Source organism: Mesoplodon bidens (assembly GCF_964165515.1).
Source record: "Mesoplodon bidens genome assembly, chromosome: 9".
Taxonomy (NCBI): domain Eukaryota; kingdom Metazoa; phylum Chordata; class Mammalia; order Artiodactyla; family Ziphiidae; genus Mesoplodon; species Mesoplodon bidens.
In genome coordinates, this window is record NC_138166.1 from 10746118 (window position 1) to 11277486 (window position 531369).

Sequence of the window (531369 nt, forward strand, 5' to 3'; positions counted from 1 at the left end):
GGGGAAACCATACCTGATCAGGGGCACAGGCCGGGGGAACCTATGATGAAGTGACTGCCCCAGAGAAAGGATGCAGCCAGAGCAAAGAATATGAGATAATTCTCCCCTGTCACTTAGTGACAAGGGTCTATGATGGTTACTTTTATGTGTCAACTTTGCCGGGCCCCAGTGCCCAGATATTTGGTCCGACATCATTCTGGACGTTCCTGTGAGGGTGTTTTTGGATGAGATTTACATTAAATCAGTGGACGCTGAGTAAAGCAGATTGCCCTCCATGATGTGGGTGGGCCTCATCCAACCAACTGAAGGCCTAAACAGAACAGAAGGCTGACCTCCCTGCAGCAAGAGGGAATTCTGCCAGCAGGCTGCCTTACCACTTTGTCAGCAACATCAGCTGTTCCTGGCTTGCTAGCAGAACCCGTGGTTTCAAACCACAACTGTTTCCTGAGTCCCCAGTCTGCTACTGGCCTCCATTGTCAGATTTTGGACTTGCTAAGCCTCCACAGTAGATGAGCCAATTCTTGAAAATAAAACTCCTTTGCTGTATATACACATCGTGTTAGTTCTGTTTCTCTGGAAAACCCGAACTAATACAGGCCCATACCTCTCTCTCTTCCGGAGTGACACTTGGAGCAGAACAGACATACAGCTTTGATCTCACCGAAAGGAGACTATAAGAGAGCAAGCCAGGGACAGGGGCTTCCTAAGTAGGAGCTGAGGTCTCAGTGCAGTGACCTAGTGAGCACAGGTGGTGGGAGAGCCACATGAGAAAGGCTCATGGTGCCTCCAGCTAGAGAAGAGGTGTTGGGAGACCATACTTCTAAGCAGTACCCACAGCTGGTGTAGCCTGGAGAAATGTGGTTTCGCTGAAATAGTAAAGCACGTCCTGCTGCCCAGCTGGAGTCTTCGTATAGAAAGCTTCTTATAGGGAGGGTCAGTTGAGGTTGGCTCTCCAGGCTTGGAAGGGGTCATTTCAAATTTCTGTTCTTTGTGGACGAAGCTCATCAAATACTCATGAGCCATGGGTAGCAGCAGAAATCTCCACGGTCAGCTTCTTGAGCTACCTTCAGACAGTGGAAGCTCCCCTAACAAACAACAAAGAGAAACTCTGGAGAGTTCTTATACACCTGGGACAATGTTTGGCCATCAGCAGGGGCTCACGTCCTGAAATAAATAAATGACATACATTTGGTCCCGCTGGCTGCAAACTGTGAGCTTCCTCGAAACTTACAGACACATGCCTCTCCTGAAACGAGCCGCGCTGGTAAACACATGGAAGGAGAAACGGGCTTGATGTTTAGGAGAGAAGGAGAGGAGCGCCAGGTGGGCAGTTCCACGGGAGACGCTGTGGAGGAGCAAAGGAGGAAGCAGGGGCAAGGCCGAGGCCAAGGCCAACTGAAATAGGAAAGTCAGCCAGAAAGCACATGGCCAGGTCTTTGAAGACATTTCCTTCGAGCCCTGCCCTACCGCAAAGCCTAACAATGCTGGTGTGGTGAGTGTTCTTGCTTCGGAGCCTCTGAGACACGCGCTGTCCATGCTGCTCCTTTGGTGCATGGCATGGTTTTCTGGACCAATAAGCATTTCTGTACAAATGTCCTGATTCTTCAGTTAAATTTAAAGGCAGCCACCCCCGCCCCCATTTTTGGAATAGTGTATCCTTAGTGCGAGAAATATGAACCAGACTAGGATTTAAGCACAAAAGAAATTAATACAGCGAAGGTGGTGCTTATAAAATAGTTCGAAGGGGCTTCCCTGGTGGCGCAGTGGTTGAGAGTCCGCCTGTCGATGCAGGGGACACGGGTTCGGGCCCCGGTCCGGGAAGATCCCACGTGCCGCGGAGCGGCTGGGCCCGTGAGCCATGGCCGCTGAGCCTGCACATCCGGAGCCTGTGCTCCGCGACGGGAGAGGCCACAGCAGTGAGAGGCCCGCGTACCACAAAAAAAAAAAAAAAAAGTTCTAAGTACTGAAGGAACAGGTATCTGGGCTGGTGCCTTTTGGAATGACTCCCTGAAAACCCAGAGAACAGGCTCCCCCCAGCCCCACCCCCCCTGCAGGAGCTGTAACCTCTCTCCCACTTAGGAGGGTGGGGCATCAGGGGGCTGTCCCTGGAGCTACTGAGTTCATGAACACACTGCAGTTGCTGTACTCGAGAAATGTGCAAGTTAGGATTGGGAACGCCCCCTTGCCGCTATGGACATGAAGCTTGACCATGCAAGCTTGACCAGAGAAGGCTGAGGGCTTCTGACTGATTTCTGCCCTCTGAAACTCACACAGTCAGTGAGCTGCACAGGCTCAGCTACAAGGGAGTCTGCGAGACGTAGCTGTGAGCTTTCCAGACTCTGAAACAGAGAGAGGCACCCCAGGAAGAGGTAGCAATGGACAATCCAATTCAATGACAAGACCTTTCCCTCGCGAGTAGGGATTATAACCGGGATATTATCCTTGCCCTGGCTCACGGGTAATCTTGCACTGGTTCTGTTCAGCCCCAGCCAGGATCAACCGCAAGGCCTTTCTTCCTCCTCCACCCCCATGCCCCTAGAGGTCCAGGGTCCTGACTTCCTTCAGGCTGATGAGCATTCCAGGCTGTTGCAAGGATGGATTGTCCCTGTGGAATAAGGAGTTCAGAGACCCAACAATTTCTCCTGCCTGTCAGGCTATGGAGGAAGCCTGGTTGCTGTCAAGTGTAAGTCCTCACCAGACACCTGCCAGAAGGCAACCACCGTAGCCCCTTGGCACAAAGCCCAGAGCTCACTCAGAGGCAGGCTGGCACTCAGTTCTGGCCCCACCTCTCTCATCACTTCCTTTCTATCTCCCCTCACTCCTCAGCTGGGGAATACTTCCCTAATCTGGGTGAGGAGCTTTGCTTTCACTCCTCATGTTTTCTGAGTCTGCTGCGTCTATTGTCCTCTCCAGTCCATAAGGGCCTAGACCAATGGTTTTCAAAGGTTGCTGCATCCAAATCACTTGGAGGGCTTATTAAGACAGACTGCTGGGCCTCCTCCTCAGAACTGCTGATTCAGGTCTGGGTGGGGCCCAAGAATTTACCTAACAAGCACTCAGGTGATCCCCAGGTAATGCTGCTGCTGCTGGGCTGGGGACTGCGCTTTGAGAACCACTGGCCCAGGCTTTTGAAACTCCAACATTCTGTGCTTTGTGCTCTCAGGTCCCATCCGTTAGGTATGAGCAAAGAATGATTTGTCTGTTCAGATGGGGAGGTGGCACAAGCGGAATGAAAAATCTTGGAGAAAAAAAAAATCAATGTTTCAGAAACATAAAAGAATCCTACCGCTCAGTAACAATAACGGGGACCCCTTTGTTATGCTTTCAACGTTTGGAAGAGTGGTGCTTAATTCGTTGAAAAATCTGGCTCTTGGATGGTGCAAAATCATTTTTTCTTTGCCCCTGGAATCTTCTATCTGTCCCCACCAGGTATATCTCGGAGGACAGAAAGGAGAGAGTCCTTCTCTCTTCTCTTCCTCTCCCTCCCGGGCCGTTCAGTCTCTCCGCCACCTCTCTGCCCCGTCAGGGTCTTGCTCCCCCCTCTCTCTGTTCCTGGCTGGCAGTGATGTAGCTCTATCCAGTCTTCTCCCAAGTAGAAGGGCTTCAGCTACCACTTCTGGACACTGTGCTGAGCCACGTACGTACGATACCTCATTTAACCCTCACAGCAGTCGTGCAGGATGGTATTTTATTCTCGTTTCACAGATGAGGAACTGGAGGCCAGGGAGGTCACACTGCTAGGAGCTGGTGGATCCAGGATTTGAGCCCAGCTTTGTTTGGCTCCCGGTCCTGGGCCCTTCCCACATCTTCATGATCTTGCATCATTTTGCATCCCCCGCCCATAGGACAGAGACCTTCCAAAGGAGACCCGCAGTCACTGCAGGGGTGCTGAAGGAACCCCATGGAAGATGCCATTCTCCAAGCCAAAGCTTTTTGGGACACGTCATTCACAGTAGGGGCTGTAGGACCATTGTTTCTACCCAGGAGACTCCTTCCCTGGATGTATGTTCATTTCTGGTACATTCTTTTTGAAAATGAACTTGGTGGGAACTTACGGTTTCACTCCAAAAAAATCCCACAAAATTCCCAGCAAACCCCAAATCATGTAGGTTGTAGGGAGTTAAGTATGTTATTTTTGGCAGAAATAGTTGTAGTCTGGCAGTAAGCTTCTAAAAACATAATAAAAGTGCTTTTTAACATCCTGTTTTTTCCTCCTGTTGTTGATTTTTGAGCATTTCTTCCCAAGCAAGGAGTTATGCAACAAGATTTCAAAAGTTCCCAAACTTTTGTTTTATTGGTAGTTTTATTTGGTTCCTTTTCTATGTTTCTCTGCACCTTATCTGCTTTAAGCTTTAACCTAGGAATTGAGGTGGCCATAAAACACGCTGAGAGTGGCCTAGAAACCACATGGGGCTGGATAACAGTTTCCTGGAGCAAAGTGAAAAGCTCTGAAAAGCTAATTGCAGGCTATGAAGGTCATCCATGGTCCCCTGTCAGTGGGTAGGCAAGCCTTAAGCCTAGGAATATGGTTGTCTGTGATAACTGGTCCTTGATCTTCCTGAACCAAAATTTTCAGATCCCTGTGTCTTTTGGGGTTTCAAAAATGTCCATTCCCATTTCCCATGAAAGCCAGTCTGGTGCACGGGTTAGGAGTATCGATGCCAGAAGTAGACAGCTTCATCCACATCCTGGTTCTGTGTCTTCCTAGCTGTGTGATCTTGTGCAAGTGACTTGACTGCTCTGTGGCTCAATTTCGTTATAGGTAAATGAGGATGATAAAGCATCTGCTTCACAGGGTTGTTGTGTGGGTTGAAAAGGTTAATGCATATAAAATGCGTACTCAGAGCCGTCTCTGGTGTGTAGTAAATGCTCAGCTAAAGTTGCTCTCCTTATCATGAAATTGCTTTTGCCCTGGGATGTACATCAGATCACAGTATGTGACTACACCTGTGTACATCTTTCTGGTTTCCAGACTGGTAATAGACTCACACAGTCCTGGTCCTTGCCAAAGATGGGTGGTAACAGCAATTCTTCCAGAACAGTTTGCTGCTTATAAGCAGTATTTGCCATACTTGTAGTGAGGCCTCTCTTGCTGCTCCATGTCAGAGATTAAAACCACGGGGGCAAAAGTCATAGATTCAAGCAATCTAGCTTGCCATCAAAAGCCCTGCTGTGGGCTTCCCTGGTGGCGCAGTGGTTGAGAGTCCGCCTGCCGATGCAGGGGATGCGGGTTCGTGCCCCGGTCCGGGAAGATCCCACATGCCGCGGAGCGGCTGGGCCCGTGAGCCATGGCCGCTGAGCCTGCGCGTCCGGAGCCTGTGCTCCGCAACGGGAGAGGCCACAACAGTGAGAGGCCCGCGTACCGCAAAAAAAAAAAGAAAAAAAAAAAGCCCTGCTGCAAAATGTGGCCTCCCTTCTTTCTAGCCTACTCGGGGTGGCCTGGGCACCATGAAACTTCAGTCCTGGCCCTGCCATTAACTAGTTGTGTGACATGGGACACTTCAGTTCTTTGAGTTTCAGCTCTAAATAGTAAAATTAAAGACCTGGGCCAGAACCCTAAGATTTGGAGCTTCCTAGATCCCAGGGAGACCTACATGGGCCCGAGAGCAGATGGATGGCTGCACTCAGGTGTAAAGTTTGATCGTTGCCAACAAGCCAAGTCTACTGGTAGCCAAGCCAGCTGAAGTAATGGAAGCACAAATAAGAGAGGCAGAGACATCAGTTTTCTAACGGATGGTGTCCAAGGCCCACTGGGAGGCCACAGAGCTGAGATTCTGCACAGCCCCAGAGGTGTGCTTCCCCCGACAAACATAAAGCGCATGGGAACCATGTAGCGGCGAAGTGAATGCTGCAGACCCTTGGGCTGCGGTTAAGAGTATTTACCCGGTGTGATATTGTGATTTATAATAAGAAATAGATATCTGGTCTTTGTCCCTGTTCCTGGCATAGTGCTCCAGAAACCCTTGGAATTTCCTAAGTGATGAGAGTGATAAAGGTGCATTTTGTTAAGTCAAAGAGATAACTTTTAGATCCCACCTAAGGACGGGGACTGGCTGCCAGGAGAACCAGCAACGTGATTAGAGGGTTGGAACTTTCAGTCCCACCCCCGCGCCCCCGACCTAAGGGGAGGGGAGAAGCGCTGGAGGTTGCGCTCAGTCACCAATGGCCAGTGATTTAATCAATCATGCTTACGTAATGAAGCCTCCAGAAAAAGCTAAGAGGATGGGCTCAGGAGAGCTTCCGGGTTGGTGAACAGGTGGTGGAGGCTTGAGGACAGCGGCACGCTCACAGAAGGTATGGAAGCTCTGCGCCCTTTCCGCCGCCTTGCCCTCTGCAGCTCTTTCATCTGGCGGTTCCTGAGTTACATAATAAACTACTAATCTGGTAAGTAACATGTTTCTCTGAATTCTTGAGCCGCTGTGGTTAATTAATGGATCCCAAGGAAGGGATTGGTGGAAACTGCAATCTATAGCCAGTCGGTCAGAAGCACAGGTGACTACTGTTCTTGTGATTGGCGTCTGAAGTGGGGTGGGGTGCAGATTTTTGTAGCACTGAGCCCTTAACCTGTGGGATTTGACGCTATCTCCAGATAGATGGTGTCAGAATTGAGTTGAATTGTAGGACACCCAGTTGGGGCCTTAAAATGCTTGGTGTGGGGAAAAAACCCGCATGTTGGAATTGAGAGCAGAAATAAACCCGGCATCAGAAAGATCTAGGTTCAAATTCCAGCTGTGCTGTTTATTCTTTGGGTGACGTTGAGCAAGTCGTTTAACCTCTCTTAGTGTTGGTTTCTCCAAGTGTCATAGTCATTAAATAAATAAGTATATTAAACACCTAAGACAGTTTCTGAGAGACTAATCTTTTTAATTATCATTAATTACTGTTATTGTCATCAACATTTTAGCAGCATCAGCTGGTGGGAAGAGGCAGGCTGGGGAGCAAACTTGGCTGGCTAGGCTGGCTCTGGAAAAGGTACTCAGGTGGGCTCAGTAGATAAGGCAAGCTAGTATTTGGTCCAGGCAACCATCAGTACCTTCAGGGAGCAAAGTAAGCAGGGGGAAATGACTGGATGGTGAACCAAAGTCTTGAAGGAGTCATGGCTCTTAAGCAATTGACTTATACCCAGCAGAGTCCCAGCCCATGGGGGCAGTGGCAGGGTGGATAGGGACGCATATAGCTGGCAAAGAGCCAGACAGAGTAACCTCAGCTAAGGGGCAGGTCTTTGGTCCTAATGAGGGGAATTGAGGCACCAGGCACAGTGTCACGAGCTAGGTCCCATCACTGCAGGGCGGACCTCCAGTAGAGGAAGGAAGGGTGGAAGAGCTGTGATGTGGGAGACCTCACGGGCTCTCAGAGCTCTGCCTGACGAGTCACAGCTAGCAGTGACTCGGGCTCTCAGCACACCTCCCAGCAGTGTGATCACCTGGTGGCCAGGGAGGAGAGTGGTCGGTATATGGCAGTCTGAAGGAGATAGGAGTAAAAGGAGAACAGTCCTCAACAGTGACAAGGGCCTGAGCTTGGAAGAAAAAGACTTTTCTTTTCTGCCTAGGATGCACACGTCGTTTTTTCTTGGAAAAGAGAGCTCCTGGGTCTATCCCAGCTCTCTACTCGGTTTTTTAACAACTGCTGAAGCAAAATGAAATGGAAAGATTGGAGGGTAAGAATAAATAAAACTACTTGGCCTGCAGATTTGATGGAATTTCCCCAAATAGTTTACCAAATATGAAATGTTTTAGGCTCAAACTGGGATTTTTTTGTTTTGTTTCTTTTTAATTTAGAAGCAAGCCTGAATACTTGAGCCCTGTTATAAACCATGTTACCAGAAGTCTGGAAGTTTATACTTCAAGTTTCCTGTCATTTTGTTTCCTACTCATTTGTTTGTAGTCATGCACTACTCATATGAGAGGAAAAAAAAACAAACCTGGGCTAGATGGCAGTTCTTCTAAATTTCCTAGTTTTTTTTAACCTGCTCATAAAATTTTCATTTACTTTAACGTCTGTTTATGGTACTTACCTGTTGTTCCTCTACAAATCACTATGTGATTTTGGCCTCAGCTTTGTCTGAGCTTACTGAACGTTCTTGTTTATGCTGCCTGTGACCAAGTGTCTATATAAGGCCCCCTCAGCTCCAGTTGTGTGTCGTTGGATTTCATCTACACCTCAACTTTGAAACAAGTTCCCTAAAGGCATTAATTCTATCTCCTTGCTAATGAAATGACTAACAGCAGCAACACCATTTCTTTTTATTTTTTTCTAAGAGGAAATGCTTCAAAGTCTCTGGTTTGAAAAACGGGAAAAGCTGGCTCATATCTGTACAGATTAAAATCTCAGTGCAGATTCTAGACTTGGGTTTTTTTTGTTTTTGTTTTTTTTTAGCTGAGTTCATGGTCATCATCGAATGGTTTAAAAATACTGATTTCTCATACTTCTTATAACTATATCTGAAATATCTTCCAACTCCCTCTGGAACAAAAATTTCAACTTAGGTGTAGGATCTGAGGAGATAGTTTGGGGACAAATGGGTAAAGATTATTTTTTTGTGGATTTCATTAAAGGCTGTTTTAAAAATATTGTGCTATTAAGCTGTTTTTTGGAGCGATAATTATGTGGGCCTAAAGTTTTACATAAATAATCAGGTTTTATATTTTCATTTAGCAGTGCATAGATTTTTATTACTTATTAATGGAATACAAAGTGTTCTTGGTAGCTATTTTGGTTTCAAGTTAGTTTCCTATCTTCATAATCTTTATTAGATTTAACTGGTCTAAAACCAGCTAGAAAAAAATTCCATTATAGCTCTAGTTTTTTGGTTTCACATTTGCAGAATCAGAAGCTTTTATAGAGATCTATTTTATTGGTAAATAATGTCTTGGTCTCACCATTTTCATAGTCCTTCCTTTAGACTTTGTCACTGTAAAGAGATACGTTTTGGTACTGGCAGAAATAACTTTGGGGCTTCCCTGGTGGCGCAGTGGTTGAGGGTCCGCCTGCAGATGCAGGGGACACAGGTTCGTGCCCCAGTCCGGGAGGATCCCACATGCCGTAGAGCGGCTGGGCCCGTGGGCCGTGTCCGCTGAGCCTGGGCGTCCGGAGCCTGTGCTCCGCAGCAGGAGGGGCCGCAGCAGTGAGAGGCCCGCGTACCGGAAAAGAAAAAAAGAAATAACTTTGGTTAGGAAGTAAATTTTGGTAGATTTATTCTTAGTTATTGAGTTTTATTTGCAGATGATTAAAAAGTGAATGAGAAATTTTTTTTAAGAAATAGAGTAAATGTAAATGGGTTTCCTCAAGTCATCATAAAAACATGTTTAAAATAGCATTTCCAGACCAACAATGAGAGTTGTGTCACAAACCGGGGATAATCACTGTTTTTACTCTGTGCTCCTGAGGTCTATTTAAAAAATAGCATATACACATATTGTAAAAGAGAGAATCCTAAATTTTGCCTTACAGTGTGCATACTTGCATGTGTATATAGCGGTCAGGAAGTAGTATTTTAGACACAAAAAAACTGAGAAACTCTTAAGGGGTGGAATTATAGTAAACATGCCAGAAGGAAAGGGAGAAAAAAGGTGAACTAAAAAAAAACCCTGATAATATTATTTCATCCTGTTCAGTGTTGGTAGAATGGTAAAAAGAGGTTTCTATTACATACAACTAAAAAGGACCAATTAAAGTGCAGAGAAGTGGTCTTTGCATAGTCAAATGCTAGGCAGGGAGAAGTAATGTCACCAGAAATTATTCTCGCAAATTTCAGTGGAGGACTGCAGAACAATAAAGCTTTGTTAATCCCATACCGGGTTATTCAAATAGTGTGCAATTCAAAGCAATTGCTGCTCCCCAGGCAGGAATTTACAATTGCTACATTGGAAGGGAGGATAATGTGTCATTCCAAGGGGAAATCAGGTCTGGAAAAGGCCTCTTGGTTGAAGAACCTCATATGTCCCAAAACAGCTCCAAAGCAGGCCAAGTCAAACAAACTGCGAACCACCCTGTGAAGTCAGTCGGCCTTGAACTAAGCTGTATTTCCCTTGCTTCTCTCCTGCCTTTTTGGTGGATGGCAAAATGTCCCCAGAGCAAGGAGCAACAGGGGAGGGGAGGCAGAGAAATTCCAGTCCTGGATAAGCTATTACATAGAAAGTGACTGCTTCCCCCCTGGCAGGGGCATACAACGTTCATTCAAGAAAACTCCATCATCCATGTATGGGCTGTATGTATATTTAATTATTGATAATAGTGAGTACAGAGCATCCTCCCTTGGCATAAAAACATTGGACAAGAGTCAGACATGAGTCAACTGCAAGAGGAGGCTTGAATCATATTTTGAACAATTTTGGTCAACAGTCCTTCAGAGAACAATCCTCCAGTTTTTTTTTTTTTTTTTTTTTTTTTTTTTTTTTGCCGTACGCAGGCCTCTCACTGTTGTGGCCTCTCCCGTTGCGGAGCACAGGCTCCGGACGCGCAGGCTCAGCGGCCATGGCTGACGGGCCTAGCCACTCCATGGCACGTGGGATCTTCCCGGACCGGGGCACGAACCCATGTCCCCTGCATCGGCAGGCGGACTCTTAAGCACTGTGCCACCAGGGAAGCCCAATCCTCCAGTTTTATGGTGTCATTTTTGTGCAATTAAATGTGAACAGCTTAAAATTCCATCACTTATGAAAAGTCAGCTTTGATTCCAGTGATCAATCGATCCATGCTTCCAGGGACACCAAGCTATGTTAGTCCCCCAACACCCTATGGTGAGGCCATTCTGGGTGACCAGTTCTTGTGAACTAGCTAATTAGGCAAATGAGCAGGTGGTACCAGTAAAACCCTTATGAAGAACCCTCCTTAAATGGGGGGGCGCATTTTTGACCCGAGAGCTGCCTGTTAGGCACTCAGGAAACCGATAGGGAAGACCCACAGATGATACATCTCGGAGGATTTGGATTCAAACGATTTTTCCACGGTCTGGGATTCTGAGCTGCCGTTACGTGTTGCAGCACGCGCTTGGCGTTCGAGTGCTGATAGGGCAGGGGCACTGGTTGCTTGCCAAGTATCTGCATGCTTCCCCGTCAGTCACAGCTGCTCTGTAGTGTGTTCTGTCCAACCACTGGGACAGAAGTGAACTGTGTCACTTCCAGGCTGTGCACAGGAGAGTACGTGTGTGTTCTCCACTTGTTCTGTTCCTCTCCTGCCAGCCAGGATGATGGAGGCCCAAGACTCCAAATGTCAGAGCCTCTGTCAACCAGGGCTGTTGAGCAGGATTCCCTTGTGTCTACCTTCCACTCTACCACCAACCTGTGCTGGTCACATAAGGAAAGCAAGAATACATTTTCATTGTGTTGAGCCAGGATTCTGGGCTTAACTGGTTACTGCAGCATAGTCTAAGGGAATACAGCTGCTTTTCTAGATCTTTTTGTAAAAAAAACAAAAATCCATCTGGGGAAGGGATGAATAATCTGAGTGGTGCCATCCTTGAACCAACCACGGAGGCTCTGCCAGTTTGCCTTTGCATCACGTGCCCCCAAACTTATTCCACTCGGTGGGTTGTCACTGTTCCTGTAGGGCGTTTTGAGGGAGGAAGTGAGGAAGAGCCCTGGCCGGTGGGGGGTGGGGAGGTGTATGGGACAGTTCCCTTCTGATGGTTTCTCTTCTGATTCACCATCCTCCTCTTGGGATTTTAGGCTTGCTAAACATACGGTACAAATCAGTGAAATTATTCATTGTGGTTTTCATCTGAGTGAGCTAGTTTCCGCTCCTAAGAAGGGTCTTAACACAACAGGAAGTTTTTCTTGGATCTAGAAATGGAACTCTGCCTTCTGACATGAGTTTTTTACCAACTTCTGCAAATCTCAATTTTCCTACTTCCCTGTCAAGAGGGTGGGGCAAATGGAAGAGACGAGATGAAACCAGAAAATGCTGATCTGTATAGTAGTAGAGTTAGGACTGATTGGCTTTGGTGGGGAGAGGGGGAGAGAAAAATGGCAGCCTGACCAAGCCAGACCACCTCCCCGCAACTGACCACTTTATCTCCTACCTCTTCCACCACTTTGGTCTTGGCAAAGAGGTATGAAGAGAGAAGTGAAGGGTCAAGGAACATTCTGATAGTTGGTAGTCACCCCTTGATAGTAACCTTCGACATGTGTGTCCCAGCTGACGTTCGTCGAAACATTGTGCTATGCCTCACCCATTGGATTCCGCTCCATGGGGGCAAGGGGACATGTCCCAATACCCACCATGTAGAGGGCACCCAAGAGTGCCTGGAGGAATACAGGAAGGAATACTTGATTCTCATGACTATCTTTATAACGGGGAGTGAGAAAATGAAATACAATTTCTATTTTATGTATGGAAAAATGGAAACATTAAGAATTTGTTACTTGCTCAGAGTCACACAGGGGTCAGTTAAGAGGTGGAACTAAAATCCAAGTCTCCCAGTTTCTATTTTCTTTCAACTGTTTAACCAGTTGAAAGTCCTTTCCCCACCCCACATGATGATATAGACCATTTATCATCACTGCCATCGTGTAATGTAAATTATCGTCCCAAGATTCTATGTCGTTTGTGTCATTTGTAGTAGGTAAGTCTATCAGGAAAGACATCAAAATCCTAACATCATTATCACTAGGGGATGGAGTCTTACTATGCTACTCCTTAAGTTCTTACTGATTTGTATTTTCTACTCTTTGCCCAAGAATAATAATATTATTACGTAAGAATAATAAATAGCATTTATTACCTATGCTATCCAAAAATAACAGAGGAGGTAAGACTGTTTTCTGTGTATAAGGAATTCAGTGGGCTTCTAGCTCAGCACTTTGGATTATTCATCAGGTAGGTTTGGAGTGGAAAAGCACAGGAAGGGAATCATGGCAGGAACTGCTAGGTGCCCTCCAGTCTGAACTTTTCTTATATTATATATATATATATAATAGAGTTTCTAGCTGGACACCGTCACCAGTTTCCCATCCTCCCTTGCAACTAGATGTTGCCAAAGTTGGGAGGAGAAGTGATGTACACAGCAATTCAGATTGTTGCCCTCACCTTCTCCCTTTCTGCTGGAGTGTTGATGTGAGGGCTGGAGCTGGAGTAGCTATCTTGGACCATGAAATGGAAGCCATGTATTGAGGGTGGCAGCACAATGAGAGACGTGGGGCCCCTGACACTGCTGAACCGCTACTGCGTTTTGGCATCTCTGTTAGTGGTTGAACCCGTATCCTAAGTAATACAGATCTAAACATTTAGTAGCACAGTGCTCCGACTTCCTGATCCTGAAAACAAATGTGCTCTTTGGAAAGAACATACTATTGAGTTTGTCAAGCTTTCTTTTGTTTATGGGCACAAGGACCCGATTCTACCCTGGGGATCAAGAGCGAGTCCTTAATCCAGAACATGTTAGTTATATAATACGGATAATTAAGAAACTGCAGATGGGCTTCCCTGGTGGCGCAGTGGTTGGGAGTCTGCCTGCCGATGCAGGGGACGCGGGTTCGTGCCCCGGTCCGGGAAGATCCCACATGCCGTGGAGCGGCTGGGCCCGTGAGCCATGGCCGCTGAGCCTGCGCGTCCGGAGCCTGTGCTCCGCAGTGGGAGAGGCCACAACAGTGAGAGGCCCGTGTACCGTAAAAAAAAAAAAAAAGAAAAAAAAGAAACTGCAGAAACTCATCTGGTATTTTCGGCAGATCATATATACTTGGGTTCTCACTTTCCAGTTCTTTCTGCCTGATACTAACCAATCCATCCCCCCTTTATTCCATATTCACCCTCCACCCCGCTCCAATTCAGAACTTGTGCACATGGTGCCGGGGATTTTGTGCAGGATGGCTGCTCAAATGAGCCTGTCTGCCGTCTAACCTCTCAGGCAACATCGTGAATTCAAGGCCACATCTGCCACTTAGTATACATTCATATGAATTATTGAAAGTGAATCATATATTAACAAACACGATAAGTTGAGTTAGCATAAACCATGGAGCAGCAACTTCTTAAAAGAAATTGAGTTTTCGATGGCTCTTAGGAACACAAATATGCTTACCTTCCAAGCTGAGTTGCTCACTGACCAGATTCCAGCCAGAGACTCTAGTCTGTGACTTTCCTGGGTCATCCAGAGCCCCTTTGTTTATAATCTATAGCCAGAATGTCGTAATTTAGAGAGGTTTGCGAAGCCTCCCAACCCAAGATAATTAGCAGCTCTGGTCTATTCATGGACATGTGTGACACATCCAGGCTCCTCCAGATTAAAATACCTGAGTGAATGCTGGAAACATTTCATGGTTGTGTTTGAGAATTCCCTCACAACTTCCAAGGTTATTCTCTGATACCATGAAGGTAGTTGATATTATTTCATTTCCCCCATTTTCCAAGAAAGGGATCTGAAAAGTCACACAGCAGCATCGGGGTTTAAACTTTTCTTTGTTTAAGGCCAAATCCCATTTTGTTTCCAGCCCTCACTGAGCAGAGTTGGTCCAAAGGGTGGAAAAGATATTCGACAGCATTCCAGCCCCGTCAGCATCCTCACTGAGTAGCTTTGTTATTTGCTGTAAACAGTTGTAAATTTCCAGAACCGCAGACACACCCCTTTAAAAATGTTAATGACTAAAATGCCTCGTAAAGCCAATGTAAATGAACAAACAGTGTGTTTAAGTCCCACTGGAATTCGGTCTCTGGAGTCCCTCCACCAGCGAATAATTGAGAACACTGACAGTATGAAATCTGACCCTGTCATTTCGTGAAACTTCTTAATTATGGAGAAGATGATGGTGGATGATATGCTTCAAGCTACTGATACTTTTCAAACCTGTTTTGCTAAGGGAGAAACAGGCTTGTTTAAAGAACAATGTTTCCAGGCCCCCAAGTTCTGCTGAAAGTCTTGCAGAGGACACATGTATGGGCAGCTCTGTTGTTAGTGCTTATGCCTTCTAAAAGTTCCAGACACCATAGCTTCTGGTGAAGTGCCCTGCTGGAACAGCAGGCTTTAGAAAACAACAACAAAAATCCTATTGGGATGAAAAGAGGCTCATTTGTTTTCAAGTTGTGGCCCTTCTACACTCCAGGCAGCCCACCCCGCCAGGCCTGTGTCCGCAGCTGATTTAGAATCTCCCACCCACACGAGCCTTGGCGTGTAAACCTGGAGGAAGCTTTTAAGGACAAGAGAGAGTTGGGAATGGCGGGGAAGGAGGGAGGGAGTTAAAGAGGAGGTAAAGCAATTAGACGACCACATGCTTGGCCCCAGTGGATGAGCACATGTGCTGGGGAGGCCCGGCTGAGTGAAGGACTGCTGAATGTGGTTTCGATGGCCAAGACGGTGCCTTTGGTTCTGCGGCACAGCTTCCAGTTGGGAGAGTTCATTGCCCAACATGCTGTGACCAGGATGGCCTGCGAGTGCACACCCCTCCCCTTTGTCAAGATTATTTTATATGCTTGCACAGCTAGATGTCAGTGTTCCCAGCTGTAAGGCTTGGGAGGTGCAGTGTATCCCCTGGAGGGTAAATAATAACAGCTGCAATCTTCTGCCAGGAAAGAAGTTGCTGCCCCAGCTTGGAGATTCAGTGGATGATGAGGGCAAAAGGCTTTCTCAAATAGAAAATGAGATACCCCATGGGCCAACCTTCAAAAACCGCAAGGTGCCAAGCAAATGTGAACCATCATGGTTTTAAAAATGATCATTACGGCAGGGCTGGACAGGTGGGCTTTCTTGAAGGGAATAAGCCTCAGGACTGATGGCTGAGTGCCTGAAGGGAGTTGCAAGATTCTCCCTGCACTTCTAAAGGCTAAGTAACTCAAAATTCTCCCTTTGGGAAGTGTTTCTGATGCAGTATTGAGGCCATGGGCTCTAAAGGCTGCCTTGAGTTGGAAGTGTGGCTCTGACATTTATCTGGGTGACCTAGAGCGATTTTTCTCTTCTGGAAAATGGGGATAATACCCTCTGCCTAACTGGGCTGTGGTTGTGAGAGTTAGAAGTAATGTACGTGAAATGCTTTACATAGTGTCCAAGCATATAACAGGGCTTCAATAAATGGTCAGCAGGTAGATGTTCAAGAAAAAATCTGATATAGCACTGAGGCAGGTAGAAGTGGAGGAGGAACAATACTGACATGCCTAATATAAGACACATAGGAAAAATAAGCATGGGGACATTTATTACATACAAGACCAAAGACTCCAGAGGCATTCACGGGGTCGGAAGCACCCAGTGCTTTCTTCAGGTAACCGGGCTCTTGGGGAATCTAGGAGGTGGTGATGTTAAGCACCAAAGTCCAAGTCTGTCAATGCAGGAAAACTAGAGAAGGTCTCCTAGAGGTGTGTCAGGGAACATAGATTTTGCTGTATAGCCTAAGCAAAACTGGAGTTAGGTGAGAGTGGATGAGAATTCTGGAACCTACTACCTCTTATTGATTTGTAAATCCTGGTTCACATGGGTTCCACAGTCAATCATGCCTTCACACTGTACATGGATAACAGAAAAACTGTCCACAGCCCACTGAGAAACCACACTAAATCCAGAAAGAGGCATTTGAAAGCTCTGGCTTACAAAACAAGTTTGAATCCAAATCTTTAAACCTTTAAACTAACTATTTTCTGTCGTTCAGCATTTTCTAGGTTCAACCAAAACACCATTTACCTTGAATGTTAAAACAAGACAAATATTTCTTAAGGGTATGTAATTACAGGTACTGTGAAGGATGCAGAGCAATTTACCATGCTTCCAGACTTGAGAATTGGAATGAAATGACTCAGTAACATGAGACCAGAGATGAGAATCACACCTAGACTTCTATTCTTTATCTTTTAAGCTACTCATGAACATTCTTCACATTCCCCAACCACCAGATTATGATACCTGAGTCAAGATGGATTACTGTCTTCAAGCATGTTTAGTATTGACTGGATCTATTAAATGTAAAAAAAAGATAGCCAGCAATGAGCACGCTCCTCGTATGTGCAGGGCATCCACATTAGAGTTCTTGTGATTATCATGCTCATTTTACAGATGAGGAAATTGAAGCCCAGAGATTAAGGAACTAGTTAGTGCAAGGTCACAGCCCAGTGAGTGTCATGACTATGAAATAATGTGTATGTGCAGAGAGGAATCAGTGTCTTTGGATGTCAGGAAAAGAAACAAGATCAATCACACCGGGAAGGTGGATTGAAATTTACATTTTATCCTCTTCCAGTTAACAGCTTGGCAAGGAGAAACTATGCTTTTGTCATTTAAAAATAGTGCGCTAGAGGGCACCAAATACGCAAGCTGTGACTTTAAAACTGTTTTGATAATGCAGTTCCCACACTGCTACAAGATATATAATCAGTAACGGATTCAAGCCAAAAGGCCATCCCAGAAAGAGTACGATGCAGTTTATGACAATTAAGCAGCTGTATTTTTAGCCCCCAATTAAAAAACAAAAACAAAACCCTCATGCTTTATACTGAGCAATTTGTAATTTGTCTCTACTGATTTTTATTCAAAGTGCCTTTCAGCCAGGTTTTCAAATTTCTCTTTGTCCTGCCTGCTGAAGGGCAAAGGGAAGAGTGTGAAGGGAAAGGAAGAGTAACCTGGAAAGGGTAGGGCCACACGGATGAAAATAAATTAAAAAAAATTACACACAGATATATTTCACCTTTTAAAATTTATTTAGCAAAGTAAAACGTACATATATTTTTTAAAAAGAAAAGAAGAACCCCACACTTATATCCAAGAGCTTAAAATGAAAAGGAACATGACCCCATCCTCAGCCTCAAGAAGCAACATCTTTTAGAGGTAACTCCAGATTCCGAAATAATATGTTTATGTTTCTATTTCTTGATTTATCAAACTGACATTATTTATTTACCTCTATGGAAACTGAGGAGTTAGCTAACAGAATATTCATCTCTTATAAGTCACACGGGCAGTTTACAAAATAACTTTTATTTTCCACTATTATAATTGCAGAACATTTAAAAAATACACATAAAGAGGAAAATTACCGTTTTGATGCATATTCTTATGCATTTTTTTTTACAAAAATGAGATTACCTTGTACATGTGATTTCATCAAACTATACAAGATGCTCACCTTTCCATGCCATTCAACGTTAAAAATGTCATTTCATTTTTGGTTTTTTATTGTAGTATAACTTACGTTAAAAAAAGTTCTTAAGTATAAGGAACCTCCACCTCTTTAACCGGTGTAAGGATCAGATAATTTCACTCCACAGTGGGAACTGTGGTGTTTGAAGGTATCATCCAGTCTCAAGTTATGCTGCAGTGAGAATAGTTAGGGTCTGAAGGGGCAAGGACTTAAAAAAGAGTCCTGCTGGGAATGCAGAAATCAATCGAAACAAACAAGTTAACAACTCAGCCCGGAACAGAAAAGTTCTAATTATTCTTCAACATGTCAAGACTCAGTGAGACTCAGTGGATCATGAATGAGTTGGTCACAGGTTTGGAGTTTCTCCATTTTTTGGTGAAAAATAATAAATCTTTTGTACGTTTAATTCTCTATCATTCCCTTATAAGTTATCACAAGAAGCACAGACAACTACTAGAGTCATTAGCGCAACTAAAAAAAAAAACCTAGCATCTTTCTCTTGATCTTTTTTCAAAACTCCCCCCCCCCCCGCCTCCAATCTGCACCTGGTTGCAAATGGTAGGGGGCCAGGGTTGGGAAGCATTATGGCCTGTCAGGCAGCAGCCTAAAAGGTACCTGGGAAGAGGCCTGTCTACCTGTTCATCTCCATTCTCCCTGTGAAATGAAAACACGATGATACTACAGTCATACCAAACCCAAGCTTGTGCACCGTCCCTACAGAATACTCATCCAGCACAAAGCTCTGCAATAGGGGAAAGTCACGTTGAACACGAGCAGAAACTTCCTTAGGAACCAGGAGCTTGAAAGGATGCCTGGGAGCTGGTAAACATACTGAGAAACCATTAGACAAACACCAGCTCTTTCAGGTGGGAGGCCATACCTATGGGGACGGAGAGAATCCTTACCTAACGCAACCAACATAATATTGAGCAAATAGGTGCTCGAAAAATCCTTTAAACTTCTCCTTGTTTTTACTTAACCTTTATGCTAGATACCGCTCTATGCCAGGTATTGTTCTAAGGGCTCTGTATGCTTTACCTCGTTTGATCCATCTATAAGAGACTCAGCGAAATTAAGTAACCTTTTAAATTTGGACACAGCTGCTAAGCGGTGATAGGGGGCTCAGAATTCAAAAGCAGGTCCTTCCCATAGCAGGGACATTATTGCTCTGGCCTCCCCTAGTAGAGCATCGAGAATAACGAGCAGTCATTTCCGCTCTGCACACAGGACGAGGGGCATATGACAGCTACCAGCATTTCCGAAGATGGCGGTTGCGCCGGGTTCAGTTTGAGCAGTGTGCGCCACGGCGAAGGGGAAGCGGCATTATACGGGTTTTGGAAAGAACGAGGAGAGGATGGCGTTAAAGGGTGTTAAGCAGGATAATGAATCCCGGAGAAGCTAAAGCTCTGGCCCGGCGGCCTCAGGAAGCAGCAGGCGGAAGTGGGGTCGGCCGCGGTGGAAGCGCGTTTACGGGGCTCCTCCGCGACGAGGCGGGCGGGGCGGCTGCTCCAGTGGCGCAGCGGCTGCGCGGGACGGCCCTCCCCGCCTCCGACCCTGCAATGCTGCTGGCCGCCGGCCGCCAGGAAGGCTCTGGGGAGGGGAGAGCGGCTTTCTGGCGCCGACCCCTCCCCCGGCCGCGAGGGCGGTGCCCCTGCGACGCAGGAAGAGGGCCGGCTGCGCTCTCGACGGCGCTGGCCAGCCGGCCACCCTGACGAAAACTCCAGGTCCCGACTCGTTTGGGCAGACGGCCAGGCCTCGAGCCTAAATCTGCTGCGCAGCCACCCACAGCGCGCTCTTCCAGACGGGGGAGCCAATGTTTGGACGGCTTGGTAGAGGTCATGAGGGCAAATACCACCCCACCAAGAGCGAGCGAGATCTCGATGAAGAGAAAGGGGGTCTTGGGTGTGTCCAAGGTTATGATTAAGCCCGTTTATCATGGACACAGTGAAAGGGGCTATTTCCACAAAAGGCCAGCAGAACTGGGTGACAGAACCTCTCCCTCCTCCGCTCAGACTGAAGAGGGCGAACTTCTTTCTCTTTCTGTGTCCAACTAAAGAAAACTTCCCCACTGTGGCTTCTCACCTCAGCCACTTGGAAGCGAGCTAGGTTCTCCGAAGTCAGTTGAGAGAAGGGGTTCTAGAACAGGGTGCTGGGGTAACAGCAGTTACAGGCCTCATTACGTAGCCTTCTCTCAGAATTGTGAGCCGTGGCAACGGATTGCTAACCACGAGTCCGCAGACAGAATGAAGAGTTGCGTGTGCACTATGTAGCGCACATTTACAGCATGCTGAGAAGGGATCATAGGCTTTATGGCGCTGTCAAAAGGTCACGGCACAAAAGGAAGTATCTCTGGAGGAAACTCAGGTTAAGGCCATTTAAGCTTACTTTCTGGGAGCTTGAAACAAAAGAATCTTACCACAAATAATTTGGTTCCATGAAACCATCAGAAAAGGAAGGATTCTGAGGATTTTTTTTTTTTTTTTTGAGTTAAAGAAAAATAGCTTTATCTTTGCCAGGGAAATGGGAAAACACAGCATGCCAGCACCTCAAGAACTGTGACCGCCTCCCCTGGGGAATCAGGGGAAAGTCTTAAAGGTGGGGCTCTTAGTCCGGGGTAGGTGATACGGTGAATTGCTATTTTAATCCATACTTTGGAGGTGTTTTGAAGCTGTATTCCTTATGTACAAAGAACCTGCTTTTTGCACCTGGATTCCCCTCGACTATTTTCCAGTTAATGGTTGGGTTCACAGATTACTAATGTAACTGTTAAAAAAAATTGTAAAGACTACCAAGGACTTGGGTAGCAGTATCAGATTGTTTATGTTGAACCCATCATGCAGACAAATAACTTCCTTTTTGATACAAATTTTCTTGAACATTGTTAATCCCATTGTTATTTTAACTCCTCTGGCCAGGTGAACCCGCCCCCAACATACACACACACACAGACACACACACACACAACTAATCTTGGAAAGTGGTATCATGATTCCCTGACTTCTACAGTTAAGTATCTTTTTTACATCAAGTTACTTTAATCATGTAGTTTTCCTGTGCAACAAGAATAGTGACGAGAGGGGACTATCAAATCTCAGATGTGATGCAGTTCATCTGTGTGCAGCTCAAAATAGCAGTTTTCTCTCCCTTCTTTCCCTGTAGGATTGCACTGTAAATTCATAGCTCCCTTAAAAAACCATGGTTGCTCAAATACACTCCCATTTACATCTGTTCATGCTAGATAGCCTATAATATTTGCATTCCTCAAGTCTTGTTAAAATATTGATCTGGGTTTCATAAAAAACATCCCATAAATGAGGAGCCTGATATTATGGCATCATTTCTCATAACTATTTTAAGACACAAGCTCTTCATTGCAGTTTCAGTATCTCAAAAAAGGGGAACATTTCTTTTGATTATAGTTACCTTTTCAAAATATAGGACTGATTTTGATTTTAGCTTGGTAGGTTTGTCAAAAACAGGAACTCTCAACAGGCACCACAGGTAATTCTGCTACAGGTTGACCCAGAATCCCCATTTTAAGAACCACTGGCCTTTTAAAGGCAAATACATCATGGTTGCTTGGAATCATTTCTCTGGTTAGTCCCGAGTTATCCTGATTTTATATAATCAGAAAACCTAGGGAGGCCTGACAGCCAACAAACTGAGGAATTTATGCAAACGTGCAAATCTGCTTTGGAATTTCTTGAAGTTCTACCCTATTATAGGGAAGGAACACAGCCAAATAAAATGTGCTGGATAGAAATGAGGCCTTTTTATAGAACGACCTGTTTTTACAAATGCTTTATGTTGTTTATTCAAGATGTTCAGGCTCAGAGATAATGTATTCCGGGTTTATTAAACCAGATTAAGTTCTCCTCCACCTATATATGATTAAAATTTACAATTCTTTATTACCCTAATAACGCTGACTAAGGGCCTGGGTTGAGGGAAAGCACTGGCGCATATCAGGCCTTTGCGGGCCCAGGACCTAAATCAAGATGTGGGGAAAAACAGACCCTGTACTGCAGTCACAGCTTGCCAAACACCTGGTCAAATCAGTGGCTAAACCCAGTGAGACACTCCGCAAAGACGTTAGCTGCTCTGTTTCCTTTATAGCTGTGTCCCTCTGGGACAAGCAGCTACAAGGTTCTTGGTACTACCAGTCCTCTACCCAGTGGGGCCTTGCCACAGGTAGAAGAACAGACAATCTGATCATATTTGCTACTTCCTAAGCAAGTCTAAGAATATACTTGCTAAGTTTGTATATGGCCCACAACTGCTGAATTGTTCTGCATAAGAAAGACGACTTAGAGGAGGACATTTTTAGAAAGACTGGGCAACTGGAAAGTGAGAAGCAAAAGCTTAGGAGAAACAATACTGTACACTTTAAAATTTAAGAGGACAGACCTCATGTATTTCTTTTACCACAATTAAAAAAAAATCTTAGGAAATAACTGCATGGGATTTTTGTGAGCAAAATAGGATAATTTTTGCAATATAAACTCCCTACTCAGTCTCCCCTGTGAAGTTGTCAGTAAAATATATTACTTTTAATCCCTCATCTCTTTTTGGTGAATGTGATTAAGTACACAGCCCTGTTTTAAATTTTAGGATGAGTCAAAGGCTGCCCAAGGAGGGCAACCTTACATGGTATGTACATGAACTGGTGACCAATTTTTAAGTCCAATATAGCTTTAATAATTGCTTTATAAAATGCCGATACCTCACTGAAGAGTCCATCGTTTTAAAAGAATAGCTTGACAATGCTTATTATGTCCGATTAACTTTATTAGTCTACCAAGTAATAAAAAGTAATCATAGTAATTTCTGATTCCAGTGCATTAAAACTTTTACTTAGTAGTACCGTATTTGAAGGTTAAATTTTCCTAGTGGGGAGGTAAATAATCCTTTTCCGTTTATTAATGTCACATCCATTATTCTTTTTGAATAGTGAGCTTGATTCAGGCCTTGACTCACCATTTCCTTAACCTATCAGTTTCTGTTTAAAGGTAGCGCCGACATGATACTTCAGAGAATGCTGCTGCACAACCAATTACCTAGCACTCAGTGGGTAAGAGACTAAAACCCTCACCGCCACAACAGACGCATGCACTGAATCAAACATGACTTTATATTTGCACTAGTTGCTGTGATACGTCTTCTTTAATTACATTTTTTCCCTATATGTCACTAAGACATGGGGTATAAAGCCTTATACTAAGTTTAAATATATCAAAAACATTTTTACATGTTATAAGTTCATTTTAATTATAGCATATTAATCATTACTTGTTTTTAGAAGTCTTAAGTTCACAATATTTCCTTTAATTGCTCTAGTTCAGGAATCCACACATTTTTTTCTGTATAGGGGGCCGCACAGGAAACATTTTAGGCTTTTCAAACCACAAACAGCCAGTCTCAGTCACATAGGGTCACCCCCCCACACACACACAATAACCCTTTAAAAATGTGAACAACCTTCTGAACTGCCCAGCTATAAAAACACAGACAGTGCTTGCTATAGCTTGCCCATTCCTGCTCTAGTCCTTAATGGGAAAAAGGGTAAAGAAAGCTCAACTTCATGCATGCGTGTATGATCACAGTAACTTAAAAGTGCTGGCTGGATATTTAATTCAACATGGTCTTCACCATAATGCTTTTTGGCATCTGAAAATATCACTGAGTGCTTGTTTGGTCAATTAGTACAGCAAGTATAAAAACATACTCACACTTTACCTTGGGTGAAAAGACTCAATGATTATAAAGTAAGAAATAACTCAAACTGAGATTTAAGTTTATTACAACATGCGTTCAATAATTACATACTTATGTGTATAATTTTAGTTTTACATGCAACATCTTTAATCTCGGATAGCTCCTAAAACTTGCTGTAATTCTACTAAGTAACGTGGAAGTTGTTATTTTATGAAAATATTCCCAAAGATTTAAAAATAACATTTGAAAAAAAAACATTAAGGTTAAATTTCTCAAATAGCTTCCTGTTTACTTGGTTAGTCTACTTATGGAGTGAGCTACATGTCCAAATAACTTATGCTGTTTGCCACTTACCTACCCAGTTCCTCATTTTACTCATGTTTTGTGGGACAAAACCAATTTGGAATAATGCATTCAGTTCTAGGGATCCAGAGGAAAAAAGAGTTGACCAAAGATGCAAGGAACTGCCCCAATATCACGGTGGCTATTTAAACAGAGGTCAGTCACTTGTTGAGCAAACTAATGCATGCATAAAGAGGGAGGGAGAGATAATTAACACTGGATACCTGAGAAGGTTTTAGGCTAATCCTAAATTCTATCAATCTCTGCAAATATTTGTTAAGCTTATGCTGAATGGAGCAAGATTGACCACTGTGAAAGCCCACAGATATACCTACTCTCTTAAGGTATACAATGTTTGAGAGGAATTTTAATGGAGTGTTCTTGTTCATGTATTTGGCACTCGTGTAAACTAAGCCAGGTTCTTCTCTTAAGACCCATAACTCCATCCTTGTCTCTGCCCTTGGGTGCTTATATGGCACTTTATTTTCAACGGCAGCGACTCACAAATTATTCCTCACTGCCTCTTTGAACAGAAAGAATGATTAACTCAGTGGAATGTTGGAAGGACTAAATTCCACACATTTGTCCCTTCAGACGTGAATTTATTAGGCAGGAGGTGTTAAAATACAGCCACCTTAAAAAGATTTCTTCCGATCTCACCCCATAATTCTTTATCTTATCCATACATTCTTAAATGCAATCGTGTTGTCTTTTGCCTTTCAGGTTAAAGAATCCCATAGCTAATGACATGACTACTTTGGTTTCCAATCTGAGGCAAATCTATGCTTTAATTTGAAGGAAAAAAAAAGTAAAGAAATTCAATTAAGTGAGATATACACACTATTATATATAAAATAGATAATAAGGACCTACTGTATAGCACAGGGAATTCTACTCAGTACTCTGTAATGACCTATATGGGGAAAGAATCTAAAAATGAGTGGATGTATATGTACAACTGATTCACTTTGCTGTACAGCAGAAACTAACACAACACTGTAAATCAACTATACTCCAATAAAAATTAAAAAACAAAACCAAATCAATGCAGTGAGGGTAAGATAAGGAGTAGCTATGACTCTTTAGATAGCCAGATGCCTCATCATCTAAATAGTGATGCCTATGAATACAACCCCCACTGCCCCTACCTAGTATCCATGGAAACACTGCCAAGGCAATTAGCTTGGCAGAATCAGCAGGCAAAGACCTGGATGAGCTTAATTTTGATCTAGGATAAGTTAAATTTTACATTTTCTATTCCTGGTTAACCTTCTGGATAATATGGTGACATAGTGGGAGTTCCTTAAGACTAAAACATATATGTCAGTCTTCTCAGAAACAACCTCCCTCTCCCTCACACACACACAATGTTTACTACCAGCTTGATGAAAGAATGAATTCTTGGTATACTATTTACTATATTTCATATGTATCTCCATATGCTGTATTATGAATTTGCTGAAGTAATTTCTAGTTCTTTATATTTGGCATTTATAAATAATTTAAAAGTCAAAAGAATGTTTATCTAACATATAACATCAAAAAACCTGACTTTGTTAATAAGCACATCGGTATCTCAGTCTGAAGGCTCAGTAACCAAGGGACAGGTGTGTTAAAACTGATCAATCAGATGATTTATTTTTTTAATGAAGAAAAGACGCATGATTAACTCTTTGGCCAGTAGTTTCCTCCAAGAAGGTTAATTATATAGGAAGTCTAATTATATGCATAAAGTTGCCTGGTAAACATGATACCAAAACATGTGAATTATATGAGAATATTTACTGGTATTGGGACTGGATTTTTTATGTTGAAGTGAGTCCTTAAAGTCCTAGCTTATGACATCTAAATTCCTTAAGATCTACTACTCTTAAGTTACTAATATTAAGTGAAAGGATGCTTCTTTCTACTCTGAGTTGCACTTCTGGAATTTAAAGTTACTGGTTTCACCTTTAAGGGAAAACAGTAACCTTGGTTAAAAGATCACACTGTCTAAACATCTTAGAATAATTAGCTGTAAAAGCAGGATGGGGCTTCCCTGGTGGTGCAGTGGTTGAGAGTCCGCCTGCCGATGCAGGGGACACGGGTTCGTGCCCTGGTCCGGGAGGATCCCACATGCCTCGGAGAGGCTGGGCCCGTGAGCCATGGCCGCTGAGCCTGCGCGTCCGGAGCCTGTGCTCCGCAGCGGGAGAGGCCACAACAGTGAGAGGCCCGCGTACCTCAAAAAAAAAAAAAAGGCAGGATGAAATGTCACTATGTTTTAAGTAACAGTTGATAGCTCCTCCCCGTTTAAAATGCTCCTACATATTAAGAGGGGAGGAGTATAGAAATAAGGCTTCTTTTCCACAAAAAAACCCTAAACACTCATTAAAAAGACAGACTGATTCCCAGTCTAACAAGACTTGACCCTTATCTGCTACAGAAAAAAAGGGTCAGTCCATCAGAATATTCTAAATTTCTTAGAAAACAATTTACGTTGCTGTTCTGATGAAATCTCCAAGAAGAAATGAAGGAAATGGTTCACGCCAATAGTACATCCAAGCTTCTCAGGTTGGAGACGTCTACTAGTACAGCAACACTCACCAAAAAAGAAATGGGTAAAACAAAACTGTCCTGGCACTGTAACTTTAAATACACATATTAGTGCAATGCTTCATTCCATGTATCTAAATGTTTATCAAAGTAGCAATTTGCATGAAAAGTACCTGAGGATGAGGGTCTGTGAAAACTGCAGATTCCTGGGTCACACTAAGGAGTTCAGCATATGGTTCTTAATGAATTGCTACATTCTTAAGAAAATTGTGAATGATACATAACATCTTGTTTGGGGGAACTCTGGGTGGAGCCCTGGAATGTATAGTTAACAAGCTTCCCAAATAATTATGGTAGTCAAACTGGCTTGGGAACTACCGACCAGCAGTTCAACATGCCTGTAGTAGGGAAACTTATTTTTTAAAGTGGATTTTTTTTTTTTTTAAAGGCTTCGTAGCCACGACTATAACCCTGGGCGTTAAGAATTTGCCTTCAATGAAAAATCAATTAAGTTGTTAGAAATGCAAGACCAACTAAGTTCTGCCTTGAGAATTAAATGTGTGATATTTCTACCAGTTCTTTATGTATGTAGTACTTCCAACTAACACTTTGGAAAAGAAATTTGTTGGTGTCTGTGTAACAGAACATATCAACTTTTATGTTACAAATCTTAGGAGTGATTTTTAACTTAGTGCCAAACCTGCCTGAAGAATATAAAATTGCTTGTGTTGTGGAAGGGATTGGTTAGTACATTAATGGATTCAGCTTTATAAAAATGGGTATCAACATCATCTGTTGATTGTAAACTGTTAAGAATTTAGACTAAGTATCTTTCTGTGCAGAGATAAACGTGTTTTTACCATGCCATTTTGGGATGTTAGTCCCTAGGCTTGTTGCTGCATATTGGTAAGCATCTATAATCTCCATCCGTATTTGTGGGACCATAGCTATTCCTTTGAATAAGCTACCAGAATCTAGCCCTGAACTTCCATCGTGTTAATAGGGTTGCTGAACTGTTTAGAAAAGTTAGCAGTGGGAAGGTTCTCTTCTCTAATTAAGTTAAAGTACCTGTGCAGTTATTTTTTTCTTATTATTATCATGCTTTGGAAAGGCAGATTAAAGCTGAAAAGTAAGAATTTATAACCAAACACCAGAGGATGGATAGGAATTTTCAATTTTCTCAACACAACTTAACACTTTTTTTTTGAAAGGAGGCTTTTATCTGCAATGGACAGAGAAAAGTACTAGGATATGCTTCACTTGGGATTGTTAGTCTTTCAAAGACTAATTGATGTTCAATTATTTTCTTTTTTCCCCCCCTCTAGAATAGAGTGGCTTTGTTCTTGGTCACAAATCATTACCAATTTTAGGTTTCCTAACTTTTTTTTTTTTTTTTTTTTGCAGTATACGGGCCTCTCACTGTTGTGGCCTCTCCCGCTGCGGAGCACAGGCTCCGGACGCGCAGGCTCAGCGGCCATGGCTCACGGGCCCAGCCGCTCCGAGGCATGTGGGCTCTTCCCAGACCGGGGCACGAACCCGTGTCCCCTGCATCGGCAGGCGGACTCTCAACCACTGTGCCACCAGGGAAGCCCTAGGTTTCCTAACTTTTAACTACACAAATACATCTCTAACCCTCTTTCCTTCTCTTCACAAAGTTCAAGAGCTTTTACTATTTTGCAGACTCATACTCACCCCAAAACGAGAAGAGACCTAATTAATTAAAACATTTGAGTACTTAGAATATGTCCTGGGAATTAATGCAAGCTGTATGCATTTATCTGAGAGAGAATGCAAGGTAAACACTGCCCTTCAGGGGCTCACATTCTAGCAGGGTTGAGGAGATTCTAAAATCATGTGGGTTGGCCCAAAAGTTCATTCAGGTTTTTCGTAAGATGTTACGGAAAAACCCAAACAAACTTTTGGGCCAACCCAATACAACAAACTGCTATAACAGAACTGAGTAAAAGGTACATGGAATTATAAATAACAACAGACTTCTTGGAAGAGCACCATAGACAGCTTCAAAGAGGAAAAACATTTGAACTGAAGGATGCATTCACAAGGGGGAGAGTAGGGGGATTCCATGAAAAAGGTAATAACAAAACGAAAGGTCTGAGAGAGCAAGGTAAGTTTAGGGAACTGAAAGCAGTAATGTGGGTCGAAGCAAAAGGAGCAGCAACTGGATCTCTGATTGGAAAAAAAGGCGGAGACAACAAATCAGAGGGCTTTCCTTTACGCCATTCTAAGGAGCATGGACTCCATTGAAATCATTTCAAGTAAGATCAGATTCACATTTTACTAAGATCACTTTGAAGGATGACAGATGGATTAGAAGGGGCAAGATTAAAGAAGAGTAAACGACATCACCACGTAGTTATATATAAAGACTCGTTTATTTAGCAAATAGTCAGGGTGACTGACTACTCTATGCCAGGCCTGAACTAAAGTAGTGGCAATGGTCATGAACACAAGGGGGGGTCAGACCAAGAAATAAAAACTCAGAATGGACATTACTTAGGGACATAACAAAGTATTAAAGAATTGAGGATGGTTCCTGGGTTCTGACAAGTTGTAGACCATACTGTTTGCATCCCATTTAAAAAAATAATATCCAAGCATTTTGCCTTATCATTACAAACTAGAACAACTTTGAAAAAAATGCTTTCTGGTAATATCTGTCTGTTGTAGAAAATCCATCTGTATGCCTACAACCCGGAGAGAACCAGTGAAACCATTGTACTTTACTTCCTTTACCCCCATTTCTATGAAAGCAAACACAATATACAAAAGCCCTACAAATTGTAATCTGATTTTCATATTTTTGTTACCATTTCTTTGTAGTATGCGATGCCCTGAAATGATTCTTTAAAAATAATTTTAATGGCTGTATTCATGGACATATCCTCATTTAAACAGATTCTGTTGAAAATTTATAAGCCTTTTACACATTCGTCTAAGACTGACTTGTCACAATTAAAATGAGAGTTGAGATACATGAATGAATCACAAATAACAATCTAAAATGAATTCTGGATAATTTTTCATTATTCCACAGGAAAATGAGAATAAGAACAATGTAGCAGGTTTTTCAAAATAATTTAATTTTTTTAATTAAGAGACTATGTCCTTATTTGCTGTTAACACCCATTTTTTAAAACCAAGGATATGGTGTTGCTGTTTAGAGAACTAAAAATAGTAACTACATTGGTTTCCATATTTATCATTTGATTCATTCAAGAAATCCCAAAGTCTAGGAACCAATGTATTTGATTAGGTCTAAAATCCTGCCAACTATTTCTTTTTAGTTTGCCTCTCCTACATACTGGATTGCTACATTCTACCAAAAAAATCCTACAGAATAATTATTTAGCTTTGTTGACTCATATCTTAGATATCTATGGACACACATTGTTCGATGTGTCCTAAATCCTTGAAGTCAAAACAATGGCTCTGTATTCCAGGGATATATAAAGTGTGAGCTTTTCCCACCTTAACCATTCTATATTATAAAGGCTCGTATGAGACACAAGACCTAGATTATGAAGCTGAAGTCCTTGATTTAGAAGGAACAAATCTAACCCGCTTGTTGGGAAGCTATCTAGTTGCTGACTGCTACTAATACATCAGGGAGTTACCCATGCACCTCGACAGACTGTTTATTATGATTAACAATTACGCGGTTCTTATAAGTACCTTTCTTCCAAGTAGCTTAAAGACTTCTGGTACACAATGCCTCTTTGATGCATAGTAACAGAATGAGCAAGCAAGGAAATAAGTTCTGCCAGTGAGAGGGAGAGGCTGCAAGGGAATGAATAGTCAACTCTAAAAAATGAAACTACTTTCAAGTTCATGCTTTAAGTCAAAATAGCCTGTGATGTCAAAACTCTTCCTACACCCTCAATCTAAACAGGACCAGTACCGTACACATTTACCTTCACCTGAACATTCTGGGGCCCCAAGTTTTAAGAACTTTGCTGGTCTGGCTGTAATTATTGAGTTCTAAAATACCAAATTTTATGACTGCTATGAAGATATTTTTTACGATGAGAATTCCTTTCCAAAGAGATTAAAAATGTATATATGAATGATTAACTGACCTCTTCCCATCTTCTTAAGCCTTACCTCATGACTTGATTTTGTAATCTGGTTCCTTCATTTTACTTTGCTAATTCATATTTCGGAATGATTATATTTTAATTTTCACACAAATTATAGTTATTTCACAAAAATGCATCGCAAGGAAAAACGATTTCAGTTTATTTACAAATGGAAAATTTATTCCAAGCGGAACATATGACTTGTTTCACAGTTTTAAAAATGGAAGACATAGCCTAATATTGTTTATTACTATTATTTTTGGCATACATGATGGCAAGGGCTGGGGGAGTTTATGCATAGAAAACCAAGCATCTGCTTCTCTTCCACAAATAAATAATTTTACTAAGCACATGGTACAGAAAACTTAACCATGTGTTTAAAGAGTTTACCTTAAAAAAATTACACTTTGAACTAGGCCTCCGATTAAACTCCTCTCAGAATTTAGTCCTTATCCTTGAACATAATTTGATAATGACCATTTGGCTGACAGAAAAAAGGCAGGGATACACAGAAATAACTATGCCACAGCTATTGAAGTCTCATAATCATGAAATTTTGATTTTCATGACATAAACCTCTACTACTTCCAATGTTTTCTGTTTTGTTTTTAATTACAGAGACGGCTACTTGGACCTAAAGCTATGAATTAGGAAGTAATCTACTACCTAACTTCAATTTAAGGTCAGTTTACTTTGTAGCTTAATATGAGTAACGTTTAAGAAAGTCTTAATCTCCCCCTCAATTTAACTATGCTAACCTCTGGTCATCTTTACAGAGGCTGAGGGCTTCAGTAATACCAAAGTTTGATTTGTTAGTTAAACAGAACTAATTACTGCCTACAGAGGTAAGGATAACAAATTAAAAACACTTTGACACACATATATTTGAAAAGTATACAGTGTTTTATATATATATATATATATATATAGAAATTGTATAGTTACCAAGAGGGAAGTCTGTAGAGTATAGGGGTGGAAAAAAGGGGGAGCCAGTAAGAATGGGAACCAAAAATCGGGTGCCTACTCTATGTTAATGATCACCTAGGAAAGCAAGACACAGGATAAAGTACTGAAAACAAACACGAATGACTTACTTAACATAAGCATTGATTAGGTGACTGAATTCATATAAAAATGAAGGAAAAAAGAAAATATCAAATTTGATCATACCTAGGAAAATGAAGTACTTAAAACCAAGTGATCTTGATGGATATTAATTTCCTCATTTGTTAAAAGCCTAAATCAAAATAAGTCTCTTCTATCACTAAAAACTAATTTCTATAAGACACACCATAAGGCAAAGGTAACACAAGCTCAGCTGACATACATTAAGTACAACTGTCCCTCCATATCCTTGCCCCACGGATACCAAGGGATGACTGTATAAACGGTATTCATTCTTAGCGTCTTCTGACATTTAGCTATCTGTGGACATTTACAATGATGACTTTGGTATTTAAAATGTTAGTCTCTAACAAAACAAAACAGTTTTAAGCACGAACTACAAATCAGACCCTTGATATACAAGCAGTATTAAGTCAGGCTTTGTTTTTCAAAATGTGCAACTGTTGGAGCCTTGGAGGGCTCATTCTTCAAGGTAGCAGAACAACCTTCAGAAACAGCTGTAAGACCAATACAGTACCATATTTAACAATACCTTACGTGCTGAAACAAGGGCTTAACACATCACCTAAAAAAACCCTTAAATTCTATCATTTCTTCTGACTGCCAAATGTTCACGCATGTTCTAAAAGCCATTAAAAATGCATTTTGCATGGGCATAATGAATTTAAGATGTACAAACATGAACAAAAATGCTAACCTGAAATTTGAAGCATTTTAATAAAAGTTTTTGGGAGCCTAGCATTTTAATAAGGAAGTAAGGAATCAAGATATGTTTCCTGGGAATTCCCTGGCAGTCCAGTGGTTAGGAGTCTGCGCTCTCACTGCCACGGGCCCAGGTTCAATACCTGGTTGGGGAACCAAGATCCCACAAGCTGCATGGTGCGCCCAAAAAGAAAAAAAAGACGTATTTCCTGATGTAGCAAGAAAATTATAAGTTCTGCCTTTTGCTATATAGGTATAAACACAGGTTGCCTGTGCTACATGGATTCTCAGCATAAAAGTTAAAACATCAAGACCTGAGTTGACGTTTTAGCAATATCTGGGTGCCAAACCTACTGTGAGACTTAGGCCAGTCATTTGCCTTTGAGACTACTTCCTCAAAATAAAAGAGGAAAAAAAAAGAATAAATGGCTTGAGCTTCATTGGCAAAAGGACTCTAGATTTAAGAAAACTAATGAAGTCATCTGGTTTTAATCCAGCTTCTTTTCCTGTCTCATCTCTCAATGTACTTCATGCAAGACTAGTCAAACGGGTTTCTTATACTCAGAACATGTTTTTTCTATTCCTGTTCTATGCCTTTGTACATAAAGCCATGCTGACGGCAAATACACTGTGTTTCACTGTCCCCACCCCATCCATTATTGAAATCCACAAACATTTTGCCTCCTAGTTCAAAAATTCGATTTCTTCTACGAAGCACATTACCTGTTAACTGGGGTTCCTGGCTGAATGCTTACAGTAAATACCTACGTGGCTTAATCCCAAACTAGGTTATAAATTAATAGAGTAGAATTAGTAACAGGTACAAATATTTAAGTGAAGAGAACCAGGTGGCAGAAACCAGATTAGAGGGCTAACACCACTGGCAAAATAGGTGTTAAATGGGGCAGGGGAAACAAACCCAAAGTTTTGTAACATGATGGTATGGAATCAACCAGAGCATTTTGCATCCATTTATATATCCAACTGAGTTGCTATTATTAACAAAAACACATGCTATCGCGAAATTTTCAGGCACTTAGCATCAAAGCATATTACGTTATGTGTACAACAAAACTGAGTGCCTATTACATGCCAGGAACTTTGCACTTTAGCTACAAAGATGAGACACTGTCTACCAATATCTCATAAACTAACAGAAAAGAGGAACATGAACGTGACAGTGTGATAGATACAGAATTAACAAAGAAAAGGGAATGTCTCATTTTCTGGAGATAAAAAGAGCAGCTATGTAGACTTGGGTCATTTTAACTTTACTGGTGGCCCATGAGGCTCATAAGCAGGAGGCAGATGAACGAGCCTGCATATCATAGGGTGTGTTCTAGCTTGATCCTCAAATGTGATGAACAAGCTGAGTGTTTTAAGCAAAAAAAATTGTTTGGAAAGATGTTTGATTATATAAGTTAACCTAGAAGGGGAGAACAAAAAAATAATAAAATAAAAAAAGGGAAACAAAAGGAGAAGTTTAAAAGAAAAAATAGCTCAGTTTTGAATTTGTTTAGTTTGAAGTACCTAAGGGACAGGTAAGATATTTAGTAGTTCCAATTGAGTTCAGAGATGATAAATTCTGGAGTCATCAATAGGTAAAGGTGTGGGAATTGATTAATTGGTGAAAAAGTGGCTGGGGTCACAACACTGGGAAATAGCAACAATTAAGAAGCAGAGGAAAGCAACTAATGAAAACAGGCAGGACAGGAGTAGCAACTAGCAAAGGGTATTAGCATATAAACCATGGTATTTTAAAAAGTTATATTCTAAGGAATCAACTGCTATAGGTTATATAAGACCACCCACACCTGGAGCATATAAGAATACAAGACTTTCACAAAATGTTATATAGATGCAAATAATTGCATATAATCTTTTCTTATTCCGTAAGATAAAACTTACTTAAAAGGCTGTTTGTGGAGAAAGGGAACTAGTTAACTTTTAGACATTTAAAGTCTATAGCTGGCACAAGTGAACCCTTGACCTCTGATGTTATGGGCAGAATATCTCCTCTCAGCCATCTAATTTTTCAAAGGATTTTTGTAAACTACTGAGTAGTTTATCTTGTCAACCTAACTGAAAAATGTTAACAGCTAAGAATTATGTTCCAGGTATCTTAAATATGGTAGGAATGCAAATTATTTGACTGAAATTAGAGCTGGAGTTCCAATCTGTCCCAGGAACAAAGAAACTGGAGAGGGAAAACCAGAATATAGTTTTAAGTCTAAGACGCAAATACTATTATACTTTGGGAGGGGTACCTTTAAATACTTATGAGAATAAAAAATATTAAAGTGACACCAAAAAAAATATTAAAGTGATATAATCTCTAGGAATAAATCACTACAGAATTTAACTTGCTTTCAGTTGTATGAAATACCATTTACCCTGGGTCCATAACCAACTTATTAGGACCAGCACCATATAAAAGATAGTTGTTTACGGAAGGTATATTCTGTACCTCAAAAAGACAATGTTGACCATGGCCTTTTCTGTTTTGTGGCGTGCATACAATAAAGGAGAAACAAAAAAAAACCCAAACCCACTTTTCTTTTGTAAGAAATACAAGTGCAAGATAAGCATTGAAGTATGCAGAGTTTATGGCAATCATAAGCACTGAAGGACAAAATGGCATAAAATACTTTTCTTGGACCACTCCAGAGAATGGTGAAATCTGTAAGTTTTTGCTACTTCCTATCTGCTTCATCTAGGCAGAAGCAGAATAGTATTAGTTTTTCTAGTTTGCAGGTGAAATCCCGTACTTACAGATGTTTCAAACTTTAACTAAACGTAAACAGTCAACAGGGAAGAGACTATGGACCTGATCTTTTTGGATAGCAGAGGGCAGGTAATTTTCAAAATGGTTTTTAGATACTTAGGAACAAACTTATTACCTCTCCTCAAGAAAAATAATCAAATTGACTCAAGGTATCCACACCCTGGAAAGTTCTTTTGACCACCATTTGCAAATATGCATTTTAGGTTTAGTGTTAACACCTTGCCCAGGAAGAACGAGCGATGGCATTTTATTTTTTTCAGGAAGTTAAACTAAGCAGGCTGTAATGCTGTTTAACCATAACATTTTACGGTATACTTAATGGTTTCGACTCAAACCGTTCTCAGATATAAACCTTTTCATTCTACATTTAAAGGCCATTAAAGTCAGGGGTGGGGTGAGGCAGAGGAAAGTTTTATATAAAAACAAAATCCAGTGAAAGTCACATGTAATTCTGAATATTTTTTTTTTACTTTGAATTGTTTCAGCAAGTATGTCAAAAGATAAATAGACAATGACTATTCAAAAATCCCCCCCAAAACTTTAAGAGCAGACAAAAGCGTTATCAGTGTTTATGCCAAAAGCCCAAATTTGACTTACTGCAGAGCTTCAGTTTACATACAATTTTAATAAGCCCTATTACTGGAATGCCAACCTTATAATACATAAAACACATGTAGCTACTAGTGGCTGGCACGGTGACACATAAATGACAAGAGGAAAAGTGACAAAAATACAGGGGCACAACTTATTGGATCCTCTAGTATCAGAGCAAGCAGTACTACATAACTTGATAAACCCCCAATACAACAAGGAACTGTAAACCCAAATAACAACTGGTGTTTGTATGCTGTTGAAGTTTGCAGGTTAAAATGTCTGGTAGATGTGAGAAATACGGATGTTGAAAACTACGAAGGCCAGCTGTCTTCCCACCCTCTCGTGGGGCAGCACTATGGCTGTCCCATCAGCTGCCTCCCCCCATCTCACATGTGAAAGGGGACAGACAAGAGTCTGTCTCATCAATCCTCTTCTACCTCTTTTCAAAACTCTGGTGATCAAAAGACGGGTTTTTGTTGTTGTTGTTGTTGTTGATATTACAGTTTGGAATAAAGTACCAAGCATAAATATTTTTATGAGTTCAGGAAGCCTGTGGCCCCTGGTAAACCTAAACACTGCATCTGCGGCTCTGAGATGAAAATTTGGGTGTTTCATTAGAGAACAGGCACAAAGGAAATTGTCTAGGGAGAACATATTAATACAATGCAAGAAGATAGACAAAGACAAGAAGTAACTGCAAGTAGTATTTTAAATGCCACAGGGGAGTAAAGAAAAATTAGAGCTCAAGAGGTTCGTGGGTTTGGCAATTACGAACAATGAGGACCCAAGCTACTTAAAAGTACAAAACAAAACAAGGATTTGTTTCCATTAGCTTGCAATGCGGCCTCTTTTCCTTATTAAGGCACAGTGAAGTTAGAATCTTCTGAAAATTGCCTTTAAATCTACTGACTTCATATTTAGTTCCTCTTTTCTAAGCCGTAAGAAAATTGCTGTAAGGGTAAGGGAGTCGTTACTTACATGTAATAGACCCCTGAAATTATTCAAGAATTCTTATATAGGTAAAATGCCCAATTTATATTCATAGAACACACAAAAAAGTTTTGAACTTTATAATCTTTGTAGTACTTAAAATAAATACTAAAAATTCAATGTTGTTTTCAAACTACCAAGTCTACAGCTAAGACTAAAGGAAACAGCGCAACCTTGACTCCAGGTTAACTCATCTTTTCAGGTCCAACAAGCATTTCCTCCAAGCATCAAATATAGGTGTTCAGTCAAAAAGCAAGTCAGGTGTTAGGTGGAAAAGTCTCTGTTGAATAACTCGCAGCTCTCACTCAACACCACCCAAGGAGAGAAGCCCTTTTAAATCTTCTCTGGTTCAGTTAATGGCTACTAGTTTGGCCAAGTGGGAAAAGACAAAAACAAAATTAATCTTTCTTACTGAATCTGCCAATATTGACCATAAGAACTTCTGAGCTGCTGGAGATCTCTATCTCCCAAGGTTCCAAATACTAAAATTAAAATTCATACTTATACAAAAGTGATTTATAGAGGTACGCTTTAATATTTCATACTGGTGCAGGAATCTTAATAGTATTTACCGAAAGTGATTATAATTTCATCTTTTATTTTTAAAAACCACAGTAAGAGGGCGACGGAAAAACAGAAGACTAAGAGTATTGAAAACAGCCTCACAACTTCATGTACAACACTGGCAACTTTTATTCTGTATTCCTAATCACGTCTAAATTAAAAAAACAAATCCACTGATAAGATTTCACATTCTTGTAGAACATACAGATACGGAGGAAACGGGAAGAAAGTAAATACAGACGGAAAAAAACAAGTTTGAAGAGGGCCCCTCAAACTTCAGATGATACACTCCTTGGTTTCTTCTTTTAGGTAACTAAAAGTGTTCCTGGGTACTATCGCGCCTTTCACACTCGTTTCCAAACTTACGGAATATTTTGCCATTCGGATCTGAGAAACTTTACGTTTTCTCAGAAAATAATCGATACTCCTCGGCGCTGTGGCCCAGGAACTAGACTCTCCTGTTTACTCAGTCCAGTGGCCCTTCGGGACTCACGGTTGATTCCGACTCCCACGTTAGGGACCAGCCACCTTAAGTAAATACACCTCGCAAGGAGAAAGGCAGGTAAGAAAAGAGGACGCCAAACCTTCCCCTCCACCAACAGCCGTCACACCCCCTAAGGAGTGTCCCTCCGGGGGCTTTTCCCAGAGAGCCGCCGCTGTTATAAGCAGTCTGGGGGAGGAGAAGCGCCCTCAACAGTCAACTCTTCCTCTTCAGGCGGCCGACGCCGACCGCACCACAGTCTCCTCCGCCCCAGCCCTTTCCCCTCCCCCGCCCCAACCTGGGTCTGAGCCAAACCCCACAGGAATGCAGCCCGGTCACATGCGCTGCGGCGGCGGTGGACGTGCCTCTCCCCCCGCGCCCCAAGGAGACCCAGCGCCATCTTGCCCTGACGCAGTTACTAAAATCATGGGAGAATTTGTGTCTCCTCGTCCACGCCAGCACCCCGAAGTTTCGCAGAGGCCGAGCCGGGGCCCTCACCTCGCGCAGGGACAGGAGAAAATAGTCAAGGAAAAGCCTTGAGATTCCCTTCGCCACCGCTTGGGTTCCATACCGGCCGCGGCAGCAATGATCACCATCGCCACTGCTCTCTCTCTGCAACAGCCTCCCCCGACGGCTCTGGCCCCACCCGCTGCTGCAGCATGAGGTCACCGCTAGCCAATCACGACACGCCCGACAGAACACCTCGGGCACTGATTGGCTGCACGGACCGCCTCTGCCTCTCCCGACTCTGCTTACCAAGCGCTCCGGGAGGCTGTGGAGCTAGAAGACGGAAACCGCCATTACGGGGAAAGACCCCGAAAACAGGAGCCGCAATCACCGTGTCATTTTTACTGGGGAAACCCTTTATTCTTTGGCTTGCCCCTTTGTTCTTCGAGATAACCGTCTCTCTGACCCTCCCTCGTTTAATCACCGCCGCATAAAGGAATTCCCGCTCCCCTCCCCGCACATTGTCCCACCGGCGGGGAAATCCTTCCCCGGGGCCAAAGTAGGAGGCACAGACGGCAACTGCACCGACGGCAACGGCAGCTTTTTACCCCGATACACGGTGGCAGGGAGGCGGCGCTGACGGTGGCTGTATTTTTCCTGCTGCTTCTCCCCCCGACCTCTTCCGTTTCTCGCTCCTCCATCGAGACGGCGCTGGACTCGCCAGCTCCGCTTTTATCCGGTGCTCGGAGCCTGCGCACTGGAACCGCCTCAGCCCCTAGTGGGCGTCGAGTGACACCCCAACCGAGTTCACACCGCGCTGGAGGCTAGACTGAGGAGGGGGAGGGAGAAGGGCAGACCAGGGCTGAGGTGGTTTGGGGAGTGGGAGAAAGTGCATGGGGGGGGTCTTTCCAGGGCCTCCAGTCATTATCCTTCCACCCAGCAGTGGCGCGCCCAAGCTCACCGAAATCCAGACTTGAGGGCTACTCAGGGAAAGGGGATAAAGAACCAATCCCATCAAATTCCGAAACTTTCCCAAACCTTCGGTGAATTGTTGAATGCATCTGTTGTGAAATAGCCGGAGATTCTGTCCACCGCTCTGCCTCCAGTTGGCTGTCTTCTAGCCGCGATGGAGAGGGAACGGCGGGCGGCAGCCCACAAGCAAAATGGCGGCGGACAGCTTCGTCCCCTCCCCCTCTGCCCCTGCGGAGCGGGGCGGGCGGGCCCCGTGCACTTGCCGCCGCCGCCGCGGCCGCCGCCGCCGCCGCCGCCGCGGCCGCCGCCGCCGTCAGCCGCCATTTTCCCAGAGCAAGAGGCAGTGACACTGAGCGGGCGCAGGGGGCCGAGTCCGAGACGTTACCTGAGTTCGGGAGCGGCAACAGAGGGGGTATAGACACTGTTGAGCAGCCTCGCCGTCGCCTCTGCGTTCCTGTTGACTTTCTCGGTGCCCCCTCCCCTACTCCTTGGTTGCTGGTGAAGAGGCTGCGCGCTGCTGTTTGGGGAGGGGGTGTGTGGAGCCGGGTCCTGAGTCCGCAGTGGCTGCTGTCGGGGGGTCGTCCGACCGCGGAGGTGTGGACAGACTCCTTGGGGGTCGAGCAAATAACGGGGTTCGGGTGTCTGGTGTGTGAACATCACAGGTCAGTGCTTGTCGTCTCCTTGGGAGTTCATGGGGTTTGCGGGGTGGAGGGACGTGTGTTTCCAGGGGTAGGGGGCTTTCGCTTCTTTATCCTTCCGGCGGGGGGGGTGTCGACGTTGGCTCTCAGGTGTCTTGGCGGGGGCAAGACGTTGGTTGTTTGAATCGAATTTATCCTTTCTCTTCTCTGTCCCTAGAAAGGGAGCATTATGGCGGGTTTTAGGGTTGGGGAAAGGGAAACTGGCAGTTAAACCCCCTTGAGAGTGGGAGTTAGGGAGGGGGCGCGCTCCTCGCTGGCAGCGGGTTAGGGCCGCTCGGGGGAGGAGGGAGGCTTGTGACTGTTAGTAGGGTTTGTGTCGAAGTGGTCCCAGGAGCTGCCAGCTCTCCCTGTCCTCTACCGCATCTCGTTCAGGTGCTGGGAACCCGTCTAGGCCCCATTTTCTGCTGCTGCTTCCATTTCTCGCCTGGCAGCCTGTGGTTTAATTTTCTCGTAAATACGAAAGGGCTGGAAAGAACGCCCTGGGTATCTCCCTTTGTGGGAGAACGAGACAGCTCTTCATTCTCCCCAGGAGAGGGTAAAGCCGCCCCTGAGGTGGTCACCCCAGTACCCAGCCTTCTCAGTCTCCTCCCCCCCTCCTCTCGCATTATCGCCGTCCTTTACTGTAGCGGAGGCTTAGAAGCCACAATATGGCACATTTCAGGGAAGCTGATTTTGACCAAGGGATTGGCACAAACACTGTGGCAGCCGACACAGAAGAGAAACAAACGGTTCACTGTGCTAAACGGGGGAGGGGGAGAGAGAAAACAATCCGGAGGGCTCTCTTCCACCGGCCTTAGCTCCGTAGAAATCCGTTCTTGCTAGACTCTGTCTTAAGAACGATGCAGTTTCAAGGCAAAGGGAAATCGCTAGAGTTAGCTGTAGAGTAAACCCCGTTTTGCCTGTTTCCCCCCTTTTTAGAGATGTGAATAACGTAAGGTGTTTGGAGTTCTGGAGACCTTGGAGAGAATTAAGTGAGGTGCATTCAACTCTGGGGTGGAGACATCAATACCTAATTGGAAAACAGTCCATTTTTTCCTTTAATCTCCGAGATGGGCAGTAAAAAGTGAAATTTCCCTCTTTTGTCCTTTACAGATTCTAAAAATGGCGGCCCCAGGCTGATGTTGTGGTAATCTAATCAGCTCGGGTCCTCCACACCCCTTGCAGTGCGTTTGTCTGCAGCATATTACAGGCTTATTATGTTTACATGAAAAGGCTGGGCTTTTTTTCTTCCCCAAACCGTTTACAGAGATGTGTTGATTTTACTGCAAATTACAATGCTGTGTCTTAGTTGATTAATTTTATGGGTTTTTCCTGAGAGGCAAATAAAATGACACCACTTTTGAAAAAATAAACACACTCAGGTGTTTTTAATAGAAATTTCAGTAGTGAGGCCAGGTGCTCTTACATATTAAAAAATTATTTAGGGGCAAATAATAGTTTTTGTTTGGTTTAATCCAAAGCGTCTTTTATTCAATAAGCCAAAGTAAATTAAAATGTTTAGTAAGTGTGTAAGTACAACCTATTTTGTGTGATTAGGCATTTAAGTCTAGAGTGGAACGTTTCCCATCCAACTTTTGACCAATTTTGTGAATTTTGGTTTTTGTAATCTTTCAAATTTTTAGGGAGCTGTACAAACAAGCCTAAACCTGTTACTCCACTGGGTGTGGAGATGCTTGTTCTTCTCACTATTATATTTGGCATCCATTTTTCCCATATATTTAAGCATTCCGTAGGAATTTTGTAAGTTGAGTGTGTATTTGATAAAGTGGAGCTCCATGCTTTGCTGCCTTACAATTGTCTTACAGCATTCTGTTATAATTATGTAAGTAAAAAAGTAAGGCTCTAGCTCTTGATATTTTTCCTTCCCAAGCATGCCCATTTATTTACCCTTTATGGGATGTGGAATTTAGTCTGTTTTAATAGACTTTAAATAAAAGCCATATCATAACAGGGTTTTGAATCCATTTTATGCTATTTTCAAAATCTTACAGATTGGGGCAGGAAATTAAATGACGTCATTTAACTTTATTTTTTAAAGTGTGAATAATTAGAATTCATCTCTATAGTGGGAAGTTGATCTTTTTTGGCCTGAAGTAAGCAGTGAGGTAAGAGTGGGCTATTAATGGCATTTAATGACCATTCTGATTGTGGAGCAACTGGAAGATGAGTGCCTTTCAATCCAGTAGTGCTTAAGGTTGGAGAGGATACACCCTTTCAGGATTCTCTCATTTCATTGTAAATTCTGCTCTAAAATACTTACAGTGGAATAAGAGGTTTATGAAGTTCATATATGAATTAGACTGATGAAAAATTTCTAATTTACAAAATAATAGTAGAAGTTACCTGCTTAGGGAGTTTTATCATGGAAGACTGAGCATACAACTTTACTTAGAATCTTTGACATATTTTATAAGATGAAGTGTTGGTGGGTGGTGGAAGAGTTTGTGTAGGGATTTGGGGTCAGTACTCATTTGTAATATGCTCTGACTGATCATATAATTCAGATCCTTAACTGCTGTGTAAAGATTGTACATTTATTTTATAGACTAAGTGGTTAAGATCTGTGGTTCAGAAGGTTGGTACTTTAAACTTACTATCTAATGTAGGTAATTAGTATACTCTTGGGAAAACTTGGTTTATATAGCCATAGGAGGGAACACTGTTTTTACGCATGTTTTTGTTGATCTTGACCTTGATCACATCTAGACTTATAAGGCATTTGGATTTATTTGGCTTCAAACAAACAATATCAAGTTAGAAATGATAAGAAAAGCTGCCTTCACTGGTACGAGCTTTCTTCATACTGGCCTGTTTCATTGCTTTGTGGTTTCTTTTTGTTTGTATTGATATGTTTTTGGTTCCTATAAAGTGAGTCTGGCTTTTTATTTATTTTTTGTATATTGCACTTTATAAATAACATGGTTGTAAATGTTTGCTTTTATTCATGTATACCCCAATTGACTATCTGTGTTTTGGATTGTCAAGGCAAATTTATTAAAAGGTGAGGCATAATTTTTGTTCCCAGAGAGTTTTGAAACATTTGGTGCCTTGGGGCAAAACTAGTCAAATGGTCTTTGTTCTTAGAATAGCTGAATTTGAGGGATTAGTTGTTTATCTGTTTAAGTGGATTTGTAGAAAATCATAATGTAATTGGAGAGCAAATTTTAGAGACCACATTTTGATCATGCTTCCCTTTTGTTGTCAGTATAAGTTACAGGATCCCTTCGATCTCAATTTAAGTTTAGAACCTTTACAGGACTTCTCATTTCTCTTCAACTCTTTAGGTCTCTGATAACTCTTCTACGATTTTCCCTCATCTGTTTTCCTCACTGCTTCCAGCTGGAGAATTTTTACCATATATACCGCAGTAAGCTCTAGGATTTCTTGAATCTAAAAATGAGGAAGTGAGGGAAAAAGCCAATTAATAAGTTAGGAGAAACTCTTCCTCTCAATATATACTGTAGTGGTCTTAGTGAAATTAGAACTTATTAAATTGGTTTCTTATCTCTAAGAATAATATTGCCCATTTTTATGCATCAAACTCTTAAAGAAGGTTATGGTTTTATTTTTTAAAGTGTATTTTATAAATCTTAACAGCTCTTCTTTTCTGGAAGTTACTACTGGGACTTAAAATGTATACTACCATTGTGTGTTTAAAGTATTGTATAAAATCAACAGGACTTTGAAGAGCTATCAAAAAAACTGCTTAAGGAATATTAGTATGGAATCTTCTTAAGAGACATTATGTTTACTTTTTAAAAAATATTTTAATAATATATAATAGCTTCTATCTCCAAAGGATTCATTCTTAGCAGATAGTAGGTGCCCAATTTTTTGTTCAATTTAAAGCTTTTGTTAAGTGAACACATTTATACATCTCAGGTATTCAGGGTGATCAGGGACTGTTCCTTGTCATGTGTGAGAATAAATGTTAAATACATGTATTCTGTGAGATTTACTTTTTAATGTTGAATATAGAATTATTTTTATTTTGTGATAAAATTATTTTTTGTGTTGACTGGCAAAATAACAGGACAGGTACTCTTTGAGATATTGCTGTGTAAATGTTATTCAGTTTGTAGGCTGGGTTTAAAATTGGAGTGGCTTACTATCTCTTTTTTACCGCCTCTTTTGTAATAGTGTTGGGAGTAGCCTCATTTTTTTCCTTAATATTGAACGAAAAAAATATTTTTGTATTACCTAAAAATTTATTTAATATGGAAGAGCAATATTTGTGGTTGAAAATTGTTTTTAGTGCAGTAAAATTTTGAAGTAGACAGTATTTAATGGTAACAGTCTTGCCATTGCAATTTAAGGATGAGTATTTTGTAAAGAGGTAGGAGTTGACCAAAAGAAATTGTTTTCTGTTATTGTGAGCACTTATGATGAGTGCCACAGGAAAAATCAAATGGTAGTGACTCAGGCTAGGTTAATTAGATCTTACTTGTATCTTTAAGAATATGAGAGGTTTTTATTAACCATTGGTAACCAGGATGCTTTTTACTTAAATCAGAATCAAGAAGATAGTTTTATATGTCACTTGATATGTATTTTTGCTTGATATCACTTCAGTTCTTGTGGATAGCTCATAAATCAAATTTTATTTTAAATTCCGTAGGAAAGCCATGTTTGTATTGTTAGGTAAATTTCACACCTTTGTTGAAAATCTCATTTGGTTATTTACCAAATCTATTTAAGCTTTTAGGGACGTTGGACATTTTCCATGCAACAGGTCAGTCACAGATTTCTTCTTTGGTGTGTTGCATTAAGATGCCATCAAAACAGACATTATGCTTTTTAATGAGTAAATAATTAATAATTTAATGAGTAAATAATTACTTGTCCATCATTTTAAATTAAAATACCTATTTTTGCATTTTAAAACTATCTCAAATGTGAAATCTGGGTTTAAGGAAGGACCTATATACAGGTCAACATGAGATACAGAATGATAAGTACAGCTTTCTTTATACAGCTGGAGGAGAGATAATTTTCTACTAACTCTTAGAAGATTGTGCAGTTTAGAGTTAATCCAAACGTATAAACATTCTTGGTCCTGAGGTTTATTATTGAGAAAGATAATATTGAGTAATCACACCTGTGTTATAACCGACACGGGTGCACCATTTAAGGTCTGAGCCTGTGGCAGGAGCTAAATAATATAACAGTGGGATTGAGTTAGTTTTGGTTTGTGGTATTTATAAGATAATTTCAAGTTCACATAATTATGTTATCTAACATTTTATCTGAGACCAGAAAATTAAAATTTTTTTAAAATCTTTGTTGAGTTTTATTTTCAAAAAGTACTTAAAACAATTTTTTATTTAAAGACTTCAACAAAATTTACCATGATAAATTAATTTAAACTAAATAAGTTTAAACTTTAGAGCTATATGTTTTCCATTTTTCTCACTGTTTGGTGTAAGAATTAGGTAAAGCCTAGTGTCAATGGTTTTTGGCAAAAAGTGAGGAATGTGGTGGAAATTAACCATTATCACTTAAGATATTGTCCGGAAAGCACAGGTTTGTTTTTTCAAAAGTTTACATATCAGGAAACTATCTGTGAGAAAGATACGCCCTTCTAATACTTTTTCTTATATCACAGACTAATAATGAGATCATAGTTTCTATTTTTGATTTTACAGAGAGACCTCTTGCATTTCTCTTACCTTATTTTGTATGTCATTTAAAGAAAGACAAGTTTCAGGAATTTGAAAACCCATTTCATCTTTATAATCATGTGGCAAAAGATGATTAAACATTTTTAACAAATTAATTCATTTATTTGTTTTTGGTGCATTGGGTCTTCTTTGTTATGTGCGGGCTTTCTCTACTCTCCATTGCTGTGTGTGCACTTCTTACTGTGGTGGCTTCTCTTGTTGCGGAGCATGGGCTCTAGGCATACGTGGGCTCAGTAGTTGTGGCTTTTGGGTTCTAGAGCACAGGCTCAGTAGTTGGGGCGAATGGGCTTAGTTGCTACACAGCATGTGGGATCTTCCTGGACCAGGGATGGAAACTGTGTCCCCTGCATTGGCAGGCGGATTCTTAACCCTTGCCCCACCAGGGGAGTCCCAAGATGGGAAGATACTTTAATAGCCATAAATTGATGGCCCGGCAGTAGGGTCTGCGGTTGGTCTGATACATAGTAATTCTTCTTGAGAAAGTAAGATTGTTCCTTTTGGAATTATTTGCTTTTCTCTTTAAATGAAGCTGCATAATTGGTTGAATTTGACACAGCCTTATTACATTTTAGCATTAAACCCCTACCTAAACACTGTTTTTGAGGCACAGACGAAAGATTAACTTGAGTAGCTACTGTTTCCCTTGCACCATTTGTTTCTATTTCTCAAAAGCCTACTGTTTTAGGATTTGTTTGGGTGCAAGGAACAGAAATCAGCTCCAACTAGCTAAAGTAAAAGATTTGTTATAAGGCTGTAGGAAAATCTCACAGAACTTATTTGAAAAAGTACAGTTGGGCCTCACAGGAATTGGCAAGGTGTCAGAGAGCCAGTATTCTCCATCTTGATCCCTCTAATTAGCTGTGACTGGTTAAGGAGATGGTAGTGGGGTGAGTATTTAAGGTATGAGTGTGTGTGTGTGTTGGGGGGGGGTAGTTTCCTTGTATGGAGAGCAAAAGAAAAACACCTCTAATTCATCTGAAAATAATTGCCTTTTTTCCGCAGATACTCAGATATATCTTGGAGGGCCTCTAAAACTAAATAATATCAAATGATGATTCTATTTTTTAACTTAAAAATGCAAATATGGTATATATATATATATATATATAAATAGATATGAATGTTGACCAATGTTCCCAAAAAAACAGGTTTCTTTGGGGGGTGTTAATTTTTTATTTTGTAATAATTTCAAACTTCCAGACAAGTTACATGAGTGGTATAAACTTGCCTTGTATCCTTCATCCAGATCCCCTGATTTTTAACATTTTGTCACTATGTGCTGTTCTCTCTGTACGTATAAAAAAAAAATTCTGAACCGTTTGAGAGTATATTGCATACATCATGCCCTCTTAGAGCCCTTAACACTTAAGTATGCATTTCCTAAGAACAAGCATCTTTTCTTAGGTAACCGGAGTGGTTAAATTCAGGAAATTTAGCATGCGTGTAATACTTTTATCTAGACTATTGTCCATATTCCATTTTCATCAGTTGTCCCAATTATGCCCTTTATTAGTATTTTTTTCTGGTACAGTAGTTAATCCAGGATGGTAGATTGCATTTAGTTCTTAGGTCTCTTTAGTTTCCTGTAGTCTGAAAGAGAGTTCCTCAGTCTTTTGTCATAACTTTGGTAGGCTAGATATTTATTCAGTTCCTCTCAATTTGGGTTTGTCTAAGTTTTCTTCATAATTAAATTCAGATTTTACATTTTGGGCTGGAACACTAGATAAGTAATATGTGTTTTTCTCTCATCTGGAGGCACTTGATGTTTGTTTGCCCACTACCAGTATGTTCGTTTTGATTGCTTGGTTAAGGTGTTGAGGAGTTTCTCTATTGTATAGTTACTGTTTCTCATTGTGCCATTATTAAGTAATTTGTGGGGAGATATTTTGAAATTGTGTAAATATCCTGTTCCTCATGAGACTTTCCTCTCTTAGATTTAGTGTCTATTGATGATTCTTACCTGAATAAGTTTTCACTATGGTGACTGCACATTTACCAAGGTTTTTAGCAGTGGTTTGTTTCTGGGTAATTGGTATTGTGGGAGTTTCTTTTTCCATTTTGGTTTTTCTGTAATGCATATAGGTTGCTTTTGTAATCACAACAAATAAATGAATTTTAAGGAAGAAAAGTGTAGATAATTTAGATAGTATCGATAGTATTCCTGCACGGCTTTCCACACAAATGGGGATTTAAAATAGTTTCTTGAATCTAGCCTAATTTGAAATTCAGAACACAGAAATTAAGTACTTAGATTGTTAAAAACATTTTTAAATGATGTAGTTCCAATTCCTCATTCAGTTTTTAGAATTATTGCTAAATGAGCCTTTAACAGTTGTTTAGGTTTATCATTTGTTACTAATGCTAGCAGTTTGATTTCTAACACAAGGCTAAAAATACATATTTTAATTATGGTGCTATTTCCCTTCTTCCATTAAAAAAATTCTTCCTTTAAGTAATTTTTTTAAAGTTAAAGTATTTTTTTCTGAAATCATTGAGACAGGTTCTTTTCTTCCATATACACAAGTCAATGCTATTTAAAAAGGGGTTGGTAAGATGGTAATACAGCAGAGCATCAAACATCTATAACCCTTAGGTCAAAGCAGTGTATGATTTTTGGAACCTTGTAATGAAAGAAATACTCATTGTAAAGAAGTTCAGAAGAACAAGAAAGGGACAAGAAACAAAACACATATTTAGACTTTAGTTACATTGTGATGACACTTTTATCAATTTGGCATATTTCCTTTCATTGATAGCAAAATATTGGTAGTGAATTTGGATGATAATTTGAATGTTATACTGATTCAGGTCCTGGGTAACATATTGAATGAAAATTATTAATTTAATTTCTTGGGAAATTTTCAGAGGGACTGGTAGAAGAAAAGTGTTGTGAATGCTTATAGAGTGGAGATTTTATTCTATAAAACTTAAATTCCCTTCTGAGAAAATTAAGATGATAATATTTCAGAATAGTGAGGATTAACAAGATGATACAGTGGATTTGTAGCATTCTGTAGGTGCTTTGTTGACTTAAAACTCATTTGAATCAACTGTATCCAACTGTATCTTAAGAGAAGGAAAGTTCAATTTGTAGCATTACCAAATCTTAGCCCGTTGTTTTAAAAAAGTATAAAGGGAAAGGTGCAAAAACAAGTCCCATGTTGAATTAGAGGATTTTCTTTTAGGCCCAAACCCCCAATCTGGACATGTAAAGTAGCACCCTATCGACTAAAGTTAAGAAACTAGAGTTATAATTGACTTGGGAGATCTTTTGTTTAAATATTCTTAATGTGACCCAGGGACCACATGTATCATTTACATGGAGTGCTTATTAAAATGAACATTCTTGGGCCCCATTCCAGACCTACATAATCACATCTAGAGGGGCCTTGAATTTGCATTTGAGTACTAGTCTCAGCTGATTTTTACACTATTTTAGCTCCTGTCTTTTATATTACAGGTAGCCTCAGCCCCAGGGAGGTTAAATAATTTTCCCAAGATCATATTAGATTATGGTTGATCAAGAATTAAAATTTAGATCCTGATGCTTGGTGCTTTATACTTCTCCAAGAAACCATGCTGACTCTTCTCTTGAGAAGCCAGGCTTCTGGATTCTCTAAATGAGGAAATACTGGTCTTTGTGCAATGTCATGTGACAGACTCTAGTGCTTTTCTATATCCCAATTCAAGATGATCTGTTGGTTTCTAGAAGAGTCTTGGATTGGAATTACAGCAGTACCAATTGGGATCAAGTTGTGGTGAGTCTTGAATGCCAGGATAAAAGAGTGGCTTTTATGGAAGAGCCACTGAAAAATTACCCTTGGGGAGTGATATATTAGGACATGCTTATTTACTCCTTAAAACTGTTAAGATTATGAAGGTAATATATGCTTATTAAAAGAACTCAGTACTTCTTTAGAGGCCGTGCAGAGGGGTGAAGAGTAGAAACTCTAGAACCACGCTGCTTTAACTTGACTGCATTCAAACTAGGTTGTACTCCTGTGTGACCTTGGGCAAGTTACTTACCTTTTTGTGCCTTAGGTTCTTGATCTGCAAAATGGACATAATAATAGAGCCTATCTTATAGAGTCTTTTTTATTAATTGGAATATAGTTGATATAGAGTTGTTTTGAAATTCTATGAGTTAATACGTATAAAATCTTGGTAAGCTCTATAAGTTGTTGCTGCTATAGTTGTTTCAGGAAAAAAGTGAGTCTCTGACTCCCATCCTTAGCTTCTCTCTTATGCTGAGGTGATGACTGTTTCTAGTTTCTGTATTTTTCTTTTGGTGTTTTATGTAGATGCTGTAGAAGTTTCTTTTAACCTTCGTTTAACCAACCTTCAGGATTAGTATTCCTTCTGTAGGGCTTCCCTGGTGGCGCAGTGGTTGAGAGTCCACCTGCCGATGCAGGGGATGCGGGTTCGTGCCCCGGGAAGATCCCACATGCTGTGGAGCGGCTGGGCCCGTGAGCCATGGCCGCTGAGCCTGCGCGTCCGGAGCCTGTGCTCCGCAACGGGGCAGGCCGCAGCAGTGAGAGGCCCGCGTACCGCAAAAAAAAAAAAAAAAATTCCTTCTGTAAAAACGACAGATGCCCATGACATGTTGAATGATGTAAATAAACTACTCTCTGCCCCTGCCACTAGTTGAGTTGAATGTTGACAGTAGTCTTGTTTGTTCCCAAATTGGCGAATCCCATTGTACTTGTACTGTGTGTATATTAGGTAGTACATAAAACAGAGGTAAGTGAACGTGAAGAGAGAACTGTTCAAATGAAAACTAAGTTAAGTGCTTTGGAAAACTTGATAAAGGCAAATTAATTGCTGAAGAGAATTGTCAAGTTAGGTATTGGTAAGACAACTAAAAGATTATGGGGAAAAATAATAAAAATCTAGAAGGAAGTCTACATTCACACCGCTGCACAAGTGTCTAGGTGATTTCTTACCTTGGAATAATCTAAAACCAAAAACCATAGGTAATACATTATAGATATGGTTTCTACAAGAACGAGAACCCAGAATACGAATTAGGGGAGCCATATTCAAAAAGTATTTTGACTTGACACCAAAATATTGATGGATGATATTATAAATTAAAAATACAGTCTTTATAATAATATATATTTATATATAATTTTTTCATGATTCTCCATGTTAAATGACTGACTTTGATGAACTCAAACTTCTAGTCCCTATTTTTTGTATATAAATCCAGATTTCAATGTTTAATCCAAAACAGGATGGATCTTAACTGTATTCTGTAACTTTCTTTTTTCATTTAGTATCTTGTAGATCTAAAAATGTTCTTTCAGAATTAGACTCAGGTTTGTCCAATGGGGTTTATATGACCCTACAAATGACAGATTTCATTTGTCTCTAGAATTTAGCAGATACATTGACATGTTAAGATCCAATAGCCTTTGTTATCTTGTGAGATTTAAATAGTACTCTTCTTTAGGAGAGTGAAGTATTATAAATTAGATTCATATAGTGGCATATAGTTGAATGCCCTCTATGTGGAAGCATCATGGTAGCTACTAATTTTGGCTTTGCTGATCTTGCACATATTTCCTAAGGGAAGTAGCTGATGATTGTGTTGGCTAATAAACCTGGGATCAGTTTGTTTCATTTTCAAATTTCAGCCTGTAATTGTTTGGTGTGTTGTAACCTAGTTGTTCTATGTTAGCAGTAACTGTTTAGTTTTACATTAATGCAGTAACTGCTTGATTTTTTAATTCCGTGTTAAAACTGGCAGATTTTATGGATGTGGTGTGGTTGTGCCAAAACACGAAAGTTCTTTTGTTGTGTATTTACTTTGAGAGTATCTGAGAAGCTGTGGTATTTATCATTTAAATTTAATCTAGAGTCATGGTGGAGATTTCAGAAGACATTCTGCTGGTATAACCTAAACTATCACTTAGAAGAAGTTTCAGGTTTATGCTTCTTTTTTTTTTTTTTTTTTTTTTTTTTTTTGCGGTATGCGGGCCTCTCACTGTTGTGGCCTCTCCCGTTGCGGAGCACAGGCTCCGGATGCGCAGGCTCAGCGGCCATGGCTCACGGGCCCAGCCGCTCCATGGCATGTGGGATCTTCCCGTACCGGGGCGCAAACCCGTGTCCCCTGCATCGGCAGGCGGACTCTCAACCACTGCGCCACCAAGGAAGCCCAGGTTTATGCTTCTTATAGACTGAAGTAAGTGGTTCATTATGGATTTGGGCAAAAGTGTTTCTAGTTCGGTCCCTGATTTCACACAGCAACTTCTTTCTTCATGTTCAAATGACTTTTATAAGAGTGGCTGCTCAGCTCAGTACATGTGGATTATTTTTCATTTAATCTCTTCACATAAAGGTCTTTACAATGAAGTTTGAAAGTGAAAGTGGGTGCAGCCTGTCTTATAGCAAATATACTGGTCACTATAGAGCTCGTTGTATCTACCAACGTCATTCTTGACATTTTATTTCTTTATTGTAAAATTTCTCAGTGATTATATGCCTCTAAAAGCTTTTCTAATAGAGACTTAGATCTGTTAATGCCATAGTTCATTTTTGAGTAAGATACATAGACTTTTTCTCTAAGTTTCAACTCTCTAGTAGTAATACACCAGTCCTCCATTTCTAGGTTTTGGTTTTTGTTTTTTTTTTTTTTTTTTTGCTGTACGCGGGCCTCTCACTGCTGTGGCCTCTCCCGTTGCGGAGCACAGGCTCCGGACACACAGGCTCCGCGGCCATGGCTCGCGGGCCCAGCCGCTCCGCGGCATGTGGGATCCTCCGGGATAGGGGCACGAACCCGTGTCCCCTGCATCGGCAGGCGGACTCCCAACCACTGCGCCACCAGGGAAGCCCCTGGTTTTTGTTTTTATATTAACATATGAAGAGGAGGAAGCTGATCTTTGAATACTGTAAGCCCTGGGATCAAAGGACTGGGAAAAATTACATAAAAGTAAACGGTTTAAACATGGAAAGTATTTTTCCTTTTTTTATTCATTTTGGTCTCTTGCTGACTTTGTAGGTTGTTAGATACTTAGAAATTAAAGTACTCTTATTTTAGACTTAAGATTTGATAGTAAATTTTTAAATGTATTTATTTATTATTTATTTATTTTTTGGCCTGTGTTGGGTCTTTGTTGCTGCGCATGGACTTTCTCCAGTTGTGCTGAGTGGGGGCTACTCTTTGTTGCGGTGCGCAGGCTTCTCATTGCAGTGGCTTCTCTTGTTGTGGAGCACGGGCTCTAGGCGTACGGGCCTCAGTAGTTGTGGCTCGCGGGCTCTAGAACGCAGGCTCAGTAGTTGTGGCGCACGGGCTTAGTTGCTCCGCGGCACGTGGGATCTTCCCGGACCAGAGCTTGAACCCGTGTCCCCTGCATTGGCAGGTGGATTCTTAACCACTGCGCCACCAGGGATGCCCCCAAATAAATATTTTAAATACATGTATTCTTTAACCATTTGTTCTTTCACGTGTTCTTTCACCATTTGTATGTCCTTGGTAGCCAACAATATTTGGACTGGAATTGATTAAATCATCTTTGGATTGGAAAATATAAACTTCATAGCTTTAATTCTTTTTTTTTTTTTTTTTTTTTTTGCGGTACGCGGGCCTCTCACTGTTGTGGCTTCTTCCGCTGCGGAGCACAGGCTCTGGACGCGCAAGCTCCGGACGCGCAGGCTCAGCGGCCATAGCTCACGGGCCCAGCCGCTCCGCGGTGTGTGGGATCTTTCCGGACCGGGGCACGAACTCGTGTCCCCTGAATTGGCAGGCGAACGCTCAACCACTGTGCCACCAGGAGAGCCCCCATAGCTTTAATTCTAAGAGGCACAACACTAACATCCATAAATGAGTATCTACAGTGTATTTACATATCTCATTTTCTCTGCACAGCAACTCTGCCGGTAGATCTTTTACCCATTTTTCATGAGAGGCCTAGACAGTCTGAGGGTCACATAGCTAAAGAGGGACTGATCAAGAATTTTAATTCAAGTCATTTGAAAATCATCATAGCTTTCCACTGATCCTTAAAAAGGACTAGTTCTTGGCATGGTAATGAGAATACACAAATTATTAATCCAAGGCAGTTATTGAAGAAAACTATTCTAAGATACCCTTGATTATATTAGATTGTCATAGCTCATTTGAGGTGTCTTAAGAGCAACTTAATTTTCTCCCATCCTGAGGGTTGTCTTTTTGCCTTGTTTATGGTTTCCTTTGCTGTGCAAAAGCTTTGAAGTTTCATTAGGTCCCGTTTGTTTAGTTTTGTTTTTGTTTTCATTACTCTAGAAGGAAGGGCAGCTTAATGTTGTTCACTGCTCCTTCCCCAGCACTTAGAACAGTATCCAGGGAATAGTATGTGCTCAATAAGTATGTTAAACGAATGAATTTGAATTTATTGTATTTTGAAAGAATAGTTGCCATAATTTGGCTGGAGTAATGCTTAACACTCAAGATTTCTTACATTGTTTGGAGACAAAGTACTCAGAACTTGATGGTGATAAGCTGGAAGAGTTGTTGGTCGTTGGAAGTTATTCAGACGATGAAGATTGTGGTGGGGGCCACGGAAATTGAGGAAGAGTGAATCTGAAGCACTGGGGAGGCACAGAAGACGGGGTGACCAAATGTAATAGACTAGAGAAAAGAACGATTAAAAAGAGAACTGGGGGCTTCCCTGGTGGCGCAGTGGTTGAGAGTCCGTCTGCTGATGCAGGGGACACGGGTTCGTGCCCCGGTCTGGGAGGATCCCACATGCCGCGGAGCGGCTGGGCCCGTGAGCCATGGCCGCTGGGCCTGCGCGTCCGGAGCCTGTGCTCCACAACGGGAGAGGCCGCAGCAGTGAGAGGCCCGCGTACCGCAAAAAAAAGAAAAAAAAAGAGAACTGGGAGAAAAGCATACTAATAAAAAATGGAATGGAAGAGGTGTGTGAAAAAGATTCAGTTTGAAAGTTTGATTTGTGTAGTGATAGCAGGTATTTGAATAGATATATATCTTGTAGATGGCTAGGAATAGGAAATCAGGAATTAATGGTTATGTCCAAGATTGGTGGAGACTAATAATGGGGAGGATTGAGCCTTAAAGGACAACCAGATTTTAGAGTAATAAGGGAGAAAGACGCAATTTAATAAAAGGTTCCTAGGGCTTCCCTGGTGGCACAGTGGTTGGGAGTCCGCCTGCCAATGCAGGGGACGCGGGTTCGTGCCCCGGTCCGGGAAGATCCCACATGCCGCGGGGCGGCTGGGCCCGTGAGCCATGGCCGCTGAGCCTGCGCGTCCGGAGCCTGTGCTCCGCAACGGGAGAGGCCACAACAGTGAGAGGCCCGCATAACGCAAAAAAAAAAAAAAAGGTTCCTAAAGGAAATCAGTCACTAACATTCTTTAATGGCAGATTTTTTGCTTTGTTTTTAAGGTATGTTCACGTTCATCTAAAAGGAGAGGAGAGGATTAAATGTGTTAAAGAAAGTGTGGTTTAAGCAAGAATAACTTAGGTGGTATCTTAGCCACTGTGTTCCAAGGCTTGAGAGCTAATATATAAATATTTCAGTTCTTGCTATAGAGTGAAGTAGGTGATCTATTTGGGGAAGCTGTATATCTAACATTTGTTTCCAAAAAGTGTGTCAAAATATAAACCATTGGTTAAAAAAATGTAAGTAATATATTCTTCGGGAAGTTAAGAAGGGAAGAGATTAGTGTATAGGAGACCTTGTAGCTGTAACAGTTTTTTGAGTTAACATAGTCAAATTTTTGTTTGCAGATAAGGAAACAGTGCTCAGGAGGTTGATCTGCTTGAGATCTCAAAGCTAGTTTTGTGGCAGAGATGTCAAAGTTGGGAAGTTGAGGCTTCAAGGAAGTGCTGGTACTTGAACAATCCTCGAAGGTTTAATAAGATTTTTATTTATAGAGTGGGATGGATATAAATAGAGGAAAATGACTTTTGAAAACTTGAAGGAGAATGAACAAGGATATGCCAACAATCACAAAAAGACTGACATAATCAGTGGATTTATATATTGGGATATTAGTATGGAACAGGGTAACCTGATAATGCCAAGATTAGGAATCTGTTATTACTGTGAGCTATTATGCTTTTTTTTTTTTTTTGCGCAGTACGCTGGCCTCTCACTGTTGTGGCCTCTCCTGTTGCAGAGCACAGGCTCCAGACGCGCAGGCTCAGCGGCCATGGCTCACGGGCCCAGCCGCTCCGCGGCATGTGGGATCTTCCCGGACCGGAGCACGAACCCGTGTCCCCTGCATCGGCAGGCGGACTCTCAACCACCGCGCCACCAGGGAAGCCCGCTATTATGCTTTTTTGAAGAGGGCAAAATTAGGAAACTAGTGGGCTTTGAAGTATATTCAAAGTTTCAGCAAGTGTTCTAAAATAGAGCGCTGGAGCAAATGTCTTTCTTCTTTCTTTTTTTTTTTAAGACATCCAGGCCACATCCCAGACCTACTTAATCAGAATCTCTAGGGTGAGGCCTATGAATCTGTTATTTTCAACCCCTAACCCCAGGTATATGAAAAGCGGCATTTTGTGGATCTGTGTTTGAGAACCACTGGTTTAAAGGTCAAGTCAGAGTAGGACGAGAGACTACTTAGAAACTTATTCTGGTAGCCTAGGTCTGAGATAAGAAAATGTAGACAGTAGGATCAGAAAGGTTTGCTTAAATCCTATTAATTAATTAGATTTGATGCACATTGTTTTTCTATAGGGAAATGAGAGGATTCAAGGTTCAGACTAAAAGAAATGATTGAAATAGTGATAGAAGGAATACTTAGTTCATCCTGAAGAGTGAGGACCTTGTTTTGCTTGAGATCAGAATCAAGAATGAGAGAATAAAATTATTGCCGAGTTTGTTTCAGTCAAAAAGTATGCCTTTTCCTGGTGACATACTTATTTGAAAGCTAAAAAGGCAAGAATGAACCAGCTTGATTGTATAGGTTGAGTGACTAAAAGATAAATGCAGGATTTTTATTGTTGACTTTGTTTGATTTTTAATTACAATGTTTTAACACTACTTTTTGGAAGACTGTTTTTTTGTTTGTTTGTTTTTGTTTTTTGCCTTTGGACAAGAGAATTCACCAGTGCAATAAGGTTTTTATGTCACATGTTGAGTCAATAAGTATTTTCTTTTAGCCAATGATTTTCAAACTATTCTTCAGGAATTCTTAGGTTTTTAATGGAAGTTAACTGGTAGGTGGGAGGATGTTCAGGCAGGGACATTCCCTTGCCACCTTCTTTAACTGCAGACATAGCAAATAATGAAGTAAAAAAGCAAATAATGGGCCTACTGTGCCCATTAACAAATATCATTAATCACTGGGGCCACCTCCCATTTGTATCTGGCTGTAGCCTCCTTAACACAACATTTAAAGTTGACACTAGCAATCACTGGGAAAAGCATAGGAGATTAAAATGTTTTTTTAATCCTAGAATAAAAATAGATGATTAGATTTCTGTGTAAGATTTTATTTGTAGGAAAGTTTCTATCAATAGTCAAAGTTTGAAGGCCACAATTTTAATGTCACTTTTAAAAGTTTTAATTCTGAGGCAATTGTAAGAAATAATAGAAATTCTGTATCCTTTCCCTGGTTTCCCTCAGTGGTAACATCTTGCAAAACTGTAGCACAATATGACCACAATATTGACATTGATTCAGTTCACCCATTATGTTCAGATTTCCCTAGTTGTACTTGTACTTGTGTGTGTGTGTATATAGTTCTTTTCATTTTTATCATATGTAGGTTCGTATCTCCACCACCACAGTTAATATGCAGAACAGTTCTATCACCACAAGGATCCCTGGTGTTGTGCTCTTACTACCACACTGTTTATTCTTTGTTTCTATAATTTGTCATTCAAGAATGTTAGATAAATGAAATTATACAGTATGTGTGACATTTTTGAGATTGGCTTTGTTTCACTCAGTACAGTTTCCTTGAGATTCATCCAAGGTATTGCATGTATCTGTAGTTCATTCCTTTATAATGCTAAGTAGTGTTCCACTTAATGTTATTTTCTCACTTCGTAGCTACCCCATAGAACATGCAGCTTCAGACTTTTCCTTTTAAACCTGCAGAACATATTGTCTCTCATTTTCTTTTGTTAAGTTCCCTGACTCTGTTTTCTTTTATTATCTCAATCCCCAACTCTGTTAGGACTATTGGGAGCACAGTTTAAAAATTGCTCATGTAGACAACAATTTCTTTCTTTTTTTTTTTTTTTTAACTAAAGGAAGGTTTAGAACCCACTGAAGGTATGTGGTGTTATGCTTTACAGTACTCATTACTTTTGAACATAAAAGTAAGATTTTAAGGAATTGGGAAGATGAAGTTCTTAAATTTGAAGATTCTTTTTCTTCTGTGTTTGTTTATCAAGCAGTACATTCTACGACATATAGTCGTGGGCCACATGGCAAGTAGAAAGTGGGAATAGGTAACTGTTTAGAATGAAATCACTTTTGTTACTTATATAGTCGGGTATGAACAAAGACTGAACTCATTCTAGAAATAGTTTGTGTGTGTAGGAAACAGAAATTGTACATTTGCACCCAGAGACTAACCAGTTACCAATCACTGAATTGCTTCAAAGGCTGCATTTTATTAGATTTTACACCAGAGGTTAGTGAAATCCAACACTTTAGGGAATGATGAATACTGTTTTAAAATAATGACGTGGTACATTAAAAAACTGGATAGTATTGAAATTAATTAATTTATGAAATTAATTATTTTAATTCAAGGTTGTTTTGGGGTGGTAATGGAGGAGTGTACCAGTACTTTGACAGATTGAAGAATTGGTGTTCAGAATAGCTTCCCCAAACCTCATTATATGATGCCAAACAGTTCACAATATCATATTCACCATCAACATTTCTCATCATTATGGTACATGTGTTACATTCTATGAACCAACATTGGCACATCATTATCAACCAAAATTTACACTAAGCCTCACTCTTTGTATTCATTTTTTTTAAAGGTTGTACTTCTAGATACTTTAATTTATTTTGATTACAATATCAAATCTCTAGTGAGCTGAAGATAAGGTAAACTGGGTTGCAAGGTAAGCCAGTGTGAAGTAATGCCAAATACTGGCTGATTTGGGAAAGTGCCTCATTCTTAGCTGTATAGGGGTGGTTTGGTGCTTGTTGGGTAATATCATGAGGGTTGACATTGGCTTATTCTTTAAAGAATTTACTCTTACTAGAGCCAATCTTGTTTTGACAAAAATTCTGTAAAAAGGATTTCAAGGGCCTGATGCCCTAGTTATTTTAACCATTACTCTTGTTTTTATTTTAAGAAAATAATCAAAACAGTATGTTTAGAGTTTATAATAAAGAGGTTTGGCTGTTGGCTTTTTTTTTTTCCTCCCTTCTCCTTTTTTTGGCCATACCACACAGCATGCGGAATCTTAGTTCCCCCACCTGGGATCAGCCGGGCCCCCTTCAGTGGAAGCGTGGAGTCTTAGCGGGTGGACCGCCAGCGAAGTCCCTGGCTGTTAACTTTTTAAGTGAAGCTACTTCTATCACATTCTCTGATTTGCAGTCCAACACGGAAGCATCCTTTCTCCTTTACTGACAAGAATGGATTCTAGAATAGATCAGAAATTCTTAATAGTTTACTTGACTTTTACAAGTATAATAGCTGAGAATTGTTCTCCAATACTTTTTTTTTCTTTTCGTTTAACTGTTTATTACAGGATATTGACTATAGTTCCCTGTGCTATACAGTAGGATCTTGTTGTTTATCTATTTTATATATAGTAGTTGGTGTCTGCTAATCCCAAACTCCTAATTTATTCCTCCCCAACCCCCTTTCCCTTTGGTAACCATAAATTTGTTTTTTATGTCTGTGAGTCTGTTTCTGTTTTGTAAATAAGTTCATTTGTATCATGTTTTAGATTCCAGTGATGTTGTAAGTGATATCATATGGTCCAGTACTCATCTTTTTAAGGACTTTTCCTAAATATTTAATTCCCAGTAATGTTATCTGGTTATCATAGCTAATACTTAAGTGAGTGGCACACAGATTCCTTGAAGCAATTCAGAAATATGTTTTATGATTATTCCTATTTACAGATGAGGAACTAAGGCTTCAAGAGAATCAGTAACCATTATTAATAGGTGGCAGAGTGTGAAAATTGAAGCATTGCTATTTTGATATTGAATTTAGAACTAGTGGTCGGAATTGTACTAAAATACGATATGGTGAAACTCTTTGAAACTCTCGTACAGAGCCAGAAACTGTGTGTTTTGAACACTGAATTTCATACATAGGTTTCCATTTTTCATGTAGGTCCATCAACATTAATCCTGACTACCAGAAGAAAGATTTTTTAAATAGAGAGTTTCTTTGCTATAAAAGCTTATAGTGTAAGTTGAATTGGTGAAATTCTTTATCTCTAGGAATGAAATGGTTATCAAAGGGAGGGAGACTCAAGTTAACATTCAACTGGTTAGGTAGGTGGTCTTTGCTTAACAAGTGGGTGTATATAAGGAATTGAGTATGCTTATGTGTACATTAGTGTCTCAGGTTTGGAGCCTGGTTCCCTTAACTTTCGGGTTGCTTTCAGCTCACTAGCAAGGCATCTGTTTGTTCCTGAAACATAATAGGGAATTTAAATATTTTTATCCTTTGAGTATGTGCTTTGCACTGTCCCTGAAATATTTTAAATGCAAATTTTAGACTTTGAGCCCATGCATCTTTACTTAATTTGTACTGTTTTAATGCATTGCTGTGGAATGCATGTAGGTTTATTAAGTAGATTAGGTTTTGGGGAGGAGCAAAGTAGATTTTGTTACTGTTGTTTCATTTAGTGTGCCAGAATGAATGCAGTCCATATGTTCTGCAGTGGAACAGTTATGTAGTTATTTAATTTCTCCTCTTTTTGAGCGAGGCAGTTGTCAGTTTTTCCCCCTTAACTGTAAATTCTGGATTTTATTTTATTTATTTTACCAGTCATCTGGCAAAGTTTAATTTCAGGGAAACTACTGTGTAGGTTCTGGAATCAGACTGTTAGGGTTCAAAACCTGATTCTTCTATTTATTAGCTATGGAACTTTGGACAAGTTTAACTTCTCTGCCTTATCTGTAAAATGGGGTAATAAATGTACCTATGCCATAGGCTCATCGTGAGGATTAAGCGTTGTAAGCAGTATTTATCATCATTATTATTATAACCTCTATTTGGGGACGTTTGAGTATCGGGTAAGTGCTCATAGAGCACTGGCTAATACTAACATTAACCCAGTTAGAGAAATACATAGTTCATTCTATTATTCTTTTTAGAATCTGATATTTATCTGTCATTTTGATTATCAGGACTAATCTGTTGGGCTTCCCTGGTGGCGCAGTGGTTGAGAGTCCGCCTGCCGATGCAGGGGACACGGGTTCGTGCCCCGGTCCGGGAGGATCCCACATGCTGCGGAGCGGCTGGGCCCGTGAGCCATGGCCGCTGAGCCTGTGCGTCCGGAGCCTGTGCTCCGCAAGGGGAGAGGCCACAACAGTGAGAGCCCACGTAACAAAAAAAAAAAAAAAAAAAAAAAAAAAAGGAAGGACTAACCTGTTAATGTGATTGTACAATTTAAAGTGTAAGATGATCAGCCTAACCTGCCTCCATTTATAGTTGAAGCCCAGAATAGTGAAATGAGTTGACCAAAGTTTCGTAGGTAGTAACTTGGTAATAGATTTTGATTAACTAGTATCCTTTTTTGTTATACCTTAGTCAAAGCTATAAGTAAAATTAAAATCATAAATGAATAATGAGGGCAGTTTAATTTCTGATTTATAAGAAAATCTCAGGTATGTGGTACCTCACAATTTCTTTCAAGTTTCTTTGTTTCATTTCTATTAGTAATTCAGCCCCAGATTCACCTGCTTATTCTCTTGTTACATGTCCAAAATGTAAACATGGATTTAATTTTAAATATTTATTGAGCTCTGTGTAAGGTGTTTATTAAGGACTGAAGGGTAATAATAAATGACCCTTTCCTCGAAGAGATTATGTTAAATTGGGTTGGGCCCTTTACTTGTAATTTTAGAAAAAAATTTTCCTCATATTTTCATCTTTTTTGCCTTTTGGGTATCATATTTATCTTTTCAGTGGTATTTTTTTGTTTTTTGAACTTCTTAATGTGGTCTTAAAAGCAGCCTCAGTTTTCCAGTTCTTCTGATAAACTGTTTTCTAATTTAATTGCTTTTCCTTCTTGCCTTTTATCTCATTTTTGCTACTTTAGGGTTTTGTTTGGTTTGGTTTTGGTATCAATGCCTCTGCTAAATCTGTGGGGTTGTTTTGTTTGTTTTTTGTTTGTTTTGTATTTTTTGTTTTTCGTGTGTGTTTTTGGCTGTGCCATGAGGCTTGTGGGATCTTAGTTCCCTGACTAGGGATTGAACCCACACCTCAGCAGTGAAAGTGCAGAGTCCTAATCACTGAACCACCAGGGAATTCCCCTAAATCTGTTTTTAATATCGGTGTTTCCCAGTTTCTTTCCAGTTTGATTTGGTATTTAGCATTGTTTCCTTTACTTGTGTTGTTTACATTCATTTGTATAAAAGAGTGAAGAATAAATTTATTTTTTTAAGAATTAGTTGCTGTCTTTGATTTTAGGTTCCATGTTAGAAGTGTCAATACCTATAATTTTATGCCATTTATAAACAGCTCAATACTCCTATGTTCACTTGGTTTCTAGGTCTATTCTGGATAGCAGGTTTTGTGAAGACATTTATTCTTTCTTGGACCTCAGATTTACCAGACATCTCATGGTATTTCCTTTTATATTATTTCTTTAATGGCTGCCATTTATTCTCAATGTATTTTGTATATATTTTACTTGCCAGTTGTATAACCAGTTTTTTGTTCACATGTAAGATATGAAAGCTTTGTGGTAGTTGTTTGTATTGTGTTGAATTTTTTTCTCTAGTTATGCCTATGTTATAAGCTCACATCTTTTCCGTTTACTACATTGTCTTTCCCTTTCTTTTTTTCTTATTTTTAAAGACCCTAATGAATTTATGCTTTAAGTATCAGCTGGATTTTTAAACAACGTGAGTTTTCTGGCTATGGAGTTTTTTTTTTTTTTTTTTTTTTTTTTTTTTTTTTTTTTTTTTTTTTTTTTTTTTTTTGCGGTACGTGGGCCTCTCACTGTTGTGGCCTCTCCCATTGCGGAGCACAGGCTCCGGACGCGCAGGCTTAGCGGCCATGGCTCACGGGCCCAGCCACTCTGCGGCATGTGGGATCTTCCTGGACCGGGGCACGAACCTGTATCCCCTGCATCGGCAGGCGGACTCTTAACCACTGCACCACCAGGGAAGCCCTGGAGTTTTTGATATTAATGAATATAGTGAAATATTTGCCACTTTATGGTCTCAATAGATATGACCTCTTGCCTTCTTAGCTCTTGTGAGTAAATTTGTGAGATCATCTTGTTTGCTGCATCAAACTCAGAGTCTGTGGTTCTGTTACAGATGTGATGATGAGTTGTTATCCTGGGGATGAGCTTCTGTGATTCTAGATGAGAAATGCATTTCTGGAAAAGGTGTCATGTGGTTGTTTTTTTTTTTTTTTTTTTTTTGCTGTATGCGGGCCTCTCACTGTTGTGGCCTCTCCCGTTGCGGAGCACAGGCTCCGGACGCGCAGGCCCAACGGCCATGGCTCACGGGCCCAACCGCTCCGCGGCATGTGGGATCTTCCCAGACCGGGGCACGAACCCGTGTCCCCTGCATCGGCAGGCGGACTCTCAACCACTGCGCCACCAGGGAAGCCCATGTGGTTGTTTTTATAGCGTGTAATTGTATAGGTTGATAACTCACTTGGTTAATGAGGCCAGAACTGCAGTTTCATCCTGGGTGCTCTAATTCATTCACCAGTTCTTTGTAGAGTGCCTTTTATGTTCTACGCACTGTGCAGGATTTGAGAGACAGGCAGTAATCACAAAAATATAAGCCATTGTCTGAAATTAGCTTATGGCAAGCTCTTCACTGCTATTTAAAAACAGCTCAAATATAGTGTTTATTGAGGACCGTATATTTATATAAAAATGGGGGACACTATTAAATACGTATTCAAATAAATTGTTTTAGGTTGGAAATATTACTCAGTTACCTAAAAGAATACATAATTATTTGACTTCTGCTTTCTAGTTTCTGCCTCTGGTTTTAAGAAAAAACATACAACAAAATATTTAACAACATAATACCTAAAATATAAGATTTCCTATGAGTCTAATGTTAAGGTAAGCTGAGCTAAAGAAAACTTCTACCAACTAGATGCTACCAACAGGAGGAGAATTTTTGTTTTTAATTTTAATTATCTGTTCTTAGGTCCAAGTTTTCAGTATTTTAAAGAAATACAGAATAATATAACATTTGATTTATATATTGCTTGCATTTTGTCATTTAGAATCTAATTTTATAATTTTATAGCTTTGTGCAGGTTAATAAATATAGCTTTTTATGAAATAATTCTAAAACAGTTGCAGGTACAGAAAAGGAGGTAGGGCAGTTTTTCCTTTTCTCACCCTGCTTTAAGTGTTTTTAGAGGATGATTTTTTTTTTTTAAGAGGATGATTTTAATTTGGTGAAAACTGTAAAATCGTAGCAAATAGAGAACCATAATTACATACTTTATTTTCAAAAACTATTAGGAGATTCTCTTTAAATGAGAGCTAAAGAGTTTTTTATCCACACAGTTTTTTGGTTATGAAATAAGAGCAACTCTTCTTATGTGACTACCACTTATTGATTGCTAAATATGCATAATGCAGTGTATGAAATGCTTTACAGTCATTATTTCATTTTCTTCACAGAAATCGTAGGAGGATATATACCCATTTTATAAACAAGGAACCTGAGGCTTAGAGTGGTTAAATAACTTGCCTAGCTCACACATCTACTGTTAGAGAGTTAGAGATAGGCTCCAATGCTCATGTTTTTCACTTTTAAGTGCAATTGCCTGTTATTGTATATTTTTGTTATAACTTGAAATCTAGTAGCTCTCCCCCAGTTATACATGGTTTAAAAGTAAAGGCTCGTTTTCTTAGACAATTCAAACCCCTATTACCTCGTTATTTCCATATTTTAGTATTTTTTTTCCCATAAGATATGAGCTCGCAGTCTGCATCATCTGTGAAATAGGAATTAACCTGAGTAGATATTCTCAAGCTTACTTGTAAAAATTAAAGGTAAATACAAGAACTGCTATTTGAAGAAACACTTCTCTTCAGTATTTCAGGTATAACCTGAGAGGGACAATGCTGACTGTTTCTCTTGTTTATATGGTTATCTCTATCTGCTTTGTTCTGAGTTGTACCGTATCATTGCTGAAAATATTTCGAGTAGATATTTCACATATAGTACATATAGCAGGTGTTAAACAGTGAATTTAGATTCGAAAAATTGTTACGGAAGCTGAATATGTTTTTGTTACTATGGTAAGTTTGTTTAAAATAAGTATTCAAGTATATGACAAGAATATTTAAAAATATTCAAGTATATTTCTCTTCTAATTGTCTGTACTAGGGATCATTAACTCATGGGAGAAAACTGGAGAAATAAACTCCCTCCATATACATGTATTTATGTCGTATGGAAAATCACAGCCACTATAAAACAATTGACTTTATTACAAATAAAATAGATTTTTAAAAAAATATATAAACAATAGAGTGGAATTGGTTCAAATTCTGGTTTTATCTCTTAAACTGAGCAACTTTGGTTATGTTATTTAACCTTAGTTGCTTTTGAATTCCTCGGTGGTAAAATGGAGATCCCTATCTCAGAGTTGTGAGAATTAAATAGACCATCCATGTAAAAGCTTAGTATGGTGCTTAGTCCACAGTAAGTCTCAATATTAGTTAGTTTATTGTTAAATCATTCACTGAACCAAGAAGACTTATTTTTGGATAGTGCTATAAGAAATTCTGTCTTATCTTTCAAAATGAATAATATTTGTTGGTTCCTCACTAAGCAATATGCCTTAGTAATCCTTCTTTTGGCATCCTAAATTCATTCCCTAAGGAAGATTATGATTCAGAAACTTTTCTTTTGATCATAATCTCATAACTTAATTCCAGAAAAATAAACAAAATAGAGACCCCTTGAGCAAATTCCAATTGGTATTGATACTTTAATAAAGAATGCTTTCTTCATGTATTTTACTTACCTTTGTTATAGGTTGACTGTTGCTGGGAATATGAAGATGATTCTTAACTTTTGGTTACCTTTTCTTTTAAATAGGGTTTGTGGATGCACTTAGATGTTTGCAATGAGCACTGTGGCTGGCATGCCCCAGTGTTTTGGATACCAATGCATAGGACTCCATAGTAATCGAATTTACCAGAGGCGAACGTCATGAGCATAGTGATCCCATTGGGGGTTGATACAGCAGAAGCGTCATACTTGGAAATGGCTGCAGGCTCAGAGTAAGTATTTAAATTAAAGGTATTTTGGATAGGGAAGGGCAAAACATTTCATGTAATTATTTTAGCACAACCAAGCACTGCTTGATTTGCATTTATATTTTTTCTCATTTTAGACTCTTGGCTAAAATAAAATGTCAGAAGGTTAAAGGCAAAAATTCCTTTAACTAGACTTACTTTGTAAATAACTTTTGAGCCAAAATGCTCTATCTTTTTCAGATTTTTTTTGTCTTTTCCATTTGCTAATTGTTGACATCAAGAGTCAAGGTAACAGGTTATTGTTTTTTTTAAATTGTAAGATCTTTCATGTTTATATTGGAAAATTAATTTGGTTTTAAATTTGAATCTTAAAAAATTGTGATATCCATTTAAACACAGTAATTACTTCATTTTTTAAAAAGTTGAGTTGAAAAATAAAATTCAGGCCATTTTTAAATAAGAAAAAGGGAGTATTTCCTTCTAGATGTGTACTTTGCCACTTACTGCTCTTTTGGGAGCCATTTCTGAGGGATTCAGTGAAAGGTTCTTCCTTGCCTCTAACTCTTTGGTCTTGGCAGTTGTGTGGATAGACTTCATTTTATTTTGATCTTGAAAGACCACTACATTATTAACACTAAGTCATTGCTGTGAAAATTGATTGTTTTTGGAAATTGCAAGGGGTTCATGTGACAGTGTTGGAATCTAAAGGATGGAAAGATGCATATGTTTGCTCTCGGATTCAATATGTAGTTGTATTGTGCTAAATGGGACGCTCATTGACCAGAAAGCTGAATTCAAGTTTAAAAAAAAAAACAACAAATTTATTTATTTTTGAGCTCCTAAAACTGGTATGTAGAAAGGACAAAAACTGCAGTTAATATTCTCCTTTTGATGGCATTTCAAATGGTCTAGAAGTGTTTTCACCACTCCTGCTTCTGCCATTGAGAAAGACTCAGGGATGCTCTCTAGTATTCCTGTAATATGCTACATAGTCCTTTTAACTATATGATTATTATAATACAGTTTTTAAAAGCCATTTTTTTACACTATGCGTTAAGTTATTTTTGTTGTAAAGTAATAGATTCCCAAACATGGCACTCTTATGACAGTTGATTGACATTCATTCCGCCCAGGTAGTGACACTGCTAAGGAAGGAAAGAACCTGGAAGCAGGGCTTGACAGGCAAGAGGTTCCCAGGCTAAAGCACTAGTTTTTCTTAATGTATAGCATCTGATAGATGCAAATCTATATCTGATGATAGTTACAGGCATTTATTGGTGATAATCAAAGATTCTTTGCTTCCTAAAAATATTCACCTTGACAGTCTTTTTTTAAATTGGCCTCTTAAGCACTGAATACAAGATGTAGTTTATGAAATATTATTTATATACCAGGTAGGAATTAGTCCAGTATACAATGTGAGATACACCTTTGCCTTGTTTGCATGTTTAGTATGTGTACTGTAAGGCAATTCACAAACAGAATGAAAGCCGCATATTAATTATACAGTTAAAAGAGAATGAATAATATATTTAAAGAGGGCAGGTAGGGGATTGCTTTCTGCCTATGTTCTTTATTAAATGCATTTATAGAGCATGTATAGAAAAAGTATGATTTATATTGTGGAGCCAAATCTTTCCTAATACAAATGTGGCCATTTTTATTATAAGAAAATGATCAATTTGTAGGTAGTTACAGAATGACTTTTTTTTTTTTTTTTTTTTTTTTTTTTGGTACGCGGGCCTCTCACTGTTGTGGCCTCTCCCGTTGTGGAGCACTGGCTCCAGGCTCAGCAGCCATGGCTCACAGGCCCAGCCGCTCTGCGGCATGTGGGATCCTCCCAGACTGGGGCACGAACCCGTGTCCCCTGCATCGGCAGGCGGACTCTCAACCACTGCGCCACCAGGGAAGCCCCAGAATGACTCTTTTTTAAAGAAATTTCTGTTTTAGGAAATTAGTTTTTTCTATTCCACATACAAGTATATATGTCCTTTGGGCATAGTATCCTCTACTCAGTGGACACAGAAAGGATAGCTGGTACCAGTTTCTATTATATGACAGCTATCAGAATTTTTGTGGTTTAATTTTCAAACTTAAAAACTTTTCTCTCTATGTATGTATAAATATATAAAACCTGGAAGCTTAAAAAGATCCTTAAATCACATCAGCCCACCACCCATTCCCACAGATACATAAAGCTTTTGGAGCTGTTTTCATAAGAAATGTTGATGGAATTAACAAGTTGCTTCCTTTATTTCAAGTACGTAATCAGAAGATACTATAGTTGTGTTGATGCAGGATCCTGTGAAGCTACATAATTATTTCAAAATGTTTTTTAAAAAGAGAGAGAATTACACTTTATTACACTCATGTGGCTATATAATGTTATTAATTATATGTTATATATTTTTAAATATTGTACTGCTAAATTATATCACTAATAAATTAAACTAATTTAAGTTTAGGAGGTACTTGATGATTGCTTATTGAGTGAATTAGTGTACTAGACCAAATTTATACTCACTTCTGAGGCTGTAAAGGGGAATTTATTTGATCTCTTAATGTTCATCTAGTCTGGGTTCATCTAGATAGAGTTCATGCTATCTGTAGCATTTTATAGATAGGACATTGAAGGTCTGGTTCAGGATCTATGAAGAATGGGTTTACTAAGCTCTAGTCTGGTATTTTCATACTCAGTAATGTTTGCTTTTGGATTATTGTGTCTCTAAAATAAGACTCATTATTCCCATCAAGTCCAGCTTCTTTGTTACATATTTCTTTTCCTCTCATTACTAAGTTTTAAAAAATCCTGGGTTTGTTTTACCTTTCCTGCAGAGTTAGGGATCTTGTACTTTGCTTTCTTCTGTTCCCCATTACCCTGCCATGAGTTGGTTTTACACATCCAGTGCCTCTCAGTTCAAACTAGCCGCATTTCAGATGTTCAGTAGCACATGTCTAGAGGCTGCTGTATTGGATAGAGAAGTTCTAGACCAAATAACAAAGTATAGGCTCTCAGGAGAGAGAAGAACAGTGAAGCCTAGGCTAGTTATAAAAATTCTAAGTGAGATCTTAATGATCTGTTTCTTTCTGAATAAGAAAGATAAAGATGTAAGTATGAGGTGTAGATATTATTTTCAAATTATAGGTGAGGAAACTGAAGTCACAGAGCAGTTAAGTGGCAGAGGCAGAACTTATTGATGTGTTGATTTTAGGCTTATTTCTATTATAGCTCCTTTTCTAATACTGTTACAAAAAGTGATATATGTAACACCTGATTTATTTTGATACATGGTTCATGTAAGTAGTAGCTTCAGTTTTAGGAGTAGTAAATTCAGTGTAATACATGACTGCATGTAACAAAGGTATTCTCCTCAGGTCTCTGCTCAAAGATAAGAAATATGAAAGAAAACCTAGACTCCATTACCACTAGATAGATAGGAAAGTGAGCCAGAGTTTGGCCATTTATTAGAATTGTGTGTTTTTTATCCTAATTGGTAGAAATTGACCTGTTCTGTTGCTTCTTACCTATTTTACGTCTGACATTCCATCTGAATTACTAAATTGGTTAAAGAAGCAAAGATGAGAAACCCTTCTGGAGCTGGGAAGTGGGAAGAGGTATAAATGGGGAGTGTTAAATGTATTCTTTCCTAGCCTTTTTAAAAAACAAGAGCTAAATTACTTTTTCCTCTCAGACACTGGGAACATGATTGCTAATGTTGTATTCCTTTTAACATCATTATTACTACCAAATATTCCTATAGAAGTCTTTATAATGAGCTTTTATATAATTATGTGTATTTTTGGATGAGGTAGACAAATTAGTAAATGTGACATATCTAAGTTGTAGGTGAATTATTTTGGAGGAGGGCTTTTAGTACTATGCCTGGCAATACAGTAAATGCCTCTTTGTTGACTTGAGAGTACTGAAGAGAGATATCTGGGTTTTCAGTTTTGTTTTGCCACTAACATACTTAATTATGGTAGACTTACTTATGGTAGACTTAAGCCACTTAATTATGGTAGGCTTTTGTGTCTTCATTTGAAAAACAGGGCTTGGATTGAAGTATTACTGTGACTCTTTTTGACTCCAAATTTCTGAGATTCAGTACATTTTTACTATCTATATTTTGTTTATAGTATTTGATACTAAGTTATTTCAGTGTCACTAGAGCCACCTGCTGACAGAATTGATTAATTTGTTGAAGTGTTTGGTTGCTTTTAGTCTGAATTTCTGTAGTTGAAGATACTAAAATGTTTTGTATATAATGAAATGTTTTCAGTAGCTTTTTACTTGTTCATGTTCCACTAGTACTTAACATTTCTGCTTATGATTTCTTTACATTTAATCTACTATCAAGAAGCTAATACTTTCTGCTGCTCTTAAAGTGTTGATTTGCTTATCCTAATTTGGAAGTACTTTCATTTTAATGTGATTTTGTTTTAATATTCACAAGCCTGTTTTAAAGTACTGTCTTAGCATTGTTTAGGACGGTTCTTAGAATGACGTTGAATTTCTCATTTGCTTTATACTTAATAATAAAAACATTTTTTCTCTAATTTTTTTTCCCACTTGTGATACTGATTACAGAGCTCACTGCATTCATAGAGTTGTCTGTAACATACTGTGTAATACCTCTTCATAACCCCAGCAAAAAGTTGGGCAGGTATTCCCATTTGGCAAAAGAAATGCAGCTCAAGGAGATAACAGACTTAATTAACTAAGGCCATAGTTAATAAAAAAGGCCATAGTTAATAAAAAATAAGAGAGTTAAACCCAAGGCTGCTTGGCTCCAGATCCATTTTGCCACATAGATCCAAAGAGCTAAGTTTTCTTAACGGATGAGTTAAATGAAGTAAAATGCCACATGTGATAAACTGATGACAATTGTCACACCAAACCTCTCCATTTAAAAACATTTCTTGTATACTATTGTAGTTTGTGTAATTTTAATATATCTTTAAAAAGTAATATAACAAGAATGATAGACATGTTTTGATCACAGATCTGAAGGAGCATACTGAGAACTCATGGAGATCTTTCACATTCATTACTATAACAATTAGGGAGCCAGTCTGTCCATGTGCAGTTACTGATACCCATGTGTCTGTTATTGAATATTTTAACATTAAAAGGAAAATTAGAGGTTTCACCTAAAACAGTGGTATAAGCTTCTCATTAAAATCCAACTATATTTTGTAGGTTTATACAGGGAAGAAATTAAATTTTTTTCTTTTTTTTCTTTTTGCGGTACACGAGCCTTTCACTGTTGTGGCATCTCCCGTTGCGGAGCACAGGCTCCGGACGTGCAGGCCCAGCGGCCATGGCTCACGGACGGGCCCAGCCACTCCACGGCACGTGGGATCTTCCTGGACCGGGGCATGAACCCACGTCCCCTGCATCGGCAGGCAGACTCTCAACCACTGCGCCACCAGGGAAGCCCTGTTTCCACATTTTGCATATCTAACTTCACACTCAAACTCAGTTTACCTGTACTTCTCAGCCTCCATAATTATGTGAGCTGATTCCTTATAATAAATTATATATATATATATATATATATATAAAATAATTCTTATTTACGCAGCCTTTTATTTAACATGGGCCTTCAATGGGCTGGATGAAACCCACTCACATTGGAGAGGACTGTATGAAACCCACTCACATTGGAGAGGACTGTATATATATATATATATATATATAATTGGTTCTGCTTCTCTAGAGAACCCAGACTAATACAGACTAAGAGTGGTTCCAGAGGAAAAGAACTCCCGTTGCGGAGCACAGGCTCTGGACGTGCAGGCTCAGCGGCCATGGCTCACGGGCCCAGCCGCTCCGCGGCATGTGGGATCCTCCCGGACCAGGGCACGAACCCGTGTCCCCTGCATCGGCAGGCGGACTCTCAACCACTGCGCCACCAGGGAAGCCCAGAAGTTAAATTTTTGATGAGGAAGAAGGAAGTCATAAAAGTCCAATTTCAGGAGGAATCAGAGCTTATTTTGATCAATCATTCTATTCTTTTTCTGTAAATGCCTCTCTTAATTTAATGATTGGCTTTTCTCTCTTTTTATATCTTCAGTTCACCTGACTACTTAAACGTCTGCACTAAAATGTATAACGAATGATGATTTTTGATGGCTGTTTAAAAAATAAGGATATTTTGATATAAACAAGGTTTTAAATTTGTAAAGTGTTTCCAGGAAAATGTGGTAACATCAGTTAGATTACTGTAAACAAAATGGTAGTCATCCTGCTTTCTGAGTTTTCAACAATAATCTAGAACTGTAACATATTTGAAAATAGCCTATTTTCGTTTTTAAGAATGGAAATATTACATAAATAATTTCAACTTTAATGACCAAAATTGTTCTCCATATTTGTAAAGTTTGTAAAGTAATGACAATTAAAGTGACATAGATTCAGAATTACCAGAAAGCAGGCTTTGTGTAACTCTAATAAAATGACACATAGTACTGTTTTGTAATACAGATATGAGGTATAAAGCTGTTTACCTCATTAGATCATTAATCCATAGGCATAAATACCACTCTGGTAAATTTCACAGGAATAGTGGGGATAATGCAGTTTGGTGGGAAAAGTACTAGACCAACATAAGAGATATGGGCTTTAGTATTTTCTTTGCTATTATAATGCCATGTGACTTAGAATTAAGACTTCATTTTATAAGTGTGGAAACTGAGACCCAGAGTGATTATGTGGCATGTCCCATGGATACACAATGACTTAATAATTAGGGCTTGGATCTAGAGTTTGTGGCACTTAGATCAGTCATCTCCTGGTCTGTAAAACTGGAGGTTGGATGATGTGATGTTTAAAATACCTTCTAGAACAGTGCCTGAACATCACTTTAGAGCAGCAGATACTCTGTTGCCCTGAATAGTAGCTGTCCTACTGCACTCTATGCCACACCAAGCAGGACTCAGCAGCTGATCCTCAACCCCTAGCTTCATGACAGCATTGTCTGGGGGTCCAGAAACTGCCCTCCACATTATGCTTGTCTAGACTCAGCAGGAGCAGATCTACTACCACCAATTCTAGGCCAGAACAAAACTACTTCCAATCTGAGGGAAAGAAACCATATCCTGACACTCCCTTGGGGCCATATACAGACGAGCCTTACTATATCTTTGTTCTATCTGCTCTACTAACCAAGTCTTAGCAACAGCCTTTTACCTTTTCCAAGACCCCTGTATCACCTCACGGGGTCAGAGGTAGGTTCTGAGAGTGGGTAATTCAGATTAAGTCTTGACCTTTTGTCAGTATTATCTGTGCCACTCATTCCTGTAATTCCTTGTGCACTGTCTAAATTGTAGGCCCATTCAGATGATTGAATCTTTGCATCGTCCACCCTTTTATTAATTCTTCCACTTGCTCCATACAAATCGGCTTTTACTTTGACCATGCTACTGGCCCACTGAAGCTAATGCATGGTTTTCAGGCCTCGTATTGCTTGCTCTCTCAGCAGGACTTGATGCTATTGATTCTCTGTACCTTTTGGCTTTAGTGAAACTATCCTTTTGTGGTTTTCTTTCTTTCTTTCTTTTTCTTAAATTTTAGTAAAATATACTTAACATAAAACGTAGCATTTTATTTTTATTTTTTTATTTTTTTTAAAACGTAACCATTTTTAAATTTAACCATTTTTAAATTTACAGGTTGGTGGCATAAAGTACATGAAGTACATTCACAGTGTTACCACAGTGTCCAGGCAAGAGATGACAAGGGCTTGGACTAGGAAAATGGTAGAAATGGAGAGAAGTGTACTGATTCTAAATGTATATTGGAAGGAGACACAGGATCGACCATAGAATTAGTGTGGAGGGTGAGGGCAAAGGAGCAATCAGGGCTTCCCTGGTGGCGCAGTGGTTGAGAGTACACCTGCCGATGAAGGGGACACAGGTTCGTGCCCCGGTCCGGGAAGATCCCACATGCCGCGGAGCAGCTGGGCCCGTGAGCCATGGCCACTGAGCCTGCGCGTCCGGAGCCTGTGCTCTGCAACGGGAGAGGCCACAACAGTGAGAGGCCTGTGTACAGCAAAAAAAAAAAAAAAAAAAAAAAAAAAAAAAAAGAACACATACAAAACAATATATGAATGAATACAAATAATCACACTCTCTTTGAAAAGTGACATCACAGTTACGTAAGTGAAATCTTATTTGCAGGGTGAACACAGCACCATGGTTTATGTTTTGATACATAATTATTTATAGAAATATTATACTAATGTAGTTTCTCGATGGTAAATGTTATACCTGTGTATTAACTCAGCATTTATGTGACAATGTAAATTGGCTAAACAGAGCCCTGAAGCAACTATTTACACAAAAACTTACTATTACATATTATCTCTTTAGCCCTGCAGTTAAAAATTTACTAAAGCTTTATGGTAACATTACAGGAGATTTTGAGGAAAACTCCTTTTTAACCATAATGTAGTGACTTTTGTTACCATGAGTTCTTGCTGTGCTGTTTGTTGTCCATGTGTAAATATGGTAGGTTGCTCAGATTTAGTCATTTTCTATTGATTGGACATTCAAATGATTTCTACTCTTATATCTAGTTTTATGAATAGTATTAAAAAGAATATCTCAATTCTTCAGGTTGTTATTTAGTGGGAATTACTTTCTTAGGATAAATTTCCAAAAATGGGGTTACTGGATCTAAAGGATGTTTGACTTTTGGTATTTGTCACAAAGCTGTTTTCAGGTTCATTGTGTGCTTTGAGGATGTTTAGCACCATGGGACTTCTTAGGGAACATTTCTAAGGATGTCTGGTGTCCTTTTTTGTTTGTTTGTTTTTTTGTCTTTTTTTGTTTTTCTTTTTAATACTATCTTACAGTTTGGAAAAATCCTTAAAATATGTCAACCCATTTTTTTTTAACAATTGTTACCTTCTTTTTAAAATTACTTTTATTAAGTAGCAGCATTAGAAATGAGGATCTTGATGAAGTATTTCTGCCTTCTTGCATTGCCAACTTGTTAGTATTTACAACTTCAATTTTTTATTTTTTAATATTAAAATATAGTTGATTTACAGTGTTGTGCTAATTTCTGCTGTACAGCAAAGTGACTCAGTTATACACATATATACATTCTTTTTTATATTCTTTTCCATTATGGTTTATCCTAGGAGATTGGATATAGTCCATGTCCTATGCAGTAGGACCATGTTATTTATCCATTCTAAATGTAATAGTTTTCATCTACTAACCCCAAACTTTCGGTCCATCCCTCTCCCTCCCCCCTCCCCCTTGGCAACCACAAGTCTGTTCTCTATGTCTGTGAGTCTGTTTCTGTTTTGTAGATAGGTTCATTTTTGTCCTATTTTAAATTCCACATATAAGTGATATCATATGGTATTTGTCTTTCTCTTTCTGACTTACTTTACTTAGTATGATAATATCTAGTTGCATACAAGTTGCTGCAAATGGCATTATTTCATTCTTTTTTATGGCTGAGTAGTATTCCATTGTATATATGTACCACATCTTATTTATCTGTTGATCTGTTGATGGACATTTAGGTTGTTTCCGTGTCTTGGCTGTTGTGAATAGTGCTGTATAGCTTTAATTTGAATCATGAGGTTATGCAAAGGATTTGTGGCTTGTTTACATGCTTGAATTTATCTATATTCACTGAAAGTCTTATTTTTTTAATTCCCACCCATTATCTACTCCAAAATACAAATTTCTTGCCACACTCTAAATCCCTAAGAGTGAATCTTTCTATAATGGCCACAATTCCTACATCTTGCTTTAGTAGGTCAGGAATTGCTAAAACCCCATTTCTTCCCTCTATGTATTTTTTTTTTTTTTTTTTTTTTTTTTTTTGCGGTACGCGGGCCTCTCACTGTTGTGGCCTCTCCCGTTGCGGAGCATAGGCTCCGGACGTGCAGTCTCAGCAGCCATGGCTCACGGGCCCAGCCGCTCCGCGGCATGTGGGATCTTCCTGGACCGGGGTACGAACCCGTGTCCCCTGCATCGGCAGGCGGACTCTCAACCACTGCGCCACCAGGGAAGCCCCTTCTATGTATTTTTAAAAGAATTCTAAAGGAATCAATATTGTAATCAAAGGTAGTTTGGCAGTATATTGATTTTATGTGCATTTACCCTTTTGTTCAGCATTTCTGCCTCCAGGAATCCATGTTGTAGAAATACTGCCATGTAAGCAGAAAACAGTGTATGGAAGGGTGTACAATTTCACTGATACCTTTAACACTGAAAAATAGAAACAATTTAAACATCTACCAAAAGGGAATTTGTTAAATAAACTATGGTACATTCATATAATGAAATAATCAGTTATTACCAAAAATAAGGTAGATAGATATGTGTTGACAGTGAAAGATTGAAAAAGCAAATTATAAATACATATTGTACATTCTCATTTTTTTTAAAAAAAACAACTGTTAGATGTATTTATGGATAGACAAATTTCGAGGGGGATAAATGGCATCTTAACATGGTTGTGTCACGTTTGGATGAAGACATGATCTTTCACTTTCTTATGTACCTCTGTTTTAAAGTTTGTACAATGAGCATGTATTAAGTTTGGAATTAAGAAACACATTTTTAAAAAAGATTAAGCAAGTAAAATTTTAACATAACAGCATAGATAATAGGTGAGTACTGGTTTTCTAAATATTCAGAACATTTTGGAGACTCTTCTTTTGTAATCTCCTTCAGAACCACTTGACCTCAGTTTGTGCCTCCTCTCTCTACTGATTTTAGCACACTGGATCCCAAGCAGCAGTCACTTAGAGCAAAATTGATACTTTCTGCAGGGGATGAGTGGAGGGGGGCAGTATATCAAGAAGTAATTGACAATAGTAATTTGACCAATTAGATTGTAACTGCATTAAGAAGACAAACCATGAAGAGTGCAAGTCGTACTAAATTCTAAGGGAAGGTTTTGAATAAGAGGTAGCATAAGGGTTATGAACAAATCATCTCAAAGGGTGGCGTTGGTAAGAATAAAGGCACAGAAATGAGTCATGTTGTGTGTGTGCAAGGGAGAAATTAATTTCAGTGTGAATTGCCCTCAGAAGTAGGTTCACTACCACATTGATGAATAGGAATTATCAGGCTAGGGCTCAGGAGGATTGATATAAGTGAAGAATTTGGGAAAGTGATAAATGTAAAATGCTAGGCCAGGGAATTTATAAGTCAACCACAGCGGGTGAGTTGTTACTCTCAGTTGTATCAGTGGTTGGTCAGGTCATCATCATTTGGCCATTATCAGGCCAGAAATGCTGATCTTACACTACCATAGGCTGCTAGTTACATTTTTTTCATAAGCAAACCTTGGTTCATTGTGAGGTTTCCTGTTCCTTAGGTTTTCTGATATTTCCAAGGCTTTGTTATATCATGACACACTAACACATACATGAAGCTTTGACATTGAAATGTATACTTCACATTCAAATTGGGGTCCATGTGGATTCAGTATGTCCTTAGTCTTGTTTAAATTATTTCTACCACTTTTCTCCATCCTGTGCATAGTGTCCCCAGTGCCACTGGGTATATTAAGTAATGTTTAATCTCTACTAATTTTTTTTAATGATAGGGAAACTATATCTGAACTTGAAGGGGGGACATTTATTGTACTTAATTAAAAGTTTGTTTTAATGATGCAGATTCTAGATAGGATATATCATATCCACAGGGTGTCTTTGTTCTAGACATTTTAAAGACATTTTATTTGATAGCCAATAAAATAAGTGCTTATAATTTTAAATAGATTGAAAGGAAAAAAATCAATGCAATTCTCTTTGATGCAACTTTTTTCCCTCCAGACCAGAATCTGTAGAAGCTAGCCCTGTGGTAGTTGAGAAATCCAACAGTTATCCCCACCAGTTATACACCAGCAGCTCGCATCATTCACACAGTTACATTGGTCTGCCCTATGCGGTAAGTGTCAAACATTTCTCTGGAAGGGTATGTTTTATATCTGTATATAAATCTATATATATTTTTTATATCTAGAGGTTGAAAGTTGATGTGTGTGGTATTGTGCCTAAAACTGAATATTTAAAAAGCAGACTTGTTTTATACTATCTAAACAATTAGGTATGTAATTCGTAGTTTAGTTTTTTCATTGATCTAATTATATTTATTCAAGAGATTAAAATTCTATAAGAGGAATTCCCTAGAAGTTTTTATATTATTATTTGCTTTTTTATGCTATTGATAATTTAGTATTATAATTCTTTACCTTCTCTATAAAAAGACTGTAGATAGAATTGTACTATCTACTGTTGATTCTAAATTATATAGTAATTATATAGTTACCATTTATTTAGCACTTATATGTCAGGCTCTGTGCTAAGCATTTTTGCATATATTATCTAATTTAATCTTCAAAAACAACCTCATAAGATAGGTATAATTTTCATACCCGTTTCATAGCTGAGAAAATGAAAGCTTGTCTAAGCTAACTTATTCAGTGTTGCCAAAACTTTAAAAATCCCTATTGTATGCTTTACAGTGATAATATGTCTTTTGTAATTGTTTTTGTTATTCTTTAGCCTCCAGTTTCCTGAGTTGTTTTTTTTTTTTTAACTACTATTCTCACGTCTTGCATTGTGAAGGTGACCAAGGTTCTCTATCTAATTTCACCAAGTCATTATTTTAAAGGTATTAAGGAAGCAGTGGGCCAATTTCATCTCTCTCACATATTCAAATTAAGGATTGAATTTTATTTAAGTTGTTTCTGTTTTTATTGAACTTACATTGTGATGTATTTGTGATTAATTATCCAGGACCATAATTATGGTGCTCGTCCTCCACCAACACCTCCGGCTTCCCCTCCTCCATCAGTTCTTATTAGCAAAAATGAAGTAGGCATATTGACCACTCCGAATTTTGATGAAACGTCCAGTGCTACTACAATCAGCACATCTGAGGATGGAAGTTATGGTACTGATGTAACCAGGTGCATATGTGGTTTTACACATGATGATGGATACATGATCTGCTGTGACAAATGCAGGTAAAATGTTTCATGCCATTTGCTCATTTTTCTTGAATGCTGCTAACCTTTGTGATTGTTAATGTTGGAAAAAATAAACTGACTTTTGAGGAAATTGATAAATGCGTTTTTTAAGTGGTACTTTTGCTACTGTCAGTGCACTCTGGTTTGCTCCTAGGAAATGCCCCTATGGGAAAAAAGCTATCCTGGAGTTTTTCTTAGAAATCCTCGCTGTTGACTGCGTAATAGGCAGTCAGTTCTGAACTTTATTCATGCAGAATCACATCTCTCTTTTTACTCATTCGGTCGTAATACAACTACATCCAGTAGACAAGACAGAAATGAGAGGAGGATGGAGTCCTGTGTATTTCCTTTGGACTTACTTGTGCTGTATAGTCAACTGTGATTTTCCAGTTCGGGGGAATTATACATTTTGCTTGATGTGTGTTTGACCTGACTCTCTTACCTCCTTTTGACTTGAACCTTGCAGCACTCTGGAGTCTCCTTGAACCAGAACCACAGTCTCCCCTCCCCCAACCCTGGTTCAACCACCAAGAAAGGCCTCCTCCCGTAGAGAAGGTGTGATTGGGAGAGAAAGTGGGGTTTTGTTTTCTTTTCTTTTCTTTCTTTTTTTTTTTTCCTGGTGGGAGGGAGTTGGGGAGGATGGAGAGGGAACAGTAGGATTTCAACCTGAAAGTTACTGAGTCCATCCCCTGCATAGGCTGGGAAACAGAGAGTACTTAAGCAATGTACTGTAGAGGATAAGAAAGTTTGATAGTTTACAGAATGTCCTGGATCTGGTCTTAAGGCATAGCTTCATCATTTTATTTGAAATAGTACCCATACTTGAATGTGAGTGTAAAAATGCATTGTTGAGCCACATAGAAACTACTTGGCGTTATTTGTAATCTTGTTCCCATCGATTAAGTTAGGTGATTAGGAGTGGGATGTTATTGATATAAACAGGCAGTTAGGTTTATATGAAAAAGTTGATTTACCTTTGCCAAAAGGGGGAAAATTAGTCTTAAGTGGAATGTGAAATTTGATGTTATTTTTATGGGAAGTTGTAATATTAATGCTTTGAGTTAATTTTCATAATAAAAATATATTGTGATGCTTTTTAAAATTTAAAAATAAACTTATGGTACATACTCTTACCATAAGCAATCACCTCAGTGAGCTTATTCAGGAGGTGAGTTTAAAAACTCAGAAAATAACTTCTCTGATAACCTGTTTTCCTCATTATTTTTTAATTAGCTACTTATTAGCAAATCTGAATTCATATTTTAACCAATCATATAAAATAGCTTTCTCATTGCTGATTTTGTCTTATGTGATAAATTACATACCATTGGACAATATTTTATTTTAGTGCATAATCTAAAGTGTTTTTGTTTTGATTAATTACAATGATCTATATATAATATAGAATTATATCTATTAGAAAAGAGTGAAATAGTCCTTAGGACTTATACCCATCTACAAATTCTTGAAGGACCAGTTCACGTATTTTGGATTATTCAAGGTATTTGCTTTTTAGCAACTGCTCTATTTGTTATGAACTTATTTTTTGTTATTCTACTTTTCTACTGCTTAACCTGTAGTATACTACAAGGCTTAATCTTTTTTCCTCTATTCTTGTTTTACATTGCCTCTATATATTTTCATGTACCTACTGCCCATACTCATCTCTTTCAAGTTTGACATCTAGAGCTCTGATTATTTATTCATTTTCTAGTTTTATTTCTTCTGTGGTCTGCATGACATTATTAGTTAGCCCCCAAATTTAACCTAATTTGTTATTCTGACTCTCCATGTCAGGTGTTCTGCTTTTCTTTTAAACTTTTTCCCCTACGTCTTTGATACATAGTCCATTACCTTTCACATTCTACCAGTTCTCGTCCCAGCATCCTCAGTTAAGAAGTAAAGAGCAAGATCATAGCAGTTAACTCAGTAGCTGTATATTAAAAGTAGCTCATTATTATATAAGGAATAATTAAGACTATTTTTAGAAACAGGCATATATATCAACTTTAGACCAATTAAAGTCTTGGCAATAAAATACAAAATAATAGCGTTGAGAAATTTGCCTCAAGTTGGTCCATGTATCACATTAAAAATAGAGTTCATAATAGGTTTAGTCTCTGTCTTCATGAAATGACTCTTGGATTCTTTAACTTCATCTTCTCTGCCATCATTCTAGTTCTTTCTGTTGTTCTTTAACTTAGATCTGGAACGTTGGAAAAGCCTCTTAGTTGATTTTTATGCCTCCAGTTTCTTAACTTCTTTGAATTAACACTGTATACCATCAAAGCAACCTATAGTTGTTACCTGTTGCCAATTAGAGGAATGCTCCGCAAATCCTGACATTACAGGTTGTATATAATCTGACTGCATTTTACTAATTCAGTTTGATCCCCCTCTGTTTCTCAAAATGAACATTCTTCTTCAGATATATTAACTGCCTTCTGGCTGTTGCTCCCGGTGTCTGTCTACCTGAGAAAATGTTGCTATAATGAGGTCTTTTCTTCCTAATGTCCCAAATGAGGTTCTCTTCAAGTCTCCATTATTCTCCAGGACTCTTTTCCCATTAATTCCAAGCATTGTGGACATCTCCAGTTTGTGATTTCTAATAATATTTGTAATGTATACCTTTTACATTTTAAAATTATATTTGCTTTAGAAATTTATATCATATATATAATATCCTATTTTTGTCCTCTTATTTTTGCATCTCAAAGTTTTATCTTCCCGAGGACATACTTCTATGAATTCTTCACATTACCTTTTACACTGCTAAACTCAAAGTAGACACTTATTAACGGATAGTTAAATGGAATATCAAATCTTAATTTAAGGATGATTTTAATAATATTTTATATGTTCTGCTTTTCTTTTCTTTTCCTTTTTAAAGTGTTTGGCAACATATTGACTGCATGGGGATTGACAGGCAGCATATTCCTGATACATATCTTTGTGAACGTTGTCAGCCTAGGTAAGTTGTACGTACAATAAAATTGCCAGTCATTTTACTGAGGTAATCTTTAGTTATTAGAAAGTTACGTATGAATTCTAGATTAAACAATTAATGGATGCTGTATTTCATCAAATCTAAGATGGAAGAAGTTTCCTTTTTATGGTTTGGTTTGTTTTTTGGGTTTTTTTCTTTTTCCATTCTGACATCTCTAAAATCAAGAAGAATCTTTCCATTGATAACGTGCCATGGTTTATTTTCTAGGGTTTTTAATGATGCATAAAATAATAGTGCATTTTTTAAGTGATGACATCTTTTTTTCAGTGGACTGCAAATTACATTAAAAAGTTACTAGAAGGGCATTTCGTTAGTTACAGAATTTTGCAGGGCTTATACTATCATTCTGCCTGTTGGCAGTAATGTGTTTTCTTCCCATTTCTTCTTTGTGCTTTTTTAAAAAAATCTTTTTTAATGGACATTTCAAACCTATATAAAAGTAATAGTGTAATGAACCTGCATGTTTCCACCACCCAGCTTCAACAATTGTCAATAATCTTTTTTCATTTACATTGCTGTGTATTTTTCTCCTTCACATATTGTTTTAATGCAAATCCCAAATATATTATTTCATTCATGTGTATCCTTATGTATTTCAGTATGTATGTATTTGTGTATGTGTATTTCAGTATGTATCTATAAAAGAATTTTTTAACAAAAATCTATAACCACAAAACGATTATTATATTGATACATGCAGCAAAATCTATTACATCCAGCCATTCTTAAAGTATTGATTGGTTGCTATACATCTCTTTTAAGTCTCTAGTAATCTAAAGCTACACCCCTTACCCCACCAACCCCAGTCTCCTTTGCAGTGTGTTTCTTTAAGGGACTGAATTGTTTATTTATCCTGGTGAGTTTGCCAATTGCATTATCATGATTTAACAGATTTCTCTCTATAGATATTTCTGTAAATAGGTGTGTGATTAGATTTAAGTCCCTTTTTTTTTTGGGTTAGACTTTCATACACTGTGTTCTATCAGGTGACACATCTTATAATATCTGAATGGGACCCATTGATGGTTATTTTTAAAATCCATTAATTTATTAGGGGTTGCAAATTAGTGACATGTTAATTCTGTTGCTTATCACTTATTAGCTGGACTATTTCTGTAGAAAACTTCCCCATATTAACTGTTCAGTTCTCTTAAGGTATATTTCACTGAGGAAAGGCAGCATAAATGCTTGTTGATTTGTAGGCTTTATCAGTTTTTAGAATAGTGAAAAGAATTTTAAGTGTCATTATGAAATCAGGGATTTATACATATTGGATATCAGTCCGTTGCAGTTATTCCTTTCTTTTTAAATATTTATTTATTTGGTTGCATAGGGTCTTAGTTACGGCAGGCGGGCTCCTTAGTTGCGGCACGTGGGCTCCTTAGTTGTGGCATGCGGGCTGCTTAGTTGTGGCTCACGGGCTTCTTAGTTGCAGCTCTCCAGCTCCTTAGTTGTGGCTTGTCAGCTCCTTAGTTGTGGCACGCAGGCTCCTTAGTTGTGGCATGCAAACTCTTAGTTGCAGCATGCATGTGGGACCTAGTTCCCTGACCAGGGATCGAACCTGGGCCCCCTGCATTGGGAGCGTGGAGTCTTATCCACTGTACCACCAGGGAAGTCCATTTTATCTTTTTTTTTTGGCTGTGTTGGGTCTTCGTTGCTGTGTGCGGGCTTTCTCTAGTTGCGGCGAGCAGGGCCTACTCTTCGTTGTAGTGCGTGGGCTTCTCATTGCAGTGGCTTCTCGTTGCAGTGCACGGGCTCTAGGAACACAAGCTTCGGTAGTTGCAGCACACGGGCTCAGTAGTTGCAGCATGCGGGCCCTAGAGCACATGGACTTCAGTAGTTGCTGTGCGTGGGCTCAGTAGTTGCAGCACGCGGGCTCAGTAGTTGTGGCGTGCAGGCTCAATAGTTGTGGCTCGTGGCCTCTAGAGTGCAGGCTCAGTAGTTGTGGCGCATGGGCTTAGTTGCTGTATGGCACGTGGGTTCTTCCCAGACCAGGGATCGAACCCATGTCCCCTGCATTGGCAGGCAGATTCTTAACCACTGCGCCACCAGGGAAGTCCCCCTATTATCCTTATTTATGTTCAAATTTTGTCCCATTTTTGGTCAGTGGGAACCACTTCAGGTTGGCTTTGCGGTCCTTTTGAAAATACCCTAGTAGTACTTGCTAGCTTTGTGCAATCTAATACGACAAGATGTCTCGGGCTTATCTTATACTTCTGTGCCCCACGCTCAGAATTGGTTTTCAAGACCAGAATCTGAGAGCTAGTATTGCTCCTTCCTCCGGAACTACTCAACGTTGCTAGGTCTTTTTAGTAGATGAACCTAGTCTACTATAAGTTTTGTCTGTTTGTTTATTTTTAAGATAAAATGCATGAGTTTATACAGATAATTGCAATTTAAATTTAGGAATACAGTTGACCTTTGAACAACATAGGTTTGAACTGTGCATGTCCACTTATGCATGGAATTTTTTCAATAGTAAATACTACAGAACTACACACTCTGCATTTTGGCACCCCAGCCCTCACATTGTTCAGAGGTCAACTGTGCAAGGTTTTCATTTAACTGTTTCTGTATTCCATCTGTGTCTCTTTTTATCCTAGTTCTCAACATAACATACAGTAGTGTAATTAGAGTACCATGTAATTTGCTCAACTGCTTAATCCCATAGAAGAATGTAACAGTCTCAGAGTAACAGTACCAACAATAGCACCTGTAACAATATGATTATGTAAAACAGTTTAGAACTTTTTTTTCCTGTAAGATATTTTCTACAGGGATGTATAGTTAATTTTTTGTGTTTAAAGTCTCTTGAAAGAATTTTATTGTGTGGTTATAACACCAACTGGGTACACACTTCTGGGTTAGGTTATTAGTTTTATTTTTTTATTTTATTTTTTATTTTAAAAATAAATTTATTTATTTTATTTACTTATTTTTGGCTGCGTTGGGTCTTTGTTGCTGCGTGCAGGCTTTCTCAAGTTGTGGCGAGCAGGGGCTACTCTTTGTTGCGGTGCGTGGCCTTCTCATTGCGGTGGCTTCTCTTGTTGAGGAGCACAGGCTCTAGGGCGCACGGGCTTCAGTAGTTGCAGCATGAGGGCTCAGTAGTTGTGGCTCAGAGACTCTAGAACGCAGGCTCAGTAGTTGTGGCATACAAGCTTAGTTGCTCCACGGCATGTAGGATCTTCCGGGAGCAGGGCTCGAACCCATGTCCCCCTGCAATGGCAGGCGGATTCTTAACCCCTGCACCACCAGGGAAGCCCTAGTTTTATTTTTGATTTTTTAAAAATTAAACTTTTGAAGTAATGTGGGTTTGCATGCATTTTTGAAATAATACAGAGATCCTGCGTATCCTTTATTCAGTTTCTCCCAGTGGTCCTAACATCTTGCAAAACTGTTAATACAATATCACAGCTAGAATATTGACATTGGTATAGTCAAGCTACAAAACATTTCAATCACAAAGATCCCTCATGTTGCCTTTCCTAGCCATACCTACCTCCCACCTCTTACCCCTCCCATCCCTGACCTTTGGCAACCACTAAATCTGTACTCCATTTCAGTAATTCTGTCATTTCAAGAATGTTACATAAATGGAATCACACAGTATGTGACCTTTTGGGATTGGCTTTTTTTTTTTTTTTTTTTGCGGCACGCGGGCCTCTTACTGCTGTGGCCTCTCCCGTTGCGGAGCACAGGCTCCAGTTGCGCAGGCTCAGCGGCCATGGCTCGTGGGCCCAGCTGCTCCGCGGCATGTGGGATCTTCCCGGACTGGGACACGAACCCATCTCCCCTGCATCGGCAGGCAGACTCTCAACCACTGCGCCACCAGGGAAGCCCTTGGGATTGGCTTTTTTTTACTGAGCATAATTCCCTGGAAAGCCAGCTAATTTGTGGCATATAGCAGTATTTCACTTTTTTCTATTTTTAAGTAGTGTTATGTGGTATATATGTACCAGAGTTTGTTTAACTGCTCACCTACTGAAGGACACTTGGGTCATTTCCAGTTTTTGGCTATTACAAATAAAGTTGCTCTGAACACTTGTATACAGGTTTTGGTGTAAACCTAAGTTTTGTTTTCTCTGGGATAAATGCCCAAGAGTGCAATTGCTTGGTCATACGGTAGTTAGTTGCATGTTCAGTTTTATAAGAAATTGTCAAATTATTTTGCAGAGTAGTTGTATCATTTTTCATTCCTACCAGAAATGGATGAGTAATACAGCAATTTTATTTTTAAGGATTGCTTTTTATACTTTATTTTTATAATTATATGCTTGTTTAATTACGTAAGAAGTAGTCACATCATTCTAAAGTCAGATATTTAAGACAAGGTACATTCAAATAAGTCTAACATACACGACCCCTGTCCCTTCCACTTTGGAAGTAACAATTTTTAAAAAATTGATTATTCCTTCCATTGTTTGTTATATTAGAAACAGATATGCACATATATATATATATTTGTATTCCCCTCCTTACTTAGATAAGCAGTAGTATATTATGTAGAGTTGTTGCCACATTAGTTTTTTGTCTTAAAAATATATCCTGGGGCTTCCCTGGTGGCGCAGTGGTTGAGAGTCCACCTGCCAATGCAAGGGACGCGGATTCGTGCCCCAGTCCGGGAGGATCCTACATTGCTGTGGAGCGGCTAGGCCCGTGAGCCATGGCCGCTGAGCCTGTGCATCCGGAGCCTGTGCTCCGCAATGGGAGAGGCCACAACAGTGAGAGGCCCGTGTACCGCAAAAAAAAAAAAAAAAAAAATCCTGAAGATCACTTCATAGTAGTAACATACAGATTGACTCATTTCTTTCTGTAGCTTCAAGGTGCTCCATCTTCATGTACTATAGTTTAGTCAGCCCTTTGAGTGGACATTTGAGTTGTTTCCAGTCTTGTGTAATTGCAAGTGAAGTGGGATTATTCAGTAAAAGGGTAAATGTATATATCAAATTTTGTCAGATATTGCCAAATTCCCCTCCAGTAGCAACTGTCCAGTTTTGAATTCCCACCAGTCATGGATAAGCATGCCTATTTTCCCCAGCCTCACAGTAGAGTTTTTGATGGACTTGGATTTTTGCTGGTTTAACTAGGTGAGAAATGGTAATCTCAGTGTTTTATTGATACTTTTCATTGATACTTTTCATTTGTTTATTATGAGTGAGGTTTTTCCTTTTTTTCTTTTTTATTGGAGTATAATTGCCTTACAATGTGTTAGTTTCTGCTGTACAGTAAACTGAATCACCTGTATGTATACATATATCCCCTCCCTCTTGGACCTCCCTCCCACCGCACCCCCCCCATCCCACCCATCTAGGTCATCACAGAGCACCGAGCCGAGCTTCCTGTGCTTTATAGCAGGTTCCCACTGGCTATCTGTTTTACGCTTGGTAATGTATATATGTCAATCCTTATCTCCCAGTTCATCCCACCCTCCCCTTCCCCCGCCCCGCCCAGCCATGTCCACATGTCCATTCTCTACGTTTGCGTCTCTATTCCTGCCCTGGAAGTAGGTTCATCTCTACCATTCTTCTAGATTCCACGTATATGCATTAATGTACGATATTTGTTTTTCTGACTTACTTTTCTCTGTATGACAGACTCTAGGTCCATCCACATCTCTACAAATGACCCAATTTCATTCCTTTTTATGGCTAAGTAATATTCCATTGTATATATGTACCACATCTTCTTTATCCATTCATCTATTGTTAGACATTTAGGTTGTTTCCATATCCTAGCTATTGTAAATAGTGCTGCAGTGAACACTGGGATACATGTGTTCTTTTGAATTACGGTTTTCTCAGGGTATGTGACCAATAGTGGGATTGCTGGGTCATATGATAGTTGTATTTTTAGTTTTTTAAGGAACCTCCATACTGTTCTCCATAGTGGCTGTATCAGTTTACATTCCCACCAACAGTGCAAGAGGGTTCCTTTTTTTCCACACCCTCTCCAGCATTTATTGTTTGTAGATTTTTTTTTTTTCGCGGTACACCGGCCTCTCACTGTTGTGGCCTCTCCCTTTGCGGAGCACAGGCTCCAGACGCGCAGGCTCAGCGGCCATGGCTCACGGGCCTAGCCGCTCTGCGGCATGTGGGATCTTCCCAGACCGGGGCACGAACCCGTGTCCCCTGCATCGGCAGGCGGACTCTCAACCACTGCGCCACCAGGGAAGCCCTGTAGGTTTTTTGATGATGGCCATTCTGACTGGTGAGAGGTGATACCTCATTGTAGTTTTGATTTGCATTTCTCTAATAATTAGTGATGTTGAGCATCTTTTCATGTGCCTCTTAGCCATCTGTATGTCTTCTTTGGAGAGATGTCTCTTTAGGTCATCCGCCCATTTTTTGATTGGGTTGTTAGTTTTTTTTTTTATATTAAGCTCCATGAGCTGTTTGTATATTTTGGAGATTAATCCCCTGTTGGTTGCTTTGTTTGCAAATATTTTCTCCCATTCTGAGGATTGTCTTTTCGGTTTGTTTATGGTTTCCTTTGCTGTGCAAAAGCTTTTAAGTTTCATTAGGTCCCATATGTTTACTTCTGTTTTTATCTTCATTACTGTAGGAGGTGGGTCAAAAAAGATCTTGCTGTGGTTTATGTCAAAGAGTGTTTTTCCTATGTTTTCCTCTGAAAGTTTTATAGTGTCCGGTCTTACATTTAGGTCTTTAATCTATTTTGAGTTTATTTTTGTGTATGGTGTTAGGGAGTGTTCTAATTTCATTCTTTTACATGTAGCTGTCCAGTTTTCCCAGCACCACTTATTGAAGAGGCTGTCTTGTCTCCATTGTATATTCTTGCTTCCTTTGTCATAGATTAGGTGACCATAGGTGCATGGGTTTATCTCTGGGCTTTCTCTCCTGTTCCGTTGATCTATATGTCTGTTTTTGTGCTAGTCCCATGCTGTCTTGATTACTGTAGCTTTGTAGTATAGTTTGAAGTCAGGGAGTCTGATTCCTCCAGCTCCGTTTTTCTTTCTCAAGATTGCTTTGGCTATTCGGGGTCTTCTGTGTTTCCATACAAATTGTAAAATTTTTTGTTCTAATTCTGTGAAGAATGCCATTGGTAATCTGATAGGGCTTGTATTGAATCTGTAGGTTGCTTTGGGTGGTATAGTCATTTTCACAATATTGATTCTTCCAATCCAAGAACATGGTGTATTTCTCCCATCTGTTTGTGTCATCTTTGATTTCCTTCATGAGTTTTTTATAGTTTTCTGAGTACAGGTCTTTTGCCTCCTTAGGTAGGTTTATTCCTAGGTATTTTATTCTTTTTGTTGCAGTAAATGGGATTGTTTCCTTAATTTCTCTTTCTGATCTTGCATTGTTAGTGTATAGGAATGCAAGAGATTTCTGTGCATTAATTTTGTATCCTGCAACTTTACCAAATTCATTGATGAGCTCTAGTAGTTTTCTGATGGCATCTTTAGGATTTTCTATGTATAGTATCATGTCATCTGCAAACAATGACAGTTTTACTTCTTCTTTACCAATTTGGATTTCTTTTCTTTTTCTTCTCTGATTGCCGTGGCTAGGACTTCCAAAACTATGTTGAATAAGAGTGGTGAGAGTGGACATCCTTGTATGAGTGAGGTTTTTCTTTGATTTTGTTTCACTTTATAATAGTTACTCGCCTTTTTCCAGATAGTTGGGTTTTTTTTTAACATATTAAAATCTTTTCTTTTTAATCATGGGGTAAATATCTGCTGATTTTCAGTAAAGGTTGCTTAAAAACTGACCATTAGGGAGGACAGTCACTTGAGTGTTATCTGCTTATTCTTCTGTGATAACTAGAACTATCAGTGATGCTAGGATAGTTTTATGTCCTACTAGATATTAAGGCAAGTCTTATTACTGAGTAGTAGGTATTTCAGTCTAAAGCTCGTATTCCCCCATCTCAGCTTCCATCTAAGAACTATATCTAGTTATTTGACATTTAGACTAATAAGTTTAGACAGTGAAAATGCTTTGGGGGCAGAGAGGGGGGCAAGTAAACAGTTACTATGGATGATGTAGTTCATGAGCGGAGGCTAGGGGAGGTTAATGAAATATTTTGCCTAATTGTTAAATGTTTAGTGTTTATTATTTCAAAATTGGAAATACATTAGGCAAATAGTAATAATGCAATAATTACACTAACATTTCCCCCCAGACGTTTTGCTTTTTTTTTCAGTTTGGAAAAAAAAAGTACTAGTTTCCAAAGTAAAAAATGATTTTCTTAACACAACAGAGTCACTTAACTGGCATCTACTGCTAATTCTGCTAGATCAAATCTAAACTGTAAGGCAAGTGATAGTACATATATTTTATACTGTACATTTTCAATAAGAACATTAGAGAAATTATAAAGTTTATCACATTTAAAACAAATCTGCTTTATATCTAAATTTATGAAAGTTTATAAATAATCATGTTAATATTTTAATATAGGAGTTTGGATAAAGAGAGGGCGGTGCTACTACAACGCCGGAAAAGGGAAAATATGTCAGGTGGGTGAAAAGGATCTATACTAAATTAACTTCAGTATGATTGAGAGAATAAGTGGCCTGCATATTTTTTAGTCAGACATAAACTCCTTGCTAATGAACGTTGATTGTATATATAATTTACAATCTCAAGTGTAGATTTTAAATACTCTATTTTACATATTTTATAGAACAATAATGTATTTATTTTAGGAAATATGGAAAATAAATAAAAATCTAAAATCATCCATATTTTCTTGCACATAGGTAACCTATTGGTTTAAAGAAGTAAAATATGTTTGCTCTTTTGAAAGATGGTGATCCGTTTGTTGATCATGTGCAATAGTGTTTATTTCATTTTTAGGAACAGGATTTGAAGTTGTAACATATGCTAAACTTCCACTTTGGCTTATAAAACACGTTGCCACCAATACAACTGGTTTTGAATAACCATAGTTTATTGAACTGTTTGATGGACATTTGGGGTGTTTCCAGTGTTTTTGTTACTACAAATAGTAACGTCATGAAACCCTCTTGGATAAGGGTTTTTTTGTACTTTTCCCAGTTTATCTGTGGATAGATCCCTAGAAATGGGGTTGCTGGGTGAAGAGGGTAAGTGTATATAGAATTCTGCTAGATATAGCTAAATTCCCCTTCATAGAGAATTTTGAATTTCCACTGGCTATGTTTGTAAGTGTCTGTTTCCCACAGTCACACCACCTGAGTGTGTTGTCAGATTTTGTATCCTTTCTAGTTTAACATTTGAGAAATATATTTGCAGTTTGCATGTAAACGTGTCTTACTGAGTGAGGAAGTGAAAAAGTTTATTCTTCAGAAAGATGGGGGAATAATAGTTTGTCATGTGGAATGCTGTTTTATTGTTTGAAGTAGAAGTATTACTTGTGCAATAATTTTTATTTTGCCTTTGAAGATGGTGATACCAGTGCAACTGAGAGTGGTGATGAGGTTCCTGTGGAATTATATACTGCATTTCAGCATACCCCGACATCGATTACTTTAACTGCTTCAAGAGTTTCCAAGGTTAATGATAAAAGAAGGAAAAAAAGTGGGGAGAAAGAACAAAACATTTCAAAATGTAAAAAAGTAAGTTTTTCCTGTTTTGAAGATGAGTAGATAGGAAGTCGTAGGAGTAATGGATAGTAGCTAGAGAAGGTAGCAGGATCTAAGCTTCATCACACTCATTTAAAATTTTTAATGTGTTTTAAAGATTGACATGGAGTAGAGAAAATGTTTGCAAACTGCTTTAAATCATCACTCTGATGAGACTAGTCAGAGAAATGCAAAAGCTAAAATAATATTTAGTGAAGGTTGTTGTTTTAGAAAACAGAAATCACAGTTCTAACTTTTTACTAGTTTATAAAGAGGTGGAGGAGCATGTAATGATTGTGAATGGTGGTTTATAGCTGTTTGTCTCTGAGTCACATTTAATCATTTTAATAAGGCTCCACATTTGTTGAATTTCTTACTACCTAGATCTTTCTCACTTAAATTTTTGTATTAAAATATCACCAGGATATGATGGCAGAAAACTGTTTATAAGCCACTTTTTAATAAATTTGTTATAATTGCTAATGAAGTTTTTTGTCATGCAAGGTAAAAGATGCTTTCCATAATGACTATATATTTATTAAAGAGTGAAATTATACGTAGGTATAAAATCATTTTTTTGAGTAATTCTTCATGATGTTATTTAATAGGCAGCATGTACTTTTTTGTTTTTTACATTTAATTAATTTTGGGGGCTGTGTTGGGTCTTGGTTGCTGCACACAGGCTTTCTCTAGTTGAGGTGAGCGGGGGCTACTCTTCATTGCGGTGCACAGGCTTCTCACTGTGGTTGCTTCTCTTGTTGTGGAGCACGGGCTCTAGGTGCATGGGCTCAGTAGTTGTGGCTTGTGGGCTCTAGAGTGCAGGCTCAGTAGTTGTGGCACATGGGCTTAGTTGCTCTGCAGCGGGTGGGATCTTCCCAGACCAGGGCTCAAACCGGTGTCCCCTGTATTGGCAGTCAGACTCTTAACCCTGCGCCACCAGGGAAGTCCGGCAGCATGTACTTTTAAATACCTTTTTCATTTTCTAATTTCACCTCCCTGTTTAAAATAAGTCTTGATTCTAGCAGTCTTCACATATGTCTCTCTCTCTAATTTTGCTATTCTTCTCCCTGTATTTTATTCAGTCTGGACAACTATTACCAAATTCTACCTCTGATTTCTGATATGTTATCTTTACTTAAGCTGTTCCCTTCATTGTTTAGAATATTCTCTTCTCCATCTTTATCTTTTAAACTCCTACTCTACTTCGAGGCCCATCTAAAGCACTACTTTTTTTAATGAAATTTGCTATGATGATCTTTCTTTGCATTTCATCATGGCACTTGAACCTATTATTACAGCACTTAAGCACATTTTGCTTTATTTCATTGTTATTTTCCTTATCTCAGATTGTAACTTATGCAGAGAAATGATTGTCTCTTAAGTGCTTTTTACAATTTAGGAACTCATGTTTAGGTATTGACCTAATTTTTTCATTTACTGCTTTTAAATTATGCCTTCTTTGTTTACTGTATAAAAGTTACTTGGAAACGTTATCCTTGTGTAGTTCTATTTTTAGGTCATCTAGATTAACAAATCTACTTTTTAAATAAAACATAGATTTTGCATTTTCTCTGGCTGGAATGACTTTTGGCTATTTAAAATGAATCAGTTCTGTCTTAGAGCACATCCTATTTGTTTCAGAATATTGTTGTACATTTAAAAAGAGAATTTTTTCTCTCATGTTAAGTTAGTAATACTTGATAAGGATTAGAAAAAAAAAATCCAGGAACTGGGCCTAAAAGATTTAGTTTGCTTTACTGTTAAGTTTTTACTATTATTTGGGGGCAATATGTAGTTAAAAATATATAGCAAAAGGATATATCTAATTTTGCTTTTTATTCAGCCTGTTGTTATGGCTAACTGTTAAAAATGTGAATGGAGTTAACAATAGACATTCTGGACAGATGACATGTAAAAAATACTCATAAAACCCTATTAAGGTATTGTTGGTTGGTGTTTTAGCAATTTAGGCCTTTGGCATGAAGCGTTAACACTGTTAAAGACATGGATTGTGTATTGTGACCCATATATTAGGATTTTAATTTTTTTTAATTTTTAAAATTTTCTAATTTTACTTGAATTTTTCAAACTTGATATTAATTTTTTCATAAAACTATGGTCAGCACATGTTACTTACTTATGAATGTTCTATTTTTCTTTCAATGTTTCCTCTGTAAACCAAACTTGCATCTTCTTTCATCATACTTCAAATTCTTCTTTTGTTTCAGCAGCACAGCCATTATCCAGGCTTAAAAATCTTTAAGTCATGTTTAGTCTTTGACATTCAGAGTTATTGTCAAAAGCACTATTGATTTTTCCCTGGGAATGTCTCTTCAGTATACTGTTGTTTTTCTTCCTTTTTGCTTCTATAAACCCAGTCTACGCCCTTATTACCTCTTGGCAGTACAGTAATATCTTCTTCAATTTCTCCAACTTTATCCTCTTTCTACTTTAGTCCATTCTGCATTTGGTTCTGACATTTTCTGTGAATATCGTCTTTATATCCCTTCTCTGCTCAGAGGTATTTCATGGATCCCTCCATCATAGTGAAGAACATACGGTATTTAAGTCAGAATCTTAAAATGCGACTTTTTAAATAAGGCTTTCATGACCTACTTTTACATTTTTTTTAGCCAGTCTTACATCATAACTATTTTCAGTAGGTAACAAGTGCGGTATATTAGTTTTTCTTTGAATGCAACGTATTTCTTCCTATTGCGTGCCTTCTTTCATATGTCTTTAGTACCAGAATTGTATCTCTTTCAGTTGTCCACCTGTCTGAACATATCTATTCTTCACAGTCCTAGCTCTTTTTCTGTGTTTTACGTGAAGGTTCTTTGCTGCTGCTGCTGCTTCTCCTTCCCATCCTCCTCCTCCTCTTTTTAATAAAACTTGCTGTCTTCCAACATATAGTCTGCACACTAATTTGGAACTTAAATAAATTAGGAACTATATTGCTTACTCTAGTTTTAGTGTTCTTAAGTCTCTCGAAATAGAGTTTACACTTTGGGGAGTGGCGTGGTGAAGTAAGTCTTAGATAACACTTTAGGACTTGGCAGATTAGAGAGCTCCCATTCCATATTTACTGAGTAAGTACAGTTCTTTTCACCACAGTTCTTATAATTTGAGTCCCTACTAGTAAATGCTCAAGTATTACTTGCTAGTTGACTTAGAAATTAAAGTAATAACAAAATTATTTTAACCCACCCCAAAACTTGGCTCATGACTTAAAACTACTACAATATTTTTAATACCTTCCAACTTTTATCACATATTTTTCCATGATTGTAATATTGAGCACACAGAAAATTTAGAAATTTTCTTAGCATTGTATCTTATACATATTTTCATGTTATTTCGTAGTCTGTATTTATTTTTAATAGTAGTACAGTGTTCTAGTAGATGACTTTACTTCAACATTCACCTAGTTCTGGCTATATTGGTTATTACCATATTTTGTGTTATTTATGTGACTTCAATAAAAAGCTTGAGTGAACTCATTTTTAAATATTAATTATATCCAGTTTTTAAAAAACTAACTCAGAATTCCATGTTATTTCAGGCCTTTCGTGAAGGATCTAGGAAATCATCAAGAGTTAAGGTAAACACATTAAATTTAAGCCCTTATTACCAGTTGTCCAATATCTAGGAACTTAACTAAGTGGTTGCTTGTTCATAATAAAGTAAACTGTGCTGTCTTAATTCTGTGTCATTTTATTGCTTACTATCTTTACCAGAAGTGGGACCATAGAGAATTATAATACGGTTAATATACCACTCTTGGAGTTTATTAACACTGTTAAAACATTAAACAAAAGGAGATATATAAGTAATTTCTAATAGTAAAATTTCAAATACTAAAATTAAAAATTTTCATTTATCATTGTATTCCGTGTCTCCAGTACCACTAGTATTCTAGACATAGAAATGCAAAATAATATTTGGAATTTGAAATTTTGCTCTTTTGCAAAGTTGGAATTCTAGTGATTTAGTTGTCAGTAGTTATAAACTATTATGAAATCACCATGGATTCACCGTGTAAGTACAGGCTAGTCACTTGTGCCTTGAATTAATGAGAATACATCCTCAGTGTTGTAGATGCCAAGATGGCTGAGAGAACCAAGCCCCCCAGCTCTGCCTCCCCATAAAAGATAGGTTTCTGTTGGATCACGGAGGTCAGCTGTACAGTGTTACTCTAACGCTCTAGGTTAGGTAGCAAAGGAGCATGAGTATCTCAAGTTGCCAGATATTAAAATAGGATGTGGGAAGCATGTTAGAATACATCTGTTGTCCCCATAGTATAAAGTGTAATAATTATTAGTTATTTCACATTCCTGGAAAACAGATCGTTAAGCAGCTGTCCAATGATTATTCTTGCATAGTTTTGGAACTCTTCCTTAAGAATGTTAATACATGGTGTCACTCAGCATACTGCAAGTCCAAAGTCCTGTAAAATGTGCTGTATATGTTAAAGTTGGGGGTTTTATATTTACTATATTAAACTTGTATTTATGGGACTTTCTCTGACACCAGAATGAAGAGGTCTGAAAAAGGGTTTTTTGTTAAGCTGTTAGAACTACTGATACTCCAGTGGTTTTCCTTTTTTCCCACTTTATCTAATCTGAATAGCAGGCTTAATGAGGAAGGAGCATCTTTTACTTAACTGAAATATTTTAATTTATTATGTAAAGAAGTGACTAAGGAATTAAAATTTGAAAAATGCTTTGTTCATCTTTGAAAATTTTTCGTTAACTTGAATGTGTCTTTAAGATCATTACATTTCTAATAAGTAATTCTGTCATATTAAAAAGGCTCAAGAGATACAGAAGAACTGTATTGAAGAGAAACCAAGTTAGTGGAGGATTTATTTTGGGGGGTGGGGGAAGGAGGGCAAAAAAGAAAACAAATTAAAAACTGAGTAGATTTCTTTAATAAAGGTGATGAAAACCTTATTATGTAGTGTCGTATAGGAGAAAGACAAATATACCGTATATTATCACTTATATGCGGAATCTAAACAATAAAACAAATGAATAAATAGAATAGAAACAGACTCACAGATACAGAGAACAAACTAGTAGTTACCAGTGGGGGAAGAGGGGACAAGGGCAAGATGGAGTTAGGGGATTAAGAGGTACAAACTACTATGTATAGAATAAATAAGCTACAAGGATAATAATAATAAGCAAAGGGAATATAGCCAATATTTTATAATCACTTTAAATGAAGTATGATCAATAAAAAATTTTGAATCACTACGTTGTACACCTGAAACTAATATAATATTGTAAGTCAGTTATACCTCAATATATAAATAAACATAAATAATAGGGGTAGTAAAAAAAAAAGTGATTGTAAACTTTTGTGTCTGTATATAGTATTTGAAAAATATTTTTGTATTATATAAGCCGTATTCACTATAGAAAATTCTGAAAAATAAAAAAAGAATAAAAATAAAGGCCCCAAAATATGTGATATTTCATATTTGTATAAAAATCTGTTCTTTATCAAGTGGTCATTATAATGTAGAATATATAATTCCATAAAAGATCAATTAGTAAAAGAAACCTACCCCTATCAAATAGTTGAGCAACTTACTATCGTTTGTTTCATTATAGAAAAGAATACTTTTTGTAAGATTAGTTACTTATATGGAAGTTGGACTGATGGTAAATTTTAGTAAGTGTTACCATACACATGTACATGTCTAACAGCATATATAAGAACTTTCATGAAATCTATATGTGATTTTAAAATTTCACAGTTATGGTAGGTTGTACACATTATAGAAATAATCTGTCTTCTCATAAAGGTGTTCCATTCTGTAGAAAAATTGATGAACAGCATTTGCAAACAACTAAATTGAAACTTCTTGTGTTAATAAATCCATTATAAATTTGAATTATGCTATCGATAAGGTATATGTTTTTGTTATCTGCATTAATTGATTTTTGTCTTAAGACTGCAAATAATTAATTGAGGGAGTCCAGGCTTTAATAAACTTTTTAAATGTGTGGTAATTATGCCTTTCTATAAGTTGCATTCCAATGAGAAAAGGATTCCCTTTTTGTTTCCTAAAACCTATTGAGAGGTTGTAACTTTTCACTGCTTGGCATTTAGCATTCTTTTTCTTTTTTTAAAAAAATTTTTATTAGAATATTGTTGATCTACAGTGTTTTGTTAGTGTTTGCTGTACAGCAAAGTGAATCAGTTATACATATACATATATCCACTTTTTTAGATTCTTTTCCCATATAAGCCATTACAGAGTACTGAGTAGAGTTCCCTGTGCTATACAGTAGGTCCTTATTAGTTATCTATTTTATATATAGCAGTGTGTATATGTCAGTCCCAATGTCCCAATTTATCCCTCCCCCCTTTCCCCCTTGGTAGCCAAACCATAAGTTTGTTTTCTGCATCTGTGACTCTATTTCTGTTTTGTAAATTAGTTCATTTGTACCATTGTTTTAGATTCCACATACAAGCGATATTGTATGACATTTGTCTTTCTCTCTTTGACTTACTTCACTCAGTCTGACAATCTCTAGATCCATCCATGTTGCTGCAAATGGCATTATTTCGTTCTTTCTATGGCTGAGTAATATTCCATTGTATGTATGTACCACCTCTTCTTTATCCATTCATCCATCGATGGACATTTAGGTTGTCCATGTCCTGGCTATTGTATATAGTGCTGCAGTGAACAATGGGGTGCATGTATCTTTTCGAATTAAGGTTTTCTGCAGACGTATGCCCAGAAGTAGGATTGCTGGATCATGTGGTAGCTCTATTTTCAGTTTTTTAAGGAACCTCCATACTGTTCTCCATAGTGGCTGTACCAATTTACATTCCCACCAACAGTGCAAGAGGGTTCCCTTTTCTCCACACCCTCTCCAGCATTTATTGTTTGTAGATTTTTTGATGATGGCCATTCTGACGGGTGAGAGGTGATACCTCATTGTAGTTTTGATTTGCATTTCTCTGATGATTAGTGATGTTGAGTATCTTTTCATATGCCTCTTGGCCATCTGTATGTCTTCTTTGGAGAGATGTCTATTTAGGTAGTCCGCCCATTTTTTGATTGAGTTGTTAGTTTTTTTGATATTGAGCCGCCTGAGCTGTTTGTATACTTTGGAGGTTAATCCCTTGTTGGTCACTTTGTTTGCAAATATTTTCTCCCATTCTGTAGGTTGTCTCTTCATTGTGTTCATGGTTTCCTTTGGTGTGCAAAAGTTTTTAAGTTTAATTAGGTCCCATTTGTTTATTTTTGTTTTTATTTTCATTACTCTAAGAGATAGATCAAAAAACATCTTGCTGCATTTTGGCATTTAGCAGTCTTATCTTAACAGATTTTAACGGGGGGTATGAGGAGGAGCAGGCACTTAAGCTTAAAGGTCTTTATTTTGTGAGACATTTTATTCTCATGTTGAATTTATCATGTGGACAGTTGATTGTAGATCTTGGAATTATACAAAATTAAGATATCAAAGTATATTTTTATTATAAAACATGTTAAAAGTTGAAGTATTATATCAGAAAATAAGTTTATACTTAATATGCAGTATGTATAGTTTACATAATAATTGCAAATTTATTCTGGTTAAATAGAACTGTGAGTACAGAGTAGATATTGGCAGTCTCAAAAAAATTATTATACGCTATCTTTTTTTAACCGTTAGCTGACAGTGACTCCAAAGTTTTGGGTATTTTCAATTTTATTGAAAGCCCCCATCTGGCTACAGTAGTGAAACTTAAATTTCTGCTATTCAACTTAACTCTGCTTCCTTCAGTTTTCCAACTCGTGTGTCTGGCATCAGTATAAAGTATTAAGCTGCTCACTTATGGTCTTTTTTTTTTTTTCTTTTTCCTACTAGGACCAACTTAGAAAGCCTGTCATTATTTCTGGTTTATATTATATTCTTTTATATAGATTGTCATATTTTGTGTGTGTGTGTGTGTGTGTAAATACTTAAAATCCAGATATTAATGCTTAGCTTGCTGTGATTTTAGGGCTCAGCTCCAGAGATTGATCCTTCATCTGATGGTTCAAATTTTGGATGGGAGACAAAAATCAAAGCATGGATGGATCGATATGAAGAGGCAAATAATAACCAATATAGTGAGGGTGTTCAGAGGGAGGCACAAAGAATAGCTCTGAGACTGGGCAACGGAAATGACAAAAAAGAGATAAATAAATCAGATTTGAATACCAATAATTTGATCTTCAAACCTCCTGTAGAGGTAAATATATCATTTGCCAAGAGATGATAAAGCAAAAACCTTTTTCTACTGTATATCTTAAGTACTTAGACTGAAAGCAGTCTGGTTTTAGTTAATCTCAACTTTTCTCTGATTGTAGAGCCATATACAAAAAAATAAGAAAATTCTGAGATCTGCAAAAGACTTGCCTCCTGATGCACTTATCATTGAATACAGAGGGAAGTTTATGTTAAGAGAACAGTTTGAAGCAAATGGATATTTCTTTAAGAGGTATATTCATTTATTTCTCCATATTATTTTTCTGTAGTTAAGTATTGAATTTTTGGCTGTTTTAAGCACAAAGCTATTGTTTATGTGTATTCTGTCTTCTAAGGGATTATTTTAATATTTAAAACTGTAGATGCAGATATATTCCTTAGTCTCTTTTTTTAATTAATTAATTTATTTTTGCTTGTGTTGGGTCTTCATTGCTATGTGTGGGTTTTCTCTAGTTGCAGCGAGCGGGGGCTACTCTTTGTTGCTGTGTGCGGGCGTCTCATTGTGGTGGCTTCTCTTGTTGTGGAGCACGGGCTCTAGGCACGCGGGCTTCAGGAGTTGTGGCTCGTGGGCTCAGTAGTTGTGGCTCATGGGCTCTAGAGCACAGGCTCAGTTGTGGCACATGGACTTAGTTGTTCCGCGGCATGTGGGATCTTCCCGGACCAGGGATCAAACCCGTGTCCCCTGCATTGGCAGGTGGCTTCTTAACCACTGTGCCACCAGGGAAGTCCCTATTCCTTAGTCTCTTCCCCATCCCTATCTTGCTGACACTTCTAAAACAATCTACTTCAAAGATAAACTGTAGCAATATAGGTGGACATTAATGAAAAAGTCTGATTACCTGAGATTATAAGGAACCCTTTCCATCTAGGACCCTTCCTAATTCCTTATAATTGCTAGAACCTGCAAAGACCACTGGTGACCACGTCCTTCTTTTATCAGAGGATGTTAGATTTGGTCTTACATTATTGTCACCACTTTCAACTGCCACTTTCTTGGTACTGGAAGGACTTTGGAGCCCTCTTCTATCGTTTGTGATTTTGGGGGTGGGAATTGATGTGATCGTGTGATAGCCATTGCTTCCCTGAGGTCTAGAAATATGTTTGCATCTCTAGGGAAATAACATTCTCAGCCTATATACTATAATTATTTAAAATATTTCATATTGTTTATAACTGAGTTACTTAAGTTATGAAAGATATACAAGAATCTTTCCCTTTCGTATAGCAGATTTGATCTGAAACGGTGCTGTAAATCAAACACGTAAGTGCACTGATAGGAACTTTAATGGCATCTCATTATGAATCCTCATGTAAAGGCAGTGGTCACTCCCTTTTTATCATTCTTTGTAAATTTGAATTCCCACCTGAATTAATTACCTTTGGTTTAGGTAAAGTTATAGGAGCAGGTAAAAATCTTATTAGCATGAATTAGCCTAGTGGTTAAGAATGGGTTCTGGTATCAGACTGCATATATTCAAATCTTGGCCTCCCTACTTAGTCTGAGTCTTTTAGAAATTTCTTAAATTCAAAATGTTAATAGTTTCTAATGCATTTCTTTTTTTGTAGACCATACCCTTTTGTTTTATTCTATTCTAAATTTCATGGTCTAGAAATGTGTGTTGATGCAAGGACTTTTGGGAATGAAGCTCGGTTCATTAGGCGTTCTTGTACACCGAATGCAGAGGTAAGCTTATAGAAATCCTTTGGGGAGGCAGGGGTAGGGAGTGTGTGGAATCTGAGTATTAAGCACAAAAAAGTCTGGCGGCCTAAAACAGACCACCGGTTTTTAGTTGTTGATGCATTTTATACTGCCCAACATCTTTCCATTATGAAAATTTAGGTGATAACTGGCTGTGAGGTCTCAAGTTACTTTGAGCATTGAAGAAATTGTGATGTTACTTGTAAGAGAAAATACTGGACTTCTCTGTTTATTCTGGAAGCTCTATTTATGAGTCAAATATATGCTCTGATTTGATCAAGGTAGATGACGAAGCTGAAAACTAAAGTAGATTTTATATGTGCTAGTATAAAATTTTTTATAAAATTATGTTTTAGAAGTGGTGTGTAAAATAATATTTCTGGTTTTGTTTTTCACGTACCAAAATAAATGTTTTCTAGTTATATAATGTTACAGTTAAGAGTGTAGGTTTTGAAGCAAGACTTACAGATTCATGTCTTCTTTTTGATTTACTAGCTTTGTAACCTTGTCTGTGCTTCAGTTTTATCTGTAAAAAGATGTTATGTGGACTAAAGGAGTTAACACATGTAGAGTACCTAGAACAGTGTATATCACAGAAAAGTATAGTGTTAAACTGTACTTTAACTGTATACTTATAAACTGTACCATTAATGCGTTTCATTAAATCAAAGATGCCATCACTTGTAAAACTCCCAATTTCACAGATTTTAAAAGGGGAAAAAATATGCACCATAGAATTGATAAAATAGAGTTATTTTCTTTTTAATGTTCGTAGAGCCTGCATCAAACTTGCATTGATGTGTACCTCCTTCCCAGTTGATAACCACTGATTTAGGTACAAGTCTTGTAATTAAAAGCATATTTTCCATGTTGTATTTGTGAATTACTTTGAAAAGAATAGTTTTCAAAATTGCAAGATGAGATGCTTCTAAAGGTAGAAAATAATTTATAGAGATATATAACTATTTATGGAAATACAAAATTATTCTTTTAACAGGTGAGGCATGAAATTGAGGATGGAACCATACATCTTTACATTTATTCTGTACAAAGTATTCCAAAGGGAACTGAAATTACTATTGCCTTTGATTTTGACTATGGGAATTGGTAAGTTCAAGTCTGTAAATATGATACCTGTTGTTTTGAAATAATTCCTTAATGTCCTTACAAAAATGTAGGTATTGTCATTACTGCTTTAGCTTTTTATTTTTATTTACAATTAGGCAATTAAAAATACTTGGAAACAAGCATTCTGATATCAGCTTCCATTACAGCATGGTTGCTTTGCTCTTCCAAACTTTCTTATTATTGTAATGTAATGCTCATAGTATAATAATTAGTAATCCTAATTGAGCAATACTGACCTTGTTTATGTGAGAATTTTTTCCTTCTTTTCTTTCTTGTATTTTAGGTAGAGTGTAGAGTTTTACTCATTAATTTGGTTAATCAGTAGAAATGCATAATTTCACTTACTGCCCCTCAGAAGAAAAGAAATTGTGCCAAAGTTTCTTTGCAGTATAAATTGAAAGGGTTTGTTGGAGATCGTCCGAGGAAACTCTGAGAACTGTTGTTCTGAAACACTAAAGAAGAGTTAATTAACACTAAGAAAAGTTAATCCTGAGTAGAGAAACTGCAATTTAAATTTTAAAAATTTTACTGTAGGGCTTCCCTGGTGGCGCAGTGGTTGAGAGTCCGCCTGCCGATGCAGGGGACACGGGTTCGTGCCCCGGTCCGGGAAGATCCCACATGCCACGGAGCGGCTGGGCCCGTGAGCCATGGCCGCTGAGCCTGTGCGTCCGGAGCCTGTGCTCCGCAACGGGAGAGGCCACAACAGTGAGAGGCCCGCGTACCGCAAAAAAAAAAAAAAAAAAAAAAAACTTACTGTAAAAAATAGTAATACAAAAGTCCCTGTAGGGAGTTCCCTGGTGGCCTGGTGGTTAGGACTCCGTGCTTTCACTTCTGTGGCCTGAGTGCAATCCGTGGTCAGGGAACTGAGATCCTACGAACCGTGCGGCCAAAAAAACAAAGTCCATGTGCCTCATTTCCAAATTAAGAAGCAAAACATTATCCATTAAAGGCCCATATGTTTAGCAGCCAGATTGCGTCTATCCTCTGTCTTTTACCAGAGATAACTGCCATCTTTAATTTGGTGAGTTTAACATTTTTATGAGTTTAACATTTTTACTATGTCTGTAGACGGCCCTAAATAGTATCGAGTAGTTTTGTATATTTTAAAAATTTATGGAAATTATAATCTGTATTATTTTGCATTCATCTTTTCTCATTCATTACTTTTGTGAGATTCAGTTCTTTTGTTATGTGTAGCTCTAATTCATTTATTTTCACTGCTGATGGCATTTATCCATTCCACTATTGGTGGACCTTTAGATTTACAAAAAATGCTGCATGTGTACATGTTCTCTCCATGATAGGGACGTAGAGGTGGAATTGCTGGGTTGTAGAATGTGTACAGCCTCAGTTTTTACCAGACGTGGGTGAATGACCAGTTGATACTCCCATAGCTTTACTTCCTTGCAACACTTCTTTACTGTACTTTAAAAATCGATGTTAATCTGTGTGAGATAGTATCTTTTTATATTTGTAATTACCATTTTCCATGATTATTTTAAGAGCCCAAAGATCCTTTTATATATTCATTTGTCATTTGGATTTCCTCTCTTATGACTTGTCTCATCATCTGTTCATTTTTCTGCTGGGTAGTCTTTTTTTTTAAACCAATGTGGGTGGAGGCACTTCTTTATATATTCTATAATCTTTTGGGTTATAAGGATTTCAGTTCATATCCTCCTGTATTTTATTTTTAAAAGTTCGTGTGGTATCCATTTTACATGCAGACATTTTTAATGTCCATTATGTTTTCTGTCAGTGAAATCCCTCTTCCTTCAGTATATGCATCTCTACTTGATTGTTGGAGTCAGATTTATCCTGCTAACTAAAGTGTTTCCTTTTTAGCTCTTTCTCCGCCCCACCCCCAAGGTGGAAAATTGAGCATAATAGCTCTTTGCTCATTGCTTTGGGGGACTGTTTCCCACAGTGGTTAAAAATATAAGCTTTTTATAATCTGACTCTCTGGTTTCAAATCCTAGCTCAGTCAGTTATATTAGTTATGTAACCTTGGACCAATTTCATCATCTCTCTCTGCCTCATTACCTCGTTATAATATGAGAAAAATAATACTCACCTAACAGGAATATTTCGAAGATTGAGTTAACACATGTAAAGGGTTTAAAACCGTTCTTGATACAAAATAAGCGCTGAATAAATATTAGCAGTTGTCATCATTATTATTTGCAGTTCTGTTGTCCTAAAATCAAAGAAAATATCTAGAAAAAGTTTCCAGCTAGTTTCTATTACTGCCTGATTTGGAGAGGTGAGGGGTAGACCATGATGTCTGAGTTCTACCCCTGATTCACAGAATTAGACAGTTTGACTTGTAGCTTTCTACCAGTGTTGAAAGTGAATGAGCTGGGCGTATTAGAAACTTGGAAAAGTAAATTATTTTTTATTATGAACAAACTACTCAAAACATGCAAAGTGGGAGTCTTCCATTATTGTTTAACTCTGGTTTGGGCATTCAGCCTATATCCTAGAGATAAACTGACTCTTGGTGGTAGACAGGAGGGCAGAGAGTTAAGAAATACTGAAGAGCTGAAAAGTGTGGGCTTTGGACTCAGACCTGTATTTGAATGTCATCCCTACCACTTAATGTGTGACTTTGGACAAGATACTGACCCTCTGAGCTTTCATCTCATCTGTAAAATGGGAGTAATAATTATCACTACTGTGAAGATGAGAGGTAGTGCAATTATTTTTCAAGCTTCCGTTTATTTGAAAGAGGGAATACCTAAGGGCAAAGGCAAACATGACATTCAGTTTTTTCAAGGTGGCTTTTTAAAGAACCCTGGTTATTGAAATCATTCCTTAAATTATAAGACAAACTAGTTAAGGTTTGATATTTATTGTACCTAGCATTTTTTATTTAGGTCAGATTTAGAGTATTTTATCATATTCTGCATATACACTTTATAGCACTCTGAGGTAACCTGGCGTTTTTGCCTTAATATATGCCATGGTATCATTTGACTTAAAAAGACTCAGTTTTAATTTATTGGGGTTTTTTCCTTCTGTAACCCCTCACTGGTTATCCTTATGATTGAGGGCCCAACCTCTGGTCAGAATTCAACTTCTAATTATTATATTGTTTTTATGAGAAAATTTATTTTGTCATAGTTACAAGGAATGAAAATTAGCGAAAACGGTTGCTTATAATTAGTAATAGCATACAGTTTTGTGGAGGTGTAGCTTAAAATGGATTAGAAGGTATTACAGTCTATATCTTGAACAAATATTTAACTGGTTTTCTTTCCAGTAAGTACAAGGTGGATTGCGCGTGCCTCAAAGAAAATCCAGAGTGCCCTGTTCTGAAACGTAGTTCTGAATCCACGGAAAACATCAATAGTGGTTATGAGACCAGAAGGAAGAAAGGAAAAAAAGAAAAGGATATTTCAAAAGAAAAAGATACACAAAATCAGAATATTACTTTGGATTGTGAAGGAACAGCGAACAAAATGAAGAGCCAGGAAACTAAACAGAGAAAGCTTTCTCCTCTGAGGCTCTCGGTGTCAAATAATCAGGTACTGAACTGTGCTCCGCTGATTCTTGATGAAAGAAGTTAACAAAAGAAAATTAGTTTGTCATATTTTATCCTCTTGTTTACATAAAATGGCTTAAACCTTTTAAGTCCATTCTGTTATTTAATGAAGTACTTACAAATGTAAACTACAGGTTCTGCTAGAATTTGTACAATAGTTGTTAAACTTTTAAGAAACAGCTCACCCAGCAAATCCTTGTAGAACTGAATACAAGATTTTCCTTAAGACTGGGTAATTAAAAACATTCTTCCAGATGCCACTGTCCTTATGTTTATAATAAATGTTCTTATTTAAAGTCTTAAGCCATAATGATTCCTTTCCTTTAATATTTGGGACATAATGAAATCAGTTCTATAGGGGTGACATGATTTTTGAGAGGAAGTTCTTTTAAAAACACATAAGATAAATTTGGGGAAAGAGTTTGGCCCGTACTTCTGCTTCACCAGGAAGTATTTTGTTATATGCCCTCTAAACAAATGGAAGTTAGTTAGGAGGGACCTTTTAAATATGAAGATTAAGTAAGCTTTTATTCGTCTCCAGTGTCTTATCTTCTAAGGATAGTTTCCCGTAAGTGTTAAATTGAACAAACCTCTATTAAGCACTTGGTATTTGTAGGCACTGGGTTTTGTGAAATAATTTATATGTTTATGTGTTGGTAAGAATATAAACTTAAGGCTTTGTGGACTCTATTGATAAAGAACATTATTGACTAGAACTTTGAAAAACAAAATGATTTGACTGCATGATTTTGAAAAGTTTCCTGAATTAGGAGCCAGTTTTAAGTTTCTGAAATGGATTTAAGTACTATTGTAATTTTTATGTTTAATTAGTTCTGGTTGAAAGACATTTAAAATACATGGTTCTGTGCCTCTAGTTTGTAGATGGAGTAGTAGTTTCTATAAAGCAGTCATTTCCATCTTTCAGGAGCCAGATTTTATTGATGATATAGAAGAAAAAACTCCCATTAGCAATGAAGTAGAAATGGAGTCAGAGGAACAGATTGCAGAAAGAAGAAGGAAGATGGTAAGTTGGAAGGCCAGTAGCAGCTTCATGCTGTCACATGGGTTTAGTGACACTGCTCTTCCCAAAATACTTGCTGCTGCTGCCTTTAGGAGGGCCTTTACCTTGTTCTTTGAAGTTAGCAAACATGATGTGTCACTGAGCATTTCTATTTGGCTTTGTCATTACCATTCAAGTAACTTCCACTAATCTTTTGTATTTTCACTGTGTGTTCATTAGACAATTTAGAATTTCTGACATTTAAGAAATAATTTTTTAACATTTTTGAAGCAGAGTACTATTAATAAATTATAATGCCAGAATTACTGTTCAAAATGTTTTACATTAACTAAATGTATCCTTTCTCTTCATAATTTAATGTAAAACAGAAATGGAATTTTAAAGCTTATAATAGCACTAAATAAATGGGTTATGCAAAAAAGAAGAAAACCCACTGTTTGGCAGCTGCTATTTTTGCATCTCATACTGCTATCATAAAATAAGGTTTTCATTAAAATAAGTTTAGTATTTATACTCCTTGTACTATTTATTTGAAATATCTTAATGTATATAAAAACTAGGACAAGATATTTTCTTAAAAACCCATGGTAATTTAGCAATTGATAGAATGTCTACTAGGCCAGTTAAGAAGATATCATGATATAGTTTGCCTTAAGGTTTGAAAATGACTTTATATACCAACTGATGATCTTAGTACGGGTTTTCCCCACTCCCCTTTATATGCTCCCTTGTTTCCTGTTTTAGTGATTTTCATGTTGTATTTCATGGAATCTCAGGTGTCATATACTTAGCGGTAGGATCTTTGGATTTTGGTCATTGTAGGCCTGCTTAAATGTAACTCTCTCTTATTGCCTTGATGGTCATTCCTCTAACACTGATGTATTGTTGATGTTCAAAATTGCAAAAGCAATGCAGAACTGTTTCACAGCCTCAGGATTTCAGAAGCACTGCTCTGATGGGACAGGGTAGTGTTAGGAATAGGAGAGAAGAAAAACAAATATAGGAGAAAATACTGGAGGAGCTTGCTTATAAAGAAAAAGGAGTTCTTCCTCTACCTAAAGGAATTATCTTGAACCTTTTTCAAGATTGGGTTACATCTAATAAATTACCTGTACCTACCCAAATTACCTATGGCCCTTTCTTGACTAGATGTTCAATATTGGCCATTTCATTCCACAGTTGCCACAGCCTTGTCTTTGCAATAATCCTGCAGAAACTTTTAGAAGATCACTTTAGGGTATGATTGGTTTCTGTATGAGGCATGCGTCTGATACAAATACGGCTTTAAGGGCTATAACAGTGCTTTTGGGGGGAGAGAAATGAGAGGAAAAAAGAAAAAAGAAAAAAGAAAACTCAAACCTGGAGGTTTGCTATATGATTCTTCCTTCTTTCAGTGCTGAGAAAGTTAGTGGAACTTAGAACATCCTCAGTTTGAGATCTCAGAAGGAAAGAGAAATGCCTTTTTGTTGGACATGATGGAACTTTGGATAGGTAGACAAAAAGGCGTACTTGGGAATCTGGTTTTGTCCAGATTTTGCCTACTAGTATGCTATATTAATATAAATGAATACTTCTTTTTTTTTTTTTTTTTTTTTTGCGGTACGCGGGCATCTCACTGTTGTGGCCTCTCCCGTTGCGGAGCACAGGCTCCGGACACGCAGGCTCAGCGGCCATGGCTCACGGGCCCAGCCGCTCCACGGAATGTGGGATCTTCCCGGACCGGGGCACGAACCCGTGTCCCCTGCATCGGCAGGCGGACTCTCAACCACTGCACCACCAGGGAAGCCCCATACTTCATGTTTTTATATCTGTTTTAGCATATTCATTTTAATATATGCCACTAAGGTGGTTGTGCAGCTGAGTATTTTTCATAGGAATAAATAATCGTAAATATTTAGAATTTGGTATTTTGAAGGGATATGAAATATTTTTTATTGAAGTATTGTTGATGTACAATATTGTATAAGTTACAGGCGTACAATAGTGATTCACAGTTTTTAAAGGTTATACTCCATTTACAGTTATTATAAAATATTGGCTATGTTCCCTGTGCTGTACAATATATCCTTGTAGCTTATTTTATACCTAGTAGTTTGTACCTCTTAATCTGCTACTCCTATATTTCCCCTCCCCCCTTCCCTCTCCCCACTGGTAACCACTAGTTTATTCTATATCTGTGAGTCTGCTTCTTTTTTCTTATATTCACTAGTTGTATTTCTTAGATTCCACATATAAGAGATACCATACAGTATTTGTCTTTCTCTGACTTATTTCATTTAGCATAATGCCTTCCACATCCATGTTGCTGCAAATGGCAAAATTTCATTCCTTTTTTATGGCTGAGTAGTAGTCCATTGGGAATGGACAACTACCATTGTGTGTGTGTGTGTGTGTGTGTGATATATATATACACACATATATATGTGTATATTGGTCACATCTTTATCCATTCATCTGTTGATGGACACTTAGGTTGCTGCCATATCTTGGCAATTATAAATAATGCTGCTGTGAACATTGGGGTACACGTATGTTTTCAAATTAGTGGTTTTGTTTTCTTTACACACTGAGAAGTGGAATTGTTGGATCCTATTAATTTTTTGAGGAACCACCATACTGTTTTCCTTAGTGACTGCACCAATTTACATTCCCACCAACAGTGTACGAGGGTTCCCTTTTGAAGTAAGTATTTAAAAATCCTTGGCTCCTTAACCTGTAGCCTTCAAAGTCACTGTAATGTTGTTAGTTGTAATTGCTATGTTTGCCTGGATGTTTTAATTATAGAATTTTTGCTATAGTCAAATGACTAGAATGCAAAAGCATGCATCCTAGAATTCTTGAATCTTAAGCTGAAATACAGTGGGTTGAAATACAATAATACGGTAAGTTGAAATACAGCAGGCTGTTTACACTCACCTGGTTTCAAAACCGGGGTACTACTGAGTAACCTCTCCCAGGTCCATGGTAGTTGAGTTGAAGTTAGGTGGCCATAACCTTGTCAGAGGTTAAGTGTACAGAAGGGGGTTAGATATTGGGAAGCTCACCTTGTTTTGATGAACAGGTGGTTGATTAAAGATATAAAACCTTTGAAAGATTTAAATTCAAAAGGAGGCTTGCTTCCCCTCCTTCACCCCACTTATAATGAAATGAAAAGAACCTCCTTTGTAGTATCTTTTAATATTATATTTTCAAAATACTTCTCCACAACCTTATGGAAAGACTACTTTGGGAATATAGTCTTGGTAATATTTGATGGCCTATTATAGTCAGATTGCTTAAACTGGAGTCCCTGCAAGGTGGTTCAGGTGGTCTTCACATGTAGGAGGATAGAAATTTGAGACCAACAAAAGGATATGAAGGGATAGTCACCTAGCTATGAGTTTCTTAAGCCTGTCAAGCATCTAGGACAATCTAGAATTAACTGTATATCACTAGAATATAAACTACGTAAGGGCAAGGATTTATAGGGCTCATTGCCTTAGCCCTAGCTTCTAGGGGAAAAAAAAGGTCTGTATTTTATAAAAGTAGGTGGTCTATAATTGAGCTTATTAGATGTTCCTGGCAGCCATTTGAGGAAAGCTATAGATAGGCCCATGAGTGTGAACTAACTGAAACTTATAGTCCAGGCAGGATGCAGGATTCCCCACAATTTTCTCAGCCTTGATCCTTCACATCAAAAAGTATTCCATGGAACTCTAATTTAAGATGTTTTGTGAAAGAGTTTTGTGGCCAGTTGACTTTAGTAAACAGTATACCTTGCCCCCAACTTCGAGATTTCCAGTATACATGGTGTGTTTGAAACCTCTTGAGAAATTCTGTTTACGTCAGCATTTCCTCAACTTGTACGTCCTTGCAACTTGTCTTTTTGTAGTGACACCTTTGACATCCTGCAGATTTTTATTCCATAGAAAAAACACTCTGAGAAAACACGACCATACGGAATCCATGCTCTTACTAATGTCTCTAGGAAGTGACTTGATTTAGAAGATCAGTTTAGAAGATGCAAAACGATTTTTAATAATAGTAAACTATAGGGAGGGTAAATTTGCCAGAAAATCATCTGACATGTATTGTCCATCTTACTTTTCTCTCCTCAGAGCATGACTAAGTTAATGTTGATTACTAGTTTTAATTTTCTAAAGTCCCATTTTCTCCATCACAGTGTTTAGGAATTGTTTTTCCAAATATGAATAATTAATGAATGGGTAATTAATCATAGTATCGACTAGCAAAAAGGAACCTGTTTATTTTTATAGGTTGTCTGTTCAAACGAAATGAGGATATTCAGCTTCAGCTGCCTTGTAGTAAATTTAAGATTTCCAAAATCTTGTTTAAAGACTTCATTACATACCTTCAAATTACAGTGATATACATGGTTTATAGAATGTATACACAATTCTTATTCACTTAAAAATTTGGGTGTTTGTTATATGCTGAGCACCATTTAAAGTACTGGGTGAACAAAAGAAGGCAAGGTCCCTGTTCTGGAGCAGCTTTCACGGAGGATAGGGTGGAAGGAAACACAAACATCCAACAGGAAAGAGTAACTGTGAAGTGAGACTAGACCAGCATGTGGTGGAAGAGACGGAGACACTTACCCTTTTGGAACAATTTTAGTGGTAAGAATAAATTCCCATTCAAAAGGTTAAGGGAAGTTAGTTGAGTAAGAAGTCTTTTAATTTCTCTATTTCAACGCTGTAAGTAATTTGGTAGGTTGGCCCTGCCATTTCCCTTTTCCTTTAAAAGGCAACTTTGTTGTTTTTGTTTTTAAGAGCCACTTCCTACTTGGTATAGTAAGGTAAAAGAAAAAAAAAAAAAAAGGAAATCACAAAATACCTAAATGTCTTCATTTTGTTTCCTTCTCAATTCTTACATCCTACTACTAGCAAATTTCCTTCTAAAGCCACTGTAAGGCACCTAGAGTACATACGCTTATTTTCACTCAGCTTCAAATTACCAAATATCTCTAATTGGGATGAATTCTAACAATTTAGTCAGTGTAGTTTATTTTTTCAGTTGTGATATTGTATAAAACTTTAATTCGTGTTCTTTATTATGTAGTCCTTGAACTATATGGACCTTAGGTTTTCACCATTTTTTTTTTTTTTCCGGTACGCGGGCCTCTCACTGTTGTGGCCTTTCCCGTTGCGGAGCACAGGCTCCGGGCGCGCAGGCTCAACGGCCATGGCTCATGGGGCCAGCCGCTCCGCGGCATGTGGGATCCTCCCGGACTGGGGCACAAACCCGTGTCCCCTGCATAGGCAGGCGGACTCTCAACCACTGCGCCACCAGGGAAGCCCATCACCATTTTTTTTTAATATAAAAAAATTTATTTATATTTGGCTGTGTTGGGTCTTTGTTGCTGTGTGCAGGCCTTCTCTAGTTGCTGCGAGTGGGGGCTACTCTTCCTTGCGGTGCAGGGGCTTCAGTAGTTGTGGCTCGCGGGCTTAGTTCCTCCACGGCATGTGGGATCTTCCCGGACCAGGGCTCGAACCCGTGTCCCCTGCATTGGCAGGCGGATTCTTTTTTTGGGGGGATTTTTTTTTTTTTAATTAGTCTCTGCTTTACAACAAAGTAAATCAGTCATACATATACATCTGTTCCCACATCCCCTCCCTCCTGCGTCTCCCTCCCTCCCACCCTCCCCATCCCACCCCTCCAGGCGGCCACAAAGCACCAAGCCGATGCCCCCGCGCCACGCGGCCACCCCCCACCATCCATGCACCCCACGCCCGGCAGTGTATACACATCCATGCCTCTCCCCCTCCCCGTAACAGCCCACACACCCCTCCCCATATCCCCAAGCCCACCCCCAGTAGGTCTGTGTCTCTATTCCTGTTTTACCCCTAAGTTCATGACATTTTTTTTCTTAAATTCCATATATATGTGTTAGCATACGGTATTTGTCTTTCTCTTTCTGACTTACTTCACTCTGTATGACAGACTCTAGGTCTATCCACCTCATTACAAATAGCTCATGGCAGGCGGATTCTTAACAACTGTGCCACCAGGGAAGTCCCTCACCATTTGTTGAATAGGGGCTCATACAAGATCTCCATAGTCTCTTCCAAGTACCAAGGTGACATGATTTCAAGTTAAATTTGTGTTCCAGTGTGTTTATACATTGAAGCACAAAATTGTAATAAAAATTCTCACTGTACCCACTCCTCAAGTGATAAAATCCTGTAAAGGGATATTAAGCAGACTTTCTGCTTACAGAAAATTACTGTACTCTTGTGTGTTACTGTAAAGCCATAAACTGAAAAACGTCATAAAAGCAATCTGTAGATCGCATCAGAGATCTCTCACAGTTTGTTAGTTCAGCACCCAACACTCCAGCGTTAACAACAGTGTTGGTGTTAACAACAAAAGTCAAAAGTTGACCCTGTCTGATTCTAATTATATATCAGGGTCTATCAGGTGCCAAGCTCATAGAGAGTAAAAATGACTTTTGAGGTCTGAACAGTCAGTGGCTTGGAATGAGTCCTGATAATGAAACATGCAGGTCCTGGTGGTAGCCTTATGTGACAAGTATCATCTAAACTACATCCAGCTCAGATGTCATGGTCTATGGACAGTCTGCTGGGGCTAATTAAGACTCCTAATTTCTCTAGTCCCCTGCACAATCAGCTGTAACTATCTCAAGCTATATATAAAACTTATCAGTTAGATCTATAAAGTGGGTGGTAAATTTTCAGTCATTACATGCTGTATATCTGGTTGTGTGTGTCAAAGAATACACTGGTGAATATAAAAGCTGAATGACATATGAACCTTAAGGAATTTAAAATAAAAGTAGATTAGTAACTAATGTTTCTTTTTTCTTCACATAATAAAAAGCATGTTTACATTTTCTAAAGTGTGTGTTTTAAGATGAAGCTGGGTTAAAGCTATTGGGATACCTGTTTAGTGCTTTCAGTTAATAGATGTAGTAAATGTAGGAAGAGTGATGCTTTATTTTGCATTATGTAGTGTGTCAGTGGTTGGTAATTGGAAAGAAGAGCAAACCAGGAGCCTGGAAACTTGGATAATAATTATGGCTCTGCCTTTGAGTGATTCACTTAATACACGTGGGCTCTGGTTTCTTCAGCAGTGTAGGACTAGATTATTTTTAAGATCCTGACCAGCTCAAAAAGATCGAGTCATCTCGAAATAAAGGATTTTGCTTTGACTATCCATTAGCTACATTGTTTACCAAGGGAGTTCAATTTTTAAATGAATTATTTTTGTCTTTACATCAAGTAATTCTATCTTTGACCCTTACTCTATCTAAAACAAGTGAATAATGCACCATGTCAAGGAAACTTATTTTGGCATAAATTCGTATTTATCTTAGGAAACCTTGGATAATCATGACATAGAAAATATCTCCTCTGGGTGCCTGGCCCGTGGGTAAATTTATTTTATACATAAAATGATTCTTGCTAAGACAAGTTTGTTTCTTTTGGAAAAATGTACTTTTCCCAGATTTATTTTTAAATTTATAAGCACAATAATGAACCCCTTCTTTTTTCTACCCACCCCCGTTCCACAGGTGAAGCAATTATGAAAATCGTATTTTTTAGTTACTCCAGACTTCTAAATTTAGGGTTTTAGAAAAGCCCTAATATATTGAGACAGGATTTTTATAGAGAGCCATAAATGAGAGGGAGTCGAGTAAAGTGATTTATAAGACCAGAGACATGAATTATCTAAGGAAAGAATTCAGCTTTAAAACTTCCAGTTCCAGTAAAGAGATCCTCTTTTGCCTATGTTCTTTATTTTAGTGTCTTATTATCCATCCCAGACCAAGAGAGCTAAGATGCAGATATGTGTCCATGAACAAGTAATCTTACCTCTTTGGATCTCAGTTTCCTTACCTGTAAAATAAAGAGGGTGAGGATAACACATTTTATAAGACTGACACATTTGAAGTATGGTAGTTTGTTTTCACTAATTATAAAGTTCTCAGAAGAGTTTTGTTTACAAATTTCCCTTCCCTAGTGGAACAATGAAAGAAAAAAATATAGGAAAGAGTAAGTAATAGTTTTCATACTGTCGGTGTCTTAATGCTTGAATCTCTGCTGATAATTACTTGAACTCTAAAGCTCTGATATTGAGAAGACCATGCAGCCAGACCTTGAGTTACTGATTTTTCTCTCCCACATCGATGACAATAAAGGAAGAAAGACGAATGGATCTGAGCCTCAGGACCTGGTTCTTTCCATTTGGAGAACTGGACAGTTGATGGACATGCTTCCTGTTTCTGGTTGAAACCTGAAGCATTTGCCAGGCCCCGTGGCCAAGGCTCTGGGTCTTGCTTTTAATGTTCTCTCTGCAAAGAGAACTCTTGCTGTTTTCCAGTCTCTACCTTGAACTGTCAGTGTAGACAGGAAGAGCAGAAGATAGAGGAATGCCTTATAACAATTATAACGGAGGGCAAGAGAGCCAAAGGAGAAATAATAACACCTAAGAAATGCCTATCATTTTCCAAGTAAGGTTGGAAAACTTCACAGATATTTTATATTTGAACTCATTAACAATTCTGTGAAGTGTAAATATTGTTACCCACATTTTATAAGATGCTCAAAAAGGTTAATAACCAGGGTTGTTACATTGCCTAGGGTCACAGAGATAGTAAATGACTGGTAGCATCATGATTTAAACCCAGGACTTCACCCCACAATATCCTGCTATGACATGTCAATATATTCACTCCTTACGTTCATACGGGTTTAACCTTTTCAACATATTACCTTAGGAACTTTGATCTTATTTTTAAAAGGCTGCCTAATGTATTATTGAGGAAAAAAGATTTTTGGTTTGATAAAGCAGGGTCGTTCTTGAGTCTTTTTTTGGTTTTGCCTCACCTTTATCATTGACATACAATCATCCAAACATTCCTTTCATTGAAATATATTTGTAATGACAGGGTTTACCAAGATGTTTGGGATTCTCAAAGATCTCAAATGAATATAAATGTTTTTAATCCCATATCTACCATCAAAAGAGGTGTTTTGCTAACACCATCATAGAAATTTTTTTTTTAATTTGCCATGAACATTTGGACTTTTGAATTTTACTTCAGAGCAGTATTTATTATGTTACTGTAAATTTTGTAGACAAGAGAAGAAAGGAAAATGGAAGCAATTCTGCAAGCTTTTGCCAGACTTGAAAAAAGAGAGAAAAGAAGAGAACAAGCTTTGGAAAGGATCAGCACTGCCAAAACTGAAGTTAAAGCTGAGTGTAAAGATGCACAGATCGTCACTGATGCTGAAGTTATTCAGGTATTGTTATCCAGGTCTAGTTTGACTGTCACACCTAAGCACTTTCCAGTAGAGTCTCCACAGTGTAAGTCAGCTGTGAAGGATCTGTGACGTGATATGCTAGCTGTTCAATAGCACTGTTCAAATCCTGTGAGAATGCAGACCTCAGCTACGAGACTCTGCTTGCTTTGTTTTTGAGAGTAAGAAAATGTTCGACTATGTCAATTCGATATACATATCAGAATTCATAAAGACATTTGGGGCAGTTAGCTTCTGAAGCAGATTGATGCCGTTAGAGGTCAGCTACTAAGTTATATAAACATCGTATTAAAAGTTCCATTCTCTTTTGAATTAGGAACAAGCAAAAGAAGAAACTGCTAGCAAGCCAACTCCTGCCAAAGTAAATAGAACCAAACAGAGAAAAAGTTTTTCTCGGAGTAGGACTCACATCGGACAGCAGCGTCGGAGACACAGAACTGTCAGCATGTGCTCAGATATCCAACCGTCTTCTCCTGATGTAGAAGTTACTTCACAACAAAATGATACTGAAAATACTGTACTTGCAATAGAACCAGAAAGTGAAACTGCATTAGCAGAAATAATTACTGAAACTGAAGTTCCAGCACTTAATAAATGTCCAACAAAGTATCCCAAAACAAAAAAGGTATGATTCTTAATGAATGTAAGAACTGTCTTTTAACAGATGTCTTATGATGTTAAATATATTCATGTTTTAGGAATCCAGTCTATAACATCTCATAAGGAAGAGTGATAAAGTCATAGTTTTTATACTAGCAAAGTTTTAAACTAAGAATGAGAATTGCAAAACTGTAAAATCAGTTAATAGAAATGTTTGCATCATTAAAATATCCAGTATATCAAGGCTTCCTTGTAGTATTGCAGTTCTGATTTCTAATGATTTAATTTTGCCTACTTTATGTACTAAACTACACTTCTCAGAAATAACTAGTTTGAGATGTGTTATCCTTTCTTTATTCTTTGTAGTTTTTATAAATTTCATGGTAAACGTAGATTACAACAACTAAATGTGAAGAAATTGTTGATTTCCATAGAATGTAGTAGGATGTGAAAATTTATAAGGAAGGGTAGTTTCATTTTAATTTTATTGGAGTGTAGTTGATTTACAATGTTGTCTTAGTTTCAGGTATACAGCAAAGTGATTCAGTTACACACATGCATACATGCATTCTTTTTTCGATTCTTTTCTCATATAGCTTATCACAGAATATTGAGTTCCCTTTGCTATACAGTACGTCCTTGTTGGTTATCTTATATATAGTGTGTATGTGTTCATCGCAAGCTTCTGATTTATCCGCCCCCCCCCCCCCCCGCCATTTCCCCTTTGGTAACCTGTAAGTCTGTTTCTGTTTTGTAAATAAGTTCATTTGTTTCTTTTTTTAAAAAATTAGATTCCACGAGTGCTATCATATGGTATTTGTCTTTCTCTGACTTACTTCATTTAGTATGATCATCTCTAGGTCCTGCTGCAGTGAACTCTGGGGTGCATGTATCCTTTCGGATTACGGTTTTCTCCGGATATGTGCCCAGGAGTGGGATTACCAGATCATATGGTAGCTCTATTTTTAGTTTTTTAAGGAACCTCCATACTGTTTGTACCAATTTACATTCCCACCAACAGTGTAGGAGGGTTTCAGGAAGGGTAGTTTTAGATCAATTTATTAATAAAAATCTTTCAAAAACTGTCACATTTAATAAAGCAATTGTGGTCAACAATCACTGAGATAAACCACCCTGAGTTTTACAGGAAGGCCAGAAATACAGAACACCCTTATGAAGCTTTGTTTTTCTCCCATTCTGAGTACAGCAGATTGGAGCCGAGATACCAAAGTGCAACCCTTAGGCTCTCTGGGCGGTGGGGTGGATCATAAACGGATCCTTCTCACGCCCTTCTACAACAGAATGCTCCGAAACCCACTTTACCTGGTCTTCGTTCTTACCAAACTCAGTATAGTTTGTAGGTACTGTGAAACCCACGAGAAGTATACTTCGTAAGTATCTAGGAGGAACCTGGGAGTATACTTCAGTGGCGAGTCAGAGGATTAGACAGAGACGATCTAAACACAGCTATGATTTGAAGTCTGTGCTCACCTTTGCACTGTGGATCCTGAACAAGCAAGCCAGCACTTGATGTTGACAATGAGCAGTTACTTTTGCCCACTTTGGGAAGACAAAAAGTAGCCGCAGATTTTCTCTGTAATTCGGATTAGTGAGAAAGAAAAAAGATCCATGTTTAAAAGAAAAGCTACTTTTGGGAATTCACTGGTGGTCAGTGGTTAAAATTCTGCACTCTCACTGCTGAGGGCCTGGGTTCAATTCCTGGTCTGGAAACCAAGACCAAGCTGCACAGTGCAGGAAAACAAAAAAAAAGGCTGCTTTCTTGATTACAAATATGACATAGTCCCTGCCCTTAAATTATTAAATGACTAAAACTATTGTGGCACTATAGATTTAATTCCCTGGTCTTGAGATATAGGTTCCTGTATCCTGATTCTCTAAGGAAAAAAAAAAAAAAAAAAAAAGCCTTTTCCCCACAGGTTTTGCGTATGATATATACTGTTATCTTAAACAACATTACTGTTTGACAGAGTACCAAATTATCGTGATTTCCTATAACGTAAAGGCCTTCTTCAGTTTCATACATGGCACTTATTCTGTGCCAGATACTCTATGAAGAGCTTTGGTTATCTAACTCTTGTAATCCTTACAATAACCCTATTTGTAGAGCTCGTTTCTCTCATGACCCTTCTTTTATAGATGAGGATTGAGATGTAGAAAAGTTATGTAACTTGCTTGAGGTTACAGCAAGTGGCAAAGCCGGGATTCACACCGGGGCAGAGTCTGTTGCAGACTCCCAAGTGCTTTAGCCCCACTGTTGCTTGTCCTAGAAAGGAAGTTTACATACATTGAAAAAAGGAAGGCAAGAAAAGATGCCAAAATGCTTCTAGTGATTACCTCTAGAAGACAGGATGTGGGTAGACTTTTTTTAATGTGTGTATTTCTGTATGTGTATTGTGAGAATGTATGTGTAAATACATGTAGTTTTTTTACATATTCTACAAATTACATTTATAATAAAAATAAAAGGAGTACAATTTGATGACTAGATAGAAAAGATATAAATGCCCACACAGCAAAGAAAATGTGCTTGAGCTGAGAAATGTAATCCTTATTTCCATGCCCATTACATCTGAACTTTCCTAAATAACTAGTTTTTTAAAAAACAAAAAGTTGAGTAATCATTATACTTTAGGATCAGGTATATTCATACAGCCAGTAAAGATTGAACTATGTACATTGTAGATGCAAAAAAATAAACAGAATCAAGAAAGGGATTATGTGAATTTTCAAAGCACGGGAACTTAGAGATTTCAACCCCCTTAAATCATTAGTGATTGTCAATGCCGACAGCTTAAAAATATATATATATATATATTATATATATATATGCGCACTGGCCTTATCTGGAGATTCTGATGGGCAGCCAGAGTAGAAAACCACTGCCTAGGGCTTCCCTGGTGGCACAGTGGTTGAGAGTCCACCTGCCGATGCAGGGGACACGGGTTCGTGCCCCGGTCCGGGAAGATCCCACATGCCGCGGAGTGGCTGGGCCTGTGAGCCATGGCCGCTGAGCCTGCGCGTCCGGAGCCTGTGCTCCGCAACGGGAGAGGCCACAACAGTGAGAAGCCCGCGTACCGCAAACAAACAAACAAACAAACACTGCCTAAAGTCTGACAAACTTAACATTTTACACATAATATAGAAGCAGTTTAGTGTTTGTGTTTTTAAGATAGTACTGGGGTCTCCTAGATTTTTACTATTTTATAAAAACTATCATGTGTTTTGTTCCTACAAAGTATAATTGTGTAAAAAAAGTTTAGTAATAAGTGTAGGTAACCAAGGAAATGCAGAATGACTTATATTGACTTCTTAGACATCATATATGAATGATTTAAATTAATCTCTCATTTTAGATAATGTCAGTTACAAGTTTGGTATTAGAATATTCTATAGGAGAATCTGTATAATTACATATATAGTGATCCAGATCTTCCTTCTCTCTAGCACTTGGTCAATGAATGGTTAAGTGAGAAGAATGAGAAGACAGGAAAACCTTCAGACACCCTTTCCGAAAAGCCTCTGCGCATAACTACAGACCCTGAAGTGTTAGCTACGCAGCTCAACTCTTTACCGGGCCTCACGTACAGCCCGCACGTCTACTCAACTCCTAAGCATTACATTCGGTTCACTTCACCGTTCCTTTCAGAAAAAAGGAGAAGAAAGGAGCCTCCTGAAAACATTTCTGGCTCGTGCAAGAAGGTAAACTTTGCTTTGGAGATGAAAATCCAGTACGAGCCCGAGGCCATTCTCATTCCTTAGTCTACCAGGCCTGGTAGTGAAATGCTTTTGGACTTGGCTGTACAGTTATAGGATACGTAAACAGCTACAAACTGATTTCTCTTCATTTATTGTTCTATGTATTTCAGCGGTGGTTGAAACAAGCTCTGGAAGAAGAAAACTCAGCAATTTTACACAGATTTAATTCACCCTGTCAAGAGAGATCCAGAAGTCCTACAGTCAATGGTGAAAATAGAAGTCCACTACTATTAAATGATAGCTGTTCTCTTCCAGGTAGAATTTCTTTTCAGTGTTGTTCTAGTGTGGAGAATGTGGCAGGATATATATAGCATATATATATATATATATTCTAATGATTATGTACCTTTCAAAAGAAGCACATTGTTACATATATTTTCTCTGTTCTGTCCTCCAAAGTTTTAGATGAAGGTAGACATGAAAACCTTAATTTGAAGTACCATGTACAACATGTTGGGGCTTATGGTTGAATTTTGGGCCTAGTTGGCCAGCTGTTTTTCAACAAGATTCAAAAGGACTCTTAGAAATCAGTTAAATTAGCAGCTGTACTTGCAAGATTTCTTAGAGCCCCCCCCCCACCACCAGGCCTGTAAGCCTTCTGGCAAGATAATATGCTTGCTAACAGTGAAAATGACTAAGTTGGGGGGCGGGGGAGAGATTGCTTCCTGTTATCTTTAAAAGACGTGGAATTTAGTTTCGGGGTGAAAATCATAATTACGATTGCTGAAGTTTTCTGATCTTTCCCAGAATGTATTACAGAGTGTAGCAAATGGCAGCAGTATAATCTTGTATTTCACCAACAGATTTAACCGCCCCACTAAAAAAACGAAGACTCTATCAGTTCCTAGATTCTGCTTACTCAGAGACCTCCACGCCTACTCCGTCACCAGATGCTACCCCCACTCACACAGACGTTACTCCTACGGATCCATCGTTTGCCACTCCTCCACGGGTAAAGTCAGACGATGAAGCTTGTAGAAATGGCTATAAGCCCATTTATTCACCAGTTACCCCAGTAACTCCTGGGACACCGGGAAATACCATGCACTTTGAGGTGAGAAAAAACAGAAACAAAAACCCACGGGGATGGGGTTTCTTTAATAGCTGTTTCTTTCTCCCTTTAATGATTAGCGTACTGAGAGCAGAAAAAAAAGTTCTTAAGAATCTAAGAGCGAAAATTTGGAACATGAATTTGTGAATTTAAACTTTATTTTTTATTAAAATGCACATAACTTCCATTTCATCTGACTGATATACAAAAGTCAGACTGAATGACTATGTGTATCAAAGTGACCTTAAAGCAAAATATAAGGGGAATGGAAATAAAAAAGTTTAAGACCAAAGTCTGTGTAGGAGTGTCTCATTTTAAGTTCTCATTTCTATAAATATTAATGTATTAAAATATATTAATTAATATGTTAACATTTTAATTTTCAATTATGATTATTTCTTTTATGTAGAATATTTCTTCCCCAGAAAGTTCTCCAGAAATTAAGAGACGCACTTATAGTCAAGAGGTAAGGAGATATTTAAAAAGGTTTTTATAAATCGGTGACTTTTCCCTAGTATCATTATAAATTATTGGTAGATTGAATGTAACTAGCTTCCAAATGTGGTTATTGTGGTTATTTGTGTAATTTTTTTTTTTTTAAATTCTGTAAACAGGGCTTTGACAGATCTTCAACCATGTTAACATTGGGTCCTTTTAGAAATTCTAATTTAACTGAACTCGGTCTGCAAGAAATAAAGACTATTGGTTATACCAGCCCTAGGAGTAGGACTGACGTCAGTAGGCAGTGCCCTGGAGAAAAGGAATCTGTATCAGACCTTCAACTGGGACTCGATACGGTCGAGCAAGCTGCCTTACATAAAACCATGGAAACACCTGCACATGACAGGACTGAGTCTAACAGCCAACTGGAATCTGCTCACGCTGGACGGGGCCCAATGTATTCTTCCTGGGTAAAGAGTCCCGACAGAGCAGGAGTTAACTTCTCAGTAAACTCCAACTTGAGGGACCTGACACCCTCACATCAGTTGGAGGTTGGAGGAGGCTTCCGAATAAGTGAGTCAAAGTGCCTGATGCAGGATGATACTAGAGGCATGTTTATGGAAACACCTGTGTTTTGTACTTCAGAAGATGGGCTTGTATCTGGTTTTGGACGGACTATTAATGACAATTTGATCGACGGAAGTTGCACACCCCAGAATCCACCACAAAAGAAAAAGGTTACAAATTTAACGATTTATAGTCCTTTTAATAGTGTTTTTTTCATACTACTTCTGAGGGTAATAGTAGTTATAATATGTATTGTGTAAGGCATTCATACTTTATTCATATTGAATTATTGATATGTACATTTTTAAACCTTTTGTAAATGCTCAGTGAATTAGATAATGTTTGCAGAGAGCTAGTGATATGGAAAATTCCTATAAGGAGCATGGTTTCAGAGATCGAAACCTCAAGGTGATTTATTTCACTGAAAGAGTAACTTTTAAAGATAACCACTTCCCAACCAAATAAACAGAATTGAATAACATTTGTGTTCTTACTACGCTTATTTTACATAGAACAGGAAGAAATGCGTCTTTCCTCATCCTTGATACCTACAGTATTTAGGCCGTGGATATAAAAGTATTTATTATATAAATAATAAGTTCCCTGATTTACCACCATTATTTGGTTGGCAGACATACCGAGACAATTAGAATGCCTTATTTCAGATCAGTGGGAGAAACTACAACACGTATTTTATTTGTTAATAGGCTTATTGCTTTGCAAGTCGAAAGAATTTTAGTGATGTGTGCTTTTAATTTTTATAACAGAGTCCAGTTGGCAACTTTGTGGGAAGCAATATAGTATAGTGGAAAGAGCACGGGCTTTCAAGTAAGACCTAGGTTCGAATCCCGGCTCCAACACTCACCAGCTGTGTGACCTTGAGTGAGTGAGTTACTCAATTTCCTCATCTGTAAAATGGGGATGATAATATACCTATTTCATAGGGTTGTTGTGAGGATTAAATGAGATAATGTATGTAAATCATCTAAATACAATGCCTGGCATATAGTAGGCATTTGATAATTGTTAATTATTATTGTCTGTTCAGAATCAAATTATTTTATATAATTTTCTTAATGTAAATATAGTAATTCTCTTTAGAAAAAAAATAGATTGACACTGACATATAAAAACAAGGATAAAAGATTTGCTTTTCCCTTATCTTTCTTGCTTAAGGTTTCTCTATTAGAATACCGGAAAAGACAACGTGAAGCTAGGAAAAGTGGCTCTAAGGCAGAACACTTTCCACTGGTTAATGTATCACCTCACACAAGTGGAAACTTGAGCAGCAACAATGCTGATGGGTGTGCCAATGGGAATGAAAATGGGGAGCAGGCAGAAAGCACTGCTAGCCTACCTTTACCAACACCAGCTACAGTTTATAATGCTACTTTGGAAGAAACCAGCAATAACTGTCCTGTTAAGGAAGCTTCTGCCAGTGAAAAGAATGAACCAGAAGTCCAATGGTAAGCTGCCTGTTGAAAAAAAAAAACCTAACTAACTGGTAACTTTAGAACTACAAGGAATATACCTTATAATGACAGTAGCCTTTGTCATTTTATCATCCAGTCAGGATCTTAACTTTTTACATAGCTGATTTTGAACGGAGCTATATTGGTAAAGATTGGTAGTATGCTATTCTGAAAAACAAAGTTTTTGTTAATCAGCTGCCTTCCTGTTTGTTGTTCTCCTAAAGCAGAGGTTTGCGATCATAGTTTTGACAGATCCTTTTTGCTGATAAGAGTTTTAAGCCAGTTAAGTATTTCCCTGCATCATTAAAGGTCCGTTATATCTACTCCTTGATAATTTTCACACAAATATTCCTCTCCAAAGAACCTTTATCCTAGTCAACATCCGGCAGTTTCTTTGCCACCCTTACCAGTTGCCTTGAGAGAACAGCCATGTTTAGTGTTTCTTCGATAGGAATAGAAGAAGCTGGATACAGAAGGGTCCTGCAAAGTGCAGGAGGCCACATTCATTTTGCTCCATGGTTCCTCTTACCTCGGAGCTTCCTGCTAGCCTTATAATCCAGACCCAAGGTAATTTGTCAGGGGTACATGTGGTCCCTTTGGTAACCTGTAGTGATGTTCTGAATGTTGTTTTGCTACGCCCCCCCTTCAACAGCCCCCTCCTTTTCACCAAGAAATTGCTTAAGACAAAGGAATGGCGTCTGCCTGAGTTCTTCAAATCAATGAGGATAAAAGTCTCCGTTTTGGGAGGTGTAGGGGGCGGGGCTGGGGAGCTGTTTTCAAAGCTTTTCCCCAAAGAGCAAAAGCCTTTATCTGAGAGGCTATGTTGGCCATCAAGGGACACAAACTGATGTTATGACTTGATTTTAAAGGACCGCCTCAACTTCAGTGGAGCAAGTGCGAGAGAGGAGTTACCAGAGAGCTTTACTACTCAGCGATCACCGAAAAGATAAAGACAGTGGTAAGTGAGCTTGTTCCTTTGCCAAAAAGTGGAGTCAGCTCATCACTCTGCACCCCCGTTCTGCGCTTCTAATGTTCTCTTTGGGTCTGCTTCTGCTTCATCTCTAGGGGGAGAGTCACCCTGTGTCCCATGTTCACCGACTCATGTTCCGTCTTCACCTTCATCTCATTCAAATCACATTCCCCAGTTGCAACCCAAGGGCCCAGTCCCTTCTTTCAATGAACTTATGGAAGGTCAGTAAGCAGATGACCTATCATGGTTGTTGTTTTAAATACCTTTTCAGAAAGGAAAGAGAGCGCCTTTATAAGACGTTGGTTTGAATAGTAGAATGTACGTCGAAGTGTTAGTAAAAAGCGGTATTTATCGTGCAGTTTTACATTTTCTGTGGTTCCTTATGCTTTACAGATCCTGATCCTGAAAATCCAGAACCCACGACTACAAGTGAATGTGTATCCCCAGATACTTCCCAAAATACTTGTAAAAGCCCTTCAAAAATGAGCAAGGTAATAACATTGACCTTTGAACGTGGCCCTTCAGAAAAGTGGATGGTAATGTGCACGTGGAGGTTTTTCTCATTTCTGGACGCTTTTCCTGTTAAAGTTCCAATGTGCTGAACGTACTGCAGCAGCTTACATTGGCTCCAAGAGCTCCTTCCCCCTTCCTTATCCTGGTGTCCAGGAAATTCATAGTCTTTTTATAAAATATTTGACCGGCCAGTTAGTTCTCTAAAAACAAACGGTCAGGTGACATTCTTAATTTAAAAGAAATGCTGCCTCTATCCTGGATCATGAAGACATGATAACCCAGTGGGCAGTATCTTTGGAAACTAACGATGAGGAAGGCTGAGATTGATTTTTTCTTTTTCCTTAAAGAACGCTGTTATATATTCAAGTAGTCTATCCTTGGATTACCTGTATTTGAACAATGGAGAAGGTATTACAAATGAAAACAGTTTGGGGGAGCAAGTTTATCTACCCAAGCAAATGTATCCTTAGGTGGAGTATAGACATTTCAGTGACGGAATTGAAACTTGCCTGCAGTGTTTCAGTGTGGTTCTTTCAGAATAGGAGTCAAAGACAGGTTTCACTGCTCAGGGTAAAAAAGGCAGATTAATTTCCTTAACTTGTCTTCAATAAAAATTCAGGGAATTCAGTGGAAGCTTATTATTGGAACTTGCTGAACTACTTAAAAAAACTGGCTTTTTAACATCCCAAGCCTCTGCAGTTGTCCTCCTCTTATTCCCTGCCCCCGTTAAAATGACTATTTAGCTAACATTCAATACCAGTAATAACCTCGGTGTACATAAAATGTTTCTAAAGTTTATATAAATTTGTTTTCTTCTCACAGCCTGGTTCACCGGGACCTGTAATTCCTGCCCAGCCACATGGGAAAATACTCACAAAAGCAGATTCCCATTGGGAGGGCGCAGCGACTGTGTCAGAAGCTGAGAACGGTGTCCACCTGAAGACAGAGCTCCATCAGAAACAGCTGTCAGGCAACACCCAAGCACTTTCGAAGAATCCTCCTGCACAGCCGCTGGGTCGCACTTCCTCTGAGCACCTTTCCCAGAAGCTGCCTTCTGCGCCCGGGAAGTCGCACTGTCCTCCGTCACCTCACGTAGAAAATCCTCCAAAGTCGTCGACGCCTCACACGCCTGTACAACACGGTTATCTCTCACCAAAGCCTCCTTCGCAGCAGTTAGGCTCTCCCTACAGGCCTCACCACTCGCAGTCCCCTCAAGTGGGAACACCTCAGCGAGAGCCTCAAAGAAGTTTTTACCCAGCAGCACAGAACCTGCAAGCCAGCACGCAGCAGGCCCCGGCTGGAGCGCTGTTCCCGCAGACGCCCTCAGGACAGCCCCCGGCAGCACTCAGTCAGCAGTTTACGCAGCCGAGCCTGGGCGGCGCGGCCCCGCCGCCCCCGCCGCCCCCGCCGCCCCCCTCCTCCTCGTACTATCAAAGCCAGCAGCCCTCCGCAAACTTCCAGAGCTATAATCAGCTGAAAGGCAGTCTTTCCCAGCAAACTGTGTTTACATCCGGACCAAATCAGGCTCTTCCCGGCACCGCGGGCCAGCAAGCCGGTCCGGGACACCACGTGACTCCAGGGCACTTTCTGCCTTCGCAGACCCCTCCCGTCCACCACCAGACCCCCGCGGCCGTAGTCCCCCCGCCGCCTCCCCCGCCTCCCGCTCCAGGACCACACCTCGCCCAGCAACAGCCACACTCCGTAGCGCACGGCGTGGGGCCTGTCCACGCTGTCGCCCCTGGGTCTCACGCCCACTCTCAAACGGCTGGACACCGTCTGCCACCGCCCCCTCCCCCTCCCGCCCCGCATCACCATCCACCGCCCCACCCCTCCACGGGGCTCCCAGGTCTGCAAGCACAACACCAGCACGTGGTGAGCTCAGCCCCTCCGCCGCCCCCTCCGCCGCCGCCGTCCGGTGTTCTGGCTTCCGGGCATCATACCCCATCGGCCCCAGCCTTACACCACCCGCCTCATCAAGGACCTCCACTTTTTCCTTCGAGTGCACATCCAGCTGTACCACCGTACCCCTCACAAGCTACTACACATCACACCACTCTGGGACCGGGACCCCAACACCAGCCTTCTGGAACAGGGCCACATTGTCCTTTACCAGTCGCAGGTCCTCATCTCCAGCCCCAAGGACCAAACAGTATTCCCACACCTACCGCTTCAGGGTTCTGTCCTCATCCTGGCTCTGTGGCCCTGCCACATGGGGTTCAAGGCCCTCAGCAGGCATCTCCAGTGCCTGGACAGATTCCAATTCACAGAGCACAGGTGCCACCAACATTTCAGAACAATTACCATGGTTCAGGGTGGCATTAAAATGGACTCCAAAAACATTTTTTAAAATGTTCTGTAAGATAAACTGTATATTTCATATGTACCTGTTAAGGTACTTTTTAAAGCTTGTACATGAAACTTTGTATAAAAAAACAACAAAAAAATACCAGTGCTCTCTCATTGTATTTTTCCCATTTTTGCTTTTTAAAAAAAAAATTCCTTAAAAAAATGTGCTGTTAAGCCAGTGTAGGTATCTTTTATTTTGTAAGTGAACATTCCAGCTGTTTTTCTGGCAGTAGATTTGATGCCACATGATCTTTAAATTTTATTGTTGGAATTAAATTCATTTAGTGAATGTTTTCTATATTATTTTATACATATGCATTAAACACACGGCTAAGTAAGGGCAGTATGAGGATTTTCTATCAATCAGCAGTTCTGTGAGTGCATCTTATGTATAAAAAAATGCAATACAGATTTTTAGTTTGGTGTGAAGATGGCTCATTTTGTTTTATCGGTTATTTGCAAGCAAAATGTAATTTAATGTATAGATGATTTTTAATGTCTCCTGACAAACTGTAAATACTGCATTTCTTTTGCGTATATAATCGCTTACAGCTTTTCTCCTTTGACATATAGCACTGTACATATGACATGTCTTTGCAAACCTGTGTGATCTTTGTGAACGTAGTCCAGTATATGGCCTTTAATTCCTCTATTTTAAATATACTGTCACATTGAAGCACTGGTTGGGCATTTTAATTCATGTTAATAAACCACAATTAGGTCAGTTTTACCAAGCTGTCCTCCACCACTTCTGAGATTGGGGTCTGTTTAGGCCAGTGTTTTCACGGACGTTACCTTTTCCAGGTAGAGTTTGTAAGGAGCCTCCATTGTCCTTCGCAGCTACTACCTCAGCTGGACGGGACTGCAGCGAGGTCAGGAGGCGGTCAAGGCTTGTTCCTGGAAGGTTCCTACATGTTATTGTTTTGCAGGAGCAGGAGCCACGAGAAACTACCGCGCTACGTAAATGCTGCACACGTTTGCTTACATCTGACATCGTACAAGATGAGTCCATGCCATTGAAGCGTCCCATGAGTCAACTACAGACTAATTTACAGCTGTCTGAAAATACGGAATATTTTACCTAAAAACACAGGAATATCTAATTTGTACATGTTAGAACATGACTGAAATGTCCTACTGATGAACCAAAATTAGTTGAAAACCTTAACATTTACTGTCTAGCTATAGAATTTAAAAGAGCAGCAGGAAATTTTACAATTTGTTTTGGGTGTACAAAACTAAAGGAAAAAGGCATTCTTAGCTCTCTCAAGTGAAATGAAAATGGCCTCTCAAGGGAACATTTTATTGCTGAAATACAAAATGCTAGTAATTATTTTGGAATAATAAACTCTTATTCTTTGTCTTCTACCTCTCAGGAGGACTAAGTATAAACCAATAGTAGTGACAGTATCTGTCAACACATAGTTCACCATCCAATTACTTGACATAATTTGACACAGTATACAAATTCTGTGTATTGGAGAAAAAAGTAAACAGACTAAAATGACTAAGATTGGCAGTAGTATGTCATGTTTTACACTTTTAATTTCCATTTCCTTTTGAAAAACAGCTACATTAACACAGCTGTGTTTAGGGCTCAATCCTAATCAAGTTTTAGAAGAACTTAGGTCAACTTTGCCATCCTTGATTATCAAACAAGATTCTACTTACGGTATCTGCTAAAGAAATAACCTGTCCACGAAGAAGTGGCTTTACATCATCCAGTCATCCACCCCACCCCCGCCACCAACAGTTTCAAACAGAAGACAAAGTTAACTAGCATAGTGAACTATGAATATTCACACCTCTTTAAAAGGACTGTCCTACTAAAGATTTTAATTCCTCATAGTTTTAGATTCGCCTACTATATAAATGTATACGGAAGCTTTTCTGTAAACTGCATTAATTTCTAAAAAAGTTAATGGAAGAAAACTGGAATTTAAGAAGTAATTTCACCGGCAGATACAAACTGAAGTTCTCTACCCCAGCTTTTAACTAGCTATGGATGATCCAAGTACGGGAAGAAGCAAGTCAGTAAATCAGTTTTCACCTAGAAAGCTAATGCTTTTTTGAAGCTCCTATTATATCCACTTTTCCTCTGCCTTGGGGCAGTTCTAATTTCCAGACAGCCAGCTTCTGAATCTGCTACCATCACATATGTGATCCACTGCTTGTCATTTTCCATGATGACTTCTCATGGACTAGAGAAAGGAAAAGATAGGACATTCAACTAAAATCACGGAGCTGGCCATAGTGTTGTGCACAACCAGTGGTTCTCGTTTAGCTTATACGCATTCATCATCATCAAGCCACCAAGAATCTGCTAAAACCCATACCATACCTAATACAAATGTATATTCCTTCTAGAACAATTGCTTTTACATTTATAAACTAGTTAGGCTATTTTATCCTAAATGAGAGATCCTTACAAAGTTCGTAATTATCTGGATTATTTTCTAACATGAGCCAAAACTGTATTAGACAAATTTCATTCAACTGTGCCATAACCCTGATAAAAATTCTTATGGACTTAGGGAAGACATACGTGAACTCCGTGGTTCTCGTGAGAATGGTTCCTGTGCAAATTGTGGATGGCATCACTGGTCTACAGCCACTATCTTTCACAGAACCGACAAGGTCACCTACAGCCTCAGGAGAAAAACTGAGCATGCACATTTCATAAATGAATGGTATCTTCCACCTCACAGCGATATGATCTAATGCTAACTCCTAGGAGGATTACGTGTCTTGTTCCCTCACAGTGAATACTGTTAAAAAGAAAAAAAAGAAAACTGACAATGTGCAAACAAAATGTAACTAGTATGTTTTTGATGAAACATGAATGAAAAAGGTTCACAGAAATTCTAGGTAATGGATCTATACTACAGCACCTTTTCTAGATCCATATCCTGCCCTTACACAACAATGAATGTCTTCCTCGTATTAAGCCTTAATGCACGTTCTACAACTACAATTCCTGCTACAGGAATGCTGATACTTCCTTTAGTTCTCGTTACACTACATTAAAAGGATAGCAAATGTTTATTGATTCTATCGCTTCGAGTACAGGCCAACGACCAAGGCAATGTCTGGAAAAGAAACCCAAAACACTTTAATTTTTAAGACAACTGCAAGTACCTCAAACAATGGATTACTGTTACAACACTTGTCATCTTTTCACAATCTCGTTATTGCAAAGGCATATGGATAAATGTTAATGGACAAAGTCAAGAAAAACGAGGCACCTTGAGGAATGTAAAACAACAAAAAATTCAATCCACTGATTTCTAAAAGAGGAAACGTACCTCTCTATATATTACATTCTAAGATTGTATTGCCTACTATGGTTTGTGTTCTGGATTCTACAGTTTGAGGAAATGCATAAACAAAATTGTGTGCAATCTGCAAAGGGAAAAAATCATTTTCTCAACTTCAATGCATGGAAAGACAATGAAAAAGCTAGTAAAGTGTGTTGTAGCCACACACGAAACTGTCTCTGGAATGAATGCAATCCCTGCTACCTCTGAGATGTTAAGCGTTCTGCCCACTGCACTGCAAATTGTACATATCATACCTTGGTTCTAGACAAACACGAGCAAGCATTTCCAAAAAAATATATTTTTTCACTCCACACACTGAACATGTTTCTCTTGTCCAATTTAATCTATGTAGAGTTTAACTTACAGGGCTTGGAGGAGGCAACACCACATGGTACCAGGCTACCACATTTTTAAAGGGAAATTGCTTTTTCCTTCAAAGTACCTTTAATTTAAAATATGCAAAAATATGAATGGGAGTGCTAAACTATAATACGTATTTTAGAATGAGAAGCATGTCTTTTCTTTGTATAAAGTGCCATATAGGGAATGATATAACCCAGAGCCCGTTGTTTAAAATCCAATGCAAAAGGACTGTCACGGAATGAAAAGTTTGCACAACTCCTCGGAGTAGTTAAAGTCCATTACATGCAACTTAGGCTACAAAGCACTCAAGACTGGGTAGCTTTTCTGAAATTTGAGTCCCCATCCCATATTTAATGGAAATTAACATTTACAGGGTGCATTTACATACACTATAATACAGGAATGATGTCCCTTTGCCAGAAGATCAAATTGTACATTTCCTTGCTATTTCTTGGTTCCAACTTGATAATTGCTTAAGATTGTAAATTATATAGTACTCAGCTAAAATATTTCTTCATAAATAGTTACAAAACCTGCCAAAACACAAGGAGGAAAGTATTTTTCTTTCAAAAAAATTGACATTTGAATGTCACACAACACAAGAAACAATGCTTAGAGACATGTTATTGTTTCCAGAAGTAAAGTGGGTCAGTAACTACCAAGCTGAAGACAAAAGACTGCCCTTTCCCAGGATCACAGTGCACGAAAAAGCAAAACGTCAAACGACAGTACCTCAAAGCAAAATAAAAGGTCTGAGGATGGAGCCAGCTCACTTGTAATCCTGTTAAGAACGAGAGTCCCCCTTCAGGGCCAATGCACTGGACAACATGTGCCAGCTCAGAATGCGTGTGTGCAGAATCTGCTAAGAATTCAACCAAGGATGCCGCAGGCATTCGCCAGCTGAGGCTCGTTTTTCTGGAACCATTTCTAACATTGGGATCAGGAAATCTGTAAACTGTGCAGCATCTTCATGGGGCCAACCATACTTTTCCACAAGTACATCAAAGAGGCTCCAGGGCTTCAGCTTGGTGATGTGCCGCAGCTCTCCTACAGGGAAAAACAGGCATGTCAAGAAAGCTCCAACTGTGCATTTCCCATTGTTGGTCCAGCCGGGTTCTTTACAATGAAGCAGATACCTACCTGCTCAACAGTACATGACAACAGAGGTCAGCTTTCCCACAGACGAAAATGTCACATTTCAAGTAAGCTTGGTGAATATAAACAAGGGTTCATTTAAAAAGGAAGAATTCATTTGTATCAGTTCCAAGTTTCTTTAAATAAGCAGAGCATGCTGAGGATGCCCAGAATATTTTCATTTGCAAAGACTGACCCGAGGCACTCTCCCCAACTTGGGATTCTTTGCAATTTGCTTAGAAAAAGCTTTAAGATACGTGGACCATTTTTTCTGCAGGTTACCATTTTCCTCTGGAAGAGCGCTATTCAAGAGAACTTGACAGTAGTGAGAGTGGAGGTGTACTACATAGGTCCTGTCCAACGTGGGCGCTGCCGGCTCAGCGTGGCCACTGAGCACTCAGCACGGGGTGAGTGCAACTAAGGAACAGAAGTTTAATCTTAAGTTTAAATAGCCACAAATAGCTAGTGGCGACTGTAGTGGACAGCACAGCCCTAGAGCCAGCCCAAATCAGATAGCATTCATCTCCACACGTCTGTTGTAAAACCTAAGCTATCAGGACATCCATTTACAAAGCCTGAAGTTATACTTTTCAAAATGTGCTAACTGCAGTATGAAAAGTGTGGGTTATGAGCAGCCCTGACAGAGTGACTGACAAGCTCGTAAATGGTCCACGAACTCTAACAGCCTTGTTCGCAATAGGAAAAAAAGTTATTTTTAAAGTCAAACTGCCAAAAGGACAGGAGGACTGTCAGAAAGAACGACTCGTCTCCTCTGTCTGTTCACAGGAGCCGCGCACCGAGAGGCCTCCTCCGTTTGCCCCGCGGCTCCCCTCGTCCTGGGGCCCAAGCCGCCGGCAACGGGCGCCCTCACACGGAGGCCAGTTCCTCTCTCCGCTGGCACCTGCTGTAACCTCACCAACGAGGGGGTTTGTACACGCGGCGCACTGACAGAGGGTCAGTCCAGGGCTCACAGAGGTCTTCTCGGGAGGCCGGTCTGCTCCACCCAGCTATTCAACCCAGTGTAGATACACACCCCTCCTGCTGCTTTAGTCATAAAGAAGATAAAAGGATATCACAGACAATTACAAAAACAAAGGAAAAAACCACTGGTAATCCACCCCACGATGACTCTTCCTTTGGGCCTACACTCTTTCAACCCGAGTTCTCATGAACTGGTCTGTCTACAGAGTAGTCTTCACGACGTGCACACAACTCTGAATACAGAAATCACTAGAAGATATTTCTCGTGAAAGGGACTGGGTGTTAAGTACGTTCCTGGCTCCCAGGTAAAGACGGGGACAGAGTTAAGCATGGAGACTGCAGGTCAGGTCTGCTGTCCCGGGGCAGGTGGACCCGCCATCGTAGAGGAGAAAGTGTTCCCTCTGCCAGCAGGAAACACAGTGAGAACACGTGGGAGCGGCCACTGACCGTTCACCCCTTTAACCCAGAAATCCCCGCCATAGGGACCCCACCTGAGGAGAGAAACCCTGGCACCCAGCCACCCGCCGTGCCCCCAAACTATGCTCACTGAAAAATGACACACACTCACAAAATTACAAGTGCTCAGTCACCGGAGAACAGGGGTCAAAAACACAGCCAGCCACGGCACACCCACGTGACGAGGAGTAGTTCGCAGCACTCAGTAACGTGTGCGAAAGTGTACGGTAACGTGCTTAGTAGTAACGTGAGTCAAAACTGTGTTCTACACACAGCCCCAGGAGTAATTTTCAAAGTGCCCATCAAGACGGAAAGCAGGTGCTCTGAGACCCCAGCTTTGTTTGAAAGTTGTTTCTTTCTCGTTCTGCATTGTCTCTAATGAAGCTCTATTGATTTTATAGTAGCTGCTCATCTCACCAGGGCGAGGTTAGAGCAAACTAAGAGAGCACAAACACAACACGGCGAAACCAGCTCCGTGGGCGGAGAATGTTATTCTGACCTGGAATAAACGCTCGCCAGGTTTGCAAATGACAGCAACCGCTGAGCTCGGTCTGCTCAGGCCCGCTCAGAACATGGGAATCTGCTCCTGAGGATGCAGTTCTCAGACAGACTAAACTCCATAAACAGGCAACAGAGTACAATCTTCCACGAAAAGAGAGACGCTTTACCATGACAGGTGCCTTAAAATCTATGTAATAACAGTGATGAAAACAATACAAAGGCTGGAAAGCTATACCGAACTAGCCGCCCCGATAAACTGATAAAAGCCATTCCAAAGGAAATCCTAAAACATCTGACACACTTCTGACCAGGTAATCCCACACAAAAAACTGTACGTGAAAAGACACTGTCTGTAATAGGAAAATATGCAGTATGCAAAACAGTCCTAAATACCAAGATACTGAATACATAATAATACTGCAATATAACAGAATAGTGCATTGCCTTTAAAAAGAACAAATATGTGGATCATGGAGATAGGTGGAAAAACTCTATAATCCCAAGAAAGACGAAATAAACTCGCCTCGGCCCTATGATCATATGCACAACTTCTTATATTCAGTTCCATGATAAGAAGAAACACTGTCTTGTAAAAGTTGATAAAGGTTACTTAAAAGCAAACCCTAAGCTCCCAAACTTGCGCGTCTATTGCGAGAAACGCCAAGAACAGGTTCCTCTGATGAGTAAGGGCTTCAAGTCCATTTACCAACTCCAGACTGGCCCATAACACACAAGAAACACGGCCACCTCCATTCCCACCACGTATAAAACAAAAATAAAATAACCAGATAGTACAACATTTTAAAAACAATTTTTTACTATTTGTCCTATTGTACAAGTAGCTTTTACCTTGACAATTTTTTCCCTTAGGAAAATATACCAAGATGTGTTTTGTTGAAACAAATTATGCCAATAACGAACCACTTGATTGTGACAGTCTTTACTTTTTAAACCGTTTCCAGCCTTTCTTTCCTAAAGAATACTGAGTAATACTTAACCTTCCCTCGGCGTCAGCTCTCACCCACACACAGGCCACCCAGACACCAGCAAGGCCAGATGGGCAGCTGCCTCTCAGGCTTCCTGACCCACTCCGGGGGCAGAATCACCCTGACGGATCAGGGAAGGCTGACAGGGAGGGGCCCTGAGGGAGGGCCCCTCCCCTGGAGTAAAGGCTCGGGAAGGCCACTCTACATGCCAGCCTCAGGTCATCAGGGTGCTCTCTAAGGAAAAAAGTTAAGTACTTCCATTATACTCCTCTTGAATATTAAGTGATTTGTGAAGGAAAATGTATTATGTTGACTATGAAATTACAGCATTCCAGAATTACACACACAAGCATATGAGGTTTTACACCACACATGGGGGACGATAAAGGGAAATCCTGGTACTGTAACTCCTGGTAACTAGAAAAGAAACCGTGATATGAAATACATTAGGACAAATTTCAATAGCATACACATAGAAAGGAAACCTATCAATAAATACAGGTACAAAGCAAGACAAAAAAACACAAGAAATTTGAACAAATTCCTACAAAGTACATGTAGGTAAATATTTGAGGTGAAGATCTGTATTAAACCGTACCTCCCACACATAAAACAGATCCTAGACCTAAGAGCTAGAACCATAAATTTCTGGAAGAAAACTGAAGAATAAATTTTCATGACCTTGAAGTAGGCAATGGTTTTTTAGATGGGATATCAAAAGCACAAGTAACAAAAACAAGAAACAGAAAATTGGACTTCATCAAAATTAAAAACCTTTGTAATTCAAGTATCACAACATGTGCATTCAAGAGAAATGAACACATTATGTCCACACAAAAACGTGTACATTGATGTTCACAGCAGCGTTATTCATAATAGCCAAAAACCGGATCAACCCAAATGTCCATCAACTGATGGAGAAACCTGATGTGGTCTATCCATACATAAAAAGAATGGAGTATTGGGCTTCCCTGGTGGCGCAGTGGTTGAGAGTCTGCCTGCCGATGCAGGGGACACGGGTTCGTGCCCCGGTCTGGGAGGATCCCACATGCCGCGGAGCGGCTGGGCCCGTGAGCCATGGCCGCTGAGCCTGCGCGTCTGGAGCCTGTGCTCCGCAACGGGAGAGGCCACCGCAGTGAGAGGCCCGCATACCGCAAAAAAAAAAAAAAGATTGGAGTATTGATTCATGCTACCACATGGACAAACTTGGAATGCACTAGAGTAAATGAAACAGGGCATCACAAAAATCGACATATTGCATGATTCCATTTATATGAACAATCCAGAACAGGCAAATTCATAGAGACAGAAAGTAGATCAGGGTTGCCAGGGGCTGAGGGTAGGGGGATGGAGAGTGAGTGCTAATGGTCCCAGGGTTTCTTTGTGAGGTAACGAAAATGTTCTAAAATCAGAGACTGGTAATGGTTGCAGAGCTGTGTGAATATACTAAAAACTACTGAACAGCACACTTTGAAAGGGTAAATTGTATGCTGTGTAGATTACACCTCAGTAAAACTGTTACTGAAAAACTGGCACAAAGCATATAACAAAATAACTTTAAAAGAATTCCAATGCTGTGTTAAAGGATGCGGTAAAAACAAACATCTCACTACTGAGGAGCTCATACTAAACAACAGGAGTAAATGGGATGAACTGTAATAGAATTTACCTGAACCTGTTACAGCAATTTCATTGTTGTTTTTTTTGTACCACACGCTCAAATTTGAATGAGTAAAACAGTAATTCAAAGCTACTCTGGCTGTGGCTCGTGGTCGGTTATTCCCCACATACCTTTGCTGTGTGTTCTGTGTCACTACAGCCAGCCTCCAGGCTGCAGCACTGTCACTATCACACACTATCTCCACCACAACCCTCGCTGGGAGGCATCTCATGCAGCCTCCAAGCAGGGACCCAGGGCACAGTGAGCCTGCCGCCAGCGATGCCAGGACGACGGGTGCTGCTAGGACCGTCCCAGCACCGAGGGTCAGCTACTGTCCCGCTTCTAGCTCACAAAGACTTCTATCTGAAACAAAGACTGGGGGCTTCCCCGGCGGCACAGTGGTTAAGAATCCGCCTGCCAATGAAGGAGACACGGGTTCAAGCCCTGGTCCGGGAAGATCCCACATGCTGCAGAGTAACTAAGCCCATGTGCCACAACTACTGAGCCTGCACTCTAGAGCCCGAGAGCCACAACTACTGAGCCCGCGTGCCACAACTACTGAAGCCTGTGCACCTAGAGCCCGTGCTCCGCAAGGAGAAGCCACCGCAATGAGAAGCCCGCGCACCACAATGAAGAGTAGCCCCTGCTCACCACAACTAGAGAAAGCCCGCGCACAGCAATGAAGACCCAATGCAGCCAAACATAATAATAACAATAAATTATAAAAAAAAATAAAAAATAAATAAAACAAAGACTGGACTCAGGTGAAGGCTTTCAAATGTACTAAGTCGGCAGGGAGCCACCTTCACCAGGCACCACCCCCCAACCTGGGCTCCGGGCAGCAGGCAGGAAAGGAAGCAGACGGAGCCCCTGCTCGCACGGAGCTCAGCTTCTGAGAGAGAGTTTATCACAGAGAGGGAAAACCAGACCTCTTGTAACACAGAATCAGTGCTTCACATAAAATGAGAGTGAAAGCAGTTTATGTTTTAAAAGTTTTGAGACTCACTAGCATGAAGAAACTTTTCTAGTTCTCTCCAGAACCCAGCTCCCGGGGAGATGGGCCCAGCTCACCCTCCCCCACAGGCCCGTCTTGGCGTACAGCTCCTACAGGACGGTGAGGCCTCGCCGAGGCCTGCGCCCTTCCTCCTCAGTATTTCCAGGCCAGACACCCCTCAAGTCCACAAACTGCTCTAAGCCCACGGGTGCAGTCTGCCTGTCTTCCCTGCCTACGCCACGTGGAAATGCAATGACCGAGAAGGTTTTAAACATGAAGCCACGAAAATCAAGTGGGGCAGTGACCATCCTATCCTGTATGGGCCAAACGCCACAGAGGGGCTTTTCTCTTCACAGAAATAAGAGAATCGGTTGATTTTTAGGTAATTCTGGAGCTAAGTTAAAATCATTCTAACAGGGCTTCCCTGGTGGTGCAGTGGTTGAGAGTCCACCTGCCGATGCAGGGGACACGGGTTCGTGCCCCGGTCCGGGAAGATCCCACGTGCCACGGGGCGGCTGGGCCCGTGAGCCATGGCCGCTGAGCCTGCACGTCCGGAGCCTGTGCTCCGCAACGGGAGAGGCCACAACAGTGAGAGGCCCGCGTACCGCAAAAAAAAAAAAAAAAAAATCATTCTAACAAGTTTCATCTCAACATTAAAAATTAAGAATAGTGCCTCTTTTAAAACCCAGCTCCTGGGATTTCCCTGGTGGTCCAGCAGCTAGGGCTCCACGCTTTCACTGTTGAGGGCACAGGTTTGATCCCCGGTCAGGGAACTAAGATCCCACAAGCAGCGTGGCGTGGCCAAAACTAAACAAAACTAAACTAAACTAAACTAAAAACCCAGCTCCTGAGTTTCGCCCTCCGTTCTCACCCCCTCCTACACTTTTCCTCATCTTCTGCTGGACACCACTTATCCTGATGCCATCCCCTGCAAATGTACTCCTTTGGCTACACAGAAGTTTCTTGCATGCTCTGAAATTCTCCACTGTATTCAAGAGGTCTTCGGTCTGACACATAGTATCGCTCACATATATTACAATACACTCAACGCCCTCATCTAGAATCAAGTACTTTTTCCTTTTTAAAGTTAACTGTCTCCTCTCATACTTCCATTCTCAATACAGCAACTTCTACTAAAATGATGGCTACTGATGGCTCAACAGAGTATTTGCTCGGCAGCACAGTAAGGTGTGCTCCTGGCTGTACTGTTTTTCTCGCCATCACCCGAGGGCTGGGACACTGTCCCGGGTTTGTGTCTTAGTCCATTCAGGCTGCCTATCACAAAATATGACTGACTAGGGGGCTTACAAGCAACAAGTTCACTTCTCACAGTCCTGGAGGCAGGGCACCAGCACAGGCAGGTGAGGGCCCTCTTCCAGCTCAGAGATCTCCTGTGTCCTCAGGTGGCGGAGGGGCTCGCGAGCTCTCTGTGTCTCTTTGTGAGGCACTATGCCACCCATGCCTTTACACGCCACCCATGCCTTTACACGCCACCCATGCCTTCACGTCACCCGTGCCTTTACACACCTTCCAACAGCCCCGCTCCTAACACTGTCACCCTTAGAGGGTCAGGAACGGGTTTGGAGGGACCCACTCAGACCACAGCAGGACAGCATGGGGACAGAATCCACAGAGGTGCTTACTTCTGTTGGGCCACACCCTGACACCCTGACCAAGATGGCTTTCCTTAAAGACGTTTGGTGGCTAATGCCCACACCCAAAGGAATGACCAGCAGATTCAACCCCAACAGGGTGAGAACAGTAATTATATTCCCAGCCACAAAAATCCAGCTCAGTTTTAATAAAACGCCTGGCCAAGAAATACGTTAAACTAGTAGCAGTCATTTTACCCTGACTTGTAAGCAAGACGACGCCACTCAGCTGCACTTGACCTTCAGCTTTAATGCACAGACCCCCCTCCCCTTCCCTGGCCTCGAGGTGGGGATGGAACCTGCTTCCCACCAGGAGAGCGCAGAGCAGGGAGGGCTGCTGCTCAGCCCTCTCGGCTCCCGCTGCTTTGCCAACGTGGCGTAAGCAACGTAAAAGCGGTTTTCAATGTCACCTTTCTCTATCAGTTCTGGCACAAAGGTGTGTTAGAAAAAATTTAAATGGATACACTTAAGAGTCCATTATTTCCAAAACGTGTATCCACCCCCCAGGCGCCCCGGAACACATCTTTAATGCAACCATCACGCCCCTCATCCCAAGGGACATGGTGAACTCGACTTCAGGACGGGCCCTCATTCGTCATAGTACTATGCCCGTGACTTCTGTGAAAACCCTAAATCCCTTTTGAGTTCCACAGTTACCATAAACAAACAATCATCAGGAGAGAACTTAAGCCCCAATTCCCAGTCATTTTAGGGGATTTCTTGCCTAATCATCCCAAGGAAGGAAAAAAGGACTCTAGTCACCACAGTAACACAAGTCCACGTGTGGTCGGCCTGTCTCTACCAAGGATGCCAGATGCACTTCACTTCCACAGACCACCTTCAAACAAGCTCCTCAGAAAAGAGCCCACGCACACAACCCCTACAGCACACATACGTAACAACCTGACGATGGAACAGCAAGGTCCCGTGCAAGCACTTTATACTCCCATCTGGGTGCAGGCAGTGGTCCACTTGTCCAAGGAGTAGGGAGCTTATGGAAAGGCCAGTGTGAAAGCCGCCCTCCAGCATGAGGGACCCAGGACAAGAGAGCTGTGAGCTAGAACCAAGCACCCGCCAACATCAGTCCCCCAGGCATCGCTCATCAGGTTCGCTCAAGGAGCCCCACAGGTGGGATGAGGAGAGGGCTCCAGGCGCACTGCCGGCTCTGGGCTGGGACTCAGCAGGTGTTGCCCCCGGTCCCTGCAGCTCAGACCAGGGGCAAAGCCTAACAGGAGCAAGAGTCGCAGAGCAGCCATCTCCACGAGCAAACCCGACCACAGGCTGCTGGCAGGGGTACCTCCAAATCATTTGCCTGACTTCACTTTCTCACCACTCAGGGCCCCCCCACCTTGTGTTCCTCTTCAACTTCTTCGCCATTGTGCACAGTACCGGTTCCTCACCCACAGACGACGGACAGGGACGGCAGAGCCCAGCCGCCCTACACAGCCTCCCCACTTCAGAGGGCAGGACGGCAGCGGCACAACTGAAGGCACAACCCTGTGCGCCTCCGCTGGCTGTCGGTCCTCACCACGCCTGGTGCCTGAGGGGAGGAGGGAGGCTCCCACAGCCCCCTGTGCTCGAGGATCAGGGGCTGTGGTCCAGAGCCCTCCTGGGCCCTCTCCCTTCCCCGCCAGGGCACCCGCAGGCCAATACTGCGACTTGCCTGACACATCAGGCTGCCAGCTCCTGGCTGCCCTCCCCCACCTGACCATGGTGAAAGCCATGGCTGGGGCAGGTCATCTACCAGCCAAGTCCTCCTGAGGCCCAGGCCATCTCCCATAGGCTCTGAAAACATTCTGAAATGTGGAAGAAGGAGTCAGTCTGCTTTGATTAAAATAAACACGACTCCCCAAGCCACAGCATCCCAGGCCAAAATAATCCAGAGCTTTCCCTTGCTTCAACTATGTTCAAATAACATTTTCTGGAAACTTCCTAGAAACAGCCCACTCTCTCAGTCATACTGCTGTCCAGTTCACAACGCGCACAGCGTTATCCTGTTTATAACTCTGCTTTAGCAATAACGGAAACAGTTCCTAATGTGCCGCGTGGTGCAGACATCCTCTCACGCCTTCTTGTATCAAGGATGCGCTCACTGGAAGTCACCCCCACTGACAGCCTCGGAGACGATGTGACACGCCATGCCCAGCCCCCCAGCACGCTCCAGCCCCAGCTGTGCCACTGAACACACTGCCCTGAGCACGACTTGAGACTGCGTGCGAGGCTGGGTGTGGCGGGGGACCCTGTACCTGCTTAAGTGACCCAGACTCGAAGACCAGAGCCTCAGAACGAAAATTAATACGTGTCTGAAGAACATCTTTCCTCGACAATGTTTTTTCCTCTGATGAGCTTTAAAAAGGAAATAACAAGATATTGCATCCAGTTACGTATTTCAGAGGCTACCCACTGGGTGTTCCCAAAAAACCTAAGAGTTGTGGCCAACGCTCTCAGAGTACCTGAGCAAGAAACCACTGTCTTGGCATATGGTTCACTCTCAGGCCTCATGCATTCACGGGGAGACGGAATTTAAGGGGTAAGACAGGACTGGTTAGCTGAACATACCAAAGTATATCATAAAAGGTTATTACTCTACAAGAATTCCTTATCTCACAGGAAAGTAAAAAGTCAAATTGGTTTTCCCAATTTGGCTAAAGCAGGGGAGACAGAGTATCTAGTACTTGCAGAAATTTCTAGAAACTCCACGTCCCGCTCACATCAACTTTAAACAGTTCTTTTTTAATGGGAATTGCATCACCCACCCCACCCCACCCCGTCCAAATCAAAGCTGGAAAAACAGGAGTTAAGAGGACTACCTATGCCCACATCAAAGACTATGGCATTGGGGAAGGGCTCTGTAAAAATAAATTCCCCGGGGCTTTTGGGTGTTTTTAAAAAATTGATCCCTCACTAGGGACTACACAGGGCAAGGAGAGTTGTTCTAGGTCATGCCAAGGAAGATCACGAGAAGTGCAATATGAAAATGAATCACCTGCAGGACAGTGTGAGGCAATGCACTGGGAGAAGAACATCTGATTCATAAGAACGTGAGGCACACGGGGCTTCACAGGCCCACCCCCCTACGGAACAGCTCAGACCCATGAAACAGGACGCAGACGGACAGGCACTAAGTCCAGTCTCTAGGCCACCTCCGCTCCACTGCAAAAACACTCTGGTTCCAGGAACGATGTGGGAAATGGAAAGGCAAGCCTAGCTGCTTTCTAAAAATCATTTAAACTCTTTTACAAATACTTGAATACATGAATTGGTGCTTGGCATAAAGGAGAGGTGTGGAGGAGGTCAAAGGATTTTCGGAAGATCGTTCTCTTACAAAATTCTTATTCCACAGATATCAGATGATTCTTTATTTCTTGAGAGCCTTCTTCAGCAGACTCCCCCAGCAGTAAGTCCAGATCCTTCTCCACTGCCCAACGCGAACGCACAATTTCTCCTTTGGGAGAGGATTACGCTGAAAATTAGTGTTGCATAAATACCGTTACCTTTTCTGGTGAAAAACTCCTTGGAATATTTCCCCAACATAGCGTATTTTCGAGGGACTTTCCCCAGCAGTTCAATGATCAATGCTATGTGATCTGCATTGGGAAACAATGCCAGCAAAACAGAAACACACGACAATTTAATCAGTACACTGCATGCAGACACTGCCATCGCCCGCGCAGACAGAAACAGAGCGCAGCGTCAACAACCAGAGCACAGGCTCTGCCCGAGTGGCCAGATTCAAGGCACCGCAGAGGAGCTGATGCACAGGGTGACCGCAGGACGGGGCCAGGCAGGGGCTCCTTCTCAACTCTGAAGTCAGCACAGGAATTCTGCTGGGTTGCTTTTGGAATTTAGGAGAAAGGCCTTTGTCACCATTAATGATACAACCAGCAGCTGCTATTCCATTTCTGTCTGCATCGTGGCGCTTTTCAAAAAGAAGAGGTACTACCTCTGCGATTGAAGAATTCCCGAGAATATTTTCCAGACAGAGCAAAGTGCCTTGGGATACTGCCTAGCAGCTCTATGATGTGGGCTATGTGGTCTATGGAGGAGAGAAAAAAAAGGACACGGGAATGGGAGGGGCAAAGGGAGGGATGGGATAAAAGAAGAGGGGGAAAAATTGAAATTAGTAAAAAATCAGAGATAGAATCAAATCAACAATGTGTGCAGCACATCCACCCAGAGGCTTCTGGGACTGGCAGGCCTCAGGCCCCATCTGGAGCATTAACAGTGACCGATGCCAGCTCACCCCAGGCTACCCCAGCATCGCAAGCAAATAAGCATGGAGATGGTCAGGTCTGCAGATGGGAATTCAAGCCAGAGTTGCCTGGTTTTAAATTCAGCCCCCAACAGGACAGAGAAGTGGGCAGCTGATCAGTGGACAAAAGGTCCACGGAGAGGCTCCGGGTTCATCCGGCCTGTCCTCTCCTGGCCAGCTGGGCTCAGGCCTGCGGGGGCGGGCTGAGGCCCGAGGGCTCTCCAAAGCGTCGCCAGTGCCAGGAGGCTCTCTGCCCAGTCACTGCAGCTGAGGGGGCTTCAGGCTCAAAGGGAGAGCATCTGAATTTGGTGCAAAAAGACAGTATTCTCCAGAAGTTCAGGAGCCTCAGGAGACCCGGACTGAGGTCTCAGCAGGCAGCAACACTCACCTTCGTCTCTGGAATAGTCTTCCCCAGAATGCGGTTCAAACAAGTAATCTCCCGTTGCCAGCTCAAATGCCTAGGATACAACAGATGACATGCTAAGCGCTTCACGGAGACGGGCCCCAAGCCAGCAACTTCTTCTGGTACAAGAGACCTACATTTTATGAGGATCTGAATCAAACCAAAGAGCCTCCTGAAAGGGCTCAACACCAGGCTTTCTCTTCTTCCCAAAAGTTCAAAGAAGCTTCAGAAATATTCTTGTACCTCTGCTTCACGTTGCAGGAAGCCGCCGTGCGCGGGCGTGGCCGGAGCACCGCACTCTAATCTGAGGGCTCAGTCTAAGGTCCAGGTCTGTCTGACCCCAGAGCCCAGCTGCAAGCTGCAGGCTAACCTGGCCCCGGACCACGGCTGCGGCTGTTCTCCTGAAGCAAAGAACTTCATGTCTGAGCAACCGGGGGCTCCTTTCAGCTACTCGTCATCACTTCATTCACTTCTGACTCAACCAAAGGACATTCGAGAACCCAAGAAGCCCCTCTTGCTCCGTCCCCCGGGGCCAGGAGGAACCAGAGCCCCGTGCAGCCCGCCCGGGGGCGGCCAGGAGAGCGGCTTCCTGGTTACAGGGCTGTCCCCACCTGGGTGCTGGGGTCGGGAGGGAACGGGAGGGGCACTGGTTTCCCATCGCTGCCACTGAGCCCACTTCCGTTGTTCATAAGATCGTCTCAGGACTGGGAGCTTTAACTTGCTAACAGTACATAAAAATGAAAACCGCTATCGCTCTGTTGATCAAATACCATGTTTTTTTTTAAAAAACATGTTTTAAATGAGAATTTACAAGAAGTTTTAAAAAGAACAAGCTAAATCCCGTGTTTGGTTTTTCCCATACTTACTTCTCCTGTGCGTTAGATCTCGCTCTTCTGGAGGCCCTCAGGGGCCCGTCCCGCTTCACAGATGCCTGTGAGTCAGCGGCCGGGGCACCGCCTGCTCCTCTCAAGGTACCGCCCTCCCCATGGGCGCCTCGATGAGCCCACCTAGCACCAGCCTGCCCTCTCCGCTTCTGTCGAGGATCACAGGGCGTGGGCAGGCACCCGCAGGGGAAGTCTCGTCTGCCTGGGGCGGGGCCCCTCTCACAAACCCAGGTGGGCGCGCTTAGCCCAGGACCACATCTCTTCACCTTGTGTTTTTCTTTTTTATGAAAGGAGGGAGGTGGGATGCCAAGCCTGTTGCCAGCTACCCTGTGATGAGCACTAGTTCACAACTCGGGATCCCTGCCCTGAACCAGACCTGGGTCTGACGTGCCCAGTCTCAGCACAGAGTACGTCAGGCGGTCCTCTGGGCGCTGCAGGGCCTCCCCGCTCCACCCAACAAACAATAAAGATACTAGGGTCAATCCCAGATCAGGGTAAAACACCTCACATTTGGCCACAGGTCTATGGGGAACAAGTGGATGACACACTGAATGGCCAGAAACGTCTTTCTCATCTGGGACACAAGCCAAGAGAAAAGGGTGAAACCCTAATGGAGAAAGAAGACCCCAGAAGCCGCATGATCTAGCAAAGGAGAGCGCCAGCTGCTCTTCACCGTCCTCGGGGCCTCCCTCACTCTTCTAATGAACGTTCAAAAACATTTCAATCTGGTTGTACGTATATCTGACAGCCTAGCGCTAAGATATGTCCACTGAGTGTTCTTTGAAAGATGACCATTTTGATTAGCACCCATGTATTTCCAAGGAAACACAAGTTGAAGAAGCCTATCAATGAAATGGTTTAAAAGAAAAAAGGAAGAGGCAAGATGAAGGCTCCCCCATCATGTTTTCGGGTCCTGATTCTCTGAAGCATGAGGAGATTTTTCTTAACAACTAGGACACAGACAGCAGGCAGGGTAAACACACATCACAATGAAAACATCAGTCTCTGTACTTTACAGCTTGCTTTTATGCTGGAAACTATGAAACCATGAAAAATTATTGCCTTCAACTCAATAAGTTACTCTCGATATAACCTCTATTGTTATTGTTTATTTTCAATACTTGGGAACTCTGTACTCGGCCCAATCCCCTCAGAGGGCTTTCCCTTGGACCAGCCTCTGTCCTCAGGCTCTGGGGAGACCAGATACCCCCCTTCCTGAAATGCCATCATCCCACATCAAGTATCCCATTCTGAATAAATAAGGTCACGGATGCCTTCTGTGATGTGACCACTGCCGAGAAGTTTGGTGAAATGGGTCAGACTGGCTTTTCTTGTCTCTACAGCGCTGACTGAGGCTCACCATGGAGCCCATGGGAAGACGCCTATTCAGGGACTCTGAAACACAAGTGCAGAGCGACCAATGCCGGGGTGCACACGTCATTTTTAGATCATGCACACTTACATCTGGAGGGCTCCAGAGCTCAAGGAAAAAGAGATTCGACACCTGACAAAGCCCAGCTGCCCTGCCCAGTGGTGAAAGCTCTCCTCCCCGCCAGCAGCACAGGCACTTACCAGTGAACACGGCTACCAGCCACCACTCTCAGCTCCACTAGCGTCTCTGTAAGATTTGATGCCCTTTATAACAAAGAACCCTGGGCTTTACCTCCAAGAACAGTCTGGAGCTTTACTACAGCTTGCTGTTGTGGATTCCATGCACTGTCATACACTTAAACTTCAACGGCAGCGTGGGCTGGGCAAAGACGCCTCACCTGCACCAGGTCCTCTACGAAGAACAAGAGGGGACCCCTCAGCCACGGCCTCCGGGGCGGGGGAGGGGGGATGCAGGTTTGCCCCCGCTCCCAGAAAGTCACCCTTAAACTGATTAAAAAGAGCTTCCTAAGCAGCCCAAGAAGTACTGAGGGGCCTTACGCTTCACTTCCTGGGAAGCGGGGAGGCAAAGGAGATGGAGTGAGTGCTTTTCCTCAGGCGTCTGCTCTTGACGTTGGCGCCCCCGTTCACAGCAGCTGCAGGGCTCAGCAGGACAGGAGGCTGTGTGGAGGGGCAGACCCTCACCTCACAGAAGGCCAGACAGGGAGCCCGGTATAAAACCGCACTGACACCTCCACCATTATCCTACTACATCTGTGATCTTGTCCCGTTTTTCTGATTATATCACCAAAATTCAACACCCCGACTTAGAAGCACAGGATTTCAGAGCTGAAAGCGTCTGCAGAGTGTAAATGAGGGGACACGGCCCCTTCTGTGCTGCTGGGGAGGAGGAGGGCCTGACCTCACCACACCCTGAGGTCCAACAGCCCCGCAGCTCCCACTGCTGAAGGCGCCCCCTTCTGCTGACCTGGCCGCTGCCTCCCACTGCTTCCAGCCCCCAGGCCCCCTCCCCGCTGCCCCCCCACTCGCCCACAGGGAGCCTCACCCCTGTCCACACAGCAGGCCCTGCATTCTAAGGAACCATGACACGTCCACCAATTCTCTCTCTCTCTTTTTTTAATTTAAAAAGAGTTATTAAAAAGAAAAAAGACTAGAGCGACTACCACCCCCCACCCCCTGGCCTCTGGCCCATGATCTCCGACCCCCGCCCTCCTCCCACTCTAATAACCTCCCTCATTCAGAAGTCAGCCCCGCCCGCCCGGGCTGGCCCGGCCATCTGGTCCACCAATTCTTTTAGCCCTCCTTGTCCATACCTAGCAAGGCAAGGGCTCAGTTTTTGATACTTACTGAGAAGCTTAATTTTAAACTTATTCTCTGGCATTACCCGTCAGAGCAACATGGGAACAGAAGGGCACACTGTTCTAGATTTGTTGGGCCATACTGGCTGCAAACTTGAAAAACACAGAACATCCACTTTTTTCATGTTGTTTTAGCAAGCCCTGCTAACAGTGCTATACTCTAACACCCAAAAGAAGTGCTACAGTAACCCGTGGATAACAGACAAGTACACGTATTCTGCATTGCTTTTTTAGTGAGAAGACAAGTACCAAGCTTTACACACATGCCACGCCCTTTCATTTAAATATCAGAGGAGAATTTGGAGAAAAAATGAGGAAAGCATGAAACACCTCGTGAAGCAAGAGACACATGCATCCCCTTCTCCAACAAAGGACCGCAAAGCTCGGTCCACTAAGAGGAAGGTGACAAACTGACCAGGAAACAGGACCAAGAGAGAAACTGAAACTGGCTTATGGACGAGGGACCATTCATGCTTATTCATGCTTATTCATGCTTGTCGGTTCACAGGTAAGGAGCAGGTGAGAAGAGGCATGGTGGGGCTGAGGCGAGTGTAGACACAACCAGACTTCTGATGCACACAAGCGGCGGAAACCATGGCTACACCACGCTGGAGACACAAGAGGCAGCCTGAGGCCCTGAGGAAAACCATCGCTGAGCTGCCTAAGGGAACAGACTCGATCAAACGGGGGACAGGTGGCTGCTGGTGCCTCAGACGTGGCTGGACACAGCCTAGAGCCGAAAGGCAGAACAGTCTCTAGACTCTGCTGAACAGAAGGAGAGAGACTGAACACCGCTATGTGGGGAAATCCTCTCTCTCCAGCAAGGAGACAAGGTCTGACACAGCCCCTCAGACCACCTTCCCCTAAATCGCAGCTGTCTCATCGTCCTCCACGGCCCGAGTGAGGGGACTGCGCGCAGCCTGCAAGCTTCCAGGAGCCACAGGGGCTCCCTGAAGTCACTGTCACCACAGCAGGGCTCCGATTCTCGGGGCCGTGGGCCACAGAGGGCCTCGCGAGGTCGTCTCTCACAAGACCAAACCAAAACACACACCAGGACACGCCAGAGAAGGTCTCTTAAGATACCGCAGGCAGCCACCTTCCCCTCACCCACCCCTCAGTGGACAACCTTCACGGTCAGAAAGCTTCAGCCACAGGCCCTGGTGAGGCTGCCCCACCACGGGAACTAAAAGGATGAGCCTTTACACAGAGGAAAATGGCAAAGGCCGTTCTTACCATACACGCCGTACTCCAAATGTCAGCAGGGGTACTGTAACCTGCTCCTATTAAAACCTCTATGGATCTATACTGACGCGTCTGGATGTCTTCTGTGAAGTGTTTATGCTGGAAGGGAACAGACTGCATTACCGTGGAGGACCACAGACATTAAACGAGAGAAAAAGCATCTTCTAATACATGATCACAACCGAAATGTTTTAGAAAGAAAACTCTACTTACCACCCAACAAGCGTTTCCCAGGTCGGCAATTTTAACTCTAATTTTATCTGCATTCCGTGGGTCCAGGGGATTCACCAACAGGTCGGCTGCCCGGGTTTTTGCTGGCATGAGCAAACAGCAGGACAGTTAGTGCCTGGGATAAGTGGTTTGCGTGTGTGCACACAATGCTTGCTGGGCACAGTCTCCTTTTCTAGAAAAGCGGTGGGTGATCATTTGCCTGGAATCCTGTAAGTTGAACTCAACAGAATTTAAATTCGTGGTCTCCACCTCTGGAAAATACTTCGCAAGAGAGCAAACTGCCCAGAGACCCCATGGACACTGCCTTGCCCTTTCTCCTTTCTCCCCATCCTTCACCGAGCAGGTCAGCCCTGCTTGGTTCCTCTGTCTTTTAGCTGCTCCTCATTAGGCCATGCCAGTTCCCTAATGGACCCCGGCTAGCTCAGAAGTGCGTTACCACTTAACGTGAGGGTAGAGAGAACGCTCCCCAGGGGGTGCCCAGCCCTTCCTAAGTGGCCCACAGCCCTCACCTCTCCCTCTGCCTGGGCCGAGCACAGACACCTCAAGAGTTAGATGATGGCTGATTAACAAATACAGATGGGCAGGGACTAATCAATTCTGGTTTAGCCGTGGACAAGGGACACTCCAGAACAGAGGTCTCTTGAGATGGCCCGGGCCCTCTGAGGTCCCTCACGGACTTGTCAAAGACTCAAGCCACTCTCAACCCCCGGGAACCCTGAGGAATTCTCAACAGTAGGCACGGGGCCGGGATTCTCAGGGCTGCGGGGCCAGAGAAGCTTTTCAGACAAGCACAGACCAGGCCTGCAGAAAGCACAGTTAACCAAGGGGCAGTGACAAAGAAGAAGAATGTGGTGAGGCCCAGACAGAAAAGGCTGAAGTGACTCAGCATCTCCATCAAACCTCAAACTGACCGGCAAGCTGGGATTTCTGGTAAAGATGAGATGTAACCATGGTTTTTCATTCATTTCAGAAGTAATTCTGAAACGGTACTCAGAGACAAAACAGAAAAGCCCGCTCAATGCAGAATATTAAACACCCTTTAGCTCACTCGAAGGTGGGGACTGCTGGAATGACTGTCCCTCCTCTGGGTAGATGCGTGCTGTGGAGCTCGGCACCCCAGGTGGGCGGCAAGGCCAGGCTGCGTGCACCGTGAGCAGGGCAGGGAGTAGGCGACGCACCCAGGACCTGGGGCGCCCACAGAGCTCCCCAGGAGGGGCCAGAAAATGCAAGAGAGCTCTGGCAACGTTTTAACCCTCAAGACCTGTTCCTCAGACTTACGGATCAACCCAAGCCTGCCAGGCCCACACACTCCCTTCTTGCTATCTGCCCTACACCACGTCCCTCTTTATGTGAGGACACTGATCCACAGTGAGGCCTCACCAAAGGCCAGGTATGAGCCGAGGAGAAGAAACACAGGAAATCAGAAATGATAAGGACAGCACCACAAAGGCACACACAGAGAGGCAAGGTGTTCACACCGAACAGGGAGTGGGCTGAGAAACCGAGTTCTAGAAGAAACCTAAAATGCCCACCCAACAAACAGATGGCCAGCACTGGAAATGGCTTAGATGGATCCCTCATGTCATTTAATAAAGGAGACTCGGCAGGCAAGAAAATGGAACGTGAGGTTTGCAGAACTGGATTCAAATCTGTTTCTACGTCTATACGTGACAAGACTCTGGCAAATGACTTAAACTCCGAGGCTCAGTCCTCCGTAAAGGAGGAAGAGGAAGGGACCACCCCTCCTCCGCCAAAAAATAAAAATGGAAAAAGGACCAAACACAGGAGAGCTACGGCAGCGCCTGGCTGCCGGGTCCAGGGGCTCCCGCCTGCCGCCACCAGCCAGACCACCCTCTTGAGGCCAGGGCTTCTGAACGGCCAGTGAGGGACCAGCCAAAGCCCCCGCGGCACAGAGAGGATGGGAGGCCAAGCCGTGGCTTCCGGCACCGCACACCACTGAGATCCAAGGCCTGGCAGGGGAAGAGGATGAGGGGGCAGGTTCTGGCTGAGCTGCCGGCAAGGGTGCTCGAGTGGAGAGAGGGGATCCGAAACCGCCCCCTCCTCCAGGCGTCGTTCTAAAGACATCACGCACGAGCCACTTCAGCTAGAGGACAAGCACCTTAAAAACACAACATCACACACCTTCGGTACAGATCCCCCTCGACTTACGACGGGCTGACGTCCCAAAAAACCCATCAAAAGTTGAAAATATCGTTAAGTTCAAAATGCATTTAATTACACATCACCTACCACACGTCACAGCTGAGCCCAGTACCTTCAACATCACTCAGGACACTTACGTTAGCCCACAGTTGGGCAAAAGCAACGAACACGAAGCCTACTTCATAATAAACTGTGCTGATATCTCATGTAATTTACTGCATCCTGTACTGAAAGTGAAAGGCAGACGGGCCGTCTGGGCACAGAGTGGTGGTACCTGTGCCAGCTGTCCGCTCGCGTGACCGCGTGGCTGCCTGGGGGCTGCCCAGCATCACAAGGTGGGGTCCTGCAGTGTATCACTCTCCCGGGAAAAGATCACAGTTGAAAACGAGAAGCACAGCTTGTACAGAACGCGCTTCGATTTCGAACCATCGTAAAGTCGACTCTTCGTTAATTCAGGGGCCACCTGTACAGTCTCTTTGTATTTAATGTCCCTCGTTTATGAGCACTAGACGACGTCTCTTTGGTGACATGCTGTTATTCTCCTAGTTCGTGTCTATGCGTGGTTACCAGGCGCACAATGCATTCCAAATGATACTAGGGAATCCACCTCAACATTTTAACTGTATTAAGAACGCAAAGGACGTAAAAGAGAACCAGCTTGCACTTCTTTTCCCAGTGTGCCGGTTTCCTGCTCTGGGTAATCTGTAAAAGGTTACCTGAGTACAACACTCAAAAAGGCCCGTTTAAACACAGGGACAGTCACACCTGCTGTGCAGTCGTACGAGTTTTGCTTTGCCCAGAAATCAGATCACCTCCCGTGATTCAGGCGCTATTATGCAACTACCACAGCTCTTCCCTGCTCTCTGCTTCTACCAAGGAGGGAATGAAAAGTGGGAAGAGAGGCGGGAAGACTTCACTTCAGGAAGGGCTGGAGCCCTTAAGTCATTCTGATAACCTGGTCTCTGGGTGACACTGTACTCACTCCATCTGAGGTGATCCTAGGAACCAGCAACATGGCAGCCAGTGGGGCCTCAGTGATGAAACAGCCAGCATCACTCATCTGCAAGGCACTGTGCTAGGCCCACACTGGCACTTTTATGCTTAAAACATCCTTACAAGGAAGGCATGAATACCCTCTTTATACGCAGGAGATTTAGTACCAGCCTGAAGAAAGAGCAGAACTAGGAGATTTAATGCCCAAGCCTGACCTGTGTGTTCACAAATAGGTGCTGTGAGTATCTACTGAGTCCGCTCTACGTGCCAGACGTTACCCTGGCACCGGGAAGAGAATCAACAGGACATACAAGGTTCCGCCACCACACCCCAAATTAGGAAACTCACACACTTGCTGGGAATATGAGTGATAACTAAAATGAATGATTCACACACCATGTCAGTAGCTCTATATGCTAAGAAGAAAAACACAGTGGAGAAAGGAGATGGCTACTGATGAGGGTGTTTGCCCACGGGCGGGGGTGGAGAGGGCGTGTTTCCTGAGAAAGTGGCCTTTGAGGAGAGGCCTGAACAAAGGGAGGCACAGAGGAGAGAAGCCCTGGGCAGAGAGGACAGCAAGAGCAAAGCGCCAAGAGGCAGAGACAAGCCTGCACCCTTGAGGAAGCTCAGGAAGAAGGCAGTGTGGGAGGGGCGGAAAGAGCAGGGGAAATAGAGGCGGGTGGAACGCGGGCGGGACGGACTGCACAGGGCTGTGAGCTTTGGAGGACGACGCCTCTGCGGGTTATGCTACACGGTCGGGGGGCGGGGGGGGGCGGCGGGGAACGTGCTTTAAAAAGCTGTCTCGGGACTGTTCCTTGGGGAACAGACTAGGGGTGAGAAGAGTGTGGAGTCGTGTTCCAGCAGCCTAGCCAAGGACTGCCACTGACATGGGTCACTACTAGGCGAGGGGGAAGGGATTCAACACACACCTTGCAGGTACCACCCTGCTCCCAGGCCTCTGTGCTTCAGATGTGCTGAGCCCAGATACATGCTACGGCTCCAGCAGTAATAACCCAAGAGGAAACCTCCTCTTTTCAACCTTCAGTGGCTACAAAACTACTCCAGGGAGAAGCTCACATCCTTAGCCTGGCATGTAAGTTCTTTCTCAATCTTCTCATCGTGGCCCCAGCTTTTCTTCTACTGTTTCCTAACGTATCCGTTCTGCTATAAAGACAAGGATCTACACAAACTCAGGAAAGGATGTTTCTCTCGCCTCATGTTCTTGTAGTACCTGGTGGCCAACTTCCAGTCTCTAGACCATACCCCTTCCATGTAGGAGACAAAACACCTCCCCTGCGGGAGGCTGTCCATGGTTATCCAAAGACCAGGCTGCAAACCCAAGCCGAGTGCCTCCAGATAAATGACGGGATCAATGAAAAGGTCAGCTTGGTAAGAGACTAGGATCAATGAAAAAAACAGACCTCCTATTTCTCCCTGATGCAATATTCACGCAACAGCCAGGGTGCTGGGGACAGAATGTGTTTTGGACGAAGTAAAATTCTAACTGTGAAAGGACAAAGGTGGGAGAATGGAAGAATATAGCCAGGTATCACTCATTTGTTGGTTCCTTATTCAATAAATGCTTATCTTAGCACTGACTTAGACGCTGAGGATACACAGATAGAAATACACAGCACTCTCCAAGCGTTCACATCCTAGTGAAGAGGAAGACAGTGGAAACGAACAACGAACACACAGTGAAGAAAAGTATGGCCAGTAGGAAAAGAGGAGAACGAGAACTGGGACCTGCCAGGGAACACAGTGAGGACCCAACAGAAGAAAAGAGGTGTGCCCAAACAAACAGGAGGAAGCATTCCAAGCAGGAGGGAAAGCATCAGCAAAGGCACAGAAGCGTGAGCAAGCATGCCATGTTCACACAGACACTTGTTATTATGTCTTAAAAATAAATGGGGAAGAGACTATGCTACACCTGAGATTACTAAACCTTTCCACTGTTTACTCCATCAGTAAAAGATGTTTGAGCACTCATTTCAATATATGCATGTTTATAAACTTTACATATGACTGTTCCTATATATTATGTACATTATAAAAAACATTTAAAAAATATCAATAGCAAAAACTACTTGGAGACATGGCCGACTCCAGCCTGGGGCAGGGAGAGTATGAACCTGGGCACATGGCTCTAGAAGAGCAAGGGGGCACCTGAGGAATCATGGGGTTCTGTCAAAAGGACTTAAGAGCCAACCTGAGGAGGCTCACACAGACCAAATGTGGGATGATCCTGGCATTCAAAAAAAAGCTGTAAACGATAACACACAATTCAATGTGTTAATTAAAGAGAAAAAAAAAAATCCATGAGTCCACGATACGAAGGAACGCGTGAGAGACTGCAGGGAGGGTGGTATCTCCAGAAAGGGCATGGAAGCCTCCCTCCAGTCCCATACACCACGCCCTACACATCCCTTCCATCTGGAGGTTCCTGACTTACATCCTTTTTTGATAAACTGATTATCTAGCAAGTAAACTGTTTTCCTGAGTTCCATGAGCTGCTCTAACAAATTTATCCAACCCCAGGGCAGCGTCATGGAAACCTCTGATTTACAGCTGATTGTTCAGAAGCACAGGTGACAACATGGACTTGTGATGGATGTGGGGGGAGTGCAGGGGGAGACCGACACCGTCTTGTGAGACGGAGCCCTTAACCCTGGGACCTGACACTACCTCCAAGTAGTGTCAGACTTTACTTCAATTGCAAGACACCGAACTGGTGCCGGAGAATTGTTTAGGTGGGGAGACACCCCTACACACACGCTTGGTAACCAAAAGCGTCAGCAGTAATATGGGAGCAGAATGAGAGTACAGGAGACACAGAGGTGGGTTTTTCCTCAGATGAGGCTACACTCCTCGTGAAGGCGTTTCATTAAGCACCTTCGAACCCTCTGGTCAGGGTAAAGGTAAACAGGAGCAGAATGTGTCTGTCCAATCACAAATTGTACATATATACGGCCTTAGGATGCCTAGCTGTGGCCAAGGAGTAACAGAGAAGGCTTTGCAGGTCTCTCGGCTACTGGAATCAAAGGGGCTGCAGAACATCCTGAGCTGCTTGCAGGGCCGGCCCATCACCTGACTCGCCGTGTGTTAACATTCTTGCCAGCAGAGGGAGCAGAGGCGGTTTCTGAGCTCTTCCGCTGCGGGCCAGAATGGAGACCAACTGTGCGCGACACCCAGGGTTTGCCTACTGAAGTCCCCTAGCATGCCCCAGGCAGAGATCTGTCGTGTAGCATTCACCCTCAAAATCAGGGTTTGATATATACATCATCACCACATTTAAACCCACACCGCTTCCTTTAAAATGTCCAAAGAAGAGTCTTATAACCAAGAACGGCTATCAAAATAAAGTAAGACACTTCCTCCTCACTACAAAGAAAGAGCAGGCACACTTTTCCTTGAATAGAAACGAAACAAAACAAAAAACCAAAAACTAAATATAACACTGTCAGGTGGAAGTACAAATTGTGAATTAAACTACCCATGCTAAAAAGCTACAGGGGTAAGACGCTAGGCTTGGAAGGTTTCTGCAAATGTATGATCACTAGCTAAAGACAGGAAGAAGGAACAAAACTCAGAAACGGGATCTGATATGCAAAGAGAAAGAGAAAGCCTAGTGGCACAGAATATATTCAAAATTACACTAACTTATTCATGAGTACAAAAGTAATAAAATGGAAATGGTTAACGCATACATACACGGCTCTACCATCGCCAGCCAATTCCCTTCACAGCGTGTGTCAAGGGTATGACACCGGGGCCACTGAAAGCACACACCGGATGGGAAGGGGCACTTACTTTTTGGCAAATCCCCGGTGCTGGAGGCTGAGACTGTCCTGCTTCTGTCATGGGATGGACTGCTTTCCTCATGCTCAGTAAGCGGGGATCCCTCAGAAAGTGCAGAACCACAAGCCACAGGTTCTAAGGGCCCAGAGAACAACGAGGTGGAAAACTCTGGAAACTGGGACTCGGGCATTTTATGTCGTCCATTTGGCAATTCACCATTGAATTGTTCGTAGGAGCTGCTATATGTGTAATCGCTTTCTGCATGTGGCTCATCGAGGTTATATTCCTCGGGATTTGGGCAATCTTCCTCATCATCGTCTTCATCGTCCAGCTGCTGTTCCAGTAAGAATGGGCCATTCTCAATATGGCCATTGGTTTTGGGTGATTCCATCCAAGTGGGGTCTACGTTCACGAATTCCTGTTCGACATCATCTTCATCTTTCTCGGTGTTTTCTTTTTCAGTGTCTTCTTTCTCCTCCTGGTCCTCAGCTTCGCCTTAAAAAGTTGAAGGGTAAGAATGAGAACATGTCTCTCTCCTTAACAGAGTGCAGTAGGCACTTATCTCCTCCAACAAGAGACAAATTCGAACGTGCTAACTTCATGTGCTACAGAGCAGACACCTCTTGGCCCTCAGGGTAAAATCTTTAGGTACTCTAAATCTTATCTTTCATTTATTAAATAACTGGCCTACTCTTCTTAGAAGAAGTTAGCTCTTAGGGAAAATGGGCATAGATGAAGCTGTACTTCCATTTCTACCCTCTCCTCTATAATTTTCAGAAAAGGTCTGAGGGTACATTACTGTTAAGTAAAAGCTTAATTACAAAATGAAGGACAATCATTAGCAAGATAAAGACATGGTGTTTCTCAGACGTTTGACATTAAAAAAAAAAAAACTATTTTGAAATATTAACATATTTCTGGCACACGTTTTACAAAGCAAGTACCAGACAACTCCCCACGCTCTCCAACAAGGCCTTGGAGAGAACCACCCTCCTGTCTGAAGCATCAGCGCAGCACCAAGTCACCCTGCATGGTGACCTGGCGGGTCCTACTGTGGGAGCTCCTGGGCTCCTATGCAGCCCTGTCTCCAGAGTCCACTGACCATTGTTATTCGCAGTCTCACCCTCGGCTGCCTCCTCTAATCCTGCTGTTTTTAGTTTCACCTCTGGGTGGTATTCATCATCTTGCTCATTGGAAGGTACAGCTGATGTGATGTTTTCTTCTATGATTTTCCTTTCAGCTTCTCGCTCCAATTCTTCTATTTCCTGCAGGCGCTTTTCCAATAACTCAGCCTGCCTTTTCTGCTTCTTTTTCAGTTTTTTCTTTTTGTTTTTAGATATTTTTCCTATCTACAACATGTTAAGAAAATACCACAGGTCAGTTTGCTTCTTTTTAAAGCACTACGCAACAGCGTAAGTGCTGGCAGCATGGCAAATACCAACACAGGCTGTTTTTCTCAGGTCGCATTCAATTAAAATCACATGCCCAGACATGAGATCCACATCACGGTTAGGGTTACAGCCAAACCAGAAAAAAAGAAACCAGTGCTAATATCACGTAACGGGACTACCACCAGGTCTTGCCCTCAGAGGGATATAGCTTAAATCCAGCAAGTCTTTCCCCTTTAAACTCTAAGAAGAACTAAATATGCTGAGATACTCTTGACGTTAAACAAGAAGCACCTCTTGCAAGTTTTATTTGCTGCTGCCTGTCTATAAAGTAACCATGTCCCCTCTCCTTAACTGTCTTACTCAACTGCTGCAAAATCAGGTGTTTCTTGGTCAACAGCACGGTCTGCGTTTGGGTCTCACACACTGAGCTGTTATCAACAGCCAAGACTGCAGGAACTGTAAAAAATGAGCACGTGAAGTAAAGGGAAAAAAGAAAAAGCCATGGTTTCATTCTGCCTCCAATCATGGTGAGCTGACTTGGAAAGTACTGGCAACGAGAGCCTCCAGTCTTCCACAGAATCAGTAATCGAGACAAGCTGCTCAAGCCACAGCAGAACCCAGCAGGCCGGGTGGAATACTTCTTACAGCTCCCTCTCCTACTAGGACTTCCACTCCAAGCTGAGGGCTGCTGGCAGTGCCCTGAAGTCCTGCACATTTCCTCCCAAAACCGTTTGGTTCATAAACATCTTTTAAAACTGGCAGATGACCCATCAACTCAAGACAGATATATATATGTTTTTTCTATGCTTGACTGGAACCAAGCCAGGTTTAGCTCTGCTGCGGTAGGATTTAATTCCAAACAGCTTGTTTCATTTGCTCACACTCAGCATTTTGACAGGACCCCAGAGATAATACTCTTTCATATTTAAGTACTACCTGGAAGTAAAAAAATCAGAACAGCAGCTTCAGAAAAACAGGTAACTTAGAGGCAGATCAGAAATAATATAAAGTGTTTTTGGAACAATCACTCTTAAAACCCTATCTCTATAACCTCACATTTTACCAGACTCAGCCAAGAGCACTCCAGAAAGTGCACGAGGAAAACAAAGATAAAATCTGGGACCACTCTAACTATCCCCCAACTCTAAAAATCACTTCACCTTATCCAAATATTGTCTTACATAATCAAGGATACCCAGCATTTATAAACATGACTGTCTTTTATATTAAAATACACTACAACATCTGTGATTGAGAACGGAACAAAAAAATGCACAACCAATTCCCCCAAACAATCCATAATGAAAAATTGTTGCAGAAAGAAACAAAAACTAATGTTACAATTCGAAAGTTCAATAATGAATAGTCACTTTTGACATGGAGGTGAATATAAGTATAGGTGTAAGTACTTACAGGTTTTTGCTGTGGAGCAGTACTCACTAGAACAAAACAAAATGAAATGAACATTTAGAACGAAATAGATACTTATCTCTATGTAGGTAATCTGAACTGTAAAATGAAATAACTACTCTCTTTTAATGGCTATGCAACTTCAACAACCGTTAAATATTAAAACTTCTGAATCAGAGAGACCTAAAGTTTATCCAACTCAAACAAATGATTGGCTCTTAAAAGGCAAAGCCACAGTGGTTCATATGGAGTCATTTCTCTTACTTATCTAAAATTAAATACGCATTCATTTCAAAAACAGACAATCCCAAAGCACTGACTGATAAGAAAATGGAGAAGAGTCATCCAACCAAATTTGTTTAAAGACAATGAAATGAACAATTCACTTACACAACTATGTTTGAAAACTATTTCACAAGTTTATACAACTAAAGTTAAGTCCAATACTGCGGTAAATATTCTAGAAATCACATGAACAGACTTGGCCAGTGTCAGAAGCTTGATAGACTATGGTTCTGTGATCTAAAAAACACCCCGATGTTAGAAAACGAGATTCAGAAGTGGTGCATGTCCCAAGAGCCCCAGGCAGACAGAGGGCTTTTGCCCTGCAGTCCTCGTGCCTGCCTGGCAACACACTAGGGCAGACAGCACGTGAAGAGAGGGTGAAAGCAACGTCCACACTTCACTGTCGCCATGACACTGCGAAAACCAGAAATAAAACTACATACACCAATACTCAAGTCAGTTGGTCTTCTCCCACCCTGAAGTCTTTTGAAACTAATTCTAAATCCACCAGCTAGACTCAGATTGATGTAGCTGTGCTCACTGGAGTCAAGGAAGCACTCTGACGACTGAACGTCGGCTACGTGAGACCTCCTGCCATAACAGACACTCCTCTGCAGAGAAGTGGGCAACACAGGACAGTGTTCCAAGGAGATGCAGCAGCAGGTAAGAATTCAATAACCTTTTAAGGGAGGACAAAGTAGTTCAAACATTAAAGTACAACTTAACTGGGGCATTTTCCTGCTCAAGAAAAAGGTCTAGCTGCTTCTAGTCATCAGACGCTTACAAAAGCCCCTAATGCATACACATCTGACTCAACTGCCCCCAGTGTACAACTTGGCAGGCTCTCAAAGCTGGCTCAGCCCCTCACCTGCAGACCCCGAAGGAGGAGGGGCGCCCGCTTTCTGCCACTCGGTGGCCTCGGCTGCCATCCGTCTCACGTATGCATCGTCCACGCACATCAAGATGTTTTCCGGCTTTATGTCCGTATGAATGATCTTGCACTTACTGTGTAGATAATCTAACCCCTGAAGGACCTGATCACGTGAAATCAAGAGGAGAGATGACTTATTAATACCTTTATTATTTAACATCTGTTTGTAAAATAGTTAAAATCATTACAAGGCACAAAATACAATGGATACAAAGGGTTTTAGTAAAAATCTTCCTCCCACCCCGGCCCCCATAGGAACCCAGCTCTTTTCCAGAAGCAAGCAATGTGTATCATCCTGGAGATAATTTATGCTCGTGGAAGCAAATGCATCTATACATATACTCTTTTAAATAACAACTTCAGTGAGATATAATTTACGTGTCACACAATTCACCCTTTTAAGAGTACCATTCAATGGTTTCTAGATGTACAGCCCTCACCACTAATTTAGAACATTTTCATCACACAAAGAAGAAACACTGCACACCCATTAGCTGTCACTCCCCCTCTCCTCCCAACTCCTCCAGCCCTAGGCAACCGCTAGTCTACTTTGCTGGGTCTGGATATTTTATATAAGTGGAATGATACAGAGTGTGGTCTTTTGTAACTGGCACAGTATTTTCAAGGTTCATCCAAGGGTAGCAGGTATCAATACCTCATTTCTTTAAATGCCAAATAATATTCCATTGAAAATATCACATTTCATTCACTTGATGAATATTTGACTTGTTTCCATTTTATGGCCATTATAAATAATATTGCTATGAACATTCATGTACAAGTTTTTGTGTGGACATATGTTTTTTATTTTCCTTGGGTATATGCCTAGGAGTGCAGTCGTTGGGTCATATGGTAGCTCTATATTTAGCCTTTCAATGAGCTGCCAAACTGTTTTATACTATGGCTGCACCATTTTACACTCCAATCAGCAACGTGCGAGGATTCCAATTTTTTCATCATGGCCAATACTTGTCTTTTTATTTTAGTCACCCTACTGGGTGTGAAGTGTGTATCTCATTGATCTGCATTCCCATAATGGCTAAAGATGTGTGTACGTTTTTAATATTGCAAGAAAGGAGGATTAAATAGCCCTGGTATCCAGGCGACACTATAGCACTGAACTAAAAGAAAATGCTAAGCCAAGATACTCATGTACTTATTATATATATCATATACATATCATATGTATCACAAAAATTACAGAGTATGGTGACCTAAATGCAAGGCCAAAGTTTTTCTGGAATTATTTCCATTAGAGGGAAATTGTTTCAATTCTTTCCATAAGGAAAAAAATATTTAAAAAATACAGTTCATGTTCCCATACATCAGAAACTCTACAAGCTCAATAAACATTAACATTTGATAAACATCCTCATTCAAACATTTTAAGTCATTTAGGGGCCTTGACGACACTAGACAAGGAAGTGAGAAAAAGACAAGCAGAAGATATATAATATCAATCAGCTCTGACAAGTTCTCAGCAAAAAACCCAATGCTCCTGTCTACCTTGAGTTCCTGGCTAAACAATCTTAACAGACGGCAAAACATTAGTAAGTCAAGGGAAAGAGGTTTCAGAAGAAAATGAAAGGGAGACCTGTCTCTTAAACAAGATGAAAATCCTCACACATATCTAAAAAAACTTTTCCTAGGAAATACTTTTACATGACTTCACTGACTGAACAACAGTCGAGCTCCTGTAACAGACCATACACCCTTCTAGATGTTTGACACATAGCAATAGAAGTTCCCTGTCTCCACTGGGCCTTGACTTTTTACCTTAGAATTAATATTGAATGTTTTAGATAATACTTCAATTAGAATATGTTTAAATTATGTTTAAAATGTCAAAGAACCAATAGGAAGAAAGAGATCATTATATATTTCCATAGAGAATAGGTTATAATCCTGAAGGGAACACAATCCAATGAGCCTGTATGTTATTCACTGGCATTCACGTATCTTCTTTGAGCAAACTGAAATATCATGTGGAGTTTTTATATCGGAATAACAAGAGAAATTATGAGAAGTACAAGAAATTAATGGACAGGTACACTGATGACTTCCAGCCTGCGGAAGTAAAAGGAATTAAGAGCTTTTAGAAACTTTAAACTGTTTTAAATTATTCCAACTGAAACTTCATTTCAATCATCAAATATTAACTCAAAGTTAAAATGTCAGCATCTTTCCAAAAATATCTTTTCACCACCACCCATGCACAAGTTGCTCCTAACTTTTCACCTTAGTTCTTTCATAGTTCTTAGGTTGTTTTACTGTGTGAGAAGCTACTCAGGTAAGAGTTAATGTGATCCAGTATCCAAAGGTGTTAAATGAATTCCAATGACAATGAGGTACTTGAGAGGAGCAAAGTGTTCTCAGTAAGAATTTAAGGTTCCAGATTTTTAATACTGGCTGTTGCACTCAACTGGGTTAACCTTCCTCAAGAAGCACAGCTTGTGTCTGACAATGAACATAAGGAACAGACTATCAACCAGGATCAATTAAGTTAATTAAGATAACACAAATCTTAAAGGAAACAGTTAAGAGACAGCATGGAGCATTGTTAAATCATGACCTTGGGACTCAGACCACTCCTGTATTACTGCTCAATCACTCATTCACTAGGCAAGGTACTTAAGCTGCCTGAGCTTCCATTTTCATATCTATAAAAGGGGGAACATATCCATTAGACAGAAATATGGTAAGAATTAGAAATAATGTATGGAAAACTCACAGATACAAGGTCTAGCTCACAGGAAATTCAAACTAAATGGTAGTAATGAACTAAGTCAGAAGACTTGCATTGATACTGACTTAATAACCATAACTTATTAAATTTCTAAGTCACTTATTAAATTTCTCTGGGTCTCATTTCTCCCATCTATAATATGAATGGGCTCTACCTGATAAAACTCTGATCCTTTTAATTCTAGACTAATATATTTTTTAAAAAATCTTTAGCTATAAGAAGAATGGTTTTATTTTCAAAAACAGTATTTCTGTTCTCAGCCAGTGAAGTTAAAGCAATTCAGCACCCCAGAATCCAGAATCAAACAATAATGATGGGCAATCTTACAACCATTTACACTGAATAATTATGATAATGAAAAACAATAATCAATGACTCAAGCAAGCTTCATGCCCCAGGATAGACCCCTGTTGCCTCACTTGTCTTATCACAGCATGTGTCTCTCTTGTCTACAAACCATACTTAGCCTCACCAGCAGGAGGCCGCACAGGCTGCAGAGATCCTCAGCTGCCATCCGCTTGACCAGGAGTCGGGCGATCAGCGTAGCCACAGAGGGGCCAGGGACGCAGCTGCATCCCACTTAGGGGACGGAGATCACACCCCGGGGCGGGGCCCGTTTTCTGCATGCGAGTCAGCAGCAGTGCAGACCTGGAGGCAGGGTCCGGGCTGGGAGCCAGGAGACCCGGCTCTGGTTCAGGAACTGACCAGCTATGGCTCCCCTCCCCTGACCTCAAATTCAGCCAGAAAACAAGGGCTTGGTCAGCACAGTCTCCAACGTTCCTTTCTAGGCACCTATGAACCGTGTCAGAGACTGTGTGTTACGGTGCTGACAACATCAGCTGGCTCTTCACCTCGGCGCGCTAGAAACAGGTCCTGTCGCAGACATAAAAGGAGGGAGGGAGCTGGGAGCGCTGTGGAGGGTTCGCGTGAAGGGGTCTCCCTGGCCTGCTGGCCACCCAGAGTGAGCTTCCTCCCAAACTCCAAAATGCACAGAGGAACACAAGGACAGCAACTGTCCACACTGTCTCCTGACTCTGGTCACAACGTGGGCACCTTAACAAAGGACACAGGGCGAGCAGACATGTGGAGCGAGGCCTTGTGACGCCGCGCGGGGTGGGGGTGGGGGGGGAACCAGACCGGCAGCACTGCTCCGAGCCGCTGATGCTCACAGGGGTGGAGCGAGACACCAGAGGGCTCTCCTCAAGCCAGAAGCTTTGCGACTGGACAGCGAAGGCACCCACCGGATCTCTGTCCTCACTAGGACGGACAGGAGGTAAATGCTACACGCTGCTCAGACGAGCACATGCCAGACCGAATGGAGAAGCGTGGCGAACACCTGCCTCAATCACAGGGGACCAGAGCCAGGGGACACCGTCCTCATCCGCTCTGTCCCGAAATCGCCCCCTGCTCCTCCTTCTCTCTAACTCTGACTAGTGAGAACTAATGAGAAAATTCAGCAGCTGTACTTCACTCGTGAACATCGTCAGGATGAAAGATAAGACACTGCGCCCAGCACTGAGGAAGCACAGAGGGACGAGCTGGGAAAGGGGCTCAACTCCCTTGAAGGAAGCGACTTCCCCGAATTTCTGAGCTGCATACCCAACATTTTGAGGAGGAGAATTCCAAGTTAGTACAGAATCATATATACTACCACACTGATCAAATCCAAGAACATAAAAATGTTTACCAACTTAAAATTAATTTTCTATTCTAAAATTGAACAATACTGGCTTGATCATAATGCATTCATTGACAAAAGGACCAGTGAGATCATTTAAATGGTAAATAAATACTAAGTGTAGACAAACGTAGAAGTAAACCATTTCCACAAACAGAGACATGAATGCATCCTCTTCACAAGACATGCTATCATTTAAAATGCTCCCCAGTCTTCCTATGCAGACATTTCACACTACCCAGCAGTCAAGAGCATGGATTCTGGATTGCACCACCTGTGTTCCAGTCTTGATTCCCCACAGTAACTGTGGGACTGGGGAAAACTTTTTTTTTTTGTGGTACGCGGGCCTCTCACTGCTGTGGCCTCTCCCGTTGCGGAGCACAGGCTCCGGACGCGCAGGCTCAGCGGCCATGGCTCACGGGCCCAGCTGCTCTGTGGCATGTGGGATCTTCCCGGACCGGGGCACGAACCCAGGTCCCCTGCATCGGCAGGTGGACTCTCAACCACTGCGCCACCAGGGAAGCCCCTGGGGAAAACTTTTAACACCTTCCTCAGAGTGAAGGTAAGAACACCTCTGGCCTCACAAAGCTGTGGTGAGAAATAGACAGCATAATACAAAGAAAGCACTTAAAACTGTGAATGCCTGAAAGAGCATAATAAATGTTAGTGACAAGCATTATAACAGAAAGAGTAATGATAATCCAAAAATCCAGGGCTACACGCTGGACCTACGTATCGTAGCTAAGTCACCACAATCAGAGCCTTGCCCTTACCAAGCTTCATTTAACAGCAAGCAGCCACTTCTTCACAAGGTTTCTGGAAAGGGTAATGAATTAAACCATAAGATTTTAAAAAGTAAAATATCGGCTACCCTTTCGAGTACAGAAGAAAATAAAAGCCACGTTTAAAGAACAGCAACATAGACTTCCCTGGTGGCGCAGTGGATAAGAATCCACCTGCCAATGCAGGGGACACGGGTTTGAGCCCTTGTCCGGGAAGATCCCACACGCCGTGGAGCAACTAAGCCCGTGCGCCACAACTACTGAGCCTGCGCTCTAGAGCCCACGAGCCACAACTACTGAGCCCACTGCCACAACTACTGAAGTCTGCATGCCTAGAGCCCGTGCTCCACAACAAGAGAAGCCACCGCAATGAGAAGCCCGCGCACCGCAACGAAGAGTAGCCCCCGCCCGCCGCAACTAGAAAAAGCCCGCGCGCAGCAACGAAGACCCAACGCAGCCAAAATAAATAAGTTAATTAGTTTAAAAAAATAATAAAGAACAGCAACAGCATTTTAAAACCCCATCACCTGTGGTACACCTTGAATGCACCACAAATAACAAACACTGACAACACAGCACCCTTTTTCTTCTTTCGGCTTTAGAAATAAAAGCTAAACATAAAATAGACTTCAATAAAGCTGATTTTTAAAGAAAAAGAAATAAAAGCTGGGGGGCAAATACACCCCACGCCTGAGGCCAGAGAAGCAGCCTGGGGGAGGCAAGGGGGTGTCCTCACACGATCACCAGAAACCGACGGATGGCCCTTCCTGACCCTGCACAAGGTCACCAGGGCGAAACAAGGACAGTTAAGAACTGATGAAAAGATTGATAATAGTGTATAGGAAACCCTGGAAAAGCAAGTGATTCAACTGTGCTGCGACTTTTCAAAAATAAGTGGGAACCTTTATCTACAAACCCTTCAGATCACAGAAAGGTCAGCCACTTTGTACAGTAAGAATAAGAGGAACATACATTTCTTCTTTCATTTAGGGAAAGCTAACCTCTCAAAAACATTTCTTGACTTTCCACGATGTGAAGGAAGCTACAAAGAGATGTGAAACCTACAACACGTGATCTGGGGCTCCCAGTGCTCAGAATATACAGTTGGGGAGACAGAACGGCTACTCTGTGCTGGTCACAAGCTGGAAGCTTTATCAGCAGTCCCTCCAAACTCACCTGCACAATAAAGCCACAAATTATGCATTATCATCCTGATGTGACAAATGCAGACACAGGCTTACAGAAGTTAAGTGATTTGATCAGGGTCACAAAGTAGTAAGTGCCAAGTTAGAATGTGAAATTAAGTCTACTGACAAGACTTAAGTGTACTCATTACACTTTCCTCTATTCTAGTGGTTCTCAGCAAAAGGAAATTTTGCCTCCTCGAAGACATTTCACAAAGTTCAGAAATATTTAAGTGTCATTGCTGGGGTGGTCCTGGCTGAGACAGACATCTAGAGGGCAGAGGCCAGGGATGCATCTAAACAACCTACAACGCACCGGGCAGGTCCCTACAAGAAAGGACTATCCAGTCCAAAATGTCAGCAGTGCCAGGGTTGAGAAACTTTGGCCTACACTTTAAGACCCTGCAATAATTAAGAAAGGACCAAGTGTAGGCGGCAGCCATCCTTCCCCAAGGAGGGAAGAAATATTGCTCTTAACTAGGGTAGAATGGGAAGCCTTTATCACAGAAGTGGAATTTTGGTTGAGTCTTTATAAACATGGGTAGAATAGAAAGAATGCTATTTTCTACAGCCTAGGACAAAAGAAATAAACCAAAGATGTGGAGCTTAAAAAATGGCAAAGTGAGTACTTTCTCTAAATACCCTACAGAAAACTAGTAAAAATTTATGTATAAAAATTCTGGTAAAACAGCATGTGTTTATAAATGCTTGGGACATCTCTGAATATTCATAAGAAAACCATAACTTGGTTGATTCCAGAAGGGAAACTGTGTACCTGAAGGACACTTAACAAGTCATACCTACTTAAATGATTAATTAATTAATGGGGAAAAATTTACCTGCCAGGAGGTAAGAGCTGAATCGGGGTTTCTAAGGGGAAATACGGGCTTTCACTAGATGGTAGAAGACCTTAAACAGGTTCACAAGAAGAGCAATGAGTTAACTCTTATTGGACATAAACTGAGTACAAGTCCAAAGATATTATTTGCTGCTTGGGAAAATGGTAAATGCATGTGCTCCGAAGCCAGACTACCTGGGCTTGAATTCCTGCTCCACCACATACACTTGTTATTTCTTGACTAGGGCCAAGTTACCTAACCTCAGTTCCACTTCCATAAAATAAAGACAGTAAAAATACCTATTTCATAGACTTACTGTGAGGATTCAATGCATCAAAATTTGCAAAATACTTAGCACTATGCTTGGCACATAGTAAGCACTGAATAAACATTTATAATTATTAATAGCAGTATCCCTTTACATCTTAACAATAATCTAATAATGAAGGTACCATTATTATTCTCAATTTATTCATGATGAAATTATGGCTTAAAGAGATTAAGTAACTTGGCCAAAGTCCTTTCGCTAGAGTAGGGTATACAGTTGTCCCTCAGAACCTGCAGGGGTTTGGTTCCAGGACACCTACCCACCCTTCGTGGATACCAAAATCCACAGATGCTCAAGTCCCTTATAATAAAAGGGCAGCAGTATTTGTATGTAATCTACACAATCCTCCCACATACTTCAAATCATCTCTAGATTACTTACAATATTTTATACACTGTAAATACTATGTAAATAATTGTAAATAAAATGTAAATGCTACGTAATAGCTGCCTGCACAGCGAATTCAAATTTTGCTTTTTGGAACATTCTGGAATTTTTTTCCCTGAATATTTTCGATCCATGGTCAGCTGAACCCATGGACACAAAGAACTGTATTTGACACCAACACCCAAGCTCTTTATCACTCTATACATTGCTTCATGAAAGCCAACAATATTAAGCTGCAACAACAGGCAATGGAAAGCCACTAAAGGCTTCTAGATGGGGATACGAACTATTAGAACAAAGTTTTACTTAGGAAAGTAACTGCCAACAGAAAAGGGAATAAACTGACGTGAGGAAGTAGAGTAAGATGGGCTGGACTCTGGGAGAGTAGACAGAGAGAAGCTTGTGAAAGGGTACTGGCCGGAGGTGATGAGGACCTGAACCTTAGTTCAGGAACAACAGGAGAAACATACATGGCCAGGAGGGATGGACGGCGAGGTGACCAGGGGGCGTGGTGGGAGACAGCAACAGGGGTGAGTGAAACACAGCCAGCTACAGCGGACTTCAAAGGTGAAGGAGGCCACACAGTGAGAGAACATTAGAAAGCTGGCCTACCTTGTCGTGTTATGGGGAGTAACAGAGCCAAGTAGGTCTATTCATAAAGGATCTTCCCAGTACTACCCAGAAGTCAAAAGTACTGAACCCATAGGATGGATCAAAGGGAATGAAGGGAAATTCAGACATATAGATTATTACCTGGGATATAGAACAATTTACTACTTTGAAAGTTACAAGTTTAGGGGGAAAAAATCCAGATTTCATGATATTTTTCTTAAAATTAAAGATGAGTTGACACCAGAGCAAAACAAAGCTTCTATTAACACTACCTACAAGGACTAAGTGCAGACCACATAAAATCAAAATTCCATCTTGAAACCAATAAAACACTACAAGACTTCTTACTCTCTAAGGCACAGTGTACATGAATTAAAGTGAAGATAACACATTCATTCAATCATTTGTTCATTCACTAAGTATGCATTAAAGTTCCATTAAACTCCAAGAATTTCATCTTTAGAGTTAAAGCCTCTTTTACTTGCTAAGTAAGGCAAGATTCTGTTTTTCCATTCTGGAATACGAAATAAATATCGACGGTTCATCTGCTAATTCGCATTCTCCCAACGCTGCCAAGCCTGAGTTATGGTGACACCTAGAGCAACAGCAGACATCTTTGAAAGGATAGGGTTCAAAGGAATGAGAGAACCTGTGTGATATACATTCGAACTGTTATTTCTGAAATTATTTGCTTTTTGTTAAAATATGTAAATCTTTTAATATTTCCAGGATTTATCAGAGATAAATCAGAAATTTTAAATTGGATAATTAAATTTTTTCAGGGGACTTGCCTGGTGGCACAGTGGATGAGACTCCAGGCTCCCAATGCAGGGGGCCCGGGTTCGATACCTGGGCAGGGAACTAGATCCCACATGCATGCCACAACTACGAGTTCGCATGCCACAACTAGAGAAGCCTGCGTGCCTCATCAAAAGATCCTGCGTGCCGCAGATAAGACCCAATGCAGCCAAATAAGTACATAAATATTTAAAAAAAAAAAAAAAGAATTATGGATCAAGGTTTGTATTTCAGGTCTAGAACCCCCAGGCAGGTCTAGCTCAAGCTCTGGGCCTGGGGACAAGGAAGGGCCTCAAACCAACGAGTCGTCTTCTCAAGCAAACCAAGCAACCTCCGATTATTACTTACTCTGCAGAAATATGCATGGTAATTATCCATTATATCAGCATAGGTAATCCAGAATAAAGCGTATCTGCAACTTTCCTAATTTAGGCTCTAAGGGCAATGAGTCAAAGACTGGTATGTTCCATGCAGAAAACTGAATCTGGTAAACATTTCTAATTAGAAGGAAATCTTCCATATGTGTATACTTCCATTCTATAAATATCTGCTGCAGCATCCACACCGAACCACACACTAACGGAAGGTTTTCTATTGTCAAGGCAATTGAACGAAGTACAAATACAATACTCCACATATAACTTAAACATTCCTTAAATTACCTTCCATTTATCCTTCATCCAAATACTTAGAAATAGCAAATAAACACAATACATTATATGTCTTTTTCTGTATTATTTTCTAAGGAACTAAGTGGGACATTTTGTAGTAATGATAATGGATAAAACAATTTCTCATTTTACTGTATCACTTACCTGAAAAAAGATCCATATGCCAAAAGATATATATGCTTGACGTTTACATATTACTCCCTTTACAAGACAGAAGGGCTTATCATTAACTAAATACAAAATTGATTTAATAAGTTCAAAATGTTATGCACTGTGATATATGTATTTATTTCTAAAACTGGAGAGAGAGAGATATATGAGTTTGTGCATTTTTTTTTGTTTTTCTTTTTTGTTTGTTTGTTTTCTTTAAAACAGGAATTCGTGTTGAAAGGCTAGCCAGTTAGGTACTGGGAGCTGGGGGCTGCCGTCATAAGCCTCACCTGTCGAATAATGCTCTTCACACAACGTACTGGGAGGCCTTGGTAGTTGGACTTTATGATCCACTTGAGGAGATGGTGGCCAAGCACTTCAAAGACCATGCAGACATCTGGGACAGGGTTAAGGATCATTTCTGGATACATCACCTGCAGTGACGGAATTACTAAAAGCAGCATCATTGTGGCACTTGGCAAAACAATTATTTCTTTATAAAATGCAACTTCAATACTATCAGTAATACCAAAAGTGGTCATCTGCTGTTCCTCACCTAAACAGAAAGATCTAACACGTACTAAGTACCTACCATGTGCCATATATGATTTAATGTGTACTCATAACAACATAAGGAATGAGGAGAGTAAACCTCGGGGAGTTTAAAGAACCCTCCTGCCTGACACCACCCAAAGGTGGTAGAGTCATGACGCAACCCCACACTTACCCGCGCTCTCAAGCACACTTCTCCTGACAATCAGCCTTAACGAAAATGAGCAGGACGGAAACCTCACAGAAACTGATGAGGAAAAGAATAGAGAACTCTCCCGCCTTAAGTGTCCTGCCTGCCTACCTAAATTTCTATCCTATACATCACATAAAACACTTTATAAAGCAGAAATTTACCAAACACAGGGAAGACATGTGATCTTTTCCTTCAATAATATCTTTCACTGGGTCACTGGATCAATTTTAAGTTTTTAAGTTTTTAAGAATGTATGATCACAATTTAAGACATGGCATGGCCATTAAGACCAACCTATAAGAATGAAATCTCAGGAATCTGGGTTTCGTTTTTGTTTTTAATAGAAATTCTAGTCAACCACTGACCCTCCAGAACTGTGAGCCACCAAAGTCCCTCATATAAATATATTCATGTCATTCATACAGAAAGATTTTGAATGGCTCTGAAACCCTTTGAGAATATTTTGTTCAGCCCTGGAGACCTATATACAGGCCTATAAGAAGGTCAGATGAGTTAATATTTTTTTAAAATATCTGGATCTACCACATCATCATAGTAACTATTGCTTTAAATATCTTTAATAAAAATAAGAAAAATATTTCTATGACACTGGACAGCATATGTGCGACAGACTTATGCATAGATGATCTAAAGCTAGAAGTTCCTTACTATTTCCCAAGCTCAGTAAAAAAATGGCAACTAAGGTCTAAAGTTAGTAGCAGGCATAGAGATGAAGCCCAAGGCTTCTAAATTATTACCTGAGTGTTCTCAAAGCATTGACAAATCTGGACTACTTAACAGTAGAAATAGCCACTGGAATGTATTCAATATATATCAAAAAAACCACCTCCATTTACCTACAAATCAGGTGTTTTCTCCAAAGAAACCCTCTCTCTATCAGCTGTCTTAAGGACTGCCTCCCAGATCTGATGCAAGAGGAAGGGCTGCCCTGCCTGCACATAAACAAACAGGCTCACTTGGAGACCAGGGGCAGAGAAGGACCAGCTCTATCTTTCTATCTATCAAGAGGGGAAAATGCACTTTGCAGCTAGCAGAAAGGATCTTGAGGCAAAGGGTGAGGTCACATCAGCAGTCACCGGAACTTGCTAGTATCCTCAAATCTGATCTCTAGAAGAAATATAAAAACCTCCTCAAATACACAGGGTGTGAAGAAAGTGCTTTCCTATGGGATTAAGACTTAGTAGATGCAGAAACAGGCTATCATTCTGGGGTGTAAGCTGGGAGAAGGCTTTGTCCTCAGGTTCTGGAGCTTGAACAGGTCAAATATCAAAATGTTGAATCTGTTCCAAACATGATAAAGGAAAGAATAAAAGATCAGGAAGGAGGAGAAGAGCCTGGCTCTTGACACACACCCGGCACTCACCAGTCACAAGATAATGAATACACGGTTCGGTCCTCCTGAACCTTGGGGAATGAAGGTATTGCTTAGATCAGGCCCATACAGGGCTATCTCAGAGGATCCAATATTAAAATATGGAAACAGCATTCTGGAAACTAAAGGCATTATCTCTTCTCTCCACTTGCGCCAAAAGCTCTGAGCTACAGGTTATTCTGCTGTCACTGCGACCCCTGCGGCTGCCCTTTACCAATGCCCTGGGCAGAAGGAGGGTAAAGATAAGACAAGAGCTCCTTCCGCACAACCCCCATTCACTTCCTCCTGGGCCCTCCCTCCCCCAAAACTACTAAGCATGCAAACAATACAACAGCAGCCCAATTAAAACTGACAGCCTCAAAAGAGAAAGGGAGGTCATGAGATGCCCTTGCTCCACTTGTAAGACACACTTCTTTTCCAGAATCAGAACTAAGGCCTCCCTATTCAAAAAGCAAAAGGAACAAGTCACCTTATAACTAAGAATCTTTCAAGAATCATATAACATGAAGACGCTAGAGGCTGCATGTGGAGAGTGAAACAGCAAACAGAAGTGTATAGGGATTAAAATATTTCCATTTTTTAAAAGTAAAAAGAAAAACTAGAGTATAACTCAGCCATTAGGAAGCAACAGAACCGTCAGAAAGGATACGTATTCCATTCATGCCTGAAATTTTGAAGTCATCGATTAGCTGTACCACCATGTCTTTATTTGGGTCAGTGGGATCACTTTCTCGAACCTATAGAGAGAAAAATGAATTCAAGAACAGAAGTGTTTAAGACTGAAAGTCATTTCCATTGTACCAACCAAAACTGTTTAATAAATGTTGTAAAAAAATAAAAGATTCAGTATTTGAACTTACAAATAATAAATTCAATTAATTTAGTAAAACCCAGAAAAATCCCTCTGTGAAATTTCATCATTAACCTTTCTGATATCATTCGCATTCTTGTAGTACTTACACATTTGAGCAATTTTATTTCATCCAAGGCTGTCTCTGTATAATGCTGGGCACTTTTTACAACTTTCATTGCAACAAATCTTTTTCCCCTTAAAAAAAAAATGCATTAAAAAATTTTTAACAGAAGTGATCATTTATAATAACTCTAATAAACTAGACTAATAAACTAGACATCATAATGAACTGTAATAAACTCTAATAAATAGCAACTTTCAATAAGCTTTCTTTTAAAATAGTACTTTTCAAATTGTGGGGTTACAGTTAAGCAGTGGGTTCATGTGTCAATCTCTTCTTTGCTTTGTGTTTCTGTTTTGTCCTCATAAAAATCAAGCAGGGCTTCCCTGGTGGCGCAGCGGTTGAGAGTCCGCCTGCTGATGCAGGGGACACGGGTTCGTGCCCTGGTCCGGGAAGATCCCACATGCCTCGGAGCGGCTGGGCCCGTGAACCATGGCCGCTGAGCCTGCGCGTCCGGAGCCTATGCTCCGCAACGGGAGAGGCCACAACAGTGAGAGGCCCGTGTACCGCAAAAAAAAAAAAAAAAAAATCAAGTAGACTAGAGAGATGTCAGAGTTCATCACATATGGTTAAGATCAAGTATGATAACACTTTTGTTTCAATTCACACACACACTACACATGTGTACGTGTACTCTAAGGATGCAGGTTCATATTAGGGGTCATGGCTTTCAAAAAAAGTTGAAAACCACGGACTGGAAAGGCCTAAACATTATTATTTTATATTTGCATTTTTTCTGGTATGGATGAATTACGAGAAAAACAATATGACCCGAGTTTGTGCAATTACAATGAATAAGCCTCAGATATAAAGGCAGAAGAAAATTAATATTTAAAGATGACATGCAAATGAACTTCAAAGTGAGAGGGGAAAGTCTGGGGTGGGGCAGGCCTGTGCCCTGCGCTTTACATGCCACAACAAAAGCAGGTGTGCTCCTCAGCCTTAGCTTGTTGTAAAATAACGATGTTGAACCAGACCAGGAATCAAAAGCACGAATGACAAGGAACACTTACTGCATATCCCAGCACAGCCAGACAGTAGAGAAGTGTCCCCATCCTAACTTCCTAATAACATGATACCGGCCATTGAAGAGGTCTCCAATTTTCACTGGATGATAGCCACCTTTTATTATTTAAAAGAAAGAAAGAAAAAAATAAATAAATTTCAGAAAACTAGTCATGGAAACTCGTTCTTCCTTGTCAGTTCCTGATACCATTAAATAAAACTCTAAATAATAAAATCAGATTTAAAAACATGTTTAATAATACAACATTTTTTCAAGACTACCTTTCATCAAGAGAAAAATGCCCCCTATGTCTTTCTTTTAGGCTTTTTTTTTTTAATTTAACTTAGAAAAGCAATGAACCACCCAGCACGCTGTAACAATAACTGGAGGTTTTATCTGTAAGTCTAGTTGTACATAATATGTATATTCTAGCTCTTGACATTTCTAAACAATCTTTTTTCTTCTAAGCAACAAGTTAAACGCAAATCTTTCGGGGTCAGCATAACACATCTCACCGAAACCAAGGATGCGGACTCGGCATAGTTCTGCATACACCAGAGTTTATGCACAGCCAGCAAGGAATTACATAATATACGACACTCTACCCACCAAAAGAACTTGCTGCTCTCACCACTCTTCCAGCCTAAAGCTCCTGCCAGGAAACAGGATGGAGAGCAAGAGAGAGCACCCAGTGTTAAGGGTGACTCTTGGGGAGGTAAGGACGCTTCACAGGCATCTAAAAGACCTTCACTTGACATGGTAAATAAAATAAGCAGCGCACAAAGTAGCATGCGTAATATGATACCATTTTTTGTGAAACACACAAGAAAAAGTCTGGGAAGATAAGATGTTAGCAGCAAACATCTCTGGATATTAAATTACTCTTTTATTCTTTTTATCTCTATTTTACTTTATTCGTTTTCTCTATCTCTTCCAATTATTTCCTTAAAAAAATAAAAATACTTTTCTACATTTCATTCTTTAACATCTACTGCTCTATTTATTGCAAAAATGTTCTCACTTTTTACCTCTGCAGAATTCTTACAAATCACTCAAGAAAGACATGGATGTTTCATGCCTAGTGTTGAGAGGCTCAAAGCAGGAAGCATCTAAATCACATCCTCCACTATATCTAACAGAGGGCCAGGAGTAGCAGTTCAAGAAGTGTTATGAATGCTGACGAATATTTAAACTGTGCTGAATTAGTAAAGCAGGAATTTGAGCAGATACTAACTTTCTACAATTCTTACTCTCATACCACACTTGCTTTTCCTGGATTTTAATATCAAAGTCTATAACAACAATTTGGGCAAAAGACATGAACTGAAAAAAAAAAAAAAGACATGAACTGAAACAGTAAATTAGGAACAAAATATAGCAAATTATTAAATGAATGAATGGGTGTTAACTAAACTTATTGTGGTAATCATTTCTCAATATACAGATGTCAAGTCGTTAGGCTGTACTGCTTAAACTCACACAGTGCTTAAGTCAATTCCATCTCAATAAAACTGGAAGAGAAAATGGCTTATTACTTACATACAAGGCTAAACCAAAATTAAAGTGGGCTCTGAGTTCACAACACAGTGTTTAAGTCATTCAAATTAACAATGAAAAGGACGAAAAGAAATCGACCATTATTCAAGTAAAATTCGGGATACTGTGCTAGGCACTTTATTTTCAAAACCAGGATCCATGAAACAAAAGTAAACTGAAACATGTTGCAGACTCCCCACAAGGGGAGGGAGCAGGGGCGGGGAAGGAAGAAGGGAGAAGTTCTGCCTGGGAAACGCTTAGCTGAACAAAGCAAGCAGATTTCTTGACCAAAGTGGTTCTCAGAGCCCAGTGTCTTAACACACAGTGGGAACCTCCAAGAGAACAAGACGCTACAAATTCCAGACAGGTCTGCTCACAAAACCATTTCTTCAAGAAACTAGCCACATTTCACAGCACAAAGTATTTAGGGAACACTCATGTCTACTGTTTCTTACAACATGTGTTATTATTTCTACACTGCTGAAGTGGGCAAAAGTCTCAGAGATAGTAAGCAGTCAGTTCAGGGCTGGAAACTGGGTCTGACTCCAAAGCCCACCACACTCTGTTCACCAGTAAGAAATGCACTCCATTTTTAATACCCAGAAGACCATTTCCTGGTCTTACTAAACAGGGACACTGGATAGTTTAATTGAAAGCTACTTACCACTTAATTGCATATTATTGCTAACATGAAGGTTTCTAAATTTACAACTAATTTAATTATGCAAAAAGAGAAAAACCCTGTACCGCTATTATAGGTTTCAGATTTGAATTCTTGAACAGCCAGAGTGTGTACATGTGAGCTAAGATAGACAAGCACTAGTTCCAGTGTAATCACCGCATAAGAACAGCCGTTCCTTTTCTCAACGGGACTGAAAGTTGAACAAAAGAAATTACTTAGTCCAGTTATTTCAAGAGCCCTGACACTGAGAATATTGTGCCAGAAAATAGGCCAACTAACAAAAGGTGCATAAAAGTAAAACTTAAACACAAATATAAAAACAACTGAAAGCACTAAACATATCCTAAGATGGTTTGGTTTTGTTTTGTTTTGTTTTAGCCTTGCCACGCAGCATGTGGGATCTTATTTCCCAGACCAGGGATTGAACCCACGCCCCCTGCATTGGACGTGTGGAGTCTTAACCACTGGACTGCCAGGGAAGTCCCAAACATATCCTAATTTTTATTTTGAAAATCTGACGCACACAGTTTCACATCTGCAGTCCATATTACCGTCACACCCTAACTCCCAGATTTCTACAGGAAATGACAGTCTTTCCGAACATTTTTCAATCTCTTCTCAAAGAACGGTAACTAACACTCAGGCTGCCAGAGGGCGGAGCACATCTCCCCACAGCAGACCACACCAACCGCTTCAACATCCGGGGAGTTAAGAGAAAACGGATAGTCTTCTCCAATTCCCTCAAATTAGCAAACAACACATGCCACGATGGCTATTAGCAGAGGATACCCACAACACTGGCCCACAACACTGTCCACACAAAAGGAATCCTAAGACCAGCCAAAGACTAGACAAGGCCCCCTCCTCCTGCTTCTTCACCATCAGTCAGTACAGAAGCACAGGACAACAGCAGTGCCGCAGAAGGACCCTGCTGATGGCATCAAGCAGAGAACCAGGAAGGGTCCAGCAGCTGAGGACTACCTTGACCTAGGGGTTTGGTTGATACAACTGTACCTCACTACTTATACTATTTAATATAAAAAGCATGCATTTATCACTTAAAAGTTTTCTTCTTTTTCTTTTTTTAATTTGGCTGTGCCACAACTCTTACAAGATCTTAGCTCCCCGACCAGGGACTGAACCCACACCCTCAGCAGTGAAAGTGCAGAGTCCTAACCACTGGACTGCTAGGGAAGTCCCCAAAGTTTTTCTTTTATTCTTAAAAAGTAAATGTTAGATTGGATTACAAATACATGAGAGCAAGTATGGATTGTTAAGCAATTTTTTTTTTTTTTTTTTGCGGTACGCGGGCCGCTCACCGCTGTGGCCTCTCCCATTGCGGAGCACAGGCTCCGGACGCGCAGGCTCAGTGGCCATGGCTCACGGGGCCCAGCCGCTCCGCGGCATGTGGGATCCTCCCGGACCGGGGCACGAACCCGTGTGCCCTGCATCGGCAGGCGGACTCTCAACCACTGCGCCACCAGGGAAGCCCTGTTAAGCAATTTTTAAGTTCACTCTGACTCCTATCTCCCAAGCACACCCAAAAAAAAGCTCTACCTATACCATTTATAAGGCTTCAAAGAAGACAATTCTGAAACTATCCTTCTTAGCTGTTTTGGGGGAATTGTTGGCCAAGATAAAGATGACTCCCTTTTGCTTGCTGAGCAAAAAACAGGTTCAATTTGAACAGTAAATCGAAAGTTCAGAACTCTCTCACAGACAACAGTCTGGAAGAATTTTCAGCAAAGTCTCTATTTTCTAGCAAAAAATATTAAGTAACATTTTCTTTCACTGACCCAAGTTTCTTAGCCCTCTGATGGTGATGTTTCAAATTAAACAACATATAAAAAGGATAATACATCATGACCAAGTAGGGTCTATTCCAAGAATGAAAACCTGTTTAATATTAAAAAATCAACAGATGTAATTCACCATAATTAACACTCAAAAAAAGCAAAACTATACAGCAGATCAACAAACATACAAAAAACATTTCACGATATCCAACATGCATTCCCAATGAAAATTCTCAACAAAGCAGGACTAGAAGAACATCTATAAAAAATCTACAGGTAACATCAGTCTTAATGGTGAAAGACTGAATGCTTTCCCCACCTAAAATCAGGAACGAGGTAAGTATGCCTGCTCTCCCTACTTCTATTCAACACTGGCCTGGAAGCTCTAGTCAGCACAATCAGACAAAATAAATAAATAAAAAGGTATCCAGACTGGAAAGTAAGAAGAACTATCCATAGCCCAGCAGAAGCCTATGGGGCCTTCCCAGGACCGGCCCCTCCCCCATAGCCTCTGTAGCAGCTCCTCTCTGAAGTACCAGATAATAGTATCTCATGCATATTTCCTGAGTTTTTCAGATGCTAAAATCACCAACAAATGTTAGAAATTAACCACCTGATGATCATGAGCAGTAAGCCCCAGACTTTCTGCTGCCTAAGGAGTGATCATCATCAACCCACCAGAGAACTGGGCACGAGCTGATCACATACCCTGGGACGCCCCTTCCTTACCTTTCCTTTAAAAATGCATTGCTGAAATTTCTCAGAGAGTTTGGGGGTTTTTTGAGCTTGAGCCACTCGTTCTCCTTGCTCAGCCCTGCAATAAGCCTTTCTCTACTTGAAAGGTTTCTCAAACTCGACGTTTCTGCTTGACTGGCCTCACTGTGTGTCGGGGACATGAACTTGCATGCAGTAACATACCTCTCTATTCATAGACAACCTGATCGTCTACATGAAAAAGCTTAAGGAAGCTGCAAAAAACGGTACTAAAACTAATGAATGAAGAAGAGTAGCAGGATATAAACTCAAGATATAATAATCATTTGTATTTCTACATACCAGCAATAAACAATGTGAAACTGAAATCTTAAAAACAGGCTTAGGGATTTCCCTGGTGGCGGAGTGGTTCAGAATCTGCCTGTCAATGCAGGGGACACGGTTCGAGCCCTGGTCCGGAAAGATCCCACATGCCGTGGAGCAACTAAGCCCGTGGGCCACAACTACTGAGCCCGCGAGCCACAACTACTGAGCCCGCGTGCCACAATTACTGAAGCCTGCACACCTAGAGCCCGTGCTCCACAACAGAAACCACGGCAATGAGAAGCCCATGCACCGCAACAAAGAGTAGCCCCTGCTCGCCGCAACTAGAGAAAGCCTGCGCACAGCAACGAAGACCCAGCACAGCCAAAAAAAAAAAAACCACACACATATATATAATGTATATAAAATATACATATATAATATATATAAAATGTCTGTGTACACACACACACACTTAGGGGACTTCCCTGGTGGTCCAGTGGCTAAGGCTCCACGTGCTCCCAATGCAGGAGGCCTGGGTTCGATCCTTGGTCAGGGAACTAGATCCCACACGCTGCAACTAAGAAATTGAATGCCACAACTAAAGATCCTGTGTGCCACAATTAAGACTTGGTGCAGCCAAAATAATCAATTAATTAATTGATTGATTATATTAAGTTTAAAAAAATGAAATATGTGCGCGCGCGCGCACACACACACACACACACACACAGAGGAATAAATCTAACCAAAGATGGGAATGGGACTTCCCCAGTGGTCCAATGGTTAGGACTTGGCGTTTTTCCCAGCTGTGGTCTGGGTTCAACCCCTGGTCGGGGAACTAAGATCCTGCAAGCCATGTAGTGAAGCCCCACCACCCCCCCCCAAAAAAAAAAAAAAAGTAAAAGGGTTAATGAAGCATAATAAGCAATGTAATGGGTAAATGCTAACTGTTCTAAATTTAAAAAGGAAAAAAACGTGTTAAAGTCATTTCTGAAGACAATTAGGTAAATTTAAATAAGAAAGGAATTTTAGATGACGTTACAGAATAATGCATTTTCTTCAGTGTAACACAGTGATATCATGGTTACACAACAGGAGAATGCACTTTTTCTTAGATGTTTGCTGAGAATTTGGGAAGTAAAATGTCATGATGTTTTAACTTCTTTTTAGGTAATGCAGCAAAAGAAAAATGCATATACATCACACGTGTATATAATAAAGCAAGAGAGAAAATGTAAGTCATTCCTCAACAATGCTAAAATAGATGAAATGCAGGAATTCCCTATATTATCCCTTCAAAACTACTTTACGTTTGAGAATTTCCACAATAAAGAAGAACGTTATTTTTAACCTGCCTCTTTCTTACTCCTTCCAAAGGTGTGGTGGTGAGAGCAGCTGTCTGGACGACCAGGCAATCACAGAGCAGGCGGAGACCAGCTCCAACCGCTAGGGGGCAGGAGAGAGAGGCCCTGCAGCCCGACTGGAAAACGCATGTGGGCGGGACCCCAAGCGCTCCGAAACAAACTCTGAAAAGGAGGTTGAAGGGGAAGCTGAAATGAGAAGCCTGCTCAGGGCCCGCTCTAGGCTCGTGGCATTCAGGGTGTCAGTTAAGGCAGCAACACGGGGACGCTGTGCTATGGCTTCTATCGAACGCGGGTCGGAGGCGGGGCGAGGCTGCTCACCGGCCGGCCAGCGTCCCCCAGGACGGAAGCCTTAGCGCCGGGATTAGAACCGGGCTCTGCTGGATTCTCAGCACCGCGCTCTTCCTACTCTACCACGACTAAGTATTCACCCCGCCGCTAAAATGTGTGCGCCTTTTCTTTATGACTAGGATTAAAGTATGGATTAACAGTATGGCATTGTGAATGAATAGAGAAAAACTGAAATAAAATTAAAACCGCCATTAAGTAGTATCTATTTTCCCAGTACAAGATAAGCAGTTGGAAATGGTTTGTCTGTCAGCGATACCTAAGAATCTATTTTAACTGACCTTCATGAACAAAATTTTACAACCGTTCTTTAGTAACCATAATTTAGGTTACAAAACATATGAAAATAAATCACTGCTTTAAAATTTTATCACGCATAAACTTGCTAATGTTTGACAGCCACATCACACTTAACAGTTGTGAAAAATATGTTGGTAGAGGACATCAACTAAAACAGTTGACATTAAGAAAACACTATTCTCCTGATTAGTAATTTAAAGTAAAATTTAGATCATGGGCACCTCATTAGAAACATTAATAATAATGCTAAATATAAAAAGCCAGGGGCGCTTCCCTGGCGGGCCAGTGGTTAAGACTCCGGGCTTCCACTGTAGGGGACGTGGGTTCGATCCCTGGTCGGGGAGCTAAGACCACGCGGCCCTGCATGACATGTGGTGGTACAGCACACACACACACACACCACAAAAGCAGCAGGAATAAGGTATAAAAAATAGCCCTAGTATCTACCAAAAAACTAAGCAATAATGAAGCCTATAACACAACTGTTAAACTCCCTTCAAACTGGGGGAGAGTCAATCAGAAAAACTTAATTTAAAAACTCTTGAATGTAAATTAATCTCGGTTATTACATCAAGTATTTCCTATAACACTAATGAATGGGAGAGAGCTGTGGAGGCAAAATCAGAGCAAAAGACAGATGCTCCAAAGACAGAGGATCCCTATTTATCTATGACCTTAAAGAGGTAACAACAAAAATTACTTGAATGTAAGATAAATACGATGGATGGAGAAACAAGTTTTGCAGTTGGGCTACAGAGACTGGAGTAAATAGACTGAGACACCTTGAACATTTGAAATGTTAATACAAAGGCCAACTAATAATTTCAAGCCCTTGCTTCCTGCCGATTGCTTGTACAGATTTGTGCTTAAATTCAGGGATGCTGACTTGACCCACAGCAGTGGCACTTACTACTTATGTTACTAGTGACACTGAGCAAACTACTTTACTTCTCTGGGTACCTGCCCCTACATCTCACTCCCTCAGAATATCTGGGCACATATTAAGTGCCACGTAAGTGTTTACTCTGTTCGGCCACTACCCAAATCCACTGTGACTAATGACACATAGTGGGTCAGCAGGCCAGGGTTATGGGTATTACCTACAGCTATTTAAGATGGTACAACTAAGTGGCCCAACGTGTAATCTAAATCATTATCACAGCCCAATCAGCAAAAGGTGTTTGATACTCCAGATATGATGATAATCTACAGCTGTCAAACGTCAAAAAAAGAAAGGAAGTAAAAGAAACAAATTAATTAACTCATCTTTTTTCTTTTCTTTTTTTATTGACATATAACTAACCTACAACACTATGTTATGTTAGTTCCAGGTACACAACATAATGATTCGATATTTCCATTTACTACAAAATGACCACCACAATTAATTCATCTTTTTATGATCTATTCAAACATTGAAATATCCTTATAAGAGAATTAAGACTTTCAGCATGCAAGTATAAGGTCACCTCACAAGACATAAGGCTGTGGCTTACCACAATCTTACACAGACTGTGGCTTATCTGCTGGGTGCTCTCTCTACCCCTCCTTCTGCCAAGCTGGCTACTTTGCTCTGAGCAGCCCTGTGAAGAGGCCCATGTGGCAAGGAACTGGGGCCTCCCAACAACCTCCTGAGTGAGCAAAAGCAGGGAAATGAAGCAGATCCTTCAGGCTGGTCAAACCTTCAGCTGACAGCAGCCGCAGCTCACAGCTTGAGAGAACCAGATCCAGGTCAACCATATTTCTGCACATGTTTGTGAACACAGACGTCGATGGCCTTTGTGAAGAGCGTTAAGAGTTGTGCAAGATGTACAGGTTTAGACTTTCATCCTTATTTGTGAAAAGAAATTTAACAAGACAGTATATCCTTAGTAGATTTCCCTTTCTCTTATGACCAGATGGGGAAAAGGGAACTAATAATCTAAACATAATATCATATCACATAAAGACACTGCCAAGAGAATTATACAGTTGAAAAATTATATTTTTATTACACTGCAAAACTAAAATGTGTAGTACTTAAGGCAAGCTGGTAAGAAGGATATCGAGCTGTGAAAATATCTGTAAGATGCTGAACTCAGCAATCATGGGGTCCACAAACACTTAAGAGGTTAAAGTACACTAACAGCTCCATACGTTTACAAAGTTGGAATCTGATTCTAGACAGTATCAAATAAAATTAAAGATTTCTTCTGCCTTTATGATCAGTAATCTAGATTTCCTCTCATTTCAGTACTGCAATTTTAGAGCTATAAGCAAAATTTTTCTAAAATACATTGGTACTGGGCTTCCCTGGTGGCGCAGTGGTTGAGAGTCCGCCTGCTGATGCAGGGGACACGGGTTCGTGCCCCAGTCCGGGAAGATCCTACATGCCACGGAGCGGCTGGGCCCGTGAGCCACGGCCGCTGAGCCTGTGCTCCGCAACGGGAGAGGCCACAACAGTGAGAGGCCCGCGTATCGCAAAAAAACCAAAAAGCAAAAACAAAAAAAACATTGACACTGACAGAAAAGACCTTCAAGGATGACAGAGCCCACAGTGGAAATGCAACTCGCATTCTGGAGGGCAAGCCAGAATCTAAAAGCCTAATCTCTACATTCTACAGTCTAGAAGATTCCTGAATAGTTTCTTAATCCAGTGAAAAAGGCTTTAGAGCACAGTGTTAAATGAACTTTGGGGGTTGGCAGGAGTCCTTAAAATGCACAAGGAGTTACCATCAAATCATAAATTGCTAGTGGCTGTTTTCAAGAGGCCAAATCTACAGATGTAGTTGACGCTGTACTTTGGGTCACAAACTTTCTTCATCAAACATACACATATAACTAAGTGTTCAGTTTCACTGAAAGTATTTTGAGCATATAAATATTCTACAAATGAAAGATAGTTAACGGACACACTTTGTATCCACTGACAACACTTTCTATCGTCTTAAGTACACAGTGCCAGTCACTGCCATTTGTCTCTTCAGTATGTCCTTGAGAGAAAACTCTTAACCACTGCTCCATTAAAGGTATTATAAAATTTACCTTTAAATTAAAAAATACAGTCTATGGAAACTAAATACAGATAATTTAAAGTCCAATTGGGTGTCTGGTTAATGCACTTCCTTAACAGCAGGCTGTAAGGTAAGTATTCCAGAGGACTGATACAGGCTTAATTTTTCAAGGGTAATCTTGTCTTTTTATGAACTCTTTTTTTTTTGTTATTTATTTATTTATTTATTTTTGGCTGTGTTGGGTCTTCGTTTCTGTGCGAGGGCTTTCTCTAGTTGTGGCAAGTGGGGGCCACTCTTCATCGCAGTGCGCGGGCCTCTCTTGTTGCGGAGCACAGGCTCCAGATGCGCAGGCTCAGTTGTTGTGGCTCACGGGCCCAGTTGCTCTGCAGCATGTGGGATCTTCCCAGACCAGGGCTTGAACCCGTGTCCCCTGCATTGGCAGGCAGATTCTCAACCACTGCGCCACCAGGGAAGCCCTGAACTCTGTCTTTATGTCTATATCTCTCCACTGATTTTGGCTGTTTAAAGACTTTTTTTTTTTTTTTTTTTAAATAGATTCCTCAGAGGGCTCGTGAGAAAAATATTCTCCCAGGGCTAACATATATACTGTGTGTAACATTTTATATGGGACCTTTATAAATGAAGGTCAGTTTGACAGGTACAAAATCTTTGGTTCTTTCTTTCCTTGAGTATATCAAATGTATTGCTCTATTGTCTTCTTGCCCAAAGTACTGCTGTACAAAAGCTTGCTAACAATCTGATTTTTCCCCGATAAGACATGTGGTCTGTTTGCCTAAAAAAGTTTACCACTGCATCAAGCAGGATAAGGCTGCTGGGATGTTTACTGGGATTTTACAATGATTTTCATAGCTTTAATGTCTTCTTTCTTGCTCTTAGCCTTCTCCTTACTTGCTTTGTAGGCAGAGGAAGAGTAAACAAATATTATTTGAGATCTTAAAAGGGGGCTAGTACATGAACTTGGATACTCGAAGATTTTGGGCTTGTGTCTTAGTTCTTAATTATGTTCTGGATAAGCAAAAATACAATATATTGAATTATGAACTGGGGAAACAACCGATCTTGGAATGAGAAAGTCTTGTTAGGTGCAAGTAGAGTTCAGAAATCAGAAGATACCTGAGAAATACTGAATTTCTTTCACAGCTAAAAAAAAAAAAAATTATTTTAGTAACCAAAAAAACTTTTAAAATAAAAGAACTCTGACAACAATTCCCTGGCCATTTAAAACCAAAGGCCATAATTATACACACTCAGACATCAAAATATAACTGAAAGACTAAGTTCCTTCAGTAAGTCAAGACCTACTGTTATTTCACACTTCCATTGCTCATGAATGTGCAAGGGTGCATCACAGCACATAGCAACATCTGACTCAACCACACAGCTACAGGCATGTTCCCAGGTGTACATTACACCTCTTGTAAAAAATAATTCATTGTGAATAACCCAAATTCTCATTATTTCTAAAGGAATTCAAAAAATGGGAAAAGGACATAGGTCTTGGAGATGAATGACTACAAATGCAGTAAGTAAAAAGCTCTTTGACACATATATGGAAAACAGAACTGACTTTTGAGCCTCATTCTAAAGCCCCACCTAGTTTTACAATCCAAGAGTAATTAACGTTTTCTAGTTCAGTCATCATCAGAAAGCCTAACTCATGTACCAACTTGAGCATACCCCTATGGTACGCACCCAACATAGCAAGTTAGATAACAGTCAGTGGACTTTAGGCTTAGGTCTTATAGTCTGTGCCAGACAAAAAGAAGATTAGATAAATTTATGTCTTAGGAAAAATGGTTAAATGATTATACCACAATATAACTATACATACTTCAAAGTTCACAACATCATTTTATTAACTTCTCGCGGCATTCTTCTGGCAGACTATATTCTCCAAAGGCCACAACAGCATCTCCCAAACCACCTGCTCTTCTAGAACCCTGAAGTTCTACTACAAGAAATGGACTCTAATTCTCCTCCTTGTAGATCTGGATGAGCTTCTGATGTGCATCTAACCAACGTAAGGTAGTGGAAGTGGCTGTGTGATTTTTTCGAGGCTAAGTCGTAAAGCAACACAGCTTCCGCTCTGTAAGGTGCACGCTCGCTTTTGGAACTCCGGGTTCCAGGTAACGACTGGCCACGCCCGCCACCGCCCCGGAAGTCGCAGTGCTGTAAGGAAGCCAAGCCACACAGAAAGCATGCAGACAGGCACACCTGTCTGCAGTCCCAGTCTTCCAATACTTGTAGCCTGGGGGGCCAGACATGTGAATAATGCGCTTTCAGATGATTCCTGTGTCTCCACCCTTTGAGATGTCTCAACAGACACCCTCAACAGACACCCCAGATATCATGAAGCAGAGGCGAACCCCCTCAGCTTTGCCCTTTTTAAATTCCTGATCCATAAAACCATAAGCAACATTAAAAGTTGGCTCAATGTGCTAAGTTTTGGAGTAATTCATTACACAACAATAACCAGAGCAGTCTTTATTCTACTCACCGTAACAGTTATACAAAACCTCCTCCCCACTGTTCTACAAGAAACATGTGCCCTCAATCTTTCCAAGATTAACCCACTACCTCCAAAAATTACTCATCTAATTCCTTCCTTGTTGGCTCTCCAACCTTTCCTCAGATTTCTTCTCTTCTGCCTAGAAAGAGGCTCAGGTATCCTGTCTTAAAATCAACTTTCTCCTGTGCATATCTGACCTCACCCCCTACAAGCTACAGTCTTCTCTTCACTTCATTGCTAAATTTCACCAAAGTATCTGTTATGCTCTCTCCAGTGCATCCTCACCTTGACATCTGCATGATCCATCACTGGCCCCAACCAATGGGGACCGTCCCCACAAGTAGCTCACTGACCTTTTCTCAGCCTTCATCTTCAAACTATGGCTTAACTGAATACTGCTATTATTAAATCCTTCCTTCTTGAAAACACTCTTCCTTTTGTGCCTCAGACTTAACAGTCTTGGAAAGACCACCACCATCTTAGTAGTGTGTTACGAAAAAAGGAAAAATTACCATTGTCCTAGGGAAGAATTTTGGTAGCCTGATGAGAGATATTCAGTTTAAAGGTCACAGTGAATTTGGGTGGTATAGTAAATAAAGCCTAGTAGGCTGCTCACAGGATCAATAAAAGGAAAATAGGTAAAATTATTTTAATTAGCATAAAAGTACAAAGAAGAGTAAAGTACAATCAAGACATGAAGAAATTATAATCAAAGAACTAAAACCTCTTTTAAAAAGCCAAATACAAGATCACATAACCCCAAAAGAATAAAAGCAAGTTTTAAAAACCCAATGATCAAAAATAATATGGACACAATTTTTCAAAAATACTAAATACAAATGGCCAGTCTTACTAATAATCAAATGAGTAAAATAAAAACAAGAGATTATTGGTAATATCGTGTAAAGACTGTGGTGCTGCGTGGAGCCACACTGATGTACTTCTGGTAAGTGTGTAAATCAGTATAGTCTTTTTGGAGGGCAACTGGTGACATGTTTTAAAATGAAAATGCACTATGCTTCAAACTAGCTAATCTCACCTACAAATTTAGGCTTAGGACAAAACCATAACTGAATATATAAGGAGTTCCCAGTGGCATTATTTACAATAATGAAAGGTGAGAACACATAAATGTCTAATCACTCACTACAAAGCTACTTAATCAAAGTAAACACAAAGAACAGAGTATTAAGCAGAAAACAATGATGCAGAACTATATGTAGGTTCATGAAAATACATCCACAAATATTACTGAAAGGAAATAGCATAGCATAGTATGGGAAAGCACACGCAGATCAATCTCTTTTATGGAACTTATACATATATGGATATGCATATACACACATTAATTTCTGGGAGGATACCTCTGAAACTTGAAACCCCTTTAATTCACCTTGGAGAAGCTGACTGTGGAACAGAGTGTCAAATACAAAAACTGAGAATTTTAATTTTTTGCTTCCTATTTTGTTTGAATTTTTTTAACACTACCATGTACCACTTTCATAATAATTTTTTGAACTAGCAAATAAGAGTTTAAATAAATAGCTATAGTAGTATATACTTAAGATCACTCAGAACTGCAGGTATGAACCTCAATTCACACAGTACTTCCTAACACTGAAAGCCAACAAGGAAACAGGGGCAGCACAACAGTCATGGTATTAAAAACATCAACAACATATTGTGACATGGTAATGGTACAGCTTTTCCAGGTACTGAGAGTGAAGGAAAACTCTCACGCATCCTCATCATTTGAACATGTGTACTCATGGGCCACAACCTTAGCAATAACACGTGTGTGTGCACGTTTGCACATGTGCATGCACACACACACATACTTAACGCAGCAACTCCAAAGAAGATATATAAATGGCCAATAGGCACATGAAAAGATACTCAACATCAACAGTCATTTGGTAAATCAACATCAAAATCACAGTGAGGGCTTCCCTGGTGGCGCAGTGGTTGAGAGTCAGCCTGCCAATGCAGGGGACACGGGTTCGTGCCCCGGTCCGGGAAGATCCCACATGCCGCGGAGCGGCTAGGCCCGTGAGCCATGGCCGCTGAGCCTGCGCATCCGGAGCCTGTGCTCCGCAATGGGAGAGACCACAACAGTGAGAGGCCCGCATACCGCAAAAAAAAAAAAAAAAAAAAAAAAAAAAAAACACAGTGAGAGACCACTTAAAACCCACTAGGATGAACAAAATAAAAAAGAGGAGGGGGCCTCCCTGGTGGCGCAGTGGTTGAGAGTCCGCCTGCCGATGCAGGGGATACGGGTTCGTGCCCCGGTCTGGGAGGATCCCACGTGCCGCGGAGCGGCTGGGCCCGTGAGCCATGGCCGCTGGGCCTGCGCATCCGGAGCCTGTGCTCCGCAACGGGAGAGGCCACAACAGTGAGAGGCCCGCATACCACAAAAAAAAAAAAAAAAAAAAAAAAAAAAAAAAAAGAGGAACAAACGCTGGTGAGGATGTGGGGAAACTGTAACCCTCGTATAGCATGCTGGCAGGAATACACAGTGATGTAGCTGCTTTGGAAAAACAATCTGGCAGTTCCTCAAGAAGTTACACATGGAGTTATAATATTACCGAACCATTCTACTCCTAGGTATACATCTGAGAGAAATGGAAAACATATGTCCACTCAAAAACTCATATACAGGGCTTCCCTGGTGGCGCAGCGGTTGAGAGTCCGCCTGCCGATGCAGGGGACACGGGTTCGTGCCCCGGTCCGGGAAGATCCCACATGCCGTGGAGCGGCTGGGCCCATGAGCCATGGCCGCTGAACCTCTGCGTCCGGAGCCTGTGCTCCGCAATGGGAGGGGCCCACGTAACGCAAAAAAAAAAAAAAAAAAAAAAAATTAATATACAAATGTTCAAAGTAGCGTATTCAAAATAGCTCCAAAGTGAAGCAACCTAAAGGCACATCAACTGATGAATGGATAAACAAAATGTGATATAACCAGACTACAGAACATATTATTCAGAATAAAAAGGAATAAAGTACTAATATATGCTACGACATGAATAAAACTTGAAAACATGCTTTAAAAAAAAAAAAAAAAAAAAGGCCGGTCACAAAAAGGCCACAGGCTATATGATTCTGTTTATATGAAATGTCCAGAATAAGAAAATCCACAGAGACAGGAAGTAAATGAGTAGCTGCCATGGACTGGGACGAGGGAAGAATGGGGACTGACTGCTCCTGAACCGCGTCTCTTCTGGGCGCGACAAAAATGCTCTGGAACCCATGGCAGTAGTTCCACAATTCTGTGAATATACTGAAAACCACTGAAGTGTACCCTTTAGAGGGGTGTACCTTATGTAATCAATAAAAAAAAATTGTATGTGGGGAAAAATGGCAAATTTTCAATTACTCCTTCCTAGTCAATATAAAATAGACCAAAAAACTCCAACAACTTCTGAAACTTCTTTATTTCATTATAATCTTTTAAATTCCAGGTTGAGACAGGATCCAATACAGAGAGAGAGAAAAATCATCATGAAAAACCTGGATAAGGTACCTAAGAATACACTCCTTTTTTATACTAGCCTCAGATGGGAAACTAAGGAGAAAATATAGACAACAATGATGTATTATAAACTTCAGTGCTGCTAAGAAACAAGATGTTCACTGTTCCCACGGCAACAAAGAAATACTAATTATGTTATATGACAGAGGTGTATGGTGGCAGTCACCTTGCGTCAAGTAAACACCCCGACCTACACAGTGTTCACCTTAAAACTGAAAGGCATCAATTATATCTCAGTACAAATAAATTGCAAGAAAGAGACCAAATAAAGGACTCCAACACGTGCCCCATTACCAGGCCCTGTTTGTAATATGTAGAATCGCACCTTAGATGTCAAAGAAGAATCAAACATGCCTGGGCCTGCCCAGGGAATCAGTGTAAGCCCCAAGGAGGCAAAGTGCAAGAATGTTTCTGTTGGCAGCTAGGAAAAGGAAAGGAGATTTTATGCTCCAGTGAGCCCACAAGGGGGTGAGGGACCATGGGACAGAGAAAGACGAGAAGCGAAGCCGTCGCGCTGACTGTGCACTCTCTCTGAAACCAGACTCCAGGGACCAGCGGTGCAGGCCAGCGGAGAGAAGGGCTGTGGGCCAGCTGGAGGGCCCACAAAGGGCAGGGTGCAGGGGCCACAGGCATGGGGGCATCTGGGCTGGGCCCTCTCACTACCTATGCCACCCAATCCTGCTCTCGTTCTGAGTACAGCGGGGAGAGCCCCGGTGGCACGGACGAGTGCACCTCACAGCGGGTGCCCGCAGCACCACAGGAACAAGGCGCGGGAAAGATCACGACAAACGTCACATGGTGACCCTGGCCCAGATCCTGCGGCGCCTCTTCTGGGGATGTCCAGATCCAAAGGGGCATAGACTATGCAGGGGGCTGACAGGCGGGGACAAGAACCGCTGACGTTTAGAATGAGCGCGAGCAAGACTCCATCTACACTCAAAAAATGAAAATCAGTTTACACAAGGGAACGTGTAGAGGAATTTTTCATTGAGCGTAACAGAGCTGTACCTTCACAGCTCCGCCACCTGCGCCGTCACGGTGAACACACCCCTTTGGTTGCTCTCCTGCCTGCCTGACTGCTCTGTCTGTTCTTCCACTTGTTCTTTCTCCTCTTGTGCCCCACGCAATTTCTCAAAGGCTTCTCACTGAACCGTCTCCCTGCCTCTTTTTTATTCACTTAACACTCCTTATACCATTTGTTTCCCTATCAAATTTATATACTTGTATAAGGTCTGGAACAGTCCACAAGACCACGCTCATTTCTGACAGAACTGTAGGGTCTAGGGGTCCCAAAGGCCACCCTCACGACTGACACCAGCTGCAGGTTTGGAGCACCCAAACAGCGTGCTCAGTTCCAGGAATTAATATGTGACAAGAACTCACGGAAGACACTGAAGGCAGTTAAATCCATGGTTACAGCTTATTATAGCATAAGGGCTATCACGTAATGTCAGTCAAAGGAAGAGACGCCTGGGGCAGAATCACGGAGGGCCCCAAATTCAGAGCTTCCAAGTGTCCTCTCCCAAAGGACACTGTCGATTCCTCCAGTCAATGACACGTGACAGTGCACACGCAGGACTGCCAACCAGAGCAGTTCACCCAAGCCTTGGGGCCCAGAGTTTTTATTAGGGCTCCGTTATGTAGACATGGTGGACTGGCAACATGGCAAACCTCAGGGTTCACAAGTGCCAAAAGCCCCCACCCAGCACCAATCACTGTTAGATTACTTTGTGTGGCCCAAGGCCCCGGTAAAGAAGACACAAACCAGGCAGACATTCCAAGGGCTTAGAGACTATCACCTAGGAGTTTAGGGCAAAAGCCAGACTTCTCTTTCAGCAATGTTAAATTCTTTACTACACCGTCCACTTGCCCTCTCTTCCGAGCCCCAGGTTCGTATCTGCAGCTGCCTTCTTGATTTCTCCACCAGTTTCGTTAAATTCAAATGAATAACGTCAAACTCATCCATATTTCCCCAGACCAACTGTGATTTCACTGTTCCTGTTAATAGTACCAAATCCACTTCTTTTCAATAAAGAATTGAGGCAGTTTATAAAACCACAATACAAGATATAAAATTAGAAGGAAACTGGGGTGAAGAAAGAATAGCCCAGAAAAAATAAAACAGAATAATGCTGCAGTGAAGTTAGGACACAGAATGCATGCTGTAAATCCCTGTTCAGTTGTTAAGAGATGGACTGCACATTTGGCTCTGGGCTTTTGAACAGCCAAATGATATCTGAAACTAAGAAGAAAAGACAAGCAGTTTCAAAATTCAGAGACCTTTTTTTTTTTCCCCCCATGATGCCCAGGAAGTACTATTCTTCTTCCACTCACCCCAGAATTGAAGACTCAGAATTTTTCTCATTGTTGTCCTCTATGTGCCATAGTTTATCAAATGATAAAGATGCTATCTCTGTGATGTTGTTTGCTTTTGTCTTCTCCTTATATACATATTCTCTCTCTCCAACTCCAGTCATTTAAGATTTCAAATTATTCTTCCTTAAGAAGAGCACTTCCCTGTTCAAAACCTCAAATGGTTCCTCACTGCTAAGTTCTTTAAACATTTTTTTCTATCTACACGGAAATATATGCTCAATGCAGAAAACAAATAAAAGACAAAGTTTAAAAAAAGAGAGATAGAGAAATCCAATCCTGCAGTCTAGATATACAATTCCCTAATATTTGAAAAATGTATATGCCCTAATTAATACAAAGAACATTTCTCCAAAATCTTAGTTTCCTGATGTAGTCTCTGACTCATGGTCTTTGTCAACGATATATATTGCAATTATTTTCTCCTACTCTGAAGCTGGTCATTTCATTTTTCAAAATGTCTCTTAATCAGCAAAGGACTTTTTATTTGGATGAAATCCAATTTTTAATTTTTTTAACCTTAATACCTCTTGTATTCTCTCTACAAAATCTTCCCCTACTCCAAGGCTGTGAAGCCTTCTACTTTTTTTCTTTTTGTAAGCCTTATGCTTTTCATTTTATTTTTAAGTCTATGGGATCCATCACAACCTAAGAAACAGATCTTTTTGAAAATCTACACATTTGCTGTAAGATCAGAAACAAGACACGGATGTCCTCTCCTACCACTTTTATTCAATCTTGTGCATGGATGAAGCAATGAAGCAAGAAAGAAACATAAAGAATGGCTAAGGAAAAGAAAACTATTTGCAGTGAAATGATAAATGCTTGTGCAGAAAATCCAAAAACTACACAGAACACACACACACACAAATAGAATTAGCAAACAAATTTAGCATAGTTACAGGACACATGGTCAATGAATTAATTATATTTCTACATATCATCAAAAAACAAAAACAAAAGTGAGGAAAGAATTTAAATATGCACAAGACCTCCACACTAAAAAAACATAAAACATTGCTGAGAGAAATTAAAGACCTAAATAAATGTGTTACCAAGGCTGTGGCCCCAGAATCATATGCCAGCCCCTCCCTCAAATAGAAACCAATTACTCTTTTTTAAAAAAATCTTTTTCTAGAAACCAATTACTCTAAGTTTCAGGGGGACGCTGCAAACAGAAAAAAAAAAGAACCGGTTAGAACCAACAAGGCCCAAGATGGCGGAAGATCTGACTTCCAGCAGACCATAAGCCTCATTATATACTCACTGTAATACATTAGCATGCTAAATGACACACCCCTCAGTGCCTTGACAGTTACGACTGCCACGACAACAACCAGAAAAGCCCAAACAAGGACTAAAGTGGAGAGCTGCATCAGTTCAGGTCCAAACCACACTCCTGTTCTCTGATAACGCATGAATATTCCTCTCACTCTATCCAAATCCCTCCATTTTACCTCTACCCGCCTATAGATTTGGTGTCTCCACCCGGATTGGCTTGAGAAGGTAATTTGTGAACTAAGTTCCTGCTTCTCCTTTCTTTGGCCATTGAATAAAGTGTGTGCTGTTCCAGTCTCAGCAAGGGTTTCATTACGGCTGCATGAATCTGATGGAAAAAGAACCTCTCTGGGCGAGACCAGCAGTCTCGGCCTGGGCTGGAACCCTGGCGTGAATCCAGTTGACCAATTTGGTAATAAATGGACACAGAGATGTTAGTGGTGTCTGGGAGGAAGAAATTTCTTCTACCTTTCTAGGTTGTTCTAGCTGGTCTAAGAATTAAATTGACAGGTTAAAAGGAGAAAATCAAACAACAGTTTAATGACCTGTATACACGGGAGAGGCCCAGGAAAACTGAGTAACTCTCCAAAACGACCAAAGCCCTCATCTTAAATACCATCTTCAGGATGTTGGGGGTAGTGATTTGGGACTTCAAAGGGAAGGAAGGCCATTCACATGGAGATGGAAAAGCAAATACTTGGTAAATGGCTGTGACACAGACACAGAGTGGACTCTGATTTCTAGGCTCTGCTGACTCCCCCATCACACCTGGCCCACATTCTCTGCAGACACCTCTGATGACAGCTCTATTCCTGTCAGGGAACATACCCTCTATCTAAGTTCTTTTAGGCATTTGGGGGAAAGTCCAAGTTTCTTCCTGAGTCTTCTGGGCCTTTTCAGCTGGAAATAATCCACATGCCAAAGAGACTTCAGGGATGGCAAATTTGGCTCCTCTACAATGGATTAGAAGATCAATACTACTAAAGACACGTCTAAAATATTTGTATTTATAAGCTGAGGCTGACATTATACATAAATACAAAGGAACTAGACAAGTCAAAACCCATTCTGGAAGAGAAGCACAAAGTTGGAGGGCATCCACTACCCAGTTCAAGACTTACTATATAAAGCTACACAAATCAAGGCAGTGTGGAATAAGAGCACAAACAGACCAAAAGTGGAATGGAACAGAAAAGAGTCCATAAATAGACCCTAATACATACGGTGAATTTATTTACAAAGGCACCAGGCAATTCCATAGGGAAAGAAGTGTCTTTTCAACAAATGGTGCTACAACAACTGGACATAAAAGTACATAGAAAAGAAGAAACCTCCACACCAACTTCACACCTTACTGCTGACATATTGGTATAGCTAGCTCTTTCGCCCTAAATACATTTTTTTAAAAGAGAGCTGATCATACCAGAAAGGTTCTTTTGCCTTTTTCTTGGCCACACGGCTTGTGGGATCTCAGTTCCCTGACCAGGGATTGAACCTGCACCCTCGGCAGTGAAAGCGCCAAATCGTACCCACTAGCCAGGGGACTCCCAAGGGTTCTTTTTCCATTCTTCCTCCCTTCAGGTTTTTAAAAAATGTATTTCTAGATGACGTTTTAATTTACTTCATGTATAGATTTCTCATCCTCATATCTATCCTCTACGTCGTGCTCCCAAATTACTCTTCAACCTAATCTATATGTTGCCCATTTGGTAGGAAAACAAAAGCTTCTCAGAGACACCTCTCCCAGGCTCCAGGATTTGGCCAGAGAAATGCCCACCCCCATCAACAAAGTCCAATTCTTCTTAACTGGCAAGGCCCCCTTTACATTTTCTATAAAGTCTTTTCTTTTACCTCTAACCAAATACAACTTCATTCCTTTCATATCCTCACAAATTTTCCTTTTTCTCCTCTTATAATTAGTTAACCACACAAAAAAGGTGAAGAAAGGCACTTAAGTACCTTCTTAGTCTAGTCCATTCATTCATTCATCCCATAGTCAACAGGCCACAGATTGTTCTATCTTGGTTCTAGTGAGAAGCAGGAAGCAACAAGATAGGCAAGGCTCTGCTGTGAAGGAGCTTATATTCTACTGGCAAAGTCTATGAGGCCATGAACTCCTAGAAAATACAGACTGTTTCTCATTTATCTTTACAACCTCTGTAGTAAAATACAACACTTTACATATAGGAAAGCCTCAAAGAATTCAATTGTTAGGCTAACTAAAGCTTAGTGATCAATAAATACCCATGTCAGTAGTGATTCACAGCAAGGGGCCTGACAGGTGTTGGAATAGCCTCAGTCTCCAAGAAAGGAATGCAATGAAGCCTCATGTAATAAATTCAAGGGCATATTACCTTCTTCATATAGATAAGCAGAGTCTCTTCTCAAGGCTTCAAGTAAGCCAAATTAAGCCTACTAATTTTTGAAAACGCATACAACCATGGTGAATTAAGTATTCATGCAGCATTAGTGGTTTTAAGGAAAAGAACTGTGAATGAATAAAGGTTATCTTTTACTTATCTCAAAAAGAACAGAAACTAAAGACTACATTTCTGGATGGACCTGGAGATTATCATACTAAGTGATGTAAGTCAGACAGAGAAAGACAAATAAATGATGTCACTTATATGTGGAATCTAAAAAAAAAAAGATGCAAATGAACTTATTTTCAAAACAGAAACAGACTCACAGACTTAGAAAATGAATTTATGGTTACCAGGGGAGAAGGGGGGTGGTGGGGTTAGATTGGGAGTTTGGGCTTGTCACGTACACACTGCTATATTTAAAATAGACAACCAGGGACTTCCCGGGCGGTAAAGTGGTTAACACTTCGCTTTCCAATGCAGGGGATGCAGGTTCAATCGCTGGTCAGGGAGCTAAGATCCCACATGCCTCGGAGCCAAAAAACCAAAACATAAAGCAGAAGCAATATTGTAACAAATTCAATAAAGACTTTAAAAATGGTCCACATCAAAAAAAACACACAAAAACCCTTAAATAAATAAATAAATAAATAAATAAAACAGACAACCAACAGGAACCTACTGTAAAAAAAAAAATTAAAAAGGCTACATTGTCATAAAATACTTGAGCTACATGACACTATTTCTAAGGCAACTTCGTGTAATGTATATTGCTTTTTTTTCCTTAAAATAACAAAAAACAGGGGTTTCCCTGGTGGCGCAGTGGTTGGGAGTCCGCCTGCCGATGCAGGGGACACGGGTTCGTGCCCCGGTCTGGGAGGATCCCACATGCTGCGGAGCGGCTGGGCCCGTGAGCCATGGCCGCTGAGCCTGCGCGTCCGGAGCCTGTGCTCCGCAACGGGAGAGGCCACAACAGTGAGAGGCCCACGTACCGCAAAAAAACAAAAAACATGAAGCTATAAAATAGTCATAAGTCATAGATTCTGGGGAGAGAAACAAGACCAATAAGAAATTATAACCACCAACATTAAATTTTGAGACGTAGTAAAATTCAACCTGTGTAAACTTTTCACAAATGGAAAGTGAACACACATGGGTAAAGGCAATTTGTGTAGAAGGAAGCCATTTGACATTTTTCTAGTGTGCAAGTATTCATATTGTTTATCCTATGTTTTGAAGGAGATATTCCCAAATTCCCACAGAAGAGCTCAGGGGCACTGTGGGTGATTTTAAGAAAATTTAAAGCAGAAATGAAGCATCTGTACTCTGATTTGTGTGTCCTTCATGGCATGTCAACCTCCTCACCCTGACACGCCTTTTCAGATACGCAGGTAACACCAGTGCTGTTCTGCCCTTAGTTGAAGCTTAACACCAGAGACAATTTCTTCACCCCACCAGAAATACTTACTGCACAGTAGATGGTTCAAATGCAGTGGGATTAACAAAACACACAGCCCTTGACCACAAGAAATCTTTCAGACTGAGGAGAAGGAGCTCAGAAACAAACGCAAAAATAAATGGATAATCACACATCATGATGAGTGCTACGGGGGTGGGGAGTGGAGACTACTGTGGGTGATAAAGGAAGAGGCCTAAATAAGATGTGATAGGGATTCAAAGAAGGCATAAGGAAATGACACGCTTCAGTAACAAGTCAGACCACAACTGTGTTGAAATCGATGTCTCCAGAAACGATGCAAGTGATAAACTGTACACAAGGTGCCAACTTATCTAAAAATGATGTAGGAGAGCCACAAAACAGGATCTCTGAGGAGTCAGTCAGGGCAGGCAAGCATGATACACCAAAGCGATGTTCCTACTTCCACCATTTACTCATCCTTGGAGTAAATACGTGCTGAGCGTGCTGGGGAAATTTTAGAACACAGGTAGTTCAAAGCAGTAATTCCCCTTACACAGCAAATCAGTCACACAGTGTGAAGTGAAGGGAAGGGTCACTTCCCTTAGCCACAAATTTGGAGCTTTAGAGGAATGGTACATGCCTCAGGTGAGCCATCCTTACTTTCAATGTGCAGAAAAAATCACTGGATGAACCTGTTAAATACTTGGAGTCCGGGTCCTACTCCCAAGGATTCAAATTCAAGACTTAGAGTCCAGCCTAGAAACGTTCTGATGCAGGTGGTACAGGTCACACTCTGAAAACCCACACTGGACTAAAATCTCCCCCAGCGGAGGAGGTTTTGCCCTGATGAAGAGGCTTTCAGCTTAAAAAAGCGAGCAAGTACAATATTTCACAAGGGCCTCCTAGAACTGTTTGCTTACAGGCTGACCCTGTGCCTGACCCTTGTTATACTCTGGGCTTGGAAGAAAAAGTCGGAATAAACCACACAGCCTGCTGCTACAGTTCCTGCCCCGGACAACCGACCAGAGGTAACGTAGAAAACAAGAAGAGAGAGAAGCAGTGCTGACCACTCTGTCTGCAGAGGCCAGAGAAACAAGCGTACCACAAAGCAAGGCAGCTAAGACCGCTAAGGGGGTCGGCACAAAAGCACAGACGGGGACACGCCCGAGAAGAGGATGATGGAACAAAAACAGAACTAAGGAAAATAAAATCCGTACTTCTTAAGAATCTTCTATGTATCAGGTAGTATGCCCTACTTCACATATTTATCTCATTTTATTCCTCAAAAAATCATCAGTGGGCTTCCCTGGTGGCGCAGTGGTTGAGAGTCCGCCTGCCGATGCAGGGGACACGGGTTCGTGCCCCGGTCTGGGAAGATCCCACATGCCGCGGAGCGGCTGGGCCCGTGAGCCATGGCCGTTGGGCCTGCGCGTCCGGAGCCTGTGCTCCGCAACGGGAGAGGCCACAACAGTGAGAGGCCCGCATACAGAAAAAAAAAATAAATAAATAAATAAAAAAAAATAAAAAAAAGTAGAAAAAAATCATCAGTGATAGGTGCTGTTATATATTCTACTGTATGGAGAGATGATATTATAGATGAAGAAACTAATAAAAAGTCTACAGCAAAGGTAACTTGTCCGAGGATACAGAAATGGAAAGCAACAGGGCCAGATTTTGAACCCAGCTCCTTCAGACTCCAAAGTCTATACTCCCCCCACCCCCCGACTCGTGGGCAGGAACATGCTAGCTGTGAAGAAAGGAAAAGAAGACTCCCAGGCCGCAGAGACTGCCAAGTACAACAGGAAGGAGCGAATAATAATGCATTAGCAATATCAGAACTTTAAATAGTGGCCTTTTTGTTAAAAAGGTGTTAAGTTTCACAAGCTTTGAATAAGGAAAGACTTGAAAAGGTAAAGAGGTAAAAAGAAGGTAAAAAGTTAAGATACAATTTGGTTCGTCATGAATGACTCAGAATGGCAGGAACCCAAATGCTTATTGCAGCTAAAGGGAGGTGATGGGATTCCAGGTGACCTTCCACACTCCGACCCCCAAAATACCTGTAACTCCTATGATGAACAAAAATGTCTTTTGTAAAGAGAGAGAAAAGATGTGGTATATTTTGTTTCCGTTGATGCTTTATTTTATTTCAGGACTATTAAGAACTGGCTGGTGGGGCGGAGGTTCTCCCAGAATGATGTCAAAGGAAACAAGCAGAGACGTGAAGTGACAGGAGAGAGACAAGCCACCTCCACAGACTAGGCAAGACATTCCCTTAGACCGTGAAAGGCATCCCTCCTCTTCCCTCTTCCTGAACTCTCACTCCACGCCCTTAGGTAGTGCCAAGCGACAAAGGACGTCTAAGGACAGGCTAGGTGTTGAGGGGAGGGGAGACGTGTCCAAAACGGCAGTGACATACAAGGAAATTAACCTAGTCAGTAAACAAAATGAGGATAATGACAGCCTAGTCTCTTACTGCCAAAGAAAGAAACTATAGATATGCTAAGGATAAAACTGAGCTGAATCCTCCGGCATTACAGTGGAAATGAGATATATTAAACTCATGGATTGTAATATATGCATAAATAAAAACAGAAATAAATATTTAGAAATATATACATAAAGGAAGTGTGCCCTTAGCTCTGTGCTAAGAGACCTAGAAGCAGTGACATCCCAATACTAATGATCTCATCTAATGCCCAGATCTTGTTTTCTAAATACTGTTCTTCATTAAAAGAAACCAGGGCTCCTTGTGGAGAGAGCTGATTCCAGGGCTGGCGTACAGATAATACAAGATGAACCGGGAACATCTTTCTTTCTTTTCTTTTCTTTTTTTTTTGATTAATTTTTATTGGAGTATAGTTGCTATGCAATGTTGTGTTAGTTTCTACTATACAGCAAAATGAATCAGCTATACATATATCCCCTCTTTTTTGGATTTCCTTCCCATTTAGGTCACCACAGTGCATTAAGTAGAGTTCCCTGTGCTATACAGCAGGGGTCCCCAACCCCTAAGCCTCCGACTGGTACTGGTCCACAGCCTGTTAGGAACCGGGCCGCACAGCAGGAGGTGAGTGGCGGGCGGGCGAGCTAAGCTTCACCTGCCGCTGCCCATTGCTCGCATTACCGCCGAACCACCCCCCCACCCCACCCCCGGTCCGCGGAAAAATTATCTTCAATGAAACTGGTCCCTGGTGCCAAAAGGTTGGGGACCACTGCTATACAGTATGTTCTAGTTAGTAATCTATTTTATACATAGTATCAATAGTGTATATGAGGAACATCTTATTTGAAAGTAAGAAAGGATTTAAAGAATGATAGGGACTTTTCCCATCAACAGAAGAATGGATAAAGAAGACAAGGTACACACACACACACACACACACAGTGGAATACTACTCAGCCATTAAAAAGAATGAAATTTTGCCATTTGCAGCAACATGGATGGACTTGTAGGGCACTGTGCTAAGTGAAATAAGTCAGAGAAAGAGAAATACTGTATGATATCACTTATATGAGGAATCCAAAAAATACAACAAACTAAACAAACTAGTGAATAAAACAAAAAAGGAGGAGACTCACAGATACAGAGAACAAACTAATGGTTACCACCAGTGGGGAGGGGGGTAAGGGCAATACAGGGGTGAAGGAGTGGGAGGTATAAACTACTGGGTGTAAGACAGGCTCGAGGATGTACTGTACACAACATGGGGAATAGAGCCAATGTTGCGTAATAACTGTAAATGGAAAGTAACCTTTAAAATTGTAAAAAAAATTTTTTTAATTAAGTTAAAACATAAAGGTTTACATTTATGCTAAACTAAAAAAAATAATAAATAAAACAAATGACACAGCTTTATACGTACTGATATAGAGTGACTTCTAATATACACTAAGTGAAAAAATAACGTGTAGAACGAAAAAGAATGATATGAACTTTTCAAAAGGACAGAGAATCAACCTGAAGGGGCTCCTCATGGCCAGTTTGGGAAAAATCTAAGCATCAAAACAAATAAGGAGAGTAAATGATTATAACCCACTGAGTAAAAAGGAAATCTATGAATGAGTACATGTGAGATACACAGACAGATGGATGGGAGGGAGGGGTAGGTAGAATACAGGGAGAGAAAGAAAGAAGAGAAAGAAGGAAGTAAAGTTCTTGAAAAAAGAATATTTACAAAGGTTCAAAGTAATGCTCAACAAAATGTTTATTAATTACCAGGGGGTAAAGAGTAACTTTACAGTAGAGCTGTCTGGCAGACACCAACCTGAGCAAGTGACTGACATCAACTGTAGTGGTATAAATCAAAACCACGTACTATCTGATAGGATTCAATGAGAAGAACACTTCTCACAGAACAGCACTACTTTGGTATTCCAAATTGAGAAAACACTATACAAAATAATTGGCCTACATCTTCAAAAATGTCAAAGCCATAAAAGCCCAGCAAAGACTAAGGAACTGTTCCAGACTAAGGGAAAAAGAAAACAAGATGCAATGTGATTCTTCAATGGATCGGTTTCACAAAAGTAACAATACTGGGCAACTGGCAAAAACCGAATGGAGTCTGAGGACTGAATGGTGGAAGTATAACAACATTAACTTCCTGATCTTGATGGCTGTATTGTGGTTAACATAGGAGAATGTACTTGATTGTAGGCAAAACACACTAAAGTACTCAGGGGTGATAAAGCATCGTGTTGGTAACTTAAATTCAACCGTTTCCAGTGGGAAAGTTATCTATTCTATTGGGGGGTGGGGGGCAGTTCTTTTCCCGGACATTCCCAATCAACTCCACGGGCCCCTTGAAAGCATTTGTCAGTTATCTTAAACACCTGTTATGGTCTATACCACAAAAAGAGCTAGGTGTGAGGCAAATATTCTCATTCCAGCAGTGGGGAACCTATGACCCGAAGAGAACAGTTCCTTCACACCAGCCTAATGTTTTGGCCTAAGCAGCAAAATCAAGACAGTTATCCGCATTTCCTCTTCAAATAACTTCATTTTCAAACGAAGAAATGCAGGTTAAGAGGGAGGATGGAAAACATCTTCTTTTCCATATTAAAAGGCATCGATCTTTACCTTTGGGGTCATGATCACTACTCATACAAATGCTAAAGAGTTAGCATCTGTAATGGTGGAAAATGGAAAACATTCCATTTTCTAAGGAAAACATGATTCTATGTGTAGACATCGACACCTATGGAAGATTCCTTCCATAGAGCAGAAGATTCCTTCTTCAACTTTTCAGAGCAGAATGTTAACTTTTGCTTTCTCCTATCTAACATTAACCAACACACAAAGGGCCTGCAATCACTAGATAAATTGATACTAAGATACAATAGAGCCAGAGTCATTAATGCTTTATGGCCTGAACATGTGTGCATCTCCTGCCATCTATTCTTAAGCCGTATAGAATCTGATTTACATTTTCCTTAATTTGTAGCAGATAAATGTCTCATCAACTGTTCAGAAGCTAAGAATTCAGATTGTGATAATTTTCTATTAGAGGGAATTAAAGTCCAAGTGAGTACGAACAGGCAGCAAATGGACTGCCTTTCCTTTCTCCTAGATTCTTGGGATCCAGTCTACACAGCATATGGGGTCTGGATCAAACTGTTTTCAATACTCATCACACAACATGCTTGCCTTTTAGCAGTTTAGCTATATGCTCTTGGTCTTCACGAAACGTCAATACTCCACTTGAATAATTTCTATGTATTCCGTGAAATCACAGCTGAAAACATAATCCACTACGTCACAACGGCAGAACCCACAAACTGTCTTCTTCATTGAGTACAACACCAGGAAACAAATGGACAGACTTTCATTCCACACACAATGAATACTATGTAACTCAATGCTGCGCAGAGAAAGGAACAGTTCCTTAGTAGTCTTAGCAGCCAAGAAGCTCAAATCCAATGCAGAGAGCAGCAGTTTAATTGGCTCCTCCCGTAGGGGCTTCGTACCCTCTACTTTCTGTGCTCTTCTCTTCGCAGATAGTTTACTATGTTTTTATCTTTAATAGTCCTGCTTTACACCATCTTTTTAATCCTACCAGCGGATTTAAATCCTCTTGAAAGTACCCAGCATATGTACCCACACATGTATTTATTTTCTTTCCCTTACAAATTTTCCTTCTGATATCTCTTGTATTTTCAGGTAGCATTCTATACTTAATGATCTAAAAGTTTTTAACGATATGGACACCAAGAGGCTAATTTAATAAAGACCAGGGAGCTGGCGTCATCAACACACCCCCCACCCCCGTCCTCCCCCGGCAGGCACGCGGGCACTTCACCTTTGCAGTAGTCTGCGGGGTCCTCCTGCTCCTCATCGTCTGACCCCAGGATCTCCTCCTCTGGCTCCGGGGGCGCAGGGTCTGCCAGAGGCGGCGGTGGTGGAGGGGGCGGGGGTGGAGGAACCAAGGGAGCTTTCTGTTGAGGCTCCGGCCTGAAACAGAGGAAGGACAATTCCTGTTTACTCAAAAGTAAATCCTGCATTATGAATACACTTGAGAGTTTCTTAATATGGGAAAAAATAAAACTTGTCACACACTAAGAAGAGATGCTGATTAATGTTACTTCAGCCACTTTAGCTGAATTCAAGTAACGTTTCAAAACACAAGTAGGGGGCGGGGGAGTGACTACCCTTATTAACCAAGGAATACTTCTGCAGGCCCGTTTTCACTCCAACCGTCATTATTTCTTAAGTCTTGATAATATTATGAATTGTAAGTGAAAAAGAGTTATCCCCCAACAATACACAGCCTTAGTAGTTAGAACACATCCCCCAGAGATTAGAAAAAGACAGAGGAAAGCAACCCTGGACTTTAAAAAAAAGGGCTTATTTTCCATCATTTTAAAATCAGAATTCCTTTCCCCATAGAAACAGTAGGAATGTGGTTAGATTTCCAGGATAACTCATTAAAGCCAACTAATGTATACTGTAATGTACACCTTGCTTAGCAAGACAAGAACACTGTCCCAAACTGGAAATTAAACAAAGAAAACACCCACTGCAGTCAAATACAAATACAATCCATACATCAATGCAAGACTTCCAATGGTTATTTCTAATTGTTACAAAAAGGCTAAATGTTTAGTATACTCTTTTACAAAAGATAGGAAAACCTATAATACTGAAAACAAACAAACAACCTAAGAGGTTACAGATGTAAACCTTTCAGATATCTAGAATAACTCAGGATATATTAAATACATTTGTTTAGAAGTAAAACATTCATAATGCAATTCTATAAAATCAAGCTTTCACTTATAAAATTTAACTGCTCCTTCTAGCCATATCCCAATGGGGAATCTTGAACCAATAGTCTCAACTGGATGCAGAACCTCTCTTGAGCTGCAAGCTGCCCTAACAACAGGACCACCACTGCTCTCCCTGAGCTGGCCACAGTTCTACAGATAAAAAGTGAAGAGGGAAAAGATACCGAGTGGTAGGGGCAAGGGGGTTCGGCTGATGGACTGCTCCCCAGAGGCAGTTTCAGTGGGATGAACAGAGGGCCTCTAGTCTGGGGAGCAAGGGGAAACTCACAGACACTGATGTGGTAGATAATGGCCATTTTTTTTGGCCTGCCCAGTACTGATGCTCCCTTTCTAAAAGCATGTTTTGGAACACTGCTACTCCCTGCACAATGAAAGGCTGGCTCCAGTCCTCTCTCCTCAGTGTGGTACAGCCTAGGGCACAGAGCCGTGGAACCTTGCTTGAGAAGGTCAGCCATCACAGGGTGCAAACTCATCCTAGCTGCTAGTAAGAGGCAGGGTCAGAGGACCTGCCCCTTTCTAAGCTGAACCTCTAAATTCTTGCCAAATCTAGGAGCCCCCAGATAGCCTTTAGCACACTGCCTTCAGCCTAAGGTAGTTACAGCTCATTTACGTGGGTTGCCACCAAAAACTCAAAGTGCCACAGCAAACGAAGGAAGGCAGTAGAAACACCAGCAGTCATGAGGATGGGGTGGGGGACCACACCCCACAGGTAACCTTCAAGGTCAGCACTGGCAAGTACGATGACCTCTGGCAGGACAACTAAACAACGTTTATCATCTGAAAATGACTTGCAGTGATTTCTACTTGCTAGAATGTACGGAGACTCACAGTTACAGCTCCCTAGGTAACAGACATTAGGACAATGGTGGTGATAACATTCTGAATTAACCATGCCTCATGATGGAGTACTGAAAGGGAGTCATCACAACCAAACACCAACATCACTGCCCGGACCTCCAAAAAAATCCCAAGAGACCTTACGGAAGTGCAGTCATCTTTCTGGCAGCCTTGCAAATGCTCATTTTCTTTTTAACAGACATGCCTTTACTGAAAATAAAACGGTCCTAGGGAAAAGAGGCCTGAGGAAGGGGAGGTAGGAGAGGAACTGCACCAGTTTCAACGCTTCCCCAAAGGGAAGAGGGCAGAGAAAAGATTTACATGACCCATTCCTGGGGGTGGAATCTATCTATCTGACAAATTTGCTCAACCAAAAGCACTTTCAAAGTTGACTATTTCTTCCTAAGAAATTTTATATGCAAAAATGAAGAGATTCTCTAAATTAAAAAACAAAAAACAAAAAACAACACATATTCCCTGTGGAGACTATGTAACAACTAATGAAAAGGGAAGAACTAGAAGATCTTGTTCCACTGCTGCAGGGCACTGCTACGATCAACACCACTGATACTTGGGCCAGGAAACTCACGGCTGTGAGTGCTGTTTCGTACACTGTAGAATGGTGTCAGCCTGGCCTCCAGCCACTACATGTCAGTTGTGATCATCATAGACATGTCCGGAGACGAAGCAACCTAAATGTCCACCAACAGAGGAATGGATAAAGAAGATGTGGTACATATATACAATGGAATATTACTCAGCCATAAAGAAGAATGAAGTAATGCCATTTGCAGCAACATGGGTGGACCTAGAGATTATCATACTAAGTGAAGTAAGTCAGACAGAGAAAGACAAGTATATGATACCGTTTTATATGTGGAATTTTAAAAAAAAGGGTACAAATGAACTTATTTACAAAATAGAAGTAGACTCACAAATGTAGAAAACAAACTCACGGTTACCAGGGGATGAGCGGGGCGGGGGATAAATCGGGAGATTGGGATTGACAATATACATACTACTATATATAAAATAGATAACTAATCAGAACCTGCTGTATAGCACAGGGAACTCTACTCAATACTCTGCAATGGCCTACATGGGACAAGAATCTTTAAAAAAACCAACACTGGATGTATGTATATGTATAACTGATTCACTTTGCTGTACACCTGAAACTAACACAACATTGTAAATCAACTACACTCCAATAAAAAATTTTTTAATCGGCACCAAAAGAAACCTATGTCCAGACACTGACAAGTGGGTGGGGGGGGGGAGGGAGGGGAGAGGGAGGGTGGCAAAATCATGCCCATGTGAGCACCACTTCATCGGTGGCATTTGCTACATATACCTTTACGTCAATGGAACAGACTGTATTTATGATAAGGGAGAAGAGACTCTAATTTTTTCATGCCCATTTTCTCTAGTTTGAGAGGCTCAGGTATCTTTATCATAATGCGTGTCTCTTGGTGAGCTGCCACGTCACTTGCCTAACAAAATTCTCAGACCCTCTGGTGTCAGGGAGGGCCATGCTGAACAGGCAGGCAGATAGTTCCCCCAAAGCCAGCTCTATCAAGTTAAAGGGATGAGTCAGGGTACCCTGAAATACAGAGGACGTTGAGTAATGTTGATGTAATATCTTGACTGGCTATCATATCAAAACATCTGGAACTCTGCTGTCCTCTGGCCCCATGTGGGTGCTGACCACTGAAAATGTGCCTAGTCCTTACTGAGATGTGTTCTAAGTGTAAAATACGGACTGAATTGCCAAGACTTAGTACAAAAAAATGTAAAATATTTTATTAATAATTTTATATTTATTACATGTTAAAATAATAATGCTTTGGATATAATAAATTATTAAAATTAAATTCATCTGCTTTTTTTTTAATGTGGCTACTAGAACACTTTAAATTACAAATGAGGCTCACATTACATTTCTATTAGATGGCACCACTCTAGACCCTCAGGTTCAACAACAGCAGAGGAGTGTCTTGGCAGAGATTCCTGGTCACATCAGTGAATATTTTTTTTCTGAGGCTTCTCCCAGTAATCTGCTTCACACCAATTATCACCAACTGTCAAATTACCCAGTTCATCATAGTAAGATAAGTACACTGTAACTACCAGATGTTACAGTCCAATCACTGACTCCTTTTCATCCCATCCAGCCTTGTTACTGCCTACCGCACAGGAAAAACACAGTAAATTTGTCTTAGGGCAGATGTACGTAAGAGAGAATGATGCCACACTGTCTCTAAGGCTGGCTTCTTCAAAGTGGTCTCTGGTGGCTTCTACAGCACCTCAAAGCCTGGTTAAATCTCAACTGTTTAAAAGATCAAGAGGTGATCTCACCAAGTGTATACTCATGAAATATATCAAGCGATTAAAAAAAAAAAAAAGACAACTTTCACTAATCCTACTGAAAACCATCAAGAAGTTATTTCAAAAAACAAACCAAAAAAGTTATTACATATAAGAATTAATATGGAGTTCCCTGGTGGTCCAGTGGTTAGGACTCGGTGCTGTCACTGCTGTGGCCTGGGTTCAATCCCTGGTCAGGGAACTAAGATCCTGCAAGCCATGCGGTGTGGTCAGGAAAAAAAAAAAAAAAAGAATTACTAGAAGCACATAAGCCGGTGGGGGGAAAAGCTCATAAATATTTTCAACAACAGTGCCAACACTACTAAATGATGAAAGAATAGTCTTTCAACAAATGGTACTGGGACAAATGGCTATCTGCATACAAAATAATGTTGTAACCCTACCTCACATAAATACATAAATATTAACTCAAAATTAATAACTTGGGACTTCCCTTGGTGGTCCAGTGGTTAAGACTTCACACTCCCAAGGCAGGGGCCCAGATTCGATCCCTGGCCAGGGAACTAGATCCCACATGCGTGTCGCAACTAAAAGATCCCGCATGCTCCAACTAAAAGATCCCGTGTGACGCAACTAAGACCCAGTGCAGCCAAATAAATAAATAAAAATATTTTTTAAAAAATTAATAACTTGCAGGAAAAAAATATGAGTAAATGTCGATTACCTTAGGTTTGGCAATGTTTCTTAGATATGATACTAAAAGCATAAGCAATAGAAGAAAAAAAAGATAAAACTGGACTTGAACAAAATTAAGAACGTTTGCGTTTCAAAGGGCACCATCAAGAAAGTAAAGACAGGGCTTCCCTGGTGGCTCAGTGGTTGAGAGTCTGCCTGCCAATGCAGGGGAGATGGGTTCGTGCCCCGGTCCGGGAAGATCCCACATGCCGCAGAGCGGCTGGGCCTGTGAGCCACGGCCGCTGAGTCTGCGCATCCGGAGCCTGTGCTCTGCAACGGGAGAGGCCACAACAGTGAGAGGCCCGCGTACCGCAAAAAAAAAAAAAAAAAGAATAAGTAAAGACAACCCAGAGAATGGAAGAATATATTTATAAATCATACAGCTTTAAAGAAACTTGTATCTAGAATATAAAAAGAAATTTGTAACACGACGATAAAGAGACAAATTTTAAAAATTAAAGAAGTAGAACAGACATTTCTCCAAAGAAGATATACAAATGACCAATAAGCACATACATGAAAAGATGTTCAACATCATTAGTCATTTGGAAAAGGGAAGTCAAAACCACAATGAGATACTACTTCACGTCCAATAGGATGGTTATATTAAAAAAACACCAGACAACAACAAGTATTGTCAAGAAAGAAGAAATTGGAACCATCATACATTGTAGCAGGAGTATAATATAGCGCAGCTGTTCTGGAATATCTGGTAGTTCCGAAAAAGGTTGAATTTAGAGTTACCATAAAACCCAGCAATTCCACTCCGAGGTATATACCCAAGAGAAATGATAACATTTGACCCCACAAAATCTTGTGTAAAAATGTTCATAGCAGGGCTATTCAGAGTAGATAAAATGCAGCAACAACCCAAATGTGCATCAACTGATAGATGGATAAGTAAAACGTGGTATATCCTTACAATGTAATATTATTCAGCAATAAAAACAAATGAAGTACTGATGATACATGTTACAGCAAGGATGACCCTTGAAAACATTACGCTAAATGAAAAACACGAGTCAGAAAAGAACACATGTTGAATGATGCCATTTTATATCAAAACGTCCAGAATAGGGAAATTTGTAGAGTGTATTAATGGTTGCTTGGAGTTGGGAGCAGGGGAAGAGAGAAGAGAAATGGAGACTGACTGTTAATAGATACGGGGGATTCTTCAGGAGGCATGAAAATGTTCTCATGTGGTGATGGTTATACAACCATGTGAATATACTTAAAAAATACTGAACTGCATACTTTAAATGTCTAAGTTGTATGGTATTTGAATTATACCTCAAAAAGCTATTTTTTAAAAAGCAAAAGCCTATACGACTATATAATACCTTTTAATATCCACCTTATACCTTAATAAAGTATATGCTTCCAAGAAAAATCATAAATATCTACATTTAGATTTAAGCAATCTATATGCATGGTCTCTTTTACAAATGCTTAGTACATTCACAGTGAAAAATAACATGTAGTTCTGTAAAAAGTAGAGAGAGTCCATCTAATCATCTGAAGTTTCTATAAGGCACTAGTAATTTAAGAACGTGTATGTATACATAAGAAAATGTACCAACTCAGTGACTGGAATAAAAAATTTAGAAAGCAAAATGCCAACTAGTCATTCATATTTTTCACAAAGAACTATATTTATTTTGCCCTACATAAAACATAACTAAATATTCTAATCATTACTCCAAATAGGGCTATCATAAAAATGCAGGTAAAAAATATACTTTTTTCTTTAAATATTACATTAGAATACTAATATTATTTTATCATGCTCATCGACTTCATATTATATTTTTCATGTACATTTGCTCTATTAGTAAAGTGAGGAAAAACTAAACAACCCTAGCAAAATGCGTACATCATCTGCTCTAAATTGCCATGGCAACCAGATGGGAGTTCTCTGATTTCCTTCCAGCTGCTTTTTCTTTTCCATTCCAGCAGAGAAAAAGAAGTAAACTTCACATTTGGCAGAAAAAGAAGTACTTTCCTTTGTTATCAGCTTAAATGGCAACTGACACCATTTAAGAAATTAATTGTTAATCTTTAACCAAAACATAAAGAAAAGAAATCCCGAGACTTCCGGGGAAGATGGCCGAAGAGTAAGACGCGGAGATCACCTTCCTCCCCACAGATACACCAGAAATACAGCTACACGTGGAACAACTCCTACAGAACACCTACTGAAGGCTGGCAGAAGACCTCAGACCTCCCAAAAGGCAAGAAACTCCCCACGTACCTGGGTAGGGCAAAGCGGAGAGATTCCCACACAGAGGATCGGTGCCAACCGGCACTCACCAGCCCGAGAGGCTTGTCTGCTCGCCCGCCGGGGCGGGGGGCGCTGGAAGCTGAGGCTCGGGCTCCAGTCGGAGCGCAGCGAGAGGACTGGGGCTGGCGGCGTGAACACAGCCTGAAGGGGCTAATGCGCCACAGCTAGCCAGGAGGGAGTCCGGGAAAAAGTCTGGACCTGCCGAAGAGGCAAGAGACTTTTTCTTCCCTCTTTGTTTCCTGGTGCGCGAGGAGAGGGGATTAAGAGCGCTGCTTAAAGGAGCTCCAGAGATGGGCGCGAGCCGCGGCTGAAAGCGCGGACCCCAGAGACGGGCTTGGGCGGCTGACGCCGCCACGAGGCCTGTGTGAGAGCACAGGTCACTATCCACACCCCCCTTCCGGGGAGCCTGTGCAGCCCATCACTGCCGGGGTCCCGGGATACAGGGACAGCTTCCCTGGGAGAACGCACGGCGCGCCTCGGGCTGGTACAACGTCACGTCGGCCTCTGCCGCCGCAGGCTCGCCCCGCACTCCGTGCCCCTCCCTCCCCCCCGGCCTGAGTGAGCCAGAGTCCCCGAAGAGGCTGCTCCTTTAACCCTGTCCTGTCTGAGAGAAGAACAGACGCCCTGCGGCGACCTACACGGAGAGGCGGGGCCCAATCCAAAGCTGAGACCCAGGAGCTGTGAGAACAAAGAAGAGAAAGGGAAATCTCTCCCAGCAGCCTCAGAAGCAGCGGATTAAAGCTCCACAATCAACTTGATTGTACCCTGCATCTGTGGAATACATGAATAGACAACAAATCATCCCAAATTGAGGAGCCAGGAGTCAGTGCTGTGCCTCTGAGGTGGGAGAGCCAACTTCAGGACACTGGTCCACAAGAGACCTCCCAGCTCCACATAATATCAAACGGCGAAAATCTTCCAGAGATCTCCATCTCAACACCAGCACCCAGCTTCACTCAACGACCAGCAAGCTACAGTGCTGGACACCCTATGCCAAACAACTAGCAAGACAGGAACACAACCCCACCCATCAGCAGAGAGGCTGCCTAAAATCATAAAAAGTCCACAGACATCCCAAAACACACCACCAGACGTGGACCTGCCCACCAGAAAGACAAGATCCAGCCTCATCCACCAGAACACAGGCACTAGTCCCCTCCACCAGGAAGCCTACACAACCCACTAAACCAACCTGAGCCACTGGGGACAGACACCAAAAACAACGGGAACTACGAACCTGCAGCCTGCAAAAAGGAGACCCCAAACACAGTAAGATAAGCAAAATGAGAAGACAGAAAAACACACAGCAGGAGAAGGAGCAAGATAAAAACCCACCAGACCTAACAAATGAAGAGGAAATAGGCAGTCTACATGAAAAAGAATTCAGAATAATGATAGTAAAGATGACCCAAGGGCCTCCCTGGTGGCGCAGTGGTTGAGAGTCCGCCTGCCGATGCAGGGGATACGGGTTCGTGCCCCGGTCTGGGAGGATCCCATATGCCGCGGAGCGGCTGGGCCCGTGGGCCATGGCCGCTGGGCCTGCGCGTCCGGAGCCTGTGCTCCGCAACGGGAGAGGCCACAAGAGTGAGGGGCCCGCATACCGCAAAAAGAAAAAAAAAAAAAAAAAAAAAGATGACCCAAAATCTTGGAAATAGAATAGACAAAATGCAACAAACAGTTAACAAGGACCTAGAAGAACTAAAGATGAATCAAGCAATGATTAAAAACACAATAAGTGAAATGAAAAATACTCTAGATGTGATCAATAGCAGAATAACTGAGGCAGAAGAACAGATAAGTGACGTGGAAGATAAAATAGTGGAAATAACTACTGCAGAGCAGAAGGAAAAAAAAGAATGAAAAGAACTGAGGACAGTCTCAGAGACCTCTGGGACAACATTAAACACACCAACATTCGAATTATAGGGGTTCCCGAAGAAGACGAGAAAAAGAAAGGGACTGAGAAAATATTTGAGGAGATTATAGTTGAAAACGTCCCTAATATGGGAAAGGAAATAGTCAAGTCCAGGAGGCACAGAGAGTCCCATACAGGATAAATCCAAGGAGAAATATGCCAAGACACATATTAATCAAACTGTCAAAAATTAAATACAAAGAAAACATATTAAAAGCAGCAAGGGAAAAACAACAAATAACACACAAGGGAATCCCCATAAGGTTAACAGCTGACCTTTCAGCAGAAACTCTGCAAGCCAGAAGGGACTGGCAGGACATATTTTAAGTGATGAAGGAGAAAAACCTGCAACCAAGATTACTCTACCCAGCAAGGATCTCATTCAGATTTGATGGAGAAGAAAAGAAATCCCAAACCAATTTCTTCAGGTAGTATTCTAGGGACATTCACATAAAGTCAAGTTTCTTTTTCTTTCCTCGTATGTCGACAGCCTAAATCTAAAACTCACTCTCTTCCTCCCACCCTCCTTCTCACTCTTCCTCTCTTGGTGGTAATTGTCAGCCTGAGAAACATGCAATCTGGCATTTCTACTTAAGGACAGAATCAATCAGTATACACTTTCTCTCAAAATAGCTTATCTAAAAAGGCTAGCTGCTGTAGCACTGGGTAAAGTCATACAGCTAGGGAGGAAAAAGCCACAATGATTTCATGTATTGCTCTCCAATGAAAAGAGAATTTCTAAACTTTGTATAAATCAAACCTAAATGTGAAGTGTCTGCTATGGTAGGCAGAATTCTAAAATAAGCCTCAATGACCCTTGCCCTGTGTAATTCCCTGTTCCTCTGAGTGTGGGTAGCCCTGTGAATACGGTATCACTCTTGTAATTATGTTATGTTATATGGCAAAAGGGCAGATACACTGGGTGGGCCTAACCTAACCACGTGAGCCTTTTTACAGGTGAGGGTTTTCTCTGGCTGGTCACAGAAAAAGTCAGGGGCGTGCTTGAGCTAGCCTGGAAAAAAGCAAACATTCATGTCAGGAACTGCCCATTAGGGCCACAGAGCAAGGAATTACGGGTGGCCTCTAGCAGTGAGAGTGGTCCCCAGCCAATAGCTAGAAGGATAACAACAACTTCAGTGCAAGGAAGAGTTCTGCCAACAACTAGTCATCTTAAAAGAGGAGTCCAATCCCCAAATGAGAACCGCAGCCTTGGCCAGCAGCTTGGTTTCAGTCCAGTGAGAAATCAGCCACCTGTGCAGCCCTAACTTCTGACCTACAGAACTGTGAGCTAATAAACAGGTATTGTTTTTACCTGCTAAGTGTGTGGTAATTTGTGCAGCAATAGAAAATGAATAGAGCTGCCAAGTTCTCAATAAGTAATAGAGTAGTTCACTTTAAATTATCAGATTTTGGCCTCAACCAAATCTGGGTTTTTTTTAATACTTGAAATGATCAGAGGAATTAAGAAGCTGGGTAATAAGAATGTGACAGCCAATTCTCTTTGGGGCACAGGCAAGTTAAAAAGAAAGGAAAACAAAACCTTATTCCCCAAGTTCTAACAGAAACCATCATAATTCCAAGCCAGACACTACACGGTCCTACTAAGACTGTGTTGTCTTCTAGAACACTGAACATAGTCAGTGAAGATGTAAGTAAATCACACCTGCTTCCCAACTAAACTACACCTTAGACAACAAACCAGTTGACTACTTGACCACCTGACAACATATATATGACAGAGCTATAGACTTCTCATCCACCTGTATTATTAATATTTCATAAAACAGTGTGAGGCCTGGCAGTACATGTTATTACTACTGAAGAAGAGAAAGGCAGACAGAAAAGTTTAATCCAGAGCCCAAAAGCGTGTAAAAATGGCATCCACGGATTCCACAGATACTCAGCATAGCACATAACAGCAGTCCCCAGCCTTTTTGACACCAGGGACCAGTTTCGTGGAAGACAGTTTTTCCATGGGATGGGGTGGGGGGATGGTTTCGGGATGATTCAAGCGCATTACGTTTATTGTGCACTTCATTTCTGCTATTGTTACATTGTACTATATAATGACATGATTATACAACTCACCATAATGCAGAATCCGTGGGAGCCCTGAGCTTGTTTTCCTGCAACTAGACGGTCCCACCTGGGGGTGACAGGAGACAGTGACACCTGAAGTGTGTGGCTTATGTCCAGTCTACTCTGTAAGGTGCAGCTTGTCACTTGCCACTCCCTGATAGGGCCTTGATATGACTCTGCAGGCAGTTGATTTATTACGGTCTCTGTGCAGTCAAACCCTGCTGCTAACGATGATCTGTGTTTGCAGACGCTCCCCAGCGCTAGCATCACTGCGTCAGCTCCACCTCAGGTCATCAGACATCAGATTCTCCTAAGGAGCGCGCAGCCTAGATCCCTCGCATGCGCAGTTCACAGCAGGGTTCGTGCTCCTGTGAGAATCTAATGCCACCACTGAAGTGACAGGAGGTGGAGCTCAGGCGGTAATGCGAGTGATGGGGAGCAGCTGCAAATACAGATAAGGCTTCACTCGCCCGCCGCTCACCTCCTGCTGTGCGGCCCGGTTCCTAACAGGTCAGCAACCGGTATCGGTCCGTGGCCCAGGGGTTGGGGATCCCTGGCGAAGACCATGCAACCATGACGTGTGCCGGGGTGCAAAGGAGCCCAGCACTGAGGGATGCACGGTCTAGCAAGAGGGCTCTAGAGAAGTGCCTGTCAACACGTGAATATGGGAACATAACTGCTCCAAGCGTTGTTACAGAGGCGGTGGTGGCCAGAGGGCTGAGCCAGAAACATCCATGGGCTGGGAGTGATCTTAGAGACAGAACAGAACGAGGCACAGGGGGTGGAGGAGGGTGGCCAAGGCCCAGGAACAGGGTGATGAGAGGCACAGAGGCCTAAGATAGCCCAGTGTGGCTGGAGACAGGGAAGAGGCCCAGCAGCAGCCAGCTGACAGAGGACCGAGCTACAGTTCTAAGGGATTCGCGCTCTATCCTTAAGGCGTGTAGGAGCCACTGAAATACAATTTTAGGACCAGAGAGTTGCTCTCTGCAAAAAACATATGAAATCGGTATACAGAATGGGTAGAAAGGATAAAAGACAGAAGCAGGGAAACTAGTGAGGTGTCGCAGGAGGAAATGATGAAAACCTGAACTCAGAACTCAGTAATTCATTTGCTCGAGGTGGGTGTCTGTCTCCTAGGTTTCTGATAGTAAGACAGTGTTACCATTAATTTGGAGAGAGAACACAGCAGGAGGAGGAGGAATGGCTTACAGTGAAAGCTTACTTCTGTTTCAGCTCATCAGAGTTTGAGGGGCATGTGGGATGTCCAGCATTGTAGAAATACAGTGGACTGCTTGGTATATAGAATCTATAGGTAAAAAATAAAGGTTTAGGCTGCAAACGGAATCAGAGGTCATGACTAAACAGCTGGTAAACAATGCCTCTCCAAGCATGTGAGAGTGCCAAAGAGAACTGAGGAGTTAAACAGACAAGAGCAAGGCCTAGTTAAGCGCTAACATACAAGGTTAGTCAAACTACCAACAGATTCTAGCCTGCCTGGTTGACGATCTCCAAGCAGTGACCCATAGCATAATCACCAAGATAAATTCAGAAATTTCAAGGACAGATTTTGGAGAATATATAAGTTTTACCTCACATAAGCCTACCTTTTTACATTAGGACAAGATATACATATAAAAACTAGCGAACTAAGGACCCGTGTGTTTCTTTCTAAAAGGCTCTGTTGTAGGCAATCTGAAGCCAGCTGGGTACAGGGTAAACTGCTACTACAAAAAAAAAGGGCGGGGCTTCCCTGGTGGCGCAGTGGTTGAGAGCCCGCCTGCCGATGCAGGGGACACAGGTTCGTGCCCCGGTCCAGGAAGATCCCACATGCCGCGGAGCAGCTGGGCCCGTAAGCCATGGCCACTGGGCCTGCGCATCCGGAGCCTGTGCTCTGCAATGGGAGAGGCCACAACAGTGAGAGGCCCGCTTACCTCAAAAAAAAAAAAAAAAAAGGGCGGAGGGTGGGGGGAGAATTGTTTACTAAGACCTGTATGTTGATGAAACTTAACTAGAACAACTGCCTCCTGCTACTCAGGAAATAATGCAAGATGTACCACTTTGAACATGGCTTCTGCACACCTCCGCAAGATTTAAGTCAAACAGCAACTATAATTATATGACACAATAGCCACTGGCCAAATTAAACAGAATAAAATTTAAGATTCAGTCCTTCCGTCACCCTAGCCTCATTTTAAGGGCTCAAACAGCCGTAACCACATACAGCTGGTGACTATGGTACTGAACAGTGCAGATAATAGAACATTTCCATCATCACAGGAAGTTCTACTGGACAGTGCTGCTCCAGGCAACATTTTAGCAACATGAACCTCCTCTAGCATATCATTACTTTTAATAAGTAAACAAAATTAACTGAAAAGAGTTTGGAACATTTTTTTATACAGCCCACCACTGGAAATTTTAGCTGTAAAATTATAAACAGGAAAAGTATACTCATTTTTAATTTGACAGATGATCCCAATATTTGAATATCCTTTAGCTCAGCACACCTCCTTACTGGAATTCACCTGATACTCACAGTGACAATGTCTGCAAATAGCAATATATTGGGGTCTAAATGTCCATCAATGGGAGACTTGTTAATAACATGATGATAGATTATGGCACATGCATACAACATAACTCTTCTATAAAAAACGAGGCAAATGAAATTAAGAAAATTCCATCCACAATAGCATCAAAAAGAATAAAACACAGAGCTCCGGTGGCAACCATGGCCTACACCGGCCTCACGGTGTCTCTCATTCTGATAAGCGTGTTCTGTGGCTTCATCAGCTTCCTGGGGCCCCGGTTCATCTCTAAGGGTCCCAACCGGGGAGTTATCATCACCACGTTGGTGACCTGTTCCGTTTGCTGCTATCTCTTTTGGCCGATTGCAATTCTGGCCCAACTCAACCCTCTCTTTGGACCACAGTTGAAAAATGAAACCATCTGGTACCTCAAGCATCATTGGCCTTGAGGAAGAAGACCTGCTCGCCAGTGCTCAGTCACTGAGGCCACAAAGAGAACCCCTCTAGATGCAAAATCACCTCCATACCCAGACCACCTTCCTTAACTCACCCGTTTTAGCCATCTACTGCCTTAAATGTTCCCACCGCATTTGAATGCCTTATTCTACAATGCAGTATTTTTTCTGGTCACCTTTTTTACACTTTGATGAATGATGTACCTATTTAACCTAAAGTATGCTGCTTCCATAAAATGTTTATGTACTCTTCTGAGATAGAAAGTGCTGTTCTTCTGAGAAATAATGTTACTCTCTCCTTGGAACCCGCGGATTTGAAGATGGCTCCTGCCTGCTCACAACATGGGAATCGGCGAAATGTTTAAAAACTGTTACAAGGCAATAAGACTCCAGTGGGGCAGTCAGTAGGAGAACATGTTCAGAGGGAAAAATCTGTCTCACCAGAATTATACCAAAGTATATTTTCAGGATGAATTTCTTATTTCTGCCATCTTTTAGAATAAATTATTCTTCTGCTTTCCATGGAAAAAGAAAGAATAAAATACAGTTGAACACTGAACAATTAGAGGGCTGGGGCACAGCTGAAAATCGAAGTACAACTTAATAGCTGGCCTTCTGTGTATGTGGTTCCTCCATATACACAGAGTCAACTATCTGTGGACTGTATAGTACTGTAGTACATACTATTAAAAAAAATCCACATATAAGTGGACCCAAGTAGTTCAAACCCGTGTTAAGGGTCAACTGTACATAGGAATAAATTTAACAAAAGAAGTTCAAAATATATACTATCAAAGCTAAAAAAGATTACTGAAAGAAATGAAAGAAGATCTAAATAAACAGAAACACATCCCATGTTAATGGACTGAAGACTTAATTCTGTTAAGATGACAATATGCCCCAAACTGATCTACAGATTCAATTCAACGCCTATCAAAATACCAGTTGGCTTCTTTGCAGAAATTGATAAGCCATTCCTAAAATTCATATGGAAGTGCAATGACCCAGAATAGCCAAACCAATATTGAGAAAGAACAATACTGGAAGACTCATGCTTCTTGATTTCAAAACTTACTACAAAGGTACAGTAATCAACAGAGTGTGGCACCCAGAGTCCAGAAATAAACCCTCACATTACCATCAAATGATTTTTCAACAAAGGTGCCAAGACCATTCAATAAGGAAAGAGCAGTGTTTTTAAGCAAAAGGTGATGAGATAAATGAATACCCACATGCAAAAGAATAAAGTAGGACTCCTAACTCACACTACACGCAAAAATTAACCACAGTAGATCAAAGACCCAGATGTTAAGAGCTAAAACTATTTAAAACTCCTAGAAAAGATGTTCATCATTAGCCATCCGAAAAACAAAAATCAAAACCACAATGAGGGCTTCCCTGGTGGCGCAGTAGTTGAGAGTCCGCCTGCCGATGCAGGGGACACGGGTTCGTGCCCTAGTCCGGGAAGATCCCACATGCCGCAGAGCGTCTGGGCCCGTGAGCCATGGCCGCTGAGCCTGCACGTCCGGAGCCTGTGCTCCACAACGGGAGAGGCCACAACAGTGAGAGGCCCGCGTACCACAAAAAAAAAAAAAAAAAAAAAACCACAATGAACCACAAATTCACACGTACTAGGATGGCAATAATCAAAAAGACAGATACTGGGCTTCCCTGGTGGCACAGTGGTTGAGAGTCCGCCTGCCGATGCAGGGGACACGGGTTCGTGCCCCGGTCCAGGAGGATCCCACATGCCGCGGAGCGGCTGGGCCCGCGAGCCATGGCCGCTGAGCCTGCGCGTCCGGAGCCTGTGCTCCGCAACGGGAGAGGCCACAATGGTGAGAGGCCCGCGTACCGCTTAAAAAAAAAAAAAAAAAGACAGATACTAACAAGTGACGGCAAAAATATGCAAATATTAGAACCCTCACAGACTGTTTATAAGAAAGGAAAATGATGTACTCATTTTGAAAAACTAGAAGCAGTTTCTCAAAAGATTAAACACTTACCATATGACCCAGCAGTTCCACTCCTAGGTATATACACAAGAGAAGCTAAAACATACATCAAAAATAAAAACTTGCACATAAATGTTCTTAGCCTCATTCGTACTACTCCAAAGCAGAAACAACCTAATGTCCATTAATTGATGAATGGATAAATAAAACAAAATAGTAATATAATAGAATATTACTCAACAATAAAAAGTAATGGAAGTACTGATAGATGCTACAACATGGATGATCCTTGAAAACATTATGGTAAATCAAAGAAGCTAGTCACTAAAGATCATATTATATGATTCCATTTATATGTAATTCCCAGAATAGAGAGAAAGTAGGTTAGTGGCCGCTTATGGCTGAGGAGGTGGGAAGAAATGGAGGCAACTACTCAAGTGTACAGAATTTATTTTGGGGGTGATGAAAATGTTCTAAAATTAGGTGGCTGGTGATGGTTGCAAAATTCTGTGAGTAGACTGAAACATCTTGGAATTGCACATTTAAAATTTTATGGTACAGGAATTATCTTTCAATAAAGTTGTTACACGAAAATAAAGAGGCTGTCCTCTGTGTACTAATATGGAAGATATGTCAATGATAAATACAAAGGTGCAGTGCATTTGTGTATGGCATGTACCGTTTGTTTTACAGATATAATATAATGCATGCACCTCATGTTAACAGACTGTTTCTGGTGGGAGCACCAAGACACTGACAATAATGGCTCTCCTCCAGGAAAAGGCGCTCAACGACTGAGGGTCAGGGAGAGGAATTAACTTTTCAAAAATCCCTTCTACTCCTCTCATACTTTTTCAGTTGGGCACCATGCGCACGGCAACTGAAATTAAGTATTAATTTGTAAAGACAAGAAAGAAAAATAAGACAAAGTGGATGCTGGGAAAGTGGCTCCTATCTCTGACCCCACCACCACCCCACCCCTCCCCCACCCTTGGCGTTTACTAAAGAACAACAAAATGAACTGTCTAGGGCTGGAAAGCTAGGATAAAAGTCCAGCTCCAAACAGCATGCAGTTTTCTGGTAGAGAGCCTGTGGGTTAGGTGTGAATGCCGGTTCCATCACTTAAAAATCCACGAGAATTCAAGTCAGTGACAACTTCCCTGAGCCTCTCAAGAAAGTCAGAGGTTTATGGTAATTTAAAAGGGATGATACATAAATTCCTTGGTATGGTAACTGTGCACGTGGTAGGCAGTCAATAAAGGTTAATCCTCACGTCCTATTCTCACCTTTCTGGTGTGTGGCTACCATGAACTTGTTTCCTCAGGGCTCCAGCTGTGAGCAATAAGGAGGTACACTCTGATACATTATGCGTGATAGCGCCGTCAGACCTCTGGCCCTTTCTGCTCATCTGTAGCTGTGCTAATGCAAAGGTCAGCACCAATCTACCTCTTCACCTCTCTGCTTCTAAACGCCTGTATTTTATAATCATGATTGGTTATGAGATTTAAGAAAGTTTCAGAAGGACCTCTATTGTTAATTATCACATATTTCTACAAGGCAATATGACAAAATGGGTTGTACTGCTGCTATAACCATCTTTGGGGGAAAAAAAAAAAGATGTCTAACATAGATTTTAAAAATTTAACACGTAAGCAAACTGCTTAATAAACACTGCCCAGTAACACATGACTTGTTCTAACTAGGTCTTTTTGGACAAGTACAGAGTTAAGCCCAATCCTCAAAGTCTTTCTTGTGAACTAGGGTTTCAATGGACTTTACACAACAGAAGTGTTCTCATCTTAAAAACTGTTTCCCGTAGATGGAAAACAAAAGTTACAATTGCTGGCAGAGAATTTTGGTCATCTGAAGAGTTCTTAGTCCACTGCAATACACTCTGCCTCTTTCAAACTTTATAATTTCAGCCATACACATTCTTCAATATTAGATAAATGGCTTTATTTTTTAAGACTGTTGTTTCAATTAGCACTAATGCCAACCTTACTATAGGAATTGTGTCTACCGTTCTTCAAAAATGCTGAAGCACGTTAACATTGTTCTTGTAGGAATGGCCGTTTTCAGAGACTGGTGGATACCTAAAGAAGCTATCAGAAAAACATTTTCCAGAGAAACGAGAGATTCTGCAAGCACCAAATCCAATCCCAATGGGACAGGCTCAAGAATAAGGTTAGGATTCCAGCTACAATTGCCATCCAAAGACAGGTTCTAGGAAGAGACAGGACTAGACAAAGAAGAGCTAGGATCAACCAGTGAGTCCAATTTCGGATACCCACACTTCTCTCGACTAAAGAGGTAGGGGAAATCTCTCCTATTCATCTGCAATCTCAAGCTTCTCCTTGGGCAGAGTTAGCATTTGAATTTATTATTATACCTTGCTAGTTCTGAAACCCCCAAGCCAAGATGGCGGGTCACTGCCATCCCTGGGTGCCTGGAAGAAGTAAAAACAAATCCTCTTGGGAGAAAATGCATCCTCAATCAGGGCTAACTGGGATTCCAAGCAGTCAAGATTGGGTGGGGCAGATGTGATTTAATAATTTTTTTCAAATCACCAAATGAATAAGGAAACAATACCCAATGAGCAAGCCAAAAGAAATAATAAACAGCAGAAGTAACTTCAGATGCTAGTACTATGAAATACAGAACATAAAGTAAATACAATACTGATGGAAATAAAGGAAGGAAACGAAAGCACAAGCAGGAAATTAAAGCATGAGACTTAAAATCATTGATCGATTAGACAACAAACAAGAGACTGGAAGATGGATCTGAAGAAATCATCTAGGATGTATTGGGTTGGCCAGAAAGTTTGCTTGGGTTCTTCTGTAAAACAGGAAAAACCGGAGTGAACTTTCTGGCGAACCCAGTATCACAGAAAGACAAAGAGACTGAAAATATGACGAAAGGTTGAGAAGTGGAGTAGAGAATGAGAAGATCTAACCAGTCTACTCTTTGGGCTTCTTGGTGAAGGGAGAAGAAGGAAGAGCTAAGAATTGTCCAGAATTGATAAGGAACATACATCTCAAATTCAGAAAGCACAAAGTGTTCCAGACAAGGAGAAATCTCCAGAACAATAAAACTGAAGAACTCCAAAGCAAAGAGAAAAAAACAGGTGGGAAAAACAACCAGACTTTCTACATAGAAATGACAATTACACTGTCACTAGAGTTCACAAAAGAAAGAAGTCAAACAACAGTGGTGTAAGATCATCGAAGTGCTAAGAGCCAATGACTGTCATTTTCAGTTATATAACTGGCTAAAGAAAACACGTAGGGACTTCCCTGGTGGCGCAGCAGTTAATAATCTGTCTACCAATGCAGGGGACACGGGTTCGATCCCTGGTCTGGGAAGATCTCACATGCCTCAGAGCAACTAAGCCCCTGCGCCACAACTACTGAAGCCCGTGCACCTAGAGCCCGTGGTCCGCAACAAAGAGAAGCCACCGCAACGAGAAGCCCACCCACTGCAACTAGAGAAAGCCCCCGCGCAGCAACAAAGACCCAACACAGCCAAGGGAGGAAGGGAGGGAGGAAGGAAAACATGTATACATAAAACAAATAAAGGTATTTTCAAATCAACAAAAACTTAGTTTATCATTTACAGACTTCTTCTAAAGAAACTTCTAAAGAATAGATTTCAGGAAGACATGAAACAATGAGGAAGGTCTAAATTACAAGAAAAAATGGTGACTGATAAACTGGTAAACATGAGTTAAAACAAATAATGAATGTATATTTCCAGGGTGGCAATAAAAACACTACTCAAAATAACAATATTTTAAAAATCAAACTCTTAAATAATAGTACTATTCTGAGTACTTTACTCGTATAATTAACTCAGTGCTCAAACAACTCTGAAGTACTATTATTCACCCCATTTTCACAGATGAGGATAATGAGGCACAGGGGGTAAGTTCAAGGTCATACAACTAGTGACTGGAGAGCCAGGAAGGAACCTTGCCCTCCTAGGCAGCAGCTGGAAGCAGTGAAATATTTCCAGACCCAACTTTCTAGTAGAACTAGATCTGCTGCTGTGCCAGTGGACTCGGTAGAAGGAAGCGTACGTGGTAAATAACTGACACGGGTGAGAGGCTTGAACAGGAAACATTGAAAGACACTCACTGGGATGAGATGAATCCTCTGTAGTACTGATATCCACTTACAGCATTCAGACTCCTCCACTCACAGACTGACTCACTAAGACTGAGAGAAGGCCCAGGAACCTGCATGTTTGGTAAGCACCCCAGGAAACTGATGCAGGTGGTTTAAGGGCCACACTTGAAGAAACATTACCAGATTCATATGTAACCACTACATTCAAGTCCTTTAGTCTAAGGTTCTATTTGACTTTAATGAGCTTCTAAACAAGAAAAATCATACTCATGTGTAGTTTGGATACCAGATGTCAACTAAACCCTTAAACAAATAATGTGCAGTTTCAAGCTCACCAAAAGATGACACTAGAAAGGATAAACTGTGGTTAAACAATGGAATAACTACTCAGCAATACAAGACAATGAACAAATACGAGAACATGAATGAACTCAAAAGAACTGTGCTAAGTGAAAGAAGTCAAACTACAGAGTATATGATTCCATTTTAAAAAGGTGAAACTTCAGTGATGGAAAGCTGATCAATGGTTGCCAGACACTAAGGAGTGGGGGAAGGGTGCTAACTGCAAAAGGGCTCAAGGGAACTTTTGGTGCTGATGAAATGTTACCTCACGATTGCGGTTGTGGTTATACCATGTATATGTACAACAGTCACAACTCCATGAACTGTACACTTAAAACTGGTGAATCTTTATTGAATGTAAATCATACCTTAATAAAAGCTGACTCAAAAAAAAAAAAAACGATCACCATAGCCACCAGTGAGTTCTCCCCTGTACACTGCTCTTAACACATGCTCTCATCCCACTCCAGTTGGTTCAGATCAAATACTCTTCACGACCAAATATGAAATTCTGCAAACCCCCCAGTCATGTGTATTAACACATGGGAAACTCACTGCCTAGTTTTAAACCACTCACTAACCTGCAAGGGCAGCACTGAACAGGTAAGAAAACAAAAGCTTTAGTGTTCAACATCAGAGCCTTACCTAAGGTGGAACAGAAATTCAAAACATAAGGTGCTGCTGAGACTAGCACCCATGAAACCAAATGCTACAAATTACTCCCCCTTGTATTCACACACGACACAGTACCATCTCAGTTCAAATTTATCTCACAACTGAGGACTGTCTTGAAAAATATCAAACTGGTATCTCCAATGGGGCGGGAGCTATGAAGTACTCCACCAGTCTGATCATCCCATCGACTCAGATCAAAGAGAACTCAGGGCCTGTGATATTCTCTCCTACCCTTGTGCTCATAAATTCTGTGATTCTACCCTATAGTTCCAAATTCTGCCTGACTACCCACGTACAGAGAAGATACCTCATATTTGTTCAAGAAATATTTATCAAACTATTTTATTGTTAAAAAATGAGTAAAAGCTGTTTTCATGCGTGGAACCGGGTGTCTAACAGATTAGAGCAGACAAGTATACAAATAACAATATAAAACAAGGCAGACCATGGTTCAGAAAGACTATTACCTTAATCACCTCAACATAGTCAAGGTTCCAAGGTCTGGGGAATACAATGAGAACAAAACAAAATACACAGAAAGGCAGAAATGTTCTCTCTGGCTCGTTTAGTCCCCACGAAATCCATAGAGAAAGGAGTGACAACTGAGGCTAACCTGTGAGGAAGGGCTTTTGAGGCAAAAGGGGAACCTCGGGAATAAGCACAGGCATGGCAACAGGACAGTCCAGTTTTGCTGATATACAAGGTACCCACAGGAGAATATTGGCAGAAACGCGAGAAAGAAAGACCGGAACCAGATTCTGACACCCTTGAATGAAGAATATGGAGTTTATTTCTGGTAAGATATAAAACGTCATGCAAAATTTAATCTATATTTATTTTAGGATCTGTAACACAATAGTTCTTAAGACTATACACCATGATCATGTAGAAGCTTTTTCAACAGACAAAAGCCTACAGGCAGGAGATTCTGACTCAGTAGGTCTGGAATGTGGCCTGGGCACATGTCACTAGGAGTCTGACACACACCCACAGTTAAGAATCTCTGCTGTAAGAAGCCATTACCGTATCTCACAGATGTCTACAGGTGGTAATACACTCAAGTGTGCTTATGACTGAAACATAAGCAAGGGAAGCAAATACGAATAGGCACAGGCAAAGAAAGGCAGATTACAAATAAGAACTTCTGATGCTCCAAAAGATTTCAGGAATAGGACATTCCACTCTAATAAATGTATGTCTCTTAAAAAGTTATTACACTAATCAGTCTGTTTTAATCACCTACTTCATTCAAGTGAAACCAAATTTTAGTTAATTCCATCAAAATATAAATAATTATACCATTAAGTATTCAGAGTTCAAACTCAGAAAACCATAGCTAAAGGACTTCTAATTTAAACATGACTGATTGACACCATACATTTTTCTTCTCTCCTTCCCGTAGTAAAAAACAAACAAAAAACCAAGAAAATCCAAAAGAACAAAGACAATGGAATAGTAAAAATCAAGGAACAAGAAATTCAACAACGTTTTTAGAACACAAAGTCAATGCAGGAGGTAACAAATAGGAAGAACGTAAGCACTACAACCGACAGTGACAGACACCGACCAGAAACTAGTCCACCCCAGAGCCTCGGCATGAAAACCAAGGACTGGGGAGAGGTCAGGCTGTTGGGGGGATGCTCCCGAACACACAGAGCTCGGCTGGACAGGGCCATGGCTCCTTCCTTCCCCGCTCACCCCAACCCCCAGTGGAGGCAGATTACAATCTTTCCTGAAGCAAAGACTGCATATTTTGGAGAAAGTCTGCTTCAGGAAAGACTGTGATCCGGCTACAATCTTTTGGAGAAGGTATGGTAAGGTACTGTGATGAGAAACCATTTGGATAATTAATAGAATCTCAGAGTCCTTACTCCACTCTGCCCCCCTGAACAGGAGTAAAGAGAATTCCTTATTGGAGAAACGGAAGAGCCACACCCAGGCCAGGCCCATATACAGTTACAACAGAATTCATTTTTTAAAAATCCTTCTCTTAAAAACTAATGAGTGGGCTTCCCTGGTGGCGCAGTGGTTGAGAGTCCACCTGCCGATGCAGGGGACACGGGTTCGCGCCCCGGTCCGGGAAGATCCCACATGCCGCGGAGCGGCTGGGCCCGTGAGCCATGGCCGCTGAGCCTCCAGAGCCTGTGCTCCGCAACAGGAGAGGCCGCAACAGTGAGAGGCCCGCGTACCGCAAAACAACAACAACAACAACAAAAAGCTAATGAGCATTTAACATATCACACACTGGGTTCTCTCTACACCTTGATAAGGGTCAACCAGCTCCTATAACCCAGGTTCGTGTCAGGCTTTCCAGTGCTGGAGGCTGATGACTCTTTACCAGGTATGACGCTGAGTAGCTGACTGAGGACAAGAGCTAAGCTTTAGTGCCTATGTGCTTATTAGCACGGGTGCTTACTCAGGCAGACATCAAATGATATAAGCTGAATAAAAAATCAAAATTGAAAAGGCGTATGCCTGCTTTCTAAATCATTAAGCCTATAATCTAAAACTTTGATTTCACTATCTTACATTGATTCTGAACTTCAATGAAGTCACAAAAATTTTCTGTATTAAAGAATACATTTCCGGGCTTCCCTGGTGGCGCAGTGGTTGAGAGTCCGCCTGCCGATGCGGGGGACGTGGGTTCGGGCCCCGGTCTGGGAAGATCCCACATGCCGCGGAGCGGCTGGGCCTGTGAGCCATGGCCGCTGAGCCTGCGCGTCCGGAGCCTGTGCTCCGCAGCGGGAGAGGCCACAGCGGTGAGAGGCCCGCGTACTGCAAAAAAAAAAAAAAAAAAAAAAGAAGAAAAAAGAATACATTTCCTAGTCCTTTCTTCCTCCCAGATATGCAGTAAATAATAAGGTGCCATTTGAAAGTATAAGAAATTCTGTTGACTAGAGATGCTACTTCTACATGTTAGGAATTCAGGAATAAAGAATCTTACTAAGGACTTGGTTACAAACTGGTGGCAAGAACAGGCAAAAATTCCCAACTGGTGTACACCTGACCTAGAGGCATCCAAGTTAGACAGTCTATTCATCACTACTTATTCGGGAGAATTTTAGGAACTCAAATTATATATGACTTAGATCCTGAAAAAGTGAAATAAGGTTTCATTTAAATGGTTGTTTTAAAATCAGCAGACAGGGACTTCCCTGGTGGCGCAGTGGTTAAGAATCTGCCTGCCAATGCAGGGGCCACGGGTTCAAGCCCTGGTCCGGGAAGATCCCACATGCCACGGAGCAACTAAGCCCGTGCACCACAACTACTGAGCCTGTGCTCTACAGCCTGCGAGCCACAGCTACTGAGCCTGAGTGCCACAACTACTGAAGCCCGTGCGCCTAGAGCCTGTGCTCCGCAACAAGAGAAGCCACCGCAATGAGAAGTCTGCGCACCGCAACAAAGAATAGTCCCCGCTCACCGCAACTAGAGGAAACCCGCGCGCACCAACAAGGACCCAACACAACCAAAAACAAATAATAAAACTAAATTAATTAAAAGATTTTTTAAAAAAAAAACAGCAGAGGGCCTCCCTGGTGGCGCAGTGGTTGAGAGTCCGCCTGCCGATGCAGGGGATACGGGTTCGTGCCCCGGTCCGGGAGGATCCCATATGCCGCGGAGCGGCTGGGCCCGTGAGCCATGGCTGCTGAGCCTGCGCATCCGGAGCCTGTGCTCCGCAACGGGAGAGGCCACAACAGTGAGAGGCCCGCATACCGCAAAAAAAAAAAAAAAAAAAAAAAAAAAAAAACAGCAGACAAAAACTACATACAGCCCCCCGCCAAAAAAGGTGGAGCTTAGATGTGGCAATAAAATTAATGTTTTATATAATGAATGCTTTAAAGTCAATTTGTTTCTCCTCATTCTTGAATCCATTATAGTACAGTCTGACTTGTGATACCAAGCTAAAATAAAAACTCTTTCAATAGTTCGCTATTTTCTTGGAACACAGTCTCAGGAGTAACTTACCAGGTCAAAGATTTTCCACATTTAAAAATCAAACATACTGAGAAACTGCTATACAAAAATCTGTACAAGTGACACCCTCATCATCAGAGAACATCTTTATTGGTAGTTTAACTGCTTAAGATGAGCTCCTGCACATATTCCACTACAGACATCCTAACAAAGAAAAAACTGTTTCCTTACAATGGCTCATTAACTTTTCTAATAAGTAATAATCCATGCTATAAAAACAAAAAATGCACTATAATCAATAAAGTTTGAAACTTAAAATCTGAAGTAAAATTTGATCAAACAGTAACTGAAAACCATATTCCTAACAATTCAATAAGCATTTTAAGCAGCAAATAGTTTCTAACAGCAAAATTACTGTTAAGTTTTAAAACTTCTATTTTCTTACCTACTTCAGTATCTATTCTGAGTACTGCTAACTCTTTAAACACTATTATTCCACAGCATTGTTTATGTGTTTTCCATCATAAATTACATTTTTGAGAAAGAGCATTCTGGTGCAAATACAGCAACTGAGTGGATAATAACAGGAATTTTAAAACACACTTCCAATAGACTTGCACTTACACGCAACTGTAAGCTTACTGACCATTTACTACATCATTCTCTGTTTGCTTCATCATGAACAAGAGTGATATGGCCGCTGACCTCACAGAGTACTTTGTTGGAACTACACTGGAATCAGAAAAGGGAAGTTTATAATTTTTTTGATAGAAAAAGCCATCTAAACTCTAGTTCCTGCTATGAGCCAGGCATTATCCAAATGCTTTCACATTTATTCAAACAATCTTTAAAAAGACACTAAGGGCACAGAATAAAATTTCACTACTGATGCAATTACTCTTTGTGCAAAATGACCCAGGTGTAAGAGGGGCCAGACCCACCTCGACCCAGGGCCTCTCAGTCCAGAAAAAAACATGTTGAGACCACATGATTTCACAACCTTAACGCTATCTGCCCAGAATGGGCCCAATGGCAATAATTCCACAAATGATCTCTTCAGCTTAAAAAAATAAAAAAATAAAAAAATAAACTGTAACAACTATTCTTTGCCTGACGTCAGCAAAAATGAAAAAGCCTCTTCTGAAGAGATTCCTGAAGTGCTGACCAGCCACAGGCTTTCTTTCCACATTTTAATAATCAGGGCAGAATGCATAATTGAAGGCCACTCCTTGCCCATCTGTCTCTGCCATCCTGCCATACCTCCCTACCCGAGCTGATCTCCTATCCGGATCCAACCCTGTCTCTTCTGCCTTATAAAAGCCATGTTTCCCTACTCCATCTCAGCAGTTACACTCTGCCTTCAACACTCAGGTCTGTGGACCATCGGTCCTCCACAGAGCTCGGCCCTCCTGTAGTTCGGTGACCTGCACACGCGTTTTCCTCTCTCAAGCCCAGGTTTCACCACCTTCGCCAAACCACCCAATTTCTGGTTTGGTGGTTTGGCACATCACAAAATTTCAAAACTCTGTATTTTTTCTCTCACCTGTGTTTTAGACAGTTGCGATGAAGAAGAAAAGAACCCTGGATAACTGAGTTCTTGCTATACAGGTATTTAATCTGTTAGGTCACAGCTAATGTTCAAACATTTAACTTCTTTCTTTAATTTAAAAATATGAAACTACTTCCAAATCCTAAAATTATCTACCTAATCCTTTTCTAAAATAAATTCAATGTGCAAACACAATAAAATTATTTCCTTTCTAATTCTCAATAATATATGTGTGAATTTAAACAAACAAAAAAGCCTTATCTGGAATTCCCACAGGTACTTTATAAAACAGCCTGACCAGGGAAGGGATCAGCACAAACAAGGCTCGTGCTACCATGAATTACATTACAGGAACACCCCAAACCAATAATTTAATCCTGCTCACTGTGAACCACTGTCTGTGTTCTTATTCTAAGTAAAAATATGCTTCCAGAAGTGATGTTTTATCTTCACAAAGTAGTAACTGAACTTCAAAGGCACACTGTAAAAGACTCAAATATTCAATATGTTCGTCATGTACTTTCATTCAACAAGCATTTATTAAAGACCAACTACGTGCCATGCACTGTGCTAGTCAATACACTGATTTACAAACAAAGGGACACAATCTTTGATGATGAAAGACACAACAGACTATCATCTCTGAAGATTTTTAATAACAACTCCAACATACAAAGATGGATGTAGAGAAGCAAAGTAAGTTTCCATTCCACCAGCACGTGCATTCCAGCATGCTCCCAACAGAAAAACGGTTTCTATTTATGGGGTCAGTTGGAATTGCCAACTCTGGGTTTTATCAAATTTCTTTCACATGAAAAGGAAGACAATAAAGTAATAAAAGAATAAACACAACGCTGGCTTCCTGAACCAGCTGCAACTGAAACAGAAGTTAAAATTATAGACCTAGGAAACAGTGGTATTACTTTAAAAATTCTTCTAATGTTTAAGAATGCTAAAGCATGAAGAAGGAAAAAAAACAGATTAACCCAGTACACACTGGTACCTGCGAAAGTTCTATAAACATATATAAATTGTATCATGATACAAACCCAATTCTCTGCTATCATTTCAAGTATCTCCATTAGTATTCAAACAGGTACTTTGTCAAACAATCTTAGCACCTTTTTCTTCCAACTTTTTTTTGGCCTCTCTGCATGGCTTGCGGGATCTTAGTTCCCCAGCCAGGGATTGAACCCAGGCCACTGGACCGCCAGGAAATTCCCCTCTTCCATCTTTAAAGAGAAAATTACCTGCATGGGCTTCCTTGCTGGTGCAGTGGTTAAGAACCCACCTGCCAACACAGGGGACACGGGTTCGAGCCATGGTCCGGGAAGATCCCACATGTCGCAGAGCAACTAAGCCCGTGCGCCACAACTACTGGACCTGTGCTCTAGAGCCCGCGTGCCACAACTACTGAGCCTGCGTGCCACAACTACTGAAGCCCGCACGTCTAGAGCCCATGCTCTGCAACAAAAGAAGCCACCGCAATGAGAAGCCCCACACCACAACGAAGAGTAGCCCCCGCTCGTCGCAACTCGAGAAAGCCCGTGCACAGCAATGAAGACCCAATGCAGCCAAAAATAAATAAATTAATTAAATAAATAAATCTATTTTTAAAAAGAAAATTACCTTCTTAATCAAAAAAAAAACTCAAAAAACTCCTAAGTAAACATAAAAACTAATTATAAAATTTAAGTTCTATTTCTTTCAAAAAATCAAGCTGAAAATGATTAGCATAATCATCTTCCTATGGATAACGTTGACTTACCATTTAGTTCTCTCTGTATGTGCACGTATAACCTAATCCAGCTCTTCTGATTCCCCTTCCAGGGACCACCACCACCATTTATACACCTCAGCAGTGAACAGAGAGCCTGGGGGTTATCCTCAACTTCAGCCCCTGCCCCTAAATATGATCAGCCACCAATGAATTGGCCTCCTTGATGCCTACAGACCCTCCCCCCTTCCCACCACCCTGTTGTACTCAGACCACAAATGCCCCTCAACTGAACTATTACCACATGTTACCCTTAGCCTCCACCCACCCAATTTATGTCCCACACTGTAGTGAAAGTAACCCTTCAAAAACACAAATCTGATCTCATTTCTTTCTTAAATCCTTTTGCCCTTGAGATAAAGCAAAATATCCTTAACATGATAAATACAACTCTGATGATCTGGGCCCGGCTTAAGGGTCCAGCCTCAGCTAACCCCTTTTCTCTTTTTTTCTCTCTCTCTTGTTTATTATATTATATGCCATTATTTCAAACACACAAAACCGGTATACCCACTTGCAATATTAACAGACCTTGATATTTCATCATAACTGCTTCGGATCTTTTAAATGAAGGACTCAGTTATTACAGGCAGAGTTGAAGCCCCCGAATTCATTCCCCTCCTTCAACAGTTAAAAGCTATCCTGAAATTAAGACTCACCATTCCTGTGCATGAGTCTATGCATGCATGTTCATACATGGTTTATACTTTAACCATACAGCTTGTACCAATAAACAATATGTTGTATCATATTGTAAGTCACTTTACCATTTTTTTTCCCACTCAGTTTGTTTTCTGAGATTTACCCATGTTGACAGAGGTAACTCCAGTTCTCACTGTAACTGTCATATAGTATTACATCACCTGAATATTCACCAGTATATTGAGCCCTTTTCTCAATGAACGTCCGGGATGTATCACCTTATATTATCACAAACACGCTGACATTTTCACACACATCTCCTTGTACAGACATACAAGGGTTTCTCAAAGGCAGACTCTGTCAAGCTACACTCAGCAACTCATGAAACCAATATACTTGGTTACAGACCATGTTTTATTAAAAATGAAAGTAGAAAATGCGTGTTTCATGTATAAGAGTACTGCTTCTTTAAACATATTTCAGTTATACACAGACAGGTCAATGTACGCACTGGGTCACAAAAGAATAAAAGATGGAACCCCCTTGCTTGAAAGTGTGTATCTAGAAGTAAAACTCTAATGAGCAGGTTATGCACACCTTCAACTCTGATGCAGTGATGATTCACAGACTTACCCACCTGGAGTTTTTCTTTAACGTGTGAGGTAGGGCTCTGGTACTGGCTTATTCCATATGGATAACCAATTGTCCCAGCAATTGTTTATTTTAGATCAGATTATCAAGTTACACATGTTCAGGGGATTGACAGACTAGTTCAGGAGAAATGGCTTCTGCACAATATTAAATCATTCCAGCCTATGTTCACCTTATGTTCAAGAGGGCTTTTACGTCCTCAGTAATATTTTGTCATTTTCTCCATAAGGGCCACGCATAGCTTTGTAAAGAGTTACTTCTAGGAATTCAGAATCTCTGTCCTTTGTTCAAAAAAGATCTTAACACATTGTGACTACCCAGTAAATATTGGGCTGGCCAAAAAGTTCGTTCGGGTTTTTCTGAACAAACTTATCACTTGGTTAATGTCGCCTCAGGTTTCAGTTTGCCACCATCTTACATTTTTGGAACATTTAGAATTCCAAATCAAACTTCAAACTGTCTGAAAATTTACCTTGCCATTATACCTGATTTTATTTCATGAATTTTGTATGTTGACCTACTATTTAAAAGTGAACTTAAACATCCCCCGTGGCCAAAAAAGTTTCAAATGTTTACTTGCTATGTCAAAGTTAATTTTTTTTCATGAGCAAAAGCCCTGATCTCAAGACACACATGAGCTTAAATAGAAAAAGGGTGTTAAAATATCAAATCAACAGATCCCCTTTCCTAGAATGTTGCCACCATCCAAAAACTGTCGGTAAAATTTGGCTTGCTTTTTTGCCTATAAAGGCCGCGGACAATGGATTTTATTTAAGACTAGCGACTGGCCTCTCCACATGTGCACTGGAGAATCACTGCTGCTACTTACCCCTGGAGCAGGCTACAGACAGCTGCCAACCAGCACTTAAGCTCATCTGCCCTGGTAACTTTCTATTTAAGACTCACACTTGAAGCCGTGAGTTGCTGCTATCTGTGTTACGTCCTGGATGAAGTGCGGCAGGGCTTCCAAATCATCCACCAGCCCCTCTCACAGATGATGGCCACCTTACTCCCAAAGCCACTCAAAGTATGACCCCAAAGCCTATATTTTCACTCAGAACATCTCAAGTCTTCTAAATTTGGTGAAAAACTACCCAGCCATTTTTTACACTGTTAATTAGACACACAAAAAGAAATTTAATTTTATGTATAAAGTTTAATAGGCTGCATCTAGAAAACAAGCACTCTTAAGACTATGGAGGGGACTTCCCTGATGGTCCAGTGGCTAAGACTCCAAGCTCCCAATGCAGTAGGCCTGGGTTCGATCCCTGGTCAGGGAACTAGATCCCACATGCCACAACTAAGAGTTTGAATGCTACAACTAAAGATCCCGCATGTGGCAACAAAGATCCTGCATGCCGCAACTAAGACCCAGCACAGCCAAATAAATACATAAATAAATATTTAAAGAAAGAGAGAGAGAGAGAGAGAAAGAGGGAGGGAGGGAGAGGGAGAGATGTACAGTCCTTTTTTCTTGTTTTTCCTCCTCTGGGTTCCAAGTCCATACTGTGGCTTCAGAGATTAAAAAGTTTTTCAGAAACACCTGTTTATGAATTTGGAAGAATGCAGAATCACTCTCAGATACCTCAATACCCCCACCAAAAATCCTATGGCTCCCTCCCAGTGTTTAAAAATGCTCATCTCTTTCAACGATGCAACTATTCCTATTCTTGCAACTTCAAAAGCCAAATTAACTGTGCCTCAAAATCCAGATTTCTTTTCACAACTCAGTACCCATCACATCACACATCACAGATGTTCTTCACCTTCCATTCAGACTCACTTTACTGCATCCTCAGGGGTCCTCAAGAAATTTACCTATTTGCCTACCACTAAATTCACAGACATCAACAAGAAAAAAACCAGGCTCACCTATTTCTCCACTTGCTATTCCAGGCAGGTAAGAGAAAGAATATGAACCTCTGTGGCCAAACTACCAGTATAAAGAAATAGCAAAAGTTATTTTGTTATAGGATAAAGTACAGTCTTCTTAAAGGATAGTCTCTTCAACAAATGGTCTTGAGAAAACTGGATATCCACATGCAAAAGAATGAAATTGAACCCTTATATTACACCATACACAAATATCAACTCAAAATGGTTTAAAGATTTCAATGTAAGGCATAAAACCATAAAACTCCTAGAAGAAAACATAGGGGGAAAGTTTCGTAACACTGGTCCTGGCAATGACACTAGAAGCTCAGGCAATGAAAGCAAAAATAGGCAAGTGGGATTATATCAAACTAAAAACTTCCATATAGGAAAGGAAACAATCAATTTAAAAAAGTATTAAATGTAATAATAACAAGGGAGATTAAAATGAGTGCTAGGCACTGTCCTAAGCACTTTACCTATGTTCACTTATTCAATCCTCCTAACAACTCTATGATGGATATTATTACTATCCTCCATTTTACAGAATAGAAAACTGAGGCCTATTTGATTTATCCCTGGTAACTCGGGAAGTCAGAATTATATCAAGGAAAAGAATGAAAAAAGAAAAAAAAAGTCTAACAAGACCATTTAACAAGCCTTAAGTTATAGCTAATTCTCCCTACCCCACCCTCCTACTTTTGAATTCATTTTTATACCCTTACCTCATTTGCTGCCAAACAAACTAACACCATATGTCACAGACCACAGGAAATCCATTTACCAGTTAAAGGAAAATCTGTATCTAGAACAAATGCCATTTATTGAACCAGTAACTCTAAACAGAACTTTTTAAGGTACAGAATGTATTAAGGAAGAACATTTTAGATTTTAATGTATTTATTTTGTCATATTTCGTCTGTCAATGAGGTAGATGTATTAAAGGCACTAAAAATATAGTAATTCAATTCCCTCTACCATGTTTTGTATTCAGTGAGAGAGATGATGTAAAAACTGAGTTGCGGGCTTCGCTGGTGGCGCAGTGGTTAGGAATCCGCCCACCAATGCTGGGGACATGGGTTCAAGCCCTGGTCCGGGAAGATCCCACATGCCGCAGAGCAACTAAGCCCGTGCACCACAACTGCTGAGTCTGTGCTCTAGAGCTTCCGAGCCACAACTACTGAGCCCGTGCGCCACAACTACCAAAGCCTGCACACCTAGAGCCCGTGCTCTGCAACAAGAGAAGCCACCGCAGTAAGAAGCCCGCGCACCGCAGCAAAGTGTAGCCCTGGGTCGCTGCAACTAGAGAAAGCCCGCACACAGCAACAAAGACCCAACACAGCCAAAAATAAATAAATTAAATAAATAAATTTAAAAAAAAACTGAGTTACTATACTGTACTCAATTATACAAAAAATGTAATGTTCTATTAATACAAAGCAGTTCTAAGAGGCCAAAGCAATATTTTTCCTTTCTCTTTAATTTAAAAACTATTATTAACAAAAAAGGAGAAAAAAGCACAGCAAACATCTCACAACCTACCTTGACCCTCAGAGAAATGAGGGAGGGGGAAATAAGTGACAAGGGCAAACATCCATATCCACAAGCTATTTTTAATCTACTATTCTTAAAATAGGAAGATTTTAATAACAAAAATATGAATGGTTGCCAAAACCAATATCCTAAGTTGATATAGGAGAAAGAATAAAAAGAAATGGATGAAGTTCACTATAAGTGTAAAACTGACTAGATGTTACTAGAAAAGTACAGTGTCTGGATTTAGATCTTTTGAATAACATTTTAAAATTTTCCATCTGAAGCTGCAAAAGCACATCAACTTTCTGAAAATATCTCTCTTCAAAAACGTTTCAAACAAAAATTTTTGACAATCCAATATCTGGATACTAAAGGGAATTATGAAAGATGCAATAAAAGTTCTTTAGATGTATAATGGGCACAAAGTAAAAATGTAGAAATAATAACATCATTTTTATTCTTTTACTTTGGAGTGAAACTAATACATGCTGTCATACAGCACTTTCTTATATATAACATTGTAGTTTACAAAGAAACACTTTAGTTTCTGCTATATTAACTTTAACTACTGCTCACAGAAATAACAGTCTCTTTGCTGCCATATCACTGTGGAAATGAAGCTGGAATGACGCTAGCCCACCAACAGTTGTTTAAAAAGCAGATACCCAAGAGAGCAAGAAAGCTGCCGCAAGTTCAGCTCAACAAAGCAAGCATATATAAACACCTCAACATTTTAAGAGACATTGTTGCTTTAAAGAGCCATTCTTTTTGTGCTAACATACAAAAATCCAGACATCTAAATATCTCATCATTATTATATCAAACATATAGCCTTAATCTCTGTGACAGAGATATTTCTCTCCCTCCCTCTCATTCAGGGATAAAATTCTAGAGTCAGGTTCCATGATCACAGAATAGGAATACGTCCTGGTAAGATTACTGAGGTTATGTACCAAGGCCAAGAGCTGAGAAATATCAGGCAAGCACATACAGGGCAAAAACACTGAATATACTATCAAGTAAGAGTGGTAACAAAAAAGAAAAATCAAAGCAGAGTCAGTGTCCCAGGGATCTAGCCCAGGAGCGAAGATAAAAATTGCACAATAGCTTTTAATTTAAGAACAAAGTGGTTCCGATGAAAACGATGAGGACTTAGTGATCCAGGAAGGTTTCAAGGGGATGTAGGATTGAACTGGTCCTGACCTGAAGGTAGAATACAGGCACGCTTGGGGAGGACATTTTGCAACAAGAGACTCAGTCCCTCTACCAGCCTTAATAAATTAGAGCAGGAATGAACACAGCCGACAGGCTGCATGCTGTGGGGCTCAGTCTCAGCAAGAGCATCTGAGGATGAGAGTGACCAAAACCACAAAATCCTTTAATAAAAGAGAAAGGTACTCCTTTAATAAGTGAAAAAGATACTTAAGACGGCCCCTTAAGGATGTGTTAAGACTCCGGCAGAAATGGAGCTGAAGCACATCAGGCAGAGGGAAAGCAGTAAGGAGAACACAGGCAAACGCGGGGCTTTAGGCTTGCCAGCAGCGTGGCATCCGTGGAACAGAACAAACTCAGCTGCAAAGATGGTGCACAGAGACGCTGGAGACCACTGCTGGGTTCTGAAATTGGTAGAAAAGCAAGTAAGCAGTAAACGGGGAGTAAGGAAGTGACAAAACCACGTGTGCCTCAGAAGGTTTAATCTGGCACACTTAAGTAAGATGAATGGAAGAACACAGGATGCCAAAAAATTTACCTAGAGTGCACTTACTTTCCTATAAAAGGCATATATATATATATATATATATATATATATATATATATATATACACACCAATGGGATGCCCTTGATTTACTTTTCAAATTTGTTCTACTTTTATTAAAAAACAACCATATACATAGATAAAAGTGTACTGAGGCTTCCCTGGTGGCGCAGTGGTTGAGAGTCCGCCTGCTGATGCAGGGGACACGGGTTCGTGCCCCAGTCCGGGAGGATCCCACATGCCACAGAGCGGCTGGGCCCGTGAGCCATGGCCGCTGAGCCTGTGCTTCCGGAGCCTGTGCTCCGCAACGGGAGAGGCCACAACAGTGAGAGGCCTGCATACCGCAAAAAAAAAAAAAAAAAACCTATCCTGTGACCCTGCCTTAGGAATTTATTCATAGAAAACAATCCAAACATTTTTCAGTTAGAAAGAGTACATAACAATTATAAAGAATCACTGTTTATAGTAGCAAACAATAATATAGGACCTTATGAATCCAATATTCCTGAATTCATTAAAAAATAAGATTTATTTTTAAAATGAAGTTTACAGAGTCAGTAGTACATTAAAGCAAAGATGGCCATATTAAAAACTGTATTTAGTAAATTGTCATTAATCACAAACTTGCAATGAGTTTGCAAAAGAAAGTAAATAACACAAAAGTATTCACAAATGAAGTGACCAGTCATAAAATTAAAGTATCTCTCCCTACTTAAAAAAAAAAAAGACACAGATCTATTTAATGGAGGCATAGATTAGTCAGTTTTTCTCTGAAACTAAGCATTTGATAACAGAATGCAGATATCAATACAATTCAATGAAACTAAAAATCTTGAAAATATACAAGACTTCAAGGGGACAATAAAATCGATATAAATAGTAGCAAAGTTCCTGACAAATGAGAACCTAGCCAACCAACTAACAACTGCAGATGACAAGATCAACAAAAATAATGCATTAAGAGGCTCTTCAAATGAGGACAACATATACATATAAGAATTAGGGGAGGTCACTGCTAAAAGAGATGAAGCTCTCAACTATTTGACAAAATAAGACCCTCAGTAATTCCTGTAAAATTCAAACAGGAAGTGAAATATATTGGAGGGAGGGGAATGGGGATATTACAACAGAAGTAATATTTGAGTCATTCTTTGTTCATTCTATGAACTGGCCTACAGATGCAACAGTGATATTATATTTTGTTAAGTATAAGGTAAAATTAATTTAATTTTAATAGTTTATAGTTATTCTTATACCAAGATAAGGCCCAGATAAACCTTTTTCACCATTTATGTGAAATTTATGTCCTTAATTAAGATAGATTCACATTAAGAAGACTTTTCCTATTTCAGTTATAATCAGGTAAATGAGACTTTATTTTAGTAAATTCATTTATGTAAAAATAAAAAATAGACAAGAAAAGGACTGCAAACATATATACCAGTAGTTGCCACTGGAAGGTGAGGCTGTGGGTGATTTCTTTTCTAGGGGATAGAATTAAACAAATATTGTCTGAAACGATGCAAATAATATTAGTTAATAAAATTTTGAAACATACGCTAATATTACATCTATGGATTACTATTGCTTTTTGATGTGTCCATAGAGAGTGAGGTCTAAATTAGAAAAAAAATCCCTCTTTCTCATTTAAGAAATATATCCTGGGCCATGGGCATATTCCCATTTGCCACTTCATTCAATCCTTACTATAATTCAACAAACTAATTATTATCTTCAATATCTGGAGACTCAAATTAAATAAATTTCTCCAGGTTATAAAACTAAACGGCGGATAAGCCATCCTTCAAACCAAGACTGTCTACAAAGCCCAGGCTCATTACACTTAGTTATGCATTACTCTGTGGAGACAGCCTTAAAATAACTTACACATTAATAGAAGAAATAAAGAAGCTACAGAAAGCAGCAAGCAATGAAGCTAGGTGCACTGATGCTACAGGAAGCAGGAGAAGGGCACTCTTAACCTCGGGGTGGGAAAGAGAAAAGGCACAGCAGATATGGGCAGAGAAGGGTATGAGAGCTTCAAAGAACACAAGAACCCCCAAATGAGGAGAAAGACGTGATAGGCCGTTGCAGGCAGAGAGAACGATGTCGTTTTTGGAAACTACGATTACTATTATCTGGCAATTGCTCCCCGAAATTTTTAAGTGACTTTTAGCTAGAGAGATGGAACAGTCAAATATTCACTTACAATACCTAATATTTAATTTAAATATATTTAATTCACATGACTATTACTCAGAAAGATTGTCTTTCTCACTCTCATGAAGCAAGTTTATTCAAATGTTTCACATGCATCTTTGTCACGACTGTATTCCATTAATAAAGCCACTTCATAAAGTCAGTTTTCCAAAAGATAGCATCTCCATTTTTAAGATTCTTGAGATAAACTGTTTGTTTTTTTTTTACTTAAGTATATAAGATATGGCCACTGAACTGTTATCCCCAGTCGATATAACTATTTCATTCAGGTCAGTTAATTTTCCCATTTTATACACATACCATCTCCACATTACAGTCAATTATTGTTTTACGTTTTTATGTGATCTTTAAAAGGCCTTGGAAAGACGGTCAATATTGGCAACTGTGAGAAATAATTGTAAAATTGGTGTTAAATGCCTTTGTCTTTTTTTTTTTTTTACTACTTCCACTACTGAATTCTAAAAATATCTGAAACGAAGCACTGATTAAAATAATTTTGATTCATAACGTCAGTACAAAGAATTCTATTCAACATAGTTGTTGAGATAGTTCCCCCTCATATAAGAGACGCTATGCAGCGCTCTTTTCTGGGAGATAACTTCTTGAGCAGAGTACTCACCTGATACTCTAGCAGTCACGGTACTTCTATATTAACTTCTACATGCACATTAGAGGAAGGGGAAAAGTGAAATTTAAAATGTTCGACCTAGATCAGTGGTTCTCAAAGTGTGGCACATACTAGAAGCTCCTGAAGAGCTTGTTAAAGCACAGATTTCTGGAGTCTGTCTTGGAGTTTCTGATTCCGCAGGACTGGAGTACAGTCTAAGAGGCTGCATTTCTTAAAAGTTCCCGGGTGGTGCCAATGCTGCTGTTCTGGACACCACGCTTTGATCCAGATTTTGCCAGACCTTGTTCATCATGTTAAGGGTCTGGAGTTTATCCTTAGGCTATGGTTGTCACTGAGGAATTTCAAGCAGGGAAATGAGAGCATAAGATTTGTGGTTTTACAAATATCACTCTTACAGCAATAGGGACAATGGAGCTTTCACATATAAAATATTTCAGTGATTCCAATGCACATTACTTTTTACGTTTATAATTTCCACAAGCAGGATGCATTTTTGCAATCAATGGTGTATCACAGTTTAATAGGCAGTGAATTTTCTTTCTTAGTAGCACGTAAAATAATGGTGTGTTATAATTTGTATAAGCTCCTGATTCTCTGAAAAACAATGTCCTTTCTTCTCATACGGTGGTGCTATAAAAGCGAAAGCAGGTTTTATACCCATTTTACAGATGAGGAAACAGATTTTAGGACAGTGTAAGAGACCCATTCCAGAACACACAGCTAGTAAACAACAGGTGCAAGATTAGAAAATCCAATTATTTATTTATTTGTTTGTTTATTTATTTATTTATTGCGGTATGCAGGCCTCTCCCGTTGCGGAGCATGTGGGATCCTCCCGGATCGGGGCACGAACCCACATCCCCCGCATCGGCAGGCGGACTCCCAACCACTGCGCTACCAGGGAAGCCCCAGAAAATCCAAAAGTTTTGACATATTAAACCAAGCATCTTTCCCCTAATATGATACTGCTTATAATAATGGCCTGTAGTTTGCCTGCCAGACAGAGGGAGAGGAGGTGAGGGCAAACCAGTGCACCATACATATCACCAGGAGCCAAGTAAGATTTTATGGGCACCAGGTGTGAAATACCAAATTAAAGCAACCAAGATAAACTGCTTCAAGACTTCTATTAAGAAACTATAAATAAATGAAAATAGCCAAATGAACCATCTCCAAAAATATACAGATAGAATCAAACAACAGTTTGGGAACACAGTTTCTTTCACACAGTGGTGCAAGATGCAGAATATGACATAACACCTCTGAAGAGACAGACACTGGTTTGAGGATTCACTTTAAATTATAGTAGGTGATACCATCAAGTCAGGTTTCTGACAAAACGGGTCCTGCACCTGAAGAGCCGCCAGAACACTGCATTATCGGCTTCCTAAGAGATGCCAGAAAGCTATTTCAGCAGCAAATAAAAATGACTCCTCAAAAAACCACAGACTGTATGCTTTTGATCAAATTTGGTTTGAGGGACTTCCCTGGTGGTGCAGTGGTTGGGACTCCTTGCTCCCAATGCAGGGAGCCTGGATTCAGGCCCTGATCAGGGAACTAGATCCCACATGCATGCCACAACTAAGAGTTTACATGCCACAAATGAGGAGCCCGCATGCCACAAATAAGACCCAGTGCAACCGAATAAAGATTAAAAAAAAAAAAATTGGTTTGAAAAGGTGTGACTTTCTGAAATACTGTTCTGGAGGCTGCCAAATGATTTTTCAATTCTAAGACTTAAATGAGAAAATTAGAATAGAAAATCTAACAAATACTATTTGTCATAACATCCTATGTATTCCCACTCCCTACTGCAGGTCTACTAATAAAAAGATTCACTAAATTCTGCAATCTCAGCACACTTGAATACCATGACTCTGATAAGTGATGAACTGTCACACAGATGGTGCCTACCACTTTGGTGCTCTATTAAAACTGTAAGCCAGACTTTAAGAACCCAAAGAAAGGACGTCCCTGGTGGTGCAGTGGTTAAGAATCTGCCTGCCAACGTAGGGGACACGGGTTCGAGCCCTGGTCTGGGAAGATCCCACATGCCACAGAGCAACTAAGCCCGTGTGCCACAACTACTGAGCCTGCGAGCCACAACTACTGAAGCCCGTGCACCTAGAGCCCGTGCTCCGCAACGAGAGAAGCCACCTCAATGAGAAGCCTGTGCACCGCAACGAAGAGTAGCCCCTGCTCACCACAACTAGAGAGAGCCCGTGCTCAGCAACGGAGACCCAATGCAGCCAAAAATAAAAGTAAATAAATAAATTTATTACCACCAAAAAAAAAAAAAAAAAAAGAACCCAAGGAAACAGGTCCAGAGCAATTAACAGAAGATATTTCTATTTTTCGTGCTTGGTTTTAGGTTCATTATAAACATTTAAGCCTTGGACTGATTTACAGAAAATCATTTAAATGTTTATAAACAGCCAATAACAGGGGTGGTACATTCTGAAAATTAAAGCTCTAAAAAAGCTACAGTATTATTAGGCTTCACACAACTCACGAGCAAAATAACCAAGAGTTAAAGGCAAGGCATATATCTAAGTCAACCCCTGTCAAAATAACTAGTATTCCATACTCTGCCAGCCAGCCAAAGAAATGACAAGAGGTTCTAAGTAAGGGCTGAATCATGCAGGGTAAACAACAGCAAAGCAACGTTACTTGAGACTCCAACTAGGGGCAATTAACAATCATTTTCAAGTCAAAGTAGATTCCCTTTAAAGGCACCGCGTGCCTCATTCAAATTCCTAATAAATGAATATCAAGATAACTAGATCATCATTATTATTTTTATCATCATCATCATCCCTTGGGTGTAAACTGATGGTAAAAAAAAAATGCTCAAATGGAAGTCACCAAAAAGCATTGCCTCCCCCTCCTGGAGCGGGAGATGTGGTCTGTTCCTGCTCTCTGGAGGCCCAGGCTCAGCTTGGAACACTCTCACTCTCTCAGAGAGTCACTCAAGGGCACAGGCAGCAAAATCAAAGTCGGACGGGTCCAGCTACAGTGGTGGTGTGTCCAGTAGCCATGAGATCCCAAGACTGAGCCAGTGGCATGAGGGTATCTGCTACCTCTCTTAGCTGTCCCTTAGCTTTTCTGTTGTTCCATCACCTTCTTCAATCATTCCAATATCTTCTATTCGTATTGAAAATAGCCAGTCAGTTTGTACTGCTTGGCATGCAGAAGCTTGATTGATAGGCTTTACCATTACACAGTCTCCCTTTTATTGTTGTTAAAATTAAACCATTTTTGAAAACATGTTTAGTTGTTTTGCTTTGGTTTTAATAACAGAATCATTTCGTTTTAGTAGAAAGTTAGAAATGAGAGATCAAGACAGTGAAGAAAGTAACATTATTTATAATTCCACCTAGACAGAAACAACCACAACCATTCTGGAGCACACCTTTCCAAGCTTTCAGTGGAAGCGGACATCTTGACCCCAGAGAAGAAAGCGTAGACACTGTGACCACACTGGAGATCTATGAAGTCATTAAGCCAGGGCACGACGACCACATGTTCATCACCCAATACACTGTGAGAGTGAAAGGGCTTCTTTCCCTCCTTCCCCTATTAATAAGTCAGCCAAGAAAACATACATAAATTGGGGTAATCCCTGGCAAATCCAATTGTACAATTCCCCTACATATCAGAATAGCTGAGCCTACTATTTAGGAACCCCTACTTAAGAAATAGTCCCATTTGTCCAAAGAGGATATGAATTACAAATTCTTCTTACTTATTTAGCACAACTTATTTTTATCACTTGGCAAAAAGAGAAACCTTTAAAAAAGGAGGAGGGGGAAGGGGGAGGAGAAGAAGAAACACCTAAGTCCTAGCAAATTGAAAAAAAAATGTTTCATATGCACTGGGGAATCAAAATATGCAAGTAACTCCGTTTATTTTGATATTTGCTTTACCGCAATGGTCTGGAACCAAACCCACAACATCTCCAAAGTATGCCTGTACGGGTAAAATTATTCCATGGTGTTTGAAGTCAGAATAAGGGTTTTGTTTGGTGCCTAGGGGCCAGGATTGGCTAGGAAAAGGCACTAAGGAACTTTCCTGGGTAAATCTGTACCCATATGTACATATTTAAATGTGCATATGTAAATATTCATTGAGCTGTATACTGAAATTAATACATTTTACTCAGTTAATTGCATGCTTGTTATATTTCACAGAATGTTTTAAAAAGAAAACACCACAAGAACATCATGTTCATTACATTACACTGTATGTATTAAAAAAGAGAAAAATTTAACAAAAAACTTCTTAAACAAAAACCTATAATTAGCATCAGAAAGTACAAAATATAAATAACGCACCTTCCTTAAGTTAGAAAAAAAGTTGATACAATTTATCTTTGCACAGGAAGTCACTCAATAAAAAATACATACAGAACAAAAGACTTTTTCCCTGAATCATCAGGGCACCACTGAAGCAGTACATCCAGTTTTTCACACCCAAAATAAAATAAGGGCATCTTTTTGGTTTTCCCCCCTGTAAGTGGGTCAGAGCCCTTAAGAAGGCTAGAGGGGGAAAATAGCCTGATCATCAAAATACACTGTTTCAAACATACTCCTAGAAGCTGATAAGATGTAATGGGATGAGAGCAGAAAATAAAACATAATTAACAAAATCTAGTTAGACAGAACCAGATATAGGAATAGTACTACTCTATAATATAAAGCAAGAGAAAAATATGAAAGTATGAAAACTTTGAATACAGATTTAAATACAGTGATAAATGGTTGATAAGAATAAGAAAGCCAGAGCCCCTGAGCTTTTAATCCCTCCCACCCACCCCTTTTAAGCCAGGATCTTGCTTTGTAGCAGCTTCACTTTTCTTCACTTTTGGCTTCCTGCCCTAGTCAGCAATTGCTCCTTACCTACAGGCTACCTACTTCCTTACCTCTTTTCTCAAAGTATTCTCTTTTGAAGATGAACCCTGCTCACATTCCCTATCACCACTGATCATATTTTACCTACAGTAAATTCAACCTCTAGATCAAATACACTGGGCACAAACTAAAAGGTCAAAAGTAAATTTTCTATAAACTTATTTTTATCCTTTTATGGAGCAATAGTGAAATAATCATTTTATCTGGAAGCAGTATGGAATGAACTACTTTAAAACATTTCTTCAAAACTGAGTCCCAAGAATATAGAAGAGGTACAAAAAACACGCAAGGCAGCATACATTATGCCTGGTTTATAGAGTCCCCTCCATATAAATCCTGGCCAGAAATTACAGTCGGGGACAAATGGAGGGAGAAGAAACAAAAAATTTTAACTTTAAAAGCCTAAACATAGATTGTAGTTTCAGAAAGTACAGGGTGAGCTAACAGCTGACCTTTGAACCTCACTAGTCTCCAAAAATGGAAAGATTTCTGGGCGATGAGAAAGAATATTGCTTTGAAACGGCAATGTCTAAAATACCTTTTCTCCATGTTTTATATTAAATATGCTCTTGATTTATTGTAGGACTTTACCTACTACAAATGAAAATATTTACTTGATATTTACCAAAATGTTTATTTATCAAATATTTCTACCTGATATATTTATTTACTGAATATTTACCTAAGTGTTTAAGGTACTTTAAATAAAAGTAACCTTTGGCAGCACTACTCCAGTTCACAGTCTGTAATCTTTATTTTTATTATCATTTTGTTTCAGTTTTTAAAAATGTTCAATAATCATTTTGTCAAACTGGAGGGAAGAGTTGAAAGGCAAGAAGATGCAAGAACTCTAAGTGAAAACAGAGAAATGATGTCAGAATACAAAATAAATTAACTTTTTAAAAAAAGATTGTGTGGTAAGAATGGGATGTATATTTCTTTTGGTAATTTTGCTTCTAAAGAATTCTAATCCGGGGCTTCCCTGGTGGCGCGGTGGTTGAGAGTCCGCCTGCCGATGCAGGGGACGCGGGTTCGTGCCCCGGTCCGGGAGGATCCCACACGCCGTGGAGCGGCTGGGCCCGTTGGGCCATGGCTGCTGAGCCTGCGCGTCTGGAGCCTGTGCTCCGCAACGGGGCAGGCCGCAGCAGTGAGAGGCCCGTGTACTGCAAAAAAAAAAAAAAAAAAAAGAATTCTAATCCTGATACCAAAATTAGATGGTGGCAAATTGTGGTATTTAACAGGGCTGATGGGCTAAATTTCGACGTTCCTTCTCTGCAGCATCTACCAGCTCCTAGACCATCTACTGAATTGTTATCTTGTCCTAAACACTTCATATACATTATCTTCATGTACATTATCTCAGTTAAATTTCATGAGTACCCAACTGCTATGCATTCTGATATTTGCTTTATACAGAAACAGAAACTGGGGCCCAAAGAAAGTTAACTACTTGCCCAAGGTAAACAAAGTCAGTCAGTGATCCGAGCTCCATCAAAAATCTGGCCTGGGGCTTCCCTGGTGGCACAGTGGTTGAGAGTCTGCCTGCCAATGCAGGGGACACAGGTTCGTGCCCCAGTCCGGGAAGATCCCACATGCCGCGGAGCGGCTAGGCCCGTGAGCCATGGCTGCTGAGCCTGCGCGTCCGGAGCCTGTGCTCCGCAACGGGAGAGGCCACAACAGTGAGAGGCCCATGTACTGCAAAAAAAAAAAAAAAAAAAAATCTGGCCTGATTCCAAAACATCGCTATTTTTCTATGCCACGTTCTCTCTCTCCTGAAACAGTACCATCCACTGCCTCTTAAGCCTCTATTTTATATATATTATCTCCTTAAATCCTTACAATTCCATGTGAGGTGGGCACTATCATCTTTATTTTAAGAATTAGGAAAACTAAGCCAAAGACGTTCGGTAGCTAGCTAGGATTTGGCTTCTGGCTCATGGCTCCGAAGGCCATATATATACTCTTTCCAATGTCTCATGCTGCGTTCAGTTCTAGAATTCTATAACCCATCATCACAAGATGCTCCCTTCCTTTACAGGAAAGAGCGATTCTGCGCAGGATGAAGATCAAGTCAGACAGGATCTTTTGTTACCACGGCAACTCTCCTCTTCCTCCCTTCACAGGCCCCGCTCAACGCTCTCAGCAAAATGACCAAACAGCTTCTTCGGGTTTATCATCATTTACTCCCCTACCACCCCTGTCAAAGATACTTGGAGATGCTTAAAGATAGCAGAAGGAAATCTGCCCTTAGAAAAAGTCCTCAGGGCCACCGCCAACTCTGCAGGGTAATCTTACTCCAAGCCCGAGGACCACATGAAGTTTGGTATATTTTTAAAACAAAAAAATTAACTATTTCACACTGTCACTTCCGTCTTGTGCCATTATCAACCTGGTTCACGACAGACGTTTCTAAGTATGCTACTTCATCTGTAAAACGAGCAACATGATCTCAAGTGACCCTTCCAGTTTAGGGCTCTAAGTTATCTGATACACATCCCCTCTTCCTTTGCCTGCCTGTGAAGAACAGACTGGAAATCTGGGGAGGGGGAGGATGTCGATAAAACCCCACAGCAGTCAGTAAAGCCAAGTAACCATTATTAGGTTCTAATGTATACACCAAGATCTACTCGTAGGCGCACAAAGTCCAGTCTGAAACGAGCAACAAGAAACAAGCCAGAGCTTGTGCTTTGCCAACCCAAAATGAATCACCTATTTTTAGCTTAAATCCACTCAAGAGATGGCCTAGGCTGGTCTGCAGCAGCCAACTGAACAGTTGAACAGTCAACTGGGCTCACCAATGAATCTTTAAGACAAGTCGGTTCTCCAATCCTTAAGAGTAACCTTTGGCTTGACTGCAGCTATAAAGCAAATATAAGAACAGAAAGCTAGAAAGATTTTCAGTTTGCCAAGAGAGTAGCATTTCAAATATACAAATCGATTTCATTACGTTATTTACTCTGCTAGAAGGTGTGGCAAAGATTCAAAGAGCCTGGACATTTTTACATTCCAATCAATCCTCCAAGTCTAGATGAGTCACTTTACAGTTGGGGGATGTGAGAAGGAGCAAAGGTGGCAAGATTAAAATTAAAACCCTAAAATCACTTGCAAAACACCTTTAAATAACAAATGGTGAATTTAGGGCCGTGAACAAAGGTGAGAATTTTAATAAACTCTGAATTTGAGAAAACGTATAAAACTTTATATTTCAGTTATACAGATTATTTTATCTATAAATTAGAGCATATTAATAAATATATGCAGTTCAGCAGATCACCTAAATTTAAATGCGAGAACTGGCATAAATAAAATTTTCTCAACCCAACCTAGGGAGGGAGCTTTGCCTAGTATTCTGGATGCTGCCTTCAGTCAGAGGCAAAGGAAAGAACAGTAGACAAACAGGTGACATAAGCTCAAGTCCCAACTCTGACATTAATTGAGTACACGGCCAAGGCTCATGGCTCACAGGCAATTCAACAACAGGTAGGTGTTTCCAGGAGTAAAGGGTATACCCGAGAGAAGGCGCTGGAGACCCCACGGACAGCACGGCAGTCCTTTAAGGTCTCTGAGCCCAGGGAGGTGGGGTAAAACGGCTACAGAAACATTTAGCAAGGCTTTTCAGAAGAGAGTAGAACAAGAAGATGCTGCCCAGCATTTTCTAATAAAAAAGACAAAAATAACTTTTTCTTAGCGAAAACTTTCTTACTAATTGGGAAAGAAATTTTAAAACCTTTATTCATTTATGTTGACTATATGGGCCAAAAGATGCTCTCGGTAACAGGAACATAAAGATAGGTAAAACTGCTTGCCTCTCGCATCTAGTACAGAAGTGTAAATGGCAAACTAGGAGACAGAAATGGGAAGAAGCGCCCTCAGGGTGTGACAGGAGCAAGGTCACAGCAGTGGCACCTGAGCAGTCGTGAGGCCAAGACAGAGGGAAGAGTCTGCTAGGAAGATAAAAGGGTGAAAGCACCGACGACGGCAGATCAGTAAGAGCTCCAGGTGAGGAGGACCGGACTGTGAAAGACCTACTTAAGCTACACCGAAGAGTCCCTGAAGGAACGTGATCCTGGAGGTGGGGCAAAGGGCAAAGGGGAGAGGCCAGCAGCAGTCAGAAAGAGACAGGGCAGCACCTGAGGCCCGAGCCGAGGGACGGCTGCGGAAAAGCAGCCTGACGAAGTCACAGGGGAGCAGACGAATGTGGCAAGGACTTCTGCAAAGGCATCGACAGGACCTAGTGACCGACCAGATGTAACACTGTCAGGAAAATGAGATACGTTAACGCTGAGGCTGCTGAGTCTAAAATAGTCACTTGTTTTAATTAAAATGAGCAGAGGGACAAACTTTTAGAGCCAGAAGGGCCATTCCCAGTCACAGTGGGCCCCAAAGTTGTAGAGCCTGGCCGTTAAGAAGTAACATGAGCAAGAAGTCTGGCAGAGAGGTGAGAGTGGCTGCAGCAGCTGCTACAAAGAAAAGCGTGAAACTTACATACACCTCTCGGCAAAAAGGCTCACTATCTGCTGGGCTAAGACTGGGGACTTCCGTTTATCCCTGTACAGACCTCACAAAGTTTCCTGTTGCCTTCTGCTCTCTTTCAAAAATATTTATGATGTACTTTTAAACCCACAGAGGCAGGCTATGCACAGGGTAATTTTTGTCATTGACCCAAGAGCACATAAGGGCAGCCATAAGCCAAAAGGATCATTTATTCTCTTTCCCTCCCCCTACAAATACATTTTACAAGACAAAAAGTGAAGCACAGACTGGCCATATAACCTATCTACCAGCACAGTGAGGAAGGATTAACAAGATAATGAGTTTGGTTTAGGGCGTGTTAAATTTTGATGTTTCAGCAGACATTTAGGTAATGGTGTAAAGCAGGCAGCTGGATATGTATGCCTGTAGCTCAGAATGGAGAGCTGGAGGTATAAATTCGGCAGTCAGCTCACAGATGGTACTCAACACCATGGCAACGTGAGAAATGAAACATGAAAGGTGAGACCATCTTCGGAGAGAATGCATGAGAAGAGAAACAGACCTCGAGACTGAGACCCTGCGGAAGGGCCAACGTATGCAATAAAGAAGAAATCAAAAGAGAAACTGAGAAGGATCACTTTTACTTCATCTTCTATTCCAATTTCTATGCTAACAAAGAAACCTTCTGTATTTAGCATATCTATCTATTTTAGTGCCAGATATTTTGAATACTGAAGACAATCAACTATAAATTTCACCAATTTTGAAAGGTGGCCACTTAGTGACAACAATCTTTCATTTGCCTAGAACTGTCAGGAGAAAAGGGATTGCCTAAGAGTGAAATCTGCTGATGAGTGGCATTTCCAAAAAAGGGAAGCTTTCCCTTTATGTGAATCCTTCCCAGAATCAGGTAGCTGAGCGTGAAGCACTGAGATACACAACGGTTAACCAGGATGTGCAATAGGGTAGAAGACAGTAAAAGTGTGAATTCTGTCCATGTGTGCTAGTTATACCTGCTCTGTTTCATGGCAAAGGTTGGCACTCCTAATCTCTTTCCTTTTTGGTACTTACATGTTGAAGTTACTGGAGAAAGAAATGGAGAGTATGAACTCTTATTAAATGCATGCAGCCTGACTCAGGACACCAACTACATAAAAATACTCAAAATCTCTGTTTTCAGACAATGTGCCCTGAGCACAGGGGTTGGAGCTGCAAAACATGGCTCTGAGGGTACTTTTACCACTAACTGAGGAGTGACATTGTTAAATCGTAAACATACTGGTTTTCTTACCTACAAAGTGGGAATAGAACCATCTACAGTATGCTTCTACAAGCATTTCTTAAAGAATTAATAGTGAATAGGAAAATGTGCTGTAAAATGAAAGGCATTTAACATTATTTCTTCCATGCTCTGGCTAGAGCAGATATAAAAAAACAGTATTAGTATAATTTAAAATAATCATTCTTGGTTTTCTTAAAGAAGAGAAAGGGAACTGGGCAAACCAATTGCATTATGCAATGTTCCAAGACTCCAAATTTAAATACTGAAAGTTACTGGTTTACAAGAATCCTATCTGGAATCTTAGATGCATCACTTCATTATTTCAGGCATCACTTTTTCTTATGCAGAAAGCAAGGGTGGAGGATACAATGGATCTCCAATTTCCCTTCTTGCTATGATAATTTTCAGCATTACATTCATCTTTATGTGCCTGGTCAAAAGAACGAATTAAATGCTTTTGATTAGTTAATGAAAATGAATCATTATAACTGAGCCGCATCATTCATAAATGCACTTTTACCTTCACCATCTCAACTATATTAAAGTTAGAGGGAAAATAATAATGTTGATAATGTGGCGATTGCTCCAAACATTCCTTTCAATAAGCCTATGACTTGGAACAACATGAGACGTGACAATAAATCTTCGATTCCTTCACATGAGCTCTTGATGCCCATGTGCTTCTCAAAGCATGATTCTGTCACTGAGCTGAATGTTATTCTAGTGTTTAAATTTAAATACATTATTTTGCACCACATGCCCTCAAATGCAAACAGTGCAAGAAAAGAAAAACTTATGTGTTGTATCACTGGAGAAAAGGCTGCTGTTGGCTGTGTTGGGCTTGCTGGGGAACATGATGTCAGTCATTACATAATTTCACATTTGCAGACATACAGCTTTTAACTTACATACATGCAAGGAGTGATGCCACTGAACCCTTAATGGGAATTTAAAAGTTCAGAGTTACATAAAGTACCAAGTCACATCAGGTAACTAGAGAGCACCTCAACTTTAGAAAAAGTTAACGTCTGTGGATCCACTTTTAAAATATTAAATTTGAAGAAATTTCTTGGAAAATGCTTGATTTGCGTTTATCTAAAAGTATTTCTACAAACAGATACTTGATGACATCTAGTCCTAAGAAACAGAAGGCCTTTAATGTTCTCCATAAAAATCTGTGATTCCATTAAACAATCAGATGGGTGATTAGCAGTAAGTTTTACTACTATGAAAATCAGTTCCATCTTTGTCATCAGCCATTAAATATTTTATAGTAACACTGAGAGAAGCAGGGGATAATAACTATTTTTCCTCAGGGAACCACAAAATAGGGCCTAAGCTGCTGCTGGGAACATGGCTGACTTCAGGGCAGCAACAGCAGCAGAAACTTCTAAGGGGGATGTGACCACGGAGGAACAGAGCGAGGGTGAACTGGACACTGCACAGCTCATTACACACAAGTTCTTGATTTGTTCACTGTGAAATAGATATTTGCATCTACAGTGAAAGAGAAGTATACAAAGATACCACAACAGCAATAAATCCATCAATACACTCGCCCTTCATCTACAGAAGCTCAGGAAAAAATGACAGTCCTAAACTGAAAAGAAAATCAAATGTAACAAACCAAGGTGTTTATGTATTGTATCACAGGCAGCCAAGCATTCCTCTAGAGAAGTCTTTCATTTATTCAAACAGACTGTCAAATTAAAACTAATAAAATATGCAAAAAGCAAGCAAGCATTGAATCTCTTTTTCTTAAAAAGATTGAGCTGAGCAACAAAATAAAAATCTTTCTTCCACAGTTGTATGTTTAATCCCATCAGACTTCCTTTTCCGTAAATGAATATAACTTTGTAGTCAACGTAACTGTAAACCTTCTTCAGCCCAGCATTAAACAGAGGCTCCTCCTGCAAGCTAAGGGTTATCCTGACCCCCAAAACAGGATGTCCCTTTTCATCTGGAGTCCAAAGAATACTATCATAAATCACTACTAAACTGTTAAGGGGGGATGTGGAGAGCCTAGTGAGGGGAAAAGGCTAGTGAGGGGGACAAGAACTGATTTTCAAATCAAATTTTGTTTCTTGTTTTTGGCCGTGCCGTGGGTCATGCAGGACCACCAGGGAAGTCCTTGGGTTTTGTTGTTGTTGTTGTTGTTGTTGTTTTTTGTTTGTTTTTTTGCGGTACGCAGGCTCTCACTGCTGTGGCCTCTCCCATTGCGGAGCACAGGCTCCGGACACGCAGGCTCAGCGGCCATGGCTCACGGGCCCAGCCGCTCCGCGGCATGTGGGATCTTCCCAGAGCGGGGCACGAACCCGCGTCCCCTGCATCGGCAGGCGGACTCTCAACCACTGCGCCACCAGGGAAGCCCTTAGGTTTTTTTTTTTTTAAGCTCTGGCTAAAACAATATCAAGAAGAACAAACTGAGAATAATCTGTGTATGTGTATACGTGTTGAATACCTTAAACCATGAATTCATCAGATAACAGAGACTTGGAAATTTGTCTATCTCATTTTATCTTTCTCTTTAAAACCGAACATTTAGGAAACTAAGTTATTGCTTTTCCTATTAATAGACACTGTTAAGTTAGTAGAACATTAAAAAGAAGACTTAAAATTTAGTTAAATGGTATGATGGCAAATAATTAAGTGATATTTTTCTCCCTTAAAAGAGGAAGGGGGACTAAGCAAAAAACTAAAAATACGTTTATCAAAGGACAAATAGTGAATGCAATTTCCTTTATATGACCAATCTGAGTTAAAATAAAGGAAATAAACTCTTTTACCCATACACTATAATACTGTCAGCATAAAAAGAGCAAAATAATAAGAAAATGGCATAGGATAGGGTGAAGATCAGGAAAGAAAAACAATAAGGAGGGCTTCCCTGGTGGCGCAGTGGTTGAGAGTCCGCCTGCCGATGCAGGGGACACGGGTTCGTGCCCGGTCCGGGAAGATCCCACATGCTGCGGAGCGGCGGGGGGCCCGTGAGCCATGGCCGCTGAGCCTGCACGTCCGGAGCCTGTGCTCTGCAACGGGAGAGGCCACAACAGTGAGAGGCCCGCGTACCGCAAAAAAAAAAAAAAATCCGCCTACTAATTCAGGAGACACAGGTTCGATCCCTGGTCCCGGAATGTCCCACATGCCGTGAAACAACTAAGCCCATGCGCCACAACTACGGAGCCTGTGCTCTAGAGCCCGCAAGCCACAACTACTGAGCCCACATGCCACAACTACTGAAGCCCATGTGCCTAGAGCCCGTGCTCTGTAACTAGAGAAGCCACCACAGTGAGAAGACTGCGCACCGCAACCAAGAGTCACCCACGCTCCCCGCAACTAGAGAAAGCCCATGTGCAGCAATGAAGACCCAACGCAGCCAAAACTTAAATAAATTTATTTTTAAATATATATATATTATTTTCTAAATGAAAAAAGAAAGGTTTAAAACAACAGAGGTCGCGGGCATTCTCATCTGAAAGTATTATTCAGTGCTTTAAATTTTAAATTAAAGTCAAATAAAATTTAAAATTTATTCTTTGGTCACGAGAGCCACTTATCTGATGCTCTGTAAGGCATGCCTATATTATAGAACCCTCCATCACTACAGAAAGTCTATCGTACAGCACTGGCCGAGAATGTTTTAAATAATTTACAGAAGTGATGCTTTATATATCCACCGGGAAAAGACTTGTGTCACAAATTGTTGATAGAACATTTTGAGACGAACATTTCATATTTTTAATATTTCATATTCGTGATTATCAGGAATCTTGTGATCATGATTAACCATATATAACATAGAAAAAACACTTAAGGTTCAGCAGGCCAACTATCTGTCTTTAGAGTATCTCTACCCATCCAAACAAATAAGGAACCACCCTCTTTTTAAAGCCTTGAAGAAAAACATATTTCATAGCCTCTCTTGGTAATCCTCCCAGAATCAAGGAATTCATCTGCCCTCTCTCACTCGAATGGTAAATACTGCTATAATTTTTCTACCCATTTCCAGAACGGAAGAACAACATTTGGCCACCAACTCTACAGGATATACTGCAACCTTCAATCCCAGAAGAAAAAAAAATGCATTTCTCTGAACTTCCTTAGAAGACCTTACTTTATGCCCTAAGGAGCATGTACCTGTTCTCAACATAGGCAGAACACCTCCCTTACTGAAACCTTTCAATGATCCTTGTAAACGACAGCACAGAATTCAAAAACCTTACCACAGCATAGAAGAGTCCTTGCCGCCAGAGTACATCATCTCTCTCTCACCTATCTTCCAATCTTTTCCTCTACCTCCTTCCCAGCCTTATGGAATTATTTAGAGCTCCCAGATGGTACCACGACATTTCATTTCACTCTGACTTCTGCCATGCTGCTTCCTCAGCCTGCAAGGCTAACCTGAGGATTTGGACTTTAGATTCCAGTCCTCCTGCTCTACAGAACATACTCCCTAGCCCTACTCCCCCCAAAAGATTCAAACTCCAGCAAGAAAAATGCATTTTGTCAAAAGGAAGATCTTGACTAAAAAGGTGATTAAATTGGCAATAGTCAGTGAATACTTACTGAACATCCACAAGGCTCTGGTTTAACAAGGAAGGTTTGAGAATCTTAATTCCTGTATCTTAAAAAAATAAAATAAAACAAAAAGGGAAAACCAACCATCTGTGTTGAATGTTATGTCACCTGTCTGGAGTGAGAAGCTTAGATCATTTAACTTCTTGAAATCTCTTACAAAATTAAGATTCATCAGCATGAACACTAACTACACCGAAGGCATTTATCAATAATAAATGCCTAAGTGAATACAACAGTTGAATGTGTCTCATATCTTGTTAAAGTGGATCGTACTGACCTCACTTTCACTTATGAACACCCGATGAAACACCAAAGGTACCACAACAACATTTGGCTTTACTAGAGGGAAGAGGCAAAGAGCAGAGGGACTGATAAGTCGCCGCCGCCTGGCATATTGCTCAGAGTCATCTATACAACACTCAAAGAGAGACTAATGTAAGAATCCCAAATCAGCGTGTAAACAAAAAGGTTCATTATACACTGCCAGTGAGAGTGTAAAGCTGTACTTTCCGGAGGCAATTTAACACTCTCTATCGAGAGCCTTACAAGTTGGCTTTGTAAGCGATTCCATTTCTAAGATCAAGACTCAATAAATAAAATTATGGTACATCCATCCAGATCATGGAATCAGTCCTGTGCAGCCTTTTAAAATTAATAGCATTTAAAAAAATGATGCTATTGAAGATTACTTAATAACATCAGGAAAATTGCATAAGTTAAGTGTAAAAAGCTAATTCCAAAATAATTTGTCAGTATGATACTGGGTTTTCTTGTTGGTGATGGTGTTATTAATGTTAAAGTAAATCTGCTTCAATTTTATAGGTATACGTTACACTAAGACAAAAAATTAATAACCGTGACTTACCTTTAGTGATAAAAGCACGGTGCTTTTTGTTTTCTTTTTAATCTGAATTTTCTAAAATGAATAAACGTTATCATCTGAGATATGTGGGAAAGATTATGTTAAATAATAATAATCGTAATTACGGCAAGTTTGGTTCTCCTGAATGAACTAGTATATTTGCTCCTTACAGATAATAAGAGCAATGTTACGTTTTTTTCTTTAGTTTGGCTGTCGGAAAACATAAAGCCAGATTTGTCAGTCACCTTCCGGAGCTGCACAGCAAACACCACCTATCGGGGGGGGCGGGGGGGGGTGCGTCTGACTGTCCTCCCTCGTAACCTTCTACCCTGACCTGAATTTCCTCTGACCCGTCTTCTAGTGCATTGTAGATAGTATTCTAGCTAGCCTCAAAATCTTTTTTGTGGAGAGGGATGGAGGCAAAGAGGGAAAAGAAGGAAGGGGGGAAAGGAGAAAAAGGAGGCGGCGGCAGTTGTACAAGCAGAACACTGTTCTACCTCTGTGGTTTTCAGATTATTTACTAAAGTTTAAGTTCCACCACACTGGGTACTTAATAGATATTTGTAGAATAAATACATGAAGATAACAACTCCTCAGTTTGAGAAATGCATCTCTTTTGGGGGTTCTTCCTACTCTAAACAGTTGATATCTTACTGAATTTTTGGTATCTTAGTATGTGGTTATTAGAGTAGTCACCAGTGCTTGTGCACATTTGATGTGTCAGAGAAACCCATAAACGCATCCCTTAACACGACAATTGTTTGACTTGTATTCTACAGATAATGCTTAGTACTCACAGGATTTGAAACTCGGCAAATCTGCGCAGGTCTGTGGTTCACAAATTGTAAACCAATGTGCTACGGTAGAGTAGAAGACGGTTTATCAACGTTTCCTAAAACTCACAAGAACTGGCTCAACTTGGTCTGTATTTCAACAAGGCAGTTATCAGCAGAAGCTGTCACCTCTTTAGATGGGGCTGTGGTCTCCAGGTTGCCGGAGTCCCCAAGAGGCCCCCATCGCTCATTTATAGTGGCCGTCGGGAGACAACTGTGTTTGTAACTCTTCACACCACAGCACTAGTCTTAATGTACGTTCCCCCCAAATGCAATTACTGGTTATGTGTGATTCTTTCCAGGAGTGCCAATGGCCTCCCACCCTAGAGTCATCCATGATACAGTAACTCAGCACTGCACACCCAAGAAAACGACCAAGGTAGGTCAGGGGTAAGCCACCCACCAAAGCCTCTTCTGCTTTTGTGCTGCCGTTGCTACTCCCTGATTTCCCAATAACTGAGTGGCTAGGACACAGCAGCTGCTGCCAAGTGTTGGATGGATGAATGGAGGATGGCTAGATGACAAATGTAATCTATACTAAAATCAGTCTTAATTTCTTCCAACTACTGGCACATAAAGAATTCTGCCTCAAAGGGAATCTGCAATATGATTATTTAGAGCTGTTTTTTATTGTTGCCATTGTTATTCTTATAATAGCTGCTCACATTTGTTCAAAACTTCCCTGAACCACCATTTTGGGGGAAGGGGGTTCCCAAAGTGAAGAAGTGCCACTGCTGGTATATAAAATAATCTTAGGTGATACTTTGGACTAGGTATTGGATCACATACTGAGAAAACTACTCCTTTCCCAAGTTTCTTTAAATCTATCTAAGTATATCAAAGAGCAAGTCTCACTTTGGTGCTAACACATACTTAAGTGCTTTTATGACACTGGCCAATTTAATTTCCCTTGTAAACAGAGGGAGCATATGGCTCAGGCCTGAAGCCTTTATCAGACAACAGAATCTAGACAGGATTGAACCGTAATTGTTTTTAAAGGCAAATGATACTGTTTCTCCCGATCCGGTAGTGATAGAAAGATTCCCTTTTAAAGAAAATTAACATTTAAAGAGCATTATAAAATTTTATGTCGTATGTATTTTATCACGGTAAAAAAATAAACAAAAAAAGATATTAAGTAAATAACAGTAGAGGGTGGAGTGCAACCATGACAAAGTACCAAGATGATATTCAAAATACTGACATTTGGGAAATAAAAGGCTATATGGTTTGATGTTACCAGTATGGCGCCAAGATGGAAAGTGTTCAGATTTACTTTAATTTCTATTTTACATTAAAACAAATGTAAAAAATATATATATATATAATAATAATAATAATAAACTGTGCATTTTTATGGTGATAGAAAAACCTAAGATTTGTAACCCTGACAGTTCGTAAGAGTTAAATTAGCTTATGACTATACTTGACCATATGATTACATATATATATAATTGACTATCTATAACAATATATGGCTATAATTTGTTAATCTATGACAATACCACAGAAATAGATATCTCCCTATAACGTAAAAAGTCTTCCCACAAAGTTCACAATTTATAAGCTGCAAATGATGACATAAAATAAAAATATTTTGTGATGAGAGCACTTCTATATTTAAGATCGTAAGTTGGGGCTAACAGTAAGTAAACCAGTAAGAAGACCAAATGTCACCGATACTCCCCACTGTCAAACAGCAGCTGTGACAAATGCTGCAGAGGAGAGATGCATGATTCTGTTACGGCTTGTAACAGGCGTAATCTGACCTAGGCAGGGCTTCCTTGAGAGGGCTGGGAGCGGCAAAACAGCAAGGCAGGAGGAACGTGACCAAAGTCAAGGAGTCTGAGTCTAGGCTGGAGAGTATAGGTGCTCAACGGCCCTGGTATGGAGTTTACCTTTATGCCAAGGACAATGGGAAGACAGCAGAAGAGTTTGTAAAGTGGAGTTACCTACCTGAGCAGATCTGCATTCTGAAAGGTTTGCTCTGGCTGTAATGTGGCAACCCTCCCAAGAGGCATCAGGAAACAGAATCAAAGTTTAAACAGCTTACAAACTAACAAAATAATTTAGGAACTGCATCTAGACCAAAACATACCAAAATGTCATAATTTCTTCATCAGATCTGGTGGCCTACCTGCATCAAGAGCTTTAAAGGAGAGAGGACTGGAGCTCCAGGGAGGGGTTCTCAGGGTGGGGTGGCTGAGTACCAACAACTGCTGGGTTCTGGTCACTTCCCCGCTTCCCAGTCCAAGCTTGTCTTTTGTATGTTTTACCTGAGAGGTTTCTAATAAGGGTCAGCTGAAGAAATGGCTTTGTGACGGAAACCAAATCTGAAAACAGATGTTAACACCCGTGGCCTCTAAGACCCAGGTAAAAGACTAGACTAGAAGCAGTCTGTGGGAGAGCAGTACCTCAGATGACTACACCCTGTCGTTCCTGTTTGGTCTAAACTTCTCATTGTGATCTTCTTCATAAGAGACGGTACTCAGAAATGGTCCCCTATTTGCTTCTAATCCGCCTCAAAAAGGTTCAAACTCTGGGTCACCCCGGCACACCAACCAGAATGCTACAAGAGAAAGGAAGAAAGGCGGGAAGGGAAAAGCAAAGGGGAGGGAAGAGAGAAAGAATACACAGTACCAGGTGGCAAGGCCCTGGAGCACAGCTGGTGAGGGCGCAGACTGGCACGTTCACTTTGTAAAGCTGGCAATACCCACTGAAGCTCAGCAATGGTGCTCCCAGGAACGACATGCAACAGAAATGGTATGCAAAGGTTCATTCGCCAAAAGACATGTATACAAAGGCTCGCAGAAGCACTATTCCTAAAAGCCACCACCTGCAAACATCCCACATGCTCATCAAGAGAATGGATTGCCTACTGTGAGGTATATTCCTATGGTGAATACTGTACAGCAATGAGACTGAGTCAATTACAGCTACACACGAAACCACGGATGAATCTCACATAGGTAACATCAGGAGAAGATGGACCAAAAGACTACACAGAGGGTTTCTGTTTATATATACTACTCAAAAACAGATAAAACAACTGACTAGTCATGTGCAGAAATAATCTCAATTTCTATCTTACTACTAAAGCCCAAAATTAATTACAGACTTAAATATGAAGAGCTGAAAACTTCTAGAAGTAAGCATAGCAAAAACCTTAGTGACCCTGGGCTTGGCAAAGATTTCTTAGATACAACACATAAATCATAAACTACACAAGAAAAAAATCAGTAAATTCAATTTTATAATGATCTGTGATCTATGCACTTTCCCATATACATCTACAATTTAAATATTACAAAATATTAAATAAAAGCAGAAGAAAGCATAAAGACTGAATAGATGGAAGACAACCCAGTCAGCCACCGTCAACTCATCTCACCACTCAAGAAAAACTACATCCCAAATACTTCTATCCTGCAAATACAGAAACAAAGCCAAGAGTGGCAGAGTGAGGGGTGGAAAAGGAAAAACTAGTTCTCATTAGCTGCCCGTCCTACCCTTTGAGTTGCAATGGGAAGGCGACAGGTCCAATGAAGAGAGAATCTGTTATAGAATTTGGCTCTCCTCCCACGGCTACTCTCAATTCACCACAGAGACATGGAGGAAAACATACTCAACATCAGAGCAAATAAAAGGCACCTTGATTCTGGATCATTTTCCACTGAACATCCTTTACTTTCTTCTCTCTTCATCTGGTCCCATCCTTATTTATTTATTCTCTCCCTTCCGTTCTCCTGATTCTTCCAGACTTCTCTTTGTGCTTTCTGCAACCATGCATTACTATCATATGTCCTTTTCACTGAAGAGGCTCCAAATTAAGAAAAGGAATTAAAATATATACACAAAAATAGCGCAGGTTCTTTATGTTATTTCAACTGCCCTTATACTGGGGGAGGGGCAACATACCAATTCTCCATCACTTCTCACCAATTTTGTTTATATAGCATTGGTAGAATATAAGCCACAGCATAATTATTTTTTTTGATCCTTTCTCTCTCTCTCCCTTTTTCTCTTCTTTAAAAGGTAGCTAGCAACTTGTCAAGTCAACTATGTGCTAGCTATGTGGGATGCTAAAGATATAGGATACTACTTCATATCTATTCCAGTGTAAGGGCCCCTTTTAACACGAAAAATGTCAAAAACACATACACAACAAGAGATGATCCCTTTAGTATCCGTTCCCTGAGAAAATGCAATCCTCCTACAAAGGCACCGGTATTTCATTAACTTCTGACTAATTGTGAACCTTATTAATCACAACATCCATTCACATTTTACAACAGCAGATGTGGGCAATGCTTAGTGTGAATGCAGATTCTCAGCTTCTCAAGCCCCTTATCTCAGGACCTCCTCAACCCTCCTCCCTGTACTCAGCCTAGATGGACTGGGAAGCATAGCTCTCAGCACTCTGGGCTCAACTCTTCTGTATTAAGTATTGTCCGATTTTGTTCATGAGTTCACTGAAGAAGTAGTAATAGAGTTTGAACAAATCTGAGGCAGAGTGAAGTGTTTTCTGTTCACTCAGGACCTTTCTGGGAATGATTTAATCAGTCTCCCTACAGCACACCCCGCATTCTCCTCTCTTAGAACTAGTATCTGAAAACGTTTAATAAATGATTACTACCTTTTCCCCAGCTATTACCATTATTACTATACGCCTCTTCTCCACCTACTCTAACCCCATAAATTTCCACATCCCTGGAGTGTTCTAGCAAGGAAAAGGCAAGAAGAAACGAAAACTTGAAAAACCTAATTTTTGCGTCAAATAAATTTTTACGGCTTTTTTTTTTTTACATTAAGTGGCGGCAGATGAAGAACTAAAATTATGCTCGACCCTTGTCTCTACCACGGCTAAGCTGAATATAATCCATCTATCCAACAGCAGCTCAATTAAAAGGAAAATATTCACTGTAGGGTTTATTCCTAAAATCTGCAGAAGGGCACTCTCTTGCAACAGATATGTCTTCCTCTTAACTGGCAATAACATACAAATCAGGCTCATTTGTTTTTTTATTCATTCAATAATGTTCTCTGTCCTTAATTTTAAAAATGGGTAAGTTGACATTTTGCTCTCTCTCCAAAATATAAAACCAAAAAATAAATGACAACTTTTGCTACCCCACTGTTTTTTGTCCTATGAGTCAGCCATTCGGAAAAGAGGTGCTCCACACGTCCCCTGCTAAATGATATTCAATGGACACCCCTCCATTCTGTTAAAGGTAAAAAAAAAAAAAAATAATAATAAAAAAAATAAATTTCAAGGTGGTATTGCGATCTGTTAAGATAACATATTTTCTAATTCAGGTCACAAAAAACTTCAAAACTCCATTATAATATAACTTCAATCATATTTGTATGTATTCTCAATGAATGATCCTTAAGAGTCTACAAAAATAAAAGTTTATTTTTTGTTTTGCTTTTCCCATTTTACAATATTGTCTGGAAAAAAAAAATTCAACCACTACCAGCTGTCACAGGACTGGCAATTCTCATTAAGCAGGTGAAAAATATGAGATGGAAAGATTATTACGAACATCACATCACTGTTTATATGTCTATCACATTTTGTACTTAAAAACATCGTTCCTCCACTCGGTTCTCTGAGATATCATATGAAACGATCACGCTAGGGGACTTCCCTGGTGGCGCAGTGGTTGAGAGTCAGCCTGCCAATGCAGGGGACACGGGTTCGAGCCCTGGTCCGGGAAGATCCCACATGCCGCGGAGTAGCTGAGCCCGTGCGCCACAACTACTGAGCCTGCGCGTCCAGAGCCCGTGAGCCACAACTACTGAAGCCGGCGCGCCTGGAGCCCGTGCTCTGCAACAAGAGAAGCCACCGCAATGAAGAGTAGCCCCCGCTCAAAGCAACTAGAGAAAGCCCGCGCACAGCAATGAAGACCCGACACAGCCATACATACATACATACATACATACATAAGATCATGCTGTACTGCGGACAGTGAACAAAAATCAATCGTGACAAATGATAACTTGGCTTCCCACAAGCAGCTTCTCCCCTCTTTAAAGAAAAACAGGGTCTCTTCATCCTTTTTTACCAATAAATACACGGGAATACTGACTATAGGTAAATGCCAAATATCTTTAAGACTCATGCCATGCTTCAAATAACTATTTAAAATAAAACAGTCAAAGACTTAAAAAATTTAGGTGATTAGAGAACAAGGAATTGCAGAATGTGGTGGTAATGCTACATGATACTATAAACTATTAAATTGCTGGGGCAAGTATAGTCTTCCTAAGCCATGAATTTTTTTTTAAACTTCAGATTCTTGTTTTTCAAGTTCTTCCAAATAAACTAAAAAGACAAATGATGACCATGATTGTATAATTTATTTAAAGGAGGGAGGAAAAAAGAGTAATTTCTATTTTTAATATTTCTACATTAATAAAACAACTTCTATGTTGGCAAAGTGTTGGCTTAGCCATAAACTACATTTATACCCATTAAGTCAGCATATCACAATTACCAAATATATGTGTAAGCACCCCCCCAAAAGAGTAACAAACAAAGCAAGCAAGCTCTGGTAAAATGTGTATAGAGTTGTCATAAGCACAGTGGCAGATTTCTAAACTTTAAAATCATGTCTGCATTCATCCTCCCTTTCCATCAAATTTAACCACAGGAGCTTAGGTGAAACAATAATAATAATTTTAAAATAAATATATGTAATCACCAATTATTTTAGAATCTTTCCTTATAAGACTGTATTTTAACTATAAAAACCTCACCGATTCCTAACTTGTTTCTCAGTAATATTCACCCATTCTGTTTAACCTTCAATTTCTCAATAGAGAACACATGCTACTCAAAAAGCCAACGTAATTATTGTTGTCATGCCATTAAGAATTGCTCTTCCTAGTAACGAAACTCTAATATTACAGTTGGTACCCGGTACATTCACTATTTACACCACCGTCCTCTCCCCTTCCCATCACCACCATTTTACTGGCAGAATATTCACAAGGCTGAAGCTTGTTTTTCATCTCAGCAAAGAGAATGCTTAAAATGGGATGGCTAGCCACAAACCAGAAGTTAGAAGCTACGTAAAAATAAGCACAACTGTGTCTAAATTTTTCTATGTTCAACCTCTAAAGAAAGCAGTGACATCTTCCTTATTCATAATTCCCGAAATTCAAGCCAGGAGCCTTTCACCCAATTACACTAATAAACTGATTTAATGTCATCATTTTGCCATCACATCATGTTCTCCATACACTAGTGTACACTATAATTAAACTCATTTTACCATGCTGGGTTCTTCACCTCCTATTTTCTTTCCAGGGTTTTTCCTATATCATTCTTTAACTACCAAAGGATTTCTCCATAATATTTTCCTAAATATTACATCTGTGAACAAAAAGACAACCCTGAAGACTAACCAGGGAAAAGATAAATCGACACACCTTAATACAAAATACCAGCATTACGTATAAACTATGAGGTAACCAACAGAAAGGTAAGCATCAACTGTATGCCCAAGAACCTCAATTTAAAATATTATGTAGTAGAAACAATTTTGGTAAACAGAAGTGAACATACATTTACATATCAAAATAGGCAACTATTAGACCCATTTCTGACTTGAGAGAAACATATCTTAATTCTATTTATTAAGTAAAATAGGCATATTATGAAAATATCTCCTTACAGGTATAATCCTCCGATTGACAGATAAAAATAATTGCTTTAAAAATACTTCTGAGTCATTTTGTCCTTACCTGCAGGCATGAACCATTACTGCATGCAGTGACTGTTCCATTTCCTAGCACAGACTTGAAGAAGCATCATATCTCTCTTTCAGAATGTGACTAATATGGGGGTTTGCAATTCCTAAGCTATTTACAAATGGCACTCCCTTTCCACATAAGAAAATATTTAATACAACCAAAAGCTAAGTATTTGTAACCTAGATCTTACAAACAATATTGGTAATTTTGTGTAGCAACAACCTCAAAATACAGGAAGCAAACCTAGTACTAGTATTTCCTTAAAGAATGCAAGATTTCTGTTTATTTTTTAGCTAAGTATATTATTTTTTAAAGCCTTCAACAGCTGTCACATACGAACCACCAGTCTGCTGTGTTATGGTGTGCATGCTGCAGCTGATTAGGCTTCACTATTTTTTTTTTTAAATCAATTACCCTTTGTAAAAGCAGAACAGCTTACCGAAATACACGTCTTCAAAACAGCACAATGACCAGCATGCAATACGATACGTTATATAGCAAACTTGACAAGAAAAAAATACACCCTGATTTGTTTCTTAGCAATGCTACACCATTAATTGTTCATGCAAGAGATGTAGCTGTACCTTTCTGAAGAGGACGACTTCTCAGAGTTAACTGACATCAGCAGCTCAATCTTCTGCTTGATTTCTGGAAAAATCAGAAAATATTCACAACCAAGATTGCCTGCCCTTGCTTTCAAGCCTTATATCAAGAGATTTTTCTTCTCTAATCCCTTTTGTTCAAAATGAGGCCACAAGATTCGCAGTACTTCTGTTAGGACTGGGATTCAATGGTGCTCTAAAGGGAAAAAGCTCCAGAGGCATCAGGCCTTGCTAAACTATGCACATGACTGTTTATGAAAGCAGGAAGTACCATTTCTTTCAAGCAGAGGGGTGTTTTTTTTTTTTTAAGGTAGAACTAGCATGGCTCTACAGGAAGATTTTTAAATGCAGCAAATTAAAATACAAACCAAAAATGCTAACAACTGGATTGAACATACCAGATAATTTGAGAAGTCTGGGTAATAAAGTTACAGACTGTAATAAACAGATAGACAACCCTTGGCTACTTCTATTTCACCAGCCCTGAAAAATATGGCTCAGTGAATCATTTTTATCACTTAAGAATGAAATATTAAACCAGAATCCCAATTTTCAGACTAAAAATAGTTTAATCTGCCACAATTTATTGATTGTCTTTAAAGATACATTTATATCTACTCCCGAACTCCTTTAGAAAAACACTTCTGTTTTACACCTTAATTTTCCCCTCCTCCTTCGCAGTACACCGCAAGTGAACAGCAACACCCAGTTACCAAGCAGATAATATACTTGTCCTTTTAGGGGAGGACTGACAACGCTATCTACAACAGAAATGTAAGCGCCAATTCAATTTAATTAAAAGATCATTGCTGATACTGATTCGGAAAAAAAAAATTATAGACAAAAAGGGAAGGTGAGGTAAAAATAAAAGAGGAAAAAGAGAAGGAAAAATAACCTAACACATTTCCTTTAAAATATTAACCATTAATATAAAGCACATAATTTTACATGAATAAAACTGATATGGTCCTATTATCTAGACTATTTCACATATAAAGCTGTTTTCCTATTTGTAAATGTGTTTTCCTATTCAAAATCTTAAAAATTCACATACCAAAAATAAAACACAATCCCACTAAATCTACAGGCAGTCTCAGGATTTCAAAGTAGACCTCAATAGTTTGGGGTTTTTTTTTAAAGGGTAAAACAAATTTTAATTTTTAAGAATCTTGATTCTAGAAATCCAAGGAATATGAAATGTAAAGGAAAAAGGAAAATAATTAGTTGCATAAAATACAGTGGGCCTGTACAGAAATATCCTCTCAGTGTTGTTAAGATAAGAGTTTTTCCAAATTTTTTAAGCTAACAACTTCATCCAACGGGCATTCTAAAGCTGGCATGAATATCTAATGAGAGCACAGACTTTACCACAGGCTACAGCCAAACTACCACTGGGGAGAGCACACAGCAGTGGTGATGATAATGAAACTTACCCTGAGGAGTCTCACGTGGATTACAGAGCCTGGCACCTGGTGCCTTAGTGAATGCTCAGTAACGCCCCGTTTAAAAGGAGCATGGCATTTAAGAACTCAGGCTCCAGGATCCGCCGCCAAGCAGCCTAGGATTTGAAAGCAGGCTTCTCCATCATTTTTAACAGCCATGTGACCTTGAGGAAATAAACTCTCTAAGCCTCCATCTCCTCTCCTATAAAATGGGGATAATAATTCTACATGAAGGGCTGTTGTAAGGATTTAATAACATAACCCATGAAAGGCACGTAGTGTTGTGCTTGGCACGTAGTAATAAGCCCTCACTGCCTAGCAAAGGATGGGATCCTAAATAAATATTTGTTGAATGACCTAATGAGGTATACTAGGTCTGTCCCATTTTAAAGAGCTTTTCTATAGTTTTAATCCACCTTCTCCTTCTTACTACCAACCTTAACATTCACCTGTTTATCACCGTAGTATTGATATTATTATATGTGGAAATTAAACTTTAACCTGTGTCTCAGCCTTCCTTTCTAGAGGAATTATTCTCGGTTTATCAACTAGACACTTCAGGAATGAGGTGACACTTGAATTCTTCACTGTGGCAATTTTTCATTCCAAAAAGACAGAAAGTTCACACTTCAGGGTATCTCTATAATATCTGTGCACTTAAGCTGAAAGTCCCCAAAATTAAACTGCATAGCTCTAATGAAGTATATGCCCATCTTACATATATTAGAAAGAAAAGTTAAAGCTCTAAACCACTTTCTGGCTGGTGACTTTGGAAGCTACAAACCAAAAAGGTTTCAAATAATTCATGGAAAGGTTTCCAACATGATTTTCACATCTTCAAACCTTCAGATCTGTTTATAGCTCCAGAAGGACTGAAAGGTTCAGGAATGTTCACAAATACCACGTTAACATTGTATCCACTGAGAGCCATGCATTCCCTCTACACTCCTACCTAATCCTTATCAATATCAGCCATGGGACTGATTACTCCCCATGTTCATTCTACCACGATAAATGCCACAGTCCTGGGGTGGGGGGGGGCTTTGAGGTTCATGTCAGTATGATTCCAAACACCCTTGGTTAAGGGCCTTGGGCTCCCTGATAGTGTCCTGAACCTCTGATCATCTGAGTCAGCTACTACCATGACCACACGTAGGATGCTCTCTTACACACACTGCAAATACGTCCCCCGAATTAGTTGTTTTTCTATATCTATACTGGATATTTCACAGTATCCAGGACCCTATACTTTGTTTTTCTGCAATTAATCCCACCAGTCTTTTCCTTTATGAATTACGGTTTTCCAGTTAAACTCACATTTCCTTATTTCACAAATAAATAAGCAAGTAGTACCTATATCTCTAATACTTCATTTTCTACTCAATAACATGAGTTTGAAGACTCCTGGAACACTTAGGGTCCACAGTTGAACCAATCCCTAAGAACCCGACAAGGAATAGAGGTGAACAATAACTACTACCAAAACATAGTCCAGTAAAGCAGGTGCTTCAAAGATTCAGACCCTAGAAGAGAAACCGGGCAGTCCTGAATCCACCTAGAATCCTAAGAGCAATAGCAGCATAAGCGTAACACAGGGCTCCCATGGAGAGGATCCTCCTTAAAGAGGATCCTTTAAGATCACTAAACACTAAGCATGAGCTCACAAAGGACACTTATTTTTATGACATGGAAATTAAATAAGACATCATAATTGGGCAAACAGTTCTACCTAAACTTGTAGACCTACATCCTTTAAACATCGGTGTTATTCTAACAGATTTACTAAATTTCCCCTCACTTGGCAAATTTGGAGCCATTTCAGGCTACAAGAAACAGGTATGTGCTCAGGTTACTTCAGGTGACAGGATAATACAGCAAGAATACATCTAGAAGTTAAGAGGAGGGGAAAAAATGCCTAAGACCCAGAATCCTGTTCAGAAGACGGGGCAGCTCTTGAAACCCAGTTACAATACCAAGTGCTCCGAGGGACTGTTCTCCACCTTAACCTTTCCCCATCCTGGCGGTCAAAACTTCTGACCCTAATTCCATTTCTCCCTTTGCTACCAACTAGTAACTACTTCTCTTCACTTCACACGTTCACAGATTCTACTGCCTTGTAATGCATACTTATGGCCTTCTCTCACCTTAAGCGAGTATCTTTAAGGGGCTCCTGTTTAAGCTCGCAAGACGGCCTGCAGACACTTTTCCTGCTCAGGTGTCAATCCATGATATTACCATCTGGGACCAAGTATTGAGGTCCTGACTCAAAATTCAAGTGACTGACACAAAAGAGACTCTTCATAAAGGGACAGGAGTAAAGCAAGCTCTCTGAGACATCTAGGAAGATCAATGATTAACTGCTCCCAACATCCTGAAGATCAGTCTAGCCTAAAAAGGAGTCCCTGTTATCCCAGCATTCGTTATTCAAGTTTTCTTTGTGATGAGAATGCACAGAAAAGCAAAAATTGGGCAAAAAAATGACCATTGATAAACTGACCATTCAAACAACTGTCCCTGATTTTCATCAGCCTCTACCCCCACCCATCAAATGCCTTCTCTGCTCAGTCTCTCACTGATGGTCATACAGCCCAACAATTCAAACAAAATGCAAGTCCAGAGCAAAGTGAACACTGAAAATCTGCAACAAAGGATCGAACTTTAGACAAAGCTGACGGACAATACTAAAGAAATGTTAGAATCCCAGGCAAACCCACTGACAAATGACAATATAGAAAGGAGTTAAGAGGGTTAGTAATTGTTAAGAGTAATCAACAAGGACAATAATATGCTAAGTGTCTCGGGAATGATAATTATTTGATTATGAGAGACTAATGGGAGAAAATAATAATACACTTAAGTAGTCTGCAAAAATATCCAACATTACCATTGCATTACTACTTAAAAGATATCCAGTCATATTATTACAGTCACCCCCTGGTATTCATGGGGTGGGGGGTGCTGATTGGTTCCAGGACTCCCACCCCACCCCCTACACCCTGCTGATAACAAAATCCACAAATGCTCAAGTCCCTTATATAAATGAGGTAGTACAGGCAGCCCTCAGTATCCACGGATTCAGAACCCACAGGGATCAACTGTATATAAAACTTAATACGAATATGTATGTCAGAAACAATCAGCACTTGATACATTCTTCCTTCTAAAACTCAGTAAACTCAGTACCTATTTTTCAACTACAGCTTGAACTTTTGTTAAATAAAATAAGCTTACTTCTAAAATCTGATTTTATTTATCAAAATAAAGTCTCAATTTCACCCGCCTTCCTTAAAAGCAGTCTTTTTCTGGTATCAAATTTCCTCCTGCTATAATTCCAAAACAGTATTACTTTATGTTCCTGAATATTGCACAATGCCAACCAACAACAATATGTACGCTCCAAACTCTACAATGGGGCGGGCTGGGGTGGGGGTGGGGGATTGGTGGGGGATTGGAGGAGGAGGAGAAGAAGGTGGTCTCAGGCTCGTTAGGTTTCCGGCTTAAAACTTTCAAGGTAGCTAATAATGCTGCCACTTACAAGAAACTTCACTTCCTAAAGAAAATGTTTTCCTCTGTCAGTTTTAAAATTATTATTCTGAGCGCAATTTATAACCCAAAAGAAATGCTAGTTTAAAAGGAAAGATTTGTTATTGATTTCCAAATCCTAGTAAGGAAACTGGTCAATCCCCTAAAATTGGGATTCCCCTTCTCACCCACCCCCCTGGAAGCCACCAAGCAAGAAGGCAGAGAAAAGAGACCAATGCTAGGGTTGTGTCTGCACGAGGCCAAGACCCCAGATCATCCATCCTAACACTGTATGCAGCGCCATAAAACTTTAAGTTCATCACACAGTACTTGTTACCATTGCTTGGTTATTTTTATGTTGAGGAATTTCAGAAACAAATACAAAACTGCATCAAAGTGTGAAAATATGAATGTTTAAATAAATTCCTACTTCTATTAGCCTCACCATCAATGCCTCCTATTAGCAATGAAATGTAACGAAATTAATCCCTGAAAACTGTCTACAGGTTTCTCACCACAGCAGAGTATCATTAATAGTTAATCTAGCCACTAAACAGAACAAAGGCACTCTTAACCCTCGCTCTGTTGGGGAGACAAGTAGTAACACAAGTTCTTAGATAACTGAGCTCTTACACTCAGGGTGAGATCCAATGCTCTATTCACCATGAAGTCAAGTTTTAAAAGGTTCTCTATTTTATACTTACAAAATAATTATCACTTGTATATTTTACTGGTATAATATATGAATTTTAGAAATTATATCAGAGAATAGTAATCAGAAAAAGGAAGTATTTTTATAATGCTAACCTAAAGATAGTTTTTTGTACTAGATATTAATATACAACTGAAACTACTCGGTTCTCTAAAATTATGGCTTACAATGTCCTAAATTAAGACCGTTTAATTTTATTTACAATTTTGGCACATAAAGAACTCTGGGTTCACCAAAGAAGTCAAGGCCCACTCAACCATCTTAAAAAGAAAATTCACTATCTTAAGAGGTGACAAAATTATTGTGCAAGGTTTATTTATATGTGTAAGAAAACAAGCCATATCAAAATATGTGCATATAAGGAGGAATTAGTGTCCCCAACTCCTAACCAACATTAACGTTCAAACTTAGGAACTGAAATTTATGTGACATAGTCCAATTTTTCCACCTTTCTATATTCCTTCAGTAAGAACAGGTACTGAGCTAGGTGTTACCTGAGCAGGGGGAAGAAAAAATATGTTAGGCAAAATTCCTTCCCTTAGAGAGTTCACAGTCTAATACTTAACATTTAGCTTGAACCATCTAGCTTATTTAAGCCCCTTATATGAATTAACTCATTTAATCCTCACAACAACTGGAGAAGGTAGGTACTCAATATTTCCATTTTACATGCATAGAAACTGAAGCTTTTAAAGTTTACGAAATTTTCTCAAGATTCCAGGGCTAAACAACTCCACTTAGAATAGCATCAAAAACAATAAAATATTTAGGAATAAATTCAACCAAGGTGAGAGAATTGTACACTGAAAACTACAAAACACTGTTGAAAAAAGTTAAAGACCCAAATAATTGGAAAGATATCCTGCGTTCATGGATTGGAAGATTTACTATTGTTAAGATGGCAATATTCCTCAAATTGATCTACAGAGTCATACAATCCCTATCAAAATTCCAACTGCCTTTTTTTGCAGAAATCGACAAGCTGACCCTAAAATTCATATGGAAATGTCAAGGGACCCTGAATAGGCAAAACAATCTTTAAAAAAGTAGAACAAATTTGCAAGGCTCACACATAAATTTCAAAACTTACTACAAAGTGGGGAGCTGGCATAAAGATAGACATATAGATCAATGCAATAGAATTAGAGTGCAGAAATAAACCCTCACATTACAGTCAACTGATTTTTGACAAGAGTGACAAGGCCATTCAATGGGGAAAGACAGCCTCTTCAAAAGATGGTGCTCAAAACTGGATGTCCACATGCAAAAGAATAAAGTTGGACTCCTGTCTCACACCATATACAAAATACTAATTCAAACTGGATCAAAGACCTAAATATAAAGGCTGAAAGTATAAAACTTCTAAAAGGAAATATAGGTGTAAACCTTGATTTTGGATTAGGTTAGAGTTTCTTAAATATGACACCAAAAGCACAAAAAACAGAAGAATAAATAGATGCATTGAACGTAAGAATTAAAAACTTTTGTGCTCACTTCAGCAGCACATATACTAAAATCGGAATGATACGGAGATGATTAGCATGGCCCCTGCGCAAGGATGACAGGCAAATTCATGAAGCATTACATATTTTTTCACGGCAAAGGAAACCATAAACAAGATGAAAAGACAACCCTCAGAATGGGAGAAAAGATTTGCAAACGGAGCAACTGACAAAGGATTAATCTCCAAAATATACAAACAGCTCATGCAGCTCAATATCAAAAAAACAAACAACCCAATCCGAAAATGGGCAGAAGACCTAAACAGACATTTCTCCAAAGAAGATATACAGATTGCCAACAAACACATGAAAGGATACTCAACATCACTAATCATTAGAGAAATGCAAATCAAAATCACAATGAGGAGCTTCCCTGCTGGCGCAGTGGTTGAGAGTCTGCCTGCTGATGCAGGGGACACGGGTTCGTGCCCCGGTCCGGGAAGATCCCACATGCCGCAGAGCGGCTGGGCCCATGAGCCATGGCTGCTGAGCCTGCGCATCCGGAGCCTGTGCTCTGCAATAGGAGAGGCCACAACAGTGAAAGGCCCGCGTACCGCAAAAAAAACAAAAAACAAAAAAACAAACCTACAATGAGGTATCACCTCATGCCGGTCAGAATGGCCATCATCAAAAATCTACGAACAACAAATGCTGGAGAGGGTGTGGAGAAAAGGGAACCCTCCTGCACTGTTGGTGGGAATGTAAATTGATACAGTCACTATAGAGAACAGTATGGAGGTTCCTTAAAAAATTAAAAATAGAATTCCCATATGATCCAGCAATCCCACTGCTGGGCATATACCCAGAGAAAACCATAATTCAAAAAGACACATGCACCCCAAGGTTCACTGAAGCACTATTTACAATAGCCAGGTCATGGAAGCACCCTAAATGCCCATTGACAGATGAATGGATAAAGATGTGGTACATATATACAATGGAATTATTACTCAGCCATAAAAAGGAACGAAACTGGGTCATTTGTTGAGACATGGATGGATCTAGAGACTGTCATATAGAGTGAAGTAAATCAGAAAGAGAAAAACAAATATAGTATATTAACGCATATATGTGGAAGCTAGAAAAATGGTACAGATGAACCAGTTTGCAGGGCAGAAATTGAGACACAGATGTAGAGAACAAACATATGGACAGCAAGGGAGGAAAGCGGCTGGCGGGGGGGGATGAATTGGGCAATTGGGATTGACATGTATACACTAATATGTATAAAATGGATAACTAATAAGAACCTGCTGTATAAAAAAATAAAATTCAAAAAAAAATTTTAAAACAAATTAAAAAAAATGCTGGAGAGGGTGTAGAAAAAAGGGAACCCTCTTGCATTGTTGGTGGGAATGTAAATTGATACAGCCACTGTGGAGAACAGTATGGAGTTTCCTTAAAAAAATAAAAATAGAATTACCATATGATCCAGCAATCCCACTGCTGGGCATATACCCTGAGAAAACCATAATTCAAAAAGAGTCATGTACCACAATGTTCACTGCAGCTCTACTTACAATAGCCAGGACGTGGAAGCAACCTAAGTGTCCATCGATGGATGAATGGATAAAGAAGATGTGGCACATATATACAATGGAATATTATTCCGCCATAAAAAGAAACGAAATTGGGTTATTTGCAGTGAGGTGGATAGACCTAGAGTCTGTCATACAGAGTGAACTAAGTCAGAAAGAGAAAAACTAATACCATATGCTAACACATATATATGGAATCTAAAAAAAAAAGGTTCTGATGAACCTAGGGGCAGGACAGGAATAAAGTCGCAGACGTAGAGAATGGACTTGAGGACACGGGGAGGGGGAAGGGTAAGCTGGGACGAAGTGAGAGAGTGGCATGGACATATATACACTACCAAATGTAAAATAGATAGCTAGTGGGAAGCAGCCGCATAGCACAGGGAGATCAGCTCGGTGCTTTGTGACCACCTCGAGGGGTGGGATAGGGAGGGTGGGAGGGAGACACATGAGGGAGGGGATAGGAGGATATATGTATGCATACAGCTGATTCACTTTGTTATACAGCAGAAACTAACACAACATTGTAAAGCAATTATTCTCCAATAAAGATGTTTTTAAAAAAGAAAAACATTTCATAAGCCTATAGCAGCCATAGATAGTGACTCCTTCAATGGATCTCGACAAAGTAAATTGTAAACCTCTGGAAAGGACTCACCATTCTAAATGCCATTAAGAACATTCATGATTTTCCAGGGAAGAGGTCAAAATATCAACATTAACAGGAGTTTCAAAGAAATGGACTCCAACCGTTATGAATGACTTTGAGGGGTCCAAGATTTCAATGGAAGAAGCAACTGCAGGTGTGGTAGAAACAGCAGGAGAACGAGAGTTAGAAGTGGAGCCTGAAGATGTGACTGAATGGATGCCATCTCATGAGAAGACTTTCACGGATGAGGAGGTGCTTCTTATGAATGAGGAAAGAAAGTGGTTCCTTGAGATGGAATCTACTCCTGGTGAAGATGCTGCATAAGACTGTTGAAATGACAACAAAGGATTTAGAATATGGCATAAACTTAGTTGATAAAGCAGCAGCAGGATTTGAAAGGACCGACTCCAATTCTGAAAAAAGTTCCACTATGGGTAAAATGCATGCTACAGAGAAATCATTTGTGAAAGGAAGAGTCAATCGTTGTGGCAAACTTCATTGTTGTCTTATTTTAAGAAATTGCCGTGGGCTTCCTTGGTGGCACAGTGGTTGAGAATCTGCCTGCTAGTGCAGGGGACACGGGTTTGAGCCCTGGTCTGGGAAGATCCCACGTGCCGCGGAGCAACTAGGCGCGTGAGCCACAACTACTGAGCCTACGCGTCTGGAGCCTGTGCTCCACAACAAGAGGGGCAGCGATAGTGAGAGGCCTGCGCTCCGCGATGAAGAGTGGCCCCTGCTTGCCACAACTAGAGAAAGCCCTCGCACAGAAACGAATACCCAACACAGCAAAAATAAATAAATTAATTAATAAACTCCTACCCCCAACATCTAAAAAAAAAAAAAAAGAAAGAAATTGCCGTAGCCTTCCCAACCTTCAGCAGCCACCACCCTGAACAGTCAGCAGCCATCAACACTGATGCAGAATCTTCTACTAGAAAAAAGACTGGGGCTTCCCTGGTGGCGCAGTGGTTAAGAATCCGCCTGCCAATGCAGGGGACACTGGTTCGAGCTCTAGTCTGGGAAGATCCCACATGTTGCAGAGCAACTAAGCCCATGCGCCACAACTACTGAGCCTGCACTGTAGAGCCCGTGTGCCACAACTACTGAGCCCACGTGCCACAACTACTGAAGTCTGCACGCCTAGAGCCCATGCTCCGCAACAAGAGAAGCCACTGCAATGAGAAGCCCGTGCACCACAGCAAAGAGTACCACCCGTTAGAGGCAACTAATGAAAGCCCGCGTGCAGCAACAAAGACCTAATGCAGCTAAAAATAAATAAATAAATTTATTAAAAAGAAAAAAGATTATGACTTGCTGAAGGTTCAGATGATGGTTGGTAATTTTAGCAATAAAGCTTTTTTTTTTTTTGCGGTACGCGGGCCTCTCACCGTTGTGGCCTCTCCCGTTGCAGAGCACAGGCTCCGGATGCGCAGGCTCAGCGGCCATGGCTCATGGGCCCAGCCACTCCGCGGCATGTGGGATCTTCCTGGACCGGGGCACGAACCCGTGTCCCCTGCATCGGCAGGCAGACCCCCAACCACTGCGCCACCAGGGAAGCCCAATCAAGTTTTTAATTAAGGTATACACATTTGTTTAGACATAATGCTGTTGCATACTTAATAGACTACAGTATAGTATAAATATAACTTTTATATGCACTGGGAACCCAAAAAAAAAAGAATTAAAAACTTTTGTGCATCAAAGAATACTATCAAGAAAACAAAAGGACAGTCTACAGAATGGGAGTAAATATTTGCAAATCATGTAGCTGGTAAGGGACTAGCATCCAGAATATATAAACAACTCTTACAACTTGGCAATTAAAAAAAAAACAACAACCCAATTTAAAATTGGGCCAAGGATTTAAATAGACATTTTTTGAAAGAAGAAATATAAATGGCCAATAAGCACATGAAAAGATGCTCACCATTATTTGTCATTAGGGAAATGCAAATAGAAACAACAATGAAATACTACTTTATAGCCACCGGGATGGCTATAATCATAAAAACAAGTGTTAGCGAGGATACGGAGAATTTGGAACCTTCGTACATGGCTGGTGAGAATGTAAAATGGTACCTTTGCTTTGGAAAACAATCTGGCAGTCCTTCAGAAAGTTAAACCAAGAGTTACCATATGACCCAACAATTCCACTCCTCGTTATAAACCCAGGAGAAAACATGTTTATACTGTTCACATAAAACCTGTACACAAATGTTCATAATGGCGTTATTCATAATATCCAAGAAGTGGAAACAACCCATATGTCCATTAATTGATGAATGGATAAACAAAATGTGGTCTATCCATACATAAAGAAAATGAAGTACTGATACGTGCTACCTCATGGATGAATCTTTAAAACATTACAGAGGGGCTTCCCCAGTGGCGCAGTGCTTAAGAATCCGCCTGCCAATGCAGGGGACATGCGTTCGAGCCCCGGTCCGGGAAGATTCCACATGCCGCGGAGCAACTAAGCCCATGTGCCACAACTACTGAGCCCTGTGCTCTAGAGCCCGCGAGCCACAACTACTGAAGCCTGTGCGCCTAGAGCCCGTGCTCCTGAGCAAGTGAAGCCAACGCAAGGAGAAGCCCGCGCACCTCAACAAAGAGTAGCCCCCGCTCGCCGCAACTAGAGAAAGCCCGCGCGCAGCAATGAAGACCCAATGCAGCCAAAAAAAAAAAAAAGATCTTCCTCACTTCTGGAGATGGGACGTGGAATGAGGAATGGCAGTCGGGGGGATTTTACCATTACCTGCACTTGGATTTTTTATAGGTATTACCTAAGTAATTAAAAATAATTTTCTTATGGGCTTCCCTGGTGGCGCAGTGGTTGAGAGTCCGCCTGCCGATGCAGGGAACACGGGTTCGTGCCCCGGTCCGGGAAGATCCTACGTGCCACGGAGCCGCTGGGCCCGTGAGCCATGGCCGCTGAGCCTGCGCGTCCGGAGCCTGTGCTCCGCAACGGGAGAGGCCACAGCGGTGAGAGGCCCGCGTACCGGAAAAAAAAAAAAAAAAAAATTCTTAAATAATGTTAACTGTTACCAAAGGATACCCATTTAACATAAATCCCTTTCGGTACTTCCCTGGTGGTCCACTGGGTAAGACTCCGTGCCCCCAATGCAGGGAGCCGGGTTCAATCCCTGGTTGGGGAAACATCCCGCATGCATGCCACAACTAAGAGTCTGCATGCTGCAACGAAGACCCAGTGCAGCCAATAATTAATTAATTAATTAATATTCTAAAAATAATTTCAGGTGGATTTCCGATCTAAATTTAAAGGCAAAACAGTAAAACTTTAAAATAATACAAAGGAGAACATTTTAAAAAATAAATAAAATAAAATAGATCCCTTTTGTAGTTACATGGCTTTCAAACAGAGAGTCTACAAAAAGACTGCCATCACACCATTATAAATAGCCTCCAAAATGCCAATTTTCACTTTCAAATAAAATTCACAGTTTAACCAAGGTCAAAGCAATGTTCTGTTGGAATTGTGAGAGTGTTATACTGAAGGGGAAAAAACAGAACAGCTGATTTATTCTGACACTGTTCTATCATAAGAAAGGGAATCTCATGGAGGTTGTACAAAATTGGTCATTTAAAACTAGCTTTAAAAACTAAATTCGGTCTGCTCCTTCTAATTTTATCATGAACAGGCTCTTAAAACAAAATAAAAGTGCTGAAATAAACTGGTGAACTAAAAAAACAACCTATCTAAAAATATAGGTAATTAATTTAGCAAGCCCCAAATGAACAAGTCTCAACTAACGGAGAAGGCGTGCTTATGAGATACACTACTGCTGTAGAAAAACGGAATCCCATACATGACAGTTTAAGATAAAAATAAATAATTTTAAATAGAGCCATCTGAATTATTAGGTGCTTTTGTTAGACCATGCAAAGGAGGAAGGCATGTGCTCAAGAAGCTAGCGTCAAGTGCCAGTGCAATTACAAAGCAAGAAGCACTTTCCACAAAAGAACCGCAGCAATAGAGGTCAGTGTAAAATGGCTCAAGAACAGAGTTAAGAAATTCTACTCCTGCTTTTTTCTTTGAAAAATAACTTCCTTCCAGTCACGTAATTATCCATTTTAATAACAAAATAGTTCCTCAGTTTCCATTGAAATATACCTACCGAAGTTTTTTTTTTTTTTTTTTCCCTACCAAAGTATTTTAACTTGTCTGTTTACCCACCTTTTTCTAAAGTCTAACTCAGTCTGAAATTTGGACTGAGACTACAAGCTGTGGCAGCAGGGGGTATAATTCGGACTCTGACAGCATTCTATTTCTTGAGTTAGGGTGTGGGTATACAGGTGCCTATTTTACTGTTCCCTAAACGTACATTCATAATTCATGTAATTCATGCATGAAAGATATCACAACTTTAAAAAATGTTTTTAACCAGAATAATTAATGAAAGATGTGCCAGGGCAAAAGTGGGACACTGTGCATCTTAGAAGTACTGCCTAGTCACCTCTTCGTTTTTTCCATTGCTCTCATCACATATTCTCTTCTTTACTCCCCTGAAATAGAGGTAAACCTCAGCTACCAGGGCTTCGAGGAATAACTGATTTTTTTTTTTTAAGATTTATTATTTATTTATTTTTGGCTGTGCTGGGTCCTAGATGCGGCATGAGGGCTCTTCATTGTGGTGCGTGGGCTTCTCTCCAGTTGTGGCATGCGGGTTTTCTCTTCTCCAGTTGTGGCGCACAGGCTCCAGGACACGTGGGCTCTGTAGTTGTGGTGCAGGGGTTCCAGAGCGCATGGGCTCTGTAGTTTGTGGTACGCCGGCTCTACTTGAGGCGCACAAGCTCAGTAGTTGTGGCACTCGGGCTTAGTCGCCCCCCGGCATGTGGGACTTTAGTTCCCTGACCAGGGATCGAACCCGCGTCCCCTGCATTGCAACGTGGATTCTTTACCACTGAGCCACCAAGGAAGTGCCGGAATGAGTGATTCTTGACAGCCATGTGTTCACAGTTGAAAGATTCCTTACCTCATTTAAACCATTCTGGACTGAAACATTCACACTGAGGATAATACAAAGTTTCCTGGCTACCTCAAAGCCTTTCATTTTAGGCACTGCACCCATACTCTCAAGGCCTCTGAAAGGTAGCTGAAGGTCTGCTTCTGCACTGAGGGCTCCAGATTAAGACAGTGCTTTTTACTTATTGCTTTTCTGTGTTGTCCCATACAGTCTGCCATATGTCACTATATACGCACCCTTCTAATTGGCTCATTCTAAACTGCTGAGAAAACTATCGGCAGGTAGTTTCTCACAATGTACATAAAGTTTTCCTTAAACTATCTATAACAATTCAATGTCTGAATCCTACATCAATGCTCATAAAGAGTTCCAGTCCTGCTCTCTTTCAAGGGTCCCACTGCCACAGTACATCTGCTTCTCCTTGAACATATGCTTTGTAATTTTCCAAGTGGTAAGCTCTATAACTGTGGCTTGCACATGGAATATAAAAGTATGCCAGGCTCCTCTGTATTACAATGGCAACATTAACCCTTGCTTTGTATTATGATGGCAATTTGACAGGGATTACATATGTATCTTCATAAAAACACTATGAGGTAGATACAAACATCAGCTCTATTTTATAGATGAGTAAAGGAGGGGAAAAGCCTGAAATATAAGGTAACATGTTTAAAGTCACCCAGCTATTAAGTGGCTGACACAGAACTTGGCCCTAGGTCTATAAAACTCTGAAGTCAATGCTATTATTATCTACAGTAATATACTGCCACTCCCAAACTGACCTAACCTCTCAGTTTCAGAAATCCAAATTCCTGAGGTAGGGGTTACATTAATCCAATTCATCTTTTTCTAGCCAGGCTACCCCATCCACAAGATGCCGGACCACCTGCACTGGGGTCACGATGCACACCTAATCCAATCCCTTCAGGGGACGTAGCACACAACAGAGCCACATCCAAAAGGGCGGCCGGGGGCACCTCCAGTCTTCACGTGTGCTCCTACTTCCTGACAGCCCAAGAAGTTAGAAGAGTGCGTGACTGACATACATCAGGCCCAAACCCCAGAGTTCAAAAATGGGAATGCAAAGGAAAAATTCCAGTTTGGGTAAGAGTTTTCATCAAGCCCTACAGCACCCACTGCAAATTTCTGTTCCAGTTCAACTCATTATTCAAATTTTTCTACTCAAAATGTTAATTACCTAATGTTTACCAGCACTGTATTTAGGACGGTGCGAATCAAATAAAAAATCCTGTCAAGAGTTCCTTAGGTTTTCTCACCAGAGGTTCTGGTGAAAAAAAAATTCACAGTGAAATATTTCTTCCTCTAAAGGTTCCTATGTTATGTGAGATCTGAAACAAAGGAAGAGCTATGCCTGGATCTCCATCATTTTTGTAAAACCCTTTTTTTCTACAGCTGATGACTAAAATCTCTAATATTGTGTTTCAGCAAATCTTCTTTAAAAAAAAGTTTGTGCTGCTTAACAATCTTAAGTAATCCTTCCCTTATCTAGACCTACGCTGCCCAGTGCAGCAGTTACTAGCAACCGTTAGCTACCAAGCACTTGAAATGTGGCAAATCTGAACAGATGCTTAGCACAAAACAGAATGAAAAGTATTTCATTAATACTTTTATGCAGATTACATGTTGATATGATACTATTTGGATATGCTGGGTTAAACACATTATTAAATTATATTATTGTATCCATGGAATATTATTCAGCTGTAAAAAAGAATGAAATCTGGACACATGCTACAACACGCATGAACCTTCAAAACATACTAAATGAAGCAAGCCAGACACATTAGGACAAATACTGTATAATTCCACTTATTTCATGATACCTAGAATAAGCAAATTAAGAGACACAGAAAATAGAGCAGAGATCACCAGGCGCTGGGAAGGGGAAACGGAGAGTTATGAGTTATGGTTCAGGGTCCACGGGGAAAGCACCTCACTCAAGGTAGTAAGAGGGACTGCAAGAGTTACCTCAAATTCTCAGTACAGAGGACATAAACGCTGCTAGTAAATCAGTTCAGGGTTTTTTAAAGTGCCTCTAATGAACCCTACTCAATTTAACCCCACAAATAGAAAAGTCTAGTAAACTGTTTTGCTACCATCAAGCTTAAAAGACAAGTCTTACTTTTTCCTACTGAAGAATGAATTTGAAGAGCATGAGAACACTCTGAAACCTCAGCCATTTCCACAAACCATTCCACAAGTGCTTCCTAACAAATGTCTTCAAAATACTCTGACAAACAGAGCTTTGTGCTGAGAGCGCTTATCTATATAAAAGACACAATTTTACAAAGGTGACACAGTACACAAAGAAGCAAACAAGTTGATGTTTTTCTGATTTACAGTATTCAGTCCTCTAAATTTAACAAGGTTTCCAAATCTCAATTTAAAACCACATTCCCTGGCTTCTAACTTAAGAGATACTAACTTAAAAGATACATTTACTGGCTTCTAACTTAAGAGATACATTTACTTTTGTCTCATACTTCTTAAGACAATGAACTAGTGTTGTACCTCTAAACACAGAAGAGGGTATGTTGTAAGAAATTATTTCCAATTAGTTTATATAAGAGTACTTAGAAGACAGATCCCAAATGTATAAAGCATGTTTACTAAAAATCCAATATGCAATGAAATATAAGACAGAGGAATTTCAGGGAAATAAGAACAAAAAGTAGGATTTAAGTCAGCTGACTTTACCAGAACTAAATCTACTCTCAGGAAGCCAAAAGAGAAACAGCATCATAGTCACTCTCATATTTCAACATTTAAGGAATGCTTATGCGGCTACTCACTGACACAGAATAAAAATAATAACAACTACAACAATAACAACAGCAGCTAACACTGATATCAAGCTCCCTGCCTGCTACCTGTTGTGAGGACTTTCCCTTTATTAGCTCATTTCACCCACACAAACCTTCCATGGAGTCAGTATTGTAATTATCACCCTTGTTTACTGATGAGGAAACAGAGGCGTAGAGAAGATAAATAACTTTGCCCGAGGTCACACAGCTAGTAAACAAATGGTAGAGACAACCCCAGGCAACCTGGCTCCAGAAGCCCCTACTACATACTGCTTCTCATAATAGTTACAGGGGGGTCACAATAACATTTATGGTGGGGCTCAAGTGTCACAAACTAACTTTAAAAATGTACAGACGAAGAATACTTATTAAGACACCCCCCCCTCATCCACGGGGCAAACTCTAGGGAAAGTTCAGGAACAATAACTCACTAGTGTGACAAAACTATCAAAATGAAATAAGCCAATCTTATTTTAGAAATAAAAAATAAAAAACAAATGGACTGTTAGAAATAGCAAAACCAACTGCCAGTCACAGATCTTTAGTTTTACAGAGTTCGGCAACATACTGGCAGAAACCACACACCGTGGTAACAACGGCTGGAAACACAAGGTAGGGAGCACAGCACACATTTATGTCTTGCTGCACTTTCCTCAATAAACTGCACTAAATGTCATCCTATTCAACGTTTGCGGATTTTTCAAAAGACCCTGGCTTTCCCTGACAGAGGGACCATCTCATTCCACAAGCTGTGCCAACACCCTCTGGTCTGCCGCCCCAGCTGTAAAAGATTCGGTACACAGAGGACCTCGCCCGCAGTCACCTGAAGGGCCTTCAGAGAGTATCACGTTCTGGCAAACTGTTGTTACCTCCAAGCCTGCAAAGTTTTATCAAGCTTCAATAGAGTCAACAAAACCTTTACTAAATCATCTGTACAATTCCTTTTCGTTTTTAATTAAGGTAAAATTTGCATACAGTAAAATCCACCCTTTAGTGTTCAGTGCTGCAGGCGTTCTGTGAGAAACAGACAGTTGTGGAGCCAGCCCCACAACAAGATACAGAAGAGTCCCATGGCCCAGAGCAATTCCCCCAGGCCGCTCTATGTCCAGCCTCCCCCTCCCCCAGCTCCCAGCATCTTGCCCTCTCCAATACACACACACAGACTGTACAGTCTGGGTGCTTCTGTATCTGGCTTCTTTCACTAAGCAGAATAACATGTTAGATCCATCCATTTGTTGCAACAGTTTTATTTATTTTTAGTAGCTCATTTATTCTTATTGCTCAGCAATATTCCATTGCATGGAACGTGTCACAGTTGGTTTATCCATTTACCAGTTGAGAGAAATCTGAACAGTACCCGTTTTTGGCACTTGTAAACAAAACCAAAAACAAACAAACAAAAAAGCTGCTATAAAACTCACGCACATGTTTCTGTATGAACATATAAGTTTTTACTTCATTTGGGTAAAACGCAGGAGTGGGTCACACGGTCTGGCACGTGAGGGGTCGAGTGTCTCCTCGTCCTCTGCAGCACTTGGCACAGTTTCTCTTTATGTTAAGAACCATTACGAACCTGGGGAGAAGCATCTCCTGGTAATTTACATTTCCCTAATGACTGATAAAATGGACCATCTTTTATGTGCTTGTCTAAATACCTTCTTTAGTAAAATGTCAGATCTTTCATCCACCTTTTCATTGGGGTCTTTTTCTTTTGCCCATTCTTTAGCTGAGTTTGCAAAGTTCTTTATATATTCTGGATAAAAGCCCTTTATCAGATATGTGATTTGCAAGTATTTTCTGTCAGTCTGTGACTTCTCTTTTTGTTATCTTAAGAGCATCTTTTAAAAAGCAGAAGACTTTGATGGAAGTCCAATTTTTTTTAATGAATCTTGCTTTTTGTATCTTATATAAGAAATTTTTGCCTAATTCAAGTCACAAAGATTTTTTTCCTGTTTTCTTCTAGTAGTCTGTAGTTTTACATTTAAGCCTATAATCCATCTTGAGTTAACTTTTGTGTATTGTGCACCAAAGTATCAACTACTTTTTTATTTTTGTAGATTGATCCAAAGTTCTAGCCCTTATCACAGTATTTATTTGACAAATGTTTTCTAAGCACCTATATTTGGCCTAGGGATGTAAGAGTAAATAAGAGAGCACAACATAATCAACTCACTAAAATACACAGTTAGCAGTATGAAAACAGAGTAAGTCCACACACAATGGCAAGAGAAGGGACTCAGCAGCTAACAGCTAGGAGGGGTGGTTATTTATACTGAGCAGCAGTTCACCAGGCAGAGAACAACATTCTAGGGAGAAGAAATAACACAAGCAATACACAAAGATGTGAAAGAATAAGGCCTGTTCAGGAAATAGCTATTCAGGGGGAGGGAATTCTTCTTGGCCATTTTGTATTCATAGCAGACACTGCCGCATGCCAGCATTTTCGGCAGGATGTTTTAAGGGACTAAAAAGCTAAAAACCCCACTAAACAAGAAAGCAACAAAACTCAACCCAATCACTACTACAGTATAATAATCTTTCTGCACCTATAAAAGCAAACAAAATTACCAAATAAACAGGCCTTCAGAATAAGCTGACAACCCCCAGCCTAGAAGTCGCCCTTGCCCCTCCCCCAGCTGACTCTCCACCAGCCCAGCTGAAGAGAGAGGAGACAAAGGCACCCAACAGAGCCTGCCTCCCTCAGGGGGCCTTCACTTGGCCCTCCATCACCACCAAGGAACCAGCAACAGCACCTGTTCAGCTTAGAACTGCCACCTTCGCAGACCCTGTTCAGCCCACTGAGATCGGGTTATTCACGTCACCAGCACCACTAATCTGCCCTATTTTCCCAGCCCCTGGCCCAACCCTCGGGGACCCCTCCTCAACGTGAGCTCGAACTTAAGAATCCTCAGCAATTCCCTACATCCTCTGCCAACTCTCTAAAAGGACTGTTTCTTGCCCTAACAGGACTGGCTGCCCCTGAGGACTCTTCCTGCAGGCCCTGGGAATGGAGGCCCTTGTTCCTCCAATGTCCCTCTTCTGCAGGGACAGGTGGAGGTGGGGCTACTATTCTCACTGTCCCCAGAGGTTGACTTTCCCATTCTTAAGAGTGACTACTGGGTTCAGATGGGAGAGCACGATACTACCAAGTAAAGTGCAGATTTTGTATAAGCCCCTTCAACTAAAGGCTTCGTCCCATCTCAACATTTTGAACAGCATTACATAATTTTTTTTCCACATCTTTATTGGAGTATAATTGCTTTACAACGGTGTGTTAGTTTCTGCTTTATAACAAAGTGAATCAGCTACACCTATACATATATCCCCATATCCCCTCCCTCTTGCGTCTCCCTCCCACCCTCCCCGTCCCACCCCTCTAGGTGGTCACAAAGCACCGAGCTGATCTCCTTGTGCTATGCGGCTGCTTCCCACTATCTACCTACCTTACGTTTGGTAGTGTATATATGTCCATGCCACTCTCTCACACATAATTTTTTTTATTATTAGTTTCTGCTTTATAACAATGTGAATCAGTCATACATATACATCTGTTCCCACATCCCTTCCCTCTTGCATCTCCCTCCCTCCCACCCTCCCCATCCCACCCCTCCAGGGGGTCACAAAGCACCAAGCTGATCTCCCTGTGCTATGCGGCTGCTTCCCACTATCTACCTACCTTACGTTTGGTAGTGTATATATGTCCATGCCTCTCTCTCGCTTTGTCACAGCTTACCCTTCCCCCTCCGCATATCCTCAAGTCCATTCTCAAGTAGGTCTGTGTCTTTATTCCTGTTTTACCCCTAGGTTCTTCATGACATTTTTTTTTTCTTAAAGTCCATATATATGTGTTAGCATACGGTATTTGTCTTTCTCTTTCTGACTTACTTCACTCTGTATGACAGACTCTAGGTCTATCCACCTCATTACAAATAGCTCAGTTTCGTTTCTTTTTATGGCTGAGTAATATTCCATTGTATATATGTGCCACATCTTCTTTATCCATCCATCCGATGATGGACACTTAGGTTGTTTCCATCTCCGGGCTATTGTGAATAGAGCTGCAATGAACATTTTGGTACATGTCTCTTTTTGAATTATCACACATAAATTTTTTACAAAAGGAAAAGAAATATATGTGTGTGATAAAAATACACTTAAAGGGGCTTCCCTGGTGGCACAGTGGTTGAGAGTCTGCCTGCTTATGCAGGGGACACAGGTTCGTGCCCCGGTCTGGGAAGATCCCACATGCCGCGGAGCAACTAGGCCCGTGAGCCATGGCTGCTGAGCCTGCGCGTCCGGAGCCTGTGCTCCGCAACCGGAGAGGCCACAACAGTGAGAGGCCCGCATACCGCAAAAAAAAAAAAAAAAAAAAACACTTAAAAATCAAGCAAACGTTAAACAAATTAAAGACACGTTTCCACTTCACCTACATAATTTTTTGAATGAAATCTTTTCCATATACCCCGTAAGTAGGATGATGGATAAAACTCCTGTTTTAAGAATTTCACATTTTATTAACCATTTTGAAAAAGATATTGGGGGATTTCCCTGATGGCACACTGGTTAAGAATCTGCCTGCCAATGCAGGAGACACGGGTTCGAGCCCTGATCCAGGAAGATCCCACATGCCGCGAAGCAACTAAGCCCGTGTGCCACAACTACTGAGCCCACACGCCTCAACTACTGAAGTCCGTGCACCTAAGCCCGTGCTCTGCAACAAGAGAAGCCACCGCAATGAGAAGCCCGCGCACCGCAATGACGTGCAGGCTCCGCTCGCCACAGCTAGAGAAAGCCCGCGCGCAGCAACGAAGACCCAACGCAGCCCCCAAAAAACAAAAAAAAACATTTTGGTAAAATAACTTTTCAGAAATTAAGAATAAAGAAAAGTAATAAACCTTGTAAAGATAAAGTCAACTGCTGACTGGATAAAACTGCATCTATATTCATTACTGTGAAGCTTTACATTTATTATTTGCAGAACAAATAAAACTTTCTTTAACTGAAACCCTAGCACTTTTTTCTATCATATCTCACACTTTGAAGAAAACCTCACCTATCCCACATGCCAACACTCCCACAGTTTCTACCCTGAGAAAGTAGTCCAGAGACAGGCATCTTGCAAAACAATCACAGATTCTTAGGGAATTCCCTGGTGGTCCAGTGGTTATGACTCCACGTTTTCACTGCCAGGGCCCGGGTTCAATCCCTGGTTGGGGAACTAAGATCTTGCAAACTGCGTAGTGAGGCCAAAATAAGAAAAGAAAAAAATAATAATAATCACAGATTCTTAGAGGTGAAGGAGACCTGAGAGGTCATCTGATCATGCCTATCACTTCTAATTTTTGCAAAGGTTCATCCTCCCTTCTCTCTCCCGTTGGCCACAAGCCCTTGATGGCAAGGTCTTCCTCTCTCTACTCCTAAGAACTGAAACACAAGGCCCCTGACACAGCAGGCATGCAATAAAAGCTGCTGATAACAACACCAGATTGAGAGGTAACTCTCAATCGTCATTCTTCCCAACTCTTGTACCATCCGACAAAGGGTACACCCTTCTCTCCTAGCTTACTCCTCCTTCCACAACCTAAGTATCAAGCATCTTCTCTCCATAATTTCAGTAATAATCTCAGGACTGAACCTGGAGTCATAATGGGCTGAATCCCAAGCCCTTGTTAGTTTGGGGGAAAGATGCTGAAACTGGTTAGGCCTCAGTTTTCTGATCTTTAAAATATGAGATTTGGTGCTCTGATGTTCTATAATTTTTTCTATTTAACTAAATCTTAATGATTTCTTTGTGATATTATCCTTTACCCTGTCATTTCTTAAGGCCTACCAAAAAAATCAGAACCTAAAAGAACACTATAGCTAACCTATTTCTAGTGAAGGAAAATTAGTACACTACGATTACCTTAAAGAGGAACTTTTAGAAATATTAACCTTTTCTTACATTGTACCATGGACCAGGAGAGATGTAATGGCCCCTTCATCCCACAAGAAGCATAACCCATTTTGATTCAATGCCTTTCAGGAGTGCAGGTCACCAAAATGGCTTAGTTTAATACCATCATAAAATTTAGAATATGACAGGATGGATGGGCATCCAACACACAACCCTTCATATAAATATTCCCACTGAGCTTTTGAGCATTTGTGTGTGGCAGAGAGTTTAATGTGACACTTGCTTACAAGAACTTGGAGCACAGCTGTTAAACTCTTTCTTATCAGCAGGCAGTGACAGGTCACAGGAAACTCCTGGTAAAAACCAGCCCCCTTTCCCACAAGTATTCTAATTTTTATATGGGGACCCACTGCTCTCCAACACTCACTCTTTCCAATGAAACTGCCACCAACAGAGGCATCGAAGTGACTGTCCATATCACATTCCCTGGGAACGAACGAATTCAGTGGCAGGTGACCTAAGCACCTCCAATCCAAACTTAGAATACAACACAAACATTTATACAGGTCTAAAACATTTCCAAAATAAAAATGATCACTTCTTCAACTCACAAGTACATGACGATACCATCACACATGAAATATTTAACAAACTCTTTATGCTTCAACCTAATTTTAATGTACAAATTAATTTAAAAGACAAACTATTAGAACACTAATAGTTTGTGTTACGTAGTAAACTTTTTTCTTCATTTATTTATTTAATTTATTTATTTTTGGCTGCGTTGGGTCTTGGTTGCTGAGCGCAGGCTTTCTCTAGTTGCAGTGAGCAGGGGTTACTCTTCGTTGCGGTGCATGGACTTCTCACTGCGGTGGCTTCTCTTGTTGTGGAGCACAGGCTATAGGCACGCAGGCTGCAGTAGTTGGGACTCGGCGGCTCTAGAGCGCAGGCTCAGTAGTGTGTGGCGCATGGGCTTAGTTGCTCCGCGGCGCGTGGGATCTTCCCAGACCAGGGCTCGGACCCGTGTTCCCTGCACTGGCAGGCAGATTCTTAACCACTGCGCCACCAGGAAAGCCCCTTACATAGTAAACTTTTAAGTGTGACTTTTACAGCTACATTATGATCATCATGACTAACATTGTTAACAAACTAATGTTACAATATAAACACAAAATATGACTATAAAATATAATTAATTTTCTGGCAAACAACAAAGGCACAGGCACAGGAGGAATGTATTGTTACTTTTTCATATGCAACAATTATTTTCAAGGCCAAAACACAATCAGTTGAGATGAATATATGTATAAGCTCCACATCAATATAAAATTTAAAACTACCTCATTGAGAAAAAAATTAACATTTAATTTTGTGTGGCATTAAATCCACAAGTAAAATATATGGAAATAAAGGGGGGAAACTCATAATTTTTGCATTACTATAAGAAAATTAAAGAAAGTATAACCGATTTCTTCATGACAGTGTTATGTACTGAAGAAATCCTCAGTCAGAAAATTCAGATTTGAATTTTGACTCCGTAGTATCTGCAATTCCTCAAATTTAAGTAAGTCTCATCTTTCATTAAGTCTGTTTCCTCATCTATAAAACGCTGTCAAAGTAATAATCTGATTCATCCAATTGAATGATTACACAGGAAAATCAGAAGACAGGAAAAGTTGGCATCGGGGGGAGGGGTGGCGGTGGTGAGCAGACAGTGGCAAATACATAAATATAAAGTTGGTGAAGACTGTTCCAAACATTTTCACTAAGTGACAAAGCTACAAGCTGTTCTCTACTTTGGACCTTTAACGAATAGCTTTTAAAAATGACATTTTAAGAAAATTACTAGAGCTAACAATAAAAGTTTTCATTATAACCTGAAAACGTGAAATTTGCAATTGAAAACTTTGTTACAGTCCAAACCCAAGAAAACATTCATATCAAAATCACCAGTGAGGACAATGTTAACTTGTTTATTTGATCTCAATAGCACTGCTAACGTAGGAGCTTCCCACAAAGACCAACAGTCAATTGGACCCATTGTTCAAGGCTGCTGGATATAACCAGGAGTTAACTGTGGCTCAGAAACCGTTCTGGCTCACAGTTCATGAGTCAAAAACAATAAACCAAAAGCTCTAACAACCCAGACTGCCTATCCAGGTTATTGACCAGGCTTGGCACTGATGTTAGAAATTGATTCTAACATCAAAGGATAAAGATTTATGACCAGTGAGCATATTCAAACCCTAAAGGTGTAACAAGACCTTGTGGTATAGTGGCAGGATTGCTGGAGTAAGTACACACCATTTGGAAGCCAGATTCATTTCAACTTGAGACTGCTAAGTGTATGTTTAAGTAAGTCTTACTCAGACCATAAAAACTACAGAAAATTAAATTCTTTTTGGAACAAGGCAGCATATGCATGTATGCATACTAAGGTAAATAGAAATGTGTTACTCAAAGACTTGAAGCTGACTTTTGTCTTTACCCTTCACTTCCCATTAGGTAATATCTTTTTTTTTTTTTAATTTTATTTATTTATTTATCTTTGCTGTGTTGGGTCTTCGTTTCTGTGCGAGGGCTTTCTGTAGTTGCGGTGAGCAGGGGCCACTCTTCATCGCAGTGCGCTGGCCTCTCACTATCGCAGCCTCTCTTGTTGCGGAGCACAGGCTTCAGATGCGCAGGCTCAGTAGTTGTGGCTCACGGGCCCAGTTGCTCCGCGGCATGTGGGATCTTCCCAGACCAGGGCTCGAACCCGTGTCCCCTGCATTGGCAGGCAGATTCTCAACCACTGCACCACCAGGGAAGCCCTAGGTAATATCTTAATATGACTAATGGTAAGAAAAACTGATAAACCGAAAAACCAAAATGTTTGGTCTGCCTTTTCTTTTTACTATTGTGACTCCAGGAATCTAGGGAAGAGTGATACATAGAGCAATCATTCTGGGCACCTCAGGACTGCCCTAGCCTCAACTTGCTATTAGCAATTGCTATGTGAGGCCTACAGATGTCCGCAGACTAGGAACACACACCTCCTTGCTAAAAGAAAAACTAAAAGCCTTCTTAGAATGATTTTAAAACCAAACTACCACACAGCTAAAAAAAGATCCCTGACCTAAATGAAAAATATAAACTATCACTCCAGTCTATATTCTAGAAGCATCTACACTGTGGCAATAAATAAATATTGTTCAAAATGCTTTAGCTCAAGTACCTATTTTAATAAATTTCTATGTTCTCTGGGATTTTAAAGCCTTGGAGGGGATATGGACATTTACTTAACAAAAATCCTGTTGCCTGTTACTTTATCACAGAAGTATATAAAAGACCATGAAAAGGAATTAATATTTAGTTCATTTTAGAGAAGTAACATTTAAAAACAAAAAGCTTCTTCCAGATAAAATATGCTCTCTTGCTCATTCTTGTGTTATTCTAGCTGTCTTCTGTACAATTTATGGGAGAGTGAGTGCTGAATTACCCAAAAGAAGAAGATGAAGCACATGTTAAGGAGAAAAAAAAATCTTTTGCTACCCTCTTAGATTCAGTGAATGGGATCTGCAACTCAAACTGATAAAAGACAGATTAATAGGAGAAAAAAGTTTATTTACCCACAGAATGAGAATACATGCTGAAAAACTCACTGATGAGTAACTCAAAAAGATGGATAGAATTTGGGGCTTATATATCATCTTAACAAAAGGTGATAAAGTATGGAAAGGCTAAACAAAGGGAAGGGGGTTTGGGGCTTCTGGGTGGGGAGGAAGGAGTTGTGAGAGGGTGACTAGGAGATATAGTAAATAAGGATTGTTCAGTAAGGTTTGTTATGCAAATAAGTCATTCTCCTCTTCCAGGTAGGGGAAAAGGAAATGCTTTGACAAATGGAAATTTATGTACGGCTTTTAGACAGAAAGTAGGAACGCAGAGAGCTGACCGCCTTTAGCTCAAAACAATCTTTCTGCCAAAGTGGCATATTTTGGGGTGACTTATACTCTCCCCTATGATCTCCTTCAACAATAAAAGAGGGGTACCAAAAAATAAGAATGCTTCCCTCTTTAAGACTGATACTTTATTTACTTTTTAAAGCCACGGGTAACAATGAGAATCGTGCTGCACTTCTTTAGTTCGCATTTCAGTATTGTCATATTTCACCTTGCAGGGAGAGAACAGACAGCGCTTTTGGCTTTTAAAGGACTTAATCAGGCCCTGGAGGGTCATCTATCTCTGTACTCTCACTCTGTGTCTTTAAATATATTTACCAAAAATACCATATACAGTTTCAAAATATTAATGAAAGTCATAACAACTATGAATTATTATTGCAAAGGACATATAGCTAGAACCAAACTGTTTAAGTAGAAATTTTTAAGCTCAAAGTACCACACCACAGTCATCTTCTGGTCAACTCTTTAAAACCAAGCAAACAACATTCTTTTAAAAACTCATCTACCCTTAAAGTAGAAGGATATTACTCTGCCTAAACAAAGGAAAAAAGTCATGTAGAAAGACATGCTGGCTAACTGCCGCCCTCTGGCTGGCAAGATGCCACCTTCAGTTGGAAAAGCATTTAACCAAAACACTCATTTACAAATGTCTCTATCTGCAATCCATTTTAATGCTACATACATCTATAACTTAAGTAGAAAATAACTTTTAGGAAGAAAATGAGGAACAAAGTGATAAATTTCTCAGAATTAGAACTAAAAAACTATCACAGGAACATTTATGTAAAAGAAAATAATACCAAGAACGGGAAGATGTAGTTACAATACTGAAAAAAGAAATGTTTGGACACAAACGCCGTGATTCTGGAAATGCAGATGTACATTTGTGGTCAGGTATCAAATCCTCACACCACCCTAGTTCTGAAAAAGGAATACAATCCTTTCTCTCTCTGCTTACCAGAGAGAGAGATCTGAATATCAGGCAGGTGCAACTGAACAAGGCCTGGAAACACAAAGGCCTCAGCTCAAAAGGAGGTTTTAGTGTAAGGGTTGGAATGTATAATGTAAAAGGGATCACTGAACTATTTTGGAGGAAGACTTAACCGCGACTTCCCCAGTAGGGAAAAGGGGGGATCAACTAAAGCAATTAATTTTAGTGCTCCTTTAGTAGTCTTACTACTGAAAAATTTAGAAGTAGAAATGCCATTCCATTTGCCATGGTGGATACAAAGAGGCTTTTCTTCATGCAAGAAAGCCTTATTGTTATATATAAAAAAAAAAAATTCCATGATCTTTTAAAAAGGATAAACAAATGATAAACCAAAACCAAGCATATAGAATCAAACAATTTCCAATGTGTAATAAGTAAATGGTTTACTTTATTTATTTTTTGGCTGCGTTGGGTTTTCGTTGCTGCACGCGGGCTTTCTCTAGTTGCAGCGAGCGAAGGCTACTCTTCGTTGTGGTTCGCAGGCTTCTCATTGTGGTGGCTTCTCTTGTTGCAGAGCATGGGCTCTAGGGGCGTGGGCTCAGTGGTTGTGGCTTGCAGGCTTTAGAGCGCAGGCTCAGTAGTTGTGGCGCACGGGCTTAGTTGCTCCGCGGCATGTGGGATCTTTCTGGACCAGGGATCGAACCTGTGTCCACTGCACTGGGAGGCGGATTCTTACCACCATGCCACTAGGGAAGTCCCAGTAAATGGTTTACTTTAGAACTTAGTCTGTTAAGTTGGTGACCTAGGACTCCTACAAATACGAACAAGGATAGGCAGGTGAGAAAAGCCTCCTACCCCCTTGCAGCACTCACAGGCAGTGCCATCCACTTGGCAATAGACTCTGATTTTTTATTCTCTCCTGTTGTTTCAAAGTATTATTTAAATCTTACTTTTTACTTTTACACTTAAAAAAGACTCCTTGAGAAAAAGTATCAAAGATATACCTGTATGATGCCACAACACAGTGTCTTGCAGAAGTCTTTAATATCGGTAAACACGAGGCAATACAGAATCCAGATGAATTTATATTCAAAGTCATTGTATAAGTGGTAAGACTATGAGATTTTTCCTTTTTTCTACATTTCTAAATTTCCTACATTTAACTATAAATATATATTAAGTATAAATTTATTTAAGTATAAATAGATACTTCATTTTTTATAATCATGATAATAATTTAACAATGAAGTGGTATATACCATGGTGATTAGGAGTATGAGCCAACTGCCTGGACTTAAATGACCGCTCCTAAAATTTAAATTACTTACTATCCCTAACCATCATCTGCAAAAACAGAATACAGTAAGAATATGCACCTCAGGACTTCCTGGTGGTCCAGTGGTTAAGACTCTGTGCTCCCAATGCAGGGGTCCAGGGGGTTCAATCCCTGGTCAGGGAATTACATCCCACATGCTGCAACTAAGAGACCACATGCCGCAACTAAAAGAGCCCGCATGCTGCAACTAAAGATCCTATGTGCCACAACTAAAGATCCCGAGTGCTGCAACTGTAAGATCCCGCATGCTGCAACTAAGACCTGGTGCTGCCAAATTAATAAATATTAAAAAAAAAAAAGAAAGAATACCCACCTCAAAATTGTTGTGAGGATGACACAAGATAATACAAGCAAAAGTGCTTGGCAAAGTAGAAGCCCTTAATACCTATTAGCCAACAACCTCACTATTAAAGTCGTGGGCTTATCACCTGAATATGTCCCAATGTTACAAGTTTGGGGTTAGAGTTTTTCTTGCGCAACCTGGAGGTCATAACACTTTATATATACTGTTTTCATAAAAAATTAATTCTGCATCAAGGGGAATTAAAAAATACACAGGAAACAAGCCCTGTCCTTTCACCATCAACCAGCTGTGAAACAGACTGCGACGGCACCTCAACACTCCTTCTGCTCCCCTCCTGAGCACGCACAGGGCTATGTTCTCGCACGGCTCTGGAAAACCCATTCTGGGGCATGCTGGCTGCTTCCACATGTAAAACGTTCATGCAGTTTGTATGGAAAGTACTGTATTACTAGAACTTCTGTTCAAGAGCAATCAGCAGGGGTGGTTACCTTAAGGGATGGTGGACATGTAGAGACTTCTAATTGTATGGACTTTAATCTTCATTCTGCTGGCCAACTAAAAGGCTACAATGCAAGCCAAAGAGTATTCTTCTATTTTTGAACAGCATTTCTATGACAATATTTCTACTTACAATAACTACACCTAATGTAATAGAAATTTCACTCCAAAGAACTCTTTTTTTGTGTGTGTGTGTGTGGTACGCAGGCCTCTCCCTGTTGTGGCCTCTCCCGTTGCGGAGCACAGGCTCCAGACGCGCAGGCTCGGCGGCCATGGCTCACGGGCCCAGCCAATCGCGGCATGTGGGATCTTCCCAGACCGGGGCACGAACCCGTGTCCCCTGCATCGGCAGGCGGACTCTCAACCACTGCGCCACCAGGGAAGCCCCAAAGAACTCTTGTTTGGGGACCTCTCCATTAATAAAAACAGTAAGAGCAGTAGTAGAAGCAACGTATACTAAGTACTTACTGAATACCAGACACTGTTGTAAACATTTTACATGCAGTACTTTATTTAGCCTTTGCAACAACGCTTTGAGGTAGATACTTTTAGGGTTCCCAGGTACAACTGAGGGAACAGAAGCACAGAGAGGGAAAGTGGTGAATCTCATGACTGAAACCCAGACAGTATCTCTTCTCTTAAACTGTCAGACTAGTCTCAGTTTGGTGGCTGGTACCACTGACTACTTCCTACTGGCAGGACCACATCTGTGGTGCCTAAAGCACCTGACACCTACACCTTGAATGCATCAGAGGGCAGAAAGGTGTAATCATGAGTGTCTGCTTATCCCAACTAATAGATTCTTTTCCTACAGAGAGCTATGAGATGATCTTAGCCCTTCCTTTATTCAATCTGCATAGGAGCTTATTAACAGGATACTGTCAGGCACAGTACTCCCAATATGCACTCATCTTTATCTGAAAAGGAGTTTCAAAATTAACCTAAGTACTTATAACTTCATCAAAAATAAACAGGTGGAATTTCTCCCTCCCTAACCATTCATCCTAGTTGAAGCCCTCACCATTTCTTCCCCCGCCAGAATCCCTGCCCCTGATGTCTCACACTTCTCTAACCCTCAACCCACACTGCTGCAGTCAAGTTTCAAAAACAGCAAACTGATCCCACTACTGCCCTGCTTAAAGCCCTTCAGCACTGCCCCATTTCCTACGGCCACAGTACTTTGCTTTGGGGCTTGTGACCAGTCTCCTATAAAAATATAATGGGAATTATGGGCCACATGTCTCCCCAAAAGGTGCACACAAATTTTGCATACAGTCACACCAAGAAAACAATTTATTTAATGCCTTAAAATTCCAAACATAAGTAACAAAATTCCAACTCTAATTTCATAGAGAAGTTAAAGGTTTTTCCAGGCAGGTCCACAACTATTTCCTGAAGGTAAGCAAAGTTTATTTTAACCAAAAAGCCATACATCAACATACAGATTATATATCCAAAAAAATTTTAAGGAATTTAGGAACTTCAGAATGATAAATTTTCCCAGTAACTAAACATTTCATTTTATTCAAGCTTGTGCCATTAGCACAGTCATTCTGCTAATGTTCTTGGAAATTCAATTCATCAGCACTTTGTACATGTTTTAGTTGTATATGTATGTATCAAAGTTTTAGGCTGTACCCTTCACGAGTGTCATAGAAATATAAAATTGCAGAAACATGTCAGAAGCCAAAACCTCAAACTGTCTGCTGTCCACCTTCTACCAAAAGGCCAACCAGAGACAGATGTAGAGAGAACGGGGCGGGGCAGCAGGCAGTCCATCCTTCCACTAAATCGGGGCTCTAATCCCAGGTGTCTCAAGGGGATAGCAGGCCTCCTGTAAGATGAGTTGGGTGGGAACAGCCATCACGAAAGAATGCTGACACACGGTGGCCACAGAGTCTCATTTTTTCAGAATACAGAAGTAAGGAATTTTATGTGAAATGTTCCACGTTTCCAAGCATCATGAGGCACACAAACACATCCACAGGTGTGATCCGACCCACATGCACCATTGTGCACCTCATGATAGTGTAGGTCTTATTTATTCATTAGCAGACAGGTATGGCACCATGGTGCCAACCCTGCACCACACTCTGCTAGGCATGGGGACAAAAAATGAAGAAGTCTCAGTCTACGTCCTCATCTAGTGGAGGAGAAAAGCACACAGACATACATAATGCCATAAACACTGTGGTCAGTGTAATTACAGAACAGGTGAGAAAAGAATCCTGAATCTGCAGAGAAACAGTGAAAGAGGTCAGGGCAGTCTTCTCCCGAGGGGACATTTGGCTAGTAGGACTGAGCCAAACAGCAAAAAAGTAGAGAGGCCAGGCTGCAGCTTTACATTTCTGATATAAAGAAATGTAAAGTGTGAGGCTAGGGAGGTGAGGCTGGAAGGTGCCCTGCTGGGTCCATGACCCGGATAGGACTGTGGTGGCGGGGATGCCAGCTGAATCACCCGAAGTTCAGGGCAAAGGGATGGACTGAACACAAACACAGAAAGCAGATCAAACCATGAGGACGGATCATGTATCCATGTAGAGAAAGTGTCTCAGCAAGTCTGAAAAATGCACTCAGAATTTTAATAATGTAGTAAAATTTTCTCCCTACTAAAGTAATGCAGGTTAAATGGAAAAAATAGAAACCATCACATAAAAGAAGAAAATTTTACGTCACCCATAATCCTACACCAACTGCTATGCATTTTCTTGCCATCTAGAAACATCCAGTGACATTCTTCTGCCCAGTCTTTAATCTACTTATTTTTCCCTTGATTCTCATTTTTCTCTGCTTAGACTTCTGTTTTTTCACATCCATTATAAGCTTCCTCAAACCTTTTGAGGAATGAAATGGAGCATAAAAAACTAAGTTATGTCTCAGTTTAGAAAGCCAAACCCACCTTGCCACAAATAAACAATATTTATGTCAACTGCTTCCGCCTTTTCACATAGCACAGGCCAGAAAGAGAGACATCTTTTATTCTTTTCCATCAGAGAACCCAGGCACTAGGAGAGGCTTGCCTCTGCACATAGTATGACCCTGCTTAACTGCCTTAGTTGACAAAAAAAACTTCAACAGAAGTGAAGAGCTTTTTTGTGCATCAAAGAACATTACCAAGAGAGTGAAAAGACAATCTATAGAATGGGAAAAAATATTTGCAAATCATGTATCTATCTGATAAGGGTCTACTACCCAGAATATATAAAGAACTCCTACAACTCAACAAAAAGACAACCCAATTAAAAGATGAGCAACAGACATTTCTGAAAAAAAGATAGAAATACGGCCACTGAGCATATGAAAAGAAGTTTAACATCACCAGTCATTAGGATAATGCAAATAAAAACTACAAATACTCCTTCACACCTATTAAGCTATCATCAAAAATATGGAAAATAGGTGTTATAAAACAGCGGTCCCCAACCTTTTTGGCACCAGGGACCGGTTTCGTGGAAGACAGTTTTTCCACGTCCGGGGCGGGGGGAGGAGGGGTGGTTCCAGTGGTAATGCCACCGATGGGAGAGCAGCAGATGCAGCTTCGCTCGCTCACCTGCCGATCACCTCCTGCTGTGCGGTCCGGTTCCTCGCCCACGGCCCAGTACCGGTCCACGGCCGGCGGGTTGGGGACCCCTGTTATAAAAGATGTGGAGACACTGGAACTCTTGTATATGGCTGGTGGGAATGTAAAATGGTTTAGTCACTGTGAAAAGCGGTGTGGCCATTCCTCAAAAAGTTAAACACAGAATTCTCCCAAGACCCAGAAATTCCATTCCATTCCTATATTCCATTCCATATACCCTCAAAGACCTGAAAACAGCTACTCAAACAAATCTTTGTACATACATGGATGTTCACAGTAGCACTATTCTCAACAGCCAACAAGTGGAAACAACCCAAGTGTGTATCAATAGATGAATAAACAAATTGTGGTGTGTATATACGCAGTGGAATATTATTCGGCCGTAAAAAGGAATGAAGTCTGACACATGGTACAAATGGAACCTTGAGGACATTTTGCTAAGTGAAATAAGCCAGTCACAAAAAGTCAAATACTGTATGATCCTACCTACACCAGGTAATTTGATTTGTTTCAAATTCATAGAAACAAAAAGTAGAATGGTGGCTGCCAGAGTCTGTGGGAAGAGGGGAATGGGGAATTGTTGTTTAATGGGTACAGAATTTCAGTTCTGCAACATGAAAAGAGTTCTGGAGACTGGTCACACAAGAAAGTGAACATATTTAACTACACACTTAAAAATGGTTAAGATGACAGATCTGTGTATTTTGCCAATTTTTTTTTTTAATTTTAAAGGAACGAAGTACTGATACATGCTACAAAGTGGGTAAACCTTAAAAACATGATCCTAAGTCCAAGAAGCCAGACACAAAGGTCACATATTGTATGCAATGTCCAAAACAGGCAAATCCACAGAGACAGACCGCAGACTGGTAGCTGCCAGAAGCTGAGGGGAGCAACCGCTAATGGGTGTGGGTTTCTTTATGGGGTGATGAAAATGTGCTGGGATTAGATCACAGCGATGCTGGCACAACTGTGTGAGATCCTAAAAGCCACCAAATTATGCACTTTTAATGGATGAATTTTACAGTATGTGAATTATACCTAAATTAAAAAGTGGGTTGGTTTGTTTTTTTAATGTAAGGAGCTGTTCTTTTGAACCGCGATCCCATATAAGACAATGAAATCAAAACTCTACTGGTCAAATGATATTACCCCACATTTCCACCTTTGTGAGTAACTGGCAGGTATCAGTTTTCTTAACACAGTCTTTACCTTTTACTAGAGGAAACAGCAAAATGAGGTGGTGTGGAAGCAGCTTTGCTGCATGTGCACCCTGGTGCTCCCTGGCACTCCCAGGGACCACGTGTGTGTGTGTCCACACACCTGGGATCCACCCTCACTGCCCACACAGCTGCTCTATTTTTTCTCGTCCAACGCCACAGGCCTACCTCACTGATGCTCCTCATCTCTATGTTCTTCCGCCCTGTTGTCAATTTTCCTTGTATATCTCTGTAGCCAGGGCCCTAGATAGCAGGGCCCAGATACAATCTCTGCCTTTTTATTTCCAATGGTGTTTGTTCTCAGGAGTTGCTCTAGTTACTGACAAGTTTTATGACCTGTGATACTAGAAAAAGGGGTTAAAAAAGAAAGAAAAAACAAAGGAGGCAGTGAAAGAAAGACAAGGATGGGACAGGGGGAAGAAACTGTTCCAAGTTACCACAAAAATAGAACCAAAGTCCAAAGGGCAGGGGACACTCTGTTCAGCCAGCCAAGACAAAGCAAGAGTACTCTAAGTGACTAAGGAATATAAAAGGCCAGCTACTGGGTGTCAGAGTCAGGCAGCTCAAAGAGAAGCAACAAGAAACAGAAAAAAGGGGGAAGCGAAAGAAGGCCTGGGGAAAGGCACCCCTCAAGGAAGCAAGTTCTCACGGTCAGAACAAATTCTACCCTGTACCTACACCAGGGGACTCAGTCACAGTGACAACTCAGCAGAGGCAGAGTATCACCCAAGACAAGCGGGAGCCAGGAAGAAAAATCTCAAGTGCTAGAGGAGCACACAGGGTAGTTCAGAGAGCTTGGAATCACTGGAAATGTAACATCCTGATGTTCCAAGGAGGACTACTTGTGTTCCTCTAGACAAGCCAAAGCCTTGGTGCAGCTATGCCACTGGGATTATCAAAGCACCTGACATTTGTATGGTCCTTTACAGTTCGCAAAGTATGTCTGATGTGCTCCTCACAATTACTCCAAGCAAAAGAGAGAATATCACCAACTTCAACTTCCAGATGGAAGGTCTTCTGACTGTACTAACCTCTCCATTACGTAATACTGTGTGACTCATCCTCTGACTGATGTCAGAGGAAGTATGCAGAGTAGGTCCACAAACTATGAATAAATAGAAAAAAAAAAAACTGGAGTGGAAGGCAGGAGAAACAAATGAGGAATGAACGTGGAGAGTATAAACAAAGAGCTTACGCTCTAAAAAATATGTAATATCTGCTATATACAAAATATGTGTGTGTATATATACACACACATACACACACACACACACCACACACATACATATGCAAGTTAAACAGCACAATCGTAAAGCAAAAAATACTGGACCGGGCTTCCCTGGTGGCGCAGTGGTTGAGAGTCCGCCTGCCGATGCAGGGGACACGGGTTCGTGCCCCGGTCAGGGAAGATCCCACATGCCACGGAGCGGCTGGGCCCGTGAGCCATGGCTGCTGAGCCTGCGCATCCAGAGCCTGTGCTCCACAATGGGAGAGGCCACAACAGTGAGAGGCCCGCGTATCACAAAAAAAAAAAAAAAAAAAAAAATACTGGACCCCCAATATAAGAACTAAAACATTACTAATACTGTAAAAGGTATCCATCGGATTATCCTTGCCAAGACAATGAAGGGAGGGAGAGTAACAACTGTGGGACCAGACAGGAAGGAAAGAAGGTCTTGAGTTTTGTTTTTCTTTTAAATGGGGAAAGTATGAACAGAAAAAAAAGACAGTGAAAAGGGAAAGACTAAAGGTGTGAACTTCATCATCTACTGCAGCATGGTTAAAGTAATTTCCTTAAAATATTTATTGAGCTGTTGTCCACTCATTCAGGTACATCCATGATACGGATGATGATCTTACTATGTCTATCTTGGAGAGTGAAATCCTCGTTAGAAGGAGCTTGGACCCAGGTTCCCTACCGTGAATTATGGTATGGATTTTTAAAAGCTCAATGAGCAATGCTTCCACCAAAATGATAACATGTCCAAATTTGTAATAGAGGTATTTTTCTTTCCCAAAAGAAGGTAGTACCTTGCCCCTCTCCTTGCTCCCAGTAAAATTGTAACAACCATCACCTCAGGGAAGAAAGCCAGAGAAGTTGCTTCTTCAAAGACCACAAAGGTTACATTGAAAATTTGTAGCCCTTTACTTCAGAGCCAAGAGATTTCTTTCCTGCAGGTTTCACTGGAGGATAGGTTGAGATTTTAACCGCGGAATTACTTTTTTTTTTTTTTTTTTTTTGCGGTACACGGGCCTCTCACTGTTGTGGCCTCTCCCGTTGCAGAGCACAGGCTCCGGACGCGCAGGCTCAGCGGCCATGGCTCACGGGCCCAGCCGCTCCGCGGCATGTGGGATCTTCCCGGACCGGGGCACGAACCCGTGTCCCCTGCATCGGCAGGTGGACTCTCAACCACTGCGCCACCAGGGAAGCCCCATGGAATTACTTTTATCATATCTAATTAGAGGAATTAGAAGTACACAGTCTCCCAAATCTTAATAAATTTAATTCCACCTTAAAGCTTTAAACACACAATCCTGAGCTCCATTTTCAACTGCTCTTTTAGGAGATGGTTCCTTCTCTACCCGCAAAGTCATGTAACACAGCCCTACTCAAGGACTCCATGCTTTGTTTTGGGGCCATAAAAGGCAAGATTTTTATCTTACAGACTCCAGGTACCCAACAGCTAAAAACTATTCTGTTCACTGATGTCTAAACCAGTACATTCACTCACTATCATATCACCCTGTTTCATATTCTCAGAGCATTTACCTGAAATTAATTATTCATGGTCACTACTATATCCCTGGCATGTATTTGTTGTGCTGATCAATAACAAGTTAACGCTACTCCCCAGGAGTCTTCAGTGAGCCCCCCCTCTCTTCTAGGCATCTCAGAATGCGTGGCTCAATTCTACAGAGTGCATGTGGTCTCTGAAAGCAAGAGCTGAGGTCAGAACAGGTGAAAGCCCTGTCACTTAAGAGCTGTGCTGAAGAAGCTCCTGCTGGCCATAGATGGAACAATTTATGCATCAATAGATACAATAATACACAAACATGTTTAAATCTGTAATTAATTCTTTTAGTCCTTTTGGAAGAAGCTAGTAAAATCAACTATTTCAAAAATGCTAAATAAAATTAGAGAATCAAGCGTGTATACTCACTTGCCTATATGAACTGCACCTGATGTATCCAAACAGTTGAAATGGGGACCCTTTTCTATAAAATATTCCAGGAAAATGAATAAAAGAAAGAACGACAAAATTACAACATCAGCATTTTGGAACACCTAATGAATTAATGGATGTGGCAATGTTCATCAGCGGCTGATAACATCACAAACAAAGAGATAATCAGACATTACACGCTTTGAAAATTTTTAAAGTTAAAACTTCTTTTTGCCAAAAATTAATAATTTTTTCTAAACCTGAGTAAAAAATGGCAACAGACATGACAGGGGTTGTGGGCATGGGGAGGCGCGGAGTAGTGAGTCATAAGAATATTTGTTTCTTGAACTCTTATTTTTTTAAATAAATTTATTTATTTGTTTATTTTTGGCTGTGTTGGGTCTTCGTTGCTGTGCCCGGGCCTTCTCTAGTTGTGGCGAGCGGGGGCTACTCTTTGTTGTGGTGCGTGGGCTTCTCATTGCGGCAGCTTCTCTTGTTGCAGAGCGCGGGCTCTAGGCGAACAGGCTCAGCAGTTGTGGCATGCGGGCTCAGTAGTTGCAGCACGTGGGCTCTAGAGCGCAGGCTCAGTAGTTGTGGCCCACCGGCGTAGTTGCACTGTGGCATGTGGGATCTTCCTGGACCAGGGCTTGAACCCGTGTCTCCTGCATTGGCAGGTGGATTCTTAACCACTGTGCCACCAGGGAAGTCTGAACTCTTTTTTTTCTTTTTTTTTTTTTTTTTTTGCAGTGCGCGGGCCTCTCACTGCTGTGGCCTCTCCCGTTGTGGAGCACAGGCTCCCTCCGGACGCGCAGGCTCAGCGGCCACGGCTCACAGGCCCAGCTGCTCCGCGGTATGTGGGATCTTTCCGGACCAGGGCACGAACCCGTGTCCCCTGCATCGGCAGGCGGACTCTCAACCACCGCGCCACCAGGGAAGCCCGAACTCTTATTTTTTAAAAGAGAAAAAACATCCAAATAGAAAGACAAAATAAAAATACAGGGATTTACAAATGAAAAAAAGAGAAACCGCTAATAAATATAAAGAAGGAAAGTTTGACCTCATTTATAATCAAACAAATGCAGATTTAAATAATGGCTATTTGTTTTAATGGCATTGTCCAGAACTCAAGAATTTAATTGTATGACTTGTGAAAGTATAAGCTAGCAACACGTTCCAAAGATCAATATGGAAATATGTTTCAAGATATATTTTTTAAATGATCCACTAATTTGAAATCTAGAAGTTTATGTTCCAGAAATGTTATGCTCATTACAGCATTAAATATAATAGCAGACGGGGGTGGGGGGGGGACATCATAAATGTCCAACAATAGGAACAATTAATAAACTGTTCAACTTTAGTAAAATTTCATTAAATAATCATTCTCACAAAGAATATTTAGAAAAAAGGGAATACACTTTAGAATATATTGTAAGACTCATAACAAAATGGTGTGACGGGTATATTAATTTTCTAATAAAGAAACAATTTATAAAGGAGACTAGGAATAGAAAGATCAATACCAAAATATGATTAATCCCTAAATACTGAAGTTAAGTATTTTTTTCCCTTTTATACTCATTTGTAAGTCCATTTTTTTTTTTTTGCAATGAACACATATTATTTTCACATCTGGGAAAATAACACACCACACACACATACCATTAGCTAAAATGACTAAAAGGATTTTAATAACACTAACTCTACTATAAACTAGTTTCAGACCCTGGGCAATTCATTTAAGCTCTGTGGGCCTGCTTCTTCAGAGATAAAATTCAGAAGCTTAGCTAGGTGAATGGTTTTTCAACTGTGAAATCATGCATGTAAAGTGTTTCAGTACTTGGCCCAGAATGAACACTCAGTACATGTAATGCTGTTTATTACTATTAACCAAGGGCTCTCAGCAGTGGCAAACAGAACCTGCCAAGCAAGTCTGAGAATTCCAGACCCACGACTCTCATTTCAATCATTTGCCTTTTATACTTTAAAAATTAGACTCCTGTATACGATTTCAATTCAAGAAAAGGTTTTACTGTTCTAAAACCTGACCAGATGATCCTTACAGTTTCTTGCAGTATTGTCATTCTAAATATTAGACAACTGTATTCTCATCCCTACAGCAAGCCTAGAAATATTCTTGATGAACACACAAATTAAAATCCAGTTTAACTGTATTTGGCATGATTTTAATATACTGTACCGTACTGTAATTCTGAGATTCTTTGATCATTTTCCTCCAACCTGTGTTCAAATTACAGACATTAGTTACTAAAACGTTTCTGAAATTACTTCCTAGTTGATATCCTGTGACTCCCAGCCTTTTTACACATAGCAAACTGGTGTAGTTAAATAAAAAGGTATCTTTTAGGTAATCTTTACAAGTGTGTCTCTTAACTTGACAGGAAAGCGTTCTTTAAGCAGTGGAAACTACCTCTCAAATAACTACTCAGAAAGGACTGGAAAGCAGCGTTAACTTGCGTGGTCTATCTGCTACTCAATCGAGACACTCTCAAGGACTAGGTAAAGCACAATTATTTATTCACTTGTACAACTTTCCCTCCGTGTTAAGTCAGTCCTTCAGTACAAACTAGTACAAATAACTCTAAACATCAGACAGCCCACCAGATAAACTATGTTTCTGACCTCTAGTTTTGGCAGTATTTTATTCCTTGACCTTATTCCAATTTTACAAATGAGATCAAAGATCAAGTGAAATATCAGTGGTTTCCATGGGCATCTTTCTAATTAAGATCCCTGTTATTCTTAATAGCAAAATGTTAATGACAAGATAAGAAACTGATACAAGGACAGGGCAACAGTTAACCTGACCTTTGGATTAGACTTCCTCATTCCAGGATCCATTACATCCATTTGGAGACATGCTTGGCTTAGGGAAGAGCATATGGACTTTGATTTCACCCAGAGTTTAGTTCCAGCCCATTGGCCACTATTTACTAGTTCTATGACATTAGGCAAGCTATTTAACCTCTCAGGATCTGGTTACCTAATACACAAATAAGGGAAAACAATATCTAGAATTACAGGGCAGTCAAGAGTCTTAAATGAGAATAAATAATAGTAAAGTCAGAAGTATTTGTTCCCTCCCCTTCTCCATTATACCTGAAAATTCGACTCGGATTTGATTCTCTCTTTTTTCTGGGGGGAGGAAGAGCTGCCACAGCAATTCAATAGTGGGGGTGTCCATCCCTCCCAGCAATTCTCAAAGTACAGTTCACAAATCCCAAGAAATCTACGAGATCAAACCACTTTCATAATGATACCAAGATACTGCCTTTTTCACTGCTGACATGTGCACTGACAATGTAAAAGCAACAGCAGGTAAAAGCGGTGATACCGTAGCACCAATCAAGGCAGTGGCCCCAAACTGCACTAGGAGTCACTGTATTCTTCACTGACAAGGACTTGAAGTTAAGGCAATGGCAGTTTCACTTAGGAGTGTTCTTAATGAAGGAGTAAAACATATTAATTTTTATTAAATCTCAACCCTGAGTACATATTCTGTCTTATAAAATAGGAAGCACTTGTACTGCATCAATGGATGTTTTAAGGAAAAACACTTAGCAGTTGTTTTTAGATTTGAGTAGAACTAGTCCCTTTTTCCAGGGAACACCTTTCTTACTTGACTGACAGACAAGCAATGGTTATTCCAACTTGGGTACCTGGCAGACACATCCTCAAAAATGAATGAAATGAAGCTGTCGCTTTAAAGAACACAACTGACACAAGGACACAGCATGGGTTTAAGAATTTTTGCATATATTTTAGCCAAAGTAATATATTCCAACAGACTAAAGGCAGAAGTGTAAGAATCTAGCTTTTAGTAAGCCAGACATTAAAGAAATTTTTAAAATGTAAAACAATGTCATTCTAATTTTTGTTTTGAAAAACTTCTATTTCTTCATTTAAAAGTATGCTATTTGGGGCTTCCCTGGTGGCACAGTGGTTAAGAATCCGCCTGCCACTGCAGGAGACACGGGTTCGAGCCCTTGTCTGGGAAGATCCCACATGCCATGGAGCAACTAAGCCCGTGTGCCACAACTACTGAGCCTGCGCTCTAGAACCCCCGAGCCACAACTAATGAAGCCTGCGTGCCTAGAGCTCGTGCTCCGCTACAAGAGAAGTCACCGCAGTGAGAAGCCCGCGCACCGCAATGAAGAGTAGCCCCCGCTCGCTGCAACTAGAGAAAGCCCGTGCACAGCAACAAAGATCCAATGCAGCCAAAAAGAAATTTAAATAAATAAATCAATTTATTTTTTTAAAGTATGCTATTTATGTCAACATGGAATGGGTTTACTATTTATTCTTTTAAATGAATTAATTTTTCTCAATTTTAATTTCTAATACAGTAACTATAATAGATATAAACCAAATCAAAAGCTCTCTGATCTCAATAATCTTTAAGAGTCTAGGGCTTCCCTGGTGGCGCAGTGGTTGAGAGTCCACCTGCTGATGCAGGGGACACGGGTTCATGCCCCGGTCCGGGAAGATCCCACATGCCGTGGAGCAGCTGGGCCCCTGAGCCATGGCCTCTGAGCCTGCGTGTCCGGGGCCTGTGCTCCGTAACGGGAGAGGCCACAACAGTGAGAGGCCCGCGTACCGCAAAAAAAAAAAAAAAAAAAAGAATAACTGATAATGTCCTTCAGGCTCTGCCACTAGACCCTGGTATAAAATCCTGGCACTGGAGAGCAGTGAAGTATCAGTATTTCATATGTCCAGTTTTTAACTACTGTACTCCAAAGAGAATCACAAATCAAACGATTGCATGCCAATTTATAGAACATTAATTTACATGCATGAGTCAAATTCATGTTTTAAAACAAAACCCAAGCAATATTTTCAAGTAGACCAGGAGTCAAATCTCAACTAAAATAAAACACAAATCCAAAAGAGTGAAAATGAAATGTGTCATATATAAAAAACTAATTCACAGTATTTCAAAACTGACAATGTCACAGTCAAGAAAAATGTTCACAGCATCACCTTTACAAATCTCTAATTTCTGTGAAAATGCAACTAATATATTATTTAAAAGTTCTACACATGTGAATCTAAGACAAAATTTTTCATCACTGCAAATGTCCTTTTCAATATAGCAAAGAGTTACAATCAAAATAGAATTACCTACTATTAAACACTAGGCACTCAGAATATAGGGGTTTAAGTACAACAGCCTCCAGGTATTTGTGGCTTTATGAAAAATTTTTAATATTCATTAGCAATATTATTAAAGTTTAAAATTACCTTCTCTGTCTTTTCTACATTCTTGAAAACTTTTTAAGAAACATATTAATGATTAACTTTAACAAGCTTTAGTTTTGACTTTCAACATGCACTCCCCCCCACCCCCCGCCAACCCACCCCCGTCCACGCCATGCGGCATGTAGGATTTTAGTCCCCCGACCAGGGATGGAACCCGTGCGCTCTGGAATGGAAGCATGGAGTCTTAACCACTGGACCACCAGGAAAGTCCCTCAATATGCACTCAAATTTAATCCAAGAAGGGGAGAAACATAAGCTGCTTTTTACACTTTTTCTAGTTTTTTCCCCCAAATAATCAACGTCTTTTTCTAGTAATCCAGTTCATCAAATCTTTAGTTATATATTTTTTTATTTGCAATGTTGTCTGCTACTTGGGTTTGCTGTTTAAGACAAATTATTTTTCAAAAGAGTAAAGCAACATCTATGCTTTAAAACACACACACACACATTCACTCTCTCTCACAATCACACAAACACCCACACACGTCCCTAACAAGGTACAAGAACAAACCTTTTAAGCCAATATTCGTATTTTGCTCAGCACTTTTCTCCTTAATTCCTTAAATTCCGCCAACACAAAAATTTTGCGAACTTAAGTATTTGGAAGACAAAAAGGGAGAAGCTACATATGCAAAAAGTTTGTTAAACAAAACATAAAGCAAATGTATCAGTATAATTTCTTTACTGTTTCTCACTTTTAAAAGCACATTAATTACCCTGAGAATAAATTACAGAATAAACTATAAGTTTTCAGAAAAGGGAGCCAGTAAGCTCACTTCCACATTACTCATCTACAAAAGGTATACTAAATAGATCTTATAAGAGGACTCAATGGCCAAAATAAAGTCAGTACTAATTTAACTATCTAATTTAAAATAGTTATATTTATAGTTAAAGCTAATTTTTTAATTTATTTATTTATGGCTGCGTTGGGTCTTCGTTGCTGCGCGTGGGCTTTCTCTAGTTGTGGAGAGCGGGGGCTACTCTTCGTTGTGGTGTGCGGGCTTCTCATTGCGGTGGCTTCTCTTGTTGTGGAGCACGGGCTCTGGAGCGCAGGCTCAGTAGTTGTGGCGCACGGGCTTAGTTGCTCCGCGTCACGTGGGACCTTCCCAGACCAGGGATCAAACACGTGTCCCCTGCATTGGCAGGCGGATTCTTAACCACTGTGCCACCAGGGAAGTAGGGAAGTCCCTAAAGCTCATTTTACTTTCAAGTGACGAATCCCCATTTATCACCTAAAACGAGACTGTGCCCCTCCCCCAAACCTTCTCATATACAGCTCCTAGTTAGAAGTAAATTCTAGATAAGCCTATACACATACACACAGAAGTAAGTTTGCACCCAAGCCCATTCAATGGAGAAAGAAGTCTCTTCAACAAATGGTACCTGGGCAACTGGATATACACATTCCAAAAAACTTAAGCTGGACTCCAATCTTACACCATAAACATAAATTAACGCAAAATGGATCAACAACCTAAATATAAGAATTAAACCCATAAAACTCATAGAAGAAAACGTGGGGGGCGGGGGGGCAGGGTAGAGACTCAGGACCTTGATTCTGGCAACAGATTCTGAGATTATAAAAACAAAAGCATGTTCCAGAAAGGAAAAATAACAACTGGACTTTATCAAAATTTAAAACTTTTCTGCAACAAAGGAAATTATCAAAAAAGTGGAAGACAACATACAGAAGAGAAAATATTAACAAACCTCATATGTGATAAGGGTCTGATACCTAGAATATATAACAAACACAACCACCAAAAGACAATCCAGTTAAAAACTGGGTAAAGGGGGCTTCCCTGGTGGCGGAGTGGTTGAGAGTCCGCCTGCCGATGCAGGGAAAACCAGTTCGTGCCCCGGTCTGGGAAGATCCCAAATGCCGCGGAGTGGCTGGGCCTGTGAGCCATGGCCACTGAACCTGTGCATCCGGAGCCTGTGCTCTGCAACGGGAGAGGCCACAACAGTGAGAAGCCCGCGTACCGCAAAAAAAAAAAAAAAAAAAAGAAAGAAACTGGGTAAAGGACTTGAAGAGACATTTCTCCCAAGAGGTACAAGTGATCAACACGCACATGACAAGATGCTCTACATCATTAATCATTAAGAGACTGCAAACAAAAACCACAATGAGGTATCACTTCACACCCACAAAGATATCTATAAGTTAAAAAAAAAAAAAAAAGAAAAAGGAAACCAACAAGTGTTGGTAAATGTGTAGAGAAAACCCTCACACATTGCTGGAAGGAATACCAAATGGCACAGCCTCTGGGGAAAAGTTTGTGGTTCCTCAAAAAAGTAAACACAGAATCACAACATGACCCCAGCAGTTCCACTCTTAGGTATATAACCCAAAGAAGCGAAAACTGGTACTCAAATACATATACACATGTTCATAGCAGCACTATTCGTAACAGCCAAAAGGTGGAAACAACCCAAATATACATCAATGGATGAACGGATAAACTGTGGCATATACAAATAATGGAATATTATTCAGTAATAAAAGAAATAAAGTACTGATTCATGCCACAATGGGATGACTCTTGGAAACATTCAGCAACGTGAAAGCAGCCAGACACAAATGGTCGCATATTTTATGATTCTACTATATAAAGCATCCAGGATAGGTAGATCCAGAGAGACAAAATGCAGACGGGTGGCAGCCGTGGGTTGGGCGGCATCAGGGGAGGGGTGGGAGCACCTGCTTAATGCATACAGGATTTCTCTTGAGGATGATGAGGCGTTTTGGAACTAGAAAGAACTGGTGGCTGCACAACACTCTGAATGTACCAACTGCCACCGTTCACCTTAAAATGGTTACTTTAATGTCTTGTGATGTTCACCTCAATTTTTTTAAAGTTTGCACAGATATCTCATTTGTTAGTCACATATCTCTACCTCAGCCAGGAATGCTTTCCCCAGCTCGGTGGTCTCCTCTCAACACCTTCGGAGACCCTGGCGCATAGTGTGGATGCAGCTGGAGAAAAAAACTCAGTCAAAAAGACCTATGAAAAGAAATAGTAAGAATGTACATTTACACAAGATTGAAATTTTATGCCAGGGAAAAAAGAACACTAGAGAAAAGTATACACTAAAACTTCCTTAATAAAATTCAAAAACGAAGAAGCCTCTGTGAGCGCAGGCAGTGACAACTGTTCAAGCCTGCATTACCAGCAAAACATTAGAAACTGCAGGCAGCAAAGGACTTCCTCCTAAGGTTTCAACTTCAAACCACAAGGCAGAACCGCACAGAAATTTCTCTGAAACACCTACCCATATCTCATATTTGAGACATTGCAGGCAGTCTATTACTTTTTGTAAGGGCTGATCTTTTTTTTTTTTTTTTTAATAAATTTATTTATTTTATTTTTGGCTGTGTTGGGTCTTCGTTTCTGTGCGAGGGCTTTCTCTAGTTGCGGGGAGCGGGGGCCACTCTTCATCGCGGTGCGCAGGCCTCTCACTGTCGCGGCCTCTCTTGTTGTGGAGCACAGGCTCCAGATGCACAGGCTTCAGTAGTTGTGGCTCACGGGCTTAGTTGCTCCGCGGCATGTGGGATCTTCCTAGACCAGGGCTCGAACCTGTGTCCCCTGCATTAGCAGGCAGATTCTCAACCACTGTGCCACCAGGGAAGCCCTAAGGGCTGATCTTTGAGGCAAACAAAACATTACTGGCACTGTTCAGAATGTTAAGAACAATGAAGTCTTTCTTCTCATTTACTTACTATGTAACTTACTGAGCACCAAAGTGTACAAGATGCTACATACTAATACAACAGAGGGGAACAGTGTTTCTTGCCTTTAGAGTGAATATTTTAAGAAGAACAAAATAGAATAATAGTACATTAGTTTCCAAGAGGTGAAAATACCTCTATATTATGCATAGTATTATATAAATATATCTATATCTTTATACTACAGTAGTGATTTGAGGACACATCACTTCACTTACACCTTTCCATAGTGGAGCCAAGCTAACTGGCTGAAAAATTCACCTAAGAAAACTTTTTTTCAAGAAAGCCAACTCAAGTATGCACAATAGAAACAAATTTTTGAAAGGATTCAAACTGTCTTTCCTTAAAAGCACTCTGACTAAATGATTCATAACCGAAAAACTAACGAATGTACAGTATGAAAAGCAAGGCTGTTACACCCCCTTTGACTGGAGAGGAATGTTACTGACATTTAGCAGGTGTGTGGATCAGGCATCATGCCTTGAGTTTTCCCATCTATTACCATTTAATATCCTGTAATCCTATTATGCCTATTGTAAAGTCTACCATGTACACTGAAGTAGGTACATCAGGAAGTTAACTGAAGGTATTCATCAGTAATAATTACTTAGTGGTGGTTTCACTCAAGCAAGACTTTCATGAATCCCAACTGTATCCTCTCCAAAAGGGCAGCTCTCAAGATCCCTAGTATACTGATTTAATAATCAGGTAGCCTAGGTCTTCATCCAAGTCGATGATAAAAGTATTTAACAAAATAGTTTCAAAGTATTTCACCTCACCACTAACAAGCTCTTTGGAAGTTAGTACTTAATTCATTAATTACTAATTTTGGAGAACAGGTGTTCTATTATATAAACCACATCTAGCTCTTCAACAAAGTGTCATGAGAGAAGATCATATGCCTTGTTGAAATCAAGACCTCCTATGGCTAAAGTAGCCTACTGGTCCCACTGTAAACATTCTATACCATGCTACCCACATGAAGCAACCAAGAACCAGAAATGTCAATGCAGAAGTTAAGTTCACACACCATCTCAATGGCTGAGCTAAGACAAGAAACCAGTTCTTCTCACAAACCCTATTTTTTTAAATGAATTCATGCATTATTTAATGGCATCATCTTTCCCTACTTCCTCAAGCCTTAAAAAAACTACGAAACTATCTTGATTCTTATCTCATACCTCATCAGCAAATCCAGTCAGCTCCACCTTCAGAATAAACCTGCAATCTGACAATTCTCACCTCCTCCACCAAGACCACCTGCCCACTCCACCATCACAACCCGCCCAGACCAGACTGCAGCAGCCTCCTCCCTGGTCTCCATACTTTCACTCCTGCCACTCTACAGTCCATTCCCCATGAAGTGGCCAGAGGGACATTGTTGGGTTTTCTTTTTTTCAGTTTTTTTTTTTTTTTTTTTTTTTTGCGGTAGGCGGGCCTCTCACTGTTGTGGCCTCTCCCCTTGCAGAGCACAGGCTCCGGACGCGCAGGCTCAGCAGCCATGGCTCACGGGCCTAGCCGCTCTGCGGCATGTGGGATCTTCCCAGACCGGGGCACGAACCCGTGTCCCCTGCATCGGCAGGCGGACTCTCAACCACTGCGCCACCAGGGAAGCCCTCTTTTTTTCAGTTTTGAAACAACAAAATTACACTAAAGTGCAGTACAAAGGAATGTTTGTTTTCCCCAAACCACCTGAGAGTTAGCTGCCAACATGATGTTCCATCATCTTCAAATGCTAAAAACAAGGATGGTCTAGATAACTACAAGAAAATGATCAAGATCAGAAAATTGAGACTGATAGATTACCAGGCTTAATCCTCACACTCCACCTGGGCCACCCCCTACACATGGTGGAGACGACGGGCCGGCTCCCCAAGCGGTCTGCTCCCCCCTTAGCACACTCACGTAACTGACTGAGCTGCAGCATCCCACACCAGGCCACCAGGTCAAAGAGATCCTCTCTTCGCCCTGCTTGGGCTCTGACTCTTCCAGGCCCTCACAACACGGACACTCTGTCCCAGGCCACCCTTCTCGTCCCACCTGGGCCCAAATAAGCTGCTCGGGGCCAACAGCTCCCCACACCCCCTCCTCACACTGTGAGTACCCACCTTGTTATGCATCACCTAATGGCTTTAGGACAAAATTGTCGAGGAGGAAGGGGAAAAGATCTGTCACTTTTAAATGGACTTAGGTTATTTCAATCCTTTGCTCAAAATCTTCCAAGAGCCTTTTAATCCTTCTCAGAATAAAATCCAAACTCAACTCCGTGGTCTACTAGGTCCTATAAATCTGTCCCCTACCTCCCTACATCACTTGGTCTCATATATGCATGCTGGCCTTTATTCTGTTTTCAAGTACACTAAACCTTTTCTTACCTCAGGATCTCTGCACTGTATGTCCTCCTTGAGAGCGCCTCCACTCCCCAAATCTTCAAGGTCTTGGTTCACACCTCATTTCTAGAGGCTTTCTCCCAGTTCCCTCCTCATCCACCATCCCCACGCTCCCTACCTATCTATCCCCTTGCCTTTATTTTCTCTACAGCACTTATGACTGGTATGATCTATCTATTTATTTATAACCCACAAGGACAGAACAATTTCTGTTTATTGTGTATCCCCATACCTAGAACAATACCTGAACATCTGCATGATGCCTGAATTCTTCAAGAACAGGTCTTGGTGACACAACGTAATCAATCATAATGCCATCTTACATCTACACGTTATATGGGAAGATGCCAGAAATGGCTGTGTAATTTTAAGATATTTATGTTGACACTGCATGATGCTTTGAAGTATACTAATTATTTGCAGTAATAATGAGCAGTATCTATGTTGTTTATTTTCTCTTTTTCACAAACGAGGCACAGAAAAGTGCAATGATCTGCCCAACACTGAAGAGTCAATAACTGACAAGATCACGACTAGACTCTGGGACCTCTGAGTTTACTATTACTTGCACCAGGCAAGCCCCTCTGTGTGCACACCCTCAGAATCCCCAACATCCTTTACTTTCACCTTCCAGAATTACTGGAATATTTCAAAAGAACAGCTAGAGGTGCAGAAATACTATAATTTTCAACCCTACCTACAAATGTGTGTCTTACTAAAAGCATAATACATGCACTGACTACAGGTCTATTGCACAACAGCTTCATTTTTATGAAGAGTTGATAATGGGATTTTTTAGCACCATATCTTAGGACTCAGGAAACTACAGCCCACCGCCTGCTTTTCTTACATGTAAGCTAAAAATCGTTTTTATATTTTTAAATGGTTGCGGGAGGAAAAAAAAATCAAAAGAATAATATTTCATGACACCTGAAAATTATACGTAATTCAAAGTTCAGTGTCCATAAATAAAGTCTGATTTAAACACCACCACACTCATTCATTTGTTTACTGTCCATGGCTGCTTTTGCACTACAATCACAGGGTTACTAAGTAGTTGCAACAGAGATGTGGCCAGAAAAGCCAAAAGTACTATCTGGTACTTCACAGAAAAAGTTTGTCAACCACTGCCACACTCTCTTGATTTTTCATCCCTCCCCAGCATCCTGACCTTCAAGAAATGTTCCTTTTCCCTGCCAAATCCAGGTAAAGTTTTTCCCATAGCACCTGATTCTTCTCCCATCTCTCTGCATTCATTCTGATATGTATAATTGTCTGTTATACATCTGACTCCCCAACTAGATTTCAAAATGCTAGGGGAAGAGGCCCACATCTGCTTGTCCATTATTGTATCCCCGGTGTCTAGCAATGCCCATTTATACTAGGTGCCCAATACTTGCTGAATGAATGGAAGACAGAGGCACTAAATTTGAATGAGCGAATTTAAGGAACTCTCAAACATACAAGTTTCTTCTAGAAGGTATCAGAAATACAGACTGTCAGACTTTCCAAAGGAGCCACACAAATGACTCTATCTACCCCTGGCTCATTCCAGTCATAAACCACAACATCATACAAAATGGATTGGGATCATATAGGGGATTGGGTGTGAGGAGTGGGGAGCTTTAAATTAACCTGCAGTCCAGCAGTAAAAGGTATTAAGAGCAACAACAACAAAGGATGACACAGGGCCCCAGGCTCAGATAGGAGCCGACATGATACTGATCACAGAACGGGCTGCTTCCCAGTTTCAACCACCCCCTCCAAAATTTTCTTTACTCCCACACTGCCTGAATCTTTACATATTTCACCATGACATACTGCCTATTAGTCATCTAATTTATTCACTCACCTTACAAGAAATTTCTTCATAAAATACAAATAGATTTGAAAAGCTAAAAAAATAACAAAACTTCAGGCATTAACAAAAAAAACCCAAAACTAGATTTTCCTAGTTTGAACAGAAAAGACGTTAATCAATGGACGAAAACAGTATCTCTACAGATTTACATTTTAAATTCTTAGTAACCACAAATAACAATAAGAAATGCACAATAAATGTAGTTTAAGGCAAATGGATATTACACAATTCCTTTGGATTATACTTCACATGATATTACACAATAAATTTCAGATGTGTCAAAAAGTTAAATATAAAGAATAATCCATAAAAACAAAACCTTTTTTTAAAATACATCTTTATTGGAGTATAATTGCTTCACAATACTTTGTTAGTTTCCGTTGCACAACAAAGAGAATCAGCCATATGCATACACATGTTCCCATATCCCCCCGCTTTTGAGCCTCCCTCCCACCCTCCCTATCCCACCCCTCTAGGTCATCACAAAGCACCCAGCTGATCTCCCCGTGCTGTGCTGCTGCTTCCCACCAGCCAACTATTTTACATTCGGTCGTGTATATATGTCGATGTTACTCTCACTTTGCCCCAGCTTCACCCTCCCACCCATGTCAAGTCCATTCTCTATGTCTGAGTCTTTATTCCTGTCCTGTCCCTAGGTTCTTCAGAACCTTTTTTTTTTTTTTTAGATTCCATATATATGCATTAGCATACAGTATTTGTTTTTCTCTTTCTGACTTCACTCTGTACGTCAGACTCTAGGTCCATCCACCTCACAACAAATAACTCAATTTCATTTCTTTTTATGGCTGAGTAATATTCCATCGTATATATGTGCCACATCTTCTTTATCCATTTATCTGTCGATGGACACCTAGGTTGCTTCTATGTCCTGGCTATTGTAAACAGTGCTGCAGTGAACACTGTGCTACATGTCTCTTTCTGAATTATGGTTTTCTCGGGGTATATGCCCATTAGTGGGATTGCTGAGTCTTATGGTAGTTCTATTTTTAGTTTTTTAAGGAACCTCCATACTGTTTCTCCATAGTTGTATCAATTTACATTCCCACCAACAGTGCAGGAGGGTTCCCTTTCACCACACCCTTTCCTATTTATTGTTTACTTGCACCAGGCAAGTTCACCACACCTATTTATTGTTTCTAGATTTTTTGATGATGGCCATTCTGAACAGCATGAGGTGATACCTCATTGTAGTTTTGATTTGCATTTCTCTAATAATTAGTGATGTTGAGCATCTTTTCATGTGCCTCTTGGCCATCTGTATGTCTTGGTGAAATGTCTATTTAGGTCTTCTGCCCATTTTTTAACTGGATTGTTTGTTTTGATATTGAGCTCCATATATTTTTGTATATTTTGGAGATGAATCCTTTGTCTGTTGTTTCATTTGCAAATATTTTCTCCCATTCTGAGGGTTGTCTTTTTGTCTTGTTTACAGTTTCCTTTGCTGTGTAAAAGATTTTAAGTTTAATTAAGTCCCATTTGTTTATTTTTGTTTTTATTTCCATTACTCTAGGAGGTGGGTCACAAAAGATCTTGCTGTGGTTTATGTCAAAGAATGTTTTTCCTATGGTTTTCCTCTAAGAGTTTTATAGTATCTGGTCTTACATTTAAGTCTTTAATCCATTTGGAGTTTATTTTTGTGTATGGTATTGGGTAGTGTTCTAATTTCATTCTCTTACATGTAGCTGTCCAGTTTTCCCAGCACCATTTATTAAAGAGGCTGTCTTTTCTCCATTGTATGTTCTTGCCTCCTTTGTTGTAAATTAGGTGGCCATATGTGTGTGGGTTTATCTCTGGGCATTCTATCCTGTACCACTGATCTATCTTTCTGTTTCGGTGCCAGTACCATACTGTCTTGATTACTGTAGCTTTATGGTATAGTTTGAAGTCGGGGAGCTTGATTCCTCCAACTCCGTTTTTCTTTCTCAAGATTGCTTTGGCTATTCGGGGTCTTTTGTGTTTCCATACGAATTGTAAAATTTTTTGTTCTAATTCTGTGAAGAATGCCATTGGTAGTTTGATAAGGATTGCACTGAATCTATAGATTGCTTTGGGTAGTATAGTCATTTTCACAATATTGATTCTTCCAATCCAAGAAAACAAAAACTCGATCCAGAAAGCATACTCTAGCTTTGCAGAGAAAAATTCATTACTACAGAACGAACAGAAGAAAGTTAAATAAGTTCTGACATGTAAAACTGAAGCCTTTAAATTTAGAGTTCATTCATTCAACAACTATTTATTAAAATGCACACAATATTCTAAGCACTGAGGAAGGCCCTGAATTTTCAGAATGTTTGAATAGAGCACACAAGGCCCCTGATCTCACAGGGCTTATGTAGAGCTTAAGTCTAGTAGGGAGGTGGGCAAAAAGTACACAAGGCAATGGAAACTTCCTGTAAGCACTAAAGAGGAAAAGACACACTGCTCCAAGAGAACAAAACCGAGAAGGCACCGTAGATCGGATGGTCGTGAAAAAATTCTGAGGCACAACATCAAAGCCGATGGCTTAAGGAAGAACAAGAAACCAGCCAGATGAAGAGTAGGGAAAACACCAGCACAAGGCCACAGGCAGCCAAGAGCCCAGAGCCACCATGAATGAGAAAATGAAACAAAGGCAAGTGATGAAAGATGGTATTTTAAAGTACTAAGAAGCACACATATTCCTACACAATACACCATTACATGGGAAAAGTACATTCTTCACAGCCACCTACGTTTATTCACCTAACAAAACTAAATCAAACATGAAGCCAAAAGTTGCCAGGGAGGAGGAAGGGCAAGTACATGCATACAATCAACAGAACTGTACATTAGTTTGCTCTTTTTAAAGACAATCTAAATGTAAGCTTTTATGTACAGAATGGATAAACAAGGACCTACTTATAACACAGAGAATTACATTCAACATCCTATGATAAACTGTAAAGGAAAAGAATATTTTAAAAAGCATGTACAGGGCTTCCCTGGTGGTGCAGTGGTTAAGAATCCGCCTGCCAATGCAGGGGACATGGGTTTGAGCCCTGGTCTGGGAAGATCCCACATGCCGTGGAGCAACTAAGCCCATGTGCCACAACTACTGAGCCTGTGTTCCAGAGCCCGTGAGCCACAACTACTGCGCCTGCGAGCCACGACTGCTGAAGCCTGGGCGCCTAGAGCCCATGCACTGCAACAAGAGATGCTACTGCAATGAGAAGCCCACACACAGCAACAAAGACCCAACACAGCCAAAAATAAATAAATAAATATAAATAAATTTTAAATAAACAAATAAAAAGGATGTATACATATATAACTGAATCACTTTGCTGGACAGAAGAAATTAACACAACATTGTACATCAACTAAACTGCAATTTTATTTTTGTAAAGATTAAAAAAAAAGTCTATTGAATTTTTAAAGACTTCTTAAAGTCTTTTATTGAATTTTTGTTACAATATTGCTGTTTCTTTTTTTTTTAATGTTTTTTGGGGTTTTTTTTTTCGCCATGACGCAGGTAGGATCCCAGCTCCCGGACCAGGGATTGAACTCACAACCCCCTGCCCTGCCCCCCCTCCCCCACATTGGAAGGCGAAGTCTTAACCACTGGACTGCCAGGGAAGTCCCAAACTTCAATTAAAAAAGAAAAACCTGATAAAAATAAAGACAATCTAAAATTAAATAATAGAAACTATAGCATTGCTCTTACCTTTAGACTCAATAGACTCCTATTTACCAAAAATTAACTTTTCCTCCTCTCAGAACTAACTGCACAAAAGTTATCTGCCGAAGGGACGTTTATAAAATAAAAAATAAGAAACCACCAAAAAGCCTACAAATATGTAACTATATAAATTGTGATGCATTAAGTTTACATCAGAAAGATGAGTATAGATTAAATAATGCCCAAAATGTTTACTTTATCAAGTATTAAATAATGACATTTAGTTTGTATATATGGACAAAATGCAAAATGTATATATTGTTAAATTTTTTAACTTGAACTCACAAATAATTAACATTTTGTAATCACTAGCTGCTCCGCTCAGGATTATTTATGTTCAGTTGTGTCTATTTTAATTCAAAAGATACAGAAAGGAACAAAAAGTATTGTTAACAAAGATTCATTCCAGCTTTTCAGAATTAACAACTGCTAATATTACAAAAAATAGCTAAATTTACCCTTTAAAACAAACTCAAGTCCCAATCTCCCCTCCTACTTCCAAACAGCAGTAACTTTCTGGTGTAACCCTGCTAGTCCATTTTCATAAAGTTTTATAAGAGACAGAGAAACAGACAGAGAAGAGAATATACACATATCCATCAACAATATATAGTACTGAGTTGTTGGAAAACTTCACAAAGGTGCTACACTTTTGTGTCAGGTATCAAACTTTCTGATGCAATGTTGTGTATATAGTTGATAAAAATACCAATAGATCTACAGCATTTACACAGCATTACAATAATCATGGAAATATACCCCGTATCGATAAACACAGATTTTTCCCAATTTTTTCTATCACACAGTTCTACAGTTTGTTTTCTTAAAAAGTATAAACTTATTTTTATTAAGTTAAATAACATTACTTACTAACTAGATGATTATTAAACTTCCAATCAAGGCAAATAAAAATAATTCCCGCTCTTTCGCCTCCTCGCTTTCAAGATGACCAAGAAAAGAAGGAACAATGGTCGTGCCAAAAAGGGCCGCGGCCATGTGCAGCCTATTCGCTGTACCAACTGTACCCGTTCCGTGCCCAAGGATAAGGCCATTAAGAAGTTCGTCATTCGGAACATCGTAGAGGCCGCAGCCGTCCGGGACATTTCCGAAGCGAGTGTTTTCGACGCCTGTGTGCTTCCCAAGCTGTATGTCAAACTACATTACTGTGTGAGTTGTGCCGTTCACAGCAAGGTAGTCAGGAATCGTTCTCGGGAAGCCCAGAAGGACCAAACACCTCCACCCTGATTTAGACCTGCTGGTGCTGCCCCACAACCTCCACCAAAGCCCATGTAAGGAGCTAAGTCCTTAAAGACTAAAGAAATACTGTCCCCTGGAAAGACAATAAAGTGGAAATTATACTTTAAATAAATAAATAAATAATTCCCCAAATCACCACTGATTACTAGCTTCTACCAACTAATAAACCAAATAACTGCAGTAATGCTCAGTTTTTAAATACAACTATAAACTAATCATCTAACTATCAAAAATCAATCACGGGGCTTCCCTGGTGGCGCAGTGGTTGAGAGTGCGCAGTGGTTGAGAGTCCGCCTGCTGATGCAGGGGACACGGGTTCGTGCCCCGGTCCAGGAAGATCCCACGTGCCGCGAAGCGGCTGGGCCCGTGAGCCATGGCCGCTGAGCCTGCGCGTCCGGAGCCTGTGCTCCGCAATGGGAGAGGCCACAACAGTGAAAGGCCCGCGTACCAAAAAAAAAAAAAAAAAAAAAAAAAATCAATCACGGCTTTAAAATGAACAATGCATATCACATAAAAATAAAATCTATATTAATTTTTCAAATTAAAAAGCAAATATTGGACTTCCCTGGTGGTGCAGTGGTTAAAAATCCACCTGTTAATGCAGGGGACACGGCTCGATCCCTGGTCCGGGAAGATCCCAGATGCCACGGAGCAACTAACCCATGTGCCACAACTACTGAGCCTACGCTCTAGAGACCATGAGCCACAACTACTGAGCCCATGTGCCACAACTACTGAAGCCTGCGCACCTAGAGCCTGTGCTTCGCAACAAGAGAAGTCACCACAATGAGAAGCCTGCTCACCGCAACGAAGAGTAGCCCCCGCTCACCACAGCTAGAGAAAGCCGGCACGCAGCAACTAAGACCCAATGCAGCAATAAATAAATAAATAAATAAGCAAGCAAGCAAGTATATATTAAAGACATAAGCACAAAATGTTTATTTGTGGAAAAAAATTTAATGTACCTTGTTGATGATTTATACTATTTCTCCTGCAATTTTCTTAAAACTACATTCAGATATTGATTTGTTGCCATCTACTGGTTAAAATCATATTTCAATAATGTTATTTCACCTCAAATATTCACTACAGTCAAAAATATCTTAGCAGAGACTTCCCTGGTGGTCCAGTGGTTAAGAATCCGCCTTCCAGTGCAGGGGACGTAGGTTTGATCCCTGGTAGGGGAACTAAGATCCCACATGCTGCGGGGCAACTAAGCCCATGCATCGCAACTAGTGAGCCCGTGTGCCACAACTAGAGCCTGCACACCACAACTAGAGAAGCCCACGTGCCACAACAAAAGATCCTGCATGCCTCAACGAAAGATCCCACGTGCTGCAACTAAGACCCGATGCAGCCAAATAAATAAATTAAAAAATTTTTTTTAAATCTTAGCAGTGTTCTTTGCAAAATTTTATAAAACTACTGTGATGAATTCAGCTTTCGAGAAGTCTTTAAAGCTGTATCATGAGTTAATTGTATCTTGACTTCTAACAATATCCTCACATAAAATTTTCATTCATGTGTTAAGACTTTTAAAACTAAAATACAATGGTAATTTGTGATAACTATAAAAATCTTTAATTAAAATACTTTCGGAATTTTTTTTTCTTTACAATTCAAATGTTTATACACCCTTATTTTCTAGAATGTTGGAGCTAGAGAATTCAGGATATTTCCACCTTTTCACAGCTGAGTGTTAGAATAAGGATCCAAAAAAAAAAAAATCCATATACTACATTTGTTTATTTTGCACTTTAAGTTACTTTTACTCTACAGCAGTCCCTCCCCTCTCCTTCTTCCCTTTTTGTCTTTTTTATTATTTTTTTCTTCTTCACTTTTTTTTTACACAATTATTGTTAGAAGAAAAAGCCAGTTGTCCCACTGCACTGCTTTTTAAAACCATCCTTTTAGCTACCCAGATTTAAAAAGCATAACAAACAGATGTAACACATGGACTTATTTTTGGATCCCAATTCTAACAAATCAACTGTAAAATGACTAAGTAACTGTGGAAATGTGTATATAGATTGGGTTTTAGATGACAACAAAGAATTTTATTAATTCTGTTGGATATAATATGGCACTGTGATTATGCACAAGAAAATGTACAAATCTTGTAGACACTGCTATGAACTGAATTGTATCCCCTCTCCCCAGCCCAAAATTCATACACTGAAGTCTTTTTTTTTTTTTTTTTTGCTGTATGCGGGCCTCTCACTGTTGTGGCCTCTCCCGCCGCGGAGCACAGGCTCCGGATGTGCAGGCCCAGCGGCCATGGCTCACGGGCCCAGCCGCTCCACGGCATGTGGGATCCTCCCGGACCAGGGCACGAACCCGTGTCCCCAAGCATCGGCAGGCGGACTCTCAACCACTGCGCCACCAGGGAAGCCCCATACACTGAAGTCTTAAACCAACAATGTGATAGTATTTGGAGATGGGGCCTTTGTAAGTAATTAGGTTTAGATGTCATCATGAGGGTAGGGCCCTTATGATGGCATTAGTGCCCTTATAAAGATATATCAGAGAATTTACTCTCTCTCTCCAAGTGAGAACTCTGCCAGAAAGCTGTCTGCAAACCAGGAGGATGGCCCTCACAAGAACCCAACCTTGCTGGCACCGTGATCTCAGACTTCTAGCCTCTGGAACTGTGAGAAAATAAATTTCTGTTGTTCATGCCACCCAGTCTATGGTATTTTCTTATGGAAGCCCATGCTGAAACAGTCATGCATATGGAAGTATGTAGGAGTGAAATAATGTATCCGATATATGCTTTAAAACATATTCACAAAAAGGGAAAAAAACAGAAGAAATGGAGCAAAAAGAATATTTTTTTAATTTAGGTGACAGGTGCTTGGGATTTAATATGCTATTGGCTCAACTTCTAAGTTTCAAATTTCTCATAACTAAAAAAAAACTTTAAAAAAGAAGAAAATGCTTTTTCAATGTAATTCCTATAACTGAAACCTGAAAATGCTTTAAGATAAACACAGTACTAATCTGAAATTATTATGAGGCAAAAATAAAAGTTGACTTGAAACTTTACCTTTGAATAAATTTGGGGGAAACTGTTACAGGATTTTTAAAATAATCTGTCTCACCTAAGAGTCTCAAGTTAAAAGCACTGACCTTAACTGTTCATGTTCTAATTATGTAACTTGTCCAAATTATTTACCTGCTTAAATGTTAATTACAAAAGAGAAATCATCATTTTGGTACTCTTTTGTAAACAGAGGTTTTCATTATTGTTGAAATACTTTTAAATTACTAATTTTTTTGTTTAGAAGTTAACTTTCTTTAACTCTTCTTGATTATTATAATTTTCAAAATACGTATCATTCTCAGATTTCAAGTAGACAATATAGTATATCTGACTGCACCAACATTTACAGAATTAACACCAAGCAACAATGAGGGAGAACTGTCAACCAATCTAGTTCCTGATTTTAATGGGAATGGTAATATACATAACATTTACCATGATCAAGACTATCATTAAGACTGATTTTTTTTTTAATGATTTTAAGGAAAGGTCTTTCTATTCCTATTTTACAAAGGGTTTTCAACAAAGACACATTCAAACTTGCTCCTTTGATCCATTTTTGCATTAATTAGTCATGGAAATCCTGTTCTGACACAAAGACCAATAAGTATAATTTTATCTTTTATGTATAACTCTAAGTCATCGTTATAAATAATACCTAATGTTCTGTGCCCAAAAAACATTCCCTCAGGAATTTTAAATACAGGTACACAGGGCCATTTTTTCTTTTAGTAAAGATCCGAGGCTAGGTTTGGCGTTGCTAAAGGTCTGTTTCAATCACCTCCTTCATTCCACAAGCATTTACTGGTCATGTACTGTGATCTAGGTACTATGCACCAAGTATAGGAGAATATGATGAGATTAATAGACAGTTCTCATCTTCAAGAAGCTCACACCATCACATTGTGCTAAATACTGTTAACAAAATGCTGAAGGAAGAAATAACATCAAACTGAGATTTCCAGAAAAATTCAGTAATAACTGAGTCTTGAATGCTGAGTGAGACTGTTCATTCAAAGCAGGGCCCAAATAAAACATACACATTTAGAAAGAAGCAAAGCTAATTATGTTCAGATGGTATATTTTCAAGGACTTCTGTGGCCCCTGAGAATACTACTAAAATACTGTTTGCTTTCTTCCACTGACGGTGCAATAATAATGGTGGGTAAAAGCGCTGGTGCCTTAGCAGGAATCAAAGCAATGATCCCTACCTGTACCAGTCAGTGTATACTTCACCACTATCTTAAAAAAAGGGGGGGGGGTGCTTTTCACTTAAGAAGGTCTTTAATGAGGAAGTAAAATTTATTTTTACTAATCTCCACGCTATTACTTTTAAAATTCTGTGTAATAAAATGGACATAAAAACTACTGCTGCCCACCAAAATATGATACCTCTCTCAAGAAAAAGCACTCGGACAACTGTCTGAGTTGTGAGAGCTGAACGAGCCACTTTTTTCATGAAACATCATTTTTACTTGAAAGAACATATATACAAATTATGCTTACTCAGACTTGGGTATATAGCAGACATTTTCTTAAAAATGAGTGAAGAGAACCTATCAATTACAGAAAAACAGATGAAAGTATTTGTTGCTGATGATAAAATTTAAGGTTTTAAGAGAATATTAGAAATCTATAAAACTTATACCTGCCACCCTAAGTGTGACAAGTCTCAATAATTAAACACTTTCTGATAAGATGTTAACAAGTGTTAATTTTGGATACTGTATGTGTCAACATTTGGAAGATCTGCATAACTCGGTAAGCTAATATTTTCCATAATCATGTATGGAGGGAAAAGTCATTTAAATTGCAAGAAAATCAATAGATTTTAAAGCAACAGTTATGTTAAAGTCCATCAATATGGGTTCAGATTCCACAATACAACCTTTCTTCTACCAACCTTTCTTCTAACATTTACCAAGTTTTAGTGTAGTAATAAAAAATATCCACAATTATGTGAAAAGGCTATAAAAACACTGTTCTCCTAACAGTAAACTTATCCAAGGCCAGATTTCCTTCATATATACTTCAATGCAGCGGTCCCCAACCTTTTTGGCACCAGACACGGTGTCTTCATGGAAGACAATTTTTCCACGGACGGGGTGGGGGGAGGGGCATGGTTCAGACGGTAATGTGCGCGATGGTTCAGGAGGTAATACAAGCAATGGGGAGCGCGATGGGGAACAGCAGATGCAGCTTTGTTCACTCCCCCGCCGCTCACCTCCTGCTGTGCCGCCAGGTTCCTAAAAGGACAGGTAGTAGTCCTCGGCCCAGGGGTTGGGGACCCCTGCTTCAATGCAAACAGTACATCACAATAGACAGAACAAAGAAGTAAATATGTGAATCCAACTGTCTTCTATTAAGTCAGACATTTAAAGAGTCTCACAAAAAATGTAAAGCAATGCCATTTTCTCAGTAAATGTTTTGGAAAAGTTATTTTTCATTTAAAAAATATGTTATTTATGTGACCATGATGTGATCATTTTAAATAACAATAAATGTACTTACAAATAATTTTTAACTTCTTAAATTAAATTTCTAATAGAGTAAATATTGATAAATCTAATATAGTAAATATTGATAAGATATAACCCACATAAACAAAAGCTATTTGGGAGTCCTCCATGATTTTTAAGTGCATAAAGTGGTCCTGAGACAAAAATGCTTGAGAACTGCTGATACATAAGTTGAAGAAAAGAGTAATAAGAACATTTCAAATACAAGCTACAACATATAGAGAGCAGTTTTATTATCTTTCACTATGTATCCCCAGCCATCCCAGCCTACTCTACATTTCTCCACAATCTAATGTATAGCTACTAATCTATTATAAACTATGAAGAAAACAACCATGACAGTGTTTTTCCAGTGGCTTTCCTGTGATTAAAGGATATGAATTTTTATCAACAATTTTTAACAGCGCAGGGGGTTTCTACTGAGATACCCGTTGATCTTCTTTGAAATTCCAGATACTGTGATCCGCAAACAAACAAAGCACAACCACTGCCCTCCTTTAAAAGGGCATAACAGATATTTTCAGAACTCGTTATATTTTCAATACTAGTTTCCCAACCATAAAACAAATCAAACAAACAAAACACCTTGATGTTAGTTAAAACTTTCTGGGAGGTGTTATAAAATATTGAATAAACATTCACACTGTGAACAGTACAAAGACAGTTATGTCTAAAAGAACAAAGTTAAAACTGTACTATATAATCTTAATAGACTAAATACTAACACTTTACATACCAGTTTCCCACCAATGATGGAACTCCTTCTTAAAACGGAAGCTTCAAGTCTATCTTTTAAAACAAGATCCTTTAAGCACAGTAATTTACTTCTAATCTAAGTAAAGTTAAATAGTAAACGAAGCCTAACAAATGCCTTCTGCTTTAATTTCCCAAGAAATGTTAAACTGCCATTGAAAGGGATGCCCTGGAAGCTGGCACTGGCCATCTTTCTATTTTAATTAACAAGCTTACCAACTTCTACCTAACCTCATCCACTTTCCAAGACTGCAATTCCTCAAACTATCTCTTGGCCTAAAACTCATCAGGCAATCACAAGATTAGCCACGTCCTAATCAATCTCCTTCTAAATATCCAGAAAGGCTATCTGCATCCAAGACAAGAGACAGGAAAAACTACCCAGTCACCTTGACAACAAATGTCAGTTTTCATCATTCTCTCCATAGGATGAACCATGGACTTCTACAACCTCTGCCTGGTATTCAGTCTGAGACAGAGATGCTCATCCCTGCAATTAAACATACTAAAACTATTCCAACCTACGAAGGAATAACAGTCTTTTAAAAATGGGAAATGAGAGTCTTTGTTGAATGTAAAACATTTCCTACTCTCTGGCTTACTAGTGTTAAAATTACTTCACTGTGTCAGTCATAGAAGTCTATAGCACCAAACACAGACCTAAGAAAATTTACTCAAAAAGGCTGGACATTCTCAGATGACATTTTTTTGTAGATCAGATTTATTCTCACAAAACAGCCCTCCACTGGTAGGAAAATCAAAGAAATGAAAAAAAAGAAATATGTTAAAATCAGATAAGATAATATGTATTATAAGTACATACTTATATATCAGTTTTCAAAGCAATTCTGGGCCCTTTGCAGATTTTATCTATGCTATTTGAGAGAAGGGGTAAACATCAATTTGTTAGAGCCAACTCCATGCAGAAAAAAGGGGAAGGAGAGTTGTTAGAAAGTTACAGGGGACCTCACAGGGTCTCCAGTCACTGGGTGCAGGATGCAAATTCCAGGGAGGAAACTCCAGGTTTAGATTACACCCAGTGCCTATCTCTTGGCTAAGGCAAGATCCTCCCAGCTGCACTTCCACTAACACTCTCAATACTATACGATTTTTGCAAAATGAAATTAGGGTGCTCTTTTCAAAAGATGATGAAATGAATGATGAACAGCAAAGAAACAACACACGCCCATCAGGAAAGGTGAAGCTAACGGCATTTTGAAACACACTTGATTTTTATAACTGATATTCTGGAGATCCACAACCTTTGACATAATATAATAAAACCACACCAGGAAGATGTGACACAACAGAAAGCAGACAACAGTTTAATTTCTTAATGATCCTCCATTTCTTCATTTCTTTCTGACTGCCATGCAGACATGTAATTAGATATACCTTCTCAAACTAGTATAAAACACCCACACCAAATTATTTCTTTATCAAATGTTCCCTGGGGACTTCTCTGGTAGTCCAGTGGTTAAGAATCCATCTTGCAATGCAGAGGATGCCAGTTGGATCCCTGTTTGGGGAACTAAGATCGCATACACGGGGCAAACGAGCCCGCGCGGCACAGCCAGAGAGCCCACGCACCACAACTACTGAGCCCGCCCACTCTGGAGCCCACACACCCACTACAACTAATGAGCCCGCACGCTCTGGAGCCCGTGCACCACAACTAGAGAGAAGCCTCATTCCACAACAGGAGGAGAGAGAGAGAGAGAGAGAGAGAGAGAGAGAGAGAGAGAGAGAGAGAGAGGAGGGAGGGAGGGAGGGAGGGAGGGAGGGAGGGAGGGAAATATTTTTCTTAAAAATGTTCCCTAGGACTTCCCTGGTGATGCAGTGGATAAGACTCTATGCTCCCAATGCAGGGGGCCCGGGTTCAATCCCTGGTCAGGGAACTAGATCCCACATGCATGCCTCAACTAAGACCCAGTGAAACCAAATAAATAAAATCAGTAAATAAATTTTGGAGCTTCCCTGGTGGCACAGTGGTTGAGAGTCCGCCTGCCGATGCAGGGGACACGGGTTCGTGCCCCGGTCCAGGAAGATCCCACATGCCGCGGAGCAGCTGGGCCCGTGAGCCATGGCCGCTGGGCCTGCACGTCCTGAGCCTGTGCTCCACAACGGGAGAGGCCACAACAATGAGAGGTCTGCATAATGCAAAAAAAAAAAAAAAGTTCCCTGGTCTCTAAGACATAATTAAATGATTTCTTTCCAGAGGCTGCCTATTCTGAGCTTATTTAGAGTAAACAAAATACCTTAAGTTGCCAAAACAACTTGAAGAATGTGTGATATGGTATCACTCAATCACCGCCTGCCATGGATAAGTACTCTAAACTCTTTCCATACATATCAAGTTAACCCTCACAGTAATCTCATGAAATTAAAACAACCAATGGTTCTCAATCGGGTGATTTTTATATCCTGTCCGCCTCACCCCTACCCAGGGACATCTGGCAATGTCTGAAGACATTTTTCATTTGTCAGTCTGAGCAGCTGTGACTGGAATCTACACTGTCAAGGTTAAGAAACCCTGTCTATAAGCATTCTCCATTTTACTGATGGAAACAAGTTCAGAGAGACTGAATGACTTTTGGTTAATTCATGTCACACAAGAAGTGGCAGGGACTTCCCTGGTGGTCCAACAGTTAAGACTTCACGCTCCCAATGCAGGGGACCCTGGTTCGATCCCTGATCAGGGAACTAAGATCCCACATACTGCAACTAAACCCGCACGCCTCAGCTACTGAGCCCACATGCTGTAAAGCCCAAGCACCGCAACTAGAGAGCCCGCATGCCGCAACAATGACCCAGCACAGCTAAAATAAATAAATAAATAAAATAAATAAGTAAGATGAAATAAATTTAAAAAAATAAAGTTAGTTAAAAAAAAAAGTAGCAGGGACTTCCCTGGTAGTCCAGTGGTAAAGAATCTGCCTAACGATGCAGGGAACGCAGATTCGATCCCTGGTCAGGGAACTAAGATCCAACTTGCTGCAGGGCAACTAAGCCCGCGTGCCACAACTACTGAGCTCACGCACCTCAACTAGAGATCCTGGGTGCCGCAAACTACAGAGCCCAAGGGCCTTGGAGCCTGTGCGCCATAACTAGAGAAGAGAAAACTCACACGCCACAACTAGAGAGAAGCCTGTGCACCACAACAAAGAGCCCTCATGCCTCAACGAAGATTTCACGTGCCGCAACTAAGACCCAATGCGGCCAAAAATAATAAAATAAATAATAAATAAATCTTAAAAAAAAGTGGCAAAGCTGCATTTTAAATCCACGTCTAATTCCAGAATCCATAAACATGATTTATGTAAGTGCTAACTATAATAAAGTAAAATTTTGAAATTTAAAAATATATACCACTAGTAATAGCATCAAAAATATTAAATTCTTGGATAAATCTGACAAAAGATATGTAAGACCTACACACTGAAAACTATAAAATGTTGCTGAAAGAAATTAAAGACAACCTAAATGAACACAGAATTATCAGGCTCATGGAGCAAACACTCAATATTGTTAAGATGTCATTTATCACAAATTTATTTATAGATTCAATGCAATCCCAATCAAAATAGGCATTTTTTGGTAGAAACTGACAAGCTGATCCTACAATTCATATAAAAATACAAAGGACTCAGAATAACCAAAAGAACTTAGAAAAACAACAGATTTTGAGGACTTATACCACCTGACTTCAAGTCATTATTAAATCTACAGTAATCAAGGCAGTGTGACAACAAGACAAACAAATCAGTAGAGTCCAAAAACAGAAATAGAAACAGTCCACATATATGGTCAACTAATTTTCGACAAAGGTGCAAAAGCAATTCAGTGGAGAAAGAATAATCTTTTCTACAAAAAGTGCTGGAAAAACTGGACAGTCATTTGTTTAAAAAAAAAAAAAAAGAACTTTGATCCACAAAGTTAATTTATGTATTTGATGCACAAAAATTAGCTAAAAATGGAAAAGGTAAAAACTATAAAACATCTGGAAAAAAAAATGTAAGAAGGCTATCTTTGAAAATAGCATGTATATAAAAAGGAAATTTGGGGGCTTCCCTGGTGGCGCAGTGGTTGAGAGTCCACCTGTCAATGCAGGGGACACGGGTTCGTGCCCCGGTCCGGGAAGATCCCACATGCCGCAGAGCGGCTGTGCCCGTGAGCCATGGCCGCTGAGCCTGCACGTCCTGAGCCTGTGCTCCGCAACGGGAGAGGCCACAACAGTGAGAGGCCTGTGTGCCACAGAAAAAAAAAAAAAAAAAAAAAAAAGGAAATTTTGGTAAACTGGACTTGATCAAAATTAAGAACTTCTGTTCTTCAAAAAATGTCAGAAAATGGGGACTTCCCTGGTGGCGCAGTGGTTGAGAGTCCGCCTGCCGATGCAAGGGACACGGGTTCGTGCCCCGGTCTGGGAAGATCCCACATGCCGCAGAGCGGCTGGGCCCGTGAGCCATGGCCGCTGAGCCTGCACGTCCTGAGCCTGTGCTCCGCGACGGGAGAGGCCACAACAGTGAGAGGCCCGCGTATCGCAAAAAAAAAAAAAAAGAATCCGCCTACTAATTCAGGAGACACAGGTTCGATCCCTGGTCCCGGAATATCCCACATGCCGTGAAGCAACTAAGCCCATGCGCCACAACTACTGAGCCTGCGCTCTAGAGGCCGCAAGCCACAACTGAAGCCCGTGCACCTAGAGCCCGTGCTCTGCAACAAGAGAAGCCACCGCAAGGAGAAGCCTGCACACTGCAATGAAAAGTAGCCCCCACTCGCCGCAACTAGAGAAAGCCTGTGCGCAGCAACGAAGACCCAACGCAGCCAAAAATAAATTAAAAAAAAAAATTTCATAAAAAAAAAGTCAGGGCTTCCCTGGTGGTGCAGTGGTTGAGAGTCCGCCTGCCGATGCAGGGGATACGGGTTTGTGCCCCAGTCCGGGAGGATCCCATGTGCCGCGGAGCGGCTGGGCCCGTGAGCCATGGCTGCTGGGCCTGCGGGTCCGGAGCCTGTGCTCCGCGGCGGGGGAGGCCGCAACAGTGAGAGGCCCGCTTACAGCAAAAAAAAAAAAAAAAAAAAAAAAAGTCAGAAAATGAAAAGACAAGCCACAGAATGGGAGAAAATATTTGTAAATCACATAACTGATTAAGAACTTGTACCCAGAATATAAAAGAAGCCTCAAAGCTCAATAATAAGCAAACAAACCAATATATTTTTTAAATTGTTAAAAGATTTAAACAGACACTTCACCAAACAGGGAATTCCCTGGCGGTCCAGTGATTAGGACTCTGCGCTTTCACTGATGAGGGTCCAGGTTCAATCCCTGGTGGGGGAACTAAGATCTTGCAAGCTGTACATCGCGCCCCCCACTCCCAAAAGACAGACACTTCACCAAAGACAATCTAGGGATGACAAATAAGAACATGAAAAGATGTTCAACAGCATTAGTCACCAGAAAATGAAAATTAACACCATGAGATATCACCACATACCTATTAGAATGCCAAAATATTAAAAGAGACTGGCCATGCCAAGTACTGACAGGGATATGGAGGAACTGGATGTCTTAAATAAGCTGGTGGGAAAAAATGATAGAGGCTCTTGGGGAAATACTTGGCACTTTCTTAAAAACCTAAAGATACACCTATTATATGATCCAGTCATCACACATTTACCCAAGAGAAATGAAAGCATATGCCCACAGAAAGACCTATACACAAATGTTCACCACAGGTTCTTTATAAAAGCAAAAACTGAAAATAAATGTCCATCAACAAATAACAAATATAAACAAACTGTGGTATATCTATACAATGGGATCCTACTCAGCAATAAAAAGGAATGAAATACGGATACACTCAACAAGATGGACAAATCTCAAAATAGGTATGCTGACTGAAAGAAACCAGACACAGCAGGATACATGCTATATGGCTCCATTTATATAAATTTAGAAAATGCAAACTAATCTACATGATAGAAGATCAACAGGAACAGAAGGGAAGGATTACAACTTGGCAGAAAGAAACTTCTGCGGGTTATGGATATGTTTATAATTAAGACTGTAATGATGGTTTCACAGGTGTATACATACATCAAAAACCTATCAAATGGGGACTTCCCTGGTGGTCCAGCAGGTAAGGCTGTGCACTCCCAAAGCAGGGGGCCCGGGTTCAATCCCTGGTCGGGGAAGCAGATCCTACATGCATGCCACAACTCAGAGTCGGCATGCCGTGACTAGGAAGCCCCACACTGCAACTAAAAAGATCCTGCATGCCACAGTGAAGATCCCATGTGCTGCAACTAAGACCTGGCACAGTCAAAATAAAACAAACAAACAAATAAATAAATAATTTAAAAACCCTATCAAATGTGTGCAGTTTATTGTATGTCCATTATACCTCAATAAAGTTGGCAGAAATCCTAAACAAAAAAAGAATGCAGGGCTTCCCTGGTGGCGCAGTGGTTGAGAGTCTGCCTGCCGATGCAGGGGACACGGGTTCGTGCCCCGGTCCGGGAAGATCCCACATGCTGCGGAGCGGCCGGGCCCATGGGCCATGGCCGCTGAGCCTGCGCGTCCAGAGCCTGTGCTCCGCAACGGGAGAGGCCACAGCAGTGAGAGGCCCGCGTACCGCAAAAAAAAAAAAAAAAAAAAAAAAAAAAAAAAGAATGCAAATGGAAATACATACAGAAATCAAAATAGTACTAGGAGTAAGGGTTCATTTTCAATATCTTCATTTTTGAAATATACCAACTAAAGAAAACGTGTATCATTTTTTATCTCATGTCATTCCAAAAGAGTCTGCAGTAGTATATAATAAAAGTAGAATAATAAAACCATTAAGCAAGACAGTAACACTGTAAGCAAGAAGATTTTAAGAGGTAACTGCAAAAGGAAAGCGAAGTCTTCTGTGAAACTCACTCCTTTCCTGAAGTAAAGCTAATCTTAATTTCATTCATCAAAACATCAGGTAATATCACTCTGTATTCTCCAAAATTTAGGGCAACTTATTTTATATTCCCTCATTTTTCATCCTCTTTATCCCATGTATCAGATTTGTTTCCAATTTCAAATTCTCTTTCAAATTCTTTCTTTTTCTGCTGCTCTTGCCTTAAGTCTGAAGTCTCACCAATTCAAATCATTTCTGGAATGAGAATGAATGCATATTAATTGCTATAACAGCCCCCTAGCTTACCTCACTGCCTCGAATTCCTCCTCATTCCAATGCATTCTGAATAATTCTTTTGGAAACTGCTTTCCCAGGGTCACTTTCCTGATGAAGAATCTCAAAATATTAGCTACATTACTAACAAAAGTCGAAGCTCAAACAAGACCTCAAGACCTTCCACAACCTGCTCTCACCCCAGCCATGCTTGTATCCCACCTGTCAACACCTACCCTGGATTCCATGCAATTGAGCCTCAGGATCTCTGGGGGTGGGGTCAGGGAAGTGGTAACCTGGATGAATCTCACACTAAGATTTGAAAACCTACTGGTGTAAGAGAGGGTCGTTCCATAATAAATTCTCCCTCCCTCCCTGGCTGCACCTCCCAACACTTTGCCAGAAAGACGTTAAATCCTAGACATACCATTATCTGTGGCACCCATCTTGTTCCCTCCCGCCTCCCTGCCTGCTCTCTCAGGGGAATATCATTCTCCTCCCACACAGTTCCCACAAACCCTAACTATGGATCTGACCCGGATGGGGAAAAGCAGGTAAGCTTCAGGCAAACAAAGGGGAAAGGAGGGATAATGAGATGAAATACAGAAAAGTAGAGCATGGGGAAAGTGCAGACAGAGCCAAAAAGCAGCAAGGCAACAAACTGCCGGGCTGGGGCCCAAATACAAATGACATTTAAAAAAAAAAGTGTAACCAGTCGGCCTTTGCTAAGGAGCTGAAAAATAATTTCTCTAAGCTCAAACTTACTCTCAGGGAGTCTCGAGGGCAGGATGTGTTCACAAGTTCATAAACAAAAGACTGTAGGAAAAAGTAAAAGTGACGCTTACAATAGGTGGGTAGAAGCCTGTGAGGAGGCCTTGGACGCCAGATATGCCTCCAAGGAGCTACTGCAAAATAGTAAACATGCATACAATTTGTTATTATTAGGATGAACACAATATTTTAGCAGTACCAGAGTCCAGAAAATCTGCAGAAATTTGCCTTCGGCTGTCAAGTTCACTACCAGAACTTAGGCTCTCTGAAGGAAAAAGCCCGTATTTATCTCTCATTTCATACACATTTCTTGACTCACCATAATGAGTGTATTTCCATTTTAGCCCTTAAGCACTGGTTACGAGTTTCCTACTTTTCAAAAAACTATACTTCTTAGCTTACAATGTCATATCCCTCCATCTTTCAGTAACATTCTCACCAGAGGTTGGTTAACTTTTTCTGCCAAAAGCCAGATAAATATTTCAGACTTTGTAAGCAAATGGTCTCTGTTGTAGCACAAAAGCACATAGATAATATGTAAACAAATGAATGTGACTGCTTCAATAAAACTTTACTTGTGGACACTGAAATGTGGATTTCATATAATTTCCATATGTCACAAAATTTTCTTTTGAATTTTTTTCAGTCATTTAAAAATATAAAAACCATCTTACATGACAGGCCATGCAGACACAGGTGGCAGGGCTGTATTTGGCCAGCCTGCTACAGTTGGCAGACTCCTGCTTACACCCTCTTAAAGGTTCAACAGTACAACCATTCCATTATGCCTTATTTCTACAGCACTACAATTAACTTTATTTGCAAGTCTTTTTTGCTAAGCCCCAACTGTGTGATGGCCTCTAGGTAATGAACAATTAAGCATTCTTCTGACCTAAACACATTCCGTTTCACCCAAATTCGCACTTTGGAAGAAATAAAAACAACGTGCTTATATAGTTTCTGACTTAAAACACTGAAGGAAGGAAAAGGGGATTTTAAGTAATTGTGTAACGGAACAAAGAACCATGACAACACTTACACTGATGTCAAGTGTTAAAGAGAGTCCATCATGATGAATCTCAATTGTCAGTCCTAACTTCTCTCCCACAGTTTCAAAGCTAAAAACTAAAATGTAGCTTTTGAGTTTGCTAATGAGATATTCTAAACTCATGCTCACATTTTAAAGAAATGCACAAGACCAGACTAAAGAAATGAATAATATAACCAAGTATACTGCAACAAATGAGAAAATACTATATATAAGGAAAAGTCATTCTACTGTTTAACAATTAGAAGTTATAATGGAAATAAGGTAGAAAATATCTGAAACAACATATCTTTTGAAGGATGAAAACTTTTCTCACATTCATTCATACATATTTATTTTATGCATGAAGAAACTAATGTGTTTGGAACACAAAGTCGGGTAAGAAACAGGTGTCCGAAACAGAAATGGCCTGTGACCACATGGGCCTAAGTTCTCTATCTGCTCTGGCCAATAACACAGCCACTAGCTGCATGTGACTATTAACATTTTAATTAACTAATATTAAACAAAATTAAAACTTCAGTTCCTCAAATTGAACTAGCCACACTTCAAGTGCTCAAGAGATTGCTTGTGGCTACCATATTGGACAAAACAGATAAAGAACATCTCCACCATCACCCACCACACAAAGTTTTGCTAGACAGAGTTGGTTTACAATATGTTACATACTTCCCTTTCTCCGCTGACTGAAACATAAAAATGAAACTTAACTTCTCCCTTTCATCAAAAGGAAACTGTAAAATGTTTACCACCTGCCACCTACCACATGGGAAGTACCATGTAAGTCTTTCTGTACAAGTATTTATTATATTAAAAGCTGAAAAAACCTTCTTCCTAGGATAACTCATACAGCAAAATCATCACCATGAATGCTTCTACCAGGGTTCTAAAAATTTTACAACATTCTGGAAATGAGTATTTCATCAATAACTATTTCAACCTCCTTATTAGCTTTAAACCACCCTCAACTGTAACTTTAATATCCTCAACTACAGTATTCTCATTGTCCTGTAAAGTGAAGAATTCTCAATATCACTCTGATTATCAAACGATTCTCTTTCAAGTGGAAGACAGCTCCTCCTTGTCACCTCTGCCCTATGCCTAGAATATAGAAATCACTCAAATAATTGTTGCATGAGAGGTCAATGAACTCTAAGTCTTTCTGGTATTGACAAAAACAACACAAAAGCCAGATTCCATTTCATAACTACTGGTATTCAAGAAACTTTAAGTCTTTTAAAAAAATTTTTTATTGGAGTATGGTTTATTTACAATGTTGTATTAGTTTCTGCTGTACAGCAAAGTGAATCATTCATACGTGTGTGTGTGTGTGTGTGTGTGTGTGTGTATCCACTTTTTTAGATTCTTTTCCAATAAAGGTCATTACAGAGTACTGAGTAGCATTCCCTGTGCTATACAGTAGGTCCTTATTAGCTATCTATTTTATATATAGTAGTGTGTATATGTCAATCCCAATCTCCCAATTTATCCCTCCTTCCTCTTTCCCCCCTGGTAACCTTAAGTTTGTTTTCTACATCTGTGAGTCTATTTCTGTTTGTAAATAAGTTCCTTTGTACCATTTTCTTAGATTCCACATATAAGCAATTTCATATGCTATCTGTCTTTCTCTGACTTTCTTCACTCAGTATGATAATCTCTAGGTCCATCCATGTTGCTCCAAATGGCATTATTTCATTCTTTTGTATGGCTGAGTAATACTCCATTGTATATATGTACCACATCTTCTTTATCCATTCCTTTGTCGATGGACATTTAGGTTGCTTCCACGTCTTGGCTGTTGTAAACAGTGCTGCATTGAACATCAGGGTGCATGTATCCTTTCAGATTATGGTTTTCTCTGGATATATTCCCTGGAGTGGGACTGCTGGATCGTATGGCAGTTCTATTTTTAGTTCTTTAAGGAACCTCCATACTGTTCTCCATAGTGATTATACCAATCAAGCAGCTTTAAGTCTTTGCTGCTCCTTATTTTTTATGGCACTTAGTTGACTGTAGGATTTAAATGGCACCACACATTGGTGGACACAAATTTTCTGGTTCCTAAAAATCAAGGGCTTAGGGGCTTCCCTGGTGGCGCAGTGGTTAAGAATCTGCCTGCCAATGCAGGGGACACGGGTTCGGGCCCTGGTCCAGGAAGATCCCACATGCCGTGGAGCAACTAAGTCCATGTGCCACAACTACTGAAGCCCGTGCACCTAGAGCCCATGCTCCACAACGAGAAGCCACTGCAATGAGAAGCCCCCACACCGCAACGAATAGTAGCCCCTGCTCGCCACAACTAGAGAACGCCCGTGCACAGCAACAAATACCCAACGCAGCCAAAAATAAATAAATAAAATTAATTAATTTTTTTAAAAAATCAAGGACTTAATAAAAAGTGAAGTCTACAAGGGGAAAGAAAGTATTACACACCACCCCAGAACTATAAAATTAATCTAAAATTTTTAGTTACTTAGCTATGAAATAGAGTAGATTTAAAATAAATATATGTAAATACAATGGAATATTATTCAAACTTAATAAAGAAGGAAATCTTGTCACATGCTACAACATGGATGAACCTTGAGGACATTATGCTAAGTGAAATAAGCCAGTCACAAAAAGACAAATATTGCATGATCCCATTTATATAGTAGCTAAAGTTGTCAAACTCTTAGAAACAGAAAGTCAATGGTAATTGGTAAGGGTAGGGTGAGGAGGAGCTGCTGTTTAATGAGTGGAGAATTTCGGTTTTCTAAGATGAAAAAAAATTCTAGAGTTGTATTACACGTGCTATAGTTATTAACACTACTGGACTGTACACATAAAAAGGTTAAGATAATAAACTTTTTATGCTGTGTTTTTTTACCACAATAAAAAAGTGAACATGTATGAACCACAGTTAACCCTTGAACAACGCGGGGGTTAGGGGCGCAGAGCCCTCCAAGTCTCGGCTACCGTAAATATGTAGTGCTGCTATAAACACTAGAGCGCATGTATCTTTTTGAATTAATAGTTTTCATCTTTTCCAGATATGTACCCAGGAGAGGGACTGCTGGATCATGTGGTAGCTCTGTTTTTAGTTTCTTAAGGAATCTCCATACCGTTTTCCTTAGCAGCTACACCAATTTACATTCCCACCAACAGCACAGGAAGGTTCTCTTTCCTCCACACCCTCTCCAGCATTTATTATTTGTAGACTTTTTGATGATAGCCACTCTGACTAGTGTGAGGTGATAACTCATTGTGGTTTTGAGTTTCATTTCTCTAATAATTAGCGATGTTGAGCATCCTTTCATGTGCCTACTGGCCATCTTTATGTCTTCTTGGGAGAAATGTCTATTTAAGTCCTTTGCCTATTTATTTATTTTTTTATTTATTTGGAAATTGAATTGTATGAGCTGTCTGTATATTTTGGTCACACCAGTTGCAAATATTTTCCCCCTTTCTGTAGGTTATCTTTTTGTTTTGTTGATGGTCTCCTTTGCTGTTTTTAAGTTTGATAAGGTCCCATTTATTATTGCATTTATTTCTTTTGCTTGGGAGATTGACCTAAGAAAACATTGCTATGATTTATGTCAGAGAATGCTCTGCCTATATGCTCTTCTAAGAGTTTTATGGTGTCATGTCCTATACTTAGGCCTTTAAATCATTTTGAGTTTATTTCTGTGTATGGAGTGAGGGAGTGTTCTAATTTCACTGATTTACATGTAGCTGTCCAGCTTTCCCAACACCACTGGTCGAAGAGACTGTCTTTTCTCCATTGTATATTCTTGCCTCCTCTGTCCAAGATTAACGGACCACAGCAGTGAGGGTGGGTTTATTTCTGGGCTCTCTATTCTGTTCCATTGATCTATATTGTCTGTGTTTGTGCCAATACCACATTGTTTTGATTACTGTAGCTTTGGAGTGTAGTCTGAAGTCTGGAAGGATTATGCCTCCAGCTTTGATCTTTTCCCTCAGAATTCCTTTGGCAATTCTGGGTCTTTTGTGGTTCCATATAAATTTTAGGATTTTTCTCATTCTGTAAAAAATGTTATGGGCAATCTGATAGGGATTGCGTTAAATCTGTAGATTGCTTTGGGTGATATGGCCATTTTTAACAATATTAATTCCTCCAATCCAAGAACATGGGATATCTTTCCATTTCTTTAAATCATCTTCAATTTCCTTTATCAATGATTTATAGCTTTCAACATATAGGTCTTTCATCACCTCCTTGGTTAAGTTTATTCCTAGGTTCTGGGGTTTATTTTTTTTTCTTTCTGGCATGATTTTAAACAAGTTTTTTGTTGTTGTTTTTTAACTTTCTCTTTCTGATATTTCATTGTTAGTGTACAGAAACACAACAGATTTCTGTACATTAATCTCATATCCTGCTACCTTGCTGAATTCACTTATTAGGTCTGATTTTTGTGTGGAGACTTTAGGGTTCTCTATATAGAGTAACTGTCACTTGCAAATAGTCACAGTTTGACCCCTTCCCTTCCAATTTGAATACCTTTTGTATCTTTTTCTTGTCTGACTGCTGTCGCTAGGACTTCCAATAGGACATTAAATAGAAGTAGTGAGAGGGACTTCCCTGGTGGCGCAGTGGTTAAGAATCCGCCTGCCAAGGCAGGAGACATGGGTTCGAGCCCTGGTCCAGGAAGAGCCCACATGCCGCGGAGCAACTAAGCTCGTGTGCCACATCTACTGAGCCTGTGCTCTAGAGCCCGTGAGCCACAACTACTGAAGCCCGCGGCACCCTAGAGCCTGCACTCCGCAACAAGAGAAGCCACTGCAATGAGAAGCCTGCCACACCACAACGAAGAGTAGCCCCCGCTCACCACAACTAGAGAAAGCCCGTGCACAGCAACGAAGACCCAACCCAGCCAATAAATAAATAAATATTAAAAAAAAAAAGAAGTGGTGAGAGTGGGGATCCTTGTCTTGTTCCTGAATTTGGCAGAAAGGCTTTCAGCTTTTCATGTCAACCGTATTTCTTGCACATGACAGAAAACTGGCTCTAGAGCAAACATGATATAAATTTTTCTAAAAAGAACATAAAACAAAACTGTTATGTATTAAATTATTTACAATCATCTCCAAAGAGATAACATAATATTTTGCTGCTACTGAAACTTTCTTTTAACTCATATAAAATAAGCTATCTAAGACCTTCACAAAGACATTTTACTACAAATATACTTTAACAATACTGTATATAGGTAGTGTCCATTTGTATTTTTCTACTATAGCAAACAGCAGTGCAATAAATCTTGTCTCAGTCATTTTATCTTATTTATTTTTTAAAGTCAGTTTTGGGGTTTTGTTTTGGGTTCTTTTTTTTTTTTTACATTAATTTATTTTTGGCTGTGTTGCACGCTCAGGGCACGTGGGATCTTCCTTGCAGCGTGGGCTTAGTTGCTCCGCAGGATGTGGGATCCTAGTTCCTCGACCAGGGATTGAACCCGCGTCCCCTGAAGTGGAAGGTGGATTCTTAACCACTGGACCACCAGGTAAGCCCCTCTCAGTCATTTTAAAAATTAAAAAATCAAATGGTTTTCATAATAGCACCTAGTAAAAAAAAAAACAAAAATCCTAGTTTCTAATGAGTACAATGTTTCAATTTGGGATAATGAAAAAGTTCTGGAGATGGATGGTGTTGATGATTGCACAACAATGCGAATGTACTTAATGCCACTGAACTGTATGTACAATTAAAAATGGTTACAATGGTTTATGATATATATATTTTACCATAATAAAATCTCAGGTTTCAATAAGAAGAGGTTATATGTATGCCATCTGTAATAGTTTATAAACCACTATTAAGAAAAGTCATATGTGATGATTTGCACAATTAATCCTAACCCACCACTAACAAAGATATCTCAAAGGTCTCAATTATTCACTAAAGATAGAATTACATCACAAATGGAAATTTCCCTTGAAAAAGAAAGTTTAGAAAACCAAAACAGTTTCAAATTGGTCCAAACAAATGACATATATTAATGAGACTATAATCACTTGGCAAACTTATTAGTAAGTCACACTATGTGGTACAGAATAGTTTGAAATATTTTCTAACCAAACTAGTTCCTTACAATCAGGTGATCTATTTTTCAAGGGTTTTATTTAAAGAAATATACTTGAGCTTGCCAAAAACACATGACGTAACATGTGAAACAGGGAGTAATAATGAGGATGAGCATTAAACTATAATCACACTTTAATACCCTATATAATCAGGGATTCTTCATAAATATCCATGTGAAAGTCTTAGGGCCAAGTACTGGGTAAAGGCCAAGAAAGAGAGAACAGAATGGACACAAGCAGAAAGAAAAGAGTCTTAAAGTCACTATTTATTAAGTTAACACCTGGCTTAATATGTGTAGGCATCACGCTAAATATGTCACATGAATTCTCAATTAATGCTCACAGTAACCCTGTGGGATACTTTCATTAATCCTGTTCCACAAATGAGGAAACTGAGGCACCAATGGGTTAAACCAGGGGTCCCCAACCCCCAGGCCACAGACTGGTACTGGTCGGTGGCCTGTTAGGAACCGGGCTGCACAGCTGGAAGTGAGCGGCGGCAAGGGAGCGAAGCTTCATCTGCATTTGCAGCCGCTCCCCATCACTCGCATTACCGCCTGAGCTCCACCTCCTGTCACTTCAGTGGTGGCATTAGATTCTCACAGGAGCACGAACCCTGCTGTGAACTGCGCATGCGAGGGATCTAGGCTGCGCGCTCCTTAGGAGAATCTGATGCCTGATGACCTGAGGTGGAGCTGAGGTGGTGCTAGCGCTGGGGAGCGGCTGCAAATACAGATCATCATTAGCAGCGGGGTTTGCCTGCACAGAGACCGTAATAAATCAACTGCCTGCAGACTCATATCAAAGCCCTATCAGTGAGGGGCAAGTGAAAACAAGCTCAGGGCTCCCACTGATTCTTCATCATGGTGAGTTGTATAATTATTTCATTATATATTACAATGCAATAATAACAGAAATAAAGTGCACAATAAATGTAATGCACTTGAATCATCACAAAACCACCACCCCCCACGCCCCCACACTGTTCCACGGAAAAACTGTCTTCCATGAAACCAGTCTCTGGTGCCAAAAAGGTGGGGGACCACTGGGTAAAACAACATGCTCAAGATCACACAGTCACTAAGCAGCAGGACTGGGACACGAAGCCCACACCACTCTGAAGTGCACAGAGCCCATCTCAGGTGCTGTCTACTTGCTATCACCTTTAAGACACACTGTGCAGTAGACCGCAGTGTTATGACCCTGGTTCCCTAGAGAGGACAAACGTTCAGGAAAGATAAACCACGTTCTCAGCAGACAGGGCAGCAAGCTGGCTGGAACCCAAGTCTTCTGACCCCTCAGCCAGGGCCTCTCCTCTTCAGTGTACCTGACACATGTCATGGTAGTTATAAAAATATGTTCATCACAAACTATTTAATACAACTCTCTTCAACGGGCAGAACCTAACACTCCCCTCAGTAACTCACCTTTTCTGCTGATAGATTTTATTTATTTTTAACTGTGTTCCAGTTTCAAGTACCTCACTTCTAACAAATACAATGTGGCAGAAGTGACAGGTGTGAGACTTGCCAGAGTAGGTCATGAAAAGCACTGCAGTGTCCTCCTTGTTCTCTTGGCTCCTCACCCTGGATGAAGCCAGCTGACATGTTGTGAGGACACTCAAGGAGAGATGCACACGGCGAGGAAGCAAGGCCTCCTGCCGCCAGCCACGTAAGCAAGCCCACGTGGAAGCGGCTCCCGCAGCCCCAGCCCAGCCTTCGAGTGACTGAAACCTGAGCCAGAGCCACCCAGCTACGCTGCTTCTGAATGCCCAACCCTCAGCAACTACGTGGCAATAAATGTTCATTTTATGAAGGCACCATGGTTTGTGGGGGTTTCTTTTTCAGCTTGAAGTATAACTGACAAAACTGTAAGACATGTAATGTGTACATCCCGGTAATTAAGCCACTAGGTTTTAAGGCAATTTGTTACACAGTAATAACACAACCAGGAAGGAAAACAAGTATCTCACACATGGCCCACACCCTGCCTTAATAACGGTGAAAACCCAACTATACTTCAATTTAAAAAAAACCTAACAGAAAAAAGTGTAGGTTCGGCAGGTCACCTGTCAAAAGAAGCTGTGGACGAAGGGGCAATTTCTCAGACTCAGTTTTGCCCTGTGTAATAGGATAGATGATCATTTTTTTATTATGTTAAAAATCCTCCCCATTTTACAATAATCTTTCCATTCCCTTACCTCCTAGAGTCACTGTGAGGATTACATGGAAGAATGTGTCCAGCACTTGGCATGATGCCCAATATGCAGGGACAGTTCAGTAAATACTCACTGTAACTGATCTTATTTCTTTAATCCGCCCTTCACTAGCAGCGTCCCTTAGGCTTTGTAAAAATTCCCAATTCTCAATAGGGTGCACCTCCATGCATTACAAACCTAAACTGTCCAATCGCCTTTTTGACTGGTCTTCATTTACTTCACTTACGCCCCTGCTTTACCTAACACTCATCTAAAACTGTCCCCTCCTTTGGCCCCCAGAGAATGAACGAATGATAACAGGGGTTTCTTCTGGCCTCGACGGCTGCTGCTGCTCCCTCCCTCCCCTTCGAAATGTAGGTTATCCTCAGAGGTCTCTCCTTGGTCCTCTCCTCCTCGTTCTCATACCCTCAGTAATGACTTCTGCAGATGCTCTCTGACTCCGAAACATATCACAGCCTCTACTTCTCATCTGAGTCACAGATCCCGATTTCCCCAGCTCAAGAGCCCCACATGAACGTCTCACAGAAACCTCAAACGCAACAGAATCTGAATTGTTTGCATCTCCCCTTACTCCTCACTTTTCCCCCCTCCTTCCCATGCCCAGCCCTGCTTCTCCTCCTGTGTTAACAGACCAGCATCTGTGAAGTCAGAGGATGAGACGTCCAAAGTGTTAGTAAAATCTTCCCCCTTCTGCTTTCAATAAATGTATGAGGCACTGTGTTAGATGCCAGGGATACACGGCAAGCTGGACACACCGCCCACCAGGAGCTCGCTGGCTAGCATGCTTCCAGTCAGCTGCTGAGCCCTAACGATTCCTCTGTGCAGACTTCCGTGTCCATCCCCGCCTTTCTATTCCTACCGCAGCCACCCCTCCTCTGGCACCTGGACCACCGTGATAATGTGCCCGTGTTTCTCCCTTCAGTCTCTGCCCCACCTCAACCCATCCTTCACAGAGCTGCCCATTCTCTTTCTCAAGCATGTGATCCGGCTATTCAGCCCCTCAAAAGTCTGCAGTGGTTCCCACTGCTTACAGCGAAAGTCAGAATTCCCTCACATTACCTCGATGGCACTCCATGATTTTTCCACTCAAATCACCTTCTGCACCCTGCTATACACTCCACAGGTACACTGACATTTAGGACATCTCATTCTCTCCCCAACACTCGCGCCTGTTTACTAGCTATTCCCTCAGAATGTCATGGCCTCTATGAAAATTCCCTTGTGTAGCCATCCGAATTAACTGATCCTTCCCTTATTTTACACAGCACAATGCCTGTTCCTCTATTTGCTATCAACCTCTTCCACTTTCTATCAATGTTAGTTGTTTACCTGCCTGTCTCTTTGAGTAGGTCATAAATCCCTGGCTGCCACTAATTAACTTGGCAATCCCGATAAATCTAAGGTTTAACTTTCTCATCAGTAAAGTGAAGGGTTAGATTAACTAACTGCTAAGTAACTCCCAACTCCAAAGTTCCACAAGGATGAGTCTTATTTATCTTTGAAAAAGGCAGAATAGCACAGCTTTAAGCTTGGTCTTGGTAGTCAGACAGGTGGTTCTGAATCCCAGCTCTACAACCTACTAGCTCTCAACAATGGGCCTGCTACTTAACATTTCTGGGCCTCAGTTTCTCATCTGTAAAATAGAGAATAATTAGAATTCTTACAGTTTAAAATTTTTTTTAAATATCCGCTTTAGTCAGATATAATTCACAGATCACACAATTCACCCGTTTAAAATATACGACACAACGACTTTTGGTACATTCACGTAGTTGTACAACCATCACCACAATCAATTTTAGAATATTTTCACTACCCCCAAAAGAAACTCATATCCATCAACAATCACTCCCCATTCCCCCCAGCCCTAGGCAATCACTATTTTACTTTCCATCTCTATGGATTTGCCTCTTCTAGGTATTTCATATCAATGGAATAATATAATATGTGGTCGTTTATGACTGGCTTCTTTCATTTAGCAAAATGTTTTCAAGGTAAACGTATGTTGTAGTAAGAGGACTTCATTTTATTGATAAATAATATTCCATTGTGTGGATATACTACATTTTCTTTTCAATTTATTTATGTATCTATTTATGGCTGTGTTGGGTCTTCCTTTCTGTTCGAGGGCTTTCTCCAGCTGTGGCAAGCAAGGGCCACTCTTCATCACGGCGCGCGGGCCTCTCACTATCGCAGCCTCTCATTGCGGAGCACAGGCTCCAGACGCGCAGGCTCAGTAGTTGTGGCTCACGGGCCTAGTCGCTCCGTGGCATGTGGGATCTTCCCGGACCAGGGCTCGAACCCATGTCCCCTGCATTGGCAGGCAGACTCTCAACCACTGCGCCACCAGGGAAGCCCAGGGTATACTACATTTTGTTTATCCCTTCAGATGGACATTCAGTTGTTTCCACCTGGCCATTAAGAATAATGCTGCTCTTTCAGTTTTAAGTAATAAGAAAATGCAACTCAACCTGGCTGAAGCAAAAAACTAGAAGTCCAGCAGGCAGCCCTTGCTTCAGCACAGGTTTAAACATCATCATCAAAACTGACTTTTCCTCCATTTCTCGGCTAGGCTCTGTTCTCTGCTCATTTTTGGTGACAAAATGGCTTCAATAACTCCATTTCACATCCTCTCACAGTCATGCCAATAGGAAAAAGCAAAAGCCCTGGGGTTAGCTCTGTGTGGGCTGTCTCGCTGTGGCCCGAGAGTATAAAACACTAACTGAAGTAGGCTGTGATCTATCCTTGGGAAATGGGGAAGGGACACAAAGGATGTGAACCAAAAACAGATAAGAGATAAACCCCACACAAAACTGAGGCCTCTTTCTGGGAGGATAAATGGATTCTGGACAGCTGAAAAATTTTAAAGCCCAATTTTAAAAACAAAAAAATAAGTAAATTTTAAATAAAAACCCAATTTAAGGTTGTGGTGAAAATTAAAAATAAATGCACATTAAGCATTTAGGAGAATGCTTAACACACAGTAAGTACTTAATAAATGTTAGCTGTTATATTAGCTATTATCTGTATTAGATGAACCACATGAAATTTGATGGAATTTGACATTTAAGAAAAAAGCCAATTTCATATAGCCCCATGTCATATATACTCAGCTTAAAATTAAGTCATGTTCAGCCTGCTCTTCCATAACAAAATGTAAAACTGCATCTCAACAGAAGGAATGAGGCTTATTTTCAATATTTTTTTAAACTTCAGATTACAGAGTCAGAGGCATTTCTCTGCTCTTGAGGAAAATCTGAGAGGCAAGGTATGGGAAAGGGAAGTCTCTGAGACCAGTAGTCTGCAAAGCATTTCCTACACTAACAACAATACGTACTGTGGTTCAGGCCTGATAGCCACCTTAATCCTTTATTAGCCAAAGTTCTCAACTCAGTCTATTAAGAATTCTTTTCATGGGAAAACACCACTTTGATTTCTTAATATAAGCTAACAGGAAACTAGCACTCCTTTAACAAAACGTAATTTTTCAATCTTGCCCAAAATACATTTATCTCATAAAACAAGGGTTACCAAATGCTTATTTCCCTCTTGGACACAGTCTAAACATGATTAAAAAATAATTTTTAAAACTACTACCAGGATCACCTATTCCTTTTATCACATGTCTTAGGCTCCTCCCTGTCCCCTTGGTCTAGTTTCAAATTATAGACCTAGATAGAGATCACCTGTTATGAACAATGAACACTTTCTTCATGATTTCTCGATCTGATGGTAACTTTGTTGCTCTAATTCACTGTGAGGGCCTACGCCTACACAACATTATCTCCTATCAGTATTAGAGCACGAGCCCTTCCTTCCTTACTCCTGGTCAACAGTAAAGTCTCTGCTCCGCTTTGCCCCCCAAAATAAATAAATAAATAACTTACAGCAGTTATTCCTGAGAAAAATAAAGATTTAAGCTGGCTAAAATAACTGAAAACATATTCATGTTTAGATGCTTAAGAAAATTTTATAATAATTCCAGTTTTCCTTTTTGCCTATTATAAAAATTCCTAAAATACAACTGAAACACCATAAAATAACTAATAGCTGCCACTTACCACTTACTATGTACCACACACATATTACTTTATTTAATCCTTACATGTATTCTCTGAGAGGTATTACTAGGTCTATTTTAAGAAAAAAAATTGAGACTTAGAAAAATTAAATAATTTATCCAACCCCACTGAGAAAAGTGATGCCTTCAAAACTTGAACCCTGGTCAGCTGCCTCTGACAACAATATCAGCCTCAGCAAAGAATATTCAAAGACTGATCAAACTTCTGGAAAAGGGGAAACTATTACTTCTTCTCAGCTAAGTTGGGGAAGTGAGATAGTCTTTGCTCACACCAAGTAAGAGGATTCAAACGTTAAGAGTAAAATTATACAGCTTAGGATCCTCTGAAAGGTAAATGTATCCTCGAGTGTCCCTCAACTTGATCGCAATGACACTGCAGGTATGAGCATCAGTGGAGCCAAGGGGAAGAGAAGAACAGTTCTACTATTACGGTTATACCTACAGGGTGCTGATTACTACAAAAAGGATATGGAAAGCCTCAGCCCTGTAGCTACTGAGAAACAAAAACAAGTTTTTAAAGCTAAGATAGAAAACACAGTTAAACCTTTTTTTAAAAAACTGTCTTACTGTATACTAAAATTGCCTACATAAAGCAACTTCTAACTCACTCCTACCATACGTGCACATGATAAAACAGTCCAGGCCCCTGTGACATATTAAAAGTAGTCTCGGGGGGTTCCCTGGTGGCGCAGTGGTTGAGAGTCCGCCTGCCGATGCAGGGGACACGGGTTCGTGCCCCGGTCTGGGAAAATCCCACATGCCGCGGAGCGGCTGGGTCCGTGAGCCATGGCCGCTGAGCCTGTGCCTCCGGAGCCTGTGCTCCGCAACGGGAGAGGCCACAACAGTAAGAGGCCCGCGTACCGCAAAAAAAAAAAAAAAAAAAAAAGTAGTCTCGGGATTCCCTGGTGGTGCAGTGGTTAAGAAGCCGCCTGCCAATGCAGGGGACATGGGTTCGAGCCCTGGTCCGTGAAGATACCACATGCTGCGGAGCAACTAAGCCCGTGCGCCACAACTACTGAGCCCACAAGCCACAACTAGTGAAGCCCACATGCCTGGAGCCCGTGCTCCGCAACAAGAGAAGTCACTGCAATGAGAAGCCCATGCACCAGAACGAAGAGTAGCCCCTGCTCGCAACGACTAGAGAAAGCTCATGTACAGCAACAAAGACCCAACGCAGCCAAAAATAAAATAAATGAAATAAATAAAATTATTTTAAAAAATAAATAAATAAAATAAAAATAAGGTTCTTGGGACTTCCCTGGCGGTCCAGTGATTAGGATTCCGTGCTTCCACTGCAGGAGGCCGAGTGGCACAGCCAAAAAATTCAAATTAAAAACAAACAAACAAAAAAAACCCCACCATTCCAGAATGACCTTTGGCTCCCACTGAACTGCCTTCTTCCCGCTTTCTGGACAAATCCTGAGCTTCCCTACTGACTTCTCTCAGCCAATCCCAGTCAGGCAGTCCCCCAACCTAAGAGATGGTTGATACAACAAAAAGTGCCTCAAGGGCTTTGAAACCCCATGCATTCATGCGTAATCTGCTTTAACAGATCTTTAAAGTCATGTAGTTTCTGCCTCTCGGAAGGTCTGAAACAAAGGAACTTTGGATAACAAAACGTTCATCACCTTCTGTGGCGATAAAACTTCCAGATGACCCCACAATTGAGACCCTGTCATAGCATTTAACAAGCTAATAAACAAAAACAAAACAAAGAAAGGTTCTTGCGATAATCTCTCTTGAGGGGCTGAAAACTCTACCTTCTGTTTAGTCCCAGAATGGCTTGCTTTCTGCAGACTAAATGGTAGTTTCAAAAGCCAGTGAATCAGAATCCAGGACTCTAAACCAGCACTCTAAACTGGCTCAGGAACTAAAAGATAATTGACTGTAATCAAGTAACTGCTTCTTCAGTCACCCTCACTGCTCCTTCACTGAAACTGCTCCACTGAGAGAGAAAAAGAGAAATAAAGGCCTGAAGAATTTTAAGCTCTGTTCCAAGAAGCTGCCTTGGGAAGCACTACAGTAGATGAGGGAAAGACCAGGTGGTTAGGACCAAGCCCTCACCTGCCAATTCTCCCAGAATAGAGCCACTTTTTCCTCTTTACATAGAGTTCTATGTAAAATTTTATTTAAAAAGCATTCTGCAGGAATTCCCTGGTGGTCCAGTGATTAGGACTCCGTGCTTTCACTGCCAAGGGCCCAGGTTCAATTCCTGGTCAGAGGGGGGAAAAAAGCATTTTGCTGCTACAAAGCAAGAGTGAAAAACACTTGTTCAGGTGCTCTCTGAAGTCCTGGCTACTTCACTGCGTTCTCAGATTCACAGCCTTATGCAATAAATTTCAGGTGTGAAAGACACAGTCAATTTTACATCAGTACTGCAGTTAATATTCAGTTACATCCTATTTTAGGATAAAACACATCACGCACGCACCCCCCACCAAAAAAAACTTTCAATGGGATATTCTAAAAATACAAATAATCAACAGGATAAGATGCCCTGTGTGAGTGATGGCAACAGCTGACTGACAGCAGAAACAACAGCAGCAAGCTGTGTTCCTTGGATGCCAGAAGCAACAACAGCACCTGTTGACCAAAGAAAGCAGCCAGGTACAGGAGTCCCAAGAGCCAGGCATTGCTTTTTAGTGGATTGTCTGTCTTATCTCTTCCACATCTGAAACTTCTGTTTCCTGCGCTTACAGAGGTATCCCTGTGTTGCAGTCTGTCTTTACTCCTTCTCCCACCCTGCCTAGTTCACACAGTCGTCTAGGGGCACATCTACTACACTGAGGTACTACAGGGGACATGACACCCACACGCCACGCTCAGCTAAGGTGAGTAACAGTCTTGTGTGTCACAACCAAATTTAAAGCCATCAACAATCTCATCCAGATGTTCCCTTTTGTCCCTATCCTTTTAGGCTCCACATTCGAAGACCCTAACTAGAGAATTCTAATGCCTAAAAATATTTACATTAAGAATATGTCCAAGAATTAGCTGAAATAAATGCACTCTGGAATTGATAGGCTAATTATTCATTTTAAACTTATCAGCAAAGCAGTTTGACTATCAAGATATTCAATGTGGAAGTGAGAATTCAAACATCAGGGACAAAACATTACATTTTGTAGGATTTATCCAGTAAGGCTAAGAACTCAGCATAAAGTATCACGTGTGCCCAAGTATAAACCATGGTCTTTTCCCAAACATTATCCCTCAAAAAAGAAGTAGTTCCCTTAGATTCTAGTCCTTATAAAGCCTTTATAATGATAGACTGCTCTCTCAAGTACCTTATTTTTAACATAATAAGGCAAAAAAAAAAATCTTCAAAAGGAAATGAACAATCAGGAGTACAGTAATGCTAGGCTTGACGGCAGAGGGTAATAGAATGACCATTCCTGGAGGACCCTGACTCGGAGGAGTCTTGGTGAGCCCTAGAAGAGAGGGGAGGAGGGATGAACCACTCCTCACTGACTGGCGATTGATCAGGGAACTGTCCAAAATCACTTTAATCAATACTAATTTGGGAGACGTCAACCCCATAAAATCAATGTAAAAAGAGGCAAACAATTTCAACACATTTTTGGAATTATTCCTCCTCATTAATGCTGTTCCCAAAGGCTTTTTAAAAAAGCAAGTCAAGGGCTTCCCTGGTGGCGCAGTGGTTGAGAAGCCGCCTGCCACTGCAGGGGACATGGATTCGAGCCCTGGTCCCGGAAGATCCCACAGGCCGCAGACCAACCAAGCCCTTGCGCCACAACTACTGAAGCCTGCGCTCTAGAGCCTGTGAGCCACAACTACTGAAGCCGGCGTGCCTGGAGCCCGTGCTCCACAAGAGAAGCCACCGCGATGAGAAGCCCACGCACCGCAACAAAGAGTAGCCCCCGCTCGCCGCAACTAGAGAAAGCCCGTATGCAGCAACGAAGACCCAACACAGCCAAAAATAAATAAATAAATTTATAAAAAAAGAAACTAAATATCATAACTAAACATTTGACTACTCCATCTATATCTCTAAAATGTATACTTTCAAGTTGTACAGAATTTTTAACTTTTCATTGGGGAGTTAGGCTGGGACTTACAACCAAGGCTATCTTATATTCGGGTAAAGTATCTGATAATACAAACTCAATGTGAAATGTTCCCCTGGAGACATACACAACGGAATAGACCACCCCCGCCAAAAGAAAGGAAAGAAAGAAAAAAGACCGGTTAATAGCCAGCCACACAAATCACTCTAATGCCACCAGCCTAGATTAGACCGTGCTACCTTTAACCTTGGCTGACAGCGCTCCTGGAATCAAGGCAGGGTACAAGCTTAAAAACCTGGCAACTGCAGGTAATAACTTTTTTTTCTTTTTTTGAAAACAGAACACAAGATTTGGTGGTAAAAATCTGGGGACCTGTTAGACCTTTGATACAAACACAGAGCAAGACAAAAATCTCTTTAATTCTTAGTCATCAACACAAAAAATACTTTATCTACCTGGACCAGATGATGAGACAAAGATAGGTAAATTCTTTACAAATTGTCAAGTTTAAAAAAAGAAAGAAGGAAGAGGGAGGGAGGGAGGGAAGAAATACTCACCCCTGAAATATAAAGGGCATCAATGATGAACTAAATTAAAAAATCTAATCAACTCTTCTCAAATCTTATTCTCCTTAAACTTCCCTTTCCCATATATTGCTATTTATCCTCTTTAAACTGCTATTTCGCTTCCCTTCTCATATTTTGTCCAAGGGCATTCTCCAAGTTTCAGGCTCCGGCCCCGCCCCCCCCTTCAGTAAACTGATCTTGCCGTCCTAATGGTCCTCAAAGGCGTATTCTAATCCCAGCCTCCCACCTGCGTACCAACTCTCCTTACCCTCCTTTAGGACATGTCACTTCACGTACAGTGTGCCTAAAACAAAATCTCCATCCCATCTCCAACCAACTTCTCCCAGCTTTCTTAGTCTTCATTAAGTGTAACAGTTTCAGTAAAACTGTCACTGTGTTTATTGCTTTCCTCTTCATGTCCCATAATTAGTTCTAGCCCTGCTGACTCTTCTTTAAAAGAACTGTTCAGAATGGGAAGTCTTAAACAGGTTCACTGTCTTTGACTCAATATTTCCATTCCTAAGATTCCACATAATCTGAGAAAATCTGAAATGCAGACAAAGATATTTGCTGAAGTATTATAATGCCTGAAACAGTAAACATGTTTCCAGCAATAAAGAAATGTTTAAACAAATTAAGCAGTTAAGTAAATTAGAATATTACTCAGTCACTAATAATTGGTTATGAGAAAAAAAAAGTTTTAACTTCTTTCTAAAAAATATTTATTTATTCATTTATTTGCCATACCACACGGCATGTGGGATCTTAGTTCCCGGACCAGGGATCGAACCCAAGACCCCTGCATTGGAAGCCCAAAATCTTAACCACTGGAAGTCCCGGTTATGAGAAAATTTTAAGGACATTAAAAATGTTAATGACAAAATGTTAAATAAGGAAAGCAGCATACAAAATCATACACGAGATGATTAAGTAAGTAACAAAAAACACAGGGATGAAAAAAAGACTAGAAGGAAAAATACCAAAATATTAACAATGTCCCATTTGTGAGTATCCTGCTGGATGGTGACAATGTGAGTCATTTTTGTTTTCTTCCTTTTTTTTTTTTTGGCCTGGCCACAGGGGATCTTAGTTCCCCAACCAGGGATTGAACCCAGGGCCCAGGCACTGAAAACGCCAAGTCATAACCACTGGACCACCAGGAAATCCCTTTGTTTTCTTCTTTATATATTTCTATAGTTTCCAGATATGGTACATAATATTTTAAAAATAATGAAAAAAGGGGACTTCCCTGGTGGCGCAGTGGTTGAGGCTCTGCGCTCCCAATGCAGGGGGCCTGGGTTTGACCCCTAGTCAGGGAACTAGATCCCACATGCATGCTGCAACTAAGAGTTCACACGCCACAAGTGAGGAGCATGCTGGCTGCAACTAAGGAGCTGGCGACCCACAAGGAGCCCGCCTGCTGCAACTAAGACCCAACGCAAATAAATAAATAAATCTACATTTAAAAAATAAATAAAATCAGAAAAAAGGTAATTTTTAAAATGTGTTTCCAATTCAAGACTTGTCAGGTCTCCCTAAATTAATCCTCAAAGTCAATATTATTTTAAACTAAATAGCAAAAATAAACTGGAGGAGGAGCTCAGAAATATTATCTTAATAATATGTAAGAACTGCCCAAAAAATTCTGAAAACAAGAGTGACAAGGTGGGGCAAAAAAAAAAAAAAAGAGTGACAAGGTGTATATAGGAGATGTGGGAGAGCCCTTGCCCTACCAAAACCTAAGATGTACTCAGAACTACAGTAAATAAAAAAATAGGGAACTAAAGCAGAAACAGAGTAATCAATACCTCAATACTCATACATGGAGAGATGCAATAGAGTTGGGGTGACCAGCCAAATCATTTAGAAAAAAATAAGACAGCAATAACCAAAGCCTAATAACCACAGCCAACCTTTACTGCACACTTACCACGGGTCCACAACCTTGGGGCCAGATGTCACTGCATTTCAGTTTTTTGGGTTTTCCAAAGACAATATGGTATTGGTGCCTATTTCATGTACTATTAAGACTGCAGCAAGGTCTAGGAGCATGTTTTTAAAACATGCAGCCACAGCCTTCCTGTTCTCAGAGGAAGAGATCCTCCTTCCGTACAAAACAAACCTGTGCTCTGATCACATCCCCTCCTGTCAACTCAGGGCTTTTGCTCCAAATTCCCCTTCTTGTCAGTATTTTCAACCTCTCCCTTTCTACTAGCTCCTTGCCATTGGCTTACATTTGAGAGGGAAAAAAACACTTCTCAGGAACCACTCCCTTGCTACCTTTTCTCCTTTACACAAAGAAAGCTTATTCAATTAGTAACCTTTTAAAAAGAAAAAAAAGAAAAAAAAAAGACTATGCTGTCATCCCATTCACTCATAGGGCTGCAGGCTCCCTGTGGCCAAAAGCACTGTGCTGAGACTACTCCAGGTGTGGGCTCTAATGATTTCCTAACTGCCAAAGTCAAAGGCCACCATCAGGGTTCATCTCACTTGAATTATTTTGCAGACTGTGCTCTTCCCTTCTCGAAATACCCTTGGTTTCTGTGAATCAACTTTCTCCTGATTCTCCTGTCCCCCTGGCTCCTCCTTTACCCTACCTATGGCTTTCTTCTCTTCACATTCAACACCTTCAGCCAGCTGCCACCAACACTATACCCAACAACTCCCATTTGCATTCCTAACCAGAGCTCTTCCCAGCGCTCTAGCGGTAAACACTCACCAATGTCTCTAACTGGAAGTGAACCACACACCTGTAACTGCCTAACAAAAGCCATCATTAGCTTTTCCCAAAGCTGCTATGCATTCTCTACCTTGAGGAATGGCAACACCATCCACAAATTTAGCTAATTCAGAAACCTGGGATTCATCCTAGACCCCTCCCACTCTCCTCCCACATTAAATTGGACACTAAATCCAATTCTACCCCCTTAATACCCATCAGTCTCCTGAAGCTGGATCTCTTTCCTCTAAGCCATTCTCTACACAGCAGATAGAGTAACCTTTCTAAACATCTCAATCTGTACCCACAGCAATGAGCCCCACTCAATGCTCACCACACCCTGCACCCCAGCCACACTTCCCTGCTTGACATGCCAAGAACACAATCATGCCACTTACACCTCCACATGTTTATGCCAACTGCAGCACTGCTTTCGCTTGGAAGGCCCTCACCCTACCCCCTCCTATTTACTTGGGAAATTATTACTGGCTCTTCAAGATCCAGTTTAACACAACTCTGTGAATCTACTAAAACCTATTGAACTGTACACTTCAAGTAGATGAACTGTATGGTATGTAAATTATATCTCAACAAAACTCATAATTTTCTGTAAGAAAAGACTTACCATCCGATTTTTTTAAAATGGGCAAAAGACAAAACAGGCACTTCACAAACAGAAATTTCAAGTGACCAATAAACATACGAAAAGATCTTCAAAACCATCACTCAGGCAAATGCAAATTAAAACCACAATGAGGTATCAGTACATACCCAGAAGAGCTAAAATTAAAAATGACATGATCAAGTATTACAAAGACGCGGAACAACCGAAACTTCATACACTGCAGGTGGGAGTGTAAAGCAGTTCAATCAAAACTATTTCATAATAAAACTGGGAAAAAAATCTCTGCAATTACTACTAAGACTAAGCACACACCTCTTCTATAACTCAGCAATCCCACTGCTAGAGTATATCCCCAAGAGAAATAAGTGCTAATGTCCACAAAAGGACATGTACAAGAATGCTAACAGGGACTTCCCTGGTGGCGCAGTGGTTAAGAATCCGCCTGCCAAGGCAGAGGACACGGGTTCAAGCCCTGGTCCCGGAAGATCCCACACGCCGCGAAGCAACTAAGCCCGTGCGCCACAACTACTGAAGCCCACGTGCCTAGAGCCCGCAAGCTGCAACCACTGAAGCCCGTGCACCTAGAGCTCGTGCTCTGCAACAAGAGAAGCCACTGCAATGGGAGGCCAGCGCACCACAACAAAGTGTAGCCTCCGCTAGCCGCAACTAGAAAAAGCCTGTGCACAGCAACGAAGACCCAATGCAGCCAAAAATAAAGTAAAATAAATTTTTTTAAAGTTTTTTTTTAAAAAAAAAAGGGTGTTAGGGCTCCCCTGGTGGCGCAGTGGTTGAGAGTCCCCCTGCCGATGCAGGGGACGCGGGTTCGTGCCCCGGTCCGGGAAGATCCCACATGCCGCGGAGCGGCTGGGCCCGTGATGCATGGCCGCTGAGCCTGCGCGTCCGGAGCCTATGCTCCGCAACGGGTGAGGCCACAGCAGTGAGAGGCCAGCGTACCGAAAAAAAAAAAGGGTGTTAAAAGAATAATTTATAACCAAAAAGTGTAAAGAACCCAAATGTCCATCAATGAATGGATAACTACAAACAGTAATATCAACACAATGAAATGTTACTTGGCAATAGAAAGGAGTGAAGTACCAATACACACTACCACATGGATGAACCTTGAAAGCATTAAGCTGAGAGAAAGAAACCAGACAGAAGATCATATGCTGTATGACTCCATTTATATGAAACATCCAGAATAGATAAGTTTATAGAAAGAGAAAATAAATTAATGAATGCTGGGGTCAAGGGAGAATGGGGAATGACAAACAAGTGTGGGGTTTTTTTGGGGGGGGTGATGAAAATATTCTGGAATTAGATAATAGTTGCACAACTTTGTGAATATACTAAAAAACAGCGAGTTACACACTTTAAAAACTAAATTCTTAAAAAACAAATTTTATGGTATGTGAATTATGTTTCAAGAAAAAAGTTACATGTGAGGAAAAGAATCAATAAATACCAAAAAAATTCTTTAAAACATCTTATACATACGCACAGGCCCCAAAGCAAAAATCTATCCCAAGCCGTGTGATTTAGCTAATTCTTAAGAATTAGGTCTTCCCTGCTGCCTGTTACAAAGCAGCACAATTAATAATTAGCAAACTAAACTCACTGGAACAATCTGACAAGCCAACAATCTCAGTTGAGAAATCTTAATCTTATTTCTGACAACTACATATTCTAGTGTTCTAAAAAAGCTGCCTATAGGAAGTGGCGCAATTCACAAAGCTCACGGAATTGAACTGAATTAAAATGAATGAGGTGCCACTTGCACGTACAAGCATATAATGACAAAAGTAGATCATATTACGTCAAGCCAGGCCCGTGTAGTCACATAATTCAAGTTTGCCAGTCATTCTATTAATATAGTTTAAAATTAGATCTATTACTCTCTTTCCTCCTCTGGAGAATTAACCAAAAAGCAAAAACACTGGGCATCAGGAGACTTGAATTCTGGTCCAAACTAAGCTAGTTGTGTGACCTTACCCTCTATCAGAGCTGTCTGTAAAATGAGGAATACCTCCAAGGCGACGAGTCTCCTGAAGTCCCTCTACCATCACCTCTCCCCCGTGCCACTCTGTGCACCCTGAGTCAAGTCATCATGGTTTCCCCACGTACTATGGAAGGCCAGCTCTCGGTTTCTACTTCTCCCCGCCCCCTATAATCCATTCTCTACATTGACAGCCAGTACTCTTTTCAAAACAGGAATCAGATCCTGCCACTCCCATCCATATGCCTCCCAGCGGCCTACAAGGCCAGGCCTTACCCGTTCTGACTCCTCCCCCCTCACCATCCTCTTGGGCAGCACTCTAGCCACTCTGACCTTTGGGTTCCTCCAACATTCCTAGCCCATTCCTCCCCAGGGCCTTTGCCACACTCCCATCTCCTCCGCCTTATTCTTACTTCTGTTCAAATGTCACCTCCTCAGAGAACTGAGTGTGGATTCTGGTCCCAGCCTGCTTAGATTCAACGTAATAGCTGGACATGTTACTTACTCATGCTGTGCCCCCGTTTCATCTGTAAACTGGTAACAACAGTGCCTACCTCACAGAATTATCACACGGGATAAATGCATGTAAAGCAAGCAGCAAATAGACGGGCACGGTTTTCAAATGTCATCTATCACTATACTTAAGGCACGCCATCTTCATTTTCTCCCTCTCCCTGAGCACTGTCTGGAACTGCCTTCTTTGTCACTCGCTTTAGGGTTCCAAAACCCCCACAGAATGTAAGCTTCGTGAGGAGCTTGCCTTGTCTTGTTCAAAGCTCTACCACCATTTCCTAGGAAAGGCATGCACATACCTGTTGAATGTATGAATAAATCAATCACATCAAGGATTCCTTTAAAATAATACTGCCTTGATTCAAAGAATTAAGTGAAAAACTGCCTCAATCAAACAGTTATGTAATGGGGCTGGTCTCCTCCTGGTCCTTGCAGACTGACCAGTTCATTTAGTCACTGGCTGAGGGGTTTCTGTCAAATCTAGTCACATAACTACAACAGACAACGAAAAACGCTAACAGATTAACCTGTGAGAGTAGAAGTTGAATACTGTAATATACGCTAATTCTCTGTAAACATACCACGTAAATCCAAATTGCAGCACACCAAAAAAGGCTCTGGCCATTAGGAAAGTCATACCCTGAAATATGAAAATATGAAACATACAGTGACTTTAACTAAAGCTGTTTTTCTACATGTACGTATATATGTAAAATATATGCAGATATACATATTCGCCTGCACACACACACACACACACACACACACACAGCCATCCCCAAAACTAGGGGGATGCTTTTTTCAACTCTTTTTAACTTTTCTTAACAAAATGGGCTACGTGGGAATAAATGTTTTGAACTGAAAGTTGTGACCCAACTCAGGAGCCTAAACATTACAGTTCCCCTTACTTATGGACTAAATTTCCGTCGTTCACCAAAGGAAATCCCAAATATAAGGTTCTGATTACTAGTATTAATTTTTAAAGCATCTAAAACTAACAAATATCCATTGAGATTTAACATCTTAAGACTCCAACATTTAATTTTTACCCACCAGGTCAAGCCCTTAATAAATATTCTTCCCTCACTCTAGTAGTAGTTTCTTTTAATTTTTTTAATTGTTTTTTTAAATTGCTTTAATTGTATCTACATTGTGTGAAATCCTTAACATAGTTTCAAGTTACATTCCGGTTTGAATGAACACAAATCCTGTCATGATACATCACATTAGTAATGACTTAGGCAGTTTTCATAGACGCCACCAATGGGTATGAAATTCGCCAGGCTGAGACCAAAGCGAAGAAGAAGGGAAAAAGCCTAGGAATGCTGCAGGCTAGTCCCGCAAAGAAAACAAACCAACCAAAAATGCTTCATGATTTTATTTAAAGATGATCACGGACGATCCCCAGAGTACCAAATATATACCACAGAGTTATTTCTTTCTCAAATGGAAGAGTGAAGCCACAAATCTAAGAGGAGGAGTAATCTACGTTGGTAAATTCTTCAAAATTAGGAAAGAAAGGGAAAGGAGACGCGGCGGCGCTCTGCGGTCTCGGAGCCGCTCTCCAGGAAAGGCTTCCCGGGCGCCGGCCGCTCCCACTCCGGTCCGCGGCCAGGCTGGAGATGGCTGGCGGCTGGCATGTTTGAAATATCACCACCCTATTCATCGCCTCCCGGCACAATGAGGCGCTGGGCAGCCGCGCCGAGGACCGCCCGCGCACACGCCCACCCGCCCCGCGCAGCCCGAGACCCGGGCGCAGCCGCGTCGCAGCGAAGTCACGCTCGGCCCGGGCAGAAAGTTTCGGAAAAAAACCCAAGCGCCGAAACGCACAGGTCTCAGAGCTGAACTCGTGCCAGGAACACGCCCGAGGCAAACCACTTGACAACCAGCTCCGGTTTTCAGCAGAAAGGCCGATAGGCGGGGGCCGGAGAGGAAGAGGAGGCAACACACACACACACAAACACACACACACTCTCTCTCTCTCTCTCACTCACTCGGCTCCTCTTCCTCTAGGGCCTCGGCGCCCAGGTGGGAGCGATACCGCAGGCTCACGCCCGCACGCAGCGCCGGGGCCCGGGCGGCGGGCGCCAGCTCCCCTCCCAGGAAGGCCCGGGACCCCCGGGCCAGCTCGGCGCGCACGAGAGGGTGCGCACGCCCTGCGCTTCCTTCCCCGTCCACCCCCAACGGCCGCGGAAACTGGGGGCCCCAGGGGCCCGGGGTCAGGGGATGCTCGGCGGGCCGGCCGCGAGCTCGCGCGCGCCCCTCCCCCCGCCCCTCCCCCCGGGCCGCCCGCGGGGCGCGCAGGAGGCGAGAGCCGGCGTCCCGGGGGATCAGCTCGCCCGCCCGCCGGCCCCGGGAATCCGGGCAACTTTCCCCTGCGCGGTCGCGGGCTAACCCCGACCGGGCGGAGGCGGGGGTCCGGGGGCTCGCGCGGCGTGGACTCACTTTTTCGGATGTTTCTCTCTTTTCGGCCTCCGCTTTCGGGCCTGAATGGCCAGCACTGAGGAAAGAAGACACACATTAACGGTCGGGCAGGCCAGCGCGGGGCCGCGTGGCGGGGAGAAGGGGACGCCGCGGGCCACTCACCTTTCCGGGAGCTCATCCCGACGCGGGGGAAGTGGGGCGGGGGGCTTCGCGGCGGCGGCGGCGGCGGCGGCAGCGGCAGCGGCAGCAGCTGCACCGGCAGCAGCGTCGCGGGAGCCGAGCCGAGCTGCAGCCTCCACTCACTCCGCCGGCCGGGAGGAGGCGGGAACCGCGCCTGCGCCGCCGCCGCAGCCGCCGCTCCCGCGGGGGGCCCGGCAAAACCCGCCCCCGGCCGGCCCCGCCCCCGCCCCGCCCGCAACCCCCCCCCGCCCGGCGGGGTCGAGACCCCCGTGCCGGCCCCGCCCGCGCGTCCCGCACCCACCCGCCTAGCCCACCTGTGCGGAAGTGACCCCCTCCACGACCACCGCCACTCCCTCCCATGCCTCCCCCACCCCAGCCCGCGGCCTGGGCCTCCGCCTCCTGCGCCCCCGCGGCTGGCCCAGGCCTCCCGTCCCTCCCGGGCACACGGCCTGCGCGACCCTCCCTCTCCAACCACAGCCTCTCTCCTACCCACCCCGGCGGGTCGCGCCGCCCGCTTCTCCATGCGCCCTTCCTTGGCCGGCGCCTCCGCGGGTCTCACACCACCTCTCCTCACGCGGCCTCTTCTCCCCCTTTGCTCCTCTACATCCTTGCATCCCCATGAGCGCCGCTTCCTCCTCTCTGGCGGGTGTGGAAAGGGCACAGGACCAAGAGCTGGGAAACCTGGGTCTTTCACTAGCTGTGTGACCTTGGAAAAGTCATCTTATCTCTCACTTTTATCTACCCCACAGGATTTCCTAATGAAGGAAAAGATGCAGATAGCACAGATAGTAGGATTAAGCTTTTGCACATGAATTAAGGTCCAGTTCAATAAATTCCATGTGTCTAACAATTCGGCACAACAACCCACCACGGAGTTATTTCTTACAAAGAGGAAACTGAGTCCTGAAGAGGTGAAACAGTTTACCCACCAATGATTCAAACTTAGGCCTACCTGACTCTAATCAAGTTGATTGGGGGATAAAGTAACTGCAGTGATCCGTTTATTTAAATAATTATAATATTTTTGAAAAATATCCATCCTGACCACTTACCCTCTCAACTATATATATATATATATATATATATATATATTTTTTTTTTTTTTTTTTTTTTTTTTTTGCGGTACGCAGGCCTCTCACCGCTGTGGTCCCTCCCGTTGCGGAGCACAGGCTCCGGACACGCAGGCTCAGCGGCCATGGCCCACGGGCCCAGCCGCTCCGCGGCATGTGGGATCCTCCCGGACCGGGGCACGAACCCGCGTCCCCTGCATCAGCAGGCGGACTCTCAACCACTGCACCACCAGGGAAGCCCACATCTATATTCTTAACTGATCAGAGTAGCTAACCTTACTATAAAGATCCTAAACCCACCAGAACAGTGCTGCTTGAACTTGAAGAGCTTTTTACTTTCTCGATTTTTTTATTTTCAAAAATATCAAACGTACAGAAAAATTATGAGAAAAATATAGTGGACACCCATATTACCCCATATTCACCAATTTTGAATATTTCACCACATTTGCCTTCCCCGTGTGTATGGGTTTTTGGTTTTGTTTTGTTTATGATGAATCATTTCAGTTTTTTGCAGGCTTTTACCCTTTACCCCTAAGTACTTCCATAAGTATCTACTAAGAACAAAGATACTCTGCTATATAATCAGAATTCCATTATCCAAGAAAATTTCATATCTTTATACTATTATCTGTAACATACAGCGGCCATATTCAAATTTTCAAAATGTCCTTTCTAGCTGACTTTTTTCTCAATCCGGAATACAATCAAGGATCATGCGTTGCATTTATTTATTTATTTATTTTGTGGTACGTGGGCCTCTCACTGTTGTGGCCTCTCCCGTTGCGGAGCACAGGTTCCGGACGCGCAGGCTCAGCAGCCATGGCTCACGGGCCCAGCCGCTCCGCGGTATGTGGGATCCTCCCAGACCGGGGCATGAACCCGAGTCCCCTGCATCGGCAGGCGGACTCTCAACCACTGCGCCACCAGGGAAGCCCCATGCATTGCATTTGATTGTCAGGTCTTTTTAAGCTCCTTTACTCTAGAATAACCACTGGTTTGTTTTTTATTTTCTTTTATAACATTCATTTTTTTGAAGAATTCAATTCTGTTTGCAGAATGTTCCTCAGTTTGTATTCATCTATTCCCTATTAGATTCAAGTTAAATAATTTTGTCATGTACACTGTATAGATGAGGTTGTGTTCATCTTAGTATGCTGCATCAAGAGGGATACGACGTCAGTTTGTACTATTATTGGTGATGATATATGTAATCATTTCTCCATGGTAAAGGTACCTTTTTTCCTTTGTATTTAAAAAGTAGTCTGTGTAAAAAATGGGCAAAAGACTTGAACAGACATTTCTCCAAAGAAGATATACAAATGGCCAACAGGTACATGAAAAGATGCCCAGCATCATTAGAGAAATGCAAAGCAAAACCAAAATGAGATATCACTTCACACCTACTAGGATGGCTATAATTTTTTTTTAATGAAAAATAAGAGTTAGTGAGGATTTAGAGACATTGGAATACTCATACATTACTGCAGGGAATGTAAAATGGTGCAACCACTGTGGAAAACAGTTCCACAATTCCTCCAAAACCTAAACATGGAATTATCAGCAGTTCCACTCCTAGGTGTATATCCAAAAGAATTGAAAACAGGTATTCAAATCCTTGTACCCAAATGTTCATAGCATCACTAATCATACTAGCCAAAAGGTTAGAAACAAATATCCACCAATGTATAAACAAATTGTGGTACAGACACACAAAGAAATATTTTTCAGCCATAAAAAGGAATGAAGTACTGGTAGGTGCTACAACATGGATGAACCTCAAAAACCTTATGCGAAGTGAAAGAAGCCAGACACAAAAAAAGGTCATCTATTGTTCTATTCCATTTATATGAACATCCAGAATAAGCCAATCCATAGAAAGCAGATTAGTGGTGGCCCATGGCTGGGGGGAGGGGAGATAAGGAGCAACTGCTTAATGGATAAGGGGTTCTATTTTGTACTGATCAAAATGTTTTGGAGCTTGGTAGAGCTGGTGGTGGCACAACATTGGAAATGTACTAAATGCCACTGAATTCTTCTCTCTAAAATGATTAACATGTTTGACGAATTTCACCTCAATTTTTAAAAAAAGTAACCTGTGGGGTAATACTTTGAGATTATGTGAGTATCCTCCCCCAAGAATGCTTCACTCCATGGGCTAGCATCCATCCATGATGTTTGCTTGAATCAAGTATTACTATAGTGGTTGGAGAATACTGACATGATAATCCTGTCCTTCCATCTCTTCCAACTATGTTAATTAGGTGAGCTTTCATTTCTCCTGCCACCCCTGTGTTTTCTGTTTATTTTGGGCTTGATTTTTGTGTGTTTTTTGTCGTCTTAGGTATCAATATTGACAGTAAATACTGTCACTTTGATTTTTGATTCTTGAATTGTCCCATATTTGACCAGGGAAGATGCTTTCAACTTGCAGTGTCTTTGAACATGTCCCAATCCATTTTTGAGCACCTCTTTACTTCCTGGCACAAGATATTCTAGGAAACCTTGTGCTTTCCCTAACTGAGTCTTAGAACAAGCCATTTCTCCAGTTTTTGCTCCTTCTAAAAGTTGATCAGAAGCTTTGAAGCCAAAGAAATCTGAGTTTGAAACCACTTTCCTTTACTGTTTTTAACAGCTTTATTAAGATATAACTCACACACCACACAATTCACCCATTTGAAATACAAAATTCAATGGTTTTTAATATATTCATATGGCTATGCAACCACCACCAAAATCTAATTTCAAAACATTTTTGTCACCCCTAAAAGAATCTCCACACCCATTAGCAGTCACTCTCCATTTCCCCCAACCTCCCTTTGCCTAAGCCCTGGCCAACCATCTCCCTTCTGTCTCTATAAACTTGCCTATTCTGGACAGATCATAAAAATGCAATCCTACCACTGTGGCCTTGTGACTGGCTTCTTTCTCAGCTTAATATTGAAACCAATTTCTGCTGCTTAGTGGGGTTTTTTTTTTTTTTTTTTGGTCGCGCTTGGTCTTACTTGCAGCAGGCAGGCTCCTTAGTTGCGGCTTGCCAGCTCCCTAGCTGTGGCATGCAAACTCTTAGTTGCAACATGCATGTGGGACCTAGTTCCCTGACCAGGGATCGAACCCAGGCCCCCTGCATTGAGAGCATGGAGTCTTAACCACTGTGGCACTGGGGAAGTCCCTCTGCTGTTTAATTTTTGCATAACCTTGAGTATGTTACTTAATTACAACATCTGGAAAAGAGTAATAATATCAATACCAATCATCCCAGATCAATATGATAATCTATTAATATTCAATAAATAGTAATTATCATGAACATTAGTTGGGAGACACATAGCCAATCTGCTGGATCTTTTGCAATCATTAATTCAACAAATACTTATCAAACACCTGTTATATAGCAGGCATTAGTCTAGATATTGAGTCTACAGCATGGAAAACACACAAAACTCCTGCCCTCATGAAGCTTACATTCTACTGCCAGAAGACAGAAAATAAACAAAATAAATATGCAAATACATATACTCTGTTTACTAGATGGTGATAGCGTCTAGGAAAAGAAAAGAAAAACAAAACAAAACAGCAGTCTATTGGGAAGGTGTTTAGGAAAGGCCTCACTGAGGAGGTAACACTTATTTAAAGACCTTAAGGTGATTTTTTTTTTTTTTTTTTTTTTGGCCACGCCATGTGGCATGAGGGATCTTAGTTCCCTGACCAGGGATCCGACACGGGCCCAAGGCAGTGAGAGCAAGGAGTCCTGACCACTGGACCACCAGTGAATTCCTGACCTTAAGGTGATCTTGCCAGGCTTTTTACTTCTATAAATTAGGAGAGAACTATATTTGCCACCTAGAATATTTGTGAATTTATTGAACTAAAATACACCAACCTAATTATTAATGAACAACTTTACACATACTATATCAGATGCTTAAAGAATGATAAATTATAAACCCAGTCTCTGCTGATTTGGAAATTAAAAATTTCTTTGAGATGCATCAAAACGTAAAATGACATTTTGAAGGAAATACAAAAAAGAAGCAACACAATAACAGGAGTTTAATTTTTTCTCCCATCATTTATTTCTTTTTTTTTCTTTTTTTTTTTTGCGGTACGTGGGCCTCTCACTGTTGTGGCCTCTCCCGTTGCGGAGCACAGGCTCCGGATGCGCAGGCTCAGCGGCCATGGCTCACGGGCCCAGCCGCTCCACGGCATGTGGGATCTTCCCGGACCGGAGCACGAACCCGTGTCCCCTGCATCGGCAGGCGGACTCTCAACCACTGCGCCACCAGGAAAGCCCTTTTCTTTGTATTTTTTTCCTACATATATTAATTATGTGAATATTATAATTAAGAAGGGAAAGTATTAAAACTAGATGTAGATTTCTGTAGCAGTCCAAAATAAATGAAAAGGGCAGTACGTATGCATTTTTCCCCGACCTCGCACAATGGAATTCAAGATGAACACATCATATTAATTTTTATCAAATATAAAATAAAATTAAAGAACGCTATAAATCCAACTGCACTCCAATATTTCCAAGTGGAGTTACTAAATCATGTTGTATCTTAGAAGGTATATTTATTATGTCATAGAATTGGAATCAGACTTGAGAGGTCATATAATGCATGTTGGGGTCTTTAGCCCCTTCTAATGGTCCCCCAACACTTTTAAATTTTTAGAAAAGTTTCTTTATATCTTATGTACACCTTCTATTATGAAAATTAAGCCTGTCGCTTGTTAGTTCATTATAGCGTGTTTCCCAGTGGCACTAGCACCAGTGTAATACAGAAGTCAGTACACAGACTAGTAGAGCCAAACTGTCAGAGTTCAAATCCTAGTTCTGTCATTAGCTGGGTAACCTTGGACAAGTTTCTCAGTTTCTTTGTGCCTCGGTTTCCTGATCTGCAAGATGCAGAGAGTAATATTACCTACCTTATACGTTTGTTGTGAGGATTAAATGAGTTATTTCACATAAAATGCTTGGAGAAGGATCTAAGTGTTCCCCCCCAAATTAGGTATTCATATTTATATGCATATTGACAGGTATTACTTATCTATTGCTGCATACCCAACCTCTCCCAAATTTAACAACTTAAAACAACAAGAATTTATTATCTCACCATTTCTTTGGTCCAGGAACTTGGGAGCAGTCTAGCTGGAAAATGATACTATCTGGGGCTGCAGTCATCTGAAGGCTTGCGGAAGGCTGGGAGATCTGTCACCAAGATGGTTCACTCACATGGCTGTCAGCAGGGGTCCTCAGGTCCTTGCTGGCTGTTTCAGAGAGGCCTTACCCCCCCCCCCCCGGATCTTTCCATAGGACTACTGGAGTGTCTGGCTCCCCCAGAGTGAGTGGCGCCAGAGAGAGCAAGGAAGAAACTGAAATGCCTTCCATGACCTACCCTCAGAACTCACAATCCACCATTTCCACCACATTCTATCCATTAGAAACAAGTAGAGCACACGCTCAAAGGAGGGGAATGAAGCCACTTCTTATAGGGAGAATTATCAGCAAGTGTGTGGACACATTTTTAAACCACCACAAGGGCTCATTCCTTCTTTCCTTTGGTGCCTCTGATTTGCAAGTGAGAAAACTTCGAGACCTCTCATTCATACTGTCTAAATACTAGACATGAAAGGGAATTTTTTTTGTGTGTGTGTGGTACCAGGGAAGCCCCATGAAAGGGAATTTTCAGTCCAACATTCATTCTAAAGAAAAAGGAATGTAGATTAGAAAGATTATCTAGAGAAAATCATCAATAGTAATAAATTTATTATAAATAAAATGCCTTCTGTTTGTGACTCTTACATAAACCAGCTAAAAAATGACTCCTGGGGGCTTCCCTGGTGGCGCAGTGGTTGAGAGTCTGCCTGCCGATGCAGGGGACTCGGGTTTGTGCCCCGGTCCGGGAGGATCCCACATGCTGCGGAGCGGCTGGGCCCGTGAGCCATGGCCGCTGAGCCTGTGCGTCCGGAGCCTGTGCTCCACGACGGGAGAGGCCACAGCAGTGAGAGGCCCGTGTACCGCAAAAAAAAAAAAAAAAAAAAAAAAATGACTCCTGGGACTTCCCTGGTGGCGCAGTGGTTAAGAATCCGCCTGCCATCGTGGGAGGACAGCCCACTACCCTTATGAGGAACGGAGCAGGACAAAGGGTGCTGGGCAGCTTGTGGACCGAGGCTCTGACCGCACCCCTGAGCGCAGCCGCAAGGAAAACCATTCCAGTGAAGGGACCAAGGATTCGAGCAGCAACTCCCTCAGCAACAGCAGACATGGGGCTGAGGAGCGGAGCCACCACCACCATCATGAGGCTCCAGACTCTTCCCACGGGAGGAAGACAAGGGAGAGCGAGCGCAATCATCGGACCACTGAGGCTGAGCCCAAGCCACTTGAAGAGCCAAAACACGAGACCAAAAAGCTCAAGAATCTTTCAGAGTATGCCCAGACACTGCAGCTAGGTTGGAATGGGCTTCTAGTGTTGAAAAACAGCTGCTTCCCGACATCTATGCACATCCTAGAGGGGGACCAGGGGGTTATCAGCAGTCTCCTCAAAGACCACACTTCTGGGAGTAAGCTGACCCAGCTGAAGACTGCCCAGCGCCTTCGACTGGACCAGCCCAAGCTCGATGAGGTCACACGACGCATCAAGCAGGGGAGCCCCAATGGCTACGCAGTGCTCCTAGCCACACAGGCGACCCCCAGTGGGCCTGGCACTGAGGGGATGCCCACGGTGGAGCCAGGCCTACAGAGGCGGCTTCTCAGGAACCTGGTCTCCTATTTGAAACAGAAGCAGGCTGCAGGGGTGATCAGCCTGCCAGTGGGTGGGTCCAAGGGCAGAGACAGCACGGGCATGCTCTATGCCTTCCCTCCCTGCGACTTTTCACAGCAGTACCTCCAGTCAGCACTGAGGACATTGGGCAAGCTAGAGGAAGAACACATGGTGATAGTTATAGTAAGAGACACAGCCTAGCTTGAACCTGTCTTTTCCACAAAAGCAGTTATTTTAAGATCTGACCCCCGCCTCCCCCCCAACTCCAAAACTTACCCCCTTGGTTTGAATTCTCTGCTGCGTTATTTCAGTTCATTTGGTAGGGGACCAAAGTCCTCCCCCACCAAAACTAAGTTCTTAGGTTTGGATTTTTTTTTTTTTTTTTTTTTTTACAGTGATGAGAAAAATGAGAAGGGACTCCTGTCATGTTGGTTTCTAGTGTATGAGATACTGTCTGCTGTGTTCTGTATTTTTTAATTTTTTGACTAACTGTATGGAAAGTTGTCAGTAAAGCCTTTGTCAGAGGAAAAAAAAAAGAAAAAAAGAATCCGCCTGCCAATGCAGGGGACATGGGTTCGAGCCCTGGTCTGGGAAGATCCCACATGCCGCGGAGCAACTAGGCCCGTGAGCCACAACTACTGAGCCTGTGCGTCTGGAGACTGTGCTCCACAACAAGAGGCCGCGATAGTGAGAGGCCAGCGCACCGCGATGAAGAGTGGCCCCCGCGGGGCTTCCCTGGTGGCGCAGTGGTTGAGAGTCCGCCTGCCGATGCAGGAGACACGGGTTCGTGCCCCGGTCTGGGAAGATTCCACATGCCGCGGAGCGGCTGGGCCCGTGAGCCATGGCCGCTGAGCCTGCGCGTCCAGAGCCTGTGCTCCGCAAAGGGAGAGGCCACGACAGTGAGAGGCCTGCGTACCACAAAAAAAAAAAGAGTGGCCCCCGCTTGCCACAACTAGAGAAAGCCCTTGCACAGAAACGAAGACCCAACACAGCCAAAAATCAATCAGTCAATCAATCAATCATTCAATCATCGATAGTAATAAATTTATTATAAATAAAATGCCTTCTGTATGTGACTCTGACATAAACCAGCTAAAAAATGACTCCTGGGACTTCCCTAGTGGCGCAGTGGTTAAGAATCCGCCTGCCAATGCAGGGGACATGGGTTCGAGCCCTGGTCTGGGAAGATCCCACATGCCGCGAAGAATCTAAGCCCATGCGCCACAACTACTGAGCCTGCTATCTAGAGCCCACGAGCTACAACTACTGAAGCCCGCGCGCCTAGAGCCCGTGCTCCGCAACGAGAAGCCACCGCAATGAGAAGCCCGTGAACCACAACAAAGAGTAGCCCCCACTCGCTGCAACTAGAGAAAGCGCGCCGCCCACAGCAACGAAGAACCAACGCAGCCAAAAATAAATAAATAAATAAAAATTTAAAAAAAAGACTCCTGAAGATGTGCCCAGGGCTGGATTAGGATGGATTTAGAATACTGACTAGTATGTCCACACATATCTAAATAGATGAAATGGTCTGGCCATAATGACTATGTTGAACTTCCCCACCCTGGGCTCCACTTCTTTCAAGCTTTTAGACATGGATAAAGCCATGATAGAATACTCATTTCTCAAATATTTGAACTCTCTAAGAATTTGGTTTTCCATTTTACTGTAACTGGTTTAAAAATCCAATATAAAATCTAATATAGGGGGCTTCCCTGGTGGCGCAGTGGTAGAGAGTCCGCCTGCCGATGCAGGGGACATGGGCTCGTGCCCGGGTCCAGGAAGATCCCACATGCCGCGGAGCGGCTGGGCCCGTGAGCCATGGCCGCTGAGCCTGCGTGTCCGGAGCCTGTGCTCCGCAACGGGAGACGCCACAACAGTGAGAGGCCCGCGTACCGCAAAAAAAAAAAAAAAAAAAAATCTAATATAAACTGAAGATGATCTTGCTCACAGTTAAACACATATTCTGTTCAAGCATAATTCATAATCACTTCTTCAACATGTATATTTGTCACCTTCAGGTAGGTTTAGGCATTGTATCTGGAAATAAGATATACTTTTACCATTAAAAAGCAGCTTTAAAAAAAAAAGCAGCTTTATAATCCTATTATAGTGTTTAATTGAACTTGCTTTTTAAACTTTTTTATTGTTACATAATATACATACAGAAACATGCGTAAACCACAAGGGTACAATAGAGCAAAGACACCTATGTTTAAAAATATTGAAGGTTACCAGTACCTTGAAAGCTCCCTTTGTCCCTCCTTAGTAACTGCTCCCACCAAGGTTACCTCTATTCTAATGTCTAACACTGCTGATTAACGCTAACTGGTTTTTAGTTTTATGGGAAATGGAATCATACACTAGGTACTCTTTTGCATCTGGCTTCTTTTGCTCAATATTATATGGTGAGACTGAGCCATGTGTTGTGTTTAGTAATCTTTTCACTTGTATAGTATTCCATTTTATGCATACACTTTTTTAATTCACTGGTGCTATTTATTAAACAACTGTCTCAACCCCAAACTCACCCTTCTACTCTCAGCTTTGTAATGAGGGAGCTGTGACTCAGCTAACATTTCTCCCTTGCCAGCGGATGCCCATTAATTCTGCCAGATGAGGGAGCTAGAGGGAAACTGGAAGGCTGGAAAAGAGAGGAGGGACTTGCTCCCTCCTGTTTGCTGGCGGTTCCTGTCACTATCATCTTGGCACAGGCCCTTTACAGAAGCAGTTGGCTCCAGTCTCAAGTTTCGTGGTGCTCCTCAAACCGGCTTCATTGTCTCTCCTTAGAAGGACAATCAAGGCCAGGCCATACCCCCTCCTGACATCTGGATCCCAGCTCCCTCCTCTAAGCTTTTGAGGTCTACTAACCCACCTCTGCACTTTGTTCCCCAGCCCTAGGAGTGGACGCTGATTCCTGCATTATTACTGTATTACTTGTGTCCCCTTTACTCTTTTTCAGTTCTCCAATACCTCTTCAACCAATCAATACCTTATATTAATTTTTTGTGGTTATTAAACCAATCTAACTGCCATACAAAAGTAAATAGTTCCTGCTTTCTCTCTAATGGGTACAATAGATGATTGGGTTGTCTCCAGTTTGGACTACTATGAACAGTGCTGCTACGCATATTCTCCTACCTGTCTTTTGGTGAAATGTGTATATACCTGGAATGGAATTGCTAGGTCATAGGGGAGGTGTGTGTTCACTTTCAGCAGGCACTGCCAGAAAGTTTTCCAAAGTGGTTGTACCAATAATTGCATTGATTCTAAGACACTCCCAGGATCTCATCCCTGATCCTCAGAACTTTTAAAAGTTAGAGAGCCAATAAACTCCACACTACTGTAATTAAATCTCAGCTTCAGAATTTTTATGTTGCAGGGCCAAAGAAAATGAGACTCTGTTGCTTGAGGACAGACTTGGTGTCCTTAATTCCTTGGTCAGTGCCTGGCACATAGTAGGTGATGCTGAATAGATAATAAGGGAAAGTTTAAATGTGTTCTTCTGTACAGTTGAACTAATGTGAAACCGCAATGTAAACTGAGGTCAGTCCCATCTAGGGGATACTCAGTCACCCCAGCACATATCCCACTGGGCAGCTGTGTCCCATCTAGGGGATACTCAGTCACCCCATCACATATTCCTCTGGGCAGCTGTAGATAAACAGGCCTCTGTTTCCCCAGGTTGCTTCTATTGCCCTGCAAGACCCCTTTCTCTCCTCACCATAGGCTTAAATGACTTGATTCAGGAACAGACGCAGCACAACACTGGCTGCTTATGGACTAGGGCAGCCTCCTATCTGGCACATCAACCTCATCGTTCCAACCCTCTCTCAAGAATCTTCGGTGGAGATCCCAAACTGAATTAAATCCCTTTGAGATTTATTCTGAGAGTGACTCAAACTTCAGGGCGCTCCCCTCCAACCTCTGGTATGTCTTAAGAATCACCTACACAAAACCCAAGACAAACAACCCTCTTCTCCACACCCTACCTGAAACCTTCACAAGCCGAACTCTCAAGAACGAATGGGTGGGCTTCCCTGGTGGCGCAGTGGTTGAGAGTCCGCCTGCCGATGCAGGGGACACGGGTTCGTGCCCCGGTCCGGGAAGATCCCACATGCTGCGGAGCGGCTGGGCCCGTGAGCCATAGCCGCTGAGCCTGCACGTCCGGAGCCTGTGCTCCACAATGGGAGAGGCCACAACAGTGAGAGGCCCGCGTACCGCAAAAAAAAAAAAAAAAAAAAAAAAAAAGAACAAATGGGTTACTAGCACCTGCTGGGAACTCAGGGTTCCTGATATGAGCAGACCATGGAAAAAAAGTAGCAGCTTGCTAGAAGATGTTAATATAGGAAGCTGATTGCCATCGAGTGCTCTGAAATCCACTCAACAAAAGTTCGGTTGGGGGAAGGAGAAGAAGGAGTGAAGGCAACACATACACTTGTTAATAAAATATATTCACGCTTTTCAACAAAAACAGTTTCCAATGGCACAAGTCTGCTTTTATACGATACAGGATTGTTAACGTGACATCATTCTGAGTTTACAAGTAATATAACCTGACTGACAAAATGGTGAGGAAGCAGATATACCTAACTATGAATTATAGACAATTATATTTTTTAATCTCTGGGTATGTAAGGCATGTTTTTCTGACTCATCACAGGCAGTGACTTATAGCAAATTGATGTCTCTTCTCATGCACTGTTTGTCACCAAAGAGGAAGCCAGCATGTTCTGATGTCATCACACAAGGTGATGTAAGTACCTCCTGTCTCTGACTCCTCAGACATTTCTTTAGTTTTCCCCCTTTCCCTCTCCAATCCCCCTCCTGTCTAACGCTACATTCATCATCACCTAACATCTAAAGAATCTGATCATCACAAGCTGGATGTTGCCTCAGTTGTCTATGCTGTGAAACAACCCAAAATTAGTAGCTTAAGACAACGGTTTATTATTTCTCACACTTCTGTGGGTTCTTCTTCTGATCTCACCTGGGTCATTCATGCTGCTGCATTTATCCAGTGGGTCAGCTAAGCTAGAGCTGGAGGCCCAAGGTGACCACATCTGTATATCTGGGGCCTTGAAGGGACTAGAGGGCTAGGACCTCTCTCTCCCCATGTTATCTTTCATCATTAACTAATTTATCCAAGCTTCTTTACGTGGCAAGTCCCAGGAGAGTGAAGGCACAAGCTGTGTAGACTCCAGAACTCATACAATTTCATTTCAACAATATTCTATTGGTTTAGGCAAATCCTAAGGCCAGATTCATTGTGAAAGGCAACCACACAAGGGCATGAATTCAGGGAGACAGTATTCATCAGGGTCATTTTACAACAATCTACCATAGGTGTATAGCTATATAAACCCATCAGACTTCATTTTAGGCATGCTTCCCAATGCACCTAAGCCTCTGCAAGGTCAGTCAACAATTTTTTTTTGAGCAACCACAAGGAACAAAGTAATAGGCTAGGAATATATATTTATCATACAGTTTCTGGCTAAAAGAGTGCTTTCAAGACCATTAAAATTTTTTTTCTCAATCCCACCCTGTGAAATAGGTAAGGGTATACATGCTGGTGATATAATAAATATATCTGGTCTTTGATCCCCGTCCCTGGCACAGAACTTCTAAAACCTTTGGGATTTCCTGAATAATAGGAACGTCTTTTGTTGTTCATAATAAGCCCCCCCCTTTTAAATTTTATTTATTTATTTATTTATTTATTTATGTGTGCACTGAGTCTTCATTGTTGCACGCAGGCTTTCTCTAGTTGCGGCGAGCGGGGGCTACTCTTCTTTGCGGTGCGCGGGCTTCTCATTGCAGTGGCTTCTCTTGTTGCGGAGCACGGGCTCTGGGTGGGCTTCAGTAGTTGTGGCACGCGGGCTTCAGTAGTTGTGGCTCGCGGGCTCTAGAGCGCAGGCTCAGTAGTTGTGGCGCGCACGGGCTTAGCTGCTCCGCGGCATGTGGGATCTTCCCGGACCGGGGCTCCAACCCATGTCCCCTGCATTGGCAGGCGGATTCTTAACCACTGCGCCACAAGGGAAGTCCCAATAAGCCCCTTTAGATGACACCTGGCTAACTTAGGTAGGGGCCCTAGATAGTCTCAAGATGAGGCTGGTCACCAGAACGACCAAATGATGAGAAAGTTGCAACTTTCAACCCCACGCCTGACCTTCCGGGAGGGGAGGAGAGCTGGAAACGGAACTGTTCTATAAAAACTCTCAAAGGAGATTTGAGCTCCCAGGCAATGAAGCCTCAAGGTGCTGGGAGGTGGGGAGCCCAGAGAGGGCATGGAAACTGCACCCCACCACCCCACCACCCAACACCATGTCCTACACATGTCTTCTATTTGGCTGTTCTTGAGTTGTATCCTTTATAATAAATCAGTAAAATGCCTTCCTGAGATCTGTGAGCTGTTCTGAGGAGGGGTTGTGGGAAGGCCTCGTTTAGAGCCAATCATTCAGAAGCATGGGTGGCCTCTCCAGGACATGCAACTGGTGTCTGAAGCTGGGAGAGGGGAAGTCTTGTGGGACTGAGCCCTAAACTTTGGGGTGTGCACTAACTCTGGATAACTGGTATCAAAATTGAATTGAACTGTTGAATATTCAGTTGGTGTCCTGAGAATCAGAGAATTGGGTTTTGGCTTTGGAAAACACTCCAGAGTCCCCACTGTGCAGTAGATAGGAGAGCTAGGACACACACTCTTTTGTACCAATATTTACTTCTTTCTCCACATTGGTTGCTCCTCTCAAAAAAAACATTGTTTTTCATGAATCATAAGACATTGTGCCTGCCCTCTTTGTATGTGTGGAAGAGCTAGAGAACATTAAACCTAAAGCCAAAGAGAGAAATTGGAGAGTAAGAGTTCTTGTGATAGCTACATCAGTAGGCAGACTCTCCAGCTGTAGCAAAACTTTCTGGAGGGAATCAAAGCTCTTATAACCCAATCCAAAGTTCCAAGGAGAAAATTGAGTTGAGAGTCACATATTTATGTATATGCACATACAGCACCACTAGAAATGAGGCATCTAAGCTGTCTGAAAACAAATAAACTGAATATCACAACAGCAAACTTATCTGCTAATAGTTCCTGGCAAGCATTAAAATCAATTTAGAGGAGATAGTGATGCTGGAAGTGTCCAGGAAATGAGTTAAGCTGAGATATTTAAAACAAGCAAAAAAATGCTTCCTATGAATATTATCAGCAGGACAAGCTCTGCAAATAGACCAACATCTTCTAAAAGTACAAAAAAAAGTCTATAATGGCAAGCTGCAACTACAGAGTATCGTCCTGCACGTTAACGTCTAAGGCAGTTTGGGAGCCCCTCTTCCCTGTCACTTGCAGCACCTTGGACAGAGGATAAGGTGGTTTTCATTAGCCTCAGCAGCTTTCCGGGGCTCTTGTTTAGGATTCCATCTTAGAGCCTCCAAGGTCTACGAACACACTCCTCCACTTCTTCTTCTTGGAGTGCAAATGTCTTCTGAACAGTTTTCCCCATGGATTGTTCTGTTTGACTACATAGAACTGTGGTTTTAAAAAAATGTAAATGTGGGACTTCCCTGGTGGTGCAGTGGTTAAGAATCCGCCTGCCAATGCAGGGGACACGGGTTTGAGCCCTGGTCCTGAAAGATCCCACATGCCGCGGAGCAACTAAGCCCGTGCGCCACAACTACCAAGCCTGCAATCTAGAGCCCGTGAGCCACAGCTACTGAAGCCCACGTGCCTAAAGCCCGCGCTCCACAACAAGAGAAGCCACCACAATGAGAAGCCCGTGCACCGCAACAAAGAGTAGCCCCTGTTCGCCTCAACTAGAGAAAGCCCGCGTGCAGCAACGAAGACCCAACACAGCCAAAAATAAAAACAAATAAATTTATAAAATAAATAAATAAAAATAAACTTTATAAAGACTTTAGCACATATTTAGTGCTGAACAAATATTTACTAAGTGATTTAAATATCAATAATGTTTTTTTTTTTTTTTTTTTTTTTTGCGGTACGTGGGCCTCTCACTGTTGTGGCCTCTCCCATTGCGGAGCACAGGCTCCGGACGCGCAGGCTCAGCGGCCGTGGCTCACAGGCCCAGGTGCTCCGCGGCACGTGGGATCCTCCCGGACCGGGGCACGAACTCGTGTCCCCTGCATCGGCAGGCGGACTCTCAACCACTTCGCCACCAGGGAAGCCCATCAATAATGTTTTGATACCTTGCAAATTTAGTGATTTATTTAAAATAGGTCTAGTTAAACTTACACTTAGAACTTTACTGGAATTGAATTATTGTGGAAGAGTAGCTCCCGCTCTCCACAACTAGAGAAAGCCCATGCACAGCAACAAAGACCCAATGCAGCCAAAAATAAATAAATAAAATAAATAAATTAGAAAAAAAAATGTTCTCTTTCATGCTGGAGAGGATGTGGAGAAAAGGAAACCCTCCTACACTGTTGGTGGGAATGTAAATTGGTACAGCCACTATGGAGAACAGTATGGAGGTTCCTCAAAAAATTAAAAATAGAACTACCATATGAGCCAGCAATCCTACTCCTGGGTATATATCTGGAAAAAACAAAAACAAATTTAAGAAGATACACGCACCCCAATGTTCACAGTAGCACTATTTCCAATACCTAAGACATGGAAACAAACTAAATGTCCATCAACAGATGAATGACTAAAGAAAATGTGGTATATACATACAATGGAATATTACTCAGGCATAAAAAAAGAATGAAATATTGTTATTTGCAGCAACATGCATGGGCCTAGAAAATGTTATACTTAATGAAGTAAATCAGACAGAGAAAGACAAACACAATATGATATCACTTATATGCAGAATCTAAAAAATAATACAAATGAATGTATATACAAAACAGAAACAGACTCATGAACACAGAAAACAAACTTACAGTAACCAAAGGGGAGAGGGAGGGAGGAGGGGACAAATTAGGAGTATGGGATTTAACAGATACAAACTACTATACATAAAATAGATAAGGAACAAGGATTTACTATATGGCACAGGGAATCATATTTAATACCTTATAAAAACCTATAATGTAATATAATCTAAAAAAGAAACTGAATCACTTTGCTTTATACCTGAAACTAATACAATATTACAAATCAATTATACTTCAATTAAAAAGTTCTCTTTTATGCTGAATATGTGTTAATTTAATATTTCTCATCAATAAATTTGAGTAGAAGCACTTTGCAACTGATAAGAATCTTTACCTATTATTTTTTTTGCTTAGGGTATTTCAAAATGGCTTAAATGGTATAAATGACTTCATTGTTTATATCGTATCTGGCATTTTCTGAATGAAATAAAGCATTTAAACAAGTTTCATTACTATTATAGCCCAAAACACAAAGACTTGCTCTTTTCTTCTATTTTTATATGTGTAAACTGAAGACATTAAATTAATTGTTCAAAAGAGGTTTTTAAGAACAAAGTGCCAAATCTCTGATGATTTTTGCGTGTGTGTGAGTTAAGCCTAAACTTTTTATCAAAAAGGGCAAATAGGGCTTCCCTGGTGGCGCAGTGGTTGACAGTCCGCCTGCCGATGCAGGGGACACGGGTTCGTGCCCCGGTCTGGGAGGATCCCACATGCCGCGGAGCAGCTGGGCCCGTGAGCCATGGCCGCTGAGCCTGCGCGTCCAGAGCCTGTGCTCCGCAATGGGAGAGACCACAACAGTGAGAGGCCCGCGTACCGCAAAAAAAAAAAAAAAAAAAGGCAAATAAATTCAGACAAGTGCCTGTAAATAGTTGTGGCTGTGTTCATTTTTAAGTCTGTGCTACATTAAATATTTATTTAATAAGTTCATAGCATAAGTATATTTATAATAAAATGGTAGTGGGAATTAAAACTAGGAAGAAAGTGTCATTTAAACAATCATATTGAACTCAGCACTGTGTCCGAATCCTGGCCAGCAGAAGGCAACCTGATTTCCCATCCCAGCTCTGCCACTCCCTAGCAGTGACTGTGAACAAGTAATTCAATCTTTCTAGGTCTTATCGTCTCCTCTGTAACATGAGATTGACAATACTTGCCTCATGGGGTTTTTGTGGTTTTGTAAAGAATGGAGTCAACGTGCGACAGGCACCTAGCGCAGTGCCTAACACATAGCAAGTGTCCATGATAGGACGTTACTAATAACAATATTAATTTGACTAGAAGTAACATTCCAAGACAAGATGTGAAATTCTTAAAGTGCCACACGACTTAAGAACAATGACTGAATTGGCTAGTGACTATATTTCTCCTAACACTGCAACAAGGACATTACATACAACACTTGCCAGGCCTTTCCTTCAAAAGGTTAATCACATTTACAGTTTTGGGATCTCTTATAATTAACTTTCTTGAGTTTTTCATCCATTTATATGGACTCCTGATCATAATACTATCCCTAGTAGTAATATGCTCCATAAAGGTACCTGCTTTGTAAAGTAGCACTTTTTTTTGGGGGGGGGGGTGTTTTTTTAAATTAATTAATTAATTAATTTTATTTATGGCTGTGTTGGTCTTCATTTCTGTGCGAGGGCTTTCTCTGGTTGTGGCAAGAAGCGGGGAGCCACTCTTCATCGTGGTGCGCGGTCCTCTCACTATCGCGGCCTCTCTTGTTGCGGAGCACAGGTTCCAGACGCGCAGGCTCAGTAGTTGTGGCTCACGGGCCTAGCTGCTCCACGGCATGTGGGATCTTCCTGGACCAGGGCTCGAACCCGTGTCTCCTGCATCGCAGGCGGACTCTCAACCACTGCACCACCAGGGAAGCCCAGCACTGTTCTTTTTTTTTTTTTTTTTTGCGGTTCGCGGGCCTCCCACTGCCGCGGTCCTCCCACTGCCGCGGAGCACAGGCCCCGGACGCGCAGGCCCAGCGGCCACGGCCCACGGGCCCAGCTGCTCCGCGGCACGTGGGATCCTCCCGGGCCGGGGCACAAACCCGCCCCCCCTGCATCGGCAGGCGGACCCGCAACCACTGCGCCACCAGGGAAGCCCCCAGCACTGTTTTTTTTATCCCTAAACAAATCCTTTCAAGTTATGAAATTTTTCTCATTCTTATTCTGCCACTGAAATAATTATAAAATGATGTACTGAAGCAAAAAGAAAAGCAAGCTCAAAGGAAGAAATAAAGTAAGCTCAGATTAATAACATATAAACTGTCTTCCATTAAAATTATTATTATATATAAGAATAACAAAATGACCTCTTGAATTTTTACTTGAATAGTGGTCTTTGGTTTGAAATAGAAGTGTTTGTAATTCTTAGAGGCATATACATTTTATAGTATACAATGCATATATATACATAGGTACATGTAGGCATATATGATAATACACATATAATATGTAATTCTTAGAGGCAGAAAACATTTTAACCAGAATGAGGTGGTAGTCTTTATTAAACTTACGAAAAAAACAACCTGTAAATGGAGAATATTTGAATGAATGATGTTAAAAGATAAACTGTGATATATTAACACTTGGAAGAGTTCATCTGAGCAAACATGAGTTTGACTTAGTGCCAAAACAAGAATGGTTAGGAGCTCTCTGTTGACAGTAGCTAGGGGAAAGACTTTGACAGAGCAGGCCTGGAAGCAAAGCAAGGAACTTACCTGAATGGCTAAGCAGTTGCCTTATTTAGGAAAGCCTAGTTGGCTTTGTAATTGGTTGTTCTTAGGTTTTGATTTCTTATGCTTGAGACATTTACAGGAATTTACTCTGGCTTAGGTTTGCTTAAGAAGGCCATCAAGACATTAGAGCCACCTCAGACTAATGGCAGACTTGTTTGATTACATAAAATATCTAAAAATCAGCTGTTCTTCTTTAACCAAAGGAACATTTATAATGAGAAGTACTTTGGATGGAACAAAATTACATTTTCTTCTGACACCTGAAATTGAAGTTCCTCATAATCCTTGAGAATGAATAAAACAGTGAAAATGGATTTAGTAGGCCTTTATTAGCTGGTAGCTTGGGATAAAGTTTTTGAACATTTTAAAAGTATAATGGGGCTTCCCTGGTGACGCAGTGGTTGAGAGTCCGCTTGCAGATGCAGGGGACACGGGTTCGTGCCCCAGTCGGGGAAGATCCCACATGCCGCGGAGCGGCTAGGCCCGTGAGCCATGGCCGCTGAGCCTGCGCGTTCGGAGCCTGTTGCTCCACAACGGGAGAGGCCACAACAGTGAGAGGCCCGCTTACAGAGAAAAAAAAAAAGTATAATGACTATAAAAAATGGCAGCTTCAAAAATATTATATCATGAAAGGTGGGTTACCCCTTAATTTTGGGCAAGCTATGATAGGACCATGTTCTACACTGAGTTCTGAATTGAGAAGCTGCTTAAAGACCAATATTATTCAGATGAGGACTTAAACAAAATAGCATGAGAGTTTTTTGAAAATATGGTGGTTAAGGCAGAAGGAATGTAAATTAGTTCATTATAGCTTTAGTTCTAATTCTTAAAAAATATTGTCCAAAACACAGAAATAAGGCAAAGAGAGAGCAGCATGTCTTTTCAATGTCACATCCAAGCATTGTTTAACAGGCCCATCAAAGCATTATTTAATTATCTACAATCTAAGGGTCAGCAAACTTTTTCTGTAAAGATCCAGATAGTAAGTTTTCAGGTTTTGTTTTTTTCCGTTTTTTTTTTTTTAATCAAAGACTGGTTTTATTTCAGTAATGGAGAGAACTTTAGAGTTTCTCTAGAGATGGAGAGAACTTTTTTAAATTATTTATTTATTTATTTATTTTTGGCTGTGTTGGTCTTCGTTACTGCACACAGGCTTTCTCTAGTTGTGGCGAGCGGGGGCTACTCTTCTTTGTGGTGCGAGGGCTTCTCATTGCGGTGGCTTCTCTTGTCGCGTAGCACCACGGGCTCTAGGTGCGTGGGCTGAGTAGTTGTGGCTCACAGGCTCTAGAGCGCAGGCTCAGTAGTTGTGGCGCACGGGCTTAGTTGCTCCACGTCATGTGGGATCTTCCTGGACCAGGGCTTGAACCCGTGTCCCCTTCATTGGCAGGTGGATTCTTAACCACTGCGCCACCAGGGAAGTCCTTCTGTTTCTGTTTTTTTACAATCCTTTAAAAATGTAAGAGCCATTCTTAATTCATGGATTACACCAAAACAGACCAGCAGCTAAATTTGGCCTGCTGACCCTATTCTAGAAGAAGTCCCTTTGTCTGTCTCACTACTCACTATTGATTAAAGGCCTAGATTCTATGAATTCACATGTTAACTTGCAGATTTTTGCCCAGTAAAGGCAAAATTAATTTGGTAAAAACACCAAAGTTGGGCTTCCCTGGTGGCGCAGTGGTTGAGGGTCCGCATGCCGATGCAGGGGACACGGGTTCGTGCCCCGGCCCGGGAAGATCCCACATGCCGTGGAGCGGCTAGGCCCGTGAGCCATGGCCACTGAGCCTGTGCGTCTGGAGCCTGTGCTCCGCAACGGGAGAGGCCACAACAGTGAGAGGCCCGTGTACCACACACACACAAAAAAAAACACCAAAGTTATTGTTTCATTGTCATATGATATTAACTAGTTTTGTATCTAACAGAACAATCTTTTTTTCATTAAACTTTTAATTTTGAGATTATTTTAGATTAACATTCAGTTGAAAGAATACAGAGAGATGCTTTGTACCCTTTACCCAATCTCCCCAGTGGTTACATCTTGCAAAACTATTAATCTCCCCAGTGGTTACATCTTGCAAAACTATTAATACAATACCACAGCCAGGATATTGACACAGATGGAGTCAAGATGCAGAGCATTTCCATCATTACCAGTTTCCTCATGTAGCCATTTTATAACAGTCACACCACTTTTCTCAAGCCCCCCGCCACACCTCCTTCTTAACCCCTGGCAACTGTTAATCTATTCTCCATTTCTGTAAATTTGTCATCTCAAGAATATTGTATAAAGGCATCATATAGTATGTAACCTTTTGGGATTGGCTTTTTTCACACAGTACAATTCTCTGGAGATTCATCCAGGTGAAAGATGAACAATCTTACTTAAAATTTCCTTTCTGAAAGGCCTATCAATACCCCGCTCCTCAAACACTCTTTGAATCAGCCTTCTCATTCTGTTTGTTCCTTCACTGAGTTGAAAAAAATATTTTCCAAGTGTTCATTCTGTTTGTATGAGTCATACTTCAAACTTTTTGAAAATGATACTTTGATATAATTGTTTAGCTTGTTTGTCCCCAAGAGATAGTTTCCAGTTGGCTCAGTTTATTTAGAAAAGTTGTATGTAGTCTGAAAAGATCAGACCACATGTACTCTCCTCCAGTCACAATAAAAATGTAATTTGTTTTGTTTGAGTTTCAAAGTAATGGTAAGAATGATAAGATGGGGCTTCCCTGGTGGCGCATTGGTTGAGAGTCCGCCTGCCGGTGCAGGGGACACGGGTTCGTGCCCCGGTCTGGAAAGATCCCACATGCCGCTGGGCGGCTGGACCCGTGAGCCATGGCCGCTGAGCCTGCATGTCCAGAGCCTGTGCTCCGCAACGGGAAAGGTCACAACAGTGAGAGAGGCCCGCATACCGCAAAAAAAAAAAAAAAGAATGATAAGATGTTCTCTCTCCAGTGATAGGTTATTTCTGTGAGATTTTTGGGTGAGTTAAGAAGAAATAAGTTTTAAAATAGCATTTTTATCCTATGCCATTGGCTCTTTTGTTCATCTCTTAAGCAATGCTTCCAACAGTAGATCAGCATAGAGATTTATGAGTAATTGGTCAAAAAACCCCATGGGCCCTTCAGACTTCAATTTTCTGCTTCTAGTGAGAAGTATATAGCTTTACGATAGAGATTATCACTTAATAGAAAAGGTATGTTTTCTCAGATGGGAAGATCAGATGCCACTTAGACCACTCCACTGTTTTGGAGCACAACTAAAATAAAGTTTTCTTTTAAAAAAACAAACAACAAGGGAGGGTGGGAGGGAGGGAGACGCAAGAGGGAACAGATATGGGAACATAGGTATATGTATAACTGATTCACTTTGTTATAAAGCAGAAACTAACACACCATTGTAAAGCAATTATACTCCAATAAAGATGTAAAAAAACAAAAAACAGAGAACAATTTAACAGGGAAAATCTCAAACATACACATATGTAGAAAGAATAGTATAACAAACCCCCATATAACCATCATTTAAATTCAGTATTAGTAATATTTGGATAATCTTGCTTCATACGTACCCATCATTTCCTCCAATTCAGCAAATCGCAGACATCATATAATTTCATCCATAAATACTTCAATATATATCTGTAAGAGAGAAGGCAGTTTTTAATATAACAACTCCATTATCACACCAAAAAATATTAATAATTCCTTAACATAATCTAATACCCAGTCAGTATTCAAATGTTCCCCATTGTCTCAAGCATCTTTTATTTTTATTTATTTATTTATTTTTTTGGTACGCGGGCCTCTCACTGTTGTGGCCTCTCCCGTTGCGGAGCACAGGCTCCGGACGCGCAGGCTCAGCGGCCATGGCTCACGGGCCCAGCCACTCCGCGGCATGCGGGATCTTCCCGGACTGGGGCACGAACCCGTGTCCCCTGCACCGGCAGGCGGACTCTCAACCAATGCGCCACCAGGGAAGCCCTCAAGCATCTTTTTACAAATGATTTGAAACAGGATCTAAACAAGACCTGTGTATATATTTGGTTGATTCTTTGTCTGCAACGTGATTTATTTATTTATTTATTTATTTATTTATTACAGCTTTACTATGGTAAAATTGACTTACAATAAACTGTCCATGTTAAAGTGTACAATTTGATAACTTTTGACATATTATCCACCTGAAAAACGATTACCACGACCCAGGTGATGAACCTATCCATCACCCCTAAAAGTTTTCTCATGCCCCTTGGTAATCCCTCCCTCCCAATCTCACCACACACTCCCCTTCCGAAGGAATCGCTGATCTTCTTTCTACAGATGAGTTTGCATTTTCCAAAACTTCTTAAAAATGGCATCATACAGTATGCATACTTTTGGGGTCTGGCTTCTTTCCCTCGGTATAACTATTTTGGGATACATAATATTGTTGCATGTACCAACAGTTTATTCCTGAGTACAACTGCCCGTTGTGTGGATGTATCGCAATTTGTATATCCGTTCACTTGCAGATGGATCGTTGGGTTGTTTCTAGTTTTGGGCTGTTACATATAAAGCTGTTATGAACATTCGTGGGAAAGATTTTGTATATACTGTGCTTTCAATTCTGTTTGGTGAATACGTAGGAATAGGATCACTGGGGCACATGGTAGGTGTACGTTTACCTTTTAAGAAACCACCAACTTGTTTTCCAAACCAGCTGCACCAATTTACAATCTCTCCAGGAAACTATGAAACTCCACATTGTCACCAACATTTGGTCCGTCTTTTACATTTTAAATATTCAAAGTTTAAACATTCTACAGATGAACTCCCACTTTTCCAGCTACACTTCTGTTTAAGGCCAGAAACTCTTCAACCAAAACAACATAATGCAACAGATTGAATGTAAAAGCAGATATGAAATCCAACTATTTTCTATTAGACCAGACATCAAAGAGACTTGCCAAAATGTAAAACAATGCCCTTCTCACTTGTATCTTGGAAAATATAGTTGTTTCCGTTAAAATGTAACATGTAATGGGTTTGTTATTATTATTAAAAAATTTTAAAGATAAAATCCACATAAAATAAAATTTACCATTTTAACCCTTTGAAGTGCACAATGGTTTTTTATGATACTCATAGTGTTGTGTAACTATCAAACACCAGAACATTTCTATCAACCCAAAAAAAACCTCCCATAACTTCCAACTCTCCCTTCTCCCATCTCCTGGAAACCACTACTATACTTCCTGTCTCTACGGATTTGCCTAGACTGGACATTTCATATAAATGAAATCATATAATATGTGGCATTTTATATCCCAAATCTTTCACTCAGCATTGTTTTCGAGGTTTATCCATATGGTAACATGTATCAGTACTTCATCCCCTTTTCATTTATCCATTCATCAGCTTATGGAAACTTAGGTTGTTTCCACTTTTTTACTGTTATAAAAAGTAATGCTTCTACTAAATTCATGTACAAGTTTTTGTGTGAAATGCTTTCATTTCTCGTGGGTATATAGCTAGAAATAGAATTTCTGGGTCATGTGGTAACTCTTGTGTTTAAGTTTGAGAAATGTCAAATTATTTATGAAAGCAGCTGTGCCATTTTACCTTCCCCCCAGCAATATATGACGGTTCAAATTTCTTCACAACTATGCCAGCACTTGTTGTTGTTGTTGTTATAACTATAGCCATCCTAGGGAGTGTAAAGTGTTATCACACTGTGGATTTGCTTTGCATTTTCCGGATGGCTAATGATGTTGCGCATCTTTTCACGTGTGTTTTGGTAATTTTTATTTCTTTGGGAAAATGTCTATTCGAATCCTTTGCCCATTTTTCAATTGAGTTGTCTTTGTTGTTCAGTTGTGAGAGTTCTTTATATGTTCTGGATACCAGACCCTTATCAGATATATGATTTACAAGTATTTTCTCCCATTCTGTGGGTTTTCTTTTGACTATCTTGATAGTGCCCTATAACACACCAAAGTTTGATAAATTGGACAAAGTCCAATTTATCTCTTTTATTCTTGTGCTTTTGGTGTCCTATCTAGGAAACTGTTGCCTAATGCAAGTTAATAGAAATCTACACATATGCTTTCTTCTAAGAGTTTTTACTCTTACATTTATATCTTTAATCCATTTTGAGTAAATTTTTGTATATGGTGTGAGGTAGGGGTCCAAATACATGCTTTTGCATGTCGATATTGTCAAAGAAAAAATTATTAAAGATGCTAAGACTTTAGTCAAGAGACTACTGGAGGACTTCCCTGGTGGCGCAGTGGTTGAGAGTCCGCCTGCCGATGCAGGGGACGTGGGTTCGTGCCCCGGTCCGGGAAGATCCCACGTGCCGCGGAGCGGCTGGGCCCGTGAGCCATGGCCACTGAGCCTGCACGTCCGGAGCCTGTGCTCCGCAACGGCAGAGGCCACAACAGTGAGAGGCCCGCATACCAAAAAAAAAAAAAAATTACTAAAAGAAAACATCAGGGTGAAGGGGGGGGATTCTGCCTAAGCTGACTTGACAGGATTCTTGCTGAAGCCAGGCGAGCGTGATCATATATATCACCTGTGGGATCAATGGGGAGTGAGGAATTTAATTCGACAAGGAGTGTCGGGGTTCCTTTTAAACTGAATTAAAAGATTCTTGCTGACAGTGGGTGATGCAGGCCCAACAAGGACAGACACTGAAAGTGAGGCCTAGAGGACTTAGAAGAGACTGCCTAGAATTAGGTCAAGGAGAGTCTTGTCAATATCCAGTTGTCTCAGTGTTATTTGTTGAAAAGATGCTTCTTTTTCCATTATATAAGCTTTGAACCTTGCCAAAACAGTAACTGATCATAGATGTATAGATTTATTTCTGGACTCTTGATTCTATGCCATTGATCTATATGTCTGACATGATGCCAACACCACACGGGTTACTGTAGCTTTGTAGTAGGTTTTGATATCAGTAAGTATGAGTCCTCCAACTTTTTCTTTTGCAAGATCGTTTTGGCCATTTGGAGTCACTTGCATGTCTATCTGAACTTTAAGACGAGCTTGTCCCTTCTACAAAAAAAAGGCAATTGGAGTTTTGTTAGGGATTGCACTGAACCTGTAGATCAACTTGGGGATTACTGGCAAAAGTTACTATTATGAGTATTTTGTAATGCCCTTTTAATTACTCTATCCATAAGTGAAATTCACTGATCATATAATATCTCCTCAAATACAATTCCATAAAGGATCAGTATAATGAATGCTCCAACTATATTATAAAGGAATAGGCATTTCCATTTCAGACACTATTCCACAAGAAGGCTTAATGAAATAATCAGACAATTGCATTTCAATGCAGAATCAAAGTAAATGCGACCAGTTACAAGGGCAGAGTAATACAAGTGTGTTGCACGGTGAACTGAATGTCCTTCATGGTGCTGACATAGGTGACATGGTGTTCTGAAATGGCGAACAACTTGCTAAGGAACAGGACATAACACAGTCACGTCGCCCTTTCACATTCATGATACCTGTTTTCTTGGAAAATTCAGGGTATATTATAAAACGTGTAAAAAAATACTTGCGTTTATTTGTAAAATGAAGCTTTTTTCTAGGGTCAGATAATTATAAACAGGTTTTCAACTTACACCTGATAGGACATTTGAAAAACAGGGGTTGATGACAAGACTTCATTAGGTATGAATATCCCTGTACGGCAGACATCTTGTATCTTTGGTCTCCATGTGTTAAAATGCCAGTAAAGCCACCCAATTTTTGTGACAATCAACAATACCTTCACACATTTTCAATATGTTGAGAGGGCACTACTGCCCCCTTTGAAAACACAGGGTAAAGGAAACAGCACTGAACCAGGTGTTGGAGATGAGAGGGGTGCTCACTATGACCCAAGTCAATATGTTGCTCTGGGTCTCGTTTTCCTCATCTGGAAAATGGTCTCCAAGATCTTTCTGATGATTGCTCGTAGACTGATATCACCTTTCTTATTGCTAGCTGGAAAGTATAATGTAAGGGCTTCCCTGGTGGTGCAGTGGGTGAGAGTCCGCCTGCCGATGCAGGGGACACGGGTTTGTGCCCCGGTCCGGGAAGACTCCACATGCCACGGAGCGGCTGGGCCCGTGAGCCATGGCCGCTGAGCCTGCGCATCCGGAGCCTGTGCACCGCAACGGGAGAGGCCACAACAGTGAGAGACCCACGTACCGCAAAAAAAAAAAAAAAAGTATAATGTAAAAGAATGAAATTAGAACATTTCTCTAACACCATGCACAAAAATAAACTCAAAATGGATTAAAGATCTAAATGTAAGGCCGGATACTATAAAACTCCTAGAGGAAAACATAGGCAGACACTTTGTGGTTTTTTTTTTTTTCGGTACGTGGGCCTCTCACTGTTGTGGCCTCTCCCGTTGCGGAGCACAGGCTCCGGACGCGCAGGCTCAGCGGCCATGGCTCACGGGCCCAGCCACTCCACGGAATGCGGGATCTTCTCGGACTGGGGCACGAACCTGTATGCCCTGCATCGGCAGGCGGACTCTAAACCACTGCGCCACCAGGGAAGCCCCAGGCAGACACTTTTTGACATAAATTGCAGCATTATCTTTTTGGATCCATTTCCTAGAATTATAGAAATAAGAACAAAAATAAACAACTGGGACCTAATTAAACTTAAAAGCTTTTGCACAGCAAAGGAAACCATAAATAAAATGAAAAGACCTACAGAATGGGAGAAAATATTTGCAAAAGATACAACAAACAAGGGATTAATCTCCAAAATATACAAACAGCTCATACAGCTCAATAAAAAACAAACCCAATAAAAAAATGGGCAGAAGATCTAAATAGACACTTCTCCAAAGAAGACATACAGATGGCCAAAAGGCACATGAAAAGATGCTCAACATCACTAATTACTAGAGAAATGTAAATAAAAACTACAATGAGGTATCACCTCACACCAGTCAGAATGGCCATCATCCAAAAGTCTACAAACAATAAATGCTGGAAAGGGTGTGAAGGAATGGGAACCCTCCTACACTGTTGGTGGGAATGTAAATGGGTACAGTCACTATGGAGAACAGTATGGAGGTTCCTTAAATAACTAAAAATAGAGCTACCATATGACCCAGCAATCCCACTCCTGGGCATACATCCGGAGGAAAGCCAAAATTTGAAAAGATACATGCACCCCTATGTTCACAGCAGCACTATTTATAATAGCCAAGACATGGAAGCAACCTAAATGTCCAGTGACAGATGAATGGATAAAGAAGATGTGGTATATATATACAATAGAATATTACTCAGCCATAAAAAAGAATGAAATAATGCTATGTGCAGCAACATGGATGGACCTAGAGATTACCATACTAAGTGAAGTAAGCCAGACAAAGACAAATATCATATGATATTATTTATATGTGGAATCTAGAAAAAATGATACAAATGAACTTACTTACAAAACAGAAAGAGACTCACAAACAGAAAACAAACTTACAGTTACCAAAGGGGAAATGGGGGTGGAGGGAGGGATAAATTAGGAGGTTGGGACTGACATATACACACTACTATATATAAAATAGATAACCAACAAGGACCTACTGTATAGCACAGGGAACTATACTCAATATTTTGTAATAACCTATAAGGGAAAAGAATATGAAAAGGAATATATATATATGTGTGTGTGTGTGTGTGTTGTGTCTATACACACACACACATATAATCACTGTGCTGTACACCTGAAACTAACATTATATTGTAAATCAACTATACTTCAATTTAAAAAAAAAAAGGAAAGAAGGAAAAAGAAGTGTAGCTGCTAAAAGCTGTATAGCCTTGTCTCCCTCTGCTGGCTGAGTAACATGTCATAAATGTCAAAAAAACATTTTTGTTCTTTTCATTGCTGAAGTTATCATCTTTCAGAATTTATAAACCACACACAAAATGCTGACCAACTAAAAAAGACAGACTGCGTTCAAATCTTGGTTATCATCTTCAGTTTTCTAGGTCCTTTATAAATATATGTATCACAACAAAGTCTCTATCTTCTCATCAGGTAATTAAATTTAGAAAAGCAGGTCTGATTTCAAATAAAACTGACATATTGTGTCGGTCAAGGACTTCTGGCTGGAATAATTTGGCTTATTCCCTCAGATGCCTCCAGTGAATCATTATCTACAAAGAGGGGATTTTCTGTTGGAGTTAACAGAACTCTGAGAAATATTCAGCAGAGCATTAATCTTTTAATGGCTAAGCCATGAGAAATCTGTCACATATATTTTTATTTTTTTAAAGGTTTATTTATTTTTGGCTGGCTTGGGTCTTTGTCGCTGTGCGCGGGCTTTCTCTAGTGGCGGCAAGTGGGGGCTACTCTTTGTTGCGGTGCGCGGGCTTCTCGTTACGGTGGCTTCTCGTTGCAGAGCAGAGGTATCTAGGCACACGGGCTTCAGTAGTTGTGGTACGTGGGCTCTAGAGCGCAGGCTGAGTAGTTGTGGTGCACGGGTTTTGTTGCTCCATGGCATGTTGGACCTTCCCTGACCAGGGCTCAAAGCCATGCCCCCTGCATTGGCAGGCAGATTTCTTAACCACTGCGCCACCAGGGAAGCTCTACCTTTTGTCTTTATTATATGAAGTCATCTATTTCTTCTTCATTTTTTAATATTTATTTATTTGTCTGTGCTGGGCCTCAGTTGCGGCATGAGGGATCATCGTTGAGGCGTGCAGGATCTTTTAGCTGTGGCATGTGTGTTCTTAGTTGAGGCATACGGGATCTAATTCCCTGCCCAGGGATCAAACCCACGCCCCCTGCACTGGAAGTATGGAGTCTTAACCACTGGACCACCAGGGAAGTCCCGAAGTCATCTATTTCTTAAATAAGCAATGTCGTATTTATTGATCTCTCTCTGAAAAGCAGTAACTTAATGCTTTTGTTTTTAATTTCCTCTCTTTTCGTTATAATATTATCTTTGTTGACATAATTTTATAGTTTATCTACTTAAACCTAAAGCTAGGGACTTCCCTGGAATTTCTGGATTTCTGAAATGTCATCAGAATGTGTGGACCTTTCTAATTAGTCCTGCTTGATACTTGGTGAGTCATACTTTTCTTCAGTTAGGGGATATGTTCTATTATTTATTTCTCCACTCTCCTGTCTTTGTTCTCTCCTGCTTTACATCGACATATCCTCCATCTGCTTTTTTATTTCTATTCTGAGAGGCTTCCTCTACTTTGTCCTCCCAATTACTTGGCCTTCAGCTTTCCACTTTATCATTTTTCTAATCCAGTACGTCGTCTTGGCAATCACTCTTTCAGTTGTCTGATTAATTAATTCCCTTTCATTGCATACTTTTGGTTTGATAGATGCACTATCCTCTGAGTATGCTAACAATTTGAAAGCCTCTTCTGTTTTTAGAGTTATCTATGTCTCCGATGGGGCTTGTTACTCAGTTTGTTCATCTGGGTCCTTCTCTTCCGTGTTACTGTTGCCTTTCCTCTTGTCTGGTAAGCCCTGACATCCACTCAGATGTAGGAACAAAGGCCTCCATTGGTTAGTCTAGGCAGTGGTGGGTGTGGGTTTCTTTAGTAGTGAAGTTCTCTGCTCCCCAGCTGGCCTCCCCAAGGGGAGAGCTGGTTGCTTGTAAGTGGAGAGCTTGCCTTCCAGCATGCCTCACCAGATGTGTGGGTACAGAGCCAGCAGCCAGGCTGGGGAACCCCACAATCGCCTAATTAAGGAGGGCTATACTTTGCATGGAATAGGCTTAGCGAGTTTCTCTCCTAGGCAGAGCTGCCTTTCCCTCCTCCCCACCCACGGCTGCTGTGGACTTCTGAAGTAGGCTCAGGCTCTGCTCTCCTTCGCCCAGGCTTGAAGCACTTCGCTGGGTGCTCTCCTGAGGCCACCTGCCCACTTTCTTTAGGAAAAAGCACTTGGAACAGGGCCTAGTGCTTTGCAATGCGCTCAACAAATATTTGTTGAATAAATGATGGAAGAGGAGTGGGGAGGGACCCAAATGTCCTTGCAATTCCAAACATGCTTCGGTAATGAATTATCCTAAAGAGGGCTTCCTGGTCCAGCCCTGCTCTTTGTATTGAGCTCAAACTAGCCGACTGCCAGTGCCAGGATTTCCTTCATTACATACGGTATGTTGGACTAAGTGCAATTCCCTCCTCTTTTTCTCTATCAATGTGACCTCATCTGCTCACTCTCTTCTCTAATTCCATAATTCAATGAGACCTTGGGAGAGAAAGAAGATAGATGTGTGTGTTCTGTCTGCCATATTAAACCAGAAATATATGTCAAAGTAAAGCTACAGAAAAAAAATTTATTTTCAAACTTTTGTTGAACCCTCACAAGATGGAAAATACAAAAACTTATTTCAGCTTTTTCTATTTATTATATGTTGATATTTTATTTGGAAATTAAAAACATAATTATACAACTGAATACTTGCATAAAAAGTAGTGGGAAATGAATTAAAATTTTCTGGCCTGTTTTTAATAGAATCACAACACTTTAATATAGTATAAAATATATATATATAGTATGAATACAGTGTATATGCTATATATAATATAAACCATATTAATAGTATAAATGAAATTTCAGGACTCCTGAGGAAAAGTACGGTTTTGTCAGTTGAATACAAATCTCATCTGAAATAAATGTAGCTTTTAAAGAAAACGAAGTACAGAGAATATTAAGTGGAAAAAGAAGTTACAGGATAGTATGATACACACATTACAGCCACATTAAAAATGTGTGTATATATGTGTATATATATATATAAATATATATATGTGAGTATATAGAGGTGTATAGATATCCACACACATAGAGACACAGATATATACACACATATAAACAGAGAAACAATTAGAAATCACAGCAAAGTGTTAAGTTATTTTAGGAGATTTGGGGCTAATACAATGGTGAGTGAGAAGCACTAGTGTCATGTAATTGATTCCAAGGAAGAGGGATTAATTACATATACATTAATTAATTAAAACATACACACTGGGGGACTTCCAGAGTCCGTTCTGATATATAAAGAATTTGCAAGTTGTTTCTCATGTCCTTAGAAGAAAAAGGCTAAACAAACTGAAAAATCAATGACTTTAATGGCTTTTCTTGGAGCAATAAGAGAAGTGAGTTTGCAGGACACAGTCACGTCAGAATCTAGAGACAGGAGAACACAGAGTCACAGGTGAGATCAGCTTACCTGAAACAGAAGCTGCTGGAGCCATAAACCAGTTACATGGTGACTTCGATGAATTGCTAAAGACTGGGTGTGGACTAGCATTAGAGAGAGAAACTCTGAGGGGCTGTAGTCTAATTGAGGTCTCCATACTTCAGTGGGTTTTACTTCCAGGAACTCCACTAGGTTCTCATTATGAAGAGCCAAGACGGAACACTTGTGTTTCTGGCAGGGGGAGGGTAAAAGTAACCATTTTGAAATTTGCCCAGTGTTCTCCTTAACAAAGACCTATTCAGTAGAGAGAAAAGACTTCCCCAGAGCCTTAGTTCATTTGGGGGAAGGGAAATTACCCAAACCAGCCCTCTCTAGCTTTATTCTCTCACTTAAGGGGGAAAAATACTGAGAAACACTTGTGAAAGTTCAGGGACACAGGCCTATTAAAAGACTGAGATTTACACATAGGATTATAGAACATTTCCTCTCTCCCCAATACATTACCACATCAACAGGGCCACAGTATAACAGTGGATTACAGCTGAAGGAGCTGCAAGGTGCAGATTCTGTTCAACCACAAAGCCAACAAGGAAGACAGAAACAAAGACACTAGAGAAGATGAAAGTCTCTGACACCTACAGCTACAGCAAAAATGAAACACGGTCCAACTCCTAGCCAGATTAACATAAGACCACACACGGAACACCTACTGATCTCAGTCCCTATTACCTAATATACCTTAGTACAGCTAAAACAAAACATACTAAGTTTTAAGGCAAGAGAAAAAGCAAGCATCAGAATCAGATTCAGACATGGCATAGACTTTGGAATTTAAAATAACTATGATTACTGTTAAAGGTTCTAATGAAAAAAGTAGGTAACATGCAAGAACAGATGGGTAATGTAAACACAGAGATGGAAACAATAAGAATTAAAAAATACAAGAAATTAAAAACCCAGTGTAACAGAAATGAAGAATGCCTTTGATGGGCTCATCAACAGACTGGACATAATCAAGGGAAGAATCAGTGAGCTTGAAAATACTACTATATAGTAAATATGGCTATATCCCAGGAGCTCCTGGGATATAGTAAATGTCCTTCTCAAGCTCACAAGGAACATCCACCAAGACAAACCACATTCTGGGCCATAAAACACACTTGAAGGAATTGAAGAAAAAAAGAAATCAAAGTATATTCTCAGACCACAATGAATTAAACTAGAAATTAAGAACAGAAAGATAGCTGGAAAACCCCAGTATACTTTTATTTTATTTATTTATTTATTTATTTCTGCAGTACGCAGGCCTCTCACTATTGTGGCCTCTCCCGTCGCGGAGCACAGGCTCCGGACGCGCAGGCTCAGCGGCCATGGCTCACGGGCCCAGCCGCTCCGCAGCATGTGGGATCTTCCTGGACCAGGGCACAAACTTGTGTCCCCTGCATCGGCAGGCGGACCCCCGACGACTGCGCCACCAGGGAAGCCCCATTTTTTTTTAAGATGTTGGGGATAGGAGTTTATTAATTAATTAATTTTTTTTTTGCTGTGTTGGGTCTTCGTTTCTGTGCGAGGGCTTTCTCTAGTTGTGGCAAGTGGGGGCCACTCTTCATCGCAGTGCGCGGGCCTCTCACTATCGCGGCCTCTCTTGTTGCGCAGCATAGGCTCCAGACGCACAGGCTCAGTAGTTGTGGCTCACGGGCCTAGTTGCTCCGCGGCATGTGGGATCCTCCCAGACCGGGGCACGAACCCGTGTCCCCTGCATTGGCAGGCGGACTCTCAACCACTGCGCCACCAGGGAAGCCCTGCCCCCAATATATTTTTTAATTGAAGTATAGTTGATTTACAATATTGTGTTAGTTTCTGGTGTATAGTAAAGTGATTCAGTTTTACATATATATGTATACATATATATAGTGTTTTCATATTCTTTTCCATTATGGTTTATTACAGGATATTGAATATAGCTCCCAATGCTACGCAGTAGGATCTTGTTGTTTATCCATTCTGTATCTAATAGCTTGCACCTGCTAGTCCCAAACTCCCAGTCCATTCCTCTCCCTGACCCCCTCCTTTGGCAACCACAAGTCTGTTCAATGTCTGTGAGTCTGTTTCTGTTTCGTAAATAAGCTCGTTTGTGTCTTATTTTAGATTCCACATATAAGTGATATCATATGGTATTTGTCTCTTTCTGACTTACTTCACTTAGTATGATAATCTCTAGTTGCATCCATATTGCTGTAAATGGCATTATTTCCTGCTTCTTTATGGCTGAGTGATATTCCATTGTATATATGGAGCACATCTTCTTTATCCATTCATCTGTCAATGGACACTGAGGTTGTTTCCATGTGTTGGCTATTGTGAATAGTGCTGCCATGAACATAGGGGTGCATGAATCTTCTAATTATAGTTTTGTCTAAATATATGCCCAGGAGTGGGACTGCTGGATCATATGGCAACTCTATTTTTAGTTTTCTGAGGAACCTCCACACTGTTCTCCATAGTGTCTATACCAATTTACTTTCCCACCAACAGTGTAGGAGGGTTCCCTTTTCTCCATACTCTCTCCAGCATTTGTCATTTGTAGACTTTTTGTTTTGGCTGCACAGCATGGCTTCCTGGATCTTAGTTCCCTGAACAGGGATCAAACCCACACCCTCTGCAATGAAAGCAGAGTCCTAACCACTGGACCACCAGGGAATTCCCATGTAGACTTTTTAATGATGGCCACTCCGACCGGTGTGAGGTGGTACCTCATTGTAGTTTTGACTTGCATTTCTCTAATAATTAGCGATGTTGAGCATCTTTTCATGTGCCTCTTGGCCATCTGTATGTCTTCTTTGGAGAAATGTCCATTTAGGTTTTCTGCCTTTTTTTTTTTTTTTTTTTTTTTTTTTGGCTGTATTGGGTCTTCATTGCGGTGTGCAGGCTTCTCATTGCGGTGGCTTCTCTTGTTGCAGAGCACAGGCTCTAGGCATGTGGGCTTCAGTAGTTGTGGTGCACGGGCTTAGGCGCTCCACGCCATGTGGGATATTCCCAGCCCAGGGCTGGGACCAGTGCGCCACCAGGGAAGCCCCCTCTGCTTATTTTTTATTGGGTTGTTTGCTTCTTTGTCATTGAGTTATATGAGCTGTTTGTAGACTTTGGATATTAAGCCCTTGTCAGTTGCATCATTTGCAAATATTTTCTCCCAGTCCGTAGGCTGTCTTTTCATTTTGTTTATGAAAAACTCCAAATATCTGGAGACTAAACAAGATTCTCTAAATAAAATACCAGTCAAAAGAGAAGTCACAAGGGCGCAGTGGTTGACAGTGGCACAGTGGTTGAGAGTCTGCCTGCTGATGCGGGGGACATGGGTTCGTGCCCTGGTCCAGGAGGATCCCACATGCCGCGGAGCGGTTGGGCCCGTGAGCCATGGCCGCTGAGCCTGCGCGTCCGGAGCCTGTGCTCCGCAACGGGAGAGGCCACAGCAGTGAGAGGCCCGCATACTGCAAAAAAAAAAAAAAAAAAAAAAAAGAAGTCACAAGAAAAAAAAACTTCAATATTTTGAACTTAAATGAAAGTGAAAATACAACTCATCAAAATCTGTAGGATGCAACACAATCAGTGCTTTAGCAGAAAATTTATAACATTAAATGTGCATTTCAGAAAAGATCTGAAGTAAATAAGCTTCCATCAAAAACTAGAGAAAGAAGAGCAATTTATGCCTAGAGCAAGCAGAGAAAAACAATTTAAAAATTAGAGCAGAAATCACTGAAATCAAAAACAGAAAAACAATAGAGAAAAGCTATGAAATCAGGCCTTCCCTGATGGCGCAGTGGTTAAGAATCGGCCTGCCAATGTAGGGGACACAGATTCGAGCTCCGGTCCGGGAGGATCCCACATGCCGCGGAGTAACTAAGCCCGTGCACCGCAACTACTGAGCCTGCGAGCCTAGAGCCCGTGCTCTGCAACAAGAGAAGCCACCGCAATGAGAAGCCCACGCACTACAACAAAGAGTAGCCCCTGCTCGCTGCAACTAGAGAAAGCCCACGAGCAGCAACGAAGACCCAGCACAGCCAAAAATAAATAAATAAAATAAATGAAAAAAAAAAGTTGCCATGAAAAGCAATGAATCAAAAACTCGTTCTTTGAAAAGAAATAAAATACATTGTGAAGGGGTGTGATAGGGAGGGTGGGGTATGGGGATATAGGTATACATATAGCTGATTCACTTTGTTGTACAGCAGAAACTAACACAACATTGTAAAGCAATTACACTCCAATAAAGATATAAAAAAATAAAATAAAATACATTGTGAATTTTTAAAGGTTTGGTGATTTTTGTTAGAAACATGTATCAGAAAATCCCTTAGAAGATGTGAGAAAAAATCATTTGCAGTTTTTCACATTAACATTAATTTTGCCATTAATATTTTATTGGACCATAAATTCTCTGGTTTTGTTAGTACAGCTAATCAGTGTAGTTATGTCTTTATAATTATCTCTTTGTTGAGCATAAAATTAGGAAATTGTACATCTAAAGAGAAATATATTCTTTTACTCATTAATTTTTTAGTTCTTTAAAAATTGAAGTATAGTTGATTTACAATATTGTGCTTCAGGTGTACAGCATAGTGATTCCGTATCATTACAGATTATATTTCATTACGTTATTTCAAAATAATTGATATAATTCCTTGTGCTATGCAGTATATCCGTTTCTTACCTATTTTATATACAGTAGTTTGTAGAAGAAATATATTCTTAATCTGTCTAGTGCTAAAAACTTTACATTCAAAATTTTCTGAAAAGTAACTATCTCCAGTTTCATGACTATCCATTATAAAGAATTTTCCATTTTCTGATTTATTTTCCAGCTTTATTAGGCAGCCAGGCTTCCCTTTCTAGCGTGCTTTTGGACTGTTTTTCTCCTGCCATCAGCTGGTATATGTACAGGAAGGAAGTACTGGACAAACTATTTTCAAGAGCTCCCTGAGGGCAAGGTCTACTTAAAGATGTATCAACACAGTGCTTTCTGTATACAGGCATACCTCACAGATATTGTGGGTTCGAGTCAGACCACCACAATTAAGTGAGTATTGCAATAAAGTGAGTCACATGAATTTTTTGAGTCCCCAGGGCATATAAGTGTTTTACGATATATTATCTGTGAAGTGTGCAATAGCATTATATATATAAGAAAACAATGGAAATACCTTAATTAGAAAAATGGTTTATTGCTAAAAACTGCTAACCATCCTCTGAGCCTTCAGCAAGTTGTAATTTTTTTTGCTGGTGGAGGGTCTTGCCTCGATGTTGATGGCTGCTGACTGTTCAGGGTGGTGGCTGCTGAAGGCTGGGAAGGCTATGGCAATTTCTTAAAATAAGACAACGATGAAGTTTGCCACGTCGACTGACTCTTCCTTTCGTGAACAATTTCTCATTGGTGTTTGACGGTATTTTACCCACAGAACTTCATTCAAAACTGAAGTCATTCCTCTCAAACCCTGCCACTGCTTCATCATCTATTTATTATTTAGAGTATTTATGTAATATTCTAAATCCATTGTTGTCATTTCAACAGTCTTCTCAGTATCCTTGCCAGGAGTAGATTCCATCTCAAGAAACCACTTTCTTTGCTCATCCGTAAGAAGCAATTCTTCATCCATTAAAGTTTCATCATGAAATTGCAGCAATTCAGTCACATCTTCCAGCTCCACTTCTAATTCTAGCTCTCTGGCTACGTCCACCACATCTGCAGTTACTTCCTCCACTGAAGTCCTGAATCCTCTCAAAAGTCACCCATGAGGGTTGGAATCAATTTCTTCCAAACTCCTGTGAAGGTTGATATTTTGACCTCTCCCCATCAATCATGAATGTTCTCAATGGCATCTAGAATGGTGAATCCAGGTGTTCAATTCATATTGCCCAGATGCATCAGAGGAATCACAACCTGTATTAGTTATAGCCTTACAATATGTATTTCTTAAATAAGACTTTAAAATTGAAGTTACTCCTTAAACCATGGGCTACAGAATGGATGTTCTGTTAGCAGGCACAAAAACATTTAATTTTGCTGTACATCTCCAACAGGGCTCTTGGAGGACCAAGTGTATTGTAAATGAGCAGTAATATTTTGAAAGGAATCTTTTTTCTCTGAGCAGTAGGACTCCACAGTGAGCTTAAAATATTCAGTAAACCATGCTGTAAACAGAAGTGCTGCTATCCAGGCTTTGTTGTTCCATTTATAGAGCACAGGCAAAGTAGACTGAGCATAATTCTTAAGGGCCCTGGGATTTCTGGAATGGTAAATGAGCGTTGGCTTCAAATTAAAGACACCAGCTGCATTAGCCCCTAACAAGAGTCTTCAGCCTGTCCTTTGAAGCCAGGCAATGACTTCTCCTCTTTAGCTATGACACTTCTAGATGGCATCTTTTTTCAATAAAAGGCTGTTTTTGTCTACATTGAATATCTGTTGTTTAGTGTAGCCATCTTCATTAATTACCTCAGCTAGACCTTCTGGAAAACTTGCTGGAGCTTCTACATTAGCACTTGCTGCTTCACCTTGAACTTCTATGCTGTGGAGATGGGTTTTTTCCTTAAACCTCATGAACCAACCTCTGCTAGCTTCAAATTTTTCTTCTGAAGCTTCCTCACCTCTCACAGCCTTCAAAGAATTGGAGAGAGTTGGGACCTTGCTCTGGATTAGACTTGGCTTAAGGGAATGCTGGGGCTGGCCTGATCTATCTGCACCGCTAAAACTTTCTCCGTATCAGCAATAAGGCTGTTTTGCTTTCTTATCATTCATGTGTTCACTGGAGGAACACTTTTTTTTTTCTTTTCTTTTTTTTTTTTTTTCTGTATGCGGGCCTCTCACTGTTGTGGCCTCTCCCGCTGCGGAGCACAGGCTCCAGACATGCAGGCTCAGCGGCCATGGCTCACGGGCCCAGCCGCTCCATGGCATGTGGGATCTTCCCGGACCGGGGCATGAACCCGTGTCCCCTGCATCGGCAGGCGGACTCTCAACCACTGTGCCACCAGGGAAGCCCTGGAGGAGCACTTTTAATTTCCTTCAAGAACGTTTCCTTTGCGTTCACAACTTGGCTAACTCACCTCTCGGCACAAGAGGCGTAGCTTTCAGCCCACCTTGGCTTTCAACATACTTTCCTCACTAGGTGCAACATTTCTAGCTTTTGATTTAAAGTGAGACATATGACTCTTCCTTTCACTTGAACACTTAGAAGCCAATGCAGGGTTATTAATTGGCCAATTTTCAATTTTGTTGTGTCTCAGGGAATAGGGAGGCTGAGGAGAAGGAGAGAGACTGGGGAACAGCTGGTCAGTGGAGCAGTCAGAATATATACAGCATTTATTATGTTCACCATCTTACATGGTTGCGGTTGGTGGTGCCCCAAAACAATTACAAGAGTAACATCAGAGGTTACAGATCACCATAACAAATAATGAAAAAATTTGAAATACTGTAAGAATTACCAAAATGTGACAGAGGCTTGAAATGAGCAGATTCTGTAAGAAAAATGATGCCAATAGACTTGTTGCCACACACCTTTAATTTGTAAAAATCACAGTATCTGTGAAGTGCAGGAAAATGAGGTATGCCTGCATGAGGAACGCAATAAACATCTATGGAATGAATGATGCATATTTTTTTCTTTGTAGAATTACAGATATCAATAAGCTGTGCTGTATTTAAAGTACACTATATCTAGGGCTTCCCTGGTGGCGCAGTGGTTAACAATCTGCCTGCCAATGCAGGGGACACCGGTTCGAGCCCTGGTCCGGGAAGATCCCACATGCCGCGGAGCAACTAAGCCCGTGCGCCACAACTACCGAGCCCGTGAGCCACCATTACTGACGCCCGCACACCTAGAGCCCGTGCTCCACAACAAGAGAAGCCACCCAATGAGAGGTCCGCGCACTGCAACCAAGAGCAGCCCCCGCTCGCTGCAATTAGAGAAAGCCCGTGCCGAAAATAAATAAATAATTAAATAAATGAATATATTTTAAAAAAGTAAACTGTATCTAATTTTGGATTTTCACTTTTTGGAGTTATCTACATCATGACTTCCTCCTAATTAAAGCACAAGGGCCCAGCCCTAAGTAGCCAGGATGGCTCAGGAAAGAAACAGACTTTAACTCCACATTATTAGACAGAGAGTGGTATTAGGATCAACTAAGACAATATCATCTTTCCAAAGGGTCAAGTCAACGGAAGGTGGCTTCCTTGTCAAATGAAGCGACTGAGTCCTCTAGACCAGGGTTTTTAAGAGTGAAACCTTTTATCTTGGTAAAAACAGGCATCAGATCTTCCACAGTGAAAACTATTTTTGTAAATAGTAAGAAAAAAAATGTAGAAACAAGATGAATGTGGCCAATAAAGAGCAGCCGTGGGTTGGGGGCATCTAAAGAGAGTAGCAGGGGTGCTTTTACCCACATGCTATTTGTGCGAACACAGATCTCAGAGGCTGCAAGTGGAGTTGATCAGAGTTGAAAGAGGAGGGCTCCCAGGTGTGCCTAAGTGCCTTTCATTCCAGAGTTAAGGTTGAGGAATTCTTGCACTTAACCTCGAGCCCTCCCTGTCATGAAAATCCATTTTGGGGTTACTGTGGACTGGTTTACAAACAAAATCTCAACAAAGAATATCTCCTGCAACCTTTAAAACTCAAGTCCCCAAGAAAGTGATAAAACACAGGGACTGGGAGAAAATATATGCCAATTGTATATCTGATAATGTATCTAGAAAATATGAAAGAGGTCTTAAAACTCAACCACAAAAAGACGAATAACTCAATTTTAAAATGGACCAAGCATCTGAATAGACATTTCTCCAAAAAACATAGAAAAAAGACCAATAAGCACACAAAAAGATGTTCAACATAATTAGTCATTAGGAAAATGCAAGTCAAAACCACAATGAGATACAACTTCACAACCACTAGGGTGGCTATAATCAGACAGGTAACAAGTGTTGGTGAGGATGTGGAGAAACTGGAACCTTCACACACTCCTGGTAAGAATGTAAAATGGTGCAGATGCTTTGAAAAATTCTGGCAGTTCCTCAAAAGATTAAACGCAGAGTTCCTCTATGACCCAGCAATTCCACTCCTAGTTATATGCCCCAAAGAAATAACACATATCCACATGGAAACTTGAACAAAACTGTTTCTAGGAGCATTATTCGTGACAGCCAAAAGGTGGAAACAGCCCAGACATCCGGCAAATGGATGAATGGATAAACAAAATGTGGTAGATTCATACATGGAATATTATGTGGCAATAAAAATGAAGCACTGACACCGACTACACCATGGATGAAACTTGAAAACGTTATGCTAAGTGAAAGAAGTCACAAAAGACCACATATTGTATAACTGCATTTATACGAATGATCAGAATAGACGAATCTATAGAGACTGAAAGTAGTTCTTGCCAGGGGCTGGGCATGGAAAGTGACTGCTGATGGGTACGGGGTTTCTTTTTTGGGGTGAAAAAGGTGGTGTAAAATTGATTGTGGTGATGGTTGCACAGCTCTGAATACACGAAAAAACCTCTGAATTACATATTTTAAATAAGTGATTTGTACAACATATGAAGTATATCTCAACAAAGCTATTAAAAAAAACAAGGCAGAAACTTCAGCCCTGCTTCAATCGCCTTACCCCGCCTGCACAAACAACTTGGGTTCCCAGCTTTGGGTGCTAACCAGTCACAAAATCCTCACTCTCATCCCTGAAACCTCAATTTATATTCCATGAATTTGGAATCTAAAATCTAAACAGAAGCTGCACTAAGGATTAGCTCTGCATTATTTAGAGGAGAGAAAATTGCAGAGCGTCATCGGAACAGCTTAAGGAAAATTTCAGCATCCTGAAATATTTCCCATCTATTAACAGTCATGTTTGCTGTGTGCTCCCATAGTAAAAACATTTACTCCCAATCACCACAAAATGTAATAATCAATTAAGCATTTCAAAATCACATTGAACTAGCCTTACTCCCAACTTACATATTCCCAGTATGACAAATTAAACCTTAATACTGAAGGCATATTTACCATTATACCAACGACATGCAATAAAGAAGTGCTCTTTCAAAACCTTACTGCCCAACACAGTAGCCACTGGCCACATATGGCTACTGAACACTGGAAATGTGACTAGTCCGAACTGAGATGTGTTTTAAGTGTAAAATACACACTGTATTTTAAAGACTTACTACAAAAAGGAGACTGAAAAATATTTAGCTTTGCATATTAATTACACGTTGAAATGATCTTTTAGATATATTGGTTTAAATAAAATACATACTATTAATCCCACCTCTTTTTAAACAGACTCAATGTGGCTACTAGAACATTTCAAGTTACATATACAGCTCATATGATATTTCTATTGGGAAGAGTTGCTCTAGAAAAACATTTAGAGCTTTTGAGGGGGAGGTAAGTATGCGTCAGAAGACAGGGCTCTGAATAACTTCTGTTATAGTTCCCTGTTGCCAGCTCTTTTATATACCGGTCACTTTGCAGGAGTCTTTAGTATGGGTGGAAAAGCTGTAACACAAAGTCATCACCATACTCCTGCGAGACAACACAATCGTACGGACCCTCCAACCATGCTTGCTTTCTGCAGCTGTTGCTTTCATAAGAAGCTACAGCATGTGCCAGCCAAGAAGCGAAGTTTTAAATGACAGCAGTTAAGGATAATTTTAATTATCCAGCAGTTCTGGATAATTTCCCCCTGTGGAGCAAAAAGGCCTCAGAGCTTTAAGTATGGTTTCACTGAACCTTTGGACAAGGTATCTAGATGAAAGCAAGGGCAGAAAAAAGGATCACAGGTGATCCAGGGATTGAACTGAGTTTAAGGAAGACCCCTAGGGTGATCTGCTTCAAGTGGGAACCCTTAAGCCATCAGCGTGAGCCCTGGATCTAATCGCAACGTAACCCCACCTGCACCTGTGGAATGTGTATTACCTGAGCATTTGCTTTTAATCATTAGCATCGCTGGGTGTCGCACCTTCTGTGTATTGGAATATTTCTGGTGACGGATTTGTTATCCAGAGCAGTGCTGTCCAATACAGCAGCCAATAACCCCACAGATGGCTACGGGGCTGTTGAACTGTGGCTAGTGTGGCTGGGAAGCTCAACTTCATTTTAGTTAACTGAAATTTAAATGCACACGCGTGGCTAGGGCTGCTGTACTGGTCGGGAAAGGTCTACAGCCTTGCTTCCCCAAGTGTGGTGTGCAGACCAGCAGCACAAGTACCTCTGGGAGTTTATTAGAAACACAAGGTATTTCTGACTCCTGAGTTTGTGTCCCAGTGATTGAAGCAACTGGAGAAACTCATTTAGCCACTTTCCAATCCTGATTTAAATTTCTAGGGGAGAAAATTTGATGGGCTCAGCCTAGTCAGCAAAGGTGGGAGACAGGGTAGCCGGCTCATGTACCACCAGAATGGCTGCAGCTCCCACCCTTGAACGGTAGGTGATGGGGGCAGAGAAGAGAGCATAGGCAGATACTCCCAACAAATTGAAAATTCCCACTTAAAGTTACCCAAATTCCTAAAAAGTTATGTGCCATTTGTTGCATAAATGTTTTGAAATTTCCTCGTGGCATAATGAGGAATTAGATCTATTCAGCCCATTTTATCAACGTCATCATATAAAAATAATTCAGAACCCCAGCTTTTCCTTGCAGCTGGTGTCTTGCTGCTCACCTCTATTACTTTCCAAACCCTGTTTGGAAAATGAGCTTTTTGGGGGTAACACAGGGAGTGAGAAGTTAAAGGTCTGCAATGCTTTAGTATATATACATATGTACGTGTATATACACACACGTATATACATCCTGCAGTAACAGCATCTCCAGGTGATTCCTATGTACCTTAACGTCTGGAAAGCACTGACCCAGAGTAGGGGGTCTTAGCTGAATACTACACTGTATAAAAAGTTAGCACATATGTGTGTGTACAGGTGTACGTGTGTGTATATACATGCTTTACCCCTTTCCTTCCCCTGGAGACAATGCCCACACTTTTTCCTTAGATTTTCCAAGGAGTTTGTGATCCAAAACAGAGAAGTTTTATCCTATAGAAATGTAGCCCCATAAAGTAGGAAAGCAGATTTCATTGAACAAAGAAAAACTTTTAAATTACCCTTTGTTATGCGGGCACACTCTTCAATTCATGATGGGGAGAACCTGGCCATCCACGGCTTTGAGGTTCTTCTGCTGTGTTCTCACTTCTTCACCCAGGCTAACCACACAGTACATTCTTCTAGACTGTTTTTGCTTCAAAATACCACATGTACACGCATTAGCACAGATAAGAAGTTAGTATAACATTTATATATATTCTATTTTGTGTTATACACCCATACCCACACCCTGATTTTTTAGTGCAAAAGTGGCCACAAAATGCACTTGAGTGCAAATACATACCGGTTTGTGCTAATTTGTACAGCCTGGAACAACTGGTGGAGCTTTAAGTACTGAAGTGTTGTTGCAGCTGCTACCAATTTTTCGGTTGATTCAGGAATCAACCAAGAAAAAAAAAATTTTTTATTAGTATCATAGATGTCTACTTGTTATCTACAACATGTAACCATGAAGATTCGGGAATCAACCAGGTATCTTTTTAATTAGTATAATGGCAGTCTAGTTATAATCTCCTACATGAAACCATGAACAAAAACAGGTGATGGCCAGACAGTGGTTATTTAGCTTACTTTTCCATCAGTAAATAGCGCTGGTTTTATATTATAATAAAAAAACACTCCTCCTTTATTATTTGTCTGGCAAACATTTAGGAAACAAAGATTTCTTTTTTCAAAGATACTTTTATGTTGAGGATGCGGCTGCCGTCAGGCTTCGTAAACCTGCCTCACGGGAATCCTGTCCCCGGGCCCCTGCCTCACACCCCCACTTTGTTAACAACAAGATGCTATGGCAATGAGTTATTCCCAGTTGACGAAGTCCCTAGCATTAGATATGTCCCCAAGTCTCAAAATGGCTCTAAGAATCTGCCTTGAATCATTATCCTCCACTGCGGTTTAAGAGGAGACATGCACAAACTGGTAGTCAGCTAATGCAGTCAGGAAAATTAACTCGTCACAAAGAGCCACAAGTATCAATACTTCGAAAATGAAAGTTTAGCCTCACTTTTTTTTTTGCAATGTAAATTTATAAATGCAGAAGTACAGAACGCACTTGCACCATGCAGAGTTAGGTTCCCTCAATAAATACTTTCTCACTCATCAGTCTGGTGAAGAATAACTTCCTAGCACTGGAAGGTACAAATGATACATTTAATACATTTGGCCCTGGTGGCAAAAGATTCTTCAGAAATCAGCCAGCTGAAAGGGTAATTCACCAGGAGGGTTCTCATCTTTTTTTAACCTCTGCAATGTGACAGACATCATTAAAACACCAGGGCTAAAATACAATTTTCCATCTTGTTTCCACTGCCAGACACAGGACGAATGTCATCCACATTCCCATGGTGCAGTAGGGTGGCTTTTCTCTATCCCTTTCTTTTCCATCCAGAAGGCACGCTGGAAGGCAAGTGAGTGGTGCTACTGTAAGAATAACCTTGATGCCAGTCTAACATGGTCAATCAGTCATACAATTGGACACGCCATCATATTATCTCACGCCCAGTCACGACACACCTTTTCTGAGGATCTCTCATTCACTTAGTTTCTCGCCTTCAGTAGGGCCAACATTCTCATTTGCATTCAGTTTAAGTATTTATTTCATTTATTAACATAACCGGTAGAACTGAGTTTTTAAAAATATTTATTATATTTCGTTCTAGAAATGATGGTACAATTACGTCACACACCTTTGGGAAGGCATATTTATGCTTTCACACCAGAGCAAAGTTTTATGCATGGCCAGAACTGGAAATACCTAAGCCGTGAATAACAAAGGATAATGCTGTTGAGAGGAGGAGCCCTTGTAAGTTTTCAAAAGCTTTCTTGTCTATCATTTATTTTCGGGCAGGTATCCATCAGTCCAGTGGAAGGAGTTCTGAACATAAAAGGCACCTAGAGTAAAAGTTAGACCTTAACTAACAAAAAGAGGTGCACATGTTTACATCAAGAAACAAAAAGCCCTATTGATGAAACTCTCCTGCAGGCCAATGATAATAATAAATGCAAAAGCTATTGCAACTGAAAAGTCTATAAACACTTACCTGAACCTGGTTCATGAGCTGGATAATGACAATCACTTTGTGTTTTTAAACTTGTGGATGTTTTATCACCATTTAAACAAGCATGAGTACTGTTATTTATATTCACAGGTTTTAGGGGGAAGGGTCACTCTAATTATTTATCCATAGCCAAGATTTGTTTTGTTTTCTCTTAAAATGCATTGCTATGTACTCCATTCATGGATGTGTTAAAAATTACTGTTGTCCTTCGAAGAATGTAGCAAAACCTAAAACTGCTGCTTTAAACCAAATTCCTTTAAATGACTATAGAGCCAGTAAAGCTGACGTTTTACTATGATTTAAGCACCTGAAATATATTCTAACCAACTGATATTCTCTGAGCTAGAATGAGGATCCTCAAAATTTGTATGCATGTACAAATATTGCAAATTAAGCTAGTAAAAACTTGAAAAATACAAATAGTTTTTTAGTACAAAGATCCAAAATCCACATAGGGGTCTGTACTAAGAGGAAAATGAACAGGAAGCCAGCCAACATGTGTCTGCATTTTCTAATCTGGAGACAAAGGCCTCAGCGGAGCCAGGTGGTATTCAGCTGGGTCTGGTTCTTGATGCTGGTATCCATTTTTAGCACTTCGCGAATAGCCATGGTCGCGTAGGTAGAAGGAGGGAGAGAAAAATCCATCTTCAGAGCTCTGTATTTGCCTTCTGCCCGGCAAGAAAGAACAGTCAGAAAGTAAGGCAGCTGCAGACAGACTGGGGCGAGTCACATAATCTCTATACAGATAAAAGAACTGTGCTCCTTTCTTCAGCCTACTTCCCATGGGGCCTCAGAAAATGAGGCATGGAAGTAAGAGATCTGTGACTGAAGGATCCAGCTGAATCCCTAAAGTAATTCTACCTGGAACCTTCATAGAAAGGGCAAATGACAGAAGAGCATAGGAGAGAAACACACGTAAAATGAAAAAAAAAAAAAAATTTACAGCACAGGGTAAAAACAGACAAAGGAATGGCAAGAAGAATTTGACAATGAAAAGGCATTTTAGACTCTCTTGCTGGGCTTTCACTTAACTTTGTTAACTCTCTATGGGAGTGGGGAGGATATTCAATCACCTAATATCATAACCTTCTATAATGTTCATTCATTTTCAGTGGGAAATACTCTTTTAATCACTGACCTCCAACTGTAATCATAAAACGAAGATGACAAAACACAAAACAGAAATCATAGAGTGGGTTGGGAGATGGTGGTGATTATAAGATTTTTTTTTTTTAAAGTATGTTTTTGTATGAGAAAACATTTCAAAGTTGACACAGGACTGATGGCTGAGTAAACTTACCAGAAGCAAACACTGGTGGTGGTTTCCCTTCTAAGTTGTCCACATCTGTGTTGAAGAGTGGAATTTTAGGATCATCATATGCAACGACTTCCCTTTGAAACACATAAAGAAAAGTGTGAATGTGAATTTCCATAACAGGCACTAAGTTACTCATCACCATTTGTTTAGCAAGGAAAACACACAGGCCTAGTGTAAATAATTCTAGGTGGGAGTATTCAATAACAGAATACAGCCATATTTTATATATAAATACTATATAGCAAGGTGACAGATGATGCCAGCCTATGGTAAAAATAAAAAATGTTTCCCTAGGATGGAAATTCCTTTTGTATGTAGTTGGTAAGTAGTAAACTTCACTTGGCAGAGATGCAATTGAATTAATCACAGCATCTGTACTTTCTCCAGAGCGGTTATCACCACTAACAACACCATGTTGCTGTGAGAAACTGCTCTCTGGCAAGACGGAGGCCAAGTCTGTCAGCCTCTCTCCACAATCCAGAGAAGAGGAGGGAAAAGGAAAAGGGAGAAGAGATGGAGAGAAGGAAGAGAGAATTTCCTGACAGGGGGCAACTAGTCCAGGCTTTAATTTTTTTTAGTTATCAAATAAAGCTTTACATAATACTAGGTATTAAAGTATTTTAAAATGGGTAATACAAGTATCGTTTTCTCTCTAGAAACATGATAATGAAACAACCATATCAGTGTGGAACTCATAGCTAATTCTGAGTAAGATAACTTGAAAATCTCAGTTTTTTAGGAATAGGGAAAAAGTTCATTCTCTGCACATCGCTTTAATAATTTAGCAATGTCAGTAAGATGTAAACTTAGCCACTTTCACTATATATTTGAATTCCTTTATCTCTTGATAATTTGAAAAATACCAGGTAGTAGCAGTAATGAGAACAGTATTTAATAACAACAATAACACTTTTATGCCAGGCTGTAAGCAATGAAAAATATTTATATAATGAAAAAGGTTAAAATCTAGTAGTTCAGTTCTATTTCATTCCAGACTATTACTCACCAGCTGACATTCTGAGGACGAATAATGATCTTTCGGTAGGCCCCTGATAAGGAATAATCTCTAATTTTGTGTCTCATGTTGTCAATATCAAGATTGTCCGCTGTGAGCATTTCCCTGTAGGCTTCACTAACTAATATAAAACAAAATCAGTTGGAATGCAGCACGTCAGCAAGCTACCTTGAACTACAGAGAGTAACGTAAATTCTGTCACCTTAACAAAATTAATCATCTCAATTTACAATCCAATCTGTTCTCTGGAATTAAAACGTACTGACTTGCTAACTAGTACTAGGTGTCTCCAGTTTAGGTTTGGCCGACTTGTAGGTTATTTTTGCAACCAGGCACAGTACCTGGGGTTAAGGGTCCCAAGGTGGCTACAAAAGGCCATTTCATCAGAAGTTACTCAACTACAATGTATATGTACTCAGAGTTGGAAGAGACCATATACAGAGCCTCAAACTCCTTCCGGAAGAAGATAATTATAAATAAATGTATAAAAATAAGAGACCTGGGAACACCATCTGGCTCACCCTCGCACCTGATGTAGAAACTTTTTTACAACACCAGAGAGAGACAGTCATCCAGCCTTTGCTTGCATGTTGCCATTTACAGGGAGCTACTACTTTGTGAGGCACGCAATTATTGGAAAATTTTTTCTGTGCCATGCTGAAATATGTTTTCGTGTGATTTCTGTCGACTGCTTTGGAACACAGATTAATTGCCTTCTTCCACATGTGCTCGTAAGTACTGGGCCTTTAAGCCATGATCTCCTCGAGACCAACAAGTGCCTCCAACTGTCCCTCCTTTGGTATTTCTGTACTCCCCACCGACCCCTCATCTGCCTTGGGTAACAGGCTTATGTTAATAGCAACACCGGATACTTTTCATGTAGACTACCACCAAACTGGCCTTTTCCACCTGTACACTTGATCTTTGAACGTAAACATGAGAATTTACATTTAACCCTATTAAATGCCCTCTGCGGTCCTTTTTAAATACTTATTTTCCATATAATTAACATTAACTGTTATGGGTTATACTACTTGCAAATATGATAAGCAGATTTCTTTACTCATGTCATTTGTAAAAAACGTTGGTTAGACCAGGGTCAAGGAAAGACTCCCTCACGACCCACTTGTGAGGACAGCAGGGATCCCTAACTGAGCACTGCTGACACCAAGTGTGCCTACGTCATGAATCCACATGCCTGAACCACCACCCAGCCAGTCTGTGAGTCCCTGTCTTGGCCACGAGGTCTCCACAATCAGCTCTGTCAAAGGCTAAGCTGAATGTGTGTTTTAACTGATACTAACTAGCCCAAAGTTTCTGAGCTTGAGAGGTACCAGAAAGAAGAGTGCTTTCTTTTTCTCTCTTGGAAAGAGGGCAAGTGTGGCTCCAAGCATCTCAGTGCCTTCCTTCTCTACCTCCTGGTACTGGTCTCTGGTTCCTCGCTGCACCATTTGTGCCATCCACGCAGCACAGGCAGGCCACCCTCCCTTGTCTAGCGCCCTTATTCAATCTCCCTCCTCTTGTCTAGTCCTTTTCCATGAGGCCAACCTCACACAGTGGTTTGATTAGTCAACATGTAAATGGCAGACTACCACTCAACTCTTTTATAAGTATTTGCCTTATCAAAGAAGGGTGTTAATCCTAATCATTCTGTAATTTCAAAGAATATAATGTTGATAAGTAAACTAATTCTGGACTCTTGAGAGAAAAGATGTTTTCACAGGAAAACACCTCCGACAGACCAGCCCTGGTGAGAAGTAAACTTCCAGGGTCAGTTCTAACCAGGGTAGTCCCATGCTCAGGGCTGCTTCCTTTTTTTCAATTTCTGAATCCTTCAACAGTAAAAGTTCCAATTCCCCTGTCAAAATGGCATCCATGCAGGTACAGAAGTAATTCTTATCAGCCTCTGGGGAATGGGAAATAAGGGTAGGGAATGCTAAGTTTCCAGTTTATAAACTTCTGAGCCCATTGACTCTTAAAACACAATGAACAGATATTACTTAATGCGGTTAAAAAAAAAAAAAGGTTAAAAAAAGCAATGTTAAAGTAGAATTATCCATTCTCTTTCTCAATGACTCTTTCCAAACCCTTCCATCCTTAGTAAGAATTAGTGAATTTCAGAAATTTAAAATACAGTGCCAATAATAACAGTCACGGCAATAATGATACCAACACTATCACCACCACCACCACCTCCACCACCTGGTTTCTTAATGTAAATCATCCATCTGAATGCATCTATTTCAGGGAGACTTTTATAAGCAAACATGGCTTATGTATGTTTGAAATCTGAACATTTTTTCAAGTCGGATGGAAATTAAGGTTCTAAAATCATATTTAAAATACTGATTTTTTTTTCCCCCTCTCTCGACTCTTGGCTGCCAGTGGCTTAATTATGTCCGACTTTAACTACCTTCCCCAGAGGAAACTTACTTTTATGCTGGGGGTAGATAACATCAAAACCAGGCAAGGGCATTACCACATCATGGATGGAGTAATTATTAACATCGTCTTCCTCAATACAGGCGGCTGCGGCTAAAAATATACCAATGGATAAATTAGGAAGAATTAAGAAAACAGGCAGTATTTCCACAAGCCCAACCTTCTAAAATTACACATCTAAGTAATCAGAAATGCAAGCGTGCCCAGGTTCAGTGCCCCATGAAGCTCACAGCAATTAATTTGGAATATATGCCTTTCTGTCTTTTCTATTCTACCCGAAAAATAAATATCGTGGATTCAGAAAAAGTAGAAAACTAAAAATAATCTATTTCTCAGCTGCACCCTCACGTTTTAGGGCTCCTGGCTTTTAGCTTCTTTTTCCTCATCAGACAACACTACAAAATACTATTTGGAAAGTTATCACAGATGAATGCATTTTGCTAAAAGCATAAACAATGGGGAAAAAAAAACCCGTCTGTATTTAGTGGATGAAATGTGGTGGCACAGGGGACACTAAAATACACCAGATGTGATCAATATTGGGTGAGGAAAAATTAAATCAGGAAAAGATTAATGAAAATTTCCATACAAATGGAAAGCTATAGTGCATTTACTGGGCACACCTGCAGATGAGCAGACTGTCTCCAGGAAGTAGCCAGGAAGAACATGGACTTTGGAAACAGACTTGATTTGATTCCCAGACTTCTCTTTTATTTTTTTTAAAAAATTAATGTTTATTTATTTATTTATTTTTGGCCACACTGAGTGGCACGTGGAATCTTAGTTCCCCGACCAGGGATCGAATCCATGTCCCCAGCAGTGGATGCAGAGTCTTAACCACTGGCCCGCCAGGGAAGTCCTAGCCTTCTCTCTTCTTTTATCCAGCTGTGGAACCTTGGGGCAAGTGACTGAACCTCGTGTGAGGAACAGAGAGAATGCTTCACAGTAATACTGAGCTTTAAACTAGAAGATGCAGGTAAAGGGCTTACTTGGCACAAGGCCCGGCACACAGTAAGGGCTCAACAGCAGATGGGACTGTTTGCATGTCTTATGAACATTTCAGGCACGGAGTGTGCACTAAATGTCTATGATATCACAGCCCCATGTAAAGTGCGCTCCAATCTTGTGTTGACTTAAACTCTTTTTTTTTTCTTTTTTGCGGTACGCTGGCCTCTCACAGCTGTGGCCGCTCCCGTTGCGGAGCACAGGCTCTGGACGCGCAGGCTCAGCGGCCATGGCTCACGGGCCCAGCCGCTCCGCGGCATGTGGGATCTTCCCGGACCGGGGCACGAACCCGCGTCCCCTGCATTGGCAGGCAGACTCTCAACCACTGCGCCACCAGGGAAGCCCGACTTAAACTCTTTAAGACTGGCCAACAACAGCAGGGAGGCTGAAGTATACCCAGAAGTGTAGAGAAGTATTAGCTAGACCCAGATTAGGGTTTGCAAAGGGATCTTAGGCAATACTTAGTCCAAATCTTATCCTAGTTGAGAAAATGGAAGCCTGGAGAGAGTCAGGGGCATATTTTCAAATCAGATGCCTATTTTTCATTACATATGACAGATCCATACCTGTCAGTCTGAGCTTACAATGTCTTTCCATTTCAAGCTTACCAGGCAGCTATCTTAAGCAGCAGCCAGGCTGGATTTTAAGCACTAGTGTCAAATAACTGAACCCAACTTTGGGTGAGCAAGGATGCTGTCTGCCCTTTTACCTCCTTTGAGAACAAGGTCCCCCGGGACAGGGTTCAGTCCGTACTCTTCAATCCTCTTGCTCACCATGTTGTTCCACACATAGCTCTGATAGCTATGAATATACATTAAGCGATTGTTTCTTGGTATCTGACGGGAGGAAAAATAAAACAGGCAAGAGAAAAAAAATATACATTCCAAATATTAACAGTACTGTACTTTCCAAGACATCCCACTTGTTTAGTGGTGCCCCTAGTACAAGAAACTCGTAACTTCAATCTCCCATTTTTCTAACAGCCTGTAGAAACAGTAACTGACACACGGCCACCAATTTTAGAGGCGGAACCCCTCAGACTAGGGGGTGTTCATGACCAGGAGCAGCTGCAGCGGCTCCCGTTTTGCACCCACAGTTCAGACGTTCACGTGAAGAAAGCAAGTGCTTTGGAATTTATACCCTAAATCAAAGATACAGACTTCAAACTCAAGGAATTTACACCTCAGTCATAGAGCTAACAGTGCTTTCTAATTCTATGGAAGGAGAAAGCCTGTATGACTGAACTGACGACTAATTTCCTGCAGCAGGAATCCTGATTTTTCTATACATCTGGGGGAGAGTAATTAAGACTTACAGTTAGGAGTTAAACTTCAGTCTATCTGTACTATACAACGCAAACACCAGTACAGGCTACACTTACCATGATGCTACCCAGTCTTGAACCACCACAGAGAAACCACACTAAAATGTAGTCATTTAGACCACTTACTGTGCACAACCCTCTCACTGAAGCAGGTTACAGCTCTGATGCTAGACAGACTAAGAGAAATGAACTAGCTCTATGATGGGTTCTGAATTTCTCAAATACCAAGACACTTAATTTAAACTTCCTTGTAGGTATTTTCCACACACATGCTTTCCTCGTGCCTTGCATGTTAACCACCACTGCCCCACTGCCTGCACCCACCACCCTCCCCTATCACCACCCAGGGTCTGAGCAAGGATCCCGCAGGCAACACCCCTCTCAGAGATCGCCAAAGGATCCTTATTTACCTTCTGTTCTTCCAAATTTTAGTAAAATATTTAAAGATAAAAAGTTCAAAGCATTGAGCCACCTCGAGTCAGCGCCTGACTTCACAAATTGCACTCACTATGCCAAACGCAGAGACTATATTCTTCAGTCCGTACTTTGAAAGTCCTCGGAGAAGCTGCCCCTCCACACACCTTTTGACAGGTAGTTTTCGGAGGGCAGCGGCTGGGTCTTTGGTCTTCGCCCATTCCTCCCTGCATTTAACCAAGTACCCCTTTTCAGCTGGTGGGGGGAAGGAAAGCTGTGATTAAACAATGTATCCAAAAGACAGTTCTGTAACTTAAAACACTTCACAGAGAACACAGAATTAGAAAGTGCTATTTGTAAGAGAGATACTCTGAAGAGCTTCTGGTCACCTGAGAATAACCATCAGAAAGTGAAAAGATGGGAAGGCCAGAAAGTTTACAGAACCAGATGGCTTTCAACATGCTACCACCCCAGGACTTAAAGCCAATGACTGTTCATTATCAAGCTGACTCAACATCAGACAAAACCTTGGCAGTCCTTTCTTCCTTCCCTCTCTTTTTCTATTGTACTGTCAAATTTAATGGGTTACTTTCCGTAAAATTAGACAACCTTATCTCTTTTAACTTGCAAATGAATAATTATCCAAAGTGGGCATAATTATTTTGCTGATTTGTAAAGTGGTACTTAAATCCTTTTCCATACAGTATGACATTAGAGTTTTTAATGAACTCTTCAAACTTGAAAATCCTCAGTGTGTTTTTGCCAAGTTTTTATACTGTATTACATTTTGCTTTAACAAATTAACCATCAGTGAAATCTGTTTGGATTCCTGTATGTTCAGATATTTAATACTGCATGGAGAAAAGGAAATGAATGTATTCATTTATGAATTAATAAATTAGATGAGCTTAAGACCTGAAAATAAGATATAAATTATAAATCTCAAATATATACATAAAACTTGTGTAAAAAAAGACATAAACTATACTTTTTACTTTAAAAACAGTTTTAAAAATTCTAAAATAATGACCCCAATTTGTACCTATACTTCAATTCAAAGCAATTCCATGAATATCTAGTCATATATTCTTTTTTTTTCTTAAGATTATTTTTATTCTCACCTCCAGAACGGGGTTTCAATATTAAATCCATGACTTCAGCCCAGGAATTTTGTAGTATAGCTCTAAAATTAAACAGCATTTATTTTACTTAATTTTGCATTAAGATGAATTTTATTTGCCCAAGCCTGTGGAGTAACAAACCATATTAACTTTATACATTTTATTAAACTTAAAATAAGCAGAAAAACTAATACAATAACATAGATTTCAAATGTAAATGTCAAAAGAAGAGAAGAAAATTTAAAATATAATGTTTACTCATAACATTTAATATCATTTCACAGTTTTAGAAAGCTGTTAATAGTATAAATACTACCTAGTCATGCTTTAAGCTGTTATACATGGTATGATCTGTATAAATCAAAGTTGTCTTTACATACTAAAACTGATTTGAAACTTCTCAAAAAAAGTCTCCCATGTTAAATACTTTCTTGCCCAGATAAACAGAATAAATACAACGTATCCTTCTCTATTATTGTTGCCAAAATGGAAGTATCTTTACATTTGCTGATTATAAGTTATACAGGCTTCTTTAAACAGTACATAAGAAAGGTTACCTGATATCTAACCTTTAAAAAATAAACACTGTTAACAATTCAGAGTGTAGTTTTCAAGACTTACTTGATCTTTAAGTGTATGCAGTTTTTTCTTTAACTTTTGTTATACTATCTTTTATCACACAGAGGTTGTATTTCATGTATCATATCTGAACATTTTTTCTAGTTAAGATTTCTGCTCTTGGAGTCATACTTAGAGAGGCCTTCCCTACCATAAGAAAATAAAAATCTCTTCTATTAATTTTTGTTTTTCTACTTAACTAGCGTTTTTATGTTTCACGTTTAAGTTAATCTATATGTTTGTGTATTAAATTATATAAAATGCTATTTTATCTACTGATGAGATCATATGGATATTTAAGCTACTAATGCAATGAATTAGATTAATAGATATCCCACTGCTGGCCCTCCTTGAAGTCTTGGAACAAGCCATGCTCCATCAGTCTTTAAATATACTCCTGAGTGACACATTATTCAGCTGGCTAGGCCTTCAGTAACATTTCCAAAAAGAGGACAGTATTAATTCAAGACGAGGAACTAGTGTGCCATATTTCATGGAAAAAGACTTCTGTGCTCAGAAACCTTTGTTATCTGGCTGGCCTCTTGAGTTTGTAAATAGTTTTATTGGAAAACATCCGTGACCCTTAATTTATGTACTATTTCTGGCTACTTTCACACTGTAACAGCAGTGCTGAGTAGCTACTACACACACTCCATGGCCCACAAAGCCTAGATATTTACCTTTACAGAGAAAGTCTGCCAACATCTGGTGTAATATATTAAAATTTCTTAACTACGGGACTTTTTAACACTTTTAAGATACTACCACACACGTGAAGGTTCAGTATATATCACCATACTAAAGATGGATATATTTGGTTTATAACAAGCCATCCTATCTGGCTCACCACACATTAAAATATTTTCTACTTTTCTGACATTATCTGTCCTTCTTCCACCTTCTTTTTTTATTTTTTTAATTAAAAAAAATAAATTTATTTTATTTATTTATTATTTTTGGCTACATTGGGTCTTCATTGCTACGTGTGGGCTTTCTCTAGTTGCAGTGCGCGGGGGCTACTCTTCGTTGTGGTGCGTGGGCTCCTCATTGAGGTGGCCTCTTGCTGCGGAGCACGGGCTCTAGGCAGGTGGGTTTCAGTAGTTGTGGCACGTGGGCTCAGTAGTTGTGGCTCACGGGCTCTAGAGCGCAGACTCAGTAGTTGTGGCGCACGGGCTTCGATGCTCCGCGGTGTGTGGGATCCTCCCAGGTCACAGCTCGAACCCGTGTCCCCTGCATTGGCAGGCGGATTCTTAACCACTGTGCCACCAGGGAAGCCCTAAGTTTTTTAATATGGTGTAAAAGTAAAGTTCCAACTTCATTTTCTTTTTCTTGCAGGTGGATAGCCAGTATCCCCAAACACTTACTTGTTGAAAAGTTGTCCTTTCGCCAATTGAATGATCTTGTCACCCTTGTCAAAAATCATCTGACCATATATATTAGGATTTGTTCCACTTTTTTTTAAAAAAAGTTTGACTGAGGTATAACTCACATACCACGTAATTTATCCTTTAAGTGCACAACTCAATGACATTTAGTATACTACAGAATTGTGCGACATTACACCATCAATCTTAGAACGTTTTCATCACCCTGAAAAGAAATCCTGACCCGAACCCACCAGCAGCCACTTATTCTCCATGACCTCTGCCCCACCAACTTTCTGATTCTATGGATTTGCCTAGTCTAGACATCTCATACATAATGAATCATACACTATGTTGCCGCTTGTGACTAGCTTCTTTCACTGAGCATGTTTTCAAGGTTCATTCAAGTCATAGCATATATCAGTCCTTCATTCCCTTTTACTGCTGAATAATGTTCCATTGTATTAATATGCCACATTTTGTTTATCCACCTATCAGCTGATAGACATCTGGGTTGTTTCCATAATTTTGGCTGCTATAAATATCAGTGTAAATTTTCATGTTGGACATATGTATTCAATTCTCTTGAGCATATTCCTAGGAACGCAATAGCTAGGTCATATGGTAACCCTATTATTTAACCGTGTAGGGAAAAGCCAGACTCTTTCCCAAAATGGCTGTACCATTTTAGATTTCCACCAGCAGGTCATGAGAGTTCCAAGTTCCCCACGTCCTCATCAATACTTTTCTTTTTCTTCTTTGGCTGCATTGGGTCTTCGTTGCTACACGTGGGCTTTCTCTAGTTGTGGCGAGCCAGGTCTACTCTTCGTTGCAGTGGCTTCTCTTGTCGCAGAGCATGGACTCTAGGTGCACAGGCTTCAGTAGTTGCGGTGCACGGGCTCAGTAGTTGAGGCATATGGGCTCTAGGGGGCACGGGCTTCAGTAGTTGTGGCTCATGGGCTCTAGAGCACAGGCTCAGTAGTCCTGCCGCACGGGCTTAGTTGCTCCACAGCATGTGGGTTCTTCCGGGACCAGGGATTGAACCCATGTCCCCCGTTTTGGCAGGTGGGTTATTTATTTATTTGTTTGTTTGTTTATTTATTATTTTTATTTTTGGCTGCGTTGGATGTTGGTTGCTGTGCGCGGGCTCTCTCTAGTTGCGGCGAGCGTGGGCCACTCCTTGCTGCGGTGTGCGGGCGTCGCATTGCAGTGGCCTCTCGTGTTGCAGAGCACAGGCTCTGGGCATGCGGGCTTCAGCAGCTGCAGCATGCCAGCTCAGCAGTTGTGGCGCAGGGGCTGAGTTGCTCCGTGGCACGTGGGATCCTCCCGGACCACAGCTCGAACCCGAGTCCCCTGCATTGGCAGGTGGACTCCTAACCACTGCACCACCAAGGAAGCCTGGCAGGTGGATTCTTAACCACTACACCACCAAGGAAGTCCCCCACCCATACTTATTTATTGTCTGTCTTTCTGATTTTAGCCATTGTACTGGGTGTGACGTAGTATCTCATTGTGGTTTTGAACTGCTTTTTCCCAGTGATTAGTGATTCCTTAGTGATGTCAAGCATCTTTTTTTTTTTTAATTAATTAATTAATTTATTTTTGACTGTGTTGGGTCTTCGTTTCTGTGCGAAGGCTTTCTCTAGTTATGGCGAGCGGGGGCCACTCTTCATCGCGGTGCGTGGGCCTCTCACTATCGCAGTCTCTCTTGTTGAGGAGCACAGGCTCCAGACGCGCAGGCTCAGTGGTTGTGGCTCACGGGCCCAGTCGCTCCGCGGCATGTGGGATCTTCCCAGACTAGGGCTCGAACCCGTGTCCCCTGCATTGGCAGGCAGATTCTCAACCACTGCGCCACCAGGGAAGCCCAAGCATCTTTTTATGTGCTTATTGGCCATTAGTCTATGTTCTATGGACAAATGTCTACTCAGATTCTTTGACCATTTTTAGGTTATCTGTCTTTTTGTTTTTGAGTCGTAACAGTTCTTTAAATATTTTGGATTCAAGTCATTCTTCCACCTTTAAACTATAAACGGAGGGTTTTTTCCTTTAGGTGGTCCTGTGGTGGTAACAGTGGGCTACTCTGAAGCTAGGAAACATTCTTGTGTTATACAAATTGTTGGTTAGGAATTCTGAATGGATTATATACCGACTTTATACTTGGGCATGTTAATGCAATTTTGGTCCTGAATAAATCTGATGTCATTTTCATTAGCTATTTTACATTATCTTTGGAGTGCAAAATTTACAGGGTCCCATGGCCGCTGTTCTGCCGAATTAGCTACAAATTCAACTAGCTACAAATTCAACGGGTGATAAGCCTTCCCTTAAATATTCTGTCTCACAGTACAATTAGCATCTTCATTATCAATGTCCTCTGAACATTAGCAAGATTGAAAATATTATCTTTTACTATCTAACAATAGTGATTATTATTTATTACAGTTTTCTTCCTGGCAACAATTTTTTTCTCTGGTTAGTATATTCTAATTTTAATATATTACTTTCCATTTATTGAGCACTTCCTATCTGCTAGGCATAGAAACAGGTATTGCATAGACTTCATCTTACTTCATTTTCACCACCCCTGTGAGGCTGGTGTTATCCTTTCCATTTCACAGATGACTAATGTGAGGCTCAGAACTGAAATCTGACTTCAATGCCTGAGGGGCTTTGTTTTGTTTTGCCTTTTTTTTTTTTTTTGGCTGAACCGAAAGGCTTGCAGGATCTTAGTTCCGCCGACCAGGGACTGAACCCAGGCCCTAGGCAGTGAAAGAGCACAGTCCTAACCACTGGAGCGCCAGGGAATTACCCGCTTCTGCCTGAGCTTTTAACCCTCACAACACTGCCTCAAAGAGGTAGAGGAAATACTACATGATATTTTTCATTTTGTGCTCTTAAAGATGCATGAACAAATGCAACTTCATGGAGTCAGCTGCTGAACCATGGACTGATTCAAGAAGAGCCCCTCTATTCTCAGGGCTGCACCTGACCAACTAGTGAGCTTGGGCAGGCTCCCTAAGCCGAGATTCCATCTTTGCTAAAATAAAGGGTTTGAAGCACCAGGAAGAACAGGAACTAAATAACCTCTCAGGTCACTTCCAACTCAGACTTGCACAGTTCTAACTGCCACGTGAATAATTATTTAGGTAACACAGTCTCTGCTGGACAGCAGGAGAGCATAAGTAAGTTTATAAACCCAAGTATTTACTGATGGGATTCCCACCCTAGCTCGCCCTAGAGGGATTTCCTGTTATCTCAAAGCTAATCAGAGAGTTCTTAAAATAAATTTTACTTGCTAATTGCGTCTTATACCACTTTCTTTAAAGGATGGGGGAAGGGTAGGTACAAGTTTAAGGAACTAGGAAGCACTGTTAACAGAGATCATAAACTACACCGTCTCCTTCAGGCTACTTTGGGTCTGAGTTACCCAACTGCTACTGTTGGGTCACTTACTGAGCCAAGATTTACCTGTAAAAAAGAAAATAAAATAGAATCCCTGGAGGGGCTATCAGGGGAGAGAGAAAAACTTTACTTTTCAAGTTATGTCTTTTTGAACTCTGATTTATTTTTTCACCTTGTGCATGTATTACCATAAAACAGAACAAAACTTAGGAGGAGTCTGTGGATCAGTTGGTCATCCAAAAGGATGAGACACACCGCTTCGTTTGGCTCAGATTTCCATTTTTTCTAGGAAATCTAGAAATAATTAAAAACACCACCAATAAAAAACATCCTGCTTCTTTTTTTTAAGAAGAGAGCTCTTTTAGACGAAAGGTAAGAAATTAAATACAAACCTTCCAACTTGATATGTGGGGACAGCTGTGGTTCCAAACCTTTGCATTCCATAGTAGTTAATAAATCCAATCTCCTTGAGAGAGTTCATGGCTTGTTCCACTTGGTCGTCAGTTCCAGTAATATTTCTGTAGGGGCCCAAATTACCCAGAGAAAAAAATTTACAGGCAAACACATTCAGGGATGCATATCACAAACGACATAGCTTGGCTTCTGTGCCTTTCCCTTGCCCCCTGCAGCTTTCTCTCTACCTCCTGAGGACGCTGTCTTTTAAAAAAATTGTGACATATACACAACACTAAATCTACCTTTTTAGCCATTTCTAAGTATGCAACACAGTAGCATTAAGTATATTCACAATGTTGTGCAACCTTTACCACCATCTACTTCCTGAACTTCTTCATCTTCTCAAATCGAAACTCCGCACCTATTAGACAGTAGCTCTCCATCTCCCGGCCCGCACCTTATACCCCGGGCAACTTTTATTCTATGTCCTACGTCTATGAATTTGCCTATTCTAGGTACTGAATATGAGTGGAATCATAGGCCGTCTTTTGTATTTCAAGGAGACGGCTTCTTTCCAAAGGTGGTGCTGAGTTTTGAGAGGGGTGGGCGTGTTGGTACAAACACTGCAGCTGTGTGTGCTCTCCCAGCCTCATCAGGTCCCACCCCGCCTTCCCAGCTGCCACGGGCATCTGCACCAGCTCACTGGGATTAACAACTGTTCTGAACAGACTCAAGGTTGACACAGCAAGACCCTCTCTGGTCTGCATTCATACCCGCAGCTCTTTACCTGAGGACAACAGTGAAGTGATTCCCTTGAAGCTCTCCCAATTTCAGAGGGTTTTTCTGATAGCTGAAATTCCCTAGCTTAAAGTTCATCAAGCACTTATTCAAGTGGGCAAGTCTTTGCGCAGTTATTCTAAAAAATATGAAATAAAAAAAGGGGCAGAAAGAGGGTCATGAGCTATCGCCTGGCTGAAATGGTCTAGGACACTTCACTACAGAAAACGGCAGCTTGAAATCAGACTACACACTAAGACGATGGAAAAGAAAGGCTCCGCAGCTGGTGGGGTGAGCCTACCTTTCATGTGCCTTTGGAATGTTCCTCCAGCATGAGGACACCTGTTCCTATTGGAATGATGCAACCTGGGCCATGTTTATATTCTTAGAGCCTCATGTTACTTACATACTGATAATGGAACAGTATCATCTGTGAAATTTTCTAGTTTTTTGTGAGGGGAGAGGGGTGAGAAAGGGAGCAGAAAGCAATCCCTACAGGTAAAAAGATAGTTATGAAGCATTAAAAAAGTCATATTTTCATTTTTGTCCCTCAGAAAAATATTGTAAACTCACTACAGAAAACTTGGAAAAATACAGAAAAGTACAGAACAAGAAAAAAAAATTCAGGTTCATCACCTGAAAAAAGAATCTGTTAATATTTAACTTTGAATTTCCTCCCATTCTTTCTTTCTTAAAACTCATGTCAGATATATTTATATAATATTTATCTTTATCTGACTATATATATGTAGTCAGAATCATACCATAATCTGTACCCTCCTGCTATCATTTAAATGGCATTATAAAATTTTCATGAAAAACTTAACTTCTGTAATAGTAATACACATAGAAAAAGAAATACAATACTAAAAGGCCTCTGTTCTATCTCTATCCCTCAACACCCCTCCCCACTGGCAGCCAACATTAAAAGTTTCTTGTCTATTCTTTCAGTAACACTTTCTGTACACATAGATATACCTATTGTCTTCTCTCTTTTTGGAATTTCTTTGTAAACTTTTAATAGATATATATACAGAAAAGTACACAGATCGTAAGCGTTCTGCTTGACGGATTTTCACAAAGTGAAACGACCATGTAACTAGCATCCAGATCTTCCCTTTCAAAAAACAATTTTTGTTACATTATAAATTGTTCACCATCTTGCTTATATTCACTGAAAAAATGCATATTACAGACTAGGCTTATCCATACAGTCCTTCTAGAGCTGCCTCGCTCTGTGTACAGCTTCAAAGAATGGCTGCTGCACTGCCTGGATCCTTTCTCTGAACTTTATCTGACCAGTCCCCTGTGATGGGCATTTAAATTGCTACCCATCTTTTGCTATTACAATCCACTCTATAACACATACCCTCGTATAGACTTCTTGGTGCATCTACATAGGTGAATGATTCGGATAAGCCCCTAGAATTAGAAGGCAGGGATTTTAAATTTTAACCCCTATTGCCCTCCAAAAAAGTTACACCAATTCACACTCACACCATTAATATGTAAGTGCCTACTTCTTCAGGCCGGTGTCTTCTCACACAGCATGTTATAAACCTTTTTGAGCTCTGTCAGCCTGATAAGTTAAAAATGCTATCTTGGGGCTTCCCTAGTGGTGCAGTCGTTAAGAATCCTGTCAATGCAGGGGACACAGGTTCGAGCCCTGGTCTGGGAAGATGCCACATGCCGCGGAGCAACTAAGCCTGTGAGCCACAACTACTGAGCCTGTGCTCTAGAGCCCGAGAGCCACAACTATTGAGCCCACGTGCCACAACTACTGAAGCCCGTGCACCACGACGAAGAGTAGCCCCCCCTCACGACAACCAGAGAAAGCCCGCACAGCAACGAAGACCCAACACAGCCAAAAATAAACAAATAAATTTATTTTTTAAAAATGCTATTTTGATTTTTATCTGAATGCTTCTTACTATGAGAGAAACTAAACATTTCTTCATTATCTTGACTGTGAAGTACCTGTTCGTCCTACTACTTATTTTTCTATTGGATTGTTAATAGTCTTCTGTTTTCATATATTAAGGAAATCTACCAAATAGCTTGCAAATATTATCTCCCATTTTGTGAGTTTATTCATAATATTTTACACTTCAGAAAATTTCCCAACTTCATGTTAAAAAAAATCAAACCGGAGAAAATTGGCAACACTATAACAAACAATCCTATACCTCACCTGTAGATTTACCAATTGCTAACCATTTCCCAGATTTACTTTACATATATTTCTAGATATATGAACACCCACACATTACATATATGTGCATACATACACACATGCAGGTAAAACCCATGTATTTTTCTGAACCACGTGAGAGTGAGCTGCAGACCTAGGGACACCTCACCCCTAAAGTGACTGCAGTGTGTATCTCCTAAGAACAGCAGAGTCTCCCACGTTTCTAACCACCGGTCACCCTCACGAAGCCTATGTGAATTCAAGGCCACTGATGAGCAGTCCACATACAAATTCACCCAATTCTCCCAATAACATCACTTAGATTTTTTTTTTTTTACACCTCCTTAAATTCAGGATCTAATCAAGAACCAGGACAATCACTGTTTCCTCACAGTGAGATGCCCACATTTTGGTGGGCATATCACGTAGGTGATGCTGTGGCTTTTTCGGTGTATCGCAGTGAAACGGTACCTCCCTCTCCTTTCCCTTTTTTAGTTGGTAATCTGTGGGGTGACATTTTAAAACTTCTGTGACTATCCTCTTCCCCCATAGTCTTTCATCCAACTGTTTAGGTACCCGAGGATAATTTTTTATTATTATTATTTTTTCGCAGTGCGGCATGTGGGATCCCAGCTCCAGGAGCAGGGATGGAACCTGCACTGCCTGCATTGGAAGCACGGAGTCTTAACCACTGGACCACCAGGGAAGTCCCCCAAGGGTAATTGTTGGCTGAGGCAAATATTACTGTGTTGACTGCGAAAGACTGTTTTTCTATACCCACCACTCCTCCTATATTAGTTTAGCATTCTTCTACAAATAGGACTGTACAGTAAAAATTTTTTTTTTCATTTTCCCATTTAGGTTGTTAGATAATATAGAGCAGAGTTTTCTGTGCCATACAGTAGGTCCTAGTTGGTTATCTTTTCTTTTTAATTTTTACTTTATTTTGATTTTTAAAATTATTTATTTTTGGCTGTGTTGGGTCTTCATTGTTGTGTGTGGGCTTTCTCTAGTTGCAGAGAGTGGGGACTACTCTTTGCTGCGGTGCACAGGCTTCTCGCTGTGGTGGCTTCTCTTGTTGCGGAGCACGGGCTCTAGGCATGCGGGCTTCAGGAGTTGTGGCTCGCAGGCTCTAGAGCACAGGCTCAGTAGTAGTGGCGCCCGGCCTTAGTTGCACTGCAGCATGTGGGATCTCCCCGGACCAGGGCTTGAACCCGTGTCCCCTGCACTGGCAGGCGGATTCTTAACCACTGCGCCACCAGGGAAGCCCTGGTTATCCATTTTAAATACAGCAGTGTGTACATGTCAATACCAAATCCCCTAACTATCCCTCCCCCCTCCCCTCCACCCCGGTAACCATAAGTTTGTTCTCTAAGTCTGTGGGTCTGTTGAATTTCAGTTAGTTGAAATTTAGTTAGTTGCATTTTAGTCAGTTGAATTTTTTTTTAATACCTCTGGGATTTAAGTCTATTTAGGAAGGGGTGTCCCTAGTCAGAGATTATTTTTTTAAAATAGTATCCCCAGGTATAAGTAGAGTACTTTTGCAGTTGTTGTTGTTTTTTATGAATTTATTTATTCATTATTATTATTTTTTTTTTGGCTGCGTTGGGTCCTTGTTGCTGCGCGCAGGCCTTCTCCAATTGTGGCGAGCAGGGCTACTCTTGGTTGCAGTGGCCTCTACTGTCGCGCAGCACGGGCTCTAGGCACGCGGGCTCAGTAGTTGTGGCTCGCAGGCTCTAGAGCACAGGCTCAGTAGTCGTGGCACACGGGCCTAGCTGCTCCGTGGCATGTGGGATCCTCCCAGACCAAGGCTCGAACCCATGTCCCCTGCATTGGCAGGTGCACTCCTAACCACTGCGCCACCAGGGAAGCCCCAGCTGTTGTTGTTTTAGAGTAAAAAGGGTATTTTTCCTTTTGTTTCCTTCTGGCCAACAGTAGTGACGTACTTTTTGTCATGTCTCATTTACAGCAGTGCCGGCCTCTATGAGGTCCCTAACACCCTAATCTTGACTACTGGTTTTTTAAAGTCTACAATGGCTGTGGCAAAGAAGAAAAGAACTCTGGCACTGGAGTCCCAGGGGCTTTGACTGGCAGTTTCTGTTTACTCTCCCCAGTCAACTACTGATGCCCAAAGTGGCTCATTTAGGGAGGAGGTCAAGTTCTCCTGCTCTGCTTTAAATTATGGACTCCCTTCGTCCTAGGCAACAAGGGGGTTAAGGAAAGAAGAGGGGAAAGCTGTTCACACACAGTCAGCAACAGCATCATCTGCTGCTCAGTGGCTTTGGTTCTGCATTTTAAATAATCAGCATACACATGTCTTTTGGCTGTCTTTTTTTAAAAGGTAGATTGAGGAGTATAAATACTACACCAAGGACCTGGTTACAAAAGATAAATATTCATATTACATCTATCTGTAATATCATATATCTCTCTCTATCCATCTACCTTCGCAGTGACACTGTGGCTGATACCGCCTTTCAAATGGCTTTGTTAATATTTGGCAAAGTCTTGCCTCTTCCAGTGAAGACATATAAAAACTCAGGTAAGAAGTCAATTTAATTTTTTTTTTCAGGTGGCTACTCAGTTATTTCAACAAATTCACTGACTCAAAACTTTTCTTTGGGACTTCCCTGGTGGTGCAGTGGTTAAGACTCCACGCTCCCAATGCAGGGGGTCAGGGTTCGATCCCTGGTCAGGGAACTATATCCCACATGCATGCTGCAACTAAGAGTTCGCATGCCACAACTAAGGAGCCAACCTGCTGCAACTAAGAACCGGCGCAACCAAATAAATTAAAAAACAAACAAACAAAAAAACCAACACTCTTCTTTGCTGATTTTAAATGCTACTTGCTTATATACTAACTCTGTGGATATATCTGGGTCTGTAATTATTCTAATGCTACCCGTTTATGTGCCAGTATCATATTGCTTTAACTGCTATACTTTTTTGGCCATGCCATGCAGCATGTGGGATCTTCGTTTCCCGACCAGGGATCGAACCTGTGCCCCCTGCATTGGGAGTGTGGAGTCTTAACCAACAGACTGCCAGGGAAGTCCCTACTATACTTCTATAATATGCTTTAAAATATACTGAGGCTGGACAGCTACACGTAAAAGAATGAAATTAGAACATTCTCTAACAACATAAACAAAAATAAACTCAAAATGGATTAAAGACCTAAATGTAAGACCAGATACTATAAAACCCCTAGAAGAAAATATAGGCAGAACATGCTTTGGGCTTCCCTGGTGGTGCACTGGTTAAGAATACACCTGCCAATGCAGGGGACACAGGTTTGAGCCCTGGTCCAGGAAGATCCCACATGTTGCAGAGCAACTAAGCCCATGTGCCCCAATTACAGAGCCTGCGTTCTAGAGCCCGCGAGCCACAACTACTGAGCCCATGCACCACAACTACTGAAGCCCACATGCCTAGAGCCCACGCCCTGCAACAAGAGAAGCCACCGAAATGAGAAGGCCGCGCAACAGAACAAAGACTAGGCCCCGCTCGCCACAACTAGAGAAAGTCTGCGCACAGCAACGAAGACCCAACGCAGCCATAAGTTAATTAACTAATTAATTTTTTAAAAAGAACATGCTTTGACATAAATCATAGCACTGTTTTCTTGTGTCCATCTCCTAGAGCAATGGAAACAAAAGCAAAAACAAACAAATGGGATCTAATTAAACATAAAAGCTTTTGCACAGCAAAGGAAATCATAAACAAAACAAAAAGACAACAGACTGGAAGAAAATATTTGCAAATGATGCAACCAACAAGGGCTTAATTTGCAAAATATACAAACAGTTTATACAGCTCATTATCCAAAAAAAAAAAAAAAAAAAACCAATCAAAAAATGGGCAGAAGACCTAAATAGACATTTCTCCAAAAAAGACATACAGATGGCCAACAGGTACATGAAAAGATGCTCAATATTGCTAATTATTAAGAGACATGCAAATCAAAACTACAGTGAGGTACCACTTCGCACCAGTCAGAATGACCATTAAAAAGCCTACAAATAACAAATGCTGGAGAGGGTGTAGAGAAAAGGGAACCCTCCTACACGGTTGGTGGGAACGTAAATTGGTAACAGGCACTATGGAGAAGAGTATGGAGGTTCCTTAAAAAACTAAAAATAGAGTTGCCATATGATCTAGCAATCCCACTCCTGGGCATATACCCAGAAAAGATGAAAACTCTAATTTAAAAAGATGCATGCAGGCTTCCCTGGTGGCGCAGTGGTTAAGAATCCACCTGCCAATGCAGTGGACACGGGTTCGAGCCCTGGTCCGGGAAGATCCCACATGCCGTGCGCCACAACTACTGAGCCTGCGCTCTAGAGCCCACGAGCCACAACTACTGAGCCCGCATGCCTAGAGCCCATGCTCCACAACAAGAGAAGCCATCGCAGTGAGAAGCCCGCACACCGGAACGAAGACTAGGCCCCGCTTGCTGCAACTAGAGAAAGCTCGCGCACAGCAACGGAGACCCAACGCAGCCAAAAATAAATAAATAAATAAATTAAAAAAAAAAAAAAAGATACACGCACCCCAGTGTTCATAGCAGCACTATTTACAAGAGTCAAGACATGGAAACAACCTAAATGTCTACTGAAGGATGAATGGCTACAGAAGATGTGGTATATATATACAACAGAATATTACTCAGCCATAACAAAGAATGAAATAATGCCATTTGCAGCAACAGGATGGACCTGGACATTATCATACCAAGTGAAATAAGTCAGACAAAGACAAATATTATATGCTTTTACTTATATGTGGTAAAAAAATATATATACAAATGAACTTATTTACAAAACAGAAACAGACTCACAGACATAGAAAACAAACTTATGGTTACCACAGGGGAAAGGGGGAAGGGAGGAATAAACTGGGAATGTGAGATTAACAGACACACACTACTATACATAAAATAAACAAAGACGTACTGTATAGTACAGGGAACTATATTCAGTATCTTGTAAAAACCAATAATGGGAAAGAATCTGAAAAAGAATATATGTGTGTGTGTGTCTGTGTGTATATACACACATATATATATATAAGTATAAAACTGACTTTGTTGTACACCTGAAACAATGTAAATCAACTATACTTCAATAAAAATAAATTAAAAAAAATAAAAACAGGTGGTAAGTTAGAGAAATTGATTATTATAAATCCAGAAATATCTTAGGGTGGAAAGTATAGTTAAAATGTTTTACTAGTCTAAGTGTACAATTTACCCCACAGCGGAAATCATCATGAGAATGTTTCAATAAAAACATTTAAAAAACGAAAATATATATGTATTTATACATATATTTTTTATTTTTATAGATATTTCATATATATATATACTAAGGCTAATACCCCTTTATTAGTCACTTTTTCCAGAATTTTTATGGCTAGTTCTGTGTCTTTCCCACATTACGATCAGCTTGATTACACTGAAACATTCTATTGGTATTTTCATTAGTATCAGCACAAATTTATACATTTATTCATTAAAGGACATTTATATGTATCCAAGAACAGGTTATGGCATTCATTCAAGTCCTTTTACATCGATCAATAGCATTTCAAAGTTTCTTCATAGAGAGAGAGATCTTATACTTTACAAAAATCTTTGTTTCTAGGTATGTTCTTTTCTTTTAAACTTTTTCTGTGTAAAAGAGTTTTTTCCATTATAATTTCTAACTGGCTATCATCTGAATATTGATTTTTGTACATAATCTTTCCTATCTTGTATAACTTTCAGTCAACTCCTTGTGTAGAAACAATAATATATCAGTAACAAAAACTGCAATTTGGCCTCCTCCCTTCTAATATTTACACCACTTATTTCTTAATTCTGTTTTTTGTATTACAGTATGCCTAGAACAATGATAAATAGTGGTAACAGTGTGGTCATCTTTATTTACTTTGTTCCCAGCTCTAATAAAATGCTCTAGTATTTCACCATTAAACAGGACATTGGCTTTTCATTTGAGACTTTCACACTTCGCCCTTTCCTTTAATAAAGAGCCTTTCTGAAAATTACAACTCATCTACTATGGTCAAAAATAATTCATCAATTGCAATTTACTTATTTAGCCATTCATTTAAGATTTTCCAGTTTGGGTCACCTGGGCTGTTTACAATTTTTCAAAATTACAAATAATGCTGCACAGTGTATCACTGTGCCTAAGAAAGTCGTTTTAAGTTTTTCTGAATTCAGACTTCCTCTGAAAAGACATCTATGCTGAGAACCACCAGAACAAAGAGCGTTTGTGCTTCACTTTGTTGAATACACTTCTCTCTTTACTACTCTGGACTGTGCAGTGTTTTTCAGCCTTGGTTCTTAAGCACATTCCTGCTGGCTCTTGTTATGAGGAGCCATGTTCCAGCTTTGCCTGGAAATACAGGGGTCGGGAGGATCTGGATGTGGCTCCTGGGCCCGGGGCCTGCACGAGAGGCTGTTCTGCCCCAAAGTGCTTGGTCTATCAACCCAGAGCAGCTAATCATGGAAGCAGCCCCACAGCAGTGTGCGCCCCTGCTCTGCGGCCTCTGAATTTCCAACATGACATGAAAGATTAGTGGGGAAATTTTATCTTACTCCCTTGTTAAAAATATGCTGTTACTGAGTTAAACTGTTTAGAATCCACCAATAGAATACCAGTTTGCCATTTCATCTCAGAGAATTCTTGTTTCCTTGCTGAAAATTTCCCCATACTCCCTGAAGACAATCAATTCCTTGATGCGTTATCAATCAGTCTTATTTGTTTCCTGGGTCAATATGAGCAGAAACAGCCTGACCAAATTTCTTGAGGAAAAAACATTTGTCATTATCCCATTAATTATTATAAAATGTAGGAAGGGCTTCCCTGGTGGCGCAGTGGTTGAGAGTTTGCCTGCTGACGCAGGGGACGCAGGTTCGTGCCCCGGTCCGGGAAGATCCCACATGCCGCGGAGCGGCTGGGCCCGTGAGCCATGGCCACTGAGTCTGCGCGTCCGGAGCCTGTGCTCCGCAAGGGGAGAGGCCGCAACAGTGAGAGGCCCGCGTACCGCAAAAAAAAAAAAAAAAAAAAAAAAGGGTAGGAAGCTAGCCTGAGAAGTGGGCAAAGCTCGTACTCCTTTACCCTCTCTCCTGGCTCCAAATGCCCTGTCCAACCCAAGTACCAAAAAGGTGTGAAGTGGGTCCACACCAGCCTGGGCCAGCTGCTCAGAGGCAGCAGATGCAGGAGAAAAAGGGCGCCACATCCTTGACTTCAGATATACAGGGACAATGGTAGAGCCACAGGGCCTAAGTTAATCCAGAAACAGTATCCTGGAGTCCAGGCAGGAGAGGACGGAGATGAACAGAGGGAGGAACAGGAGGTCAGAACCCCTCTGTGGTCAGTAACTACTGTGGTAGAAACGAGTGGCATATTTAAGAGTCAGGAGGAAAGAAGGAATCAGATAAGCGACTTGGCAGCTCTGGAGAGAGCTTATGGAGACTGATGCCCAACAGACATGAGAGACAGCTCTGTTCTTTTTTTTAAAGTTGAGCTAACATTAACGTAACAAAAAGGTTATCGTTTTAACCATTATAAAGTGTACAATTCTGTGGTCTTTAGTATATTCACAATGTTATGCAGTTGTCACCACTATCTAATTCCAGGACATTTCTCTCACCTCCAAAAGAAACCCTACACCTACTGACCCCATTCCCTAGATCCGCGGCTCCTAGCAACCACTAATCTACTTTGTCTCTATAGATCTCCCTATTTCGGACGTTGCATGCAAACATAATCATATAGCATGTGGCCTTCTGTGTATGACTTCTTTTATTTAGCATGATGTTTTAACCCACGTCGTAGTATGTATCAGGCCTTCATTCCTTTTCATGGCTGAATCATATTCTACTGTCTATTCTTAAATACACCACATGTATTTCTGAAACCCATTAGCACAGCAGAAAGCAAGAGCTACGCTCCGTCCTCATCGGTGTGGGTGCTCCCTGAGAACTGATGGAATGAAGCCGACAATACTTTTCACGATACTGTTCATGGTTTTAACTGTGATGATCCCGGATCAGGCTCTTTGGCTGTCAATTCACAGCAATTCTGTGAGTAGCTTGGGACTACCAAAATCTTGCGCTGAAACGTCAGGAGCCAACCTAAGCAGCACGTTGCACAAAAAAGCCTTTATTAACAAAGCCAGGGAAATACTGGCCCAGGCTCAGAAAGGAGACTGGCAGGAAGAGGCAGGAAAAGAAACAAATCATGCTGAATGAGGCTGTTCCTGCTTGAGATCCTGTTAAAACTACTAGGTGACTTTGGAGAGTTACATGAAGCTGAAAAGCTGCTTATCCGGAGGACTGATCAATTCAGCAATAATTAAAATCCTTGTGTGCTGGAGTGGGTTTATCCTGTCCACCAGTTCTCACGGGAAAGGCCAATCTGCCCAGCCCCACGTATCCATTAAGCAAATGAAGGGTGTAGCCTGCATCCGCAAGATAAGTGCTATGTGCTTTCCAAAGGCCAACATTTAGGTGTCTAATATGGTTTCTTACTAAGTCAACAGGAAGATGATAAAGGCAGCAAAGGTCTATGAATAGAGCCGCACTGTGATCAAGTATGACACCTGGTGGCTGACGAAGAAGAGAAAGAAATACCTTCACTCTTCAAAGATGTCACATCATAAAATGCAATAGAAAATAACGAGATGCCATTTTTTGACCCTCAAATTAGTAAATTATTTTTTTCTTAGATCGTGGTGTGTGTCAGGGAGGATTCTGGAGAAGACTAAAGGTGATAAACTGGTACCACCTTTCTACAGGGCAAGTAAACTCTGCTAACAAAAACCTAAAACCTAGAATTTCACATTCCCTTTAAGTCAGTAATTCCGCTGCTAAGTTTATCTTAATGAAGTTATCACAGATGTGTGCCAAGATTTAACTCCCAATATGTTCATCATGGAACTGCTTATAATAGCAAGAAATGGGAAACTATGTAAACATTCAGAAATAGAACAGGAGTTCATAAATTAGGATGCATCCATATATTTAAAATCTTTTGCTACATATTAACAGGGAAAGAGGTACATCATTTATTGCTTGCAAGAAAAGAACACACTTTAAATAAATATTTCGGTTTATAAGGAAAAAAGAGTCCCCTACAAAAATATACCAAGCCATAAGCACAGCAATCTCTGAGGGAGTACAATTATGGTGGAACTTTCATTTTCTACCTAGTTCCTTCCGTGTTGAAAACAAATTGAACCAATCTATTTTTTTTTTTTTTGCGGTACGCGGGCCTCTCACTGTTGTGGCCTCTCCCGTTGCGGAGCACAGGCTCCAGACGCGCAGGCTCAGCGGCCATGGCTCACGGGCCCAGCCGCTCCGCGGCATGTGGGATCTTCCCGGACCGGGGCACGAACCCGTGTCCCCTGCCTCGGCAGGCGGACTCTCAACCACTGCGCCACCAGGGAAGCCCCTGAACCAATCCATTTTTTAATTTAGGTGGAAACATTCCCAGAGCTGGCCGGCCGGAAAGCACTGGAGTTGACTACAGTGTTATTTCAGGACACCAAAGAGAAGGCAAGAGCCTTCTGTGCCCCGCCGTCCAGAGCACGGAAAGCCCGAGCCCTCGAGTCACTGCCGGTGCCCTAGTGTCAGGAGCTGCTGACGAGCCCATCACCCACAGAGGCTGTCTCAAATCTTCACACTCTTTTTATTTATTTATTTATTTATTTATTTATTTATTTATTTATTTATTTATTCATCCATCCATTCATTCATTCATTCATTTTTGCGGTACGCAGGCCTCTCACTGTTGTGGCCTCTCCCGTTGCGGAGCACAGGCTCCGGACGCGCAGGCTCAGTGGCCATGGCTCACGGGCCCAGCCGCTCCGCGGCATGTGGGATCTTCCCGGACCGGGGCACGAACCCGTGTCCCCTGCATCGGCAGGCAGACTCACAACCACTGTGCCACCAGGGAAGCCCTTCACACTCTTTTAAAGTTCCCTTACCCACTCCTGCCCCCTTCACTCTCAGCAGAGGACCCCACGTTCCATGTATCTCAGGGAGACAGAGACCAGGCCACCAGGTGAGAGCACTGGCGTCTTCAGGTGTCTCCTCCCGCTCTCCCTCAAACACAGCGACACCTCACCGCCACTAGTGAAGTCGCGATGTTCTCACCCTGCCTTTACTACGACATCACGCCACTGTCCCAGGGTCAGTGAAGGAAAGGACCGGAAAATCCATTAAGGATGCAACCGGGAGCTCAATCCCGACATTATCTCAAATGAATCAGAGGAGGGGTGGGAAAGGAGCCAGATGGCAGGTGACTGTGGAGCGAAGAGGAGGCGCCACCTCAACTTCTTTATGAAAAGATGGGAAAAGTACAAATACATGCATTTGTTTTCAGTGGGGACAGCAAGCACAGATGACTTTGTTTTTCATGACAAAATTAACATACGGTAAACCGTACATATTCAAAATGTACAAGTTTTAACAGGTGACTGTTAAAACCCGTGAAACCATCACCACGTTCAAGATAATGAACATCTGCATCACCCCCCGAGTTTCCTCCTGCCCCTTTATTTCTCTCTCCCACCACTCCTCACCTCAGGGGGTGCATGAGGACACAAGCCTGAGTTTGTCCGACTTCCTCCTTTCCCTCTGACCTTCACTGAACTGACAGGGTTCAGACCCCCGTCCTCCGCCCCAGAACATGGCAGTAGCCCCGATCTCCGTTCCATCCCTCTTGCTCACCGACAACCCCTAAGCCTGTCCCTACACACAACTCCCCCTGTTTAGATTCAGGTCAAGTCCAAGATCCTAACGTGACCCTCAGGGCCCTTCCAGATCTGGATCGTGCCTACCCTTCAAGCCTTATTTCCTGCTAAGCTCCCACCAAACTCAAACACCTGCCAGGTACCAAATATGCTATGCTCCCCAAATCCTCTCCAGTGCCATTTCACAAGCTGTTTTCTTGGTGTGGAACCAACAAGCCTAGACCCTCCCAGCCCTAGGAAACTCCTACCCATCCTTCTAGAATCTAGACCAGTGATTCTCAACCAGGGGCTATTCTGCCCTTCAAGGGACATTTAGAAATGTCTGGAGACATTTTCGTTTGTCACAATGCTGACATCAGTAGAGGGAATGCTACTGATATCTACTGGGTGGAGACCAGGGCTGCTGCTAAACGTCCTACAATGCACGGGACGGCCCCTACAACAAAGAAGTACCCAGTCCAAAATGCCAGCAGTGAAGAGGCAGAGAAGTCCTCATCCAGATGCCACTTTCTGTGGAAACCTCCCCGGCCTACCCCCCACAGTGAGCGCCAAGCTCTGCCGTCAGGTCTACCCTAATACCCCCAATATACCTCTATTTTAGCATTTATCTCACTGTGAGATAAGTTCTGATTTATTTTTCTCTCTGCCATCTTTTTCATCTGTATATCTACAGTGTGTAACAAAAGACCTCATTCACTGTTCTGTAATTTTAAATAACTTATATTTAATAATGAATGAAAAAGAGAGAAAGGAGAGAAAGAGGAACTTATTCTCTTGACTCTACCACAAAAATCCTTTAAAAATTACTGCAAAACATTTTTGCTGCAAAAACATTAGAAAATACAGATAACGAAGAAGAAAAAACAAATAGAAAAGCAACCTTTTGAACAGGCAGAGGCACCATCTAAAGACGGAAGAGATAAACTCCACAAAGCACATCCAAGAACTCTGAAAGGTGGTGCTAGGAGTTTTGCAGTACGAATCCTGACATGTACCCACTACTTACTTGAGAACAGCAATCTCTTGAACGGTTATGGCCCTTTTATCTTTGGTTCCCATGTAGGAGAATATGTTTGGCTTGACTCTGATAAGACAAAAACAAAATCATCTGAAGTCGCATACCATTAGGAAATCATGCTTCTCATAATTTAAGATTTAAAATAAATATACTTAAAACCGTAACGGAATAAGAGAAGAGTAAGGACAAACTTTATTTTAAAATATACCCAGGAAAACATAAATTAGTGTGCAAGCTAAGAAAGTAAATGATGCCTGAACAATTGTAAAGCAATTATACTCCAATAAAGGTGTTTTTAAAAAAGAAAAAGATGCCTGAACAACCCCCTCCTTAGCTATGTGTGACTTAAAAAAAATTTCTTTAATTTAATTGTTGGCCACATTGGGTCTTCATTGCTGTGCGTGGGCTTTCTCTAGTTGCAGTGAGCAGGGGCTACTCTTTGTTGCGGTGCATGGGCTTCTCATTGCGATGGTTTCTCTTGTTGCGGAGCATGGGCTCTAGGCACGCAGGCTCAGTAGTTGTGGCGTGCGGGCTTAGTTGCTCCGTGGCATGTAGGATCTTCCCGGACCAGGGCTCGAACCCACGTCCCCTGCACTGGCAGGTGGATTCTTAACCACTGCGCCACCACGGAAGTCCAGCTGTGTGTGACTCAGAACATTTGTACTAGCCAGCAACAGAGAAGGAAGTAATGCACTTCCTGGTGATTACACGCAATTCATTAATTACATAACTGTGAAGGTAAAGAAAAATCCATTCTACATGTATCATGTACCACTTCAAAAATTTTATACCTTCAATTTCAGAAAAGTTAATAGTAATGTGAATTTTCCATAAATACATGCTATTTCTTTGTATAAAAGCCAAATGCTAAAACAAGGATCGGAATAATTTTAATATGAAGATATAAGTAAGCCAGTTAACCAAGAAGAATTTTATAAAAGCTGCTCCACACGAACAGGAAAGAAACGGGAAGAATTTCTTGAACTCTGAGCAATCCCAACTCCAGATCTCAGAGGAGCTCCCTCCCCAGCTGCCTACTCTCCCGGGTTCAGGTACAGACAAGGAATCAGAGAGCGCTAGCAACTAGAGTAAAGTAAAATGCTACTTCAAATGGTACTGTGTCCTATGGACTAAATTATGCTCCCTTAAAATTCCTATGTTGAGGCTTTGATAGCCAGTACCTCAGAACGCAAGGGTATTTGGAGATAGAGCCTTTAAAGAGGTGATTAAGTTGAAATGAGGCCCTAATCCAATTAGACTCATGTCCTAATATAAGGAGAGGAAACGTGGACACATTGAGAGACTCCGGGACACAGACACACTCAGAGGGAAGACCATGAGAGAACACAGAGGAGGTGGCCATCTGCAAGCCAAGGAGAGGCCTCAGAAAAAACCAAACCTGCCAACACCCTGAGCTTGGGGCTTCCAGCCTTCGGACTGGGGGAAAATGAATGTGTCTTATTTAAGCCACCCAGTCCGTGGTATCTGGTCAAGGCAACCACAGCAAACTAACACACTGTGTGCTGTGTTTAAACTGGGTTAAATATATATCAGAAAGCAAATTTCCATGCATACAGATTTGCTATGGTACCTGTACCCATTTCCAAAAATAAAATGGCACCTGGCTCATCCTCGGAGACCCAAACTCTACTATATTTGCATTCCTGTGAGAAAATCTGGCTGGTGTCAGGTTTCCAATCTAGTCTATCTCCTGGAGTTAAGAGTTTATGGTTTAGTAGCAGACCTCTGCAACCCCATCAAAGTGTAGGCTTTCAGGGAAGAAAGTTAATTTTTATTTTCAGCTAGGTGAACTAGTAACTCTCAACTATATGTAAACCACTTACTTAAAGAATTTTCATTTTGAATCACTGGCAATATGCAAGGAGGTTAAAAAAAATTAATTCAACTATTGTCTAAGAAAACTATAATTGGGAATTCCCTGGCAGTCCAGTGGTTAGGACTCGGTGCTTTCACCGCTGTGGCCCAGGTTCAATCCCTGGTTGGGGAACTAGGATCCTGCAAGCCACGCAGTGCAGCCAAAAAAAAAAAAAACCTCCCAAAACAAACAAACAAACAAACAAACAAAAAACCCCCACTATAATTAGGAGGCACATTTGCTATCTATTTGCCTATTTTCCCACTCCTTTTTCATCAGCATGGAAAGAGGAAAATACACTTCTGTGTTTTGATTTTGTATGGGCAAAAGAACAAAATACTAACCTTAAATATTTAGACAGTAGATTAATAGCATCCATGGTGTCTTTGTTTTCCTTGTACAGTACGAAGTGGCAGTAACTTCCCCTAGATTTTGGCCAAGAATGTTTTCTTGGATCTTAAAAAAAAAAAAAAAAATTAACTATTATATACACCATAATAAAAGTTAGCTGAGTTCTTATGAAACCCCACAAGATCATTTTTGCTAGAGAACCTTTGAGAGAGAAATCAGATCTAGTCTGACAAGAAATATGGGTTAAGTGGTTATACCTTGTGGTCTACAGTTATTAAACTTTCTGAGATTGGATACTTATATGTCTGTATTTAAAATCAAAATCGAGAAATGCAGGTGGTGTGACAAATGACTAAACCTAACCAGCAATCTTCACACAGAGAAACACAGAGGGGTCCACCATTCCCCAGTGGCTTACTTTACAAGCATGTGTCTGAAAGGGAGCCGCCTGGCCCTCCAGAACGTATGCAGGCCAGAGGGAAACAGCAGTCATGGCAGAGCCTACAAGCTTTGCCTCATCTCCCCAGTCAGGTGTTCGCACAACAGGCTGGATGCCTTAGCAGGGTTGGGGATAAAGCCTGTGAGGAGCTGCCTCAGTGACAAGTTTAGATTTTCCAAAGGCCACTTCCATCACAGAAGTTTAGCTAATACTAGATGGTTTGCAAAGGTCTACTGGACAGAGAGAGCAGCTGGCATTCAATACCTAATTGTCATTCCTGGGGCAAGAGGAGACTTTAAAAATTAAGTCAGGTTAAATATTAACTTCTGAGCCACTGTTATGTCGATTGCTCAACTTTTTAGAAACTGGCCAACATTTCGAGACTTTGGAAAATCTGACTTTTAAAACTGTTCTTCCAAACGAACATTAAAATTACACTACAATCAAGAAACATATATTTAAACAATATTAAGATTTTGACTTCAGTTGCCCAAAGAGTGTTCTGAAAAATTAACACTTTGGGAAAAATGTGTAAGCCACAACTGCACGTCCCAAATGTTGTACAATAATGTTTGTGAGTCTTGTGTGACACACAGCTGCAGCTGTTATTTGAACGCATCTAATTCAGTTGATTTCTGTAACTCTATGAAAGAAAGACTGAGAAAAAATATTTCATATAATCCCCAGAAGTCTTCTTCTTTTAAAAATGTTCCTTTGTCTTTGTCCCTTTAGCATGAATTCATGAATCCTTCATCTTCAAAGACATAAGAAACTTCTGATACTAAAGTTACTTGTACACCTGCCTTTGTCAAGGCAAAAAGCACTGCTTCCTAGGTTAGGGATATAACCTACAATGTAAAGAACAAATTGACCAATAAGCTGTCTTGGAAAACTGCCATAGTGTGTATGCTTAAAGTAGTACAGAAAAAGCACTGCGAGTATTTCTTGGGCTCTTGGTGTGAATTCCTCACAACTCATCCTCAGAAAATTGTGAACAAGGATATTATTTTTGGTTTTCCTTCCAGCTCCCTACATTTAAGCAAAATTGTCTATACTTAGCACTTGTGACAAAAATCATTGGCATTTCATTTTATCTACATGAAACGCCAACCGCTCTTACCTGCTGCAGCTCTGACCTCTGTCCAAATGCACAGCATAAAGAGCACAAGAGAGCAGTATTTAATTTATAATAATAGTAAAGTGCCTTAGAAGTGAACATGCAAATGATCGCATGGAAAGTTTCTACTGAGGACTCCTACAGCGCCTGGTGGTTATGTGGTGGGTTAACAGCCATTTAGACATTAACAATGGAATGTCGCAGAGGCAAACAGTGAACAAGCAGAAAACTCACCGACAGGTCCAGGCCTCCCTGTCTCAATCCCCTCACAGTGGCCTGTCCACTCACACTCAAAAGCTGCACTGTCTGTGCCCACAGGATGTAGCAAAAGGTGTAAGACCGGATGCAAAATGCCTCCCCATCCAGAGATTTGTTTTCTTAAATATGGGAGGACGTGTACCAAAATGCTATTTGTGATTATCTTTCGGTTGTGAGACTGCAAGTAATGACTGTTTTGCATTGTGCTTTTCTGTGTTTTAGGAGTTTCCTGCACTGATTTTTTACTTGAAAAAAATGCAAAAAATTATTATGGAAAACAGTTCTCAAACTGGTAGATTAAAACAGATTTAAGAGACTTACCCACCGAATGCAATGTTCTGACCTTGTTTGTATCATGATTTAAACAAGTCATCTGTATGCAAAAGGCATTTCTGAGACAATCAGAGAAAAACTGAACATGCACGGGGTATGAGCTATTAAGAAATTATTGTTGATTTTGTGGGGATGTGATAATGATTTAGGGTTTTAGTTCTTATCTGTCAGCTACATACTGAAGTATTTATGAGTGAAATGAAGTACTACATAGAATTTTCTTTAAAAACACTCCAACAAAGGAAAAAAAAGTGGGAGGAAGAGGTCAAACAAAACAACAGAACATTAATAATACTGAAGATGGTTGATGGGTACACAGGGGTTCAGCATACTACTTCCTTTATTTGTCTGCATGTCTGAAAATGTCCATAATAAAAAGCTTTAAAAATTTTGTGATAAAAATTGATGAAGTGTAGCTACATTTTCCTCTAACTACCCTTTCAGTACGTTCAAAATTAACTATAGTGGCAAGAAATAAATGAAACAACAAGACCGAAAAACTAAATGCTATTACACCTTAAGAGAAACCATGACAACTGATATGAGTTTGGCTCACAAGCATGCATCTTTTATTAGCAAATCCAAGCAGTGAGCATGCATTCAATTATCTCCTCTGCAAGTAACAGACATAAGGATTCTTTTTCCAAGTGCACCCAGTACACAGACTAGTAATAAGCATATGCATTGATTAACTGGGAATGTTTTGAATAATGGACAATCGGTGAGTCTCAACTTATTTTGGGGAATTTGTTTGACTTCATAAAACTTCAAATCCTTGGAATGCTAGGTAGCATAGATGGTAGCTTTACAATTTAAGTGAATTTAAAATAACTTTCAAATATTTTTGAGACACTCTGATTTAAAATACGAATGCAAAGAATTCTCAGGCTAGGAAGCAACCTTCTGATGGTCTAATATGGCAGCCCCAGGAGAGGAGAAACAGAAACCAGATAAAAAAAGAAAACCACGTTCAGGAAGATTCCTGTATTGAGCACAGAGATCCTCATGAATAAAGAAGGAAAAATGTTTGTAGCTCGAGAAAGATGACAGGATGGGTAGCATGCAGAACGTTCTTTCCTTCTTATTCAAGTCCATTTCCCCTGCTGGACCTGCACACCCAGCCTGCAGCTTCCCCAGGGGTTCTGCTCCAGCCATCATCAGCCCCCTCCCTCTCCACTGGCTCTTTCCCGTCAGCATATCAATAGGCTCAGGGCTCCTGCATTTTCAAAGTCGAGCCTACGTCTCCCTCTCCTTAACCATGTTCCTTTCCTTTCTCCTTCTCTTTACCATGTATTTATCGTCTTCCAGCTCAACCTACTGTGTAAACTCCTTCATCCAGGTATGCCTCCTGGAAACCATTCATTTCACACAGTACGGAGAATCTCTACATACTACATGGCACAAAAAATTTTTTTAACTTAAATCTTTAAAAAGGTTTTTTTGGGGGCTTCCCTGGTGGCGCAGTGGTTGGGGGTCCGCCTGCCGATGCAGGGGACGCGGGTTCGTACCCCGGTCCGGGAGGATCCCACATGCCGTGGAGCAGCTGGGCCCGTGAGCCATGGCCGCTGAGCCTGCGCGTCCGGAGCCTGTGCTCCGCAACGGGAGAGGCCACAACAGGGAGAGGCCCGCGTACCGCACAAAAACAAACAAACAAACAAACAAAAAGTTTTGGGGGATGTATACTATCTATCTCAAAATATAAGTTTATTTACCTGAGTATATGGTTTATGATAATTATGATATTTTCAGAAGAATACCATATGTATGCTTTAGTAGGTAAATCAGTATGCCCTGTCTATCAGACTGGATTAACACACAAAATAACACCTGAGTTAAAACAGTTGATAATTTGTGTTTGGCCACCCTGATTTCAAATCTACCACACCCGTGTTTTAGGGTGCATGGCCCTATTTGAGGTAAAGAATGTTGCAAATCTGCTAGGACTTCCCTGATGGCGCAGTGGTTAAGAATCAGCCTGCCAATGAAAGGGACATGGATTCAAGCCCTGCTCCAGGAAGATCCCACATGCTGCGGAGCACCTAAGCCTGTGCGCCACAACTACTGATCCTGCGCTCTAGAGCAGGCAAGCCATGACTACTGAGCCCGCGTGCCACAACTACTGAAGCCCACAGGCCTAGAGCCTGTGCTGTGCAACAAGAGAAGCCACCGCAGTGAAAAGCCCGCGAACCGCAATGTACAGTAGCCCCCCACTTGCCGCAACTAGAGAAAGCCCGCGCACAGCAACTAAAACCCAATGCAGGGACTTCCCTAGTGGTGCAGTGATTAAGAATCCGCCTGCCAATGCAGGGGACACGGATTCAAGCCCTGCTCCGGGAAGATCCCACATGCCATGGAGCAACTAAGCCCGTGCACTACAGCTACTAAGCCTGTGCTCTAGACCCCATGAGCCACAACTACTGAGCCCGCATGCCACAACTACTGAAGCCCACGTGCCTAGAGCCCGTGCTCTGCAACAGAGAAGCCACCGCAATGAGAAGAAGCTCACGCACCGCAACAAAGAGTAGCCCCTGCTCGCCTCAACTAGAGAAAGCCCACGCACAGCAACAAAGACCCAACGCAGCCAAAAATAAAATTAATTAATTAAAAAAAAAAAAAAGACTCAGGCTTCCCTTGTGGCGCAGTGGTTGAGAGTCCGCCTGCCGATGCAGGGGACACGGGTTCGTGCCCCGGTCCGGGAAGATCCCACATGCCGCAGAGCGGCTAGGCCCGTGAGCCATGGCCACTGAGCCTGCGCGTCCGGAGCCTGTGCTCCGCAACGAGAGAGGCCACAACAGTGAGAGGCCTGCGTACCGAAAAAAAAAAAAAAAAAAAAAAAAGACCCAAATGCAGCCAAAAATAAATAAAATAAAAAACTTAAAAAAAAAAAGATTAAAAAAAAATGTTGGAAATCTGGTAGATAATGCATGACCCCCCAGTAACAATTTATGTCAGGGTCTGGTAGTGAGGGAGCTCTAAAAATATTCTATCTTAGCTTTGCAATGAAGCTTTAAAAGCTAATCCATTCAAATGCTTAGCGAGGTGGCCCAGGAGGATGAGCTGTCACTGGTATTGTATTCTGTTTGCAGAGGCACAAACAGCCGTCTTCAGGCACCAGCTCTCCCTACTTTCTGAATGCTGTTTACTTTAGGCCACTCCCAGTTTGCAGGGGGGCAGGGGGGGCCAGATCTGTAGAAGATACTCATAGGCTCTCAGGTGCCCATCTGGGTCCATGAGGAGGTGGGCAGGAACACGCAGATGGCAGACCTCTAGTCCATCTCTGACTAAACGCCACAGCCCCTCGAGCCCAAGAGGTCGAGATCTCCGTCCCAGCACTGATTCAAGTGGACCTGCCTTCATGCTTTTTACAGTGAGAAATTCATACTTTACTGAAGATGTGAGAAGGGAAATGGGGGGGGGCGGTGTTCATGTCACACAGAGCTCAGCACCTCCCCTGGAAAACACGGAAATTTTTTATTTGGAATAAAAAGAAAGGTGGGTGTGGAATAAGCACAGAAAATGGAGATAAAGACAGAACACGAGAGATATGGAACCACTCACTTGAGCGGGCAACTGTACTGTACTGGCCACCTTGGCCTGCAAAGGCCAACATCACAAAAATGCTTAGGTCATCCTCTAAGATAGAACAATCATTGCCAAGAAGTAACCAGTCAAAAAACTAGAAAAAAAATTGCCTTTTCCAATCTGCTTCCTCGTGACCAGTCGTCAGAATGAGACCCTGCCTCTTCCTCTTGCCTTTGCAAGAGGGTAGCTGACCAACGAGGACTACATCTCTATAAAGAACACCTCCCTAGCAGCCCTTCTCAACCTGGGCTCCTCAAGAGAATGAAGACTGAATGCACCAAGGCATCTGCTTTATGTAGGAAGTCACCTTCTCTCCTCCACAGCTAGATGAGTTACCAGCTACATGCCAATTGTGGGAGAATAGAAAAAAACAGCCATTCACATCATTTCCCACTGGGCTTAATTCGCCTGGACAACCCTGGCTGCAGAAAAGCTATCAAGGTTATATTTTATTTTGTGACTCAGACATCAAAGAAACATCTAGTACCCAAGCCGTTAGACTGTGGATTGAGAAATGATTAACAATTTGTGCCCTCCATCATTATAGGCCACGATAAAAATGAAAATAATTAGTAAAATTTCTATCTTATCAAATAAGGTACAACAAAATAAGTATTGAATTCCAACTCAGACCTATGCTAGGGGCCTAGGACCGTGCTGTCTAATACAGCAGGTACAACCCACATGTGGGTACTAATCCCTTGAAATGTGATTGGTTCAAATTGACGCTGTCATAAATATACACTGAATTTGAAAGGTTTAACGTCAATAACACAGAATATTTAATATACAATTTTTCATGAATTATATGCTGGAATTATAATTTTGTGTGTGTATTTGTTTAAATAAATCAACAAAGTTAATTAAAAAACAAAAACAACCACCAAAGAAAAACTCGTGCCCTCAAGCAGTCCCAGACATATTCCCTCACTGCCCTTTCTGGAATCCACTGAGAAGTGACGTCCGGCCTCCATCCACTCCTCCCCACGGCTCAAGGTTTCTCACTTCTATGTCACTAAGCAGACTTACTGATTTGATGACATGACTTTCTCAGGCACAGCTACACCTTATTTCTGCTCCCATTTTTCTCACACCCTCTCCTTTCACTAGAACCACAGTTAGAGACCATTAAGGCTTCATCCACTCACAGCATTAACCGAAGAGAATACTGACAAAGCACTGATGGCTTGAACGCTCTTTTGTTATATAACAATCATCGAGTTTTACTCCGACAAATATACCTAGAAATAACTCCTCACTAACAGGTGTCATCGATGGTAGGGGAGAAGGTGAGGAAACAGTTTTTCCTTGTGTAATTCTCAGTACAATTTTATCTGCTGATTTGACAGGTAAAAGAAGAAAAACTACCCAATTTTTCTTAAGGTTATGTGCAAATAGAAATCTTCAAGGCTGGAGAAAACAGAACATAAATATCAACAGGATGCACTGACAACACACCCATTTCAAATGAATGCGACTCAGTGAAAGATGGCCTTGGGCTAAGGGGTGGTTTTCCTAGATATCCCACGTTTTTATGTGCAGTGAAGAAGGTACTCACGGTTGGAAAGCAGCAGCACTTTGAACAGAGGGACTTTGCAGAATATGCCACTGGGATAGGTGACAGCGGTTTCTGTCCATCTGACAGCTTCCTTACCTCCACTAAGAGCACAGAATGAGCAACATCCTTCCGTTTTCTTCTTGAATTGCCACTCAGCCTGCTCCGTTTTCAGGGACCGTGTCCAATTCCTAAGACTCTCTCTCAGGCACCACTATCATCTCAGCAAACCCGCACTCACATGTAAGACCTACTGTCCCTTACCAGACACAGTCTGCAGGAGTGTGCTCTGGCATCTGAAATGATATTATTCACCGTCTCTGGAGGAATGACATGATCAATATCCTTCTCTGAACAACCGCAAAATGACCCTTGAACACGAACAGTCAGAGAGGAGGAGGAGACGGAAGAAATGCCGGGTCACTAGCATACTTACTTGCCAGAGCCTTTTTTCCAGCTGCATGATAGGCTACAATGTATTTCTTCCCCTCTCTGTCTTCTGTTTTTGTTTCTAATCCTGGAAACAGAGATTTAATCGCTTGATGGATGACGGTTCTTTTCTCTTTGGTGTCCTCAATAACCTATTAAAAACACAGATACTGATACTACTGATTTGACAAACATTAAATAAGGAAATAATACTAAGGAATTAGTAAAAACACTACTCATCTTAATAACGATGTGAAGTAACCAAAGTACAGGGGTATGATTTCAAGTCTTTTTTTCAATTAATTTTTTTAATTGAAGTATAGTTGATTTACAATGTTTCAGGTGTACAGCAAAGTGATTCAGTTATACATATATATATATTCTTTTTCAGATTCTTTTCCATTATGGTTTATTACAAGATACTGAACATAATTAGGGAATTATGCTATACAGTAGGTCCTTGTTCTTTATCTATTTTATATACAGTAGTGTGTATATGTTAATCCCAAATTCCTAATTTATCCTCCCTCTCCCCTTTCCCCTTTGGTAACCATAAGTTTGTTCTCTATGTCTGTGAGTCTGCTTCTATTTTGTAAATAAGTTCATTTGTATCATATATTTTTTAAAAAATAAATAAATTTATTTATTTATTTTTGGCTGTGTTGGGTCTTCGTTTCTGTGCGAGGGCTTTCTCTAGTTACGGAGAGCGGGGGCCACTCTTCATCGTGATGTGCGGGCCTCTCACTGTCGCGGCCTCTCTTGTTGCAGAGCACAAGCTCCAGAGGCGCAGGCTCAGTAGTTGTGGCTCATGGGCCTAGTTGCTCCACGGCATGTGGGATCTTCCCAGACCAGGGCTCGAACCCGTGTCCCCTGCATTGGCAGGCAGATTCTCAACCACTGCACCACCAGGGAAGCCCTGTATCATATATCACATTGTATGTCTTTCACTGTCTTACTTCATTTAGTATAATCATCTCTAGGTCCACCCATGTTGCTGCAAATGGCATTATTTCATTCTTTTTTATGCTGAGTAATATTCCACCGTACATATGTACCACATCTTCTTTACCCATTCATCTTTCAATGGACATTTAGGTTGCTTTCCTATCAGAAATCTTTTAGAGCTTCAAAATATTGCAAATCCTAAGGGCCCATTTGGGACTTCCCTGGTGGCGCAGTGGTTAAGAATCCACGTGCCAATGCAGGGGACATGGATTCGATCCCTGGTCCAGGAAGATCCCACATGCCGTGGAGCAACTAAGCCTGTGCGCCACAACTACTGAGGCTGCACCCTAGAGCCAGCGAGCCACAACTACTGAAGCCTGCGTTACCTAGATCCCGTGCTCCGAGATGAGAAGCCACCGCAACGAGAAGCCCATGAACCACAACATAGAGTAGCCCCTGCTCGTCACAAGGAGAGAAAGCCTGCGCGCAGCAGCGAAGACCCAACGCGGCCAAAAACAAACAAACAAAACAGCCCATTTATTGACCTTGTACAGCCGCCAGGCACTGTACCAATCACTTCACCATCACTGTCTTACTTAATCCCAATCAGCTCCCTATCATGCCACCAGTGTATCTACTTAAGAGATGAGGAAAGTGAGGCTGAGAGAAGTGAAGGAATGTGTCTAAGATCATAGAGCTGGAGGGTGGCAGAGCCAGATCTGAAATTCAGGCTGTCTGACTCCAGAGCCACCCATCACAGACGCTCCCCCCCAGGGACTCGGCTGAACAATGAATACCTCAGGGCTCACAGATGGAAAAGCGGGTAAGCTGGGTCTTTGGGGATGTCAGAAACTCAATTCCCCGGATAGTCAAGTCTACCACTGCCTCCAGTGAATCCTGTTCTAGACTGAGTAACTGTATGATGACATTCTAGTACATCTGTTCACAGGAAAAATCTACACCCAGAAAATGTAAACTTATTAGTTACACAACTGTTTTTCAATTTCTGAGCATGTCTTACACTGAAAAATACATTTCGTACTTGGAATCAATAGCCAGCAATATGTATGTGTTTGCTCCTTATTAAAAATCTAACAAAAATTTACAGAACAGTATTTATCCTTACAATGTGCAATACACTGTTACTTTCTATTTTATTTTATTACATTTAAAAAATGTTGGTGAACAAGAGCTGGTTCTTTAAAAGGGTAAACAAAAATCAACAAACCTCTGGCCACACTCACCAAATAAACAAAATAAGAAATGAAAGAGGAGAAACAACAACCGAAACCATAGAAATACAAAAAACCTTAAGAAAATACTATGAACAATTATATGCCAAGAAATTCACCAACCTAGAAGAAATGGACAAGTCTCTAGAAACATACAGCCCACCAAAACTGAATCAAGAAGAAATAGGTAATCTGAACAGATCAATCACTAGAAGTGAAATAGAATCTGTAATAAAAAAAACTCCCTGCAAACAAAGGTCCAGGACCAGATGGCTTCACTGGGGAATTCTACCAAACATACAAAGAACAACTTATACCAATCCTTCTCAAACTCTTCCAAAAGACTGAGGAGGAGGGAACACTCCCAAAGTCATTCTATGAAGCCACCATCACCCCATACCAAAACCAGACATAGTCACTATCAAAAAAAAAATAATATCTTTGATGCAAAAATTCTTAACAAAATATTAGCAAACCGAATCCAACAAGAAATAAAAAAGATTATATACTATGATCAAGTTGGATTCATCCCAGGGTCACAAGGATGGTTCAACCTATGCAAATAAATCAATATGAGGGACTTTCCATTGCAGGGGACAAAGGTCGATCCCTAACTGGGGAACTAAGATTCCACATGCCACATGGCACAACCAAAAAAAAAAATTCAATGTGACATCAACAAAAGAAAAGACAAAAACCACATGATCATCTCAATAGATGCAGAAAAAGCATTTGATAAAATTCAACATCCATTCACGATGAAAACTCTTATCAAAGTGGGTATAGAGGGAACAAAGCTCAACATAATAAAAGCTATTTATGACAAACCCAGAGCCAACCTAATACTCAAAAGTGAAAAGCTAAAAGCCTACCCACTAAAATTTGGAACAAGGATGCCCGCTCTCACCACTTCTATCCAACATAGTATTGGAAATCCTAGCCACAGCAATCAGACAAGAAAAAGAAATAAAAGGTATCCAAATTGGAAGGGAAGGGGTAAAACTGTCATTATATGCAGATTACATGATTTTATATACAGACAACCCTAAAGACTCCACACAAAAACTACTAGAACTGATAAATGCATTCAGCAAGGTAGCAGGATACAAGATTAACACACAGAAATCAGTTGCATTTCTTTACACTAACAATGAAATATGAGAAAGGGAAAGCAAAAAGACAATCCTTTTAAAAAGCGCATCAAAAAAACCCAAAAAAAAACAAAACTGGGAATTCCCTGGCGGTCCAGTAGTTAGGACTCAGCGCTTTCACTGTTATGGTCCCAGGTTCAATTCCCAGTCAGGGAACTTAGATCCTACAAGCTGCACAGTGCAGTGAAAAAAAAAACAAACCTGAGGAATAAACCTGACCAACAAGGTAAAAGCCTCACATGCTGAGAATTATAAAATATTGATAAAGGAAACTGAAGATGATGCAAAGAAATGGAAAGATACCCCATGTTCTTGGAAGAATTAATATTGTTAAAAATGGCCATACTACCCAAAGCAATCTATAGATTTAATGTGACCCCATCAAATTACCCATGACATTTTTCACAGCACTAGAACAAATAATCCTAAAATTTATATGGAACCATATAAGACGCAAAATTTCCAAAGGAATTCCAAGGAGAAAGAACAAAGCTGGAGGCATAACCCCCCCCCAGACTTCAAACAATACTACAAAGCTACAGTAAAACAGTGTGGTATTGGCACAAAAACAGACGCATGGATAAATGGAACAGAATAGAGAGCCCAGAAATAAACCCACACACCTATGGCTGATTAATCTTTGACAAAAGAGGCAAGAATATACAATGGGAAAAAGTCTTTTCAGCAAGTGGCTGGTAAAGTTGGAGAGCCGCATGTAAATCAACAAAGTTAGAACACTCTCTCATACCATACACAAAAATAAACTCAAAATGGCTTAAAGACTTAAATATAAGACGTGACACCATAAAGCTAGAAGAGAACATAGGCAAAACATTCTCGGACATAAATTGTAGCGATGTTTTCTTAGGTCAGTCTCCCAAGCCAATACATATAAAAGCAAAAATAAGCAAATAGGATCTGATCAAACTTGTAAGCTTTTGCACAGCAAAGAAAACAAAAATGAAAAAACAACCTACCAACTGGGAGAAATTATATGCAAATGATGTGACTAACAACAGATTCACAAACAGCTCATATAGCTCAATATAAAAAAAAAAAAAAACCCAAACAACCTAGTCAAAAAATGGGAAGACCTAAACAGACATTTCTCCAAAGAAGGTAATACAGATGGCAAATAGGCATATGAAAATGCCTGTTTGCCATATGAAAATTAACAATGTTAATTACTAGAGAAGTGCAAATCAAAACCACAATGAGGTACCACCTTACACTGGTCAGAATGGCCATCATCAAAAAGTCTACAAATAACAAATGCTGGAGAGGGTGTGGAGGAAAGGGAACCCTCCAAAACTGTTGGTGGGAATGTAAATTGGTGAAGCCACTATGGAAAACAGTCTGCAGGTTCCTCAAAAAACTAAAAATAGGGGCTTCCCTGGTGGCGCAGTGGTTGAGAGTCCGCCTGCTGATGCAGGAGACACGGGTTCGTGCCCCGGTCCGGGAAGATCCCACATGCCGCGGAGCGGCTGGGCCGGTGAGCCATGGCCGCTAAGCCTACGCGCCCGGAGCCTGTGCTCCGCAACGGGAGAGGCCACAACAGTGAGAGGCCCACGTACCACAAAAAAAAAAAAAAAACCAACCAAACAAACAAACAAAACTAAAAATAGAATTGCCATATGATCTAGCAATCCCACTCCTGGGCATATATTCAGACAAAACTATAATTTGAAGAGATACATGCGCCCTAATGTTCACAACAGCACTATTCGCAATAGCAAAGACATGGAAACAACCATAATGTCCATCAACAGATGAATGGATAAAGATGATGTGGTACATATAATATATACAAGGTAATATTACTGAGCCATAAAAAAGAAGGAAATAATTTCATTTGCAGCAACATGGATGGACCTAGGGATTATCATACTTAGTGAAGTAAATCGGACAGAGAAAGACAAATACCATATAATATCACTTATATGTGCAGTCTAAAATATGATACAAATGAAGAACTTATTTACAAAATAGAAACAGACTCACAGACAAAGAGAACAAACTTACGGTGACCAAAGAAGAAAGGGGATGGGGGAGGAATAAATTAGGAGTCTGGGATTAACAGATACAAACTACCATATATAAAGTACATAAACAACAAGGTCCTACTACATAGCACATGGAACTATCAATATATTCAATATCTTATAATAAACCCTAATGGAAAAGATTATGGAAAAAGAAAAATATATATATATATATAAACTGAATCACTTTGCTGTACACCAGAAACTAACACAACACTGTAAATCAACTATACTTCAATTAAAAAAGAAATGTTGGTTAAGATACACTAAACTGATTTCATGACCCACTGATGGACTGCAACCTGCAAGCTAAGATGTAATGTAACTACTACTAGCTAAACCTAACAATATTCTAGCAAAATAAAAAATGTAAAAGAAAAGTACACTATAATTATAGATAAGTGACATTTTCATATCAAAAAGTGAGCCAGGGAATTCCCTGGAGATCCAGTGGTTAGGATACTGTGCTCCCACTGCTGGGGGCCTGGGTTCAATCCCTGGTGGGGGAACTAAGATCCCGCAAGCGGCACAGCGCAGCACGCCCCACCCCCCACCAAAAAAGTGAGTCTAGATCTAGAATTCACTGAAAGCAATGAGCTGGAATCATAGTTCGTGTGTATGAATGAATACATATTCAGACCTCAAAAATTCACAAAGTCCATCCTCCTGTTTTTTAGATGAGGACACTTGCCCATGGTTAATACTCTTTAAGGTAAAAGCTTTCAGTAGATGGCGTAACTATAATTCTTAAGGTGACAGTAAATCTTGCCATCTCTGTAGGAAAAGTGTATTTTGGGGCTGAGATATGTAACTGCATCGCACAAGCAAGGGAAGCCTGGATCATCCTCCTAGACTGCTCTCAAAACCAATTCTTAGGAATTTTCTCCTTGGCATTGCTGGACATTTTGTCTACGAGTAAATTCAGTAATTAAAGATCCCTAAGATTTTAACAGTACATATTTTTGAGAAATTTTGGTGGGGAGAAGAGGCGATGAGGGTTGGAGGCAAATAATAAATTCTGAAAAGTTACAGGAAACTCTTTTTACCTGGGAGCAATGGAAGGAGAAATTTCAAACCACCCCAAATCCAGCAAGTCGCCAAAATATAGTACAAAAGGAATTTAATAAACTTTAAATTCTAATAATCTTGTGCTTCAAGATTCTTAAAATCTTGTAACATATTTGCTGTGCTATAGAGATCACCTAGAGCTGATCTGTTCCATATGGTAATCACTAGCCACACGTAGCAACTGAGCACTTGAAGTGTGGCTAGTCTGAACAGACATGTGCTACCAGTATAAAATAACACTGGATTCTGAAGACTCAGTAGGAAAAAAAAAGAAAGTAAAACATGTCATTAGTAATTTTTTAAATATTGATTACAGATTGAAATAGTTTGGGTAAATAAAATATACTGCCGGGCTTCCCTGGTGGCGCAGTGGTTGAGAGTCCGCCTGCCGATGCAGGGGACGCGGGTTCGTGCCCCGGTCTGGGAAGATCCCACATGCTGCGGAGCAGCTGGGCCCGTGAGCCATGGCCGCTGAGCCTGCGCATCCGGAGCCTGTGCTCCGCAACGGGAGAGGCCACAACAGTGAGAGGCCCGCGTACCGCAAAAAAAAAAAAAAAAAAAAAAAAATATACTGCCAAAATTATTTGCCTGTTTGTTTTTACTTTTACATTATTTTTTGAAGATTTAAAATTAAAAACATGGCTCGCATCACAGTTCCACTGGACAGGGCACTCCCCTGGCCATCCAGTGGTTAAGACTGCACTTCCAGTGCAGGGGGAGCAGCTTCGATCCCTGGTCAGGGAACTAAGATCCCACATGCCATGCGGCACAGCCAAAAAAATGAAACAAAACAAACAAAAACAAACAACCAAACAAAAACAAAAAAAATGCACCACAATTCCACTGGATAGCACTAGTCGAGAATAAAATTTTCATAACGAAAAGCTTTTTAAAAGGCATTTACTGTTCTATTTAGTAGCTGAGCTCTCTTTTTCTTGAATAGCAGAAGTAGACTCAAGATGAGCAAAGCAACGCTCCCTTACCTCCTTCCCCCAACTACTCCCCCTCCCAGAGTCCAATTTGAGACCAGGAGGCCTTTTGAGCCAGGGCTTCCCTACCAGGACCACTGTCAGGCTGCAATAGTCCTTTGCAGCAGACACTGTGTGATATAACGGTCACTTTGCAGTTCTAAACAACAGATTTCTTTGTTGATTTGTGGTCACATAAAAATTTTTTTAAGCAGAAACATAACCTTTTTTGGTGGGGGGCGGGGGGCCATAGCTTATCTGGATCCTCGTTATCTGCCACTGATAAAAACATTTTTAGTGCAATGCACTTTTAGATCAAAAAGGGCAAAGCCAACCTTTTGTTAACTACTGTAATTTTTCCAAAAGACATTTATTAACATCCACCCAACAAGAAGCAAATAAAACCCTGGGGACTTCCCTGGTGGCCCAGTGGGTAAGATTCCGCGCTCCCAACGTAGGGAGTCAGAGTTTGACCCCCGGCCGGGGAAGTAGATCCTACATGCGTGCCGCAACTAAAAGTCCACATGCCACAACTAATAAGTCCACACGCGGCAACTACAGATCCCGCATGCCACAACTAAGAACCGGTGCAGCCAAAATAAATAAAAAAATAAAATTTAAAAAAATAATAATAAAACCCTAAAAAACCTTTTCATATGTTTTTGTGCTACTTACCTCGATGGCAACACTGGTTTCCTTATTTTTAAAAAGCTGGAGCTCTTCTAAACGCTGCTTTTCTTCAGCTGTTAAAACCGTAAATATATCTTCTGAAGGATCCTTTAAAATAACCAAGAGAACTCCCAGTGAGTCACACACAGAATTCGAGGCTATCAAAGCTCTATATTTCTATGATCTCCAGGAAAGGCTATTTTTATTCAGAAGGTGACTTCCGCTAGAGAGCTGCTCTTACCTCTTCATCTACTGGGACAGACAAGTCACTCAAATGGCTGATCCGTCCATTTTTTCCTATTTCGTGAACAATGAAGTCAGAATATCTGAGGAAAAGAAAACGCAGACTCTCAGAGCATTAACATTTTGCTGCCTATTAATTTTAGGAGGAAGTTTCTCAACAGTAAGCCTTATCACTGTGCAAAACAGGGATTAAAAATAAAAACCTTCAGTGCAAAGTCACGGAGTTATTTTTTTCTGGTTTCACAATGAATTCTAAGCCACACCTTGGCTTGGTACCAGAATGTACAGAAAAGACCCTCTGAACTTCTAGAATATTCTTCCAGAAACATGCCTAAATCAAAGCTTATTAATGTTGCCCTATGAGTATACAGTCCATTCTAAAGTAAATCACAAAACACAGTAAATTTAATCAAATCAGAAGCCTGTATATCTACCGTGAACCACCCGGAAGCTTACCTTTATGCTAAATACTTTACAGACATTATTTAAAATACTCCCAACAACCTTCAGGTAGAATTATGATCCAATTTTGGACAAGGATACTGAAGCTCAGAGGAGTTAAGTAACTATGAAGTGGCTGAACTGGATTCACACCCAGATCCACCTGGCTCCAAAGACCACCTTCTTTCTCCTGCAGATGTGGCCCATTCAGGTGAAAGAGTTTAAGATTTTAAGATCAATTCCAGGGAAAACTTGAAACCATTTAAAGTAATATATTCTAAGGAAATAAACAGCACCCGTTCACATATTAACAAGGGATGCCACAGGGAAACGGTTATTTAGTCATTTTATCTTCAAATAGTCTCGTTTACGTATCCAGGCAGCTTTCCTTCATCCTAATTCCTTATTGACCATCAGTGTGAACGATCCTTGGGGACAGAAAGCTAAATGGCAAAAAGGACTGCTGATTTCTTTCTAGAGAAAAGAACGAATATACCTAAAATAGCTTGACATAAATGGAACGTACCTTTCTTTTAAGATCCCTGAGAATCCTCGGTGAGAACTTACGAACTTGGTGATGCCTACGTCCAGCTCGGTGAGCCCGTGCTTCATCATGTTCGCGAAGCTCTCTGTCTCTTCCTCCTCCTCCCCCTCCTCTGAAAGGCCATCGTCCTCCCCCTCCTCCTCCGACTGAGGGTCAGAATTCTTCTGACCCTCTCCGGCCGTTTCGGGTGGCCCAGGCACCTTTTCACTGCTGGGCAGAGAGTTGTTCTCTCGCCCGTCTTGACCTCTGGTCGGACAGCATTCTGAGATCTTCTGTCTCTTTGCCTCACCTGGGGCCACACTGTCATTGTCTTCGACGGCAACGGACCCCCGTTTCAATGACACACCTGTCATGTCTGTCATCTCCATTTTCAAGGATGCAGGAAAACATTTAAGAGAACCTTTTAGAAGCAAGAAAGAGCAGGCAGTAATGATCACTTCAATAAAGAATTGGGTTTCAGCACATAGAGGCACATTTAACTTTGTTCCTAGGGTCCTAAATATCGTTATGAGAATAATTCTCCCAAATATACTTTTAGTGGCATGGAAAAATGGCACAATGTTTCTGCAGGGAATTTGACAGCAAAAGCCTTAAAAATACGGATGCCTCTTGACCCAGAAATACTACATTCAGGGATTATCCTAAGAAAATAATTAAGAAAGTGCTTAAAGTTTTAACTGTAAGGATGCTCCTTACAGTGCTTTTACATTAACAAAAAATTAAGAACAATGACATCTAGTTACATAAACTGAACAACATGTAGAAACAATGTGAAAAGAAACTGGGAAAGGTAGTTACTTCTAGGAGAGTGTGTAGGTGGCTGCGGAGAGCAGGGAGACTTGTTTTTACTTAATACCAGAGTTGTAGCATCTGAGTTTTGTTTCACGTATATTGTTATCTTTTAGAAAAGGTGAGAGAGCCCGACGCGGGCCCCGGCAGGTAGGGAGCATCTGGGGCTCGCGGAGATCCTGGCCGAGGCGGGGGCCGGGGTCGAGGTCTTGTTCGGGCCAGGGTCAGTCCGTCTGCTCAGGGTCTCAGAGTCGGGCTCGTTCTGCTCCCTTGCACGTGCTTTAGGGAAGCCTCCAGGAAGTTCTTCGGGGTTTTTTTTTTTTTTTTTTGGCTGTATGTGGGCCTCTCACTGTTGTGGCCTCTCCCCTTGTGGAGCACAGGCTCCGGATGCGCAGGCCCAGCAGCCATGGCTCATGGGCCCAGCCGCTCTGCGGCATGTGGGATCTTCCCGGACCGGGGCACGAACCCGTGTCCCCTGCATCGGCAGGCGGACTCTCAACCACTGCGCCACCAGGGAAGCCCTCTTCGGGGGTTGAACCCCGGACCTTGGAGAAGGCGGGGGAGGGAGCCGGGTTTGGGATCGGGATGCAGATGCATTTGAGCGGATGCCAAAAGCCGCTTCTCCTTCGCCTGCCTTCCATCCCCACGTGCCCTGTCCCGGGGCCACGGGGAGAAAAAGTGCAAGTACGGGCTGCAGCCACTCGGAGAAAGTAATTGTCACGGCAGGTGGGGCCGGGGCCGGGGCCGAGCGAGGCTCCGGGAGCCTCGGCCTCCCGGCGCTTCCTGAGACAGGCCCGCTTCCTCCGGAGTCCAGGCTCCGGTGAGTGCCCTGCCCTGCTCTCTCTGTTTCGCCAACGAAAGCGGTAATGACGCCTGGTACCATCACAGCTTTTCCACAAAGGACTGTTGGAGGGTTACGGAGGCCCCGCAAGGAGCACCGCCGTCCGAAGCCTAGACAGTCTTGCTTCTTTGTTAAAAGTATAACATTTTAACAATCCCTAATTAGTTACAGAAGTGGGATGGGAGAACAGGAGTTTGTCCGCAATGTGTTTTAATCCATCCATTCCAACGCCCTTCCCCGTCACATGTAGCCCCGTCGAATAACTTCAGGTCGGTAGCAAAGAAGGCAAGTGAGACTGTGGGCTGGAAATCTGTGGGGTTCATACTGCTACTACATCAGACGGTATTAGGCCCCTTTTAAACTTAGTGACATTTTATAGAGCCCATGGGGCGTGCAAAGGAAGTGGTGCATTGACCATGGCGAAATTGGCACCAGGCTGCTCTCTCTAGCTCTTGTTTGGGAGGGAAAAAGCTTTGTCTACCTTTCGTGATGTTCGAGAGAGTTCTGGCTGTGTTGCAAAAAACCGCATAACCTTCACGATCCAACTTAGTCCCCATTAACAAGCGACAGCAGAAATGTCCCTCTGAAACTTGATTAGATATTAAGACATGTAAAAAAGTTGACATATAAGTGACATATAACACTGTATTAGTTTTAGGTGTATGACGCAATGATTTGGTATATGTATATATTGTGACACGATTACCATAATAAGTTAACATCCATCACCACACATGGTTACATTTATAGATGTAACAAAAAGGATTACGGAAACAACTAGGTGCTATTTAAAAAAAAAAAAAAAAAAGCTGATTAAAAGTATATAAGTAAATTTACTAACATGAGTCATTTACTAATATGACTCATACCATGTCATATTTTTTTAAAAAGCAAGAATGGGGAGTTCTTTAATGAGTATAGAGTTTCAGTATTGCAAGATGAAAAAGAGCTCTACATATTGGTTGCACAATGTGTATGTACTTAACACTAATGAACTGCACACTTAAAAATGGTTAGGATGATGTTATGTGTATTTTGCCACAAATAAAAAAATACAGTTTATCATTTAACTGGCCCATACACAATGTACCAAGCAAAAGTCTAGGAAGCCATACACACTTCCCAGTATGGAGCACACATTTATCTAAGACCACAAGTGCCTGTCTAATTTCATCTTATTTGATGCTCTTGGTGAAATAAGGATAAAGCTTCTTTCTATATTACCTATATAGGGAAATGCTAAAATTAACATACGAACTTGGTAAACATATTATAAAGAACATAAATGAGCAGAATATTCTAGTTCTCCAAGGCTTGGTTAATAAGAAGCCCACCTACAGAAGCATCTACAGTAGAATAATAATGATGAACTAAAATTTAAGAATCCGTATTTGATCTTGCCTCATCGTCAAAAGTCAAGAATGGAAAGAAAAGTGAAAAGTGAAAGGCTACAAAAAAAGAAAAACAGGGCCTCCCTGGTGGCGCAGTGGTTGAGAGTCCGCCTGCCGATGCGGGGGATTCGGGTTGATGCCCCGGTCCGGGAGGATCCCGTATGCCGCGGAGCGGCTGGTCCCGTGGGCCATGGCCGCTGAGCCTGCGCGTCCGGAACCTGTGCTCCGCGATGGGGGAGGCCACAACAGTGGGAGGCCCGCATACCGCAAAAAAAAAAAAACAAACAAACAAGGGGGGGGAGTAGAGAAAAATGTCAGTAAAAACAATTTCCTTTGAAAGACAAAAAAAAAAAAGAAAGAAAATGGAAGAAACCAAGAAATGGGAACTGAAGTAGACTGTAACTAGTTATACAAAATTATCTCTAATCCAAGTAAGAAAGCACTTATTCTTTATGTGTTCTAAGCAAGGTATAGTAAAAGACAATGCTACTTTATGAGATGCTGATGGTGTTTCATTCTCATTTTGTATCAACAAAACTGCCCTCAGAGCCTGCACACCAGTGATGGAGGCAGGCAGGGCCCAGGGCTTCCTTGAGACATGGGAACACACAGAAGACCTCAGGGGGCACTGGCGTGAGGGGGTCTTAGAAGGCCGCTTCCTAATGGAAGACTAGATGTGAACACCCGAGTCAAGCTTTGGGGAACGAGTGAGAGAGAGGCTGTGCAAAAAGCGGGAGGACGGTGGTACAGCACGTGCAGAGGCACGGGAGAGCACGGAGCGCTGGAGGAAGCCCCCGAGCTCACCACGCGTCACGAGGGTAAAACTCACACGCAGAGAACCTGCACTTAAAGCTGGGGAGCTGGCGGAAGCCACACCAAGCTGAACTGAGGGAATTACATCCGAAAAAACAAGTCGTCACCTGATTCATAAGTCAGAGAGATGTCGTGGTATCCCCTCGAAGAGAAAAACCGGGGTTAGGCTGAGAGGTTAGGTAAGACGGCAACTGAGGTAAGAAATTAGTACAACCTGATCTAAGGCTGAGGCAAAGGTGACAGAAAGGAGGGGTGGATTCAGGGACATTTAAGAGGTGGTGCGGACAGGACTGGCTGACAAATGTGAGAGCAAAGAGGAAATACTACAGGATGACTCAGGCTTTCTGTCTTGGGGAATTGAGAGGATAAGGGGAGCTCTTCCTGACACGGGGACCCTAGGAAGAGGCACGGTGGGTAGGAGGGATATAAGCACACGTACAGTCCTGCGGTGTTGCTGGCACCTGGGGGACATCCCATGGCCACTTATTACACTGTGTCACACATAATCTTACCCCCAAACCCACAATGGCTCCCCGATGCCCCAAGGGCGGTGTGGACCTCAACCAGGGGCTGGACACGTCCTGTGAGCAGCTGATGCGGAACCGCGGGCTCCGGAGGGAGCAGCATCACTGCGTAAGTGCCTGCACGAGGCCAAGAAGGCGCGGCACCCCCAGAGAAGCCCCAGGTGGTGAAGAAGCACCCGCGCCACGTGACCACCCTGCCCGAGATGGTGGGCAGCGTGGTGGGCATCTACGACGGCAAGGCCTTCAACCAGGCAGGAATCAGCCTGGGATGATAGGCCACTACCTAGGCGAGTTCTCAACGACCTACAACCCAGCACTGGGGCCACCCGCGCCTCCCGGTTCATCCCCCTCAAGCAGCCTGCTGGCCACTAAAGACACAGACATCTCTAGAAAAAAACAAAAACAAAAAACCCTCACAACGTTCCCAGCTGGCACGACAGGATCTACCGGCAGATCCCGATACCCTTCTTGAGGTGAGAACAGGAGAGCACGGCCAGTAACAGCCACATCCGCAGCTGGGCTCAGACTCCACGGTCTGCAGGACGTCTACCTCCTTCCCAGGACGCAGAGAACTCCCCAGCCTCCCTCTCAACAACGTGATGGCCATAAGCCTGGAAGGAAACACCAGTGACCTCCTCCGCTCCATCCTTCTGCTCCGGCACCATCCACCATCCAGCACCACGTGCCACTGTCCTCCACACAGGCCTCCGACGACTGAGGCCCAACCCGCACAGGTGCCCACTCCCAGCCTGACCATTCACGAGCTCTCTCTTGTGGGAGGTCCTCCACACCTGTCTCAGCCCTGGGCTCCCTTGTCCTCTGAGACTCATCTGAAGACCGCGAGCCCTGACTCCCACGCCTTCCTCTCTGTTAAGTCCATGTCTTCCCATTTCACCTCCCTTCATCTGCACCACCCATGTGGGCACCCACATACCATGCTTTCCCTCACCACCTTCTAGCTGTGTAACTGGTCTGAGTAAATTATTTAACCTCTCCAAGCCTCTGTTCTTCAGCTGTAAAACGGGAATGATATGTGCTTCACATGACTGTCGTGAAGATCAAATGAGATGACAAACACAGAGTGGCTGGTCACAGTAGGAACTAAATAAAATGCCAGTCCCCTGCTCTGCCTCAAGAGGTCCGCAGATTCTTTGAGGACAGTAATTCTTTTGTATCTGCCAGAGAATCCAGAGAGGTATAACAAGCATCAATAGATATTTTGAAGGATTCTTGAAACAGGTGCTGAAACTGTTCCCCATCTACAGATATCAAAGACCTACTAAGTAGCAATTCCCTAATGAAATACTGGACCTGGGCAATGACATCCATGGCCGCTAACATCACAAAAAATAGACAACCAGACACTGCAGGCCCCTGAAAGGACATGCTGTTATCTATGAAATTCTTACCGATTGAAACTCTATGTCTAACTACTAGTTTAGATGGCATACACAGACAGAAGATGTTAAACACCACCATGCAGAAGCAATCAGCAGAAGTGTGAATGTGGGAAACTCAACAAGGACCAAGACAGTCCTTCAACTAATAAACAGCAAGACAAAAAAGAGGAAAGGGTAACGTACAGATAAACCTACAAAGAAATGCAATGGGTGGATCCTTTTTTGAATCCAGGTTTAAACAAATCAACTGTTAAAAAAAGTATTTAGGAGACAATCAGGTATACTGAAACAGTAAGGATATTTGATGACATTAAGATAGCATGGGGCTTCCCTGGTGGCACTGTGGTTAAGAATCCGCCTGCCAATGCAGGGGACACGGGTTTGAGCCCTGGTCCGGGAAGATCGCACATGCCGCAGAGCAACTAAGCCCGTGAGCCACAACTACTGAGCCTGCGCTCCGCAACAAGAGAAGCCACCAGAATGAGAAGCCCACGCACCGCAACGAAGAGTAGCCCCCGCTCTCCACAACTAGAGAAAGCCCGCGCACAGCAATGGAGACCCCACGCAGCCAAAAATTTAAACAATAATAAATAAATTAACAAACAAACAAACCAAAAAAAGTATCTTCATTAAAAGATAGCATGGTCAACTTTTTAAGGTACAATAATATCACTGTGGTTACACTTAAAGGTAGAATCTTTGTTTTAGAGATACAGCATGAAATCTTTATGGTTGAAAAGACACGAAGTCTGGACTTGGTTTCAGAATAAGTTACCAGTGATGAATGAAAGTGCAGTGGGGTATAGATTTAAAACAAGCCTGGCTGTGAGCTGGTATTTGTTGAAACAACAATGGGTGATGAGAATATGGGGATGTCATCACATCATTCTCTGTACTTTGCACGTTTGAAATTTTTTATAATAAAAATAGAAGTTCAAGGTATAAAAAGGTACACTAATTATTCTAGTCTCATCAAACCACCACTCTGTACAGCTCTACTGCTCCCTCTCTCCCATCACCTGTTCTTCAAACCCAGAGACCTGCAGTCCCAAGATACCACCTCTTCCATCTTCATTTCTTCAAGCGCCCCAAACCTCAACAGCTCTTAACTCCTAAGCCACACTCAACACTCCTGCTCACTAGCCCAGCGGCACGATCCTTGCTAAGCCTCAACCAAGTACCAATCCTACCGTCTCCGTCTGTGCTCCTGGCTGCTGCTGGAGAAAACATCGCCAGGTGAGGGGACTTCCTCTTGTGACAGCCCTCCATGCTGCCTGGCCATTCCTGGTCAGCAGGGTCTTCTCCAAGTCCTGTGTGCCACTCACAAAGAAAACAGGGATCCCGGGACAGACACACCTCCTTCCGGCACATTCTCAAGACCCCTTATTATAACCATTCCCCTGCAACTGCACCCGTCTGAAGGGAATTCCAGACTCGTGTTAACAGTCACTCACTCCTCGTCCCTGCACTCCATCCCCTCAGCAAATACTCACCGTGCGCCCCTGTACCAGGCGTTATTCCAGGGACTGCATGCGACACCCTAGCGAATCAAATAAACACCCCGCCAGCGTGGAGCTTACATTCTGGTGGAAGATCTGGCTTCTACTTCGTGCTTTTGTCCTGCTTCTCGGGTGCTCTTTTCCCCTCCTGCTCAGCATGCTGCTTAAATTCGGGCTTCCCCAGTCCTGTTCCCTTCTCATTCCCAAGTTTTCCAGCCAAGACGCATCTCCAACTCCCTGATTTACTCAGGGGAGGAGTCCAAGGCAATCATAATGACCGCTCAACAATGATAGTGTACAGGGAGCTCAATCAAGCCTCGCTTCAACCCTGTGACTTAGGCGTCATTATTATTCCCATCTTAGCCACTAAAAAAGAGAGTATCTTGCTCTAGGTCACACAGTCTAGTAAGAGGTAGAATCAAACATCAAGTTCAACGTGCCCCAAAGTGATCTCATCATTTCCCACCACAAATGCACTTCTCTTATTTAGTTTTTTTTTAATTAATTAAACTTTTTTTTTTTTGGCTGCGTTGGGTCTCTGTTGCTGCACGCGGGCTTTCTTTAGCTGCATGGGGCGGGGGCTACTCTTCGTTGCGGTGTGCGGGCTTCTCACTGCAGTGGCTTCTCTTGTTTCGGAGCACGGGATCTAGGTGCGTGGGCTTTGGTAGTTGAGGCTCATGGGCTCTAGAGAGCAGGCTCAGTAGTTGTGGCTCACGGGCTCTAGAACACGGGCTCAGTAGTTGTGGCGCAGGGGCTTAGTTGCTCCGCGGCACGTGGGATCTTCCCAGACCAGGGCTCGAACCCGTGTCCCCTGCATTGGCAGGCAGATTCTTAACCACTGCGCCACCAGGGAAGCCCTGCACTTCTTTTAAATTGCACCTCTTACTCAAGGAATGTTAGCAACAAACTACCAGTCCCCTAAGCCAAAATGTGGGCATCACCCCACCTCCTCACTCTCCCCTATGTGAATGAAATTCTAGAAGGTTTAGGACAGCATCGTTACACCTAACATCCCTGGAATGACAAAACTAGCAGGTCGTGGATCTGAAGTATCAACCACTGGTTCCAACTCTTGCTTGGCAATGTGGGCACATGACTTGGAGCCTGATCTAGGTTTTGCCATGTACCTCGTGGGTCACCTCTCTTTAAGTCTCAGGTCCTTTCTCTTTAAAGCTGAAAATGATGACTTGGTCAAAGGTCTGTACCAGCTGTCGCTATTCAACTCTTGGGTCATTAATATTTATTATGGATGGTTTCCACCGCAGGACTGTATTGCTGAGTCTGGGGAAAAACAAAGTTTCTTATGCTTCTTTTGTTCTCTGGGCTAATGATTAAACATGGCTTTCTCCTTCAGATACCATTTAATTTTAAGAGACCCTCAAAGCACTGCCAAGAGCACCAAATAAACAGACCTTTAGTATCTTTTGGCAGTCCTTTTCCTGATACTTGTGGACACTTGCCTGATCTCTTTTTCTTGTTACATTTAATTGTAAAGACAAGCTCATTAAACAAAAGTATACTTTCCATTTGTTTTAGCCAATGGCCCTAACACAGAGATTATTAAAGTATATATAGCACAAGCAATTATAAATCACTCAATATAAATTTTCCTAAGTTCTGTCTGTGGGCCTAGAAGCTGAGAACATATTTGCTAGAACAGGTATGCAAACGTCTGTGCTAAGGGAGGCAGAACTCAAATCAGTGTTGTTTTCTTAAGCAGAAACTACACAAAAGAGAAGACTGAAATGAAATATAATTTTTAAATGAGAGAGAATGAATCATGTGAACATCGAAGAGGCCAAGAAGAATTCAACCAGAAAAATAAAACAACCCTGACTGCCCCCATTTGATTTCCCTAAGGAAATGAGCTTTGCATTCAGTATAATCTAAATATACATATACAAGCCTTCTACCTCAAAGCTGTAAAAAGTGACTGGCTTTAAAAAAAGGGGGGGTGGGCGGTGATGGGGGGAGTAAAGGGACCAGCTTTATGAGTTTTCTAAATGGCACTAAAATTAAAAAAAAAATTTTAAGAAACATAATGCTGTACAAAAACACTATCCATGATACTAACGAGAGCTTCTCAAATGTCAGCTAAAATCTTTACAGACCAGAAGCTTGATGCTACGACTGGGAAGAGAATGAAATTTAATGATACTTACCCATGAACTCAAAGTCCTACACAATTCTCTAGAGGGAATACTAAAGTAATAGGTTTTGTTTCTTTTACACTCTGAACGAGCCAAATGGGATTAGAAATATTACAATTTTAACAGTACTTAAAAGTCTTTTTCATTAAGACATTAGATTCACCAATAAGCTTCCTCTACAACCCACAACAAAAATAAAGTTTAGCATTTTCAAAATTTTAATACAAGGCTGACAGTCCCTTAACATTACTTCCTGCAAAATGAACATCTAAAAAAGAGCCATAATAATCTTATCTGTACTTCAAAACCCTCCACAACTTCCACTTTTTAAATGCATCTACCCTCCATCCTCTGAAAACCATCAAGAAACCCTCCAGCTTTCACAATAAAGAGAGCACTTTCTTCAGGGCAGCGCACATACTACACTCTAATATGCGAAGTCATTAAGTCCCTTAGATTCATTCATGTCACAAATATTTATTAAGCACCTCTTATGTGTCTGGCACTGTTCCAGGCACTGGGGAAAAGAGGAAAATTTCCTACTCCCATTAAGCTTACATATCAGAGAATAAAATAAAACAATCTCAGAACATGCACACCTAAGAGCTACAAGTCAAGCAGAGTAAGGACAGTGAGAGTACGAGGGGTGCTGTTTAGTGAAGTCTCTCTAAGGAAGTGCCTTGTGAGCAAAGACTTGAAGGAAGAACGAGACATGAAAAGATGTGTGTGTTCGGGCAGCAGGTACAGTGCCTGTGAAGAACCTGAGGCAGGAGCAAACTTAGTCAACAGACCAGCTGGACTGTTATTTCTCTCTCCTACTTGGGGCCAAAAGCCAAGTTTCATTAACAGCTCTGCTGCACCAGCTTCTATCAATCAAAAGATACGTTCAAAAGGAGTTGTAAATTAATACATACGAACTGTTGCCTACTTTGCCTAATGATTGAACAACATCACTGCCTATCCAGTATGAGTGTACAGTCTGATTTTGGGCAGGTGCCTCGATTGCCAAGGCAAGGAGGTGCAAGGCAAGGACCGCCAAGGTGATGGGGCATGCCGGCTTCACAGATGATTAGAGACTTGAAACAAAAGCCCTCAGTAACCCTGTATTTTCGGAATGAAAAAAAAAAAAGTGGTCGCACAACGGAACCACATATTTGAAAGACTAAACTCTCCAAACCCTATTTCTTGGCAGGCGCTAATACCCAGGCAATGAGGGTGTACTGTTAAACCTCTCGGTGCAGGGCTGGCGGTAACGACTCCGTGCGGATGGGTCAACACGCCCAGCAGCACCTCCTCCATCCACTCATTAAACACTGACCGAGAAAAACTCCGGTTTGCTCCTACACTGGGAAACGTATACAAAACAAGCAGTCACCTGAGTGCCTGCTTGGCACGTAGTAGGTTCGCTGTTAGTAATGACAGATAAATAAGAGAACGAAAGCACGTGGGCTGGACCCGGTAGAAGCCTGGCTCAGCGGTGTACGGAAGCTATAAAGGGCTTCGGGATAAAGGCGGGTTTTCTCTTCCGGGAGGAAGAAGAGTTTAGGGAGCCTCAGGGGCAAAGAAAAGGAGTGGGACTGAGATCTTCTGGCTAACAGCGCCGCGGGGAGGAGGGAGGGCGCGGCGCCTGCGAGGACCCGCCGGGAGAGCTGGGGGCGGGGCTGGCACCGCCGAACCGCAGAACCCGCCGGGCTCCAGCCACGCTCCCGCAAGCACGATCCGTAATGGAGGCGCCACGGGCGCGCCGCGGGCTCAGACCACGGCCGGGACGCCTTCCCAGTCCACGCTGCCCCTCCGGGCGGGGCTTTGGGCCGCGTGGCAGGGCCGAGGGCTGGCCGCAGAGCCCGGGCGGCTGTGGGGAGGTCGCACACTTACCCGGGGCCTGAGAGCGCGCGCGCGGCGCGGACCGGGCGACAAGGAGGCGGGCGCGCTGCTCCGGGCGCAGGAGGGCGGCGGCGGCAAGGGCCACTCGTGAGAACCAGCCGCAAGGGCGGCCAAGCATAAGCAGCGAGCTCGGTGGACGCCTGGGCCCCGCCGCGCTCAGGCGGACTCACAGCGGCTGGCCTCGCACACGTGCGGCGCAACGACGCGCAGCTGCCGGCTGGCCCCACCCCGGGGCGGAGCACGCCCTCCGCCGCCGGCCACGCCTCCTCCGCTCCCGCCCACCAACCTGTGGAGGAGGTCCCGCCCACTCCCTCCCACCCCTGCACAGTGGCTCCCGGGAAGGCTCGTGCTTGCACCCTTTGGCCTTGCAACCTGCGAGGCTGGAGCTCACCGTGGTCCTTTCACTCCATGAGCTCTCAGGCGGTCGCACCTGGGCTTTGGCGGGGGGTATATACCCAGAGGGGAACTGCTGTGTCATATGGTAATTACATTTTAAAATTTTTGACCAACCCCCATATAGTTTTCCATAGCAGCAGTAGACTTGTTTTTAAAATCTGGGTTTACATGTGGGAATCTGGTTAGCTGATCATAGGTAATTCGCCAAGACTGGTTGCGTTCTATGCTGCCTTCCGCTGATATTATTCACCTCAGTTAAGTACTTTGAGTAGTTTTCTGTCCCTAATGCATGTACAATCACATTTTCTTGAACTGCGGTTAATTCATAGGTTAATGTCCCAATGACAGCAACTGCAAGTATTTTTACCACAGCCACATAGTAGAAATTAAATCTAAACGTTTAATTTTCGTATACAGTTGGCCCTTGAACAATGCAGGGGTTAGGGGCACCAATTGTGTCCACTTGAAAATCCAAGTATAACTTTATAGTCAGCCCTTTGTATCTGCAGTTCCACATCCATGGATTCAACTAACTGCAGATGGTATAGTACTGTAGTAAGTATTTATTGAAAAAAATCTGTATAGATGGACCTGGGAAGTTCAAACTTGTATTGTTCAATGGTCAACTGTACTTTAAAAAGTATCTTCTCTGAGATTGTGGCCCAAATCCTCACAAGCACATATGGAGGAAAGAATGTTCACATTTCTTTGGACATTAACTGGGTCCATGGTCAAAACCTACCCTTTTTGCATTTCAGCCTAAACTTCCTTAGACAAGATCCAAGTAAAACATGCATTTTTCGTTTTCCAAAAAGGCAGCTCTTTATTGGCCTTTATAGTTAAAATAACACAGGAGTGTTCAAAACTTCTTCCCCATTCCAACTTCCTCTAATAAACATTTGACAGTTTAATGTTCTCCTTGACTCTAAAATTACATCCTAACATGTGTATTATGTATAATATTCAGGATCCTGCTTTAACTCCACACCAGTACTATGGATTGCTAAGTGCCTAGCACACACAGTTTATCTCGTTTCATCCTTATTATTGTCTAGTATTCTGTCCATCTTAGATGCCTCTTTCCATTCCCCAGATAGTAGTTAATTGTTTTCTGTGCTCCCTCAGTCATTGCAAACATTTCCCTTGTTGAACTTACTGCACTCAATCTTAAACTTCATCTGTTTCCTTCACTGGAATATGAATTGTTCAGAGGCAAAAATTGGGGTTTAGAGCAATCTTTTTTCTCCTTTAATTTTATTTTTAATTTTTATCAGTTATACGTATCTGTGATTTACAGTCAAATAATTCTATAGAAACCTTGTAAGTTTTGCAATGAAACAGAAGAGACTGTATCCCCACCCTGCCCCTTCCCTGTTTCCCTTTCCTCAAAGTCACTTCATCTTTCAACTGGTTATTTTGATTTTTTTTTTTTTTTTTTTTTTTTTTTTTTGTGGTACACAGGCCTCTCACTGTTGTGGCCTCTCTCGTTGTGGAGCACAGGCTCCGGAGGCGCAGGCTCAGCGGCCATGGCTCACGGGCCAGCCGCTCCGCGGCATGTGGGATCTTCCCGGACCGGGGCACAAACCCGTGTCCCCTGCATCGGCAGGCGGACTCCCAACCACTGCGCCACCAGGGAAGCCCCGGTTATTTTGATTTTTTACCTTCATTTCTCTATATAAAATGTTTGCATTGCTATTTCTTGATGTGTCACTTTTAGGCACTATCTATTGACTTCACTTAATGGAAGATGAGGGTTTAGCTCTTCTTCCTTCCCCCAGCCCCACCACACTTCCCTGCCCTTTATCTGCCTAATATAGTTACATTGTACCTTTTTAAAAATACTTATTTGTTTGTTTGCACCAGGTCTTAGTTGTGGCAGGCAGGCTTCTTAGTTGCAGCATGTGGGCTCCTTAGTTGCAGCATGTGGGCTCCTTAGTTGTGGCATGCAAACTCTTAGTTGCAACATGCATGTGGGATCTAATTCCCTGACCAGGGACTGAACCCGGGCCCCCTGCACTGGAAGCGCAGACTATTATCCACTGTGCTACCAGGGAAGTTCCCAGTTATACAGTACTTTTAAAAACAGATTTGTGTTTACTTCATTATAATTAGGTAAACATTACTCACATCTTGAGCAAAGTAATATACTATGATTACTTCTCCTCCTCAATTTTTTGTTTTTCTTGCAGTTAATAATGATCTTATTTTTACTATTCATCACTAAGCCTTCTTAATGATTGTTTAAACCTCTCCCTCCAGAGCTTCAGATAGATGAGAAGTTCTATCAGTCTCATCTTTCTGAAGGAGCCTCTTCTGGAGCCTTCTGACCTGCGCCATCTACGTCTAGTGCACAGCTGTTATCAGGACTTCCCACTTTATTCTTCTCCTGTGTTGTGTCTTCTGTTTCCTATATCCCATGCATTCTTTTTCTTTGTTTAGCCCTCATTTTAGTGGAGTACATCTCCAGTAGCTTCCTGAGGAAGGAGAAATAAATGAAAGGGAGATTTTTTGAGCTCTTGAATGTCTGAACACACCTTTATTCTTTTTTGGCTGTGTTGGGTCTTCGTTGCTGTGCGTGGGCTTTCTCTAGTTGCAGCGAGCAGCGGCTACTCTTCGTTGTGGTATGAGGGCTTCTCATTGAGGTGGCTTCTCCTGTTGCAGAGCACGGGCTCTAGGCCCGCGGGCTTCAGTAGTTGTGGCACACAGGCTTAGTTGCTCCGCGGCATGTGGGATCTTCCCGGACCAGGGCTCGAACCCAAGTCCCCTGGATTGGCAGGCAGATTCATAACCACTGCGCCACCAGGGAAGTCCCCACACCTTTATTCTTTATCCACACTTGATTGGTAGTTTACTAGTCACGTACAGAATTTCAGTTTGAGATAAATTTTCTTTGGAATTTAATAGACCTGCTCCCATGTCTTCTAGCTTTCTTTGTGACCAATGAGAAATTGAAAGATATGCCAATTCTTGATCCTTTCTAAATGATCTCTTTTTCTCTCTGGAAGGCTAGGCTTGTCTTTTTGCCCCCAGTGTGCTGCAATCTCACAATGATGAGCCTTGGGATGAGTCAAGTTGTACCCATTGTGCTTGGCACTCAGTGGGACCTCTTCAAGCTGGAAATTCATGACCTTTAGTTTGGGGAAATTTTCTTGAATTGTTTTGTTGGTGATAACTCCTTCCCTAATCCCGGTTGTTGTTGTTTTACAATTCTTATTTTTTGTATTTTGAACCCCCCTGTAGTGGTCCTCTAATTTATTTTTTCTTTCATATGTTTCATTTCTTTGTCCTTTTGCTTTTTTTCCCCCTAGGATACTTCCCAACATTTATCTTCCAACTTTTTATTGAATTCTCATTTCTACTATCATATTTTTTTGTCTCTGAATGCTCCTTTCAAAATAGTAGCCTGTTACTGTTTTATGGTTGCAGTGGTGTCACACATCTCAGGGTATAAATAAATAAAGTTTTCTCCTCATTGAATGGTTTCTGTTTTCTCTAAGGGCTGCTTTTTTCCCCTTCCCCTGCTTGTTTCCGTCTCCGTGATACCACCTTCCATGCTTGTTTTTGAAATTGTCAAATCCCTAGGTCCTCTACTTAACTCTTGCTGGCACTCCTAGTTCTCCTCCCTGGCAAAGGACAGGCTTTTTTGGTCTCTGCACTGGTTGAAGTGTATGTTAGCCGCAGAGTCCTTTTCCTCCTTTCAGGTCCCAGAGTGTTTACAACCAGATCTGCACCCTCCAGGTAGGAAGCTGGAGGGTCACCTCTAGTTGAATTTGATCTGCCTTAAAAGAAAGAGCCAAAGACACTGGAAATTCCGCAACTGAACTGTCCAACCAAATTACATTAAAGCTAATCAACACGCCTCCTCACACTCAGAACATCTGGGATATCATCTAAAATATACGTTGAAATGATTCATATTGAATTTACACTGTAGAGAGAGAGGGATACCTGCAAGCTCCATCCTTAACGACCCCAATGCTGTGGAGGAGGTTTACCGAGGTTGAGAAGGACCTCCTCCCCCCGCCCCCGCCCCCGCCCCCGCCCCCTTCTCCTTCCAGAGCAGCCTATCCGGCCCCCCGCCGGCAGAGGGAGCCACCGCGCACGGCCGGCGGCTGCGCGGGCAGGGCCTCTCTGGGAGGAGAGGAAGAAACCAGAGAGACGGCAGAGGAAGTTGCTGTGGCTTTGGGAGCTACGGTGTCCAAGCCCTGCTGGTGTCTGATCGCTGGCCGGAGCCGGAGTCCATTGGCCACGCTGGCTGCGCAAGGAGCCGAGGACTCGCGCGGAGGCAGGATGCTCCTGGCCGGCGATTTCGGCAAGGCGCCGGCAACCCGGGTGAGGCGGCCCTTATGGCCCGGGGCAGGGACACTGGTGGCCCAGTGAGGTGGCACAGACCTCCCAGGGTAGGGCGCCTCGGTGAAGTGGCCTTGGCGGCCTGGGGACGCGGTTGCGGTGGCCCGAGGGAGATGGCTCTTGCAACTCTGGTGAGGTGGCAAAGACTTCCCGGGGGAGGTGGTCCCAGTGCAGTGGCTCTGGTGATCCCGGTGAGATGACACAGGTCATTCTGGTGAGGTGGCCCTGGAGGCCAGGCCTGGGGAGGTGGCAGTGGTGGCCCCAGGGAGGTGGCCCGTTTTAGAACCTCCAGATCCTGGCGTCTCAGGAAGGCCCCAGCGGGAGGGGGCTGGGACCTCGTTGTCTTCCAGTGGATGCCCTCTGGGACCCTGTGCGAGTTCCACCTATCACTTCAGTCTTCATGTGTTTGTCGCACCTGTTCTCCTTCTAGTGCTGCTCTGAAAATGGTGACCCAAGGAAGAACATCAAGGAGAAAAGTAAGCGGACTCCAGACACCTTAGCACTTTCTACCCAGCCATCTCTCCAAAACTCTGCCCTCAAGGGTCTGCATCGAGAAGGGTCTTAGCCTGTTATCTTTTAGATGAAGCATCTCTTTTTCTCTTTCTGTATTAAATACTGATTATCATCATACACATATTTTTTCCTTTCAAGGTGGTAAAGTATGGGGTGATTTGGAGAAGAGCGCTTCCTGCCCCCTCCCTAGTGCAGGGACTTGTGTGGTTTCACTCCAGTGCTGCCCTCATACTGGATTCAGAGTAACTGGGGCCTGCCTGTGATTTTAGTGAAGCATCAACTTATTAAGCATCAGGAAATGCGAGGGGCTAATGATGTAGGAGAGATGACCACCACCTTAGTTGCGTTCCAAGGAGTCAAATGATCCTTGTTGAGTTGTATTTACCTTCAGTGAATTTGCAGGTAATCGTTGATCTGGGAAGAGCACAACAGATAACTTGGTTCCTGGATCTTGAACTGGATAGGGAAAAGGTCAATATCTCCACTTCCTTCCTAGGACAGGAGCATACACCAGGGGGTGGACATTTGGTATTTTACTTTTATAAGCTAAACGTGGCAAGATTTTGGAAATCAAGGAATCTTCAGGGCCTTTTGAAGTGAAATGTACTGGGAGAGGAAGGGGGAAGCATGGAACAGCTGTTCCATCAGAGGGTTTTTGGTTCTTCTCACCACGGCAAATAGTCTGGGAATGAGTAGTAGTAACAGAAAGGGTGCTTGTGTTACCACATTGGCTTTAGGAGTTAGACTTGCCCTTAACATTGCCTGTTGCTGCAATGTGCCTCAGAAAGAAAGCTCTGAGTGCTTCATAGCACTTGACAGTCACAGCTGCCACAAGTTAAAGGATGTGAGAGGACCTCGTATCGTTCAGTTTAACCCTTCCCATTTCCACCTTTGCCCCATTCAGATGCCTGGGAAGTTGAGGCCACTGAGCCGTAGACCCTCCTTTGTTGGCTTGGTCAATTTCTTTGCAATTAGAAGTGCTGTTTACAAAAAAACAGAGGAAAGGAGAGACATTAACCGCCCCCCCCAAATCACCACTGTGTCATTTTGAAGAATGTCATTTGACTAAGAATGTACTATGCTGCATTTAAATGGTTAAATCAAAAGAGTATAATTTTTTGTAAAAAGTGAAGATAGAATTTACTCCCTAAGCTACAGCGAGCTTATCTTCACAAAACATTCCCTCTGCACATAGCCCTGCCTCTGTGTCTGCAGATACACCACACAAATCACATGTTTTATATAAGATAAATAAAAGAAGTTGACATTGTGGGCTTCCCTGGTGGCACAGTGGTTGAGAGTCCGCCTGCCGATGCAGGGGACACGGGTTTGTGCCCCGGTCCGGGAAGATCCCACATGCCACGGAGCGGCTGGGCCCGTGAGCCATGGCCGCTGAGCCTGCGCATCCGGAGCCTGTGCTCCACAACGGAAGAGGCCACAACAGTGAGAGGCCTGCGTACCAAAAAAAAAAAAAAAGTCAACATTGTGACTCCTGTACTTAATAGTAGATGGAGTCCTGTAGTAATAAAGTTTGATGCAGACCAGCCAATTCTGATCGTTTCTGAAGGAGAAAATAAGAATATTGTTTTGAAATTCAGGAAACATGGATTTTAGTCCCATTTACAACCTTTGAGTGTAGGCTGGGCAAATGTTAGAATTTATAGTAGGGAAGCTGAGGCATAGACTCTTACTAGTTTCACTTCTACCTACCAGTGGGCTACTCGTTCTCATTGCATGTGAAGAAGCTTTTAATTCTTATAAATTGAAGAGAACAAAGGAAAATTTGGTTTTTTTAAGGCCTGGGGGAGGGGAACATACACAGTACTAATACTGGTATATATTATGTTAATCTCTTGTAGTTACATTTTGCATTTAGGCATATCTTTATCTAGATATTCTTATCTTCATTTTGTCAGAAGTGACTGTTTTTTAATGAGACTGATTATAACCTCTTGCCTTTCATTGCTGTTTCCTTAAAACTTTATTTTTGAGAAGCAGACTCACAGATACAGAGAACAAACTAGTGGTTAACAGTGGGGAGAGGGAAGCGGGGAGGGGCAATATAGGGGTAGGGGATTTAGAATTACAAACTATTATGTATAACATAGCACTGAGTGAAGTAAGTCAGAGAAAGACAAATATATGATATTGCTTATGTGTGGAATATAAAGAAATGGGACAAACGAACTTATTTACAAAACAGAAATAGAGTCACAGATGTAGAGGGGGAGGGGGAGGGAGGGATACATTGGGAGATTGGGATTGACATATACACCATACTATATATAAAATAGATAACTAATAAGGACGTACTGTATAGCACAGGGAACTCTCTCAGTACTCTGTAATGACCTATATGGGAAAGAATCTAAAAAAGAATGGATATATGTTTATGTATAACTGATTCACTTTGCTGTACACCTGAAACTAACACAACATTGTAAAGCAACTATGCTCCAATAAAAATTAAAAAAAAAAGCTATGAGGATATATTGTACAACGTGGGGAATATAGCCAATGTTTTATAATTACAAATGGAGCTCTACATGCTTTACAGCATGTGGGATCTTCCTGGACCAGGGCTCGAACCTGTGTCCCCTGCATTGTCAGGTGTATTCTTAACTACTGTGCCACCAGGGAAATCCCTGAAATGGACATCTTTGTACAATCGCATCTGAAGCTTTTAAAACTCTTTTATATCAGGAGTTTTTACTCATTGGTCTCCCTTTCAGATTTTTTTCATATACTTGAGATCTTTCAATACCTTTTTTTTTTCTTTTTTTTAAAACATTTTAAAACCAGAGTCCTCCTTTGGTGTTATTCTAGACTATACCATCTGGTTCCTCACAAATTTTGAAAATATATTACTAATTTAATAAAAGCTGCATCAGCAGAATCAGATTTGACCTTTTTCACCCCAGTAATAAAAGATTCTTAAGATACACAGTTGTCTAGAAAAGTTTAGTATGTTTGTAACTGCATTGTCATGCCAACATCTATTGCACCCTGTGGGTACTAGGACAGAATTTAGTAATTTTTCTTTCACTCAGAATTTCCTGAGTTCTTAAGCATTCTGTAGTAGTACTTGATCGATAGATTGCTTTATAGCTATTCATTTGGGTATTTGTGTGTGTGTGTGTGTGTGTGTGTGTGTGTGTATGTGTATTTATATGCATATATATACCCATATATATATATATAAATATATACAGTCATCCATTGGTATCCATGGGGCATTGGTTCCAGGACCTCTGGGAATATCAAGATCCCTGGATGCTCAAGTCCTTTATATAAAATGGCACCGTATTTGCCCGTAACCCACACATATCCTTTGTATGCTTTAAATCATCTCTAGGTTACTTAATGCCTAATGCTAATAATAATAATAGTTTTGCATACAATGTAAATGCTATGTAAATAGTTACTAGAGCATGGCAAATTCATTTTGCTTTTTGGAACTTTTTGGATTTAAAAAAATTTTTTATCTGCAGTCGGTTGAATTCATGGATGTGGAGGGCTGACTGCTTTATATAAATATATAAAATATAGTGTGTATGTATATATACATATATTCATTTACACACACTATATTCATTCGGGTATTTTTGTGTATGTGTGTATACATATACATATACACACAAGTACTATAAATACAAAAATGCCATATATAGGTAGTGTTTTCTTTAAATTAACTTTTGAAAGTAGATATGTTGCCTTAGATATGTTGCCTTGTATATCTTTTGCATTTCCTTTAACTCCATAGTACTTAGTGGTGTTGAGTAATTGTTATTCTTTCATTTTAGGTGACATAAATATTGCAGCTGTCGTTGGAAATGAACCAGTCTGTGAACGTACAGATAACGGTGATCTCCCTTTCTATGTGGCGGTATTTATAGAAAAGGAAGTCGGAAATGACCTTAAATCTTTAAAGAAACTTGATAAACTCATAGAACAGATGACAGAAAGTAAAATGCAGTTAGAAGAACAGGCAAGTATTAAACCTCATTGAAACAATATCAGTAGTATACTCATTATAATATAATGTAAATATAACCATTATTATATAGGCATTTTTGAAAATATAGATTGTGACAAACAGTCTAATCATTTAAAACTGCTTAATAGGTTTTAAGGACCTACAATGTGCTAGGTATTTTACAAATTATGTAAAAGAGAAAGTTCCTAGTGATAATGATTTATGTCTGACATTTTCATACAATGACTTTTAATGTGCTTTTAAAAGTAAATTCATGGGATACCAAAATGTTACACCACCATCATTCCAATTTTTTAATATATGCACACATAGGAAGAAAACATTAAAATAAGTATAACATTATAATAATGGTTAATGTTGGTTGGGTGGTTGGTTAATAAGTGATTTATTGTCTTTTTTTCTTCTTTTATAAATTTATTTATTTATTTATTTTGGCTGCGTCGGGTCTTCGTTGCTGCACGCGGGCTTTCTCTAGTTGTGGCGAGCGGGGGCTACTCTTCATTGTGGTGCTCAGGCTTCTTATCGCGGTGGCTTGTCTTGTTGCGGAGCATGGGCTCTAGGCGCATGGGTTTCAGTAGTTGTGGCACATGGGCTCAGTAGTTGTGGCTCGCGGGCTCTAGAGCTCAGGCTCAATAGTTGTGGCACACGGGCTTAGTTGCTCCACGGCATGTGGGATCTTCCACCCGTGTCCCCTGCATTGGCAGGCGGATTCTTAACCGCTGTGCCCCCAGGGAAGTCCCATAAGTGATTTCTTTATATCTTCTTGTATTTTCAAGTTTTTTCTTTTTATAATAAACATATTACCTGAAATAATGTTTTAAAAAATCCAGTGGGGGACTTCCCTGCTGGCGCAATGGTTGAGAATCCGCCTTCCAATGCAGGGGACACAGGTTCGAGCCCTGGTCCAGGAAGGTCCCACATGCCGCGGAGCAGCTAAGCCCGTGCGTCACAACTACTGAGCCTGCACTCTACAGTCAGTGAGCCACAGCTACTGAGCCCATGTGCCTAGAGCCTGTGCTCCGCAACAGGAGGAGCCACCGCGGTGAGAAGCCCGCGCACCGCGACAAAGAGCAGCCCCCGCTCTCCGCAGCTAGAGAAAGCCTGCGCGCAGCAGTGAAGACCCAACGCAGCCAAAAATAAATAAATGAATTAAAAAAAAATCCAGTGAATGTAATCTTAAACTGAAAAATGAGTGAGTTCCTGTACTTGCAACACTGTGTTTGTCAAACATAAAAGATTTATATTGTGTAACTACTTAATTACGTTAAGTAAACTCTGCAGGGACACACTGGTGTTTATCCCCAGGTTATCAGTCCTCTTATGTTTTCCCATCCCGAGCACCTCAGTTCTCTCCTAGTTGACTATTTGCTCTTGGACTTAATATAATCAGGCTCGTTTCCCTGATGACCATGGAAGCTTCCGCTGAAGTCCCTAATTGAACCTCAGATTCAGCATGTCCAAAGCTGTACTGATCCATCTCTTAAGATGCTTCCCTGTCTTGGAAAATGGCACCAGCATCTGCCTGTCAGTCATTCCTGAGACCTGGATGGCGCCTCCTTATCCTTACTCCACCCTCAGCACCAAGACCCCTGAGTCCTGCCTCCTTGATGTCTCTGGTGTCCATCCCCTGCCACCACCTCAGTTTAGAGCTGCGTTCTCTCTTGCGTTTGATGGTAGTTTGCCCATCTTCTGTGTTTTCCCACTGCCACAGTAACTATCTTTCTTTTTTATTCCTTACAGAAACTTTACTATATGTAAATAAGCAAATACATAAAATATATACAGTTAAAATGTGTATGCAAGCATATATGTATTTAAAATATGCATAGCTTAACTTTTTACAATTAAGGTAATATACTACTTGTTTTCCTATTATATCTATATAGATCTCTCTTTTTTAATGGTTTTATGGTATTCAAATACAGCTGTACATAATTTATTTTATCAGGACCTTATTGGTGGACCTTTTTGCTATTCCCAGTTTTTATTATTATAAATAATATGAGAATAAACATGATTATTTATCACTAAATCATAAATCTAACTTTCTAAATCATAAATCCCACTGAATTATTCCCTTAATAAAAACTCTTAATGGCTTCCCATTGCCTGTCGGGAAAAGCCCACATTCTTCTAATGCTCAAGATGCTGCCTGTGATTTGGTCTCTCCCTACCTTTCTAGGCTCATCTCTTCTCTCTGCATTTCTTTGAACTGGATTCTGTGCCCTACTCCCCTCTTTGCTGTTCTCTCATCATGACTGAGCTGTTTCTTTACTTGAAATGCCTTTTCCTTCCAAACTTCCCTAAAAATTTCCACCCAACCTGCAAAGGTCGGTGCATGAGCCATGCAAGCACAATTGCCTTGCACCCCAGAACCTTCTACTCAAAGTGTGGGAGCTTGTAAGAAATGCAGAATCTCAGTCCCTACTTCAGGCCTGTTAAGTCTGAATCTGCACTATAACCAGATCTCTTAGGTGATTCCTATGCACTTTCAAGTCTGGGAAGCACTGCCTTAGGACACCATTACACCTGGCATCTTTTTTATTGCACTAATCCCACTGTTGAAGGTTTGCCTACATCTCTCTTCCATACCAGCTGAACTTAAGGGCAGATGCTATGTCTAATTTATCTGTCAGACCCTAGCACAGTACCTGGTATAGAGTATCTAATCAGTGTTGATTAAATTGAAATTCCTCTATAATATTCTTACCATATTGTACTGATGCCTGATATTTGTATATGTTTTTCCATCTGCTGTAAGAAAAATTCATTTAATTAAAAGTCATTTAAAAATTCATTATCATATCTAAAGGCATTACCTGGGTATCATCTTACCAAGTCAATAGTTCCTTCTCAATCTGGGCTTAAATCAGAATCACCTGGGGAACTTCTGCAAATAGTTACCCAGACTTTTAGAATCAGAGCCTCATTTGTTTTTGAAAGAAAATTATTAGTAGATAAAGCAGGTAAATGTTCTTTGGCTGGACCCTCTGAAAGTGCTGAGCTTCATGATGGTAGATCCAAAGATGTTTACTGGGGGCCCTTCCTACACACCTCCACATAGAGCATTTCATGCTGAGGTTTGGTTAGTACAGGATGCAGAAATCCAGCGTTTCTTTTGAAGCTTTTAAATGACAATTTTCATTTTTATTAGAACAAACATGCATTTTGAAGGTAACTAATAAAAAAGGTTATGAGAATCTTATCTGATTGCTGCTGTTTTTTATTTTTTGTTTTTGGTATGGGCAGGTACTTACAGTTTCATCAGAAATCCCTAAAAGAATTCAGAGTGCCTTAAAAAATGCAGAAGAATCAAAGCAATTCCTTAATCACTTTCTGGAGCAAGAAAGCCATCTCTTCAGTTCCATTAACAGCCATCTGCTGACCGCACAGCCCTGGATAGAAGATCTTGGAGCCATGATTAACCAAATTGAAGAGATTGAACGGCATCTTGCTTATCTTAAATGGATTTCACAAATTGAAGAACTCAGGTAAAATAGGCCTCTTTGTTCTCATAATTATTATTTTCCTTTGAGGCTATGTCTTAGAGAGTACGTGCATGCCATTTGAGTTAATTAAAGATTATAATAATGTGATTTTACCAGTTATGAAAATAGCATTATGATAATGACTCTTTTCCTTTATTATGAATGAACATAAACTTTTAAGGGAGCTTAATTTGCGTTTGAAAGAAAGTAATCCAAGTAAAAAATTTTAAGTCCTATAGTTATATTGTGAACACATGATAAAAATGATTATAATGCCAAATTAATAAAACAGCTCATCAGCATGGTAATATTCCTCTTTTACCTTTTAGAGACGGTCACTTAATGAAATGGATTGCTTTCTCTATAATTTGAATTTTTTTCAATGGGTATCACCTAAGAAGAGCCACACAGTATTATTAGATGAAAAACAGAGTCCTGCTGCTTTTGAATAGGGAAAAATAAAGAAATACAGTGGACCCCCGAACAACGCAGGGGTTAGGAGCATCAGCTCTCCTCAGATGTCAAATCTGCGTACAACTCATAGTCAGCCCTCTGTATCCACGATTCCTCCCTATCCATAGCTCCACATTCACGGATTCAACCAACCAGGGATCGTGTACTACTGTAGTATTTACTACTGAAAAAAATCTGTGTATAAGGGGATTCATGCACTTCAAACCCATGTTGCTCAAGGGTCTACTGTACCTCTTTTTGAATTGAATACATATCACTGGTAGTTGATTGTGAGTGTCTGGTATTGCCTTTCAAACAAGCTATATTAACATTTTTTGCCTACATTGGTCGATTTTTTGGTTTCATGATTTAAATTCTGAAAATAGCTATAAAAGACAAAATCTGGGGACTTCCCTGGTGGTGCAGTGGTTAAGAAGCCACCTGCCAATGCAGGGGACACGGGTTCGTGCCCTAGTCTGGGAAGATCCCACATGCCGCAGAGCAACTAAGTCCCTGCGCCACAACTACTGAGCCTGCGCTCTAGAGCCCACGAGCCACAACTCCTGAGGCCGCATGCCACAACTACTGAAGCCCGTGCACCTACAGCCCATGCTCCGCAACAAGAGAAGCCACCACAATGAGAAGCCCTCGCACTGCAACGAAGAGTAGCCCCCGCTCGCCGCAACTGGGGAGAAACCTGCGCGCAGCAATGAAGACCCAACACGGCCAATAAGTAAATAAATAAATGAAAAATTTTAAAAACAAGACAAAATCTGTTAAAAAACTTAGTAAGAATGACTAGGAAAGGAGAAGAACGAAAAATGAGAGAATGAGTGTAGGGGAAGGCCAAATGGGCTGTCAGAAATAGAATAATACACACATGAGATCAGTGTGATTGTTGAGGCCTGAAGCAGTGATGGTGGAGAACAAAGGCCGCTCGTGGTGGAGGGAGAAGGGAAAGTACTAGTGCATAGTGGAGATGGGCAGGGTGGCGGGACACATTCCTGTGCTTAGGGAGGGTGCTGTGCCCACCCAGGAGCGTAACCGAAGCGTGGCACTCAGCGGGGGATGAGAGTCCCAGCTTACTGTCACCTAGCGCAGTGGCCAAGCCTGGGTAGGATGTATACAGGCTGCCTAGAGGGAGAGCACTTCCGACCCCTGAACTGAGATCAATTAGGGAAAAGGTTAAATTTTGTTCCTATTCTGGCTTAAGATATGGAATGTTATTTTCATCAACAGAAACATTTCAGTTTTAAATGTTTCGTTTTATTTAGCCAATATGCAAAATGGTAGTCATGGGCTGAATGAATCCTGAAGATAGGTTGTATTTGGCTTGTTTTAAAGAATTTGATGAATTGGTTTGATTTTACATGGAAAGCTTGATTTCTGGATTCTCTTGAAAAATTTTAAGATTTGGCTACATTGGACCTACACTCCAGTGTGGCAGCACTCGGCCGGAGCCTTAGGATGGGGTGTGTGCTTTTTAGCTTGTCCTAGTCCCCGCCCACTTTGCTTTTTTCATTTACTTTGCCCATCAGGCCTTTCCAGGCATTTGAGTTTGCTACCCTCGCTGTAGAGCTTACCTTAAATTTTGTCTGCAACTTGGCTAACAGTAACTTGAAAGGACTAGACTCTGAGGTGCCACCTCCCTAAGTTTCCTGTAATGCAGTTTAGCTGGGCAAAGTAGGTACAAAGTGAAGTCTGCCATATTTGACCTTACCAGATGCCACCCACATTCTCCCCTTTGGATTAAGATATGACAGACTTCTGTCAAAGCCAGATTTGTTAGAAATGAGTGGTGCCTGAGGGAATGCGACAAAGGAAAATTCTGTTACCTTGGGAGGGGTGGGAAGGGAAAGGTGGAGGGAGGTATCCTGAACACAGGCCACTGTTCTTAGAAGGATGCTGAATTTGAGGACTCCAGGCTCCCAGAGACTTGGGTATCAGGTAAAAAAGCCACTACAAGGTGGCGCTTCCTTCTTTCTTGGATGTAGCTTTATATAAAGCAGGAGGAAGCAGCAGTTTTTCCACATTTGGGATTATTGTGAACAAACTGTCTTTACAGTTTGCTTTGCCTTGTTTTGCAGTGATAACATTCAGCAATATCTGATGACCAATAATGTCCCAGAGGCAGCTTCTACTCTGGTCTCTATGGCAGAACTTGACATCAAGCTTCAGGAATCATCCTGTACTCATCTTCTTGGTTTCATGAGAGCCACTGTTAAATTCTGGCATAAAATTCTCAAGGACAAGCTTACAAGGTAAGAAATTTATCCATATTTCATGGTAATTGCTTTCAGATGGATATTTGGTGCTCACTGTATTTTACTGTAATACTGGTGTCACTTTTCTGTTACAGTGACTTTGAGGAAATTTTAGCACAGCTTCATTGGCCATTCATCGCACCCCCCCAGTCTCAAACTGTTGGCGTAAGTCGACCAGCCAGTGCCCCTGAGATATACAGTAACTTGGAGACACTATTTTGTCAGCTCCTGAAACTACAAACCTCGTATCTTTGTTGGAGTTAAAACTCAACTAAAATTTCTTTTTTCTAGAGTGGATTTGTGGCCAGAGAGTAAAGCTTTCTGAAAGCGGCCAGGGAGTAGTGGGTTTGGACTTGATCTATGTAAGCCCATGGACTGTCCTCCTTCCACATAAATTGCATGTGGGTGGGAGGGCTGTGAGGAGTTCTGAAATGCATGACCGCGCAAGTTTGCATCACATACAGGTCTCATGGGACAATAAAAAAAATGGGCAATTGGGAAGAAACCTTAGTAACTTAGTACTAATTTAATAGCACGATTACTTGAATATGTTTCCTTACTACTTATTATTCTTTATTTTAGGAAAGACAGATTAATTCTAATAACATTTTCATGTACTTTTTACCGAAGTCATATGTAATGTAAAGTTAGACTACATATTATCTGTATTATAATTAATGTTACTTAGTATCCTATGTCTCTCGGAAAAATGTGTGTATACATACATATACGGGTGTGTGTGTGTATATACACACATATACACATGCTTTTCTTTTTCCTTGACTTGACTATGTCAGAGATGCATTACTTACTGAGCCAAAACACCTTCCAGAAAAATACTCTCTCCCTGCATCCGCTTCTGTCATCCTGCCCGTCCAGGTTATGCTGACTCCCCTTCAGAAGAGGTTCAGGTATCACTTCAGAGGGAACCGACAAACTAACGTTATAAGCAAGGTGGGCTTTGCCAATTCTTGCCCTTGGTTTTTATTAATAGCAAATGTTAAGGCTTTCTGTACTTTTGCTGGTTTGAGTTAAAATCTGATTCTATTCACATTTCTGTTTTTCTCTGAAGAGCTAAATTCCTGTTTTGTCACCGCCCTTTATAGATATATTTTGGGACTTGTGTCGATTTGTTGTAGGAATCAGCTCACTCACAAGCACATCATCTGCCCCGTTTCTGAAGTTTCCCCTGGGGTGTGCTGTAGCATTTGCTGTGGCACTTTTTACAACTGGATCCACATGTGTTCCACTGTGCAGATTGCTCCTTCAGGTTTATAAATATATCAGAAAGAAAAGTGAGAATCAAAAGATAGTAGAGCATTAGTTTTTGAGTAGAAGTGCTGATGCTAAAGTGATTTGTAGCTGTGCAAGACAGAGTATGGGGATAAGTGACAGGAATGGCTTTGAGGAAATTATCACCAACATTTTAGTTGAGGGGCTATACCCATGTGTATTGGGCATACTGTTGAGATTTTTTTCTTTAATATGATCAGAAAAACAATCACTGACAACTGTTTTCAATGAAATTTGATTGAATTTGTTGAGAATTATAACCTTGGGAGTTGCTGGGGGTGGATACTGTTTATCCTTGAGTCTTGCTACATCTAATGCAGTGCAAGTAGCAGAGGGATTCGGTAAGTGTTTTTTTTTTGTAACAGGGACATGTTTTATTTTTAAAATATATATTCTTAATTTCTCGGTGTTTTGAAGTAAATGTTATTAAATGCCAGATTACACCAGGCATTGTACGTGTCATCTATAAATGAGTTTATAGGCTTTATAGAATATTAAAGGAATCAAGGGAGAGGCAGTTACACCTGTATAGGAAGGGAGCCGAGTGACAATGGATTTCTGGTTTTTAAATTCAGCTTGTTCTTTTGTACTTCATGGGTCTCCTCCTTTTTTGGATGGGGTGTTGGTGGAAAGAAGAGTAGAACCTATTAGTAAGTGTAAGTGAGACAAAACAATAAACCTGAACTGTAGAGAGGCAGTGATCATTTGAAGTAAGAAAATTGTGAGTTATATTGTTGCTTCCTGAAGTGTGGTTCCAGTGGTCCTAGTACTCTGACATCAAGCCTGAACTGTGCAGCCCCCGAGAGTAGCTACTGCTCCTTTTTCATTTCTGTATTCCCAGCATCTAGCACACAGCAGGGTTTTACCTTTCAGTAAAGGTTTTAGAATTCCTGTCCAACAAAACTTGGAAGGTTTATAGAATCATCTCTAGGGACAGTTTAAAAAGCTGCATACTTATATTACTCTTCTGTGATTATACCTGTTTTAAAGCATTTGTATTTCTTGTAATGCAGACCAGCCAAATTTTTTTCTTAATTTAGCTTTTGAAAAAAAGAACAAAACAGAAGACGGTCGTGTTTAAAAATTATTTTGGAATGTTATTTCAAAAAAAAAATATAATATTTATACTTTACGTATTTCTAAAGTACTAGGTTTTAAATATTTATGGCATTGTAAATTTATGAGTTTACTGACGTAAGCCACATTATTGAAATTTATTGGGAGTATATTGGGAAACATTTGATTATTAAGCCTTGCATGAATTTAAAGTTCAGAGTAGAAATTGTGCTCTTACATATAGGAATTTTCAACTAATTTTTGTAAGTACTGTGTGTCTACAATTAAATAGAGACATTTAACTGTAACTTTCTAGTTGGAATGACTTAAGAATTCAAACTGTTTACCTCCTTCCTTAGCCTGAATGGTACTTGGCTCAGGTACTTATGTGGATTGGGAACCACACTCAGTTTCTGGATGAGAAGATTCAGCCAATATTAGACAAAGTAGGCTCTTCGGTAAATGCAAGGGTAAGAGACTTTGTCCAAAGCATTTCAGTTTTAAGAGTTGTAGGTGTCCATGAATAACTTGTCATTTTCATTACCTTATGCTTATGTATATTTTTTTAGCTTGAATTTTCTCGGGGCCTTATGATGCTGGTTCTTGAAAAGTTAGCTGCTGATATTCCTTGTCTGCTCTATGATGACAGTCTCTTCTGTCATTTGGTGGATGAGGTGCTTTTGTTTGAAAGAGAACTACACAGCGTTCATGGCTATCCCAGCACTTTTGCTAATTGTATGCATATTCTGTCAGAAGAGACCTGTTTTCAGAGATGGTTGACTGTGGAGAGAAAATGTAAGTGCTCACGTGGCCGTGGGGTGGGGAGAGATGCCTCTTTTTTGCGTATATAAATCTTCTCTAGTTCTGGGTAGAAACTAGAGCCATCTATATTTTTCTTGGTTAGGGTTTACCAAGTTGCCTTCAGAGATCATCTTATTTTCTTTTCTTCCCATCAAGCTTCAGTTTTTCCTAGAATTGCACTCTACAGGTTTCTAGGGTAGAATATTCAAGCCAGTACAGTATATAGTTAACTGTTTTATAGATTTTACGTATAGTATTTCTGTTCTTGCTGGAATCATTTTGGATGTGGCTTGTCTAGTGAGTGCAACTATTTTGAAGATTTTGGGTAGGTACGGCAGGGAGAAGTAAAATATCTTATTTAACCCTAGAATAGAGCATGTTAAATATAGTACAACTAGTAGGAGGTTACAGATTTATTTTTTCATAGAAAAGTTACCATTCCTAAGAGATTATGAGTTGAAAGATTAGGAATTTGTAATCTAACAATCTGTAACTAGTTGTTTGACATAATCCTTTTTCCTGCTTATTAGTTGCTGTTCAAAAAATGGACTCAATGCTCTCGTCAGAAGCTGCCTGGATATCCCAATATAAGGATATCACTGATGTGGATGAGATGAAAGTTCCAGACTGTGCAGAAACGTTTATGACACTACTCTTGGTTATAACTGGTAAGTACAGTCTTTTAAGATACAACTTTTTTTTTTTTTTTTAAGTACTAACTCTTAACAGACTTGTGGTTGCCAAGGGGTGGTGGGGGGCGGAGGGATGGATTCCATTATGTGATAAACCATAATGGAAAAGAACATGAAAAAGAATGTATATATGTATAACTGAGTCACTTTGCTGTATAACAGAAATTAAATACAACACTGTAAGTCAACTATACTTCAATACATAAAATCTAAAAAGTAGATGAAAGTACTGAATCTTCACATGGTACTTTTCAAGTAGTTCGACAAAATGTATAGTGGTTATTATAATATCTTCAAATTCAGTTTCTATTTTGGCAGCACTCTAGCACAGCATTCCAGCTTTTAGATTTTTAGTAATCTAAATAAGATCTTAAACATTAGTGTCCATGAGGGGAAAATTCCTGAATCGTTACATAAAAACAAATAAGAATTTGATTTTATTACCTGAAATCTCTTGCCTTTCAACTTTCTGAGTGTCTTCAGTAAATGGTGATTGACCTAAATTTTATATATTATTTTCTTCACCTCGATATATCAAAGATTGTAGGACAGTAAAATAATAAAGTAACTTTAGGGGTTGGAATAGTAATAGGACCTCTTCTATGGTGCAAGAATGTTCTGGCTGGAGGGTGGCCCAGCCACCTCTAGCCCTGGTTTGTCTGCAGCCATCCATGTTGCCCCAGGGCACTGCAGGCCTGCTGGTTCTCCAGGTGCCACTGAGCCCTCACTGCCACTATCCTGTGTCTTGTCCATTGCTTGGGCCTGTCTAGTAACCTGAAAAGGTGTCATTCCAGGCCAGTCAGTAAATTCTATATTCTAATTGTAAGAAAAATATGAAAAACACTAAAATACAAAAAAGTTTAGCAAAACTGATTAAAAAATTTTTTTTATTATGGAAATTTTCTACTATATATAAAAGTAGCATAACGAACCTTCAGGTATCTGTTACTAAGGTTTAAAACTGTCACTTTTCTATTATGTGTTTTTCTCCCCCCAAAACCCAGATTTTTTTCCCCTGAAGTATTTTAAAGAATATTTCAGACATCTTAGCATTTCTCCTATAAATCCTTAACTATGTGTCTCTTCTAACCTATCCTAGTTCCTCCCTCCTTTCTTAAAAAATGTCATTTATTTGTTGAAGAAATAGAATAGTTTTGGTATATAACTTTCTCATATGCCTTTTTAAAATATTGAGGCATAACTTTTTAAATTGCAGTATAGTTAATTTACAATGTGTTAGAAGCATAACTTACATACAGTGAAATGCATAGATCTTTAGTATACAGATCAATGAGTTTTGACAAATACCAATACTTGAGAAACCCACGTCCTTAGAGAGTTTAGAAATAGATCCATACTTGAATGGTTGATCGATTTTTGACAAAGGCACCAAAGCCAGTCAGTAGGAAAAACCTATAACTATGTCATGGATGGTACCATAAACCTTCGTATGTCTTGTTAACTTTCTCCACAGACAGATATAAAAATCTTCCCACAGCTTCCAGAAAGCTGCAGTTCCTGGAGTTACAGAAGGACTTAGTAGATGATTTTAGGATACGATTAACACAGGTGATGAAAGAAGAGACTAGAGCTTCCCTTGGCTTTCGATATTGTGCAATTCTTAATGCCGTGAACTATATCTCAACAGTACTAGCAGATTGGGCTGACAATGTTGTAAGTTAATCTTTTATATTAAGTAATATATTAGTAACTTGAACAGTTTTACCATTTGAAATGTTGAATCTGTAGCAAGCAAAAATACACGTTAGGCAGAATCACAGTTGGGCCAAACTTAGGAGGTGTGATTAAAGTACATATTTTTCTCATTCAAGTCTCAAATGGTTAAATAATCCTGATATTTTAATCATTGGAAAAGCCATCTTTTTGTGAAATTGTTGTTTATAAAGTGAACTATTTTCCCTTTTTAGACTTTGAACTTGGTAAATGTCATGAATGGTAATTGCCATCTCGCGAAAAGCTAAGATTGTATAATGGTGTCAAAATCAATAAAGTTCAAGACTTTAAGGAAAATAAAAGAATAACATCTGATACCTTTTTAATGCCTTCAAAACATGACAAATTATGAAGAGTCATAAAAATAGAAACATTTTTTAACCTAAGTATTTCATACATTAAAAAATTATTTAATATTTTGTTTATTTTCAAACATATTCAAGAGTGAATAGAATGGTAAAATGAACTCCCATGTGCCTATCACCCAGCTTTTTTTTTTTTTTTTTTTTTTTAATTTGGCTGTGCCACATGGCATATGGGATCTTAGTTCCCCAACCAGGGATTGAACCTGCACCCACCCTGCATTGGAAGTGTGGAGTGTTAACCACTGGGCTACCAGGGAAGTCTGCACCCAGCTTCTTATACCAATTGTGTTTCATTTAAACCTTTGCTCTACCCCCATGTGGGATTATTTTGAAGTAGATCTCAGATACATTTCATGGTAAATATTTTCATATGTATCTCTAAAAGATAAGAACACCTTTTTTAAAAACACAACACCAGGGGACTTCCCTGGTTGTCCAGCGGTAAAGAATCCGCCTTCCAGTGCAGGGGAAGCGGGTTCAATCCCTGGTCGGGGAACTAAGATCCCGCATGCTGCGGGGCAACTAAGCCCGTGTGCCACAACTACTGAGCTTGTGTGCCTCAATGAGAGAGCCCGCATGCTGCAACTACAGAGCCCACATGCCCTGGAGCCCACACGCCACAACTAGAGAGAGAAAACCCGCACGCCACAACTAGAGAGGAGCCTGCATGCTGCAACGAAAGATCCCGCATGCCGCAACTAAGACCTGATATAGCCAAAAAAAAAAAAACCAAACAAACCAATACCATTATCACATCCAAAAAAATTAACTAATTTCTTACCCTGGAAGGTATATTTTAAATAAATCTAAAAATCAAAACCCTGGATTTAGTAACAAGTACTGTGAAAGGCCTTTTACCTCCAAGGATTTTACTTATCCTTCCTTTCTCCATGCAGAGTCCATGTGTTGGCAGATTTGACCTGCCTAAATATAATTATTAACTAGTACTTTATTTTTACTCTTTTTATTACTCCAAGGAATATACTGGTGATCAGGGCTTTCGGTAACCAGATTTTCTTATATGTACTTCCAACTAAAAGTGAAGAAACTTAATTAGTCTTTATAGCCTTAACATAAATAGATTAATTCCTTTAGCTGTTTTAGATATTAAAATGATTGCAGAAGGCCTCCAAGACCTCCTTCTTTTTTTTTTTTTTTTTTTTTTTTGCGGTACGCGGGCCTCTCACTGTTGTGGCCTCTCCCGTTGCGGAGCATAGGCTCCGGACGCGCAGGCTCAGCGGCCATGGCTCACGGGCCCAGCCGCTCCACGGCATGTGGGATCTTCCTGGACCAGGGCACGAACCCATGTCCCCTGCCTCAGCAGGCGGACTCTCAACCTCTGCGCCACCAGGGAAGCCCCAAGACCTCCTTCTTGGACAGGGTGTCCTCAGGTTAGGAATCACTGTTCTAAGATCATACGTGTGGATACAAAAATCCAGCAAGGCCCATGAAGTACATTTCATGGCAGAAAGCATTAACACAGGATTAAGATGACCATAAAACAGTAAAATATACATTTAATGGTGAAAAAACTATACTGAGGATAATGAATATGAAGACACATTATAAACATAAGTATTATGTGTATAATTGTGTCATTAAATGAAAATAGGAAAATAAAACAACTATAATTTTAACTAAAGACTTAAAAACATCCCTTTTAAAATGTGGTAAAGTGGGAACTGAATAATTACAGAGTTAATGAGAAAGATTGATTAACTGGAGATTGGTGGTAAGTCCACAGTATACTAAGGGAAACACAATTTTTGAGTGTGTCCAGCTGAGTCACAAATATGAACAAAGGTAAATTAAAATTTCTATACATTGTCAAGTCTTAATGTAATAAAACAAAAATTAAAAGCAGAAATGAAATATAGCCACACACAGGCATTTAAAATATTCAATGCCTGAATTAGAAAGTCTAGAAAACATTACAAGAATATATTTTAAATTATGAATTTATGACAAAAATTGTATACTGCTAGCACATTATATGGAAGATATTTTCCTTTACTGTGAAAGAAAAAACAAAATGAAAAAGTCTTTATCAGGGTAGTAAGCCAAAAAACTAGGAAACAAAAATAAATATACTAATAACAGATATAAACAAGATAAATACCTAATAAACACAATCATAGTTTATTCTAATCTAGACTCTTTGGCTGGGACTTTGTAATTATTTAAAGCCTTTTCTACAAAAATGTTAACTGAAATACATGTGCATATCATTCTGCTGAGCAAGGAAAATAATTATATCATAAAATGAATATAAGTGGAGTGTAATGATGAATGCATCTTTATAAAGTCACCTAATCAAAATACATTCATTCATTCATTATGTACTTTTATGTGTCATGTTCCAAATTTTAGTAAGTGCTTTATTCACTCACCCCACCACAGTGCTCCATTTTCTGCTAAGCTTTTTCGTGAAACAAATTGTCATTCTTGATTCTTATGCCAGTGATTTTAATAAGAGACTCATTCAGGGCCACATTTTTAGCTTCAATGAAATATTTGTGGAACATCATTAACTACTTTACTCAGTGCCATAGTCTGTTAACAAAGATAAACTGGTCATCATCCCTAGCCTTAGAAAATTTATAATCTGATACTGAATTAACTGGGTCCTTCTGTCAACAGAGAAATAACCAAATTTTAGAGTTGACTCTTCAAGTCACGAATGAATTTTGTGTTTTGTATGTTACTATGGTACAAATTCTGTTTAACATCAAAAATCATTTACGGCTTCCCTGGTGGAGCAGTGGTTAAAAATCCACCTGCCAATGCAGGGGACACGGGTTCAATCCCTGGTCCGGGAAGATCCCACATGCCGCGGAGCAACTAAGCCTGTGTGCTACAACTACTGAGCCCACGTGCCGCAACTACTGAGCCCACGTGCCACAACTACTGAAGCCCGTGCGCTTAGAGCCCATGCTCCGCAACAAGAGAAGCCACGACTGTGAGAAGCCCGCGCACGCAATGAAGAGTAGCCCCTGCTCACTGCAACTAGAGAAAGCCCGCGCACAGCAACGAACACCCTACACAGACAAAAATAATTAATTAAAAAAATCATTTAATCACATTCACAGTCCTTCAGCCTGTGAATGCTCTAAATAAAAATCATGTAAGCTCTTGTATTACACAGAAAAAAGTAGAGTTCACCTTCCATTCATTTAGATTCTCCACTAACAGCTGTCTGTCCATTGCCAGGCTGTGCTAAGCCTGACATAACCCAGCCATTCAGAATTAGGAATTTTTCAGTCACAGGTGACAGAAACCCAGATTCACGCTGGCCTAAGGAGGGGAGTGGGGTGGCATGAGGAGGTGAGGAATTTGTGTAACTGAAAGGATTAGGCATGGCTGCCCTAAAGTTGTTCATTTCTGGCTTCACTCGTAGGCCGGCTCTGGTAAGTATGACCATGGGTGGCTCCAGGCTCCCGTGGTCCATGAGCAGCCTCAGAAGGACACTGCCACTTCCCTGACGGCTTCAGCAGGAGTGCCAAGATGGCCTCTCACATGTCATCCCTCAACAATCCCTAGTAGCCGTGCCCAGTCTCCTATTAATAGACATTTAGGTTGTTTTTAACGTTTTGCTAATTACCCACAGCATTGTTTTCCTGTAGGGAAGAAAGAATACTACTAATTCTACCTAAAATAATATTGTAAAAAAATGACATTTTAATTCTGTTAACTCATGTATCTTCTAGGTTTACTACAACTCTCAATCTGTGTCTAGAAACACATGAGCACGTAAAGAAGGTAGCCATTTAGGGGAATGCAAATCAAAACCACAATGGGATGCCACTTCATACAAACTAGGATGGCAATAATAAAAAAGACATAGTAACATTTATTAGCATGACGTGGAGAAATTTGAACCCTCGCTCACCGCTGATGGGAATGTAAAATGGTACAGTTTCTGTGGAAATAGTCTGGCAGTTCCTCAAAAGGTTAAACATAGATTTAGTATATGATTCTGCAAATCTACTCCTAGGTATATATCCAAGAGAAATGAAAACCTATGTTTGTGCAGAAACTGTACACAAATGTTCACAGCAGTATTATTCATAAAAGTGGAAACAACCCAAATGTCCGTCAACTAATGAATCGGTAAATATAATGGAACATCATTTGGCAATAAAAAGAAATGAAATACTGATACATATTACAACATTGTTGAACCTTGAAAACATTATACTGAGTGAAAGAAGCTAGTCACTGGGCCTCCCTGGTGGCGCAGTGGTTGAGAGTCCGCCTGCCGATGCAGGGGATACGGGTTCGTGCCCCGGTCTGGGAGGATCCCATATGCCGCGGAGCGGCTGGGCCCGTGAGCCATGGCCGCTGGGCCTGCGCATCCGGAGCCTGTGCTCCGCAACGGGAGAGGCCACAACAGTGAGAGGCCCGCATACCACAAAAAGAAAAAAAAAAAAAAAAAAAAAGAAGCTAGTCACAGAGAACCATAGGTTGTATGAATCCATTTATATGAAGTGTCCAGAACAGGCAGGTCTAGAGACAGAAAGGAGGTTCGTGGTTGCCCGGGAACAAGGTGGGGGTGGGGTGGGGAACCACTAGGAGGGGTTTGGGGGATGATGGCAGAGAGTGTGGGATTTCTTTGTGGGGTAATGAAAACGTTCTAAAATTCACTGTGGTGACATGCACAACTCTGAATGTACTAAAAGCCACTGAACTGTATACTTTATTTTTAAATTTTATTTATTTATTTATGGTTGTGTTGGGTCTTCACTGCTGTGCACGGGCTCTCTTTAGTTGTGGCGAGCGGGGGCTTCTCATTGCGGTTGCTTCTGTTGTTGCAGAGCATGAGCTCTAGGCACGCCAGCTTCAGTAGTTGTGGCACGTGGGCTCAGTATTTGTGGCTCATGGGCTCTAGAGCTCAGGCTCAGTAGTTGTGGCCCACGGGCTTAGTTGCTCCGCGGTAGTGTGGGATCTTCTTAGACCAGGGCTCGAACCTGTGTCCCCTGCGTTGGCAGGTGGATTGTCAGCCACTGCTCCAGCAGGGATGTCCCCAAACTGTATGCTTTAAATGGGTGAATTGTACGGTACATGAGTTACATCTCAAGCTGTTAAAAAAGCATCTTAAACATGTTAACATATTTTTGCTTTCAGTTCTTTCTACAACTTCAACAGGCAGCATTGGAAGTCTTTGCAGAGAATAACACTCTCAGTAAATTGCAGCTGGGACAACTGGCCTCTATGGAGAGCTCTGTCTTTGATGACATGATTAACCTGTTAGAGCGTTTAAAGCATGACATGCTGAGCCGGCAAGTAGACCATGTTTTTAGAGAAGTTAAAGATGCTGCAAAATTGTATAAAAAAGAAAGGTAAGTTCTCTGTACTTTCTTAGAAGTCAACTCTCAACTCCAGTTTGATAGAAGTTAAAAGGTGACATGCAGTCAGATTTCCAAAGTGTCTAGATAGCACAGAGCTTGGCCTTTTGCACTCCAGACTTTTAACTGTTTCTAAAATATATTCAGACGTTCTTAATCAGAATAAACTGATCATAACTTAACCTTCAGATGTGTCTGTAAGTCCAGCGAGCTGGTATCTGGTATGGGGTTGAATGCCTAGCCTGTCACCCATTGACAAAGCAAGGTGCTGCTGTAGTACCTGTGCATGCCTGTGCTATAGTTTAGTCCACTCTCATGATTCCTGTGACATCTGTTACCTCCCAGACGGTGAGCTCCTTGAGCGCAGGCAATGTCTGTCCTAGCAGTCCTGTCACACAGACGACTTGTTATCAGTTTGGAAGTGTTATTGGTCCCTGTTGTTTTGCTGAAAATTAGAGTGTAAAATTAGCTGATGCCTTAAATATAAATGCATTTTACTTTTTAACTCTTATATCAGTAAGTCATATTAAAATTGGGGATTTAAAAAATTTATCATCCTAGGGCTTCCCTGGTGGCGCAGTGGTTGGGAGTCCGCCTGCCGATGCAGGGGACGCGGGTTCGTGCCCCGGTCCGGGAGGATCCCACATGCCGCGGAGCGGCTGGGCCCGTGAGCCATGGCCGCTGGGCCTGTGCGTCCGGAGCCTGTGCTCCGCAACGGGAGAGGCCACAGCAGTGAGAGGCCCACATACCGCAAAAAAAAAAAAAAAAAAAAAAAAAAAAAAAAAAAAAAAAAAAAATTTATCATCCTCATTAAGTAAAGAGTATTTCATTGAGAACTAAAATATAAACATAGGTACAGGGAATTCCCTGACGGTCCAGTGGTTAGGACTAAGCACTTTCACTGCCAGGGCCTGGGTTCAGTCCCTGGTCAGGGAACTAAGATCCCACAAGCTGTGTGGCGTGGCCAAAAAATAAAATTAAATAAACAAACAAACATAAGTACATTTATTTTCTGAGAGAGCTTTTAATGTTGGGCTGTACATTTTTCCTTATCCAAAGTGCCCCAGGACAGTGCACTTCCCCACATTTAAAATGATTTGTTAAATCTTTAAAAATACAGAGAGATGAAAAATTTCTTAATAAAAATGAATGTGCTTCAGGCAGTGCTGTTTCTCTTTTTTCCAGGTGGCTGTCCTTGCCATCGCAGTCAGAGCAGGCAGTGATGTCCCTGTCCAGTTCCGCTTGTCCCTTACTGCTTACTTTACGAGACCGTTTACTTCAACTGGAGCAGCAGCTCTGCTTCTCCTTATTTAAAATCTTCTGGCAAATGCTTGTGGAGAAGCTGGACATATACATCTACCAAGAAGTAAGTAAGAGTAGACTGTATGTTGGGCTGTGATGGTAGAGGCAACTGCTATATGAATTGTCCTTTTTTGCAGATAATTCTTGCCAATCACTTCAATGAAGGAGGAGCAGCTCAGCTGCACTTCGATATGACTCGGAATCTTTTCCCTTTGTTTTCCCACTATTGCAAGAGGCCAGAAAATTATTTTAAACAGTAAGTGCAGTATTTAACAATTAATTTTGATGTATCACGTTGTTAGAGGAAGTTGATTCATTTTTTAACAGCTTTAGGGTTCCAGTGATGTTAAATATATATTGCATCAGTTAACAGTTTAAAGTATTCATTATGTACCAATAATACAAGATGTGACCCATGACCCCAAAAACTTGACCAGAACTGGATATAAATGATAGGTTGGGCTTTGTTTTCTAATACTTGATGTAATGCTCCTATGTGCTTATTACTGGGAAATAAATAGAAAATGAAAGCAAATGCAGTTCTGCCATATTCAATAAATAGAAGAAATTTGAAATATATTTAGTACTGAATCACAGGCCAGGCCTGAAGAAAATTTGTTTTCTTAAACATTTGATATTAATTTTGGTTCTAAGTATAATTATAAATGGATGTAAGAGAATTCTTACAAGTATTTTTAGAAATTGTTGATGTAAAATTTAAACTATTTAGGTTTTTGAGATTATAAAGTATTCCTTTTAAACATAAAATGAAAGTTTTTTTGCTCATTTCAGTAAGGTATCTATTTCTGCTTTTTTTTAGTATTCTACTTTTCTGCTTTTATTTTGTCCCTTAATTTTCTCTTTTCCTGTATCCTAATGTACCTGAAGTCTTAGCTACATTTAATAGACTGTTACTATCAAGTATCACATTTTGGGAAATAATGGATACGTACTGAAAACAATGATCCTAGTACCTTATAGTAATCTAATGAAATATAAACTCTGTACATATATAGTCAAAACACGTTAAAAGAGCCAAATAGCTAATCCATAAATAGTTTTTATAAACTATAAATGATATGATCTAGCAGTGCAGGGTAGTTGTTTAGTTTTTCAAAATGAAATTGTTACAGGGTAGGGCTTCCCTGGTGGCGCAGTGGTTGAGAGTCCGTCTGCCGATGCAGGGGACACGGGTTCGCGCCCCAGTCTGGGAAGATACCACATGCCGCAGAGCGGCTGGGCCCGTGAGCCATGGCCGCTGAGCCTGCGCGTTCGGAGCCTGTGCTCTGCAACGGGAGAGGCCACAACGGTGAGAGACCCGCGTACCTCAAAAAAAAAAAAAAAAAATTGTTACAGGGTAATATGGGATGATATAGATAATGGAGATCTCATTTACCTCCAGCTTTTTTTTTTTTTTTTTAAACAGTGTAAAAGAAGCCTGTATTGTTTTGAATTTGAACACTGGTTCTGCCCTACTTCTGAGAGATGTGCTGCAGTCAACTTCAGGGCAACCTCCTGCCACAGCCGCATTAAATGAAGTCGGAATTTATAAACTGGCTCAACAAGATGTTGAGATTCTACTTAATTTGAGGACAAACTGGCCTAACACTGGAAAATAAAGTGTCTTTTTTCCTTTTTGGGTTTTTTGTTTGTTTGTTTTTTAATAAAGAAGCCAGAGCCAGTTGGATTTCAAGTTATATGATGAAGTTCTGAATTAATGAAACCGAACAACTGAAAACTGTATAGAATCATTTATTATCTTGGACTTACAGTGTTATTAAAATGCTGACCATATTTCCTGGGTCCTCTTGTTCCTAAGAAAACAAAAACAAAAAGCTCAGGAGCCATGAAAACTCAGAGTAATTCCATTTACAAATATAAATGATGAATATGTCTGTTGAATAAAATACAAGAGCAGAGATAATAAATTATAATCAACCTTTAATTTTCTTTGCCAATTCAGGGAGACTGTTGTAGATAATCTAACATAACAAATAAACTTATAAAAATCACTTTAAAATGTATGTTTAACTCTATGACATAAATCACAGCAAGATCCTTTTTGACCCACCTCCTAGAGAAAGGGAAATAAAAACAAAAATAACCAAACCGGACCTAATGACACTTAAAAGCTTTTGCACAGCAAAGGAAACCATAAGGCAAAAAGACAACCCTCAGAATGGGAGAAAATATTTGCAAATGAAGCAACTGACAAAGGATTAATCTTCAAAGTATACAAGCAGCTCATGCAGCTCAATATCAAAAAAAAAAAACCCAATCCAAAAATGGGCAGAAGACCTAAATAGACATTTCTCCACAGAAGATATACAGATTGCCAACAAACACATGAAAGGATGCTCAGCATCACTAATCATTAGAGAAATGCAAATCAAAACTACAATGAGGGGTTTCCCTGGTGGTGCAGTGGTTGAGAGTCCGCCTGCCAATGCAGGGGACACGGGTTAGTGCCCCAGTCCGGGAAGATCCCACATGCCGCGGAGCGGCTAGGCCTGTTAGCCATGGCCACTGAGCCTGCGCATCCAGAGCCTGTGCTCCGCAACAGGAGAGCCACAACAGTGAGAGGCCCACGTACTGCAAAAAAAAAAAAAAACTACAACGAGGTATCACCTCACACTGGTCAGAATGGCCATCATCAAAAAATCTACAAACAATAAATGCTGGAGAGGGTGTGCAGAAAAGGGAACCCTCTTGCACTGTTGGTGGGAATGTAAATTGGTACAGTCACTATGGAGAACAGTATGGAGGTTCCTTAAAAAACTAAAAACAGAACTACCATACGACCCAGCAAGCCCACTACTGGGCATATACACTGAGAAAACCATAATTCAAAAAGAGTAATGTACCACAATGTTCACTGCAGCTCTATTTACAATAGCCAGGAAGTGGAAGCAACCTAAGTGTCCATTGATAGATGAATGGATAAGGAAGATGTGGCACATATATACAATGGAATATTACTCAGCCATAAAAAGAAACAAAATTGAGTTATTTGTAGTCATGTGGATAGACCTAGAGTCTGTCATACAGAGTGAAGTAAGTCAGAAAGAGAAAAATACCGTATGCTAACACATATATATGGAATCTGAAAAAAAAAAAATGGTTCTGAAGAACCTAGGGACAGGACAGGAATAAAGACTCAGACGTAGAGAATGGACTTGAGGACACGGGGAGGGGGAAGGGTAAGCTGGGACAAAGTGAGAGAGTGGTATGGACATACATACACGATCAAATGTAAAATAGCTAGTGGGAAGCAGCTGCATAGCACAGGGAGATCAGCTCTGTGCTTTGTGACCACCTAGAGGGGTGGGATAGGGAGGGTGGGAGGGAGACGCAAGAGGGAGGAGATATGGGGATATATATATACACGTATAGCTGATTCACTCTGTTATACAGCAGAAACTAACACCATTGTAAACCAATTATACTCCAGTAAAGATGTTAAAAAATAAAATAAAATATGTTTATAATTGAAGTTCCTGTATCTAGTTTGGAAATTCACTATATTTCCCGTAAGAAAACATACTATGAGATAGTGACTGAAATAGGATTGCTCTCGTTTTCTACAAATGTCTTCCCATTCAGAATACTTCCTCGTTCCATCCCATGTGACAGTGGGCAACCCTTGCTTTGTGGACGAAACATTTCAGCTAGAGCATTGTGCTACCGTCATTCTCTGGGGTAGGGGATGTAATTAACCAGTTTTTGTTGAATATTTATGTAACTAATGATGAGATGAGAATCTTACTTTCCTTTGTCTTCTAACTTCTCCTTGGCCTTGCATTATGTTAAATAAAACTTTTAAACAAACTGAGCTAGATTAGCTAGAGGCTTCCAGAACTATCAAGTTTTATTCCCTCGGGTTTTTTTTTTTTTTTTCCTGACTTAGCATTTAGTTAGTGCTTTTCATGCTGTAATACCTCAAATCCGAAATTGTCAGGCTGGCATGCAGCCTGTACTATTGATAAACATTTACGAAATCATTTTTAGGAAGTATTTTGAGAGAAATTTTATTACTCTATATACAGAGATTTTCCAACTAGTATATTGAGCTTAAAGCTTTTCTGTTAGTTTTTCTAGCAGATCGGGGCTTCTCTACCTCATTCTTTGAGAATTGCTGGGGTTTCCCAGTGAGAAAAGAAGGAAGCTGCCTCTGGATCCTCCTAACCCCAGCATCCTCTCCCTCCCCTCCCCCCAGGCTTAGAGAGTACTGTCAGCCCTGCCTGTCTTCACTTTCTAGTCAGCTGAAAGTTTCAGGGGAATGAAATGTTTCTATCAGAAGGTAGGAACCTTTGTTTTAAAATGTATTAATTGTACTTCAAAATCATTCCATGTTATTTAAATATTAGTCATTTAAAAATAAACTTACACTTCACGCATGAATTTTTCACAAGTTATTCCATGTCCATCATCTTTTAAAACTTCATCTGCAGTACACAGACCCAGGGTTTTTAGGGCTATGAGTATAAGAAGAAAGGAAAATTTACAAAGTGAGAATTAGTTTCAGCTAGGGAAATTTACGGAATGACGACAAATTATTACTTCAATTTGTAGAAGATACTGACCTTCTTTATACTGTATAAATGATATTGATCCTTTATTCGAGGAGTCCAGCATCTGAAACATGGCCGCAACGTTAGAGTTATCCATAAAGAAAGGGAAAGCCACGCCTGATACTTTGGCAATTCTCAGCCGTTCCAATAAAGATATTAAAAACTCTCTTGGTTTTTCTGTAAAAGAATAGTTCCAATTCCTTCTGATATGAAATTAAAATATGTCACAAATGGAAATAGTCATGTAACAATTATTAAATACCTATATTTGAAGAACCGTACAAGGCACTGGGAATATAGGCCTTGCTTGCAGGAAAGGCAAGACAATAAACAATTAAATAATTACATACAAAAGTGCCCTACTCCGGATGACTGAATAAAAATGTCCAGAGACGGGATCTACGCATTTTTCAAAAAAGCTCCTCAGGTGACTCTTAATTTATAGACAGAGTTGAAAACCCTCAAAATGGAACAGCGTGATGCAGGAAAAAAGGCCAGCTAAAAGAAGGAAAAAATAGGTTTTAAAAAACAAACACTTAGATTAATATAGTCCTCCAACTAGGAAGCATAAATGTTCATTCCTAACATAAGGGCAGTATTTTGGATAAACAGGCTATCTTTCATCAAACAATGTGAGAAATGAAAAGTCAAGATCAATCCACTTTTCAGAAATAATGCAGGTTAGTTGTGATAATAAAAGAAGCCAAAAGAAGTAAAAATGGCATGGCTTAAATGAGGAATGTTCCATCTGCTCCATCACGGTACTTCAATCCTAGGATTTAGTAGGAGAGAGAGAGAGAGAGAGAGAGAGAGAGAGAGAGAGAGAGAGTGTGTGTGTGTGTGTGTGTGTGTGTGTGTTAAAAGTCTTTTAAAAACTCTGTCACTGAGAATTCCATACATATAATAAAAGTAGACAGAAAAGTATAATGAACTCATCACCAACTTCAACTGTTCAATTTTGTGGCTCGTCTTATTTCACCATGATCCCACCTAGGTCCCCTCTTCCTGTATTATTCTGAAGTAAATCACAGCAATCACATCTCATTACTGAATGTTTCAGTGTGCATCTCTAAAAGATAAGGACCCCCTTTTCTCTTTTTTGTTGAGCTATAACTGACATAAAATTGTGTAAGTTTAAGGTGTGCAGTATGTTGGTATGGTACCTTTATACTGCAGTACGATTGCCACTGCAGTGCTAGCTGATAGTTCCATCACATCACGTAATGATCATGGCTTTTTTGCAGTGGTAACAATTAAGATCTAGTCTCTTAGCAAGTTTGATGTTTACAATACAGCATTGCTCTCTGTAATCACTATGCTGTGCATTAGATCTCCAGGACTTAGTTATCTACTAGTTGCAAGTTTGTACCCTTAAACAACATCTCGCCTATCCCGCATCCCCCAGCCTCTGGTAACCAGCATTCTACTCTGTTTTTAGGAGTTTGGCTTTTTTAGATTCCACATGTAAGTGATATCACACAGTATCTGTCTTTCTCTCTTTGACTTATTTGACTTATCACAGTGTCCTCAAGGTCCACCCATGACAGCTGTTCTAACAGGTGTAACTTGATATCTCACTGTGGTTTTAATTTGCATTCCCAATGATTTGTGATATAGAGCATCTTTTCACGTACGTGTTGCCATTTGGATGTCTTCTTAGGAAAAATATCTATTTAGTTCCTCTGCTCATTTTTAATCAAATTGTTTTTTTGTCATTGAGTTATATGGGTTCTTCATTTATTTTGGATCCTAGCCCCTTATCATATATATGATTTGCAAATATTTTTTTCCCATTCCACAGACTGCCTTTTCATTTTGTTGACTGTTTCTTTTGCTGTGCAGAAGTTTTAAAGTTTAATTTGGTCTCACTTGTTGATATTTGCTTTTGTTGTTTGTGCTTTTGGGGTCATATCCAAAAAGCATTGACAAGACAAATGCCAAGGAGCTTCTTCCCTGTGTTTTCTTCTAGGAATTTCACAGTATCAGGTCTTATGTTTAAGTCTTTAATCCATTTCGAGTTAATTTTTGTGAATGGTGTTAGACAGGGGTCCAGTTTTCTTTTTCTGCATGAGGTTATTCAGTCTCCCCAACAACATTTGTTGAAGAGGGGACTCCTTTTTCTTTTTTATGTTACCACAATACTGTTATTGTGATACAATTTACACATCTAACAAAATTCTTAATGTTCTCAAATAGCCAGGCATCATTCAAATTTCCGGTTGTCTGACAAATGTCATAAATTGTAAACACTCTTGAAAAATCAGTAATCAAACAGAGTCCACACATTGTGATAGGTTATGTTTTTAAGTCTCTCTTAATCATATAGGTTTCTCCTCCGTGTATTTCACTCCTTGGAATTTATGTGTTGAAACTAGAAGTAGGCAGACTTTTAATCTAATATAGTGCTTTTTTTTTTTGCAACTTTTAATACATTATAGCAGCAAATAGGTTACTAAGGCAATCACATCATGTATGTAGTTTTCTGTCATTTCTTTCTGAACTATATAACAAACTTAGAAGGAGAAAAATGTCCAAATTTGATTTCAACTCACTACATTTCTTTTTAAGGCTAGAATACGTAAATAATGCTAATGGAACTTGGTATGTTACTTTGATGAAGATTTGTTGCTGTATATCCTTCAGACTGCATGAGGTGCTATAATGTCTATATTTGGAATTGATAATTTATATTCCACCCGCTTCTAAAAATGTTTTGAAAATGCTTACAACGTAAGTATATATAATAAAGATATAAATTTTTTAAAACATGAAGGGAAGAGCCAAATGGCACTAACCACTTAAGTTACACAAATGTCCGCTGACAATGACCATCAGTTCTTCAAGGGAGACATACTTCAAGTTCAAAGTTGTAATACTAATAGCTAGTATTTATTGAGCCCTTACTATGTGCCTGGTACTATGATAAACATTTTCTTTGGCTTACTTGATTTTCTCCTCACGACAGTCACTTGCTCAAGGCCACACAGCCAGTATGAACCCAGTCAGTGTGCTTCCACAGCTCCGAGATTCTACCACACTCAACTAACTCAGACCTGGGAAGCACCTGCGACACCCAAACCTAGTCAGTCATGACAATCTCTCCGGAGTCTTTCTCCTCAGTAGCTCTCAAAGTCATCTGATCCCCACCACTGCCACACAACTGCCTCCTTAAAAAAACTTCTGACTTCTTTAAAGTCATCCCCTAAAAATATATACTCCCTCCTTCCACAGCATAGAATTGCCACTGGGAAGGGCTGCCCGGCCAGGGGCTATATTTCCCAATATACCCTAGAAAAGCCCAGATTTTCCTACCAAATGACTTCAGATTATGTCAAATTTGGCTGTTAAATGAGTTATGAAAATCTGTTGGGTTTCAGAGCTTCTAGAATTTAGGGATCAAGGATGTGGGACTGTGGACGTGTTCTTACAACAGTAATAGCCCAACCACGCTGTGAAGTCTTATTTTCCATTACTCCCTTACAATTCCAAGGTTTTCAGACTGAGATACATATCATAATGCCAGAAGCTTTGCAAAGACCCAAGATAAAGATGGTGTTTCTTCTTGAGCATCAATCATACAGTAGTGAGTAATATGGAACATATTAGAAGTGGATATACAGGGACTTCCCTGGTGGTGCAGTGGTTAAGAATCCACCTGCCAATGCAGGGGACATGGGTTTAAGCCCTGGTCCAGGAAGATCCCACATGCCATGAGCAACTAAGCCTGTGAGCCACAACTACTGAGCCTGCGCTCTAGAGCCCATGCTCTAGAGCCCACGAGCCACAACTACTGAGCTCGCGCGCCACAGCTACTGAAACCCACATGCCTAGAGCCTGTGCTCCGCAACAAGAGAAGCCACTGCAATGAGAAGCCCGTGCACCGCAACCAACAGTAGCCCCTGCTCACCACAACTAGAGAAAGCCAGTGTGCAGCAACGAAGACCCAACACAGCCAAACAAAAACAGAAACAAAAAAACCTTTTTTTTTTTTTTTGCGGTACGCGGGCCTCTCACTGCTGCGGCCTCTCCCGTTGCGGAGCACAGGCTCCGGACGCGCAGGCTCAGCGGCCATGGCTCACGGGCCCAGCCGCTCTGCAGCATGTGGGATCTTCCCGGACCGGGGCACGAACCCATGTCCCCTGCATCGGCAGCCAGACTCTCAACCACTACGCCACCAGGGAAGCCCCAAAAAAACCTTTTAAAAAATAAGTAGATAAATAAAAGAAAAGTTACTTAAAAAAAAAATGGATATATGGTAGTTCCCCCTTATCCATGGAGAATACATTCCAATACCCTCTGTAATGCCTGAAACCACATGATAAAGTTTAATTTATAAATTAGGCATAGTAAGAAATTAACAACTAATAATAAAATCAATTATAATGATCTACCATAATAAAAGTTATATGAATGTGGTCTCTCTCAAAATACCTTACTGTACAAATTTAATGCCTTTTCCATCTTAACTAAGCACTTAAGCACTGTGGCTGTAACCTTTTCAGTCTGAACCGCAACAGCAAAACTCAAATGAATTTCTTTTCCTTTTTCACAATTTCACAATTTCACAGGCTCTGGAGCCTGCGTGCCACAACTAGAGAGAAAAAACCCACATGCCACAACTAGAGAGAAGCCCATGTGCCACAATGAAGATCCCACGTGCCACAACTAAGACCCGTCGCAGCCAAAAATAAATAAATAAATAATAAATAAAATCTTAAAAAAAAAGAAATGGTGAACAAAGGTTTTTCTTTACCTTTGATGTAATCCGCCTAGGAAACAAAAATGTACGTCTTGGGCTTTCCTGGTGGCGCAGTTTTAAATAATCTGCCTGGCAATGCAAGGGACATGGGTTGGAGCCCTGGTCTGTGAAGATCCCATGTGCCTCGGATCAACTAAGCCCGTGCACCACAACTACTGAGCCTGGCTCTAGAGCACACGAGCCACAACTACTGAGCCCGTGTGCCACAACTACTGAAGCCCGCAGGCCTAGAGCCTGCGCTCCGCAACAAGAGAAGCCACTGCAATGAGAAGCCCATGCAAGACAACGAAGAGTAGCCTCCGCTCGCCGCAACTAGAGAAAGCCTGTAAGCAGCAATGAAGACCCAACACAGCCAAAAATTTAAAATAGATGTACGTCTTATGAAAATAATTTACTGTGCTTCACATTGTCATTATCAGGTCTTTGACTGTAGAAAAAAAAATCCGACTCTTATAGAATTAAAAGAGCTAATTTTTGTTTGGTTGGTTTTTTAAAACTATATAACTTTCTGTATTTGCCTTTGAAATCTTTTGTCACTTTGGTTGAATGGATAACTAAGTATTGTTTCACAGTGACCTGTGATTCTATTTGATCACATATTTTCAATGTTTTGACATTTTAAAAAAACTTCCCAAATCAAATTCTGAATGAAGCTAAAAGAGAAATATTACTTAGGCTTATTTGATATATTAGACTGCATGGGAAACATCGTCAAATAAAAAGCAATATTTAACCTTCTTAGGTCATATTTATAAGGGATATATATCATTAAAATAAGTAATTCAGAAATTATATGAAATTCTTAAAAATCTATATCCTGGCATAATGTTATCAGTCATAATTCCAGGTATTATCTTAAAACATTATATATCATAAAAGTAACCAAATTTCCTTGTCAATTGCATCATTTTTGGTGTGTGTATGTGAACACTTACCAGGTCTTTAACCATGACTATTTTTAGGTCTTTTGCCACTCACAGTTATTGTTTTACTGTGATGCTTTTGCAAAAATGCTCCTAAAAAGTGCTTCATCTTCAAGAAGATTCATGGAAAAGACTCTGAAAAGTAAAGGTTTCTGATAATTATAAAATCATATTATTGAACTGGGTAAGAATTTCTAGAACTCTAGTGGAAAACTGATTCATAAAGCTGCCTACCAAGATCAAGCAAAATACGAATTAATTATGTAAGACTGAATGAACTGATTTTAATTTTTATGATTTAATTTAAAACATTGCTGGTTCTTTAATGTTTTGTTTTCCAGATTTAAAGAGGCCTCTTTTCTCCTCTCTTTTAAGCTGTCTATAACTTATTGCAATTTGGTGAAGTATGTATTTGCAACAAAGGTTGAAACATTTATCTTTTTCTCCCTACCTGATTCCTCCAGAATTTTGAAACTCTTACTAAATATTCTTATTTTTCATGACAATATATATATTTGCACAATGGAAACAATGGACAAGTCCTTGGCTTGGCTTCTTAGCCTAAAGAGACTTTAAAGGTCTAATCTGAGATTCCTTATGAAAAGCTCCAGCAAAGCAGATTTAAAAGAGTCCATACAAGCCTCTTAGATAACCTCATCTACCAGAGGGCAGACAGCAGAAGTAAGAAGAACGACAATCCTGCAGCCTGTGGAACAAAAACCACATTCAAAGAAAGACAGACAAGATGAAAAGGCAGAGGGCTATGTACCAGATGAAGGAACAAGATAAAACCCCAGAAAAACAACTAAATGAAGTGGAGATAGGCAACCTTCCAGAGAAAGAATTCAGAATAATGATAGTGAAGATGATCCAGGACCTCGGGGGGGAAAAAATGGAGGCAAAGATCGAGAAGATGCAAGAAATGTTTAACAAAGACCTAGAAGAATTAAAGAACAAACAAAGAGAGATGAACAATACAATAACTGAAATGAAAACTACAGTAGAAATAATCAATAGCAGAATAACTGAGGCAGAAGAACAGATAAGTGACCTGGAAGACAGAATGGTGGAATTCACTGCTGCGGAACAGAACAGAATAAAGAAAAAAGAATGAAAAGAAATGAAGACAGCCTAAGAGACTTCTGGGACAATATTAAACGTAACAACATTCACATTATAGGGGTCCCAGAAGGAGAAAAGAGAGAGAAAGGACCTGAGAAAATATCTGAAGAGATTAGAGTCAAAAACTTCCCTAACATTGGAAAGGAAATAGCCACCCAAGTCCAGGAAGCACAGAGAGTCCCACACAGGATAAACCCAAGGAGAAACACACCAAGACACACAGTAATCAAATTGGCAAAAATTAAAGACAAAGAAAAATTACTGAAAGCAGCAAGGGAAAAATGACAAATAACATACAAGGGAACTCCCATACAGTTAACAGCTGATTTCTCAGCAGAAACTCTACAAGCCAGAAGGGAGTGGCATGACATACTTACAGTGATGAAAGGGAAGAACCTACAACCAAGATTACTCTACCCAGCAAGGATCTCATTCAGATTCGATGGAGAAGTCAAAAAACTTTACAGACAAGCAAAAGCTAAGAGAATTCAGCACCACCAAACCAGCTCTACAACAAATGCTAAAGGAACTTCTCTAAGTGGGAAACACAAGAGAAGAAAAGGACCTACAAAAACAAACCCAAAACAATTAAGAAAATGGCCATAGGAACATACATATCGATAATTACCTTAAATGTGAATGGATTAAGTGCTCTGACCAAAAGACACAGGCTCGCTGAATGGATACAAAAACAAGACCCATATATACGCTGTCTACAAGAGACCCCCTTCAGACCTAGGTACACATACAGACTGAAAGTGAGGGGATGGAAAATGATATTCCGTGCAAATGGAAATCAAGAGAAATCTGGAGTAGCAATACTCATATCAGATTAAATAGACTTTAAAATAAAGAATGTTGAGACTTTAAAATAAAGAACATTACAAGAGACAAGGAAGGACACAACATAATGATCCAGGGATCAATCCAAGAAGAAGATATCACAATTATAAATATATATGCATCCAACATAGGAGCACCTCAATACATAAGGCAACTGCTAACAGCTGTAAAAGAGGAAATCAACAGTAACACAGTAATAGTGGGGGACTTGAACACCTCACTTACACCAATGGACAGATCATCCAAAATGAAAATAAATAAGGAAACAGAAGCTTTAAATGACACAGTAGACCAGATAGATTTAATTGATATTTATAGGACATTCCATCCCAAAACAGCAGATTACACTTTCTTCTCAGGTGCACATGGAACATTCTCCAGGATAGATCACATCTTGGGTCACAAATCAAGCCTCAGGAAATTTAAGAAAATTGAAATCATATCAAGCATCTCTTCTGACCACAACGCTATGAGATTAGAAATGAATAACAGGGAAAAAAATGTAAAAACCACAAACACATGGAGGCTAAACAATACGTTACTAAATAACCAAGAGACCACTGAAGAAATCAAAGAGGAAACCAAAAAATACCTGAGAAAAATGACAATGAAAACACGATGATCCAAAACGTATGGGATGCAGCAAAAGCAGTTCTAAGAGGGAAGTTTATAGCTATACAAGCCTACCTCAAGAAACAAGAAAAATCTCAAGTAAACAATCTAACTCAAATCAATAAAATTAGAAATGAAAAAGGAGAAGTTACAACAGACACCACAGAAATACAAAGCATCCTAAGAGACTACTACAAGCAACTCGATGCCAATAAAATGGACAACTTGGAGGAAATGGACAAATTCTTAGAAAGGTATAACCTTCCTAGACTGAACCAGGAAGAAATAGAAAATATGAACAGACCAATCACAAGTAATGAAATTGAAACTGTGATTAAAAATCTTCCAACAAACAACAGTCCAGGACCAGATGGCTTCACAGGGGAATTCTATCAAACATTTAGAGAAGAGCTAACACCCATCCTTCTCAAACTCTTCCAAAAAATTGCAGAGGAAGGAACACTCCCAAACTCATTCTATGAGGCCACCATCACCCTGATACCAAAACCAGACAAAGATACTAGAAAAAAAGAAAATTACAGACCAATATCACTGATGAATATAGATGCAAATATCCTCAACAAAATACTAGCAAACAGAATCCAACAACACATTAAAAGGATCATACACCATGATCAAGTGGGATTTATCCCAGGAATGCAAGGATTCTTCAATATATGCAAATCAATCAATGTGATATACCATATTAACAAATTGAAGAATAAAAACCATATGATCATCTCAATAGATGCAGAAAAAGCTTTTGACAAAATTCAACACCAATTTATGAGGAAAACTCTCCAGAAAGTGGGCATAGAGGGAACCTACCTCAACATAAAAAAGACCGTATACGACAAACCCACAGCAAACATTATTCTCAACGGTGAAAAACTGAAAGCATTTCCTCCAAGATCAGGAACACGACAAGAATGTCCACTCTCACCACTATTATTCAACATAGTTTTGGAAGTCCTAGCCACGGCAATCAGAGAAGAAAAAGATATAAAAGGAATACAAATTGGAAAAGAAGAAGTAAAACTGTCACTGTTTGCAGATGACATGATACTATACATAGAGTATCCTAAAGATGCCACCAGGAAACAACTAGAGCTAATCAATGAATATGGTAATGTTGCAGGATACAAAATTAATGCACAGAATTCTCTTGCATTCCTATACACTAATGATGAAAAATCTGAAAGAGAAATTAAGGAAACACTCCCATTTACCACTGCAACAAAAAGAATAAAATACCTAGGAATAAACCTACCTAGGGAGACAAAAGACCTGTATGCAGAAAACTATGAGACACTGATGAAAGAAATTAAAGACGATACCAACAGATGGAGAGATATACCATGTTCTTGGATTGGAAGAATCATCATTGTGAAAATGACTCTAGTACCCAAAGCAATCTACAGATTCAATGAAATCCCTATCAAATTACCAATGGCATTTTTTTACAGAACTAGAGCAAAAAATCTTAAAATTTGTATGGAGACACAAGAGACCCCGAATAGCCAAAGTAGTCTTGAGGGAAAAAAATGGAGCTGGAGGAATCAAGACTCCTTGACTTCAGACTATACTACGAAGCTACAGTAATCAAGACAATATGGTACTGGCACAAAAACAGAAATGTAGATCAGTGGAACAAGATAGAAAGCCCAGAGATAAACCCACGCACCTATGGTCAACTAACCTTTGACAAAGGAGGCAAGGATATACAATGGAGAAACGACAGTCTCTTCAATAAGTGGTGCTGGGAAAACTGGACAGCTACATGTAAAAGAATGAAATTAGAACATTCCCTAACACCATACACAAAAATAAACTCAAAATGGATTCGAGACCTAAATGTAAGACCGGACACTATAAGACTCTTAGAGGAAAACATAGGAAGAACACTCTTTGACATAAATCACAGCAAAATCTTTTTTTTTTTTTTTTTGGTGGTGGTATGCAGGCCTCTCACTGTTGTGGCCTCTCCCGTTGCGGAGCACAGGCTCCGGACGCGCAGGCTCAGCGGCCTTGGCTCAAGGGCCCAGCCGCTCCATGGCACGTGGGATCCTCCCGGACCGGGGCGCGAACCTGTGTCCCCTGCATCGGCAGGCGGACTCTCAACCACTGCGCCACCAGGGAAGCCCACAAAATCTTTTTTGATCCACCTCCTAGCGTAATGGAAATAAAAACAAAAATAAACAAATGGGACCTAATGAACCTTAAAAGCTTTTGCACAGCAAAGGAAACTCTAAACAGGACAAAAAGACAACCCTAAGAATGGGAGAAAATATTTGCAAATGAGTCAATGTACAAAGGATTAATCTCCAAACTATATAAACAGATCATGCAGCTCAATATTAAAAAAACAAACAACCCAATCCAAAAATGGGCAGAAGACCTAAACAGACATTTCTCCAAAGAAGATATACAAATGGCCAAGAAGCACATGAAAAGCTGCTCAACATCACTAATTATTAGAGAAATGTAAATCAAAAGTACAAGGAGGTATCACCTCACACCAATTAAAATGGGCATCATCAGAAAATCTACAAACAACAAATGCTGGAGAGAGTGTGGAGAAAAGGGAACCCTCTTGCACTGTTGGTGGGAATGTTAATTGATACAGCCACTATGGAGAACAGTATGGAGGTTCCTTAAAAAAATAAAAATAGAATTACCATATGATCCAGCAATCCCACTACTGGGCATATACCCAGAGAAAACCATAATTCAAAAAGACACATGCACCCCAGTGTTCACTGCAGCACTATTTACAATAGCCAGGTCATGGAAGCAACCTAAACGCCCATCGACAGACGAATGGGTAAAGAAGATGTGGTACGTATATACAATGGAATATTCCTCAGCCATAAAAAGGAATGAAACTGGGTCATTTGTTGAGACGTGGATGGACCTAGAGACTGTCATACAGAGTGAAGTAAGTCAGAAAGAGAAAAAAATATCGTATATTAACGCATATATGTGGAACCTAGAAAAATGGTACAGATGAACCAGTTTGCAGGGCAGAAATTGAGACACAGAGGTAGAGAACAAACGTATGGACACCAAGCGGGGAAAGCAGCGGGGTGGTGGTGGTGGTGGTGTGATGAATTGGGTGATTGGGATTGACATGTATACACTGATGTGTATAAAATTGATGACTAATAAGAACCTGTTGTATAAAAAAATAAAATTCAAAAACAAACTAAACTCATGTATTTCCTGGTTCAATCTGAAATAAAAATGTGTGGTTCAAGCATTTGAAATAGAAAAAAAAAAGAGTCGATACAATCACTGTTCTTAATGCAGTTACGCAAATAATCAGATCAAGTTTATTGAAACTAGACTTAATTTGCAAACAAATTTCTCTTACTGGTTATCGTTTATAACACTCGGGATGATTATAGAAAGAAAAATTATGTTTTAGTAATACACGTTTGTAGATATCAGATTTTAGTATTGTTAACCCTCTTTGAAGTTTTGTTTTCTATCTGTAAACTGGACTGGATCCTGAATTCTTCTAGTTTCTTCCAGTATTTGACTAGAACTCTCCAAACTAATATTTCCAATTTTCTCCCACTCTTTTGACTCCAAATCACAATGAAACTCAAGTGCCCTTTTCCCAAAGCCATACAAGTTAAAGCTGGACAACTTGACATAAACCTCAGAGAAATCACAACAGCTCATGAGCGGGCAATCTGCATGCTTGTTTTTACATGGCCACTCAGAAGCTCGCCAGGCACATTCAAACTGCAAGGAAAATCCATTAGACTGTCACTGCCATCCTCATTCCACCATCTGGAGATGCTTCAAACTCAAATCTACAAATTTTCTCGAATGGCTGCTCTCCAAAGTCAGAAACTGAATTTATAATTTGCTCAAACTATTAGCCTTTGTTTTTGTTTTGTTTCCCTAGAAATGCCTCTTGTTAAATTACCTGATTGCTCACAGCACACAGACACCTCATTTAGGTGGAAGTTCACCTAAATGGAAGCAGCACGGTCTCCTAAAATACAACATCCTCCCTTCCTTCTGTCTTGAGGAATCATGAGGATACACGATTGCTAACACACCAGGTTGTGCCTATGTAAATAACCTTTAAAAACTGAAACCTAATGGCACATTAATCCAAAAAAATTGTCGGTTCACTTAGAAAGGTAAAACTTAAAAACTGCTGGTTATAACCCATTTGAGTTATTTAACTGGTTAAATCTTGGGTCCTGGGAATCTCTGCTCTGGACAATTTTTCAATCCTTGGTTATTATTTTCCTTATAGTTATCATATTAACCTTTCTAGTGTGTTGTATACTCTCGAGGGTTTTAAATGCCTGTCTCCAGCCACTCGCATGCCAAATGGCATCCGTCAGGATCACACAACTGGACAAAATCAACAATAACCATATAAAGAATTAAGATAGTGACTACACGGCTCTCCTGCCTAAGGACTCAACCAATGCAAACAGTGTATATGCGATTCTTCAGCCTGACTACATCAACAGTGGTAGCCGGGAATAATGCTATACTGGTTGCTCATACTCTCCACCCACGGAGAGAAAGACCAAAAGCAGGAGGGGGTAGGGGGGATTGTTAAAATCAAGACCAAATGGAAACCAGCCTTGAAAAATTCCCTGGGCAGACAAAACCAGTTAAGTTACACAAGCAAAGCTTAGTTTAGCTTATTTTGCAAGACTCACTTGACCTGGGTCATTTCTTGCTTCTGCCTCTGTAAATAAGCAAAATTTAAACCGTTTCCCAAGGTTGATATGAAGTAACCAATTCCCTATCATTTAAGATGATGATAATATTATAACCAACTACTGTGAAGAATAAACAGTCACTATCTTCTCGCCATATAAGCTGCTTCATAACAATATACCCCTGAGCCTCATTCCTTGTTTTGGTTTGAGTGCTCCTGGTTTTCAAACTCTCTTTTTGGTGTGTGCAAAATAAACTTTACTGATTACTACTTTGGTGATTCACTGGTTTTACCTCTGCTATTTCTGAAGTTTTGACACACACACATATACATATATGTCTGCATCTAACAGCAAAAGACTATTTTCACCACCACAGTACCAGAGACCAGCAAGAGATGGTAATTAGTCACTTTTTCAAAAAGTAGTTTTGTTTTTTTTTTCGGTACGTGGCCTCTCACTGTTGTGGCCTCTCCCGTTGTGGAGCACAGGCTCCGGACGCGCAGGCTCAGCGGCAATGGCTCACGGGCCCAGCCGCTCCGCGGCATGTGGGATCTTCCCAGACCGGGGCACGAACCCATGTCCCCTGCATCGGCAGGCGGACTCTCAACCACTGCACCACCAGGGAAGCCCTCAAAAAGTAGGTTTTTAAAAATTAGTTTGACAGCAACTTTTTCCCAGTGCAGTAAAAAAGTGCATTCCTTTGTACTTTGTTTTTTTGATTTTCTATTTATTTTTAATTGTTGCAGAGTTTTGCTGGTTTATCATTTTAAAACAACTAGAGAGAACTTGATCGCCTTATACAGGATCATATTAGTTGGGTGGCTTTTGGCAAAACTGGAATATTTGGTTTTCATATTTCCTTACCCAGAGGCAAATGGACAATTTGGGCATTTTGGACACTCCATATGAGACTAGTAAATTACAATTCTGCACCCTGGGGAGAAGCACATCGAGTCACTTTCCCCTTAACATAACTTTTACATTTACAGACCACACAAAAATTATGAAACGATCCAAACTTTGCAAGGGAATCAGACATAGAAAACATGTCAGGAAAATCTATCTCCTCAAGAATATCCTTCCTTTTACCCTATCAGTTGTTTTTACCAGCTTACAAACTCTTTGAGGGCAGGGATAACACTGGAAACATCTGTTGCTTACCAGGCATAAGGATGATTTATACATTATTTATTTTATCTTCCCCACGTTGCCATGAGATCGGTATTATTATAATCCCCATTTTCCAGAAGAGGAGACCGAAGTTCAGACTCTTGCCCACTATCACAAAGTAGTAAGGGGTGGAGCCCGGAGCCAGGTTGCCGGACCCCGGAGCCTCTCTCCCACCGGCGAGAGCCCTCCACCGGCGAGAGTCCCGCCACACTCAGCTAGTGGCAGGCACAAAGAGGCCGTTCACTAAGTCTTGCTTAATTTGAAGGCCACAGCGTTAACTAGCAGCAGAAGGGCTCGAGTAGCCGAGAGGCAGGAGAGTGTACGCGGAGGGGCTGGGAGTGGTAGCCGGGAAGGAAGCTGGCCCCCCGGGACGCGGGCGGGGAGGGATGGCTACACCGGGAATTTCTGGGGACCGCTCGGTGTGGGACAGAAAGCCGAGTGGTAGGCAAGACACTTACCAGGACGGGAAAAGAGGAGGGCGCTGGTGAGATAGGTCAGCAACTCCATAATCCGATGTTTTTCCAAATAATTCCTGGCTTCGAGCTCCCTGCTGCTGTTGGCCTCCATCGCTCCGAATTGGGACGTTGCTAGGCGACCAGGCAGCGTCACGGCCGTTCGGCTCCGCCCCTTCCGCCCGACGCGGTTACGTGATGCGCGTCCCACAGGCTGAGACCTGGGCGCCAAATCCTGCACCTCCTCGCGAAGGAGGCAGTCTGGGAGATGTGGGGTGGGGCCTACGCGGAGGCAGGAGGGAAACCCGTGCAGAGCTCCTTGCGGGCGGAGGGCGCCGTCCGCTGTCTGGGCTGAGTTTCGGGCCTGATGGTCTTTTCCTGTTTCTGTCTCTAGCACCTAGCTCAGTACTTGCTGACCCAAGGTCTCATGTGGTAATAACACATGAGGATAGACTAATAACAGAAGGAACTTGTGTAATAACGGGGGTGTCCAGTGGAGAGTCCTAAGCAGCATCTTTGGTGTGAGCAGCCTGAAGCACGGCGCTGGCAGCGGGGCAGGAAGGGAGACCGTTTTCTCTACCAGACTGGGGGGTCGTGAAGTGCGTGGATCCTGAGCTCCGACATGTGTTTGCTGCTTAACTAGACCGTGTGGAGCTGGTCTTAATGAGACAAAGACCACCTGACTAGTTTTGAGGGAGAGCCACTGAATAAGGTGGGACGCAGGTGGCCAGGAGGGCCTCTACTCAGCCATCGAAGTACCTGAGAAACTAAACTCTAGGCTGGGACTTCTGTCCTTGAGGGCCAGGCTCTGAGGTCTGTGCCCTTACTCCCCACCAGAGAGTTATCCCAGAACAGCCACTTCAAGAAGAGGAAAGACAAATAGCCAATAAACATATGAAAATATTCTCAGTCTCTCCGGCAATCCTGTAGACAAAACTACAAGAAAATGCCATTTTACATCTACCAGACTGGTAAAAATTAGGAAGTTGAACAAATTAAACTGCTGGCAAGGATATAGGGCATCAAAGCAGCCAATGATGATGGGAGCTTTCCAAAGGAGAACATCCACCTTGGAAAACAATTTGGAGTTATCTTGGTAGCATAAACATGTTTCTACACCATGACTCAGAAATTCCACGCCTAGAGTAACTCTTGTACACCTGTACCAGGAGATACGCACAAGAATGTTCAGAGCAGCAGTGTGCATGACAGAAAACACAGCAGCCCAAAGGTCATCAAAACTAGAATGGAGGGCTTCCCTGGTGGCGCAGTGGTTGAGAGTCCGCCTGCCGATGCAGGGGACACGGGGGGTTCGTTCCCCGATCCAGGAAGATCCCACATGCCGCGGAGCGGCTGGGCCCGTGAGCCATGGCCGCTGAGCCTGTGCGTCCGGAGCCTGTGCTCCGCACCGGGAGAGGCCACAATAGTGAGAGGCCCGTGTACCACAAAAAAACAAAACAAAACAAAACAAAACTAGAATGGATTTTTAAAAAAACTGTGATATATTCATAATGCAATATAAATATATAAATATAAAGCTTTGCAACCATGGATTGTAGCTACTTGCAACAATATGGGTGACTCTTAAAAACATAATATTGTCTCAAGAATATATACTGTATGAATCAATTTATATAAAGTTAAAAAACATACAGAATGAAGCAATGTATTGTTTACAGATTCAAGCCTGTGTAGGAGATCTACTAAGAAATGCAAGGGAATGATACAAAATTCAGCACAGTATTTGCCTTGGAGGTGAGAGGAAAGGGAATGGGTTTGTGGAAGAATATCCTGGGGACACCAGGGGTAAAGGTAATAAGATTTTCTTTACCTGAGTCGTGGGTACACAGGTGCTCATTGGATTATGATTTCTTTTTAATTGATTTATTTATTTTTGGCTGTGTTGGGTCTTTGTTGCTGCTCGTGGGCTTTCTCTAGTTGCGGTGAGCCGGGGCTTCTCTTCGTTGTGGCGCGCGGGCTTATTGCAGTGGCTTCTCTTGTTGCGGAGCACAGGCTCTAGGCATGCAGGCTTCAGTAGTTGTGGCATGCGGGCTCAGTAGTTGTGGCCCACGAGCTTAGTTGCTCCGCGCCATGTGGGATCTTCCCGGACCAGGGCTCAAACCCATGTCCCCTGCATTAGCAGGCGATTCTTAACCACTGTGCCACCAGGGAAGCCCTGGATTATGATTCTTTATACCTTATGTGTACTTAATACATTAAAAAAATCTACTCAGGACTGCATGTTGGTGCCCTGGACACAGAGTTTCTTCTCTGCGCATGAAGCTCAAGACATTTGATCTCCTTGAGAACTTCATTTACTTACTCTCCAGGAGTTACTCAGTCTCTGAATAAAAGAGCTCTGCTCTTTGAACCTCAAATGACACTAGAACTTCAAGTGACACCTGGCCTGCTGACATCTTCCCAAGTTGCTGACTGTTTTCTGTTTCAACAAGCATTTGTTGCATTTGTCTGCTCAGAGCTCCCTCAACATACCTCAGGCAGCTCTGGCCCGGAATCTCCAGTTCCCCTGGACTCGTGCTGAAGAGAAGTGTCCAGATGCCCCCTAGTGGAGTCAGCTATTCTCTGTCAATGCCACCTCTTAATAAGCCAACTTGGCCTTCATTCCTCATCATCACTGACGTCATCATCCTCACTGCTTCGACTCTGTCCTCCATCTCCTTATTACTACTAATCCTTTCAGTGGTTTGGGGCAGTAACTGCAGGTGGCAGGCATCACTGCGGGGGTTTTCAATCAGGATTGCACATTTGAACCACCTTTGAAAGTTCTGACGGTACCTTAAAACGTACTGAGGCCTGGGCTCCAGTCCAGGTCCAGGAGACTGAATCTTTTGGGATGGGGCCTTGAATATGGGTAGTTTTGTTGTGTGGATTTGAACAGCTTTATTGAGGTATAATTAACATAATAAACTGCACATATTTAAGGCATACTCTTGGACAAGTTTTTTTTGTTTGTTTTTTTGTTTTTTGGCTGTGTTGGGTCTTCGTTGCTGAGGGCGGTCTTTCTCTAGTTGCGGTGAGCTGGGGCTACTCTTCATTGCAGTGGGCGGGCTTCTCACTGCAGTGGCCTCTCGTTGTGGAGCACGGGCTCTAGGCGCGTGGGCTTCAGTGGTTGTGGCTCGTGGGCTCTAGGGTGCAGGCTCAGTAGTTGTGGCACATGGGCTTAGTTGCTCCGCGGCATGTGGGATCTTCCCGGACCAGGGCTCGAACCCCTGTCCCCTGCATTGGCAGACAGATTCTTAACCACTGCGCCACCAGGGAAGCCCTTGGATAAGCTTTGAAGTATGTACATATACGTGAAATCATTGTCATCAAGATAAAGAATATATCTATCATCCCCCAAGTTTTCCTTGTGTCCCTTTCTAGTTCCTTCCTCTCACCCCTTCTTAACTCTGCCCCACCCCCATTGCCAGGCATCACAGACCTGCAATCTGTAACTGTAGATTACATTTTCTAGAATTTTATATAAATAGAACCATACAGTATATATATATATATATATATATATATATATATAATTATTTTTTGGTCTGGTGTTTTTCACTCAGCATAATTATTTTGGGGGATTCGCCTATGTTGTTGCATGTATCAATATTTCATTCCTTTTTATTGCTGAGTAAGATTCCACAGTATGCATATATCACAATTTGTTTATCTGTTCACCCGTGGATGGACATTTGGGTTGCTTTCAGTTTAGAGCTATTACAAATAAAGCTGCTATGACTATTCATGTACAGATCTTTGTGTGCACAGAGGATTTCATTTCTCTTAGGTTAAATGTCTCAAGGAGTGGGATGACTGGTTCACAGGGGAGGTGTATGTTTAACTTTTTAAGAAACTGCCAAACTGTTTTCCCAAAGCAGCTGTACCATTTTATATTCTCAAATTACTAGTAATTAAAGGCTCCCCAGGAGATCCTAGTGGACAGCTGGGACTGAGACCCTGTGTTACAGCAGCCCATGAGGGCTGAGCTAAAAGATCTGGGAAATGTTGATCAGGAATCCCAGGAGCCTCGGAGCTCCCAGCTCGTGCTTAGTATAATCCCACAGCTCATATCGACCCAGGACACACACTGGAAACTCCCAGGGAGCCATTAAAAAATACAGTGTCTGGCCCTTCACCCCCCAGAGAGTCTGATATAATTGCCTTGGGGGCCAGGGTGCAAGGGTGGGGGGCTGCCTCAGGCATCACAGCTTTTTACCAGCTTCCTGAGTGGTTCTCGAGCACAGAGTGACCAACTGTCCTGGTTTGCCCAGGACTATGAGGGGTCCATTACCATGAAGCTTTCAACCATAAAACTGGGAACGTCCCAGGTCATCTTAATACATGGTCACTCCACTTGTGGACCACTAGCATAAAGGGCTCAGGCTTTGGTGTTGGATAGACTTGTCAATCTGCCTGTCAACTTGGGAGTTATAGCTCAGGGTTAGTGTGTGTGTTTGGGGGAGGCCATGGATAAAAGGGAAAGTGGGGGACATGAGTAGCCAGGACAGAATGTGGGCTAACTCCCTCTCTCCATTTTCTCTGTCAAGCAGGGACAAGTTAGAGATGCCTCAACTAGGAGTTTTGGTTGCTGTTAAAGGGGAGAAATATATGAAGCCCACCTTTTCTGAGCAGTTGTATGGTGAGGCAGTGTCCTGTAGAGGCCTCTGGAGCCAGACTGCCTCATTGTAACACTGTTTTACCACTGACTATTAATAACTATGTGATATTGGGCCAAACACCTAAATTCTCTGCCTCAGTATCCTCAAGGACAGGATGGGGACAGGGTATCTACCTCATAGAGGACGTCTTCAGGACTGAGTTAATGTATGTAAAGCTCTTTTAAAAAAATGGTGCCAGGGGCTTCCCTGGTGGCGCAGTGTCTGAGAGTCTGCCTGCCGATGCAGGGGACACGGGTTCGTGCCCTGGTCCGGGAAGATCCCACATGCCGCAGAGCGGCTGGGCCTGTGAGCCATGGCCGCTGAGCCTGCGCGTCCGGAGCCTGTGCTCCGCAACGAGAGAGGCCGCAGCAGTGAGAGGCCCGCGTACCGCAAAAAAAAAAAAAAAAAAAAAAAAAAAAAAAAAAAAAAATGGTGCCAGGCATGTACTAAGAACTATGTAAGTGTTCACTGTTATTATCTTAATAGCCTTGTTAAAATGAGAAGGGGGAAATCGTGACTAAATATATCCTACAGCCTACGTCCATAGGCTGTCCTATACGGTTTCCTATTGAAAGATTTTTTTGGTTAATCTTTCAGATTTTGTGTTGCAGCTTTAAAGAACTATAGGTTCTTGGTTCTGCATGTCAATACGGGAGGAGCTAAAGGTATATATATTATGCGCTTAACGTTCTTATGCAAATCATAAGGGAGACATAGTTTGGAACCTGATCATTTCATTTTCACCAAGTTACTTTATTGGTGAGCTGCATTTTTGGAGTTAAAATAAAAAAAACAAGGGCTTCCCTGGTGGCGCAGTGGTTGGGAGTCCGCCTGCCGATGCAGGGGACACGGGTTCATGCCCTGGTCCGGGAAGATCCCACGTGCCGCGGAGCGGCTGGGCCCGTGAGCCATGGCCGCGGAGCCTGTGCGTCCGGAGCCTGTGCTCCGCAACGGGAGAGGCCACAGCAGTGAGAGGCCCGCGTACCGCAAAAAAAAAGCCCACCAGAACACAGTCTAGTAGTAACATTGTATTAGTCTTTGTGTCAAGTGGAACTAACACGGACTCCTGTTTTAGCTTTGCAACTGTGATTTAACAGGTACACAGGGCTCTGTGGAACTCAAGTCTCAAAGTTAGTCTTTGTGAAATGGTAACACTCAATTATCTGTGACAGTGCCTCATCTACTCAGAAGCTTTCCTCATTCTTCAATAACCTAAAAAGAGCAAAAATGCTAAAAACATCTCGAAACATTCATTTAAATCCATTTTACAGAACATGAAAATGTAGAAAACATCAACAGCATGGCCACAGTACAAAGGATCGCAGGAGGAGACTGGGATAATAGCTCTGGTGCTTTGGTACCCCCTCTACAGTACTTCATTAAAAAATTTTTTTTTGGGCTTCCCTGGTGGTGCAGTGGTTGAGAGAACGCCTGCTGATGCGGGGGACACGGGTTCGTGCCCCGGTCCGGGAAGATCCCACATGTCGCAGAGCGGCTGGGCCCGTGAGCCATGGCCACTGAGCCTGCGCGTCCGGAGCCTGTGCTCTGCAACGGGAGAGGCCACAACAGTGAGGGGCCCGCATAACGCAAAAAAAAAAAAAAAAAAAAAAAAAAAAATTTTTTTTTAAATCCTCTCAAATAGTTTAAGACTCACAAGAAGTTGCAAAATGGTACAAAGAGTTCCAGTGTATCCTCCTTGGTTTCCTCCCAGTGATACTGTCTTACATAACTGTGGAACACTGTCTTTGTTAAACTAGGACATCAGCATCCGTACAATACTATTAACTCAAGTATAGATCTCATTTGGATTTCACCGGTTTTCCATGAACTCTTCTTTTTTCTGTTCCATTTCATTTTGGAGGCTACTTCTGCATTTCCGAACATCATATTACATCCTAAGCCTACATTTAGCTCCCATCACGCTGACTATGTCTGTTTAAGCTTTCATTAGATCCACCAAGTTGAGGCCCAGAACAAAACTTATGAACAACATTCTTTGAGCTTCTAAATTATTTGTATGAAGGATGACCTCAGATGATCTCCTATTTATTGATACACAGTTTACATGGGGAGTTAAGGACCCTTTCTCAAGAGGCTTCGCCATTTACCAGCTGTGTGATCTTGACCAAATTACTTGACCTCTCTAAACTTTACTTTTCTCATCGCTAAAACGGGGGTAATAATCTTACCGACCTCATAGACATATTGTAAGGATTAAACTAGAAAAGATGTAAAACACGTAATCAGTAATGCTATTACTCACTCCCCTACCACCATCACCGCCAGTACCACCAGTACCACCAGTACCACCAGTACCACCGCCAGGGGAATCCCTGTCCTTCTAGCTGTTTTCTTGATGTCACAGTAGTGCAGGTATGGCTTAGAGCTGGGAGTCTGCTCAGGGTGCAGGCCAGAAGTCTTTACTCTCCTGGCAGATGGCAGGGTGGCGGGGAGTGGTCTCTCATAGCTGGGAGAGCAGCCAGGTGGCATACAATCCTGTCTTCTCTGGCTGAAACTGAGGATGCATTTCCCAAAATAATACCACTGCATTGATATCAGACTTCAGGTACATTGTGGGATCTATAGGCTTTTGTGGGTTGTCCTGCAACCTAATCACCCTTGATGTTACATTTAAGTGGAAGAATATATTAGGTTCCAAATGAAACATTTGGAGCGCAGCCCACAGAGTGGGGATTGCTTATATAAGAAAGATAATTGCTTGGATATAATTTTGGAAACTAAGACATCCGCTTTGCCCCAGTGCCCTTTTCAAGCAGGAGTAAGTTTAAAAAAAAAGTAAAAAGTGGTAAGAAATTGTTGATTTGAATGTTGGTTATTTCCAACTGATAGCAAAATTCTCCTTGTTGGCCTGACTAATGGCCAACTAATTATTTCTTGTAGTTTATTATTTCTCGTAGATAGTATCAGTGGTCATAAGCATGTCTTTTGCATTGGCCAAAATCTCTGTATGCTGGGGCTGGCTTGCCCAGGCTCACAGGAGTTAATGTGCACTTCTCTTCCCCCTCTGGATTCAGAGAGGTCATGCTGATAGCTTGAAATCAGTCACGGTGGATGTATTAACATTACAGAAATCAGCAAGTGCTTCCCCTGCCACCCCTAAAGCTGGATGTTTGACATTTACCACCAACACACCACTCCATTTTTTAACTCAGCAAACATGTATTGTATGCCAACTGTATGCCTGCTACTGTTTTAGGGTCCAAACAACCTTGGATAACACAGTCCTTTAAGAAGATCCTACAGATAAATTTGAAGTCCAAGGAAACATGAAATATACATGTTTTTTGAATGGAAAAGCCCTAGCATGTCAATGTAACCCACATAATAATCCACACCAAACTTCACCAGTATGAAATCTCCGTCGGGAAAGTCCCCCTATGAAGGAGGATTGTTTTTAAGGCCATCCCAGGCATTCCATTTTTAGCCATCTCCAGGACAGTGTATTCCACAACTATTCACTGTAATCAACTATATTTGATCACTTTCACCACTTTTCTCTGGTCCTGTATCCAGTGTTTTTAAGCTGCCAAGCCCAAAGCCAAACATTGTACTCTGGAAACACAAAAGTGAGATCATCTAACGGCTCCCATGTATTTCATCATCGTGTAGGTGTCCTGATAATATACTTATCTGAATTTTTTAAATATCAAAGCAACACACACATTAAAATTCTACAGTTTATGATGAAAAGAGACAATCGTGTGCCTCATCCCACCTCCCTATCCCACCCCAAGGTGACTTTCTCTGCTGGACCTGGTTTCCTTGGATCCTGAATCTCAGCTTCCCATTCAATTTTTCCAGAAAATAACTTTTTAGTCCCCTGCTGGGGCGGGGTGGGGGGGAGAGAGTAGCCACTTGGCTGCATGTGGGAGGTGAAGGGGGCTCTGAGGGGCCTGACAACCTCATGTGAGACTTCAGGCCCCTCTTCCCCATTTTCAACCCATTGTGCACCCCTTCTCTGTGGTATCTACTGCCTCTGGGGGATCTGGGGAAAAAACGGGCTTATTAGTATTCTCCTCAAACCACGTCTAACTTTCTTCTTTCTGCAAAGACAATTATGGCTCCAAGTTTGCCCTTTACCTTTTGTGTCTGTGTGTAAACTTTGAAATTTAAAAGTGCACAGTAAAATTAATGAATCTTAAGTACACAATCAGATAAATATTTCATCCGTGATTCTATTCACTTAACAAGCCCCCAGGTCAAGATACAGAACCCTGCTAGCACCAGAAACCTCCCTTGTGCCCCCGAAAGGTGACATCTATTCTATAAATCTGTCTGTTTGTATCCATGGCTTTAATTCACCAAGGTTACTTTGAATGCCAATTCATTAATTAAAATGTTGAACAGTACTGGGCTCAGCAAGGACCCGGAGGGAACATCCTCCAAATGCTGGACAGTGAGCACTGCAGGAGATACCCTCTCTGGTGTGTCCAGCAGCCAGTCAGGCCTAGTACTGAGCATCTAGTATGGATCCAAACCTTCTCAGCTTATTGAGCTGGACAGGACCAAGAGACTTGTAAAAACTGCAAACAGAAACAAAAACATGCACCTGATTCTTTCCAAAGGAAAAGCCCCGGAATCATGTTTTTCCTTGTCCTTCTCTTCACTTCCATGGGGCGCTGCCTTTGCCCTCTTTCAATAATGTGCCAGAATTGCTACCCTCTACCTGCCAGCCCTCCAACACTGCATCTGGATTATTCAGGTACATGGGGGAGATTTGGGGGGGGGGTAGTGGAGGGTGGTTAGTGATAAGGCCAGCTAGGAAATCCAATAGAGAAGTGAAGTGGGTGGAGAGAAAATGAAAGCCCTAATACAGACCATGCAAGTTCCTACTTTCACAGCCCCCCACCCCGGCAGCTAGCTCAGGTGCCTGATGACGCGAGTGCTTTCGTGATGCTGCTGCTGCTTTGATTAAACATTTACTGAAGGGGCTTCCCTGGTGGCGCAGTGGTTGGGAGTCCGCCTGCCAATGCAGGGGACGCGGGTTCGTGCCCCGGTCCGGGAAGATCCCACATGCCGCGGAGCGGCTGGGCCCGTGAGCCATGGCCGCTGAGCCTGCGCGTCCAGAGCCTGTGCTCCGCAACGGGAGAGGCCAGAACTGTGAGAGGCCCGCGTACCACAAAAAAAAAAAAAAAAAAAAAAAAAATTTATTGAAATACTTAAAGGCGAAAGGAGGAATCCAGAAAAGCTCCAGAATCTTCTAAAATTAAGAGAACCCTTCCAATGTTAACGACCTTAGATCAGATTTGTGATTTCAATTGTCACAATAAATGCAGCGCCTCCGAGCTGTTGGCTCCCATTGTGATTTTGCAATGATTCAGACTTGCGTGGGACTGATTGAGTGTTTGAGGCGTTCAGTTTTTTTACACCTTCCTCATTGACTTTTCTAGTGGAATGGCTTATGAAGATGTAATGAATAGAAAATAAACTTATTGAAATACATTCCTGGGAACTTTGCTCAGGGACATGGATACCTTAAACCTGATATTCCGGAATAGCTCCAACCAGATCAGAAAGCAAGAAGTTATTGCCTAGTGGAAAAATCAAAAGGAGAAAAATACTGAAGTATTGTAAAATAAGTTCTAGAGACCTGAGTAAACCAACTAGGAGGCACATAGAATTATAAAATATCCTTATGGAAATATCCACAGGGGCTTAGGAAGAAAAGTCGGTAGGTGGAGTTTATTTCTACAGGAGGCAGGGAACTATAATGGAAAGAGCACCAGGTTGAAGGGGGGACTGGCTTGCCTGTCGGCCCGCTGTGTGCTCTTGGTACCTCACTTGACCTGTCTGTCTCTCAGTTTCCTCACCTGCAGAAGAGGGTCTTCAATATTACTTCCAGTTTTCACACTGATGCTCCAAGCCTAGGACTAATTTTGAGGCTTCTCAGAGTTCCAGGTTGGGAAAATATAGGCTGTCTAGGCTCCCTTCAAAATGGAGTTAGAAGTCACCAGGCCAGAGCAGTGATGGACGCCCAGTCACAGACAAAGCTCAGAACCAAGGGATAAATGATGTCCTTGCTGCTAGAAGCGCCACACTGACATTTTGTGGCTATGGATAATCCAATTATACAAACGTTTATGTGCAATGTGCTTCCTCTGTGAAGCTTTGAAGCTTCCTCAAGCTTCAAAGCTGCTTCCTCTGTTTTTTTTTTTTTTTTTCTGTACAATAGTGAAAATATTTACACTTAGGCCTGAGGCAAAACGCTAAGAAATTTGCCCAAGTTTGCCCAAGAGTGTTGGCTCCAAGTGGACTTGCTCTACCCTTGGTGCGCTCAAACCACTCCCCGAGACCGTCATCACCATGCCAGGACTGTGCTTTGATCACACATCTCAAATGCGCTCTCAATGCTGTGTGGCAATCCAGTTTCATTAGTAACTACTTAATTCTTTCTTTACTCTTCTCAAACTTCTTCTGAGCTCTCAGGCTCACCCAGCTTGCCCCATGGTCGCTGAGCAAATGGAAGCCATCAGATGGGGATTCCCTCATCTTCTCAGCAGTGAACCTACAAGCTGACTTCTTCCCCAGTTCCCTGGAGAAAGTGTCCTTCTGACTACTGTTAAGTTAGTCAAACAACGAGTCCATTAGACTGAGATGTTCTAATGCCCTAGAGGCCTATGTAAGCAAACCAGAATCTAAGTCTGCAAATGTCTCAAGGTTACAAAACCCAAAATGCTGGGGACAATCAATCACAAACAGCCAACTAGGCTTGAAGCTATAGCCGATCATTACCTACCTTACTTTGCTTCCGTCTTTTCTCTATAAAACTCTCACCCCAGCTCCTGTTGGTGGAGCTCCTAACCACTTCTGGTTTGGGGCTGCCTGATTTGAATCCCATTTTTGTGCAGAGAAACTCTTAACATTTTTAATAGGCCTTGGTTGATTGTTTCACAGTACAAAGGCCAATACGTCCACATGTGTTCAAGTTCACCTCCCTCCTGCCTTCTCAAAAACTTTCCTTTAAAAAAAAAAATCACCCCTTTCTCCTGTTTCATCAACCTCTCCCTCCCCTATTATCCCAGCCTCACCAGCGTATGAATCATGATTTGGACCCTTTCTCCCTTGAAAAACAAAAGAAACAAAAGGGAACAAAATCCAAACGCTCCGTTGTGCCTTCTAATCTTCTTAAGACTTGTCTACACAACTGAATTTCCTTCACTCTCCTGCCACTTCAACACACCTGCTTCGCTAAGGTCACTCTATGTCCAAGTCATAACCCTTCGAACCTGCGAGTATGAATTATTTGCAAAAAGACGTAACTATCTTAAGTATCTTGAGAGGATATAATCCAGGATTTAGGGTGAGCCTTAAGTCCTTATAAGCGAAAGGCCGTGGGAGGCTTGAAACCCAGGAGAAACAGGGGAGAAGGCCACGCGAAGGAGGTGGCAGAGATGGGAGTGATGAGTCTACAAGCCAAGGAATGCGAGCCATCACCAGAAACCGGAAGAGGCAGGGAAGGATTCTCCTCCACAGCGTTTGAGCAAGTGCAGCCCTGCTTGATTTTGAACTTCTGGGCACCAGAACCC

General features: G+C 41.1%; 8 protein-coding genes across 26 annotated transcripts; 5 read left to right on the forward strand and 3 right to left on the reverse strand.

Moving 5' to 3' along the window:
* Positions 1–31617: 31617 nt before the first annotated feature.
* On the reverse strand, positions 31618–39723 carry LOC308623041 (uncharacterized protein; the record flags this gene model as incomplete). Of its 2 annotated transcripts, none has more annotated exons than XR_014016723.1 (2): positions 31618–39256; positions 39389–39723. XR_014016723.1 is itself a non-coding variant. In XM_081244897.1 (2 exons), 2 exons carry the CDS (start codon positions 39721–39723, stop codon positions 39203–39205), a joined length of 312 nt encoding a protein of 103 aa, XP_081101023.1. In that variant the 3' UTR covers positions 31618–39202. The 2 variants fall into 2 exon arrangements, 1 of the variants encoding a protein (XP_081101023.1); XM_081244897.1 differs by having other exon boundaries at positions 39466–39723.
* A 9-nt stretch (positions 39724–39732) lies between these two features.
* Positions 39733–129134, forward strand: KMT2E (lysine methyltransferase 2E (inactive)). Of its 4 annotated transcripts, XM_081244880.1 has the most exons (27): positions 39733–40061; positions 62442–62514; positions 65986–66170; positions 77960–78074; positions 78926–79155; positions 82049–82129; positions 90589–90647; positions 91555–91727; positions 95296–95334; positions 99744–99974; positions 100093–100223; positions 101558–101675; positions 102688–102797; positions 106081–106345; positions 107288–107386; positions 116485–116649; positions 116984–117292; positions 120733–120987; positions 121155–121299; positions 121848–122098; positions 122505–122561; positions 122710–123273; positions 124280–124569; positions 125445–125533; positions 125641–125766; positions 125939–126036; positions 126881–129134. In XM_081244880.1, the coding sequence occupies exons 3-27, from the start codon at positions 66100–66102 to the stop codon at positions 128378–128380; spliced, it is 5571 nt and encodes a 1856-aa protein (XP_081101006.1). In that variant the 5' UTR covers positions 39733–40061; positions 62442–62514; positions 65986–66099; the 3' UTR covers positions 128381–129134. The 4 variants fall into 4 exon arrangements, with proteins under 4 accessions (XP_081101006.1, XP_081101008.1, XP_081101007.1 ...); XM_081244882.1 differs by lacking the exon at positions 125641–125766; XM_081244881.1 differs by lacking the exon at positions 62442–62514.
* Positions 129135–129917: 783 nt separating this feature from the next.
* On the reverse strand, positions 129918–366028 carry SRPK2 (SRSF protein kinase 2). 10 transcript variants are annotated; one of them, XM_081244895.1, is made up of 18 exons: positions 365898–366024; positions 365246–365300; positions 268372–268435; positions 205303–205454; positions 175482–175590; positions 174455–174542; positions 174144–174231; positions 171647–171753; positions 161119–161284; positions 159969–159994; positions 158267–158513; positions 157177–157659; positions 150193–150293; positions 149971–150078; positions 145092–145161; positions 144395–144487; positions 143946–144038; positions 129918–133134 (listed from the first exon to the last, which is right to left on the reverse strand). In XM_081244895.1, exons 1-18 carry the CDS (start codon positions 365925–365927, stop codon positions 132950–132952), a joined length of 2265 nt encoding a protein of 754 aa, XP_081101021.1. In that variant the 5' UTR covers positions 365928–366024; the 3' UTR covers positions 129918–132949. The 10 variants fall into 10 exon arrangements, with proteins under 10 accessions (XP_081101021.1, XP_081101013.1, XP_081101017.1 ...); XM_081244887.1 differs by lacking the exon at positions 268372–268435 and having other exon boundaries at positions 365898–366028; XM_081244891.1 differs by lacking the exon at positions 144395–144487 and having other exon boundaries at positions 365898–366018.
* Positions 219194–219632, forward strand: LOC308622896 (V-type proton ATPase subunit e 1-like; the record flags this gene model as incomplete). The annotated part of the gene is made up of 1 exon (XM_081244618.1): positions 219194–219632. The coding sequence occupies one exon, from the start codon at positions 219194–219196 to the stop codon at positions 219437–219439; it is 246 nt and encodes an 81-aa protein (XP_081100744.1). The 3' UTR covers positions 219440–219632.
* LOC308622644 (small ribosomal subunit protein eS26-like) lies at positions 324365–325414 on the forward strand (the record flags this gene model as incomplete). Its single annotated transcript, XM_081244209.1, has 1 exon — positions 324365–325414. The coding sequence occupies one exon, from the start codon at positions 324365–324367 to the stop codon at positions 324662–324664; it is 300 nt and encodes a 99-aa protein (XP_081100335.1). The 3' UTR covers positions 324665–325414.
* Positions 366023–373757, forward strand: LOC308622796 (putative RNA-binding protein 15B; the record flags this gene model as incomplete). The annotated part of the gene is made up of 2 exons (XM_081244417.1): positions 366023–366050; positions 372589–373757. 2 exons carry the CDS (start codon positions 366023–366025, stop codon positions 373437–373439), a joined length of 879 nt encoding a protein of 292 aa, XP_081100543.1. The 3' UTR covers positions 373440–373757.
* Positions 373758–411819: 38062 nt separating this feature from the next.
* Positions 411820–519309, reverse strand: PUS7 (pseudouridine synthase 7). Of its 6 annotated transcripts, none has more exons than XM_081244902.1 (16): positions 519168–519309; positions 460655–461072; positions 459686–459770; positions 459451–459552; positions 451377–451521; positions 443650–443761; positions 441418–441495; positions 427461–427589; positions 426670–426795; positions 420894–420955; positions 419867–420027; positions 418744–418870; positions 417021–417122; positions 414579–414708; positions 413555–413646; positions 411820–412922 (listed from the first exon to the last, which is right to left on the reverse strand). In XM_081244902.1, exons 1-16 carry the CDS (start codon positions 519274–519276, stop codon positions 412786–412788), a joined length of 2115 nt encoding a protein of 704 aa, XP_081101028.1. In that variant the 5' UTR covers positions 519277–519309; the 3' UTR covers positions 411820–412785. The 6 variants fall into 6 exon arrangements, with proteins under 6 accessions (XP_081101028.1, XP_081101025.1, XP_081101026.1 ...); XM_081244899.1 differs by lacking the exon at positions 519168–519309 and adding an exon at positions 471955–472175; XM_081244900.1 differs by lacking the exon at positions 519168–519309 and adding an exon at positions 471455–471562.
* On the forward strand, positions 476508–502024 carry RINT1 (RAD50 interactor 1). Its single transcript, XM_081244898.1, has 15 exons — positions 476508–476691; positions 477140–477185; positions 481026–481210; positions 484469–484710; positions 487248–487421; positions 487520–487669; positions 488222–488378; positions 490133–490243; positions 490343–490568; positions 491105–491242; positions 492741–492940; positions 498490–498704; positions 499896–500076; positions 500150–500268; positions 501439–502024. Exons 1-15 carry the CDS (start codon positions 476650–476652, stop codon positions 501629–501631), a joined length of 2379 nt encoding a protein of 792 aa, XP_081101024.1. The 5' UTR covers positions 476508–476649; the 3' UTR covers positions 501632–502024.
* Positions 519310–531369: the final 12060 nt, after the last annotated feature.

Bases quoted from the DNA above. Each gene is read 5' to 3' on its own strand.
- PUS7 (XM_081244899.1), bottom strand. From the start codon at position 472,081: ATGCTTGGCCGCCCTTGCGGCTGGTTCTCACGAGTGGCCCTTGCCGCC. The intron at 461,073-471,954 runs GTAAGTGTGCGA...TGCTTCTAAAAG, and splicing joins CGCGCGCTCTCAGGCCCCGG to GTTCTCTTAAATGTTTTCCT. The intron at 413,647-414,578 runs GTGAGTAATAGT...TGTGTTTCAAAG, and splicing joins CGTCCTCAGAATGTCAGCTG to GGAAGTCGTTGCATATGATG.
- KMT2E (XM_081244880.1), top strand. From the start codon at position 66,100: ATGAGCATAGTGATCCCATTGGGGGTTGATACAGCAGAAGCGTCATAC. The intron at 90,648-91,554 runs GTGGGTGAAAAG...TTGCCTTTGAAG, and splicing joins GAAAAGGGAAAATATGTCAG to ATGGTGATACCAGTGCAACT. The intron at 100,224-101,557 runs GTATATTCATTT...CTTTTTTTGTAG, and splicing joins AATGGATATTTCTTTAAGAG to ACCATACCCTTTTGTTTTAT.
- RINT1 (XM_081244898.1), top strand. From the start codon at position 476,650: ATGCTCCTGGCCGGCGATTTCGGCAAGGCGCCGGCAACCCGG. The intron at 500,077-500,149 runs GTAAGTAAGAGT...CCTTTTTTGCAG, and splicing joins ACATATACATCTACCAAGAA to ATAATTCTTGCCAATCACTT. The intron at 500,269-501,438 runs GTAAGTGCAGTA...TTTTTTAAACAG, and splicing joins CCAGAAAATTATTTTAAACA to TGTAAAAGAAGCCTGTATTG.
- SRPK2 (XM_081244887.1), bottom strand. From the start codon at position 366,024: ATGGGGATGCAAGGATGTAGAGGAGCAAAGGGGGAGAAGAGGCCGCGT. The intron at 157,660-158,266 runs GTCAGTGGACTC...CAACTTTTTAAG, and splicing joins TGAGACTGCGAATAACAATG to GCGAAGCTGAGGACCAGGAG. The intron at 133,135-143,945 runs GTAACGGTATTT...TTTTCCCTGTAG, and splicing joins GGAGTTTTTCACCAGAAAAG to GAGAGCTGCGGCACATCACC.